Source organism: Tetranychus urticae, chromosome 3 (assembly GCF_039701765.1).
Source record: "Tetranychus urticae isolate SD_2017Ah chromosome 3, NJAU_TeUrti_SD_1.0, whole genome shotgun sequence".
Taxonomy (NCBI): Eukaryota; Metazoa; Arthropoda; class Arachnida; order Trombidiformes; family Tetranychidae; genus Tetranychus; species Tetranychus urticae.
The window spans coordinates 21677160-22235807 of NC_142960.1; the positions used below are offsets into that span (position 1 = coordinate 21677160).

Genomic DNA, 558648 nt, shown 5'->3' on the forward strand with positions numbered 1-558648 from the left:
CAGTTTTTACAGGTTAACCTTTTCTCATCTTTTCCAGTCGCCTTTAAATGCAAATCATGACTTCAAGCAGAAATGAACATTTTTATCAATTCAAGTCAAAATTGAAAAGCAAAAATTGATTCTGTTTCAATGTTTCTTTATTGAGTTTAACCAAAAACCAATTTTTAGAGATTTCCAGAAATCGCTTTTTTCCATTAAAAATTTTCGCCTTTTCTCCTTGAATTTTTTCCTGCAAAAAGCTCGATAAACTCTGATTTGAGTAAAAGATTTTTTCAAAATTGTTGCATTTTCCATGAAAAATGTTTACCGGCGAATCTGAAATTTTTTGGTTTCTTCTCCTTGAAATTGAAAATAATGAAGCCACAAATGCAAAGCACCAAACCAGTTTTTTTAATCATTTCAAATCAACTTTACAAATTCATCTTTTCCCAATTATCAATCATTGATTAACATAAATGATAATGAATAATATCACTGATGAAAAAGTACAGAAAGCATAATGAAGATGGTGAATTGAGAAGTGCAAATAAACAAACTGATCGGGTTAATATTGACGTAATGGAAAGCAAAAAGTTGAACAATTATAACTATTAATAGTAATTTTAAAATTAATGTAAAAACAATTAGAGACTGAAAATACAATTCAATTTCATTCTCATTTCATTTACTTTTACCTTCCCTGTCAAGTTATTGAAAAAACATAAAACCAGTTAACCAGATGCTTTGGTTTAATCATTATTTTTCCGTCAACTCAATTAATGGTTGGTCAATCATTAATATATAATATATTTTATAACTCTAACAACAGTTTAATTTCAATGTTAACAACTAAAGAGTTCAGATAAAGAGGTTCAACTTGGCGACTCAATTTGCGCACATTTTGAGTGTTTTGTTTGCTTTTTTCCAGTTACCTTGCCTTGCCCAAAATCAACATTAACACCATTCAACTATTATAATCATTTTATGCTATAACTATTACTAAATAATTAATTTATTAATCTATTCTGAAAAATTCATTTTAAGCCTAATGTGACATGTGAAAATGATGTCCATTCGTTGATGATAAAATGGTCAATCTTAGTCTTTTTTTGTCTCAAAAAAATAGCGTTCCACTGAACGTCAACTGCTGACTGCCATTTATTATCCCCTTCTTAATGGTCCATATAAGTAGATTTAATTGTCGATAATTTATAGCTATTGTCCATCACCATTGTTCATCAGTGTCCATTATTGTCCAGTTTTTACTTCGATTAAGGTTAAAGTTACTCTGTATTGTTGCATTTGGCACCATTTACTAGGTTCATCTTTTGCTTCATTTTTTTGTCTTTTTTTCCTTTCTTTTCTTGGCTTTCCTTTTTCATCCTCTTTTTTTATCATCCTTTATTGATTCAATTTCCGTTCCAATTTTGCTGAATTTCCTTCCCTTTTCAGGTTCTCCAATCTGATTAGCTAATCACATCTTCTTTTTATTCTTGCGTATTCTGTTAATTGTCCGGTAAATTGTGAATGTTTAAGGAGAGAAAAGAAAAGGTAAAATTAATTCAATATTAACCTTGATCAACACATGGTACTTACATGATAACTTTAACAATCCCTTTTCGTTGGTTCAATTTGTTATTCCAATCATTACTGGTTTCTCCTTTTCGGACGGTAATTTCCATGATATTAAATCTGGAAATTCTGAGTTTGCAAAGTAAAGGTGAAAGTGAAAAGCAAAAAGTTGATTAAATTTGTGAAATGAATAAATGCATGCATGAAATGGTTCATTTTAAATGATGATCAATTTGAAACCAAATTGAATTTGAGTTGAATTTTGAAATAGCTTTTCATGATGATGAAGCTATTTCATCAGTTCGAGGTTTTTTCTGCTTCTAATTTTCATGGGACAATTTGGTATAAAATGATAAACATTAGATTGGAAAAGTTGTTCATACCTAAACTTTGATAAAGTCGAGTCGGTGAGAGTGGAACAGAACTTTTAAGATCAAGTCCGTCCAAAATTTTGTACATTTTAAGTGAAGGTATTTTGGGCCGAGTGGGTTTATGGACAGCGGTTGAATTGTTGGGAACTGCTGGACTGCTCATTCGTCGATTGCGAAGTTTAGTGAAAGCTTCCGATGAGGAGCCTGGAAAGCCACTAGTATCATCGGGCAACGCAAAGCTGATCCGCTTTTTGGGCTTTGGGTTAACCGCGGCAGTTGTGCAAGTTGCAACCTCACTGAAATTATCTTCGGTGTTGTTGTTGGGATCAGCGTAAAATGGTTTACTGTAATTATATGGTGAGGTAACGTTGTCACTGGGTAATGGTGATATCGTAGGTGATGGTGTCTCTCGGTTATGATGGAAGGATGAGGTTGACGATTGAAGAGGCTCTGGTGATGGATAGGGTGAGTAGAGCAACGGTGATGGTGTCAGGTTGGCTGATGAAGATGATGCTATCGGTGGTGGTGGCTGTGGTTGTGCCCATGAGTTGAACATGGTGAGAAGATGAGGAAATTCAGATTGGATTCAGATTGGATAAGATAACAGAGCAAGGGTTTCATCAACCAGTATAAAATATACATATAAGAAAGAGAGAAAGAAATTAGTCTTTTTGCTATTAATTTAGTCTTCTTTCGTTACTCTTTTTTTGACCTTTTTTTCAAACGTGTAAAAAGCCCTCTCTCATGAACATGCAAACAATTCAAATGCCAAATTCAATTGCATTCATGAGTAGTAAATAAAAAAATACACAAAATTTCGTTTTCTAAACTAATGTAATCATGATGATGACTGAAGGAAAGTGAAATTAATTTGTAAGCAAAAAAAAAGTGAAACAAAAGTTGTTTTGTTTGTTGACAAGGAAAAAAAAGTAAATGATAATAAATAGTAATTATTAAAATGTATAGATAATGATGTGGTAATGATGAGGTGAAGATGATGAGGATGATGTTTGGGATGCTGGTGAATGGCAAGTGCAATGTAAGAATAAAAAAGTTGAGTTAAAAATGGAAACTGAACAAATGAAGAAAAAAAACTTTTGGCAAATGAAGGAGGATAAGACAAAAGGTATTGCAATAAATAATAGTGTTGCTGATAAAAAAAACAAATGCATCAATAAGTTAGTAAAATAGTGTAAAAATGTCAAGCAGCCGCTAGTTCAGCCATCCTTACAGAATCAGAGTCCGGTACTGGTGAGACACTGAATCGACCTGAACGACGAACTGGTTCCTTGTTGTTGTTTTCATTGACTTTGGGTAAAGATACTTGAGTTGCTTTACTGTCCCAACTACCAAGACTTGAGCTTCTCAAGATGGGCTTACGAGGATGAGCTTGAGAAACCTGACAAAAGATTGAGAGAAAAATTGATGAAATTAATTTACATTGTTCAAAGATGTCAGTCTTTATCATGTAGAGATATTTGGATAAATGAAAGAGAGGAATAAATGAACAGATTTTCATGAGGATTGGCCATGGGTAAAGTTGACTTAACACTGACAAATCAGGTTTGTTAACTTTTACTGAAAAGTCAGGCAAATGGCAAATTGATGTGAAAATGTAAAGGCTTCAAGGTAGAGATTGAAAGGTATGTAAAGAGTTGGGCTAAAGCTAAAGTGTAATTGATGTTTAGTTGATTGATACAGTTATAGCTTGATGATTTGTTGAGCATCAAAGAGAGTTTCATTTTCAAATATAACTCAAGGGAACATCTTTCTCTGTCTGAATTTTGACCTAAGGTTCGCCTCTAGATTGTAAAAGTGCTTTTGAGTAATCGATTTTACCTTTCTCTTTCTGGTCTTTCAAAATTGAAAAACTCATTTCTTGGTTCAATTTGAATGGTCAACAAAACTAATCACTGAACCATTAGTAATCAAAGTAGCTGAAGGGTTATCATTGATATATTGATTTTAAATTTGTCTGCACTCATATCAAGTTTGAGGCCATTTCGCTCAACAAACAAGAAACTATTATCTCATGCAATGGAAATTAATACTTTGTTGAATATTATGTACTCAATTAACCTTTGTTTACTGCCTGAAGCAAGATTAAATTTAAATTTTTACCTTGGTTAAAGGGTAATTAAGGAAAAGCCATTTCGTTTATTGATCACATTGTTCAAGATGAAAGTAAATTTCACTTTTAAATTCAATGTTAACAGTCACAGTCTTGGGTCTGGTCGACTCTTGAAGCGCAACCTAAACTGTGACTCTCTTGGGTTGAGACCAACATGTCTGTGAGACTCAAGTCTTGTGCTTTTGTTTTCAAGCTTATTTTACAATCCAAGTTGAAGTATCAATTTCAAGTGAAAATGTTTCATTGATAAAACTATTTACATGCAATACAATAGCATTAATTGGATAAATATTAATCCAAATATCTTGATATTAATACTGTGAAACATTGACTAATGTTTGCATGACGATTAACTTACTTTTGATTGATTATGTGTTATCTCTTGAAGGGAATCAGAAATCTCTTGATAATATGAATTTCTGTATTCAACCTCAGATTGGTTGAGTTCATTAAAAGTTCCATACGGAAATAGATCAATCTTTGCTCCTGGAGATTCTAATCCCTGAAAGTAGAAAGAAATAAAAGAAAGAATGGAAACATGAGACCATGTGGAATTGGATATGAAATGAAATTGGAATAAAAATGATGAGTTCAAGAAGGAAACAATTGAGACTACTTTAGGGTCACTCTTTACTCTTCATTCAAATTCATGATTACGCTTGTCAAACATTACGAGGTGAAAATTGAAAGAAGAAGAAAAAAAGAGAAAATTTTCTCTCATCTTGATAAAGTTTATCAGGGAAAAACTGAGTTATCTTTTCATGAACCAATGAAGATGCTGAAACAATGGCGGTATAAAGAGTTGAGCAACATTTACTTATGGATAGCAAATGTAATCCAAAACTCGACAAAACAAGCATTTGTTTTCCTTTTCATGTTCATTCATGGTAATAATTTGTATTCATTTTGATTCAGAAAACCATGATAATTATCAAAGTTACCATAGAAAAAAAATAAACACCAAAAAAGACAAAAATAAATAACAAATTTGTATTTACTTTTTGCTTTCCTCTTTGCACTTTGCTTGCATGAGATAATAAATAAAATGGTAATGCCAGATGAAAAGGTAAATATCATTTACAGAGAAAAAAAGCTCAGAATAATCAGAATTTCAGATTTATTTATATTCTTTATGATCAACTTTTCTTCCTCATCTTTTTGCTGGTTTGCTTTTTGATGACAAATCATAAAATAACATTTCGTTTTTCACTCAACTCTCTGAGTTCATCTAACTTTAATTAAATGTTTCACCAATACAAATGATTATCAATCTAGTTTATGAGTTCATTAATATCATCTGGAATCAGAACTGAGTGAAAACCGTTTCATGATTAACCTTTTTCTACTTCTTTCATTGGGTAATTAAAGTTTGAAAAGAAATGAAATGTTGAATTGTCTTGATGGTCTTGGTCTTGATGATCATCATGATGAACCTCTTTACTCATCAGTTGCAGATAATGTTACATGATTTTTGTCTCAAATTGAAATGTCGAGTTAATCATCTTTATCTGATTCAACAGCTCAGAATGTTCCTCTTCTTCAGCGATCAATTTTCACTTTTCATGCAATCGATATGGCATAAGAATAAATCAAGATCAAGTTCACATTTGAAAGTATAAGCTGCTCATTCTGATTATTAGCATGATGATTATGGTTATCATCATGGTGATGAAAAAAAGATGAGATTATTTTTTCTGAGCAAAATCTGTTCGATAATGTTATTCATGAAATGTGAATATTTTTTTCTTCAACTTTCTTCTCCTTTTCTCATTCCACTTCGAGTATCATTCAGTCACGATTCTTACCTGATCAATGAAAATAATGTCTTCTCCTTTAGCATGAGCCTTTTGATTTGATTCACAGGCAAGGTTAATTTGTGCTATCAATTGTGAACAGTTGGTCGATGAAGGATCGGTTGGATCTTTTGTTGAGATTATATTATTTGAAATGTCCACTCGAAACACTTGACGATTTGTTTGAACTGCCAGGCAAAGAGCAAGTAAACCTCTTTCTGCGATGTCATTTTCTCGAAGGTCAACTCGACGAAGATTATCTCCTTCCATGAAACAATCAGCTATCGCAATGGCACCTAAATAAACAAGTCAAACATTAGGTCAAAGTTGAACAAACGCCTTTCAAGGTTAGATAAAGATTTAAGAGTAAAAAAAAGTATCTTGTGATTCAAAGCATTTTGAGGCGAAAAAAAGTTCCAAGTTTAACATTGAACTCATGAACCAGCTATTTTAAGATGAACATAAAGTTGTCTTTTAACTGAAAGATGTTGACTCTAACAGACTTGACAGACTCAGATAAACATTGCCGGGTTTATTTGCATTATTACAAGAGTTGGATAGCATCTTGAAACGACATTGATTGTTGCGATAAAACTTTGATCAAGTTTTTCATGCTGATAAATTATCATGCTTATCTGCTCATATACATTGTAAATGCCATCTGAAACATCTATTAATAAATTTATTGCAGCAAACTTTGATTTGTTATCCTTGGTTTTGGTTCAAGGTTTCATTTATTATACATAAAGATGAACCCAAATAAACAATTGAATCAGTTTGATTAATAATAGATTTTACTTGTTCCAACAAGAAACTAATTTCAATCAAAATTTAATCAACAAGGAAAATGTATTCCTCAACCTCTGACCTTAAGATTGTCCTCAACACTTTCTGCCTCAGATCCAAGGTAAAGTGAAACTTGTCCTCAAAGATTCATCATTTTGTAACAATAATTTAAAGCTGAGTTGATTCATTCACTTATGAGCTATCGCCAATATTTTATCATTAATAAGTCATTATCAATTAGCAGTCTTAACGACAATTCATTGTATGCTTTAATCACAATCAAAGTATAGCATGGTTAATTGGGTAAAGAAAGGAAAAGTCCAATTGTTTTCATGAGAATCTCATTTTTCATCTTTACATCAATCTGTTGACTAACGATGGTTGAAACCAGAATATCAATCAATTGGACAAACTTGAAATGGTTAGACAGTTTTAGCTTTCCTTTTACTTAACCATTTCATTTGATTATGATTAGTGCTGTAAAAAGGTTGATCAAGGTGAATGTTGGTTAAATAATAAAATGATGAGAATCCAAAATGACTTACCTTGACAATTAAGTTTACAATTTTTAAGACCCAAAGCGCTAATTTTAGGTGCCATTATAATTCCTTCTTTAAGCTTGATTATTCCTTCATCACCTAAACTATTATCATTAAGATTAACTGTGCAAAGTGATTTGGTGTAACGCTGAAAAGGGAACAAGTAAAATGAAGAAAAAAAAGGTGAAAGTGATTAATGAAAGGTAATCTGATTAATTATTGAGGAAAGGAGTGAAAATGAAATTATCATGAAAAGTGCATAAATTTTATTCTGTTGCTTGTTCAACATTTTTGTTTGTTTTTTGTTTGTGTGTTCTGCCATTTTACAGTTGAACAAACAAACACTTTGTAACTTTGATGAGAAACTTTGACTTACCAGTGCTTCAACTAAACTGTTCATCCCTCGACTGGTCATTTGATTGTTTGAGATGATTAAATATTTCAACCCATCACCTGGTCCGGGTTGGCTTCTCAAGGCTTCCGCTATGTGTTCCAAGCCTTCATCTTGAAGATGATTGTCTCGAAGATCAAGAAATTCAAGAGTTGAATTGGCTCTAAGAAGATTACCTATTTGGATAGCATCACCTGAACACAATTTATTGTCTCCCAGGTATAAATATTGTAAGGATGTATTCAGTTTAAGAGCAGCAACTAATGAAAAATGAAATGAGGTAAAAGAGGTTGAGAAAAGAGTTGGACAAGTCTCTTGAAGAGTGACATGAAATAAGCTAATTTTTGAAATGTTATTCCTCTTCCAACTGACCAATCCCCAATCACATTGACTATTGAATAATATTGTAAAACGTTGAATAACTTGAATCATGAATAAGCTGACAATTGAGTCAAATTTTATCGATTCTTTGACCTGTAGGTCAAATGGTCAAATGGTTGCACAAGTTTACAAAAACTTTACAGCCAATGAAATTGAAAACTTGCAACTCGATAACTTTCAAATGTCAAACCTTTGCAATTACAAATACAAGCTTAGCTTTCAATCAGCATGAAAAGGGAAGCTTTAAAGATATATTTTTACATTGAAATGCATTGGAAAACTGCAAATGCTTTCAACATTTCTGTAAAACTTATGCAGTCTTTTGATATTTTTTCACCAAATTTCAGGAATTCATTTCATGTGATATGACATTGAAATGAATTTTCAGTGTTCTTAATCTCATGTTTACATCTGCAGAAGAAGCAAATGTTCAATAAAATTTTCATTAAAAATCAAGTGTTAATCACAGAAGCATAACAAAAATGAAGCTCAAAAGACTTCAAAATGAATTGAACTCTTCACTGAATTTCCCAGAAAAGGTTTCACATTTTCCCCTCAATCTTATTTGCGCACAGCTTTCGTCCAAATTTGAATAACGATCTCATCTCATATTTCAATTTCAAATGTCAAAACATTGTCAACAACTAAAAGCATTTTCTCGGAATCATCGAAAATTATGACTCCTGTGATTGACCTTAAGATCGACTATCGATTCTAATCTTTACATTTGTAAAGTTCAATATTTCTCAAGTTGGATCTTCAAGTCCAATCGAAATAAAGATTTTGAATTTTGTGAAAATTTCGTGATTCTACATTCATTTGAAAGTTCAGATTTCGATTCGAAAAATTTTGAAACTTTTTCGTTTATTCTGACTTGCATTAGTGCTTAAAATGAGAGATTAAATTTTTAAAAGTTAATTCCAGCATTCAATTGAACTTTTTCATCGTTTAATGAATTTTCTGAATGTTGTTTTGTGATTTAAATGACATATTTTTTCAGCGCTCATTTGATCGACACATAAACTTGATATTAATACATTAGCTTTTTATCGAGTTTTGTCAAACTAACAATTAGGTTAACCAGTCTTGACTCGAAAGTAATTTGGTAAACTTTTAAATCTTCAATCGACCCAATTAAAGTAAATTTGTTTTCCATTTCAAGAAAAAGATTTACCGCGAAAATGGCCATTTTTTAAACATTTCCCGATATGAAATGATCAAGTTGCCATTGAACTTTATCTAAACTGATTTCACCATTTGGCGTCAATTGCCTTTCAACAAACGCCAATTGGCATAATTGAATGGCACAATCCGTCATTTAGATGTTACTTTAAATGACAGTTTAAAGGCTAATTCAATTGATTTCAATTGTTTCACTCGATTGAAAAGATTTCATTGTTGACGGCTTCCGATGAAACTTTCACAATCAATCATCAAATTGTGATCGATTGTCCAATCAAATTGTAAACTGTAATCAAGCGTAATCATATCTTACCCAATATTGCCAAAGCGCGACTTGATATTCCACTTCGTTCCAATCGAAGGGAAACTAAATGAGAACCTATTCTTAATGCTCGGCCCAAGATGAGTAAAACTTGTTCACTTAGACTGCAATTACGTAAATCCAAATGCTGTAAACATGGAGTCTAAATGGAAGAGAAAAAATTGTTTGAAAAAAAAGAAAAAAAAATGAATTCATTTTTCACTCTTTAAACACTTTTCAACCAAACGGATAATTTGCAGATTGAAAGGTAATACAAAGTATATCATTATTGATACCTTTTTCAGCATTCGGCAACAAGCCTGCCATCCTCTCATTCCAATGGCTTTGTTATTGGCAAGATTAAGATGAGTTGCTGATTCATAGTATTCAATCATGTCAAACAATGATGAAGCTCCCTGAAACCGGCAAGAAAAAAAATCAATCAATAAAAGTAATTCATGTTTCATTTGAAAGACAAGAAACAAATTCAAATGTAAATGCAATTGAAAAACATTAAATATTAAAGAGTAAAAAATGTTGGAAAAAAACATTAAATTTCTTCTCTTAAAGGTCATTTAAAATTTAATCAAGTAAAGTTTCAATTCATTTTCAGGTTCAATTGTATTCAGGTTGAAAACAAGGTTATGAATGAATCTATTATTAATGTTTTTCTGTTCAGTTCAATTGAAATTTTGAGACAAATTTTGTTCAACAAAAATTCACTGCATTCGTGCCACTCAACAATAAACAAAAAACTGATTAACTTTTTTTTCGTCCTTCATTGATTGTTCAATCGGACAATTGAAGATTAACTTTGACAAAATGTTCATTTTGAGTTTTCATTCAACATTGTCAACATTCAGTTTCATGGTGAAATGATTGAACAAACATTATGGATCGAGTTGATTCAAAATTTGTAAGTTCAACTTTGAAAATCTCTTTTTTTCGTTCCTCTGTTCTGTTCATCTGCTGAAGGTAAATTATTCAGTAATGCTATTGAAATGTTCAACGTTAAATCCTCGAATGTAATTAATAATGAATGGCAATTGAATAGAGTAAATTAGACAGATTGTTACCTCTTCATCAAGATTACATGATTCCAGGTTAATTGAGCGAAATCTTATTCGTTTGAAAATTTCTTCCAAAGCTTCACAGCCTTTTGCGTCTAATTTTTCACCTGTTTAAATACAATGAGATTAATATGAAGCACCTTGTGAGAGCAACAAATGAGATAAAGTCCCATGTGATGAGATTTACCTTTCAGGTTAAGATCTTCTTCTCTGTCGGTAAAACCATGGAGTTTCTGGAATGAGAATGAGAACAAAAATGTTGATTAAAATGTTCACCTGGAAAAGTGGAGAGAAATTGTTTTCCAACTGAACTTTTGAAAGATTCAATTTTCATGTGCAAAATGAATTTGCTAATTTTGGCTGAACTAATTAAACTTGAAACAAAATAATGAAACTTTTTTTACTCTGAAAGGTTGGAAATGAACATCTGAAAACATGAAAATAGTCAACATGCAATGATAAATAATAACATTTTATTATAGTTGACAGGGCGAGTTTTTTTTCATGATAACAATGAAGTTGAATGAATCTAATTTTGTGGCTCAAAATTGTTCATATATTTGGCTAATGTTTTTGTCTTTTTGTCACTGAATTTTTGCTACTTGAACATTTCATTATTCAGAGTAAATGGTGAAAAATGTTGACAATTTTTCCTCATTCCAATGTTCAGAATAATGAAAGTCTTGAAATATTTTTCTTTGCGCCTGATGTTTAAAAATTTAAATTGTGCGGTTAAACACATTGTTCACTTGATTAAAGTTTGACTGCTTTTTTTAATATTGTTATGATTGACTGGTGAAAATGCGAATAAAGTTAATTGCATTTGTGAATCAACAATCAAATTATCTGTTGGGCTTGATAAATGCAACTATTAATTTAATATCAAGATAAATTTGTTAACCATTTTCTTTGGTTACTTGGCGTTTCCATAATAGTTTAGTAATAATAATGTTGATGAGGTTTAATTATATTAATAGAAACAAAAAAAGGCTTCTTGTTCACAACTTGATTGGGAAGGTTAAATTGAATTATAAGAGATAAATCAATATATTGAATCAATATTTACCTGAAGTTGGCTCAAGACTCGCGGTAAAGGTTTGGTTCCTTGGTTATCACAGGCATTTTGATATGCTTCAATCAAACTTTGAGAGGTCAATTGATGAGGTGCTGAAGAGGAAGGAAAAATATGAACAAAAATTAATTGCAAATCTCGACTAATTGGCCATTGTGATTGGAAAAGTTGGTTCGTCGTAAAGAGGCTGACATAGAGTTAGAGTTGATGCTAACAGAGCAAGTCTTTAGCATCAACTTGGGTCAACAAGTCAGCCTAATAAAATGTTATCTTTGATTGGCAACAATGTAATCGTATAAAGACTTGAGGCATTCAATGGAACCATGAAATTTTTATCACTCAATTTCGATCAACATTCAACTTGAACAATTTTATTTACTTTCGTTGTTTACCTCGAACTTTTTTAGACAATGTAATAGATCGAAATATGCCTTTGAGCTTGGCAACTATTGAAATCAAATGGATAAATTTCGAAATCTGTAAATCTCTATTCTTGAAATTCTCAGCTTATGAGTAGCACTTATAAGTTTTAAGGCTGAAAACTTTCCATTTCACTGATAAATTATTCAGGTTAAAGTTTCAGGTAATGATGCAAAATCGCAATTTCAAAACAATACTTCAGAATATTTTATGAAACTTTTTTTTTATCAAGTCAATGTTCAAAGTTGAAAAGTGAAAATGAAAACTTTCCTTTTTTTAGAACTCGAATTGAGAATTCAAAAAACCATGAAAATCTAAACATTCAGTGGTTAATTAGATCAACAACTTTTTATCTTTCATTTGGATGAACAATTCCGAGGAATCATTTCGTTTAACATGACTTTCATGTTATTTAATGAAAATTCTTGTCATCAACATCTTCATCACTTTGTAAATAGTCATTAAAATCATCGTTGAATTGAGTTGCTTTTTCATCAAAATTCACTGAATGAGTCAAACAAGGTTGAAATTGAAGACCTTCTGGCGCATTCAATGAAAAGACATCGCAATCGTAAGAAGCCATGAGGATCGTTAGTGCCATTGTTTCAAGCATTTGTCACAATAATAATCCAATGAACATTTGAATCCTTGTGAATTAGTCGAACAACATTGCGATTGGAATTTTTGAGCCTCCAAATTGAAAAGCTTTTCAAAATTTGAACACATTTTACCATGAAATTGAACCATTGTAATCAAATTTATTAAAACTCTAATTATGTTCATTTTTAGTTTAGACCCATGGTAATCTCAAGAGAGATTAATGGTTGACTGAACATGAATTTTCATCAATTTGATAATTAAACTTGACCAAGGTTGAGAAAGGTTTCATGAATTACATTATCATTGAATGGAGGAAGTGAATTGAAACTATTCAATTGATTTTTATAAAGAATTGCATCTCAATTAATTGATGAAAATTAAAGTTATCAGTAAAAGTCAGATGAAAAGAGATTCTGTTTCTTTTGTTGAATAACCATGAACAGTGGAATCATTGAGCCAGCCTTAGGAGCATGAATGAACAATTCAATGGCGATGCCCTTTTACACCTGAACATTTTAAAGTACGGAAAAGGCCAAACCTTTGAATAATATTTCCTTTCGGGACAACATTATTCAGTTAAAGTCATTAGTCTTATTGGATTCAAAGTTGTTGTTGTTTATCATTTCTGTTTTTTCTTCAAGTTTCAGTTTATTCTCACGGATTCAGTATGATGATGATGATGATGATGGTGAATATAATGGAAATGAAAGAGAAACAAAATTTACTTTCAACATGGGTTAAACAGGATCATCATATGAACTTTTGCTTCTTCTTCTTCTTCTTACTTTCATCTTTCATTCCGAGATTTTTTTTTCAACAGACAGAAGCAGTTATCATCATCAGTTATTGCCTTCATTCACCCTCAAAAATAATGCCTCAAGACATTGAAACTTGAAAGTTTATCAAAACCAAAAAAGTAAAAAAAAACAATAATAAGTGGTCGAATAGAAAAGGTAAAGAAGAGTTAAGAAAATCAATTTTTCCTTTTAACTTTTCATGTTATGTTGTTTGGCAGTTTTTTGTCACTTCATCCTTTTTTTTATACTTAATGTTACCTTCAATCTTGTATGTTGTTTTGTTCACAGCAACTCAGAACACCCAATCAATGATGATAATAATGATCATCATCATCACCATGATGATGGTGATGACAAGTTGGATGACAAGGAAACTTGGAAACAGTTGAACAAGGTAAGGTAAGAAACAACAACAGCAACAACAAAATAATGAATGTTGAATGTTAAGAAATATAATAAAAAAAGATTAGTATTTATTGGTTTTGAAAGAAATAAAGAGTTGAATTGAAACAAAAAGGTAACATTTTTCAATTGTCCAAATGGTCAATAAATGGGATTGAAAATGGGTCTAAACAATGGAACCTTTACTTACCTAAATAGGACCAAGGGTCGGGGGCATCAAAATATTTGGTCACAATCTCTTCATCCGATGGGAATTGTACTTTACGACCTTTAACCGAGAAACCGTCTATTGATGATTGGCTTCGTTTCTCATCACCCGATGAGGGTCCGGTTGGTGTTGATGGAGCAGAGTTTGATCGTTGAACAACTTCCATGTTCAAGAATAGGGATAAATTCAGATTCAGGTTGGCCTTTTACGTTTTGGGTTTCAATAGAAGAAAAAACAAGAAACAATTTACTGTTAAGATGATGTTACTTTTTTTACTGGTTCAACTCACTAGTTATTTTGGGTCTTTTGCTATGTGAATAAAGGTTGTTGATGATTTGATCAAAAACGTTGTGACCTAAGCAACAACTTGAAAAACCATGCCATTTACAGTGTTGTCCTAAAGCCTGGTTCACGTCAATACACTTGACTCACTCAATCATACCAAACCCTTTTTAACAGGTCTGTAATCGGTAATGTTCAATAAATTAATCCAATCTTTGTTGTTGAAACGGTTGTTTATCTTTTGGTGTTTAATGCTTTTTTGTGTTGATGGTGTGTTGTTGATGTTGTTTACTGGTAAATGTTGGATGTTCAATGTTTACTTTGGGTTGTTGCTAATAGTAGCAAAGAAGAAGAAATAAGGTTAAAACAAGATTAATCAGGTAACTATTATATTACATAATATATAAACTGATAATATAATAAACATAAAACATGACGGAAATTATTTTGCACTCTTTTAACAAATCACACAACTCAAAAAGATGATGAGACTGTTTGCTTTCATGTTGAAGCATAAAAAAACTCACTCAAATTGTCAAGTGAAGTAAAGTAATGTAACCCATCCCCTGAAAACTTGAACATTGAACAGGTAACATCATCTATCGGTCTGATAACTTCAACTTTCAGCTGATTTTATCATCAGTTATATCAGCTGGTTACTGGTTACTTATGGGTAACCATCAAATGTATTACATCATTCACACAATTTAACCGCACTTGGTTACGGTTATGCGTATGTTTATAAACAGTTTCACATTTATCCGCCAAATTTGAAAATCAATACAAGTTCACTTTGATTCAAACGATATTTTGCTTTGATTTGAAAATAGCAAATCAAATCGTTACAGTAAGGACTTACTGTTAGAACTGCCTTTTGCGTTGAGAGTGCCATTTTAGCAACAATAATTGTGACAAGTGTTGAATAATGAAACCAAGTTCAGGTCAAAATTCAACTTAACATCGGTTTCGTTTTCAATGCTTGTCTTAATTTATCAGGTTATTCAAAAGTGACTCTACTTGGTCGACAAATTGGTTCACTTTTGAATCTTTGTAGTCAGTAACTCATCAAAATGAAGCTAAGAAATGAATTTTTTTTGTGATCAGATCTTTTTATTGGCGGCTTATCTCAGCGGTTTTAGCAGTATCGGCCTTTGGAAGTGCTAGTTTGTTCAATTCCTTTATGAGATTGGTCCGTCATATTTGTCGTCGAATTGGACCCTCAAGTAGAGTCTTTCAATGATTAGATTATCATTTCGTCTTTTTTGTGTCCTTTATGAGACACAATTCAGTCTTGTTTTAGCCTTCCTATCTGAATCTCTTTATGCTCTAAAGGCTGTTCTAAACTTATGCAATGTTTCTGCACCAGTTAGTAGCAAATTGGACGGTTTAACACTGGGTGATAAGGCTCTTATCAAGTCAAAAATAAACATGTTAAAAACCGTTCGAAACAAAACTTGAAATCAAATACACAATTTGAAAAGGAAAATTTCGGTAACACAATATATCTGAACCAAGTTATAGCCGATGAAAGTTGTAAAATCAAAAGACTTGATACAATATGATATTTCATTATGCTCGGAGGTTGAGTGTGTCTGAAGTCAATGATTCATAATCTCTCGAATATCTCGCAAGTGTCTTTGCTAATCCCTATTTTAATTTTTTTAGAGACTGCAATGTAAAAATGAGCATGTATGAACAAAACACTGGCGTCTATTCGAAATGCTTGTGATGCTAGAATTGGTTTTCCGTCGTTAAATACGATTTCTTCTTCCTCGAAAAGTCCCTTTGAAGTAATTGCAGAACTTGGCGAATTGAAATCGAAGTTGCATCAAAATTCAGTAAAACATAATTATTGCGTACATTACCTGAATGAATTGACTTTCATCATTATACTAACAACACCGATTATAACTGACGCTTTGATATCCTGCATTAAGTCGATGTACAAAATAATATTTAATAAACTTCATACCTTAGCAGACATGAATAAGCAATTCTTTGCACAATTAACAACAAATAATAGAGTATCGAGGTATGCTAAACAGATTTCAAAGATGAAGTCATTAATACCGAGATTATCTACACCATGATCCATTTGGTTTCAATCAAAGAGTCATACTCATTGGTTTGGACTAATCGTAGGGTTATTATATAATAAACCTAGACAGAACACACGCTTTGGTTAATAGTAAGTGATAGTTAAGCATATATCTCGAAGCTATGAGATATGCTTTATAAACTCTCATTTTTTCACTTCAAACTCCAAGCCAACTTCCCGACTCCGAACCATTTGATATCGGGCATTACATTCATTGGAGCTAGATCTGATGCTTTCGCAAAATTGTCAGAATCTTCACAAGCGATTAGTTTACTAGTAGAATTAGCTCGAGGCAATACTGATCCAATGTAAATTTCAGTAAAAGTTGCTGGACCATCAAGCTTGTCAATGTTGGTATCTTCATCCGCATCTTCTTGCCAGATTTTTTCAGCATTTTTTACGAATATGCAATGCCTCTGTCGGTTGGTTGTTATTGCAAGTTTGTTTGAAACACAGCTGCATACGATAAAAATACATAGCAGCGGAATCTATAATTTTCTATTTAAAGATGATTTCAGTCCCCTTTATCTTCGTTAGATGCAAGACTTTTTGATAGTGTTGCTTCTATTTTCTCTGTTGATGCACCATTCTTTTCAAAGAATATACTACATTTATCTGATAAAAAGAGAAGCGTGTACAATGAATAACTACCCGGAGATAATAAAATGTAATAGTACAGTATTTTCGTATTTCTGGCAACAAGGGAATTATCTTGGGGTTGGTAAAAAAGCCGAAGTTGAAAGTTGAAGATAAAGATTGTTAAAAACTTGTTAAAGATCGATAAATAAAGAAGTTGGTGTTATCTTTAAAAAGTGTCTTTTTCTCTTATTTTATTTTATCTTTCTCAGAAACATTAAAATACATATGTTTCCACATGGAGGTTCCACTGAGAGTTTTTTTTGTCACGTTGTTGCTTTGAGTTGCCTCTCTCTTTCTTTAACTCGATTTCCAGACACAAAACTCCTAATTTCAACATCTCAACTCGTATTTAAATTTCAATGTCACAGTTTTAATAATTTTTTCACCTCATTTGCCGAAAAATACCCATCCAATTTCGGCCATACTGGTACCGAACAGTTTCTTTTCAACACGGAGAAAACGTTTCGCAACTCAAAAATTTCACTTTCAAATTTTCAAATTTTCTCATAGGTTTAACATGGGCAGGTTTTGGCCAGTTTTTGAGGTCCTCCTGAGAAACATACGTCATTCTATTGTCCACGATTAGGAACAAAATCACTATGTTGTCCGAATGTACTATATATATACACGGAACGAATACACCAGAACAAAAATTTAAAAATATTGGTCACTCAATTTTTCTTGAATCACCAAACCGATTGCTGCCATACTCATGTTAACAAGTTTAGCTCTAAACAAAGCGTTTATAACATTTAAAATTTGAAATTCAAAAATAAAATTTTCACCCATAGGGTTAACATGGGAACAAAAATTTACTAATTTTGTTCACCTAATATCTCCTCAACTACTTGCCCCATTTCAGCCATACTGATGTTAGCAACAAAGCTCCTTCACTTCTTCTCCATTTATATTAGTAACTCGCGTAATTACAGTTGAGCTAGTTGCCATTGTTGTGTTATTATTTTTACTAAAACAAGGTTAAAAGTAATGAGAAATTAAATACTACTATACTTGCACAGTGTACAATACTTGGTGTGTGGTCAAATTTGAGATTTTAAAAGTTTTTGTAGAGTCCAAAAGAGACTTTGGACGAATTGTAGGTGGGAAAATCGAAGATAATCTGTTTTCCTCTTACTTCCTTCCCCTTTGTTTCCCCCTTTTCTCTGCTCCTCTCTTTAGCCTGAGGAGTTCTATTGCTCTGTTTACTCTTTTTATTACTCTTTTCTCTTGTTCTTTTTTTTAAATCTTTTCTTCTTCCCATACCCATGCGGGCAAACATCTGCAACCCAACTAACCAACAATCTTATCTATCAAAAAAAGCAACAAGAGAGGAGGACGGCACTTAGGCCGGGATGGTAAAAGAACGAAGATTACTTCTTTTATCCCGTCTGGTCATCTCTATCTTTTCTTTTCTTGAGAATAAAAAAGTATTCTTATTTTGATTTTAAAACATTTATCTTCCCTTTTATTTTAACATACCTGGCAGTATGTTTTAACATGGAGGTTCCCGCCCCAATCAGCTTAATCAACCTCCGAGAGCCTAACATACTAATCTGATGAGCAGTCCTCCTGCACCATTCCTAGGTGCTCTTTGACTCAAATCTAACCCCACGTCGAGTTAGTCATCAATACACATCTTTCGAGGTTTAAAACAAGGTCTTCAATCCTTAAACATGGGATCTAGACGTACGTCAGTGCTTCTCTTGAGCCAACTGAGCTATAGAACTCCCCCTTGTATACACGAAAAATTGACGAATTCGTGAGCTTTCAATCCTGGTTCGGAACTGGTTCGTTTTCTCCAAAACGAAGAACTTGCTGTCGGAACTCATAGCAGAATGTATAGTCAGCATTTATTTCCAATTCCAACATTCCAGCAAAAAAACTTGAGAATCGGCACTAATTAAATATATAAAAAAGTTATCACGGAATAAACCGTTTACATAAACTGAAAAAGGCAGAGTTCAACCATCTTGTCTACAGTTGAGTTGAATTTAAATTTTAACAATTTAGAATTCGAATCACAAAAGATTATTGAGATGAAGCAACGCTATCTTGAGAGATTTAAAGTGCTAATGTATTTATGAATATATGACTGCTTCAATCACCAAATGTGTTACTCAAATGCATATAATTAACCTCGATTTCTATTGCATCTATATTTTTCGAGCCTTTTCTGAATGTGTACCACAAAATATTGAAATTGAACCAATCGCTAGTTCATCTAAACAAGAAAGTAAGAAAAACAATCTAACATTCAAAGTTTTATTAACACAAGCCTCACTATACAGACAAAAGTGCCTGCAACATCATACATATCGGAATTTCAGTCAGTGAAGATTTACAATTGCATACATAAAAGAAACTGGAGAAACCAATTGTGGACAAACCATATGTGTTGAAATACACAGAGACAAAAGATTATTTGATCGACGATTATTTATGGCGTTCAGGATGCAATTGACGGCAAATGTTCTTGAAACTTTGAAAATCAATGGAACAGGTTTGAAGATAAAAATTTAATTTCAACTTTACTCAACAAAATGACCCATAGTTATTGATTAGATTTAATTTCCTCTTCAAAACGTTGCTTTGATTAGCTTTTTAAGCTTATCACCTTTTTTGTGCAATATTGCTTATTATCTTACACATTGACCGGTTCAGCTAGTTTACTCACTTTTAAGTCACCGGGCTTGTCAATGAGTGTCAACAGTGACTTAAAAGTGAAAATTTTCATTAACAACCTCGGTGCTAGAATGTGCGGAAACACGGTAAAACTAACCAAAAATATAAAAAACACAACAGTTCTAGCGAAAACTAAAATTTGTTAATTTACTTGATGCAATGAATCACTTTGTTGATTCTTTGAATGGTTTTACTTCAGAAATCATTGTGGAATGTTTCGTCCAAATTAGTCAAATAACTGTGATAAAATTCGCTAGATGGCAGAGTTCAGTTTCTCACAACCTTTTACAGGGTTTACTGTGCTGTGTAATAAGCGATTTAAGCTGACATTTCTTCTTGATATGCTGTTTGATTCAATTTACTGATTCATTTTACAATGTCTCGTAGATGCTTTTTATATCAGAAACTGTATCTATTCAGTTCATGAAAATGTTTTAGAACTTTTCTTTTTAATCAATTCAGAATTGAGATGCGTTAAACTTCACCTCATTAAAGACTAACGCTTGAATATGAAGCCATCGGGATTGTGACTATCACAAAATGGCTGAGAAAAGAGCTGGTGAAGAAAATTGTTGGAGGTTCATTAGATTCCGATTTGAGAAGTCGAGTCAATCAGACAATAAATTGCCCGTCCAAAAGGTTTAAACGAGCCTTGCGGTCGGCTTACGCTAGTCTGGTAAGATTTTAGACTCGACTCATTCATTAGAATGGCTCATGATGATATGAACATAAAATTTTAAAAGAATTATCACAAAAGTCATTTAAACATCTACATGCATGTCTTACATCATCTAGTACTATGTCTAGTTATGTTTATTGAATTCCGAAAGAGACAAATAACTTTGAATCGTAATTTTCATTAGAGAAGCAAAAAAGAAGCCATTTGCAAGAAGTTTACAAGTTTGTAAGATAAACCATTTTGGAATCATAAAGTCTATCAATTATTCTAGAAAAGTATCCTTTGATTCACAGAGACAGAGTTATTATATAAATGATTCTTCTGCTTATCAGATTAAATAAAATCGTCAGGTCTGCAAGTCGTTTCGAAGTAAACATCAATTTTTTGATCCTTATTCTCAATCATGATAACTCATCAAGGTTAATGTTAAACCTAAACAGTGAAACTTGATTAAAATGTGTAAATGTTTAAACTGTATTACAGATAAAAAGCTTATCAGCAGACAGTTTAACTGGCGGTCTTATGTACATGTATGTTAACCACCATTTTTATCTGTCATCATCTTAGCTAATGGTTAGCTATTTGGTTATGTTGAACGCTTTGTTTATTTGAATGTCATAAGTGACTTAATTGGATGACAAATCTAAATCTTCAACTTGTTTACTAATGGCCTGAAATATCTGATGGTAAGTTTCAAAAATCAGCTCATCTTGTTTTTTTCTAGTTATGAGTCATAACTTATGATTTCCATTATTTATGCTTCTTTTGTTTTAATTTGTCAGCCATTTTCTTATTTCTAATATGCTTTCATATTTTTCAGGTTCACTGGTACCGGTATTTTTCGGGTTCAAAGGTGTCACACTCATGACATACTGTAATGAGTGTAATACTGGATTACATCTTGGAATGAGATGAATAAGCGGTTAACTGGAGATCCATTGAAGATCCATTGGAGATGACGAAGGACAACCATTTTCGGGAAAAGGATGGACTTGTCATTAAATGGGAATCAACTTGGTTATCAAAGATCGGTCAATATTCATTACCCTCTATTTTGAAGGAAAATGAGGACAAGGAGAATAAGAAGAAAATGAAGATTGATAATGGTGGTGATGATTAAGGTGAATATAAATGATTGACTTTCAGGACAGGAACCGTAAGTTAACGGAAGACAGTTAGGAAAGACAATGAAAGAAAGTGAAACCGGAAAATAACTTTCAAATTAGCTTTAGGCATGAAAGCTGTTTATATCAAATTGATTAGAGAATACGAAAAATATAATCTTACTGATTTAAATCTAATCTAAATCTAATTCCCCCCTTTTTGTATCTTTTTCTCCCTCTTTTTCATCTTTTCTCAGTTTTTTTGGCCAATCTTCAAGCTCCATTTCACGTTCATTTTCTTTCATTGCTCTTATCAAACGCAACTTGTTGTTATTATGGTTTTTGATGCTGTTGATAATCATGATAATGATGATGATTTTAATGATGTCGAACGGAGAAACCGGAATTGAATTAATTCATCCTCACTTATTTATTGTAGGACTTGTTTTTATCGAGTAATTTGCCATCTTTTTTCGAAGTTATCTTAAACCCTTATCTCATTATCTTTCTCACTCTTTCTCACTTTCTTAATCGCTTATCATTCAAGTATTGGCCATATTTTTCATGATATTACTTTTTCATCTCAAAATTTGATGACCATTGGTGGTCAACTGAGATAGTCCGCTTAATTATTCATAAATACTAAAGTGTTGTTTTGTTTTTCAACCTTTTTCGTATTTCTAGATTTGTTTTCAAGTTGCTTCGGAACAGTTTATTTTGGATCGAAAGTCAAGTTGTTTCTATTTTTGATACTGATTCTAATCAAATTTTTGAAGGACCCTTAACAAGACAATACAAAACTGGTTCGATTTGCAAGTGTTCAACTGAATGTGTTTCAAAGACTTTATCGTTTACTAACTCCATCATTACCACCACCCGACATCATCACCAATGACAGTGACCCGGCGAATAAGTGAAACAATTGAACTGATCGAGGCTTTAATCAATGTTATTGGTACACTGGTAACGGCGATTTCAGATGATTTGGCTATTTATTTACAACGAAAATCGATCAGCTCGTCTGGTCGATTGATTAATTTAATTCAACAAGCCGTTGAGCAACTTCAAGCTCATCTTGTAGTCCGACTCGATCATTACAAGGTTATTCCAAAATTAACATGACAAACTTAAACTTCAAATTTTAACGTAACTGCAACACTTCGACCAAATTATTACCTAATTTGTTTAAAGTTTGATCAATTTAAATGTTTAACGGGCCACTCTTCACAATTGTCCTCCAATGATGTTCAATTTACTGTTAAAGGTGCTAACCTCTGGATTACAAGCAAAGATGCAGCAATATAATGTTATATACTTTAAGAGAAAAAGATTAATTTGTTTTTAATTACTTTTTACCATCGAATTGCGAGCTAATTTTTTACTTTTGTATTATGATAATTCGTACAATTTCCTGACAATCCAGGAAAAAGCCGAGTTTTATTGATGTTGAAGCCCGAGTAAAATCAAGTTTCACTGAGACTGTCAGAAAGAAAAAAAGACAGTCAAAAGGATAGACAGACTCTGTTAGGTTTCTAATCTTCTCTTGTCATTTAATAATTTCTCCTTTGTTTAGGCTCTTCATCCATTTAGTGTTGTATGTAATTGTGAATAGATTTCCCCAGTAATTTATTTGATTTCTAATCACACTCACTCTGTACACCTATTGGAGCTTCTCTATTTTTAACCTGTTCACGTCTATATCTTTTGGTTCTTCTATTGAATCAATTTGTTACCTTTCAATTCCTTGTATATTTTAGTAACCATCAGTCTCTTCAACATCATCTGTTCTTATTCCATTAACCTCAGCGAATCAACAGTTTGCCTGGATATTATCTTGAGATTTCATTTTTGCTAGTTTCTATCCATCCTCAATTTTAAACTATTACTGTAAGTGAACCTGATGGCTACTTTAGACGATAAATTATTGGGAGAGAAAAAACATTATTATTGCGATAGTAGTGATGATGAAAGAGATGAACATGATGAAAGACCAGCATTTGGAGCCAGTGGTGGACAAACTCGGTCTTCCTATTCCAATCAAATACAATCACCACTTTCACCAACAGAACCTTACTCAACTAATGTAAGTGCCATTTCATTTCATATTTCTCTCTTTTATTGTATTTATATCAATCTATATTAATCTTCTCGGTGGCGTCTTTACCTCTTAGACTGGTCCAAAAGGAGTGCTAAATGACTGGAAGAGATACCAAGAATTGAAACAGGAGAGAAAGAGATCCGAGGAAATTGATAAATTAAAGCTTATGGAGAAATTATCCATGTCCTGTAAAACCTACATTGAAGAAATGGAGGAGAAAAAAAGACAAGAGATAGTTCAAGATGAATTGGATAAGCTGTTAGCTGATGACGATGACCCTTTCCTGAATGAATACATGAAAAAAAGAATGGCTGAAATGATGGAAGAGGTTCAGTTGAATAGGTCTGGACGAAAATTTGGACAGCTGATACGTTTAACAAAAGGTGAAGACTTTTTGGAAGCCATTGAAAAGGAAGCCAAAGATGTTCTGATTATTTGTCATATTTCCAACGAATCATACGAAGGGTGTATTGCCATGAACGGTTGTCTCTCATTGTTAGCCTCTCAATATCCATTTATTAAATTCACTTCTCTCGATGCTCGATCAGCCGGCATGAGTGAACGCTTTGTAAGTATACACCTTCAACATCAACAAATCTCTGATCATCTTTAGCCTCATAACGATTAGCAATTAAATTAATAGAATATTATAGATCGATTTGTCGGTCAAATATCCTGTTACTTTTAAATAATTTAAAAACGTAATTTTATCCTCACTGATCTGTTTCCTGTGTCTTAAAGATTTGAACATAGAAAGGCTTTTCCAGGAATACTTACAAATTCAGTTATTTGCTAATTTAAGATTTTTATTGCGACCTAGTTACATTATCCACAATATCGAGAAAATCAATAAGAATTTTTCTTTGAATTTGAAAACTTCATTCTTTTGTAATTTTGTATATTTTGTCTGAATTTATTTTGACTGATAGTTTTCATCTTTTTTTCTTTAGAAAAAGCAAGGAGTTCCTGCATTATTGATCTACAAAAATGGTAGTTTAGTTGGGAATTTTGTTCGTTTAACAGACGAATTTGGAGAAGACTTTTATGCTTCAGATGTTGAATCCTTCCTCATCGAACACGGATTTTTGCCTGATCAAAGTTTAATACCTGAGCTTATGAAAAAAAAGACTATTCGAGAAGGAAACAGTGCCGAAGCAGATTCAGACGATGATAGCTCTTGAATCCAGCAAAATCCCACGTCAACTGGTTCCTGATTTTTTAACACGAAATATTGAGTGATATTAGTAATTGGATTGTCAATTTTCAGATTGACTTGTAGACCAAAATGGTTATTTACAAGCATTTTGCTATTGTAACTCATTTTATCGTTGGGTTACAATGCATTTCATTTTCGAAAAATTTTGTCCTCGTTTTTAAATTATCAATGCAACTCTTGTCAATCCAACAAGAGTATTAATTAATTGATGGATCTCATGCAATTTTTTATACCTTGTTCTCATTCTTTGTTGTACTAGTATCACTTACAAGCACCATATTTCATTTCCCGAGTGAATACCATTTTCTTGAGTTTCAGCATTCGAGCATTTTCACTTCTCTATCCAAGTCTATCATAAACTGCTTGTAAAACTCATTTCTCCGTGGGAAAAAATAAGGAAAATGCTAAAGAAAACATTTCCGTTTACGCTAATAAACATTCAGGAATACATTGTTCCATGATAATTCAAAGTTGAGACCAATTTTCAGTTTGCTAAGTGATTTTGTCATGTAAAATCCCTAAATTGAATCATCAAGCTAACAAATTGTATCCTTTTATAAAATCATAAACAAAGTAAAACTATACTCATATTCACAGTTGAACTTAATTATTCATTAAATTCATTGGATTAAAATAACAATTATTAATTGGTCAATGTTTGTTTAAACCAAAAAAATTATTCCCATGATAGCTTGAGAGTGAACTATTTGCAGTCACTTGTTTCATCAGTTTATCTGTTATCTCTGGTTAACAGTAGTAACCAGAAAGTAACCAGTAGTTGCTGTGAAAATAGCTATTCTTATTTCCACTACCACTTCAAAAGAAAGATTTGTTTCTTTTCACTACTATCTTCGATTCTTACCTCTTTCATGATGTTTTTATAAATAATCTAATAATTTAATTGCTATCTTGATTTAATTGATTTAACCAATACATTAACGTAAGTTGACCATTGAAATGTTACCCTTATGCGTCATCCATTTCAAATGGCATAAGATATTTCACTTATGCTGTTTTCTCCTTTGCTCATTTATAAACATGCAATTGGCTTTTGTTTCTTTGTTTTCCATTCATCTCTTTCTTTGTTGATTTTTCCCAATTAGTTAACTCTTCTGGATCAATACTCATCTCTATACGTAATCCTATTGTGTGAAGAATTTTACGTATCCCAACAAATCTGTTTTGTTCAAAGCTTCGGCCGCAATACCGATCCAAAAGTGAGGACCCATCGCCTCACTTCAACTCTAATGTTGAACTTATCACTCATCTCAAATTTTGTGTTAACATGCTCATCAAGAATTGGTAATTTCCGTCAAACACTTCCATTGCTAATGTATTCTTTGTGGTAAACAACAAATCGATACATTTTGTTGATTTAATGCCAATCCCATTGATGTTACTGGTGTAAAAAGTTTTCTCCATGTGATTCCTGTTTTCTTTTTGTTTGTACAGGACTGCTTCTGGTTGAATGTAAAGTCTATGATAATAGTAAGATTTTTGCAAAATGGCTTCATTAGAAGAAATTAAAAAAATTTTAAAATCTTTGGTGATATCACATCAAAATGGCCTCAGTGCCATAGCCTTGAATAATGAATTTCTTGAAATAGAAGGAAGACATGTACCGTGGCAATCGTTTGGTGCTGCATCTCTGAACGAATTTTTCTTAAGCCTTACTGATATCCTTGTATATCAACCTAACAAAGCTGGCGCTCGAGTTTTCTTTGCTAAAACTGATGAAGCAACAGCCCATATTGACAGACTTGTTAAGCAGCAAAAGCCTCAGCCACTTAAACGACGAAATGAGATCTTTCGCTATGAAGTGGAAAAAAGGCCGTATAGAGAACCAAGTCCCGAACCAAGACAAATTTCTCCTCCCATTAATGGCAATTTACCCGATTCCACTCAGAAATTTCGTAACCCCAGCCCACCTCCTCCAGATCCAAAAAACATGTTATTTCGTTCTTCCAGTCCAGAAAAGTCAAAATTGAAACGTCCTAGTCCTCAAGATAGCCCCCCTCCAGATCCTTATGAAGAAAGCCTAAGAAGAGCTAGAGAAAGGAGAGGCATAGCAAGACGAAATTATCGATCAAGAAGAAGTCGATCCCGCTCATCAAGCCCAAGACGGACAAAATCACCAAGCCCTAAACGAAACAGCTCTACAGCTAATCGCCACACGTCTTCACCAAACCAACGTAGACAAAGATCACCAACTCCTAAGCGTGGAAACTCTCCAGTTCAACGCAGACCGAGATCTCCTAGTCCTTGGCGTGGAAACTCTCCAGTTCAACGTAGACAGAGGTCACCTAGCCCCAGAAGGGGAAGCTCTCCAGTCTATCGCAGACAGAGATCTCCTAGTCCCAGAAGGGGAAGCTCTCCGGTCTATCGTAGACAGAGATCACCAAGTCCTAGAAGAGGAAGCTCTCCAGTTCATCGTAGACAGAGATCACCAAGTCCTAAGCGTGGCAGCTCTCCAGTTCAATCCAGGCAAAGATCGCCAGTTCGTAAAATCCCAACTAAATCCATTTCTTGTCAAACTGATTTTGAGAAAGTATCAAAATCGTGCCAAACCGAGGTATCCAATACTCACTGCATTTCTTGTAAAAATCAAACTTCAAAATCTCATGTACCAAATGGAACACATCCTCGCCCCACAAATAATTCCAGACAAGATTACTCTAATGCAGATGAAAATGTTGATCTAAACCAACTTTACTACGGAACGGAATACAATGTAGCTCCAGCGTTCCAATGTTTGTACAATCCTTACTCAATTTTACCAGTTTTAGATCCTAGTTTCACAGAAGATACTACTCACCCTGAGCCAGGCTTCTATTACGATTTTGATGCCGGTGATCATAAACCAATACCTAGAATTCCTGAGTACTATGCCTATTGGATTATGGCTGGTTGGATTCCAGCAGCTCAGGAAACTACACCTCAAGCGAACCATGCTCCAGTTTTGCCTTCCAGTCAATCAGCAGATCCACGCGTCAATCCACCCGCAGCTAAAAATGCAAAAGCTAGAGATCCTAGACTTGCTCGATCAGAAGCTCGAATATCTCCTAATGGTGCAGATAAAGTGGCGGCCAAAAGAAAATCAATTTCTATTGATGACTATAAGAATCTGCGCAAGTTGGGTTCAAACGAACAAAGTGATAAATCGGGGGTCATTACTGGTGCTGGAGAAACTATAGACTATGAACCTGTCATTACAACGGAGCCCGTAGCGAAATTACCGAGAGATCCTCGATTGAGAAGAGCCAAATGACCAATTTTATGCAACTGAACAAGGATACAGATGTAAACATTACTTAAGATGGTTGGTATTGAATGTTTAATGTTTAATATTCAAAATGTGATCATTATTTTGATTGATTGCTTAAAAAAATACAACTTTGTGAATCATTCAATCATCATTTCTCATTATAATGAACCAATTTTTTATTTTTCATCTTATTTTTCAGAAGCTTATTTCTCTATTCAAGACAATTCAAACTCAAAAGTATTCTTAAAACTCAAATTCCAAACCTGAAACTTTCCAATGAAGCGCGTTTGTCTCTGAACAAATCGGCAACTTTTAAATCTTACACTTAATCAGCTAAATCAATAAAATTCACAACAGCCCAACAGACATCAAAATCATTTACCATGACCAATTTCATAATAGCTAATTTGATTAATATTCAGTGCCAGTAACAGTTGAGCTGTTTATCCATATTGACGACTCTGTATTGTTATAAATTAAACTTTGGCAACAAATGAACACCAAAATATCCAACACAAACAAGTACCCAACATTATTCAAAGATTTGTAATAATGCCAGAAATGAAGGCTGAAAAAAGATCCAAAGGTAAAAACACTTTTGATCAAGATGAATATTTTTAAATTGCTCAGACTCGGCTTTCTTCAAAGTACAATGATTTTTATACCCCAGACAAGACACGATCAAGTAAACAATTTAACCTGCCAATTGTTTCAACTCTAGTAAACTAATCTTAATCACATATCTTGTACATACACTGTAATCTGTGAACCTTGATTAGCGGATTAAGAGTTACCAAATGTTTAAAGCAAGGACAAATTAAACAAAAAGAGCAATAAGTTTATCAACAAAAAACCAAGCGAAGCTTTTAAACGTCAATCTACTGGATAAGAAAAAAGACAAACTAAAGACAAATTGGCTAATTAAAGCAATTTAAAATGGACCTTAAAGATTCAAATTTCCTGCTCAAACATCAACATATGGTTGGCATCGTATTCATCAAGATCAACTTAATTCACCCAATTTGTATCATTCGCCGCAAGCCTTAAAGCCAACTAATACGATGTATAAATTGAATCAACATAATGATATATTGTACCAGATAATTCAAAAGTGACTTTTTTCGGCTATAACTTCGTTCAGATGTGATTTTTTGCGAAAATTTTTGCTGTTAAATTATTTCGAACTGTTATTTTTCATCTCAAAACAGCCTCATTACCCGACAGGCAACTCTAAATCTTCCAATTTTTTACGAAATGGTGCGGAAACAATGCAAAAGTCAGCCTTTGAAGTACAAGAGATTCAGATAGAAAGGCTAAAACAAGACTGAATTGTCTCATGACAGACACAAAAAGACACAATTTACCAAGAATCAAATCTCCTAATCATTGAAAGACTCTACTAGAGGGTTCATTTCACCATATTGACAATAATTGTACATAAGCTTCATTTTGATGAATTACTTGCTACAAAGGTCCAAAAGTAAGCCAAGTTATCGTCGATCAAGTAAAGTCACTTTTGAATTACCTGATAAATTAAAACAAGCATTTAAAATGAAACCAATTTTTAGTTGAATTTTGATCCAAATTTGGTTTCATTATTCAATACTTATTGTAAAAATTAACGTTAGATTTAAAATGTTTAAATAAATGTAAAATGTGTGAAAAATTTCATTCCAAATAGACTTGAGTTTTAAAACAAAAAAAAAATCCTTTTTTTACTGCGAAATTTTATCTTCTTATACATTTTTTTAACTAATTTTCTCGTTCTTTCTCTTTTCATCATAATCATCAGCCTCATCAGCTTCATGAGTTGGATAAAGCCTTCAAAATCAGGAATCGTTGACCAGATACAAGGACACCAAGTCGACGATAACGTGAAGGTTTTAACTCTTTTTTTACTTCATGTTTTTTTACTGATTTTTTTTGCTGATGTTATTATTATCACTACTGTTGCCTGCATTTCAACTCGCAATAAATCAAAAACAAAACGATGATTATGCGGCTGATGATCAGCTCACTGGATATGAATATGTAAGCCAATGTTACAAGTATTTAGATAAACGCTAACGCAATCGGTACCGATAAAGATTGGCGTACTTTGAACGTCTTTCAATACTTTTGTTGTTTTTTTTCAGTTCAATCCATTTCATGCCTCATTCCTATCTGATTTTATCCTCTTGTTTGTTTCACTCGTTCATCATGGTTCACTGAGAAATTATCACTCAAATTATTTTTTTTTCTTGTTTCTATTTTTCTTTCTTTTTTATCTCGACTCAATTGAAACCCTTTGAATCTTTAGGTGTTTTTAAACGCTAGATTATTGTTATTATCATTTTCAGACTTTCACTCTTTTTTTGACATTAATAACATTGAATTGTATAAAACATTTAACTTTGACTTTACCATTTAGACAAGAATCAATTTTACATTGAAAACAATATCGCCAGTGTTTCCATATTTCTTGATTATCTGTAAATTAGAGTCAAAATTAGGCATCAAATTAGTCTCGATTATGTATCCCAGTGAATCTCTATGTATAAATAATATGTATATCTGATGAATGATGATGAATGATGATAGTTCAATGATGGTTAAACTTGTAAATAACTTAGATTATTCAAGGTATTCAAGTAAACAAGGTTTTGGGTTTGCAGTTGCAACATTTACAAACATGTTCAGCCATTTTGATGTTTTTTCTTGTTCATGTAACTTTCAGCCATAATAATATCGCTGACTGAGTATTGAGTCTTCTTTTTTTTATTAATCATGTAAAAACCGTAAAAATCACATATTCTGGTTTTCTGACTATTAATTGCTACAATTAAAAGGTTGTACATTGAAACACGTCTGTGTAGCTGAGGCAAGTGAATGTTTAACTTTCTCACCCAACAAAGTCAACCCAAACAGGATCACTTAAAGCCAATGAGCCGGCACTTGAAAGTCAACTGACAAAACCAAGTTTTTTTTTGTTTTCTTGGTTTACCTTCAACTAATGATAATGATTAGTATTGATTACATGTCTTGTCAACTCTTAACAACAGTTAACAGTTACAAAATACAATAACTAATTGTAATTCAAATTGTCTCTCTCTCTCTCTCTGTATTAATAGTCAATTTGATTGATAACAAAACAAAAGGTAAAATAATGATAATGATTAAAATAAAAAAAGGTGAAAGTAATACTAATTGAAGCTGTCAAACATAGAGTCACAAACAATTGCTAAGCCTCATTGGTGACCTGATTTCATCCTCATCTCTGGGATAATGATTACCTGTTAGGTTGACAGGTCAAAGGCAAGTGAAGCCACTGAAACAACATGATTATCCCGGATGTTTATCAATGTTTCTAGATGATAATTCCCATGATAATAGAGGGGCTCATTATCATGAGCCGTATCATCTTCACGGAGAAAGTCAATGAAAAATGAATGGCATTACTCTTACTAACGCGTCTCTTTACAGTAACACTTACTAGGAGATTTACATTGAACCATTTAAATCGCAGTAAACAATCTTTACAATCCATTGATCAACTTTCACTTTATTAACTTATTAACTTTAGGTTAAATTAATTGCCTGCAAAAAGTAATGGCAAGAAAAGGTTGACAATCAATTGCAATCTGTTGCTCTTTTACCAACAATTTACATAAAAATCTTTTAATTTGCTGTTGCCCATTCATTTCACACCTCGATTCACTGAATATGGTAATATTATTAAAAACAAATTGCTATTTTTATACACTTTTCTTGATTTCCATTCAATTCCTTTCAGATTATGATTAATAATTCATTTTTGGCCTGCTTTTTGGGTCTTTGCGTTCTTGTCTAGTTAATGTCTTATTATGTTAATAATGGTTAATGGTTTAAGCCTAAACTGTTAATCAATGCGACATTGGAAAGCATTCAAGTTTAACATTAGTTGTACATTTCATTTTATCAACTATGGACTTAATTAACTCAACTAACAAGGCAAAACGTTTGTTGGCTTTAAACTTGGTTTTCAACTTGTTGTGCCGGAGCTCAATTAAAAAGTTGCAAGAAAAACGGATCAAATTAATTCGATTAATCAGCGTAACAATTTACAATGAACAATTACGATATTGCCATCTCTTCAATGTATATCTTTGGCTTTCTCATTGTAATTGTTGTTGTTGTGACTTTTTGCTGTCGTGTTCACTGACAGTTCAATTGTCAAATTTGCAAATCATTTCATTGTCAACTGATTATTGTCAACAAGTTGAAACCAAGATTAAGTTCATCAATCAATTTAGAGGCAAAATTTTGACCCCATTTTGGGTTTCATTCATGGCTATGGACTGTTACCAGTTTTGTTACCAGTCACAAAAAAAAATGTTAATCGCGACACAATTAACCCGTTATCAATTGCTAATTGTCAAACGTTTGTCATCAGTCAAACTGGTTTAACATGATGATGACCATTATCAACCTTTAAAGGTTAACAAAAAGGTGTGTTGCCATTAATAGCAAAATTAATTCGCAATCAAGAGCAACAATTTGCTCTTTTTTGTTATTCAATTTAATCCTCAAGCAATTCATTCCTGTATCATCATCATCATCAGGTTCATCATCACCAACCTCATCAAGGTATTAGTAGGAGCATTATCACTCAGCATCATTAAAAAGTCTCTTTCATTATTTGGCCTTTGATCAACTCAACATAACACAATTAAATAACAAGACTCAAGATCATCTTAATCACTATTAGTTGACTTGCTTCAAGTCAATGGTCAAGTTTAACCAGAAACAGTCGACTTTTACTTTCATTGTTTTTCACATTTTTCAACTTCTATTAACATTCTGACCATAATTGTTATCATGATCATAATTTTAACGATAATGATTGTTGTTTCCAAGAAGGTTTAAGGCACTTGTTTCTTGGGCCTAACCATTTCAATGAATCAATAAGTTTTAACTATTGAACTGAAGGTGGTCTTGATGAGGGTGAAGATGATGATAATCATAATCACTATCATTCCTCATCATGATGTTGAAATGAATCAGGAAAATTGTGTGCTCAGACTTTACCTGTTCATTGTTGATCCTTCGTCAGCCTATTATGTTAATGGTTATGATGCACAAATGATTATTGATTGCAATGTGAATTAACTGAACTCATCCGGAAATGAGGCAGCTTTAAATTAAACAAAAAACGGACTTTTATTGACTAATCAATAATTAATCAATTGTTTATCCATTTGTACACTTGAAATCTCAATGCATTTAACTTGATCATTTCAACTCTTTCACTTTGTATTTACTAATTTATGCTGACAAATAGCCTTGTTAAACCGTTTTTTAGCTAACACTTAATCATGATCATGATCATGTTGATCATGCTAATTGACAAACAAGTTTAAAAAGCAAATGTCATAATAAATTTGATCATTTGCCTGGAATGGCTCAAAGTTTCAATGGGCTTTAACCTGAATCTTGAATATTCATTATTTATACCTTTTGATATAAATAATCATTTACTGGAGATTTATTTTTTACTTTCAACTTTTTTTACCTTTAATAAAATGATTTGAAAAGTTTAAGTTTTTCAACTTTTGCAATTAACTTGATTATTACTGATTAAAACAAAAAACAATTGGAAAGGTTGATAATTGAAGCAAGTTATTCCGTTTGGAATTGAATTTTAATGTTGTTTTCATTTTTAGTAAAAGTCTAATGATTTAAGCTCGTTATTACAATTAGGATTAATGATTTAACTGTTGATTTTGGTGATTTATAAATTATAATAATCATTTCCATTGAAAGTTGTTATTTACCTTCAATTGGCTCTTATTCAACTTTTTTTGAAGCAAAAAAAATGTTTTAACCAATTGTCTAGACATTGATGATTGTTATGATCATGTTGATCATGATGAAAATGATGATAAGTGATTTAGTGTGAATCAGGAAAATGAGTGTTAATAGTTGAGGTAATAATAACAATCAAAGTTAACCAATAAAGTAGTTGCTTAATAGATGATGACAAAATAATAAAGCTGAAAGTGATTAAAAAGCATTTAAAAAAATGATTTTTCGCAACAAAATAAAAGCTTGACAAATGGCTGGTTAAGATGGTCTGGTTTGACCCAACAGAGAGTAGGCTTGGGTTGCAACTTTGCCTCTTGACTTGGGTCTTTACGTGACTTTTGACAGCAAGAGCCACCTTGAGCAAGACCAAAATTATTATTGCTGATCAAGATGAAGATGAGGATGATTTTGGATGATATTGACATCTGACAATCAATGTGATATTAATAGTTAACAACAATGTTTACTTGTTCAACAGACTACCAACAAGGAAAAGCAAAAAAAGATGTGATACTAGAAAATTTTTATAATTTTTTCCATTCCTAGATATTCCATTGTTTTTGACACATCGTTTGACATTATGGAAGAGGAATTACATGTTCAACAATAATAACAACATTGATCATGTTACTGATAATTGTAATTATCAACATATTTATCTAGACCAATTGGGAATTATTAATGAACAATTAAGATTAGCACATTGGATTCAAGTGAAACACTGACTAATATTATATCAGAAAAAAGTAAAATAACATGAAAAGGTGAAACAATGGTTAAAGATAGCACTAGAAAGATGCCATTAAAACGTTGTTCAATTTCAATTGAGTACAACAATTAAAGTGTTACATTTCAATTGTAGATGATGATAAAGATGATTAGGATGAGGATGTTTTTTTAGGTGTAAGTGAAAGAGAGAGTGTTTAAAAGTCATCTTGTGATAAACAATTGGAACAAAAGTTAACTATCTAATTGATTGTTATCACCATTAATGGCCTCAATGAAAACTTCATTTTCCTCTTTACCCTTTGATTTTCATCTTTTCCAGGTAGATAAAGAAACAAAGGTTAATTGATTGTCTTTTAATTGTTGTAAGGCATGATTGTGAATGTCAAAACAATCGGCTAATTGTAGCTCAACTCAAACTGAGAAAAGTTTCATTTCTCAAGTTTTAACTCAATGGTTTTGCTAATAACAGATTGATTTGGATTAATTGTTGATCAAATTGAAACTTTTCATGTAACCAGAAAAGGAAGAGGAAAGTAAAAGTAAAATCGCAAAACAATCAAGTCGAGTGTTCACAATAAAGAGGTAACTATTGTCATGATTAACGTTGACTCTTCATTGTGATTAAGTTGATTGTCACAATATTGGTTAACAAATGGTTCAATTTATAATACCAATAAGAAACTCTGAATAACCCAATTTCATGATTGATCTTCAATCTTGACTCAAAGCATTAACCAAAATTAAACATATGAATGAACCAGGTTTTTGTAATAATTATTGTTTGACAATTTGAATCCAGAAGTAAATTGTGACAATTTTTGATTGGTCAGGTTCGACAAGCACTGAAATGTACCAACAATAACATCTGTATCCATGAAATGTATCAAGTGTAATCTTGAATTAGATCACCAGATTCTGGTTCTTGGTTTGAGTATGATTTATGTGTCACAATCTTCAAGTGAAACTGTTTCAGTTTCCGTCAAAAGTTTCTTGATAATTCCATCTAATCAATGTAAATCATTCCAATCCATGGTTTTATGTTTAATGATAATCAATGAAATAACAGGAGAAACAAGATGCTGAAAGGAAATGCAAAAGTTGGCGGGAAATTTTTGCTTTTACTACTTTTCATTGGAAATGCAATTTAGTACGAAAAAAAAAGGAAAGTCAAGAGAGTGAAATTGCTTTTTAATTATTAACTTTAATTATTATTATTGAATGTTTCGCTAAAGGTTGATAAGATTCTTGTGAATGTTTGATGAAAACTCATATTTTATTCACAAGGTTATAACTTGCTTCTGTTACATCCAATTTTTCCCTCCTTTTCCTCATCATCTCTCTCTTTTTTTCATCATTATCTTCTTCTCTTCCTTTTAAACTGTTCCACATTTTTTAGCCTTTCCATCATCCTCATTCCAACCTACTATTTAATCATCCTTATCATCATCCAGCTCATTTTTGTTTGGTCATTCACCAATTAGTTTGATTTAAAGTGAAGCTAAATGGAGCCAAAAATTTCCATTTTAATGTGTCTCTTGTTGACAAAGGTTGATGCTAGATGTGAGGCTTTGCTAGGTTGACTTGAGACACCAACTGTGCCTTTGACAGGCACTTGAGAAAGTCATTAAGGAAACTCTTAAAGGATTGAAAACTGGCGATATTTGGTGTGAGAAAGTTCATTAAGACTGATGATGTTATTAATTGGAAATGATGAAAAGCTGTAATTGCAGGAAACAAACAAACTTGAGGCGGGAAAATATGGTTGAAGGTAAATTGTTTACAACAGATTTGTATTCATCTTACAATCATGTTCTCATTATCTTATTAATATAATTGGACCTTTTTTTTTCATTCACTTTTCAATGGTAAACCCTATTTTAATGGTACCAACTTTTCAATTGGTAAAAAGATGCTGATGAGAGATGATCATAATCATCATCATCATCCTCTTCATCATCTAAATGATCAAGATTGTTTCTCTAAAGGAGTGTTCTTGATGCATAAGGTCAGTTTGACAGCCATGAATTCGTGGATTCCCATCAAATCACCTCCTCTTATTTACTAGCTATACATAGCATATAACATCTAACCTACTCTATTCACACCATCATTTTTATCCTCATCTTCTTCCTCATCATCAAGCTTTTTACATTATTAACCAGCTATTCAAAAGTCTACACGGGAATCACCTTAAAATGATATTAAAATTGTTTCAGCTTAACAACAAAAACATTGACCCAACAGTTAACCTTGCAACCCAATAATCAGTTTAAAGGGATTGGGTTTGGGTTTTTGGTTTGTTACATTGTTGTCTCAATGTGAGTCAACAATTTAGCTAATCAATTTAGCTAATCATCAATGAATGATTTCAAATGATTTTAGGTAAAAAAAAGAGAGAAGCAATCAACGTAAATTGAAAAGGATAAAATTGAACTCAATATATTTCTGGTTGTTGCCTCAAGTTTACTGTAATTTTTCCCGTGGTTTTTTATCATTTTTACCTTTTATTGTAATGGACGGATTAAAATCATCATGTTGATCATTTTAATGATAATGATGATCAATGAAATGACCTAATTTTCCTCACAGTATAACGTCTAAACGCTATTTTTACGACCTTTTTTCACTCCATCTTTATCCCTTCCCAATCCTTGTCCACCTTTTTTACTTCATTCATAGCCATAACTTATCCTCCGCCTTTAATTTTTGTTTCATTATCGTCTTGATCATCATCATTAATTTCCCATTGCAACCTTTTTTTTGTGTGTGTATATTTTACAATTCAGTCCACCTTCAATATTCACCTTTAACACCTTTAATAATTCTTGCTTCATTAACTCAAGTCTGTCAAGTCTCAATGTGTTTAATGATGTTATGTTTATAATGGAAAGATGATGATGATGATCAAGATGAGTTTTGTTTTCATACCTTAAAAATTGTTATGCTAAATGGTTGACAATTTGGTAACAATAAGGGAAACAACTCAACATGAAATAAAAATAAGGTATGTAAGTTGATTACAATTGTCAAATAGACTAATGATTGCAATGAAAGCAGATGGTTTTGTATTACAATTACAATTTTTGTTTTTCCTGCTACTTTTTTTTACTGACGATGAAGGATGAAAAACCTATTTCATCTCCTTCTGTCTCACTCTATCATCGTCTTTATCATGTTGACTGATGCTACAGTTACTTGAGAGTGTGTTGCTTCTAGTTATTACTTGCTTTTAACTAAACCTGAGGCCAACATCGTTGGTACGTTTGGTTTTGTTGCTGTTGTTACCTTGTATATGGCCACATGCTGTTTCAGCTGCTTTTTTAGCATTTCCTTTGAATTAATATTTTCATCCATTCTGACAAAGTAATTTGACAAAACCAGCAAATTACAGGAGAAATGGCGGCACAAGAAATGATGATATAAAAAAAAGTCAAACGTCAATGAAAGTGTGTTGGTAGACAGTAAACTTGGAACAATGAGTCGATGAGCAGGAAAATGATAAGATGAATAATCTGAAGGAAGAGACAGAGGAAAATGAATAGTCTACAAAATTCAGGGTAACAGCAATTGGAGATTACGATAATAACCATGATGGACTCATTGATGGGTTAATGTTTTTTTTCACAGGTTTCCAACTCAAACATTGACTCCATCACTGGTTATTAATTGCCTGAGAGATCAAATAATACCATGATAACTGTTCAATCAAGTTTATCCTTTGCCCATTATTGATAATTACATTTGTTGGTATTGAGCTTTGTTATGCTTTTGTTTTCCACTTTTTTTCCGTTTTCCTTGACCTTCTTTGTTCCAATTCATTCAAAAAACAGTCGGAAATGAATTGGTGATAAGCAAACAGTCAACAGTTGGTTCCCTTTCAATGAATGATTAAAAATGATGAGAAAGATTGAAAAAGAAAGGAAATAACTTCTTTCTTGCCATCAACATCAATATCATCAGCATTAGTAGCATCTTCCTCAACCTCAATCAGTAGCATTTTCAAGTATCCAAATCTTGTAGCTGTAGGCTGTGTAACAATAATCTAAAGGTAAGAAGAGAGAAGAAGAAAAAACAATCAACATTCAGAATAATGATAATAGCCATGATTATATTGATGGTGGTAATAGTATGTACAGATATTATGCCTCTGCCCCCCAAAAAAATAGTCAAAACTGTGGTGGAGCGACAAAATGTCAATGAAGGTGCACAAATGATAAACTGAGTGTTACCTTGAATCCTTCAGGCGTGGTTACCTTTTTTACCTCCTTGTCAATCTTTTCTGTCGCCATTTGTATTAACCGTCTTCCTTTGCTTCTCACTGTCTATAATCTTTACTCATGTCCGTGTCTTCTTACCATCACCAGCTTAATCGTTAGACTTTACACAAATCATCTTCAATGGATTGTGTCACGAAGGTTCATTATTTTATGGCTTTCTTTCCCAATGATAATAATTTTCATTCATCGGTCAATAGCTTCTAATGGCAGCCAGAAACACACACACAGGGAAAACTGATGAGACTGGAAATCACCAAATGCTAATAATCATCTTGAGCATCTCATTTTGGGGCTTATTATTAGATGTTTTAACTCGCCTTTAGTATTACAACTCCATTGATCCAAAACACAACTAGAGCTGTAAGATATTAAGACCGGTAAAAACAATTACATTGACACACTGACAAAGCAGAAACCAAAAAATACAAAAGAAGGCCTGTAAGAGGTGAAACAAAAAAACAGTTGTTGGTTATTACTATTATTATTATTGTTATTACCTTTGATAATTATTACCTGGTGGTTAATTATTGTGTGTTTTGTGTGTATCTGTCTGTTGTTAAATAATGTTAAAAAAAAGAGTTGACGTCGATTTGTTTTTCCTTTTTTTTTGTGTCTTCTGTTAATGTCTGTTTGCCTACCATCTCAACTGTCAACAGTCTAGCCTTCAAGTGTAAAGGTTGATCCCATTTGTTAACCATTGAACCTGAAGAGGTAAAATTTAGAGTCCAATTAGTTATTGATTGATTATGTTCAGTTTGATTAAAAGAAACAAGTTAAATTACCTGAGATGGCCATGGTGATGATGAATCTTTGTTTAAAGCGCAAAAAAAGTTAAAACAACAAAAGGTGATCACCTTGAGTTTGAACAGCTAATTGTAATTCCTATGTAAATGTAATTACATTGAGCATTTTAACCACGTTTAGATGTATTTACTCTGCATCAATTGTCATTTAATTGGCCTCTTGACTGTCATTGATGATATTCATCTAGATGAGAAGGGTTAGAAATGTGAAAAATGAATCCAAAATTATCAGCAAAAGGATAAATTTCAATTGCAAATCCAAGTTTACGTTGAAGCTCAATTGTTGTCAAAATGTTTGTTTACAGTTGCTTTGTTGTTACTTGAAACATCATGATTATGATGATAATGATGATTACCATTAACATTATTATCATCATTATCGGTATTATATTCATGACTTTCAATGAAATCATATTAATACATCATCATCATTATTATGTATTTTGCTAGGCCTAAACAACAAAAGTCATTAGAAGCAAAATCAGTGAGACAAAGTTGAACAGCAAGGAAATATTTAAACATACTGACACATTGAATATACATTGTAAACAATTAAATTATCATTTATCATTAAAAGATGTTAATCAACCCAAGTAATTAACTTGGATGCTTGATTTTTACCTTTTTTTGCTTCAATCATTTGTTTTGTAACTGATAAACAATTGGCAGGGATAAGTGTGTTTTATAAGATTACCAGTCGACAGTGAAAATTTTGCATAAAAAGCATAATTTTCATTATCCCAATGTTTTACTCTTTTGACAATTTTCTTGCTTATCTAATTTTTTTTGCTGAAGTGATTAACTCAAGATTCGGTAAATTCAAACAAAAGTCATTAATTTGTACAGAAACATGTCAGAATGCTGATCAATATTAATTATAAAATTGTGTATAATGTTCAACTGTCATCAGTTAAAGACGGCAAAAATTTGCCAAATAAAAGTTCATGTATTTGGATCAAATGGTTAATCCTCTATTCAAGCTGGGATTGTTGTGAAATGGAGTTTGCCGTTGAACAGTTTAATCAACAAAAAATCTGGTTCATTATTAGCCGATTCAATGGTATCTGATGAAACCAATTTTACGTTTGTCCACCTTATCTACTATCGTTTGCTTCTGACTGGAGACCAGAAAAAAATAGCTTTTTTTATATTGAATCGCCATCTCGAGCCTGTTAACCATCAAAATGTAATCAATATTTTTCATTTGTCAATTATCCTCGCTGTTATTACCTTTTGATGACGATGATGGTGGTGACGGTAATGTTAACACCGGATATATGGCTAATCCCATAGTAACTTGGGCCAGATAATCAAAGTGGAAATGTTTCAAGAAATAAGATGGTGATGACGATGAGAAGTGAACAACAAGAGGAGAGGAGAAAAAACGTGAGACATAGTGAATTGAAGTATAAAGATGGTGATGGTGATGGAGGAGACAAAAAAAGAGACAAGACGATAAATGAAGAGGAGGAGGATGTTGAACAAGTTAAGCAGTAAAGTCAAGTTTGTCAACATTTTTGCCTCTTCTGACCGTTTTTGCTACTTTTACACCATCGTTTTGTTTCTGATGATTTACGCGCCTTTTTTAATGTCAAACATGAGATGAAGGAACTAGCAAAAACAAAGAACAAAAGAAAGCGAAAAAAGAAGGAAATTATCTGAGGATCTTGGAATCAGATGTCGATACAATCTTGAGATCTTTCTGATTCCAAATACCAATGTTTCACCATTGCTGGCTTTTTGGCATTTCAAAACAAAAGTTACATTTCCTCAGTTATCTTGTCATTTTCACCTTTTTATTTTCACCAAATTGCTTAGATTCAATTATGGTTAACATGATTTTGACTAATTATATTGAGCATCATTCAGTGATAATAACATCATTAAACTGAGAGAAGGATCAACGACAAAATCAATGTTTATTTGATTGACTACCTGATCTCAAAAGTCAATATTGACTCAATATGGCTGACTGGCTGTTAATTTTTTTTTTGCTAACCTGTTGATGGTAAAGTAACCTGTTATTTACATTGTTCAATCAAATATTAACATTTAACGCACTGTCTGTATACTTAATACTTAGTAATCCAAATAGTACTTAACGATTACGCTTAAAAATTACTAGATTATTGATTAATAATCTCTTTTTTAATGTTTATTTCCGTATATACAGGACATATATTTATCTACACATATTGGTGTAGCAGGAGATGCAATAGATAATTGGCAGATTTTTCCTGATCTTGACTTGCAAAGTTGTTACATCTTCTGTCAAACTGCAAAGTTGCCCAAAACAACTGCATGCTGTTTATGTATCAACATCATCATCTTCATCAGCTAAAATGTCTATGTAAGTACACTCGAACTTCTGTTCCAAATGAATTTTCATTCAAGAATTTCTTTATTCTTTATTTATTCCTCAGTTTGGCTCCTTCACCTTCTTCAAAGCACACATACGTACACACACACAAACACACACACACACCATCTTCATTATCATCATCATCTTTCTTCCTTTATCCTGCGGCAATGATTGCCAATCAATTTTATCCTTCACTTTGTCCCTCTTCATGATGATGGCCTCTTTAGAGACTCTCTCAACTGTCATCCACTCGCTAACCTTACCCATCTCATCTTCATAATCTTCTCTTTCTTCCTAGTCTCTTTTAAATTAGTTTGTAATTAGTGCTACTTTAATTTGTAACTCTCAATTCTGAAACATCTGCTTCTTTCTGCTCTTTTTTTCCTGTCCTCTGATTTTCTAGTAATTTAAAAGCCGCGCGCGTATAGCCTTTTAAAAAAAATTAGACGATGGCAAAGATTAGTAGCAGAAACCAAAGTCAAAGTGGAAACATGTTTTTTTACCTTCACTTTCTTTTTATTATGATTATCCATTTTAATTGTAATCGTTTATCTTTTACATCGACTATTGCTCAACAAATTAACATAACAATCAATCTGTAACACAGTCAACAACATTGGCATAAACATTTATATATCTGTGTTGAACGCTCGATTGAACCAAAACAACAAAATCTCAGCTTAACCATGTTTTTTACCAAGGAAAAACCAAGAGGAAGAAGGCGATGATGATGGAGGAAAGGAGAGAAAGATGAAAGGTGATGTGATTCTTTACCTCATTTTTTTGTGTTTGACAGAAGACTTGTAGGTAAATGTCAAAACAGGATTTACTAACTATGATTATCATCATTACCAGCCATCATCCATACTATTAGTATTCAGATTAGCTTTGTAGCTTATCATTATTATTATTGTTATCGTTAATTTAAGGTTCCTGTAATATTTGAAAGCCATAAAAACTTCAATAATTCTAGATTTAATCATACTTTACTACTTCTTAGATTTAAAATTAAATTTTTTATTATTTCAATAGTAATTTGATAAAATTTTGAGCTTCCTTCTGTCAACAGGATTGAAAAATTGAAGCAACTGTGTTGAACTTGTGATAGCTTCATTTTGGAATGCGTTTTTTGGTTAATAAATTGATCAAAAATTGAAGCATTTTAAAAAAAATGATTTCAGTTTAATGCACTTGAAAGTATATTATTAAGTCTGTATCATTGATGAAAGGCTAAATGCATATATTACCTTATTTTTGATACATTTTTCACTAAAATTTAACTAATGTTGAGATGAAGAGGAAGAAAAATGAAAGAAATCTGTTTCCCGTTTCTCTCATCTTTTTATCTTGCAGTTAACTCATAATTTTCACCTTAACTTTAACTATTAAAATGGTGTGTTTGTGTGTGTAACCATGATAATGAAGGTCTTTTCACTATTAAGTTAAACATCTTTTCTGCTTTAATTGCAAGGTTAGCTATTAACAATGCTATTAGTTGATCACAGTAAAACTTTTCGGAGTAAAGATAAATACTCATCTGAATAAGCAGATGGTTTAGTATGGGAAGGCAAAATAAAAGAGGTTATCCTTATTTTTCCTCATCTTCATCATTATCAGCATCGTTTCATTTTGTCACCGTTTTCAGTCACTTTTATCAATTATTTGGACCATTTTTTTCGTAGTTACCTTCAAACAGCAGTAAAACTTATTCTTGAAGCTGTTTAGTTATTAAGTCATTAAGCTATTATTAATGTCATTACAGCAGTGGCCAGGGTTAAGATGACAAAATTGCAGATCTTTTCATAGTTGCCCTTTAAATTAACCCTGACCACTTCTGTATTTTGTTTCATAATGAAATTAATGTTCACGTTTGACAACCTAACACCTAGCTTGCTTTAATTGACAAGCTAATCAAACTGCTGATGCATCCATCAGCCATTATTTATCAGGATTGTCTGAATATAAACAATGTTTCAAAATGGTAATAAATTTTGCTATCTTTACTTATCCAGTTATTTTATGTATTTTTTTCAAAAGGAGCGCAAAATTGGTCGATGACACCGAGAAACCATGAAAATTTGGTTTGAAACATTTCTTGGTGTGAAGGAGAGGAGAGAGGTAAAATGAGTTTACCTGTTGGGGTCGGTTGCGAGGCGCTAAATTTACTCAATTATATTTTATCAATCAAGAAATGTTAATCAATGTTCGGTATTCCGCAAGTGATGAAGGTTAATTGTTGAGCTGAATCTGGAAAAAAAAGGTTAAAGATGGAAAAGTTATTAATGCAAAAGGATGGAAAAGACTTTGTCTGGTTGTTTTTTACAATGTTATTTATATGGATGAACGGATCATTTAGCGATGCGATTTTCACCGATCCCACGAAACTTGATGAGGATAGAAAAGTAGACAACGAAGGAAAAAAATAGAAAGAGACACAGACAGAGTGGTTAATTGTGAAACACTAGTGTGGCCACCATGGAAAGGAAAGTAAAGATTGAGGAAAAAAAGGCTACAAAAGTTCAAGGCTCAATTAACCTGGAAATGTAATGAATGATGGAGTTATTATCATTCCCATAGACAGGCAAGGTTAAAGCAAAGGAACGATAAACAAGTCAAAAGGCAACCCAAGTCTTGGTAAAAAGCTCAGGCTTAATCCATGTTTACTCGCAATACATTTAATAGCTGTTGTAAACTGTTTTTGGTGCATTTGCTGATAAAAATGATGGAGAAAGGCAGAAATACCAGATTATCATCATTTCATAGTTTTATTTGTTGATTGTAAAGAAAGCATCTTTCTGTTGATGAACACGAAATGAAAGCCTCTGAGTTATCATTTATCTGTCACCTTTTCAAATCTTCCTCTTCCTTCTTCTTCCCTCTATTTTTTACATCATCACTATCAACGGTATTTTCAGATAGTTTATGCATCATTGGAATGACGTAGGAATAAGCTGTCAACATAAAGGAAAGCAAAATATTAAGGTAACAACAATACCAAGCTCAAGCCAAAAACATTTATCACTTACATTTAGACTCAATTAATTTGTTGCCTTTTCACCCCTTTGAGTGTTGTTTCCCTTTCCTTTCATCAGGTACACATTTTATCATGAAATTTACGTGTTTAACACCTTTTATTTGGTTGGTGTTTGATAAAATACCTTTTTACTTTCATTCAATCAACTCAAGTTATAATTATACCAACCAATCCAAACCTGAACCAGAAACCCTTTCAAAACATTCAACCATTTCAACTGCTTTCATTTTTAACCTCTCAATCCAATTATTTAGATTCAATGCTTCTCAATGTTCAAGTTTCATGAGGAGAAGAGTTAAGACTTTTTTTTGTGCTTCTTTATAAATAATTTATTCAGATTACCTTTTTTTTCTGCTGGAAAAATCATAAAACACAAGACAAGAGTCTAATGAGTACGATAATGATTATGATACTATTTGATTGATATGATCAAGTCATTTGATATCGTCATCATTTCCATGCTGCAATCGTCAGCATGGAGTGCAAACAAACGTCAAATGAATAACTTGTATTACACGTCAAATTAACAGTAATAAGATGCTAAATATTGTTTAATCAGTAAAAACCTGAAAAAGGGAAACTGAACTTTTAATTATTTCAATTGAAACGTTTTATATTTTTTCTTAATCAATGTCAATGTTGAATGTAAATTTGGATTAATGAGGTAAAAAAAGATACTTGATTTAATGCAGAAAATTAAGTTGAACAAGAAAAGTGAAGAGTAAATCATTAATTGTATAATTAACGATTGACTAGCAGATAATCTTGTGATTAGTAAAGTTGAATTGAAAGTGTCGTGATGATTGAGAAAATTGAATAATATAAACTCGATTGTTGACTCTTGAGTTTTTTTCATTGACAATAAAAAGGTGATTTTTATTAGCAGTTATAAAAGTCCTACACAGGGCTCTTGCCGCTCTGGGCTACTTTTGGCCGAGTCTAGACCAACTTTTTAACCTAATTTAGCTTGATTTTGACGTTAAATTAGCGTGGGAACAAAATCTTTATAAAAAACGAGGTTTGTGCCTCGAAAAATCGACTCTCGACAGATTGAAAATTAACTTAATTTATGCAAAACCATGCTAGGTTTTTTCAAAGCTTCAGTAGCATGTCGAGTTTGACCACAGTTGCGCTTCAAAGACGAAATGTTTTGATATTTTCTCGCAAACCGATCATGATAGAGGGCTGATGTGTAGATATAGTTCTTGATTAACTCTAGGAAATCTATTTTCAAGACTTTGATCACGGGATATAACGATTAGGTCGTTTCACTTCAATTGATACTTTATTGATTATGACTTGGTCAGACTCGAACCGATTGGTGCAAAATAATCTTTATATTATCGCTATGACCTTACGCTAATTTTTTCCATGTAACGCATAGTTTCTCTGTTTTCGTGCGTGAACTCATTCAATTGACATTTCAACTACTTTTCTTGATCCAAAAAATGCATATTTTCCTGATAATTTGAGCATTGAATCCTTTTTCAATTAGTATTAACAATTTTTAACTGATTCTACCTTCCATAGACTTAAAATATCAGCAGTTGAATAATTAAGCGAGTTTAATGACATTTTCACTTGTAAGCTAGCAAAAATGCTTTGAAACATAATAATGATATCAAGACCCATAAGATTTGGATTGTATCCTTAAGTCTCATGGTCCATATTCAGCATGATATTGATCAAGTCTTATATCCTCTTGAAGATATTCAATTTATAGACTATTGGCCTCAGAACCATCAGAAAAAGTTGATCACGACCCTGCAAAAGACCGCCATTGTAACAGCAAGGTTGAACGGAAAGGACAGACAAGTCGGACCAGAGGAGGCTTTTTATAACTATTATTTGAACAATTGACTATGAAATGAGCAAAATTCATAATTTATTGACTAATAAAAGAAGAGAAATTTAAGGAAAAAAACATTCAATTTTTGGGTTTGAACCAACATTGTTTTGGTTTTGAGTTGTCAATGAATCCAGCAATTAGAAAAAAATTCACCGTTTAACAAGATTTACCAAAATATTTTGGCAATTACAATTGAGGTTGCAATTAAATTGTACTTTTGACTTTTGTTTAGAGTGAAACAGGATTCATCTTTAACTATCAACTTATAATATGATTAAATGTTTGATGGTCAGAAATTGAAGTTAAATTTGTGCTAAAATGATTTTACAATAATGATGATGATTTGTAAAAGGTAAGCTTAAAAACTAGATTTGATTCCTTTTCAATGAAGAAGCAAAAGAATACAAATATTCAAGTTAATAACCGATTAACTTGTTATAACAACCTGAATCTCATGATAATCATGATTCAATGTAGACCACAATAAGACAACATTAGGATAAATCAATTAGATTACAATTAGGCTGTTAATAGACTCAACTGTTGAACTACAATTAGAGTAACAATTTTGAGTTTACACGAGACTTGGCCTCATCAGCTTAATCATTGAAAGGTAAAATTTCCAGTCTTTATAAGGATTTGATTGAAATTGGCGATGAAAACACAAAATGATTTGTTAATTGTTATCAAGAGCCATACAATAGGATCACTAATCAATAATAAACAATGTTTGCTGATCCACTTGTAATGATAATAACAATTTAAATACAAGATGATGAAAACTCTGACCATAAGATGGTTTTCAAGGGAAAGGTTAATTTTGGTTGACTCAGGCAACAACCAAAACAGTCTTTGAATTGTATGAATTTTATGAAGAAATGAAAGGGAAGATTAAGATGAAATTATGTGAATCTAGCTTAATCATCATCATTATCATGATTGTTGACAAATTCCGTAACAGATTGAATGCGTCGATGGTAATTAATTTTAACCGATTATAATGAGAGCCTCATAAACAGCTTAACAACATTTATCCAGCTTCCAACGTCTTATTTTTCATCAACATTATCACCATTCATTTTGCCTCTTCATCCTCATCAACAATCATATGTATATTTATATAAATGAATACAGTTACTTCATACAATTGTAGTGTATAAATATGTACAAATGACAAACAATCAAAATAATTAGGCAAGTAACCAAGAAAACAAAAAAAACACACAAATTAAACAACTTGTAAGATGCACTTACAATTGCCTGATAGACGAGGCTTTTTTCATCCTTCAAAGTCAACCTTCTCAGGACAAGAGTAACTCAATAGTCAGCTTCTTACGGTAACATTTACAAGGGAAACAAACTTTAATTTGGATTAAATCTAATTACGTAAGATCATTAATATTGTCATTGAGTTGCCAATTAAAGGCTCGGTAGTTTGTTAACCTAAATCAGATTAAATTTGTTTCATGAAAATTTTCAATGTGTGAAAGTTTTTTTTTAATGTTTCTTTCATGTGAATGATGGTCAAGAGCTGAATATGCTTGAAGTGTAAAAAAATGAACGTTATTGATGGTGACGATGATGATGATGTTTGATGATTGAAAAATGATTAGCTTGAGCTTCAGGCCTAAGGGTAGGTTTACATTGAAAGTAAAGGTCACCATTTAAAGTTAACAGTTAATTGCAGCCGGATGTTTGATTTAACTTGATCAACATGAGATACAAGTTATTAATGATTGAAAAATGAATCAAAAATGAGTCGGAAATGGTAAATTGGTTTTGTGTTAACGACAAACGAATCAAATCAATTTAATAAGGATAATTATATTACCTAAATTGTAGCTTCAAATTTCTGGTTAAATCGTTAGTCTCTGTGAGAGAGTGTTTTCAGCCTTTTAATAGTCTAATAGTGAAAGTTAATCAACAATTTTCTTGGTTACATCTCAACATCTTTTCTTGGTTCACTTTGACTGGGTTAAATTTACATGATGATCATGGCAATAGTTTAATTTTAATTGTTATAAAAGTGGAAAAATTTGTTCATGGAAGACATTTTTACAGACAAACTATCTGACAGTTATTTTTTGAGTTTCATCAACTCAAACCTAAAATGCCTATTCTCATTGTAAAAACGTTAAGTTGAGTAAAAATTGTCATATCAATTAATCACAAAATGGTAAAGTTCAATGTGTAAAATGTCATTCCCAGAGTAATGCTTTGCATGATGATATAGTGAGAAGAGAGTAAAGATAGAGGAAAGGGAAGAGAAATGAAGAATGATGAGGATGATAAAAATGAAGGGAAAGATGAATGGAAGAATGTAAAGGCTAAACAAGTAAACGAGCTACGAAACATTCAGTTATGTTTTAAATATCAAAGCCTCAGGAATTCAAACGATGGTGATGATGAGGATGATCAAGAGTAAGCAGATGAAGATGAAGCGAGAGGAGGTGGAAGACCTGTGATGGAAGAGAGAGAAAGAGGAAGACAAACAAAACTGTCGAAAAGAGGAAGAAGAAGAAGAAGAAGAAAGAAAGGAAAACGATTGAGGTTGTAAAATGTGTTCGTCTCTTGTGGGTTTTACTTGATCCTCATCTTCTTGGCCCAATCTCAATGATTTAAAAAGCGCTCAACTCAGAAATTTTATCTCTTTGTATTATCATCATTATCATCATTATTATCTTAATCATCTTCATCATCTTCATTCTCCTTTATTCCTCACCATCTTCCTTTTCATCTTCGTCCTTTTCAAACTCTCACCATTGTTCATCATCATCCTTTAGTCGCACCCAGAAGTTGAGTTGAATTGATTTTTAATTTTTATTTTGCGCTTCAATTTTTTCTTCTCTCTTCTCGTCTTCTTACATGTTAACTTGAATACATTTACAATCCTCTTACAATCAAATTTTAACAGTTAATCCGTCTTTACTGGTAGTTTGTCACATTTAGTCAATTGCTATTATTATCAGCCATATTGGTTTTATATTATTTAAATTATCTCCCCATCATCCTGCTCATTGAAAGCTCAGGATTGAAGCTTTGCACTCTTTCAATCTTTACATTTATTCAATGTTTCAATTTCATCTTTAGCCATCTTTACATTGTCATTACAAGCTAATCCATGTTGCTATTTTTGTCTCTCCCAGCGATTGATTTAATCATTTAGTATCAAGAAATATAACAACACCAATCCTAATGTTATCATTACTATTGAACAATCAATTGTTCAATTTCAATTTCATACTCAATTGACACTTCATTATCATTACAATTGTCATATTTTGCTTTGGATAAAAAAACCATTTCTCTTCTGTATTTTTGTTCACCAGTTTTGACCCTTTCCAAGAAATTTTACTTGATTACTTCAATCATTGATTCCAATTACAATGCACATAGTTTGGTTCATTCAATTGATTATAACTTGACTAAAACAATCAATTTGATTAGAATCAATAGTCAATTGATTAAAGTTGTTTAATGATGTTCCAATGTAATAAAAATATCATAATAATGTTTACCAAAACTCTTCAAGATTTTTCCGTTCTTCATCTTTAATTGTCAGCCTCAAGGTTTTTGCTTGCTCCTATCTGGAAACACCAAAAATCTGGTGCTCAGGATGATTATGATGAAATATCCTCTCATGATGATGATGATGGTAATATTTAAATTTCTTAATCCAATTTCAATGCCATCAAGTGCAAATTACAATCTGGAAAAGATTCACTTTTTCAATTCAATTTTTGTTGCTCTTTTCAATCAAATTACAATTTGTTAATGTTCAGTTTTTAACCCAAAAATTGGATACTTTACATGATCAGCCTAACTAATCACCTGAACAGGTTAATCATCTCTCTTCTCAGGTTATTACAGTTGACATTTTATTTGATTGATCCAAGTGTTTTCACAGAGGGATAAGTTGTGGGTTCAATTGCCTACTTTTTGGGTTGTCAAATGGGAAACCACTTTTTTGTTCACTTCCATTGATTGATCAACTGGTAATTAACATTCAACACCTTAAACGTGTTTATATCCTCATTTTGGTGTTAATTAAGTGATTAACAGTATTTACTTAGTTTGATTAGCCTTCATTACAATTCAAAGATAATTTTAACAATGTAACAATTTAACAATACCATTATCCTTGTTTGACATTTCAATGTAAATAAAGTTTTCCTAGTTTGGCTTTACAGTGTTACTTGGGAGTTTAGGAATGAGTGTTTGATTAAACTGCCAATGATAATTTACATAAGTATAATGTATCCCCAATCGCAGTAGTTTATCCTACTAATTAAACTTTAAATGAGTGAATTAGCAAATTGATTGACAAGACAGTCAGTCAGGTTTGAAGGGAAAAAAAGCTAACTTTTTCGCAATGTTTCAATGTAAGGTATGGAGCAGAAAATGGTCTCAAGTTGAATATTAATTAACACAATTAAGTATCAACAGAGTGAGAGACTGCAATTAGCCCAGCAATACTAAATTGGTGAGAGGCTTAAACTTTGAAACATTTAATAGTTGCAAAATTAATTAACTGTTAACAGGGGAAAAAAGTTGATTTTGTTTGCCTTGTTTTCTGGTTGCTCCTTTTTTGCTCTTCAATTGCGCCTTACCCAGAGAAAAATATCTTTCAGGTTCATTAACAGCATCGGCTACCTGGTAAAACAATTAACAAGATTAAATCAATTTGCATAAATGATTATACATTGAAACAAAATAGTGAAAGGAATGAATAGTTACTGTCAAAAATGATAACCGCGGCGTTGAAAAAAAGATACATGGAGAGCGTATAAAGCAATGGAAGCAGCAACACGATATGAATGAAATAAATTGTCGGTTATCAGTTGATTCAGATTTTATCTGAAAGAGAAGATGAAAGAAAAATGGTGGCTATGATGACCAGATTTTTGTTACTTTTCAGGTTTAATATGGCTGTAACCAACGTTGTTGCTTTGGCGCGCTTTACATAACTTGAAGACCAGTTATGATGAGAATTTCCACATTCTCTCTTCATCTCCTCTTTGATTTTCAATTGACTAGAGATGGCCAACATTCCCTAGGAAATATGTTTGAAACACTGAGAGAAAGCCTTAAGCAAGTAAATCAAGAAGCAAATGTTAATGATACAATTTATTTACCCGTAAGCTAAACAAGGGATCCACCAGAAGCATCCATTGATAGTTAACTCTGTTATCATCATCAGTTTTATTTTTTATTACGTAACGATCCTGGTCTCATTGGCTTGTTATCATAATTAAATCTTCAAGAGAGTCAAATCAAAGTACTACTCATCATGTTGACGATAATAATAATAATTTGTGACAAAGTACGCATTTGAATCCATTTTGAAAACGATGGTAAAGATGATAGTTGAAAAAAAGTATTATTTGACTTGTTTTTGGTTCTTCTCTGTCTTTCCAAGTTTTTATCCAATCTTTCCAAACCCAAAAATGGTCCAATTTTGGTTGAGATTCACTGTATTGAAAAAACGGAGCAGAAAAATGGACAAAAATCACATTACAAAAAATTAAAGCTAATGTTATGTCAACCAGAAAATTAGCAAAATCAAAAAGACAGTGTAAGACTTGAACTGTGAGTTGTCGACCAATTTTCTTTAAATTAAAAGACAGTTAACCAGACAGTTAAGGATTAGAGCGACATTAAGGCGCCAAAAATCATCCAATCACTGATTTAGTCAGTTACCATAAACAAAAGATTATGACTTTCTGGTGCAAGAAGGCAACCAGAAATATTATCTTTAACCTCATTTGTCAGTAATATCGTTATCATATTATATTGCCGAGTTTGTCATTGTTTGAAACAAAAATCACAAGATTTATATTGAATGTATGAAATTATTTTTCTTTTATCTTTTCTTTCATTCCATGTAAACGTTTACCTAAAATTATCAAGATTAGCTTCCAACTTTCTCTTTTCAATTGTTCTCACATCTCTTTTTTGTTGTGTTCATCATCCATTATTAATTAACAATCAAGTCTAAATGTTCATGTTTTCACTTCGTCTTTTCCCAGTCTCTTCAATGAGCACACATTTTGGTTATCAGTTATTAATGATTGCGTGATCCGTAAGAATGAGAAAATTAATTTTGAATTAATCATTTGAATCAACAACTAATGTCAATGGTGTATATATATGTATTAATAATAACAGCTGATCTGTCATGGTTAAATGATTTATCATTGCATGATTGTCAAACCCTCTTGAGATGAAAGCAAGATGAACATTCATATTAGTCCCAAAAGTGTTTCTGCCCTTATTTTGATCAAGTCATCATCAACATTTTCTTGACTTAGCTATTTTGAAATGAAAAAAATTATGAATTGATTATGATCATTGAATAAAATTGTTCAACTTTTTTTAGCTTTTGACAAGCAATTCTGACAGCAACAGCTAAACGTGTAACTTTGACTTGGATCAAAATGCACATTTAACAAATTAATGCTATTCTCAATGGGAAATTGGTGTTGTCTGAACATTTAAACCTAAAAATTGTGACTCTTGTAATCGAAGTTTCATCACTTTGTTTTTATTCATTTTTCATAAATCAATGATGATAGATACAATAATTATAAGTAAATAGTTCAATAAGTCATGATTGTAAAAAAAATGAATGAGCCACAAGAGATCAAACAATGATGATAATGATGACAACGATGGCAATTGTGGTTGAACAAGAAAAGTGAAGAGGAAGAAGGAGAAGAAGGGAAACAGAGAAAGACAGAAGCTGAGACAAGAACGAAGAAAGTAAGAAGAGTTGAAGAGATGATTATGGAAGTCGTCCAATTCTGTATAAAGAAATTGTATTTATGACCGACAACAGGGTTTATTTGAGAGAGAGATGTGGAAGATGAAGATGACGAGAAACTGGAGGAGTTTTAAAAGGCAAGTAACAAATAAACAATTGCAATATGTCATTATCTTTAGAGTAAAGGCAAAGGCTAATTCACACCAACATGTGACGCTGAATTTGAGTAAATACCTGGTATTTTTTTCGGGTTCCAGTTATTAAAGAGGATAAAAATTTTGGACCTTTTTTCGCTAATCTTTTAATCTCAAAGCAAACAAAGACACCAGCAAGTGGAGGTTTCATAAAAATTTCATTAACCTACAAGAGTAAGAGTTCGCTGTTTTAAGAGAACAAGAGTAAAAATGAAACAAAGAACAGGTTAAAAGCGAAGAAGAAGGGGAAAAAGTAAGAATTGGTCGAGTCCTTGACGGACCAAATGAACAGGTAAAGACTTGGTTCAAATTAATCAATCCAACTTGACAGTCAACAACTTTCACTTTGAGATTATCAAAAAAAATGTGATGAAAATTATCATCACACTGTCATCAGCTAAATACTCATTGGTTTACAATTAAAAATCATCTGATAATCTTGTAATAAGTTATTATTGAAGTTTCAAATACCTACAGTAAAGTGTAAATTGATTGGTGAAGATGGTTTTTCAGCTAAAGTTGCAAAAAAAAAGTGATGATGAACAGTTTGAAGTTGAAGGTGAAGTTGTAGATTAAACAAGGAGAAAAATATCTTAAACCATTTGACAATCCAAATTTCCATGGGAATTATCATAATCACAATTAAATCACAGTAATCAGAGAAAAGTTTATAAAGATTATCTTGTTGATTCTTTATTAATAACAAGATGAAAATTGAGAGTTTACTGAAAAGGTAAAAAAAGAGGTGAAGAGACGAGCAATTGTCAAAGTTTGTCACATTATCATTGCTATAAGTCAGCCATATTGTTTACATATTTTTCTGGTTCAACTTTTTCCCCCTTTTTTTGCACCTTTCCCCTTCTTCCCGCTCAAATTTAGCCAATTAGCTATTATTTAATAAGCACCAAGTTGAAAGCAAGTGTTATAAAAACAACGTTATAAAGTAATATTATAAAGTAATCTTTAATCAATAAACTTACTCAACAGTGATTATCTAAATCTGTCTACTATCTACTGTCAACTGTGTATTAATCTGTAATTAGTGAAATTACACCTGATCAAAGTATAAAACCGTAATAAACCAGTAAAAGTAAAGCCTTGTTTTTTTCCTTGTCTTGTGTTAATCTGGTGTTGTAAGTTTTGTTTCATCTTTCATCGTCTGTCTACCGATTTCTTGTCATTTTCATTTTATTTTCATACATTTTATCTCAACTCTCAGAGATATAAGTATTAAAATTGCGGAAATCGACTTTTCAACAAATTATGATTACGCATAATTATTCAAAAAGCACTTGGTTAAATGATTATTGATGATACAGATATATGAATAAGATATGCCTTGTGAAAGTGTAATCTGGCCAGTCGATAAGATATTGGAAAAAAAACATTTTTCAACTCTAAAAGGTTTGTTTAAACTCTACTTGGACATACTTCATTATACTTTATCTTGATTTAAATTGTTTCTTATCTCCTCTAGGTGGTAATAGGATGAAATCATGATCCGAGTGTGTTACCTGGTTGCTGTCACTTGAAACAGTTTAAGATAGGGTTTAAATGAGCGAAGATGTTCAGTGAAAGAAAAGGATGGAAAGGAGAAGAGAAGAGATACAAAATGGAGGGAAAACAAGGATGAATTCAAGGCAATTTATGCTCCGGACAACTTATTTTACACAGGGAATGAGTTGATTGTTAAGAAGCAATCAAGTTGATACAAGAGTTTGAAGACCATATATTTGAACGTGTCTTGTTTACCTAATCAGGACTGATTAGCCCATTATTGGATCCTGTTGTGTGTTCTCAACCCTTGGAAGCAAAAAAACAAGAAGAAAAATCAGAGAGTAACAAAATCTTCAACTCTCTTTCATCTGGATCGTTCTTCATTTCGCCATTGCTACTCTAGATAACTCGTCTTTAGTAAGGACTCCTTACCTGGCTGACTTATCAAGTATCAACCTTGAATGCAAATTTTTATCTCGATCCTTTGAACGATTTCAATATTGTATCAACTCAATGTATCTTACCTGATCTCTCGCTTTCCCTTGTTCTCACTCACTGTCTTCATTTTACCTTTTTATTTATTCACAACATACTCGCATGAATTTCCAGGCTTTACTGATGAGATCACCGCATTTTGCTCTCAATCAACCTATGAATTTAACCTGAAATGTTGTCTTATAGCAATTAACATTAATGCTAATTGTATCCGGATGTGTCTGGCCGCCAGTTTACCTTTGAAAATTATTTTTTCAACCTTTTCTTAACTCTATTCATTTTCTTACCCGCTCTTGTACTAACTGTGTTGACTGATCTCTTTCTGCCTCTGTCTCTCTCTTTCCTTCCTTACCTATTTTTGTGATAATATTATCCCACTAACAATAACGAAAAATAACAATTAAAAGCATGAGACCAAGAAAACAGCAATAACCATAATGATAATATTATAATAATAATATATTGCAATAGACAGGAAAAAGACAAATGTGCTCACTAAACATGTGTTTATGTCAGGTAACATTTTGTCTCATTGCAAGTCTCTCTGTTAACCTCTGGGCCAGGTTAAAAGCAATAAGGTGTTAAGGTGAAAAATGCCTTTCATTTCTGTAACTTGATTAATCTATTATAATAAATGATGTTGCCATTACAAAACAGTTGCACTTTGCAAAATTATTATTTTCAATGTCCATTAGTAAATACCAGATGACTTATAATTTACAACCAATCAATCTTTTCTTACCCCCAGCCAATAATAACCATTGAATGAAGGTAATTTGATTGAAATCACAATCTAAACGTAAATAAATTATCTATTCATAATAATGTTACAAAATATTGAATGTTCATAAAGAGATGTTAACTGTTTCAATCATGAAATAAACTCCATTTCTGAGCGTAAACAATGTAAAAAGTGATTTTTACATGTGATAATGTTGTAGTGTTGTGTTTTAACATACACAGTTATTCATGATGATGATAATGATGATTATGGTTTTGGTGGGAAACTGGGAAAATGTATAAACGATGAGGATATTGAGAAGGAATGAGAAAATGATGAAGACGATGACTAGGAAGATGAAGATGGTGATGAAGATGGTAATGGTGAAAAGACTTCAACAAACTCTGTAAAACTCATGAATTGGCCTGTATTGAAGCCAGAAAATTTGATTGTTGTAAAGATTAAAGTTTCTTCATTTAAAATCGCGATTCTCATCATCTTCAGACTTTTATCACTTTCAACTATTTTCATCTTCAATATGAAAGACACAACAACAAAAAAAACAGTCAAATCAGTTTGACATAAGCTTGTAAATATCTCAGGGGAACTTGAAAAATTTCAATTGCATGAAAGTGATAGACTTTTTTTTGTTGCTCTTTTCACACAATCTAATCTTTAATTCCCAAAGACTGATAAATGAGGAGAGACACAAAAAAATTGTGTCAAATTTATTTGCTAATAACAATTTTGGGTAAAAAGCATCAAACCCAAAACCAAGTTTCAAGAAAGTCTCAACCAGAAACAAGAAATGTCACTTTTAAATGTTTCCAGTTTACAATCAAATGATAACCTAATGAAGGTTTAAACTCTCGGTAAATCTCAGACTTAATCAGTAACCATTGAAACGAGGAAAACAAAAGCCAAATGAAGAAGAAGAAGAAGAAGAAGAAGTGAAGAAGCATAATTTTTCCCTCTCATTTACCTCTGAATTACTCGACTCATGGTTCCTCCATTGCTTCATCATCATCCTCATCCTCAGCATTTTGATGATGCCAAATATTTCGCCAACCCAAAGACAGTTGAAAGTAGCAAACAAATGTAACAATACAACAAGTAAAACAAAAAAATAACAACAAAACACAGATTACTAAATATTGCCTGATTTTTTGTTGCAGCCTTTCAATTGGCAAGCAAGAAAAAAAACTGTCAAACATGTTAATCATGATTACATTTCGTCATCATCTTGATTACTCTGTCAACTTATATCTGTCATTTTATCCTCCTCAGTCTTACAACTTTTTTAACAAACCATTTTCATCAGCAAAAGGTATGAAAAATGTTACCCAAAAAACAAGGGTTAAAATATCTCACTGGTTTTATCAACAAAGATGCAAGATAATTTCATGTCATCATTTTTTTGCTTCTTAAACCCTTTTCGGGTTGTGATTTTTTTTCTCTTCATTTTTTGTTTCTTTCTTGCACAAAAATCAAATCTTTTGAGTCATAAATATGTTTTTTACTTTGTTACTTTTTCATGCTGTTTGTGCTGTTTATGCTGGTTGTCCAAGGTTGTTTCCTTTGAAGGACAATTTGACAGAAAGAGTAAGCAAGAGTTAGTGAAAGTGAGAAGCGTTTCTGCGTCAATTAAGGTCACTTGGCTAACAACGAGAGATGCAAAAAAGCCTGTAAGCCTCATTTTTCCTTGGGCTTATGGGGTTAAAGTCCTGATGCAATTATAGTCATACACTCACACAACTGGAGTTACCTTGTTTTTTTTTGTGTTCAATCTTTTTTTTGTGTTGTTGTTGCTGTTGTTCAAAGAGCCTCGTTCGTTCGTTCGTTTGCTCCGTTGCTTGAGCGAGGTTAGACTTGATTTCTTTTCTCATTATTTTCATCATCTTATTAATTTCCATTCTTTCACTCTTGAATTGGTTGAGTTACGAAGGTAAGACCAACAGTTTACTGGTTTTAAAAGCACCACCAGCAGCAGTAAAAGCACAGCTCGGTCTCCTTTTTTTTTGATGCTTCCCTCTGTATTTTACCAGCCAGTAAATGAGCAAATTTGTTGCTTTTTTCTTCCATTTCTTCTTCTTCTTCTTCTCCTTTTTTAGCTTTGTAAAAGTCTCACTTTTGCTCATCGTCAGTGAATAATATTATGAAATAATTGAAAGTTGACTGACAACAGTAACAACTGAGTAAATGATTACTATGAATATATAATAAATTAGTTACCTTGAAGAGTTAATCGAAGGTAAAAATGAGAATAAGCAGTCAACAGTAGAAACAATAATAACAAGAATCAAGAGGTAATCAAATGAAAAAGGTAAACAACACACAGGGAAGGTGAAAGCTGAGAGAAGAAAAAAAATGTAAAAAGAAAAAAAAAGCCTGAAAAATGAGGTAAAATAAGGTAAAAGTAACTGGAAAAAAGTATCAATTTTGTATAACGTATTGCAATCCAATGTACATTTAGATACATTGTTTAAGATTAAAACACTTCGCCATTTAAATCTAATCTTATCAATTGCTCTTAACTCTTCCTGCTTTTATCAATTTCAACCTTTTCTTTGTCTCATCATGATCATCTTCTTGCTCATCATCATTATCATCTTCCTCATTCTCTCATCTTCCCATTATGATGATTACCTTTTAACCTTTTCCAATCTTTTTGTGTTTATTAGTGTTATTATGATTTACATCTTTTGATATCTTTTGATAGCTTTCACTTTGAGCTCTTTTCATAGTAGAATCTCCGTTTTTTTTCATGTTAACGTTGTTAATGATGATGATAAAACAAATAAATAGTGAGAGGATGAGAAGGGGAGAAGAGAGAGTCAAGATGATAATCAATTGTTACTCTTATAACTTGTTTCTTGGAGTTATACATTTTGCTTTTACCATTATCATTATTACATTTCAACTGGTGTTTGTTATTAAATTATGGTTTGACTTTTCACTTGATTGTTGATGGATATAATAATAATGATGATGAGGAGGATGATGATGATTATCAATGGTAATCAAATAGAGAGTGAACCAGAAAAAAGTGCAACCTTTGACAATAGACTGTACAGTTCATGATTTTGATTTAGATTTTTTTTTCTTCTGTTTATCACTTTTGGGTTACCTAAAAGTGATTTTACCTTAACTCAATGTTAATGATGTTTGTGTGTTTTTCAGTGTTTTTCTTGTATACTTATGTGTGTTTTTGCTTGCCTGCTTCTTGTAGGTCTTGAAGTTTGTTATGTCTCTTATATACTCAGGGTTACCACTAGAAACCCAGCAAATATTTATAAATATATATATCAAATGTAAAGTGAAACCTTCGACATCTTGTCAATGACCCTGTAACCTTGGGAAAAAGGCCTATTTTTGGACAAGGTTAGATGTTACTGTATTTTGTGTGTTTCCAGACTGACTATTATATTCTTGGGTTGACTGTGAGTGGAAGTGGTTGCGGTAATGGTGTCTGAATGTATTTTGACGTTTCACTTGAAAACAACGTTTTGTTTGTTGATAGTGTGTTGTTGACTTGTATTAAACATTGTAAAACAAAACAATCGAGACAATGATCATCTTGCGAAGAAAGTTGATCAACTTGATTGTTAGATTAGATTCAGAATCAACCTTCTTGTTTGGGTAAAATTTTGACAGTCGCTAACAGTCTCGATCTAGGGACAGAGGAGGGACTTTCATACCTGTTTCAAAGACATTTAAAAGGGTGACACAGGCAAACGTGAAAGAGCTGCGAGCATTGAGCACCATTGGACATCGATAAGGGCTTATTTCGATAAGAAAATTGTAATTAACGGCACCAATAATTAACCAGAAGCCAAAGATGGACTTAATTACAATTTTTCTCACCAAAGTCTTTATCGATGCCCAATGGTGCTCATTCAATGTTTGCTCATTACACATTTGCCTGTGTCACCCTTTACTATCAAATAGCTGATGTCTTTTTGAATGCTGAGGATAGAATGGTCACAAAAATTAAAATTTAACTATAATTCAATTCAATTAATTAATTATAAATTCCAAATTAAATGTTAAAATAATAAACAGAAAAAATAAAACCAGAAAAACAGACGAGTTGAGAGTATTGTCTGGTTATCCGATATCGTCTGACTTATTGTCTCCTTTCCTTTAGTTTGATTTGATAAGTTTGAATTTAAAAAATTAGTTTTTCAATACTTTGAAACTGACAAATTTGGTTTCTAAGTTGAAACAATTAAATGAGGAGTCGATTTTGTTAAACATTTCAGTTTAATCGCACGATTAAACAGTCCACTGAACTAAAAATATTTTGCTTACTTGATATGTTTTGAATGGCATTGGTTTAAAAACAGTGTGAAATATAAAACATGTGTAAAAGCCCAACCTTTGTCCTCAGACTGTTACCAATTTTTCTGGTGAATCCGTTTGACATTTAGATAGATTTTGTTTTACAATTTATTTTTAAATATCAGCTTGAGCTGGATGCTTCAACGCAAACCAAGTGTATTTACTTAATTGATTCATATTAATCAAATGTATCAATCAGATTAGGTTTAACATTGACTCTATGGTTGATTGGTATGGATCCTTTTCAGGGACAAGATGATCATGATGAGAGAAATGGAGAAAGTGAAGATAAAAATAGACAGAAGAGTGGAAAAGAGAATGAGATGATAATGATGAGCAAGATGATGATGATGATGATGATGCAAATAAGCAAGGATGAAAATGGTTAGAGATGAATGGTTAAAACATGAGTTGAAATGAAAGTTGAAATGAAAGATGAAGAAGAAAGATAAATTGAAGAGAGAACAGTTTTTCCCTCTTTTTTCCTCTTTCATCTTCCTAAGAGATTTAAAGGATTTAAAAAGTGGAGTTACTTAAAAGTGTAAATAAAATTAGTGGAAAGTAATCCTTCAAGAAAAATCATCCTTTTCTTGCTTCTTCACTTTTATCTTCACAAACAGTTTCACTCTGACTATCTCTTTCAAATTCATCTTATTCTTGTCAGTTCATTTCATCGTCTTAAAATAAACACCAAAGTCTGTAAAGGCTTAACAGGTACGCTAGACTTTGGTAAACAAGCAACTGCATCTGATCGCCAGTTGAAAACATTGATTCCAATTGAATAAAAAGAGCATCATTTACGAATTGAATTGATAATGAAATACGGATCGCCAGGTATGTTCAACAGTAATCTTTGCAAGGCCACAAATTCAAGGGAATACATGCAAAAAATAAAGTAATAATAGTGAATGGTTGAGATAATGATAACGTCAAAATGAAGGTTACTTGAAATGTTAACAAACTTACATTCGAACCACTTTTACTGGACTTTTTTCTCCCTCGACGCCTTGACGAGTGTTGGTTTGGCCTGAATTATGGGTACTTTTAGCTCATCATGGACATTTGGATATCCTTTGAGTAAAAACTGGTTTTGGGTCGTTGATATGGTTGAATGTCATCTTTACCAGTGTTGGATAATCATTATCCTGATCATAATTGAGAGAAACACCAATTTCAACTACTTTTTCTTGTTGATCCATGATTACCTTTACTGCACTTTTCTGGTGCATTGCTTAACAAAATGACTCCCACAGATTGTTATTAATGTTATTTAATTAATTACAATCAGCGAGTAACTTGCGTATTTCAGGTTGAAATTGTTTGAAAAGGCGCAAAGGTTTATTGACTGGTTGTGTGTGTGTTTTGGTTTTGTTTTGTTTTCCCTCTCTACCCATTTAGGTTGTTTGTTGTCTTTGGTTTGGCAGTTGTTGTTTTAGAGAAAAAAGTAAGATGATAATTAATTAATTGTAAATGCTTTTACAAATAATTACAAGCTTACTTATTCATTAATAAATCTATTTGATGTTGGCTTGTTGTTTAGGTTGTTTCTGATTGCTTACTGTTTGTGTGAGCCAGGTAGAAAAGAGTTATAATGTAAATATTGATTGGTGTTTACTTGCATTTGGTGAAGATGAACAAGAATCTCTCTCTCTCTTGGATTGATGGATGAAAATTTATGAATCCATTAATTTGCTTTACCATCCACATCTTTCATTGCAACTTGAGAGGTTTAAGAGTTTGACAATTAGCTGAACAAGAGTAGGGAGGATAATCGTGAATGTGATTACAATCAAGGGAAAGTAATGATAAAAATTAACACACTTTCTCTCACTTTAAACGATGATGACGAGGACGATGATTAAGATGACGAAGACAATTATTGATTATGGTGACGATGATCATGTTGATGATGAGAGATGATGAGATGATGAGAAGAGGCAGCTCGAATCAAGTGAGGGAAGAAATCAAAAGTAATTATTTTCCAAAACCTTCAAATCGTGCTGCATCAACAATTTTTTGTCTAAAGGTTTCATCTCCTAGAATCCAATCCAGTTGAGGCTTTCACAATAAGTTGAGATTATTCAGGCTCTATCAACATCTTAATATGCTGCATGAATGTTTCATTGCTTCATCCAAATTTGAAGATTATCAGTCTCTTGATTGGAATCTAATTACAAATCTTGAACATTTTGAAAAAAAACTCTAGAAAAGAAGAGGTTTATTTCCTACTCTCTTTCTCTCTCTCTCTTTTTCATCTTCTGATATCTTTTGGTTTAACCTAAGATGAATATAATTGAGATAGAGAATGAAAATTGCTGATTCTTGGTCTGGTTATTTTTTTTTGTTTCACATGTCTTCACTAATCTAACAAATTAATAGGATAATACGGTAATTTTGACTTTGAGACTCTGGGTTAAGAGAGGATGTTTGATTCCATGATGTTAAGTACCCACTACAAGTTACAAAACTCCAGTATCAGTGTTGATCATCATCTTTTTAGCTGCTCGTCATCATTGTGGTTGTTGTTCAGGTTGACACCGTCGGCTTTCCTCTTCCTCCATCGATAAACGCCTCAAAGGACATCTCCAAACATATAGTCGAACCTGATAAAGTATGAGAAAAAAGAGAAACTTGAATTGATTAATTTGTTCCTATTTGATACACTTGAACCTCCAAGTGGTCCATTTATTATTAATCAATCTTCAACTAAACAGATCTTACCAAATTTAAGTTAGTTAATTTCATTGATTGAATATTTAACAAGAATGAAAATCAGGAAATAGAGTAATTACCAGAACAGGGTAGTTGGAGGATTCAGTCAAATAAATAGGGAAACATTAGGATTGATAACACAATTTTACATATGTCAAGACTTTGTAATATTTTTTCAACTGCCATCTATTGATTCAACTAATCTGTGAGAGCCAAATTATTGACGTGAGAAATAAATTCAATTAAAAGGGAAAATTGAGATTATCGAGATCCATGTTTGCTTTTAAAATTAACACATCTGTCAATTAGATTAAGTGGACATAATACTCTTAATCTAATCTGGTTCACCAGGTTCTGGTCATTAGAGGGTTAACCAGTTGTTTACCCAAAAAATTCATCAGAAGTTGGAAAAGGGTTAGATTTCAACAGATTAACCATTTAAAAGGATTGATCAATTAGAAAGGCTTTCTTTAACTTGAACTGTTAATCAGTTTTAACAGGATTTTGATTATAAGCTAATTGACTTGGAAATCTTAGCTCGACTGTTAACTTTTTTGGGTAAACTGTTCAGGGATAATTTGAAAGTTGAGCAATTGGCATCAAAGCGCCATGTTGACTAGACTTTTTTGGCAAACGAATCAATGTAAGAAAAAAAGCGGGAGATGAAAGGAGAAAGGAAATAAAGAAAGGGAAGAAAGAAAGAGAAGATCTTTAAACTTATGTGAAGATTTTTAAGAGAAAGAGAGAGAGAAGAGAGGAGACGGGGGAAATGTAATGGGGAACTGAAAAGTTGTCTCATTGGTTAATTTAGACTCTCTTTCGTGTCTATGTCGACAGAGACAGAGGCTAAGTTTTTAAAGAGAGTAGAGAGGGAGAACGATAAGTGAGTATAAGTGAGAACCAGAAGATTAGAGAGTTTTTGGAAGATGAGAGAGAGAGAAAAAGAGAGAGAGATTTCAAACATCAAAACAGGGTTGTTGTTGGAGTGAGAAGATCAGAGTTTGCTGTTGAATTGAAGTGGCATGTTGTGTTTTTGACTGAAAATTTTTTTTTGTTTTTTCTTCTTTCTTTTTTTTCATCCTTTTTTTGTTTTTTTTTGTGTTAAATAGTTTTTCATTATCATCCATCATCACGGAGTATTTACGGAATACCAGTAGTAACCCAAAAATGAAAGCCAGCCGTAAAAGGCGCGGTAATTTGCCAAAGGAGTCTGTCAAAATTTTACGTATCTGGTTGTATGATCATCGTTATAATGCTTATCCTTCTGACCAGGAGAAGTTGTATCTCTCTCAAGCTGCCAATCTCACCGTTCTCCAAGTTTGTAATTGGTTCATTAATGCTCGTCGTCGTATTCTTCCAGAGATGATTCGTAAAGAGGGCAATGATCCTTTAATGTACACTATTACTCGTAAAAGTTCTAATCGTCGTCAAAATAACAATTCATCTGACTCATTTTTTCATGGCTCAAATTCATCTTCATCTGACGAAAATTTTGCATATATTTCAAATAATGTTGCCGTGGAGGACGCTAATATGACGTATGTGATCTTTTTCTTGCCTTCTTATCACGAATTGTTTTTTTGCCTTTTCCTCTCTTCCCTCTGTTTTTTCTTCTATTCTTCTCTATTTGTCTTGTATTCTAGTACGAGACTTGTTTTAATTAATCATCGTCACCTTATGACACATTGTGTGTTTGTGTGTGATTACTAACTTCAATTTATCGTCAATCATGTTTTTTTTCTCTGTTTTCTTTTCTCTATATTCCAGTGAGTGCAATGAGGATACTGAGAGTGACATAGATGTTTATTCTGATGATTGTAGTATTAGCAGCACTTCCTCATCCACTCTTACGTTCACTAGTACATTTAGTCCCGCACCATCAACAACATCATCCAGCGGTAATTCTTCATGGAACGGTATGTTTATACATTTCTCTGTTTTATGTCTTAATTATATGTATTTAAGATTAAATTAAGACTTTGACATTTGTTATTTCATAGTTTGATTAGTCAGCTTTATTTCTTGACTTCTTTTTAATGGTTATCTTATCATTTCTTTTCCTCGTTCTTCAACCTCTTTTGATTTTTAGCAGAACATCATCCCATTAAATTATCACAGCGTTGGAGACGCAATCACGAACAAGAACTTCGTAACAGACAGGGTAACAATCGACCTGGTATGGAATCTAACGGAGAAGATTTGAGAGCTTCTCCATTGGACACCTTATCACGAACTTCACTCCAGTTTTCCTGTAGTCCACCCAACAAGACCAAAGCCATAGCTTCATGGCTAACACAGAATGACCCACAACTTGGGTGTCATGTTGTTGACCTACCCGCTATCCATCCTGTCGATATTTGTAATGCTGATTCAGGTATCGTCTCATCAGATTCACCATCTTCAGCACCTTCATCTCCATTAAGCTCATCAACATCATCCTCAACTTTATCAAACTTATCAGTCTGTTCATCAACTCTGTCATCCTCATTTCCATCTCCATCCAACACATCTGACATTAGCTCACCAAACAACGAGGATCCTTTCTGTTGCCTTCACATTCTTGCTGCAGCCGCATGCAGTGAATTAGAAAAACAATCTATGCTTTAAAAAAGTGTGTACATTACTGTACTTTCATCGAACAAACTCTCAATCAATGAAAAGTTTGACGTATTTTGCAATTCAGAGAATGCTAAATTTATCAACAAAACTTTTTTTTTCAGCCACAATCAATAACAATCATCATTTAAATTTAAATGTGAAACTTTTTTCACTTTTCCATTACACGCTTGAATATGTTTAAAAGTTTTCTCTTTTAAACAAATTTACCATTAATATCACCCCAAAACCCATTACTAGAGTTGACATTTCTCAGTTCAATCGCGCTCCAAGTTAAATATGTATCTTTCAAAATTCGCGCTCAATCCTGTTCATTATTCATTATCAGTCCATTCTAGTTTGTCAACAGTGTTATTCTTTGGTTAAACAATTTCATTTTTTCATTAGAAACCTCATCCTTAATTCTTGTGCCTAGGTTTAGTCATTTTATCTATCCATCTTATGTACTTTATCAGACTTAGTGTGATGTCTTGAATCACACCTTGTGTATTATAAAAAAGGGACGACAAACTTTATTGGATTGACTGTATTTTTACAGTTTTCAAATTTTCAAATTAAAAACAAATTATATGTGTTACACTTGCTTTTTATTGTTTCATCAATTTTATTTATGATTTAACATCCCTACGTTTACTTTGTTTTTAATTCCCATTTTCAAGATAGTATTGATGGTAACAATTGAAGTTATTGTTTTAAGGTTTATGATAAAAATCATCCCAAACATAACATCGGTAGCGATCTTGATTTATTGTTGAAATTGCCGCTTTATTTACGCTTAATTCCTTGTAATAGGGTAATATGCGACCAGTTGATGTTGATTGGTAAGGAGTCCAATTGACATTTCCATAGTGAATGAATCTAGACCAAATCAACATTGCCGCGGTTGATATTTGTCTATCTCTATCATCGTAACCATGACTAGCATAATGAGGAACGCCAAAATAAAAGAAGATGTCCAGTCCATGACGAGCTCCATATTTACGTCCAGTAACCAGAGGTGGTAAATTTTTACTGGCTGGATTCATTGTATAGCCAAATAATGATACCCAAACCGCATTGGTTAATGATAGTTGGTCGGCAAAGTACAAAGTTGGACAAGTAATGTACCAATCACCAAGCATTCGTCTCATGGATAGGTCTATCAAAGCCATTGATGAATCTTTAAAGCCAGTAAGGTATACTTTGGACAAATCGGCGGTAACATCTTCTGGCGAAGCCAATTCTCTAGTGACAAGTGTTGGTGCTATTGATTGGATATACTTTTGAAATGTCTCGTATGAATTTTGTGTACCCTTTCTTGGCCAATAATGTTGAATGACAGACGCTTCATCAGTAACCAATGAAATGTAAATTGGAATTGATTTTTTCCATTTACGCTGTTTGTAAAGCTCGGTGAAATTTGCTGGGAAAAGTGTCTCTCCGGTTGTTATGAGAAACAATTCAGGTCTTTTGGAATTTAATTTCTCCTTTTCGGTTGCAAGTGCTGTTTGGGCCAACAACAATTGAACCGTTGGTAAATTTTGTAAACACTGGAGCACGTTGGAATCAATTGGTTGATCAACTCGTCTACATGAAGTTTTTAATGAAAACAATTCACAGCGACGTTTAGCTTTCTCGACAGGCTCACTGTAGACATCACTCATAATTCCAGAGTGAGCAATCAAACCAGAAGCGTACTTATTAAGATGACCGCCGAGAAACAATGAAGTAACCATATTACCTCCAGAGCTTAAGCCGTTGATTGTTATCCTGTTTGGATCACCTCCAAATAGATTAATATTGGAGTGAACCCAATCTATTGCCATTAGAGTATCATAAAGACCCATATTACCCGAAATTGATTGTGGATCACAATAGAGCCAGCCTAAAGCACCTATGCGAAAGTTAAATGTCACAACAATAAATTCACCTGTTGATGCTAAATGAGCGCCATCCATGAAATTAGAGTCACCAGCCGATAGCATAACCAATCCACCTCCATGAGCATAAACCATAACTGGTAGACCTTTGTCATTGTTTTTACTCGTTTTTGTAACATCATACCAATTGGAGGATGAAGAAGCCGAAGATGATATTCGAGGAACCCAAATGTTTAAATAAAGACAATTCTCACTTCGAACAATCAATTTACCTGCTCTTTTTAAATCATTTCCGATGTATGGCTCAGGACATGCCGGTGAATATTCATTGGTATCAAGAGTTGAGTTCCAAGGGGTACTTAACGGCAATGGAGGACGAAAACGATTTGGACCGACTGGTGGCTCTGCATAAGGAATCCTTAAATATGTGTCCACCAATTTATCACCGACCCTTTCAGTAAATCCTCTAATTATTCCCCATTTTGTGGTAATTTCTGGTGAAGTTATTGTTAAACAATTAACCAATATATTTGTAAGACATAACTCTATTATCGTGGATTGGATTAATTTTACAAACATTGTACCTATTTACAAGTGGATCATTACATTTGGATTGAGCTGGATAGAGTTTCATTGTGGAAAACACTTTCACCATTGACGATACAATTTCAAGAGGAAAAGCGATTCAGGATTCGCAACAGTAAATCATCATTTCTAATTGAGGAAAAATCTGTTGATTTCGCTTTCCTTTGTTTTTTTTGATTTATAGCTTTCATCTGATGACATTCAAATTTTGAATTTTAAGTTTGCCCCCTGAAAATTGTAACAAAATTAACTTGAAAGATTCCAAGATGTTTATTTCCAAATTGACTTAGCAACAAGTGATTTAATTGCAATCCGTCTCAAATATTCACTAAATAAGGCCAAAGTATTTAACCAGCGATGGGTTTAAATATATCAAGTTATCCTTAGATACAGCAATGAAGAGTTTAAATTAGCCTCAAGTGATGAACTTGCTACTTGTAAAATGTTATTTAAACGCAGTTTTCAACTAATTAATCAACTCAAAAGGTTACTAGACGGTAATCAATTGAGATAAATTGTTTAATTAAATTAATACTATTTTATCAACATTTTGAAGCATAATAGTTGATTAAATGTGTCATCAGTTTGACGGCAAAAGATTCATGTTAATTAATGTTGATTCAACTGAGTGATTGGCTATTAATTAAAGCTTATTTTGTCTTTTTTATTGAAAGAACCAGTAAATCATAATTGTAAGAGTTTAATTTTTACTAAATTATTTTAACAGCTCAATTAAAATAAAGCTTTATTTATTCAATACAATCAATTGTATTTTACAAATTGCTCTATTTATATTTGATAACATGGTCAATGTTTCAATACTGAAGCTGTGAATATTTTTGAATCTTAAGAGCTTCCTCTAATGATCAAGTTGGTCTGTTACTGTTGATTATAATCACTAATATACTTAATTCATTGTATCATTGCTGAGTATCTTTAACGATAATCTGGAAAATAGAGAGATAAGGAAAGAAGATCTTTAGAAGTGAGTTGCACATAAAGTCCCAACAAACTGAATTGAAGTCACTCGCCAATCAAGGCTTTTTTTATTTATAACTTTTGTGTTTTATTTCAAATTTTTGTGCTGTTAATTAAGGTGGCCTTAATGATACAGGATAAGCTCATCAAATTGTCAATTGGATATTCCCTAGAAATAAACGCGATTTACTTTGATTAAGGAATAAATCAATTCTCTTCGCAACAAAGTAAGGTTACTATAAACTGTTTTTTTACTGTAAAAACAGATGAATTATAACCAGTTATTTGAGACAAATTTAACTCGATCTGAACTCGTTCGTATGAATTAAAGGAAACAACATGATTTAATTCGATTTAACCTTATTGAAAGTGCCATTTTAATTGTTTTTAATCGCAAAACCAGATTAAATTTACTTGTGCCATTCATTATTATTTGGTATTTTCCCTCAAGCAGACAGCCTTGATAGTGTTTGAAAGCAATGATTTTATTACCAAGGCCTAGTCATTTGAATCGGATAAAAGTTAATCTTGGTTTAATTTTTCGAAACAATAACCTGCATCGGAATAATTATCAACCAATTGGACACCGTTGGTATCACACAAAAGATGTTTTCGGAGTTAAATCATTTGATAAAGATAGGATAGCCACTGAAATGTTGATTAAGCGTATTGTTACCAATGAAAGATCAACTTCATTTGTTAATATGGTTGTTGATGAGTTTCGCTCCAAGGGACATTTATTGGCTTCAACTAATCCATTAGGACCCTCAAAAGCAATTGAACCTAATCACTCATCAACCGAGCTTCTTCGTAGATATATTGAACAATACCAAGATGATCACCATACAGAAATTAATGCCAATGATTATACCAATTTAGATTTGGGACGATGTTCATTGGGTGAACTGATACGAACCCTTGAAACTGTTTATTGTTCATCTGTTGGAGTTGAATTTATGCATCTCAGTGATTTAGGTGAGCGGGAATGGTTTGGCTCGGAGTGGGAAAAAATTGGTCTTAGTGAAAACAAGTTGACTGATGAAGAGATTCGCGAAATGTCATTAATATTATTGAAATCTGAGCTTTTTGATAAATTTGTTGCCACCAAATTTCCAACAGTTAAACGTTATTCAGCTGAAGGAGCTGAATCAATGTTAATATCATTAGACACTATTTTAAAGACTGCTTGTGTTGATTATTCCGTTTGGTCAGCTATTATAGGAATGCCCCATCGTGGTAGACTCAATACGTTGGACATTTTATTACAATATCCTCCAGCTATTCAATTTCGTAAAATGTCGGGTTTGTCTGAGTTTGACTTGTCCTCTGAAAATATTAAAACAACAGGCGATGTTTTGTCTCACTTATACACAACTGTGCGCTTGAATTATTCACCAGAAAAACAAATTAGTGTCTCATTACTGCCTAATCCATCACATTTGGAGGCCATCTCACCGGTTGTAATGGGTAAAGCCAGGTCCAAAGCAATGAGATGGAAAGAAGGTTCGTATGGAGCCGATAACAAGGGTTCAGCCATTTTACCAATTCAAATTCACGGAGATGCAGCTTTCTCAGGTCAGGGTATAATTATGGAAACGCTGGCTCTTTCAGGTACACCCAATTTTACCGTTAATGGGTCTCTCCATTTGATTGTCAACAATCTGATAGGATATACAACACCAGGCCAACTGGTTGGCCGTTCATCAGCTTATTGCAGCGATGTAATGAAAGCTATTGATGCTCCATGTATTCATGTCAACGGAGATTGTCCTGAAGATGTGATAAAAGTATCCAAGTTAGCTCTCAAATATCGTCAAACATTTGGTAAAGACATTGCCATTGATTTAACTTGTTTCCGTCGTTGGGGCCATAATGAATTGGATGATCCAACAATGACCAATCCTGTAATGTACAAGCGAATCCATTCACGACCTTCAACCATGCCATCAGCCATTAGTGATAAACATTTGACTGCATCAGAAAAAGAGACGGAAACTAAAGCTTATTGGGACAAATTGAATGAAGCTTATAAAAGTAGAGAGTCATATGTACCAAGTAATCCTGATTTACAGGGCGTTTGGTCAACATGTGTTCGTCCTCAGTCCAATATGATAACTTCATGGGATACCGGGGTCCCCCTAGATTTACTCAAATATGTTGGTAAACAATCAGTAACTATTCCAGAAGGGTTTAACCTTCATCCCAATTTGTCTAAAGTTTTAGTCACTGACAGACTAAAGCGTTTAGATTCATCATCTGGTTCATTAATTGACTGGTCAACAGGAGAGGCTTTAGCTTTGGGATCCATGCTTTATCAGGGAATCAATGTTCGTATTTCTGGTCAAGATGTCGGTAGAGGAACCTTTGCTCAGCGTCATGCTATGCTGGTTGATCAAGAAACCGGTAAACTTTATATCCCGCTAAACAATCTAACTGCTGGAACTGAAACCGCTAATTTAGGATCTCTTGAAGTTGCTAACTCAATTCTTTCAGAGGAAGCTGTTCTTGCCTTTGAATATGGTTTTAGCGTTGATTCACCCAACAATTTGGTTATTTGGGAGGCACAATTTGGCGACTTTTTCAATGGAGCACAAATAATTCTAGACACTTTCGTGTCTTCCGGTGAGGCTAAATGGTTACTTCAAAGTGGACTAGTTATTTTATTGCCTCATGGTTATGATGGTGCCGGACCTGAGCATTCATCTTGCCGTTTGGAAAGGTTTCTTCAAATGAGTGACTCAAGTGAAACAGCAGTAACTGGTGACTCAATTAACTGGTCAATTGCCAATGTAACAACACCTTCACAATATTTCCATTTACTTCGCCGCCAAATGATGCGCAATTATCGTAAACCTTTGATACTGGCTTCACCTAAATTGCTTCTTCGTCATCCCGCTTGTAAATCCTCTCTTGACTCATTTGGACCTGGTAATTGTTTTCAACCCATTCTTGATGACCCAAGAAATCCGACATCGCCACAAAAAATTGTATTCTGCTCTGGGAAACATTATTATACATTAGATGAAGAGCGAGTTAATCGTAAATTGGCGAATAAAGTTGTCCTGATTAGGATTGAGGAATTGTCACCCTTTCCAGCCATTCAAATCAGTAAACTGTTAACAAAATTAGGCAAAGTTAAAGGTGATTAACGCTCATTGTGATTATAACCTGTTAGTAAATAATTTATTTTTTGTTTAATTTTAGACATTGTTTGGAGCCAAGAAGAGCAACGAAACATGGGCGCTTGGAGTTATGTAAAACCTCGATTTGAAAACCTTTTAGGAATTAAGGTAAATAAAATGATTGTTAATCTAATTGATCTTTAATGGTTTATTCAATTTACTCTAATTAGATTAAATATGCTGGACGAGATGTATCTTCTGTGCCTGCGGTTGGTATTGGCCAAATTCATAAGGAACAAGTAAAATCAATTATTCAACAAACATTTGACGGATTGTAATTGTAATTTTATTATTTTTTGATCAGAGGATTAATTTTGTAAATTTTGATTCGTGCCAATTGAATCAAAGAGCTTAAATGAAAAAATAACGATGTTAGATGTTTTTTGATAAATTAATATTACAAAATGAATATTTTAGTAATTGTTTTATTTTGAGTTGTTTTTATCTGTAAGTTAAATGCAACTAAAAATTGTTTGATTTATTTAGTAGTTAATATAATTTTGACGGTTTAAGTTTATATGAATATATCTACTAACAAAAAGTATTTTATAATTAATATAATCATGAAATTATCATCAAAATTTGAAAGTGAAAATAACAATAATCAAAAAGAAAGAAAGAGACAGATGTTATCATGCAAAGAGGTGAAAATAGGAAAACTATGATGAATTTACATTAGTGTTAGATCTCTACTGACTAATGTAGTAGGAATTTTTTGATATGTTAACTGATTAATTGATGAGCATAGAAAAGAAGGAATTAAGAGATAATTACAACATGAAATGTTTCTTGATACTGCTTACACGATAGGTATTCAAATTATAAAGATTTTTGACAATAAATTAGATATTAGTAGTTTAGTTGTTTTTAGTTTGTAAGACCATAAAGACCATAGACCAATATGAAGCAAACAATATCTAATTGAAAGAAGTAGTTTTGAAAAATGATAATACGTACAAATTTAAAGAAAAGAAAGAGTAATTAAGCCAATTAACTGCAGTGAAAAGACTGAGAAGAATGGCGAAATCATTAAATGCTATTGATTGGGGAGCCCACCAGGAGTTGAGAGGTTAACGGTGATAAAATTATCAATGCTTGGATTGAATAATATAAATCAACAATTTCTTATTTACAAGTCTAATTATAAAGTTGAGTTTGCTAATTTAACCGGTGAAGATTGATTGTCATTATTTAAGCTGACGTTAGATTGAGATGTCAATGAATTAGTTGAGGATTGATCCGCGTTGGATGATAATGATGAAGAAGATGAAGAGGAGGAAGATGATGAAGATGATGACGATGACGATGTTGATGATGACGACGATGCTCGTTTTGTTCTCATAGACGGTGATTCTGATGGAGGAAGAGTAAATGGTGGAATAGTACTTCGTTGGTAAAATAAGATGTAAGCATCTCCAGTAACTAATGAGTTTTCTGAAACCTTAGTAACTTGTTGATCATCAAATAAATACCATTTATGATCATTAATGTCACGACAGTAAGCTGTATAATGTCCTGATGACATGTTCCCATGGTGATTACAGACAGCATATAAATCATAGATATTATCTTCCGAATAATAAGGAAGAACCTCTTTTTCTCGCGGTTTTTTCCAAGGATACAAAATGTAAGATAAATTATTAACATCCCCATTAGATTCTTTGTATTCGTCTAGATTAGCTTTGCGTTTACTCAAGTAGGGATTCATATCCAAACCAGTGAATGGAAAGTTGACTAAAGTTGATAATTTGGTTCGTTGAAGATTAGTTGCTTGACGGAAGCGTTTTAGATGAATAATAAGTATATCAGGGGTTGACCAGAGACTAAGTTTCTTAATACATTGCTGCTTCTTTTTACAAGATGGACACATCCAAGCATCATCAGCACCAAGTTTCTCTTCACGGAAATACATGTCGAAACAATCTTCTAAAGTTGCCTGGTTAGATAGACGATTACGAGCAATAACATATTCCATGTTTGGATCCTCGGTAACAATTAATGCCTCATCATCATCAACAACCAGTGTTTGCTTTAAATCAGAATCCCATTCAACAATCAACATCACATAGGTTGGTCCACGATAATCTTTCTCTTTACAATGAGCTAATGCTTCGTTGACAGTGGAAGAGTATAAAGGATGATCACCATGCTCGGGTAAATAACATCGATCTTAAGAAAAAGAGAGTTAAAAATGCGTTAAAGAGAGATTATAAATAAACAAATTTTGATGGAGTTTAAAAGATTTCTTACCTTGGATGCCACCAACAACTCTCAATTTAAACAAGGGTAAATCTTTGATACAACTTGACACAGAGGTTAACCTCATAATCGGTTGCATTGTTTTCACTAATTCACTCTGTATATCTTTGAAACTTGCCTCTCGATTGATTGTGCAACTAAAATAAGGTCCAAAAAATTTGTTTTTATCAGAACTACCAATTCCGACACGATTAGTCCATACAAGGGTTAATTGTTGGGATATTGTTGAGGTTGATTTGGGAGATCCTGAATTACAGTTTTGATTCATGTCTAATTTAGGAGTTTCAATAGCTTCTATTTCATCATTTTCATTTAAAAATTCACTGATTGGAGTTTTATATTGATTCAATTCTTTGATACCAGTTGAACTGTCATTTATCAACAGCACCAATTGGTTTTCAGGTATTTTTATTAATCTTGAAATTTTATGTCTCATTTCTTTAAGCGTAGCTTGAGTCTCGATGGTAACAGCCATTTTGATCTGGTTAAAATGAAAGGAAGAAAAAGAAAATTGATAATTTGACAGAAAGATAAATATCCTGTTTCCAACCATATAAAGACTCAAATAAAAAAAAAGTGAAAAATTATAATAGATTGATTAAAAACAAGATTTAGATGCTTTTCTCAAGCAGCAAGTTATTGCATGAAAATAAATGTTACATCAAAATTTTTCTGTCTGAATGAACAACATGAAAAATTTCAATGTGACAGCTTAATATGTTGTAAATTGCATATTAATAAAGCAATAACATTTGATATTTATCTTGACAATTTAATACTAACAAATGCTAATGTGAAGATAAAAGTTATTTGATGAGCAACAAACCTTTTTTGGAACATTATCAAGGTATGAAACGTTAATGATACAGATGTGGGTAAGCTTGGTGGGAACCGGTAATGAAAGGCACATATACGGGTCAAATGTATTGCTATGGCTTTTACATGAACGACAAACAACCGATGATCGTAATTGAGCTTGAAAAACTTTGCGAATAAAACTATTGTCACATCTTGTATAAATCGATAAAGTTTCCGCGGCTATAACTTCATCAGGCCGGTTCCAGGTACTGGGAATCTGTAATAAAATCAAAAATAAAATGATTAATGAAAGAAAAAAATCTACCAATAAAAAATGCAAGTCTCTTGAATAGGAATGAAATATGGTTTAAGATTCAATATTTGACAGATTATTGAATTATTTTATGAAAAAAGTGAAAAGCATTTCTATGGAGAATTGAATCTGAGTTCGAAAAAATTGGTGTAAAGAATTGAAAGGTTAGAAAGAGTCAACAAGTGAACATATGGTGAAAAAACTGTTACTTTACTTTTTATTTACCACAGACTATTAGAGTCTAATAATAGTCTCAAGTATCTTGAAAAGTAGATTTAACTTTCTAATAATAGAGCTTTTTAGGTCAGTAATCGATTCTTTATTCTTGCTCAAAATCCCATAGATCTGTCTACCTGGAGAGACAGAAATGAGGTTAATTATATGCTGTCTAGATAATTCTGTTTTTACAAGGTTTAATGATGTGGTGAATGTAAGTCTTATAACAAGAGTGTTTAGAGTGTGTTTTAAAACAATTAAACTCTAAAGTAAACTATCAATTATAACATCGAATTGCCGAGTTTCAATTGGCATGAAAAAAAGGTGATGGGAATGATGCCAGCAATGATAAAAAAATTTGGAACTAGAGTAGATTACTTTTGTTCACCTGTAATGATGAGAAATGAAAAGAATGTAATTTGAGAATAAATTGACTGATTGAATTATATTATGATACTTTGCATTATATGCATGACAAAGGTAACTGTTGAAATTGAAATGACTTGACGGAAAGATATCAAAGTTAATTAAAAACATAATTCTAATAAAGGCAACAAATAACTATTCACACAATAATGATACAATCAAGAATAACCCTGAAATCAAGATGTGTCACGCGAATAAAAGGGACAACATCTAAGAAAATCAAAGAATCAGAGAATTATGCTTGTTATAAACTAATTACAATAGTTGCCTGTATTTGTGAATATTACAAATCATGAGTCGGATGATTAATTTCATCAAGTTTCTACTCTTTATTTATGGTGAGTTAATTGTGTCATCATTAAGGGTGGAAAATAAATCTGATGACAATTATGAGAGAATTGTTTTCGACTGACTTTCACCTTAATCTAATGACTAGAAAATAATAGCAATTGAAAGTTTTGACGTTTGAAATTACAAGTGAAGTAACAAATGTGAGTAATATCAAAGTATAAACTAATAATAAAAGAATAAAAGTTGACTGCATGGTAAAGATTTAAAGTGTAAGTTTAAATACCTTGAACTTTTTGGCCTTCTTTTTGATGGCAACGTTGAGATCTTCATGGAAAATGTCCAACAAAAAAAATAGAAACTCTTGTGCATCATGTTGACCACCATCCTCATATTGCTTACATTGTTTACCAATTAAAGATTTAAATTTGCTAGATAAATCAGGAGAATAATTGTTTTTCCATAAAGATTGAAATAAAGTTGCACATTGAGCGGTGACTTCACTACTTGAGCCATTTTTACACACATTGAGCTGTTGTCGTGTAATTAAATCTTTATAATAAAATTGGGTATCATTAAAATATTCTATAAGTAAATCGGTATGAGATAAACATTGTAGAATAGCATTCATGAAACAAGTATTGCCATGGTTTTTAATTCCAGACAAGGTTAACGGCTTCGATTTAGTTTGATTAGTTGTTTTACCATGAGTTCCCTCTGAACAATTACATGTGAATAGATTTACAGCATCTTGGCTTGACATTGAATTGGATAATTTATTGGTCGATTGATGATTATTTGATCTTTCTCTAGATCTTCGTAGACTTTTATAACTGTCGGTAGATGAATCCTCGTCATCGTCTTTGCCGTTCAAACGAGACCCGGAAATTGAAAGATATGGCAAATTTGATAATAAACGAACTATAAAACTTCTAGAACGCTTTTTATCATTTTCACCATTTCTACGTAAGGTAGATGTATCTTTGTGGGTTTGTCCTTGAGTTCTTGGTAGTGTTACAGCTTGTCGAGCAACGTCTTGGTTTGGCTTAGGCCTTTCAATGCCATTTTCATTTGAATTAATAATACATGGTTTTTCAAGTTTATCCACACAAATGGAGATAGAAGCTGGTTCTGACTGGGGTGAGGCTGATTTCAGTGAACTATCATGATCCTCATTTACTGTACCATTGATGACTGGAAGTTTACTTTCCTCTCTTAAGTCATCATCACTAATTGTAACACATGATGGATTACTAATGGGTTGATGATGTAGATGAGGAGATGGTTGAGGATTATTTTCCTGGTTTGGTTGGTTTGAAGAGTTTGATTGCTGTGGTTGCTTTTGATGTTGAGAGTTTAGATGATGATGAAAATGTTGATGATGATGTTGTTGCTGATCTTTAACCAAGAGGTCACAACTAGATTCTATATCTTTATTACTAAGATCAATCTTAAGTTGCTCAATAGAGTATTGGTCAGAAAACTGTTTCAAACCATTTAACTTTGAAACCTCTTTAAATTGGTAAATTTTATCACTGTCAAGGTGAAGAGATTTATCTAAGAAATTAACCTCAATCAATTTACCAAGGGATGAAGTTGCGGTTGATGATGAAGTAGATGAAGCTGGTGATGTTGATGTTGATGTTGGTAGACCAATAGCTTGGGCGAGGCCTGAACCATCCATGACCTGTTTAATACTTGCTGTGGTCTCTTCGCCAAAACGATTGATAATTTTCTCGACCATTTCATCGTAATCTACACAGAAACCATATCACAAACTATATTGAGCAATTTCACACAAGAAAACAATAATAAACAATTAAATAAACAATTAAATCCACAGCTAGCTCAGTTACATTCGAATAACATTACAGTAATACAAAAATTTGCCTCCAATTGAGACTTGCTGTAAATGCATGCCGCACCTTTTTCCTCATTGTAACTCCATCTATATTGCGTTTTCTTATCTAACTTCTTCCATTCTATACGAAATTGTTTACGAAGATGTTAATAAGATAATTTATATCCTTGAAGCGTTAATTAAACAAAACATTGAATTATTTACATTAACCTGTAATTAAATGAGCAATAAATGTTTTCATGAACAACTTATTAATAAATGAACAATGTAATTGATAAAATTTCATTTATGTTTTCAATAAACTTGTTAACATGAAATTGTAAAGTTTCAAAATTATTGATTTCTTGGTAAATAAAACATACAATCAAGATTAAGGAAAATTTTATGATGATTTATTAAAATAGATTAAAGAGTTTTAATAAAAGTAATAATCTGATTAATTGAATAACGTGAAAAGACAAAAAATCAGTAAACATAACAATTAGTTTCAGAATGAAAAAATCAAAGGAATACCAAAAAAATCCAAAATCAGGTGATATGACTGGAAACAATTTAAAATAACATTTTCATAAAAATTATGGAATCAATCAGATAACTGAGTGTGACAAGACATCTGTTACATTTTGCCAACATTATTAAAATGGTTAATTGTGAAGAGTCTTTTGATAACATTTTAGATTGTAGATGATTACAGATGCAATAAGAAGCAGTGATAGCAATCTGATTAAGAGTATATCGAAGGGTCCAATCCAAGGGTTGAGAACGTTAGAAACGCTATTTGACTGAAAATTTTTGAATTATATTGATTGACCTGAAAGCTTGCATAGATCTATTAATCACATTTAGCTGAATTATGAATAGCTTGAGCTTTTTACTCAATAATTTCGAATGTAACATTGTGACGAGTAAGTCTCTCTCGAATCGTAGTGCCTCTAAAAGCAAATGCAGGAGTAATACAACCACCATCGAAAGGCATTTTATCACCTTCATCCAGAATGCTTAATCCCGATTGGATAAGACATCTCGAAGTTGTCTCGTAACCAGGATCTGGTCCAGAAATGCGACATTTAATAATCTTATTGGGTGGACTCTTGTAATCGGTATCACCTTCATTTAGAGGCTCAGACCATCCCTTTCCAACACATGTAAAGGTAAATGAAGTTTCCTCCAATTGCTTTCGAGTGGGACCACTTTTTGAGAAGAAACCAGCTGTGAATATTTTGGGATGCTTAATGAGTAATTTTCTGGTAAAATTGAAATATATGAGTATTGTTAAGTAAAACATGCCGAGAGCTAGGAAAAGTGCATGATACAGTTTCGGCACAACAATATATTCCTCGAATTGAACTGGTTTTTCATCATTGTACTCGTGGAACCATCTTTGGCTATTTTTAACAATATCACGATCACCAATAGGCACAGGTAAACACCAACCATTAGCTTCTTCATCCCACCACGGTAAGTATCTGATTTTAGCAGGATAACGGCTTTCCGGTAAACTCTTTTTAAACATTCCCTTAACATAACCTTCCCTGATCTTCAGCATTTGATCAAACTCTCCAAAGGCTTGAGCAAGTGAGTGTAAAGTTCCGACATTGATGGTAATACCAGAACTTCCAAATTTTCCATTTACAAAAGCATCCACTTGATTCAATCTACCGGGAGTAAATTTTTGTTTCAATACATCGGTACCAACATCTGAAGGAATGGCATCATATCCACAAGCACCAACTATGTAAACGCCGGCTTTTTTGGCTGCCTCGTGATATTTAAATTGCATGTCCTCAAGATATTGAGGTTCGCCAGAAATATCAACCATATGAGCTTTTTTCTGGTGAAAAGAAAAAGATAAAAAATTGTATTAAAAATAATGCTTGAAAATTTTTCAGTTTCAGAAAGGAAAGGATACAGAATATTCTGGGTTGACAGTGTTGATGAGTTTAGACTTTTACTGTAATTGAAAATTTTCTGTAACTGGGTGTAATAATCAAAGTCAATTGTATCAGAAATAAATGAAGGTTTATCTAAGGTTACATTAAGCAAATGAGAAATTTCATAGAAATTATTTCTGACAACAAAAGAGTGATCAATGGCTAAAGCATTGTTAGGTAAGAAAGATGAAAAGAGTATTCAATTTTCATTCAGACACTTAACACTCAATCTGCCAGCTTGACATATTGAAAGTCAGATTATTCAAATTCAAGTCATAATGTAAATCATATATTGAATTATTCATGGACCTGATAAATGTATGGAATGAACAGAAAACAATGTTTCAAAATTTAAAAATATGAAACATGACCGTTTGTGTTATTTAAGTTAAATATAAATATTCCAAGGACTGGTTATTAGATGAATGAAGCAAAAAAATCAATTTTTCCTCATAGAAAATTTGTTTGAATGCGAATCAACAAAATATCCAATTTACAAGGTTATCTTAACAATCATCAAGTTTTTGAATAGAGATAAATACAAATAAATTTGTATAAGCCTTCAATACAAATTGACTGATTGTATAATATTAAACGCAATTGACCTTTCTGATGACATTCTAGCGCCGAGCTAAAATTGTGTTAAATTTAGTGTCGGTAATCAATCACATTCTAATGATAGTGAAAAGAGTGAACCGATGTGATTTCAGAAAAAAAATCAATGATTAGCCATTGAATTTGGTTAAGTATAAGGAGTCAGGCGATATCTCGAAGGGCGAAGGGGAAATGAGGAAGGTCAACTAAGATGGCAAAGTCAACAGAGACGGGCGTTTGAAGGAAAGGACAATAACGATATAATTTACCTGAATGCATGCTCTGACTACTTGTTCGCCATATAATATGTAAGGTCCACAAACATTTAGTATCACCTTTGAGCGTTCACACATTGACAACAGGCTTTCTTCATCATTTACCTCAGCGATGATGACACCTATTGAATCGAGATTCCTATCTAACTGGAGGGCAGTTTCCTTTAAAAGCGATTCCAACTTATCCTTGTTTCTTCCTGCAATGGCAATTTTTCTCGGCTTCTTTTCGATATCTTCCCATCCAAGCAAATTACGGAAAACATATTTACCAGTGTATCCAGTAGCACCAAATACAGTGAAATCAAATTCCTTTTCAGCCATGATTAAAGATGTATCAATTTAGTGTTTAACAATAAAAATTAAATGTACGTAGTATAATGAACACTGATAACTATTAAGGTTAACGATTGTCAATGAATGAGTTGGAATGAGTTGCATATAAAGCTAAAATGATGCTGTTAAATTATTAAATACAAAGTGGTGACTCCTTATTTCTTACATTTAGCATTTACAGGTAAATCTAACACTAGATGGAGCTCGGCTTAAACCAGCATAAATTGTTTGAAACGAAATCAAATTTCGTTCTCAAATGTCTTGAATTGTATTTTGTTGAATAATGAATAATAATCGAATGACTCAGAAGAGTCAATGATAAACAAGTTGAAACAAGTTATTGGTAATGAATTCAAATCTAAACTACATCGCACCGATCTAAAATCTCTAACAATTTAAATGACAGCTTCAGCAAATGGGACAAAAAAGAGAAACAGAGTTCGGCCGGCATCAGCTTCAGATTGGAGCTTGGCCATTGTCTCAGAATTTATCTTCGCCCTTTTCCATGGCCCAAATGTCGGATAAATCATGTTTTAATCATAAAACGTTTGACAGTATAACTTGCCATAGACGATGACTGTTGATCTAATTATTCTTACTCTGTACTCAATCTTATTCAATACCAATTCTGTTATCAATAAATCATCATTCAATGAGCAAGAAATAACTTCATTGAAATACAATTTGAATCCAGAAACCAGAGATTTTGAACTTTTTATTAGCGAATGATTGTCGTGATTCTCACAATTATCTGTAGGCAAATCTAGCACTAGATGGAGCCCCGGCTCAAACCAGCTGGAATCGTTAGGAAATCAAATTTTTGTTTCCACATGTGTTGAGTTGTATTTTATTGAATAATTTTGTTTCTTTCTTAAATTAATCATGGCACAAGGTAAAATGAAAGTTAAAACTGTTGTCCCAAAAGGAATTAAGGTGAAAAAAGTCAATAAATCTGACCTCAAGCTTCATCAAACACGCAAAGGTAAGTTTCAATTTTGTAATGCATATTTTACATTTTATATTCTTGATATTTCTTTTTAATTTACTTTTCTTTACTGTTTTTGATTTCTTTCTAGGTGCACCAATTAAACCTAAGCTTGCAAGTTATGGTCAAAAGCTTTACAATAATGTGGAAAAGGCAATTAGGAAAAACATTGAATCCGAAATGAGAAGTAAAGCTGGTGATAAAAAACCTGAACCATCTAAATCAAATTCCAAAAAGAAGTCTGCCAAGCAATGAATCAATAAACATCTATAGATGAACAATCAAAATAATAAACAGTGCTTATATGAAATATCAATCCTTGTAAACTTGTATACTTTTTATTGGTTGTTTAGGAAACAATTGTATAATAGTTTGATTTGTAATAGACTCATATAAACTGTTAGATTTTGTATTCATCTATTACTGTCAATTAATAATTGTTAAAAATCATAACAAGATTCCTAAAATATATTTGATCATCATTTAACAGATGTAAATCTCTTTAGTATCAGTTTTTTCACTCATACATATTCATGTTTAATTTATCTGATCTTTTACTCAAAGACTCAAGTTAGTTTTTCTTATTATTTCTCTTGATGAAATGCTATTGGACTATAATTGGATGGTTATTCACTTCATTTTATATTTTATCGTGTTGTATTAGCAATTGATTATTAATGAAAGGGAATTAAAATAATTATTCAGCTCAAAAAATTTCAATACATCGAACATCGGTTGTGATATCGATAGGGATAAAGAGCATGGCGGTTAACCAACTCAACTTAGGTTCGGTAAAAAAAAATCACTCACTTCACAGTTGATTTTAATCCAAATATTTTTCCTTAATTTAATCTTTAATTTGTTGTTAATTGATTATGAAGATCATTTGAATGTGTAGTCTCTCTCTGTAACTGCTGTAAATTTAGTCTCAGTTCCATTGGAAATCATGGACTCAATGAAACTTAGTTACTCTGAAGTTTCAACCTATCATCTTCATGCTTCAGCTAAAGGAGAGATTTCTCTCGATATTGGTAAATCATATTTATTTCATTTATTTTAATCTGAACTTGTTCTTGTGTATTTTGTTTGCTTTTCTGGTACTAATTTTGTTCTTTGAAATGTTTAATCTCATTCCTGTGTATTTATATAGGTGCCAATCAAAGTACTCTGCAAGACTTCAAGCTAGCTGAAAGTGTTGGGTACTATTGTTACAAAGATAGTAATGTTTGGTCATCGCCAACCTGTAATCGCTTTATTTACTGGTATGTTGCAAATTGTCTATACTATTTATGCAAAGTAAACTTGGAAAGTCCCTGACTTGAACCTTTGTCATTTTTGTCCATTTACTAACTTCTAAATTTGCATTTTCAGGAGAAGTAACAAAGACTACATTCAGTTTTATGAAGTATCCCTGGACTTCAATCTTGCACGTAATCATGTACAGTTAAGGTTTCATAACACACCAATACTGGATGGTGTTAGTGTCCATGAGACTGAAGATCAAGTTATCATTCTACTGGCCACAGTTGCATCAATTCACCGTATTACCTTAACTCATCCTAGAAAACTTGGAACCGTACTCATTGTAAGTTGAAATATTTCTGTGTATCAGATGTGATTTTTTAAACTAAAATTCAATTTTATTTGTAGGATACAGTACGAAGTGGTTCTAACATTCTGCCTCATGGCTCCAACAATATCAACCCCAGTGATTTGCATACTAGGAAATCCATTTTCTATGACCTAAATGCAGCTAATTTGCGAAATCCTGATAGTTATCATGTTTTAAATAATTCATTCAATTTGGGAGGTTCACTTTCATCCTCAGATATGCCTTTCCCAATTAGGTCCTGTTCTTGGTTAAATTCAGATAAAGAAGCTTACTTTGCTTTAGCAGATTATACTGGTAACATATCTGTTATAAAAATGAATCCATCTTCATCAGGTATTTTCAAGATCTAGCCTTATAAAGTGTCATAATCATTAAAACTCATTTTTTACGTCCTTAGGCAAAGTTACTGTATATAATCTCAAGCAAACCGGCTTGATAAAAAGTTTATGGTACAATCTGGTTCCATCTCGAATGTCTATGTCAAGGTACCTCGTTCAGCTGAAATTTTAAAATTTTGTTGAGCTAACTCTTACTTTCTATCTTTTTAGAGGTAATCCGGATAATGAACAAGCAGCTCTGAGTATTCTTTGGCATCACCTTCCATCCATCGAAGATGATCTAATGATTACTCTTTGCCGTGACTTGAAAATTCGTATCTGGTCATGTGCAAAGCAAGACTATGTAGCTGCCGAAAGTATTGAGTCTTTCCAAGATATGTCGTCCGGTTATTCAACAACAAGCATCAATAAATCTGTTAATGATCCTATGATCGGTAAGTAAACTAAATTATTTCCATATTTTCAATTTTTAATTATATCCTTTTGTTTTAAAGTAACACGACCTGTACTGAAAAAAGATGCGTCCTCAAATGGTAGTGATGAATTGTTCTTGGCTGCTTTTGTACCTACTACCTCTGGGAGAAAATTCATTGTTTACAAACTTTTGTTCGTCGGTGAAAATTTAACCTTAAAAGTCGTCACTTCAATTGATGCCCTTCAAGAAGATCTTGTTGATTTTGTGTTCACTGCTAACACGTTATGGGCTCTATGGCGTCTAGCTGAAAGCGAAGTAACACTTTCACATTGGGAGATTAATGAGTAAGATTATAAATTATAAATTTTAAACTCTTTTTGCTTACTCGAATTTGTTTTTTTTCTTAGTGACTCCTCGTGCTGGCAAAGTGTTACCACTTACAACCATTTCCAACCTCCTATAAATGTTAAATCTATGTTAATCAGCCCAAAGGAACTTTTCATCGAAAAGATTTTCAAAAAAGGAAAATTCTCATCTCAAACCATTGCCAAAGCTATAAGTGTGAGTCTTTTATTCATTATTTATATCGATTTAGATAATAATTGATAAATTTTTCTCTATTTCTTATAGACTTTAAATCGAACTCATGAATCATATTACTCTTTCTTAAATACCGAATCCTTGATCGAAGAGGTTGCTAATGCCGTAGAGAATCGGGTATGTTTTCTAATTATATTTGCATTGATATTTTATTTCATTGTTCATTATTGTGTATTAAATTTTAATTTTGTGAATTTTTAGCTTCGTTCTCTCCCTGGAGTTGGTGAATGTTCTCCTGATGTGTATTCAAACTTAGAATGTGAATTATGGAACGAATTTTATTCTTATTGCTTACAATACCACAATGTCTTCAACAAGCCTCTTGGCCTCTTCATGGACAGTAGAACTGGATTAACTGGAATATTGAGAGTTTCAAGTGTCTCTTACTTGAGAGCTAATGATCCCATTGACCATGTTCTTTTATCTCGTGTTCATACTCCTAACTATGACATCTCCAATATCCTTACCGATGATTTTTCACTTGAAACTAGTCTGCAACAACTGCTTCAGTTTATAAAAACAATCAATAGTTATTTAGATGAAGATGCCTTCCTTCAACTCGAAATGTCTTGCACAGCTGATGAACCTGTAGAGAAAGTTTTTCGTGAAGTTGTCAACAAATACCTTATGACAGACCCGTGTGATCTCGATATTGGAAAATCAAATATGTTATCTTCTGTTGAAGATGCCTTAGAAAGCTCTCGAATATTGGAGGCTGTCGATTTGATATTGCAGACTCTGAATATTGAATCAAAAGACCATTCTGATGAAGCCATGGACTCATCTGTTACTATGGTTCAGCAATCCTTGGACCAATTTTTGAGTGGTAATATCGGCGTTTGCATTCTTACGGAAAGTATCAAACAAACTTGTCGACTTCGTTTTGAGTTCTGCCGAGATCTCCTTCTATTTCAACTACTTGTTCGCCTATCAACCACGAATTCAACTGACTACGACAGACTTTGTGATACCTTAGAAAACTCTATAGCGCTTAACAAATTGTGTCTTAAATCATATTATTCAATGGCCTGGATCAGTGAAACAAGTATGAGCCTAAAAGACAGTACATTCCTCGGCATAGAAAATACAGTGACTCTTCTGGCAACTTTAGAACTCCATGAATTTATCAATGTTAATCGCAATCCTCCCACTGCTAATGCCTTAGTTCATGATTTTTCACCCAAGTCTATTGTTGCTCATCTCATTGGACATAAAAAATGTCCATCAGCCCGCAAAATTCTATCATCACACGCAGAAGACGTTGAAGAGCCAGAAAACTGTCAAACTTGGTTAACGTTTCAACCATCCTTAGTTCAAGCTATTGGAACAATTATTTGGCCTACTTCCAATTCTTCTTTTGTTCTTCGTTTCTTACTTGGTTTCGAACAGTTTGAATTGATAGACCAATATTCAAAAATGTTAGATGCTTGGTGTGATCACAGTATCGCAAGTAGACGATTTTGTATGGGAATAACTCAATTATTCTTTGGTGATCCTAAAAAGTCAGTTGGTTATTTCCATCAAGCTTTGAATGGGTTGCTAGAAGAACCGTTTCTTCAAAAAATTTTCTTGGCCAGCTTGTCTAATTCATCAATTGAAAGAAAGCCAAATGATTCCCTTACTAATGCGGAGATTACAACATATTTCAACAAACTTTTCCGTCTTTGTCGTCTACATTCTCAGAATGAAATTATTCTTGACCTTGCTCTTGGAGCGATTGATCTACTCGATGAAAGTGGATCCTCATATGATCAACATTTCTCATCCTTTATGACTACTATCTTCATGTGTCATTTAGAGTTCGGAAACACTGTCGATGCATTTTCTGCCATGTTGCTGAATCCATCTGCTATCCAACGGAAAGATTGTTTACGACAATTTACTGTTAAACTTTATGAAAAACAAGCTATTTCTGAAATGATAAATTACGATTATGTAGAGATGGAAGATGACTTTATTAATATACTGGAATTCCGTGCTCGATCAACTGATCTTCTCCAAACGGAAAAGAAAGTCGATTTCTATGAAATATTATATTCCTACTTTGTTAAAAGAAACAACTACCGTAAATCAGCTTCTATCATCTATGAATATGCTAAAAGACTTTGTCAAGAAGTTAATGGAGTTGAGAGTTTGAAAAAGCAAGCAAGATGCTTCCTTTTAGCCATCAATTCTCTTAAATTAATTGATCCCAAGTATGCATGGATTATTCAACCAACCATTAAAGCGTCATCAAGCAGTTTACACTTTGGAAGAAGCTCTTCCTCTGTTACTTCATCAATCAAGCGTAAACATGGATTAGATGATGCCCAAGAATCTCCTCCATCTGATACTATAACAAGAAAAGAAATTCAAGTATTGAATATCAATGATATTGTTAAAGAGTATGAACTAACCAATGCACGATACAAGCTATTGGAAAAAAGTTCTCAACTTAATTCAATTGCATCAACACCATTATCAGCTGAGGAAACAATTACTCTTCTCATCTCTAACCTTCAGTTTGATCTCGCCTTCCAACTAAGCACTCACTTTGATTTGCCATATGAGCCAGTTCTTGAAGGGCTGGTTGGAAAATACGTTTACCTAACCGAATTACCTTTCCGTAAGATGAGTTTAGAAGCTGGTCTTATGGAAATTAATGAATGTTTTATCGAAAATGATACTGCATCCGCAAGCTTTATTGCCAATGCTGAGATGCCTGCTATTGATAAAATGCTTTTCTTGATTTTAACTTACATCGAGAAATATGAAGAAAAGAATCAAACTCGACTCCATAAATGTGTCGCTGAAAAGCTCCTTGAATCCGGTATTCCTCTTCCCAACCCATTGAAGCTCTCTTATCAGGTAATTTTCATGAAACTTCAATCCAAAGTGTGGAGTTAATTTAATTTCTGACTCGTTTATTTTTGATGACATGTCTTCTAATTGTGTTTAAATTATTCTTTTCCTCAGAAACGTAATTCTCCCGAACTTCTCCGAATTTTGATGAGTTATGATTACATTGAAAGTGCTTTCAATTTTGCCATGGAGCTTATTGACGGTTACTTGGGACAAGGAACAGAATATTTTGATATCAAGGTAAGATAAATTTTATGATAAGTTTTAAAAATTAATTGTGTAATGTCAATTTTCTTTTGATTAATCAAATTGTTTTATTCTCATTCACAGGCACCTAAAATTGGTAGCAAACAAGAAACTTACTTCCCTCATCAACATATAAAGTGTCTTCTTGAAATATTAGAAAAAGAAAAGGACGATCACAAAGATTATGAAGAGGTAAGTTCCTTAACTTTGCTCTGAAAAAATCGATTTCTAACAATTCTTTCTTTTTTCTCTTCCCTTAGTTCGCCAAACAATTAATTCACAAGCGGGATAAATATCGAGAACTGATTCTTTCATGTCACCAAATAACTGCTAGATGATTATTTTCTCCTGTTATCATGTCTAAACAGCAAAATCAATAAAATTCTTTTGATAAATATTCATAAACAATTCTATTTTCCATTGATTCACCATCCAATTCAGAAACACCAGATCTATTCTATTTTACCAGCAACTTTACCAAAAATTTTAAAAATCTATGAAAGTTTACGAATGAAGAAAACGGATGATGTTTTAGTTTTTTTAAGTTTTTATTCTAATAGAAAAATGATCAAATAAAATTTTAATCTGAGCTTTTAAGACCTTTTTTACCAATTGAATACATAAAATAAAACAAAGACTATAACAATGTTTATAAGGGAAGAAAAAATACTCAAAGGCGCTCGTGTTTCTGACGTTGCAACTGATAAAAATAAATTAAATTGAATGAAGCCCACTTGATTAGTGGTCAATTAAGCAACCATTAAAATTTTTAAACATTTCACATTCAAAAGATGAAACCTTTCTTCGAACTAGTACTAATATGAAAATCCCAAAAAGTAGCCATCTTTCGGTCATTTCCATCTTTTGGGCTAGTGCTATCATAATAATATCAATCTTAATGACATACCTGTGTCCGAGTGTAAGGTTGAACATTCATCCGTATTGTCTATCCCTGAGCTAAGCCAATGCATCTGGTCCGGATTAAGACTGGTAGTAGCTTCAGTAAACTGACAAACAAATTTACTTGGTTGGCAATAAACTTAATTTAAATCGCATATTATTATTAATTGAGACAAGAAATGCATAAAAGTCTCTTAATTTTAGTCCATCAATGTTAAGTTGGACACTCTTCATAAAGGTAACAGAGTATTAATGATACCCTCAAGGTATACAGTTCGAGAGCATGAGAGCTCGTCAACTTCTCCTAGCTCTTCTTCTTATCGTGGACTTGAAGCTGGGTCAAAACAAACGGCAAAGTTAGAAAGAGTGTGTCTGAAATCATGGAAGCAACGGTGAGATCTATGACCATCCCAATCAAAACTTGACTGAAACAGAGAATATCGATAATCACGAGTCTTTTCAGAGCTGAAAAATGCTAAACGATTAAGACTGGAAGTATTATAAATCAACAGAAAGATCTATCGACTGTCTTCGCTTAATATTTCCTTCCATTTAACAATATAACCGTAGAGTAGCTGAATTTTTCAAAATCCCAACTACGCCAAAAAGTTCAGTTTTGCAAAAACAAAGCGAGGCGATTGATGCGTATAACTTTATTTATCCTGGGAATTAATGCCTAACGAGCTTAATTACTGATACCAAAAGGGAAAGGTGCGAGTCTGAAAGAGTTACTTTCAAAACTGAAAGATTTCCTCAGATGAACATGATTGATCTGATAGTTACAACTGTTGAGCATAAAAGTTCGATTGCTGATAATTTGATTTGAATTTGAGCCAAATTTTAGTGGCAAAGGAAATACCCGACAAGGTACCATCTTTTGTGGCTTATATCGCAAAGAGAGAATAACAATTAGATATAAGATACTTCGTTAGTGCACCTTTTTTCATATTTTAGCGTTTTTAAACAATAAATTCTAAGCATTTAAGATCATATCGAATGAGACTAAATCCAATGCTAACAATTAGTTGTGAGTATTCAAGTGAATGGATGAAAAATTGCGATTAATGACTTGAAACAAGTAAATTATCGAGCTTGTTGATCAAATATGTTAACAATTGTTGCTAAAAAGACTAAATAAACACAATTGTTACATTTTTGCACAAATTGACTCAAACACTGAAAGAAAAATGGCCATAAACGGGTAAAAATTGATTTCTTCTGAAGTATGGGTTCTTTAGTTTGTAGAGAAATTAAAACTGAATCCATTTGTGTGATTTACAAGTTTCTAGGATCAATAGTTTCACAGAAAATCGAGGCCAAAGTTGAAACTTCGATCGCTTACTGTGCAATTATGGAAGCAGATATTTTCATGAAACTCATTTTACAAATGTAAATTTTGATGATCAATCATGAAATGCACTTATTTTGATGAATACCATTTGCAGTTTCTGTAAAATGTATCAAGTTCGATTTTAAGTTTAACCGATCGTTTTCCGTGATCGTTTGAATTAGCGAGCTGAAACTTATTATTTGTTAACAACAATTAATGGCACTCATCAAGGATCTATTACTTTTTTCAATTAACCAACAGTTATCTTGATTTTGGTCATTGGCCTACGAAATTCGTGCCTCAATATTTCGCAGTTGATAGCACCTACAATCGTCATTCTTTGACCAAACATTAGATTACATTATGAACTTTAATATGATATGAATGAATACCGAATAAAACCTGAAGGGTTCATTTAATAATGAATATTCTTCTAACAGATAAGAATTGAATTTGAGTAACCATTTAACTTTATAAATCAAGTTCACAGTTGAAAACATAAGCTATACAATGCTATAACTTTCTTTGTAGTATCTTGAATGGTCTAATATTTCAATATATTGTTGTCCATTATCAAATCTGATGTCGGGTCGACGAATAATGATTATAGATGCTATCATCTCCGAAATATTGAGGTACGAATTTCTTAGGCCAATAGTCAAAATCAATCGAATTATTAGGAAATTGAAAAAAGTAATAGATCGTTGATGTGAGCCATTAATTTATATGGTCAAATAATAAGTTTCAGCTTGCTAACTTGTACGGTCACAGAAAAAGATCGGTTAAACTGAAAATCGAACTTGATCTGTTTTACAGAAACTGAAAAAGATATTCCTCAAAATAAAACCATTTTTTGGTAGGAAATCAAAAGTTACATTAGTTAAAATGAGTTTCATGAAAAAATCTGATAGCATAACTCAACAAAAAGCTTTGTAAGTTTAAACTTTGACCTCAATTTTCTAAAAAACTGTTGATCGGATGAATTATGTAATAGTACCAATAGATGCAGTTTTTATGTCCCTACAAATTCCCTAAGTCTAAATTCGTAATTCAAATGCTCGAGCCTTTAGCAGTACTTTTTCCATTTCATTTGTAAGCTTAACCAGAAAATTGGTTACTTTACCAAGAAATGGGTTGAGATGAGTTTGGTTTGCTAAATAAGTTGTTCCTTGTACGTTTAAAACCCGAATTTCATGAGCCAAATGCTCTAAAGGAAAGTTATTAAATTGAATTGAGTTATTAATTAGTATAGAATTAAATTGATGAAAGAATGAGGATTGTAGGTGATGCCATTCTCGAAATATCGAGGCGCAAAGTTTTCAGTCCAATTGCCAAAATATAGAGAACTGATGTTAAATTGAAAAAAGAATTCAATCCATGATATGTACCATTAATTTTTGTGGTCAAATAATGATTTTCAGCACGCTAACTCTTATGGCCACAGAAAAGGGTCGGTTTAAATGAAAATCGAACTTATATGTTTTACAAGAAAAACAAAAATTTATTGTTCAAAATAAATACATTTTATGATTGATCGTCAAAATTTAAATCTGAAAAATGAGTTTCATGAAAATATCTGCTTCCATAATTGCACAGTAAGCGGTCGAAGTTTCAATTTTGGCCTCGATTTTCTGTAAAACTATTGATCCTAGAAACTTGTAAATCACACAAATGAACTCACAAGGGAAGTAACCTCGTTGGTACGAGCAGATCAAAATGAAAGTGCGTTTAATGGAAAGCCCGTGTCAGAAAACCCTTAAAAACACTAATCTCCCGTGGAGGAAATCGATCTATAAAAAGTTACAGGGTCGCGAATGTTTTAATCACGGGGGTCAAAATGACTAATAAAATCGAAGTAGAGAAAGATATTTTTATCAAACTAAACAATTTACTTATAATTGATCATGGGGGATGCAAATCTGAAATCAGTTTATTCCTAAAGTTTTTTGTTTCCGAAAAAATCGCAAAAAACCACGAAAACAGTCGATAAAAATTTCTGGATAAATTCAAATATGAAAAAAAACTTTCTTTAAAATGAAGCTTCAATACAAACATTTATGTGGTTTTTTGCTATTTTTTCGTGTTTGCGACCCTGTAACTTTTTTCAGATCGATTTCCTCCACGGGAGATTAGTGTTTTTAAGGGTTTTCTGACACGGGCTTTCCATCAAACCCACTTTCATTTTGATCTGCCCGTACCAACGAGGTTACTTCCCTTGTCAGTTTTCATTTCTCTGCAAACTAAAAGAGACAAACTTTAGAAGAAATCAATTTTTACCCGTTTATGCCCATTTTTCTTTCAGTGTTTGAGTCCATTTGTGCAAAAATGTAACAATTGTGTTTATTTAGTCTTTTTAGCTACAATTGTTAACATATTAGATCAAAAAGCTCGATAATTTACTTGTTTTAAGTCATTAATCGCAATTTTTCATCCATTCACTTGAATACTCACAACTAATTGTTTTCATTTGATTTAGTCTCATTCGATATGATCTTAAATGCTTAGAATTTCTTGTTTAAAAACGCTTAAACGATAGAAGGTGCACTTGCAAAGTAACTTATACCCAATTATTCCGCTCTCTTTGCAATATAAGCCACAAAAGATGGTACCTTGTCGGGTACTTCCTTTGCCCATAAAATTTGGTTCAAACTCAAATCAAATTATCACCAATCGAGCTTTATTAGAATGTTCGAGTCAATAATACATATTTAGCGTATCCTCAACAGCTTTAACTATCAGAGCAATCATGTTTACCAGATGAATTCACTCAGTTTTGAAATTAACTTTTTCTGACTCGCACTTTTTCCTCTCCGCATTATTCAAACTTGAAGAAGTGCATTGTTAAAAGAATGATGATCGTAGGTGGTGCCGTTCTCGTAATATCGAGACTCAAAGTTTTTAGTCCAATGGCCAAAATCAAGAAAACTGTTGTTTTATTGAAAAAGATATTCAATCCATATTGTGTGCCATTAAATTTCGTTGACAAATAATCAGTTTGAGCACGCTAACTCTTATGATCACAGAGAACGGTCGGTTTAAATGAAGATCGAACTTGATCTTTTTTACAGAAAAAGAAGTATTTATCTTTCAAAATAAGTACATTTTCTGGTTGATCGTCAAAAACTACATCAGTCAAATGAATTTCATAGAAAAATCTGCTTCCATCGCTGTACAAAAGACAGTCCAAGTTTCGACTTTGACCTCAATTTTCTCGAAAACTATTGATTCTAAAAACTTTTTAATAGCACAAATAGAATAAGTTTGCATTTCTCTACAAACTAACAGAACCAAACTTTAGAAGAAATTAATTTTTACCCGTTCATGCCCATTTTTCTTTCAGTGCTTTCGTCAATTTTTGCTCAAATTTAACAATTATGTTTATTGTGTCTTTTCAGTAACAACATACACTAACAGCACAATGCAATAAATCTCAAAATAAAATTGGCCAACCTTAGTCGCGTATAAAAATTCAAATATTTGAAAATAGTGGCTGAGCTAGTTTCTATAAAAATCATGCAAAATATTTGTTACTTGAAATGTTTAAATGATCTCCGATCAAATGTTTAAATCTAATCACTAATTATTATTCTCATTTTTAATAGTTAAATGAACAGCAAAATGATTGTAAAACAAAAAGAGGTCATGAATGACATTGATTTCTAGTCAGGTAAGTTATGTTTATGATGGATAAAATAATGTTTATATTGAAAATCACGATGAACATGGTCATTATTTTTGTAGGCCACTTTGGTCAAACCAGATCATCATCATTGGTACACATTTAATTGCTCTTCCTGTGCATCATCTTTTGCTCCTTTTCGTCTTTTCTTGGTCGACTATTGAACCAATAAATTGCTCCATTTGTATCAAACTGTTGAAAAACAGGTAAAAAATGTGAGCATTAGATTTATAAGTTAAGCTTGAAAATGAAATGAAATACGGTTAAATTGTATCAATGTGTTGATGTTGTTGTTTTATGAATGTCATCAACTGATTTTTATCAAAAAATTGAAAACTGTGTTAGCATAAGGAAAGGAAGAAAGTTTAATACAAAAAAGATTTACCTTGATCATCAATAATCTAAAAGAGTCAAGAGTTTAATATAATCTAACTAATGCTTATTCGTTTTCAATGAGAATACTTGAAAAGGAAAGAGAAGAAGAAGAAGAAGATGAACGAAAATTATCATGAAAAATTAAGCTAAGCTCAACATAAAATTTAGTCTAAACGTAATAAGACTTATAATTTCATTTACATTGTCATCGTCAAGTCGCGATCTGCTTTTGTTTTTCTGTATATGTTTCAAGTCTACACAATTAAAAATTGATCAACTGGGATTATACTTGATAAAAATTAACCAACAATCCCAATCATGAAGCTCATACGGTGAGTCTCGAAATGAAAAACGATTACTTTTCTTGAATCTTTAAAGAATCCATTCTTATTGATTACCATTTTAACTTTATCCTTAGAGCTATCATCGCCTGTCTTTTGTTATTTGGTCACCATCTGATGGTCTGTGGACAAGAATCAGCTTCTGAAAGTTATGACCCTCCATTGCTTAACCCGGCCTCTGAACCTTCGCCTGAAGATGCTCCACGTTATTCCAATTCTTCAACAGTAAATTCAATGGAAGAAGAAAAAGTAGTGAACAATCCTGCGGCTAACAAAGTGGAAAATGCCCCTGATAGTGAGAAGAAACCTGAATCGATTACAAACAGCACAGAGTCGTCTTCAACATCAAGGGTTCGAGCCATAGTACCGGAAAGAGCCATCTATTCTGAATCCAAGACCATTCCTTTTAACGTTAAACCAGGAGTCAATAGCAAATTTTATGATCAAAGTGAACTGTATTCAGTCGCATTCAATAGATCAATTCCACCATTTGATGTTAAAGCGATCTATCACGAATACTTAGGTCGCATGAGGATCCAGTGTATGAATTATCCTCAAGAACCCAAAATACAATATAAGGATTTACAAGAGGCTGTTCACTTGGCTACAGTACAGGTTCAGACGGAAATTGATCGTGCTATTGCTGATGCCAAAGCTGGAAACATTATAGCCTCAAATGTTATTTCAGCTGATGGTCGACACCTGATCACAGGCAAATTACCAACCGAATTAAAGGATTTCATTGACCAAGAAGAGTCGTCTTTTATGGAATATGTTGCCAAAAATTTACAGAGAAAGTAAGTTTTATCGGGAATTGTGTCTTATCGCTTTTACCAAAAGCTGGTGAGTTTGTATCAATAATTGTTGAATAGTAATGAATCATGAACGTTACCAATCATGGTTAGCTTTGTGCTTGTTCTGGAGTTACAACATCATTATCAATCTACTGGAAATTGACAGATCAGCTAAACATTTCACTTCAAATCAGAGATAATATGATATCCAAAGGTTCACTGATAAATGATTTTTTTCCAATTTAACAGGTTTTGTATTAGACCAGTTGATGTAGTCGAACGCTTGACTAAGATTCCTCCGTCTGCATTGGCTTCAAAGTTTTTAAAGTGCACTCGGAAACACAATAATTATGCTGGAAATAAGCTTTCTTGCAAAAACTCTCGATACCGAACATATGATGGCTCATGTAATAACCTTGAGCACACTTTTTGGGGTAAATCAAACATTTGCCATGTTCGATTCCTTCCTCCTGCTTATCAAGATGGTTTGTATTTACCTCGATCTCTTGGAGTTTCTGGAAAGCCTTTACCTTCACCTCGATCTGTTTCATTGAGCCTTCATGAAGAAGGTGAAGGTACGTCATTTTACACACCATGGCACTTTACTTGGGGTCAATTCGTTATCCATGATATAGTGTCAACTCCACAAAGTGTCCCAAGTCATGGATCAGGTGTTCAATGCTGTCCGGCTTCAAAGGATGATTCAAAGTGTTTGCCCATCTTCCTAGGCCAAAACGATTACCAAGCTTCAAAACGAAAATGTATCAACTTTATTCGATCCGCACCTTGTCCTCTTTGTAAACTTGGTAAGTAATGATCCATAACAAATAATTACATTTTAAAATACTAATTAACGAACTGAAGAGCGATAAATTTTAATATCATCAATAATAAGAATTGAAAATCTTTAAAGTCTTTGACTCTTATGAGTGTTGTCTGGGCTATACGTATGGGTGAGTGGCTTTAAACTGCTAAAAGCTAAACATTTGACATCGAATGCACAAATTGTTGAAATATTAAACAAAAACACATGATAAAAAATAAACTGTAATCCAAAAAGTCGCTTCATTTATTTTGTAAATCTTGCGAGTTTATAACAAAGAGCAAAAAAATTGCATTCATTTTTGCTTTATGAATAATATGTCATCTAAATGAGATAACTTTCATTATTTTAAAGCAAATGTCTTTTTTCAATCTCAACCGATACTTTTACTCCAACAGAATGGATTAATATTTTAACCAAAATTTTTTACTTTCAGGTCCAAGACAACAACTTAACTTGGCCACATCTTATATTGACCATAGTGCTATGTATGGAGCTGATAATCAAACTGTTGCCTCTCTACGTACCTTTAAAGGTGGTTTGTTGGCTGTTGGATTAGATAAAAATAGGAACCCAATCCTTCCTGACAGTAAATCTACTCTCACTGATCAATGTAGCCGCCCTGCATTGGGTAAAAATCATGTTTGTTTCCGATCTGGTGATGCTCGTGTCAATCAACAACCCTTCATTCAATTGATTCATGGCATCTTCTTACGTCGTCACAATCAACATGCTCGTGGTTTGGCCCGTGTTAATCCATATGCCTCGGATGAAATCCTATTTCAAGAGGCTCGTCGAATCACCATTGCTGAACTTCAACACATAACCTACTATGAATATTTACCCGTTCTTTTGGGACCTGAATTAGGTGATTACTTTGAAGTAATTGAGAAGGATACTCTTTTCACTGAATATGAACCAGATGTTGATGCAACAACATGGAATGAATGTGCTGCTGCTGCCTGTAGATTTGGACACTCACAGATAACATCCTTTTTGTCAATTAAGGAAACAAAAGGAGCATCCATGAATTTAAAAGATTCATTCTTTAATCCAGAACTAATTCATTCAGGTTTGGTAAGTTGAATTTGAGCTATTTGTTCCTAAAATTTTGCATTTAATCTTTCATCTTCTCTCAATCTATTCTAGACTCCAAATTTGATAGCTACTATGCTTAATAGCAAAGCAGCCGTTATGGATCCCTTCCTAACTCCATCGCTCAAGAATTTCTTGTACCACCATTCTGGACAAGATACATTCGGAAGTGATTTAGCTGCTTTCAATATTCAACGTGGTCGAGATCATGGTATTCCTCCTTATGTTGATTACGTTAAATTTTGCTTTGGTTTTGTGGTTCGCAGCTGGAAAGATTTACATGCCTTTATGCACCCAGAACATATAGCAAAACTACGCAAAGTCTATGGGTAAGCTTTGTCCTCATGTATTTTGACTGGAATTTTTATCTAATCATAATTTCTTTTCTTTGTTCAGTGATTTCCGTGATATTGATTTATTTACTGGAGGTTTGTATGAAAGGAAAGCCATAGATGCCGATATTGGACCTACTTTTGCATGCATAGTTGGTATCCAATTTTACCATCTAAAGTTTGGAGATCGTTACTTTTACACTCATTCTGATCAAGCTGGTTCATTCACTGCTCGTAAGGATTTTAATAATATTTAAATTATCCAAAATATTGACAATCACTAATTATATTTTTGCCTTTTGTTTCATTTTGTAGCTCAATTAACGGATATGAAAAACAAATTTACGCTGTCAAACCTCTTGTGTCTTACTGAACCACAATTGAATTATGCTCAACGCCATGCTTTCCTTGCACCTAGCCCTGTCAATCCTAATATTGATTGTAAAGATGTGCGAAAAAATGCCGGGCTTAACTATAATCTTTGGCGATTCCGTCATTAAATGTTGTTAATATCAATGACGCAAGTGAAACAGAAATCAAAATAATTTAAAAAATAAAATCATTTATATCGTATGAACGTTAAAAAACGCAAAAATTGTGTTAATTACTCTTGTTGAAGCCAATAAGTTCCCATGATAAGTCTCAAGCTTTTATTAAACAATAGATGCACTTTCAATGGGTCAAACCATATGTTTTGATTGATCGATTAACAGTTAAAATTGTAAGATTTGATTGAAAGGTAAAGTAAAAGTTGTCTTTTAATTTAAATTACATTATGTAATTTATCAACGGAATATATCGATAATCAAAATTGATTTTGATTCGATATATCATCAACTCGAGATCTCTCTTGCCATCTACCTTTTTATTTGAAAAGTTTAATTTGATCAAGTTAATGGTTTAAATCAGTTTGCTCATAAATTGAATTTAAACAGCTCAGTGTGTGACAGTTTTTAACAACAAAAAGTGTGACTACTTGGATTTAACTGTGCCCTTCATCACTTGACTTATTTGTATTTTAACGGATTTTATCATCGTTTCATCTCTTTTCCAAGTCTTTTTTCATTTTTCAGTTCAATTTTTATTTTAATTCCATGGCGTTAGTTGACAATGATATTGAAATTGTTGTCTTCAATTATTTCAGACAACAATTTGCTCTTAAAGATGTCCAATGGACGCCACCTTACACTAATAGACCCGCGCAAGCAGAGGAGCAAATAATCAACAGATTTGTTGAAGTGCTCAATCAGTTAACCACTGACTTTAGGTCCACCGAGGGATTTTCCGAATTGATTGATAAACTGGATTCGGTGACTCATAATCTAGATCGATTGCCCGCTGAGAGTTTCGATGACTCTGGGTACGCTGTTTTTACTGGTATTGCTGAACACTTATTTGCTGAAGGAATTAAATGGTGTCACATTTTAACACTTTTTGTCTTCGCTTTTGAATTGGCCAATGAATTTTTACGAATTAAGGATGACACGGCAGTAGTTGAATGTATTGCCAATTGGCTGATTTTATATACTTCAGAAAGACTTTTGGATTGGATAAATGATCATCAAAATACAGAGTAAATTGCTTCTCATCATTAGATAAATCACATTTTGTAACTCATTGTTTGAACAAATGGTTCAACTTATTCATGAATCTCAGACAAACCAAATAGCAACGATGCATTTTTGTGATAATTTTTTACCTTTTTCCCAATAAAGCTCAATTGTTTGTACTCTTCTCATTGCTGCGTTTTAATAATCATAAATTCAAAAATTGAATCCGTGGATCAGACCAATGAACAATTGGAGCCTTGTACGTTATTATAAATAACTGAATATTGCTCTTATTGAACCGTCTTTAGCGCTCTTTAGAGTTTAAATATCTGTGTTTCTATTGAGCAAAAATTTAAAATTCAATTTCTCTTTGATCAGTCGACCTATTATCAACCAATGTGGATTTTAGTCGGAGTCGGTATTGATTGATAAGATTGACAACGAAAGGTTACTTAAGATTCATCTCATGTTAATTTTTTTAGATTTGATTGATTGAACTCCCGGTATATTTTGATTGAGATAAAATCATTCGAAAATATTGCAAACTTGATGATCAGGACCTGGAAATCGCAGATAACTATTAAGATTTGGTCTATCTGATTAGTTGTGATTCGTCCATTTTCTAGCTTTTTAATGAGGTGTCCTCTGTGCAAATGTGAATGAGCTAATTTTTTAAATTAGTTAGATACGTTGTTAACCAAAGATTAATCTTTGTTGTTAACGTACATATTGCAACGTTGTATCTAATGAATGTATCTATGGCAATAAACAAAAACTTACTTATTTTAATTAACGCGTTTTTTCAATTCTCTCCGTTTTCAATATATGCGTCAGTTTAGACTGAATGGCTCAATTTGAAGATAAACTTTGAAAAAATTGTTTCTGCATCATGTTAATAATTTGAACAACATCAGAGTATTATTTTGGATTGATCACTACCAATTCAATCATTTTTACCTGTTTTGCATCAATTTCTTTTGAGTTTGGGGTTCAATCATAAAAATTTAATTGTCACTGGTTTAATAATCATAATAACTCTATTAATAGTAAAGACAGAAACAATTATTCAGATAAGAATCAAAGTGAGTTAGAATCAGGAAATACATTTCAAGTGGATTATCATAATTGTTTCTTGATCTGATCTCAGATATTAATAATTATATAAGCTTAAGAATAAAGAAAATGGAAAATATCATTTCAGTTTTTTTTGCGATTTTTATTCTAAGAGAATAAAATAGTCAAATACAATTTTAACTTTAGCTTTTTATGATGGATTAAATTAATAGTCCAAATAGTTAAAAATTAAATTTCAGGGATAATCAGATAAATGTCTTAATTAGAAATGGTAGAAATAAGTAAGTGATTGTTTGAGATATCATTAGTTATTGTCAGTTGAGACGGCACATCTCAATGGCTCATTTTGAAGATCAACTTTGAAACAATCGATCCATGTGCTTGTTTCTTCGTCATAATTCATGATCTGAACACCATTGGAGCATTTCTGAATTATGTATAGTTTTGAATTGGTTACCACCAAATCAATCACTTTACCTGGTGTTACACCATCATTGGTTGATTTTGACGAGTGAAGTCCTCTTTTACCATTTTTAGGATCAAACCAGTAGAACCGCTCTGGTTCATCAAGATAGATTAGTTTATCATTGAAAATAGTAAGTGGATGAGATGATAAGGATGAAGGAAATGGCACAAAGAAATTCCATTTGAACAAAACAGGATCATAAGCCGCACCACTGGAAATGAATAAAATCTGTTTATCGAAAACTGATATTTTGTCATTTTCCCTGATAGTGATTCTTGATGGTGCTAAGATCATTCGGAACTCGTCTGAAGATGGATCATATTTGTAAAAGTTGTGAGATACTCCGATAGAGGCTGTGAAATAAATACAATTTGCAAAGGTACACATCGACGATATAACCAAATCAATGGGCCAGTTAGTCATGGAAGTCCACATTTTCCTCTCCAGATTATAAACATCAACAGACCGGTTTCTAGGATTTCGATGCCCAAAAACTAAGAGGCTGTCTGCGAGAACTGCAAGCAAAATTGCTTGCTTTGTAGGTATTTTTTTACTTATACCCGTTGCTAGATTGATCTGATGAATACTGTGTTCCCAGGTTTTTTGGTAACCTCGGGCGAGAATGTAAACATAATTGTATGTTTCAGGAGATTGAAGACTTGTGGACATTGACATGAGAAGACCATTCTTTGACACATCAATAATATCTCGACACTCGAGACTTTTCCGAATTAAACGCATTTTACTCAGGTCAATAAGTTGCTCTGTATTAAGAGACTGTAGATTGATTCTTCTCAAAAGAGAGGCTAAATGCTTTTGATGTTCTTCTGATCTTTCAGCCCATTTAACCAGACTTTTTGCGAAAGTGGCTTCGATAGATGAATCATTTCGTTGCAAAGACAATATCTTGTTCAACAACTCCAACGGAAGCTCCAAAAATGCTTCGCAGTTGAGAATTCGTTCAAGATAACTGAGACTCAGAGAAAGAGGAGTAACCGGGGATCTTTCTTGTTCTTTAAGAACCTCAACTATCCGTAAGGCGAACTCCATTCCCAAACAAATCAAAGAATCAGAGTGAGCATCAGAAAGAACATTGGGATAATAAGAGTCATTGGTTTTTTGATCAACCGAGATCGACAAGTTGGTCCAATTTGCAACTGGTGAGGCTTGCATGTTTAACATGACCATGCCGCTGGCAGATGATTTATTTTCTTCGTCATAATCATCCTCATTGACATCATCCACTTCTCGACGAGAAGAAGGAGAATGAGAAGGTACAGAGGAATGAGGTTCACCATCTGCGACCAAGCTATTAGCAGAATCATTTAATTGGTCTTCATTTATCACAGAAAATGAGCTAGTAGAGCTTGCTGAGCGATTTAGATGAAGTTGTGATGCATTTTGAATTGATGACCAGATAGCTTTTGCACGAGGCTGGTCAACATAAGTTTCTGGTTGAATAAAGGATTCTTGGTCTGCTCGTGTTATGAGCGAATCATCGTCAGAATCATGACTTTTCAATTCCTGGACTTCAGCATTATCACCAAGAGTTAGAGATACCCAAATAGGAGATTTACTGCGAACCATCAAAATTTTGTAATGATATTCATCTTCTTCACGATCACAGTTCATTGTTTTCAAACAAAAGCAAAGCAGGAAGAAAAACCAAAAACTCAAATCCAAACAAAATGGACAAAATTAATAAAATAGAAAATGATTGCAATATGATGATAAATGACGATGTAAAATATTTCAGTTTTACTACGATTTGAAATATCAAGTGAATACACCAAACCAAAACAAAAACATAACAATGTATTATCAAGTGAGGCAAAAGGCAAAAATACTTGAGGCTTTAGTGTTTCCTAGCAACAAGTGCTAACAAGAAGTACAGACTGTAGTTTAAATTGAATGGCGCTTGAATAAGGTATAAGTCTATCTCCTACAAAGGGACTGGAAAGTAAAGTCTAATCTTTGTTATTAAACGTAGTTAATTGTTTTTGTTTTTCATCGAGGGTTAATGATCCATTGATTGTTCTAATCAAGATTATACTTATTTGTGAGACTGGCTATGCAGATTATATTAATTAGCTATCAATAAATTATGTGTATTATCAAAAATTTTAATAGGACCCTTGAATAATGAGGCCATAATCATAATTCATTAGTTCAAGCAGTCAATGTTAATGTATATATAATCAAATCATTTGTTCATTTGCTCAACAATTTGAGGTACAAATTTTATTTTCCGTTATTTGACTTGCAATCAGTTATTATAGTCAATATTATCATCATTCTTATTGTGAATTAATGGGCTTATTCTTGGTAAATTATCATCTATCCACATTAGCTTACAAACAATATAGAAAACCTTTGGATTATCAATTTCTTTAATTGTTTTCTATCTATCAATATATTGAATTTTTCACTGATAGTCTTAACAATTAGATAAATTACTTCCTAATAACAAGATAAATCACATTTTGTGATCACATCACAATTACATTGTTTGGACAAATGGTTCAACTTGTTCAAGAATCTTAAAGAAACCAGCGAGCACGATGAAATATTTTAATAATTTTTTACCTTTTTTCAATGAAGTTCAATTGTTTTTCCCGTTGCAGAGTTTTAATAATCATGAGATTCAGAAATTGAATCCATGAATCAGACCAATGAACAACTTGTAAATTTTTACATAATAGATGGCGTTAAAGCTATCTTTGATTGTTTACATTTTTATTTTGTTGGTTACTCTTTGGTAGAGCCTATTTGCACAAGAATCGTGTGTAAATAGGCACCCGGACTAAATACACAAAGTGCACCTCTAACGCCATCTCATAAGGGAACTAATGTTGCGGAATGTTTTTTCATTAGAAATCATTTTACATAAAAGAGTAATAAGTCAGGCTTAGCCTAGTAGGTTAAAGGTTAGGTGATAATTCTTGAGATTTTGGGTTCAAATCCCGGTGATTACTTTTATAAAACAATTTAGATTCAGAAATTTTTATTAAAATTTTGTTGATTGTTAATTGTAAGTGGTCGAGATTCAGTGTTATTTTATTCTGCTTTTAATCAACACACAATTGTGAGAGTACGATTTAAAATTTCATGTGTAAAGTTGTGAAATAAAAAACGCGCTCGACTCTTTACTGATCCTACTCTTTACTAAGATCCTAAAGACTAGATATTTTTCGGTAAGGTTGAAGAAACATCCGTAGGCTCACTTCTCTTCTCATCAGCCACAGCTAGTTTCGGCTCAAGCCGAGTGGCTAATTAAAAAAACTTAATATTTAAAGGTTAAATTTAACAATTAACTTTGTTGTTACCCCAATTGAAAGAGGTTAGCATTCCCACATGCTCAGCAAACTTAAATCACGTCTAAATTTCAGTTTTGCTAATTCAATGATCAATTGATGCAATTTCATGTTTACAATGCATTACTGACTCTGAAATGATTTCCGAGTCTTAGAAAATGATTCTTAATTACTAGATGATCTTAATATAATTGACTAGATTGAATATCAAAGTTAATTGTTAAATTTAACCCTTAAATATTAAATTTTTTAATTAGCCACTCGGCTTGAGCCGAAACTAGCTGTGGCTGATGAGAAGAGAAGTGAGCCTACGGATGTTTCTTCAACCTTACCTATTTTTCTTGTGCAAATAGGCTTTACCTTACTCTTTTAACTCTATTTCAGAGATTTAATTGTGAAATGAGCGTGTGAATAATTATTATCAAATTACGAGTTTTAAATTGTTAAGGGAATTATATACCTTGTAAAATGTATTCAAGTGTAAGAAAATTCGGAACTCTTTCTAAACATATTCCAAGTGCTTTTGACATCGCTATTGTTGGTGGAGGAACTGCTGGTATGAATATTGCTTGGAAACTTGGACGTTATTACAAAAAACTGAATATCGCTCTTATTGAACCGTCTTTAGTAAGTTTTAAAAACTTCAATTTTAATGAACAATCTCTAAAATTCAATTTCTCTTTGACCAGTTTCACTATTATCAACCAATGTGGACTTTAGTCGGAGCCGGTATTAAAAATTTTGAATCATCTGTAAGCAATTTTTCTGATTTGACTCGAAACTTGCGGATTGTAAAGCTGAGAGATAAAACTGTAGAGTTTATTCCCGAAGAGAACTGTATAAGATTGGCGACAAAAGGCTACGTAAGTGTCATATCACGTTAAATTTTTAGTTTTTTAATTTATATCTTTTTCTAAATATTTATCCTGCAATAGCTTCGTTACAATTATTTGGTTGTTTGTACGGGTATCGAATTGGATTTTCAAAGGATAAAAGGAATTGATGAAGCTTTCCAGAAGGATAACGTCTGCTCAAATTATTCTCCCGATACTGTTCAAAAGACATGGAAGTGTTTACAAAACATGGAATCAGGAAACGCTATTTTTACGTTTCCAAATACACCCATTAAATGTGCTGGTGCACCACAGAAGATAATGTATCTAGCTGAAGATTACTGGAGAAAGGCAAGTCTGCATTGTGTTTCATAATCTAAGTTTCTTTTATCCATCTAACCTTTATTTTTTCACTGTAATTCAGACAGGAAAACGAGATAATATCAATATTTTATTCAATTCATCTTTACCTGGAATATTCTCTGTTCCGAAATATGCGAAAAGTTTAAATGAAATTATCGAGAAAAGAGGAATAAAAACCAACTTCCGGCATAATTTGATTGAGATAAAAGCATCCGAAAATGTAGCAGTCTTCGAAAACCTTGACACTGGAGATAAAGTTCCTTTTGAAGTTAGTCGTTATTTTTTCACTTTTTTTCTATTCTGTATTGAAATTTACTTTTTGTTTCTTTTTAAAAGTATGGAATGATTCATGTAACGCCTGCTCAAAAACCATCCGAAATTCTTAAACCTATTGGTGATCAAGCTGGTTTCGTCGATGTTGATAAATACACTTTACAACATGTAAAGTATCCTAATATCTTTTCTCTTGGAGATTGTAGCAATTTACCGACTTCTAAAACGGCTGCAGCAGTAGCAAGTCAATCAGGAATACTTTTCTGGAATCTTGTGAACGTTATGGCTGGTCGGGATCCACCAATGAAGGTAAATTTATTCACAATAAGTTGTTAAGACGTCCATTATAAGTCAATTTCAATAACATATCTTAATTTTTCTTATTGATTTTTTCTTAAATCTGTAGTATGACGGTTATTCCTCATGTCCATTGGTAACTAGTTACAGCAAATGTATTTTGGCAGAGTTTGATTATGATTTGAAACCAAAAGAAACTTTCCCTGTAGATCAGGGAAAAGAAAGACGATCAATGTTTATTATGAAAAGTACTTTTATGCCACTTCTATATTGGTTCCTCCATGTTACGTAAGTTTTGTTTCTTGCATGACTATAATGCGTTATTTCATTCTTGAAAATCATTGATTAAACAAATTTATTTTTTAGGGGACGATGGTCTGGACCTGGAAAACTCAGGAAACTATTAAGATTTGGCCTATCTGATTAGTTATGGTTGTTGGTTCGAAATCGTCTATTTTCTATCTTTTTAATGAGGGAAACCCTCTGTTCGGTAAAGGACAAGTTCACCTTTTTTAGTTGATCCGAGATTAAATACTTTAACAAAGACCAGAATGAGATTTACTCGAATAGTTAAACTTACAATGAAATTGAGGTTTATTACTGAAATCAAATTTAAAATGTGTAGGCCTTGATTACAAAAAACCTTCATTGGGTATAAAATGATTCAAAAATGTTGCAAGTTGTAAATTCATGTTGAATATATTATTAAATTTAATTTACAAAATTTACATGAAAAGTTCTGACAAATATTCATCCATCTCAGTCTCTATAGACTCCGGTTCGGTATTCGATTGAGGCTGATTTGAACTCCAAATACAAACTAAATCTTCATCTTTTTCTTCTTTCACTGTCACTGGGTTGAACTCCTTATTCGTTGAGCTATTAGATGGACCAACCATATCAGATGCATCAGAATCAATATCAGTCTCTTGTTTGTAAGTAGACTTATTTTTCCCATCTTTTCGATTTTTCTTGATTTCTTTTCTCTTGTGATGATAATTTAATTTATAAGAGCAGTCCGGACATAACCCTGAATAAATGAGAATGAAAGTTAAATTTCACAACGTATCTAATGAATGTAGTCATAGCAATAAACGAAAACTTACTTATTTTAACTAACGCATTTTTCTTCTCTCCATGTTCAATATATGCGAAATTTACTTCCCAACTTTTTAACAAGTCTTTCGCTGTACAACTCACGTCAGCACAAATGAACTGTCCTTTTCCATCGATGACTTCTTTTTCGATTCTCCACCTCAAAGCAATCTGCCGGATCAAAATTAAAAAATGTAAAAAATTGTAAAAATAACAGAACAAATGAAGCGCAATGACTTACTTTATTTTCTTTGTATCGTTTCAAATCAGCAATGCAATATTCCTTAAATAGTTTATCATAATATTTTCTAGCAACACGCTTTTCCCTGTTAACAGAAAAAGATCATGATGAGTATAATTAACTGTTTCAATTGGGATTTGATCTTACCAAGTATCTGTTTGATCCTCATCGTCCCAAAGAAATTTATGATTTGCTTTTAAAACGTCTAAATCAGTGACAACCTTACTTGTACGACTTTTAGGTTTCTGAACTTCTTCTTTTTGATCAGATAGATATTGCTTGATCAACATCATGTGTTTTGTGTACTGTAATAAACAGATTAATACAAAAAAATGTCAATAATGATCTGACAGATAGTAAAGAAATCTTAATGTTACAACTTACAGCTTCTAATGGTGGTTTTTTCACACAATCCTGAGGAGCTCCAATTTCAGTCTTCTTGCTTTTAGTCGAATGTGCATCATCGTCTTCAACCTTTCTTTAATAAAAATAACCGATTAATAAATTAAGACGATCAATTAACAACAAAAAATAAGTGCAAAGAAAACATCTAACCTTTTGTTATCCATATTGGGAAGAAATGTGAGATTCAGAGGTTAAAAATAACAAGTTATGGAAACCAATACTAGCATCTGATTTTTACTAAATTAACTGGGATGACAATTAGCATAAAAACTGACAGTTAGATAAACTAAATTAGATTTATAAAAAAACCAACATGAAAAGCTTGTATTTCAATCAGCTGGTAATCTGATTCAGTGTAAACAAACTGATGCAGAGCGGGTTTTTCAAAGCATACAAGGCTAATGGTATTTTCGCATTGAATTAAAAGATAATCTATATTATTATTATCACCATGATCAGATCACATGTACAGATCAATCAGTATTAATCAAATTGAACATCACAAAGATCAAATATATTCTGTAATATGTAATACTAAATTGAAACATTCTTACAAGTTCAGAATAAGCAACATTTATCAATAAAATCTCAATTCCAATGTTTCAAGTGATTCCTGTTTCATTTCATTTGTCAGTTTGTTTTAGATTAAACAGATTTGACATTTATAAAATCAATTACCCCTTTAACCATACATACAAAACGATCTGTACAATTTACAGGGAATCAACAAAAGACCAAAAAGAGCCAAAAATGACCCAAAACACCCATTTTTAAATAAAATATACAAAAAATCATATCATAACTGTTATACTTAAACATTCAATCACTTGTAAGACAATTTATTTTCACAAAATCACATTCATTTGTCTCTCAACTTTAACTATCCATTGATTATCCAGAGAACTGATTTTGCACCAAAATTAAACCAAAAATATTGCAATAAACTGATCAATAAATTTCTGGCTATTTTTGGTCATTTAGTGGTTTCTTTGGTTTTGGCAACTTTCGGCCCTTTTTGGTCTTTTGTGAGCCTTCAATTTACATTGTCTAAATGATTGAATATGGGTTATCAATACAAATCTAATTGACTTAATTGGCAATAATGTTCCTATAAATCACAATTGAATCTTTAAACGATTGTTTTATGCTTTAAATTAGGCACTAAACGAGTATAATATCTATCGGATACTCTGATTTGATTGACAGAATCATTACCTTTTTAATTGCTGCTATTTTCTCAAATGTCAACTTAACAATGTAAGGGTTAATTAACAATTAGTCTATTTTATCAACCCACTCAATCACGAGTTTTAACTCTTCTTTAACCATGTTTCAGTTACCATTTCTGTATTAATAATGGATAATATAATCTACTGAAATTTGTAAACAATGTGGTTGATAATTGAATAGGAATACAAAAAAAATGAAAGGTTTACACCGTCCTTGATCAATTAATATAAATTGCTCGATATTATTTCATTTTGCTTTTATATAATATTATTGTACAGTATAAATATATTTATATTTATTGGCTGATAATTTTTATGATTTATCGTTAATTTTCATTGGAAATTCCCCCTTCTAATCACATCTTAATTAATTGTCAATCTTTGGTTGTCTTTGCTGTTCAAGATCAATCCTGTTTTAACCAATCCGTTCTGAGATGGATTGAAACTAATTGTAGATTTATTTATTCACTGTTTACCAAAGTAAATAAATTATTCATACAAATTGCCAGGACAAGAAGATTAACTAATAAGCCAAGGTGATCAAGTAACAATTTAAGTTTATCAGGACAATATTGATATTGAAGGAGTTAAACAATAAGACTAAATGTACCAAAAGTATTAACTTGGATCTGTCTTTTGTACTTGGTTATGACAAAAATTGTATTAAATTGAATTTTCATTTTCATTTCTTATTATCTTGAACTTGATTTTTAATCTCATTGATCCAGAATTATCTGGGATTCAGTTAATCACTTCTTTGCTACTGATAATTAGCAGTAATTAGTCTTTTGCCGATCATTAATTATGTTTTGCAAGGTAAACTTTCAATCATTGTTGTAACTTTTGTTTTTTGATCCTATGCCAGGTTCATAAGGAATAATCAAACCTTTGCTCGTGTTCAAGATTAATTGTTATAGATATTGAAAAGCACTAGTTGATTAAATTGCATAGTTAATTATACGGCAAAATTACACTTAAATGTGACGATTCTTGTTTCTTGATGATGTTTCTGATGCACTTTGGCGAGTACTTGGTTGAGGGTTAAAGTCAACATTACTCACAACCGATATAGTGATTCCCTTCAGATCTAATCTTTGATTTTCGTGTTAAATCAGAAAATTATTAAGATTTGAATAATATTTGATTGCTGTTAACTATTCCTTAAGCTTTGTGTTACAGAGAGATAATTCAACATTTCATTATTTAGTATTTTTTGGTGTTAAGGTTAAAATTAGGTTTTTAATCTAACAGCTGAGTGTATAAGCCATAAATAGCCATAGGTAGCCATAAATGGTTATAGTATTAATTGTTGGTAGACTTGGTTGGATAGTTTAACAAATTATCTTTATTGTTAATCGTTTTTTTGGCTCATGATCGACTTTTCTCATTATTTTAACAATTTTGCTGTCAATCATGTCACAAACATTTGAGGGATTTTTATGTTACATAAAAAGAGATGATATAATGTTATTTGTGTTACAAGTTGAATTGTGAATGCAATTTTTGCAAATGTTAAATGTGATCAATGAAAATTAAGTAAAGGTGATACAGAATGATTGATGATGGCGGCTGCTAGATGGTTTATAACTGCTTATATCAAAAAGCATACAAAATAAATAAGATCAACCTTTTTTAGTACCAAAAGGATTGAATTAATTACAAGTGCAGAGTTATAGATAAATACGCGAGACACTATGTAGTTCATCTTGATTGTTTGTCTGGTATTACACAAAGGGATTCACAATCTTCCAATTTTTCAAAGTTATTGTCATATTGGAAACATCCTTTGAAGATGAATTTGATGCACTTGTTTACCTCTGGATCATAATAATAACGGATTAAATTTTCCTTGCAGGTTCCTTCAGCAAATGGTTGGAAACAAATATCTTCCCGCTTTCTGGGTGGTTCCGTAGTATTGGTTGGTTGTTCAGTAGCTGTTATTATTGTGGTTTTGTTGGATGTTGCTTGTTCTGAGTTTGGATCAATGCTTGGCTCTGCAGCATTTTCAGCATCTCGTGTTGATCGTCTCAATGACACTGAGCTGGTTAGTGAACAGAGAGACATACAGTCTTTTTGGGTTTCAAAATTGTTGCCATTACCTTGACAGCCACCATAAATAAATAGTTCACAGGTTTTCGTTTCATCATTGAAAAAGTAACGAGGATTATAACTGTAGCAAGGACCAGGTTGAGGAGCTAATTTGCAAACTGCTGGTGTATTAACTGTGGGAAACAGAGAGATGTAAGCAATTAATATCAAATAGGCAGGTATAGTTAAATAAATGAGATACTTACTACTTCGAGTGTTGACATAAATAATCAAGGAATTAATACACACAAAAAAATAAAGGGAAACCATCTTTGTGTACATTGCTGGTAAATAGGTTGGAAGATATCTCGGAAAGTTGAACGTTTTTTCCTGTTGGTTGAACGAGTTATTGAAAAGGTTATAACAGTTGATTTAGTTGGCTTAACGTTTAAATCTCGATTGATCCGAGTAAGCAATGAAATTTTGTTTAAATAAGAATCAATAAACCATGACAACCAAACTGATTAGATGATTATTTCTTAATCCAATTGATTCTCTCAGAGAAAATAATGCAATGGAAAGAGGGGAGAAAATTTCTTCTTATTTCTCTCCTTCTATCCTTCTCTCTCACTCACTCACTTTATAACCATAATGATCATTGATCATGATGGTGATGAAAATTATTGGTTGATTAGATGGAAATACTAAATATACTAATGCATTTTCCTGAATGTTATCAGAGGTTCATTCAAGTATAAGATTATATTGAACATTCATTTTAACAAATAAGGGAAGTGATAACAAACAATTAACTAAATTAATTGGTTTCATTTTACACTGAGCAAAATTGAACTGTTGATCGTGATTACCTTTATAACCTAATTGCAGAATATAAAGTCAATCATGACTGAGCAAACTTCAAATAAACTGATTGCATTCAACATAGAAACAGCTGACTGATAAACAGTAAGATAATACTGGGTTCAGAGGGTTAATTTTTGACATATTTTTCATTGGATTGTATTCAATGCTTGTTGAATACGCTGCTGTCAAAGTCTAAATATATGATTGATTTTTACAGATTACATCGGATGAAGTATTGAAGTAAGCATGGAAGAGAGCGTAAACAATCTTACAATGAGTTGATAAGTGCATTGACTTTTTCTCAATGAATGAAACTTAATGAGAAAATATTCGTTCGAAGTTCATTACCAGGGTGAAAACAGGTGCTTGGGGTGAAAATAAACAACCTCATCAATGGCAAGTTCAATGAAAACTTTATCATCAATGACGGTAACAAATGTAACTTCTAATAAATAGCTGCACCGATAAAACACTATCCATTAATATTAACGATCAGCACAGGAAATTAAACAAAAAAGCTCACATGATGATATAATGAAAGTAATCTTAGAAAGATTATTTTCACGGGCGATGAGTCTTGAGATTCTGTAATCTTTGGCATTGTTGAAGAAGACATGCGATCAAAGAGTTACGAGCAAGAATTTATAAATTTTTCCATTCAAGCGACACTTTTGGCAGAATACAATGCTTAAAGGGTTGAGATAAGTGACTCTCGATTTTTCCAAGGTCCTCCAGTTCTGATGAGCCCTTCTTTGTTCCAATCGATCGATGGGAAAATACCTAATACAAAAAGGTAAACAATATTAGCACTGAATATTATTTTCATTGACAAGATGTTCAACCTCAAGCACATGAAGATGGAAATAATAAGAGGGCAAGATACGTGGTTCAAATATATACCTTTAAGTTCACATAAGTATTGAGCTATGTTGGTAGAAATGATCATAAATTAGTTGGAACAAAAACCAAATAATAACAAATTCCAGGGATGATGATAAATCTCAACCAAAACATTTGAAGACATGAAACGGAAAGCCTTTTGAAGCGCAAATGGCTTTGATACAAAACAACCAACTTCAAGGATTTTACGATTCATTTTGGATACCCAAGAACACATGATTTCCTAATGATCTAGAATAGATTAAAATAAAAACCTTGAATCGGTATAAAAAATTAACAAACAAACGAAACAAAACAATAAAAGTACATTTACTTGATGAATATGAGTTATGTTGCGAGATACAGCTATTTAACGGTTTCTGTTTTCAAACGCGGTCATTCACATTGAGCTAAGATTTGGAATCCTGGGTCAGAATAAAATTTGATTCAGACATAATCTTGAAAAGAAAGCATAGCCTGCACGAACTACATATTTAAAAATTAATAGATTTGATTTAAATAAAAATTTTTTTACGTGAGTTGACTTAATTAAAAAGATCTTTATTTACACAAATCTTTTTGTGCAAATAGACTTAATGTTATCCTTACGAATAAAAAAAGAACAATTTGTAATAAACTCTGTCAACTTTTATTCTGTTTGGTCATTTATTTTTTTCTAATTAATTATAGAGTAGAGTTGATTTATTTAAAGATAGTTTAATTGTGAAAATATGTCTTCAAAACAACATTGTCTAACCTGTACAGGTCACACGAGGCCAGTTGTCTTTCTTAATTTCAGTAATATTACTCAAAATGGTAAATATTACCTAATCTCTGCATGCAAAGGTAAGTTTAACAGTCTATCATTATTTTAATGAACATTGATCTGAGAAATGTTATTCTAATTTTATCACATTGTTGATTTGGAAATTATTTAACTACTATTTTTTTACTTAATTTGACCCTTTTCTTTGGTTTCGTCAGATGGTAAACCAATGTTGAGGCAAGGTGAAACTGGTGATTGGATTGGTACCTTTGATGGACACAAAGGAGCAGTTTGGGGGGTTGCTCTCAATAGTCAGGCTAATAGAGCTGCCACTGGAGCTGCTGATTTTACTGCCAAAATTTGGGACTGTGCCAAGGGAGCTGAACTAATTACTTTCTCACATTCTCATATCGTTAAGTCCGTTGCATTCAGTTCAGATGACTCAAAACTTGTCACGGCTAGCAATGAGAAATTAATAAGGATTTATGATCTTACAAAACCAGAAGCCGGTAAATTTCGTAGCTTTTGTTGACTTTTTCCATCTTTTCAGAGATATCAACTGATAGAAAAAGAGAAACAAAAGTTCTAGTACATGTATTTTACATACATTTATGTATTCAGCTTTATTGTCCTTTAGTCTTTCATTTACCAATTCTTTCATCTTTCATTTTCCCTCTCTTTCCAAAATTTTACAGCACCAACCGTAATTAGTGGACATACAGCGCCAATAAAACATGTAATGTTTCTTAATAACGACAATTGGTTAATATCTGCGTCCGAGGATAAGACTATTCGATTATGGGACTGTAAAAGCTCCAAAGAAATCTATTGCTTAGCATTTCCAAACATTCCAAATGATATCGAACTTTCAAGTGATAAAAATATACTCACTGTTGCCTCTGGAAACTGTGTAGGCTTCTACGAGCTAACCTGCTTCACTAAAATTAAAGAATACATTGCTCCAACTGATGTCTACACTGCAACCTTGTCTCCTGACCAATCAGTTTTCGTTTGTGCTGGATTGGACTTCACAATGTACAAATATCAATTTAACAATGGAGAAGAATTAGGTAATAATTTTCCCACAATTTTAACATTTAGACAATCATCTGATTATTTTTTTCCCCTTTTAAACAGATTCTTTTAAAGGACATTTTGGTCCATTACATTGTACCCGATTTTCTCCTGATGGTGAACTTTATGCAAGTGCTAGCGAAGACGGGACTATTCGTTTATGGCAAACTTATGTTGGTAAAAATTATGGTCTATGGAAATACGAACAATAATGGAATTCCAATCTTTTAGTGCAAGATTTCGATTAATTTTGTTCATTAATTGAACTCGATCTCAAGATCTAATCAGCAACTTTGAAACAAAGAGTACAACAAATGATCTTTTGCAAATTTGGTTGTTTAAAGTTCAAAACATAATTTAAAATTATTAATGCGTTCCACTATTTCAGTGATCTCTTCGTCTACTTAATTTCACAATTACTTTTCTACCAAATTAAGGAAAATTCCTGTCCAAAAATAAATCAAACCAAAAAACATTTTTATAATTTTTCAGAAAAATATCATGTTCCAAGAATACATTCACAAGTCAAATAACTCTTTCAAACGTATTATTCATCATGTCTCAATTTTTCACTTAAATCTCTATCCATAAAAAAATTAAATTGTATTTCCAATTGTCTCATTCTTTCTATACTTTTTTCGCATCTCGGCAATAAGCAAGATTATTATCTGTATAAAGAATGTTTTACAGATTCTATGAATATTAGCAATTATCTTTTCCGTTTTCTTATCGAAATCTTAGCTATGGAATTAATGAAATGCTGAAGGTCAAACAATTTTATTGAAAAGGCGAGAATAAGATGAATATTAAATTTATTGTTTTTTGACTAATAAAGAATGATAGAGACATTATTCACCTATTATAGAATTGTTAATGAGTATAAGAAGAGCGATGAGTTTAGCAGAAAGGGAAAAGGAAATAAGAGATATGAAGAAAATACATTAGGACAGCTTGAAAGCAGAAATGAGTCAGGAATAGAACTTTGCGTTAGTAAGGATTAAATGGTTTACAAGATTTGCTTATTTTTTTGCGCTATTGACGTTAATTGAAAAAGCCATTATTCTCATTTAGTGAAGATTTTGTTTCAATTTTTGATTTAAAAGGTAAGAACAGAAGAAGTAAAGATTAGGTCAGAAGAAGAGAAAAGAAGATGAAAGGATAAATTGTAATAATAAATCAATTGATTTTCATAGTTGATCTAACAGCCAGGCTCCACATTGACCATTGAGCTTCAATAGTGATTTAGTGTGCTTTACAATTGTTTCTAAAGGTGGACGATGAACACAGCCTCCAAGTTCACTCATAACAATGGCATTATTTAATTGTTGACAAACATGCTCCCTTTCACTTGGATTAAGTTGCCATGCAATAGGTGATTTGGTTGGATCACTGTAGGCCATTAAACTGGAAACTTGAAGGAGCATCTTTTTATTCTGATCATTTGAACCACTTTTCTTTTTTAATTGTTTTGATAGTTTATGCAATTCCCGACCAAAATTGATCAGCATGGACAAGCGCATTGCGTCATCTTCACCATAATTTGAAAGTTCATCGGTAGAGGTAATAGTAGAATGTGCTTTGTTTGGTGGATTTTCTTCTTCGGGCTCATGATCGATATCCATCTTATCACCAAACAAACTGCCATTACAGTCATTTGTCGATAGGCCATTGGTTGAATTTGTATTGATAGTGTTATTACTATTATTAGTTGTTGTATTGGCGTTGGCGTCATTTGAATTGCAATTTTTAACACTATTATTGTGTGTGTTGTTGTTACTAATGATTGTGGATGTTGCAGCCATATTGGAAGTCGTATTGGTGGAAGATGAAAAATCCTTTGATGAGGAAGAAAAGGAATTCGAAGACGAAGAAGGCGAACAAATCAGAGTGGATGGATGAGCTGTCTTTGGTGATGGGTTAGTTGCATTATTAGTTACGCTGAGAGTCTTTGTAACTGTTGTACAGGTTGAGTCTGATGATTTCAAGTCTCCTGCGGATTTGTTTACAGAATCAGATGAAGATAAGGATTGGATAGTCTTTTTACTACAAGATTCACTAATCATTTCAACAAATTGTCTGCATTTTAGGGCAAACAATAAATTAGGATTATCGTTAAGTACATCAGGATATAATTTGTTAGTCAGCTGAATGGCATCCTCAATTTTGCCAGTTAAGACAAGCTGTTGTATCCTAAGACGTTGTTTAATTTGTTGCACATTTTCTTTGAATTCTTGTTTAGTTACAGATGAAAATACTTCTGCCGTAGAACAATAACTGTTGTGAATAAGCCATGATAATACAAGCTTATTGATAGCAGATTGCCATTCAGCATATTTGACAGGATGGTTGATAATATTTGCAGTGATTCTTTGTCTCAATGCTCTCAAGTCGTCTTCGATGTCATAACAAAATGGTTCCAGTCCAAAGTTGGCCTTAACCTTTTCACCTGGAGTTTGAAGCCCAATTGTTGGATACAAAGGGATATTTGGCAAATCTGTAAAAGCAATACCAAGATTGTGGCCATTCTTGGTGAAGAAACAGTTATTTTCAACAATGTTGTAACCACAGCCAATGACATCACCAGTTGTGAAAATAGGTCCGTAAGGTTGACCAGTACCAGATGAGCAAAAGGAATTACCATCGTCCCCATGATAACCATATGATTGCTTATCCCAACCAGGCAATCGTTGCATATTAGCACCTTGAGCAGCTAGACCAATTCCCATGTAACCATCACGACCTTTGCTTAAAACTTTTATCTCAAAGTAGTACAATAGGCAACTAGAGGGTATAGGGATTGCAGTGCGAACGGAGGCAGCATCTTTATTATTTTTACCATTACCTTTATAGTGGACCTTCAAATTATTATCTGATAAAGAAATAAAATTAGCTTTATCCTTATTAGACCAACACAATGGCAGCTCATTTAAATCAGTATATGGATAGAGTGAAGTTAAACGAGAGAAATCTTCGCCAACACAGTTTTCACTAAAAGGTTTTTCCATTATTCTGCCAAAATGGAATAGCACAGGTTACCAGTGAGTACTAGGATGACAGAATAAACTAAAATCAACCAGATAGATGAGGTCAATCTAATTTTAAACAAAGAAAACAAAATGCACAGATTTACTGACAAACAGAAAAATAATGATAAACAATGAACAGTTGGACGAAAGATGGCGTGTAAGTGGGTTAAAGACTCACACTCAGATGTTTGGTTACAGTCAAATAAAGGGGAAGCCTTTTTATATTCATCAATTTCTTTCCCTTCAGAAAAGTCATTTCATAAGTTTTCAGTGCTTTCAATGTAGAGCCATCTATTGGTTCTATTACCCTTTCTGTTAATTTAGAGGCTTTAATTTACCTTATTTTACAATCATTATGGCCAAATCAAATGAAAATCAATGATTATGTTGGTGACTGTTGGTAAAAAAAGACGCCAGATCATAAAAATGACGTAATTAATGATACGAAGCTATCTGGACAATCATTTGTTCACGAGGTTGAACAGCCAAATTCAAATTTTTAATTTCGATTCTCTTTAAGACATTGCAAGGTTAAAACAGGTTAATATCTTCCTGTAAAATATCTTACCTGTTTTACGAAGCTTATCTTCACTGGAAAGAGATACAACCTCTTGTCTACTTTTAACTTGACGGGCGAGGCTAAGGAGTGGGCTTTTGGTTATTTGATAGTTAGGTTTTACAAAGGTTACACAGAGTGACCTCTTTAAATCATATTTTGTGGATTGATTTTATTCGTATTTCTAGCTGAAGTATCATTGAAAAGGCTAGAACTAGCAAATTAACCAAGAATCTCTAATTTAAATAAATCTTTGACAATCGGATAGCTTCTTTTAATTTTCTCTGAATAATTTTTGATTTTGAGTTAAATTGCTTTTAGTTTGGGCTTCATAATGAGACTAATTGGCATGAAAATTAAAAACCGTTCTGGTTGTGGTGTTACAAGTCAATTTTATTAGATGATCCCTCTTTAACTAATCTTTGTTGAATGCAAGGGATCCTTATACGAGAATCTTCATTGATGATCGCAGTTAAAATGGTTGAGAGCACAAAACTGGTTTCGCCAATGCAACTTGAGGATTGTCAGAAAAGGCTATAATATTTCAAAGTCGGTGAAAATCACGAATGCCATTTCAATTATGCAGTTGATCTGAAAAATTTAGGGCAAAACCAAGCACGAAATCATTTCGGTCTTTAAAAAAACAAATTACACCTTGATTGTGGCTGATATTTAGCATTCAGAGTTTGTTCGCGTTTCAAAGGCATCCAGGAAATCACAGTCATTCTAGAAAAATTTTGAATAAAAGAGGCGAAGCGATAATAAGATATTAACCACGATTTGAATTTTCATTTGTTAATCTTATCTAATGTTTCATTTTTAATACTATTCATTCAAATAAAATTCATACAGTCGCCATTGAGATAATGCACTGGGAATAGCTTATTTTCACTATTCTGTACTTTTTCTGGAAAACTCTGAAAATAACTCATAGAATCTTTCAAAACAAGATGCAGTAATCACCTGAAATTTTTCTTTCATATTTTAACTTCCTTGATCGTAATACCTATTGGTTGAAATATACAAAATACAACAGAGAAACAGAAAATATTTTTTAGATTAACTCACAGTTCAATCATTTGCACCTGTGAACTGTTATGTAAAATGAGAAAATGAATAAGTGTATGAAATTCTCTCATGGTTATTTAACTTGAATTTTATTTTATCGGTCAAGTAATTTTTCTTACAAGTGTCTTGTTAGTTACCTAGGGAAAAAAGTCGCAGAAGCTTTCGTCTAAAATTCATGAAATCGTTCTGGTTGAGGCGTTACAAGTTACTCTTATTAGATGGTCCCTTCAAACTGGTTTGCGCAGAGTCCTGGTGTTGCTCACTAGAGGTAATTTGAGGAAACGTGCTTTCTTAAGTTTTATTTAAATTGTGATCATCAATTGTTCGTGTTTCATTCTTCAAAATGGTAACTAATCTTTGCTAATTGTTAATTTCTTCAATAGTTTAACCTTTATATCTATTACAGCAAGGACCAATTATTTTACTTAAAGAAGGAACTGAAAGTCAAAGTGGTAAATCCCAACTAATCAGTAACATCAATGCTTGTCAGTTGATTGCGGAAGCTGTGAGGACCACTCTTGGTCCTCGTGGTATGGACAAATTGATCGTTGACAACAAAGGTTCTACTTTAATTAGTAACGATGGTGCTACTATTTTGGCCCACCTTAATGTTGCCCATCCGGCTGCTAAAGCTTTGGTCGACATTTCCAGATCACAAGATGCTGAGGTAGGGTGTTAATTTCTAGGTGTTGCCATCCTTTGTTCTGTTCATTCCTGTTCATTGTTTAACCTTTTAATTTTCTTGTGATTTATCTTACATTTATACCAATTTGTTAATTTGACTAAATTTCTAGTGATCTATTCTATTAATTATAAATTTATTTTTGCCTTTATCATATTTTCAGGTTGGAGATGGTACAACCAGCGTGACTCTACTAGGAGCTGAGCTTCTCAAACAGTGTAAGCCTTTTGTTGAAGATGGTTTACACCCTCAAGTCATTATCAGAAGTATCAGAAAAGGCTGCCAGTTGTGCATTGATAAAATCAATGAACTAGCCGCTAAGATAGACAAGAATAATGTTGATGAGCTCCGAAGCTTACTTGAAAAGTGTGCTTCTACTACTTTAAGTTCAAAATTGATCGCTCATCAGAAAGAGTTTTTCTCTAAAATGGTTGTAGATGCAGTCATGCAACTAGATGATCTTTTACCTCTAAATATGATCGGTGTAAAAAAAGTTAAGGGTGGATCATTAGAGGAGTCTCAATTAATTACCGGGGTAGCTTTCAAAAAAACGTTCAGCTATGCTGGATTTGAAATGCAACCAAAAAAGTATACTAAACCTAAGATTGCTCTCCTCAACATTGAACTCGAACTTAAAGCTGAAAGAGACAATGCTGAGATCAGGGTTGACAATGTTCAAGAGTATCAAAATATTGTCGATGCAGAATGGAATATTCTGTATGATAAATTGAGAAAAATTCAAGAGTCAGGAGCCAAGGTGGTTCTATCCATGTTGCCAATTGGTGATGTGGCGACTCAGTATTTTGCCGACAGAGATATGTTCTGTGCGGGTCGAGTTCCTGCTGATGACTTGAGTCGAACAATGAAAGCATGTGGTGGTGCTATTTTAACTACTGTTCATGATTTAACTGAAGCAAACTTGGGAACATGTGAACAATTTGAAGAAGTTCAAATTGGAGGTGAAAGGTGAGTTTTTTTTTGTCATTTTCCATTTACTATTAATCATCACACAAAGTCAGTTACCTTTCCAAATTGATGGGTTGGCAATGTTACTAGTGTGATAGATTAATTTCCTATTAGGAATGAATTTCATGAGAGTGGGATTCTTAATTCAATTCCGGATTCCTTTGTTTTGAAACTTACATGTTTCTTTTTTATAATTTAATTTAGATTCAATTTTTTCACTGGTTGCCCTAAGTCTAAAACTGTCACAATAATTTTACGAGGAGGAGCTGAACAGTTCATCGAAGAAACTGAAAGATCTTTACATGATGCTATCATGATTGTGCGTCGTGCTCTTAAAAATGATTCTGTCGTTGCTGGTGGTGGTGCCATTGAAATGGAGCTTTCCAAGTATCTTCGAGATTGTTCTCGAACTATTGCTGGTAAAGAACAGCTCATCATCGCTGCTATGGCTAAAGCTTTTGAAATTATACCTCGTCAATTGTGTGATAATGCTGGTTTCGATGCAACCAACATTTTGAACAAATTACGACAGAAGCATGCTACTGGCGGCACTTGGTATGGTGTTGATATCAATGCTGAAGATATTGCTGATAATTTCATTGCTTGTGTCTGGGAACCTTCTGTGGTCAAGATTAACTGTATTACAGCTGCAACTGAAGCTGCCTGTCTCATCTTATCTGTTGACGAAACTATAAAAGCACCAAAAGCTCAGACTGAAGATTCCAATGCTGCTCGAGCCATGGGAATGGGAATGGGAGGAATGTAAATCTCCAACCGATTCGAACCACTTTTTGAAGCCTCCATTAACACCATTGGTTGACAACTTATCCAAAAATTTGTACTTTTCGCTAACCAAATGAACTCAAAACACTTTGATTAAATCACAATAAAAAGGCAATTCTAAATTAAATGTTTTAATGATCACAAACATTCTAACTTAAACAATGAACTAATTAAGTGAATCCCTCCTTATATGAAATAAAGCAACATTATTAAATGAAAATAAGAATCCTTGTTACAAGCTGACTTAATACACTTTTATTTCAAACAGAAAGCTAAAATAACACAATCTAATTCACTTTTCTATTCACTGATTTTTCAATTCTTCTGTCTAAATTCACAGAATTTTATTTTCTGAAAATATTCTCATGCTTGAAAGGTTCATCAATTACTAATAGTGTTGTGTATTTAATATAATGTCATTTCACGCGAAAAGAAATTGTAAGTCTCATCTCAATTACAGTAAAAGATTGATTGTTTCACCAAAATAATTTCTCATTTTACTTTTTTACAGCAAATAGTAGTAATGAAGATGGTTCGGATTCAAGCGGACAGATGCCCGAAGTTTCAAGTAAAGATGAATCTGGGAAACGAATTCTGTGTCCATTAGCTCTAAGAGATCGCGGTTACTCTATATTGGATCAAATTGGTGGTGGAGCTTTTTCCGAGGTCTATAAAGCTCGATATGCACCATTGTTGGACAAAGATATTGCTGTTAAAATAATTTCCTTGGATAAAGTGCCACAACTGTGGAAAGAAAAATCACTGCGAAAGGAATTAAAAATCATTCGTCATCTTCAACATCCAAACATTATAAGAGTCTGGGATATAATTAAAACTCGTCGTTCTGTATATATTTTTATGGAATTTGCTGAGAACAATTCAATTCTTCATTTCTTACAAACAACCTCAAAACCAATTCCAGAAGATGATGCTCGTCTATGGATTTCTCAGACAGCATCAGCGTTGACTTACATGCACTCTAAGGGAATTGCTCATCGAGACTTGAAAAATGAAAATATACTTTTAGATCGAGATAATAACGCTAAATTAACAGACTTTGGATTTGCTTGTTTCACTTATGATCGTATTACCAATCAACCAGCTTCTGCACCAACATGTTGCGGAACCTTGGCTTATATTTCCCCTGAAGTAATGACACCTCCATATGACTCTAAAAAGGCAGATTGTTGGAGCTTTGGTGTTTGTATTTATGAAATGTTGACCAATTCAAGACCTTTCGATGAATCACTCAGTCAACCTAAATTTCGTCTAAACCAATTGGATAAAAAATATACTTTTCCAGAAAGTATTGACCTCTCTCCTGAAGGCAAAGATTTAATTGATAAACTATTGGAACCTGATCCATCGGTTCGTTATACCGCTTTTCAAACTATATCTCATCCTTGGGTGATTAAACCTTTTGCTTTTGCATTCAACGATTAACATTTAAACAACATCATAATACTGTTTGTCGTTACTCCAATAAAGATAATCTAAGAGATTGTGGTTCTTCAAACCTTGTTTGGGAATAAAATAATATGCTTATGTTAATAATTATGCTTAATAGTTATTCATAGTTAATCTTATTGTCTCGCATCTTCTCCACTTTGAAACAAAATTGTAATCTCAAACTGATTCAGATCTTTGTTTATAAAACAATACCAAGTGTTGATCTTAAATTTATCAATAAAAATATGCATATGAACCTCACAGCACTGCAAATATGTTTCATTAATAAATAGATTGAGCACTATAAACATAATTGTTATTAATACATTGATGCATGAATTGACACAAATAATGAAAGATAAATGGGTAAAAATTAATTTCAGTCAAATTTAGACTCTGTCTGTTTGTAGGGACATAAAAATTGAGTACAAGATCTAGCGACTTTCTTCCCTTATAAAAAGTAACAATAAGGTAGGGTAGATGTAGTTTTGTCAGTAATTTTTTGTTCTTTCATTGTAACAAAATTAGCAGATATAATGACACCAAACCTCAGACATGGCTAGACGCAAGGGTTTAATGCATTTTACAAAATTTATAAAATATAACCCCAAAGTAGCTGAATTTTTCAAAATCCCAAAAAGTTTAGTTTTGCAAAAACAAAGCGAGGCGATTGATGCGTATAACTTTATTTATCCTGGGAATGAATGCCTAAAGAGCTTAATTACTGATACCAACAGGAAAGGTCCGAGTCTGAAAGAGTTACTTTCAAAACTGAATGATTTCCTCAGATGAACATGATTGATCTGGTAGTTACAACTGATGAGGAAACTTTAAATATGTGTTAACTCAAACATTTTAATAAAGCTCGATTACTGATGATTTGATTTGAAATTGAACCAAAATTCTACTGACAAAGGAAGTACCCGACATGGTACTGTAGTTTGTGGCTTATATTGCAAAGACAGAAGAACAATTAGACATAAGTTACTTCGCTAGTGCACCTTTTTTTCATATTTGAGCGTTTTTAAACAAGAAATTTTAAGCATTTAAGATCATATCGAATGAGACTGAATCAAATGAAAACAATTAGTTATTAGTATTCAAGTAAATGGATGAAAAATTGCGATTAATATTGATTAATGACTGAAAACAAGTAAATTATCGAGCTTGTTGATCAAATATACTAACAATTGTAGCTAAAAAGACTCAATAAACACAATTATTACATTTTTGCACAAATTGACTCAATCACTGAAAGAAAAATGGGCATAAACGGGTAAAAATTCATTTCTTCTAAAGTATGGCTCTGTTGCGTTGTAGAGAAATAAAAACTGAGTCCATTTGTGCAATTTACAAGTTTCTAAGATCAACAGTTTTCGAAAAAATTGAGGTCAAAGTTAAAACTTCGACTGCCTTTTGTACAGCGATGGACGAAGATTTTTCTATGAAACTCATTTCGCTGATGTAGTTTTTGCCGATCAACCAGAAAATGTACTTATTTTGAAGGATAAAAATTTCTTTTTCTGTAAAAAAGATCAAGTTCGATTTTCATTTAAATCGACCGTTCTCTGTGACCATAAGATTTAGCGTGCTGCAACTCATTATTTGTGCACGAAATTTGATGGCACACGTCATGGATTGAATATATTTTGCAATGCAACAATAGTTTTCTTGATTTTGGCTGTTGGACTAAAAACTTTGAGTCTCGATATTTCGAGAATGAAACCACCTACGATCATCATTCTTTTACCAGTTTAACTCTTTACTAATTAATGATCTAACACAGTCCAATAACTCTCCATTTGCGCATTTGGGTCATGATTTTTGGGCTACAGATGTACATGCAACAACTTATTTGACAAACAAAACTCATCTCAACCCATTTCTTGGTAAAGAAACCAATTTTCTGGTTAAACTGTCAAACTCAATGCAAAAATTAATGCCAAAGACGCGAACATTTGAGTAAAGATTTGAGACTTGGTGTGTTTGTATGGACATAAAAACTGAGTCCATTGGTATAATTAAATAATTCACCCGTTGGACAGTTTTCTAGAAAATCGAGGTCAAATTTGAAACTTCAGTCGCCTTTTGGTAAGCTATTGAAGTAGATTTTTTCGTGAAACTGATTTCAACTTATGTAACTTTTTATTTCCAACCAGAAAATGTATTTATTTCGAGAAATATCATTTTCAGTTTCCGTAAAACAGATCAAGTTCGATTTTCCGTTTAACCGATTGTTTTCTCTGACCGTAAGAGTCAGCGACCTGAAACTTATTATTTACCTCTAAAAATTGTTTATACACATCAATCACAATACACTTCTTTCAATTTATCAATAGTTATCTTAATTTTTGCCCTTAACGGAAAAACTTTGAGCCTCAGTAGTTCAGGAACGGACTCATCTACAATCATAATTCTTGACCGAAAAATAGATAACATTATGGACTATAACATATTGGAATATTAGCTGGTTCAAGATCGTACAAAAAGCTATAGCATTCTATTTGTTCATGTTGCCAGATTTGGCTTGCTTTATAAAGTTAAGTGGTTAGGCAAACTCAAATCTTAAAAAGGAAATTCATTACTGTTAATAAATGCATTAACTTGGATTTCATTCGCTATTCAGTCCTAGCACATTATAACCCATAATAAGACCTAGTGTTTGGTCAAAGAGTCATGCTTTTGGGCCTTCTTATTCTCGAAATATTGAGGTTCAAAGTTTTTTGAATAGTGGCCAAAATTAAGAGAACCATTGACGAATTGAAAAAAGTTTTCTGTCATTAATGTGTATAAACATTTTTTAGAGGTAAATAATAAGTTTCAGGTCGCTAACTCTTACGGTCAGAGAAAACAATCGGTTAAACTGAAAATCGAACTTGATCTGTTTTACGGAAGCTTAAAATGATATTCATCAAAATAAATACATTTTCTGGTTGGAAATCAAAAGTTACATCAGTAAAACAAGTTCCATGAGAAAATGCGCTTTCATAAGCGTACAAAAAGCTTTGCAAGTTTCAACTTCGAACTCGATTTTTTCGAAAACTGTTCATCAGAGAAATTTTTAAACTGCACAGTTGTTATGCCCTTGCAAACCGATAGAGTCACAATTTAAAAGAAATTGATTTTTACCCATTTTTGCTTCATTTGTGTCGATTTGTGCATGAATATGACAATTGTGTCTTTGCAACAGCAACCAGTATAAACATTTATGCAGTTTTTCAGCTCAAACCCAGAAGACTTGGCTGCTGACCTATCAGATAGCAACCCAAATTTTCCTGACAATCAATTTTAATACATTATCCTGCTGGTTAATACATTTCTGCGATTCCACAATTCCATACTTGAAATGCTGGTAAATATTACAAGGAGACAAGCGAAACTCGAGATCTCGTAAACCCGTGTATTTATAAACTTGAACTTACACATGTTTCATCAAATTTGGTATGTAGCTCAATTATTGATGAGTATGTCAAGATTAACATTCATCTTCATTATCCTAATGCTTTCTTTAATATCATTTCTGTTTACTGTTAGACTAAAGTTTTCTTTAAATCCCTGTTTCATCTTGAATGGCAATTTTTCCTTTTTCTCGACATAAACAAATGAAGGTGTTCACATTACATAAAACTTGGAGGATGTCAAGAGGATGAAAAATAAGGATGAGGATGGTCTAACAGTTGTCTACACAATTCCTCATTTGCTTCAAAGAAATGGATGCCAATTTTTTGTTCCCTCTCAAAGATGAAAACTCATTTAGATGACACCTTGCTGTATGGGCTGTGAACCAAGCAAATCCTGAGCTATCTCACAATTTTGCCAATTTTTTCACCATTTCATACAGTCTCTTCATCTTACCGATTCAACATCACCATCATCGTCATCATCAGTATCATCTTTATCATCTCGATCATCAGTACAATATCATATGTCTCTTCTCTCCTATCCACATCACACAACTTCAAACGTGAGTTTTTATAATTCAAATTTTTCTACCATTCTACTGTCTTTTCAGACTAAATTTGTTTCAATGTTGTCAACCACTTTGCTCACCACATTTAATTTTCCAACTGTGATCACATTCAACTCAATCATCATTTGAAACAAATCATTTCTCGAAGAGGCAACAACAAACATATTGTTCGCCTTTTTCCTGTGTGTTAACTGGTCATAATGTGGCGTTATGGTGATGTTGGCTCTATGCGAAATGACAAGCGAAATGGGTTGAGAAATTTTGATTACGGTTATAAAAGAGGTGGAAAATTTGGTCAAAAAGGATCTCATGGACTGACCCATGCATCCAACTATCGTAAACAGAGTTCAGAGAAATCCAATTCAAGTCGCTCATCATCATTTAAATCATCATTCAAAAGACAGTATTCAATTCGTGGTAAATATTTGCTCTTTACTCAAATTCAATCATGTAACTCATTGTGTCTCATTGTTATGCCAGTGACACCACCGCCTGAATCGATTGATGAGGTTGAAACAGATCCACCTTCACTTGTTGGCATCGATCAGATAAAAGGCTATGAAAATGCAAAATTTACTCCAAGTAAGTTATTCTCAATATTTACATCTATTAGTATTGAAAGTTAAGTGAAGTACTAAATGTGATTAACAATCTTTCAACAGCTTTGCACTTTGCTTTCATAATAAAAACTAATTTAGGTTAAAACTAAATTAACAGTTTTACACAAATTTTTGTTTATCAAAAATTACAACATTGAATTTATTATTAGTAGTCTGTAAATGAGCATGATTAGTAAATCAGGAAAATTAACAGCAGAATTGAGACAGAAAATAGAATGTAAAAATCTTTGAAGACGAGCTGGGACTAAATGTACAGTCATTTAGAGCTCAACAATTAGCAATGGAAGAAGAATTAATTTGCCTAAATCATTGTTTACCCATTAATTTTAACAAATCAGGTAACTGGTTAACCATCGATATTAGTTTCATGACAAAAATCACTGAAATCGCAAACTCAATTTTATCTTGTCTCTTCAACAGTCGCCATCCCACCACCACCTTATACAATCCGATCAACCAACGACTTCAATCCTCTGAGAATCCCACTTTCCGGGTAAGTTAATCACTTGCATCCATTTTACATCTGATTATTGCATATTAACAATGTATTTGATTGTTAACCTCAATTTGCTTTTCAATCAAATTCAAGATCAGATTGAAGAGGCACATTTTTGCTCAACAAGTGTTCATCTCAAGTTATTGTTGAGTTACAATACACCTTAAAATTTTTAAATTTTATTCCAACTGTTGATATCATGATTAGTGTAATTGATATTAAGCTGATTATGAATAATGATTCTTGGCATCGGATTGAATAAGTATATCATCTTCACGGTTAGTTGATAATCATCTTCAGGAGTTGATTTTTCTCTACCTTTCTTTGCTGTTGGTTCAACATTTTGTTTCTCCTCTGTTCCTGGATTTCTGGGAAACAACCAGTTTCCTTGAGTAACATTTAAAAACACTTGATTAAAATGAAAATTTACACAAATTAGAGACAAAAAGCTGTAATTAGAATGCTTCTTAATATCATAAACTTTCTATTTATACATTATTAATATACAAACTGCAAAAATTGGAATAACTTTCATTCCTGAAATTCAGAAGCTTCAGACAAAAACATGTTTTTTTCATAATAATCCTTACTTAAACCATTAACATTGCATTCTGCTATTATCGTGATTATTGTAACAAAAAAAAGTGCTTTATAGCGACAGACTTTTGTTCATTTGCAACTTAAAAGCCAAAAATTTTTCACCCAAATTATCATATTTCATAAAGTCAACTTGTTGTTCAATCCTTTTGGCAACTAATCAGTTATAATTGCAAGCTGAATTAGACTCGAAATGATTAATTCAGCTTATATTAAGGAATTCCTTGCGATTCTAATTTTTTCCTTCAATAACTGATCCTTTATAATAACTGTAAGATTATTTGAAAAGCTACAGACAAAAGCTATCCAATGTTATCCAGTTGTTCAATCTAAAGGGTAAAATGTTGATATTTTACGATAATTTATATCATTTTGGATTGAAAACTATGACAATTGCTGAATTGGTGATTCTTTGTCAACCCGGAGTAAATTTAAAGAAATATGTTTTGATGCTTAATTTAAATTTTTATTGCAATTATCTTATTGAATCGTACAAGCAAATTATATATCAAGCCAATCATATTTGATTGATACATCTGGATCAATTGCTACAATATAATCTGTGCGAAAACCACTTTCCTGTGGAACCAAATCAATTAATGTGTCATTACCATGGGTCAACAAGTAAACTCCATCACTATCGTTTAATGTGATCTCGTTAACGTTGGTTGAATAAGGCTCGACGAGTCTCAAACTTGAAGGTATATCTCGCTCGAAGTACAATTGACCAATGTAGTTGACAGCATTACCATCTGTATTGTTTTTGGCATAAACCTCAACATGGATGTGAATACAACGACCAACATACCAACCAGGAATGATTGTTTTGAAGTTTACTTCACCATCTTCATTGGTTTTCTGGTAACCTCGGAGGAATCTTTCACCAGAAATTGGCTTTGGCCTAAAACCTACTGGGAAAAGCTCATTTACACCTGAATAGTGACCTAAAGCATTGGCTTGCCAGACATGAACAAAATAGTTGGATAGAGGTGAACAGTCTTTAGCGTTGGTTAGTTTAAGATTCAAATCCAAATCGACTCCAGTTTGACCGTCAGTGATATCAGATCGTTCAAGATCATCGGGTAAAAAGTATGGACCTTCAGTTGTGAATGGAGCGAGGACACATGTGTGTTGATTGGCTTCTCTCTTGTATCGAGCACAGTCTACGATTGATCGATCATGAGGTAGAAATTTTCCAGGTCTTTGTAAATGAGCTGAAACGAAAAAGATGTTCATAGAAATGAACAAAACTGAAATCAATGAATTCATCGTTGGATTAAGGATAAAGTTAAAACTATTTCAGTTGAATTATTGTAATAGATCGTAAAGGAGTGAAACTTGTTCTGTGGTTGAAACACAAATTATTGCCGTTTATAAATATTTTTTCAAAATGTTATCTGATGAACCCGATAGATCTCATGGCTATATTTTTCATTGATTAGCGAGAAATTCTGTACTCAATTCTATTTTTTGTCAACATGATTATACAAAACGATGCAATGGTTTAATCTAATCTATTAATCTAATAATCATTCATCTCAATTCCGATTAGTGAACAATAGACTGATAGATTCTTCCAAAGACTTATAATTGTTTTCCATGCTTATTATCATTGAAATTTCCAGAGTTTTTAAAATTATGTTATTCAGAAAAACAAAAATAAGTCAACAATCAAAATCAAGTATCAGAATCTTACTTATGATTTAAATTTGAAATGTAATCTAATTGGAAGACGCGTAAATGTTGGTCAAAAGTACCTTAGCAAAGGCCATTTCAATACTTTACTGATTCATTTTTTTGTGTAGTGCTCAATGGAATGAGATTTGTTTCTCAAATTTTTGATACTTTATATCGGTAAACAGATGCTTTTGATATTGGGGACAGAATTTTTGAACTTCAAGATTTTACCAACGCTAATATTGAATAACAACTGATAATGAAATTTGATTAATCAAATTTAGCGAGAATTGAACAATAGTCACGAAAACAATAAAGCTTAGGAAAAATAGGTGAAATAGCGAGTGCGAAAAAGTAGCACTGATAATTAGATCAGAGCATTTCATGATATAGATCAACCATGTGAGGCCTGAAGAATATTTATTCATAAAAAACAATTGAACAATGATAACCATGAAAATGATTGAATGGTTAATGACAATTTAAAATGAATCTATAAAATTGATGCAAACAACAATTAAATTATCATTTAGCGCTGTGTTTTAGGTCAATTTTTTTAACTATCAAAACGCTAATTTTAACCAGATTAAGTATTGTTTCACTGAAGTAAATTATTATTCCGTTAATCAAACACTCATTTTAATCTTAACGCCAACGAAGAGACAAACAAGAATCATTGAGTGAAGATCATTCAAGCTGTTTGAATAACTTGGGTGACAGTAATAATGTTTGAATGCATTAGGAATGTTACTTGACAACCTAATTTTGTGCTAATTACTATATTCTTGTTAAAATTAATTACAGTTGAAAATGTTTATCAATACTGAAACAGTTGAAATCAGAACGGAATCTAGTTGACAAAATGAATGTTTGATTTTCATTTTAATGGACAACGTTTTGTTTACAAAATGAGTTTGATGAAATTATAAAATTGATGATTAACTAATTGCATTTTTTGCTCAAAAATTGAAACCTTGAATTGCTGTTGAAGGCAAATAATGAAAGGCAAGAGGTGATTTTGGATGAAACCCAAAAACTGTTGATCAAACAGTGATAGTGTTAATTTTACAGTGAAAGGAATGGGGAAAAAGGTTGAACAAGCTTTCAAATTGATTGATAAGATCCATGGTTAGACATGAATTTCTTGAAACCAAATCTGAGACAAGGTCAGGTAAACACTATGATGATTAATAAACAAAGTTGAACACTTGGATTTAAAAATAGACCACGAGGTTAGCCTACAAGACAAGACAATCGTCTTGTTAGTCTATGACAAGGAAAGACGTTTGAATGTAATTTTATATGTTCACTGTTGTTCACTTGGACAAAAATTCAATGTAAAAATATAATATAATTGAATTTATTTGATTGATAAGGTTGAAATTGTTAACTTTAATTTGGTACGATTGTAACGATTTACAGTTTTTTCATTATTAGGACAACAGAGGCAAATGAAGGAGATGTTAGAGAAGCGTTACTCAGATATGCTTCTAGTCACTACTGTTATGGCAAAGGAGTCGCTAAACATATGATTATCACAAAAATGGACCATTATAATGCTTTTCATGTAAGTACAATTTAAGATTATGTTTATTAATTGAATAACCAATATTAATATTAATTTCTTGTTTTCTGTCTACTCTTGACTTTTTCATGATAAAGTATTCACTGGAAACCTTCACCGAAAACCGTTCAGTCTGTTGGGTTTATGAGGCTTACCTTGGAGGTCATCTTGATGGTCCAATGGCTGGACAGGCCCCGTACCCTTGGGATGTACATGTGGATCCACCAATTGCATTTGATTGTCACTCAGCTAGTGTTCCTATTCCACACACGGATTGTTTAAGGACTTGCCACATCTGCGGTGGAGTTGGACGCAAACGATGTTACACTTGTATAGGAACTGGATGGGTACGAATTATCATATTGTGAGACTTTTTCATTGATTGTTGACCTTTTTTTATGTTATCCAGGAAAATTGTTACTCATGCAGTGGCGATGGTTATAAGCCTCATCCCTTTGTTCAGGGCGACAATGAACGGTGTTTACATTGTCATGGTGTTGGTAAAAAAAAGTGTTGGCGGTGCAATGGGGATGGAATGAGCAGTTGTAAGATTTGTTCTGGTACTGGTCAGATTAAGTGTTACATTAAATTGACGGTTAATTGGTTTGTAAAATTGATCTTTATTTTGATATTAAGAGAATGCATTTCTCATTTTCATCTCTTCTTTCAGGACCAATCATGTTGATGACTTTTACATTGGCCATGAAGACATTTCAAATGATATGGTTAAACAAGTTACTGGTCAAATTGTTTTTGATGAAACTAGTGAAAAGGTAAATGGTTAAATGAATTTCATTAAGTTTTACCTAATTATTACAATAGATTATTATTGTAATAGATTATTAATTCTTGTTTATCCTTTTCTTCAATTTTAGGTCTGGCCAATCAATCATTTTCCTGAAAATAATATAAACAAAGCCAGTCTTGATCTATTGAATAAACATGTTGAAAGTTATTTTTTAATGGAGAAACCTATAGCTCAGGTAGCATTTTGAATCATTTTAAAATTGATCGATGACATTTACTTAGCAATTACTAATTTAAACTCTTGCTATTGTTATTTTACAGAGGCAACGAGTGTTTCGCATTCCAGTAACCAGAGTCAATTACTCATGGAAAAATAAAATGCAAAAATTTTGGGTCTTAGGCAATGAAAAATATGTTTTTGCGCCTCATTATCCTCAAAAGTATTGCTGTGGATGTACAATTATTTGAATCGATGCTTTTCTCATCAAATGTAAAGTTATTTTATCCTAAATCAAATCTGAATCCAGTGAAAGATTACAGTGAAAATCAAGCCTTTTTTACTACCTTTATCAACAAAATTCAACGTTAATGTAAATTTTTATTATTGATAACTATGTTTTATTTACTCATTTTATTGAATGAAACTTATTTTTCTACAATCTACACATCTATGCATATATACATATACATACAATATATAAAGTCAAAACATGAAATTTTTGCGTAAAGATTGTAGCCAAACAAAGAGGATTGTAAAGAAAAATTTTTCACAGCCTGAAAGCCGTGATCAAACTACATCCACGAAAAATAGTCTGAACTTCATCGGAGTTTAGGTACCTGAAGAATAAGCGTTTAAACAGGGTAGGGGAAAAATGCAGAATCCGTATCTTTTACCATTGACTTTGGGGGGGAAATTTTTTGGTCTTCAAATGTGGATTGGATTTATAGTATTCCGTGAAAAGAAATTTACGATCAGCCATGATTGGGGCTCAGCTTGTTAAATTAACATTAAATTAATTCACTAATTAACTTCTTCAGCGGCATTCAAATATTTTGCTGTCATCTCCATTGATTTATCCCAAAGCTTCTTGGCTAATTCAGGGTTGGAAGCCAAGTCAGAAACTTCTCGTTCTCTGCAATTGTCGAAGTATCTGCCGGTGATATTACTTAGAGATGGTTCCAAAGCACAATATATTGATGTTTGAGCTCCTTCTTCTTCTGATTTCAAAAATAATCGTTTAAATGGGCCTACCCATTGATAAAAGAAGTCAGAAAAGATTGGATTGTTAAGTAGTAGAGTCTCAGTAGGTCCTGGGTTGAGACAATTTACGGTCACCCCAGAGTCTTTAAGTTGAGCGGCTAAATAATTTGTGAATAAGATATTCTCCAATTTGGTGACGCAGTAGCTTGTGTAAGGAGAATACTTATTTGAAAAGTTGACATCATCCAGGTCAATTGATGAATTTAATCGATGACAATCCGATGAAACATTGACAATTCTTGAAGGCGAACTGGCTTTTAGTTTGGGTAACAATAATAAGGTCAAAAGAAAGGGCCCTAAATGGTTTGTTTGAAAATGTAATTCGTTTCCATCGCCAGTCATCTTTCTATCTTCTGATCCACATAGACCAGCATTATTAATAAGAACATCAATTTTCTCGTAACTGGTATTTATTTGTTGGACAGCCTGTTTGATTGAAGTGAATGATGTAAGATCAAGCTCAATTATGGTGATGTTTTCATTTCCAGTTTCGCTTTTGATTTCATCGGCAACCTTCGAAGTATCTTTGGTGTTACGACATGCCATGATTACTGAGGCTCCTCTTTGAGCAAGACCAAGAACTGTTGAACGACCAATTCCTCTGTTACAGCCAGTTATCATGATTGTTTTACCAACGGCGCTAACATCACTTGCCAAACGATTCACTTCACCTCTCTCAGGTAAAAGCTTAAAAGCAGGTGAAATGTTGGTGAGAGGAATGGGGGCCAAATCAAACATCGTAAATTAAGCTTGAAAATAAGATAAAAAAAAGCACAAAGTTAGATTTTCGTTTCCTTAAAGAGGGAAATATATTAAGGTGATGAGCACAGTTCACAAGCCAAAGCCAAAAAGAATTCACTAGAAGATTTATTGGTAATCAATTATACACTAGAGCCAGAGGCCGAGTGGCTTCATAACCACCCCACAATGACCATTAACCTGGCGGGTTAGATTGTTGGTTTGACAGAAACTTCATTGCAAGTAATACAAGATTTATCTTTTCAATCATTTTTGTAAATTTAACGATTATTATTGTCATTAATTTCATCTATTTTAACCCAAAGGGTTCATATAAGTTACTGAACTAATAAGGTCAGTTCTCTTAAAAATATACATGAAATCTAGTACAGCCTTGGGTGTGGTTGTACTCATTTTATAATTTTACATTTTATTATGTTAATTTTTAAAAAAAAAGTTATATATATTTTGTACTTACCCTGTGTAGATTCCTTATCTGCATCAATTGACACAAAAATCTGAGTGGTTTCACGATTATTCACCGCAAGAATCAAAGAAAAATCAGGAGCAAAATTCAGAGACACAAACCCAAGAATTTGAACCACTGGATGATGAAATATTCGCTTAGAATTGCATAACAGCCAATCAAGTTTGACCAGAAGTGACTTGAGATAACTCACAAGTGGTGTAGGAGTAAACTAAAAGTTAATATTTAATGCACTTATCAAGGTAAATAAATGATTAAATAATAACTGACTGTTTGAAAAATCAGGAATAAGTATTGGAAACAATTATTTCAAATAATGGATTTAACGGATAACGAAGTAAAAGTAATTTTAAGAGAAAATAAAAATTGGTCAAGAGGCTTAGAAAGGCTTTTTTTCAATAAGCTAAGGAACATTGAGCGTTCAAACTCTTCAATCTATTATTGTTAACTAGTTATTAAATGTATAATAAGTTTTGGACAAAGTATAATACTTACCGGTAATAATCGCTATAAAGTCCAGTTATTTTATAAATGAAAGTCACTTGGCGCCTGACAAAGCTCAAACTGGTAACTAATCGTCTGCTGTAAGTTTCAAACTGGAACTTGATCTTTGATGGTTTATAAGGATAGTCAAGACTAAGTAGATTAGATAAGTCCAAAAATTAACTGCGTTTAACTGCTATTTTACAGATACTTTTTTGAGTATCGATACTGAGCTTTCGATCATACTCGATACCAATTTGTTTGAACCAAACGACCAATGACACAATAATCTTAAGAAAAGTAACAGATTTGAGTCGAGCAATGCAAGTTTTCACCTTTTTCTGGGTTATACTCATCGAATGCGCGATGCTCCATTTATTCCCACAGATCATTTAAGCTCATTCAACTTCATTTTTTCATGCTTTAAATGAGTAAGAAAAAAAATGGTTTACAGTCGTTAGATTTTCTTAAATTTAATAGGTTACTAAACTTACCTTTGAAGCTAAGCTTGAGTTCCTTTGGTTCTCTTAGGAACAACGAAAACAAAGTACAGCGGACATCAGTATTGAACGAAATTTGCTTTAACGACTTATAATGTAAATTGAGTAATAAACTTAACTTAAACAACAAAATGCTTAACACTTAAGGAGGAATTCATCGTTTCTCTTTAAAAATAAATCTCAAAAATGAAGGAGATTAAATTTTTTTGGCTCCAATTTTAAGTCAGATGACTTGCTACGCAGTAACTGATATTCAAAGATTACAATGAAAGTGTTAACTTGATCATGTGTTGCAAGATTTGTTCTGATCAAAGAGTTAGGCCTTAATCTAACTCTTTGGTGCCGGTAAAATTAAATTTTGCATTAAATTTTTAGTTAATTGGTAAAATCAAAATCAAGTCATTTTTAGTTACTTTTATAATCCAAAATTTAACGTTAATCTTAAAGGTAACAAAATTTTAGTGATTATTATTCAATATTGAATAGAGTGTAGATATTTTTAATGCGTGCTTTAGTCAAGTTGATTTTTTATTTTCGAATATCGCGAACAGGTTAATCAATTAATGAATAAAATTCATCCCACAATTATTAATAGAAGGCTTAATTTTTTATTATTTATAAATGTCAAAAATTTTAATTCAAAATTGGTAAAGTAAATTTTTCGATAGTTACATCGATGTATCGAAAAATTCAAATGCACGTCACTTTAAATGAGAGAAAGTCAGAAAATGGTTTATTTAATTTGCTCACCGGTTGAGCGCCAGTGATTATACTTAATTTTTTATATTAATTGTGATTGTTTTTGTTCTGTTTTTTTTGTTCATCAACAATCTAAATTTCAGTATTACTAGTGGTCAACAATCAGCTTCGATTGAACCAGGATGACAGTAGCGGTGGATCAATACAACTCTGCCGGTTGGCTACAGAGACATTTTTCTTTGGCTAGGCAAGAGAAATTGCTTCAATTATTTATCTTATTAACGGCTGCAATTTTATGTAAGTTTTGATTTTGAACATTAGTTTAAATGATAATTGTTTGTTATTGCAATAAATTCATCATTTGTTCACTCGAATTGATAATTTCTCATTGTTAATAACTGTCTTTCATCTACTTTTTGCAGCTTTCTCTGTTCGTTTATTTTCTGTTCTTCGTTATGAAAGTGTCATCCATGAGTTCGATCCTTATTTCAATTACCGTACTACACAATATTTGACGGAAAAAGGATTTTACGATTTTCTTAATTGGTTTGATGATCGAGCTTGGTATCCACTAGGACGTATTATTGGAGGAACCATTTATCCTGGTCTTATGGTCACATCAACAGCTCTCTACAATTTTTTACATTTTCTCAATATTAATATTGATATTAGAAATGTTTGCGTTTTTCTTGCTCCATTATTCTCAAGTTTCACCACAATAGTTACTTACTTGTTAACTAAAGAGCTTTATAATTCATCTGCGGGTTTAGTTGCTGCAGCTATGATCTCAATTGTGCCCGGTTACATCTCTCGTTCAGTTGCTGGTTCATATGATAATGAAGGAATTGCCATTTTCTGTATGCTTCTTACTTATTATTTTTGGATCAAAGGAGTGAAAACTGGTAAAATTATTTGGTCAGCAATGTGTTCACTTGCTTATTTCTACATGGTATCTTCTTGGGGTGGCTACGTTTTCCTTATCAATCTGATTCCTCTCCACGTATTAACTTTAATGATTACTGGACGATTCAGCCATCGAATTTATGTCGCCTACTCTGTTGTAAGTTAATAATTGTTTTAATTGCATCCTTATCAGTTACTTAGAAACTCCTTTTAACGACATCTATATCAATTTCCTCAGGTTTACAGCTTAGGAACTCTGTTATCAATGCAGATACCATTTGTCGGATTTCAACCTGTACAATCTAGCGAACACATGGCTGCTTTAGGTGTTTTTGGCTTATGTCAACTCTTTGCCTTTAATGAATATCTTAAAGCAAAACTTTCCAAGCCAAACTATGACTTTTTGTTTCGATCTTTGGTCGTAGGATTAGCAGTTTTGGGCTTTTTGACTGGACTTTTCTTGACAATCATTGGAAGTTAGTACATTTCTTGACTTAAAAATTTGAATCAATCTAACTTTACTTTACTTTTTTTAAATAGAAATCTCTCCATGGACTGGACGATTTTATTCCCTTCTGGATCCTTCTTACGCCAAAAACTACATTCCTATTATCGCTTCTGTTTCTGAACATCAGCCTACTTCATGGTCGTCGTTTTACTTTGACTTACAGCTTCTTCTTTTCCTATTTCCTGTCGGTCTTTACACTTGTTTCAAGCAAGTTAATGATGCCAATATATTTATTATTCTTTATGGTTTGACAAGTATTTATTTTGCTGTAAGTAATTATTATTTCATTCGACTTTATTAGTTTTTCATATAATTTTTATATTCAATTCTGCCATTTTACAGGGAGTTATGGTTCGGTTGATGCTTGTCTTGGCTCCAGTTATGTGCATTCTATCTGGTATTGGAATTTCTTCAATGCTTACTCGATATTGTAAACAAATTGATCCTACTCCACCAAATGTGCCAACTGGCGCATCCGGAGCTGCTCATTCAACTATTGGAGCGCACAGTAAAACTTCATCAACTCAAAAAAGAAAACAACAAAGATTCGAAAATAATTTTTTCATGAAAAATGAAATTGCAACCTTCTTTATTGGGCTATCCGCAGTGCTTTTGTGTATGTATAGCTATCACTGTATTTGGGTAACTAGTGAAGCTTACTCAGCGCCTTCAATTGTCCTCTCTGCCCGAAGTCACGATGGATCACGAATTGTATTCGATGATTTTCGTGAAGCCTACTATTGGTTGCGACAAAATACCCCTGAAGATGCTAAAATAATGTCTTGGTGGGATTATGGTTATCAAATTTCTGCCATGGCTAATCGCACAATCATTGTTGATAATAACACTTGGAATAACACCCACATTTCAAGAGTTGGCCAGGCAATGGCCTCTAGTGAAGATAAAGCTTATGAAATTATGAAAGAATTGGATGTGAATTATGTTTTGGTTATATTTGGTGGTTTAACTGGTTATTCATCTGATGATATTAACAAATTTCTTTGGATGGTAAGAATTGGAGGAAGCACAGACAAAGGAAAACATATTAAAGAATCTGATTATTACACTCCATCAGGAGAGTTTAGAGTTGACAAAGATGGCTCACCAATTTTACTTAATTGCTTAATGTACAAAATGTGTTACTACCGGTTCGGATCAGTTTACACCGAAGGAGGTAAGTTTTTTTTATTAATATTTAACTGGGAGTGAATCTGAGAAATTTGATGCTAACAAATAATTTCAATTTTAAAGGTAAACCACCAGGCTGGGATCGAGTTCGAGGAGCTGAAATAGGTAATAAAGACTTTGAGTTGAAGGTTTTGGAAGAAGCGTATACAACTGAACATTGGCTTGTTCGAATTTACAAAGTTAAAGATTTACCAAACAGAGGATAAAACTTGATCGGATTACTTAAATTTTGATACAACCTTTTTTATATTACATCGAACTAAATAGTATTTGAAAATCAAAAGATTATAAATCAATTCAGAACAATTTTTCAACTTAAAATTTTGTGTCACAGCAATCAACATACTACTTTATAAAGGCAAAATATTCTTGACAGTTTTATTGTACGATCTCAAATGCTACTCCAAAGTAGAAAAGTGAACTTTTAAAGATCAAGATCAAAGAGCAAGAAATTGCGGTTAAAATTATGATCGTCAATTTGATCCTTCAATAATCGCAAAACTAAAAGATGACAATCACAAAAATTTACTAAAACAATATTTTGTCCTCCCGGTTATTCAACTTAAGTTAACGTCTTGTAAATTAACAATTTATAAAATGATAAAAGTCACAACATGACCAACAAACATGTAATTGAAATTTAATTCAAATAAATTATCAAATCTCTTTATTTTAAATGAGAGAAACTTTAAATCGATTGTTACTTTTTTATTCTCACCTGAAGTTTGATCATCGCATTCAAAAAACTCCTATTTGTAAAGATATTACAATGAGAAACTTTGAGAAAAGTATTTCAAAGAAGAAATCTGTTGTTTATCATCAGAATTGAACCAATTTAGCATTCTCAATGAGATTAACACCGAAGAATCAATCATGTATTAGAAACATCAAAATATGCCAAAGACCATCATAATATTTTCATCGATATGTCAAAGTATCGCTTTTAAAATGATACGAAATGAGTGTCGTACTTTTTAAATCTATTTCAGATATTCAAAATTAACCTGATTAAATCAGCTAAGAAAATTTATCTTAACAATCGAAAAGATATTTTGCTCAAGGAAAAAATTGAAAATTATGAATTTTTAAGCATTTACCTGACAAAAATTGAATAAAATGTAAATTTAATGTGATTTATATGAAAATGTGTAAGCATACTCTTAGCAGGAAAAATATTTCTGATTATTCTCTTTATCGACAATATTCTTTGCCGTTTCTCAGAATGACAATCATGATATTTGACAATCAAAGATTAGACTACTTCAAGTTAAAGGGAAGGTTAATCAGGTAATCGGTAGACAGTGTAAACCAGTGTTTAGTAATAGATGGTTAGAAAATTATTGGCTATTTTCAATTTAGGTGAGCTTTCACCAAATAAAGATATGAATTATCACGAATCAGATTATGAGGATGGAGATGACGATGGCGATGATGAAGGAGAACATGAAGATTAAATGAAAGCTGAACGGGTAAAAGTAATGGAGTAAAAAAGGGAAAACAATGGAAACAATGAAAAGGCAGGAAAAAAAGATGATGATAAGAATCACTGTGGCAGGGAAAGATCTTTAATCATGGAAACCGTTGAAAGACTGAACTGCCAAATAATCGAAGCCTACATTTTTCTGTGAATAAGAGTAAAAAGGTTGATTGTGATCAAGAAAACAAAAAAAAGGCTAACAACAAAATAAGTTCCAACAGTTATACCATTACAATACAAGTGTCATGTTCAAGATGAAATCACTTTTTGCTTCTGACTATAACTCTTGATTGTTGTTGCTCTTTTAATACCTTTAAACTTTACCATCTATTTATCTATTTATTTTAGTTTTGTCGTTACTTCGATTATGGTTTTAGTAAGTCAATGTTATCGTAATTAAATCTTTTATTCCGAGTAGTGGTTGGTGAAGGATATCATTTTTTACTTTAGCCTTTCCATTGTATACATCAAATCACAAGTCTGGTCATCAGATTACAGCGTTTTGTTAGTGTGTTTCGATCTATTGATTAGTGATCAAAGTGAGTGAATGGAAGGCAAGTTAATATTCAATAATTCAGGGTCAAAACCGATTTTATCGCCAAATTGATTATATTCCAAGTCTGATTAACTCTGATTCTTGATTATTTCACATTTTTTTTTGTATCTGTTTGTGTTTCAGCTTATACACTATATATGGTTGATTGTGTGTGTGTGTGTGTGTGTTAATGTTGATAAGATTTGAAGATCACTTGACATTACACATATTACAATTGTCTCCAATTACTTTCGATTTCTGTCGAGATTTAATTAGATTCTACTTAATGTTCAATATTAAAGTCATAAAGTAAATGTATTACATGTTTGATGAAATCAAGAAAAGCTCACCTTTAAGCTAAAGATTATTTATCATAAATCGGTAACGTTTATGGCTTTGAATATTGATTTAATTTTTCCACTCAAATTGATAAGATCACAATCAAATTTTACATTTCTTCCCAAGCTGTTATAAAATTAAACACTAAATTAAATCCATCTTGAAACTTTGATGATTCAGTCTTTGAACTGGTTGAATTAACAGCATTTGAATTTAGGTAAAGTGACATTTAATAGATACAGATATGATATCTCGATCAACAGATAGATATCAAATACAAGTTGATATTGTCTTTGTTCATTCTGACCAGCTTTTGAAATAATGTCTTTGTTATTTTGACCTTTTTAATTAACTTATAATTTCCTATTGATTAGATTCCACAATAGTGTTTCCAGTCATTTTATCTACACAATCAATCCTGTGATTAATGGACTGATCAATAAGTTAATCAACTAATCAACTTACCATGTTAGTGTAACAATTTTTCTTCACCTTCTTTGCTAAACCTACTTTCAACCTCAAATTTACATGATTTTACCTCTTATTTACTGGTTTTTTTTCTTTATCAATGTGTCACTATTTATTTATTTGCCTACTTTTCTTGCCATTTCACCATTTTAACTGCTGTATCGCACCATCAGCTTTATTATCACAAGAAACAAACACGTATTCAGGTAATCTGATGTAATCACAAAGCATGCACTGGAAATGTGTTCATATTTTAGCACTTTGATCGATACATGTTGTCATAATCAGTTGATAGGATGTTTCTAATGCATACAATTCACATTATGTGCTGTGTATATTACTTCAACAATCTAAATCACTGCCAAGAAATTAAGATAAAGTGATATCAATATAATATATTTTGTTGTGATTCAAGATAAAAACAGTGTTAATTTTGAGATTGACTGATTAATATATTTCCCATTTCGAGGATCTTTTTTTTGTTACATTTTATCGACAGATACAATCACACGATCATATCATCTTCCTTGATGGTGTCCATGGTTAAATGTTTCAATTGAAAACTGGTATTGTTGAAAATAGGATTACTTAGAAGCGATAAACATTTGGAACATTGGATTCGACTTTAGGAAGCATTTACCTTAAACGTGAAAGATTCAACAATATTGACGAATTAACACGATAGTAACTTTAATTGTGCCATCTTGAGAGTTCCAGAAATAATCTCGTTAGCCTCTCTAATTAGCAGATAAATCTTGGACTACCAGTGATTAAAGACGGAGAGGAACCACAATCATTGGTATCAATCGTGAAGATCAGATTTAATAAACAATTCCAGCAATACCCGGATCTGTCATTTTATGATTGAAAGAAGACAATTTGCCATTTCATTCCGATGAAAATCACTGTGATAGCACTCAAAATCTGATAAACATATCGATGGATTCACAGAATAATCAAACGTCGTTCTTTTGGCAAAACTTTCCGTTTTCTTGATCTCCATTTTGATCAGTAACTTGATTTTACTTTCACAATCAATCGCTAAGAGTAAGAATCCTAAAAAGCAATCTTAAAAATTATTTTTTTTAATGCGAATCAATCATTTAATCGTTAATGATCGGAATAACTTTAGTGGGACTTAATTCTCTTCCTATCATCTCTTCAATCAGGTTAATTAACTGAACATTTGCGGGTGATATGATAACTATTACAATTGATTATGGAGACAAGGTTTCAATTGATTTAAGGATAAAGCTTGGAAAAATAAATTCCTTGGGAAATAAAAATTACGACTGTAACCAAATAATCTTTTGTTAACCGAAGGAGAAACAAACGGAAAGGAGATAAAAAATTAGAGAAATAATCTAAACCAATCAACTAATTTACTAATTATTCCATTTAATTAAGCCTTAGTTTTGCCTTGCTTGGTTAAACACAGTCTTATGAACATTTTTTTCTTACCTCGATCATTATCTTGCTCTTTCCACAAACTGATTCGTATATGAACCAGGTAATATCTGATAAACTTTTAATCAAAATTATTAATCAATTTACGGTTTGCATTGAAATGGACTCTAATATTTAAATCAGATAAGGTTAAAAATTCATCAGAGAGTCAAGTTGCTTGAACGAGTTATACAAAAAAATCATAATTAAAATTGAACGACACGGTTGAAAAAATGTTGAAAATATCCTGTAAATATTGTCATTTTGGATTGACCCTGAATAATTAGCAATTAACGCGATTTGGTTATAGTTAAGAGACAAAATTACATTATCGTTGTGCATTTTAACAGTTTATATGCAGATAGATCATGTTACATCTTGAGGGAAAGAAGAGGATGAGAGGTTGAAGTAAATGAGTTAGTAGTGGGAAAATGTGGCCATGCTAACAAGTACAATTTGTTATTTAAATTTGTGAATATTTTACAATCAGAAATGATCTTGATTTTGATCAAAATAATGACAATAACAGTGAGTGATTCAAGGCAAAAATAATGAATGATAATGAATAAAGCAAAACAAAAAAAGGATTGTGAGATACAAATGATTCACAAAAGAGAAGTAAAAAGAGAAGAAAAAAAGACAAGATTGAAAATATTGAACAAAACAAAAAAGCATGGTTATGATTAAAATTAGACAACATTCTGTTCCGTTTGTTAATTTTAAGCAACCATCAGAGATTGTAAGTTGTGACCACAATTTGTTAACTACGGTATATATTGTATTGTGTATTTAAGGATGCTGATTATAATGACCAGGTAACAAGATGGACTCAAAGTGAGGTAGGAAAAGACCAAGATGCTAATCATTTATAAATTCATTCATTCCATAAATGAACACTATCCATTTCAGGTGGGATAAATTATGGTCCAGATGATTATCAAGCTTTTTAGTGATGACAAAATTAATTTAGTCCATAACAATCAGTTCACCATTTTTTAATTTCAGGATAAATATTGATTCCATTTCTTTGAGCAACAGCAGGAAAAGTGTTATACAGAGTGGGAAGTGCGTAGAGAGTTGAATCAAGCGTTAGTAAATGAAGCGGTCATTTACGCATCTGAAATTTAGTTTTAAAAGCTAGAAACTTTCTCCCCGCCGTGTGTACTGCAAAGACATTAGTACAATGATTTATACTAATGGTGAGATGTTTATTAGCATTCATTCAGGAATCATTGACGTCTAAGTTGATTGTACATTTTATGCTTAATTAGTTAGGAATTAACAATTGCCAAAACTCTAATCAACACGTTTGAATCGCCCAAGTGATAATATCCTTGGTCGATCATAATCAAATCAATAACCTTGATTATTCGAATTTTTCTCGGTATAATTGCTAATAGTGTGCAGATATTTATAATTGCCATGTTACAATTTTCATCAACACACTGGGATAATGTAATAATGTAATAAACATGATTGATACTCTCTGCTTTTGTTGAAATAAAAAACGTTTTGAATGGTAGCGGTCACCGTTTGGATCCTTCTTGATTTGAATATTTTTCTTGAATTTTGTACCATCGTTTGAATTGAGGTTGAATATCAAATTGTATTCAATCGATTTCAGTGTCCAATTAATAAATCTTGTCTTCGTTTCTTCAATGGCTATCGATGAATTTGTTCTCTTTTGTTACTGTTAAAAATCACACTGAGATGACTTAAAAGGTAGAGATGGTAATTTGCAGAAGATGATGAGATAAAGTTAATTGTCAACACAGTGAGGAAAAGTGTGAGTGATAAATATGAGAGCAAAAAAAGGGTTAACATTTGAGAGGAGAAACAAATTTGTGAATTTTCTCTCTGTTTGCTGTTGGCAATGTTAGAGTTGAGGAAAATGGCGGTGTGAGCCAATGATGAAGATGATGACTAGACTGGTGATTTGCTTTCAGGAAGAGATTGAATAACATTGGTCTCATTTGAATGGGAAGAGCAGTAATATTTTTTATGAGCTATGAATGAAGTTAAAAATTGGAAAGATATGTCACATGAACGGCAATATTTGGGAACCGCTTTTTTGGCCTGGGCTGATGCATTACTATTATTATTAGCACCATTACTATTGCTATTATTGTTTCGTATTAAATTGTTGTTGTTGATTGAACCGTTATTTCCAACATTTTGGTCAACCGGAGAGCCTTCTGAATTATTGGGAGATCCAGTTCGATTAAGTTTACCATTTAAACCATTAGATCGGTTTGATTTTAAATCTAATGGTAAATCGTCATTAATAGAGCCCATGGAATCACCTCCAGTTGCATCTTCATTAATTTCACGTTTACTTAAGCCTGAAAAAGAGGCAGTCGGGGAAGGTCCATTGCGACTAACATCTTTGTGGACAAGCTTCACATGACGAACAACGTTTCCTTTGTAAGTTGATGAGTAATAACAAAATTGACAATTATGCAAAGATTCACCTGATCCACCTTGACGAGAATCTTCTCGACCAGAAGTTTCATTTTCCGAAATGTTGCTTGCTGCTTCATCATCATTTTCACTTGATATCTCAGAATGGCTACTATTTAAATTATTTACATTGTTATTTACGGACAAGTTGACATCATTCGAACTCATTGTTCCAATATTATTGGATCCCAAACTGACAGACAAAACTCCACTAGCCGTTGATGTGGTGGTTGGGGCTGAAGTTGCCAATGAAAATGATGGCATTAGTCCACCAATCAACTGGGATGGTTTTGAGTTTTCACTAACTGAAGATGAGAAACCGTATAAATGAGGAACATTGCTATGAGCGCCAAATACTTCTAAACTTTTACGTCGTCTTTTAGGTCCACTGGGTCCATTTCGATTACTTTTAGCAACCAATGCTTCATCTTCAATGCAAGCAATAAAAGTTTCTTCCGGAAGTCCTTGGATTTTATCTTGATGAATGCGAACATGGGTTCGCATACCTCGAAGTGTATGACCTTTGTAGCCACAAATTGTACAACGGAAACATTGACTGTGCATACGAACATGGATACGCATCCCTTGTAAAGTTTGACCCTTATAACCACATATTGTACATCGAAAACATTGTTGATCAGTTTCACTTTGACCACTTCCAGCGCTAAAGCAGCGTCCATCATTTCCATTTGTGTTGAAATTTGGACTGGAGGCTGAACCGGTCAATGATTTAGATCCATTTGGAGTTATGTTTGGAATAGATGACGATGAAATGGCACCTAGATTCATAGCTGAACACACATGACTTAGGAATGCTTCTTCGTTACAGTAAGTTGCTTTACATTTAACACAGCTTACTTCACTTCCAGATCCTCCTGGAATGGATACTATGTACTGAAGTTTGTCGGGTGACGAGTTAACTGAGTTGCGTTTGAGGCAGTAATAGGTTTGATGGGCTTGAAGATTATCTAAAGAAGTAAAACGTATTCCACAGGCTACACAATAATATTGTGATAGAGGTTGATGAGGTGGTGATGAACCAGGTGAGTTGGAAGAGTTTGATGCATTAGTTTTAGAAGAAACTGAGACTCGACGAGATGATCCACGATGAGAGTTGATATTTGGTAAACGAGAATGACGTTCGGCTTTTACGGAATCTAAAGATATCTCAGGGCTACTGTTAGGTGATCCTTCACTTTCAAGCATATCAGGAGAAGACTCACTTCCAGTTCGTGCATTGTTACCAGACCCTGAACGTGAACCTCCAGCAGCGGCCGCGGCCACTGCAGCTGCAACAGCTTGAGTTCGACGAGCAGAACAATAATGGCGTTTATGGATTGTATAATTTTCTTTCTTATAAAAACCGATATGACAATGTTCACAATGATAGCTTGACTGTTTGAAGACTCCTTCGGGTGCAAAAGGGCTGGGTAAACTTGCTGCAGGAACTGGTAAAGTTGCTCCACCTGATGATGGTGATGCCTGAGCAGCAGCGGCAGCGACAGCAGCAGCTGCTGCAATTACAGATGATGTCGATTGAGGTATATCACGGCTAGATGAGGCTAAGCTGGTAAAATTGGAAGATGAATTGAACAAGTTTAATGGTGCTGGCGATTCTGACTCTTCCGTCGTTAGATTGGCTTCAGATTTCACTTTGTACGATGCTAATGTTGTTGCAGATGTTGATAAATTGGAAGAGAATTCATTTTCATGCCGATAATGGTGACGAAATGCTGGTTTTTCTTGATGATGATCACCTGATTGATTTGAACTCAAGTCAAGCGGACCCTCAGTCGATTGAGGTCTTCGAGAGATTTGAGGACAATCAGTATTTATATTATTCAAAATTGTATTTCTAGTGTCGATAATACTTTTACTATCACTTGTATTATTATTGATACTAATAATATTATTATTAGTTAAACTATTAACATTGATTATATTTGTTGAGTCGAAAAGACCATTGATAGGATTATTACGATTGTTATTTCGATGAGCTTCCAGTGAATTACCAAGAAGAGCTGCTCTTTCAAAAGCCAAGGGATCATTCAATTGTGCACTTGAAAGGATGTCTTCAGGTAGCTTTACATTGCCGACAGGATTGTTGATGGACAAATCTAATCCACCAGTTTCAGTGTTATACGATAGAGGGACCAGAATAAGAGGATTAGTTGAAATGGCTACATAGATTGGCTGTTGTTGAGTTTTTTGCTGGCTAGAGGATGAGTTTGATGGGAGAGAGGTCGGAGAAACACCGGCCAATGACAGTGGAGGTGGTGGTGGGACTGGCTTTTGAGGTGGCATAATCAACCCAGGTGTTCTTGAATTTAAAATGAGTGAGTTGATGAGCGAGGATTGATTCAAGTCTTTGATAATTTTCTCATCGATGTTTGTAGGTTTTGATATGAGTGAAAGTGTATCTTTCAAAGTTGTAGATGACGATGTTATAGTTGATGCAATATTCCCGGATTCAGTGGTTAATGGTTTAACAAATTGGTCTGATGAAGGTAGAATAGTTGGTGAAGATGAAGAAGTGGTTGTTGGTGATTTTTCTGTAGCAGTTGCTGCCATCATAGAGTCAGTTGTTGATACTTTTCGTTTACGAACTATACAAGATTGCAATGGTTGTTTACTTGATGTTGACGGTAGTGTTGGTGGTGGTTCCATTGTACCATCTGCAACATTTTCTTCAATAGAAGTAGCGTTGTTGACCTGAGAGCAACAAAGTAAACATACAAGTTGTGGTTAAAATCAAAAGTCTAACTCTGATACAACAATACATTCAGATAAGTGAATAATTGAAAAAGAGTGAGCGAGGGAGAAATATGTCAAGAGAGCAAAGTACAACGAAAAAAAACGAGTGATAGAGTAATCGAAAAACCAGAGGAGAGAGAAAGAGAGAGGTGGAGTAAATAAGGGGAGGTAAACTCCTTGAAAAGTTTAGCTAAGCTTGTAAGCTTTAGGAAAAAGTACAGTGAGAAAACTAAGAAAAAAAACGAAAGATAAGTTTGATGGTGATTATAACGGTGATGAGAAGTGGCGATAAAAATCACGAGTTGACTTTTATTCGGTGATGATTACAATGCAGAAATTGGAGATTTAATTTATAATAGACTTTCAAACTACTAATATATTTGTAATGAAAGTTTTTGTTTATCTCTTGATTAGTTTGCTTGATAGAGAGATTTAACGATAGTTTTAATCATTTGATTGATTCTCTTGCATTCTATTACAGATTAAGTCGAATCGTAATTTAATGTTACAAATGTATTGTTTGTAAGTCCCTTCAATACCGAGAAGTTAACATGAACCAAAAATTTGTTCTCAACATGGTTTGAAAACAATGAAGAGGTATTAAAAGGTAATAAAAGGTAAAAGACAAACAATAACTTTCATTAATCTTTTAGGTGTAATTAAGTGTAATTAAAAGCATAAGTTTGAGAATAATGTTCGAACACACTTACGTCAACGTTAGATGCGACACAAAGAGAAGGAGAATGAGAGTGTTGAGGTGATGAAGATGCACGAGAATCTTGGGGCATTGATGATGATGTTGATGGAGATGATGGCAATGCGGTTTGTTCATTGGTCAATGGGTCAGTCGAGGTTTGTTCAGTTGACATGTGTGAGGGAGATTGGGGTAACAATAATGTAGGTGGTGGAGGTGATGATGATGATTGCTTGTGTGATTGGGGTGTAATCATTGGAGTTGATTCAAGATTTGCCTCTTGAGAAAAACTTTCTTCCCTGATTGGGCTTAATGGTGTTTGCAGGTGGTGGTTACTACTGTTATTGGGGCTGTCTTCACTGATAATCGCTCTACCAGATTCTTCTTCAATTGAATTTACTATTGTTGTTGGTTGAGGAGATGAAGATCGACTTGACGATGATGAAGTTGTTGATGATGAAGAAGATGAAGAGTTACATTCATCGAGATTCATTTTTTCTCTATCACCTGGTGTACTCGATTCTTGACCGGCTTCAGAGGTTGATTCAATTGCAGAGCCTATCTAAATCCAAATCATATAACGGAAGATGGTTGAAGAAGGAGGAAAAAGGGAGAGAAACAAAGAAACAAAAAAAAGAGATCGTGTTAACAATTTGTAGCATTTTCCCCACTATTTTTTCGTCACAAGTTTCAAAACAGAATTGAAATAATGTGAAATAATATCAAAATCATAATAATGATAATAAGGCAAAACAGAAGATAAAATTGATCAAGATGATAGTGATACAAGTTGAAAAACTAGCCAAGATGGAAGGGACGATAAAGAAGCAGATAGAAGATAGAAAAGCATGGAAAGAAAGAAAGAAAAAGTTGTATAAAATGTAAAAGAGCGGATGATGGTTAATCTTGCATTTTGATGGAATAAGATGATAATGGAGGAAAAGGCAAATGTTGATAACAATCAACTGGATAGATTGTTTGATTAGATAGTAACACAGGAAAAAAAAGATGATTGAGAATCAAGTCACAGGGAAAAAATGCAATGAGAGGAAAGAACTAGAAGAGGACGAAGAAGATTGGAACCAAGATGAAAAAAAAGTGAAGATAACATGTGAGTAAGATAGAAAGGAAGATTAAAAGGTTTGATTAGGTTTCAAAGAATAAAGATAAGAGAGTCAAAAAGGTAGACAGAAGAAAAAGACAGTGGATGATAAAGGAGAGAGACATGACTTTTTTGAAGGAAAATTTCTCAACGATTAGAATTGAACTTTTCAATTTCAATTCGCAATTGATTTTAGAGGCAAATCAACCCAAACTGTCCAGCCATCTAGCGATAATTAATATGCAACTCCATAACAATGACATTATCAATAGATAATTATTAATTACTCTAGATGGCGTGATTATTTTTCTTGCAATTTTCCTAAGATTTTTGTTCATTGATTTTGCTTTGATTTTAATGAACAAATTTCAAGTCGTTTTAATATCAACTTTACATCATTTATACCAAAAAATGAACGATTGATGATAAAACTGATTAAATTTTTCTTGATTTTAATCAGTTTTCTGCTAACTTATCTGGACAAAGAATCTTTGTTAACCTCTTTTCAATCTGAATCTGTTCAATGCTGTTTTCTGGTTGGTTAACTTGCTTCTTCAATTTCAACTGGATTCCCATTTTTGTTATTAATTATTAATCTATTAGTCATCTAACTTTTTTTCGATTGGGATTATCTTTCCAAGCAACTTGCAATCATTTAAATGATTAACGGATCAGACGATCTGTAAAAGTTTATCTTTCGGAATTCATTTGGTGTGTTTATTTTTTTTTGCTGTAACCTAATGGAAGAAGGCTGTGAAAATGGTTAATCTTGTTTGACTAAAAAAATGTTCAAAAATGATTTCATTTTTTGATTAATGTCTCATGTAAACTGATTTGTTTCATCGTTTGATCAAAAGAATTTATCAATCAATCGACTGTCCATGTGATTACTTTTGTCTCTAATGCTTTCCACAGTCTGGTTTTGACGTTGATTGTGCTACTTAATGATGTGTATAAATATATATTTATTTGTGGATCAATAATGCCGATTATTTAATCGGCATCAGCTATAATCACAAGATAGATATCAGAAGACAGACATCATGTGCTAGTCAACAATTCAAAAAGGCTTAGCTTTAAAACAATCTTCTGTTAAATCTGCTAATTACTAACGGTTTTTCATCAATCCTTTTCCACAACATATTTTAACCCTTTAATCATAGTCTCTTTCCCTTTTTAGATGCCATTTTAAGCCACTTTAGCGCCACAGTTTCTGTTGCTTTCTAGAAACAAAAGTAACCGCCATTAAGTCATCGGTTCAAGAAGACAATGTCTCTTCATTTTGTTTTATTTTAAATTTTGCTGTTTTTTTTGTTTCAAGTTTTCTGATTCAGTAGATAATCTTTGAACATCAGTGAAATCAATTAATTATACCTGCTTTTAGTCTCAGATACACAGAGTGATTAAAGAGTGATCACACCCATCAGCCAAATCGAAATATCATGATGATTGATCAATGCTACTGATAATTTTTCCCTTTTTTCATGTTATCCCCATTTGAATCTTAAATTAACAATTATCATTAATATTATCTACATCATAATAAAAATCATCACCATCATCATCATTATAATCACCAAGTTAACCAGTTTGTGAGTTAGAACGCAGAAAGAGGCTAGAAGATTGAATTTTGTGATAGTGATTACATGTGAATCTAAACAGATCTTCAATATTCACTACAAGAGTCTTTTACTGTTGATTATTATTTTGCCAAATCAAACAATCACAATGACATTCAATTTTATCTCCATTTTATCATTACTCTGGAATTCTTCGAGTTGAATTTTCAATTATTGGTTACTGATATTTTTATCATTCTTAATCCAGGATTAATAATCCAGATGCATAGATGGATTTTAACCAAACCTTGAATCAATCTCGACATGAACAAGTGCATTCGGGAAAAAATTTCACGGTAAAAGTCATCTAAACTGGTACTTTAGAGAGCAGCCTTACAATTTATCTTCGTAGACACTAACTACACCTTTTTTACACCCACCAAGCCCAACATGACCATCACCATGGATTGGGAACATTAAAGTTTTAAATAGTTAATCTTTTGAGATTTACTCAGATTAAAACACTTTATCTGGACATTCAACATTTATTTTTCATGGAAAAGTGACAAATTTAAACTTTCACTACACACACATTCGTAATTTTCTGCAGCAACATCCAAACCTGATTAAAGTTAAACATCATAATTAAGAAAAGTGAAATCATCAGCTCGGTACAATGGATTTGTTTTGACTTGGACGACCCATTTTCATGGCAGTAATTTATTTCAACCTTCAGTGTATTAAAAATGTTATCTAATTGAGTTGACTCAATATATCATTGTAAATCTTTATCAAGATTTTACGTGCACAGGCTTAAGAAAGTAAGTATCAGATAAAACGAGTCTAAATGTATTACAATTAATAAATAATGGTTTTATCGTTAGGAGAAAGTTAATTTATCGCTGTATTGAATGGGTTAACTGAAATCAAATCATATTTTCGTTTTCACACGCATTCAATGCAACAAAGTTGAAGCTAAAATACATATTTACTCCAAGAACTGCCTCAAGGAGTATCAGTATTTGAAACTGATTTGTTGATTAATTAGAATGGAAACTCACTTTGATAACAATTTGAAAGGTCACAAAATGATGAGATGTATAGTTTCAACTAGTTTATGCGATATATTGGCAATATCTTATCATTGGATCCATCAAATGAAAATGGTAATCATTTCCATCTCCCAAGCTTTATTAAAATTGGCGATTTTTAAATGTCAATAATTATCAACCATGAAAATCCAAGAAAACAAACATTAATAAGATTCTTTTTTCTTTCCCCTAAACAGGTGATTTTCAAGTAATTGATTATTATTCATTGATAAGCTGTGATTGGTCTACGCTTAAGGTCAATTTAATGAATTTTGATTACCGGAGATTGCCGTAAAAATGGTACAAATTGGTCTATTATTGTTCATCACTTGCAGTGAAGTTTGAATTATTGCTGGTCAAGACAGATATTATTAATACACTTGGCAAACTTTATCAAGACGAGAAAAATGGTCAAAAGTGATAATACAAGGATATGGATATTATTGTGATTGCAATCAACATATTTTTATTGGTCTAATTGAGCACTTGGTTGTTCTTTGCCAATCATAACCTGGAATCCAAGCAAAAAGAACCGTAACTTTAATTTCATTTTTTCATCGTACAAAATGTTTCCTCAGAGAGTCACACACAAGATTTCAAATGAAGAATTGAATAATCTCCTTTTATTATTCAATTGCTAGAAAATCTAACATTTTCAGCTGTAACATCATTATTATCAATGTTAGTGAGCGAATGAGTTTCTCTTTTTCAACCATTTATTGACTTTCAAACTGTAGATTATTACAAAACCATGTTCAATTGATAAAAATCAAACATTAACATGAAGACAATCATCAACAAGCAAAAAGTAGAATATAAAAAGCTAACATTGACATTATACCGAGAATATAATAAGTATATGAAAACCAAGTCATATAAGCAGATCAATTTGGACCCAAATTTAAATCCTATCACAGGGACATCAACAGCTGATAAAATCTCCTGCAACTCTATTGTTAAACTTTTTTGGCAATAGCTTTTCAAGTTATCTATCTTTTACCTCTCACTCTTTCTCATAGTAAGAGAGTGCTTATCATCTCTCTTCTTTCCTGTCTTTCATTTTATCTATTCTAACTTTTACTTTCTTTTTTTGTATTGTAATATAGTGACAAACGGCTTGGTTAATATGATGATATCTATCGATGATGATGATGATGATGATGCTGTTCTTAACCTGACAGAAACTCGCAATGAAGATAGTAAAAAAAGATCAACAAAAGATGCCTTTCTTTTGGCTTTTGCCACACACACAAACACATCAACAGTAACATCAACAATGGACTTAATCACTGTGATCAAAACGATTGGTCCGGAAATAGTGTTGTCACATGATAGGGGCAACTTTGATCAAGTTAAATGATTAGCGAGGTAAAAACTGATTTCTTGACTCTTTTTAATGAAGAGAAAGATGATGATGGTGATGATGATGATGCTGAGAAGAGCAAGATAACTGACAGATCAACATACACATGTAATATATACATGAAACAGAAGATGGGAATAAAGGAAAACAGATAAACATCATTTGATCCATTCTTATTCACTATTTGGGTTATGAGAAAGAAAGTGAATTGTCCATCAATGTAAAAATGGATACAAAGATGTAACTATTGATGATAGTTTTTGATGGTGATCATTGTGATTGCAGATAAGCAAAGTTAAATTGTATCCAACAGTACAAAGTGTTGAATCTAAAAAATTTTATTGCAATTTAAAATTGACTTTATATTGCAACTTTTTTCACCATTCAACTATTAAACAAGTTTTACGATTCTTTGAAGCTTTTTGGTCATCAGATTTCATGAGACATCATTGATCATAATATTGACCGATATCATGGAAATCTTTTTCCAAAAGGACGATAATTATTTTGATAACATAAATTGCATTCCTTAATTATTAACCTTTCTCAATATGGTTACAGATTAATTGGCTTGATTAGCAATTACTATTTGTTTACAATTGGTGTTGACAATGATACTCCCAACACAATACAAAACAAATTGTTCAAATTTCAACCTAATAGCTGACTAACATTTAAATCAACTTTTATAATTATACTGATGATAAACTAGATAAATTGTCAAGGTTAACAGATAGACTGATTGATACTCATTGTTTACAAAATATAAAGAAACAACAATCAACCAACAATCAACCAACAATCAACAATAAACAATGAGCAGAATACAGTTGCATGTAAAGAATGATATTAGTCAACAATTTGGTTTGCTTTTGTTAATTGTCTTTCAAGTAATCTTTTTGAAAACTCAGTTTGAATTAATTTTGCTTTTCATTTACAACAGGACTGATCAATGGATATTAATCAAAATGATATTGGATTGGAACGACGATTGACAAAGCAAAGTGGTCAAGTTGGTGAAAACAAAAATGGATATCAAATTGGAAACCAAATCAACATTGAATGGACATTAAACGAACTTTAAACCAACATCAAATCGAAACATTAAACCAAATTTAATCATCATTATCACACTAACGATGATATTAAAGTTTAACCCACAACTATTTAAGGTAACTTTCAAGGATTTCACTTTGGTTTTTATCACTCCCAAGAAGACGAAAAGTCATCCTCAATATTGTCACGTTACTTCTCTGAATTCTGCCTCAGGAAATGTTGCTAATCAGATTATGTATCTTTTTTGCTATTGATGCTGCCTCTGCTGTTATTGATAACGGATTTTGCCTTCACTTTTCATCAGATTGTGGTTGACTTTACCATTATTTGATATTTTTATTTAAAGAATTTGTTTTATCATTTTAACTTTACCTTTATCAACTCATAATATACAAGCTATTTCAGGCTAAAGCTGAGAATCATTTCAGTTATTAGTAAATCTAAATATACACAGATAGGTTGACGGTCTTTTTTTTCGGTCAAGAAAAATAGTTTCATGATAAGATTGTACATTTATTATTCCTTTTTTTCCTTTCTCTGCATCATCTTTACCATTTTCTCCAACGATAATAGTTAATGCTGATTGTGAATTGATAAAACTATTCTGATATAATTTAATTTCTCACAAAATGAAGTAAAACCTTAATGATAATAATGTTAATGAGCTTTGATTATCATGATTATCATGATTATCATGACGAAGGTACCATATATGATGTATATATTTATAGTTTCCTCCATTATTGGTCCATCACAATCAACATCAATTATCATGGTTAATATATTATTGACTGTTTACCTTGAAATGATCATCAATACGATAATCTTTATCCTGTTTTACTTTCAAACTGTAGTCTAATTTTCCAACCATTACAATTTGAATGTTGCCTAGCAAAAAGTCAATTCATCTAAATTATTGTAATTTTTTAAACTTTCAACTAAACTCTTGATATTTTTTGTTTGTTTCAGGATTACCATCATTTAATCAAGCAAATGGATACAAGAGGATCTTCATTTGATGGTGCAGCAAAAAAAAGATTCACTGGTTTATAAAGAGGTTAAGGAAATGGAAAGGAAAATGAGCAATATAAAAATCATGATAATAATTATTAGCATGGTGATGACAAACTTCAGATGTAGATGAAGGTGTAGATGATGATGCAGCCATGAAGCACCGAAAGAAGGAGAAAGAGGAACAAAATTGATCATAACGATGTTAATGTTACGATAATAATGATAATGATGGTGGAGGTGATGATGGTTTGAGGTATCTAAAGAGGCCCAGAAATGTTAATATGTTGTTTTATAACTTAATGCAAAGAGGTACAATTAATCAACAATCAACTGTTCATGGTGTGAACATGCTTTTTCAACGGTGCATTTTTCGAGATGTTTGATTGAATAATGTCCAGTTAACTTGAATCTTCCAGTCTAATCATCATCAAGTGAAGAGTTAAAATCACAGATAAACTCTCAACCATTCAGTTTCCTTGTGATGATTATTTAGAGACGACGACAACGATCATTATTATGGTTAAAGTGAAAGAATGGGAGAGAAAAAAATCATCAAAAGATGATGAAACTGATATGGTTAAGCTTAATGAAGGGTTTCCCTTTCCTCTTCTAACCAGAAGGAAAAATGAGTTGAAGAATAAGAAGAAATGGTAAAAGCATTATCAATTTCATTCCAAAGGGAAACTGAAGTATATATAACCTGACAAACCATGAAATCGATTCACCCGAAGAACACAGTTTAATCAAAGATAAATATCCACAAAAACTTTGAATCATTGACAACGGAAGGAGACGAAAGATGATGACAAGAGAGTCACCGAGGAAAAAGACGAAAGCTAAAGATATCAAGCGAAAATGACACAAAAAGCTAAACATTTAGTTATCATATTTAATAACAGTTTTGTTTGAGGGGAAAGAGACACGGAGTGAGAAGAGAATCAAGTGAACAAGTTGATGATTATGATAAATCAATTTAGCCTGAAGTGAAAAAAAAGTAAGAATTCAAGAAGTGAGAATGGAAACATTTTCATGATCAAAATGATGTTGATGATGATGATGATGGAACGTAAATTGTGTTAAAGATAACAATATTCACTACTTTGTAGTGGTTTTACAGTACAACATCTTTTTTTAGGGTAAAGTTGAAACTTTTTTTTTCTTCCTTTTTTTCACTGAATTTCTGTTAATTGTTTTTCTTTTATCTTCTTTTGTACACTTTTTTTCTTTCTCAGTGTCACCATCAAATGGTTATGCAAACAATGGTTGTGTGTTGGAATTACATTTAATGATGTAAATGTAAAAAAGCGTTTTTTGTCGAAGGGAAACAACAAAGTTGATTATGTTTTTGTCATTATCATTTGGACTATTTCTAATAACTGTTTGGGACCAAGGAGGTGAAAATGATAGATTTTTGGCAATTATTGAATCGAGGAAAGGCGCAACATTTTGATTCATTCATCAAAGATCACCAGGATAAGGAGAAGAAAAAGTTCAACTAAATCTACTAGATTGTACATCATTTTTCGTCAACAAATCAGTTTGATCAAAGTTAAAGATGTATTTATTTATTGTATTTTAGTTTTTTTTGTTGAGAATTCGAAATCGATTCCTAGATCGAAATCTTTTTTTCTATTAACTTTTTCTTCTTCTTTTTCTTTGATCGATACTCTTTTTTTCAACTGATTTTGATTTCTTTTCTTTTTCTTCTTCTTACAGATCAATCTGACAGGTTAACATTTAATTCAGTTTAAATGCAAGAAACATTGGAAACATGATTAACCGGATACAATTATAATTTTACATTTCATTGGATTCAATTGGTTATCCTTGCTGATCAATTTTACCTGTGCAATCATATCATGGATTTATATTAATTTATGTGCATTCATCAGTTGATTCATTTGGAAGAAGGAAGTTTTCCAATTGAAAATGATCAATCAATTTCATCTGTAATGAGCATTTAATTGATAATTGTGTGTTATCTAAATTAATTTTCATCACTTAATGATAGTGTAAAAAAGTAATTCATGCTGATTATCATCAACTTTTTATGCAAATTAATCATTAATGGTCACTTCTTTGTCCACAAACAACGACACAATGTAACATTACAAAGATTCTAATGAGTGGTGATTAAAAAGAAGGAAAGTTAATTGATTGTAAGAATCAAGGTAAAGGCAATGATTAGGATATAATTTACAAGACAAAATAATGCAAAACATTGATACATTGATACATTAATTTACCATCAATTTTTATGGTTTTCATTGATTGACTTCATCAATGGATTATCAAATGAATGATGATCATGTTAAACAATCGAGGGATTGTAAAGAAACCAAATCGACAAGAAGCAAATTGTAATTATTTGTCTAAATTAGCTAATTGTTTGATTCATTATTAGCAAAAAAAGATTGAGTTGTTCAAAGTGAATCAAAATTGAATGACAATAAACAAACCCAAAAAAGACTTGAATCTATTGTAAGAAATGTAACAATGAAAATCAAGATTTAATGCCATTGATTTGATTGAATCATTTTAGGTTTACTAATCATATTGTTACCAAAATAACCAGATCGATAATCAAATGATCTTTGATCATAAAAATACTGCAGATTAACTTGCAATGATATTGTAATCTAATCAGATGGTAAACACTGAATCGATATTCAAAGGTTGACAGTTTGACTCGCAATTAAACACAATCATGACCATCACAGATGAAAAATATTTGTTTTTTTTCACTCACATTTTATCTTCACAGTTGATAATTGTTTTCATATTTTTAATATTTATCATTATTATGATTCTAATTATCCTAACTCGTTTCCTTTTCACTCTATTTTCATTATCTTTCAACCTTTGTTTCAATTTTGAATGAATCAAATGCAAAAAGTGGAAAATATTTTACCAAAGTTATCTCAATATCAATCAGGCAATTTTTTACCAAATAATCTGAAGATACAGCAAAAAAAAGATGAATACACAAAGAGTAGATGACGAGAGAGTGAAGATAATAATCATGAAAGATCATTTTGAAAATTAGCTTTGAATTTACTATGTAAGGTTAAGCTTTCACATGGTTTATCTAATTCATTCATCTAATCGTAATCATCGAGCTTGAAGATGAAATTTTACGATAAAAGTCACTCATTTTCATCCTACAGATCCAGAGTCACTTACAACTCTTCCCATCATCAATTTTAATCTATTTAACTAGAGAGCAAAAATAAACTCCAAGTAAATGGACAATTTAACTGATTAAAAAGTGACAATTGGTTTAAAATTTTAGGAAAAACATGAAAAATTATTTCCATTTTTTAGGAAAATAAATTTTCCATTAACAAAATGTCTTCAAAATCAAACAGTAATTGTTTCAAATTATCATTGGCTAATCATCATCATCATGGAATTAACCAGTTTCATTAATTATAATATATCATGGTTTAGATATAAATACATAGAATCATTATTTAGAAGATGAAAATGATAAAGTGTTCAGTTGTTCAATTTATCAACAAACAATTGTTTGCCTTATGAACACACATTACATGGTAAAGTATTTTGTTGTAGAATACAAAAAAATGAATAATCGCAATAATCTGAAAAATGCTTGACCAGACAGTCAATTAGCCTTTTTGTATTTACCATAGAGAAGGGCTGATGAACTTACCTCTGAACTTTTCTCGGGTGTGTCTCAATTAAATCAAAATTAATCTCTTTCACTATCACCAGCCATCATAATAATCATCATCATAACCATCTCCTTCCATGCTATCATTGTTTTTTATCATTGTCATCAGTTTGCTATCAAACCAGCGTAACCATTTTCGTAAACCTGATTTCTGGTTTTATGCTGATTCCTTATCTTCACATGAACAACAAGATTTTCATCTCTTTTACTCTGGAATCTTTCCATTTCACCTTTCTTTACTCTCTTTACTTATCAATCAACAATCTATCATCTTTCGCCTTCTTCCGACTCATATCGATGGTTGCAATCTAAAGTAACTATGAAAATATTGCGAACACATTTTTCTCATCATCATTTTGCTTATTATCTGATCATCTCTTCAGACCTGATTTCCATGAAAATCTTACTCTCACAGGTCTAAGAGGTGGACACAAAAGGTTGAAAAATTATCAAAGGTGAAAATGTTTCTTCTAAATAATCATTGAGACAAAAACATTAACTTAAACCATTTTTGACTATTCACAATATTAAACATTTACATCTAAATGATTGGAAAAAAATGTTTTATCATTTATATCATCACTGGTTCAATCATCTTTATTGTCTTCAACAATTTGATGTGCAAAATTTATGCTATAGATAGGAATGATGAATGACTTTAGATATTGGGTTAGTTTATTAGGTTTTTGGTCATCATCAAAATGATAATGATAATGATGGTCAAAATGTCTCAAAATCAAGATGATTGTGATCAAGAAACTATATTTTGCTTTTCAATATCTTGATTTACGACAAAATTCAACATCGTAAAGTTAAATCCTAACATTGCTTCAAGCCAAACAAGGCCAAAGATGATCACAAAAAATGATATTTTTTATAATTTATAATAATGATAATATGAAAATAAACGCAAAATACACTTATAATAATGGAGTCAAGTTAAGGCGAGAAAACATTTTTATCCTGGAAAGAAAGTTTCATGAAACCAGAATAAACGAATCAACATTTTTCACAAATCGAAACCTTTGTTTACTTGCACCAACTATCAACATTTATCAGCAGATTATTTAAATGGAAAGTTCAGAGAGAACTAAGATTAAGTTATCTTTTCTTGAGAATTTTTCTTGTAGATTTTTTTTCTTCTTCAGTTTATCACTTTACTTTTCCATCAACTGTTGTTAGTTTCTTATACTTCCGCTATTAAGTCATAAATCTGCAGATAACATGATAATATGAAGCAAGAAAAAAATTTAACTTTACTTTTTTTTCACTTGAAAAGTAAAAGTTGATAAGAGTGACAAAAAGCGGCAAAAACGGATTACCAATGAATTTGAAACCTTTATGATTTGTTCAAGTAATGATGATGATAATGTTCAAGTTTAGTTTTTTGGCCATTTCATGATAACAATCAAGTTTGACCCTTGATCAGATTGTATATTGGAAACAGATTAAACTGAGTTTCTATGGAAACCTTCTGGGAGTGAAAAGGATAACATTTGATTGAAGGTAAAAATTGATTAAATAATTAAAGTTTCTAGAAGTGTTTCAACTTTTGTCCGTCTCATTGGTTTGCTCAAGAATGATGATGACAAGTGAACGTGATTCAATTTCAATATAATGGACAATATGATAAATCATGAAATGTCTTAAATCATCTGGATATCCAAAGTGTATCCATTAATAAAGCTCAACATTTGACGATATTTACGCACGAATTAAATTCAAGATTAAAGTTGATTAAAATGAATAAAAAAGTGAACCATAAGGTGAAGATTGTATTTACATTATTGACAATCAAGTGGTTTACAGGAAATGTAATGTCATTTTCAAAGGCAAACGTGCAAACAAGACAACAATAATGTAATGTGTAATAGTGATAAATATAAATATTATATAATATTGTAAACATAGAGTGTCTGAGAGAGAGAGAGAGAGAGAGGGAAAGTTCATCAGAATTACTCAGAAGCAATGAAATGAAGATAACAAGTGGAAGAAGAAAAGCAAGAAAAAAGGTAAACATTGTTAACGTAACAATGTTAACAGCATCAGCTGTTAACCATTATCATTGATAATGAATCGGTTTGAGACGTTGATGGGTTGATGAGTTGATGATCTGCAAGAAAGTAATCAACGGACATGATGATCATGTTTAACTTGTCAATTGTCGCTGATGAAAAGAGGAAAAGTGCAAGAAGCAAGAAAAAGAATCTTGTTGATGATCATTTTTTGATCATTTTGATTATCCTCATCATTATCATCACCTTTTCTTCCAGGCAATTCATTCATTTTGCAAACTTATCCCCGGACTTTTCGTCTTTACTCCGGATGCTATTTTGCCCAAGGAGGTTTATGGGTTAGCATAGAGACAGAGGTCGACTAAGATGATGATGATCGTGAAAATGATAGCGAATGATGAGGATGAAGGGAACAAGAAGAAAATGTGAAAAGAAATCGATCAACAGTAAATAGACTTAACAAGAGTATTCAAGCTTTTTATATAGGCACTGTTTAAATATGAATGGTGTTGTTATGAAGGATGAGGTTCATGGTAAGATGATGATGCTGATGGTTTTTGTTGCTCCATTTGAATCATCTTCAATTGCTTCTTTGCAGCTTCTCTCAAACCTTTTCAAGTATTTTCATTCCTTTCATATGTTTTGACATAACTTGTTGTCAATGATAATAATGTTCAAGATTAACGCAAATCTATTGATTGGACCATTTGCAATCATTATAAACGAATTGCTTTCAATTGTTCAAATTAGATTCTGATTCATGAACTTTTCATCTTTCATCAAGTTCATCAAGATTATTTCAATTAGTTTTAGTGAGCTTAATCTTTAATAGTTTGGTGACAATTTTAAATCACCAAAATCGCCTAAATGTTTCCATATTGAGTTTAATGTGTTTATTAAAACACATTAAGATGTTGATACTTTTAGCTTTGCGTGGTAAAGAGTCACAAAACTGTCATCAATTTAATTCATTTACACATTAAGTGTGATTTTTAATTCAATCATTCAAATGGTTAATCATTTAAACCCACAAACTTTTTGTCCAAAGATTGCCATGAAAATGAGTGATTTATTTGGTAAATTTTCATCAACATTCAACAATTTAATTAACAATTAGATTCACCTTTTTTTCTGGGTTCAGTCAAATGACAGTTGACAGTTAAGGTAATCATGATTAAAAACTTGAAACAATATAAGTGTCAAATAGCATTAGCTGGTTGTGAAAAGACAACATCATTATAACCTTTTACACTTGATGTTACTTTTTTTGTAACCCAAACTGAATAGGAAAGGTCAAGATATTAGGCGAGCAAAAAATTATCAATTTGGCCAGTCTTAAGATGAAAGGTCAAGATTGAGAAGAAAGGTTTGTTAACTGGATAAGATTATCTATTGAAATTAGGGTTGACTGATTTCAACTGTTATCTTGATTAGTTGATTAGCTTGGTTATAATTTGACATTTCAAGCGATATAATCAAAAAGGAGAAACAAGAAACAAGGTAAATCCACCCAAAAAAAAGACCGTAAAAGGGCCAAAGATAGAAGCAAATAAACACGATTAAATGAATTGTCCATTTATGATGATAATAATTAATTGGAAAACAATGATAAATTGTTTCTTCTTTCATTATCAAAGTTAAAGCATTTGCCAGTTGTGCCCATCTTTTATCATCATAATTGGTGTAAAAATAAGCTAATTAAGACCAAATCAAAGACACTAAATAAGGCAACAATATGTTTTGAAAGGTTGACTGACTGTCAATTTGACCATTGATTATCTCTTGGTCAACCTTTGTTTTTATCTTTGATTGTCAAAATGATTTCAACCAGATATTGTGATTCAAATTGTCACAATTGAAAATACAATTATAAAGGTAGCCTTAAAAAAACTGGTAAACTTGAAAATATTTCAAGCCAAAGTTGACTATTAATCTGGTTAAGTAAAGTGATTTGAAAAGCTTAAAATCAATTGTAAAGTAAACTGTAATTACAATTGTCACTATTAGTTAATACTAGTTAATAACAATAGTTGAGCAAATGTTAAAAGATATTCATGAAGAAATGAAAAGATAATTGCTTTGGTTGACATGATAAACTCATTTTCAATGAAAATAGTGAAAACTAAAAATGATGTTAATAATCAGTAAGAAACTGAAATAGATGATGATGAGGATGAAAAGTGAAAAAATGATCTTACATTTTTTCCCATTAATTTTAATTCATTTCACTCTGCCTTTACAATCCTTTCAATAATATTTTATCATTTTCACCATCAATGTCCTACTCATCACCCCTCATCATTATCATCATCATCCTTTTAAATTAACTCAAAGTTAATTCATGTTCATCAGATTACTATTATTACAATTGTTACTATTAAAAATATTATCATTACTTTTTCACAACCAGTTATTAAATTGGAAGATGAAAAAAGATGAAAAATTTACAATTAAAGATCAAGTTAACATGAGGATGAAATGCCTTGAAAGATTAAATTAATTCATGTTTGCTATTTGTAACAATTAATGTTCAAAGTTGATTAACAATTTAATCCAGAGACTAAATCAATCAAATGTTGCGATTTGACAATTAAACAATTAAAACTAGTTTCATCTTTATGTCTTGAAATGTATCAATCAAGTTTGTTGCTGTTAATACAATTAACAAGTTTATATTCATTGATAGCAATCATCACGATGAAATACATCTTCATTTCCATCAACAATTAACTGATGATTAAATCAAACCTTTACAATTTAACAGACAATCAAGTTCACAGTTTAACCATGTAAAGATAATTGTTATTGTTTTACTAATTTTTCTGCCTTAATTGTATTAACTTTAATTTACATTCTTTGCTTGATAACTGTTGACCTGATGAGTGAAAATAAGATTACCTTTTGTTGTATTTATCATGATATCATTTGAAATACTCAGACTGAATACTAAATGAAATTATAAAGAAACTGTAACAACATTAACAATGATCATAATTTGAGCTTGAATTAGATTTGATTTTAGCTTTTGTTTCAATCTCACGATTTGAATGTTTAAATGAAGTTTGAGTTTGAGTTAAGTTGAAAACAAATAATGACTTGAAAAATGGTAAAAATTGATTCATTTTTTTTGGTGACATTTTATATCCGGACTGAAATGGTGTTTTGTTTCATTTGATGAAAATTGTAAACATTAATATAAATTGCCATGAAACTTATTGATAAACTTTGAAAAGTTTATGAACATAAAGGGTTGAAAAAGGTTGCATAAAAAGGGATTTAATGGGCAACAACAAATCTTTCAACATTTGCTCATTGTTAAAAGCTCATTTGAGCTTTGATAATCACCTAATAACAATACAAATCAACGATTTTCATTATTATTAAATCTATATTTAATGTTAAACAATAGATTATCATTTGATTCCTGAACACTTTCAGTTTCTCCTTTTTCTTCAGGAAATAAGCTGGTCACTTTGGGTGCTAAAGTTACACATAATAGAAATGATAATCACCTTTTGCTTGATAATGATGAGGGAAGATGAATTAAAGGATGTTGGACAAGCATTGATAATCTGGTTCAGCCGGAAACAGGGAATAGGAAGAATACAAATAACAACAAAAATGGCGAAAAATTCAATATCATTCAATGTGTGAGATTGTTTTGCAAACTGATTTTTACATTTTTTTACGATTCCTATTCATTCAACTCTTTTGCCTATCAAAAGTTTCAATCATTGGAATTGATTCTTAGCTTTGAATATTTTTTTCCCAAACTCGGAAAAGTGTTTGCAAATTGAGAAATGAACATTTTTAATTTCATCAAATGATGATGATTAAGAATGATAATTACAAGATTAATTCACACGGGATTAGATCGTGAAAGTTGCTGCAAATGATATTTTGTTGAATATTAATTGCAAGAAAACATTAATCATTATCTGGTAAAGTTAATAAGGTTTAAGATTATCGCATTAATCAATTTTGTTATCGATCAAAGTGAACAGTCATAAATGATAATTAGTTTAGGAAACAGTAAATTAGGTAAAACTGATAATCTGAAATTGGTAAACATCGTCAATTAGTTTTCAATGTAAACCTGAAATTTGTAAGATAACGATTCAAGTGATTGGTTCAATAGCGAAATGTTCATAATTAGCTTTTGTTGATGCCTGAAGACATGAGATAGACATTTTCATTTTATCGTCATTTTCGTCTCTCATTCATTGAAAACAAAATGAGTGAAAAGCAACTTCATGATAATCTATTTGATATGAAACACGGTTAAATCACATGGTAATCATGATGTTATCAGGTAAAGAAACGAAAAAGATTTCCTTATGTTTAATTAATCAATTGTCGTCATAAAGTGATTGAGACAATTGTTGCAATTGTAACACTGACAGTAGTCAAGAGTCAAAGGCATAAAAAAAGTGAAGGTAAAGGTAAACTTTTAAAGCATTTTGTGGTCACTTTGAAACAATCAGTTGACCATCATCTACATGATAAACAATTTAATGGAAAATGGGAAATCATTGCTATTGCCATTAAGATAGGAATCAAAGGTAGAGAGAGAGAGAAAAGTTTTCTGAATAAAATGATAAAAAGATGATGATGATGATGATAAAAGTGATGGTGTTGGCAGTTAGTTGTTTGGCATAGTTGCTCTCAATGATAATAATTATAAGTCATCCTCATTGGTAGATAGGAAGAGATGTCTGTTGAAGATGATTGGATTTTACCATTCAAATAAAGGTATAGAGAGAAGATAAAAGGTCACTTTTTAAGGTCACACCTTGGTCTATATATTTTTGAGGTTTGACTTGTTAAAAAGCCCAAACAATCTTAAGTCCAATATATAGATAGATAGGGAATACAGGTAAAAATATTATCAAGATCAATTTCAGAAGCTGCATAAAGACGAAGCCAAAGTTAAGGCCAAAAGTATAAAGAAGATAAAAATGAAGTAAATTGATTAATTGATAAAGGAATCATCTAAGGTAATATGGAAAGGTAAGAGAGATCATTTTTAAAGGTGAAGATTGAAGAAAGATAATGAAGAGTGAAAAGATTTTTCCTGATAGAAGAGTCAAAACTCGAAGAAAGTAACAACTAATGAGTAATTAGCATTGAAGATCCGGCATTTGGGTGTTATTTTGATTCAAATGAATAATCAACTGAATATTATTGCAATCAAATCAACTTGTTTAGTGCAAGAGACTCAAATTAATCAGATTGATTTGCAAAATGCAAAAATAATGCCAAAAATGATTTTATGCTTATAAAAGTCAAATCAATTTCAACAATCAAAGTGTTGCTTTTAATCAGTTTCAATGCAAATATTGATTAAACTTTTTCAGGACTATTCAAGTGAAAGGAAGGCAAAAGTAATGGACAAAGATGAACAGTTAATGATGATGAAAATGGATGCAATAAAGTTTTCAATTATGATAACCAATTTGAGTTTAAATCGGACAAAATTAGGAAGAGGAAAAGAAGTGAGGCAAAAAAGTAGAAAGAGATTTATAAATGAATGAAATGAATGAAATAAATGATAAAGATGAACATGATGATGATGGCGACCATCATCAGTGGAATCGCTTCTTATCTATAGAAAAAAGGTGACAGAAGTTGGGAATATAAGTAGAGAGAGATTGTAAGTTTATATATACATTGAAAGATGGTAAGGATGAGATAAAGAGAGAGAAAGGATGATAATGATGAAGGAGGAGGAGGAGAAGATGAGTGACTAGTGAGTAAAGGAAAGGAGTGATGATGAATCCAATGTAGGGCGCAATGTTGATGATCATGTGCATGCGGGCTTATCCTTTGGTATGGATGCCTGAAAATCACTGATAATACTTTTACTTTTTTCCTCATCTCATCATCATCATCTTTCACTCTTTCTTTTCACTCTCTATATTATCATCATCAGGATAACCCAGCAATTTATTGCCAATCCAAAACCATTCTTTATCGCATCTTTCACTCTCTTGCTTCTTCTTCATCATCATCATCACTTTTTCATCCTCTTTTCATCTTCTTCTTTCGCTTCAACACTATTCTCAATGAGAGATATCCCATTGAGAGTAACTATTCCTTTCTCTATAAGATATTATATGATACTGATGAATGAAGACAAAATTTTTCATCACTTTTCATCATCATTATTATAATTATTATTATTATTATTATTATCGTTTTTCCAACTATTTACACTATCTCATGGTAGCATCCACTGATTTTCACCCTGATTTTTGCTTCATCTTCATTATAACATTAGGATACAATAAATAACCTTCTGCATACCCTTATATCATCATATTTTGGTCTTCTTCCTCTTCATCATTTTCATCTTAACACTTACAAAAAAAGAGACGAAGCCTTTTACAAGTTCTTGCTGTTCACCAATATTATCACAACATGAAAACAGATTAAATGTATATTATAAATAACAATATACGCATCGAGTTTGCCTTCACTATCGACATGAAAACAGTTAATATAATAACATAATAACTTATAATACATTTCATGAATCGAATCATTTTTAACCTTTTTTATTACTTGTTAATTCATATTGCAATAAAACAGTAACGAATTGAAAGTCAAAATTGTGCTCCGAGTTGAGTGCATTTTCAAATGAATCAGCAGCACTGAACTATCATTTATAACTATTTCATAGCTTTTTCTTGGTGCATATTGTTACCAAAGTTATTAGCTTAATCACACACCTTTTATTAATCTAGATTAGCTGATTTTATGCTCTATTCAAATTACAATTGTACTTCAATTCTTGCAGATTTTTTGTCACATGATAGCTTTTCATTGCATTCAATGTTTACTCACATTTTTATTTTATTACAATAATCACATTGAATTAATGTGATATCATGATATGTTTGATAGATTAACTGATTTTTATCAAATCTTGGAAAGGAAAGAAGTGAAGGAAAAGGGTTATTAATGTTAATCATTGCAATGAATCAAATTGATTTTGTTTTAATCGGCAAATATGATCAAAGTTTTCTGATGAAAAGTTATTCTTAATTGGTAGCAAAATAGAATCTAATTAACAGTTTTGATCAATAAATGATAAACGGTTAGATTGAGTTACCACATTAAATGTCATGGTTGCAATTATATCTTGATTTGATTTGTTGTTGTTGTTTTTTTTGGTTAATGTTGTTGTTACCAGAAATATCATAAAGATAAATCTGTGTGAAGATAAAATGACGAAAAGATGATCAATTGAAAGAGTCATTATGAGCTGGACAAGGTCATCAAATGATCATTCATTGAGATTGATTCAAATGATTCAATTTGTCAGGTTTCAATTGAAATTGCAAGTTTAACTTTCATGGTACAATTGTGTTCATTTTTGTTCAAAAGTTATCGTAATTTTGGACAAAATAAAATGTCAATTAGATAACGATAATAAAATGAATGATAATAATAAGGGAAAGAAAGTGAATGTGTTAGACGTCAGGTTTTTTTTCTTGCTTTTAGTAGCACTGGTTGATGATTAAAATCGCAACGTGAATTTTATCACTGTTGTCATAGAAGCAGTTTGATAGTTATAAGTTGATAACCATGGATATGGAGACACGGATTTTGAATATTATTATTTGTTGAATACAAGGTAAACAATAATGCATCAAAGTTCGTCTGTTTCAGAGATGATAATTAAAGCTTGAGGTTAAACAATTAAGGTTAGGGAAAGATAAGATAATCAAATGGTAATGCACATTTCACAAGACTTGGGTTGACTAGACAAATAAGCAGACTAAAGGAACAGAGAAAAGTATGGAAAGATTAGGAGAAAGGAAGTGAAAACAAGGTGAAAAAGCATGTTATATGACTGATTATCAAGGTGAGAGGAAAATGAAAGTTGGGCAGGGTAAAGAATTGAGGAAATTGATGAATAAAATTTGACCGAAAAAGAACAGATTTCAATGTAAAAACTGAATAAAAGAATTTTGAAAAAAGGAAAAATCGAAAAAGATTGACTCACATTTCGTTCGTTTGGGTCGATCCTGTTTTTGACGAGGCATTTTTGGGAATATAATTTAATATTATTGACAGGTTATTTTGAGAAACAATAAGAGGTAATTAAGATAGTAACAGAGAAACAAAGAAAACGGAAAGAAGAAAAAATTGTTCTTTTATAAATCTGTTAAACACTAAGCATTGTTTTCAAGTCATTCATGATTCACAGGTTACTTGGTTGGTAGAGGACAGTTTGATGGTCGTGGAGATCAATTGAAAGTAGACAATTAATGGTGATTATGTTTAAGTTGATGTTGTTGAAATTGGCGGTTTAATTCCAAGTGTAAGTAATCAAGTAAAGTACAAAATAATACTTTTCTGTTAAATAAGAGAAACACTTTTAAAAAAGAATCAAAGAAACACAAAAAGGTTAAAGAAGGAGAGGAAAATGAAAAGAAAGGAGAAAACAATTAGCAATTGTTGAAACCAACCAATGATGAGGATAATTACAATTAATCGGTGAATACAAAAGAAGACTAATTACAATAAATAAATAGACGAAGAGGTAGATGCGAGATAGTAAAAACAGACTTACAGACTTGGTCTTTCCCAAGTTTCAAACTAAACAGTGAACATGTTAAGACCAAACAAACTCAACTTCAACAAACCAAAAATGATTTTGACTTTAACTTAGACACGCCATCTATTAATACCGAAAGTAACAAGCATTTCTTATGTTTTCTTGAAAAGTTCAACTTTTCTCAAACTTGCATGAAGATTCAGCTCAACATTATTTGGTGTAAATTTACTTTTCAAGTTTCTTGGAGTTCTGTATCACCTTTTGAATTTAGCTTTGTCTTATTTCCAAGCGTATATTTGAATTTATTTTCACTATCATTGTCTTCATACTTCACTTTCTTAAAAGATTGGCAACAAATGAATTGGAAACTCTGTATTTTGATTGCTTTATCTCACATGAAATAACATGAAATTGGAAATTTTGACTCGATTTCGTTCGTTTAAGGCAATCTTTAGCATTTTTTGAACATAATTGATGATATTTCGAGTTAGTCTAAGAAACTAAAAGAGGTTAATATTAACAGACGAGAAAACCAAAGAAAAATTATGTTTTGAGAAACATTGAAATAAATTATTTGGATGAATAGAGGCAATTATTGATTGATTTTGGGTGAAGATTTTATTTTGATGGGTTTTTTGAGGATTTTAGCAATATATTAGTGTGAATAATTAAATAAATCCAGGAATAGGTTTGTATTGCTTTTAATTGTTGCATTACTTGTTGTACTCTTTGATGACCATTCAAACTATTGAGAGTGTATGTTTACTTGAAAATGAAATGATATTTGACAAAAAATATTAATGATCATTATAACAATTGGATTCCTATTTTGTTAGTTTGAATACCATAAAGCCACTAATGACGGTGAAATGCTTTTTAATGGTCAAAGAAATGAAAAACCATAATACAATTGATCCGTTTCAAAATACATAAAAATGGACTATTTAATCTATTATTATTAAGACAATTACAATGAGAAGACAGTTTGTTATGATGAATCGATCGGTTTTTAAGATATATAAGACATTATTTGACTTCTTTTTCTTCCTCTTTTATCCATTAATCATATAGAAACTATTGATTGTTATATACATAATAAATAGTATTTGTTAACACTAAAATGATATACATATATAGTGAAACTATTAATTTCAAACAAATAGCAACTTGGTCAGTATTGGTATGAGAGCCATTGTACAGCGTTTTTCAGAGTCATAAGTCTTTATCCAATGTGTCCAGAAAAAGTGCAATAATAATCAATTTGTAACAATGAAGTGTTCATTGAAACAAATCAACATATTATTTTGGATAATTTTATCCCTATCAGTTCACATATCCTCGGCAATCAAGTTGAATTTAGGTAAGAACCAATTGATCTTTCAAAGCTTATCCATTTCCATTGGTTTTTGTTGCGATTTGTTTACATTTTGTTTCTGTATCGTCCAATCGTCTATCCTTGTTAGTCCTTTCAATCGATCCAAGTGAACCAGATGTAATTAAGAATGGATTACTCAGTGGCTTAAATGAGTTTGCTAATAAATCATCTTCAATGTCAATTTCAACGCACTTTGTTGGTCCAGTAAATCTTGATCTTGACGAGTTATGCTCCAAACTTTCATCCAAATCTAACCAGTTGACTGTTGTAGTTGCCATTGAAAGTCCATCGAAAGGTTTGACTAGCTTCGATAATCAGTTGAAATTATTTGCACGAAACATGGCGGTTCCAATGATAACCGTTTCATCGTCAACATGTGATCCAGAGTCAGCTTGGGTTAATCTCAACCAATGGGAAGCTAAACATTTGATTAATTTTATATCACCAGTAACAATTTTCCTGAGATCAGTAATAGACGTAGTAAATCACTTGCAAATTAAAAATGGTCAGATTTATATTGAACAAGAATTAGGTAAATAAAAGTAATTATAAATAAATCTTAACAAAAAAATATCTTAACATTTTCAAATTTTTATGCTTTTAGCTTTTTATTTACCCTGTTTAATTAGTGAACCGTCCCTTGTTAACTTTACTTTCCGTACGCTTGAAATTAATGATGATACCAAAGGAATCAAAATTCAACAGTTGATTCAACTAATTGGTTCTTCTGTTAAACAAAAGGTTGTCAACTTTATTGGTGTGGGCCGATCATCGTTCGTCAATAAGTTAATTGAAACGGTGGGTTGATTGTCAATCGTAGTTTCTTTGTTTATTAACCGTTATTAATGTTTTGTTTCTTGTGACGTTCTTGTTTTACAGTTTCGCCAAAACAACTTATTCAGACATCCGTTTAAGTTAATTGTCCTATCAAAAGTAAGTTTAATTTTCTTTATTTCAATATGCCGGTAATATATCTAATCTTTATTATTCTTTAACCATGATCAGGACGAGGATAAAATAAAATGCTTCTTGTGCAAACATGGACAACTTATAGCTGGTCAACCCTTGTTTTTACCAAGTAGTGATTATGATGAGCCACCATTATCAGCTCATTTCCATCCAACCAAGTTGCCTGCTAAAGATGTTTTTGAATTTTATTATTACCATGATCTGATTCATCTTTTATTGCAATCAGTCAATTCAATTTCAGATCAACTCAACGCTACAATCAATGGCACATTTTCATCTTTATCAACAAAACAAAGCGAACTAAGTTGCTGGACAAATCAGTCATCTTCTGACAATTTGAAAAAGTTGATAACTATTCCATTTGCAGAATCTTTGGAAAATTATGGCGAAGAAAATTATGGTAAACTTGGACCCTTTAAATTAACTAAAGTCCATTCTAATGACAATTCAATAACTGGTTATCAAGAAATTTCAATAAGATTGAAAAGACACACATATTATGCTGATTATTTTGACCGCGAATCTATTGGGGAATGGGAAGCTGGATTGCCGAATGGACGAATTTACTATACCGCTAGACAATCTGAAGATAGTGACGCGAGTGATTCAGCGAGAGTTAAGATTGCTGTTTTTCTGGTAAGACAATGCGAAATTAGAATTTCTAAAAAATAATTTCATACTTTAATCATCTGTTCTTTTTTCCCAGACGCCACCATACTTAACCAAACGGATGAATGGCAGTGAAATTATATATGAGGGTTTCTTGATTGAACTATTTGATGAAATCAGACATTTATTAGGTGATAAATTTCCTGCCTATGAGTTGGTAGAGATCACCGAAACTGCTATTGGATTGATGGAAATAAATTTAGAAGAAGAAGAAGCGGAAGAAGGAAATTCTGATATAGTTTTTTCAGGATTAATCAATGAAATAATTCAAGTTAGTATTACAATTTTAATTGATCTTATTGAAAATCCAACCAAATTTATCATCATTCTTGCTAATAGGGAACTTATGAGATGGCATTAGCTCTGACTGAAGTGACCGAAGACCGTACCATTGGAGTCGATTTCAGTCAACCTATTTTCGATTTGATTGGATTCTCGATATTAATGAAAAGACCAATTAGAGAGTCACATGAATGGAAATTCATAACCGTACTGGAATGGGATGTTTGGCTATGTATTTCAGCTGCATATCTATTCACATCGATTTTATTGTCCATCTTTGATCGATTCTCACCTTACAGTTTTAGAAACAGGCCTGAAAAATTTGAACATGAGAGTGAGGAATGTAAAAGAATCTTTACCTTAAAAGAATCACTTTGGTTTTGTTTCATCTCATTAACACCTCAAGGAGGAGGTGATGCACCCAAATGTATCTCTGGACGATTGGTTGCCGCCATTTGGTGGCTCTTTGGATTCATCTTTGTGGCCTCTTACACGGCCAATTTGGCTGCTTTCTTGACCGTTTCAAGACTGGAAAACCGTGTCGACTCCATGGATGGTCTCTCAAAACAGTATAAAATTAGATATGCACCTATCGATAAATCAGCTGCTGATGGTTATTTCACCAAAATGGCCTACATTGAAGATAAATATTACGAGTATGTAACCGAGATAATTTTTTTCAATTAACTAGATTTGATTCAATCTATTCATTTCTTTTTCCCATTTCAATTTATACAATTTTTCTGATCCATTGCTGTCAGTATTTGGAAAAATTTGTCACTCGATGATAGTATTGATGAAGATGAGCGAGCTAATTTAGCAGTCTGGGAATATCCAGTTAGTGATAAATACACCAAAATCAAGGCTCAAATTGTTGAAGCAAAAAAGCCGTACTCTTTAGAAGAAGGATTTCGTCGTGTTCGAGAATCTGTAAGCGCTAGCGAAGGATTTGCTTTAATATGTAAGTTACAAATTGTTACAATTTAAGAAACAAAATTTCTATAACTACAATAATATTTCATTTTGATTGATATCTTTTTTAGCTACTTCTTTGGACGTTGAATATTTCTCGTACCTTCACTGTGATGTTTACAAAGCTGAACAGGATTTCGCTTTCCATCCAATCGCTTTACCAATATCAAAGAATTCACCCAACAATTTAAAAGAATTGATAGATCCTATTATTCTTGAACTTAAAGAAAATGGTTTCATTGCTTCGCTCAGAACCAAATATTGGGAAAACAATCCAGAACGTAAATCTTGTCCTGATTGGCGAAAACTATCCAATGGATTAATTCTTGCTGATACATGGGGAATGTTTCTTATAATCGGGATTGGCTTAATCTGCACACTAATTGTTATCAGTATAGAAAATTGTATAATTATTGCAATGAGAAAGAAAAAGTCAACCGTCAAAACGAAAAAAGAATTGATCAAAAAATTCTACTGACCAAATATTCCTTCTCCTAATTTATCGTCTATTGATTACTCTTAATGTTAAATTTCAATTAGATAGCAATTGAAAGAGATTCAACAAAAGTAGAGTTTGCAATATAAATTTGTAAATGAGTGTTGAATTATTTTAAAACAAAATAAAGTGTTTAAGTTTCCGTTTAAGTACGAAAAATTGATTTTATCTATTCTATCCGCAGAGCTTTCATCAAAATTATCAAACAGATCATATTACTTTGCATCATTTCCATGACTTGAATGCAATAACCAAACGTATTTCTTAATTATATCACGTAAGACTAATCACTATTTCATGTGGTTTAATAACGACCAAAGAACCCAAGATAGTTTTCATTATTATCGATAATAAATTAACTCTCTTCCAATGACCCAACCATTACCATGATATAATGATATTCACTATAAATCAATGTTACAATTTTTAAATTATCCAACTGCGCGACAAGATCATTTTGTATCTCATTAACAACTGAAACTGTTAAAATGTTAAAGAAAAAATTGGAATGACTGAGAAACAAAGCATCTAAATTATAATTGTGGTTGTTAATTTGCAAACAAATTTTAAAGTCAACATGAGAAAATTGATTGTTTCAGTGCTTTCCTATCCGCCCTTTTCCACAATTAAAAACAATGAAATTCATGGCCTTTTTGGCGCTGCTTATCGTTATAAATTATACTTTATTTTGGACAAAATGAATTACACTCTTGTACCAAAGGATTTATCCACTTCAGCCCATTGTTCAAGTGAAAGCGTCTGTTTCGGTGATTTACGGCAACTTCAGCTGGGAAAAATTGACTTTGCTGGCTTTTTTTCCCAGTTTCAAATTTCATCAAATGTGGTTAACCTAACCATTGGACCAGCAGTTATGGAAGACCAATGTTCAATCCTTTACTCACCAACAATCCGAATTGATAAATCTGTTCAAGCTGTTCTCTCCTCTTTCAGTAAAACATTTTGGTATTTAATTTTATTCTTTATTTTACTGTCAGCAATTACTCAAACCCTACTAACTCTGAGTAGCAAAATAATCTCACCGATTTTCACTTATAAGCATTTCAATTTACTTTTCAGTAAATTTATCGAAAATCTTTACAATTTATTCCGACAATTAGTCAAACAAAATTTTCCAATCACTCAGTCAACCACAAATAGTCTGTGTCTATTGAGTTTCCTACTTTACTCTCTTTTAATTCATCTAATACTTTCCGCTGCTATACAAAATACCATCTACGTGAGCTCAACCTTTGACCAGTTGGATACTCTTGACGATTTAGCCTCTCATGGCTATTCAATATCATTGCTATTTGGTCCATGTAACGAGGTGATCAAGGCCTCTCAAGGTTCAATTTTAGGTTCACATGGGTTAACCAGTTCACTGCATAGTTTGGTGGGTATGGATAAGTTCCAAGTAGCAGATTTTTTTGCTCACTCAATCCTCATTACCGAGAAGTATAACATGGTTAGAGCTAAGATTCTTGTCTACCAGCAAACAATTAATGGTACTAAAGGTCGACGAATGTATCAATCCGCTGAACCAGTTTTCAGTTTACTTCAATTCCCAGTTTTACCCAGTTCCCTTGAACCAGACTTGCAGGAGCAGTTGATTAGAGATGTGTATTCATCCTTTGAGACTGGTAACATGCAAAATTATCGCCTTTACCTCCCTGTTATGATTGCTTTATCTGATGGACCTCTTTGCTCTGAATGCTTGGAACCTTTGCGTAAAACTAGAGAAGCTATTACAATCTCAATTCCATACAATCATGCTGAACTCATGTTGTTTTACCTTGGAATTGCTTTTGCAATCGGATTCATTGTTTTTGTCATAGAATTGCTTTTCAAACCTAAACCGAGTTCAAATGCTAATTCAATATTCAATCCTTTTCGATTGAGTGCTGCAATTTATTAAAGATTTATCTGGATATTCTTGAATAATAATTGATGCAGCTAATTAGAGCTACCTAAAATGATCATACTTTTGATGTTATTATTTATCATAACTAATAATGGTCTTATTTGTAATGAATTTCAAAAGATAAATAGTAAATGTACGAAAATTTTATAAATAAAATATGTCAAGAATTAAGTCCTTTTTCCTTTTTTTATACAATTAGCCTGCGAAGATCGGCAAGAGTTTCAGCCACAATTAAAACAGTCTAAATATGTATTGAATCAAACATTCTAATAAAGCTCGATTACTACTAATCTGATTTAGTTTTTGCATTTAATTTGACCCGACATGGTATGATTTTTTACGGCTTACAGTGTAGAGAGTGAAGAATAATTAGACTAAATTCTGGTTTTGCTTCGCTAGTGCATCTTTTACCATATTGAGGAGTTTTTAAACAAGAAAATCTAAACATTTAAGATCATATCGAATGAGACTAAATCAAATGATAACAATTAGTTATGAGTATTGAAGTGCATGGAAGAAAAATTGCGATTAATATTGATTAATGACTAAAAACAAGTAAATTATCGAGCTTGTTGGTCAAATATGCTAACAATTGTTGCTAAAAAGACTCAATAAACACAATTGTTACATTTTTTCACAAATTGACACAAGTACTGAAAGAAAAATGGCCATAAACGAGTAAAAATTGATTTCTTCTGAAGTATGGGTTTATTAGTTTGCAGAGAAATGAAAACTGAATCCATTTGTGTGATTTAGAAGGTTCTATGATAAATAGTTCTCGAGGAAATCGAGGCCAAAGTTAAAACTTCGATCGCTTACTGTGCAATTATGGGTGCAGATATTTTCATTAAACACATTTTACAGATGTAAATTTTGATAATTAATCACAAAATGCACTTATTTTGAAGGATAAACAATTCTTTTTCTGTAAAATAGATCAAGTTCGATTTTCATTCAAACCGACCGTTCTCTGTGACCATAAGAGTTAGCGTGCTGAAACTCATTATTTTTTCACGAAATTTAATGGCACACGTCATGGATTGAATATATTTTGCAATGCAACAATAGTTTTCTTGATTTTGGCCATTGGACTAAAAACTTTGAGTCTCGATATTTCGAGAACGGAACCACCTACGATCATCATTCTTTTACCAGTTTACCTCTTTACAAATTAATGATCCAATACAATCTAATAACTTTCAATTTGCTCATTTGGGTCATGATTTTTGGGCTATAGATGTACATGCAACAACTTATTTAACAAACAAAACTCATCTCAACCCATTTATTGGTAAAGAAACCAATTTTCTGGTTAAACTGTCAAACTTAATGCAAAAATTACTGCCAAAGACGCGAACATTTGAGTAAAGATTTGAGACTTGGTGTGTTTATATAAACATAGCAACTGAAGCTATAGGTGTAATTAAAATATTCATCCGTTTGACAGTTTTCTAGAAAATTGAGGTCAAAGATTAAACTTCGATCGCCTTTTGTTCATCTATGGAAGTAGATTTTTTCATGATACTCATTTCAACCAATATAACTTTTGATTTCCATCCAGAAAATGTACTTATATTGAGGAATATCATTTTCCATTCCTGTAAAACAGGACAAATTCGATTTTCCGTTTAACCTGTCGCTTTCTGTTACCATAATAGTTAGAAAGCTGAAACTTATTATTTACCTCTAAAAATTGATTATAAACGTGATTTACTGAACACTTTTTTCAATTTATCAATAGTTCTCTTAATTTTGGCCATTGTTCTAAAAACTTTGAACCTCAGTATTTCGAGAGTAGTAAAGGCCACAATCATTATTCTTCGAACAAATGCTAGATTTTATCATGTGTTATAATATACTATGACTATCAGCGAATTAAATCCGAGTTAATTCATTTAATGATGAATATCCTTCTTGAGCATAAGATTTGAGTTTGCATAACCACTTAACTTTATAAAGCAAGCCAAATCTGGCAACACAAACAAATACAATGCTATAACTTTTTTTGGCAAATCTTGAACCAACTAACATTTCGATAAATCGCAGTTCATAATGAAATCCTATGTTTGGTCAAAGAATGATGATCGTAGATGATACCGTTCACCAAATTCGCCGGCTCAAAGTTTTTCCGTTAAGTGCAAAAAATAAGCGAACCATTGATAAATTGAAAAAAGTGTTCTGTGATTCATGTGTATAAACAATCTTTAGAGGTAAATAATAAGTTTCAGGTCGCTGACTCTTATGGTCAGAGAAAACAATCGGTTAAACGAGAAATCGAACTTGATCTGTTTTACGGAAACTGAAAATGATATTTCTCGAAATAAGTACGTTTTCTGGTTGGAAATCAAAAGTTACATGAGTTAAAATTAGTTTCACGAAAAAATCTACTTCAATAGTCTAACAAAAGGCGACTGAAGTTTCAAATTTGACCTCGATTTTCTAGAAAACTGTCCAACGGATAAATTATTTAATTATACCAATGGACTCAGTTTTTATGTCCATACAAACACACCAAGTCTCAAATCTTTACTCAAATGTTCGCGTCTTTGGCAGTAATTTTTGCATTGAGTTTGACAGTTTAACCAGAAAATTGGTTTCTTTACCAATAAATGGGTTGAGATGAGTTTTGTTTGTTAAATAAGTTGTAGCATGTACATTTATAGCCCAGAAATCATGACCCAAATGCGCAAATTGAAAGTTATTAGATTTTATTGGATCATTAATTAGTAAAGAAGCAAATTGATGAAAGAATGATTAGTGTACTTGCTACCATTCTCGAAATATCGAGACTCAAAGTTTTTAGTCCAACGGCCAAAATCGAGATAACTGTTGTTGCATTGAAAAATATATTCAATCCATGACGTGTGCCATTAAATTTCGTGGACAAATAATGAGTTTCAGCACGCTAACTCTTATGGTCACAGAAAACGGTCGGTTTAAATGAAAATCGAACTTGATCTATTTTACCGAAACTGAAAATGATATTCATCAAAATAAATACATTTTCTGGTTGATCGTCAAAAATTACATCAGCTAAATGAGTTTCATAGAAAAATCTGCTTCCATCGCTGTACAAAAGGCAGTCGAAGTTTGAACTTTGACCTCAATTTTTTCGAAAACTATTGATCCTATAAACTTTTAAATAGATGAACTCAGTTTTTATTTTTTTACAACGTAGCAGAGCCAAACTTTGGATGAAATTGATATTTATCCGTTTATGGCCATTTTTCTTTCAGTACTTGTGTCAATTTGTGCAAAAAGTGTGACAATTGTGTTTATTTAGTCTTTTTAGCTACAATTGTTAGCATATTTGATCAACAAGCTCGATAATTACCTTGTTTTTAGTCATTAATCAATATTAATCGCATTTTTCATCCATTTACTTGAATATTCATAACTAATTGTTTTCATTTGATTTAGTCTCATTCGATATGATCTAAGAATGAGTAGAATTTCTTGCTTAAAAACGCTTAAATATGGTAAAAGTTGCACTAGCGAAGCAAAACCAGAATTCAGTCTAATTATTCTTCACTCTCTACACTGTAAGCCGTAAAAAATCATACCATGTCGGGTCAAATTAAATGCAAAAACTGAATCAGATTATCAGTAATCGAACTTTATTAGAATGTTTGATTCAATACATATTTAGAGTATCGTCAACAGTTGTAACTACCAGATCAATCATATTCATCTGACGAAATCTTTCAGTTTTGAAAGTAACTCTTTCAGACTCGCACCTTTCCCTCTTTGGTATCAGTAATTAAGCTCGTTAGGCATTCAGCCCCAGGATAAATAAAGTTATCAATAATATTAAGTTTCAGCCCTCCAACTCATAAGGCAACAGAAAGGGTTCGCTTTAACGGAAAATCGAACTTATCTGTTTCACAGAAAACGAAAAGTTTCATTATCAAAACATGGGCATTTTTTGACTGACCATCAAAAGCTACATCAGTCAAAAGAGTTTTATGAAAAAACCTACTTCCATAATTGCACGAAAAGCGCTCAAAGTTTCCACTCCGAATCAGATTTTCTCGAAAACTGGTCATCATAGAGATTTACAAAACACACAAATGGATTCAGTTTTATGCCCGCTACAAACCAACAGAGTCTAAATTTGTAAGAAACTACTATTTCCCAGTTATTGCCGTTTTTATTAATTTGTGTATAAATGTGACAAATGCTTTGATTAACATGGAAAAGAACTGATTCATTCATCATCAATCATCAAATATTCAAAAGGAGGAAAGCTATTAATGCATTTTGAGCCTTCAAGGCAACAACCATCAATCATTCCCAGACGTGCTAAATTCAAGTACTACTGCGTTCACATCACTTATATCGTCGCAATGGTGGTTCAGTGGTAGAATGCTCGCCTGCCACGCGGGCGGCCCGGGTTCGATTCCCGGCCATTGCATATTTTTTTCGAACTTTTCACAATTTCTTTTTTTACAATCGTGTTGGTTGTGTCTCTTAGTAACAACCCTATCTGAGCGATAATAAACACCTTAATATTCATAAAATTATAAAACCTTTAGTCAGTAAAATATCTGTTTATTTTTGTTTTGATGACAATCAATTCACCAAGAGTTGAGGATAGATGAATAAAAATAAATGATAAATGAAACAAGTACGAGTGAAAAATTCAGTTTTTTAATATTTTATTGGTATTTTTGTATTTGCCTTTCAACAATTATATCGTAATTTGATTTCCCTTCATCAGAAGGTGAGTTCATTAAACAAAGTAATGACTTCAATAAAAATTTAAACAGGAGGACAAGGTTGTTTTATGCGTAATATCAAGTGAGTTTCAGTGGAAATGAAAACTGTTATAACTGTTGTTGAATCTGTTTCATTACTCAACTCTAGCTATTGATTATTATTGTGTTTTGAAGATAACAATCTTGATTTAATATTAATCTGTTTATCTGGTTAACACCAAAAAAAGAAATGAAAAAGTAAATGTTGATCAAGTTAATTGAAATTGATTTTGTTATCAGGTTATCCATAAAATGTATATAATTCTTGTGTTATCATCAAATTTTCACTCCCAACTTTGGTATAACAATAATAAGTGTTAACTCTTATCATCATCTTTACAGAGACTTATGTTGATGTTGTAGAGGTAATCTTCATCTTCATCCCTTTCATCCTCATTGACAGTCAAATACAGGAGGAGTTGTATTGTATTTTTGGGGGTTAAAGGTGGAGCTTGGAATCACATTTTTGCCAATAAAAATGATTTTTGTCTCAACCAGGACCAACAATTATTAGCAATATTTTCATAACAAGGTTTACATTTGATCATTGAACATCCATTGTATGGTTAACACTTGTCTTTGGATTGAATTTCATGGCGGTGTTGTTGGGTTAAGAGGAATGATTGAATCCAAATTTTATCTCAATTTACAGCTCCTTTTCATCTTGAATCATTAAGAGTTTATATCAAAGTTGCTTCTACCATTATTATTATCATCATCGTTCATCAGCAAAAGCAGCATCATTTTCATCTTTTTATTGGCTGTAAAAAAAAAGTTGAATTTTGGTTTGTTACACATGATAAATAAGAAAATCAATAATCAATTGTAAAGTTGACAGGGAAAGTTAAAGATGATAATAATGATGATGGTGGCGATGATGGTGATGTTAATGATGATAAAATTATAAAATAACTTACTTGTTATTACCAATAACTATGCTAGTAACATGTTGAAGCTTTAACCTGATGTATCATCGGAAAGGCTGGTTATGTTTGGTAAACAAAACGTGTTGATGGAAACAATGAGTTAACCATTTCTATGATTGATTGGCTTTGATACCAACCATGGGTTGATTTGAAATTTGATTTGGCTTATTCGTTTAACTCAATACTTTGGATAAATTGAAGGTATAAAGTGAAAAAAGGAGAAAAAAAAGAACCATCATTATCATGATCAGAGTTTTGGGTTAGCATAAAAAGAGGTTTCTTCATGTTTCATTTACCAGAATCATCTTGTTGACATTGCCTATGGGTAAATATTGAACTACTGAAGAAACCTAGATAGAGAGGGAAAAGATGATAAAAGATGATAAGAAAGAAAAAGATAAAAAAAGAATGAAGTTAATGTTGATGATGATGTGGATGGTTAAGGTAAAGGTGATGGTAACGACAAGCGATGAGAGTTGCTCTGTTTGGAATTAGATTGAAGGTATTTTTTCATCATCAAAATCAGGTTGGTAGTTGAAGGATATATGTTGAAGATACTTGTAATGATAAGGTAAAATGATGTTGATCAAATGGACGATTCACAGGTAAAAAAGAGTGGCCAGTTGTGAGTTTAAATTAGCAGAAAAAATGGTTCCTCTATGTTTTGGTTGAAATAGCCGCCTGATGCTCATTTTAGACCGTTTAACCAAAAGAGGGAGCCATTGAGAGTAAAATTATATCAGGCTTTGGGCCCTTAATCAGTTATAGAGATTTCTTGGTGTTGGAAATTGGTTTTTCATCATCATTATATTACTTATATTATTGATATTATTTGATTTATTTAAAATTTAAAAGTGAGCTCAAAATCCATCATGCAAACAATAAAATGTGTTGTTGTCGGTGACGGAGCGGTTGGTAAAACGTGCCTATTAATTTCTTACACAACGAACAAGTTTCCATCGGAATATGTTCCAACAGTATTTGACAATTATGCCGTAACTGTTATGATTGGTGGGGAACCCTACACCCTCGGACTATTTGATACTGCTGGTCAAGAAGATTATGATAGACTTCGACCGCTGAGCTATCCCCAAACAGACGTATTTCTTGTTTGTTTCTCGGTTGTTTCGCCATCCTCTTTTGAGAATGTCAAAGAAAAATGGGTGCCAGAGATAACCCATCATTGCCAAAAAACACCTTTCCTTCTAGTTGGTACACAGACCGATCTTCGTGATGATGCCGCTACCGTGGAGAAATTAGCAAAAAATAAACAAAAGCCGATCACTTTGGAGCAAGGAGAAAAATTGGCTAAAGAATTGAAAGCTGTGAAATATGTTGAATGCTCTGCCCTAACTCAGGTAAAGTATGAAAGCTCAAATTTTGTTTATAATTGTAGATACACCCTTTACTCATTGTTTCAATTATTATTGAATCCAATTGATTGTATCATTTGGTGAGGGTGAAAGAGTGATTAAAAGTAGATATTAAAAGGAGTAGAGTAAAAATTGCAGAAAAAAATGAGTGAATTGAAATTGACAGGAAACAAAAATAGGATGCATGGATAATTTATCGTCACATTGCTTATATGGATATATTTATGTATAATTTACGTTTAATAATCAAATTACAATACTGATTTGTCTTTTTTTTTCTATTTGTTTATTCAGAGAGGACTTAAAAATGTTTTTGATGAAGCAATCTTGGCTGCATTGGAACCACCCGAGCCAAAACCAAGGCGTCGATGCAACCTCCTTTAAAATCATTGTCAACGCTAACATCATTGTCAAACTAATTCAGAATCAAGATTCATGCTAATCTCATTGAGCAAGAGATACAGTTTCTCTGAGATTAAAGCTGCTTTTTTCATCTTATCAGCTAATTTACGTATTTTTGCACGTTTTTTATCACGAATTTTTCTCATCTCAGCATCTTTAGCTTCATTCCGAGATACATTCATCTGAAAAGCTTTCCAAGTATGTTTAGGATTTAAAAAGAACGGCCTTACCTAAAGAAAGAGAAAAAATAAAGAAAGGTAAATTAAATTGAGTATATTAGGTTGATAATCAAAAAAAAACAATATGGAATCAATCAAATTTCTACATTTAAGCTTTGTTCATTTACTAATCATTATACCAGAAAAAAATAATCTGTAATAATATTATAATAGCTACAGTTAAGACAAAGGTATTAGATTATCAATTATCAAAGGGTCTTATTAGTACCCATTTATCTTTCAAAAATTATTGCAACAAAACAAAATACAATTGTATGAACTTGAAAGAAAACAATTTTTAAAGTTGATATTTTGATATATTAACTGTTGTAATTGAAATGAAAAAAAAGAGAAATTTTCTTTTACTGGTAAAATGATCAATTTTGTTCTGTTGATGATCGAATCCAAAAAAAATTACTTAACACAATTTAATGACTCACCAAATATCGAGCTGGTTGATATCGTTTCCTCTTTGATCCACGATGATTTAACGGTGTTGAATGTAGTTTATTATCACCACCATCATCAGCATTTGATGTTGGAATTAATTGAGGTGATGTTGAAGATGATAGAGGTGATGAAAATGAAGATGAATCACTAATAATTATGGTAGAATCACTGGAAACTGAATTGAAATCAGATGACGACGATGATGATGATGATGATGGTGAAAAAGGCGTTGAAGATGAAGATGAAAATTGTTTTAATAATGGTGAATCAACAAGTTGACATAATTGTCCTGTCAAATTGATTAACATTATAAATAAAATAATAAAAGTCCAGAATGTACTGTGTTGGGATATCATTTTGAGACACATTTAAAAGTAAGTGTCTTGCAAATAATTGAAATTGAAGCGATTAAAATGCCAATATAAGTTTAATCTTTTTTATCTAAATTCACTTGACTTTGTTTTTTCACACTTCACTTCAACTAAAAGGCCAAACGGATATTTTCATACAATCGTTAGCTGTCAAGAGTATAAAGTTAACCAGGGAAAGCAAGAGACCCAAGATCTAGTAGGAAGATGGTACTGAGAGGATGAAAAAAAATAAATGGCAAAAATAGTGAGAAAGTGAGAGATAATGGTGCTTGGAGGGAGAAAAGTAAATGAATTAGTGAGAGAGAGAGAGAGGAAGATAAGGAAGATTTTTGAAGCTGAAGAAGAGCCAAAAAGGGCCAAAATTGAGAGAGAAAATGTGCAAAAATGCAGTCGATTGGGTTAACTGGAAAGTCTTTTGTTATTACTCTTAGGGAAAAGGCTTGTTTACACTTATCCACTGGACGACAGCTAAAGCATGTCCATGGAAGCATGGACATAACAAAATCAACACACAGGTGCTCATCAGTAAACAATATAGTTCAACCTATTTTTCAACCTTTACCCTTATTTTGTTTCTCAATAATACCTTGGAATCATACGTATTTTTATCCTAAGGCTACTTAGCCTCTTTTTTTCCCTAAGCTTTTCCCTATGTTTTCCTAGCTTGCCATACTTTTCACTTGTGTTTGCCTGTTTTTATTTTTTTACCCTAAATTTTGGCGGCCATGGTCCAGATAGACAGCGTGTCCTAGTCCAAATGTGTCTTTTATATTGAGGACTGTCCAAGAGTATCATCATCTTGACATCTTTCTTCATTTTACGTCCTTTTCTTTCCTCATCGTCAACCTTTTTCCCTCCACATTGTATTACAGCTTTTTGCTGTTTCTGTTGTTTTGTTTTCTCACCTTCTTTAATTGCTACAATTCTGTCAAATTTTACCTTTTTTTATGCCTGTTCACGGCGATTCACTAATGCACAAAAGCTTGCTCTATGAATTATTAATTGTTATACCGTTTCCTTCATAGGCCTCCAGGTCGCCTTGGTATTTACCAAAGGTCTAAAAGTATGTTGCCGAAAATCTCAAGTCATTTCAAGAGTTGCTTAAATATTTAACCAAAGGCCTTAGTTACATGAATTAGCTATCAGCTTGGAGTTACATTCAAAAACTATTAATAAATTTACTATTTAGCAATTTATTTATTATGGTTTTAAGGCTGAATATTTTCAAGTGATTTACGTTTTTGAAATATTCAGTTTCCATTATATTTTGTTTGATTAATGTTGTTTCTAATGGCTGATCAGTTGTTATAGCATAAATTGTTACAGAGATTTTCAAGATTTAGCTGCTCAGTAACTGTTTAAATTGTTAACTGTTGATATGTTACACTTGAATTTATGACGATGAAAGATGTCTTGTGAAGATGTTAACTTCGCCTATTCCTTCACAACTTGACTTATCAACATTGAACGTTAACATAATTTGGCCATTCATTGAATTATTTAAAATGGCTGGTTGATGTTTTGGTTGATTGACTGGTTAACATTAGTTAATTTGTCAGTAAGTCGAAATGGTGAAAACAAAATATCTGCTATGTCAACTCATCAATCATATTCTTGATTAGCCTTGCTTTTACCTTCAATTTCATTTTCCAATCTAATTATTTTCAAGAATTTAAATTAACAACTGAGTTTGACTTTTGCGTTCAAAATTAATTTATTGTTTAGCCAATTTTGTGTTAAAAAGGTTTTTCAATTTTCATTTACAGATTGGTGTTACTTTTACATCAAGAACATTGTTAGACAAATAGTTATTAGTGGTTTACAATTTATCACTCTGCTGGTTAATAGATTGGTCATCAGTTTAAATATATTATGGTTAAGGGTAAATTCAATTACGATTGTGCTAAAATTAAATTGTTATTAATTGTGTGAAGTGAAAAGTTTAAGCGTCTGTGCAGTAGAGCCACCTATGACTGGATGATACAACTAAACTTGTCAAACAGATTTCTAGCCAAACTCTAGACTCTAAACAAACCCATATGTATTTATTGACCAACGGAAGCTTAAAATTAATTTTAATTTATTTACATTTATTTATTGTATTATATTTGAAATACTAGTTTATAATTGTTCCTTTCAAAATGACTGTCAATCAATATATAAAGGATGTTATTTTAGGATTAATCAATGAGATTGAACAGCTATCAAAGTGAGTATTGAATTTTTCAATTTGTTTTCATGTTTTTCCTTTCATAGTAAGTTAATTTTATGCTTAACATTTGTTTATTGGTTTCTCACAACAGGAGCCTGATCGAAAATATGATCAACAATAAGCGTCTTCGTCCCAATTCTGGGCATACAGTGAATTTGACTGAGCTTGGGGATAGCTTGGTGGCCAAGAATGCTCAACTAAAGAAATCAATTAAATTAGCAATGGAGATGGAAGAAATGGCAAAGAAAGTAGATTTATTGAATCTTGATATCAGTAGGGCTGATGAAGAGATCAAACATTTAACCAAATCTTTTAAAGAAGCAGAACATATCCTGGCAACTGCTATATATCAAGCTAAACAAAAGTTGGCCCTGATTAGACAAGCCAATGCGCATCCGGTTCCTTCTGAAGAACTGATTAAGTACGCTTATAAAATAAGCTCATGTCATTCCGTTGCAGCTCCATATAACTGGGAACAAGGAGATTTAAGAAGACCGTATCCAACAGACATAGAAATGAGATCAGGCTTCATTGGTCAAATGGGTGGTTTTGTCACGAGTATGGCTACAACAGGTCAACAGCAACAAAGCTCTTACAATGCTCAAGCAGCACCGAACTCTTCACAACAGCCCATGGTTGAAGATCATGTTTTCACGAAAGGATTTTTAGAATCTGTTCACTCATCTATTGATTCGAAAGCAACAATATCCAAAGACAATATAGAAGATGTTGAAGTTATGTCCACTGATTCTTCAAGCAGTTCATCAAGTGATAGTCAATAACTAATTTGATTGAAAAGACTGAAAATAATCTTGCCTCAGTGTTGATGGCTTCAAGCTGATCCTAGGCTTCCTAGTGACCATGTTCAAGTAGCACAAATCTCAACCTTATTCTGTGAGATTTTTTAACTTGAAATCAACTCTGAATTGCTTTGGTTAATTACTTTCCCTGACCTTCCTTCGATCCCATCCAGGCTTACTAAGAGTGAGAGACGCAGGTCAGAGTTCACGTTTCTTCTCATTTTGTTAATAATGGGCTCACTTCGTGCATCTGTCCGCCCAAGCAAAATAATTTACATCGTGTTTCACTTTTCCACCTATTAACTGCTCCATTATTTTTCATTGCTCCAAAAAATAAAAGTATAAATTTTGCCAAATTTTCACTTTAATTTTCTTAACAAAAAGCTCGTTAATCAATTAAAATTGTGATAAATTATTTTACTATCCAACTCCAAGCTCAGACCAATAACCAGTAATTATTTGACAATTTTGTGATGCAGCATTTTACATATCTTTGAATCATGACTACAAAAATTAATTAAATCCAGTAAAAATTCATAATGGTGTGAGTTCACAGTATTTACATCGCTTCCAATCAAATTAAATCGCCACGATTTAATGTAAAATATTAACTCAATAATGTTTTATATCTAAATGGTAACCTTTTTAGATCTGCAAATTCAAACAATCAAAACACATCTATCCATCATTCAGCTCTTTTAATTGCCGCCTGTTTTCCCGATCACATTTAGCCTGTAAATTTGAATTGTTAATATACTGACTCGGTAAAAAGAAAAATTTCCTTCAATTTGTTATCCTTATAATTTTATAGATTTAACAGCTTCTTTATTCATTAAATTACACGAATCAATCAAATGAATGATTTTGAATAATTTAAACTGTTTCATATGACAAGGTTGTAATCAAAGTGATGAACATAACTTCAAGCAAAATGAGCAAGAAACAAAAAGTATAATATTTTTATTGTACACAATAATAACTTGACTTGTTGGTTTAATTTTTGCTTGACCAATTGAGTAGCCAATTCATTCAATATATACAAATTGATCCCATAATGGATTAATCAAGTAATCAAGATTGTGTAAATGGTTTAAATTGGAAGAGACGAAACAAAATATTGGAATAGAGGAAAAAGTAATTTCAATGGGATTCTCAGTTGATTAATTGTGATCATGTCCATTCAATACGATTGAGATTGTGTCCTTATTTAAAACATAGCAAAATGTTGTCGGTTAATTGGTGAGATTTGATAAACTTTAGATGATTTTTTGTGTGCTCAATCAAATTCTTGTGAAAACTAAAATTGCTGGGGTTTTGAAAAAGATTTGTTTGACTCTGGTTTTGGATTGCATTTGATTATCAGGCAAGGAAGATGAATTTATTTTAAATTCCGGTGCTTTTGGTGTAAATAATGGTTTTTGATAATATAATTTGACTAACAAAGTCATTGAAAATTTATGATTACTCAGTTAAAAGATTTATGTATTTCAATTGATAGGCTACAAGGCAGTGATTATCTTTTCTTGAGTTGAGTGTCCAGTCTAAATCTAATGCACAAGTAGCGAACCTTAACAATAATAAATTAATAGTATTAATAATTTATCGACTAGTGCTAATTTTAAATCATCATGAAACAAGCAAAAGTAAATTTAAATTTGAAATGTTCCAAATATTTAGAAGAAGCAACAATTGCTATAAAAGCCAATAAGATTCATTGTAAAGAATTGCAATTTAAGAGTTAGGTGGTCATCCCTGCAACTAAATAAAAGTACAGTTTACTGCTAGCAAATTAGGTTTACATTTAATGATGACCGTTCAAAATTGGATGGAATGGTTAATCCTTGGTTAATGAAGAGACAACTTGATTATATTTCTGATTGATCCCAGTGTACAGTTTATCTATAATTAACAATTTTTTTTCCAGATGAAGTGAGCCTGGAGTTTGGTGTCAAGTCTCAAATATTTTTCACTATCAGACGATCAAGCTGACAATGGATTTGTGTTTTTTTACAGCTCTCATGTTCAACTACAGGGTGGGGAGAAAGTTTCTAGGCATTTAAGCTCCACCTTCTAAAACATTTTAATCCATTATTGTTACGTCACTGCCTAGAAACTTTCTCCCCACCCTGTAAATCATCGATTTAATGATGTTAATTGGCTTTTTGACCGTCTAACAGGAACAACTGGGTTAGATTGTGATTTAATCAATGGATATCGAGGCTGGTTTGCATCAAAGGTTGTTGGTGCATCAGCTGTTGTTGAAGACGATGGCTGTGATGAATATCGCTGGGAAACCATTGCTAATCGCCGTGTTTTTCCTGCTGAAGAAATACTACGAACGACTCCTGGCCTGTTAAACCGTCTTCCACTTGTGGATGAAACCACTGGCTCTGATTCAATATCTGGACCTACGCTTGTGACTGTATCGGAAGCTGATGAATCTCGTTCAACTCCACGACCTCTTTCCAACCCTTGATTTCCTATGGAGTATGATACACGGTGTAGACTGCGACTAGTTGATCTTACTACTTTATTAAGATTAACCTCACAGTCTCGTGTACCATTTTTAATCTCTCGACCTGTAAAGCTTTCACCCGGTGATCTCATATTACGATATTCACATGGTCTTCTAGTTTCTAAATCAGACATTGTTCCTTCAACTCTTGCCCTTGTCTTTATACATGGAGGTGATGGCGATGATTTAATTATAGACTGAGATCTAGATTCTTTGGTTACCCCCACTAAATCGTCTGTATCTTCATCATCATAGCTGTGATCATCATCATACTTATTCCGTCGACCTTTCAACGCAAAATCTCGCCTTCGATTGGGAAAGTGGTGCAAACGATTATTGACTGCTTCTTGTGTTGAAGCTGTTGATTGTGAACTATTTTTAGATTGGCGAGAATTTTGTGAGCCCTGTGAAGCTTGAGAATCATTTTGTCGGTCAGATATTATCGCTACATCTGATCGATTCATACCAAATGATGGTGATTGCTTATGGTGAAATGGTAAAGGCGAAGAAATCGATTGCGAAGCCAAGCTGATTGATCCTTGGTCATCAGAGGATTCTGGAACTGTTTCCATTGATCTTTTCTCAAGTAAAAGAGCCAACTCTGAGGCCAAATAAAGATGACTTGGTCGCTGATGCCGTCTACCAGTATGTGTAACCATGTATCTACTCTCATTTGATGCCGGACTATTTTCTTGCGATGTTTCAGACTCACCAGATTGACGAACGGGCATACTTTGGTGTAATCGTTTCTTTGCAAGTGATCCTGAAGATTCTGTCGGTGTTGCTACTTTTTTTGATGTTGGCGTCGTTAAAATAGCTTGTCGGTCTCCTTTCAATTGTCGCATCTTAAATTGCTTTAGTCTTTCTTGTTTAAGACCCATTGTTGACCTGTTTTAAGACGACAAAAAAACAAACAATAATTAATAAGTCGACAAGTCATATTGGATTAGGATAGCTGCTGTCGTGTCTACTCAAATGTTTAACCAATCAATGTTTTCGGTATAACAATCACGATAATCATCCCAATATAGTAATTAACTCTACATTATTGACCTCTAAGAGGCTACTGTCTCCATTGGAGACAAAAAAAGCCGAAACAATGTTTATTAATTTGACCATTTAATTGGCACAATAAAGGGATTTGCATTTCATCAAAATGGTAAGCCGGCTTCATCCAGTTAACTGTCGTCGCCTTCATCTTTTTATTTATTTTTTTGTTCTTATTTCAGGATAAATTCAGGATAAAATACAAAAACAAATGAGATTATTAGTACTGGCCTGAAGGATTATCCATCCAACATAATGAAAGGCAAAACAAATATTTCCCTGTTAACTCTTTCACATCATCTTTTACCATCAGTTGATATTCAGTTCACAAGAAAAGGACACACGGAAATGATATCAAGAGTACCATCATCTGTAGCAGCTTTTTCATCTCAATTTTTAGATTTCATTAACTCAATTGTGAGCAATTAAATCTCTTTTGGTGATGATGACTGTGAAAACTTCACCCATTTGCCTTTCATTTTAATTCAGTGTTAACTGATGGGTTCAATTGTCACATTGAAATGTTAAGAATCATCATTTAACAAACATCGTTATTAACACTCTAATTGGCTGGATCTTTTTCAGCAAGATTAGCATAATTGAATCACTGAATATGCTTTTGCTTTTCCTCATGAATCCTCTCGAATCATAATCTCAAGATTATCCAATGGATTATCTAGAAGCTTTATAAAGCTAAACTGAGGCGATTTGGTTTCAACTTTCCCATGCTTTTTATTGGCAACTGGATTAGACTTGAGGTCAAAGATGGTTATCAAGCAATTTCACTCGATGCTGGTTCGAAAATAAATAAGGATTGAAGTAATCAAGGAAATATGATTGGCCTTTAATTATCAATGATTAATGATGGTTCTGTTGTGCTTTTACTTTCCAACATTCAGTGAAAAATGAATAACTATCTTTTTGCCAACATATTTTCTGGAACTCTAGACATTTAATTTGGACAATTGATGATAACAATAAGCTGGCCATCATCTTAAACTGTAGCTGAACTGGTGAATGATTTGTAAAGATTTGTCACTAAAAGAGACACATTGGTCATGATGACTGATTTTCCCTGACCACTTCAAGTTAATAATGCATAATTTATTTGCTCCATCAAAAGTCATCAGGACGGAAACATTAAAAAACCATGTTACTCTTTCATCTATTGTTGAACATTGAAACGCTGAAAGGAAAAGGAAATCATCAGCTAATCTTGATTACTAACAATATGTTACTTTTTCTTGCTTCACCACAAACTGTCACTTGTTTTTATTATCATTGTCATGTTAATTTTGACCATTCCTTTTGACTCTTGTCGTTACTTTTCAACCTTTCAGATGACCTTTTCTTATTTACCGTAAACTTATCTTAATTGACTTTTATTTTCAGTATGAAATCATTCAGTTCATCAGATAAAACAAAAGTCAGAAATGAGAAAAAAAACCAAACCATTTTGTCCTGTTGTTATTAAATGTAATAAATTTCAACTTTTCATTTCAACTGTTAGTTGAAAGTAAAACGGTAAACAACCATTTACACATCTGTACATCAAAAAATATAACTTTTTACTGTTTCTTTCACGTCTCTTGGTTCATGATAAGCTGAATTGAGAGTACAGCGGCTTTGTTGTTTCGGATTGATTACTGACCTTAAGGCCAATTTTACCTTCTGCACTCTTGATCATTATCAACATCATTATAATTATTTGATTGCTTAAAATTATGACTTATTTTTTGTTTCTTTTTCCTAATCTCTATCAATTTTTGATACTTTTCCCATCTTTTTCCAGGTTTATTTCAGCATGAGCTCAATCAATCTAGTGATTCAACCACAGTCAAAGGTAATCTTTGTAAGTTGATATCACCTAATTTCACCATTTACATGAACCAAGTAAACATGATTTATTATTATTAATAAATGTTTCCCTCTCTCTCTACCTACAGATTTTAAATCAATCAGCTGGTTGTTTCCCATTGCCTCAATCAATGGACATCGTATAATAAATTGGTTAAACATTTTCTGGTTACACTTGACCAGGTTAATACTTACTCAAAAAGGGACCAGACAATGTAGTAACAAATAAGGAATCCAATAATCATGATTATACCAATCAGTACGCATAATGACAATGGCCTGGTCCGATCCTTTGGTAACAAAGAAAGGAAAGAAAGATATTTCAATTACCATTTGGTTACTATGCATTTTCATCAATATTGAATACTCAAGGAAATGGACTGAAAGGAAATTACATTCAAAATCAAATGGTTGACCAATCGATATGTTAAAAGGTTGAAATAGATAATCTGAAAACAAAAATGAGTCTTGTCCAAGCTGATTTTAAAGGAAAGTTAATCTGTTAAACTTGGTAAATACTGATCAATAGAGTAATTACTGGTTTTTAGATTGATTAACTGATGAATCTTTTTATGTTCAACAATTATCAACCCTAATGATAACCAGGAAACGTTGAGTTGTGATCCTTTAAGGGTAAGGGCAACATTAATGGGAAACCAAGTAATGACCTTAATCAGCTTGGGTCAATTGGCTGATGCTAAATATCGTTGATGTTAACCATTTGATTTTTATTGCTTTCCTTTTTAATTATAAAACCAATAATGCTCAAGGCATTGGTTTTTAATCATAATAATATTGATTATTTTGTATTTCAAATAATAATTTAATCACGCAATGCTTTTTTTCTGGTTAACTTATTGACATGGAAACAATTTTTTGGGTCCATCCAGCTTCATGTTTAATGTTGACAGATGAACGATAAATTATAAAAGATTTAGCTAAATTATTGTTTGATTGCTGGCCATTAATTATTCACTGTTCATTTGATTTGATGTATTTTTCAATGAATCGTATCAAAGAACCAAATATGGTTGGGTTAACATTTGTATCTTAACGTTTTTCAATGGATACTTTTGGTAACAAAGATGCACACTTTCACTGTCTAATTGGTCTGACCAATTGAATTAAGATTAAGGTTAAAAAATTTAATTGTATGAAGCGATTTAATGTTGACAGTTGGTGGTATTGAATTAAGTTGCTTCACCTGAATCTTAATGTTTAGTTGACCAGTATTACAGGTAAATTGGTCATTGAGATATCATTTACATCTCAGCTATTTATCAATGAACAAACTGATGATTGTAAGCTTAATCAAGAAAGTAGAACAATAATAATAACAATAATTTCATCAAAAAAAGCCAAAAATCTGAATCTTTTCTGAATCAAAATTAAAGGTCAGTCATAATATTTATGTTTATTCACCTTTTCAATATGTAAATACATTCACATTTAATATATATATCAGGTATACAATTGAGGTCGTAAATTTATTAATGACCTTAGTTATTGATATGACGGAAGTTAATTAGATTAATCTAATTCTGATTCTACTGATTTATCTTGTCTTGTTCAAATAATGTTTCAGTTTGGTGTGAATTTGATGAAATAGATAAACACAAAAATCAATGTTCATCTTTACATTATTGTTTAACATCAACAGTGAGTGTGTACCGTTTTCAACTAATGACAGTTGATATAATGATTTATTTAGTTGATTGAACATTATTGATTAATCTAATGTTCAGTGATTAGCAGATAATAAATAAAATTACTGTAATTATTATCTGATTAGTCCTTAACATTAGGGATAAGTGTGTGATATTAAGTAATGATGACAGTCATGTTTTGTTTTTGTTTAATAAAGACTGTTTTGTTAAGAAATGGTTTCGTATTGAATATCATTGGAAATGCTAATTGTTTCTGATCATTTGTAAGTGTCTTTTCATTGATCTAATTAGTTCAACTTTTTTTTGAAAGATTATACTGTAATGATTCCAATAAGATTATCAAATTGTAATGTACAATAAAGTAATGGTAAGTTTGAAATATTTTTTTTCTAATGTTAACCTGGTAACATCCAGATTAACAAGCTAATCTGTCGTTTACTTTAGCTTTAAAAATATCTAAATAAGGAACTAAAGATTAACGGAAGAAGATTCAAATTAAATAAGACTTTCATGGAAATGTTGAGTTTTAATTATTAGATTAATACTTGTGTCAAAATGAAGAACAGATTGAATAGCCAATTGAGAAAATCGTTTTTTATAAAACATTGGTTGAGATGAAGTGAAAAGGTAAAAATTATTGAATATAAAACAATTTGACATTTGAATTAGTTTGACTAGAGGCTGCGATGAATTGACTTTTAGTTTAGCCACAAAAATTTGATACATTCTGCTTATATTATTGTATAGATGATTTACATGATTACATGATAATGTTGAAGATGATTCAAAATTTGATAAAAATGATTGGTAAATTGGTAAACAGTTAAGAGCAATCAATTTTGTTACAAATTGAAAGCGTTCATCAAAAACGATAACAAAAATCTTTTGTGATTATTGTTACATTTGATGCTCATTATTGTTTTTCAATCTGTTCAATCTGAAAGCACGTTTTGATTGATTGAAATAAAGGTAATTCAAATCAAGTTGACATTTGAATGATTATTAAATTACTCTTGATTGTTGTCGCTGTTGTTGTTTAGTTATTGAAACTTGTATTGAAAATAAGTGAAAGTAAAGGCATGTAATGTGTATATGCTCAGATTATGAACTTGTTTTAATCAAATTGTTTATTAATTGCAATTTCTTTTTCTTAATTTTATTTTTGACAGATATTTTTCACCTTATAATGAACCAAATGGAAATAAAAGGCGAGATAAATAATCATTCTAATCTGGGTAATCAAAAGCACGATTATTGTTTAAGGCCAACTTGTCACCATGTAATTTGTTATGGATGCGCCTATCATCAGTCTGATTAAAATCATAACCATCCTCTTCATGATGCTCATCAACTTCATCAACTTCATCAACTTCGTCATCTTCATTATCATTAATCTTATCATTATCTAATTTTTTACAGATAATAATCAACTCTTTAACTTGGTACATCTTTTGTTACAAAATGGTTGACTTGAGGCCAAGGAAAAATGGTTAACAAATTAAAAGGAAGTTTAATATGAACTTTAATCAAACACTGATCATTTAGCATTATTTATTGAATATATTTTGCTCAACTTAATATATATTTATATAAATGTTATTGCTCTTGTATAATCAACTTTAACGATGCTAAAAAAGGTGTTGAGATGAGTTTCATTCATTTGCCAGGCTGACCAGGAAGACTGAATTAATAGCTACTGAAGATGGCAAAAAATGGATCTGAACATTATTTTATGAACAAGTATAAAATTATCTTTTGTAATGATAACTTTTTATTATTAATCTATATTTGCTTTAATAATTTAAAGTAGAGATTATATCATTTAAGAAATTATCAATTCAATTAAAGCGCGCTTAAAAATCATCTGATTTATGGCGCACTTTTAGCTACTTGCTGCTGCCAGTTGACATTTTATTTTTATTTATTTCCAATTGTTTCGTTTTGTTCATTAATTGTGATTTCTAGTTAGTTTACATGTTTACCTTTCACTCAACTGGCTAGCAAAATTTGTTGAGACATTTTTTTATTAACTTAAATTGTGACCGAATTTACTCTTCTCATTTTCCCTCAGGCTTAAAGTGATGTGTTGCTTGGTATAATGGAAAGTTGAACAAAATATGCTCTCAATTTATTTCAAGTCACGTCGATTGCGATAAAGTGGTGATATCAAACAGTCAACAAAATATGGTTGTTGGTTTAAATCATCTTGGAAAATGATTGAAAGTGAAAATGATTTCTAATGGTAAGCTCAAACAGCTTTTTGGAAGGATTTTAATTTATGCAAAATCAGGTTGAAATTAGCATGATTTTGTAAAAATTATGTGGTTACATTAGCAGTGCATTTTTTTGTTAATCATACAATTATTTGTTGAGAATGTGATATTTTTAGAACACTAAAAGTGTTGCATTAGATTCACATTTCAAACTCATCAAAAATTTAATAGCTCTTGATTCATTAAACTTGATCTATGGTCAACAAAACTAGAATAACTGATATCAAGTGTCATTTACCAGTTTTGTTGGCTCATTTGAAATACTTGAAAATAGTATTCAAGAGTATTTATTCATGTCCATACTTACCATATGAATTGTCATGTCCCAAAATTTTTCACAATTAAGGTAACCACAAGTTTCTTTAACCATATCTTCCTCCATGTCTCGAAAATCTTTCATTGTTATCTTATCTATCAACAGGGGTAGGATACACTGGCGAACCACAGTTTGACAACGTTTTTCCAATTCAACCATTTCAGTTTTATTGCAATTCTCTGGATTAAGGGTGGGTAGTAATGAAGGAGGCGACAGATATCCAGGATCAATTGATAATGTTGGTGAAAGAACTCGAGCCAAGTATTTGGATGTACCAATGGTTGGATAAATACGACGACGGCTCAACACATCGCATCGCATGAAATCACAAAAGTCACTTAGGCACACAAAATTTTCAGTCTGCGAAAAGAAGGAAAAGAGAAGCAAAGAAACAAAAAATTATTATATTAGTCTAATTTTCCTTGATGGATGGTCAAAAATCGTTAATTTTACGAATTGGAAATAATTACAAGTCTAACCATTTGGCCTCACAGTATTTCTCAACAACTCAATATAATATTATTCATCTCCAGCTGATTTAACCATTAATACAGCTTCTTTTAATGCATCAAATGTATTTGATGTTAGGTGATATGTACTTCTCAATATTAAGGTAGTTTTCAAAGGTAATGATTAGATACGTATATCGAAGTACCATATAATGAAGTTGGTAGTTAAATTGTTTTTTGGTGAATGAACATTTGAGTGAAATTCAATAATTGAAGGGATCTTTGTTGAAATGCTCAAATTTAAACTGATCAGTGAGATGAGGTTAATTAGATAGACAAATCCAAATGACATGACAGACTTTTCAGATTAATCTATTATTTTGGAGTTCAACTAACGATATTGGTATAAATGTCCAATAAACTGGTTATTGAAATTGTCTGTTTAACATTGAAATCTATGCAGGATCATTAGTTGTTTCATGTTTCCAAATAATACATGTAATAATAGCCTAAGATCAATTTGACTTGTAGGTCAATCAAGCCTTTGATTGAATTGCGTTTCTGTATCAATAAAATCCAATGTTTGGTGAAAAAACAGTTTAATGATTAACTGAAAATGGACAATATAAACATCTTTAATAAGTTTCTTATTGAACGTGAACAATACCATTTAGGGTGATATTGCCATCAATAAAACATGATCTTATTTCACCATATAATTAATTTGTCCAAAAGCAAATTTGAATGATTATTCAATCTTATCTTTATCTATTAACAATTTTGCACTTTTCAATATTAACCTGAATTTTTTTAATGAAATATAGTCGTAGGGATGAGTTAAGCAAAGTGACTGAATTAGCTAAAGGCTAAAAATTTTGATTCAATCCGTCAAGTTGTACTAGTCAGTCAAGTTAACCAAAATAAACAGTGAATAAAAATCATATCATAACCTTAAGTATGTTATTTACATTTTTAATTGTATAGATTAATTTTTAAACATATACATGCATTTATCATGAAAGTATAACAATTTTTGGCTAACTTATAGCTTGTAAAGCATTAAAAATTTAAAGGTAAACGTAATTTAGTAAACGATTTCTCACTTTAAAGATTCAATGTGAATAATCTTAATTTTTTATATATTCCCAGGAAAATTATATTGGACTGAAAATAATGCTTCTAATGTTTGGTTGATTACAACTTACCCTGTGACGGTAAAGTCGATGTTCAGCATCCCAATGTGAGGCCAAAGTTTCGGAACAGGCAAATATTTTACTACAAAGTGGACATCGCCATATTGATGTGAAAAACGAAGCAAGAGTCGCAGTGATTGAGGTAACCGAAAGTGTGGATGTTGAGGATTGGCCATCTGGATCATTGAAGATAAATGTCGATAAATTATCTTCAGGCCACCAAAGGACATCACGATGAGGATGGAAAGGACATTCAATAGGCATTTCAATGCGATAACGTTCAAAAATGGGTAAAATTTTCTGGACAACAAGGAAACCAAGAAAGGATGAAGAAGACCAGGAAAAGACAATGAGGACAGAAAAAACGAGATGCAAATTTATTGTTTTGTTTTATGGATGGATTTCATTTTGTATTTTACCTTATCAACTATGGTTTTAACCAATCTTGATTTATCTCGAGGACAAGAAGATGGTAAATCATCAGGATAATCTGATCCAATATTACCGAGAAACATAATGATTACCATCTGAAAGTAAAGGCTCAAGTCACTATCAACTGTAACCCAATCTTTTGTTTTCATTTTGATTTTTTGTGTGTAATGGAAGGTAATAGGAAAAAAAATTTATATTGACACTTACCTCAACGCATAACAAACCCAGCTTCATTTAATATCTTCATTCATAGATTGAATTACAAATTGATTGTTGTGTCAAAGATTAAAATGTATAATTAATCTGCTCTCCATGAATACATTAGTTGTAAACAAACAGGATAACATGATGTAAAATGGATTGTTTTTGGTGTTGCTTCAATTTTTTGGCTTTGATGGTAAACCCAATGGAAAGCGAAATGTATTAGTTGATAATGATGACTATTAAAATGGTGTATCAAGAAAATATTGGTTGATAAAGATAATTATAATTGTATTGGATGATTGCCAGTGGTTGTAGTAAAGATGGACACATTTGTATCATTTTGATATTCATTTGTTAGCAACATTAACAGTTAGAGTTTCAGGTTAACGAATAACGCTTTAAAATATTGTATGCATATATTTTGGTTCATTGTTTGTTTTTTTAATGTTGGTCATAAACAACAGTAACAACAGGAGTAGCAATTATAATGATAACAACGGCAACCAAAAATAAAAACAAAACAAACTAATGAAAAATGATTGAATAATGTATCACAATATTGAAAAAGGCCATTGTAAAGTCCAATGTTGTATCCAAGGAAAGAGAGGAAAGCATTAAATAGAGTTTTCTTTTGATAGCAATAACTGTGGTTAACAAAATAATGAAAGTGGACTTTGATGAGATGATTTAACACTTGAATACTGATAACAATAATGTGGTGTTGATTGGAGTAACCAAGATGAATGGGAGAGAGACAGTTTTTAATACAAAATAACTTGATATATATCCATAGATGTTTATTATGTTTTCAAGCAATGAGACAAGAAGGAGCAGAAAAGATTGTCAATAGGGAAAAATCTTATAATATTATCTTAACCCAATGTTGCCAGAAAATTTGTGCCAGAAATGAAGGCTAAAAGAGAGTCAAATCATTCCTTAGTCAACTCTCTTTCTAGTTTTACTTTCTATTTTTTTCTACCTATCGATTGTTCATCATCATCATCAGCATCATCAGCATCATCAACAACAACTTGAACATCATCTCGATCTAAACATCTCTTCACATGCGTTAAATCCAACAACAAGAACCTCCATTAACTTACAATGGTAAAAAGTGTCTTCACTGCTTTTTCATCTTCCTACTCTTGTTGTTCAACTGGCAACTTTAAATTGTAACTGTAACAATTGAAACCAAGTGTGACCCCGGCATACATATTGTTTTGTTATTACCACCATTGTTGTTATCCCTGAACATATTCACTGGTGAACTTTTTTTTGGGTGCTGAGTTCTTACCATGAACAACAATAAGCCAACCAGAGCTTACATTATGTTGTTATCAAGCCTTTTTTTTACTTTTCACTTTGTCTTTTCCCTAAAAGCATATCCATCAACTGTTATATTTCATCTAGTTATATCTTGACAATCATCATCATCACCATCTTATGATTTCTCGTCTTCTTTTACTTCCATTAATGAAACTTTCTAGGTTTTCTCTATTTCATTTGCAATCTGATTTTTCAGGCCTAAGCCTTTTCTGTTACATCTTGTTTTTTTCAGGTCACTTAATGTTACCAATTGAGTTGATTTTGCTTTATTAATGATAAATTGTTATGTTACCAGTCATATGTAGATATAATTAATTTACATTCACCAGTAATACACAGAAATGAGCCTTTTACTGGGTTATCTTGGAGTTGATATTTTTTTTGCTACTCCAAGCTTTACGACAATTTTTTGTCTAAATCAATTTTAGTAATAGATGCTGATTGAAATTAATTTTGAAGGGTAATTTGGTAAATTGTCAAAATGTCAATGTTTAATTATTATAGCTGTGCATTAATTAAATTTTACTGATCCAGTTTTGATTCAATTTTAAGGAAATTGGAAAGAGAATCAAGGATTAATTCAATTATTAATGTTAAATCAAACCCAATTTGGGTAATGAGTTTTACATCTAATGTAACTTAGTTTCTTCTAATTGAAATGGATCAAGACTATTATTTGATTCAATATTGCAATTGAAAATAGACTTGAGAAGGAAATTCAAGTGATAATTAAACCATGTTAATGTCAACTGATGAGTTTAACTGAAAATTGGAGGATTTTCTCAACATTGATTTTCCCATTCAGGTTGACCATTTATTAAAGATGAAGAAAAATGTATTTTTCCGAATCAAGACTAATTAATGGTCACAATTAATTGGCCAGCTTTGAAGACTTCAATTGTCAACAAATGTTCAGGTTTCATTATTATGTGAGTGTTTGAAAATACTGAGCTTAAGGGTGAAAATTTTACCATTTGATTGTAATTTTATTGAACTTGAGTTGAGATTGTGTTTAATTTATTTGCTTGAAACAATAAATAAATCATTTGAAGGAAGAAGAAGATGAAATGATTGATTTAGGAGGAATTAAGGAGAAGATTAAATTGAAAGTGAAAAGATTGGGAAAGATTAATCAAATTGAGTGAATAGTAAGATGGGCAAAAATTAAATGAATAATTAAAACAATGTAAAGCAATTGAGATTGAATTGAATTTGAATGGGAAAGAGCAAGCTTTTCAAGTCTGTAAGTTTCATTACACTCGTTGAGAAGGTCTTCAACCGTAAAGTACCAAAGTTCAGTTGCTTCAGGACAAACAAGTCCTTCAACTCGATCCATATAATTGTGATCATCTCGTTTTAACCATTGCATACGACAATCACACTTTATTGGATTCTTGTTCACTGAAATGGTGCTCCTTAAATTGGTTAAAATTGGTGTGAAAACATCTTCATCCAAGTATTCAATTAGATTGTACTCTAAATTTAAATGTATCGGTCTTCGAAGTCGAGTAAAGGCATCTTTTTCAATGTTTTCCATTTGAAGTAGATTACCTCTTAAATCGAGAATCATTAGTTCATCAGATGATTTCTCGAAAGCAAAGGTGTGATTGGTAAGGCGAGAGATTAGGTTGTCTCGGATTGAAAGGCTGGTTAAATTGGGTAAACGGTAAAATGCGTAATCACCCAACTCTTCAATTTCATCTCGAGCTAGTTGGACTGATGTTAATTTTGGCAGTTCAACTCTTCCAAAGGCTGACCTTTGAATCTTGGGAATGGAAGCATCGGTAACCCAAAAAAGGTTGAGCTGGTTAAATCCGTCAACAATTTCAAATATGGAACCATCATTTTCCTCTTTGGATATCCAACTTGCTTCCGAGAGACCAGAAAGTTTAAAGCTTTTCAATGTTTCTTTTGATTTAACCAGTGAAGTCCTGTGAATTCGGGTTAAGGATAAATTTTGGTTACCATTTAGGTCAATAGCTTCCAATGACATGTCACCCAGTATATCTTCAGTCATGTGGGTTATCTCGGTTTTGTACAATTTCAATGATTTAACATGTCTCTCTGCTGTGTTCACATAATAGTTGGCCAGCTGATTGAAAACTTGGCGAATGGTACAATCGTTTATTTTAACACCATAACATTCCATTTCTCCTGATGAATTGTTACATTTACATGGTGATATTTCACGTTCGGGTGGACATTTAATGGCATAATCAGATGTATAATAGGCTTCATCGTATTGACAATTGATTGAAGTTAAAATGGTTAACATTGTTAATGTGATTGGAAGAAATGGTGAAACTGAAAATAAGGGAAAGAAGAAAAGATATCTGATTAGCTTTTCTCAATTTCTTACTGTTAGTTATGATTTTGTGTACTCAACTTATTGGTTCACGGTGATTTATCATTGTTGACTGAACACAATTTCAGAGTATTTTATGTTTAATTGTTTATGTCTGGTCAGTTGATAATAACATGATTAAGAAACTGGTAATGATGAAATTGATGATGGCTTGGTATTGGATGAAGTAGCCTTAACAGATATGATGGTTATTTTTATGCACTGAAAACCACAAAATAGATGAAAATTATCCATTGTTGTTTTATTGATGACTGTAAGGAACAATTGATTATAACAAATTTACCAATCAACTTGCAATCAAGGGAAACATTTAGTTTGTTCTGGGTTTTGTAGAGAGACGACTTTTTTATGGATTGCTTTTAAACTGTCCTTAAATCACACTGGACAGTTGTTTATGTTTTTTTTCAAACTAGTGTTTAACTTTTAGCCATGAGTTACTCTGAATTACTGATAGGTAAAGAAACTCCACCCAATCATTGAAAATTTCACAAAGCTGAAGATGATGACGATGGTTTACCTGAAAATGCTGGTGAACAGTTGGGGCTAGACTAATCTTGATTCTGGTTAATAATGGGTAATGTAGAAATGGAAGAAAATGAAAATCGATTTTATCTGTTACCTTATTGTTTCAAAGATTAGTCGTTTTGGTCATGAACTTTTCTAGAAGAGGCAGATCTTTTTACCTGAATAGCATGATGTTTTTTTTTCTAGGATTCTGTTATGAAAATGGAATGACGATGAGATGATAATTATTGGGTGTGGAGTTTATGTACAAGAATTGAGGAATCAAAGGAAATAAGGTGAAAATATTTCCTTGATATTAAAAAGCAACCAAAATGTCTTTATTTGATAGACTAATGTGTGTTCATTTGATCATAATTATATTGCAAAAATAGATTGATTTGGTAACGTTTGATCTTTAAATGCAAACTTCCATGTAAAATTAACCAAGTTTACTCCATTTTACGCCTTTTTCATTTTTCAAAATATCATTATTGATAATTTGAAACTATCACTAAATTTGTTTTATATTACACTAATTGAATTGATTTCATATTAGCACAATGTTTCCGAGTCTGTTGAATGTTTAGCAAGAAATAATGAGGCAAGATAATGTTTTAGTTTGGACAAAAAGTTGAATCGCTTTCTTTTTTATTGTTTTCATGTGTTTCGCTGTTGATGAAACAATGATTGGTTGAAATGGTATTTTATGATAAGGGAATCATGAAAAGGGATGGATAAACAATGAAAAAAAGTAAAAAATTCAATTATGATGTCTACATTGTAACGCGCGACTGTATAAAAATATATTGGTGATTGATATATGAATGGCTTGATAATGTATTAATATACAAGGTGACCTAGGAAATTGAATAAAATGATATATGATCTAATTTAGGCCTTGGCGGCAGCCTTTTTGTAGTCATCACCGTATCCACCTGATGAGTATGAGTCAGCTCCGTAAGAGTCTGAGCCATAAGAGTCACCACCATAACCGTAAGAGTCTGAACCATAAGAGTCTGAACCGTAAGATGATGGAGCGTATGAGTCACCTCCCCAGGCATCACCAGCTGAGTATGAACCAGCGTCACCGTAGCCAGATGAGCCAGATGAACCGTATGAACCGTATGAAGGAGCTGAGTAAGATTTAACTGGGACTGGGATGTATTTCTTGACAACAACTGGAACGTGTTTGGTGACAAGAACTGGATGTGGCTTGTTGACAACAACTGCCTTGGGGACAGAGATGGTCTTGACTTCGACAACCTTTCGGGTAAGGTAGACTGGTTTGACGACTGGTCGTTCAATGATGACCTTCTTTACTCGTGGGGCAGCAGCGTAACCAGATGAGTATGAGTCACCTCCGTATGATGAGCCATATGAGTCACCTCCGTATGAAGCTGGGGCAGAGTATCCTGAACCGTAAGAGTCTGATGAACCGTATGAAGCAGGGGCAGAGTATGAGTCGCCACCATATCCAGCAGCACCGTAACCAGCTGAACCGTATGATGAACCATAAGAGTTACCATAGTTAGCTGAAGCTAAGGCTTGTCCGGCGAGGAGGGTGAAACAGAGAGCAATCTACATGTTATAATAGTTGGAAGATAAATTAGTTAGCAAAAGGTATATCCGAATTGGTTCACTTAAGTTTTCACAAGATTTGCTTGGAATGAAAACAAAGCAAAACTGTTAGTCAACTTACCATTGGATTCATTTTGGTTTTGAGTTTGTTTTTTGGTTGATACGTTGAAAAGATGATTAGATGGTTGATTGTTGGTAAACAAATTGTGATGATTGTTGAGTTACCGATGATCACTTTATATATTAGAAATTTTTGATCCTAGTGAGCAACAGGGAGACAAAGTATGGTGATATTATTCAGCTGAAAGGAGGAGATGAAGGAGGTGATACATTTTCAATCGTTCAATCGTTTGAAAGTCTAATCCCGAAAATTTGAATTGATCACAGTTGAATGTCGAAGTAGGAAAGTTCAGGTAATATCCGGTAATCCAGTTTTCACGAATCCCACCATCATCTTCATACTTCCATCATCACTTTCACTCTTTGCCTGATTTAATTGATAACGGTAAAAGAAGAGAAGAAAAAAACAAGATTATGTCGATGATTAGAGAAAGCGTAATTTTTATTAAGATAGAGGGAGGAGAAATAGGAGGTAGAGATGGAGATAGAGATAAAATACGAATGATATTGATGGTGATGAGAAGAAATCAAGAGGATAAATAGATGAGAGGAAAAAAAGAAAGGAAGAAAGAAAGAAAGATTAGGCCTAGGGCAGAATGTGTTTAATCACTTACCATTTTCACGGTTACAGTTGCATTATGACCTCACCACTCTTACTTTCAACCAAGATGAGTCTATAATCCAGTTCATGAGTATGTTGTTGATTGTTAAGATGATGTTGATTAGAATTATGTTTTTAAAATGGTTTATGAAATAAGATAAAATAAAATTGTCGGCATTAAATTTTAACGTAAAACAGTTGGAGGATAAAAAATGTCAAACCAGTGACCGGGATGTATGAAAAAAGAGAGGGAAAATGAGAGACAGTTTCATTTCTCCCTTTAGGCTTTTTTTGTTGTTTATTTCAATCGCTACGTTGTTAACATATTAACTAACAGCTTCACAATTTCAAAGCAAATCTTAAATGTTCATCTATTTAACTAAATTATCTCATAATTTTCTATTATTGACCATTATTTAAGTTCATGTTTTGCCAAATATTATTAAAGCATCATCTCGGGATAATTGAAAATTAAATTTTCTGCTCATGTTTTACACTTTCATGTAACTTTTCATTTGCTTTTTCACTTCACTACATTTTATACAAACGAGTTTATTACAAGCCACTTTCCTACAATTCAACTAATGAATTCTATCAGACTAATTTAAATTAATCAACAATCATTGTCCATTGTTATTAGTGAATTAGTGGTCAATTAAAGTTAATAGTTTTCAGGTTTTTTCATGTTTAGTTTTTGATACTTGGAAGAAACATAACAGACCGACAATTTCAATACAAATCTGGCAAATCAGCCAGAATTTGTCAAAATTATTTCTTTAACTAAACAGCAATTTACAATTCCATGGATAAAGTAGAGACGGTTATCAGATTTTACTGACTTGATCATACTGTTGGCAGAAACACTAATTAAATTGTTGAGGCTTCAAAATTGATAGCTGTCTGGGAGTTCAATTGAATCTTATGAACGTACTTTTTAATGTTGAAGGTAAACTTAGGATTATGATTGATATCAAACACAGTAATATAAAGCATGCTAAACGGTAATTAAATTGATAATCATTTGTAAACACTGAAAGAGGAAGTTCATCTTCATAGGAAATTTTTCGTACAATTCATAAGTAATAACAGTGTTATTATGATTTTCATTTAAATAAACGCGTTTACACCGATTTAGCTATCTTATCACAAATTGTTTGGGTTGGTGAATTGATTGAATTGATTTTTTTAAACAATGAATCAATTCAAACTTTCTTTTTTTATTAGATTTGATTTTTTTATTGGGCTATTTTCACTTGAACTGCTGTATAAATAGTGGTAAAGATATTTTCACAGTATTGTAGTGAAATTAGCTATTTAAGTCACCTTCAGATTTGGTTTGTTTAGCTTGTTTTCATTTGATTGTCCAACAGAGAATTGGTTTAATTTTTGTAATTCGATATTTTATTTGCTGATTTAAAATGCCAACTTACGAGGAAAAGAAGGAATACATCAAAAAATTATTGGGTCCAGCTAAGCCTGATGGAAGAATGGCTCGTGCAGCTCCTCCAGACCCAAGGTTCCCAAATACTAATCAAGCTTTGTAAGTGTATCTCGTAAACAAAACAAATTTTGTATCTTTTTATTCGTTACAATTTTCTCACTTTTATTTTTTTCTATCTTAATATTTGTAATTGTAGGAACTGTTATCAAAATTACATAGATTATCACAGATGTTTAAAGAAGAAGCCCGGCTGGGAAGCCTGTGAATGGTACCGAGACAATTATGAGACACTTTGTCCATCACAATGGGTAGGTCTAATTTTTTAAGTGTAATTTATCATTCATTTCTTCCTAAAGCTTTGAAATTGAGATGAATAATTAGATTTACGAGGGTTAATAGAGAGTTATTAGGATTAAATCCATCTCCTAATGAATGATGAACAACGAATAACGTTTGATTACATGCTCTTGCTAATGTGTTAAAATGTTTACTTTTATTTTTCTCTAGCACAAGAAATGGGATTGGCAAAGGAAACGAGGAATCTTCGCTGGAGATATTTAAAATTATTCAACTCCTTGGATTCACTACATTGTCGACATAGTGTTTATTAAATCATTTGGTTTGATGTTAGGCAGTTTAAAAATTTGAAAAATAAGTTATCTCAATAAATTTTGAGTTGACTGTATGTTAACTAAATTTTATTTGTCTCGAAATAATCTTTTTTTAGAAGTCTGTACAATTTGCTAGAATTAATTTTCATTTCTTATCAGAATCTAATAAATCTTTGGCTTCGTTAATTTTCGCTGCAATGTATGGTGATCCACCTAATAAAAGAGAAAAGGATAAATTTAGTTTCAATGAAACACAAATAAGAAAAGGGAAAGCTCAAGTCCAGCCATGTAAAATTTTCAGTCAGGAAATATTCGGTTATTCTTGAATTAATAGTTCCTGGCTTAACTTTCGATACAATCTATGAATTTAAAGTGAAACCCAATAGAATGAATCATTTGAAGTTGGAATCCTTCCTTTCCCTTAAAACTATAGAAGAATGGTCTTGAAAATCTGGCAGATTTATAATTAAATTGTTGATGAATTACCTCTATCTGGATGGTTAAGTAACATTATTCTACGATGAGCTTCTCTTAATTTCGTTTTATTAACTGATGGACTAACTCCAAGAATGAGACCGGCTTCACGCTTTGTCATTTTGATCTCAAACCCTCCTTTGTAATATTTAGAATTGGCGAAAGATTTCTGTAACAAAAAGAACGAATATTATTAGTAAATGTTTGAAATGGTGAATATTTAGAAAGATTTCATAAGATTAGTGGGTGAAATAACTCACAGCGTCTGGGAAAACTTTATTTAATTGCTCAAGTTGAGGGCCTAATTGTTTTGATATTCGTAGTAAATATCTTCCACCAAAACCGACAGCGGCCATGGCCATGCCAGCAGCAATCATGGAACTCTAAGTAATATAACCATAATATCCAGTTAAATATTGAACAGTAACAATGAATTTAAGATTGTATACAATAACTTGTTTATACTTACTGCCATATTAAATTTTTATCCGATTTACTTCGCAATAAGCACTAGTAAATGATGCAACACTGAAGCAAACGTTGATGCAAGCTATTCTCAACAAAAGACGATGAAGTGAAAGAGGAATTGAGATAAGTGAGTTGAATTGGAAGATAACAGAACTTACCTAATGTTAAAACAATAATAATTTCACAAAATCTAAAATTAAATAACCTTAGTTAATTGAAGCAAAATATCACATGTTATTCCAGTAACTAGAAAACAGTTTTGTTCAGTTTGTCATTGAACTAAAAAAGAACACGTTAGATGTCGCTCGAGTTTTTCGTGAAATTTTAAAATTTATCCTGAAAATTGGATTATTCAATCATTGAGTGGTAAATAAAACTTTATTAAAGTAATTTGAATACATTTTTTTGTCATTTCAATCAATAGATTCTTGATACCCATTTTGGTATCTGATAGATTATTATAGATGATAATGAAGCCAGTTAACTCGTCAAGGATTTGCATTGATCCTCTATAAAATCATGAAGCTCCAATGCAACTACAGATATTTTCTGACAAAAATGAAAACAGAAAAATTAATTATTGCACTTCAATTCAAATTTATGAAACTGGTTGAGTCTAGTGAAACTTACCGGTATTAATTCTTTGATTGGATCGCAATGAAGACTACCAAGTCCTAATTTTTTGGAATGTAACAACGTTCCACAATTGTTCACAGAAAATAATAAACTTGATATACTCGAAGCCTCTTCTTCTTGGGTAGGATCAATAATGTAACTGTTGCCAATTCGAGTGACAGTCACAAAAACGGGTATCTGAGATATATCTAACCTCATTATATCAAATGGATCATCAGGAATTTCAATATCCATAGTGTCTGGGTTAACATATACTTTAGGTAATCTAAAGAATTGAGAATAAAATTAAGATTTGAAAATATAAAACATATGAAAACATAGCAGGCATTTATAAAGTTATTAAAGTATTTTTAAAAAAACAAACCTGGTATCATAGAGAGCTGCCTTAACAGCTATTGAACACAAATCGTAAAGCGATGCTTTTGATCCAATTTCGAGGATAAGAATATCTATTGAAAGACACCAGACTGATTTACCTTCCACAACAGTGAGACAGTCAAGAAGAGAGCAATCTTTGTAGCTATCTTCAAAAAAACTGACCAATTCCACTACAATTCCTTGGCCTCCTCTTCCCTCAAACAGAGGATCTGCATTGGCAGATATATCAGCAAAAAATTCAATTTTACCTTTACCAGGTCGACCAGGGTCAGGTGGCACGAGAGACATTTTGACACCAGCTATCACTGAACAATTTACAGAGCGTATTTGAGCTGATCCGACACAACTGGGTAACAAATTAATTTCTAAATCAATTTCTCTTCTATCCCAGCAAGAGCGTCCATCAATTCGGAAGTTATCATTAATTCCATGAATCAGATAACATTTTTCCCCTTCACTCAATTTTACTTCTGCCATTATCACAATGTTACAATATATAAATACAATTAATGACTGTCTAAATGAAATTGAAAAATAAGAGAAAGTTATTTAAGTCAAAAAACTAGGCAAATCTTTTAAACCGCGCTTTGTAAACAAAACTAACATGTGTTTCCATAGGAGATCACGTGTCTATTCATGGCGCGATAAATACAAAATAAATCATGATTATTCGGTGTATTTTACTTACTATTGTCATTTTTAATTTGTTTAATACGAGTTATACTTGGACATTCACCGACAATGCACCAAATAAATATGTAAGGAAATTAATTGTCAACCATCTTTTAAGTTTATCTAGTAAACAAAACAAATTTTTCATCACATTAGGCAGTTTAAAAATTTGAAAATAAGTTATCTCAATAAATTTTAAGTTAACTAAGGGAAAAGGGACAACTGAAGTCAAGCCATTTAAAATTTTCAGTCAGGAAATATTCAGTTATTCTTGAATTAATAGTTCCTGGTTTTACTTTCACTCAAATCTGTGAATGGATCAATGAATTTAAACTGTAACCCAATAATGAATCAGTCCTTTCTTTCACTTTTAAATCCAATTTACTTCGCAATAATCATTAGTAAATGATGAAAAACTGAAGTAAACGTTGATTCAAGCAATTCTGAACAAAATTCGATGAAGATAAATTAGATTAGAAAATAAATCACCGACCTTACATATTGTTAAGACAATAATAATTTCACACAATCTTAGTTAATTGAAGTAAAATATCACAGTTATTCCAGTAACTGGAATTCGGTAAATCCTATTTACCAAAGAGTAGAGTAGGCGTGGTCCGGTCCGATTTTAAGATAGATTTTTCTAATTTGATCGATCTCAACTCAGAAAATCGATGTCTTTAAAAACAAGTGCTTTCAAGTCAGACAATTTGTACTTTTGTTTTGAAAAAAATCAAGAATAAGTGTTTTTATATTGTTACATTGTGATAATGGCAGAATTAAAATTGAGTGAAGGTGAAAAATGTTATCTAATTAATGGAATTAATGATAATTTCCGCATTGATGGACGCTCTTGCTGGGATAGACGCGAAATTGAGCTAGAAAACAATTTGTTACCTAGTTGTGTCGGATCAGCGCTAATACGATCTGTAAATTGTTCAGTGATAGCAGGTGTGAAAATGTCTCTGGTGTCACCTGATTCTGGTCGACCTGGTAAAGGTAAAATTGAATTTTTTGCTGATATATCTGCCAATGCAGATCCTCTGTTTGAGGGAAGAGGAGGCCAAGAAATGACTGTTGAATTGGTCAGGTTTTTTGAGGACAGCTTCAAAGATTGCTCTCTTCTTGACTGTCTCACTGTTGTGGAAGGAAAACAAGTCTGGTGTCTTTCAATAGACATTCTAATTCTCGAAATTGGAGCAAGAGCATCGCTTTACGATTTGTGTTCAATAGCTGTTAAGGCAGCTCTCTATGATACCAGGTTTGTTTACTAAGAAATGTTTAATAAATATGCTACGTTTGGTTTAACTTTATTTTTTTATCTCTTAGATTACCTAAAGTGTACTTCAATCCAGACATTATGGATATTGAAATTTCCGAGGACCCGTTTGATTTAATGCAATTAGATGTATCTAAAGTACCTATTTTCGTGACTGTCACTAGAATAGGCAACAATTACACTATTGATCCTACCCAAGAAGAAGAGGCTTCGAGTATAGCAAGTTTGTTATTTTCTGTGAACAATTGTGGAACGTTGTTACATTCCAAAAAATTAGGACATGGTAGTCTTCATTGTTATCCTATCAAAGAATTAATACCGGTAAGTTTCACTGAACTCAACTAGTTTGAATCAATTTGTATAAGTACAAAAAATAATTTTTTGGCATCATCTTTTTCAGAAAATATCCGAAGTTGCATTGGAGCTCCATAACTTTATAGATGATCAATGCAAATCCTTTACGAGTCGTTGAAACCAGGAATTATTTCCAGGGCTGGATTTCAGCTGTCCCTTTTCTTATTTGTGCTTCATTGAAACTAAATTTATCCTTTTCTCTTTTATTAGGTGGATCACCATACATTGCAGCAAAAATTAACGAAGCCAAAGATTTATTAGATTCTGTTAAGAAATGAAAATTAATTCTAGCAAATTGTACAGACTTCTAAAAAAGATTATTTCGAGACAAATAAAATTTAGTTAACATACAGTCAACTCAAAATTTATTGAGATAACTTATTTTTCAAATTTTTAAACTGCCTAACATCAAACCAAATGATTTAATAAACACTATGTCGACAATGTAGTGAATCCAATGTGATTTTGATTTCAGCTCCTACAATGGGTCTGGAGGAGCTGCACGAGCCATTCTTCCATCAGGCTTAGCTGGACCCAATAATTTTTTGATGTATTCCTTTTTTTCCTCGTAAGTTGGCATTTTAAATCAGCAAATAAAATATCGAATTACAAAAATTAAACCAATTCTCTGTTGGACAATCAAATGAAAACAAGCTAAGCAAACCAAATCTGAAGGTGACTTAAATAGCTAATTTCACTACAATACTGTGAACAAAGAGTAAAATAAAAAGAGACGACATGAAAGATGTTTTTTTGTAAAGGTGACATTTTCAGGTTCACACTCACACGCAATGAAAATAGTGCAAAAACATGAAAATGTTCAAATTAAAATTTTAAATTGCATACAATGGAAATGTATCTGGAAAGTTACCGATAATCAACCAAATCAACATGAAAATGTGAAAATAATGAAATCAGTGATTCTATATTTGTCTGTACCAGAAGCTTAAAAGTGAAAATGGTTATCAATGATTTTGATCAAATGGCTGATGACAATTGAAAATGATTTATTTTCGCCCTGTCAACCTGACCTTTATCACTTACAGTGAACTTAACTGAATAATCTTCAATATAAATGACCTCAGACGATATACGTGTACTGACCATATTGATCGTTAGCTTTACTTTGCCGTCAGAAAATCATTATTTTGTGTGTTCGCTTTATATGTGGAGGTTATACCTTTTAACCAGATCAACCAGTTTAATCATTTAAGATAAATTGATTACTGGACCGGTAAAATCTATCAACATCTTTCCTTGCTGTTACTGTTTCTTTTGATGGCAATTCATTTCCATGTTGGTATAATGTTGAAATCAGGAAAAATAAGGTGAAAGTGTTCCTGTGCGATCTGTAACACGCATTAATTAAATCTTCCATCAGTCCTCTCTCATATTAACACTTTATTGAGGTGACAATTGATAAGAGCAAAAGGTGAAAACATATCAACTTCATCTTGAACTTGAATTTAGGTTATCGAGATGTTCCTTGTAATCTTATCTCATTGCTGGTCATTGTGGCCATCTTCCACAATAAAACGCACTGATAACATTGCGAGTTTAAAGTTCACCAGCTTATCAAATTAATCTCAACCTTTCTTTTCCCATTCCAGGCCTCATCTCACTGAATTGTTAACTCTACTGTGACTTGGAAAGCTTGAAGTAACAATTGGTACAACATTATGGATGAGTTAAAATTTTTGATTTCAATGGTTACTCCGATCCATTTGTGATTTAATTGATGTTATTAGTTGAACTTTACCGTCGTTTACCGAGCCAATCCTACATGAGATACTCAATCATCTTTTGGTTGCTCCTTCAGATTATGTTCCAGTTTAATATTTTCAAAATGAAGGCCTCATGAGCTTATATTAATCAGGTATAACTTTCCTTTTGGGACTTTCCATTCACTTTGCTTGTTACAGTAATGATTTTCAACAAATAATCATTTAATCGTTCAAATCGTTTACAATTTAAAGGCAAAAATTATTCAATAATGAAAAATTAATCAAATCAGATACAAATGTATAAACATTTTAATTTACTTTTTCTTACATTTTTTCTTTATTTCTTTTCTCGTTAGTCGCCATCGCAATCAACACAATCATAATCAACGATCAAATAATCAATTGAAGCCACCCACTTAAACAAATGCCGCTGGTCATGATTAACTTAAGTTAAATGTTTCTAACGTCGTCATTAGCCGGTAACCGGTAATTTGAACCAGATTTTTGAAGCTAACATTACACACAGTCATTTTACTGTCGTTTACCAGTTTACCTCTTATTATTTAATATGATTAACCCATTATCATATTACCTTTTTTCATCGTCTTCTTTTACTCCATCGGTCAAATCAATATCCAAATTAACTGATGAACTTTACAAATTACCAATCTTATTCGAATCATGATAGTAAAAGGAAAATGGAAGATTATTTCGATAGCTAAACGTTGATCCTCCCCTAATTGGCAGTCCATACTGGAACCAAGAGACTTTTATGAATAGCTAGTTCTTTTGGGACAGGGGACAAAATGGAAACATCGAAATGAAAAACGGTATAAAAGCGTTTCTTGAGTGTTCAGAATCGTCAGTCAAATCTTCTTTATTCAACAAGTAAACATCTCAGTTTAATAAACTAACTCAACAAAACTCATCATGAACTCAATGGTAAGAAAGTGATTACAAATGGACTTTCATCAAAACAAGGATTTAAAGTGAATTTTGATTTTATAAGAAAAATAATATTCTTTTCTTTTCTTTTAAATTATTATTAGATTGTTATCTGTTTCACCCTTCTTGCTGGTCAAGCTTTGGCCTCAAACTACGGAGCTGGTTCATACGGTTCATCATACGGAGGTGATGCTTACTCTGCAGGAGCTTCATACGGTGCTGGTGGTTATGCTGCTGATTCCTATGGAGGTGATTCATACGCCCCAAAAGTAAAGAAGGTCATCATTGAACGACCAGTCGTCAAACCAGTCTACCTTACCCGAAAGGTTGTCGAAGTCAAGACCATTGCTGTTCCAAAGCCATACGTTGTCACCAAGCCACATCCAGTTCTCGTCACCAAACACGTTCCAGTTGTTGTCAAGAAATACATTGCTGTTCCAGTTAAATCATACGAACCATCATACTCAGCACCTTCATACGGTTCATACTCATCCGGTGACTCATGGGGAGGTGACTCATACGCTCCATCATCTTACGGTTCAGACTCTTATGGTTCATCTGGATACGGTGATGATTCCTATGGATCAGACTCATACTCATCAGGAGGATATGGTGATGACTACAAAAAGGCTGCTGCCAAGGCTTAAGCTACAAGTTTATCATTAACTAATTTCTTAATCCATTTGTGTATAGACATTCTCTCCATTCTCAATCTCAAAATCATTTCATCTCAATTGTTTCTTGCAATGTTAATGTACAGAGCATCCTAAATCCTATTTTCCCTGCTTTTTCTTTCATACAAATGACTCAATTTTATTTGCATGAAATGAAAAACTCCCCATCAACATCACAAAATGCTTACATTTATATACATCTGAATCAATTGCTCAATGACCATTTACCTGTAAACAATCAACTTTTCAGCTCATGATAAATGAAAATAGTTTCATGCTATTCAGCCAAAGGTCAAGCCAATGGCCAAAATTCAGAAATAAACAGTTAAAAATTTACCTTCCATTTGTTGATTTCATTAATCCCTATAAATACCATAAACAATACTCGAATCTGAACTTACAATGATAAATCGTATTGATTATTTGTTATGATTGTAAGTAAATGATAAAATGTTCCTTCAAGTTCAAACTGCTATGTAACTGATATGAAACGGATCTGCAGAATAGAAATCAATTGACGAAAGATAATTAATATTTTTTAAGCTTTTGTTATAAAAGGTTTTCAATTTCAAACAGAAAAAACATCATCAATTAAGCCAATTCTTACATGAATAAGTTTAATCTTGATCAACATTCAAAATGACATTCATTGCTCTCTGCTTGAGTTTTTTGTTTAACAGGTTTTTTTAAATGCCAAATTGCGCCAGATTCACTAAAAAATTCAACTATTAGCAAAAATAAAAAGGCATACATTTGATTCCTTAATAATAAACTAAAATCTATGCAACTTAATGAAAAGCTCTCATCAAAATGTGTGAAATTGACTATTTCAAGATAATTTTATTATGTACCGATTAAGTGTGGATTTAATTTTGAAGTATGATTTAAAAAATCTAAGGCTTGAGTATTGAAATTTGAGATTTAGTAGATTTGCAGCAGTAGAGAAATGAAGTCCATTTGTGAAATAAAATATTCATTTGATCGACAGTTTCGTTGTGAATTTCAATTTGTGTTAAGATGTTGTGATTTCATTTCCTCTTGTACTCCATTATTTTCCCATTTGATCCAATAGAGTTTCATTGGAGCAACGGACAGTTGAATTGGACGAGGAAAAGATTCCATTAAAACAAGAACTGGACAGTTTAAAACGGCTACTGGCTAAGTAATGCTTCTCAAAGCCAAGATTGGATCGTACCAAATTTTCCAGGAGGAAATTGATAGACTTAAAATCCCTCAAGCAATCAATTCATTTCTTATTTTCTTGTATTTCTCTAGCTTTTTTATCTTAATAACGGTTCTAAAGTTAGGCCATGTTTAGGCCTTGTTAGAAAGTTTAGCAGTAAGCAGATATTGATTGAAAAATGAATAACATTTAAAAGGTGAAGGTTTCCGATTGCACTAATTTCAGCTTCGAAAATCCTTTGCAGTCAAAAGTTTCAGTGAGATTCGGCAAACCCAATAGAACGATAGATAAATCGAAAATAGACTTCGAATATGAGCGTTAACCAGAACGGTAAATAACGGTAAGAAGTGTATTTTCTTATTGATCATTTAAAGTTACATCAAAAAACCAGTTTAATGAAAAGCTTTGAACCCATAGCAAGCAGTTTAAGTTTTGACTTTGAAAGCCATTTTATCGTAAATTGTCGATCAAAGAAAAATTTTTGTGGACAAATGGACTTCATTTCATGTACTTACTAACACACCAACTCTTGAGCTGAAATTTAACGTTTCTGGTTACACATATGAACTCCTTTTTGAGATATGTCCGGTAAAGTTTTGGTCACATTAACGTTGTTTGGAGATGTAAAAAGACAGTTTGACATGAATTACTTGCGCCATTTAACCTTATTACTTGTAAATGAAGATCAATATGTTTTTCAAAACTTTCTGGTTAAGCAGTAAGATTGGTTTAAAGGACTAATAATATTTGGATACCTCTGAATATTAATAGTTGGAGGTTAATTCATTCTGAATATACTCCGAGTGAATTAACCTCCAAGTTAGAGCTCCAAGCTCAAGACCGAAAACTTATTCAATTTGTGGTGATGAATATGAAAATTTAAAAACTTGATCAAACCGGAATTGAATCAATTGATTTTGTTATAAACTTTAACGGTCATACCTTGAATTTCAATGCTTTACCGTTACTTAACTTATGAACTGTTTACCTTGAACTGCATAAATTATCAATCTTATTTGAATCATGACCATAAAGTGAAAGTGAAAGAGGAAGATCACTTTGATAGTTAAACTTTGATCCTCCCATAATGGGCAGTTCATTCTGGAACTTTTGAACGGAAGAGAGATCGAAGAGTCAAGATGAAAAACGGTATAAAAGCGTTTCTTGAATGTTCAAAATCGTCAGTCAAATCATCTTTATTCATCAAGTAAACATCTCAGTTTAATAAACTAATTCAACAAAACTCATCATGAACTCAATGGTAAGAAAGTGATTACAAATGGAGTTTCATCAAACAAGGATTTAAAGTGAATTTTGATTTTATAAGAAAAATAATATTCTTTTCTTTTCTTTTAAATTATTATTAGATTGTTATCTGTTTCACCCTTCTTGCTGGTCAAGCTTTGGCCTCAAACTACGGAGCTGGTTCATACGGTTCATCATACGGAGGTGATGCTTACTCTGCAGGAGCTTCATACGGTGCTGGTGATTCCTATGGAGGTGACTCTTATGCACCAAAAGTAAAGAAGATCATCATTGAGCGACCAGTCGTCAAACAAGTTTACCTTAACCGAAAGGTTGTCGACGTCCATACCGTTGCTGTTCCAAAGCCATACGTTGTCACCAAGCCACGACCAGTTCTCGTCACTAAACACGTTCCAGTTGTTGTCAACAAATACATTGCTGTTCCATACTCAGTTCCTTCATACGGTTCCTCATCTGGTTCATACTCATCTGGTGATGCCTGGTCTGGTGACTCATACGCTCCATCATCTTACGGTTCAGACTCTTATGGTTCATCTGGATACGGTGATGATTCCTATGGATCAGACTCATACTCATCAGGAGGATATGGTGATGACTACAAAAAGGCTGCTGCCAAGGCTTAAGCTACAAGTTTATCATTAACTAATTTCTTAATCCATTTGTGTAAATTCATGTAAAATTCAAATTAAAAATTCATCTTTAATTCGTTCATTTTGTTTATTTCCATCGATGCAATACACAATATTTGAACCAATACGACTGATCTCGACCAATTTCACAGAACCTGGCTTGATTATTTGTATTTATTATTGGTAATATTATTCTATTAAACATTAATCAGTCTAATGATGAAAATTGTTCTTGTCTTTAGCGTTATTTAATTTACCATCCATCGAAATTATACAATTTACATAATACTGATTTAGTGTATTGGGTAGATCAGAAAGTACTGCGCGAAAAAAGGGGCTCATTAATCAGTGCTCAATATAACCTAAGCAATTTCGATTGGATGAGCCAGTGCATTATGAAAGATACATAATTAAATTTTAGATTCGTTAGTCTCAATTTTACAAGGTTTATTTTTCTTTCAATTCAATGAATAAATATATAATATGTATGGATTTATATCGACGAGGGAAATGCAAAAGAATGAACTTGCAGCTAATTATTGACATCAGAAAGGAATTAGCAGCCAGGCGATGCCAAGTATAAAAGTAGCAAACCTGCTCGACTAGATGAACATGTCTGAACATGAACATTAAAAATTTTCTTGTTGACCAACAGTTTTCTTGATTTTGGCAGTTCACGAAAAACTTCCAGACACAATAATTTCCAGCATGGTATCACCTACGATCGCCATTCTTAACCAATTATAAGATTATTATGGGCTATATTGAAATATTAGATCATTAGAATATTAGATTAAATATTCTTCTTCTCAAGTTAACGGAAGTTTTTAAAAATTATATCAATCTAAATGTTGGGTATCTAAAATATTGAATTCATCTCCAGAGTTATAAACCATATTGCTAATAATCAATTTAATATTTCTTTACAATAAGATTCAAAGTGACTTAAGAATGGCGTTAAAACTTAATAACATGGTTTATTGGTTGCATCTGTTCACCAGTTTACTGGAGTCTCTCCGTTCAGAGTTGGATGATCATCAAAAGTAAGTTGACAAGTTCCGTTGTTGATTAAACACGGTGGATCTTCTAGTTCAACCAAAATCAACTGATTGACTTGAGGACTCGGTTTTAACCATACTCCTGGTGTATAAAGTGTGATTTGAGGACCATTTGTTGGCCAATATCTTCCAAGACATTTCCCATTAAGATATGCAAAGCCTTTGGATAAATTGGTTGGATTGAAATAAGTGTCATACGTCTTTGTAAATGGTACAACAAATTCAGCTTTTAAAATTGCTGGATGCAAAGCATTCTTTGAATTTAGTCCACTGTGTTGTTTAGGCACGTTTGCATCAAATTTCAATAAAGATGTAAAATCTTCCCAATCATCAATAAAGTAATGAGACCATTTGGTTAATGTTTTTGATCCAAGTGTAACACTTCCAAAGATTCCCTGTTTAATAACATTAATAAAAATATCAGTGATTATAATTGATATACATTGAGCCATTTCTTTACATTGTGTTGACTTATTTCATCTCCAAAATAAATTCTGCCCTGATTTTCAACAATCAAATTCAAGAGACTTCCTTTTTCAGCTCTGATTGTAATTGTTAAACTCTTTTCTTGGCGACTTACAACTCCTTGAAATACCTGAAACGAGAAGTCAGTCATTAAAATGTTGGCTCGTAGTTGTCAAACAAAATGGATTATTCAATCTACTTTATCTATGTAAACATAAGCGCGATCTCTTAATGCATTAATGGTTAACATTGAAGGAGATGTAGACTTGAAGTCAATTGTAGTTGAATAAAGGATCAGTCCATTACGAGATCCAAGGTATTCAAATGGTTGAGGCGAATCAGAGTCAACCTTCTTCCAAAATTGTTGTGAAAAGAGTTGAGTGAAATCCATTTCCAGTTCAGCATCGATCGGTCCAATCGAAAGTTTAGGACTTGGTTCAATGTCCTCTTTAGAGACGGGTGCATACTGAAACAAAATAAGATAATGATGATTTGCATGGAAACTTAAACTGATGGTAAGGGTCAGAAATGAAGAATTAACAGCTCGATATTTGTCAGTTGGATCAGCGGCTTCATCTAATAATGCATCGACATCATAAGTGGTTGGTCTTGGTAGATAACCTCCATTATTAGTTAATGTTTTGGTTTTTAATGCAGCAAAAAGACACAATTAACACAATAGTGACATTTATTCAAAATTGATACAATTGTCAAAATGCATCAAACTTGTACACAAATGAGCAGTAAGACGAAATAATTCATTTCTTTCAACTTTAGACTATGTAGCTTTGTAGAGACCCAGAATCTGAGTCAATCTGTATGATTTAAAAATTTCTTTGATCAACAGTTTTCGCAAAAATCGAAGTCAAAGTTTAAACTTTGATCGCCTTTTGTGCAGTTACGGAAGATTTTTTCATGAAACTCATTTCACTGATGTATCTTTTGATGGTCAATCATAAAATGCCTCTACTTTGATGCATAAAACTTTTTCTGTAAAAGAGATAAGTTCGACTACCAGTTAAAACGACCATTTTCTGTCACCTTAAGAGTTAGCGGTCTGAAACTTATTGTTCGTCCATGAAAAATGGCCCATGAGAATGACCACAAGAATTAGCGACCAACCAGTTTAGAGGTAACAGAAAATGACCCGTTTTAACTGGAAGTCGAACTTATCTATTTTACAGAAAACGGAAAGTTTTATGCATCAAAGTAAAGGCATTTTCTGATTGACTATCAAAAACTAAATTAGTTTCATACAAAAATGTGCTTTGTGCAAAAACAACTTTGAAAACTGTTTATTAGAGAAACTTTCATATTTATTTTATTCTATGATTTTATGTTCTTACAACAGACCAACAGCAGTTTAAAGGGTATGTCTTATCAAAATCGACCTCCGTCAAACTTATTCAAATGTTGTTTCTTTTAAAGAGGATAGCTCCAGCTACTTAGAGCTCCAAGCTCTAGACCAAAAACTTATTGAATTCAATTTATGGTGATGAATATGAAAATTTAAAAAACTTGATCAAACCGGAATTGAATTAATTGATTTGTTATAAACTTTAACACTCATACCTTGAATTTCAATGTTTTGCCGTTTCATACTTAACTGCTGGACTGTTTACCTTGAACAGTATAAATTATCAATCTTATTTGAATCATGACCATAAAGTGAAAGATCATTTTGATAGTTAAACTTTGATCCTCCCATAATCGCCAGTTCATTTTCGAACTTTTGAACAGAAGAGAGATAAAAAAATCGGAATGAAAAACGATATAAAAGCGTTTCTTGAATGTTCAAAATCGTCAATCAAATCATCTTCATTCAACAAGTAAACATCTCTAGTTTTTCAACACAACTCAGTTTAATAAACTAACTCAACAAAACTCATCATGAACTCAATGGTAAGAAAGTGATTACAAATGGACTTTCATCAAACAAGGATTTAAAGTGAATTTTGATTTTATAAGAAAAATAATTTTCTTTTCTTTTCTTTTAAATTATTATTAGATTGTTATCTGTTTCACCCTTCTTGCTGGTCAAGCTTTGGCCTCAAACTACGGAGCTGGTTCATACGGTTCATCATACGGAGGTGATGCTTACTCTGCAGGAGCTTCATACAGTGCTGGTGATTCCTATGGAGGTGACTCTTATGCACCAAAAGTAAAGAAGATCATCATTGAGCGACCAGTCGTCAAACAAGTTTACCTTAACCGAAAGGTTGTCGACGTCCATACCGTTGCTGTTCCAAAGCCATACGTTGTCACCAAGCCACGACCAGTTCTTGTCACTAAACACGTTCCAGTTGTTGTCAACAAATACATTGCTGTTCCATACTCAGTTCCTTCATACGGTTCCTCATCTGGTTCATACTCATCTGGTGATGCCTGGTCTGGTGACTCATACGCTCCATCATCTTACGGTTCAGACTCTTATGGTTCATCTGGATACGGTGATGATTCCTATGGATCAGACTCATACTCATCAGGAGGATATGGTGATGACTACAAAAAGGCTGCTGCCAAGGCTTAAGCTACATGTTTATCATTAACTAATTTCTCAATCCATTTGTGTAAATTCATGTAAAATCCTATTTTTCCTACTTTTTCTTTCATACGAATGACCAATTTTATTTGCATGAAATGAAAAACTCCCCATCAACATCACAAAATGCTTACATTCATACTGAAAAGAGCCAAAATCACAATCAATAAAAAAATTGAAAATAATTCAATTTACTCCTCTCATTTTGAAAATATCCAAATCGGAATTAGAAATTCACGCAAAAATAGGAACAAAATTTATAATATAATATTTATATAGTTCATAATCGACAAAGGGAGGATGAAGAGGAAGATAAATAATCAGGTGATTCACTGAATTGATAAACTCCTGAACAACTTGGCAAAATTTAAATCGGACGTTGTTTATGAACATTTTGTTTTTCACGATAATCCTCAAATGACTTACATTGAACAGAACTATCTTTGCTGTAATCAAATAACGTTAGCGAACAGATATAAAACACATACTGAATAACGGTTCCTCGAATTACTTGTGCTTGGACATCACCCTCTGATCAATGGTTGACTTCCTTAATTATTTCTGGAATGAATTGCAATTCAGGTTTATTACAAACAATCAACTTGAACCTGTGACCGAGCTCGATAGATCTAAAGGCGTGTTTATAACCAAGATTTGCTGTTGACTCACAGTTATAAAATTTATCTTTAATTTATTCATTTTTTATCAATTCAATAGCAATAATCGAATCTTTCATTTCTATTGTGGGATTGTTCGTATTATTTGATTAGTTAGATAGTAATTAGATAAGCAAATGGATGATTCATTTTGAAGCCAGTGCTATTGTATGCGCGACTACGGTAATTGATAATTAGATAAGCAAATGAAACACACTTCGTAGGGATGAAGTGACGAGAAAATAAAACAAGGATTTGATAATAGATTGACGTTTTATTACAGGGTATTTAGTATTAAATTATCAAATGAAGAGATAAATTGTCAGAATATCAACAGAAATTTATGATAATTCCTTAACAATAAACTGGTATGAAACGGATCTGAAAAAATAATGTAATCAATTGACGAAGAGTTTATCGAAGATCAATCCATTCTTGTAAAAACAAAATTTTCAATATAAAAAGCTTTCAATTCCAAGAAAAAAACATCAGTTCTAATTCAAGTTAATTGAAATAAGTTCAAGTTTGATTAACATTTCAAAATGAAATTCATTGCTCTCTTTGTTACTGTTGCTTTTTGCTCAACTGTTATTAATGCCAGTCCAAAACGATCATTCCATACTGCAAGCATAGTTGTTGACGCAGAGTCTAACCAATATGATCTCTCAACTTCAGCCTCATACAAAAATGAGGATGTCCGATATACTCCCACAACCACAGCATCAGACAACATCAACAAGGGACAACGATTAGACAGTTCAACATCAGCCTCATATTCTACCACATCTTCAGCCTCGAACAGCAACAACGAGTATCGAAAAGCCATTGGCTGGACTTCAGTCTCAGGCAATAGCGATGATCACAAATTCAATCCCACTGATTCAACCCCATCCTATTACGACTACAACGAGACTCGAAGATCCACTGATTCAACCCCATCCTATTACGACTACAACGAGACTCGAAGATCCACTGATTCAACTTCATCCTATTACGACTACGAGACTCGAAGATCCACCGATTCAACCCCATCCTATTACGACTACAACGAGACTCGAAGATCCACTGATTCAACCCCATCCTATTACGACTACAACGAGACTCGAAGATCCACTGATTCAACCCCATCCTATTACGACTACAACGAGACTCGAAGATCCACTGATTCAACCCCATCCTATTACGACTACAACGAGACTCGAAGATCCACTGATTCAACCCCATCCTATTACGACTACAACGAGGCTCGAAGATCCACTGATTCAACTCCATCCTATTACGACTACAACGAGGCTCGAAGATCCACTGATTCAACTCCATCCTATTACGACTACAACGAGACTCGAAGATCCACTGATTCAACCCCATCCTATTACGACTACAACGAGGCTCGAAGATCCACTGATTCAACCCCATCCTATTACGACTACAACGAGGCTCGAAGATCCACTGATTCAACTCCATCCTATTACGACTACAACGAGGCTCGAAGATCCACTGATTCAACCCCATCCTATTACGACTACAACGAGACTCGAAGATCCACTGATTCAACCCCATCCTATTACGACTACAACGAGGCTCGAAGATCCACTGATTCAACCCCATCCTATTACGACTACAACGAGGCTCGAAGATCCACTGATTCAACTCCATCCTATTACGACTACAACGAGGCTCGAAGATCCACTGATTCAACCCCATCCTATTACGACTACAACCAGACTCGAAGATCCACTGATCCAACCCCATCCTATTACGACTACAACGAGACTCGAAGATCCACTGATTCAACTTCATCTTATTACGACTACAACGAGACTCGAAGATCCACTGATTCAACCCCATCTTATTACGACTACAACGAGACTCGAAGATCCACTGATTCAACTCCATCCTATTACGACTACAACGAGACTCAACGATACAATCACTCAACTTCAGACTCACAAGACTAATTTGAACGCAATGCAACGTTCTACGAATTCAACGATGTTTAGCTTGGTTGAGTATATAATACAATCACTTTCATGTTTAATGGTTCTATTTTTTGAAAAAATAAATAAAATATAATATTTGCATACTGAACACTTTAAAATTGCATATGTTGACTTTTATTTGAGGTTGGTGAACCTTACTCTATCGTTTCTTCAATATCCTAATTATTACTGTCGATGTCTCAGAAATTATGATTCTGATCGATGAAAATGATTTATGGAATCAGCGCATCAAAATACATTAGAAAATTTTGATTAAAAAACAAGCTGAGCCCCGATCATGACTGATCGTAAATTTCTTTCACTGATTACAATCCAATCCGAATTTAAAATTGTTGACTCAAATTATTGATGAAAAACTATTGCCAATGAGAAAAATTAAAAAAATCTGTGTTGAGATTTGAACCTTTGTTGGCTGTGCAGGTATAAAACTGATTTACTTATCCTTCTAATGCAACAATAAACCATCAACCTGAATAACCAAAAAGTTTTTCCCCCTGAGTCAATAGTGAGATATACGGATTCTGCATTTTTTCCTCCAGTCTGTTTGGACGATAATTTCTAAGTAACCTCAATTCCAAAAAAGCTCTGACTATTTTTCGTGGATGAAGTTCAATCATGGCTTTCAGGCTATGTAAAGATTTTCTTTAGAATCCTTTTAGTTTGGCCACAATCTTCACGCAAAAATTTCATGTTTCGACTTTATATATTGTGTGCAGATGTGTAGATGTACATGTATAGATTCAGAGCTAAGCTATTTTCCCTATTCGTTCTTTTGAACTTCATCCTTACAGAAAGGATAGTATTGTTTGTATTTGCTTTGAAATCAAGTTAAAAACTTTGCTCCATGTCAAACTATCATGTAGATAGAAATTGGTTAAAAGCTGAGTAATAAGCTGATAAAAAATAGATAGATACCTCTGAATATCCTCCAGGTTACTTACAGTTCCAGTTCCAAACCGAAAACTTATTCCATTCAAACACTTGATCGAACCGGAATTTAAGAATTGGTTTTGTTATGTACTTTACCAGTTGTACCTTGAATTTTAATGTTTTGCCGTTTCTTACTTAACTGATGAACTGTTTACCTTGATCTGTATAAATTATCAATCTTATTTGAATCATGACCATAAAGTGAAAGTTAAAGAGGAAGATCATTTTGATAGTTAAACTTTGATCCTCCCATAATGGGCAGTTGATTCTGGAACTTTTGAACAGAAGAGAGATCGAAGAGTCAAAATGAAAAACGGTATAAAAGCGTTTATTGAATGTTCAAAATCGTCAGTCAAATCATCTTCATTCATCGTGTAAACATCTCTAGTTTTTCAACAAAACTCAGTTTAATAAACTAATTCAACAAAACTCATCATGAACTCAATGGTAAGAAAGTGATTACAAATGGAGTTTCATCAAACAAGGATTTAAAGTGCATTTTGATTTTATAAGAAAAATAATATTCTTTTCTTTTCTTTTAAATTATTATTAGATTGTTATCTGTTTCACCCTTCTTGCTGGTCAAGCTTTGGCCTCAAACTACGGAGCTGGTTCATACGGTTCATCATACGGAGGTGATGCTTACTCTGCAGGAGCTTCATACGGTGCTGGTGATTCCTATGGAGGTGACTCTTATGCACCAAAAGTAAAGAAGGTCATCATTGAACGACCAGTCGTCAAACCAGTCTACCTTACCCGAAAGGTTGTCGAAGTCAAGACCATCGCTGTTCCAAAGCCATACGTAGTCACCAAGCCACGACCAGTTCTTGTCACCAAACACGTTCCAGTTGTTGTCAACAAATACATTGCTGTTCCAGTTAAATCATATGAACCATCATACTCAGCACCTTCATATGGTTCCTCATCTGGTTCATACTCATCTGGTGATGCCTGGTCTGGTGACTCATACGCTCCATCATCTTACGGTTCAGACTCTTATGGTTCATCTGGATACGGTGATGATTCCTATGGATCAGACTCATACTCATCAGGAGGATATGGTGATGACTACAAAAAGGCTGCTGCCAAGGCTTAAGCTACATGTTTATCATTAACTAATTTCTTAATCCATTTGTGTAAATTCATGTAAAATCCTATTTTTCCTACTTTTTCTTTCATACAAATGACCAATTTTATTTGTATGGAATGAAAAACTCCCCATCAATATCACAAAATGCTTACATTCATACTGAAAAGAGGTAAAATCACAATCAATAAAAAAAATTAAAAATAATTCAATTTACTCCTCTCATTTTGAAAATATCAAATCGGAATTAAAAATTAATGCAAAATTCATAAGACACCTTTAATAATGAATTCGTTCTCTAAAGATAAAGCTGGTTATATGAATCGTTCTCAAGCAACTCTAATACTTCGAGCATCTCCAATTTTATTAATACCAAATCTGACCAACACAGAATGGTTTAATATATTCCTAAAAATTCATCTGATTATAAAAAGGACTTAACTTGATTGAGAAAGGGAGGATGAAGAGGAAGATAAATAATCAGGTGATTCACTGAATTGATAAACTCCTGAACAACTTGGCAAAATTGAAATCGGACGTTGTTTATGATTATTTTGTTTTTAACGATAATCCTCAAATGACTTACATTGAACAGAACTATCTTTGCTGTAATCAAATAGCGAACAGATAGAGCCATAAAACACAATCTGAATAACTGGTTCCTCGAATTACTTGTGCTTGGACATTATCCCTCTGATCAATCGTTGACCTTCCATAATTATTTCTGGAATGAATTGCAATTCAGTTTTATTACAAACTATTAACTTGAGCCTGTGATCGAGCTCGAAAAATCTAAAAAGAAGATTTGTTGTTGACTCACAATTGCAAAATTTATTTTGGGATCGTTCGGATTATTTAATTAGATAGCTAGCAATTAGATAAGCAAATAAAACACACTTCTTAGGGATGAAGTTACGAGAAAAAATATAATAACGGATATCCATTGTTATGGGGACAATAGATTGACATTCAAATTTATTATAGGATTATCAAATGAAGAGATAAATTGTCAGAATATCAGCATTGAAATGCATGATAATTTTTTTAACAATAAACTGATATGAAACGGATCTGAAAAAATAATGTAATCAATTGATGAAGAGTTTATCGAAGATCAATCCATTCTTGTAAAAACAAAATTTTTATATAAAAGGCTTTCAATTCCAAGAAAAAACATCAATTCTAATTAAGTTAATAACGTGAATAAGTTCAAGTTTAATTAACATTTCAAAATGAAATTCATTGCTCTCTTTGTTATTGTTGCTTTTTGCTCAACTGTTATTAATGCCAGTCCAAAACGAATAATCGATAGTAATGACATTGATGTCAAGTCTAACCAATACGATTATTCAACTCCAACCTTATACAACAACAATGAGGATGACCGATACGATCAAACAACTCCAGCCTCAGACAACATCAAAGAGGATCATCGATATGATCCCTCGACTCCAGCTTCATACGTCCCCTCATCTCCAGCCTCATACGATCTCTCAACTCCAGCCTCGTACGACGATAAAGACGTTCACCAGTTCAGTCCCACAACTGATGGATCAGATAGCATCAAAGAGGATCATCGATATGATCCCTCCACTCCAGCTTCATACGATCCCTCAACTCCAGCCTCATATGTACCTTCATCTCCAGCCTCGTACGACGATAAAGAGGCTCACAGTCCCACAACTGAAGCATCAGCTAACCACAACGAAACTCATCGATTCAATCCCACAACTACAGCTTCATACAACTTCAATGAGACTCATCAATTTAATCACTCAACTCCATCCTATTACAACGTAAACGAGACTCACCGATACAATCACTCAACTCCAGCCTCATACAACTTCAACGAGACCCATCGATTCAACCACTCGATTCCATCCTATTACAACTATAACGAGACTCACCGATACAATCACTCAACTCCAGCCTCATACAACTTCAACGAGACCCATCGATTCAACCACTCGATTCCATCCTATTACAACTATAACGAGACTCACCGATACAATCACTCAATTCCAGCCTCATTCAACTTCAATGAAACTCACCGATACAATCATTCAATACCATCCTATTACAACTATAACGAGACTCATCACTTCAATCACTCAATTCCAGCCTCATACAACTTCAATGAGACCCATCAATTTAATCACTCAACTCCATCCTATTACAACGTAAACGAGACTCACCGATTCAACCACTCGATTCCAGACTATTTTGGACAAAATGCAACTTCTTACAACAACGATGTTTACAACAGATCCATGCAATTAGAAAACATCTCCAATCCAATTTATTCCAACAATATGACTTTGAACTATACAATGCAACACTCACCCATTTATCAAAACGCTAAATATCATCAACTCAACTCTACGGATCTTTTCAATAGCACTAAATCAAATATGACAGAAGTTGACATCTACTCATTACCTACCATTAATGAAGTAAAATCATTGCTGTCTGATCTTCGTACTATTAAATCTTCTTTGGAAAGCAAATTAAATGATTTAAGTGCTTTTACAAACCATGAGCTTCACCAGGCTGCACACAAGCACACTGAAAAAGAGGAAATCAAAGTCACCGAGACCAAGACAAGAACAGAGAAAAAAGGTAACTCTGAAATCACTGAAAATTTTGAAACGAAAAAGTATATCAACCGAGAAAAAAGCTGGGATGAATGAATACAACAATCACTTTCAACTTTAAAAGTGTTTCTATTTTCTTGAAAAAATTAATAAAATGATTGCATATTAAACACTTTATAAGCTGATTTTTTTCATCTACTAATTATGGATTTTCAAAACTTATAGTTGTTGAGTAATTAACTTACTCTTTCCTGGCCCTTTAAAAGGAGTTACAATAATACAGTAGTGGTTAGCGTAAAAAGGGCAACACTCAAGTTAATTGTCAGAAGTCGCCATCTCGAGCATATTTAGAGATAATGAAAAAAATGCAAAATAAAACTGAACAAAATAAAATTTTGTTATAAAAGGTTTTGAATTTCAAGATGATTCTGATTCCATGAATAAGTTTTAGTTTGATCTTCATTTCGATATGGAATTCATTGCTCTCAGTTAATTTTGTTTAGTTTTCTTTCTAACAGGTTCTAGTCTAATCAATGGCAATCAAACACAATTGATCGATAATGAAACATCCGTTAGCTATTCCATTCGTATGTTGTTGTTCCGCGAATAACAAGTTTTTCCAAAACCTTAAAAATATCTGGTTTCGATTAAACTTCATTGGCTGCAATCTTAAACATGCACTTTAATTAGTTAATTTTGTTTAGCTTTTCAATGTCTTTTTTTGTCAAAAGTTTCAACGGCTAAGCTACAAAGTCAGTGAGCGGATACTTGAGCAGCTTTGCTCGAAATTCAATATCATTGAACAACCGCATCTTCCTCAGTCCTTAATCTCGCTATCAAAGCAGTTTAGCTGAAGCTATTTCTGATTGCAGCACTTCATGGTGAATATTAAGATGAAATCAATTTCCGTTTCCTATTATGATGTGGTGACGAATACTTATAAATCATTTTTGTATTTTATCTCGATTCAACTGATCAAATTATGTGTTCTTCACTCTAAGTGCACATATTCACGTAATCACGGAAAATTAGAAATTAAAAAGTGATTATTAAAATTTATTGGCCATAAACGTTTTTGGCTGGAATGTATTCAGTATCAACAATATCGCCATTCATAACAAATTCATTAGCATTTGGTTTTCCTTGGATAATTGTTGATCAATGGTGTTGATTGGAAGTTGAATAATTTTATCGTATTCTTGTTAAAATATCACATTCGCCACATGATTTTGTTTCCATATACCCTCTCTTTAAATATATTTATATATTCGTCTAAATCAGCTATAACTTGTATTTGAAATATTAAATTTTGGAAGAACTTGAAGTGTCAAGAAAATGCTTATCCTAACTTTCAAATTAACGTTATCAGTATCATGGTCACTTTTTCTTCTTAGCTGCCACTGCTGGATCCTTCTTTTGTTGCTTTAATTTTTTCTTTTCCTCCTTTCGTTTCTCCTTTTCCTGTAAAGATTGTATCAACTTGTAGGCAAAGAAACCTGAAATATAAATAGAAAAGAAAACAAAATTAGTGATAATATTAATATCTGAAAAGATTCAATGATAATAATGAGGATAATTAACGAGAGAAACATACCGATACAACCGAGAACAAGAAAGATTAATAAAAGCCCTATTGGAATCATGGCAACTATAGATTTATGAGCAACTTTATTTCTTAAAGGTTAGACTAGAGTTAGACTTTTGATAAACAATGATAAAATTGACAAAATTAACAAAATTAAAATAGATTATAAAATGGTTTGACTGAGTTGTAACTTGATTAATTGAGAACTGAAGACTATGGTGATTAAAAAGAAAAGAAACTAGATCAACCAATGAGGAGATGAGAAGCAACGGAAAATGATAATTGTCTACGTGGATAAATGATAAAAACTCAATATGATGATGAGAGCTGATGTTGTTGGGCTTTGAAAAGCAGCTAGAAGAGTAACCAATTAAACATTTAGTAAAATCAGATGGTGTGCTACATGTTGAGTAAACTAAACTAATTCACAATTTTTGCTACATGATGGAACGTTGAACAAATTTTAAAAACAAGAATTTAAACTAAAAGGTTTTACATTGTACATTTTAAATTCACAGTGTAACTCAAATGGGAAAAGACCGGAAAATAAATATGTTACATTAAAACAACCAACAGGGCAAAGACAGAAGCTCATGTGAGTATTATTGAATCTAACTGACTGTTATATGAATAATTTCAAAATAAATCATCTCAATTCATGTAAAGAATATACTAAATATTAAAAAATATCATCAAATCAATCATATGGTAACAGAGAGGAAAGATGGTTTTCAAATGACAGTTGGTGAGATAAGAATTGGGAAAAAAACATTGAATAAATGACAGCTTACCCACTAATGCTATGGTGATTATTGCTGGTCCAACAAATATCCAATTGCTGAAGCGATGTTCAATAGGTCCTTCGGGTCCACCAGATAGATCAACCATTTTTAAGGTTTAAAATAATAAGATGATGAAGATGAAGATGGAGATGAAAATGAAGGTGAAGGGTCTATAAACACTGTGTTAAAAAATAGCAACAAATGAAAGAGACTTGCTTACAAAATAAAACAGTGTTATTTATAAACCCTCTCTTTATGTTGGGTCAGCTTGTTGCTGCCCTAACGGTGGGTGCAAAGATAGATTTTAAATACGTAAGATAATCTAATCCAATAATAATCTGGGTACTAACCAATAAAAAGATGATCAAAATAGCCAGATTGATTCTTATTTATGATAATTTACATTATTATTGCAAGACCATTGCTTACCACAGACTTTAGAGTTTACATTTTCTCAACCAATCTACAACATAATCAGTAAAGATAATAAACTACATGAGATTATATGAAACTCGAGACAGCTATCTTGAACATTCATGTCTAGTCTAAACATGAATAGTTTAATTTTTCCCTGATTTCAATTTTAAAAAGCGAAACAATCAAATCTATCTTATTTGAGAGAACCCGCTCTTTTTCTCCTCTAGTGACATCTTTTGGTTGAGCTGACACCTCACGTAATCATTGAGTTTGATTAATTGAAGCAATTAAATCTGAATATTTCATCTTGATTAGACACCGAAAAAATATCTGACAGAAAGATTTGAATTGAAATTAACTTCGGCGAAAATATGGCTAATATTTTCGCTATCTCCTAAAGCATTTAATAAAATAACATTCAACAAAGATTTTAATTTTATTTTTGCTTGACAACATTTTTCTTCTCGAGAAACCTCTTTTACCCAATTGTTATTGTAAATTGTAACAACATATTCCTTTTCTTGAGTTACATTGTGAAACTAAACCTTGGATCCAACTTCAATTGTTAACAATTTATCAAATTTTCCCTTGTTGCTAAACAGTCTTGAAAGTTACTTAAACATCTCTGATTTCCTGATGATTTAAAATTTCAATTACTCGTGATTTCACACAAAAAATACATCTTAATCTTGGAATTATCTTTGAATTACATTTTTATGCCACTTTATGATTGTAAAATAATTAACAATTGCAAATGTCACTAAAGTTTGATCATCAAACGTAAGGCCAATTGTTTTTTAGACTACAATTGCATTGCGCCTTCTACTGGAAATTAAAAAAACTCAACACAGCTGTTAAAATCGGACTGCTATTTATACTAATTAACGGTATGAATAGACTTCAATCATTTTGAGTTAACTTAGCACATTTAGTTAACTAAGTGCATTGATTAAAATCGTGATTTGATATTGTTTGTTTGTTTCATCATCAGACCAATATTTGGATGATTCAAATCAATGTAAGTTTAATCTTTTTGCATATTATGCTTTCAAGCAATCAGTTTTGTTGTATTCAAGTTAGAATTTAGTGTTTCTTAAATTTATGACCACGATGGCCTGTTCTAAGACGCCTTCGATCGACTATCATTCGATTCTCTATTTAGTAATTTTAAGTGCAATTTCCCCATAATTCATCAATGTTTACTTGGCTGCCGAGGCAACACCATCCTGAATGATGTCGGAAAATTTGCACAGATTTGCTTGTTGTGTTGTCTTTGATTTGCCTTTTCATCTTCTCAATTGTTAGGTTACTTCGAGTACTTAAACTACATTTTCAGTTTCTTTACTCAACACAAATCTTCATATTCACTTAGTTTCAATCCAATTACTCATACCATTGTTATAAAATCACAATAAGATGAAAAGATTGACTAGTTTTAATCTTTATATTTATTCTCAAACTAAAGCTAGGTTTTATGAGTAATCAAGCCTGGAAACGATTCTTACAAATTTACTGACGGAGCCATCGCCAATTGCGCCAAAGACGATCATCTAAACAAGCTCCCTGCGTTCCATAAGCGATTTCAAAGTTGAATGGATGAGATTACTTAATATCAACGCTTTCCACAGTCACCATCGTTCGGATCAACAACCAAAGTTAACATCCAATTTGAAGACTCAATAATAGTTGGAATGAACGAGGATTCAGGACGAAATTCTTCCGACTACATTGTCCATCATTTTAATTCTCACAATGCCAAAAAGATCGCCACCATTTTGGTTTTTTCACTCATTCTTTACCACTCAGTATTGCACGTTGGTTATGGTAAGTGAAATATTTGCCAACTGATAAATTAATCTATAATTATATTGAATCTATTTCCTCTTGTTTTCTTTCACACTTTTTGAAGGCATAAATTCATGCAAATGGCTTCTTAGTGATGGACGGTTTCAAGGTTATAGAGAATGGCAACCCTATGGATGTATGCTTCACACTTACAGTAAAATGTAAATGTTCAACATTTCCTGTTGATGATGAACTTAAATTTAATGATTTGTTTCTTAAATTTTACAGGGACAGTAGAAGATGTCTTAGGTACATCGCCTATTGGGGTGGTAGAAACTACATCGTTTTCATCGGTGATTCCCGAATAAGACAACTATATTTTGCTTTCATCAATCTAATCAATGCAAATCTGGAGACTCCTGTCATTGATACAGTTGTTCATCACGATATGAAAGTAGAAGAAAAAGATTTAAACTTAAAAGTGGAATTCTTATGGCGACCTGTTATAAATGAATCCATGTTTACTCCTTATCAAAATTGGTTGAGCTCAGATATCTCCTCTAGACCTCAAGTTGTTGTCACAGGAAGTGGAACTTGGACCATAAAGTCAAGTAATGCTAGTCTCAAAGCATTAGAAGATTATAAGACCAATTTGACCCGGTTATTACCTAACATGGACCGTATGGGATGTGAAATTTTATGGGTCCTTCAAGATCCAGTGAATCCTGAAAAACTTGATCCAAGTCGGTCAATGATTTCCAATGAACAAATTGATTTGTATAATAAAGCAGCCATCAATGTATTGAAATATGCAACTTCACCCAAAGTCCACATTTGGAGTTCTTCTCGTCTAGTTTCCCAGGGTTACAGTGATGATCAAAAGGATGGACTTCACATGGGACAAACAGCTCTCAACTATGCTGTCCAAATTTTGTTAAATATGTACTGCAACGATCAGATGAATCATAATGATGGTACATGTTGTAGTGACCCAGAGCCAATAACTAACATTCAAATATTAACCTTTGCGTTCACAATTGTGTGTGGAATTTTAGCGGTGGCTTCAGTTTTCCATCAATTTCTCACCTCTCATAATCACCGACGTTGGCAACCATTGGTCAATCAAGAAGAGATTGAATTGTTTGACAATCAAAGTAACGACAGTCACAACGATGTTCCTATTAGAGAAAGTCAAATGCATCTTTCTTCTTTGCCTTCTTCCTCTTCTTTTCGAACCAAAGATTCTGAAAAATCTTATCACGAACTTCTCACTTCTTTGGCCAAATTTGGTCTCCTCATGGCCTTTTTCTTCCTCTGTGATAGAACCAATTTTTTTATGAAAGAAAACAAGTATTATACACATACCTCTTTTTTCCTGCCCGTTGCCTATGTTTTTGCACTTGGACTTTTTTTCACCGAAGAATCAAGATACACTCATGTGCTTCACCGAGATCAAACTGATGAATGGAAAGGTTACATGCAGCTAATCATTTTAATTTATCACATTACCGGAGCCAGTCAAATCGTACCAATATACTTACTTATTCGAGTTATGGTGTCGGCATATTTGTTTCTCAGTGGTTATGGTCATTTTACTTATTTCTGGCATACTGGAGATTTTAGTCTTCATCGTGTCTGGAAGGTAAAACAGCTTTAGATCATTCATCTGAACATTTAATTCATTTAAATTTTTTTCCTTTTCAGGTTTTATTTCGTTTGAATATTCTAGTTATTTTTCTGTGCCTGGTAATGAGTAGGCCATATCAATTTTATTATTTTGTGCCATTAATTACTTTCTGGTTTATAACCATCTATGCAACAATGAGTAGCTTTCCGCAAGTTACTAGCAGTTCTGCTGAAGGTAAACAAAATTCCCAGGTTTTATCTCTATTAATCAATCAATAACTTTTATAATTTTTTGTTTTTCTCTTTTATTTCCAGTCAATCCAATCCATCATCTATACTTGATACTTAAATTTGTGGCTTTGTTAATTGTCATATCAGTCCTTTACATGTCCGAAGTGTTCTTTGAGAAAATATTCCTTACTCGTCCATGGAAAGCTCTGTTCGTAACCACTGATGACTCCATAAAAGAATGGGAATTTCGATGGAAGCTTGATCGCTATGTATGTGATAATTGTCTTGAGCATTGTCAGTCAATTTATTTTAACCGTTAACTAATTGCATTGGTTTATTTTTTTCAGAGTGTTCCCGCTGGAATGGTTTTTGGTTACTTCTATTATCTTCTTAAACATTTTCACATTCTCGATGATAAAAATCATAGCAATTTATTTTCTAGAAGAATCAGCTTAATGGTAGTTGTTTCATCACTATGCGGTATAATTGTGAGTATTTTTAATTCATGACCTTACATTCAAGTATTAATTTCTTGTTTCTTTCTTTCCATTTAAGGGTTATGCCAGTTTCGCTTTTCTATGTCACAATAAAGACGATTGCAACGTTATTCACGCTTACATATTTTTCATACCAGTCATTTCTTACATTTGTCTTCGAAACATATCTGGACTTCTTCGATCTCGTTATAGTATATTTTTCGCATGGTTTGGTCGAATATCTTTAGAAGTAAGTTTACTTTTACTCCATTATTCACTTTATGATAGATTTTAACTTATTTTTATTGAATTTTCATTTTAGCTTTTTATATGCCAATATCACATTTGGTTAGCAGCTGATACACATGGAGTTCTTGTTCTGATTCCCAGTTTTCCTGTACTTAATGTAATCGTCACATCATTCATTTACGTTTGTATTTCTCACGAGATTCATCTTTTAACTCGGATTCTGGTCAAATACGCCATCTCACCTGATTGGAGATATATGACAAGAAATCTTATCATTTTTCTCTTCATTCTGATACTATTAGGAATTAAAGACGGGATGTTCTGAAATAACCATCACAGTTGAATTTCATTTCACTTGTTTCCTTTCAAACAAGCATTCCATTCAATTATTGAGTCACAATTTGAACGATCTAGTCATCTATTAATAGACATTGTGAGATTAAAGTTTATCTCTTTGGATGCACAAAAGTGACTCTGATATTATTATAAAACGATAAAAATCTATTAAATTTAAATATTCTAATGCCAGAGTTTTGTGAAGCTTCAAGTACTTAATTCATTTAAATATCGTAATGAGTATCCTAAACAGGTTAATCCTTTTCGCGAAAGTAAAAGTTAATCAGATAGACGAAAGACGCAAACCTGATACAAGTTATGTCATATAACACATTAGATATCATTTACTTTTATATATTGTTAGCACTATTATTATTAATACAAAGCTATATTACACCACTTGTTATCTACTGATAATTGTTGTATAATTGTCGAGTCTATATTAATATGAAAATGAAGTGTAAGTTGAATGTTAATCGATAAAAAATAGATTGTTACATTTTTAGACAATATTTACTTACCATAATTGACTTTAGTAGACAGAGAAAACTAAAATCTTGCTGGCATTTGCTTCGATTTCAATTCAAGGTTTCTAGATCAGATCAGATTGAGTCTTTAATATTTTCTCGAGTTGAGTAATCGCTTAACTAGTCAGTCGACTGGCTTCAAATTGTTAAGTTAGTAACAAAATATTAAAAAAATTGTTACTGACAGCAATATTTAGCGTTTGACTGTTGACATTGTGTTAAAATGTCTTCCAGACAATTTATAATTTTAATAATAGCAACAATCGCGGCAATCTGTAATTCCTCATTCGATTTTAACAATACAATTCCAAGTTCAGCAACTTTAACCAATTTCGGATTCCAGGGTCATCATGAAGTTACTTGGTATTTTAACTTGAAGAAGTGCAGTGAATATGAAGTTTATGATAAAGTTAATTGTAAATGTCGACGTGTCTATTGCCGATCTCCTTATGGTGATCTTCCAGTGCGTAAATGTTCCGTCAAGGAAGCTTTGGATCGATTCATAGATCATGAAGAATTCATTGATTTGGAGGCAGAAAAATGGACTATTCGTATCACTGTTGATGTTGTCGAAGGAAAATTAATCCTAGGAAAAGAAACTCGGAAAAAATTTGAAAATCGTTTGGCTGAGTGGCTCAACATTCCCAAGGATCGAATAGAGGTTGAAGGTTTGACAACGAACGGATCCAATCAAGGCATACTTGAGGTTCAACTAACCGAAGATATTGGAATGCCAATGACCAATAATGATATCGCCAAGACATTAAAGCAATATGCCTCCTTCGGTGCGCTTTTGTATATAGAAGGAAACACTTACCAACTTCTTAATGCAGAGCATTCTGTTTCCCATTATGTGAGTTCATTTTGTGATGGTGCTCATGATAGAAGGTTGATAATTTGGGATCTAGACTTTGAAATGATTGGACAAAATATTTTACTAAATAAAGCAAATGGACGAAGGTACAAAAAAGGAACTTATCTTGGAAGTATTTTGGTTTATAATGACGCCTTAAAAGTCGCCAAGTTTGCAATGCTCTGTGAAAAGGTTACAGGGTTTTTCTGTGAAAAGATAAAACTACCTCCAGGATCGTATGAGTTTGTTGCCGATGGCAGAGAAGTAAGATCTCAACATGGAGTAACAAATAAATTTGAAATCGATGCAGAGTCAAATGTTAAAATATGTGAACAAGCGACATTTTTCTGTATTGTCAGTGAAACGGAAAACACCATTGTAGCCTTATGTTTGGTAGTGTCAAGCATATTTTTACTTCTTATTTTGATTACATTTACAATGGTTCCTGATATAGCATCAACTCTACCTGGGTTCAACACGATTAACTTGGTGCTAACCATTTTGATCCTTCAGTTATTGTTCTTGACTGGTTCACAGTGGAGTGATTGTTGGTTGGCAGCAATTGTAATTCACTATTTTATATTGCTTAACTTTTCTTGGTCAAGGTAAGTCAAACAGTAAACGAGATGCGACAATGAAAGCTGACTCTTAATTATCAATTAATTTCTTTCCCAGTATAATTGGCTTTCACATATTCCGAACATTTGTATCCTTTGGATCAATGCATTACCCTAAAAACTCTCCCTTCAGTAACCGTTTCTATTCATTTGTTATGGCGCATCTAATGGTCTTGATAATCATGGGCGCTGCTTTGGTCAACGAGCTTTTATCCAATGACTTTGCTCCCCACTTCGGTGCTTATCAAGGTGTTTGTTGGATTCGTAATTCTATCGGAGTTCTATTCTATTTCGCCATTCCCGTTTCACTGAGTAATTTACTAAATGCAATATTTTATCTAGCAAGTTTCATCAAAATTAAACAATCTTTGGAAGAAAGTTTTGCAGTCTCAACTTGGACTGGAAAATCAATACGATCCATGCCCGTTCAGTTGACTGTGTTTTCTCGAATCGCAACAGTTCTTAGCATATCTTGGATAACTGTCCTTTTAATACCCATCACTCCACCGAAATCTTTGCCTCACCAACTAGCTAAATATCTATTTGTCTTCATCAACACAAATCAAGGTTTACTACTATTCATAGCATTCTTATGGAATAAAAGAGTTGGAATGATTTGGCTGAAATGGGTTAGAAAATTGTTCAGAATGGATTCCCATAAATCTATTAATTCAATTTCTATAATTGAAAGAAATACTTCTCAAGTAAACGGAAGTTTTTAAAAAAATAAATCAATGATATGTATAAATAATCGTAAATGTAATATTTCTTTACAATAAAACTCAAAGGGACTTAGAACGGCATTAAAACTTATAATATGATTAATTGTTTGTCTTCACCAATTTTCGGAGTCTCTCCCGGCATAAATAGGTTTAGTCGAATGATCATCAAAAGTAATTCGACAAGTTCAATTGTTGATCAAACATAGTGGAACTACTAGTTTTACCGAAATCAAAAGTTTAATTTTAGGATACGGTTTTAAGGATATGTGACAAGAAACCCTTGAAGACGGGATGTTGTTATTGATTGTCTATTAGGGAAACTTTTTACAACAACTACAATCGATTTTGATTCTTTTCTCATAAACAATTTGAGTCTTTTTTTGTGGATTGAATTGATAGTACTCAGTGTGGAGTTACGATTAGTCATGATCGCTGTAGCATCTATTATTAATACACAGCTATATCGCACCACTTCTTATCACCTAATAACTGTTAAATAAGTGCTTAGTGTATGCTAAATGAAATTAAACATTAATCGATAAAAGATAGACGATTAAATTTTCAGACAATATTTACTTACCATAATTGACTTTAATAGACAGAGAAAACTAAAGAACGCAAATCTCGTTGGCGTTTGCTCGTTCAATTCAATTCAAGGTTAATGGATGAGATCAGATTGAGTCTTCAATATTGCTTCGAGTTGAATAATCACGTAACTAGAAGTAGAAACAGTTGAGAGAATTGGAATTGTTAGCAACAAAATAATAAATAAAAAATTTGTTACTGACATTGGTATTGAGCGTTCGACTGTTGACATTGTGTTAAAATGTCTTCCAAACAATTCATATTAATTATTTTAATGACAGCAACAATAGTTGCGATCTGTAAGGCCTCTTTGGATGATGAAGATTTCAATACGACAATCCCAAGTTCGGTGACATTAACTAATTTTGGATTCCAGGGCCATCATGATGTTACTTGGTATTTTAGTTTAAACCTGTGCAGTGATTATGAGGTTCGTGATAAAATTAACGAAAAATGTCGACCGATTTATTGCCGATCTCCTTATGGTGATCTTCCAGTTCGTATGTGTACAGTCCAGGAAGCCTTGACTAGATTCATGGCTCATGAAGAATTCATTGACTTGGAGTCAGAGAAATGGTCTTTTCGGGTCACTGTTAATGTTCTTAGAGGAAAGTTAGTCTTGTGCAAAGAAACTCGGCAAAAATTTGGAGATGCTTTTGCCAGGAAGCTCCAGATTCCCAAGGACCGAATAGAGGTTGAAAGTTTGACAGCAAATGGAACCGATCAAGCCATACTTGAGTTTCAACTTACTGAAGATGTTGGAATGCCAACAACGAATAACGAAATCGCAATGAAATTAAAGAAATGGACCTACCCTCATGTGGTATTTAAGGTAGAGAGCACCTTTTACCAAATTCTTCATGTAGATTATTCTGTTTACCATTATGTGAGATCGTTTTGTGATGGTGCTCATGATAAAAGATTAATCAGTTGGAATCTAGACTTTGAAATGATTGGACAAAATATTTTACTAAATAAAGCAAATGGACGAAGGTATAAAAAAGGAACTTACCTTGGAAGTATTTTGGTTTATAATGACAAGTTGAAAGTTGTCAGATTTACGATGCTCTGTGAAAAGGTTACAGGATTTTTCTGTGAAAAGATAAAACTACCTCCAGGATCGTATGAGTTTGTTGCCGATGGCAGAGAAGTAAGATCACAATATGGAGTAACAAATAAATTTGAAATCGATGCAGAGTCAAATGTTAAAATATGTGAACAAGCGACATTTTTCTGTATTGTCAGTGAAACAGAAAACACCATTGTAGCCTTATGTTTGGTAGTGTCAAGCATATTTTTACTTCTTATTTTGATTACATTTACAATGGTTCCTGATATAGCATCAACTCTACCTGGGTTCAACACGATTAACTTGGTGCTAACCATTTTGATCCTTCAGTTATTGTTCTTGACTGGTTCACAGTGGAGTGATTGTTGGTTGGCAGCAATTGTAATTCACTATTTTATATTGCTTAACTTTTCTTGGTCAAGGTAAGTAAAATAAAAAATAGATTCGCGTCATTTGAATCTATTTATTTAAATTGGTAAATAATGAGTGTCGACTAACTAACCAATTTCTTTTCCAGTATAATTGGCTTTCACATATTTCGAACATTTGTATCCTTTGGATCAATGCAGTACCCTAAAAACTCTCCCTTCAGTAACCGTTTCTATTCATTTGTTATGGCGCATCTGATGGTCTTAATAATTATGGGCGCTGCTTTGGTCAATGAGCTTTTATCAAATGATTTTGCTCCTCATTTCGGTGCTTATCAAGGTGTTTGTTGGATTCGTAATTCAATTGGAGTTTTGTTTTATTTCGCCATTCCCGTTTCGCTGAGTAACTTACTAAATGCAATATTTTATCTAGCAAGTTTCATCAAAATCAAACAATCTTTGGAAGAAAGTTTTGCAGTCTCAACTTGGACTGGAAAATCAATACGATCCATGCCCGTTCAGTTGACTGTATTTTCTCGAATCGCGACAGTTCTCAGTATATCTTGGATAACTGTCCTTTTAATACCTATCACTCCACCGAAATCTTTGCCTCATCAATTAGCTAAATATCTATTTGTATTCATCAACACAAATCAAGGTTTACTTTTATTCATAGCATTCTTATGGAATAAAAGAGTTGGAATGATTTGGCTGAAATGGTTTAAGAGATTGTTCAGAATGGATTCATATGAATCTCGCAATTCAATTTCCATTATTGAAAGAAATACTTCTCAAGTAAACGGAAGTTTTTAAAAATTATATCAATCTAAATATAAGTATTCAAAATATTGAATTCATGTCCATATTTCTAATAATCATAAATGTAATATTTCTTTACAATAAGATTCAAAGTGACTTAAGAATGGTGTTAAAACTTAATAATATGGTTTATTGATTGCATCTGTTTACCAGTTTACTGGAGTCTCTCCGTTCAGAGTTGGATGATCATCAAAAGTAAGTTGACAAGTTCCGTTGTTGATTAAACACGGTGGATCTTCTAGTTCAACCAAAATCAACTGATTGACTTGAGGACTCGGTTTTAACCATACTCCAGGTGTATAAAGTGTGATTTGAGGACCATTTGTTGGCCAATATCTTCCAAGACATTTCCCATTAAGATATGCAAAGCCTTTGGATAAATTGGTTGGATTGAAATAAGTGTCATACGTCTTTGTAAATGGTACAACAAATTCAGCTTTTAAAATTGCTGGATGCAAAGCATTCTTTGAATTTAGTCCACTTTGTTGTTTAGGCACGTTTGCATCAAATTGCAATAAAGATGTAAAATCTTCCCAATCATCAATAAAGTAATGAGACCATTTGGTTAATGTTTTTGATCCAAGTGTAACACTTCCAAAGATTCCCTGTTTAATAACATTAATAAAAATATAAGTGATTATAATTGATATAATTGAGCCATTTCTTTACCTTGTGTTGACTTATTTCATCTCCAAAGTAAGTTCTCCCCTGATTTTCAACAATCAAATCCAAGCGACTTCCTTTTTCAGCTCTGATTGGAATTGTTAAACTCTTTTCTTGGCGACTTACAACTCCTTGAAATACCTGAAACGATTAGTAGTCATTAAAGTTTGGCTCAAAGCTTTCAAACAATATGGATAAATCAATTTACTTTATCTATGTAAACATAAGCACGATCTCTTAATGCATTAATGGTTAACATTGAAGGAGATGTAGACTTGAAGTCAATTGTAGTTGAATAAAGGATCAGTCCATTACGAGATCCAAGGTATTCAAATGGTTGAGGGGAATCAGAGTCAACCTTCTTCCAAAATTGCTGTGAAAAGAGTTGAGTGAAATCCATTTCCAGTTTAGCATCGATCGGTCCAATCGACAGTTTAGGGCTTGGTTCAATGTCCTCTTTAGAGACAGGTGCATACTGAAACGAAATAAAATAATGATGATTTGCATGAAAGCTTAAAATTTGATGGCAAGGGTCAGAAAATGAAGAGTGAACCTTTGAAATGACGTTTTTAACAGCTCGATACTTCTCAGTTGGATCACCGGCTTCATCTAATAATGCATCGACATCATAAGTGGTTGGTCTTGGTAGATAACCTCCATTATTAGCACCACTTCCGAATCCAAATGAAGTTCCTCCGTGAAACATGTACCTGGTTAACAATAAATGAAATGCAATGAGTGATGTTTTGGTTTTTAATGCAGCAAAAAGACACAATTGATACAATTGTAAAATTTATGCATCAAGCTTGTGCACAAATGGTCCGTAAGACTAAATAATTAATTTCTTTCAATTTCCGACTATGTTAATTTGTAAATACTTATGATCTGAGTCCATTTGTGCGACTTAAAAATTTCTTTGATCAACAGTTTTTGCACAAATCGCGGCCAAAGTTTAAACTTCGATCGCCTTTTGTGCAGTTATGGAAGCAGATTTTTTCATGCAACTCATTTCACTGATGTTGCTTCCAATTGTCAATCAGAAAATGTCTTTGTTTGGGAAAATAAAACTTTTTATTTTCTGTAAAACAGATAAGTTCGAGTTCCAGTTAAACCGATCGTTCTCTTCGACCGAAAGAGTTAGAATGCTGAAACTTATTATTTGTCGATAAAAATTAATGGAACACATCATGGATCAAATAGTTTCTTCAAGTTATCAACAGGTCTCTTGATTTTGTCCATTGGCCTTAAAACTTTGAACATCGATATTTGAAGAATGGCATCATCTAAAATCACCATTCTTTGACCAATCATTAGATTTTACTATGGGATATGATAAATTGAAATGTTAAACTATTCAAGATACTACAAAAAAAGTTATAGACTTGTATTGCTTATGTTTCTTGATTTATAAAGGTGAATGATTATTTAAACACAAATCTTATGTGATAGAATCTAATTCATGATTAAATAAACTATCTAAGATTTTCTCAGGTATTCAGCCACATCATCTTATAGCCATTAGTTAATTTAATGATTGGTCAAAGAATGGTGATTTTAGATGATCCCATTCTTCAAATATCGATGTTCAAAGTTTTAAGGCCAATGGCCAAAATCAAGAGACCTGTTGAGCACTTGAAGAAACTATTTGATCCATGATGTGTTCCATTAATTTTTATCGACAAATAATAAGTTTCAGCATTCTAAATCTTTCGGTCGAAGAGAACGATCGGTTTAACTGGAACTCGAACTTATCTGTTTCACACGAAACGGAAAGTTTTATTTCTCAAAACAAAGACATTTTCTGATTGAAAATTGGAAGCTTCATGAGTAAAATTAGTTTCGTGAAAAAATCCACTTTCAAACTTGCATAAAAGGCGGTCAAAGTTTCAACTTCGAACTAAAATTTCTCGAAAAATATTCATCATAGAAAATCACAAATTGGACGATTGGGCTCAGTTTTCATGTCTCTAAAAAGCGAAAATCTCATAAGTGGAAAGAAACCAATTTTTATCCTTTTCTGCCCATTTGTGTCAATTGTGTTAGTTGTGTCTTTTTACAACCTATTATTTTGCTTGTAAATGCAACTTACATGCTTAAAGACATATTTTTATCATAAGACAATAAAACATCCAGCCATTTGGTAACTTCATCTACAGGTTTGGTTAAGTGTTGAGTTCCCCAGGTATCGATATTCCCAATCCAAAACTCTGAGTTAACCAATGGACCAGAGGCTCTGTGAGCCCGAAGTGTTTTGAATTGATCATCGGGTTGAGTGTTGGTTCCAAAATCAATTGTAGCAAAAACATCATCAACCAGTCCACAAGCCAATAAACCTGGATTATCTGTTGTATACAAGATAATCTCGTCCCCCAAATGTGAACGAACAATGTCTCGTAAGCTTGACATGTAACTGTTATCACAAGCACTGTAATAACCGTATTCATTCTCCAATTGTACCATAATAATGGGTCCACCATTTTGATAAAGATATGGTTTAATCATGGGTAACAACACAGAAAACCATTGTTTCACATATTTCATGTAGATATCATTGTTTCGTCGTAATTGTAAATCATATTTCATTAGCCACCAAGGTAATCCTCCCTGTTCAATGAGCAAAAACAATCAGTTTACAGTCTATTACTGGCTTCAAGCCAACCTGTTGTTACTAAGGTCCATACTTTAAACACGAAAGAAAAAGGACAGAATAAAACACTAACATACGTAAGTTACGGACTGAACGAGTAAACAAAGAAGCTATTTAGCACAAAGCACTCACCATGTCTCGCTCAGAGCAAATGTAAGGTCCAACACGCAAAAGAACGTAAAGACCAGCCTTTTGAGCTTCTTCAATCCATCGAGTAACATTGTAATTACCGTCAAATTTGTAAACACCTTCTCTTGGTTCGTGGCCAGACCATTCAATATACCTATTAGGAGCATTAGAAGTCTTGTTTGGAGTTGAGATGGTTAATTGTTACTTACGTTTGTAGCACATTTATACCGGCTGATTTCATTTTGAATAAACGATCAAACCAGTATTCTTGAGGAACCCTAAAATAATGAATCTCTCCACCGATATAACGGAATGGTAAGCCATCCATGAGAAAGCGGTCATTTTCATAGTCAATAGTGAAACTGTTTGAGCCATTTGTAACCTAATTGTCAATATATTATAAATAAGCGGAAACAATTAAAATGTAAAAGTTTACAGTTACTTACATCAATTAGCAAAGTTAGAGCAAAACATGACAACAATATTACACCAAAAGTCTTCATTATGCTTGTTTATAAGTGAAAAGTCCAATAATAACTAACCAGAATTTAATCATGGAAAATTGACAATGGAAATGAATTGTGTTTAATCGAGGGAATGTTATCTTTCCATCTCAGATTGTTCAACTATTATATTATATTGAAGATTGAATGAACTTGTAACTAACAACTGTCACATTTATGCATCAAACTTGTACGCAAAGAGGCAGAAACGGATAAAAATTAATTTTTTTCAAATTATAACGTTGTTATTTTGTATCGCCATGAATACTGAGACCATTCGTCTGATTCGCGATTTTCTCAGATGAATATTTTTCGAGAAATTTTATTTCAAATTTAAAACTTTGTTTTGCTTTGCAGTGCTTTCTTGAAATTCAACTGTTTTCAACTAAAATATCATTCCAGACTTGCACAGCTCAAGCTCACGATCGTTAGATCCTTAATGGGATTAGCAGATATAATAGTTTTGATGAAGTTGGTAAAAATTTTGAATGACCATTAAATGTTTGATTTAATGTTTCTACCAGAAGTAACTTGTTAAAGAAGATCTGTCGATACCATTTTTACGGTTATATTACGGGTACTCATGATATTAATATTAGAAACATTTCTATTGAGGATTAACATGAAAAACAAAATACATCTCATTCGTCAGAGATATTGCAAAAAGTCTATCGAGCTAAATGCCCCGAGACTTAGAAATAGAATCTCAACAGAAGATTATTCAATGTTGATGAGGTAAAATTAAAGCTAATTAATCAAATGTATTGATTAATTTCGATCAGTGACCCAGCAAAACCAACTAATTTTCCGATAAACGATGCTTTTAATGTAAACATATTATATGCTTTTTATGTTGACGACGTATAATATTTTATTTACTGGACGATATCAATCCAGATATCAGGTATTATTAATAGTTATGATGATAATAAACAATTAAAGACTGCAACACGCGCTATTAGTGGCGATGGATTGGACTTAACATGGATTCAATGGATGAGTTCAATCATGTTCAAACCTGTGTTATCGACTTTACTTTGATAACACTTTTTAAATGTTTGAACCATTGTTGTCTATCACTTAATTATATCGTTTAACTCAATTCAATAACAATTTTATTCTGATTGAAATTGAACAAATAGTAATGGGCGAAAGTACCAAGTAAGGCAGCTTTACATGGATTAAACTGGTTTGAATTTGCAAAAAAACAAAGCAACAAAGATTTAGCGATAGATTGTACATCAATGCTACGACTAAACAAATCGAGTAGATATAAAGACGAGCTCAGATCTATTCAATTCATTCAAGTTCATCAAGTTGTTACTAAAATAGTTTACTTTTGATTTATTAACATTGACTAACTAATTTGAAAGCTATTACAATGAAAAATACGATCGGACTCATCTTTTTATGTAAGTTTTTCATTTTTTCTTGACTTTTCAATTTCTTTCAATTCAATGTCTTTTTTCATTTTGAATTAGTTGCCGTGATCAATGCATCATACTCCGCATCCCTACGAGAGTTGGCCTTCATGAAAAGTCTTTACGCTCGTGAAGATATGCCGAAGCTGATACTAACTTCTATGGTAAATCGACGAATCGATCAAGTCATGACTTTATACGAAGGAAAATCGATTCTTGAAGATGCAAAAATCTTTTGCAATTCAACTGAACAATCGTTACGCTTACTTTTGGAATCAATGGATTCAAATGACACTCGAATCAGTGATCTTTCTGAATCTTACTCACATATTGTGCGACTTATAAACGATGTTAACAGTATCATGGGAATCCATAATGGTGATTATTTGACTATGGATTCGCGCTATAGTTTCTCGAGAGATAACCTACAAGCTATGATGGATGCTTATATTGGTGACATTGAGATGGTTCGTATGTGTGAAGTATCTTTAGGACGTCCAAATCGAGTTGATATGAAGATCGTTGATCGTCTAAAATCATTGTCCAATGAAATGCGAAATTATCATTTTTCTAAGGACGACGGATTCTTTACTGAGGTGAGCAGTATTTCGCGAAAAACAATGGATCAGTGTTTGTGGCGATTTGAATTCTTGTTGAATAAATTGACAGCAACCTTCATCAATTTGAAGGAATAATTTTGGAGTTTTCACTATCTATTAATATTGAATAAAAATTGAAGCATTAAATAAAACTGTTTAATTCACTTATCGTATTGACGCGCATACTGGCACTATGGTCAAGATAAAAGTAAGCTATACTTATAGCCCTAATTGATTCAGTTTTTCACTCTACAAACCCACTAACAACTTGTAAGTCACTTTAACCTGAAAGTCCTCAAAGATTTTTCGAGTTATGTTTCAAATTTCCTCATGCATTTCAATCATGTTTTGTATTCTTTCAACACTAAGTAGCTGCATTTAACCTGTTATTTTTCATCTTGATTTCACCCAGCTATTAGGCACACAAAGTAGTAATCCGGTCTTATTGTTGACAAATAAAGATAAATGGTTATTCAAACTCAAATCTTGTGTGACAGAATTTCTTTCATTATTAAATAAATTTGCTAAGATTTTCTCCGGTTTTCAGTCATATTATCGTATACCAATTAATAAAACCTAATTATTGGTCAAAGAATGATGATTGTAAGTGATGCCATTCTTGAATTATTGAGGTTCAAAGTTTTAAGACCAATGGCCAAAATCGGGAGAACTGTTGTTAATTGGTTAAAAGTAGACAATCCATGATGTGAAACACTAATTTTAGTGGAAAAACAATAAGTTTCCGCTCGGTAACTCTTAAAATCACAGAAAGCGATCGGTTTAATTGAAAATTGAACTGTTCTGTTTTGCAGAAAATGTGAAATCTCATTTCTCAAAATAAAATTATTTTCTGGTTGTTCATCAAAAATTGTAGATCGTTAAAATGAGTATTATGAAGAAGTTAATTCCATTACTGAACAAACGCGATTGGAGTTTAATCTTTGACCTCAATTTTCTAGAAAACTGTCCATCGGGTGAATTATTTGCTAGCAACAATGACCCAATTTTTATGTCCCTACAAACCTACAAAGACTCAAATCTTTAATCAAATGTTCGAGTCTTTGGCAGTACTTTTTGCATCAAAGACATTTTAACCAGAAAATTGCTTTATTTGCAAAAAATTGGGTGTGATGAGTTTTGTTTGTTGAATAAGTTGTTCCTTGTACATTTACAATTTAAACATCATGACCCAAATGCGTTAATGGAAATTGATTAAAGTGAATTTAATTATTAATAAGTAAAGGATTAAATGAGTGAAAGAATGTTGACTGTAGGTGATGCCATTATCGAAATATCGAGGCTCAAAGTTTTAACAACAATGGCCAAAATCAAGAGAACTATTGATAACTGGAAAAAAGTATTTAATCCATGATGTGTACCATTAATTTTTATGGTCAAATAATAAGTTTCAGCATGCTGACTCTTTCGGGCGAAGAGAACGATCGGTTTAACTGGAAGTCGAACGTATCTGTATTACAGAAAACGAAAAGTTTTATTTCTAAAAACAAAAGCATTTTCTGATTGACAATTGGAGGCAACATCAGTGAAATGAGTTTCATGAAAAAATCTACTTCCATACTTGCAAAAAAGGCGATCAAAGTTTCAACTTTGACCTCGATTTTCTCGAAAACTTTTCTTCAAATGAAATTTCGAATCGCCCTAATTGACTTTGTTTTCATCTCCTCATAAACTAACAGAGTCTAAATTTGAAAGAAATTAATTTTTACCCATTTTTGTTCATTTCTGCCAATTGCTGCATAAATGGGATAGTTGTGTCTTTTTAGTAACAACCAAAGGTACATAACAGCCATTTCAAGCAATGGGTTTTTGCATTTTGAATTGCGTCTTGTGAATTGACTTCAGGTAATGGCAATGCTTCAAACTGCTCTTCACGATCTTTGCATTTCAGTTGACAGACAAAATATCATTGCCGGTGTGAGGATGGTATTTGTAAGGGAATTAGTTAGCTTTAGTTTATGGCTAAAACTTATAAGTAAAGAACCGAATACTTGGTATATGAATCATGATATATTAATAACAATCAATCATAATAATTACAGAATCTGTTGCATAAGAAAAGGATTTCATTTCGTCTTTTTTTCAATTCATTATTAAGTTGAAGGATTACATTTAAACCTGTTTCTATGGGAATTTATTGCAAAATTATGAAGACATTATAATTACGTTAATTCAGTTTCATTTTAAGTTAATTTCACGGAATAGCAACAATTTTGCAATCAGTCGTGATTGCATTTGTCTCGTGTTTAATTTAATTTGAAAAATATATGAAAAAACGCTTTTGGCGCTTTCTTGTGTTTTGAGAGACCTCTAGTGGACAGACTTGGAGAAATTGTGAAAATAAGATTTATTATCATGTTTTGATTTGTAATCGGTCATGTGTTCATTATTACTCATTAATGTTTGGAGGTAAGATCATGAGAGTGGTTCTTCAAGGTAAAAATTTTCCTAAAGTTTATTCAAGATTAATTGATAAAAAGCAATGAGCGAGTAATGTGCTTATTGTCACGCTCTCATCTTTTGGGAGAATACAGTTATATTTGGTTTTATTTATCGTCGATTATCGCTTAAAATTTCATTCAACTTGTGGTTCTGTTATATCAACTCGTTAATTATGGATGTTTCCAAGAAATATGTGGCAGTTGGAATCCTCTGTTTTATCAATTTGATCAATTACATTGATCGATTTGCTGTGGCTGGAGTTTTACCAGATATCAAAGATTATTACAGCCTTAGTAATGCTCAAGGTGGTTTATTACAAACTGCTTTCATTTTTAGCTACATTTTTATGGTACCAATATTTGGATTGCTGGCTGACCGGTATTCCAGAAAAAAATTAATGGCCATGGGTTTACTCTTTTGGTTCATAATAATATATCTGGGATCCTTTATTCCTAGAGAATGCGGCAATTTGTTCATTTTCCTGAGAGCCATGGTTGGAATTGGTGAAGCTAGTTATTCAACAATAGCTCCAACAATTATTGCTGATCTATTCTATGGCAGTTACAGAACCAAACTTTTGGGTTCATACTTTTTCGCTATTCCCGTTGGTTCTACTTTAGGTTATGTTGTTGGAGATTTTCTTGCTAAAACATTAGGAAGTTGGAAATATGCTCTTCGACTGACTCCGTTATTGGGTTTTATCTCTGTTTTTTTAATGTTATTATATTTAGAGGAACCTCCAAGAGGTCAATTTATTGGTGTTAAATATTCAGAAAGAAATAATTTCAAAGTAAATTTATCCTTTTTGTCAAAATTTCCTTCCTATATCTGGTCAACTCTTTTTTTCACTTTTTTATGTTTCACCACTCATTCTTTGTTATGGATAACTCCACTTTTTATTCAAGCTATTTTTAAATTTCGAGATGTCCATGTCCATCAAAGGTAAGTTCATTATGAATTACACTTAAATCCATCATAATAAACCAAACACAAACTCTATTGGCAATAAATCTCTGAGGATAGCCTAGTAGGAAAATAGACCAATTAGATGTTTAACGGTTGTCTTGTTATGAAGGATTTGATATACGTATATTTTGATTTAAATTAACATTGTTTTTTTTATAGATCTTTAACTAAAGCACAATCTATGATTGAATCAAATTCTGCTCTTCATGACAAAGCATATAATCTATGCAGACAGTTCCTGTCGGGGTCTTGGAAGGACATCAAAGAAGATGAATTGGTTTTCCACTCAATCAGGTAATAAATGCGTGTAAATGCGCTTTTTTCATGCCATTAATCATCTCTTCTCTTTCTTTGCAGTGGTGGCCTCAGCAACAGTTTATATCGGTGTTCATTGCCATCGACTCATACACCATTGTGTGGAGAGCCAAGTCAGGTTCTCCTTCGGATGTATGGACAACTCCATTCAGATGACCCAAGTCAAAATATAAATAAAATGACAGAATCAGTCATTTTCATGATGTTGTCTGAAAGAAAACTTGGCCCCAAGCTGTATGGGATTTTCCCTGAAGGACGGCTTGAAGAATATATTCCGGTAAGTTATCTTACCCTTTACTTTTTCCCTATTTTTTGGGCTTAAAGATTTGAATTAATTTGAAATTAAATTAATCTCTTTTAATAGGCACAAGCTCTGACATGTGAACAACTTCGAGATCCTGTTATTTCAGCAACCATTGCCCATAAACTATCTCATGTTCACCAACTTGATGTACCTATCAATAAAGAACCCACATGGCTGTTTGACACAATACATTTGTGGTTGGACAGTATACATAAAATAGATGTGAAGATGATTAAAAAAGATTATCAAAATTTAGTGAAAGAATTGATAGAGTTTCCTTATGAAGAAGAAATAACATGGTTGAGAAATTTTCTTTCCTCTATTGAATCTCCCGTAGTTTTCTGTCATAATGATCTTCAAGAGGGTAACATTTTACTTCCAACAAAACAAACCAAGAGTCGCCTTTCTAGTGGGTCTAAAAATCAATTAACTAAGAGTTTATTGGAACCCAACCTTATCTTTATTGATTTTGAGTACTGTGCTTATAATTATCGTGGCCATGATATAGCCAATCATTTTAACGAATGGACCATGGATTATTCAGCACCCGAGTTTCCTCATTTTTATTATAATCCACAAGATTATCCAAGTGAAACTCAAAGGCGATTCTTTGTTAAGGAATATATTAAAGCCATTGATAAATCAAATCTAAATCCGGAGATTGACACCGAAGATCACATACTACGCGAAGCTGAAATTTTCACACTTGCATCTCATTTCTTATGGATCCTTTGGAGTATAGACCATGGATACTCATCAAAAATTGCTTTCGGTTATTGGGTAAGGACTGTAATTTGATTTATTTATTATCACTAGATTATAGTCAGTTTATTAGAAGCGGTTTGATTTATGAGCTGCTCAAATTATAAATTATATTCCTTTTCTAATTGATGGAACTCATATCATGCATCCTGTAATTATAGATGTGTTTACAAAAAGATGCCTATTTCTCTTCTTCTTCTTATTCCTTGCTTTCAGATTTTGTCATTTTCACTGATTTTTTTCTCGTTTTTCTTTATAATTTAGGAATATGGCCAATTGCGCTTGAAAAATTATTTGGACAAAAAGAGAGAACTTATTGACCTGCGAGAAAAAGGATTATTGTAATCAAAATCATCATCACTGCCTTGTGAACCCGATACTTAAACAATCTCACCTAAATGGCATTTTGCTTAAGTCAGAATCATTTGATTCAATAGATTGAGACATTTATGAACATTTATCAGTTCATTTATGGGCTGATTATCCGTCCTCGTTTTCCTCTCCTGTTATGAACGCAGAAAATTATTATTTTACAAGATTTTAAATATTTTGTTAATTTTCAAGGTTGGAAATATAGTCATTTTTGAACATTTCAAATCAACACAATGTTGTGGTTTCATTTATTAATCAACTCTTTTTTTATTTCAATTGCTTGATTTCAAATATTTATTAAAAAAATTCAAATTGTGATTTGTAAATATTTTCATTTTTTTACTGTACAAGTGTACTGTTACACCATATATAACTGTTACAAAACTGTTAAATCACATAATAGAGTAATAATAATCAAAGGGCGATGATTAAGATTTTTACGAGTTTTCAGAGTCGACATGAAATTAATTCATTAATTTTTAACAGTAAATTCAAATAACGAGATTTAACTTCAGCGCTTTTTTTAAGAGCCATCTACTGGAAGACATTGTTGTTGCATCAATTAAAAAAATTTCCTGTAAGATTTCTGATGTTTACCTTAGTCTTTGTGTATAAATAACAATTACTGTTGGTTTGATTTAATTCATTAACTAATGGGGGTGAAATCATTTAGGTAAAATCATCACAATGATCATGCCATAAACTTTATCAAAAAAGTTATGAGCTAGTGGTGTGTTGTCAACTCTCGCTTGTTCTTTCAATTTTGAAAGATTACTTTTGTTTATTTTTGTTAAATTTTTTTACAGTTTTCTCACTTTTGTGAATCTACTTAATAAAACCTTGGATCATGGATAATACCAAGAAATATGTGGCAGTTGGGATCCTCTGTTTTATCAATTTAATCAATTATATGGATCGTTTTACTGTTGCTGGAGTTTTACCAGATATTACCAAATATTACAGCTTAAGTGATGCCGAAGGTGGTTCACTTCAATCTGCTTTTATTGTTAGCTATATGGTTATGGCACCACTTTTTGGATATTTAGGGGATCGGTATTCAAGAAAAAATTTAATGGCCGTTGGCGTATTTTTTTGGTCAATAACTACATACCTCGGCTCCATCATTCCTGCAAATGCAAAAGGATGGTTCATTTTCATGAGAGCCATGGTTGGAATTGGGGAAGCCAGTTATTCAACAATTGCGCCAACAATTATTGCTGATTTATTTATCGGCGATTTAAGAACAAAAGTTCTAGGTTTATTTTTTTTCGCAATACCTGTTGGTTCAGGTATGGGTTTTATTGTAGGAGATCTTCTTTCACGAGCATTCGGTAGTTGGAAATATGCTCTTCGATTGACTCCAATGTTGGGTCTCTTCTCTATTTTTTTAATGTTAATTTTCCTGGAAGAACCTCAAAGAGGTCAAGCTGATGGTGCTTCTAATTTAGTAAAAAGTACTCTCAAAACTGATATAAGATATTTAATTAAGATTCCTTCTTACATTTGGTCAACACTTGGATTTACCTGTGTCTGTTTTACCACTGGTTCATTGACTTGGTGGGCTCCGACTTTCATGCAAGCGGTTTTCAAATTACAAGATGGAAAAGATCATGATGGGTAAATTGAGTTTTGGCGAATAATTTATACAATTGCAGATTTTAATGATCAATTTTTTTCATTTCATATCCAGCATTCCTCTTATTTTCGGAGTGATAACATGCATTGGTGGTATAGTTGGTGTTCTCACTGGTACCTATGCTGCTCAATATCTTCGCAAGAAAACCCACCGAGCTGACCCATTGATTTGTTCAGCTAGTGTATTCATTTCAACTCCTTTCATTTTTCTTTCGATCGCTTTGGCTACAAGTGTGCCTACTTTATCATGGATTAGTATTGCAATTGGAGTAACATTGCTTTGCATCAATTGGACCCTTGTGGCTGATATGTTATTATATATAATCGTTCCCCATCGGCGAGCTTTTGCTCAATCAATACAAATTCTTATTTCTCACTTACTTGGTGATGCAACTAGTCCTTACATCATTGGCTTGGTAAAGTTTTTATCCATTTCAAATAATTTGTCGTTATTAATTGATCCTTACTAACTATGCAATTTATTTTAATAGATATCAGATGCCATCAAGTCAAGCAAATCTTTTACATCAACCAATGAAGCACAAGCTATTAGTTTACAATACTCGCTCTACACCAACTGTATTGTACTAGTATTAGGCGGTGTTGCGTTTTTATACAATTCTTATTACATTAAAAGAGATCAGGATATTTGCACTGAAGCCGCTCAAGATACGTATGGTTTTGCCATTGACGCCTAAATAAACTATATTCTCTTTTTAGCTTTTGTGCTGCCTTTTCCTCTCTGCCCAAGAGAGCTCTAATTACTAACACCTGTTTTAAATTAAATAAATTTATATTCCATTAATTGTTTATTCCTAAATTAAAGACTCTGACATGAATCTCTAAATCTAACAAAAAAAGTGTCTTCAAATTTTGTGATAATACAAATGTATTAAATATTAAAGCCTATTAAGATAACCAAAGATTTAACAAGCTACTGCACAGACTAAACCGATTTCATGATAGCTCAAGATTGAGGTTAGATTTATCGCAAACAGAACATTCAAAGAAAAGTTGAAAACAACTGAATAAAGAGACACTTGAAAAGCTACTTTCAATAAACATTCTAGAAAGTTCTCGAGGTTCATCTAACAAAATGTTGTAAGTTAACATGCCTGATTCAACATATTGATTTACCATGTGGAAAAACTGAATCTCAACAAAACTCTAATAATCAGAGACTAACCCTTGAGAACATAAAATTATACGAAATTATATTAATAGATATTCCAGTATCGCGAAAAGCAGTCACGTTGGTGAATGGAAAAATTGAGTGTAACAAAACGAAGTAATCTAAAGTCGTCTTTATTAATATCAAGCATTGTTACATAGATATCTTGGCTTCGACATAGCCAATCATTATAGATCAATGATTACTCAGCACTTGAACTCCCCAATTAAAAAAAAAGTCCTGGAGATTATCCAAACAGAAGCTGAACATCAATGATCACACGATCACTTGGATCGTTCTCGCATCTTTCGGCGTTTTCTCTTTAGCCGTCGCATACGCTTTTTCCGCCACTAAGAAATCAGGAATTCAAAGGAAGATACCAACAAAAGTGTAGAAAAGGTAAAGGATAGAGAAACATAAAAAGGAAAATGGTGGCACAAAAAGACAAATTAGATAAGTAAATCTGAATCGACAAAAAACAGTAACTCGAAAGTCAGCATTAAATTAATCGGAAACTTACCTTAGCTCGCATGATGATTAAACGTTAGGATTAACAGACAATTGTTGCAATTTTCATTGTTTTATAAACAACACAATAAATTAAATGTACGACGTTTCTCTAAGAAACGACTTAAACTGTTTGAAACCAGCTACAGATAGCTTGTATTATATAAAGAGAATATGTTTCCGTTTCCCGAATATCACCAAGGATACAGTAAAGCTCCCTCTTATGAAATCAATGACCGCCAAAATTCAAAAAGAATAACCGAAAGAACAAAAAACCGGTTAATGGTTATACTAACCGTTAGATGGCGTGAAAAGGGAAAAATTAAGTTTTTAAATTTACCAATTTTATCGCTTTGAATTGCGTCCAGAACGTTGCTGGTTAACATCACTGGGAGTGAATTAGCTCAAGTGTAACAGCTTGATTAGTGACCGCCTTATCTTGTGCACGAATGTACAGAGAATCTGAAATTAACGGCAAAAGGATGAGTTAGATTAAAAGACTTTTAATTATAATGAAATCCCGATTTGCATAATGTTGAATTGTCAATGTTTATCAACCACTTCTGATGGCTATAGTGAGTTTCAGTTTATAGCTACAATGGCAAATGCTTAACCTGTAAGTAATGAACGAGTGAACTTTCTGGATCACTTGCCAAAAATGAAATACTTGATATTCCGATCATTACTGTTGGTGGAAACTCTTTGGCTATTGCATAAAAGTATCAGAAGCAAAAGCTTTAGTCGAAACTCGAAATGCCTTCGAATCATCTATACTCGATTTCTGAATCGATAAATTTTTAGCTGCGAAGTTGAATAGCCTTTTATTGGTCATTGTTAGTTTGAGTTTGATATTTAAATATTGCAATTTAATTGTCAGTAACAAGAATTGTTTTATTCCGTTACTATCGCGTATAAAACATCTTTCAAGTTTACGCTCTCAACACTCTTGATTGTCCTAAAATTTGTGAGCTTACAATTATTGTATTAATAAAGTCGGAACTGTACTGATTAAGATAACCTGATCAAACTGATTGTCCAATTGTCAAATTATTGAAAATGGTGCTTAATTTTTTCTCTTCAAATACATATTACTTGCATGTCAACTTGCTCAGACATTCATGATAATAGGTAAAAGATTGTTGATTGTTGAACTGTTATATTTGTTTTTTAGTCACAGTAGACTTTATTTGCCTGATTCGGAAACGGAACCTTTAATTGATTACTAATTAATCATGTTTGGCAATTGTTTACATTGACTGTTTAGATTAACAACTGTAAATGCAACTGAATAAACCAAGAGGCCAAGTGATTCAGTTTTTAAAAATAGATTTTTGTTTATGGAAAATCAAGTAAAACCTAAAGCCACAGTTTAATTAAACAATTGAAATTTAATTTTTAATTCAATATCAACCTGATTTCTTGTATTTCACCAGTTTAAGACTCAATTCAACAATCAAATGATCAAAGCTTACAAACAGTCCAAAAGTATAGTTTCTTTGGTCAAACCCAGTCCTTTTGGATTAATGTGAATTTTTATCAGACTAATTCTCATTCAACATTTAATATGGTGACAGAAAAAGTACCTAATCATAATTGAATTCCTATATTGTAATAATTAACTTGTTGTCGTCGTAAAATCAAATTAAAAATTAAAATCCAAACTAACCCGATTTGGTTTACAATGTAACCAGTTTTTCAGCCTCCATCTAGTGACTGTTGTAGTCAAAGAGTAAAGAAGATGCGGTTGTCTAGTTTGGTTAAACCGTTTATTTCGGTTATTATTAATTCACATTAATTTGCTTCTTTAAAATTAGAAATATTTTTTCTTAAATTTCGAACAGAGATTCATTTAATTTTAATCAATTGGATTAATCGGCTGACTGTTGTTATGCCAATACTTGACACCAATTAACTGATCCTTAGTTACTTTCCTTTCTAATCAAGTAGCTGGTTACCAGTTGTCGCCACATCTCTAGTCTTCGAGTTTATGATCAATCAATTAGATTTAAAGATTTTAATCGCTTCTAAGCATAATTCAAACTTGATTCTTTATCCTTTCCAGAAAAATAACAAAAGGTTCTGTAAATTAACGGCAATTTTTGATGGGCAATTTTAGTGTTACCTTGGAAACAGTCCGGAAACGGATAACTTTCTTTGTAACATTGTTTAGTGTAAAATTTTGGTTACAAGTAACTAGTTACTTTGAGCTTGTTTTTCAAATTAAACGGGAACCTGCATTACAGTTTATTTTTATTGTGATGAAAATTTCTTGATCATTTTGATTGTTCATTTTCTTACCGGTTAAGCATTGTCTTTAACCCATCTTGTTGAAATTTAATAATGTCAGTGAAGGTAAGTGATTTTGATTATTTTGTTGGTAAAAATTGTCAATTTTTAATGCCTTTTATTGTTTGTTAATGAAATGTTTCTCTGTTTCTTTTTACTCTTTCTATCTTCTAATGATGATCACCATTATCTGGTTTGGCCGTCTTGCTGATGCTTCTTTGGGCCTCTTCTATAATTACCTGTTCTGATTGATTAACAGGAAGAGTTACCGACACAACAAAGTTTATATTTAAAAGTTATCTTGGGTGATATCAATGTCACATTGAGCAACAATGAGAAAAAATTTAAGTACAAAGAACAATATGAAAAATTTAAGCTGATAGTTAATGCTTTGATACTTGTTGTGGCCGTTTTGGATATTATGTTCAGTTTCAGGTTTGGATTTGTTTCAATTATCTCTATCTTTAAATAGTGACGCATGTTACATCAATCAGCTGTCCTCATATTAATTGCACTAAGTGGCAATTTTATCTGATTACGAGTTCATTTCAGTGCACCAGACATTATTTTTGAAAAGAAAACTTATCTAAAATTTTTTTACAATTTGTTTCTCTAGAGTTATAGATGCATGTCTCCATTTCCTACTTGTTTGGTATCATTGTACGTTGACAATTCGAGAAAGTATTCTAATCGTTAATGGCTCTAGAATCAAAGGTTGGTGGAGAGCTCTCCAGTTTATTACTGGTATTAAAGCAGGAATCATAATTGTTTGGCCTGATGGTTTAATGTATGACCTTTTCCGAAGACAATTTCTTTACTATATTGTTTACACAAGTTTCCTTCAATTCCTACAATTCTATTATCAACATAATTGTTTATATCGATTAAGAGCTCTGGGTGAGCGATACGAAATGGACATTACCATTCAAGGATTTCATTCGTGGATGTGGAGAGGATTAGGTTTTCTGATACCTTTCCTTTATCTAGGTTATGCATTTCAGTTTTACAATGCTTACACATTGTACAATTTAAGTAAACACCCTCAATGTAGTGAGTGGCAGGTTGCTGTTTCCTCTTTTATATTCTCTGTCATCTTTCTGGGCAACACCATAACAACTTCTCTAGTCGTTCAACAGAAGTTCAAAGAAAAAATGATCAAAGGTATTCAACAAACTTACAAAAACTTACCCAGCTGTCCTTCTGTTCCAAATCTTTTGAAAAAAGATCAACACCAAGAGTGATAAAACTAAAGACAAGAACAATACTTGTTAAGTGATGGAAATCATCAAAAAAAAAACAAGAACTAAAAAAGAAGACAAAAAAATCTAATTCGCTTCAGCCTCTCAATTGTATTATCATATCCTAAAGTGATTTAAACTAAGATGAGATTAATAATTAACTCTATTATTTTACTATCTCAAATGAAGACTCATGCATTTTTCATTTTAAAATGTTAAATTATTCATGACCTTGCATATTGTATACAATTAATCTGAATCGATTTGAAACAGTTTGTAGTAAAACAAATTGTGTCCAAAAACCGATGGCATCTATCATTGTAACAATTAAATTGGAAATTTTTCAAGTCATTGATGCACTTTCGCTCTGAAATTTTCAACCTTTTCAAAGTCAATTTTTATTTTTCATCTGAGCCTACAATTAAAAGTTGATCCTCGTTGTTAACAATCTATTTTGATAAAAATAAATAATTACCATTAATCGAAAGAATTGTTTAGAGTTATTTTTAAGACTCAATTTTCATTGTTTTAATCAAGAAATAGAGGCATTTGGTTTAGGTTTCAACTATTTAAACTTTAATTGTGCAACAATTTTTTTTGATCAACTAATCAATGTTTTTTGTCTCTTTCTCTTATTCCAATTAATTATTTAGTCTTTTTTGTTACATAGTTTATCTTCAATCGTTCATGAAACAGAGGAACGAAAGAAATGGCATTAAATGTTTTTGATTTGAGCGTATTTAATCAGTAGAAGCAAAATGAGTTGATTGATTAGGTAAAAGTGTTTGATGGTAGTTTCTTTAGTGTTTAGTGTATTTGCTTGTTTGTGATCAAATGAGTTCCAAATTGTAAGATTTGAAAAAAAAGTTCTGTCCAGAATTATCATCCATTTTTGCAATGAGATTTCATTTTTGAAGTTTAGTTTGATGAGATTTTTTTTATAAAAAAGCATTTCATTTTAGGTTGCAATTCCAATTTTTGGTTTTTGTTTTTGAATCAATTAAATTTAATCACTACAAGATGATCAGTTGGCTAAATTTGATGATTAATATATCTAAATCAGTGTTCGCTGGTCATCATTGAGTATGACTTGGAAAGAAAGAGAGAGAAGAGAGTCCATGATGATGATGAAAAATGAAGAAAACAATTTTGGAGGATAGAATAGTAAGAAAGGGTTGTGATGAGATCGAAATGAAAGAGATTTAACAGGATATAATAATGATAGTAATAATTGTGATGAACGTTAGATGAGCTCTCGATTTTATTGCAGGCTTAGTCAGAATCGAAGTGTCCACTTTACTTTTACGTGAACCAAATGCACCTTAGCTTTTCCCCTTCATCTCGTTTAGCCGCATCACGATCATCTTTTTACAATCACTTTTGTTAAATTTTTTATCCTCTTTTGATTTTTGGTTTGGTTTGCCTTGCAATAAATAACATAATATAATATAATAATAATAATCTTTTCTTGGGTTAAGAGTAAATTGTGATTACTTCACGGCCACCGCCTCTGACTAGAACTACTCGATCCAAGCCTTCTGTCAAAGCTTCCAAAAATTCCATATAATGGTGAGCTGATTCAGTTGAACCTCTTCCATGGGCAATATCTCTTGGCAGTCCTGGTAGATTGATGAAAATGAGCTTCGCTGAATGACTTTTGTCCACAATGGCTTCATTTAATTTAACAGCAGTGTTCATCCGGCGAACATTATTTTCATCACTGAATTATGATGTTGGTATTGTTTATCCATTATTTATTAATGATGACCAGTCCAAAAATGATCAAATAATAGCAGGAAAGAGGAACCATTGAATCATGAAAAATATGTTGTTGGTTTCATGTGATGGTTGTTAGAGCGTTGTTGAAAGGGCAAAAAAAATTGATTTGAAGGAAAAAGAGATGAAAATAATTATTATTAGACACTATTAAATTAAATGTTAGTTAATTTAAGAGTAAATTAATGTGTAAAATGCTGAAACAATTAATTAACAGTTCAAACACTATCTTTGAAATAAAACTTGATTTATTGTCTCCATTGTCTTATTTTTTTGAAAATGACGCTTCTTTATCATTTGTATTGAACAACATGGATTTTCCCGGCAAATCATTTATTGCGCGTTACTTAAAACCTACACTTGTTAACTTGTCCATTTTTTTTGTTTCTCAACCTTTTTTTTCAACTGTAATCAAACCATCATTATAATTTATTTATGCATGTTAATTAATTACCAGTTGAAATTGTGAACAAACAAGGTTACTCAACCATATAAATTGTTAACTATTAAATTGTGTGTGAATATTAATACATCTGCAATTGAAAGAAATGCCCTTTTCTGTTTCATCTTTGTTTTCAACATTTTAATAAAGTCAACAAATTGTTAATTGTTATAGTCACGAAGGTTTAAAATTTTATTATGATCAATCTCGCAAATTACTTTATTGTAATCTACATTTGATCATAAAAAGACTTGTCCAAATCTTTTTTATATCACAAAACCTGTAAAGTCTATCTTTTAAGGCCTATGATACTCAGGCCCTATCAGCCTGGTTTAGGTAAGTCTTTCATACAATTAATACCTTTTAAATATCTTTTACTGAAAAATAAATCCAACTGTTATTAACTATCATTATTTGGTTTACAGTGGGTTAACTCATTCACCTACAGGATACCAGATGGAAAAGAATCAAGGAAAGAAGTAAATTGAAAGGAAACGTTGAATGAGCCCAATTTTGCTAATTCATTGGTTAAAAGGTGAACACATAAATCTGCCTGAAGCCTTTGGAATGTGATATTTGATTTCAATGTTTATTGATAGGTAAGAAGGTTAAGAAGGAGAAAAAGGTAGTTAAAAACATTCCTTACATGTTACACAGTAACACCAATATTAACCTTTTCCTTATTTAACTTCAGCTCAATCAACCACATTCAATTTAGAACATAAATATTCAGTTTCCATAAATAAATGATTAGCGTCATTTTTCTTCATTCCATTCTCAATCAATTGTTACTCTCTAACCTTTTTACCCTTAACAATTTACCTAATTTATCTAATCTTTACCTTTGTTCACACCTTTCTGTTCATTCCATGTCTTTATAAATCGCATTAATGAAGCTTAAAATTGGTCCTTTCATTATCCTTACATGAAAAGAAAGTTGAACATAATTTTGTACTATCTGTACAAGCAACTGTAATCAATACGAGATTCTCGAAATCTATTCACTTTGATCATCTTCAACATTCACACACATGGCTAAACATTTACTAATCACTAACCTTTTCACCTTTAAATATCTGAATATACCTTTTAAACCTTACAAATATTGATCATTTTACCTTTTCTTTTTCTCTCACAGTCCACTTTTAATTTGACTTAAACCAAGTGAGTAGTAAAGGGTATCTAACGCCACGAAAAGGTGGAGCCTATTTTAGGGGGGAGAAAAAGGGGAAAAAATGCGCAAACAACCGATTTTGGAAGTTAAGGTTAAGGGTAAACCTCAACTCAAACAAGTTTTATTATCATTATTATTATCATTTTTTTTTACATTTTTTTACATTTTTAATTATAATTATCATCATTAATATTATTGTCATCACCATCAGATTCAAAGTGATTTGAACCTTTTACATTTTATGATTTCAAAAGAGTCATTAACTCTTTTGAAAGTCATAGTAAAAGGGTATGGTGAATGGACATGAGGAGGATCAGCAGCAGCCAAAGCATCAAAATCAAGCCTCCTCGGACGGAATGGGATCATCGGAGGTGTTGGAGTGGCCGTGATTGCTGCAGATGAAGGTGAAGAAAAGGTGGTTTCCCAACCAGAGCTGTCCGTAGAGATGCAAATCTCTGAATCATCGGATGCGATGATAGAATTAGGGATGGAAGATGACGAAAGCTCGATGGTAGAGCTAACACCACCAATGGTTTCCTCATCATCAACGTTTGGCTGAGGTCCATACTTCAGGACCAAACCATCAATAGCCCCCACCATCTGGACAAAGGATGAAGCCCAATCCTGCTGGATTGACAACCCAACTTGGAGCTTCCTGAGAAGACCAACCACCTCTTTCAAGGGAACAGATCCATCCAGTTGCTCAGAATCGAGCAAAGCTTCCTTCGTCTGTCGACTGATGGATCGAAGAGCCACAACCTCAGCACATCGATGGAGAGGGATGGAAGATGATGAAGAAGCTGCAGAGACAGACATAGATTGAGTCTGATCGACAGGAGACATCACAACGAGAGAAGCTGGTGAAGGTAGCGGAGTACGAGAAGGAGAGGACAACGGAGTCGAAGTTGCGACAGGTAATGGAAGAGGATGGCCATCACAACACCCACCAAAGAAGTCCTCAACATCTGAGGGAACGAGCACAGGAAGGGCGTATGGCTTTCCATAAAGCGGCCCAGATGGAGGTGAAGCAGGACCGAAAGCGGTCAAACGAATGGTTGTTGATGATGATAATGATGGTGCTGCCATTTCTACTTAAATTATTTTTTTTGATGGAGAACTCGAGTGAAGAGAGTGAAGAGAGTGAAGAGAGTGAAGAGACTGAAGAGAGTGAAGAGAGTTAAGAGAGTGAAAAGAGTGACAATGAAGACCACTATGTTGACTTGGTGAAAGATGAGAGAAGATTGATAATTTCAACAAATTTAAGCTGACCTTATATACCAAATTCAAGACCAACATCATGCTCTTCCCCTGCTCCCTCACAAACGAATAGAGTTGAAACTATGCCTGAAGCTACGCCGGAGGCTATAACCTGTCAAAACAACTCGTCAAAAACTTGTCAAAAACTTGTTCCTTTCAAAACAAAGATGAGAAGAGAGAGAAGACCAGAATATACTAGGTGTTCATACCCTGAAGCATCGCCTGAGGCTATAACCTGTCAAAAACTTGTCAACAATACATCAAAACTAGTTTCTTGAAGACGTTGCTAAGAAAAGAAAGTTGAAAGAAAGCAGAAAAAATGCGCAGAAACTGGTAGTCTTTGAATACAAACTTGTTTTTCCTTTAGTTTACCAGTGGCGCTCGAAGTGGAAACAACAAGCACAACAAAACCAATAGAAAATTTCACAATAGATTAAACACACAATTAAACCAAATAAATATAAAATTAATTAAGTTATCACCATTTCATTGTAATTTATAAATTGTATAAATTAGATTGAAATATAAAATAATAGCTCCATCTATCTAAAGATAAACGAACGATTAGTGCAAGCTCCATCTATCCAAAGAAAAACAAACAAGTAGTGAGAACACCATCTATTGACTAGAATCGGAAAAACAAAGGTATACAAACGACATCTTCTGACAATGTAAGTAACTAAAATTCCCAAAATTTTCAAATAAGGATAGAATTCAAAATTCATTATGATTGCAGCTAAATGCTAGATTTTATCATGCTATTCTTTATGCACTAGCTTCAATAAGCTAAAAGAAACAATCTCATGCCAAATTTCAATCCATACAGTCCATATTCTAGAAAAAAAGGTGAAAAAATAGCTTTTTGGAAGAATTAAGACAATTTTCACTCTATACAAGTTCATTTATGATGAAAAAAATTCTTCTCTTTACTAAATTTTACTCCTAAGATACATATCTATCCATTTCCAAGTTAAAATTTTACTATTTTTACGTATGAAAAAAATCCACAATTTTGTCATCAAAAAAGCTATCAGCCCAAAGTAAAAAGGGAGTTGTTTCCCCAGATTCCCCTGCCACATCCCCTTTTCAAAAAGCGGCCCTATTTTTCTATCCGCCCCTTCACAAAATTAGATCATTCGTGAAAAAATCGCAAAATTTACCCCTCAAAATCGCTGAAAAAGGCTTAGTTTTCGAGTTATGAGCTTTTTTTCAAACCAGAATTCAGAAACAGATTTATGATATATCATTGAAAAGAGCTCACCAAGCACATTCAAAAAACATTTAAATTATAATTTTAGCATAAGTGAAACTTGCTGAAAAGTTGTTTCAAAATTTCCAATTTTCCTATCTTTTAACATAGGAAATTTCCAAATTTTTTCAGTTATATGCAAATTATATGTTCAATAGCTCATTCGATAGAACTTTTTAAGCGCTATTGAATGACATCTTGAACGCGTCTCTGTCCTATTTCTTCTTAGAAAAATTTATTAATTTCAAAATTTCGTTCTCTTTTTTCGATTATACCTGATGAAATAGTGTATTGCAAACATGTCTCAGGGTATGGATTCAGATAACCTAAATGAGCTTTTATGGGACCAACAACTCGATGACACTTTACCAAATATTGATAACATTTGCCATTCGATTGATGAATATATGCTTGCAGATGAGGATGATGAAGTATGCATGCACATAGAGCATGTGAATCTAGTGAATGAAGCTAATTACGATGAAATGATGGATGATGATGCTGATGACAGTCTATGCTTGCAAAACCTCTCTCAGCTCGCTCCATCACAATGTTTTGCTAATTTAACACAATCAACTTTACAATCTCAATCATTTACACAAGCTTCAATTCCTGAAAACTCCCAAGATTTTGACCAAGAAATGGAAAATGATGAAGATGATAGATTATGCTTGCAAAATTTATCACAACTAGCTCCAATGAGTTACTTCAATAACTTAGCAACTCAATCATCCCAGTCATCCGATTCCTCTCAATCAACGCAATCTTCATCTTCCTCTGCCTCATCACTATCTTCTGAGTCGTCTGATTCTTCGCAATCAACTCAATCTTCCTCTTCCTCTGCCTCATCACTATCATCTCAGTCGTCTGATTCTTCGCAATCAACTCAATCTTCCTCTTCCTCTGCCTCATCACTATCTTCTGAGTCGTCTGATTCTTCGCAATCAACTCAATCTTCCTCTTCCTCTGCCTCATCACTATCATCTCAGTCGTCTGATTCTTCGCAATCAACTCAATCTTCCTCTTCCTCTGGCTCATCACTCTCTTCTGACACGTCTGATTCTTCTCAATCAACTCAAACTGCTAACTCTAGTTGTTCAGGTTGCTGTTCTACCTGCTCTAACTGTTCGTATGGTTCGTTGTCTGATACAACACAGGACGAACTAATTGATGCTGAAATTGAATCACATCAGCGTGGCGGAGGTAGTCCTGATCATACACCGGTGATAGCATCAAACGAAATCGCGTTTGAAGTTATCGATGAGCAGCCATGGAGAAATAACCCAGTATTCCATTCAATGACAAAAGTATTGAGGGCTCGTCTGAATAATGGAGGTACAAACGGGGTTGACATTGCGAGACTATCACAAGCAATAGATACAGCATACGAAAATTTTGTTTCTGCCCTCATAAGAGATGCAGGCGAAAATGATAGAATATACATCACATTCAGAAATCCCCAGGAAAACAGAGAGCTTTACGTTTCTTTTCTCAAAAAGAATTTCAACCCTCAAGAATTCCTCGACAGAGCATATGCCCTTGCACAGTCAGCAGGTAATTTCTTAGACGATGGCGTGATGGAGATAAAAATACAAATCATCAAATGCATTTCTGGAGGGGCTAACCGATCTGTTTCACGCCTTATGACCGCAAATGCAAGAGTTAATGTTAAACGTTCCATTTTAGAAATCGTAAATGATGATAATCTTTGCGGATACTTAGCAATTGCTGTGGGAAAGTTCAATGTAGACAAGAAATCATCTACAGAAATGAACAGATGGAAGAGAATCAGACAATCTTTACCCGCACAGAAAAAAATAGCAGCTGAGCTTTTCAATCAATTGAATTTTGAAGTTAATGGGGAAATGAACATCAACAAAATAGCTGAAATTCAGAATATCTTGATTGATTACCAAATTGTGGTTGTAGATCAACGAACGCAGCTGAAACTTTTCGCAGGACCCTCTAAAGACAAGAAAATAATTCTTGAATACTCTGAACCAAGCCACTTTAACACCATCACCAGTCTCAATGGCTATATGGAGTGTAATGGGTTCTGCATCCGATGTTGGGTTAAAATAAATGAAGAACAGCATTTTTGTAAAGGAAGTTGTAAGAATTGCAACTCACTCACACCATGTCAACTAGCTAGTGAAATAACTTGCGAAGTCTGTCATGTTGACTTTGTTTCTCAACATTGTTACGATGCACATATTGCAAACAATATCTGTGCTCAAAAGAAAAAATGTGAAAAGTGCTGGATAATTTACAGGCTGGGAGATGAACATGAATGTGATCGCTACGTTTGCAATATATGTAGCGTTAGATACAGACACTCACCTCATTATTGTTTCATCAAACCTGCAAATCTAGAATATTTCAAGGAAATGGATGCTCAACCTAGCGTTTTGATTTGTTATGATATTGAATCAATGCAAGTATCTCCGGAGCCTTCGACAAACTCATCAAACTCTCTTCACAAACCTAACTTGCTCATCTCAGCAACAGTTTGCACAAGTTGTTTGAATGCTGAAACCCTAACTAAAACTAATGCTTGTGATGTTTGTGGTGTTTTTGAGAACGTTTGGTATGGAGAGCATTGTATCAAAGCCTTTTGTGACTATCTCTACAATGAAATTATTCCTAAAACTAAAGCAAAAAACATGGCGGTAACTGTCATTGCACATAATCAAAGAGGTTACGATGGTCATTTTATAATGCAAGATTTCTTTCAAAGACAATTTCAATTGATCCCTGATGTTATCATGTGTGGTTCCAAGATAATGTACACGCAGATGGAAAATTTGCGATTCGTAGATTCTCTTAGTCTCTTCATGCAGCCGTTAGCTTCTCTTTGCAAATCGTTCAACATAAATGAACTCAAAAAAGGGTATTTCCCTCACAAGTTCAACACACCTGAACATCAGAGCTATGTTGGCCCCTTTCCTTCAAAAGAATTTTATGAACCCCAGTTTATGAAGCCTGAAAATAAAACAGCTTTCGAAAATTGGTACAATCATGAAGCATCAACCGTCACCGAATTCGATTTCAAAAAAGAAATAATTGAATACTGTAGATCAGATGTTCAAATTTTACTGACGGCAATTCTAAAATTCGTGAAGCTTTTCTCTTCAATAACTGGTCTAAATCCAATCACGAGAAGCTTCACACTTGCTTCTGTTGCAATGGAAGTATTTAGAGCTAATATGCTTCCATCTTTCACACTTGCTATCACACCTGTTTTAGGATATGCAAATAGAATGCAATCCAAAGTTGGAAATGCCTGGTTAGATTTCATGCAGAAGTTTCACCGAAATGAAATAAAACGTGAATATCGTCTGGGTCCCTACTATGCTGATGGTTTCATTCCCTACACGAAACAAGTTTTTGAGTTCTGGGGATGTTATTATCATGGCTGTGTACAATGTTACCCTGACAGAAACAGTAATGTTGTCATAAACGGCGAAGAAAAATGCGTGAATGATCTTTATAACCGAGTTTTAAAAAAGAAGCTCTATTATGCTCATAGAGGTTATACTCTGCATGAACTTTGGGAACATGAATTGGATAAAAATGATGCATACATCAAGTCAAGATTGATATTCTACCAAACCATTAAAGTAGTTGGTCCAATTGATATTCGTGAGAGTTTCTATGGTGGACGGACAAATAACATCAAATTCTATCACAAATGTTCAGATAATGAAGTGATTAGATATCTAGACTTTACATCGCTCTATCCGTTTGTTCTGCGTCAATTTGACTACCCGCTAGGTCATCCAAAATTAATTCAAGAAGATTTCAAAACTGTTGACGATTATTTTGGATTCATCAAATGCAAAGTAATTCCACCCTTGAAACTAAATATTGGTGTTCTTCCGATGCGGATATCTAAAAAGCTGATATTTCCACTCTGTTTCAAATGTGCAAATGATTCTGTTCAAACTTCATGCTCGCATAGTGAATTGGAGAGAGCTATGATCAGTACATGGACATCAATTGAATTACAAGAGGCCGTTAAATATGGCTACAAGATTGTGAAAATCTATCAAGTATTAGATTACAAAGTTAATAAAGGTCCATCGATTTTTGCTAACTACGTAAAGATGTGGTTAAAAACAAAACAAGAATCAAGTGATTGGCCATCATGGGTGCAAAACCAAGAAGATAGAGATAAATACATTCTCGATTACAAAAATGCAGAAGGTATTGAGTTAGATAGCAATGCTATTGAAAAGAATCCCGGAAGAAGGAGTATAGCAAAGCTCATGCTTAACAGTTTCTGGGGTAAATTAGCTCAAACAACAAACCTTCCACAGACTGAATTCATCCGCAATTACGCTGATTTATGGTCCATCATAAACAATGAAGAGAAGGAAATATTAGGCATTCATGAAGCCTCTGAAAAGATAATGATGGTACAGCACCGATATTGCAAAGATTCTCAAGAGAAAATTTTACCCGGAAAGACAAATATTGCTGTTGCTAGCTTTGTCACAGCATACGCACGTAGGGAGCTTTTTCGCTTGATTCAAAAGATTGAAGCAGTTCGTGAGGGACGAGTTCTCTACTTCGATACTGATTCTGTTGTCTTTGTTGAAAAAGATGGTGATCCTCTGATTCAATGTGGGGACTATCTAGGCCAATTGACTGATGAGATTGACCCCGGTTGGAAATGTAATTTGTTTGTTACCCTTGGTCCAAAAAATTACGCTTATCAAGTAGTCAACGCATCGGGGCAAACCAAAAGCAACATTAAAGTCAAAGGCATTAAGCTTTCTTCTGGAGCCTTAGATATTATCACAGTCCAGAGATTGGTTCAAATGGCCGAGCAATATATTCACGGTAATCAAGACCAATTTAAAGTTGCTCAAACAAACATAGTGTCGAATAAATTCACTCATCAAGTTACAACGCGAAATTTCGATAAGATATACAGAGCAGTTTCCGAAAAAAGGAGGATCATTGGAAATAACACAAGACCATACGGTTATGTAGATTAATTTATACCTTGTATATATTCTATTTGTCGCAATAAATGTTTAAATAAAAGCAAACACAAAAGGAAAATAGTGAAATTAATTTCAAAACAAGTAGATACTTTGTGCATAACTTGGAAAACTTATAAACAAATCGAGGAAAGGTTCTTGCGCATGTCTATTGAATTAACATGCAAAATAGGGATAAGTTTCGCGCAAAAGCAGGGAATAGTTGAAACAATGCGGAGGTTGTTTCAATGTAGCTAAAGGACAAATTAGGCGTCAATCGAGGCTCAAATGTGCGCAAACACAGGCCCCGCCTTTTCGTACCAGATTAAGAAGAATACATTCTGAGCATGCTTATTCAGGTTGTTCATGGTTACAGACCAGGTTTTTTGTATAAAAGTGACAGTTTCAGCAGTATGAAAATCATTATTCTACTAGACTTCAAACCACAAACATCAACTCACTTCATAATTAGTACTTGACTAAACCAATAACTAAAAAAAATGGAAGCTTTACTAAACAACATTGCTGAAAAATCATCAAAGTCTAAAAAACAAAATAACATGATGAACACTTCATTCTTTAAAGTTGACAAAAATGATGCTGCGGTGACGTGTTTTTCTATTGAAGATGATTCATACAAATTTAAAGTACAAGACAAATGGTATAACAGCGTTTTAGGATACATGCAATCTCAAAGCAAGGATGCAGAAGAATCCAAACTTTTTGAGCTGCTGACAATCGGATGTCATGCCAAATTCTCTGCATCATGGTCATTAAAAGCTAAACTTCTTGCGAGTGGAGCTAGAGTCATCGTAGCATACGATGCTGATGAAAAAGTTTTCTCTTGTGGGTGTGCAGTCGATGATCCTGCATCAGATTCACCTTTCCTTTGGTCTGGCAAAAACTTATTAGGATATGCATTGATGCATGTAAGATGTGCATTAAAAGATGAATGGAAACGGGAAAATATCGATGCACAAGGCAATCGAATCAAGAAACAAAAAACCAATTAAACATATAAAGGTTTACTAAAAGTATTCTGTAAAAGTTTTTTTGATACTCCTTGATTCAAATAAATAATAACTTTGATAAAAAATGGTTGATAACGAAAATTATTTCAAGTTTTTACATCCTTTTACTTGTATCGTAGCAGGTCCTACATCTAGTGGTAAAACTGTTTTAGTAGAATCACTCATAAAAAATCATAAATTCACGTTTTATAAATTCAAACCACAACCAAAAGTTCTTTGGTGTCATGGTCAAATGCAAGATAGATACAATACACCATCAATGATTCAGTATCATGAAGGATTGATAGAAGATCCATCAGGATATGATTTGATAGTGATAGATGATTTGATGAATGAGCTTGGAGGGGATAACAAGCTATTGAATCTATTCACGAAAGGAAGTCATCACATGAATATCAGTGTAATCTTCATCGTGCAGAACATTTTTCACCAAGCAAAAAATATGCGAGGAATAAGTTTAAATTGTCAGTATCTGATAATCATGAAGAATCCGAGAGATAAATCTCAATTTCATTTCTTAGCTCGTCAAATTTATCCTACAAAAAGTAAAAAGCTGATCTGCGCATATGAAGATGCAACTAAGGATCCTTTTAGCTATTTAAAGATTGATCTAACTCCAACCACTCCAGAAAACTTGAGAGTTCAAACCAACATAGTTCAAAAATCGAATAATCACGACTACACTGTCTATGAAATATGATTTCTTCTGATTTACAAGAGTGTTTACCCATCATAAAGATCCTCCCCAAAATCAGAGGTGTTGCTCTACGTAAGCAGTTTCTTTCAGACCAATATAAAAACGATCGCAAGATATATAAAGCATTAAAGGAAATCGTTACGAATGTTGTACATAAAAATATCACATTATCAGATGCGTGTAAAAAGAGTCTGTTAAGATTTAAGCGTGCTATAATAGAATTTATTCATGATAAAAATAAAAAACGTGAAAAGAAACATTTGATACAATCAGGAGGTTATATACATTTCATGATACCAGCTGTACTTGAACTATTATCTTCCGTATTATCCGATGGAGCCTCTTAAAAAAATTTACAAAGTAGGCTCAAAAAGCAAGAACAATCAAGACGGGAACGGATTAGATTGCTCATCCATAAGTTTTTGTAAAATCAATCATATCATCGAAATAGCATTGAAACTTGCTGCCAACTCTTGTTATGACTCAAATAAGCGTTTAGTTTTCAATGGATCTCCACTAAACGGAACTGATATTGCTGGTCTCGTAGCGATTGCGATGTCTAATGCTAAAAATAATAACAAACAAAAAGGAATATCAGAATTCGTCTATGTCTTGAAAAAGATAGGTATTGATTCTAACTGGATTGAAAATAGTAATATAAGAGCAATGCTTTCAAATTGTTCAAAAGTGACAGATATCGTGGCGGAATCAAACATCAAAGGACCGTTAGTTTTGACAAATACCGGACCATTGATCGATATCGATGTAAAAAATTCCGATTCAGACAAAATCAAAGAACCGTTTCTGCATACGACTTCAGCAAAAATCAAAACACCAAAGTCAACCAGAAAATACGCCCCATATAATTTGGTAAAGAAAAATGGCATCTATTGGATTATCCCAAAATGAAATATTGAAATCAATCTACTATGATCCTAGTAGAGCTGGTGGATTCGCTTCTCAAGAGAAATTATATCAGGAGGCTAGGAAAGTTATCAACGGAATAACCCGAAGTGATGTAGAAGATTGGTTGAAAAGTCAGATAACCTATACTTTGCATAAACCAGCTAGACGAGTATTTGCTAGAAATAAAATTATTGTTTCTAAAACTGACGAAGAGTGGGAAGCTGATCTTGTGGAAATGCAAGAGTTTTCAAACGAAAATAGTGCGAATCGATACATTCTCACTGTAATCGACTGTTTCAGTAAATTTGCATGGGTCAGAGCTCTGAAAACGAAATCAGCACAAGACGTTACTGCTGCATTTTCAGATATAATTCAAGAAAGAATGCCTGCATCATTAAGAACTGATAAAGGTAAAGAGTTCACGAATAAACTCTTTCAAGATTTGTTGAAGAAAAACAACATTAGATATTATTCTTCTCATAACCCTGATATCAAATGCGCAATCATAGAGCGTTTTAATCGCACTTTCAAGAATCGCATGTTTAGATATTTCACATCAACAGGAAAAAGAAATTACATCAACAGACTAGATGATTTAGTAGCTGGATACAACAAAAGTTATCACCGGTCTATCAGAATGTCACCTATAGATGTCACAGATGCTAATGAATCAATCGTATTCAAAAATCTTTATGGTAAAGAATCTCTTCGTGATGTTTATTTTTCAGGCAAAGATACGTCAAAATTGAATATAGGTGATGAGGTTCGTATGAAATACAAGCTTGGTCCATTCGATAAGGCTTTCTACCCTACATGGACTGATCGTGTATACACTATTGCCAACATCGATAAAGCACACAAAATTTCATTACACAAACTTGACGGAGTTGATGACCATGGAAATAGAAAGTTTTATGGAGCAGAACTTCAGCATGTCAAGGCTGAGAAATACAGAATCGAAAAAATTATTAAAAGGAGAAGATATAAAGGAGAGATTCAATATTTCGTAAAGTGGATAAATTACCCTTCAAGTTTCAATTCATGGATCAATGCATCAGAAATAACAACTCTTTAACTGAAAATACAAAAATGATAAATTTTGTAGCGCAATTATTAACACTATTTACAGTTGTAATAGCAAGCCTAATCAACTTATCGTTGAATATGGGTGACCAGAGACTTTGGCTCACATTACTTTCAATGTCCTTAGGTTGTATACTTCCATCTCCAAAAATACCCAATAAAAATTCTTCTATTAGCAGAAATGCTAGTAACACTAATATAAAGGATGTTTCACAAATTGTTTTGTAAAACTCAGAAATATGCCTAACTCGTTCTATATCACGTTACCAAGTAACGTATACGGTTTTGATGAAAACAGAATTTCAGACTACACAACTCAGCTGCCTCAACCACTGAGATTATCAGGAGATTACTTGGTAGCGATGACTGAAATAACATATACTAAGAGTTGGTTCAATATTCCAAAAGGCTCCATATTTACGTTGCAAAACAGTAAAGGCGAGAGTATTCGCAAACAAGGAATTGCTCCTGGCTGTTATAGAACGATTGATGAACTTGTAGATGCAATCAATGATAGAATCATTGTTGCTTTCAGTTCAACAGGTACCTCACTTCCTTATCTCCGCCTGCATAAAATGAGGAAAAGAATCTCAATGTTTATTGGTAAAGATGCGAAAAAACTTGGTACCTACTTAAGACTAGGGCAAGAGCTTGAAGATTTATTAGGCTTCTCTAGTTTGCATACATCCTACGAGAGAGAGATGAGAGGGACAAGAGGAGAAGATATAGATATGAGTAATTTGCTTGATAAAGATAGTGAAAAACGTGGTTTTATCGAAACGAAACGAGAATACGATATTAAAGCAGGGATTCACTCATTAATGGCATATAGTGATATAGTTTCGCATTCTATAGTAGGTAATACAAAGGCCAACTTTTTGAGAACTATTGCTGTTCCAGATAACATTTCATTTGGTGAAGATGTCAATATTATTTTCAAAAAACCTTACTACTTCCCTGTTAGTATGCTGGATATTGATAAAATTAAAATCAATATAAAGGATGATAGCGGTCGCCCTATAGAATTTAAATTTGGACGTGTGTGTGTAACTTTACATTTCAAAAAAACATGGAAAGCTATTATATAGATCAGGCAAGTAATGGCACTGCGATACAAAGCTTTAACGGTATAAGGTATCAAAAGGGAGGTGGATTCTTCAGTACTTTGTTTACGAGCAAAGTTTTGCCTATTCTACGTTATTTAGGAGAAAAGGCTCTAACTACTGGTTCAGCTATCTTAGGGGATGTAAAGAAATCCGCAACCAATAGAATAATTGATGCGGTTCAAGATGTTGCCAGAGAAGCTATAAAAAGAAAGGTTCCGACTGAGGCAACTCAATCAGGAGAAGGTATAAAAAGAAGAAAACTTACGAAAAGATCATACATTGATAACTACGATTTCTTAAAATGAATACTGTGTCAAAAATGTCTAAAGAAGCATTCTTACCGGAATTGGATCTATTCACAATTCCTCCAATACAAAAGTCAGTTGAGCGAAGTTATGAAGTTCAATATAGACCTGTTTCAATACTAGGAACATCTAAAGTACTTGAATTCATAATTCCATCATCAACAAAGGAGTATCTTTTGCTACACGAAACTTATTTGTATCTTAAAACGCAAATTAATATCGAAAAACCAGGCGAAAAGGCAATTGATGCTCACGATTGGAGTAGTATTGTTCCAGCCAATAATCTTTTACATTCTATGATAAAACAAGTCCAAATTGAGGTAGGAGGAAAAGAAATTACGATGGCTAATTCCACTTATGCATACAGGGCATATCTTGAAAATCTCTTAGGGTTTTCTAAATCTGCAAAAGATTCCCATCTATCGACTGCTTTATGGAATGATGATAAGAGTGAACGATCTAATTTATTCAAACCTAGCGTAGTAACTGATAAAGAAAGTGCTGTCGTTGATTTGTACGGACGTTTACATCTAGATTTAACATTTCAAGGTAAAGCTCTATTAGGAGGGAAGTTACTCACAATTAAAATATTACTGAACGATCCTGATTTCTACATGACGTATGAAAAAGATATCAGAAATGTTAACTTGAAAATCATTGATGCAAGTATCTACGCGCACAAATTAATTGCAAACGAGTCGTTGGTATCAGCTCATGCTAAAGCATTAGCATTAACTCCAGCTAGGTATCCCATAACGCGAGTCGATATCAAACAAGCTACTATACCAGCTAATTCCAATGACGCTATACTGGATAATATAATTACTGGCCAACTTCCTAGGAGAATATTCGTGGTGATGATAGCAAATTCTGCATTCAATGGTCACACAACAGAAGATCCATTCTACTTCAATCACTTTAACTTATCTCATATGGCTTGCTTTGTTGATGGTGTTCAATATCCATCGAATCCGTATTCACCAGACTTCAAACGAAGTCTTTATGTACGAGAATATTCTGGACTATTCCAGGCTATGAATATGAATACGACGGATACCACTCTTAGCATTACTAGAAAATCATTTGCCGATGGGAATAGCATATTTGCATTCAATTTTGCTCCAGATTTATCACACGGAAGTGGTATGAGCGGATATGTGAACTCTATTAAAAGAGGCAGCATGCGTTTGAATCTACGTTTTGCTGAAGCTACGAGTGTAGCAATCACTGTGTTAATGTATTGTGAATTCGATAATTTGATTGAAATAGATGTTGAGAGAAATGTAACTACTGACTTCAAATAGGTTGATTTATTAATAAAATGTTTGACTTTGAAATACAGAATTATCTCATTAAAACTCGTGAATTTAAAGGTGTGTTTTCGCGTGATAAAATACCTCAGATAACATCTTATCCTTCTTCAATAATAATAAATACAGATAAATCTTACCAACCTGGCAAGCATTGGGTTGCTATGCATTTTCAAGAGAAACAATGTGAATATTTCGATTCATTTGGTTTGCCTCCTATGTTTCCTGAAATGCTTCATGCTATTGGCCAAAGAAAACTTATTTGGAATGGTCGATGTTTGCAACATCCATCATCGAGAAAATGTGGTCAGTTCTGTGTTGCATTTGTTAAGACAAGATCCAAAAAAGAATCTTATACCCGATTTATAAAAAAATTTAGCCCGAATACGAAAAGCAATGATAGGATTGCTGAGTATATATGCAGGAAAATATGATCACTTTACTTCATTATCAATCAAACCATGGAAGGTGACGGTCGAATAGTGGTAACAAATATCGTATTGAAATTCTGTTTACCTTTCGACATAGATTTGCATAAGCTTAAGGATCATTTCGAAAATACTGATTATCGTCCGAAAAGATTCAATGGCGCAATCGTCAAGACTAAAAACAATTGCATGTTAGTTTTTAGAAACGGAAAGGTCAATGTTGTTGGAAGCAAAACAGAAGAGAGTGCTCATGCAGCCATTGACCAACTTTGTGGAAAACTAGGTCATTCGAATATTAACTGCAAAGGACAGGTCGTAAATATTGTCGCGAAATCAACTCTAGGTCGTGCAATCAACCTGCAAAACTTAGGCTCAGATGGTGAGTTTGAGTATAATCCTGAGTTGTATCCTGCAGCATATTACAAGTTTGGAAAAGCTAAAGTTTCAGTTTTTCATACTGGAAAACTGATATTCACTGGATTCACTATAAGAAATGATCTATTTGATGCTCATGATGAAGTTAATTTAGCAATAAAATTACGATTACTTTAAAATCAAGTTTAATTTATCATTTTTAATCGGCATACATTACTGATATCATTATTACATAAAGGGCATTTAGATAGTTGAATGCTGCAGTCTACACATGCAATTGCATGATCACAAGGAGCGAATACGGTACCGATTTCATTACACATACATATTTTACAAGTATATCTGCTTAGATCTGAAGATGGTACTGGTAATTCAGTTAGCGGAGTTGTTTGCTGTTTTGGTGATTTTACATTATCCACAAATACTTGACCCCTTTTCAGGTAGAGGAAATGACACCGTGGAAAATAGTAAGCATGATTACCCCAAACATTGTCATTTAACTCCCACCCTGACAACGTTCCATTGCAATGAAAACATCGCGCGTGATCATATACTCCAGTGTAATAAAAACCGGCCTCTGCTAACTCTTTGGGAGAGATTATCTCAGGAATAGGCCAGTTTTTGAAACTAGCAAATCTAGCTGACTCTGAACGCATTGCAGTATTCTGAGGATGAACGAATTTGCGTCTACCCGTGTGAACCGGCAAGTTAACTAATCTAGCAGGGGATATTCGCCTCTGTCTTCTTGAAGGTCTATGAGCGGAATGCCATCGTCTATTTTGCGTTGGTGTGATCTGGGCATTTTGTTCAGCCTGTCGTTGTTCCTGCATCAATCGATAATGATATTGATAGTCATCGGGAACAACTTCTCCGGCTTCCTCTGGAGTTATCTCTTCAGTTCCTGCTCCATTGTTTCTTACTGTATCAATAATATCAGCTTCGTGTGAGGTCTGACTATTTTGTTCAACCTGTCCTTGTTCTTGTATCAATTGATAATGATATGGGTAGTCATCGTGAACATCTTGTCCGACTTCTTCCTCTGGAGTTATCTCTTCAGTTCCTGCTTCATTGTTTCTTACTCTATCAATTATATCAGATTCATTGGAGAACTGAGAGATAGGTATGTTACCTACATCGTCACCTCTTATGAAGGGACACATCGGTCTAGTCAATCGATGTTCTATCCAGTGCAGATCACGAATATACGACATATGATGCACAAGGTTACAGAATATGCAGGCTACACGTCCTAATTCTCCTGTATAATAAAAACCATCTTGGGCTAACTCACGAGCACTTTCGAAATCTGCTGTCCATGCCCGACCCATGATTGTTTGATAGGTTTCATATCTCACGCTTTCAGATAGTAAATCTTCTCTATTTGGAAGTTGAAATGACATGTTTACGAGTTTGTGAAGAAATGAATAAAGATCTTTGAAAACTAGTATATTTATACGCAAAATTTTCGTTTTGAAATTTTAATTTTACCGCGCAACTTTTCTACGCATTTCCCCCCCCCCCTACCCCCCCCTAAAATAGGCTCCACCTTTTCGTGGCGTTAGATACCCTTTACTACTCAAGTGACCACTAAAGAAGCAGGAAATCACAAGGATCAAAATAATGGAATGGAAAGGAAAAAAGATGTTGAATGTCTTTTCATTTTTTATCCCATGGAAGTAAACTTGACCAGCAACAGCAAAAACCCATTCCTAAAACATGAACATCAATCTATTGAACCTCGACCATTGATCTTTTGTTAAGATCAGAGAGTCAATAATTTTTCTTGCCAGTCTTTTCATCTTCTTGTGCTTTCTGTTTCTTATCCTTTTCCTCTTCCATTGTCTCCTTATTTTTTTTCATCTTTCACCTTCTTCCTCAAACTTCAACTATTTTATCCAGGTTGGATAATTTAATTTGATGATAATGATGATAAACATAACAACATCGATCAATGATCAACGTTAAGATGAAAGGATACATAAAACAAGAATACAGGAAATTTAATTGATTAATGTTGACTGAATGCTCTCAGTTAACAATTATTGTTGGTGCGAGAAAAAAAATACAACAATTAATTGAAAAAAGTCAACACAACCATGAATCAATTAAGGTACATTGAAACAGCATTAACATCTACTTTTTACACTGTATTTAAACGTTTTTTTTCATCCATCATTTTCAGATTATTATCATTTCCTGGAATCATTCCTAGGCTTGGCAATTCAGCTCAAGTAACCTGCTGATCTCAAACTCTACTCACCCAAAAACCTTGAAGAATCATGAACTAAAGTTGGAAATAAAATCTGAGATTCGGGAGAGAAAAAAAAATCACCAATTCAACAATAAACTGCCAATGTTAACTCAAGCTTTTTTGTTACCAGATAATATTAGATACAATTTTTTTTTATCTACCTTCTAAGGATCTTGATTGTCAATGGAGATACATGATACATAAAAGTGATAACCTCTCATGGTTAACACAGAAACAATGGTTACCATCTACAAGGGATGAATGGAGGGATAGTTTTTTCTGGTTAGGAACGCAAGCACAGATGATAAAAATGAGAACTATAGTGATTGAAAGATGAAGAGGAAAATGAAGAAAGGATCACCAGAGGAAAAGGAAAAACTTGGAACCAGGGAAAAGGAAAAGAAAGAAAAAAAATGTTGTGATCAACTAGGAAAATAACGATTATGAAGACTTGGAGAAAAGGGAATTTTTCTTCGCTGAATTACAACTACCCTTGGAGTTGGAGAGATGAGAAGCCAAAGGGAAAAATCGTTTCAGGTTCGGATGCGCAGAGGTTACAAACCAATGTAAGGATGGTGATAAAGTGAATCAAGGATGATGAACAATGCAATTTTAGAGTGCAAGGGAAAGAGTTTGATGCATATAAACATCATGTGCTGGTGGAGTGACACTCTAGAAAGAAAAAAAAAGAAAAGGTTCAGTACAAGAATCCTGAATCTGGATGGCAAAAAGAGAAGAGAAGTTAATAAAATGAAGATGAGAAATGGGATTATGTTTGGGTTAATGTTGTTAAAAATGGGAATGCAGAGTTTGCTGTATAACAAGTAACAGGGTATTGATGTAAGAAGTGTACAAAATAGGGAAAAGGTTTAAGTTGGTAATGAGAAATGAACCAAATGTAACTTTCATCATTTTCATCTTCACTTTTCATCTTTTTTTTTCATTTCAAATATCCATTAGATTCAGGGGAAAAAAGTGAGAACAAAAAATGTTTCAAACTGCTTTTTTTGCTGTGAAATTAACCTTGAAGTGTAATAAATTTGGCAAAACAAAAAGCTTTGAATCGTCTAGAACAAAATGTTACCATGAAATGGATATAAATCTTACCTTTACAGTCTTCATCTTGACCATCATTTTTCTTATTATTATCTTATTTGCTAAGGTTAATCTCATCGATTGGACAAAAGTTTTCTTATCCCAATCCTTTGAACTTTCTTGACCATTCCTTTTCTTCCTTCCAGGTTCAATCTTTCAATGTCATCCTTAAGCTTCCCATTTTTACCTCTGATATTTGTCCATTGTTTCACCTTTATATAAATGTTTTTAACCTTTCAATAGCAATACAATTGTCATCAAATTAGGGATCACAATTATTATTAAATTTTCTTTAGCTATTAACTTCTGTTTTCCGATCCAATTCATTTCAAATGTCAGGCTGAATGTAATGATAGAAACTGTTTGTTTTTGGTGAAAAAAAAGTTGGATCTTTAAACTCAATCTGATGCTTCCATCAATCAATCAAACGTCTTAACAAATTATCATCAACCTAATAATAATAAACAGTAATAAATGTATATTATTAACACATAGAGGAATTAAGAAAATAATTAAATGAGGAAAAAAACAGCTAATATTTAATTTAATTTATGTGCTCCTGTTTAACCCATTTTTCAAAATTCATTATTTTAACTAACCTTCATTCAATCATGTTTATGTTTAACAATAATCAGTTTTCATAGTAAATTAAACACAGTAAAATGTTAATTTTTGATAAACAACAATATTAAGTGAAAAAATCTAGTCTTGAATTTACTCGAATGCAATCCGACAATTAAAATGCAATTTCCTTGAAATGAAATACCTTTTCAAATTGCAATAATTTGACCAAAAAGTGAATTGAAAAATTGCTTTTTTCCCACCAAAATGTAATGAAAATTTATCTCTAGAAGCATCTCTCAAAGATCTCGATTGAACTCTGTTTTTGAACTCGAAATTGAACATTTCACCAGCAAATCCCAGAAGCATTTGCAAGTTGAAAGCATTTTTGTTTATAATCATCTCACCGTTTAAATCCCAAGCGAAATATAAAAGCAAAATTACTATTCACTTTGAATCCATTTTTCAGTGAAAAATAAAGTTGAAGAAAAAGGAAAAACTAAAAAATGTTAAAAAGCGATTGAAAGGCAAACTCGATAACTTATGTCCAATCACGACCATAATAATAACAGTAGTAATAGACGGATATCTAGTTTCAAGGGGAACATTGAAAGAGACCAAAAAGATCACCTTTAAAGGTCAAGAATCTGGATGAATATGTAATATGAAAGTGAAACCTGAACCTATCAATATTGATCTTCAATCAGGTTTCACTTTTTCCTTGTTTCATTGACTGGTCAAGTTAATCGTAAAGATTATCATTGTTGTCATTATTATCTTTTCAATTTTATCCTCATCACCATCATTAGGTTCATTATGTGATTTCAACTATTATTATGAACAGATATTATTATTGTCGTCTGCGTGTTCATAAACTATCTGAGTGTTCGTGTAAATTCATTGAACATTCACTTTTTACAGACAGACAAATGAAACTCTACCAAGCTAATTATTGGTTTATTGCGTGATAATCAAAAAAAATACAAGAAACACACAAAGGTTCACAAGTTCAATTCAGGTGTGATCAATGTTCATTTGTTAATCTTTTTTATCTCTTCCTCATCATAATCATCATTCACCATGGAATTAATCTCAACATCTGAACAGTTTATTCTCATCATTTAACCTTACAGGTTCCATTGTAGCCAACATCAAAGGTTTCCACCTTCAACATCATCCTATACATCATCTTATTCATCATTTTTATTCATCCTTCTGATGATATTTTAGGGTTTGGGTGAAACAAAAAACAAGAATGTGAAGTTAATAGAATCTCATGTTTCTCATGAGAATGCTGAATAATGGAGAAATTGAAACTATCATTAAAACAATAATACATGTGAATATGTATCATGTTTAAGTTGATTCAACCGAGTCAAATATGATTATCACTTCAATATCAACTTTGATTATCAATTTAACCATAAAATTGTGAAAATAATTAGTTCAAATGAGTTACCAATGAAAGCCAATCGTTGTTAATATTGATGGACCATTTTAACCCAAATTGTAATTTCAAACTGTGCTTGGTATTAATAGTTAATGATGCATTAGTAAAAGGTTTGATTGACATTTCGTGTTGACCAGTAAATAGTTGAAGTGCGTATTTAGTTGATTGAACAACAAAGTTAACATATTAATAGCTGGACATTATTACAATGATAATTTTGTTTAATCGGATGTTATTGCATTATTGTTATATGCAAATAAATTGTAAGTTAATATTTGTTTCTTCCGTGGTTCATTTGATTGTCAGGTTGACCAAAATTTTCCTCAATATCACAATTCCACGATATTTCAATCTGACTGTTATTGTTCACTGATTAATTGGATAAATACTGCATACTATTCAGTTTAATATTAGATTTAATCAGATTACGATGATGATTCATTGAAACGAATGTTTTACCGGATTATCATGTTTTGTGTCTGGAAAATAGATCATTTTGACTCAATCTAAATGATAATTAATGATTTCATGATGCAAAAATTTTTTCAATTTAACGTAAGTAACTTTAAACATTATTGCTTTTCACTTTCCATGAAAGCAATTTTCTTGAATGAGCTAAAGTCTTGTATAATACGTATTATGAAAAAATGCTTTTTTTGTTCACAAAGATTTGTAGTAAAATGAGCTTTTTGGAATAAAAAAAAGATGATTTACTGGTTTATCGCATCTTGTATCATTATATAATTTTGTTGTTCACTAAACAATTTAGCAACATCTCAATAAATCAATTTGCACATTTAACCAAAAAGTTAAAATTAAAGGTTTTTTTCTGTAGCAAAATTGTAACAGTAATCATGATGAGATCTTACAGATCAATCTTAAGGCTATGATGTGTTACGAGGTTGAACAGTTTTTTTAAATTTCTGTCTAATAACACAATTCTGATGTAATCAGCATTTTACACATGAAAATGGTGATAGAAAAAAGAACGATAAAACTCACGGTTTAAGGTTTAGGAGTTTATTTGTTTCCAAAGGTGGAGGAGCATTTTCATCTTGATTTGGCACATTATCCAATATATTTTTGTGTTTCCTTTCCGGCGACCCTGGAGGTGTAGCCTGGGAAACGGTAAAAACTGGTTGTGATGGTATAATATCGACAACCGTGGCAGTGGGACCAAAAGTGGTTGTAGTTGAAGGTGGGGAAGACGGATCAGAGGTGGTTGGATTGGAAGTAGTTGATGATTTACGTCTGGTAGCAAAACGAACTGCCTTGGCCACTGTTCCACCAGTTACATTTGAAGATGAACCTGAATTGGCTTCAGCAGCAGCTCTGGCCATTTGGCGTAACATTTCGGTACGCTGTTCCATTCGAAGGGTACGTTCATAGGTATATTGAGAAATATCGGTGTCATTAAATTCAATCACCTCAACAGAGGCTTCAATACGGATAGCGTATAACCAAGCTTTAAGGTCTTTCTTCATTTGTATTGAATTATCTTGCATTTGGGCAACAGTAAATACCCGTAGTTTACAATTTTTCCAAACTTTGTTCTGTTTCAATAAGAAGGGCAGTAACATGAGCATTCCACCATCATGGACTATCCACCAAACATCAATAAATCCAGTTAAACCTGGTGAAGTCGTCTCTGGCCATTGATCAACTCCTTTTGGAATAAGTAAAGCATTTTTAGAGGCAGTCACATTTCTAATTGTTTGCAAGAAGACATCCACTTTACTACTGTTCATCGATTGTCTCCAACCATGAGGCCAACCAAGAAGTACTGTATTATGCTTTAATCCACCTATTTAAAATCAAATCAAATTAACACAAATAGTTTACAATTTAACCAAATATATACAAAAAACAAAAGATATAAAGTTGAAAATAAAAGATAAACTCTGACTTAACCCAAAAAAGAGGGGAAAGCAAAGAGTTTTTTGATTGGATCAAAAAGGCGGTAAATCAGTGTGCATGGTAACGTGATTTAATGGCACAATGGCTTCAATCAACTTGATAATCATCTTCATTTATCATCGGTTGATTAACAATGTTATTGTTTCCATCATGTAAATAATTGAATGGTGACTTTTTGGATCAATATACATATATTATTCAAATGATCATGTTACAATTTATCCTTGTTTGTTTGATTTTCTGGTTAACATATGGTGAATCACTTAGGTTTTTTTGGCTACAAGATTTGAATTTTCCGGTAACTCGCAGCTTTTTTCACATCATCCTCACTAATGGGTTAATTTTTTGTGACCGTTGCAACGTAAGTATGATTTTTTTATTGATTTTATCCATCAGGTGATGTGTATTCAGGTTAACATTGTCAAACCTGGTCAGTTTATTGATGTGACAACATGTTTTCCTGTTACATATTATCACGGTAGTTTGCTTGAACGGAGTAACCAAGAAAAAAGAAACGAGACTAAAATTGATAAATGATGTTATATCAATCTTCTACTTGCTTTTTTCACCCTCATTTTCCTGTTCCTCTTCTTCTCCAAATTTAACCTGTTCTTCATGACTGTGATGATGGTTATTTTCACCATCATAATCATTATGATCATTCCTAGCAATACCTTGTGTAATAAAAAATTTCAACTACTCAAATAAATGGAGTTGCAGTGAAAAAGTGCCATGAAAAATGGATGAGAAAAGTTGTAATAGAGGAAAGCTTCTTACATCAAACTGTATACAAAATTATTGTTCAATTTCATTTGATCCTAATTAGAGTTGATACATAGTTGTGTCCATTTACTGGTACAATAATTATTGAGAATATGTCCATCAAAGAAGTGATCGATGAGATGATTAACCTTGATCTCGAAACTCGTTCAACATTGTATCAATCAATCCATCAATCCAAGCCAAGTTTCAATATACAAAAATTCAAGTTATCACTTACACTTGCAAAGATCACTTTCAAGTACAAACTTGATCAGTTTTATCAACCAGAAAATAGTGATTAGACTTGACAATATCAATAAATATACAACATGTAATACATTTAAAAACATTCAAATTATTGAACTAATTAGGGTTTCTGTTTTTACCAAAATTGATATAAATTGCATCGTAAGACAATTTATCTCAATTTAATTTCTATTTTCCACTGAAATTCAAAATGTAACAAGTTCCACTATTAATATTGATTATAATTATGTTTAACCAAGAAAATGCTTTCAAAAATTGTAACATCACCAGATGAGAAGCCTTTAGTATTTACTAAATATCCAACCGAGTTTTGACCATTTCTTGCCATTAAACCTAATTTTTACTCGAGTCTTCTGATGAAACAATCACATTTGATTGTTGGATACTTAATACTGAGTAATTGAATATAAAATAGGAAAATGAAAAATGATTTGAATATGAAACTTACCTAAACCAGCTGATTGAATGTAATATGATAGACCATCAGCAACATTATTTGTAATTAGTACATTAACAAAACCTTTAACCTTTTCCTCGTTCATTGCTTTAACAATTGTTTGTTTGGCAGCTGAAGCTCTTGCCTGAGCTTCAATTGAATTTGTATTTCCATCTATACAGGTACAGACCAGGGTTAAACCTTTACCAGCCTTTAATTGAGCCACAAAAGTTAATAGATTACGTTTCTTGATGATCAACTCATCACCACCAGATAATTTCAACAAAACCATTATCTGAGGTCGCCAATTTTTGGTGTGTGGTGGAGCATCCTCCAACCTTAACAATGAATATCTGGCCGCTGAAAGGGCTAAACCCCTGAAACCATCGCCCCACTCCTTTTCAGCTCCTCGATATTCAATATATTTATATACACAACCAGCTATAATTATTGCTGATAAAGCATAATACCAAGATGAAATAAACATAACAAATAAACACAGGAAAACTCCTGTCATTGATAATGACCTGAAATGAGACAAAAAATAGACAATTAAATGTTGATTCTGACTTATAATACTGTTCAATCATGAAATTCAAGAAGCCTAAGGTAAATAGGAATCCAATAATGGTATAAATATCAAATGTTACATTGGTTATGATTACATTGGGGAAAGGTTGATTGCTAATTACACGTTAAATTGATCATATTTGATTTCTTTTTCTTTCCAACTGATCATTTAACTTATTAGTGTTTATAATTAGTTGCAATTAATTGTATTACTTCTACTATAATTACTTGGTTGTTCAGATAATAATGTTTACTCCAATTTCCAATCAGTATTCTTATAATCTTTTTTATTCTCATTCCACTTTCAATAGGTTTCACCTTAACTCATCTGGTACTTGAATATTATTTCAACTGCTTTCTACTGTTCGCCAGACAAATTGTATTTCCATCTTAATCTAATGGAAAACTAATGGAGTGGATGGAACCATAATTTAAAAGGTTAAATCAAATGATGATGATCACAATCAAGAGCCAAAAATGACTTTTGTTTACATTTTATATTGGCTAATGTATGCACCAATGCGCTTTCAAATAGGACAAGGTAAAAATGTATTGTAAAGCACTTACATGAGCTGAATAGGTAATGCATAAATTTATTTAACTTTTTTTGTTTTCCTTACACTGTTTTCACTTTTAGATTGGAAATGATTTTCATTTGAATTTATCGATTGCAGCTGACAAGATATGCGTCTGAAAACATTCATATTACACCATTAAATACGGAAAAGATCTCGACTTTTAGACTGATGGCTTCACCGAGAGACTAACTTTAAATTTTGGGTGAAAAAATGGATTCATTGATTGAAAATCATCAAAATTGCGATCTTTTAAAACCTGGATTCCTTGAATTTAATGACTTCTGATTTTGATTGTGGCTTTTATTTAAATATATGGTGATGAGACTTACCAATGATAATATTTGAACCTTGGCCTCCAATTTGGTGTTTTAAGAAGTGATTGAAGGGTGCAAGCAAGGTTGACAAACATGTAACACATTAAGAAAAACATTGTCAAAATGGGTGCTATAAAGTCCAAATTACCAATAAGAAGTGCTGCCCAGGCGATTACAGTTGTTAACATGAGGGCACGAACAGGTTCACCTCGGGAATCCATGACGGCAAACCTGTTGAGAAAGGGAATGATTCCATCATTGGCAATGGCCTGAATGAGACGAGGTGCTGAAGTAAGGGATTGAAGGGCTGCTCCAAGGGTTGAGAAAAGGGCTCCGAAAACAATTAACTTTGGATAAGGCCAAGCAACCAGGGTAACAGCCAGTTGGCCTCCAGCACAATCTCCAAATTTATCACGAATAAACAAATTATTGAAGCAAGCTCCAAAGAGTACAACCGAGGAAAGGTAAACAAAAGAGGTTGTCAGTTGAGCAGCAATGGTTCCTACTGGGATTGATTTTTGACCATCAGCCAGATCACCTGAACGATTGGAACCAGCCAAGATTCCAGTACAAGAAGGAAAGTAAACGGCCACAAAAAATGTAAACGATGTCGTTAAATCAACAAATATATTTGAATAAGGTGGCAATTCCGGTGGATAACGAGCTATTTGAGTAATCCATGGATTGAAATTGAACAGAGGAAAAAATGAAAACAATAGTAAAAACAATTAGTACAGCTTTAAATATAATCCGCCATTTGGAGTTAAATTTAGGTTCAGATTTAGGTGTAGGTTCAAATTTTGGATTTAGTTTCAGGTTTCAAATTTACTTGTCTTTTCCTGTTCAATTATCATGGTTCGGTTCAATTGATTAACTCTGTTTATTTTTAATTTAATCCTATCATGGAAATAATCTTGGAGTCTTTCTTGTTGACAGTTAATTTGCCAAAAGTGAAACCAGAAAACAACAATTAGGTTTGAATATGTTGACCAGGAAAAATTAATGAAACGTTAAAGTAGCCCAAATAACCAGATTATAATACTATTAGACTGTGATTAATATTGATAATTTTGCTTGATTAATAGTTCAACATACAGAGTCAAAGGTGATGTTATTAGGAAAATGATTTATGGTATAAACTGTTTCATGAATTTGATTCAATAGCTGATCTGCTATAAATATAAATGTATTTACCTTTAATTTTCTTCTTTTCTCTATTTTTTCATTTTTAGATGGATAAATTGGTGTTCATTTAATGGCTAAATCACATTTTCATTCAACCCTTTTCATCATTAAAACTGTAACATTTAATCACAAGGAGCAAAAATCCTTTCAACACTTGAGCCATTTGATGATTGTGACAACAAATTGAAACCTGAAAAGACAATATATAACAACCGTTAAGATGAGCCGTGAAAAGGTTGATCACTTGAACTTAATCAACAATTGAGAGTATAATTAATCAAAGGAAAAATGAACATTCATTGAAATAACTATCAATTATCAAGTAAATCTGTTTAAATCCTGGAATCTCTTTACTTCGGAACAATTGAAATTCTGTCAACCTTAACCAAGTCAACATTAATAGTTAAAGCCTCAAAGGGATATGCAAATCAACTTGAATTATTAATATAGTTAAAGGTAAATAAACTTAATCAACCAATTGATAATTTCAATAAGGTTCAAGTTAATCAATTTACAATTGTCAAATTAAAGGTTCTCTGTAAAACCATTTCTTGAATTAAATTGTAAACCTAACTATAAAAGCCATTTACCCAAAGGTAGACAATTTATCGATTACAAACTAAATCAATTGCTCATCAAATTTAGTTTACAATTTAATGAGTTAACCATCAATTGGAAAGGAAATAACAAATCAATACAAATTTAAAGTGAAAGCTTTTGATTGTCATCTTTCCTCGGCGTAACTGACTTTGGTTAGTAAAATGTTTGATTAAATTGAATTGAACGTCACTTTCAATCAGTAATTTGATTAAACAACAATAATTTAACATTTGTTAATTACTTGGAGCAAATTATAAATGTAAAAAGCAGTTAAATGAACTATAAATGATTGACTTATTTGAATAAGTTGATTCATTAACCCAAAGCAACCAGAAAAATAGGCTAAAGTGTATTACCAGGGTAAATGAAGAAATTGTATTAACATTAATTGTTAAACTAAAGGTAATCACCATCATGATGCTTCATTGTATTATCAAGAGGATGACTGAAGGATGAAATGATGAATGAGCTTATGTATAAAAGGATAACTCTGAGTTTCTCATCAACTTTATTGAATTGAATCCAAAGGGAACCTTATTTTTACCAGTAAATCAATAGACAACTTCAATTGGAAATGTTTCATAAACTAGATTTGCTTCATCACATTGTATTGAAATTGTTAATTTAAAAATAAGCCTTTCTTGATAACCTCAATAATTTACAATATCTGGTTCAATTGGGTTTCTTGGTGGTAACCCAATTGAAGATATTAAATAACCAAAAATGGATTGTTTAATTTTCAATCATATTTTGTATAAGTCTTGATTATGTGAGCATAAATAATCATAATCCATGTTGTCTTCTGGTTATAACCAGATAACCTTTTGGGTTAACCTAAAAGGAACCAGAAAATACATTATTCCAACCAGCTTCACAGTTTAATCTTTATTTGCTTTCTTTTGTCTCTCCATCCATTGTCTTGGCTTTTTAATTGATATTTAATTGTGGTTGAGACAACTTCAATTTTTTGTGTTCACCATTAACATAACGTATATTCATTAATGTTTTAATTTCTCTTCTGATTTATTTTAACAGTTCAACTACAAAGTATTTTTTCTAAATGGTTTCTCATCACCTAAATCACTGCCTAGTGTACATTTGTTAAATGTATTAACTCTTATTGGTTTATATTGGTTGTGCTTATATTACTGGGACCAAAACATGAGAGAAGGTATATTAAGATCCCCTTTAATCAAAGAACTCGTAAAGAGTCCACACAAGAATAGAACTCGTAAAGAGTCCATATAATAAGAGAACTCTTGAAGAGTCATATCTGTAGAAAACTGAAGTTTTGACCTTGAGCCATGCTTCATATGACCTTAAAAAACTAAATCACTTACACATCCTAATTAGATGTGAGGAGGTGAGCGAGTGGAAGAGGGAATGCCTGAATGACGAGGAATTACAGATACCGAAGGAGCTAAAAGATTGGAACATAAACCTAATGGAATCGAAACAACGGAAAGTATCAATCAAATGGATGAAATATATTATTACAAAAATGGAAAAACAAAGAAAAGACAACCGATGGTCACCCTCAGAAAGCATGGAAATCTAAACCAGGATTTATAATATAATGTACCTGTAATTTCATTGTAACAATCAGTAAATCATTATAAAAATTTCTTTAATGTAGAGCCATAAGACTACACCAGGGGACAGTAACAGATTATATATCTGTAAAGCTGTTCAGTCATTGTATGGCTTGCTTGTATTTCTATACATTCTAAATAAAGGTCTTACTAATATAAATTAAAACTACCATCCATTATGATTTTATATGGTCCACTGGTTAGTCCAACTTAATTGCTATTTGTTATTTTGCTTGATTCTGGTGATTAGTTATTATTATATCAATATTAACAGCCAGCTAATTGCAACAGCATTTAACAATTGTCACTATCAAAATGTTAACAGTCTTACAGGCTGGAAATTGATATTCTGATATGAAAAACATGAAATTTTTACGAAACAAATTTGTAGATTATTCTGAATCTAAATTGCATAAACTGTACATTGAATTCCCATATTTAGCAGTAATTTAATTTGGCAAGGAAAAAAGTAGGCTTGTTATTCAATTTGACTAAATAACTGATTGATTGGGAAGATGGAGAAGAGAATGATGAACAAAATAATTTGATGAAGATGGAAGGTAAATTTAGTTTGATTGAGTTGACAAGACTTTACTGAATATTGATTAGGACGAAGTACCTTTACTCTGAACAAGCAGTAAACCAATTCACTAGTCTTTTGGTTCCAAGTTAAATTGACTTTAATGTTAACGTAAAATGATCCAGTTTAAGATTTTGATTCTGGAGCAAGAAAATTCTCGCAATCACAGTAAAAATTTTTACCAAATGTAAAACATTTCAATAACAGTAAACATCCATTTGATTGGCATCCGAGATGTTAGTTTTTACAGTCACACAATTTAACAAATAATGCAAAATAGTTGTCATATTATAAATCTAAATCTTAATACACAATTTTACAATCAAGAAATTGTTTCAACACATTAATTACAGTTATGACCAGCTGTTTTTAAGAAACGCCATCTCTCGTTAATTTTACACAAAATAATGACAATTGATTTCTTGACAACGGTTTTACATCTATTAATTTGATTGCTGCAACTAAATGAATTTTTATTCTTAATCAATATTTATAACATCATTAATATTAACAGTTGTTTAGTTAATATCATCCATTAATGGTCAATTTTTTTTTCAGCAACCCTATGGACTCATAATGTTAAAAGGTAAGGTTTAGCTTAACCTTTCTAACCTATTCTAACTTTCCCTAAAACCAATTACTTATAGACCTAAAGCCATTTTTAGTTGACCATTAACAGATCAACAGATAATCAAATTCAAACTACAATATATTGATTGACAAAATCAATGAGCCAAATAATTGTAAAAAAAGATTTAAAGTAATGAGTTAGGAGGAATAAGAAATGTAACAACGTTTGGTAATCGTATGCGTATTAACATAACCATAAGGTTTCCAATGCAGTTTTTATTCTGTCATTGAATAGATTTACAATTTTGTTTTTTCTTCTTCTTCTTTTAACCGCAATAAATTCTGACAATTTTTTGTCTTTTCCAGCTCAACTGTGTCATCATCAAAACCCTGTAAACTCAAAATGTGACTTCTAAAACTTCAGGTATTCGCTTCAAAGAAAAAGTGATGAACATGATAATGAGAAGGAGGAACATAGGAATCATCAAAGGATAAAGAGGTGAAGCTTCTGGAGACAAGACAAGACGGAAGAATGAAAAAAGTTCAAGTGGATAAGCTATTACATCCTAATGAAGTTTTTTACATCCAAGATGAGACAAAGAGAAAAATTTTCAAGAAATCGAGTAGACAAGAATGCTGTTAACCATGGAAACTATTGAAAGGATTGAAGCTTGAAGACAAGATGGAGAATCGTGTGGATTACTTTCCTTGGAACGGTTTACATTGATAATCTGATTCATGTTGATGATCATTTACAATCAAGTTACTCTACAATCACCTAGTGGATCAATTTATGTAAAATATTTTATCGATTCTTGATTCTGCTATTGGGTTGGCCAATAGTTGCGGTTGTTTTTGATCTCATCGATCTTGGTTTAATTTTAATAATTCATACAAATTGGTTGGTGAACAAACAATGAGTTATCAGAAATTGAATTATAAAATGTTGGAGAATTGAAAAAGAAAGCAAAAGGAAATTCAATTCACTTGAATTGAAAGAAACAAAGAGGAAACAAAATCACAATTTCATCCTCCATCTTCATTATCGTAATGATAATAATATAAATCATCATCATCCTCCCCATCATCAACATCAACATCATTATCGATAGTGATGGGAATAAAATCAGTTTCACTCTTGTTCATGTAAGTTAAATTTTCTTACCAATTTAAATTGTATCTTCAAACCTAATCAAACTGCTCTAGGGTAGGAAATGAGAAATTTTTTGAGTGTAAATAATGTTCCATGAGGAGAAGCAAGAGAAAAGGAAAAATTGAATCGTTGAATATGAATCAAGAATTGAATTTTTTCTCTTCATGATAACATGAAAATATTTAGAGACATACTCAGAGAAGGTTAAATTTCAATTGGCCAATCGAATAAGGAAATGATGATAAGTAAGAGGAAGATGATGAAGATGATCATGTTGGCATAAAAATTATTGATTTAAAAGATATAAAAGTATAAGATGAAAAAGATGAAAGTTCTTGGAATAATCTGAGCTTTTCTTTTTTTAATATTGCTCTTTATTTCAATTTAAGTTAACAATTCAAGAGTTTGTTTCAACAATTGAATGAAAAAGAAGGGAAACTTTCTGAGTTTTTTTTCATATCAAATGTTGAACATGCCTGCAACTGTATGCAAAATTATCATTTGCAAAATCCTGAATAACATGAGAAATGAATGTAAATCGATTATAACAAGAAGCCTTCTTTGTAAGCAAGTTTCACTCCAAGACTTGAATATCAAATATTCAGGTTCCTTTTCAAGCTTTTGATGAAAATTCATTTGATAAAAGCTCACAATAAGAGTCAATTAAACCTGTTATCGACATTTTCATGGATTGATTTAATTGACTTGCCATAAATATTTGCTAAGAAAAGGTGATATCTTTTTTAGTCAAGTATCTTATTATCATATTATATTATTATCCTTAAATGATTATTATCTGAGTTACTTCATCAGATCATTTGACTGTTTTTTTTACAAACCTATTTGCATGATAAAATGATATAACACTTGAATGGCCAGATAAGCTCAAGATTTTGTTATCATTGTTTGCTTATCATTCAAGATTATCATCAAAATGATGGTTAATATAAAGTGAGGAGGACAAAAATTTCAACTATTACCATCATTATATTGAGTATTGTATGATATTCATTCATTGAAGGGTTAGGATAAAGAGTTATGAAGAGAAGGCAAGGAAAACAGTCAAAGGAATGATTTTTGTTATGATATTAAATAGATTCTGTTGGGGTCATTCTTGGCATAACTTATAATATTTTCACATAACTCTCGACATTTCCATGATAGACAATGAATTCTCATTAAAAAATATCACCTCTTTTCCCCTTGCTCATTAGAAAGGTGAACAAAAATAAATTGAAAAATTAATTCTTACTCGATATGACATAGAGTTATCAATTGAAATGAACCTTTCAAATGATATGAAAAATTGAACAATATTGATTTAATGGAGAAGCATGAGAAATAGTTGATTGGATGAAATTGGGTAAAGTTTTGAAATGGTGAAAATAGAAGGAAATGAAGAAGAAAAAATTGTCAGGAAAATGATAATGAAAGGATAAGAAAAATGAATATTTAAGTGAAGATGAATTTGACAGTTTGAAGAAGAGTAATGAGGATAAATGATGAGAAGGTAAATATGAATAATGTTAATTTTGTAATAACAATATTTGATTAAAGTATCTTTTTTTTCTTACCGTCAGGATCCATGGTAACAACATCACCTTTCTCCCTGAAACGGAGGGCAAGATTTTCTTTGATTACTCCAGAAGCAATACCGGGAACTGAACGAGCCAATTTAACTTCATGATTCTTAAAATATGGATCACAATCCCAATGGGGCTCAATCATGGTACCATCAATTTCAGATCGATGCTGTAACCGTATATCTAAACGTCTATTGTACAATCCAGGGCCAACCTTTACCTGATCTGGTTCGGTTACACTTTGATTGTGGAAAACACAGAAAACATGCCAAATGGAATCCGGATCGGAAGAGTTTTTATTGCAATTTTTGTACCCTGTATTGGACATTATCCTTGACCCAACCATGCAAAAAGTGTCAGGAGTACCATTATAGTTGATGAAGACTCCAAAATAGATGGAAAAAATGGACAACAAACAAACAGCTAAAGCAAAGGGTGCCACTTTAGATACAAATTTAACCCCAATGAAAACAATGATTACCGAAACAATCAATATCATTGTCCCATAAAATCTTATATTATGATATAAAACGGATTGCTCATTGAGATCACCGAAAAGAGCTAATTCGGGTGTAATGTATTTAAGTATAATCTCAATGGCACCAGCAATGTACATGGCTCCAGCAACACCGGTGGCAAGGAAGAATAAAACACCCACAGCTCCACCAAATTCAGGACCCAGGGCACGGGAGATCATAAAGTAGGAACCACCAGCGGGCACGATACCATTGGTTGCTATGGCTGAAAGAGAGATTGAGGTACAAAAGGTGACTGAACAACAGATGAAAACAATGAGAAAAGCTGCTGGAACACCGGCAGTTCCCACAATCCAGACCATTCTGATAAACAGGATAACACCGAAAATATTTTGAATACATGGTAAATAGACACCAGCTATGGTACCTAGTTGAGCTCCACCACCGCCACCGCCACCTCCCTTTGGTGTACCATTGGGATCGCCTTCTTTGGTTGTCAAGGGTAGATAATTATAATTGGCTAATTTGGATAAGATGGTTGACACTGCTGGCCGTTCATTGGGCTCTTCGCCATACAGATACATATTTTTACTAGATCCTTCTTTATCTTCCTCCTTGGAAAGATCCATCATCATGGTCTCACCCTTTTCATCTAGTCATTAAAATAATGAAATAAATCAAAGAGTAAGATTAATGTTTATCATTTGGAAACATTTTGTTTTACGAGCAAAAAAAGCAAATTCGTTGATACTTTTTTCAACCCTTCAAATAGATTCTTCAACCATTTTCATCATCATTAATACATTTTAATACATTTTACAAACTGTATTGATAAATATAGCCTGTAAATACTGTCTATCTTTCAGCTTGTTAGTTTGTATTAACAACAATTACATTTACTTTTTTATTTTGAATCATTTGCTTCTTCTTTTTTTCTTGGTAAACTCTTTTAATAAGACATCAAAAGCTTGTATAGATGATACCTGCTACTATTATTATTACACTCATCTCACTGTTATTATGATTATTGTTAGCATTATTATATATGAATGTAACATTTTGTGTAACCATCGACTATTATTATTATCATTAGTAAATGATATATCGTATACATGACTCAACTGTAGTGGATATAAAATTTATCAATAACTAACGAGCCTCTGAATAACATATTGATAATATAAGGAGGAAAATATTTTCTCATTTCAAATCATCAACATTATCATTAATATGGGTTTAAAATATCGTGAAATAAAAGACGATTCAAAATGATTATCATCCAAATTATTAATGATTATTTTCATTTGGATCAAACTGTAACTTGAAATTGGCGCTCAAGCTATTGATAGTTCCCGCTTATATGAACACTTAACATAACATTGAAAAATTAACATTGCAATTTGCAATACTTGTCTTTGAATTTGTTTTAAATCAATTTTAATTTATTTATCGTTTTCCGAGTTTTTTTACACAGTGTTAATTAATCTCTTCTATTCACTGGATTTCAAGGAAAGGATTTATGTATTCAACAGCGTAAGTTTGTCAATAACTTTGATTTTTTGATTGATTTTTTAAAGCTAAAAATATCTATTCTAATATGTTTTAAACCTCTTTTTTAAATAGGTGAACAGCAAAGTAAATTTTAAATCTTTGATCTTGGTAAACTGTTTTCTCAGTGAAATTCAATCCAGTAGATGATATGGAAAGATTTAAAAGTAAAGCAAAGCTGATGGTAAAAAATTTCATCGCCAAAATATTGACGCAGTGAGAAAAGTGCATTATCTTTGGATGTTTTTTTATTTCCACTTTACACAGTTAAGGAAAAGTATACAATGTCAAATCAGAGTTACGTTAGAATGTCCAGAATAGGAGAAATTGTAAAAAGAAAGAAAAGAAAGCAAAACAAGAAAAGAAGCTGACAAAACATTAATTCAGTTTTCATTCTTAAAGCTTTTGTATACATGAGTTCCAACATTTTTTGCATCTTCTTCTGACAAGTAGATGAGGATGACAAACAAAAGTACATGAGCATTTGGTAAACAAACAAGTAAAATGTTTGAATATAAATATTGTGAACAAGCAAGAAGACAAATACAAAGACAAAGACTTGAAGAGAAAACTCAGCAAAATGAAATCCAGGAGAGAAAAAAATAAACCAACCAAAAGGTTTATTTACCATACAAGAATAAGATTTAATCAAGTTTTAAATGGTTAAAACAATTGTCTAATGATTAAAATGAAATTTAAATGTTGAAAAAGCCCAACAAAAAGCGTAGGTTTTGAAAGTATCTTGAAACAGATAGAATTGAAGATCAAGAGCAATCAAGATAATTTTGATTACACGACTTTAATTGAAATACGCAAAAAATAAGCCAAAAAAAGACTTGATTAAAGCTTGTATACTTTGAATTAAGTTTACTTTTCAAGTCTGCCTTTCAAAATTTACCCTGAAAAGTTGCCATTGATCTAAGGCCTTGAATGAAATTGAAATGTTATTTCATTGGTTCAATATACATGGTTATATATCTATATAAGATGTATATTAATATTATAATGATGAAAAAAGAGAATAAAAAAGAGGTAAACTCAATTGAAATTCACAAGAAGATGAGAAAAGATGAGAAAAGTTATTCTCTGATAAACTATCAATTCAAATGAACTAACAACCTTTATACTTGAATTTGGTGTCTATTATTATTATCCTTTTATCTGTTCTCTCTCTCTCTTTTCATTCCAACATTTCAGTTTCTCTATTCAATTTTATCCCTTTCATGGTACAGTTTATCAGCATCACATTATTTCAACAATTGATAACAATTTTTGCTGTCTCTTTCAATTTGTTGATCATTGTAAATGTATATTACACTAGACATGTTAACATTGGTTTTGCTGTTAAAAGTATTAAAAAATGCGACTTAAATCTTGTTCCATTTCATCCATTGATATCATTTGAAATTAAATGTTATTTTTGAACCAACAATTTGAAACTGTTTTGATGGAAGATTCATGTTTCAAGATTCATGTCGATTTTAAATAATGCTTATCAAGTGTATTGCCCAGAATTGAGATTAGTTGATTACATTTAACCATTATTTTTACTCTGTTTACACAATTGCTATCCATAATTTAATAATGTATTCAACAAAACTGCCTTTTTTCATCAACATTTACATGATGGATTAGGAATTTTGAGCATTATAAAAACATGAAAATGATCAAAAATGAAGCTCTCAATGAATGTTTAAAGTAGATATTACTAAATACATTTCACTCTTTAAGATATTTTCATTTTAGAGTTCATTTTCAGGTAAATATTTTTTCACCTCAAAACTCTTCATCCTTTTTCATCCTCTTCAGTCCACCTTTGCTTTATCCTTTTACAATCCACTTCTATGTAATCATATTTGTTTACCGTTCAACCTTTTCTCATTAAATTGTATTGCAAAGTTTAACGTTAAAACCTTAAACTTTAAGTTAATTTTGATGTATTTTTAATCATTTGGAAACCTTAGAAAATATTGTTTAACTTGATTGTTATGCCCAGAAAAAACTGCCATTCAAATCAAATTTCTGGTTTCATTTAAATTTCAATCTTTGGTCCATTTTTAGGTCTTTGTATTGGGTTAAATTGGTTAATTTTTTGCTGCTCGTTGTAATTTACGTTTAATTACTGGTGGACATGAAAAAGTGATTAGATAATGGTAATACTAATGATGATGGGAATGGTAAGCAAAATAAAAGGTCAGCAAAGTAAAGGTTTTGTTTCAACCTTAGATTTGAGTTTGCATATTCAAGGCAAACAATTGATCAATTGTTTCCATGATTAACCAGCAACTGGAAATCATTTAAATGTATAACCATTAATTTGACAAAAACAAGAAGGTTAGACAGAAGAGGAACCCAAATTTGGGTGCAGAAAAAAGGTTCAATATATTAAATAAATTGTGTAAACCCGTTATTACGTTTGAGAAAGATATTGATGATTTTAATGAATCAACATTGGCAACGATTCTTATAACTCTCATTAACATCGTTTTGTACCAAAGGATTGATAAAAACAAGAGATGAGGATGAAGATGATGAAGATTTTGCCTTTTTTTTGCTGGTCTCCCAGAAAATCAATACAAAACTATTGATTGGTAAGCAACTGTGTGATATATTGAGTCAATTTTGTATATCTTTGTGTGTGTGTTGTGTTGAGGAATGATGAGAATCACTAGGAGATGGGGAAAAATGAGTTACATGGAGATGAGGAAGAATGATGATAATAGTGAGATGACAATGAAGATTGACACTGGGAAGTTAGATAATGATGATAGGGAAAAGAAGAATTAAAATCATTGGTTCAGTGGATTGATCAGGTTAGGACAATTGAATGGGTACTTGAAACATTCAATATCATTGGTTGATGGAGGCAAGATGAAGATGAAAGAATTGGTTAAATAATTGTATCAAGTTTAGTTAATGGTTTTCAATCAAATGTCCTTTACCAGAGTGAACCTTTTCTTGATCAACTAAATCACGTTAACTAACTAACAAAACTATTACAATCGCCATCATCATCATCATCTTAAACCGATTGCTTTCAGATTGTTCATCCTTTTTTATCCTTTTGCCTTGTTGTTGGTCTTCATCTTGCTCTTCATTGGCTATTTAAGATGATTTTCAAGAGGTTTTGGAAGATAGTTGAAGATAATCTTTTTGATGGCGATGATAATCTAAGTGGCTATATGTTGTATTAAAATTGATCATCAAATTGTGTTCCTTGGCGATTCCAGTTATTGACCATTGACGTGAATTGTTATTGAAAAGTGGATCCAATTTGAGACGAAAACTTGAAACTTGCAACAGGATTGGATATTAATTGTTGATTAATCATGGTTTAATTAAAGTTTATCTTTCCTCAGAGTTTAGGTTCCTATGAGTCTTACTGATTCTTATTGTTAATAAGCTTTTTTATATAATCTCACTTGGGAATGGTAAAGTTAATAATATTAAATACATGATGAAGGTAACCAGAATCAGTTAAAGGCGAGTGAATAGAATTATTAATATGACTGACAAGATGACTGAAGATGACTGAAGATGATGATGGTAAGATAAATGGTGACCAAGGTGAAGGATGATAATATTGCTTGGGTTGACTGATTGGACACTAACTGCATTAACTTGACGTAAACCCATAGATAAATGAATCAGAATCTGGTCACATCTCGGCTCTTTCCCAACTCTATTGTTCGTTGATCAGTTTGCTTTGCCATTTCTAGGGTAATGGTTAATAATGGTAATCATATGTTGATGATCCAGCCATGAAGACAGCATTCGCTTGATATAATGAAATTGTTTCGGCTTGGTTTGGAAAAATTGTAGCTCCGATTGTCAAGACTTTGAAATTGGAGGGTTAATCAAGACCAAAGCTTTTCAGGTTCATCAAGTTACACTTTTTTTCCATGTGATGTTAATTTTATTTACTTTTCTGTTTTTTTTTCATTGTAAATTCAATTTCAATTAGATTGATCCTTTTCTTTGTTGTTGCTTCTTATTTCTTTGTGTCCAGAATGTTAAAGAGGATGAAAAGACCTGCTCAAGTTGCCCACCAGAATGTTCATCAGTCACCAAAATGGTTAATCCTTCAATGGATGATGCATTGGAAAGAGAAACAAAAGTACAAAAGCTTGGATTCCTGTGTAACTGGTGAAGCCTTGGTATAGACACTTTGATCAGCTTTTATTATACATTGTACATCAACTTGGGTGACAGTGATCTTAATAAGGTTATCAACTACTGATTGTCTTTTACTGGTTCACTGATTAACAATAACAATTTAAATTAGACCAAGTAAATTGCCTTTCCAATTGTGTGTTTCATGATATGTAATATGAAGAGTCAGTGTGACAGGCAGCTAAAGAGTTAACACCAAGATGTAACATGTGAGATCCAAAAAAAACCGGAAAACAGCTTTGAGAAGAAAACAAAATAATCTTTCCTTTTTTTGCTGATTAGGGTGAAAATTAACTGCTTTTATCAGGATTCCTACAATATTGTTAAAGTTGACTAGACACTGATTATAAGGCTGAATATTATTATGACATGGATGGTGGTGATGAAAGGGATAATGAAACAAAAGTAAACTGAAAGTTGACTGTTTACTTATGTCTTTCAAGTTACGAAGTAAACACGTTTCCAGATGATTTATCAAGGTACAATCTATTTAATTAGATTCATTGGTACATTCAGGTTCGACCTTTTCACTCTTACAATAGGCACAAATACAAACAAAACAATCTAAAATATCATAACGGAACAATCATTAGACGTAACAGATGATTGGTAAGCTCATATTACGTAGTAAGTCCACAGTTTATGTATGCAAACATATACTGTAATGTTACTAACAACAATCACAAAACCAGAGTAAACAAAATAGAAACAATAAACTAATCAGTTAATTATGTATCATTCCATTGATTATTTACACTATTAGTAGATCAATTAAGAGCAAGTAATTACAAAATAAAAGTATTTAAGCTGAAATGGTCAAGAAAAAATCATTTAACCCGTAACAGCCTCAGATCTTAATTATAACACTTTCCCTGAAAAAAACCGTTGGAAAGATTTTGTCTCAACAGTTTAGCTATTGAATGGCTATTTATCGTATGTTATTGTTTGTGTCAGTCGATTTAATTTAACTAAATTATTTTCTTGTGACAACCTTTAATTTAAATTGTCAAGTCTATGATTTTCAAATATTTATGTTCATCTGTGATACTGACTTACCTATTTTTATCATTTGAAATTGAGTTGATCTGTCTCGAGAAACCTACAAAATCTTTGGGTTAAAGGATTAGGTTTCCTCTCAGTGATTGTTTTATTATTAATTTAGGTTCAACCAATCAACTAAATCTCTTGGACTTCAGTAAATTCAGTTTCAAACATTGTCATATAATCTTTGTTTTGTTTCACACTGCAGTAAACAATGTTACCTTATATTTGTAACCTTCTGGTTTACTGGTTGCTTTAAAATAATCAATCCTGTATTGTGATATTGTTTCTTTCACTGAAAATGGAGTCAAAGGTTAATTATTACGAGAATGCCCTAAGCTTTTTTTAAAAAATAAAACGAGTTAACGTCAAGAGAATTGGAAATTCAATGAAACTTGCCTCAAAAATAACACCTTCCAAGCAGACAGGTAAGTAAATTTTACCACATATCACAATATCATTCAACTTTATAATCACTTTCTCAGTATCTAATAATGTGACTTTTACTCATACTCATTAGTCTGTGATATAATGATGATAATGTTGAAAGGAAATTCAAAGCTCCTCATGGTGGAATTGGAAGAAGAAGAAAAAGAAAACAAAATGATTTTGATGAAGTTTAATCACGAAAATGTTATTTTTCTACCTTCAATTCATCTTGAAATCTTTATATATTAATATGATATTATTTACTCCTAGTTTTCACTTACAATTATCTTACATCTGTCTGAGTAAATAATTTACAGTAGAGATGCAGGGAATCATATTAAAACTAGACTGTGTAAAAAATAACAGAATCAAATTTTAACCGGTAAATAACAGCAGTTTGGAGTCTCTCTGAAAAGATTATTTTCTAACTTCTTCTTCCATTTCAACCTACTGAAATTATGTCTCCATGATAATAAAGATATAAATAATAAGAGCAAGGATAATGACGGTGAAAAATTCTGATGAAATTTTTAGCCTTTTCCTTCACTAACCTTTGAATTACTTTTTTTCTCATCTTTTTTCCTTTTCTCTCTCTTTCTTTTCCAGAGAATACAAAATGAATGAACAAAAAGATATATTACATTATAACTTAATTCAACTGGGTTGAATTATGATATCAGATTATTTTTGACATACAACTAACATACATACCTACACATTCATGTATATACATGAAAAGGTGAAACTTGAAAATCATGTTTCACCATGTTGTCTACATTTTTACTTGGATCACGATACAGAAAGGATATTCAGCTAACCATTATCAACGAGATGATAATAATAACGTTTGTTAACCAAATGAATTATATGCTGCCAATGGATAAATTACAACTCTGAATGAGTATACAAAAACTACCGATTGTTAAATAATTTACCCTTTATTTCCTCTTCCTTTAATTATTTCATTTTCACTAACATTTTCTCATTTTTCTCCTCTTTTCTCAGATTCATTTTCATAATGAAATAATTGGATATTTAAGCATCTCATCTAACCATTTTTACGTGCTTTATTGGATCCAGCAATGATTTCAAGGGATTCAGTGTGTAATTATTACCTCAGCTTTACAATTGGCTAAATTTACCCGGAACAATGGCTTGGAACCTCATTACCAACTCAAGGATTAGTTCATTGCTAACGCAAACAGATCCTATCACTGAATCACCCAAATTTTCATGGATCTAAATCATTGATCTACCAGTAAATTTGATTTACCATTTTAATCTTGATTGCATTTTTAATTTAGACGATCAATTTATTGTTAAAACAATTGATCGCTGAAAGTTTGCATGGAGAGAAATGATTAATCTTTTTCTGTGTAATTTAGTTACATTTGAAATTAACATTTCTTTCCATAACTTGCGGTTGAATCAACTTTCAGCTTGAACCAAATTAACAATTCAAATTGCTCGTTTTTTTCTCGTCCTCTAATTTAATATTGAATGATTAATGATGCAAGCTAAGGTCGCTCTTGTTAACAAATTGATTCCAGTGATCAATTCATTATACTAATAATGTTAATTGTAAAACATTTTCTTGCTTTTTTGTTTAGGTAAAAGTGAAATGCAAAACTGGTTACATGTAAAAATGAGTCCAACATCTGATATGGCTGCACCAAAAATCAATAAATACTTAGGACCAAACCAAAGGTTAATCTGACAATTTCATCATTCCTCTTTAAATCATCATCATCATCATCATCATCTTTTGACTATCTTCTTTGAGGTCTAAAATTTTTCCTCTTTTTTTTCATTCAGCCAAGTAACTACCCAAAGAATCATGAAAGTTGTTGAAAGACTGTTGAAATGATGACACTAAGCTTTTGCCTCTGCTTCTGATGATGATAATGGTAATGATAATGATGATATTATGATCTCTATTTCTTGTTCATCCTTTAAGCCATCATCATGGGACTTGACATGTTTAATGAAAACGAATGAAACCAAATGTGAAATAAGAAGCTAAGCCTTTCTTTTCACTATCAAAAATATCTATTTTTTCATCTGTACATTGATATATAACAGTTGAAAAAAAGGTCATTTAACCTTGTTACATTTCATCACTTGATTATCATCAAAATTAACCTCTCTTCATTTAACAATTTGTAATGTAAAATCATTTTTCAAACCATTGATTGAAATATCAATTGAAATATCGGGACAAGTCTAACAGTGATTCCAATTGATTAAACAATGTTGTGATATTTTGAAACCTGAAAAAAGACTCGTTTCTTTCCTCTGATCCACTATTCCTTCAACTGATTAACTAACAGTCTAACCTTTCCAATGATTGTGACTCTTTCACATCAACTTTCCAATCAATTATTCCAGTCATTAGACTATGAAAATTTAATAATTGATTACTTGGATCTGATTTTTGATGCAGCTAAAGATTCAGTTGTGTTGATTTGATCCCAGTTATTATTGAGTGAATCGGTTCAATCAAATGAATAATCATTTGTTTTGTATTGATTTGTTTCTCATTGTATCCAAACCCAAAACTCATATATAAACATTGATACACAATTACCTATCAATAATGCGATTGAAAGTTGACAGTAAACATTGGAATTAAAATATATCGATTTATGTTAATTTATAACCAAAACACACAATAAAATAATTGGCGATTCAATACCAATAATGATTGTTGAAAAAGGTGTTTGGCTACCAATTTTGTTGCAATATTATCCATCAAATACTAATGCTGTAATTGTTGAGGTTCTTGTTTGTTAATTGGTAAGCTTGTTCACTTTGATAATCATTAATCATTTCCTAACTGTTATCATTGAATCAACCCAAAAAATGGAATAAAAATGAACCAGAAAAGTCTGCAAAATGAACAATTTAAGGATTTAACTGAACCTAACCAACCAGGAATGGTCAAAAGTCTACTTATAGAAGGACTAAAATCAAAATGGACAATTAATCTGTAGTGATCACAAATGAAATAGTATGAAATGAATGAAATATGAATAGATCAAACTACAAAGATGAATAGTTGTTGAAACAAAGAAAGTTTATTTGTATGAAAACTGAGAAAACAAACGCTTCTATCGAAGGTCAAACTCTTTCTGACTTCTCAAATGAGAGCTCACTTCGAGCTCTCGCTTGGAGATCACATTTGGTCTTAGCCTGAGGGCTCGTAGAGTCAATAATAGTTAAAGTAGAGAAAAGATTGAACGTTAAGAAAAAGTAAGGAATGGAAAGGATTAAGGATCATGGCCTTAGAGAGGGAAATATGGATTAAAGGGAACTTAAAGTGAGAGTTAATCTTGAGAGCTCTTTATGGAGCGCTCTTAGTGGAGCGCTCTTAATGGAGGGCTCTTTATGGAGCGCTCTTAATGGAGCGCTCTTTATGGAGCGCTCGTTAAGAGCAAAGCAAAAAAATAAGCTCTCTACATTCCCCGTTACTTGGAATTATCCCGCCTGGGATGATATGAACGGCAATTCCTTATGTGTGCAAAACTCTTCTGTCCATTTTCATCGTAGATAATTGTCTTCTGCTGTCCATCCTTGATAATGATATCCTTGATTTCAAATGGTCCTTCAAACTTGAACTTTTTTCCAATTTTTCCTTTAAATACTAAGATTTTTGAACCGACCTCAAATTTCATTGGTCTAGTTTTTCCTTTATTATGATACTCTTGCATCTTAGTTCTGTATTTCAATTGTTGCTCATCGCTGAAAGGTTTTTCTTTTATTTCGCAATTACCAACTACTCCAAAGTGATTGTCTGCCGGTAGCCAGTCTGTGTATCCAAAAGCTTTAAAAAATGGTGAACAACCAAGAGCACGATTGTATGCACGATTATTATGTTTTGCTGCTGCTTCAATGGCCTTTTTCCAACCTCCAGGGAAATCAGGAAAACATTCGCAAAATAATTTTATCTTTTGAACGTGGCGTTCCGCCATTCCGTTAGACCATGGGCTATATGGTGAAGTAGTTACCAATTTGATATCCAGCTTAGTTGCGAGGTCTCTAGTTGCTTTAGAAATGAAAGATTTTCCACAGTCTGAAATCAATCTCTTGATTTTATCAATTGATGGGTGAGCGCTCAAAAAGAGCACTAAAGAAGAGGCATCTTCTTTCATTGGAACTGCTTGGCATAATCTAGTCGCTTCATCGACCATAACGAGAAAGGAATGTGTTTTCGCGGAGCCCTCTTTCTTTTTAGTCAATTCGCCATAATCTAAATGCATGACTTCGAAAGGGACTTTTGAATGCTGAGGCAAGATCATAAAGTCTTGATGCTGCTTCAGTTTTGATTTTACTCGTTGGCAAACGTCACAAGTTCTTATGTAGTCTGTGATATCTTCCTTCATCTTGGGCCAAGTAAAACGAGCTGAAATTTTATGGTATGTTCTTGAGATCCCATCATGGCCACCAGAGTACGGGTCATCGTGATAAGACTGTAAAATGGCAGGCACTTGGTCTTGGTTTACTTCTATGCGTTTCTTTTCATCCGATAGTAATACTAAATTAATCATTGGTATTTCTGGGCAAAGTCTTGAAAGTGCGTCTGCATCGGTTAACTCCCTACCGGAACGATGATTGATTTGAACATTAAAACTCATCAAGAATGTCTGCCAACGACCGAGACGGTTTTTCGGCTCTTTGAGTGAAAGTAAATGAGAAAGGGCTTGGTGGTCACTATGCACTTTGAATTCCTTGCCTTCCAAGTAGCTTCGGAAATATTTTATTGCTTTGATGACGGCTAGGCATTCCTTTTCCGTAGTTGAGTAGTTCTGTTCTGGCTTAGTGAAAGTATAAGAATAATATCCGATCACTCGCAATTGTTTATTGCGTACTTCTTTCTTGTCTCGTTGATAAAGAATTGCTCCAGTACCATAGTACGATGCATCGCATGAGAGCTCGAAAGGAAGATTCCAATCAGGAACTCCTAAGATAGGGTTTGAACTGATTATCTTAATGAGCTCTTGATATGAGCGCTCACATTGAGGGCTCCATTCGAACTCCACGTCTTTTTGCTTCAATCTATCCAAAGGGCGAACAAGTTCAGCATATTTGGGTATGAAAGCTCTGAAATGTCCTGTGAGGCCAGTAAAACAACGGAGACTGTGAAGGTCAGTTGGCTTCCTCATCATCTTAACTCGTTCAACTGATTCTGATCGAGTTGTTTTGGTGAAACCATCAATAACACGTCCGAGAAAGATAATACTTTCTGAACAGAATACACTTTTCTTTTCGTTGATTTGTATCCCAAATTGAGATAACTTTTTGAGCACTCGAAATGAGAGCTCAGCACAATCTCTCATCGTGACACCTCCAACACAGATATCATCAATGTAAACGGCAACTTTATTAGTTTGTAATAGTTCATCAAGAATTTCAACCATCTTGCGTTGAAATATCGGTGGCGAGTTCTTCCATCCAAAAGGAAGACGAGTTAGTTCAAAGTGTCCAAAGGGCAGGACAAATGCACTAAATTTTCGAGTTTCTTTGGTAATTCCTACTTGCCAAAAACCATCCTTTAGATCGATTTTGCTGAAGAATTTACAACCACCAAACATGTTTATAATTTCGTCGATAATAGGGAAAGGGTATGGATCCAAAACTGTATGCTTGTTGATTTCGCGGTAATCTTGACATAGTCGTAACTGACCATTCTCCTTGGGCACAATAACACACGGCGATGCGAATTCTGAAGTCGAGTTAACAATTATCCCCATGCTTAATAATTCCTTTATTTTTCCTTGAGCCCAAATGTATTTCTCACGCGATAAGCGGTATGCCTTGGATTGGATGACTGGAGAGTCGGGTGATAATTTAAAATCAGCTTGTAACGAGGGCTCTTTTGTACTTGGTTCAAAGAGCTTTGGAAACGAATTCTTGGCTTGGTCGAGGCTCTCCACATATTGACTGCAATCGGTAACAGCACAACAGATCTGGTTGTTTGCGAAGTCCCACTTTACCTTCAATTCTTGTAGGGCATAGATTGACAAGATAGCATCATAAGTTGCATCTTTGTTCACGATGAAACTCAAGTCGATAACTCGATTTGAGTACTCAATCTGAGCGCTCACTTTTAGATCACAATGTGAGATCTCACCATTGTATGCCTTGACGAGAGACGAGCGCTCCTCAACTTTTAACTGCTTTTCTTGGACAAATCTTTCAGATATCATGTTAGCCTTGGCACCACTGTCAAATAGAGCTCTCGCTTCATGTCCATTGATTCTTATTTTAAAGACGTTGTCATCACTTGCAGTGTGAGTCTTAGGTATTGTATCGAATGAGTAAATATTTGAAGTATCGTTTCGAGACTTTTCTGGTCTTGAACTCTTGGGTTTAGTTTTGGTATCTTCGTAGGGTCGACGATCACGGGCTTTCATTGGTTTGAGTTGACACAGTACTCGCCGTAGGTCATCTTTAGTATTCACTTCCGAAATGTTTATTTGCTTTGAGAGCTCATCAGGAAGGCTCAAAAGCATTAACGTTATGAAGTTGAAATCTTCTAGCTCAGGAAAAGCAAGCTGAAGCAATCGTTGTTTTTCATAATAGTATTCCAATAGAGGTCCACCTCGGTATTCCCACTGAAGGGCAGACTGTGCTTGTGTCAGACGGTTCTGTCCAAAAGATTCCAGAAACGCGTCCTTCCAGGGTTGCCATATAAAAGGAAGATTTTCCACCAATCTGCTGTTGAACCACTTGATTGCGACACCTTCTAAATATGCCTTCAAGTTGTTGACTTTAGCATCGTCGGTTATCCAGCCATTGAATTCACAAGCTTTCTCATAACTGATAAGCCAGGTCTTGGCATCTTCCTGCCGGCCGTTGAACTTTGTTACCTCCATTCTCTGGTTCTTGCTTCTTTGCATGGGAGCCAGAGTCTCTTGAAGATTACTAAACATTGAACGAAATGATTCCATCTGAAATCGCATAAGTTCTTGAAACATATTTGCCATCTGCTCAGATTGAGCGCTCGCTGCGAGAGGCTCATTATTGGAAGAAGCTTCATCACTAATGGATCCAGCACTGTAAGTTTCATTGGTGTAGATTTCGGCATCAATTGGTGGGACGAATAAAGTGATGGTCCGTTGACGAGTCATCTCACGAATTGCGATTTGCGTTGGTTCCATCTGACTTATGGCTTGATGTAAGGCTATGGGTTGAGATTCTTCTCTAACGAGAGTCCATTGATCAGATCCGGCTATACAATATCTTGTTACCAGAACCTGTTCGTTTCTTCTTACCAAAGTAAATTTAATTTTCAAAGGATTGGCCATCCTGTCGACTGCGCCAATTTGTAGTGATCACAAATGAAATAGTATGAAATGAATGAAATATGAATAGATCAAACTACAAAGATGAATAGTTGTTGAAACAAAGAAAGTTTATTTGTATGAAAACTGAGAAAACAAACGCTTCTATCGAAGGTCAAACTCTTTCTGACTTCTCAAATGAGAGCTCACTTCGAGCTCTCGCTTGGAGATCACATTTGGTCTTAGCCTGAGGGCTCGTAGAGTCAATAATAGTTAAAGTAGAGAAAAGATTGAACGTTAAGAAAAAGTAAGGAATGGAAAGGATTAAGGATCATGGCCTTAGAGAGGGAAATATGGATTAAAGGGAACTTAAAGTGAGAGTTAATCTTGAGAGCTCTTTATGGAGCGCTCTTAGTGGAGCGCTCTTAATGGAGGGCTCTTTATGGAGCGCTCTTAATGGAGCGCTCTTTATGGAGCGCTCGTTAAGAGCAAAGCAAAAAAATAAGCTCTCTACATAATCGAAACAATTGAAAGCTTGTGATGAAAAATGGCAACACTAGTATTGAAGGGAAAATTGTTAACTTGGATTGTTGTTGGTGAAAATATAAATCATTATATAATAGAATGTTTCAATTTATTTGGATTTCTGGGAATTGGCAGAGTTATCCTTAAATTTCAATTGTTTCAGGAAACAAAATCTAAAAGGTTCAACAATACTTTACGGATTGAAATTGTAGGAAAAACAATAACTGGTTAAAAAGACTATTAACTGTCTTTTGAATTTTCGGGTTACCAGTAAAAAAACTAGAGATGAATGTAACCCAAACAGCAAAGTACACTAAATATAAACGATATCTGGCACTTGTGAACCCAAATGGACAAGAACATTTGTCCAATAGTTCATTTCATGATTTGTTGCAACCTTCAATGTTCAACAATCAATTGAATTGAAGATTGAATCGCCAATCAACAAATTACAGAGCCATTTGTTAACAGCTGAAGCTTACAAGCCTTTGTATCAGATTCAAAGTAATCCCATCGTATATTTGCCAATTTCACCGGCTAAATCCATCAAACTGTTTAATTAGTTCAATGTAACTGAAATGAATAAAAATTTGCTTTTTATATGGCTGTATATTAAATATAAACTAGATTAATTTGGTTAACCCATTGTAAGTCTATTACCATGTAGACTCAAGAGAGTTGAAGGCTATTTTTCTGGCTTTCTCATTGCTCTCACTATATTTTTTACCAGTTTATTCACCTACAGAAACAATTGATTCTAATTCTGTACAGTCTTATTTGAATAAATCAATCTTTTATCCATTCACTTTCTCTTTATTATTAACCTAATTTATCCTCTTATGCTTCCATATATCCATGTACTGATCCTTGTAGTGATCCAATAATAGATGGGAAACGAAAAAAATAGATCACATTAACCAAAAGTAAACACACACAGAAAACGTAATGTTTTGGGGAGAAAAACATAGTTGAAATCGAGTAAAAGTTCACTTGCAATGTACAAGCATTTATGAATAAATCAAACTGAACAAATTAAATGCTATTAATTATCACAATTAATTGGTTATCATTTAATTTGTCAATTAGCTGTCTAATTACAAACTGAAACTGATCTATTTTACAGAAAAAGAAAATGTCATTTCTCAAAATAAGACCATTTTCTGCTCATCAAAAGATACATCAGTAAATAAGTTTTGTAAAATCTGCTTCCTTAAGGAAGGTCAGATAGACAACCGTCAGATAGTTACTAATTAATTTTCTCTAGTTTTACGCAAAGGTTCCAGGCATTCAGAGCACAGAGGTTCCTCAGATAAGGCATTCATGTCAGGGAGGTAGAGGCGATAATTTTCCATGTTACCAGTCTCAAAGGATGAATACACATCTCTAATCAACTGCTCCTGCAAGTCTGGTTCAAGGGAATTGGGTAAAACTGGGAATTGAAGTAAACTGAAAACTGGTTCAGCTGATTGATACATTCGTCGACCTTTAGTACCACTAATTGTCTGTTGGTCTGAACTATAAACTATCTGAACTATAGAAAGCGATCGGTGTAACTGAACATCTAACTGATCTGCTTTACAGAAAAAGAAAAATTCTTTCTCAAAATGAATACATTTCCTGGTTTATAATCAAAAGATACATCAGGTAAATGATTTTTATGAAATCTGCTTCCATACTTGCACAAAAAGCTTTGCAAGTTTCAACTTCGAACCCGATTTCTCGAGAACTGTCGATCAGAGAAATCTTCAAATCACACAAATAGACTCAGCAATAGAGTCTCGATTTGAAAGAAACTAATTTTTACCCATTTTTGCTATTTTCATCCATATTTGCTCATCTACCAAGTTGCTTTTAGCTTTCATTCATCCTTTTAACTTTTACGTTCTAATGCATGGTTGTTGTTGATATTATTAAAAGCAATACAGTTGGATAGAGAAATGGTACAAACTTGATCGCATCAATTAAATGCTGATTAAACGTAGTTAACTCCAATAACTGAAAGATATAAGACAAAAAGCCAGGAAGAAAACCAAACAATATCTTTTGTCTCAAAATCGATAATATTAATGTAAAATGGAGTTGATGCAAAAGCTAATCTGGTGTGTAACAAATAATGGTTAATATTGTTAATAGCAACAAACATCTATAAACGTCCCGATATTGAAATTCACTAATTTGATTAATTTAATCAATTAGTCTGTGATATTTCTATGGTAACCATTGGAACAATAGATGACCAGGATTAACCAGAAATTAGTGAAACCTTATCATCATTGGCAATATCAAAGGATGGATCTCTGTATGGGAAGAGCAACATTTTGAAACTCAAAATTGAATAGACATGAATTGCATGGCAAAATTTGTGATATTCATCCAAAAATGTTTGGATTGTTTGCAAATGTCAAAAAAGAGGAGTAAAGTAGAGAAGGAGGAAAAATGGTTACAAAACGAAGTATCAAGAAATGAAGTTGAAAACTCTGGACATGACAGGTTATCACAAGAATTGAAAGATTTTCCCTTTCTATCTGTTAATATTTACAATAACATTTACAAAGGTCAGATTATCCTGTGAAACCGGTTTAAACATTTTTCCTGGTTAGAAGCAAATGGAGGCAAAAAGATGGTTATTACGATGGCGATAACAGGGATGACTGGATGACTGGATAACCATGGTGCACTGGTAACATGAATTTTTGTTCAATAAGATGATGATGATGAATGGTAAAGTAGAAGGTTTAGAGGCTGGGGGTGAAAAAAGAGGATGAGGAGGTGAAAAGAGAGATCATTGATTATTTGTGAAAAGGCAGAAGAGAAAGATAAAGAGTGTAGAAAGATGAGAATGGATGTTTCCAGATGATGATGATGATGATGATGAGAAGGGACTTCTGAGCATGATATGTTTCCCATGTTGAACATGGTGAAAGGATAATGCTTTGTTGTTGGAGAAAAGGCTGAGATTGAGAAATGAAATGATGAAGAAAGTGGTGTAAAGTTTAGATTCAAAGTTTGAATTGAGAATTGAGTAAAGTCATTCGTTAAGATTTCAAAGTCAGATAGATGAACTTTTCAGGGAAGAAAAAAAAGAAGAAGAAGAAGAGAAGAAAAAAACGAGAAAAAGAAACTTTCTTTTGCCATCAAAGTTATCATCATCTTTTTTTTGAAGACAATTTTTTTCTCTGTATTACTTTCCAAGCTTATTGTGATAATGTAAGTCTCTTGTTTTGTATTATTTTTTAGGTTCAATCCAAGGCAACATCCAGCACAGAGGCTCTGTTAATAGATTAATAGTTAACTGTGAGTGATTAAGGGAAGGGGTTTTAACTATCATTTTGGCCTCTCACAAATTCAGTCAATGTATCAGTGAAGTCAATGAATTGAGCAGCTCACACAATGATCCTGGTAATGATGAGATACTTTTTGCTTGTTGTTCATTGAAAAAGGATTCAGTGTGAGTGAAAAAAAAGATGATGAGATGAAAATGATAAGAATGATCTTTTATATTTTTCACTTTCTTTTTGTTTCTCTGTTCATTTTTTTCCCTCAGTTCCTAGCCAATTATCAACATCCTTGGTGCTACATATTGATTGTTGATGGAGTGAATGTTAATGGGAAGGAAGGCGTTTACAGGGAAAAGGATGGAAACAAAAGTTGAACTGAAACAATAATCAGATTATAAGGTTACTATTGTAAAACTGTAATTTAAAAGATGCAACTTTGATCAGATGAGACTGTCTTTGGGATTCTCAACTTTACTGGTTACTTTCACTGGTGTAACCATTGTAAATAAATATAAATGAACAATTTCATCCAGTGAGTATGTAATAATGATAACAATATTAATAATATTGAAACTGATTGACTATAACAAGATTGGAAAGTTTGAAATGTGATTTGAAAAGAAAAGGAAAACCAAAATTGATTCATTTTTTTGGGAAAAAATGTCCAAACTAATTTTGTCATCTCTAGCTTTTCTGGTGATGATAATTTGTTTAATTTCATTTGGTTTTTTTTGCCATTGAATTGAATTGAAATTGAATTGTTTCTCTTGTTATTGTCGTTTAATATACTATCTTGGTGTTTATCTGATTATAGATATATTTCGCTGGATGAAAATTTGGTGAAACTGTAGATTAAATTAATGTCAAACTTGAGTTTTACTTGCAGTTATTTGGCTGCTGCTTTTAATTCAAAATGGATTCCCTGGTTCAACACAAATTGTAATCATCATCAACTACAAATTAACTGTTACAGACAAAATGGACACTTGGACACTCGCCATGATTCATTTCATTACTTTTGTTACGCCTAGTTCTGGTAACTGTCCCATGAGCCTTCATCAGCCATTTCAATGCAATTGTAAGATAAACAAGGAATCGAGTTGATCAAAAAGTAAACAGTTTTCAGGATCAAAAAGATGAACAAGATGAGGATGATGATAGTGGGTTAAGCCAAAAATAAGCTTCTCATATAAAGATGTTACAATGCAAGGGAAAAAGTATTGCAACTCAAAATTGAAAGTGAATATAATTTAACTCCATTCCTGTGATTAACAATTGATCTAATTAGAACAATCTAATCATAATTTCCACTCTTTTCAATAGCATTTGATTGAAGCTTCAATTTTAAGATTGCCAACTGATGCAATTGTTACAATCTTTGCAGTTTCATTTGCATTGTTTATTTTCACATCAATCTAATTGAAGTTATTATATCCAATTAGATGAATAATGATTAATAATTAAACATGTAAAGCTCATGTTTAACTAAGTGTGCGATGATCACATAATCATTTTTCTTCATGCAAAACTCACAATTTCAGTTTACTCTCATTTGGTGGTTGATGTAAAATTGACAGTATTAATCAATTTAATATTTTTGCTCGATGAATGAATTTGATTAAATTTTTATCCTTTTCAGGACTGAATGGTTAAACAATTGGATGACAAATGGTGAACCGTTGAAATATCAAAGGGAATCAACTATCACAGTTGTTTAAAGACGATGGCGATGACATTTAAAATCAAAAGGATAGAGATGATTGTGGGAGTCAAAATGATGAGGATAAGTCTTATAAACACTGTGATGTACCTTTTAATATTTGTATTTCAGTTTGTTTTGGTTGGCGAATCATTTGGGAATCTATTTTAAAGATTTGATCCTCTTTTTGCTTTTTTTGCTTCAAACTTCATCTTAACTTGATGAGATTGAGTTGAAATGAAAAGATGATGATTTACTTACCCATTATTGAGTTTTACATACGATGATGGAGATGATGTGGAAGAAGATGAAGGGTTAAGTTGATTAAAATGAGGTTCATCAAAATAATGGAATCACAATTTGGTTGAATTTAACAATAAAAAGGAAAACAAAAACAAGCAGTTAACAAGGAAAGATGTAAGCCGAAACAACAACGACAACAAACAAACAAATACAACACTAGATTGGTGAAATTATTAGAAGAATGAAGGAAGATGTTGTTTTCGTTGGATGATGATAAGGATGATGATGATGGTGATGATGGAAGGCAAGAGACTGAATAGGTAGACAGAGGAAGGTGATGTGAGACAAATGATGGTGAGGATGAGGATGATATTAGGTGAGACAGAGGAAGAAAATTATACGACTGCGAAAAAAAGGAAGAAGGAAAAATATCGAAAAGGCAAATAATGAGATTGAAAGAGAGACTAATGAAGATGATCGCTCGAAAATCGGCGACACAAAAGAGTTGAAAGAGAAGAGAGAGAAAGAAAGAGATGATGATAGAGAGTAGAAGAGGTAATAATGTAAGAAAAGAGCAGAATCCTGGAAATGATGAGAAAAAGAAAGGAAAAGATATTATCGATTACGAACATGAGCGGATAAATTCATCAACAGCGCAGGTTGATCTATCCATATGATTTTAAAGATGAAGAGATGATGAAGATGATGTTACAGTGAGATTCATAATTTAGCTCATTTGGGTTGACATCTTTTCATGTATTCATCATTGAATTTTGTTACAATTTTCAACTTTGACTTTGAAATTTTCGCGTTAATTGAACGTGAAAATATGAATTTGTAAATAGTAGGAATAAATTGCTCCAAGGCGAGTCTATTTGTTACTAAATTTATCCTAAGTAAACACACATTTAGTTGATCATTATTTAAATTTTTGGGTTCATTTATTTGTTTCTGTATTAGTTTATTGATTACAGCTATTTAAGTATTCAAATTATGTTTCTGATTTGTTATTATGATCTAGTTTTGAATATGTTTCAGATTCTCAGGTTGAAATTATTTCAAATGAATCTCATTTGGTAAATAATTCTGGTTTCATCCTTTACAATGTTTTCATTTGACTGGCTAAATTTAGCCTGATTCTGTCGAGTAATTGGAACAAAAATCATGACAATTACTGTGAAAGTTTCATTTTATTTAAAGTTACATTCTTGAGTTTCTAAAATTTTACATGATTTCCAATGATCATAGTAGTAATTACTAATATTAATAATAGAGTAACAGTGATGAATTGTGTGAGGAGTAAATTGTTTTTGACACAAAAAAAAAGGTTTATATTGTAATCTTAATGTATCAACATCAATTGATCAGTATTAGATTAGTTTTTGTTTGCGACACTTTTATAAACACTTTAACTTGAACCTTGTTTAACAATGTTCATCAAAAATTGAACCACAACAAAAATTGTAATTAGATGAGTTAAATCATTTAATTCAACTTATAATAATAGCAATGATATGGATGGAGCCTTTTCAATTGTATTTCTCTCTCATTAAGCTTTTATCATAGCTGTAAATACTTATAAGCCTAGTGTGCTTCAAAGACAACGTAAACATTGATGCAAATATAAATATATATTTGAGTTGGTGGTTTGCAACTGAATTATCCCCTTTCATAGCTGAAGACCGACAGATAAACTCATTTAAATACACAAATTAACAATAAAAGAGAGAGAACAAGCATTTTTTTTAAAAAATGAGGGAGAATGATCAGAGTTATTTCAACCATATCATTCTAGGCGATATAACTGTATTCATCCTGCGAAGATGTCCTTTCAAGATACTGCTTTTCAATTAATGCTTCAATACACTTTTTAACCATAGGTATACTTGGAGCGAAACGATTCTTGGCCTGATCAATCACTTCTTGAATAAGCTGGTTGTGCTTCATCGCTTTTCGAGCTTTCATGATTCGTACAACGGCAGCTTGTAAAAATAATTTCCTGTCTTCGTCAACTGATGAATGAGTTTGTTCAACTTCTTGATGCTATGAGTTAAAGGAAGAAAATAGATGAAAAAATCGATTACTATTGTAATTTTAAATAATGGTTATTGCAAAAAATAATTTGCAATCGAAAATTTTAAATGTGAACTTAATTTGTTTAATTACAAACCTGAGTGACTTCTTTTTGATTAACTGCAAGAATCTTGAAGCGAGTTCTTTTACTAACAAAATTTAAATTCAAATTTAATTGGGTTTCTGGTTCCAAATTGTATTTCATTGGAGTAGGTGAAGATCCTTCCTCATTAGATGATGATTTATTAACAGTAGAGTTATCCAGTAAGACTGAATCCAGAGTAAGAATTTTCATGTCAATCAGCATACTCAGATGTTTAGAGAGCAAATCTTCCGTTAGATTGGTACTCATTTGAATCTCTTTGAAAGACAACTGGTCAGTGTTTTCAAATAATAAAAGTATAGCCATGTAATATGTAGACATTGATGCTAGGTATGTTTTTTTGGAGAAACAAATTTTAACCTCACATGTAGAAAGATGATGAAGGAAGGTTAATTTCCGTCCATGGTAAGTTTTATTGTAAAACGTTTCGAAATTGCAACATGATTTCTCCAAAATATGGGGCATGGAGAAGGGTGAAGATAAATTTTGAGCCAATGGCCAGGCTCCGGCTTGAAGAACAAAAATATTAAAGTTGATGCCGCCCAAACCCTGTTTCTCTTTTTTGCACCATTCGCTGAAGCTGTCATTTAAATCGTTAGAGATTTTAATATCGGTAAACATGCGATGAAGTTTAGATGTGAATTCATGACCACAAGCTTGTTTCAACTTGTTTATCATTGACTCTTCTGAATCCATTGATACAGATTGACAGTGTATTAACCTTTTGGCCAACATTTTGGCATAGAACTTTTGAAAAACATCTTTATCATCGATGTATTTAAATATTGTGATAGAACGTCGAAGCTTTTCATCTATTTCAAATTCATTGACACTTTTTGATGTTTTCTTCAACAAAGAGTCACAATAACGGGCCAGTAACTCGGCTGAACGACAAGGAACTTTAGAATTGACTCGATAATTGATCACATAGGAACATGCTTTATCTAGGGCTCCAATAAATTGTTGATCCGAATTAAAGACATCGTTAATTAAATCGCGTTGTTTACGGTAAACTTCTAATAAATTTTCAACAAAACTGTTTGCAATATTATCACCAGACAAATTGCTTATGGCATCCAAACCAATTTTAGTAAAATGTTTTTGAACCTCACTAACAAGGTGTTGAATTCCAGGTCCAATAGGTTTCAATAATTTAAACATGTTATGTAAATCTTTTCGACTTTCACTGACCACCATCCTTTGACATTCGGCATGAAGAAAGTCGAGATGCTTGGCAACCATTTCTTCTTCACAAACCTCACTAACTTTTGAATGAGAAGAAACGTGAAGATATTTACGACTTCGTAAAATTTCTGAATCCAATCTCTGTAACACTTTTTCCATGTATTGCGAACAATCGTACTGAGCAAGTAGCTTAGATGCTTCTCTAGAGTAATATTTACGAGTGGCTTCCAAAAATGGTGTCTCAAAAATTTCGCGATAAAGATTTAGGTCCTTCTCCTTTTTCTTGTATGCTTCAACCATGACAAAAGACTCGATAACTCCTTGAACCACGCTTTCATTAGTAGGATTACCAAGACGATCGCTGTTGATTAGAAAATGAAATTCAAATTAGAAGATAATAAAAATACATTGAGAATAAATTTAAATGCAGCTGATATCTTAAACGCTTATTCGCGAGATTGATAAAAGTAAACTTGATTTAAAAATGTAACAAGGTTGCAATTCAAGGATGAAACTATGTAGAAATGACATACTTTTCAAAAGCTTGAAGCAAAAGGTTCACGAGATCGTCAGACAAGCGTTCAATCATATATTTCCTCCAATACGAAAGACCTAATTCACCAATCTCTAATTTTTGATCCTCAGTATCCGCATAACCATAATTAAGTTCTGAATCGCCTAATTTCATTTTCTTAAGATGTTGATTATTTAGGTACATGTACAATTTATCCATGAACTGTATACCATCTCGATAAACCAGCCATTCTTGATAGTAATTTACCAACAGGTTATCACCCATTTGAACCCGTAAACATATTTGTGAATGAAGTTTTTGTACATGAGTGATGATAAATTTTTTGGTTTCCTCGTATAATTCCTCCGGGTACGGGTTAGGCTTAGCAACACACATCTTATAAACATCGGAAAATCTTTCATTCCATTCTTTCTTGTTAACATTATTCAACAAAATCACCGATTCAAGTGTACTGCGCAAACGATTCCAACTCTCATTAAAATCAACTTCCACTGGCCGTAAAGTCATTGTAGAAGACAACAAAGGATAAAGGATATCTTTAAATGTAAGAAGATGATTTAAAACATAAAAAATAAAGCCAAGATCACACGTAAATAATAATTAACGTAAACATTGAAGACAAGTAAAGCTAAATATGAGCAAATAAATTGACTCATATGATCAGGTAAGGTTTTAAAAGCTCTATAGATGGCATACCCAGCGCCATTTAATCGTAAATTTTTGACATTTTGATTTTGAATTTCAATTCATCACAATTTGTTCAGTTCAACAATTGATTTCAATTAAATTGTGTTAAACAACTTCCAATAAAAGTACCCTTTTAAATTCAAACAACAATGAATAACGGTTTCTTCAAAGAGACGCACTTCTTTACTCTTTAGATTTGTTGGCAGTAAAGTGTGTTAATCCTTTGATTAGCAAAGTAAACTAACGTTTTAGCATTAACAAGAAGTCAATCAATAGATTCAAATTTTAAACTGATTTGAATCAATTTGGTTTCTTGAAACACTCGTTCATATCAAATCTGACAATTAAACTGACAATAAAATGAATTGAAAAATTAACACAAAAAGGTTTAATTTTACTCTTTCTGAAACCAACAGATGGAGTAGATGGAGTAGTTACCTGAACAAAGAGCAAAAAATGTGAAAAGTCAAAAATGTTATAATGAATTACGTGAATTGAATGGTTACTTATTATGGTTCCTCTTTTTGTCCTTGGGCTTGGTCACATATGGTAAAGGTATCTAATAATGACAACTGTGTTTCCAATTCCAACAGCAGTTGAACACAATTGAATCCAATTGAAAGAGCTATCTCAATAATCTGGTCGCGCTTTTTTGTTTTACCTTAGCCTTATAGTGTTACAGCTTTTCACTTGTTCAGACTCGTTTTTATCTTTTTTTTCAATTGAGATTCTTGATGATTTGTCTGAGAAATATTCATTCACATTTGATTAAAGCATCTCTTTAACACATCTTAAATGTTAATTATATAGGTAAGTCCAGTTTAAACAATATTGAGATGAAGTTTCTTCTTTTTTTTCATAAACCTGTTGATATACGCATTCAATTGAAAGTTTATTTTGAAGATACCTTTTGTTGTGGTCAAGAATCTCTCTCACAATTACCGGTCATTACCCGGTGAACCTTAAATAATAATATAATGATATTGTTATTACAATTATAATTTATTATTAACCAAGCATAAAGACGATTCATCTTCATTGTGTATGAATAAATTTAGTCTTTAAATGTGTATTAAAAAAAAGAGTGTGTGATGGAAAGCGAATGATAATGTAAGGTAAAACCAAAAAGGTAAAACCAAAACCAAGAAAACAAGTTACTCTTAGTTAAACAATCAACTTTTTTTTCAGTTCTCGCATTACTCGTAGCAATTGTAATAATTATCATTATATTTTGTTCATGCAAGTTCATCTAGCTATCGTATATTTATCATGTTATTAATAGTTAGCATCTTTTGACCATGATAATGAGAGGACAATTTTTCACTTATAAAACTCAATGTTTGCTTTTTCAATTTCAGGTAACATAAAACCCAGAGAGAGAGACCAGATTATCAAAATAACTAATCAATCGTCTACCTTGATCAAGAATAATCAACTACAAGATTATCATTCCTTTTCTGTATTTATTTATTTTTGTTGCAGGTTCAATGATAAGGTGGATCTATACCAATCAAAAGGAAATGATTAAACATAAACAGTCTAGAATATAGACCAAATTTGAAGCTTACAATGAGTTTGCAGTTGATTAACAAGTGAGTTCAATTTTCAAATATCTGAATCAACAATCGAAACCAAATTTGCTAATTTTGTCTCTTTTTTTCCACAGAAAATTACACCAAAATTCAAAGATAAATTGAGGGAAACAATGACAATCAAGCTGGCTGTCTTTGCTAAAGCATCCAAGAAAATCATATTGACAGTATGATGAGGTGATCACGCGTAGCAATTGAACGCAATTTACTCAACATCAACATCTTCAACATGAACTGTAGCTAAAGTAAGGAATGAAAAAAAGCCAGATTCTAAAGCATTGATCATTGTACATATTTTTTGCCTTTCTTTTGACAGAGTCATGACTTTTTTTTGTGTAATATTTGGTTACTATTTTAAAGCCCGAGACCCAAAAGCTGGTAAACATATGTGTAGACTTGCAAGGTTAAAGCTTAGCAACAAAAGCAGTTTTTGAACCAGCCGATGAGAAGAGTGTACAAAAAAAAGAAAGCAACACAACGAGGACTCAGCATTTTCACCTTGAAAAGGCAGCAAAAAAAAGCCACAACCAAAATGGCTTCACCAGCACCTTCACCAATCTACCCTTACATCAAGCCTAATCAAAGTGATATCAATTTACACAATTTATATTGATTCTAGGGTCAACAGTTAACAAAGACAAAGATGGCAGATAGTAGTGATGAATCAAGATGGCAAATACAAATTTACGTCTAATACTGGACTGGTTTTTGGTCATTGTTATACTTATTTATAAAGGTCAATGTGCGAAGTTGAAACGTTTGTTTTTCATGTTGAAAATCTTGCACCAGAAAAAAAAGCTTGCTAATAATGATGATGGCCATGTTGATGGTAATGATGGTGATGGAGGAGGAAGAGGGTGGGAAGATTGAATAAGTAAAAGTAACATTCATCCGTAACGTAATTTAAAACGGCTGGAAAGGAAAGCAACATCAAGAAGTCAACATTGTCATCATTTACTATCAACTTTAATGTTAAATGGTTCCTCAGAGTGTTTCTGATTGTTACCAGATTGTCTTGATTCAAACTCATTTCAATCTTACCATTTAATTAAAACACTTATTTAGACACAATTTAAGTGTATTTACATTTTATCACTATCATTGTCAGATGATTATTCAACTTGCCTGTTGAAGTCAACTTTTTTTTTGATAGCCTCTCATTATTCATAGATTTATGGTTTTAATTTAACTTTCCTTTTCTCTATTACATTCACTTTCATATAAAATTTGTTTCTTTGTTTACGCTTGCGGTTGTTGTTTTGCTTGTTTGTTGCCGATGTGATTGAACCAAACTTCCGGCTAGTTGGATAAATTAAAGGTAAACGTTTAATGTGTAAAAGTAATTTACCTTACAAAGACTAAACTTGTTGGTAAATATACAATAATAATGATTATTTATTATTGAAAGAGTAACATTTTAAGGTAAAGCCAAAAACAGCCTTTTGTTGCCTTTAGTAAAGGTAAAAATTTTGTTCTCATCTTCCAATCATGTGAAATTTGAAAGGTAAAAGCTCAAGACGTTTCCAGCTTTACCAAGTTTGCCATTCTTTGGTTAATAAAGAAGACTAAAGTTGTACTATTATTATAATACTTTAAGCAAAGGGCACAAAAAAAGACCAAAAATGAACACCTTTGCTCTTCTTTTTCCTGGTATCAAAATTGGGTTCTTCAGGTGTTGCCAAGCATCAACCAGTTTTACCAATACAACTTTCGTCCCTACAGAGATGTTGAATCTTTACGATCACTCGTAATGGCAACTAATTTTACAAATATTATTATATTGAGATGAAAATATTGAAAATATATTTGAGTGAAAATTTGCCAAATTTCCAAAGAAATGCTTTTAAATTCCAATTACAATGACTCTTTATTTTTTCAACAGGTTTCAGGTTCCCATAGGTTCCCATTTGACCTGACCTGGAATCACTTTTGCAGGTTCAACTCTGGTTTTCAGGTTAACAATGGTAACAATGATAGTTGTAAAGTAAAGTAAAATTTATTCATCATTCAAAACCTTTCAAAGTTACCCCAAAATTTTAGGTAACATTGGCCAGTTAAAGTACAAGTATTAACCATTTCCTTAACAAGAGCAACATGATTTATCTTAAATTGTTCAATTGAAGTAATAACATTAACAGTCCAGACTAAAATAATTGATGATTATTTCATTTACAATCAATGATTAAATCTCAATATTTTTACTCAACATTTTCATTGAAACCTGAAATCATTTAAGTTTCCCGTTTACAATTAACTATTGTCTAAACCCTTCTTAATTGATCAATTAATCAAAATCAATTAGCTAAATCATACAATCTTTTTGATTACATTACAGATTTACCTTTACCCAATCAATCAACCTTGGCAATATTGAAATACTAAGTGAGAAGGCTTAAAACACTGTTATTATTATTGGATTAATTTACACTGAAAATTTACTTGATTACACTCATCAATTATAAACCTTTTTAACCCATTATTTATCATTAAAATCATCAATTGAGAATTAATTTTCACCTTTTAACCAAAGTCTCTTCCCTTGTCATCAAATTTGATTCTTGAATCCTAATCATTCATCAACATATGAAACATCAAACTAACCTTAAAATGGTCAAAAATGTAAAGTAAAAAAACAAAGAAAAACGTTTAAATTTTGGATAATTGATTGCTAAATTGTTTTAATTGTGGCAAAGTAAACATTTGATTACAATTTGCTAATCACAATTATAAGGATTGGTGAAAAAAATGAATGTATAACAAGTTAAACAAAAGTATGTATTAACCTTGATTGTTGAGATGTTTAAACGTTTTTGAATATTCATTTACCTTGAATATAAAATTGAACCTTTTTTGGGTTAATTTTGCACAATCAACAAAATTGATTTGTATGTTTTCGCAAATTAAACGTTCAAAATGAATATAATTTGAATTAAAAGCCATTTTCATCAATCATCAAGTTTTGAGGGAAAAAATGGGAAAAAAATTCAAAAGTAAAACAAATTTAGAGAAAAATTTGAAAGAAAATTCAAAATCTCAAAGCAAACCTCAGATTTTGATTGGGAATAAAATCAAGATTAAACTGTTTCCCATGACGTTAATTGTTACAACTTGGCATCACAGGATAAGAAGAAAAGTTCAGACTGAAAAAAGTGGTAAACAGAAAGCTGAATGAATACATTTTGAATGAATGTAAATTTGAATATGTATTTGCTTAGCAGAAACAAAGGCAACTTGAATTTCAATTGTACCAGAAAGTTGAGTCCAATTTGTCAGTTTGTGTGCTTTACTGGTTCCATTCTGTTCCCATCATGAAAATGATGAAATTCAGAAGAATAAAGAACATGAAGACGAAGAAGAAAAAAGCATTAAAAAAACCTTGAGTTTACCTTTTCCCGATCACGGATCCTTGAGTTAGCTCAAGTTTTTTGAGCAGCAAAAAAAGTTATTGCTCACTACTGAATAGCTGAATGTCCTTGCATCTTATTGCAAATTATTTTCATCATTATCATTATCATTATCATCACTATCACCATCATCATCATCGTCTTGAAGAAGAAGAAGAAAATAATTCTCCATTTTGTTGCGTTCATAAAGATTGAACGCTTCAACAGGTAAGCCAGATCAAATCCTCAGGCGAATCCCTCTTTACCTGAATGTTACATGTTTTACTTGAAAAAAAGGCTCAAGCTTGCTTTTTATCTGTGAAACTTTGACTTTTTTTGTACTCAAAAAGAGAGAAAAAGAAATCTTCATTTTTGTCAGATTCACATAACTTGCTTTGCTTACCTGTTGTAAACACTGTCATAGCATTTGCAAGTCAATGTTGAAGGTAAAATAGGAAGAAGACGATCTAGATCAAATTGCCTGCAAGGTAAATTGGATTGGACATTAGTTTAAAAGCTTAATTGGAATAGTATTAAGGATATAATATGTTTATAATTTATTAACCGTATTTCAGGTTATTTCAATTATTCAATTTTGTACTCAACCTTTCAATGTTTGATTTTTGCGCTTCTAAGCTTTCATTCAATTACGCTTGGTTTTTATATTATGTTTTGTGTTTGTTTATTTGATAAAATGGGTTATTTTTTGGAAAATTAAATTTTAATTAATTTTAATCAAAATGTTATTTTATTTTTTACTAACCTACTAACACTTAATGTTTTGTCTAACCATCGTGATTGTCGACAGATTTTGTTTGCTCAATACAATGTAATATCTCATGTTCAAGTCGAAAACATTACTCGTCATTCCTCAATTGTGATGAAAAGCAAAAATGATGGCCATTCAAAAGTTCGGACTGCTTAGAGATAGACTTTATTGTGTGAAAAATAATCAGTTAAATTAGTAGTTTCATGATATTGCTTGGAAAATTTGAAAAAAGTAAGTATGGAATGAACAGACAAGAATTAGAGTTTCAGAGTCTGTGTATTTGTTCAGATATTTTGATATGAAAACTATTGAATGAACCTTTGTTATGTCTGGTTGAATTTTTTATAACTAATCATTATTGTAATTTTCTGGTTCTACCTCAGCAAAATGGCCTCTGACCACAACTTATTACACAATACAATGAGTGTAAAAAGAATGATGAGAATAGATTCCATCTCAACAGATTTCACATGAATGAGCGCAACCTTTTTATGGCTAATCTAATCTGGTAAAATAAGGATGATCGTATCGGGCTACTTACGGAGGCAAATAATCACGATTAACAATGAAATCTTCCCGTCTGGTTTAAACAACTAAAAGGGGAAGAAACATGGAAACATGAGATATGAAATGCGGGAGAAGACAAGGATTCATTATAAACTTTCAACAGCGAAATCATGAAAATCTAACATCATTTAATCTCGTGTTTGTCTATCAAGCTTTTATACACAAATTGATGTCATTCCTTAACTGCCAGTTTGGTATATTACTTCAAAAGGTTTGCCTTGGATTTGGTCAGATCTTTGGTCAAGCTAGAGAGGCATTTCACATCAAACAAGCCTTTGTGTTTCAAATTTTGATGAACATATCGTCACTTGCTGAATCCCAGCTCTTTTGGCATTGACTTAACCTGAGCCGACTATCAAGAACCATTGAAAGGGAAGGATATTTGATTATGGAGCTTCCAAGCTGATACAAAAGGATATTATTTGAACTTTTTAACAAATATATTTTCTCATTCATATTTCAGTCTCTAAATAGTTACATGAATTTACCAGATTTTCTTCTATGATTACCATGCTTTTGTTTAGGAATCAGGATGAACATTTTGATCTTTCAGCCATAATGGCTGAATCTTGACCAAGTGCTTTTGAGCAATAAATGTCTCTTTGCTTGTTTGTCTGTAATTTTATTTTTTGATTTATTTATACTTGACTGGTTGTATTAGTATTTTTTTAATTCAGTTCAATAATGTTTTTACCAGATTAATGTTGATCATGATGATGACAGTGATTAATGGTTTAACTTGGTTGATTAACAGTATCCGATATCGGTGAGGCCTGATGATGGCTGGTAATGTTGCTAACCCTTGCTAAATACACTCTTGGTTAACATCGTAAAACCATATCAAGTCTGGTCTCTAACAACTGGTTAACCTTTTATTTTTACGGATTATATATATTTGCTGATTAATTTACCTTTTGAACAGCTAATACTTGAAAGTGATTAAAACCTGTTGCTATTAAATTAACCAAAAAAAAAATAAAGAGCTGCTCAACACAATACATTTCCTTAAGGTTTGGTCAAATCTGGTTAAAGATGTTACATCAACATTTGTTAACACTCTGTTCCTTTTGTGTATTAATATTAAACTGTGTGTACCTGTTGTCTGATGATTAACTGATTATCATGATTATCATTATGTATTTCATTTCTCAGACAAAATCATGATTCTTGAAGTTAATCAAAACAAAAGCAACATCAACTCAAAAAAATGATGTAAAATTTAGGTCAAACATGTGAATGTGTAAACATTGAAGGTAACATTAAAGTACAGCTTGAAACGGCGATTGGGAAAACAAAAAGCGTAAGCAAATTAATTAAAATGGGTTAAACTATTGTAACAGTTAATTGTGCAAAGAAGAATAAGGATTAATGATGATTTACCTTAAAGCAAATTAAATGATTGTTTATCAGAAATTAACTTGGGTTAAATTTCAAGTTTAAAAGTAAAAACCTTTGAATCAAATGAAAGGTTGAACACACAATTTACTAAAACTGGCCATAATTTGCAATTTAAGATGATTTAAGTGATACATAAAGCCAAGTAAATCAGCAAATCAAATGTTTAATAATATTTGGATAAGTTTATATCATTTTAATTAGACTATTGTTGGTCAAAAATAACATTTTCAGGTTAAATTGGGTTAGAAAATATTAAACTAGTTTAGATGGAAATGAAATTGGGCTGAATGATTTAAATGTCTAAATAAAACTAACAATACAATTAACTGGTTGGTTATCCATTTGCAATCAACAAGATAAACTGTTTTGTTGAAGATTGATTTAGCTGGACAATAAGAGGTGTTAAAGGGTGAAAGGATAGCAATTTAAATAGTTGTCAAACCAGATTTTTTCTGGTTTTAATAAAAATTGTTATACATTTCAATGAACCAGTAATGATTTGAAAAATTATGGTTCACTTGGAAATGTTGAGTTGGTTGAATAAGAAACAAAATGATCATCTGTAAGGTATAATCTTGTTTATAAGGTAAAGTTAATTGTACTTTTGTATCGATCATCTCATCCTAATCAACATCTTAATTACCTGATTGTGGTTAATGATTACCACAGAAGAAACCATTGACCCAAAGTAAAGGATTAGCTTGGTAAGAGGTAGAGCAACAAAAGAGCTTTAGATCGGATCCTGGTTAAAATATAATAGTATCTGGTTTATCCGATTGATTTGATAATAACAAAAGATGTGAGCATTTTGGGTTCAAGTTTTTGTTATTATTAAATGATTGACTAAATAAATGTTTAAACAATTGACTAAATTGGTGATTTATTAATTAATCAACGTCAAATTAAATTGTCTTTAACATAGGCAAACAAGCTTTCAACTAATTCCTTGTCTTGTGGTTACATTCCTAAGGTACATTTACATGCAACTCTTTCTTTACCCTTACCATCTTTACCTTTTTTTCCCGCCTAACTTTATATCTCCTTTGATGTTTGCCTGACCAACCAATGACCACTATCAACACCACTAGAAAACTAAGGCTTAAAAATTTAGGCCATCAACTGGTGATGATGATGATCGTTATAATACAATAGCTCAATAACAATGGATGGAAGGAGAAAAGGCTAAAACTAAAAAAGCAAAGGTAAGCCAAATTAGCGTAAAACCCTTTTAACTGTTTCTCATATACATAAATGTACCTTTGAAATGTTAGTTAGCGCTCAAAGAAGCTCATCTTCATGAAAATCATCTTCACAAGAAAATCTGTGAAGAAGAGAAGAGAAGAAGAAGAAGAAGTGATAGATGAAAAGCATAATTACTCTAAGCTTTTTATTATTCTCAAGTTAACTTAGAAAGCTCATACAGTTCCTTGCCTTTAGGCTAATGCCCTTCACCCTTTTTGTCCGCCTTTTTCTTCCTTGAAAAATTCTTATTCTTCTCTTCTCTTCTCTTCTCCTGCTTCTTTTATTAACTTAATTCCTATTGCCTCTCCTTCCATCTTGCTCGTTTCTTGGTACACTCATTATTCCTGTCCCATTATTTTTAAGTCGCAAGTTTATCACTTTTAGTGATCTTTTTCTTTTTTCTAATTCCTTTCTTCTTTTCTCTTCTTCTTTTCTTTTCATCATGTTAATCAACAGGTAAATTGATCTTACTTTTATTTTTTGGCCCTTAAGCTGCTGACCAAGAGAAAGTTGATTTGTTATTAAAGGGTCAAGAAGATGTCACTATTGTTTACCCATCATAAACACATTCAATAAAATAAAAAGTAAGACATTCTTGGTGCATATTATTGCTTATTTGCTCTTCTCTTATCTGATCCAATAGCTGAAAAATATTTTACTAATTACTTGTGAAGATTTAGGAACCATTTGATATTTCACTGTCTTATGCTCAAGTTTACCGGCAAGTAAATCTGATTACAGTTATAATACAGGATCAACTGCCAGGATACCATCAATATTAACTGTTGATCATATTTCTCAAATGATTGATCACATTGAGCAAGTGAATAGCTGTATTAGATGACTAAAAAATTAGTAAATTATATTTGAAACAAAAAAAGAGAGTAAATTAGAAAGTACTTCATTGTTGCTCTTTTTTATTCTGTAGTTGATACGTTAATTGTAATCAGAATCAAACCTCGATTCTATTGAGGTTAGTTATGTTAACATCATTAAAAAAATTATTTCAAACTAATTGTCAAACCATCAATAGGCACAGTCATCTTTGGCGATATAAAACTTGTTTTTGCTGTTCAGTTGATTGCTGACAACTATTAGCTTCAATTTAGGTTTTACCAGTGATGTCCAGGTTGAGGTTATTTTTGCATCATTTGATCCACTTTGGATAATGGTCAATTTAGACGATAAAAACAATGTAAACAATATTTAATGAAAAAAGAGGATAAAAAATGCAAATACTAATTTCAATAAGTTAATTGGACTATTATGAGGATAATTTGATGATTAAATGTGATCAAGAAGTTGTCGTTTGTTTCTCTCGGGTTTTAGTAACTTTACAATGGTTTGATTGGACTGAAAATAAGGCAGGTTTTTGATTTAATTGTTGCTGTTGGTGAGATAAATTGACTAGACTTGATGTTGGTAGATCATTCAATAGACGCTTCAATTCCTTGTATTGTCTCTTCAACTCTTTATATACTTTCAGAGGAACCATTTCTTTGCTCAATTTTTCCAACTGTTCAACTTGATCTTTCAATGATTTAACCTCTACCTGTAATTTTTCAACTAAACTTGCATATTGCTTACATTTTACCTTCATTTCTTCCCTTTCCTTGTGTTTCCTTTTACATTCATCATTTAAATTATCTAATCTAATTTTCATTTCATTTCTTTCCTCTTCCAGGCAACTTTTCAATTTGTTAACTATTTTATCACTTTCAACCTTATATTCAAATACTTCTCTCCTCTCTTCATCCAGAATCATCTTAACCCGATTGTATTCCTCCTCTGATCGCTGCAATTGAATGGTTAAATCTTTTTTCATCGCTGACGCAGTAACCAACTCATCACGCACCTTATCCAACTCTTCGGCACAATTGGCCTGATTTCGCCTGAGTCTATCAATTTCCTCCTGGAAGCTTTGGTACGATTCAATCTTGGCTTTCAGAAGCATCACCTCTTTTTCCAGGTTCATACGAAGTTCCCCATTTGTTTCCAGTAGCCGTTTAAAATTGTCCAGTTCTTGTTTTAATGAACTCTTTTCCTCATTCAATTCAACTATCCGTTGCTCCAATGAAACTCTGTTGGATGAGAAGGAAAAAAATCAGAGCAAAGAAGGAAATGAAATCATAACAATATCTAAAAAGAAATTGAAATTCACAATTAAGCTGATGAAAACAAAAACAAGAGCAATAACATAGCCTGAAGTTAATTCACGATTCTAACTATAAGCAGTTGAATTCAATCAAAAATAGCAATTGATTGGATAAAAGGGTAAATTTGATTCTGGAAAGACAAGGAAATGTTGACTAGTTTTGGTTTCAATTACCCATGAATGGAGGCAATTAAAACAAAAGTAATCCAGGCCCAAGTTAACATACTTTTTTGCTTGTTCCAGTTGTAATAGTTGTTCCTGATGGCGACTTTGATCACGCTCCAAACGTTTAATGTCTCTGGTTAAATTATCTTTCTCTCGGCGAAGATGTTTAACTATATCATCCAGTTTAATATTATCTTCACGAGAAGCTGTCAATTGAGTGCGTAACATTTCAATTTGCCTTTCATGTTCTGCTAATGTCTTCTCCTGTTCCAGACTAAGATGTTCAATATTATTTTGAATCTTTGTATATTGACGAGTTGCATCTTCCAATGCCTTCTCCTTACTCCGTAACTTGACACTTAAACTTTGAACCTGTTCAGTTAACATTGATATCTTTTGCCCTTCAGGAGTCTTTGTAATCTCCAACAATTTAACTTTCAACTCTTCCTTTTCCTTTTGAATTGCCGCATTTGCAACCTCATAACTCAATCGGACTCTTTCAATGGACTCTATCATCTCCTTCTCAATGTGTTCAACCTTTTGTTTTGAACATTTTAAATCACCCAAAAGTCGTTCACGTTCCCGTAAAAGGCCATCTCTTTCCTTCTCTAACTCTAAATATGGTTCACGTAATTTTTGCGTCAACTGTTGTTCAATCAAACGAGGATCTCGAAGGTCTAGTTCACGTTTCAGCTTCTCAATTAGTTGATTTTGTTGTTCAATCTTTTTCCTTGCTTCTTCCAGATCATCCTCTTTTTGCTTCTTCAACACTTTGGTCTCTTCCAGGATAGTTTTAATTTCCGATTGCAAGGCTAAATAATCTGTTCGCAGTTTAACCTGTTCATCTCTCAACTGATTGTAATTTTGTTTTCTTTGTTCACTTCGCTGTCTTTCTTCATTCAACAATTCCCTCAGCTTTTCCTGGTTAGATGGTACAGTTGTAGTCGTAGTTGACATTACGAAAAATTGATGTTATTCAGCTTCCGTCATCCAAGATAAAAAGCTAAAGACTTGCGCTGAGATCACAAAATTTGACCATATTTTTAACCATTAAAACTGGTTTCCATTTACAAATGGTCAAATTTTTCTTGTCCCATTTGAATATCACATTTTAAATCAAACATTAATCACTTTAATTTCATCTTGAGTTTAAAACAATGAAGCATTTGGTGTTCACTGTGTCATTTGATAACTAAATTGTTAAAATTGAGGTAAATTCTCACAAATTCAATTATAAGCGGCAACACGATTTTTTTATAATCAAACTTTACAATTGATGGAAATGTTTGTTTTGTATTTTGTTTAGGTCTCCAAGTGGTTTCTAGGTTCAGTTGGACAGTCTCGAAGTTTGTTTCACTTTTGGTTGCCCAACAAACCCAACCTGGGAGATTGTGTCTCATTTGCATTCAAGTATAACTTTGATAAAATTGATACATTTATTGATACATAAATTGTACATTTAAGTCATTTGGTTATTCAAGATTTAATGAAATTAGGTTTAACCAACTTTCAATACAAAAGACACTATAGCACAACATGTTTTATACCAGGAAAAAAAGTAAAGGTGTTCATTTTGAATCGTCTAATGGGTTTACTTCAAGTTATAATGTAATCTCAGGTTTCTTTATCAACAAAAAGCAAGAAAAGTTGAAAACGTCTTGAGCTTTTACCTTTCAAGCTTCACATGACTGAAAGATGAAAACAAAATTTACCTTTACTAAACAACAAAAGGCCTTTTTCCTTTACTCTTTCAATAATAAATAAATTTTTACTACACACAACCTTACCTTTGAGCAAAGTAGCCGGAAATTTTGTACAATCAAATCGGTAAAACAATCAATCAATAGGAAGAAAGAAGCAATGATAAAATGAAAATTAGTAAATTTTAAAGAACCAAATTGATTCCATAAACCATGGCGAAAGATGAAACAACACGATCATTTTACATTAACAATTTGAATAGTAAATGTAAATACACTTTAATTATGTCTAAAGTGTATTAAGCGTTTTAATTAAATGGTTAAAATTGAAGTGACTTTGAATAAAGACAATCTGGTAACAATCAGAAAACTCTGAGGAACCATTTAAAGTAAATGATGACAATTTTTGATGTTGCTTTCCTTTCCAGCCGTTTTAAATTACGTTACGGATGAATGTTACTTTTACTTATTCAATCTTCCCACCCTCTTCCTCCTCCATCAACATCACCATCACCATAACCATCAACATCGCCATCAACATCACCATCAGCATCGCTAATAGTATCAGCAGCTTTTTCATTGAAAAAAAAACAACTATCAACATGAAAAAAACAGTCTTTGCACATTGACATACAACAATAACCCAAAGTCTGTACATTTTCATCTTGATTAATATCACCATCTCTGTTATTCAACTGCCGTTAAAATTAATAATTTAGATTGATATCAGTTGATTGTGCTCTATGTAAGTCTGTTGAAGGTACTGGTGAAGCCATTTTGTCGCTCTTTTTTCTGCTCCTAACTTCAAGGTGGAAAGTTGAGTCCTCGTTGTGTTGTTACCTTCCTTTTGTGTTCATCTTTGTCCTGCTCCTTTGCTTTGTTAAGTCCTGGTCTTTGGTTCACATATGTTTACAAGCTTTTGGGTTGCGGTCCAATGGTAACCAAAATTTTACTCAAAACTTATGAGTCTGTTGGGGAAGGAACAGAAAATAATTATTTGTATTCATTAGATTTTTACTTTTCTTTCTTCCTTTCTTACTAAACATGTAAAATATAAATTGTTGTTTAGTTAATTGTTACGCCTGATCACCTTATCATTCAATCAACAGTTTATATCATCTTTCCGGAATGTTTGACGCTGTTTGATAGTAACTTTGAGATGAATAAATTAATGTTAGATTAGAAAAGTAAAACACGTAAAAATGTAAAATACAAAACATTGATGTCGCTAAGAGACTGTTCAATTAATTGAGAAATGAAGGTAAAAATTAGTCGGTTAAATATTTGAACGCGAAGGTAAATAAATGCGAGACAATCTTTTAAATGTTTCTCTTCATGCTATGTTCATCTTTTTTATAAGCAATTTTATGTTTTTTTTGTGTTTCATTTATTCATTACATGTATAAATTGACCGACAATTGTATTATTTTTTGTAATTGATTTTGTTTTAGTAAAAAAAGTGGACGAAGTTGTAGCAAAAGAGATTGTGATTTGTCAGAGAAGGGAAAAAAGAGGAGGCAGATTGAGAGAGAGAAAGGGATGAAAAGGAAGGATGAAGAGGATGAAGGATGCTGGATGACGAGGATAGAGATGGGAAAGAGATAGACAACAATTTTCTGCTTTTCTCGACTTAAATTTAGTCTCTCGGCCTAACACACCAAAACAAAAATGAGCTAATTTTACTTGGTCGCAAATAGAGACAGGAATTCAAGAAAAAGAATAGGAAAAGGGGCGAAAAAGGAGAGGGAGAGAAGAAAAGGTTGTGTTTTTTTTTCTGCGAAAAACCGGATTTAGAAGTTTGTTAAGAAAGTTTAGAAATGTTTTCTTCTACTTCTCGTAGGGTGGTTATTCTTAGAGGGCTTGGCTCTATTTTTCTCTTCCAGTCTTCTTCTTAAGAGGAAAAGAGAGAGAAGGGGAGAGAGATGATGGGAAGATGATGGGAAAGAAAAGTATCGAAGAAAAAAAGAAAGAAAAAGAAAAAAAGAGAGTAAAGAACACAAATAAGAGTGAGGAACCTGTAAGAGAAGAAAGAAAAGGCAAGGAAAGGAAATGGCGGATGGAGTGAGTAAAGATGATAAAGAAAGAGAAGAAAAACTGAAAAAATTCTCACTACCAAATAAAATAGGTAAAAATTGAAAAGGTGGATAAATTAAAGGTGACGAGCACTGTATTAATACATTCCACTAACTTGAAATTAAACAAAGAGAGTGGATGAGGCAAGTGAATTTGAGTGTTGTGTGTGTGTGTGTGTAAGGTTTTAAAGAAAAGGGACAACAAAAAATACTAAATTCAAAGTGTTTTTAATATTGAAAAATGAATTTAGATATTGAAAAACAGCTTTGATTTTGGTTGAGTTCACCCTTGATGGTGTCCGTTGGCAATTAAAGAGGAGGTTAAAAGCATAAGGAAAGTTTCTATAAATTAATTGTAGAAGTAGTCAACGTCGTCTTCGGTATACCTTGATGAGGATTATTGAGTTGCATTTATAATTGTTTTTTTTATTGTTGCAAAAGGTGTGCTTGTTGTGTGTATGCATTGTATACATGATTCGAGATGCAGAGAAGAAGAGAGAGAGGTATTGGTCACATAAATGCTTTCTAAATTGTTTTCCATCATTCGTTCAAATGTCCAGATCAAATGTTGTCTTTTAAAGTGGAGAAGACAATGGAGATGGATAGGAAGAGTGTTTGTTTACATGATTCATGAGTAATGTATACAGTACGGTGTAAAAATTAATCCTGGTGATTTTTAAAAAAACAGAAGCAATGATGACCACAATTGAATTATTTACATAAAAAAGACACACATCCTATTTGGATTCCTGAACTCGCGATTGGTAAACCATGGTTGCGTGGATGATGTTTAAAACCATGTAAAATGTGAATGAGGAGAGAGATGAGGATGAAGGTTTGAATTTGATGATGAAGATGATTGAGATGGTGATGACAGAGGTGATGTAGAAATTTATTAAAGTTGTATTAATTGTTGTAAAAAGCTTTATAAATTGGATATTAAACGTTGCATCAGCATTAAGGCCAATTATCATTAAGGGGATCTTCAGTACCACTTCCCAGGCCGACCCAATCATCTGAGTCACCTGAATGTCCAGAGGGTGGATCACGCTTTACAACAAACCCCGGATTCGGAGCACTGGGTGCGTTAAAACCAATGTCCAGTCCACCCTTCTTATCTCCGAACTTTTTCGTCTTTTTATCAGGTTTACCTGAGTTTTTTGGAGCAGAGGGAGTCACAGATGATAAGCCATTCTGAATTGCTTTACCAAGCTTATTACTTTTATATAGTGGTTTGCCGGCCTGGTCAAAATGTGCTTTCATCACTTCATCAATGAGATCACGGAAGTGTGAGGGTTTCATATTGTTTGCGAGGAATTGAAGGATGAACCAATTGCCCGCTCGGCTTGACAACCTTTTAAGACATTTCTTGTCTGTACTTGGAGCCATGGCTTGTAATCTTCGATACCTAGCTGCTGGTAAGACCATCAGTACAATACGATAGACCAAGTAGGAACCGGTGACGATAAATAGAAATAGAAACCAGAACCAAAGGACAACATAAATCTTTTCGTTGACAATGTTCAACGGTAAGAAGCACAGAGTATCGATTGTCTCTATTGTACCAGAGAAGCCAAACTTCTGGAAACTACACTTGGTCAATCTAGGGAACACTCTAATTAGAGGATCATAACGATAGTCTATAGATGCGTGAGCAAATGATAGCCATTCCAGGCCGAGATATAAAAAGGCCCCACCAAGGAACATGTTGGTGAACCATACTTGACATACAAGATGGATCATATAGAACACTTCGCACATAAAGAAATGATAGAAGTAGTCATTACTGATTAACAGAGAATCAGCCACATCCTGAACTAGTCTTTGGCGGTCATACTCATTTCTTTCAAGTATATGTTGCTGCTTAAGCTCGCTAATTAAAGTACGAATCCTTTTGGCTTCCTTTGCTTTCCATATATACCGTGGGACATAAAACAGTATAGCCTAGAAGTAAAAGGTTAAAAAACAGAGAATCAATTAATAAAACATGTTCAAAAAGAGTGAGCTCCCACATCTAGACTCATTATCAAACCTTCAGGAGAAAGCTGAATAAAGATGCAAGAGACAGAGAAACATGATATTGAATGATTTCAAACATGTGAATAACACAAGGCCTTTCACAAACACGAAACTCTGAAAATTGCGAATAATAATGAAATCTTCAATAAGAATTATAGAGACATATGATTAACTTACTTGTATTATTAAAACGAAGTAAACCCATTGGTAGTATTTATGGTAGACCTTCTTATCATTAGGTCCTTGTGTCTTTATACCTGGATAGGCGTGATGGACTCCAGCATATTCGGTTTTGGGTCCGGGGACGGAGAATGTAGCTTCAAGCCAACAATAATGTTGGATTGTGGCAATTTGAATATCACTTCTCCCACCGTTCATACATTCTATTGGTTCACCAAAATATTGTCTCATAGAAACAAACATGGTTCCAACTAAGAGTATGAGTACAGTCACTGTTGAGTGTAACTTAAAAACAATATTATCAACGCGTATTTGATTCGCATTGAATTCAAAAAGGGATGAAAAGGTAGTCAATGCTTTTAACTGTCGAACGTATTCCATAGCAGAGCCGGGCGTGCGGCCGGTTGTGGGCCAATTAACGGGCATATCGCTCACATATCATTTAGAACGTTAACACAAGCACTGAATGGTGTAGCATTGGGGGTTACAAGTGAAACAAAATAGGTTTACCCAAGCGCTGGCTTTGACAAGGTAATTGATTTAAGAGTATGAATAATTAATGAAAAAAAAGAGACACACAAAGCAAGAAACAAAAGAGAGAAAAGAGTGGTTTTGATGTATAAAAGATTGTCGGTATTGTGGTGAAAGTTATAGAATGTAGTATACAATAGTATCAATATCAAATAAAAAGAGAGTGAGAAATAGTGTTGAATTGAAAATTGTATAAAAAAGGAGAAGTTGTAATAAATTAGAAATTATAGATAAGTTATTAGTTGATTCTGAAAATTTGTTTTTTGTTTCACTTTGTTAATTATTATAAAAAGAAATTGGGTCGCCACGCGAAACTTTGATGATAAGTAAAAGAAACTGATGAAGACGATGAAAATCGGAGAGGGGAAGAAGAAAGTGATCCAGGATTGGTAACACAATTATTTTTCAAATGTATGGTAATCGCTTTGAATATTCCGGATAATTTATTGTGGATGATGGTGTTGATCATATTTTGGTAGAGACATTAAACAAAAAAGGAATCGGAGAGTTCATTTAAACGACACTCAAAAAAATTCATGTTTCATGTACAGATAAAAATTGAACACACAAAGTGTTGGTATAAAGGATCGTTCTTGAATTGAAACCTGAAGGAACCTGAATGGCAAAGTAAGGAACATAAAGAAAGGCGAAAAGAGACTTACTAGTGGCGCCCCCAAAAGCAAAAAATGGCCGAAAAAAGTTCAGAACGCATGAGCACATTGAGTTGGAAGCTGCGCAAAGAAGTAAAGTAAGCAGAAAGAAACTGACATTTCTCTTACTGATTCTTCCTTTTCATCATCTTTCTCTTATAATCTTCTCTTTCTTTTAATCCTCTTTCGTTAAAAGTATTTCCCTTTCTTTCTCCAGTCAAAATTCCTTTTCTTGCTTTTTTCCCTCTTCATCATCTTCATCATCTTCATCGCCATCATCTTCATCATCATTCTTCTACTACTTTCTTCTTCTTCTCTAATCTTCTTTCTTCCATCTTCTTCTCTTTCGCCATTTTTTTTGTTCTTTCTTTCGCTTCTTAAAGAGGAAAGGTAAGGTAAAAGATGATAGAATGTGAAGAGGCTAGTCAAGTGCTGAAGTCTTGAGGAATATGTTGATCATCTTTAAGGATTAATGGTTTTCTTTCTTTTGGCGTTTCTTTCTTTACCATTCGGGAAAGCAAGATTTTCAAGTCTGTGAGGTCAACCCTGAAATTGACCTTAAAAACATTCCTCTACTTTGATAAGGAGCAACAAAAATGTGGCGCTGGAGAAACAGGTTAACATCTCCATGTTTTTTATCGCTCTTCTTAAGCTGCTATCACCTTTTTTCACCTCCATCAGTGGATATTTCTCGATGATAACAAACTCTCTCTTCATTTAAACTTGCCATATAACTCAATTTTGTTTCTCTCGCGACTCAACATTCAACTTTCTTTCAATTCTTCAACAATCAACATATTGACAACACACCGCATCAAATTGGCATTCCTAAACCCAAAAGTTGAACAATTTGGTGGCTAAACAATTTTTTTCCAACACACAAATATGTCGGTCAATAATGGAAAAAAAACTTGATTCTTGCTCTTCAATGGATTGGCTGATTAAACGTCAATATTCAACGTTTGACAATTTGATGCCATTTATTTTCAACTTTTCCTATTACTTTCGATTTCAACTAGACAGCGTTTCTACTTCCCGCTGTTGATAATCAAATTGATTCATTGCACTTTTCTTGCCAACTATTTTACGTATAAGCAAACTAATTAACCATTTGATTGTCGCATTGCTAGTACCAGTTTTTACACTAAACAAAAAAGTATAAAGAATCACTGCTGATAAATGAATCTAATGTCTATATTTTTGTATGTATCTGTGTGTTTTAATTGAAATCATTAACCAACTGTTTATTTCTGTTAACCTTATTTGCATCTTTTTTAGCTTTATATTACGTATCACAATTGATTTTATTATCAATCATGATAAAAGCAAATCCATTCATTGAACAGTTAAACCAATTTTTAATAATCTTGTTTCCTTATTCCTCAACATTACTGTTGACCATAAATAATTATAACAAGGTTAATCTTCATAAATCTCACCGTCCAGTTTGAAGAAAGCAAGTCAACAATTATCCACTTTTAATCGTTTTAATTTAGTTAACCATCAACAAATGATCTTAAAAATGTAAGCTCATTGTTTTATCGCCCTTCAGCTTATTTCAAATGTAGCTCATTAAAAAGTGAAACAAGATTCAAGCTGATTGTTAACCTTTTTTAATAGCAAGGTTTTACTGAATAAGAGTTTAAGAGAAAAAAGTTTACTAAAGATTCTGATCGACTGTTTGAATACACTTTTTGTTAGTCAGTGAAAGGTTGATTTAAATTAAATTGAGTATAATGGTTGATTTCATCATTTAAATCAAACTCTAATCAAGTGAAGATGAAAGTTGAATGGAGAAGCAGCAAAAAAGTGTTCAACTGCAACAGCATCTAAATGGTTTAGATTTAAGCTATAAACAATTCTCTGACTATTGGCTTATTTCCAAGCAAAATTGTTAACAAAAATAACCCAAATTGAACCAAAATCATTTGTTTATTGTGTTAGAGAGTGAAGACAAGATAAGAGTGAAAAAGATGCTGATGAATGGCCAAAATAATTGCAAGAAGATGAAGAAGAAGGCGAAAACAGAAAAGCCAAAATTTCGAAAGCAAAGAAATGGCTAAAAGTGAAAGCAAACGAGTGATCTACATCATTTGGAAATGTGTTCAACACTCACAATCATGTTGATTGTTGATTTGGCAACCCAATGGCCCATCTAACTGGTTCCAATCAATTTTCAGCTTCTAACAAGCAAAAACACAAATTTCCAAATCACTTTTCAATAGTCTTGCTGGTTTTGTCTTGATTAGTAAGCAATCAACAGTAGCTCAAAAGTAACAACAGCAAAAACAATTGTAACAATTTCTCAGACCATTAAAACACTCATAGTTTATGTTTTAACTGTACATTAACCCCACTTACATCATTCCCATGTTAATATTATCTAGTCCAAAGTTAACCAGAAAACCAGAAAAACTAAACAAAACCTAAAAATTGGAGCGAAAATAAAAAGATAAGAAAACCAGAAAACAAAAGAAATGAAAATGAGAGCGAAAAGGTTTTCTGATGAAAGTTGAACCATTTTAATCATCACTCGCCATGTTTATTTAAAAGCAAATCATTAGACAATTTATCTGCCATTTTTTCAGTTTCACTTCAATTTTTAACCTTCTTTGTCAAGTGATGTCACCATTTTTTTTGAAACTCAACAGTTAACGGCTTTTGATTTACCCTCTTTTTTTGACGGTCAACAAATCTACCAGTCTTTCTGTTACAAATGTGTGCTGCATAAATATGGCGTCCCTCGCTTCAACTGTTATTTCTCTGTGTGTTTTTTTCCTCACTCTACTTTTGCATTTGTGCTTTTCTGTGTCTCTCTCTGTCTTCCTCTATTCTCCCTCTCTTCCTCTCTCTCTCCCTGATAGTCTAACCTAATCATCATAATATTAATCATCATCCTCCTCATCATTATTAAACACAGTTTTCCTGTTAACCTCCAAAATATTACAATCAGCCTTTCCTCAATTCAGACTGATCCTCATGATTTCTTCTCACCGTTTGAATACCACTGGATAACATTGATTTTTCATTCTTGGTAAATTAATAACCGTTTTTGTTACATTTCCGGTTAGAAATGGTGAAATCTCTCTTCAGAAATTCGATGATAAGCAATAATAAACAGCAAAGACATAACAGCAAACCCAACAAAACAACAAGTAAACATTAATTATGTTCATCTCAATGAGCAAACATGGAAAATATGATAACATATAAATATACATATATGTATATTCATATCAACTCTCATAATTAGTCTTAGGTGTTATAAAACAAAATCAACTACGATTGACTTTTCGCTGCTAATTGCTACATTATTGTAAACTAATCACATCAGTTGGGAGTAGAGTATCTATTACACCAAAAAAAACAGTGTTACAAACCTAATATTGATGCAACTAAAATGATGGTAACCGTTGATAATAGTGGCTTTTCACTTTGTCTAATTTGATCTAACATTAATTTGGCTACTATAATCTAGCTGCAGTTTTAATTGTCATGTATTTCATTTAAGGTGACAATTATAATGTCTGTTTCTAATTGTTTTGTTTCCATTCTCATTTCAGATCCAGGAATAGCCCAATATTTGCAGAAGAACAGAAAGTTGGAAATTGCAAGCCTATGCTGGAAAGTTCATGGTGAATTGTTGAACTCACATCTATCTCATGAGCTGAATTTAAGATTTCAACGAATCCATTGTTGACACTGTTGGTAAATACGAGCCAAATACCTTGCATTATTGGTTGTTTGATTAAGTTCCTGATTCTGATTCATTGACGACAATTTACGCCACTGCTAAAGCCTGTTAAAGGTAAACATAAAAAGACGGAACCAAAGTAAATCAAAGTGAAAACGTTATTTTAACGATACAAGGTTTATAAATAACACTTTTGATTGTTAAATTGTAAAAGATCTAAATCACTTTTGTCACAAACCATTACAACCCGATTTTGTGGTTAAATTGTTTGTCTTCTTCCTATTATTCAGCTCTAAACCAGTAAATTATCTGCCGATTATTGATCTAATTTGCTTGCAAAATGAATTGCTTTTACCTTTATTGTTTTACCTAAACCAGTATTGGTAGAAGTTTCATTTGTCTGAATCAAATTTATCCTGCAACACAAAACTGATCAAGGAAGATAGTTTTAATGATTTTTTCAAAGCTGCTTGTAATTTTAGATGATAATTAATATAAAAATTAGCTAAGTATTTCCGTCAATTAGTGTTCTAATCATTACTAATATTCTTAATGGTTATTTTTCTGAGAAAATGAAAAACCACGATTTTGTTGGGAACAGAAAGGTTGAATTTCAAAATACACAAAGTAATCAAATGTAATTTGATTATTTCCATTTAGTATTGAATATCTTTATTAGCACCTTGTAATCTATTCAATTGTTAATGGAATTTTTCGCAAGTTTTTCAAGATTGATCATAAGAATTGATGATGATTAAGTGGAAATTGTAAGCAAAGTTATTTAAATTAACAACAGAAAAGATTTCCATTGTTGATTCATAGATTGATCCTAACAATTGAATGGTTGGAAATAATTTTTAACCAACTTCAATTGACCTAATTTGATTGGTTGTTGGTTAAAAATTGAGGATAGTATTGAGTTGATATTTTGTCCATTAACTGACCTTTACTTATTGACCTTATTATCTTATCATATCAATAATAAATCCTATTAATATATTGTTGAATTATTGGCTTGATCAGGCAAGATTCAAATGAAATAGGCTTGACTTGACTCTTGAATCGTTTAGTGGTCAATTTGTTGGTAAAAGGTTTGAATTGGTTTTATTTAATCGACAGATTAACGCTTGAAACATTTATGGCTTTTATTGTGATTAACCAGTTTTTGCCATAGTCTCAAGTCAAGTGCAAATCAATGATAAGAATGAAGTGAAAATGATTTTAAATGATAATTTCAACCTTTTTTTCTTCTTCTTCTCCATTCTAGGTTCATCCAGTTTTCAATTTTTGTGGAGGAACAATGATTTTGATGATCATTTTGATGATGATTTTTGTGATGACAAAGGAGGAGACTGAAACAATTGTAAAGTCACAATTGAAACAATCAGAAGCAAAAAATACAAAAAAGGCTGATCAGTGACATTTAACGACAACATTAAAGGATGGTTTCTGTGTAAATACAGTGAAAGATCTTGAAGCTAGTGAGCAATTGAAAAGGGGAAGATTATTATTTCCTCATTGATGATTTGTCTTCTTTTCATGTTTCATATTTTTCATGATAAAGATAGGATAAGGTAAGAAGAAGAAGAAGAAAAAAAGTCCCAAAAAAGGGCAAATAAACAACAGAATAGACACTAAGCAACAGGTTTTATGATCTCTCTCTCCTAACAGGTCAACAACCAACGTGATGATGATGCTGATGATGATGACTGGCATGGTGAGGGACCAACCAGGAGAAGGAGGGAAAGACCAAGAAAGTAGGAAAAGCATTTTGACAAGGCTAGGCCATGAAAGAAAAGAAAAAGATTCAAGAATGAAAAAAGTTCTGAAGGAGAAAAGGAGAAGAGAGCAGAAAAAAGCATTTCTGAACAAACCTTGAATCAGAATTAAAGATTGATGCTGATGTGGTATTTATCAAGTCCGGTTTTCAACATATTTTTCATTCTCACACAATTTTTTACCTTTTCATCTCTCTCTCTCTAGCTCTTTCTCTCATCTTCATCCTCATCATGGTTGATTAACCAGATAATTTGATTGGTATTTTGGGGTGGAGCTATGCGTTATTCATATTCACGAACAAAAATTTTGGGAATATTTTTATTCATCATCATCATCATCAGACTGGCTTGTAAATGGCTAAGCCAATGAACATGTTAATGGATGGAGAAGAAGGAAGAGTTTTGATTGACTAACATTCAACAAACCATTATCATTGCTAATAATTTTCAATATTACCTGGGTTAAGGTGCAACGCTCTTACCGTTTAATACTTTGTTGCTGTTCAGTTCAAAGGCTATTTACAAGTCTCACTGTATTTAATCATATTCATGGTCACGTTCACCATTATTAGGATTGTTGGTGCACATGTATTGCTCTTGTTGCTGTTACATTGCGTTACAACCTAATATTTAGGTGTTTTCAAGTACTTCACCAGTTTTTTACCCGCTTTTGCTGCCTTACAAAACACCAAGTCTGTTGATTTGTACAATCAATGTTATCATCACTATTTGTTTGCTTTCAATATTTACAATTGTCTGTAAACAATTGAAACAACAATTTATGCCATCTTAACATTTACCCTTTGACTTTACATGGTTTGAAAGCTCAGCTAATCATTGGTAATAATAATGATTAACATGGAAAACATGATGTTTTTCACTTGACTTTATATTACACTATCTTTACTATTACTCTAACTAACTCTACTTACTATACCTCTAACAATATCTTTCTTTCTTAACAATCATAAACATTTCAATTTATAATTAATGGCTGATAATAGCAGCAAGATTAGACGCTTTGGATCTGTAAACAGCAAACATTGGCATGGATGGGTTGAGAAGCGTTTTTTGCCGTCTTTCAAAGGAACCAAAGATTTTGTTCAATTTTTGGTTGTTGCACTTTTTGGTTATCAACCTTGAAAAACAATTGAACCTTTTTTTAGGTATAATTTGCTTTTTTTGTTGAGCTTTCAATTTTTTTTGCGCCTTTCATACGTTACTCTGTTATATTTGTTATTGACAACAACCTTAAGAAAGGTTAATCATTGAAATTAGGAGTTTACACGATGAAAATCATAATGATGATTATGGTGATCACTATCAGAAACAGCTCATTAGATGTTAAATTGGTTAAAATTATTTGAGTCAGTATCGGATATTGTAGGAAACATGCAAAGACTAATTAGACCACAATTAACCGGTTTAAATATAAAATTAGTGTCAACTCTTTTAATCTAACTATTGCCTGATGATGGATTAATCGGGTAAATTGAACAAAATTTGCTTCAAAACATGTTAACACGACATCTGAACACAATTAAGACACTTTACGATGTCTTTTAAGCTCTCAGTGCTTTCAGTCCAATTTATTTGCACCTAACTTTCAAATACCAGTGATAATGTAAATTAGGTTTGGTTAGGTTTAATGATGAGAGTCATAATCAGTCTTCAATTTCATTGAGTAAATCGATTGTAACAAGTTTCAAGAGATTCTTATCATAATGTAATATTAATGGTTGATAAGATTGACACTAGTTTTCAGTTCACTTGCATTGTACCTAAGCATGGACAGATCTTTCGATAAACCATTTTTATGGCACTTCAAGTCTTCAATATGAAAGTGTAATAATCTAAATACACTATCATTTACCAATTAACTCTTCCTTGAGTTTTTATCCATAAAAACAGCTTTCAATCTCAGTCAGTTCAATAGTTGTAAAGGTGTTAAAATATCGAGTAAACCAAATTTCTTGACTTATTTCAATGTAAAATAGATTGAATAGTTTGTGTCATTTAAATAAGTTAATGTGCATCTTAAGTGACCTCACATAGGTTATTGATACTCTGAGTCTCCAATTTTTTTGAGTAAATTTGAAAAACTTTTAATCAACATGGTCAGTGATCAAAATCAAGTAAAACTTGGACACAGTGTGCTTACAATGACAGTGTCTAACAACAGTTATGACAGTAAGCTACCAACTGGAAAACCTGCCAAATTAACCAGAAAAGATTACATTATTATAGCTACATTCGCCTATGTAAATATCATCATTGGATGTGCCTATTCATGTCTGGCTCCTTTCTTCCCTAAAGAGGTAAAACCATCTAGAAAATTGAATATTAAGATTAATCAGTGATAGATAGACCCATGAATGAAACAATGTTTCCAAAGCGAAGATTTTTAGTTCATTCAATGATGTAATTTTCTTATGAATTAGTCTGATATTAATGGTGATATCGGTTATTGATAACACTGAAAGTAAACACTTGGTCATCACTTTCTATCTACCAGTCCTTATAATGCTTTTGGATTCGCTTTTTCACAGGCTGAGTCAAAAGGATTAACGCCATCCGTTTATGGATTTTTAATATCAATTCAAGAACTTGTAACATTCATTTTATCTCCAATTGTTGGAATTTTGGTAAGTCTTTCAAATACAGCAATCAAGTTTGTTTGAAATTAAGGCTTCTATTTGTACCTTTAAAGCTGCCAAAACTAGGAATAAGGTTAATTATGTTGGTAGGATCAATTATGGGCACCATTGGAGTCATCTTTTTTGGGTAACTAGAAACTTTCTCTATTAATCGCACAAGTTGAATATTAATGAGCATTTAAACCTTTAGAGCGCTAGTCTGGGCTCCGTATGGGACACCATTTGCCGTTTCATGTGGCTTGGTTCGAGGGTTTGGGTCCATTGGAATGGCTGGTATATTTGCTTGTATGTTTGCAGCAATACCAACTTTTTTTCCTGAGCACATATCTCAAGTGTTTGTAAGTTTATCAATGTTGTCAATGTTAATAATATTCCGATTGTTTAATATTGAATCAATCTAATCGATCAATTTTTTTACCTAAATTCAAATTCAGGGACTTTTGGAAATGTGTGCTTCAGTTGGAATGATTATTGGACCTCTTGCTGGTGGCTTCCTGTATGAGGTGGGAAAATGGTGAAAATATTGAAAATGAAATTTGAAATAAACGACTTTTATCTTTTTTTTGGTCAACTTACAGTATGGAGGTTTTGGCCTTCCTTTTTTCGTGGCCGGTGGACTATTGGCCTTGTCTTTCCCATTGATATTTTTCATTTGCCCTGAAATGAAAGGTATAATTTTACTCTTGCACTAAATGTTTCATCAAGTTGTCTTTAACCAAATTTAGATTCAACCAAAACTGAAAACAAAGCTGGAATTCTTAGTATTCTTTCCAACTTCAGAATCACCGTCAACATCATTGTTTCATTAATCCCCAGTCGAATGAAAACTGCTACACTGAGCCGCGTTTCACGCTCACCAAGATATTTTTTGAAAAAAAAACGCCAGAGTCATTTGTCTTTTGCGTTTGATTGTGTTAAACGCATTTAAACAAAAGTATTAATCTCTGTTTTCACGATAGACCTCATTAATTATATTGTATCTATTAAATAATTATCATAGCTCAGTGGTTAAGGAGATGGACATGAATAATTGAGTGAATGGGATCGAGGCTGGGTGGAGGAATCTTTTTGCTTGAAATTTAATCAGCGTTAGCGCAAAATTTCAAATGTCTCTTGAACCTCACTTAAGAAGTGTAAGTTGACTCAGTTTACCTAAACATCTATCATAACTTGACATTACTTTTAGCACTTCCATTTTTGAATTCTGCTAACATTAGTAACTAAAATGTCTACAGAAAGCCTTTTTTAGATAAGGTTTGATGAAGATCAGAATGACGCTTAATTTGTAATTCAATCAATTTTCTTGTTTGTAGTTTGCTGATTTGCGATCATCAACTGTTGGCGCTATTTTCTTGGTAGTTGGACTTTTCTATGGAGTTTCAACTTGGCTTGTTGGTTTGGTTTTACCCAAAATTAAAGATGCAACATTTATGAGTATAATTGGACTCGCCTTTGTTATAGTTGCTTACCTTTTCATTGGACCAATGTATCCGATTCCAATAAAACCGTAAGTATTAGTATTTTCAATAACCATTTAGATTTAAAAGTGCCTTAAATTTTACATTAAAACATTACTTTTTTTACTTGAAATCAGCTCTGTTACTTTGGTTGTTGTTTGCCAAATGTTTATTGGTATTGGAACTTCATTCTGCTTTGTATCTACATTTACTCAAGGAATGCGGGAGAAAGAGTAAGTTTCGAGTTTCGACAATCTTTAAATTGCTAATCAAATTTTAAACTCAACTCTAATTGTACCAAATAGTTTAACCAGCCTTAAGGATGATCCTGATGTCTCTGGATTGATGAGCAGTCTATTTGTATCTGTTTTTGCATTAGGGTAAAGTAGTTTTTTTCATGCAAAATTTTGTACCAATTTTTATTAACGAAAGCAATGTTACTTTTTTACAACTCCAACAACTAGATCTGGTCTTGGACCTATTATTGGTGGTCAATTGGTCGAGCATTTTTCATTTCAAAAATCATGCATTTTCATCGTAGGAATGTCATCGGCAACTGTAAGCTTCGTATCGAAAGAGAGTTTAATTAATCTAATTTTTTCTCTTTAATTCACAGCTTCTTTTAATTCTTGGTACAGTTATTTTTCACAAAAGACGATGAACCATAATTTATTGTATCCTATGACATTAAAACCAGTAAATCTGTAATAAAACTACTTATAACCAAATTGCATTCTTGAATATGTTTTGTTCAACTGAAGGCTTCAATCTTTGTCGTTTGTCAAGTTATTGATCATCAAAATGTTCAGACTAATACACTCAATCGGTTAAGTGTCTCTCGTAGATGATAACTTTAAAGCAATGGATCTTTCGTTATTCATGTTAGTAGAGCTCAGTTCCTAACTAGATTAAACAAAAGAAGTAAATGGATCACGCTATTTCAACAAATGAATTGAAATTGTTCAGCAAATTGTTTAGCTCTATTAAGCAAGGATTAGGTAATCAAGTTTGTTAAATATTCAAAATATCGTCTTTTATGAGATTATTTAATCAGACAATGTTTCCTTCATTGAATCCCATTTTCCTCTTCTACTCTCCGTTATTTTCACTGCATCAGTTCACCAACAAATCAACTTAACGAATCTATTTTCAACTGTTACTCAACATGACGAATGATGAAAATCAAGAGAAACTTGAACATGATATGTTTAAAATGCCAGTATATAACAGTATTGATGGAAATAACGGAAAAAGTGGCAAATTGACCAAAAAAGATTGCACAATTATAGCTATTTTGCGTATGTAAATATCATTGTTGGCAGTGCAAACTCATGTTTGGCTCCTTTCTTCCCTAAAGAGGTGATCTTTTGTTGAAAACAATCAGTCGAAGAAGAAACATTAAAGTCGTTTTTTACAGGCCGAATCGAAGGGACTAACGCCATTCGTCTATGGATTTTTAATATCAATTCAAGAAATTGTTTCATTAGTTTTATCTCCAATTGTTGGAATATTGGTAAGTTAGGAGTTATAACTTATGACAATACAGCAATCAAGTTTGTCTTTAATTTAAGGTTTCAAATTGTATTGTAATACCTTTAAAGCTGCCAAAACTAGGAATAAGATTAATTATGTTGGTTGGATCAATAATGGGCACCATTGGGCTCATTTTTCGGGTAACTAGAAACTTGATCCATTCACAACAGATTGTATCAATGAACACTTTAATATTTAGAGCGTTAGTATGGGCTCCTTATGGAACACCGTTTGCCGTTTTGTGTGGCTTAGTTCGAATTTTCGGGTCCATTGAAATGGCTGCTTTGTATTCTTGCGTCTTTGCTGCAGTGCCGACCTTTTTTGCTGATCACATATCTCAAATGTTTGTAAGTGCCTAACTAGTACAATATATTGATTATGTTAAATGCTATTGTTGAGTCTACATTGGTCTAGAAGTAAGATATCATTGTATATTGTTATATCTGCTCAGGGACTTTTGGAGATGTGTTTTTCAGTTGGAACGATTATTGGACCACTTGCTGGTGGTTTTTTGCATGAGGTGGGATATCAGTAGTTTAAATATTAACAACGAAATCAGTAAAAAGTTGTTTCTTCATTTTGTTTGACCAACTTCTAGTTAATGCTCATAGTAATAACTTTTATACTCAAAAACAATCAGCTCTTTTACTTTGGTCGTTATTTGTCAAATGTTTATTGGCATAGTTTTTGGCATTGGTTATGTAGCTAGATTCACTCAAGCAATGCGAGAGAAAGAGTAAGTTTCGAGTTTAACAGTTTTTTGTGGTTGATTACTAACTTTTATAACCGTAATTATATTAAATAGTTTAACCAGTTTTGCGGATGATCCTGATGCCTCTGGATTGATAAGCAGTCTATTTGTATCCTTTCTTTCATTATGGTAAAACAGCCATTTCCATACATTCAAAATGTTCTAAATATTAACCAGTAGAATATTTTCTTTAGATTTGCTCTTGGGCCTATCATCGGAGGTCGACTGGTTTAACAGTTTAAATTTCAACGATCATGTATTTTCCTCGTAGGAATATCATCAGCAACTGTAAGCTGTCCTGCAAAATGAGTTCAATCAATAAGTTAATCACTTCATATTCAATTTACAGCTTCTCCTGACTCTTGGTACAATTATTTTTTACAAAAGACGATGAACCATAATTTTTGATACACAAATCAGTAAATCTGTAATGAAGCGAACCTTAAACCAAATTATCTTCATGCTAAATCAATAACAGATTTATAATTTAAATATAAGTGTTTCATTTTGATGTTATCCCATGAATCCCATAAAAAGATCTATTGATTAAAGTTATTTTTAAACAGTAAATAGTGAAAAGCTCAGTGATAATTTTAGAGTCAATCTTTTCACAAATCAAATGTTCAAATTGATCGCAAGTTTTTTTATGACTAGTGGCCTCATTGCCGATATTTTACTCTCTTGGTAACAATGGATTCCAAAATTATGGTTCAACAATGTTGATTGCTTACAAGACACAAAAGATTTCATTTTCTGGACCAACAGCAACTGAAAAAGAGACAACAAATCGTTTGGATTTACACCTTTAAATCATTAAAAAAGAGTCCAACAATTTAGTTTCTTCCCATTATACCTTTTTTATTGCTGTATTGTTGTCACTGCAGTATCATTATCTACAACTAATTAAGCCTCATTTGATAGTTCATCATCACCATCATTATCATCATTTTCCACACTTAATTGAGACTTGATTGTATTTCACTATCATAATTATAATATCAAGAGTAAAAGATGAAATGTCACTGATGACCTCAACTGAAATGTAAATGTTGCTTGTTTGAATTGCGCGGGTTAACCTAACCTTTCCTTTATGCACATTGTTTACCATTTCATCGATGTACAGTTAATGGTTTACTAAAATCATATTTAATCAATTGGTTTATGTTAACAAATTTTTTCACTAACAATCAGTTATAAATACAAATGGTTAACATTGACATAGTCTCTCTACTTTTCCTGTTTCCCTGTTTGTTTGTACAGGTATTTATAACCACATGTTTGATTACATTAAGGTTAGTCTTATCATGAAACCTTATTGATTTAACCTTGTTAATTATTAATTTCTAATTGTTTCTTTTTTACAACTGATTTTGCTACAGATTTGGATAAGCAACTCATAAAGATAATGCGGATTAATTTGGCTATACAAAAATGGATCGTTCTTTTGGTGCAATTTGGATAACAAGCAAGGATCAAACGTTTAGGTTAAAACCAGAAGAATCGCTGATTAATTGGATTGACTCGCCTTTGTTGATCATAATTGATTGGATTCATATTTTACGATTGTAATGGTGGCCATTAGACCTGTCCAACCCATCAATCCGGAAACAATCCACGCTCATGTTTACTTCCTACGCTTCAAAGAGGATCAAGTTGAATTTATAAATGAACTCGGTTAGCCATTTGGAAAGGCTGTGTTGCTGTTCATCTATAGCAATTATACATTCAATTGAAGTTACCTTGTCGGTTCACTCAATCAAAACCAAATTAATGATTACTACTGCTTATTACCAATGTAAGATTTGGATATTACATTGAAATATTGCAAGTAAAAAGGTTAAGGAAACAATAACTATTCAGTACTATGATAATGATGATGATGACTTTTCAAACCATACTAATAATAGTATACAATTGCATCAGAATTTACGTTTCAACTTCCAGAATATTCTGTAAAATCAGGGAAAGACAAGTTAAACAAGAAGAGGAAAGAAAAAGCAAACTCATGAAAAAATCATCCTTATCTTCACCAACATCATCATCATCATTGTATTATTTGTATCTTACAATCAGAAACAAGTTGAAACAATACAAACCCAGGCAGCTTTACACTTAACCAGATCTTGACCAGAAAAAAAAGAGGAGAAGAAAGATCGAGTAAAATGATTTGGTAACTTTAATTGTAATGTTAATTGTAAAAAACATGGTAAGATGATTCAGGAAAAGGATTGAAATAGGAAAATGAGTAAATTTATATATATCTGTGTTAATATTGATCGATCATCATCATTATTTAGCTATTTTTTTCCTTGTTTTCTTCTTTCTTTCTTTTTCGTTACGAATTTTCTTGCCAATGTAAAAGCTTCGAACTCTCAGGTCAATGATCTATGAGAGAAACCAGGAACTAAGGCTGGAACCAAGTTCAAGGATCGCTCACAGAACTCTGGAATAATAGTTATCATCATAAGTTCATTCCGAGTCTGCGTTCAATTGAAAAAAAAGAGATTCAAAGTGAGATTTGAAACATACCAAGGACATAAAGGATGATGTTGATGATGACGACGATGATGATGATAAAGAAGACAGAGAAGGAAAAGAGTAACACAAATAATCATCTGGACTCTTTTCCTGTTACAACGAAAGCAAAGCTAAACAAATGGAAAGGTAAAGAATCAGATGGAATCTACGAATTTCTCTCCATTCTTTTTCCATGGATTTTTTTTCTTCTTCTCATCATTATTGTCATCATTTTACAAAGTAATCTGTAACATGAGTTTAGTCTAATTTGTGTACAAACACAATCTCATGAGAAGCTGAAAAAATGTCGACAGAAAAAGATGGAAAGAGAAGGAATAAGAAGATATTGGGACATTGAGACTTCGTAGACTCGTTATCTTTTTTTATCATCTCTCTCTCTCTCTCTCTCTATCTTCCTCTTTGAAACTGTACCAAAAACGTATTTGATCGATGGACGAAAAGGTTGATGAACCCTTAAGTTCGACTTTCGTTTCTTTCGTTTTCTTCCGGAAACAGTTTCATTCTTTTCTTTCTCAGCTTCGTTTCCTATTCTATTCTTTCTTCCTCCTTCTTAACCATAATCATCATAATGATCATCTTGTTTATCTCGCCTTATCTTCATCCTCATCTTCATCTGCATCTTTATCCTCTTCATTAACTGAGAACTCAAAACATCTTTTTAAATATGAAAACATTTACATTATTTTGGCTTCTTCCTTCAACAACAACAACAATTTAATGAAACAAAAATATTAACAAAAGACAATTTTAAATTGTCATCATCAAACCTTGATAATTAACATTAACAATCATTACAATTTACTTCATTAGATAGCAAACCATTGACTTGTCCTGATTTGTAATGATGGTTGAAACATCGTTAAGACTTGAATCAAAATTTTCAACCCAAATTGATGTTAACATCATGCCTGAATCTTATGTGTTTATAACACTGAATTGTTACGTCTTAATCATCATGTAATAATAATTAACATAATCTATATTAATCTAGATGTGACCTTTAAGGTCAAGTAAATAAATGGATCAAATTTTGGGTTATAAATTGGTGCAGTGGAGGAAGAAAAAACAAACATTTAATTATTTTTTGCTGCTTAATCTCAACCTATTTGTTGGTATTTGTTTACATTTTGCTGGTTCACAGAAAATCCAGAGTCTCTTTCTTTTTTTCCTCTCTTTCTATCTCTAGTTTCCCTGAATCCGGAAGAATGTTCAGAATATCTGTCTTCTAGTAAGAAAAAAGCAGGTAAATAGACTTTAAGTGATCGAGCATTGACCTTTTTCCCTTTCCCTTAAACCTTACTTTTTACCTCTCTTCATCTTTTTTCCTTTCAACTCTTTCTCTCTTCTACTCAGTTCTATTTGATGAACTGTATTTCATGATAATGAGCATGGTGAACATGAAGAGGATGAAGATAATTGCTCATAGATTCACAATGTTATTTGTCAAAAATACCAACAATAGATTCAACCTTTATGTAGCTGAAAATCATACAAAAAATGCAAAAATCAATAACCAAAACAAAAGGTCCATCACAAAGGCCTAAACATTGGGTCTTGTTAAATCATACCTAATGGTACTTTTTAAGCAAATATTAAGTGTTTCACTAAATACACTAATAATTATCATCGATCGATTGAAACAATCTTTTGGTTTAAACCAAAATAACCAGTAAAATGGTCGATATTAAGGTGCAATTTTACCCAAAAATGATTGACATTTTGAACCAGATTTTCAATTGAATAAACTAAAGCCAAGTGAAAGTTAAATTGTTGCAATCGTCTCAATTGTAAACAAAAAATTGACATTCAATGAAAGCTTAAACAGAATCCATTGGTTTCATTAAACCTTGTTTCATTGACTTCCTCGTCTTCCTCCTCCACCACCTCCTGATCACCATGAGAATCATCTTTGTCTTCAATGTTAACTTTACTTCTCTTCAAAAGGGTGACAAAAAAGACAGAGACAAAAGGAAAAGAAAGAAGGAAAAAGGAAGACAAAAAGATGATGTTTAACATCACAAATCGATTTGCCTGTTAACATACATCTGAAGTTTCCATGCGTCTTCATGATTCCATCGTTTCCATGGTTTTATCAACTGTGTGTATAAACATGAAAAGATATCCATCATTTTATACCATTTATAATATAATAATATTATTGGTATGGAGAGCGAGAAAATATAATAATAACCATTATCATTGAATCCATTAAAACATTAACTGCTTTTTCAACTTTCCTGATTATCTTATAATATCTCACGGGAATCCTTCAACAATCTATTAATTGTCAACATAAATAATAGATAAATGTGTGAAGCAAGATATAATTAGTACAATTAATAATTGGCATTGCTTGAAATAACCAAAAAAGGTCCATCTCTTTGAACCAGAAATAAAATTATGCATTTCCTAGTTGAACATTGATTTTTATTTCTCAGGCAAAGCAAACCTTACCAAAGTCATTCTTAATCTTACCCATTTTGTTTGTCACAATGAGCAAGTTAATCAACCATAATTAACCTAATCACTTGTTTACTTACCTTGTTTAAGATGGTAAAAGATACAACTTGAAAAGGTTTCACCAGATTAAATTGTTCCAACAATTGTAAAAACATTTGCTTTTTACATTCAAATTGTCTTTTAAATTGGATCAAATTGAAACAGTTGATATTTGCATAATCATTGACATAGTTGATTGTCATTGTGAATGATTATTGTTTGTCTGCTTTTTAAATTAAATCAAAAATCTTGTCCATGTAAACATTAATATTGTCAACATACAATTCTGGTAATCATTGTGACATAATTCATGAGCATACATTGTTCATATTGTATCACAATGAGACTGTGAAGGAAACAAACTCACTTTCTGTTAATCAATTGACAGTTATAACAACAGCAACAATTGATATATTTATCAATGAAAAATTGATTCTCTTGTTATCATTTGACATTGCAAGTAAATTTTAAATAAAGATTGAATCAAGAATAGCCCATGAAAATGAAAACCCTGGCCTGATTCAATAGCTAATAAAGTGATAATCAAAAGTTACATTTGAAACCTGAACCTTGAATTGAACACATTTTTAGGTTTATTGTTGATTGAGGAAAAATATTGTCAATTGTACGTTGATTTGCCATTTTTTAGCCACAATTGTCATCATCTTTAATAGCCAGCAAAAACCATTAATCTTGCAGTTTGTGTAATATATTGAATTGGCCTTATCCTTAACCATTACTTAATGTAAATTATGAAAAAATTGACCAATACAAGGTTTCCTTGATTACATCAATTATTAAACAAATGGATGCCATTTTATTGCCAATCTTTGCGTCTCTTTTTGTTCCTGGACACGTTTATTGCCATTGAATTTGTTCATGACTTAACCAGAGTGAATCTTGATTGCAGCTACTCTTCATTGTAACTTTAAATTGTCACTATATTGCTTTAAATTGTGTCCATCCAATTTGGGTGTTCAATAAGTAATCTTTGATTGATTGATGATTGATTTTAATCACAATGATTGTCTTCCATCTGTCCAATTGTTTAACCTTTTCGTCTTTGTTTGCCAACAATGAGAAGGCGACGTCAACAACTGACTTTTGGTGACAATAACTTGAATTTGACCTTAAAAATGTAATCAAAAAAGACAACAATTAACTTGACAATGTTGATGAAAAGAAAAGAAAAGAAAAAGATTCACATAAAATGAAATTTTATCAACCTTAAAACAATTAAACTGATAAAGATGGGCAATTTGAATGATAATGAAACTGAGAAAAAACGAAAGCAAAAGCAAACACAACAAAAAATATAACAAACCTTTTTGTATTTCATATAAAAGATGAGACAATTTAACCATTCACTATTATCATCAGCATAATCACCATGAAAAAAACTTGACGATAAGATGACATTCTGGTTAACATGATTTAAGTTCACCTTGCATTGTAACTCCAATTGAATCAAATTATATTTAAGAAGCAGAGAAATTAAAATATAAACAAAAGTAAAGCGTAGACAAAAAACAGAAGCTCTTTATTTCAACGGACAAAAGGGTTTGTGCATAAATTTGAAAAACTAAATTAATTGATGAAAAAAGGTAAGGATGAGCTTTCTTGGATTAATTAGATCTCAATAGAGTCCAGTTATGTTTATTGGTCACTATAAATTATATTGTGATCTGAAAAAATTAAATTAATAAATTACTTTAGATTCTAACGTCTATGGCTAATTTCAATATCAACTCGACCCCTTAAGATTTACCAGAAAAATAATGACTTGACAAACGTTAATGGCGTTATTTTTCAATTCAATGATTAACCTTCCTTAGTTGACTAATTTTGTTTTATCTGATGATAATTGTAAATGTTAATGTGAAATTTAATCAAGCAACTACCAAATTAACCTTAGTGTACACCCAATTCTGGTTATCTTTTTTTCTGGTAACAGGTATTTTTTGACCCAACAACATACAGCCATTAATATAGTCTATATAATCTGACAGTCTTGTGAAGTTAACTACAAATTTGCATGGTATTGCCATTAATTGTGAAATAAATGGACCTGATTAATGTAATTGTGTGATGATAATTGAACAATTTAAAATTTATCTCGATAAACTTGATTAAACCTGATCAACATACAATTTGCTGTGTATGTTAGTGTGTTTATTTTTCATAGCAACGGAATAGAGAAAGCCATTTTATCTGACATCCAACCTTGAATGGTTTTACCGTTGACACCAATTGATTCAACACAATTTAAAGTCAATTTAATCAACTAATATGATGCTTATGTTTTCAAGGTTATCAAACTGATAGTTTCTCTCACCATTTGTCTGTGTTAATCTAATTTAAATGAGACCCAACTGTCTCTAATAATTTAAATAATAGACAAATTATCAACATTGAAATGTCTTTGGGTAGACTCTTTATGGTTGGTGTGAAAAATGTTCAACTTCAATTTTGTGTTGATCAATAACAATCACTTCAACTGTTTAGTATTTAGTTAATTGGGTAATATATAAGCAATTTTGATTATTCAGACAATTCAAGCAACAATTAACAATCCAATGTTGACTATTATTGAAACTGTTAGTGCTTTTTGAATGGTTCTTGGCAAAAAAAAAACTTGCAGCTTTCCAAGTGTTGGGATTATTTGAGTTTTTTATTTCTTTCGGGTCTTAAATTACATTGATTTATGTAATGAATTTAAATGAAACCCAATCGGTCATTGGCATTGTCTTTATTTACAGACAATCATCTTGATTTCATTTCGATATTATTAACTTAATCTTGAATTATCATGTCATTTCAAGGTTAACATTCATTACTTGGGTCAATATTGAACCTTTTTTTAACATTAACAATTTACGCTTTCACAGGTTCGTTTAGTCTTTGAGCATTTATTTGCTTCTCAATTTGCTTTTATGCTTACATTAAATATACATCACAAGCAACTTTATCGTCAACATAATCATCATCGTAATCATCGTAATCAAAGCCATTTTAAATTGAAAATCAAACACAATTTACTTTCTTGCTTCAATAATTCAAAGAGTTCAAGGTTTTGAATACTTTCATTTTTCAGGTTATTAAATTGAACATTCATTTAGCAGAACCAATTGAAGACAAAAAGAGTTAACAATTTAATTCTCAATAAAATTTGCTGTTTACCAGGAAACATTGAACACTTTATCGTCTATTAAACATTATTCCTGAATATTAACTTTCATTGTTTGGCTAACTCAGTTGGCAGGTAACGATTCTTGTTGATTGCCAATTTCAATCTCAGCTAATTTTAACAATATTAAGATTATAAAAGATTAAAGATTGTCATAATGTAATAAGTAAATCTTGTTGGATTAACTTATTGGGATTTTCTGAAGATTACAGATTAACCGTTAAAATATCCTTGTTAGTTACATAATTGTACAAGGAAATGTTGCCAATTCAGACTATTTATAAATTGCTAAATTATGTAACAATAATAATCCCTTTGATCATTGAAAGACAAAAGCAATTTCAAGATTAGCGCGTTAAAGATGCATCTTACGGTTACCATAGTTTAAGGGTTATGAGTAAAAGTTCACAGTTTCACTTTTAATTGTTAAAAATGGTCAACTTTCAATTGTTTTATCTACATTTACCTATCTGATTGAAATTAAATGCTTAGGTGAGTTACATATTTACCCTTACGATTGTCGTTTCAATGAACTTAGTACAATAATTAACTCCATGATGCAAGATTTGCAGGTTTTTACTCTCACTTTTCAACAAAGATATTTTTAAAGCAATTTGTTTTGTGATAATTTTTCTCTCTCTCCTTTCTCCTTTCTCCTTTCAGGTTTTTGGATTTTATTTCATTTCCAGAGTAATTTCATTCAGTATCAGCCACATGGAACAAGGAATGTGACTCAAAGGGTCTTGAGGGCGAAACATTAATTTTATCATGTTATCAGTGCTAACAATGACAAAAAAACCAACAAAAGTTATGGATTCCTAAGCAAAGCGAGGGAAAAAAGTGAAATTGTTGAACCAAAATGATTTTTCAATTGTAGCTACAGCAACATTGATGCATCGGTGACCACAATTTGTATTATCAACAATAATGAGAGTAGCTTTGTTTGGGTCATTCAGTTTCACACTCCTTTCATCATCACCATCATCATACCATCTCTGGCTGGTTTGCTGAAAAAAAACAAAAAGAAACTTTTCAATCTATTGAGAAACAATTTTGTTGGAATCGGTTAAATGGTTTAAGAATTTTTGATTATCCTTAAAATGTCGATAAGATGAACAGTTGTCCATTAGACTGTAAAATTCGTATAGATTTAACCAATTTATCTGACAAATTGACTTGTCTATGTACCCATTACATTTCTATGTATGTCATGGCGTTTTTTGTGCTCTTTTCTGATTACTTTAAGAAAATTTAGGTTTACTGAAACTTGATTTGTGATGATTAACTATAACCCTTGGAAGCGGGTCAATACCATTGGCATGTCAAGTAGCTGAAACCGACCTTCCGTGCTGTGGTTGGACTGACGATTCCTGTACCTTTGAAACAATAATTTACATCACGCACAATATGCATTTTGCTTCGTTCTCAGATGAAGTTAAAGAAATTGGTTTCTGCTTGAACCATCTCATGTAACAAAAGGAACCTCTAAAATGATAAAATTATGGATGGTTTGATGCCAAAAGCTGGAATCATTGATTGCTCAAGTTGGCTTTTAACCGTCTTAGAGTTAAACACATTTTGTGTGTTTCATAGAAAGTGATGATTCCACAAAAATGCTCACTGCACATGTATTACTGATTTGGTTGGCAGCAATGTTTCTTTGGATCAAGTTTTAGCATCTAACCATATGTTTGTGAAAATAATGAAACCAATCAACATATTCACACAGCTCAAGTTATGCGGTTTATTTAAAATTTCAAGAGAAATGGTTTCTCCGGCAGCTTATCATAACCAGCAGCAACATCATCGCCATCGCCTTGTCATAATTTTACAGAGTCCAAGGGAAGCCATCCTCTCGCTGTATGGACCGGAAAAAGTGCCAAAAGATTGATTAGTGTCAACTTTAATTTGCATCCTTTAAGTATCCTTCCAATTACCCTGAGAACTTGGCCTGACCCTTAACGGGATTTCGCTTTCAACAGTGACCATTAACCAGTAAACCAAGCAACAGAAGCAACAACAAACGCAAAAAAGTGAAGCTTAACAATTTTCCAACATTGATATCACATTTTAACTAAAACAATCATAGTATAAGCAACTTAAATTATCAAACAAACAATCCGCAATTTATGGGCACATTTCATCAATAAATTATCTCAACTAATTATGCCATTAGATTTTAAGGTTTCACTTTGCAGCTACAGTCTAATGATTTAATTTCATTAGATGGCATCCCATGTTTAATTATCTAAAATCAATTAAAATTGAAAATTTGTACTTTTTTCCTTCTCTGGGTTACCAGGAAAAATAACAAAACCAAACAAAAGAAATCAAGGAAAAGATTCAATCCTGATTAATTTAAATCCTTTGAGTTCCCTTTCCAATATTGATTTTTAATCCATTCTCAAACCACGGAAATTGTTGGGCTTTAATTTCATTTTCAGAGTTTCTGTTCCCAGTTCAAAGGTTTTTGTTTTCATGAAATCTGGTTAAGCTGTTGAGTGTTTTGTCCTTAAAATTAAATCCTTTCAGATTTAGTTGATTAAGATAGCCTTACTGAAAGACAATACAGATCCAATTAAACAACATTAAGCCTGACAAATTGAAATTAACATTTTGGGAACATAAGTTTGCCAGTTATGATTATTAAAAGTGACGCTTTTAACTTTTCCCTTTCAAGCTTGACATATTGTCTAAGGATGTTGGCATTGTTATTGTTGTCTTGATGGCGTAGATGATGGCGATGTCATTCGGAAAGGGAAACGGAAAAAATCTAACTGTTAAAGAAAGTAATTGATACATAAAATTTCAACAAATTAACGTAAGCGAAATGCTTGTCAGATGATGGAAATGTTAGATTCATGAAAAACACAAATCAAGAGCTGAATATTCAGAGCAATATGAAGGTTACTGTTATCATCAATGTACAACTCAAACTCATCATCTTTTCCTAATGGCTCAAGGCACATCTAAATGTCACCTCTCTTTCATGGGTTTTCCGACAAATATTTTTCCGAATGGAAATTGATTTTAGTCATTCTAAACATTGAGTTGAAAAGCAATTTTACCAGTTAAAGCCTGGCTTGAAAAATTACACCTCTACAGATTTATCCTAATGGTTGCTGTGTAATGTGGTAGCAACATTTATTAACTATGAAAAAATTGGGTTAATCTGGTTTGAAGAGGAAAGTCATCAAAAAAATTGGCAAAAAATGGTGAAAAAATTGCCAGTTAACCTTGATTTGAGTGAACATGAAATTTTGTTGAGGCTTATTAAAGCCGAGAAATGTTGACATTCAGTTGTTACTTTTCATAATTGATTCACTCTTGAAACATGGGTTGATAAAGACAGATAAAGGTGATGAAGATTGGTTATGATGGAGATGGCGATGATAAAAAGTAAAATGGCAAGAAAAGATGTGGGATGGATGATATCGGAAATAAAGTTATCTCAACTTCCTAATTTAGTCAATTCTGGCTTTCTCTGAAGAAATTTTTCTGTCTTTTTTTGTCGATTCCCATCTCTATGCATTATCAATGGATTCACTTTTGAGGTCACAAGGATGATCATGATGACGAAGGGAAGAGAAGAAGAATAGGAAGAAGAAAAGATGAGAGAGAAGACTGAAAGAGAAAGAGAAGAAGAGAATTAGAACTTATAGTTAGCATGAAATTGGAAACTTACGTCCAGAAGAGGTAACGAATAGACGAGATTGGAGAAAGAGATGATAAAATAGACAGAGATGATTAAATGTTGAAGAAGATAAAGTCATATTTAGCTTGCATGGAAGGTGAATGAACTCTGACTGGGAACATTTTCAGAGAGTAAGAACTTTTCTATGAAAAATATCGATTCCAGTATTATTCTTAGTCTTGTAAGCATTTCATCATCAACTTTTGCTCCAATTCTGCAAACTCATTTTACCATTACAATTTACCTTGTAATCATCATTATCATCATCAGCGGAGGAATCAGCAACACTTGCTTCTCATGCTTATTCCCCTATTTTTAGCTCATTTTTTGTTCATTCCATCAGTTTGGCTCGTCAACTGCAATCAGGAATCAATGAATTTTTGTTTATTTTACCTTGATTACAGGGATGATGGTGAAAGAAAAGGTGATTATCTCCAATATCAATATCAATGGCTTTCCTTTTTTTCAAACACCATTAAGAGCAATTGGCACCACACCTAATAACCTGAGAATGGAAATGGAAAAAAGCTGTTAGTTTTTACATTTTAATTTTCACCTTCTTGACCTACCTTTAGTTGATGAAATTGCTTTGAAAAGATTCAGTTTTCATGCCATCAAATTTGATATCAATTTGATTCAATTTTTCCTTTTGCTCTGAAAATTGACAAAATTTTGAAAATATTGAAATTAGCTGTTTGTTTGGATGTCTATATACGAAGCCAAAAAGTATATTCAATAACCATTCCAGGATAAATTGGCTCGATCCAGGCAAGTGAATGGAAATTTTGCTTCGAGTTTTCAGCTGATCATGAAAATGGGATCGAAAAATTGTAGCAAATTGAAAGGTGGAATGAAATGAAATGGAGAAAAGAAATGAAAAAGAAAAATGTAATTACTTTTTTTTCAGTCAAATGAAATTTGTGAGAGTGAAAGATGAAATCTTGCAAGATGATTGACTGGATCATTGATGGAATCCAATTAATCAAAACAAGTTTTGTTGGCATTTTTACCTTTAACAGACACGTTTTTTAACCTCTTTATCAACTATCAATACAATCAAGAGTCAATTAGATTGAAAAGAAACATGTAAACTCATGATTCACGAGTAGGAAAAATGGACGCAACAATAGGAAAAAGGCAATTGTAACAAAATAGACATTGATTGATAATAACTTCATCCATTGTCCATACCATGTGCAAAACACTAGCATTACACCACAAAGAATCAAATTAAAATGCCAAAAACTGTGAAGTAATCCAAAATGAAAGCTAACTATTAAATAATAAATACAAGAAAAAAAAACTTTATCACTTATGCAATAAGACGATGAAAATTAAGCAAAAAATTTATTTTGATTCTCATTCCGTAAAGCTAGTGACATCTCGCGTCGAAAAATCAAAGGATAAAAAGTAAAGCTCCAAATTTGAAGAGTTAATTGAAACAATATATTAATAGTTATCATTATCAAATCAGTTAAGAACAAATATTGATAATTTGATTCTGATAAGGGAATGGTCTGAATTTTTAAGATAAGTTTGCTTGAAAATTCAAGATAGCTCAATGATGGAGGCTCAAGTATCAAATTGCATAAACAATTCTAAAAAAGCTTCAGAATGAAATGTTTGGACTGAAATAAGAATAATTATGAACAATTGAAATGAATCGATGTGCTATCAATAAAATTGAACATTTAAGCTTCATCGATATGAATCGATGAACATTATCGATGACGATGATGATTCGATAATAGAATCGTTTTTCATCGTTTTTCATCGATCTCAATCGTTTCTCATCGATGAAATTGATAGATCGATGATCAGTTCAAATTATTGTATTTACCAAACGATGTTTAAAGTGATTTATGGATAAGCTTTTATTGTCATCATCTGAAGCTTGACTTGGATTTCGTGGTAAACAGTGCTAAATCTAATTGCAATCAGTGGTCCAACACAATAATTATGATAACAGTGTTACCATTAAATTGCCATTTTCCCTGTTGTTGTTTGGTTCACTCGAGGATTTGTTTGCGTTTGTTTGGTCCATTTTATTGAGATGCACAGATTAACGAACTTTAAAGTTAAAAATAGATTTGGTGACAATTAATCAACTGGTGCTTCTACAAGTGTTTTACAATTGTTAATGACATTGAATGTAATCATGGATGGTGACGATAATGATTTCTGAATTCATTATGTTGATTGGTTTGTTAACAATTGCAAGAAAAATATTGGACTTTTCACTTGCCTTACCTCACAATCAAATGTTGCTGCTTTTGTTGTTGTTATGGGTAATTAACATTCTCATTAATATTATGTTGATCAGTTTGAGATGATTCGCTTGGGAAACGCAGAAGATAATCAAGCTTATCATCAGTTTTGTCTGAAGATGAAAGTTTAGTCATACATAATGTATCATCCGACTTTGTATCTCTTTCCCTCCTGCTTTTACCCGCCATTACTTTTCAACGGATTAATGATTTTAACAAAAGAGATCAGTTTCACCCATTTTTACAATCTCTTTTTAACTTTTCATTTTAAAATTTCATTTTTTCAGATTATTTTTCCTACCTGATCATTCATTACAGTTGGTGAAATATGTGTCCTTTTGTCTCATATGGCTACAAGTGATAATCCTGACGGCCAGCTAAATCTTTCAATGTGTATTTACTAGTCCACATGATTTACAGTCTTATTATTGTATGATTTGATTTTCAAGATTTCACTTGATTTTGTGATTGCTGTGTAATCCAGTTTATTCAAGTTCACCTACTAACTGAAAATCCATTGAAGGTAAGTGTTCTTGTTTCAATCCAATGTTTCAATTTCAATGTTTCCTCTTCTAATCCTAATGAATTAGCCCTTTTTGCCTAAACATTTGTTGTGAATCCGTTGAAATTTTAAAAAGACAACATTCCGTGCAAAAGATCCTCTAATTTTCATTCAGCTATGTGAATTGTAAAGCGATTAAAACTATTTTGTTCATCCACTAGACAAGAATCGCCGGGAGATAATCCAGGATAACCTCAAACCTGTTGAGGTTGAAAAGGTATCCGTAATGTCATGGTTAAATTACTGACCTGAAATAAGTGATACTTACTATGTAAGTACTTATCTTCGATTCAATTTTCAGTGCATTCCGCAGAATTGATGATTAGTTTTGTAACTTATTTATTTGAATCTAACTTGGAATTTTATTTTCTTTTTATTTCTTTAGTTTTGGCAACTCATTTCATATTATTACTGAGTTTACCTCGATCGGACTCAAAATGAAACCATTGGACAGCAAGTTGATCAACTTGAACCTTATCATCGTTATTAGTTGTTTTATTTTATATGCAAATGCTGAGACGGGTAATGTGTTGGACAATGGCTCTAATACAAGTGACGATAAACAAATGTTAAAATTAATCAAATCATTGTTCATAAATCAAAAGGCTACTCCTCGATTAACATTAGACTTTTTGGCCGATCCAGCTTTATTTGTGTCAATATTACATGCTCTTGAAGTTGCTTATTGGTCAATGCCATTTGGCTTCTTATTAATGCCAATAATTAATCTGTTTCGAATGCCAAATCGACGACAATGGAAAAGATTTTTAATGTTATCAAGATCTTTGAGACGAAGTGATTTAAATCGTTATCAAGAAAATCTTATAAAAGCTATGGAAAGGTACTCAATTGACCACGACAATTAAAAAACCCAAATCACAAAGCTATCCTGAAATATTGACATAAGTTGACAGCCAGTCAATTAGCTACACGCCAGCTAGTAATGAGTGGAAAAAGATTTTTTGATTGAGCTTTTTAAATTTTATTATTGAAATAAATAATTCAATGAAAAATTGGAAAAATATCAAATTGATTTATTTATCAACGAAATTATTCTCAAATTATCCCTTTACAATCAATGGACAAACAAAAGAAACTTAAACATACACTTGATTGGGAGGCCAATTTGAGTAAATTTTCAAAACACCATTGGCCAGACAAAGATAATTACAGTTTTTTATTCATATGACAATGATTAATCTCATGGAGGAAAGGCAATTGATGTACAAATTAAACTCTGAATTTTAATTGTACTCAGAAAAACCAAATATTAGATTGTATCTGATTTCAGTGTCAAGAGCTGACAATTTGAAAAGCCTCGACAGTTTCACATTTTCAAATGAGGGAAGATTTTTCTGATGATGAATTGGTCACTGGATTGACTGAAATTAACGGAATTTTACAAAAATTGGCAAAAAAATGGACGGCAATAATGATAACATTCAATTTTCTGACATCTGAATTTGCTGAGTTTCATTTTTAACTGATATGAGGTTGATAATTGGATTCTTGAGTTTTCAACATTCCATGTTTAAACTATTGAAATGAGCTCTCTGTACTTTACTAAATTGATTCTGAGCGGTTTAGATGAAATGATTGGCAAAGGTAAGATGAAATCTGAAAAGGTAGATCTTTATCCCAATGGTATGATTTTTTGAGATGATTATCTGGTATGATGAAAATGTAAAGATGAAATTGGCATGTAATTTGCTTGCAGAAATGGCAAGTCAGTTAATGACAAAAAAGAGGTGAACAAAGGAGATCAATGAAAACAACTGGATTTAGGTGCAAAACCATTGGAAGAGAGGAATTAGCGTTGCTTTTCGTTGGGTCCCGATCATGTCTCAATATAAATACGATAATGATAATGATGATGTGATTGTCACTCCATTTTTTGTGTCCTTCTTTGATTGATACTTTAACGATTAACATTTCTGTGAAATTAGCACTCTCTGTGTCACAGACTCTATGAGTGTATTACAAGACATAAGGCAATATTGGATGCAAATATTTACATTTTTATAATACAATCGCACATAACTAGTTGCTTAATAAATTATAACTTAAATGGTTCTCAAGTTTCTCGATTTCTAGAATCGATTGTTTTTCTGTCCACTAAGGAAACAACAAAAACAACAGGTAAACAGCAAGGCCAAAATTTGACATCCAATCAGAGTCATTCCAATTAAAATGAGATAAGTCCATTTGTCTCCAACAAAAGCATCCAATTTATGGAGACATCCTTCATTGTTAATACTGAACTTTTTGCTCTCCAAATTGTCCATGGTTATACCTTTACGAGCAACTTCACAATCGGGTGCACCAACCCGACAACAGGAGGCTGGAACAGAAAAGGCAATGGACGATCGATCCTTTCCAATGCCAATCTCCAGTTTGGGTCGATTTCCCTGATTATAACGAGACACTGACCAGTCAGTTAAATTTCTGGCTCCACAACATTGCATGTCCTTTTGAAGTCTATCAATGACTACTTCGGTTGTCGGTCGAGTCAAATTTCCTCGATAATTTTCTCGAATCATCTTTTGTAAGCTTGTCTGAACCTTTTCAGAGACATCAGTCCGATACTCGTTGCTCCACCAAACTGCGGCTCCACAAGCAACTCCCATTGTAATACAAAGTAAAATGTACTGTAAGAGAAGAAAAAAAATATGAAAATTAGTAAACTTGAATTTCATTAAATTCAATCAAAATTGATTGAGATTGATTAGGTTATTGATCATATTTGGTAGCAGCAAAACCAACCTCATTTTAAAAGCCTAACAACAATTTAAAGTTTCATTATTCAATGCCTTTACCAAATATGTGTAGGCAGACTAATTGATGATTTCAAGTGAATAAATAATGTTGATTGTGGACAGTTTACTCTGCCTTTTATGAAATCAAATTTTACCATGTTAAGCACTTGTAATTTGTTTTTTCCTGTCAAATTAACCATTTTTAGACAATTCACTTTAAATCATTGATCATAAATTCAATAATAAACTTCAAACAATTTGAAAAACCTTCAACTGTTAAAGGTTAAATAATGAGAAATTAAATTATCGTAGGTTTTTTGATCATCAAATCCTCCAAAACCATTCCGTCTAGAAATTTCGTCTTTTAATCAACCAAGTAAACTGGATTGAAATACCGATGCTGACAATAATAATCAATCTTAAATAATCTAAATCTTAACCCAATTAAATTGAATGCAAACTAATAATCAGTGAAAGACAATCGATTTCAGTGAGAACCAAAATGAGCTTCAAAATATTGACATTGCAAGTTGAAACTAAATTATAAATAACTATTGAATTGGCGATCGTAAGGAATCTGTCAAGCAATTTGTAATCAAAAGAAGCAAAAACTCGAAATTAATAATGATTAAAACCTAAAGTTATTAAAGTAAATTGTTGAATGTGATAATGCAACCATTCATAATGAATAAATGCTTTTTCAATGTATAAATCCATTTCAATTGTTTCACTAACACTTTTTTTCTCAATCGGACTGTTTTAATAATAAGCAATTTTTTTCTCTCCTTTTTCATCATCTAATTGTAATAAATTGTGATTAACTCTACTGATGAATTAAAGTAAACGCAACAGTAACAACAATAATAACAACATACAACATAAAATAACCGGTTAAGGTTGACCCCAATCAACTATCATGTTCATTAACTCTTCTCCTCTCCAATGATTATTATAATTATAAGATGATGATGATGATGATGATGATGATGGGTCAAGACGGTGGTTAAATCAACTTACAGTTCCAAGAAGACAAGTACTTTCTCTGATTGCTCCACAACAACCAAGGAAACCAACGAGCGTCATAACTGCACCAAGAATGATTATCAGGAAAAATGGTGTATCAAAGAGTCCTTGAGTATCTTCAAAATTAACATAATTGTGACTTTCAGCATAGAGCAAGATTGAAAATCCAAGTATAGCAACACCAAGAAGCTGTTGATGAAACAAATATTTAAATTAAAGCAAATTGTATAAATAATTATTGTCAATGTTTACAGGTTCAGCTAATCAACATTTTACCCTTAAAATAAATAACTTCTGAAGGGAACATGAAAGAACAGAAATTTTGTACAATTTTATAAACTTGACTAGTAAATCACTTGAAATTGACTTGTAAAGATGGTCAGTTTTGGTCTGATTCATGAAGTGGAGTTTGATCAAGTCAATTGATTAATCATTGATTCTTTTAACCTCTGAACTTTTTGTCTATTCATAGTCTATGATGCTCTGAAGAGGAGTTTTCGGAAGTAATTTATCCTTTCTTTAACCGGTTTGAGCGGAACCAGGCGAGAAGTTTTTCTGGTTTCAAATTACTACTTTCATTACTTGAAACAAGACCATTAAGAGTAAAGAGCAAAGTGACTTTATTTGTGACTTATTTTAATCATTTAAAACCTTGTTAAGTTGAACATGAAAAGTCCATAAATTTCAAGTGAATCAGTTCAATTAGGTAAATTGTCATTGATATTGTTGATATTGAATATTGCCAATCAATAAATGTGTTTCCTTTTATAGACTTTAAAGTCTTAAGGCTAAATTAATTGAGACAATTCATGAAAATGAGATTTGTTTGGTTCTTTCTTCTCAACTTTTGCTAATGTAAATCTTGAAGTAAATTAAGTTAATTGTTGATTTTTCTTGCATACATATTGGTGTAAAAAGATGTAATTTAAGTTCAATGGAAAGAGTTGAAGTTTGGATGAGAATAGAAAGTTTAGTGAATGTGAAAAGATTAATGTTAGAATGATTGAACCCAACCTGGAAAGAAACAGGGTGAGTTCAGGGAAAAAAGGGCATTATAAATCAAAATGTATAGCTAAGCATGATTGTAGCAATTTGCAAATGATTGAAACAAATAACATAAACAACGTTGTTAGATACAAAAGTAACGATGAAAATACGGCAAAAATAAACATAAATTGTTGATAAGGTTTGCCCTTTTGTTGATTAAAACCCAAAAATTTAAACCAATCATGATAAACAAAATAATAATGATGTTAACAATAAGCCAAACCAAAGCCAGTCACTCGAACCAGTGATTAACTATTGATTATGTTGCTTTAATTGTGACTTGGAAACTTGTAAATTAGCATCAATTTTTGGTCAATAACCAAAGAAAAGTGTGACGATTAATTGACTGAAAGCAGCTTTTTGCTAGTCTAGAAAGATTTGCCTTTTAGTTTTGGTGAGTTTAGCTTCGGTAAGTTTTACGAAGTCTGTTTAGAGCTAAAATGTTGTGGAAACGTTTTCGCCTTTCAAACGTTTTCTTTGTTCAAGGCTAAGGTTAACTTGAATTACATCCGGTCTCACTGTTGGTCATAACGATGAGGATCAAGATGAGGATGCTACAAGGGAAGTTATGCTTTAGTTTCCAGTCATTTTGAGGGTTAAATGTTCAACTTTTGTCTCTTTGAAAAACATTTTTTTCTCATTCTCAATGAGCGAAGAGACAAAATGTAAAATCAAGAGCCACGCGAACAGTGAGAGGAGGAAGAGGAACAAGGATGATGAGGATAGAGATGAAGATAAGTGATGGGAAAGGCGAGTTGGGAGAGATTTAAGTTTTTGATGAAATTCGAGGAATGTTGAGTCTACAAAGTGATGATTTTTAACAGCTCAACAATGATATAAATTGTAACTTGGAAAGCTTATGCAATGGCCAAAGCGTAAAATGTTTGCTTCGGCGAAGACTAAATAAACTGTAATCAAATTTACATGATACAATGAATTTTACTTTGTCTTAACATTGGCTTCAGGAAATGGGTAATTTGGGTAACTTGGGTAAAAACACTGGCTTCAATTACAAAGTCACTGAGTCAGAATTTTGTTGATCCAGATGGATAACATTCACCTTGAGATGGAAAAATAACAAATGAAAAATTGGTATCAACTGTTGAACTTTGAGTTGAACAATGATTGAACAAGGTGTTGATGACATATTGACACATCAAGTTGGTGCAAGTTTAATAATCAATTGTATCGTTAAAATGATTGAAAACCAACAATCGTTAACATTGGCCTTCAATTGCATCTGCTTCGACATTTTCATGTAAACATTAAGCATCAATAAATTATATTTAGTAGCAAATTTAGACAGGTAATTGGTTTAACTCATGACAATTAAGTGAAAATATGTAAAACTGAAGGCCAAGGTGAAGCCAACCGTTCATTGATTTATTCAGTTTTCTCAGTCGTTTCCGAAATTGCCGCAATTTATGAAACAAATTTCATTGTAATCTTGAAGGTTTTTGTTGGTAAACAAAATAATTGTCAATTTTTGGTAAAACAACCTAAAAGAACCTAATATTCTTTGAAAGACTGGATCCATATTCTGAATGAATTCGTATTCTAATTTTTTGGAACAATCTCCTTTTCACAGAATTGAAATTTATTAAGAAAACATTTGATCAATTTTTAATCTGAAAAATTGTTTCAAAAACCAGAAATGAAAAATGACTTTAAAAAATGTTTCTGGTTAGGCTTAAGAATTGACACTTTTAAATGACTTCATGATGGACATAATGGACTCGATTGATTGGCAACAAACTTTCGATTTTTCAGGCCATTTCATTTCATTGATTGTTCTACTTGTGGTTATCTGTACAATTTAATTGCAGTGCACAATTTATACAAAAACTGGACTATCCGTCAATTAATCTTGATAAATTTGCTTTTTTCTGGTTAAAGACACAATTTTTTGTATCTTCACCAACAGCATCTTTAGCCAATTTATGATGTTAATGAAGTGGGTTGAAAAGGAGGTCCGATTGAATGGCCAATGATACATTAATGATGAGTATTTAAACTTTTATTCAATTGTTGATTAGACAATTGTCAAGACTAGTTGACATTTTTTGGTGTACTTTTGATAAAGCTCAAGTTTCCGTTTGAAGCAAACATCAGATAACAGTTTCATGTTGTTCATCACTACTTTCATCCTAAACATGTGAGTATTTTCATTAAAATTTATGTTATTATATTTTTTAAATATACAATTGAACTGAACAGTTAACTCAATTTGCAAACTTGCTTAATTTGTATGATTGAGTCTAAAGGTGCAAATGAGTTGAATTGGATTAACTAAACTTTTATTAATCAAGAAAATTTGCTTGAGCAAAATTGATTATATTCACTTTCAATTGGAAAACATAATCATAGTGTTAATTAGACCATACAAAATGATAATCAATTACAATTTACAAGTAAATCCAGTAAAATGTTTTCTTTTCAATGTCAACTGATCCAGAACTTTTACCAATTTTGAAAAGCTGTCGTTATATTAATAAACATCTGAGAAAGTGATTGTTATCAAGTTATCAATTAGTTAAAACAGTTGAACAATTAGATAACAAGTTGACTAGCAAATGCAAAATGCGTTAATTGTAATTAGATTAAGAGATTTAGATCTTAAGCAGTTGAGGAATCAAAGTTGAACCAGGATTCATCATAGAAACCAAATTGACCCAATTGAAGCTGATTAAATCTAATTAATCATTTTAATCAAAACCATTAAAATGTTTCATGTTAACAGAAAAGATGAGTTGATTGTTTTAGATATACTTTGCTTTAATTACTTCCATTTGATTAATTACTGATCGATGCCAAGCTAATCAAATCATTTAGAAAACAATTAACTCTGTAAAAAATTGATTAACTTATTTTCATTAAAATCAAATGCAACAGCCAACAATCATTAGCACAATTTACCAAAATTCATAACAAACATCATTTGTTAATGGACTCAAACTGACGAATTGAGTAAATGTTGAAAAATTAATGTTGAGTAAATTGTCAACAATTATACAAATGATTGAAACTTAAACAATACTGTGATTGAAATGTTTCTCAAAACTCATGATTTGCAAGTTGAGGATAAAATATTTTCAATTGTTATTAATAACAATTGTAAACAATTTTGTACAATTTGTTTAAGGAGTAAACACTCTTTTAAATGCAAACTATTGATGGATGTTAGCCAAAAGGAAGGGAAAAAAAGGTCTTCATTTAAATCAATAACTTCATGATAACTCTCAACAGCAGGCAACATCAATCATACAGAATCGTGTTTACAGCTGAACTTTTGTTAAATGCTTTGAAAGCAATCAACTTGACCATAACCAATTTAATAACAACAAAGTAAACCACCAACATTAAACAATACAAGAACAGGGAAATGTTACAATCAGATTGTAAAACATGCATCAAGTGTGAGTTAATTGTAAAACAGCAACTAAGTAATTAGCAAATTGAGAAAAATCTTGATTAGCCATTAATGGCCAGTTTTCAAACAATTTACCAGATAACATCAAAAAGTGTTATTTTTAAACGAATTTTCAATTTTTCCAAAATCGAAACCAATGTTGATGGTTGTTATCAACTAATACTATTGATTATGAATCGAGCAGTTTCAATCGAAGTGTCAAATGACTATTGACTTTTGAGTCCTTTTGATTCAGTTGATTAAATTGATGATGTTACTGAGCTAGTTGAGTGATAATGAGTTGAAGGAGTGAAAATAGATGAAAAGATCAGGAAAAGCTTTTAAATTTGTTGGTTAACTTGAAAACAATGGATAACGAGAACGGGTTTATATTTGGCCTCTACTCTTAAGGAATCTTATCAATAGGTTATTTAACTTTTAAACGGTTTTACAGGTAAAAAAAAGAGATTTTGATTGATTGATGAATCAAGTTGATACTTTCTCTCCATTTTACCTCTAATATGGACCTTTATTGTGTTCGGTCAATGGAACCAAACATTGGGTTAGAAAGATGAACCCAAATTGATGCCAAACTGTGAAAGTGACAGATTTAAACTTTCCTTGATTCAGATAAGATTTACCTTGATCATCATCTAATCAACCAATATCATCGTTTTAAGTAAACATTTAAAATCATCATTTTCATCGTTGCCTACAATTGATCACTTTGATCATTGTGTGGTTCACAAGTTGAATGATGATCAATTAACAAGTGATTATTAATGGAAGTTGATAAGTGTTTAGCTGATTGTTTCAAGGCAAGTCATCATGTTTACAATGGAAATATTTGTGATTCTATTGACATGGAAATTAAGTTGAAAATTCAGCTTCAAGTTCAAGTTTGCTGCCAAAATATCAATATTTATTTTAAAAGTGATAGTTAATTTTTTTTCTTCTGTTAATAATTCTGTTGAGTTCACCATGAATTTGTCTACTGTTTTCAAAATGCTTTTAATTTATATTAACTTATTGTATTTAATGGCGGGTTCGAGCACTAAACAATCAAGACAAAAGCGTGATTTACTGCTTCCAAGGCAGTTTCCAGTGAATCCAATGACGGGACTTATGATGCTTTTACCTTTGGCCTTAGCTTTGCGTAAAAGTCGAAGTTTTACTCTTCTTTTACCGATTCCAGTACCGTAAGTAACAGAGTTGATTATTACGACAATTTGTTCATTCTGAGTCAAAACATTTTTATGAGTTTCCCTTTCAACAGATGGTTGAGTAACATTGAAAGGTCGAGAATTGTTTCAACTCAAATCATGCCAATTGATTGATTAAACAGTCGATCAAGTTAATGTGCAAATGATAGTTGGATTGATGAGGTAAATTAGTCTTTACTTTGCGAAATTTTTTCAAGTTTTTAGGAAATGATGATTTTAACCTGAATTATGTTACAAGTTGTGAACATTAATTAGTGTTAAAATAACATCATCTGGAAGATTTCATGGTTTTTATTGGTGTAAACTAATCAAGACTACCAATTTAAAGGCAATTAGCAGGGTAAAATACAAAAGATTCAAAATTAGGTTCAGTGTTTGTTATATTGGATTGTATAATTGGGTTCAAATGAATGCTATTTTGGGATTATGTTTACAGCATTTTGTTGTTATAATCATTATTCAATAAGTAATTGAAAGAGTTTTAAATATCAAATTTAGTTAATACAAATCGTCAGGCTTTATGCAATAGAAACAAGGAAATTTCATTTTTTTATCATCGACTTGGCAAAAGGTCAAACCAACTATTCAGATTATAAAGGTTAAGTTGATTACGAGCCAAGCAAACTTAATGCCAATCGCTAAGTTAATGCAATTAGGAAATCGTTCAATTGATTGGAAAATATTGCAAAATCGCTAAGAATTTTATTCAGAGTTTCATGCAAATTGAGAAGATTTTCAAAAAATCGAAAATCTATTTGTGGCCATTGATCGAAGTAAATTGCAATCTGAATTATTTAGTTGATTCTAAGAAACTTGAACTTGCTGAAAAATTCCATGAGTTTCAAAGTATTTTAAGTTAGATGCATGTTTAATTCATTTACTGAAATTTGATGAAACAGAAGTTGAATCAATTTAGATTTTAATTGTTTCTGAAATGATTAGTTTCTGGTTTTAATGATTAAAACAAAATTAATGGCTTCTAATGAGTTAAATAGGAAGAATGGATTGATTTGGAAAAAATCTGATCAGAACTTTAAAGGGAAAATCAATTAAAATTATAATTTTAGAATAAAATTTGCGGTAAAAACAATGAAAGCTGAAAATGGATGGTGAAAAAAGTAATCAAAGTGATGGAAAGGTGGACAAAAAGTGATTCTAATCAAAGATAGATTAAAAATTTGATTTAAAAGTAGAGCTTTGAACAAAAAAAAGTGTCAACTTAATCATTGAATTAGGGCTAAAATAATGAGAATGGTGGCAAAGAGCAAGAAGATTGAGTTTGAAATTGAAACAAAAGGTTTGATCAGATGAAAGACTGAAGATGATCTCAATTGAAAAGTTTGATGGTGAAGAGTGTTGAAAGATCAACAGTTAACTGTTTGGATTTGCAATTGCAGTTTAACGTTTCTAAATCTGTTTCTAATTGTGTTAATGGTTTACTTTGATTGTATATTTAAACTTCAATGGCATTTATTGGGCCACTTGTAAATACATGGTTACTTCAATATCTATCATTATGGCGTAATAATGGGTTAAACTTTATCAACAGCATGAGGAATCAACAACAGCCACCAGTTTACGAGAAGCAAGGTGGTAAAGGAGATCTAATGTTGATGATGATGATGATGATGACAATGATGAAAAACATGGAAGGTAAACCATCTCATCCATGGGGTGTATCAAGCAACTGGCCACCACCACCAACAGGTAACCCATGGCCAGCACAACCAGCCAAAGATCCATGGCCAACAACAACACCAGCACCAGTAAAGGATCCTTGGCCATCGCCGGTTAAAGACCCTTGGCCTTCACCACCAAGTGATCCATGGACAACGACAACACCAGCACCCGATCCGTGGGCAACTAAACCGTCCAACCCTTGGGATAGTAAGCCAAGTGATCCATGGGCAGCAAAGCCAAGTGACCCGTGGGCCACGAAGCCAAGCAACCCATGGGAAGCCAAACCGAGTAACCCTTGGGATCAGGGTGGTGATAAAGGTGGTGGCAGTTTTTGGGATAAATTGAAAGCGGCTAATCCATGGGACAAGTTGAGAGCGGCCAACCCTTGGGACCAGGGCAATAAGAAGGGTGGAAATCCTTGGGATCAATTGAAACAAACTAATCCATGGGATCCAATTGATGATGCTAAACGTAAAGTAGCTGCTGATTTTGGTTATGGAGACATGACCAATGCTCAGTATACTGCGATGATGAACCAAATGGCTGAAATGTTGAAATATTACATGAAAAATGTGACTACAACACCAGCACCTGGAGGCAAAATGTAAGTTTGATAAGATGCTTCATTGAGTTTCCAACTTCAATTGAATTGGCATTTTTACTTGTTTTACTAAACTAAAGTAATACTAAACCTAACACAGTATAAATAACACCTTCACAAAGTAAGACCTTTTCTTTCTTTTCTTATTTAAAAATATTTAACTCTTTGGACAATTTAATTTAAACATATATTTTACTTTTTAATCCGTTTCTTAATCAGTGAGGATTGTCCGAAGTGTAATGTTCAAGTTAACATTAACAACTCAAATGCTTCACCAAGACACAATCAAACTCAATCAACCAGTTATGGAGTCAAAAAGCGAACCAAAGAGGCAAAGATTAAAGCTGCACCAAGTGACCCAAGTGAACCTGAAGCACCTCCTGAAGATGATGCAGCACCTGTTGATGGCGAAGAGCCTCCATTGGAACCCGTAGATCCTGATGATCCAAATGGTCGACCCGTTCAAGAAGATCCTACAATGGACGGAGTTTTAGGTGGAGGCGAGGTTGACTTGGATGGTGATGGATTACCAGATCCTTTGGGTCAACAATTTACCCGATATGGAAGGCAGAAGCAATACCTGGCCAGGAAACGTAAAGATCAAGCTCGACCTCGTCGACTTCGTGGCCATACACTTGGATCTTCAATGATACTACCTCATGAGCCTTACAATGGTGTACGATATGCTGTACCAGTAAAACAAGGTCAACACTTATCAGCCATTCAACGGTATCAATCTTCAGGCGCTCCTTTACCTTCATTGCCCATTGCAGGACATCCAATTGTACTTGCACCTCATCCAAGTCCAGTTGTTCCCATTGTACAACCTGGTTACACCGACCGAACACTTGCTTACACCCAAGGTTTATCAGGTAACTATGGTCAACAGTCTATCCCTGGACATTTATTACCATCTCAAAATAATCAAGGCCCGGCTGTTGTGCGATTTGTCCCTGTTAGACCAGTCGAGTCAACCGACTCAAGTTATGGTTACATTAACCAGTTTGGTCAGAAAATGGGCCAATCGCAGAGCAAGACACAACATAGTTCATCAACTGATCAAATAGATAAGTCTAAATATGAAATATTCAGAAATTCTGAGTCCCAAAGAGATCTTGATTACTTGACTGAATCACCAAATTATCCAAAAGGCTCAAGTCAAGGTGAAACAATGTCAACTAATAATGAAATGACCGAAGATGTGATTATTGAGAAACCAGTTTTGGGTAAACCACCGCCGGTGCATAAAGCACCAATGGAGTATAAACTGTTTACTGGTGGAAATGATAGGCCAAGTCAACCATTAACATCGTCACCGCAGCCTCCGACAACTCCGTCAACATCATCAGAGTCAATTAATGCAGCTAGAGTGGAATCAAGAATGGATTATCAAGATTCAAATTTGCCAATGATGATGGATAAACCAATTTATGTTCAACAACAATCTGAATCCAGACAAAAGTTGAATGAAAATGGTAAAGATTCATTCAAAGCCTTGAATAAGGTGATTCGAGAACCGACACCGACACCATCAGCATCTCAACCAAAAGCGATCTCTTTGATGGAAACCTCATCATTACCTCCAGGAAGACATAACTTTCGTGCCAATGGCCTTTCACCATCAACTTTATCAATATCAATGTTATCAGAAGCGCCATCAACAGAGACCACCTTTTCAACCAGGTCCAACTTTCGTGTCAATGACCGGTCTAAACTGTTTAGACCGGACTCTCTTGATCCATCCTCTTCTAATGGAGTCAAAGATTCCATTAAACTATCATCATTATCAACATCAAAACCTTTCAGCAATTATTCAAGAAATGATACACTCTCCAATTCAACAACAACCTTCTATTCATATCCATTATCTATTGAATCATCCTCATCCCCATCAACATCAAGCTTTTCAACGTTTCCAATCAACTCCTTTTCAGAGTCCATATCAGTTGAAAATGGATCACAGTTGGCTGATAAAGTTGAAAAATACGATTCATTTGTTGATCAAAAAAATGATCTCAGGGTTAATCAAGAAAATGGTACTTATCTTTGGAAAGAAATTAGCGATAATCTTGACTCGATTAACAATAGCAATTATAATTCGAAGCTTTCTGATAAAACTAATCCAACGACGACCATTGCTATGGACAGGTTAGAAAATGATTTCAAAGAAAAAGCTAGCAAATTATCAGAAAATTGATACACTTTCAGCTAGCCAAATGATTAAAAAACATGATAATTTAAAGATGTCATCAATAAAGTACAAGAAAATTTGGGTTTATCAATTTGGAGCGTTACAGATTAATCAAAAAGCGACTAATAAGAAACAAAATGAGAGCAGATTTGAAAAAAAACTTGCATCAACATTACCAATGGAAAAATGCGAAAAAAAATTGTAAGTGGTTTAAAGGTTAGATTACTTACAAAAATTTATCAAGATTAAAATTGCTTTATTTATAAACGATATAGTTTTAATCACTATTTGTAAAAAAATGTAAATTACTCTTTGGAATCTAAATGACCTTTCAGGTCCATATTAGGTCATTTCAAAGTCCACTCCTTTAACATAAAATCCTGTAAACTGTGACTCATAAAAAAGCTAAAAACACACTCAAAACATCATGTTCCATCAACAGTATTCATATCAAGAATAGAAAAGATGAAAACGACTTGACCAACAACCACTCAACACTCTGGTTATAATCAAACATCAACAATATCATGACCATCAACATAGACAAAATTTGTAAATAAGAAACTGAATCTTGTACCTAAAAATTATCCCAAAAAGCAAGTTATAAATAAAAGCAAAACTTACCCAAAATATGAAATTGTAAATTAATACAATGTATTTAACACAAGAGATAACCATGATTTAAAGTTGCAAATTGATGATGTTACCAATGATGTTGAGTCCTGAGAAGGCAAAAAATGATGGATAACACGGGATGAGATGAAGGTAAAGAAATATTTTCTAATTTCAGTCTTTTCCGTTTCTTTAATCAATGAATCCTTTCAAGTGGAACTTAAATCAACATTAAAATAATACTCGGAAAAATAGTAATTTGTCAATTCACATCAACTTTTTTATTCGTTTGAAAAAAAGCACAGAATCAACAATTAACTTTGTTAACTAACAGCCAGACAAGTCATGAACTAATCACAACTTTTTTTACTTCAAAAATGAAGACCATCGGAACCTGCCATCTAACGGTAAGTAAGATTACTGTATTTCAGCTTTAACTGCAACTCCATCTAACGTTAGGTAATGAACTCTGAACATTCGGCTGAAAACGTGGATCATTTTTTTACTTTAAATATTGTTTACTTGAGAGTAATTTGAAAACCTGGATTTACCGTTTATTGCTTCTCGTAAGAGTCATTTAAATTTCATTAATTGATCTCGAAATTGTTTTAATTGTTGTGCTACGTTTTTACTTGCTAGTTATTTATTTAAAATAAATCTGTTTAAACTTGTTTTCGTTTTGCTGTTGTAACTGATTCTTCTTTTTTTCTTCTCAAAACAATGACTGATTCTTGTGTCAACAATTTAGAGGATAAATTATCTCTCATTTCGAAAAATCTTGAGGTAATGTATATTTTTATTTCAATTTTTTATTTTTAAACCACTACAATGAGGGTAGTTATCGACCAATTTATCAGACTAGCAAGAACGAGATGATTTGGTCTATTGCAAGTGAACAGTTACATTTATCATTTCTGCTTTTTTTCTATTAATTAATCAGTCCAAGCAACCTTTATCTTCATTAGATTCTAGTTCTGTATACGTTCTAGTTTTCTCTAGATATCTGTTGAGTTTGTAAACAATGTCTAACAATCTGTGCTTTTATTCGGTTTGATTCCAGTGTTTGTTTACATGTTGCTTCATTCTGTGTCTCATTTTGCTTCATCTGGTTTCTTTCTTTTCACATTCTAGTTAATTAGCGATGCTGATAACTTGAAATCTATTTTAGACCAAAGAAATCTGAAAATTTGCTGGGAAATACCGATAACTGGTAAACCTGATTTGTCCTACATATACTCGATCCTTAAAGTTTCCGATTTCATTAAAGCCGGCTGTCATGTGAATATTATATTTGCTGATCTTTTGGGTTATCTGGATAATGTTAAATCCCCCCTAGATTTACTTGAATCAAGAAGCTCACTATATAAAAATGTATTCATTGGAGCCTTTGAATCTCTTGGTATTCCATTGGATAATGTAACCTTTTCCAAAGGTAGTGATTTTCAATACGATAAGGATTATTCTCGCGATATTTTTCGATTAGCATCGATTGTTACCGAAACAGACGCATGTAAAGCCGGATTGGAAGTTGTCAAACGAGTTGACCATCCGCTACTCAGCGGCTTATTATACCCTGTATTGCAGGTTCGTTCTAAATTTCTTCTTCAATACTTTTCCCTTTATTGTTCCTTTTATCAATTTGTCTACATTTAATGATGATGATGAACTACTTTTCTTTCTATTCCATTTCTAATGTTAACTCTTATCATTCCACGTCTACAGATTCTTGATGAAGAACACCAAAAGATAGATGCTCAATTCGGAGATGTGAACCAAAGAGAAATTTTTAATCTTGCCGAAAAATATTTACCACAGATTGGATATTCTAAGCGAATACATCTAATTCAACCTCAAAGTAATCATTTTGCACTTTAATCCATAACTGTTGATTTAAATTTTTTTAACAACTTTGTTCTATTTCTTTCTAATTTCAGTTAAATGGCTGTCTAATTTAACTCCTAATCCAGTTGAGGATGATGTCAGGATTACTCTTCTAGATCCACCCGAAAATGTGAAACGAAAGTTAAAGAAAACCTTTTGTCAGCCTGGAAATGTTGAAGATAATGGCGTTTTATCGTTTGTTAAACATATCATTCTTCCATTTTTCAATGAATTTCGCCTTATGAGAAAAGAAGCTCATGGTGGACCAATTGATTATACCGATTTTACTAAAATCGAAGAAGATTTCAAGAGTGAGGTAAAATCAACAAAAGCTTTGATTAAACTTACAACAAACTGTATCAAACAGGATAACTCAATAGCAATAATTTTGCCACTGTAACTAGTCTTATGAATAATCATATTTTATTGCCTTTTTTATTACTCTTTTAGCAATTACATCCTGATGATCTTAAAAAGTCAGTTGAAGTTTACATAAATAAACTTCTTGATCCCATAAGAAGTAAATTTGAAGATGATGAAGGGAAAAAATTGATTGACTTGTCCTATCCTGCTCCTGTCAAATTCAAGAAAGTTAAAAGTAAGTTGACAATTTGTGCTTGCATTGGTTGATTTTCATAGAAATAATTTCTCTATTAATTTTACTTATAGAGGAAAAATCAAAGAATAAGCCAGAAGCCTCTGAAGAGGTAAAACCAAATGCTGACGAGCTGAAAAAACAGGAAGAGAAATACAATTTGATCACTAGAAATCTGGAAGAAATTCTTGGAGATGAAAGACTCAAAGAGGTACTTAGCCAAAGAGATCTAAATCTTTACTGGGGAACAGCAACAACTGGTAAACCTCATGTAGCCTATTACGTTCCAATGGCCAAGATTGCTGATTTCTTGAAAGCAGGTTGTCATGTAACCATACTATTTGCTGATTTACATGCATACCTCGACAATATGAAGGCTCCTTTCGAGCTATTAGAATTGCGAACCCAATATTATGAGAAAGTTTTAAAAGCTGCTCTTGAATCTCTGGGTGTTCCCATTGACAAACTAGTTTTTCGTAAAGGAAGTGATTATCAGTTTGACAAAAAATTTACTCAAGATATTCTGAGGTTAGCTGCTGTCGAAACTATTCATGATGCTAAAAAAGCTGGAGCTGAAGTAGTTAAACAAGTTGAACATCCACTATTAAGTAGTTTACTTTACCCTGGACTTCAGGTAATTGCGAAATTGTCGCTCTTTTTATCTGATCATTTTTTAATTTTTGTTTTTTTTCTGTACTAGGCACTTGATGAAGAGTTTTTAAATGTTGATGCTCAATTTGGTGGAGTAGACCAAAGGAAAATATTCACATTAGCTGAAAAATATTTACCTTCTTTAGGATACGTTAAAAGAGTTCATCTCATGAATCCTATGAGTAAGTTTAGCTAAATTATATTAAAAATATCTTGTTAATAATGCTTACACTTTTCTAAATTTCATCTTTTTTAAAGTTCCTGGCTTGGCTGGTGGTAAAATGAGCTCTTCCGAGGCTGATTCAAAATTAGATTTATTAGATCCACCTGAAGTGGTCAAGAGTAAACTTGAAAATGCTACTTGCGAGGCTGGAAAAATTGAAGACAACGGCCTGTTAGCTTTCGTCAAACATGCAATCTTCCCAATATTTCACGAAATTAAATTAACTGTTGAAGAAACCAAGTATAAAACCTTTAACTATGAAAATTACCCAAAATTGGAAGCTGATTTCAAAGATTTGGTAATTATCTAAGCCAACTATTTTCCATTTTGTTGTTGAAAAAAACTAATTATCATTTGAATTGTCTTTCTTACCAGAAATTATCACCTGATGATCTTAAATCAATGGTCGCTGTCTATGTTAATCGCCTTCTTGAGCCTGTTCGTAAAAAGTTTGAAGACCCTGAATTGAAAAAATTAGTTGAATCTGCCTATCCGACAAAACCACAAGGCGATGTCTTAAAACGTTCAGAAGAGTAAACCTTGCCATTTGCTAAAAAATGATTAAACAATCTTTGCAAACGTCATAAATTTATCTTTTGATACAATGCAAAGTTTTTATTCAATTCAATTGGATGTATAATTATTAACCATGAAAATCATCCTGACTAAATTCTATTTTCTTACAGACAAATATATATTTCTATCAACACTCTTACTGACTAATATTGTGTCGTTGTAAAAAAGTGATATGAAAAATGTGTTTAAATGATTGATTAGTTAGATCGTTTAACTGATGTAACTGTGATGCAATAGAAATGCAGCCATTCGAAGTCAATACAATTTCATTAAGTTTATTGATTGGACAGTTGTGAATTTACTTAATCGATTGGTATCTGTTAAGCATAAATTGATTGACCATAAATGAATCCATGATTAAACCTTGACTTACTGCTTATTCGTGTTCTTGGCTTTTCTAATCAATTACTAGTTTTGAAGGAATGATTATTAAATTATGAATAAAACTGTGGATGTTCAAAGTTGGGAATTAGATGCTGACTCTCAAGTGAAGAGGCCAACATCAATATACAGTGCAATTGTGGACAGTTTTTTCATCAATCGATTTATATGGAAACATCGTCGGTTCCATTTGTTTCTCTCACTTTTGGGAATCGGTGCATTCACAGCTAGAACAATAGCATTTATCCTGGAAATTATTTCAAATCCAAATTCACCAAATCTCTCCATTTCTTCCTTCATCTTATATGCCATCTCTCAGGTCTGGGTTTTGTACGCAGTTTTGGAAAATTTTGCATTTCCTTCTGTTAAATTCATCAAATCATTTGACGAGATTTGGAGTGAATTGCCACTCTCAAGTAAACCTGAAATTGTTACTGCAATAAAAAAATCAAATAGATTCTCTAATATTGTTTCATTTTGTGTTCTTATTAATTCTATCACAATACTTATTGCTTCCTCTACAATTGAATATTTATCCACTCTAAATGCATCCATAATCTACTTTTTAGGCAACAAATCAGTTGAACTTTATGCCAATCTAATTATTGCCAATATACTTCGAGGTTTCCTCATTTCAGGAGGTTATATCAAGATTGGTCATCAATATATTTACAATGAAATTGTTGCTATAGCTGGAGATGCCACTGCTCCTGATTTAAGTTTTTGTCGACTTCGCCATGAACATCACGATCTAGTCCAATGTGGTCATTTATGTGATGCTGCTTTCAGACGATTTGTAACAACAGTCTGTTCTGTCCAAGTTCCCATGGCAGTTTTAATCATCTACAATAATCTTTACATGGATATAGACGTTATCACTAGAGTCAATTATTTTCTTGCTTTACTTGATTTTGGTACTTTCATAGCATTCTTTGTTCCGTGTTTGGTTGGCTTTTATTCATTTCCCTCTCAAGCTCGTGATTATATTTATTTTTCAACTTTGGTACGAAGAAGCAATCTTTTCAAGTCAGAGGTTAGTATCATAAGTGACCGAATAAAAACAGAGGAGTGAAGATTTCAGAGGCAAAAAAGCTTCATTAATAAGCCTGACTCTTGATTTGGTTCTGGTAACTCGTTATATCACTTGCTTTAAACAATTTTTTCACCAAAAAGTATTTCAATTTTCCTTTTCTGATTCAATGAAGTTTGACTATTTCGATAGGCTTTACATTTTATTGACATGATAAACTTGAAATCGTGTGGCATAAAATTCATGGGATTGTACCTGTTGACTCCAGATATTATACCAACTTTCGCTACAATTGTATTTACGTATGTAATGGCTATTCCTAATTTTAGGAATGCAGTATGAATTGATTGGTGAATCGTGAAGACATAAAACTCGAATTTAAAGGTTTGTTGCTAAATTTTTACTGGTGAGTGAATATTTTCAGCAGAAATAATTTGAATATCCAATCCATTTGAACCTAACCTGGTTACTCAATATTTGTTAGCTTATTGATTTGACTTTTTTTATTGACCTTGAATCAATTTTGAATTACAGATATTGCTTTTATAACTGAAACAGATTATCATTTCCAGGTAAAAAGGCTGATTACAAAGCTCGCTAATATGAGATAATTGTTAATATTTGTTCCAATGAAACATCTTTTTTTACACTAATTCATTGTTGTTTTCTCGATCATTTCATAGTTATTACAGACCATATCGCACCTTATAGCGATAGTCCTGGACGACATCCCTTGCCCAGTCCCAAGTACATCACAGCAACTTATCTACCATTTGGAGCAACCACTGATGAGGATCCTAGCAGTTCCTCAGGGACTCAAGATTCTTGTTTGGGCTACTATATGGAGTTGACGGAGGTGGTGAAGGAAAAAACGATTCGATTCGTGTGGCAATAGACAGACCACCGGGCAGAATAAAGTGCTTGGTGCCTTGGCGCAGTGTTTGTTTGATTTCGGCATATCGGCAAAAAAAACAAAATGTAGAAATAAGATCGAAATTAAAGTGAAACCCTTGGTCATAAAGAAAAAAAACTTTAATATCAGATGAATAAATGGTACACAATCGAAATCCAATATTTTGACTGATACTATCTAAGCGAACTACAAGGGAAAACACACTAAATTTTAAACTAATCAAAATTGATTCCCAGAATTGCAATAAAAAGGGTGGACAGGCAGAGTTCATAGTGCTCTCGGCCCTATTATTGATTTTCTATTGGTTGCCCACTTGACATGTCTACGATCCTGGCTTTTCATCGTAAGTAGTAAAGGTTGACTATTGTGTCAAAAGGCGAGGTCTATTAAGACAATTTGGTGGACAAAAAGTGATGTTTGATTTGGTTGATCTGGCGGATGTGGCAGATTGGGTGGTGGCCTTAGATTAGGCCATAAACATTCTTAGTTACACACCTCTCAATTCTGACAACTACTACTGCGTCCCCACGTCTAAGTTTTGTATAAAACTTGAAGTATCCAACATAAGTAAATCATAATATCTCCAATCTTCAAAGAAGAAAGTTAAACTAACTTCTATCTTTTTCATATAACAATTTTTCAAAGTTAACCTTTTTTATCTTTAACTATGAGTGACCTACCAGAATTATGTGCTCATGCTGACTTTGACAGTCATCTGAGTAACGAAGATTGAAGGAAATGCGAATTCTATCGTATTCAAACCTTCTATTGTGAAATAGATCAGTAGCCAATTGCTTTTGAAAAGATCTATGAAACTGCAGCCCATGAATTTTTCTATACCGCCTGGGGTCGAATTGTTGTATATGCTTTTTGTGGATGGCTCTACAAAACTCCTTTACAAATAGTGATATGTTCAGAAAAGTGAAGTGGCTTCAGCAGCATCATTATCATCAGGTCCTAAAATGCCAGTTGCTGACTGCATCGCTGACCATTCATTGTATCATCGAGATGATCGATCGTATGAGTGCGGAGTATATCTTTTGTGACATTTTCCTAAATTTTATGCCTGATTTTTCATTCTGTTTTTCCCTATCATTTTATAATATAATCTGTATAATATATAATATATAATTTATTTGATTTATCATGAGTGATAACGAGGTTTTGTTCAAGACAGTAATTGCAGAGACATGTGTTGCGTAACTGCGAAGTTCAACTAACCATCAATGGAAATAATATCACCTTTTGCCCTCCACCTCAACTTCCTACACCACCGTCACCATCATATTCACCTACACCGTATTACGAAGATTTGATTCCATGTTCCTCTCGAACTTCCTCTCCCTGCTTTTGCAAAAATATTGTCAATTTGTTCTTTTCTAAAAAGAGACAAACAGGGGAAGAGGGAGTTCGGAGACTATTCGATCAACCCCAACCATTGTGCTAAAAAGCAAAAAATGTAGAAGTTTCATTTAATTCGAAAATAAAAACTTCAAGAACTTTTGATAAACTTTGTTTCATTGCTTTTTTCTTGTCCCACCCCTTTGACTCTTCCCTACTAATTCACTACTAATAATAACTGGAAAAAGTGCCAAATTGGACAAAAACGATTGTGCTATTATAGCCAATTTTGCATACATAAATTTCATTCTCAGACGTGCAAATGCATGTTTGGCTCCTTTCTTCCCTAAAGAGGTAATCTTTTCCTGAAAACAACCAAGAAATTGAATAAATTGAATATAACAGATGCTTGAGAGATAAAAAGCTTTTTCCAAAGGCAGCCAGGTCAGTAAGGTCAATTCGTTAACAAACCATGAACTCTGTTAATTAAAAAATGTTGCATTTTGGTCAACACTTTTCATAAACATCAGCCATGGAAATACTTTTAAACCCATTTTTTACAGGCTGAATCAAAAGGACTGACGCCATCTAACATTTATGGATTTTTATTATCATTTTTATAATCATAATTCATCATTTGATGCCTTAAACATTTCACACAAAACCGTGTTCAAACCGAAGACTATTTTTGTTAGATTGTCAAGTTATTAATCATCGAAATCCAAATGCAGACTAATCCACTTTAGACTCGATCGATTAAGAGTCTCTAATAGATGATATTGTAACTTTAAAGCTAAAGATTTTACATCTTGTCAGTTCTAGCCCAAACTACAAGTATTAGATAGATTAAACTAAGAAGTAAATGAATTTCGGAATGAAAAACATGTCAAGTGTTAATTAATTGAGGAGTATTAGAGCAAATTCAAATTGTTCAGCTCTAAGCTATTATGCAAGGATTAGACCATTAAGTATTCAAAATATCCTGTTTTATGAGATCATTTGATCGGACATTATTTCCTGTATTCAATCCCTTTTCCCTACAGTCCCTGTAGTCATCATTTTAACCGCATTCAAAACCCGCTAAAAAAGTCTGTTCACACAAAATTCAGTCTCCAACTCTGGTCGACATGATACTCGAGATCGTAAAAAATCTATCTAAAGTTTCTAGTTTGTTTTAATCACTTTCATTGTCTAAAGAATCGAGTGATTCAAGTTATGCTGAAAAACGATTCCTCGTGTGAGTTCTCGATTGTTGCAAAGTTAATCTCTAAACACTTTGCAAGTTTTCAATCATCAACAGAAATAATTTAACCCAACAATTCTTGGAAATTGCATTTTGATTATTAAATATCAAAAATCAAGATATGAATAAAGAATGATAAAATTGTATAATGATACGTAATTATTTGTTATTAACTGTAGTACAGCTTTTTTGCACGTATTTTTTCCAATTGAAAATGTATATTAAATGTTATCTTTATTTAAATTGGATTTCAGATTTTCCTTTATCGATTCTGTATTACTTCAATAACTGAAACAGATAACAATTTGCATTAACAAAGGCTGATATCAAAGTTTTATAACATTGTGGGAGTTAAGCAAAAATATTGCTTGATTGCGATTGATAAACGTGCTCTGACATTGACTTTTGGAAAAAGAAAATCAAATGATTGAATTGAAACAATCACCTGATACGAATGATTGAGAAAGCCTTCAGGTACACATTAGTTACAATATAATGTCATGAATTATCTAACTCTTGTTGTGATAAAAATGAGATAACTACTATATAAAACGCCGGAAAAATTAACTTTACTGTCAATTCATTTTCAGTTCATCTTCTTTGAATAATTGTTGACTCAAACTAATTGATTTAGTAGTCTCATTATAAAAACATTACAATATGACAACTATCTATTTGAACTGTGTCGTTTTGATCACAATTGGTCTATTTATTGCAACAAGTGAATCATTTGTAATCCATCCTTTGAAAGCGAAAGATGCCTACAAACCAATACCGACTACTGATCCAATGGTTGTAAAAGATGTCAACTTCGTTGTGTCTGAAATCAATCGACTCTCGGCTACCAAATATCTGGTTAAACCTTTGAAAATAAAGAAATCTGCTATTCTGTTGAATGAATATATCAACCTAACATTTGAAGTTGGAACCACAGTTTGCCTTAAAGGTTCAACAACACCACTTGATAAATGTACACTTGATGCTAAAAAGGTATGTAATAAACAATTTCTCATCGGGAATGAAACTACAATTAACCATCACATCTCTTTCTTTCAATAGCCAACTACGACATGCAAAGAAGTGATTGTTGACAATACACCTTGGAGAGAAGTTAAAATGAAGGTAACCCAATTTGGAAACTGTCAACCTTAATATCCATGGTTATGGTTCCCGCCAACGTCCAACCACTCACAGACGGCTTCTGCAATAACAAATACAAATGAATGTAAAGACAAATAAATATAAATTAACCACTGTCCAACCTTACCTCGAAAATTCGGATTGAAAACAAAGAATCCTTCCAATTAATACTTAACTTGATCTGACCTGAGTTGTAAATTGACCATAAGAGATATTAAAGACGCTTTTTTCACCTATCAAAAATGAATTATTAGAAGTGCATTATCTTTTTATCAACTTACAGTAAATCCTTGGTTAATTCATATGCTCATGTTGACCGGCCAGCCGCGACAGCTTTTAAGGCTCCGTCTACCTTCCAATTTGCTAGGCTTTATCCAACTGAGCTGGGTATCAATCAGGTAGGCGAATATTTGGAAGGCGATTTGCTAATGTCGCCCGCATTCGGGATTTGGCAAGATTCGAACGATAGACCCTTATATTACAAAATATTAGTAGTATTATTGCAACCACTAGCCTAACGGTTAATAAGCATGGCTTGATTAATACATAAAAAGCTTCATCTAATCTTAATTAGATGGATGCTAATTTTCAGTGTTTCAACGAAAAAACGACGCCATCTTGCTGATTTTATGGAAGCTTAACACACATGCATAATCGAGGTGTCACAGTGTTGCATGACCATTGCAATTGAAAATACATACGACTTTATTGGAATAAATAATGATAATAATCGTGATGATGATGGTTGGATAATAGATTGTTGAGAATCCTCGAATACTTACTCTTTCTCTCGCATTGCTTGAGTGAATGTAGCTACATAACCAATGGCAAAACCAATGCCAATAAACATTTGACAAATAACAACCAAAGTAACAGAGCCGATTGTTTTTGAGTATAAAAGTTATTATTATGAAATTAAAGTTTTTAATAAACGGCACTTTTAAATGTAAATGGTCATTGAAATTGAAAATACTAACGGCTTTATTGGAATCGGATACATTGGTCCAGCGAAAAGGCGTCCAGTTATACTTACAACAGTTGCACCTTTAATCTTGGGCAATATTACACCAACAAGCCAAGTTGAAACTCCATATACTAAGAAAATAGCACCAACAGTTGACCATCAGTGATCTAAAAACACGCAAAAACAGTAAATTTGTAAAATTTAAAGCTAAATTAAATATCATTTTCGATGTAATCAGATAGAGTAATGATATTCATTCTGATTCCATTGTAGATTAAATTATTATTGTTCTTTCAATATTATTTAGAAAAATTTAATGGATTTCCAATGCAATTTAAGTTGATAACAAGAAACAATGTCTGATCAAATAATCATACACGAGCTTTTCAATAAGTTTCAAATAAATTTGAATAAAATTTGCACGTCCTAAATTTAAATAGGACGTTAAATATACCTGGTTAAAAGATATTGCAAATTTTATTCCAATTTTAATTCCAATCAAAGCTAATGAAATGACCAAAAGGAATGGATAAACTTCACGGTGGCAATTATTCATAGTCAAACCACTTGAAGCACTGGAAGTTGCTGATATTGACTGATCACAGAATTTTCATAATTGAACCACTTAGAGTTATCATTATGAGATCTTTAATTTGAAAGAATCAGAATAAATTTCAAATCATTTCTCACAATTGTTTGAAAATCTGCTATTTAAACAAGAACGTTTGAACTTCAAAAGACCATTTACATTTGATTACTTGATCAGACATCTGCTTCCCTTGATTGTAATATATTAATAAATGAGCTTTTATAATGTCTTTGGTTTTTATTTTTCACTGCTTATTCAATCAACATGACCAGTGCTGAGAATCTAGAGATACTTGAACATGATATACTTCAAAAAACAGTTTACAACAGTTTGATTGACAGTCAACTAATTACTGAAAAAAGTGCCAAATTAGACAAAAAAGATTATGCGATTATGGCCACATTTGCCTATGTGAATATGATTATTGGAACTGCGTTTTCATCTTTAGCTCCTTTCTTCCCTAAAGAGGTAATCTTTGTCCTAAAACCACCTTTTACTGTACAACCTGTAGTGCAACAGAGATTAATTTGCTTGAAATGCCTGACTTTTTTACAGGCTGAATCAAAAGGACTAACGCCGTCCGTTTATGGATTTTTAATATCAATTCAAGAAATTGTGACTTTTGTTTTAGCACCGATTATTGGAATTTTGGTAAGTAATGGAAATACAACAATTGAATATTTATTTACACTTTAATAGCTTCCAAAACTAGGAATAAGGTTAATCATGTTGGTTGGATCAGTTATGGGTACCATTGGAGTCACTTGCTTTGGGTAACTAGAAACTTGGTCCATTTACCACAACAGTTGAGTATCAATGACTACTTTAATATCTAGAGCGTTAGTCTGGGCTCCTTATGGAACACCGTTTGCCGTTTCGTGTGGCTTGGTTCGACTTTTTGGGTCCATTGGGATGGCTAATTTGTATGTCTGTATCTTTGCCGCTGTACCAATCTTTTTTCCTGATCACATATCTCAAGCATTTGTGAGTGTCTAATTGGAAACTAATTTTTTTAACAACATTAAGATTTTAAATGTTAGGCATTATTGTAGGGTCTAAACATAGATATAAGATAAAAGTTTTCATAATTTTTTATTCATGTTGCTCAGGGACTTTTGGAGATGTGTTTTTCAGTTGGAATGATTGTTGGACCTCTTGCTGGTGGCTTCTTGTATGAGGTGGGTGATTAGTGGTGTAACATTAACAGCAATTGAAATAACGAGTTTAGTAAATGATTTGTTTCTTTTGCTTCTTTGGTCGAGTTATAGTATGGAGGTTTTGGACCTCCTTTTTATGTTATCGGAGGATTATTGGCCTTGTCTTTCCCATTGATTTTATTCATTTGCTCTGGAATGAAAGGTTATCAACAATATCCATTTGATCTTGAATCTAGTAAATGCTCTATCAAGCGATCTTTAATCAATTTTAGGTTCCATCAAAACTGAGAACAAAGCTGGCATTCTTCACATTCTGTCCGATTTCAGGATCACCGTCAATTTAATTGGTTCATTTATCTTCTGTTTGGTGGCTGGATTCATGCAAGTATCTCTAGAGCCACACATAAGAAGTGTAAGTTACTTTCATTTAGATTAACATCTGATATTGAGCTATTATAACTATTTAAGTATATAAGTCAAGATATGATTTCATTGAAAATGGTTGCTAATTTAATTTTATAGTTTGCTGATTTGCGATCATCAACTGTTGGTGCTATTTTCCTGATATATGGCCTTTTCTACGGAGTTTCAACTTGGCTTGTTGGTTTAATTTTGCCCAAAATTAAAGATGCAACTACACTAGTAGTCAGGGTTAAGTTAATAAAAAAGGGTCAGCGTTAAGTTAATTTCCAGGTGTCGCCATCTCGGTGATAATTAGTTTTCAGAGAAACTAGACAATAGAGAAATGGACAAAATCAAATTCGATCTTAAAGGTACTTATGTTTTTTGCTAGATGGCGACTATGAAAAAAATCTCCAATTTTCTTAACTTAACCCTGACTACTAGTGTATTATAAATATTATTGGACTCGTCTTTGTCATCATTGCTTACCTTTTCATTGGACCAATGTACCCGATTCCAATCAAACCGTAAGTATTTTCAATTTCATTGACTTTGAATACTTTGACTTAAATTGAAATGAAATCATTTTTTCACGAAATTAACTTCTTTCCACTTGATTCAAACAATCAGCTCTGTTACTTTGGTTGTTATTTGTCAAATGTTTTTTGGCACAGGTTTTGCCATTGGTTATGTAGCTACATTCACTCAAGCAATGAGGGAAAAAGAGTAAGTCTCGATGTTACCTGTGTTATCGATATTAGTCTTTAAACTCGACTATAATTTAATTAATAGTTTAACCAGCCTTAAGGATGATCCTGATGTCTCTGGATTGATGAGCAGTCTATTTGTATCTGTTTTTGCATTAGGGTAAAGTTAAAAGTCATCATCCATTGAAAATGTTCATAATATTAATAATTAATAATAAACGAGGGAAATATTACCTTTAGAGTTGCTCTTGGGCCTATTATCGGTGGTCGACTGGCTGAACACTTTACATATCAACAATCATGTATTTTCATTGTAGGAATATCATCTGCAACAGTAAGTCTTTACCTAAGATGAGTTCAATCAATTAGCTAATCTTGTCTCTTCTCATTCATTTCACAGCTTCTCTTGACTCTTGGTACAATTATTTTTCACAAAAGACGATAAAATCATCAGTTTATCATTTGTTTTCTTGAATGTTACACACAAGCGAGAAAAATATATTAAAGCTAATTAAAACTAAATTATATTATTCAAGATGTGTTCAATTTTGTTCGTCTTTGATTGCCATAAATTTTTGGTTCTTTTTGTGAAATCAAATCTACCTTATAATGGTCAAGAATTTGATATTTTCATTTCTCAACTGTTTGATCATTTTGAGCAAAACCAATCTACAAATGCATATATTGCAATGGACAATGTAAACTTACACAAAACCGATTTACATCAAACAATTATTTGAACGGAAAAACCATGAACAAGTATTTTTTCATTAACCTGTGTTAAATCCAATTGAAAATCTGTATTCATATTATTGGGAAAGGTCAACGAAAGATCTGAACATCAGAACAAACAAGAAAATATGATGAAATATGGAACTTCCCTGTGGACTTTCTTTGGCAACCTCACCGTTAATCGCCTTAATATCGGGTCATCATCATCAATGGCACACTGATTGTCTCAGGTAAATATACCAAAGTGTTTAAACGGACAGTTTGAAACTAGTTTTGCTTTTTAAAAACCATTTACATTTTGACTCTTCAACATGTTAGATGCTCCGAGTGTGAAGAATCTCTGAGCACTGAACGATCCTGTTATCTTAAAAATCTTCGTCGAGCTGGATCTCATGTGTACCATTTAGCTTGTTTTGCTTGTGATTTGTGTCAACGCCAGATGAGCACTGGTGAACAGTTCACAATTGATAATGCAACAGAGGATATGAAATTACTGTGTAAACTTCATTTTGGTATAACGACGACTAGTGAAGGTAATAAATGTGCCCGTTAACCAATATTTATCAAGTGTTAATTTTTGTGAAAAACAATTTAAAATATTAAATGCAAAAGTGACTTTTGAGTTAAGAGCAGGGACTTTGTGGGTTAGGAACATCAAAACTGTGCGAACATTTGCAAAATTTTTGTGATCAGTAGTTTTTGACCAAATCAAGTTCAAAGTGGAAATTTCGAACGACTCTTACACAGTTTTGCAACCAGATTTTTTCATCAAACTCCTTTCTATGGTAAAACTTTCAATGAACAATCATAAAATACACTTATTTCGGGAAATAAAATTTTCTTTTTCTGTACTTTTTCTGAGCTTGGTTTCTCGAACTTTAAATATTGATTTTTTGTTAATGTTTAAAATAGTTAATCAAGCAATTTTGAATATTTAAAAGTTGTATTTTAATCGACAAGAGCATTAAATTTTCGTTGATTTGAGCTAAAGAAAAGGGGAAAAACAATAAAAAAAGCTGATGGTGAAAGAAGATGAAAGCTTAATAAACATAACATATTGACAATAATAGCTGTAATACCAGGAGCAATACAAAATGTATTATCACCATGTTTCTGATTATATCTGCTCAACTGATTCCGTTTTATTTGCTTCACTGATTTAATCTGGTTTATAAACGTACATAGTAGGAAAATAAATAAATAAAAAGTGTGTAAGTATAATAAAATATTAACATTAAACATGAATGTAATCAATGTAAATTTGAATGCAAACACAGGTTTAACAATATTTCAAACAACAGAGGGAGGGACTTTCGTTAGCAACACCGTCTAACTGGATTATTTTATTAAATTGGTTTACTTGATTACTTATAATTTGTGATTACAATCTTTATACACTTTTTATCCTACGGTTATCCTTCAACATTCACTCCATCATTTACAATATCATCATCTTACTTTAAGCCAATTAAGGTATCAAAATTTATAAATACACTTTCATCTTCTCGTCTGACCTAACTTATGTATACAAGGAAAGGTTACTGGTAAAGTGTTAATCCTCCATAATTGTATTAACTTGCTGTTGCTTTTCAAAAGCTTGGACACCTTTTTGGACTCAAATACCGACAAGCTTTATTGATAGTTTACCTCCATGAGTAGCAGATTTATTGATTATTTCATCGCAAATGGTTCAATCAATGTGTTATAAACATAGATGCGAAAGAAGAGGATGGAAACAAAGCTAACCAAATCTCCAAAATATTCACCTTTCTTCAACTCACTTTTTTGCCAATGGAATCATTGCTTCTTTTCCTTTTCATCATCTTATCATAACATGATAACATGATGATAAACCCTATATACTGATGATACATACTTAAAATTTGGAACCATATGAACCCTATAAAACTGAGTTTCCAAGTGAATCTTGCGTTTCAACCTTCCTTTGAATTCACAGACTTTTTATAAGTAACTTTGGGAATGTTAACATTTTTCTGGTAACTGTAAAGTCACCATGCACCTGTTCATCATGATCATTATATCACTTGTTCATTTTGTCACACGTTTACCAGACACTTGTATCATTGGAGTGGATCAACAGAAGCAAACGAAAAAAACCAACAAAATGTTGAAAAGGAAAAGCAAACTGACCTTGTACAGAGTCATTTTTTACTGGCTGATAGAGCAACTCTTTTTTTGCTTCAGTCAAATCAGTGGAGCAGATGAAATAATATATTAACTTGATCATCCCTCTGAACCCAATTGTGTTCCAATTCATCATAATTTCCTAATCAAATAAAAGTGTCTAAAGAAACAACTCAACAAGATGTACAACATGAATTAAACCTGGAAATACGTTAGCCAAATCAGGCAAAGGAAGGCCAAAGACTTACCTTACCCATCAACCATTGAAGGTAAATTATAATGGTGTTAATATAATTTACGGATAATCAGACAAATGAGCACTCAATACTGAGACAATAATGCTGATCAATTGAGATATACTTCCGATTACCAACAACCCAAGCAAACCAATTTAAATAACAAAATTGGCAAGGAAAGGAAAAGCCCTGAAAAAAAAGATGTAAGCCTAAAATCAAACAAAACGAAAAGCAGATTAACAAATTAACACTTTTTTTCTCATGTTATTTACAGATCAAGGCGATTGGAAAGGAACAAAAGAGTCGAGGTAAAAGATGAATCCAACAATAATGTCAATGTTTCTATTTCCTCAAATAAGGTGATGAAACTCTGGAGGATATATCTAAAATTGGACACTTAAAGGAACCAAAACGGACAGCTTATACGTGATTCTCTAATAATAATGCATGTTTTCCAAGCCTGGTGACCTTTGGGTATATTAATTTTGTCCTGACAAGCAAATCAACAAAATGGTGACAATTATGTTTCAAGAGGTAGACCAAGAAAAGGACGAGGAATACAAGGAAGATGGTGAACACACAGGAAGTACGGTTTTAGTTGTTTTGTGTGTGTGTGTGTGTTTAAATGTCAACCTCTCCATTGGTGTTAATACAATTTTAAGAAAAAAGCAGTTTCTTATGGTCACTTAAATGTTGACCTTATTTAAGGCGAAACCCTTAAAACCAGGCAACAATGGTTTCTCTTCAAGTTTCATCTTCATCTTGTTCATTCTTCAACCCTCTTCTCCTCCTTTAATTTCAAATGGTTTACTCTTTGTCAACATGGTCATCATCATCTTTTATTTAAATGTCAACCATTGGTCATTTACCTTTTCATGTGTATGAACATTTAATACACACAAAACCTGCATCATCAATCAAAACTCAATTGAATACAAATTTTACCTTTTATTTTGCCAAGTCAGGAAGAAGGAAAAAAAAGGACGAAGATGAAGATGCAAGAGGATCATAGAAAGTGCAAAGAAAGTCAATCTTTCCTTCTTCACCACTAAATCCAAATTCATGGACAAAAACCCATTGAAAATTGTATTAATAAACCACCATGTTAACTATAATTATCATCAATTGTATAACATTGAAAATTGATCCTTTACATAACACTCATAATAGTTAAATAATGAGAAGTGAAAAGACGTTGAAAGTTGAACAATTTTTACCATTTACAATCAAATAAAGAAGCAAAAATTAAATACAAAATGGACTTTGAATGCTTTGTCACCCTTAACCTTTGCAAAGGCCAAGTCTGTAACCTTTAATTTGTCTGTCAGCATGAAAGGTTGATTGAAAAAGATGCCACTAAAGTAACATTTACAAGGCACAAATCCTGAAAAAAGGTAAAAAAAGAGGTTTATTTAATCTGAACAAATTGTTTCATTTGATTTCCATGGATTTTCATCAATTGTTATAGATCTGTAAATGATCATGAAACTTGAATCAAGCCTCAAGGTTAGTTTACTGGGATGGTAACATGGGGAAGATGAAGATACGCCTTTAGATAAGAGGATGATGAACAGGAATAATATATAGATATAGACATTTATACATATAGAGAGGATATCAAGTTGGGAGGGAAAATTTTACCTTCAATTATTCATTCCAATCATGTTTTAACCTTTTTTTTCCAGCAAAATTGTTTTCTCTCGGAATTTGATTTACTCTTTGCTTTCTTTCCTCTCTTCACCATTTCCATCATCTTCACCATCTTCACCCTTTTCACCATCTCATTCAATCTTTTACCATGTAATTCATTCTCAAGTTTCATTAATCGCCATCAAAATCAATCTTCAACTTTTCCTGTTTTTGTTTTTCCTTTTTCTTCTCACTTCTTAATAATTGTTGATACAATTAACAGTTTAATGAATAACAATAGAGTTCAATAATACATGGTAAAACATCCGTTAATCAGTTGAGTTTCCTGACAAGAGAAGGAAAAAAAATGCAGAAAAAATTGATAAACAAAATGAAAGTTACTCCCAGAAAATGTTTTTTTTCAGGTTTATTAGCATCAACATTTGATTCTGTTAATGAATCAATTATTATTCACATGTAAATGAATTGAAGGATGAAAAAGGCTGGAAAAAAAAGTTTATTTCTTCTAATAATCTTAATAAATTGAACTTGTTTTTTTGATATGTTGGAGTAAAAAAGGTTATCATAATGTTGCAGGGACAAGAATCATATTTATCCAGAATAATTTGATCCAGAATTTTGATTCTGTTTCCTCTTCTTTCATCTTGCCTTCATCTTCAATAAACTATAGGTTGCAAGCCTTTTCATTGGCTAATGTTAAGCAGACTCTTTACACGCCTTCATCTTCATCTTCCTTCATCTTCACTGTATTCAGAGTAAATATTGTCATAAAGTTTATCTTCATCTTTCACGTGAGTTTCCTTTTCTCATTGCCAATCATCATGCTCATCGTTATTATTATCAACAGTATTTCAAGTTTACTTTTTTTCTGGAGTAAACAAAATTAATCTGATTATATCGTTTATTCAACTAAATAATAAAACAAAATTATTTCTGAACTTTTTGTTTCTCAGAAAGAACAAGATGAAGATGATAAACATGGTAAAGATGGGTAAAGATGGAGAAGAAGAAGAAGATGATGATGACAGAGATGATGAAGATGGTAAAGTCAAACAATTTAGATTTTTCTCTTTTCTTTATCATTTTGAATTGCGCCTGAATTTGGCTCTCCTATTTTGAAACCAGATTTGAATTTTATTCACAGGTAAACCTAATTTCATTGAAAGTTCAGTCAAGCATTTTACATCAGGGTAATGAGTTGAATTGTAAAAGACACTTTCCATTGTTGCAATTTGATTTGAAGTAAAGTTGGTCCGACTTCGCCGTCCTGATGAAGATGTTGACTTTGATGAAGGTGAAGATGATGCTCTTGACACTCTTCCCTTGACACTGTTGGAGTCACTTGACTCGATCAAACCATTTCCTTGACTGGCAACAGGCTGAGGTTCAACTATTTGATGGGCATTAGTCTCACCTAATGGGATGAGACTTGACTCTTGCTTGGGGTCGCCTTGAGGATCACTTGGTTGATACAAATGGTCAACTTGATTACAATCAATTAAACAATTATTGAATGGTGGTTGTGATGATATTGTTGAGACTATCGATGAAATACTTTGTTTCATTGTAAAAACTTGTTCACATTTTGCAATTAAAGAGTAAAGACAAAAAAGCAAAATGAAGACGAGAAGCAAAATGTTGAACAGAAAATTTGGCCAAAATTTTTGTCTCTTCTTCATCTTTCTTTTCAATCTTTTCAATCTTTTCTCATCTTCTCTCCTTCCAACTGATGATAATCATACATTATCACTGAATATCATGGTGAGATAATATGATGAGATTGACAGTGTGAAAGATCAATATGCTTGATCGACAACTTCCCGTTTTGCAAACTAAATAAGGTTAAGCTTATTATTAACTGAAACTGCATCGTCAAACAATATTTTTGTTTCCAAAGCTATTTGTGCAACTCAACAATTATTGTTGATCAAAGCTACTATTTATAAATTGTTTTGCGTATTAAAAGTAAAAACAATTGTCAACATTTTATTCAAAATTTTGCTTTATTTTTTTCATCTTTTTACCTCTTTTCGTCATTTAATTTTGTACATATTTTGGTTTGTTAACACTGAGATTTGAACACGATTTTAAAATATATTACAGTCGATGATGAACTATCATCAGGTAAATGATTAGAAGCATGGAAGAGTCAAAACAATTGAGTATTGTTAGTTAATTATTACACACAATGAGAGTAAAGGTAAGTTGTGAAAAAAATGCTTCATTTTTTGTACACAATCCTTTGAGGATCAATTTGATTGAGGTTTGCTGTAAATTTTCAGTCTCATTATTCTGGGTAAAAGAATCAAATTAAACGTAATTAGATTAAACGGCAACAGTTAATAGCTAAGTTGATACTTGGCTTGGTACCTTATTTGGCTGTACTTTGTTAACCAGAATAAACTTGAAACTCAAAAGAAGCTGGAATTTTTCCGTTGATAAATTATCATTGAGTGTCGAGTGTTTTGTCGAGTTGCGTTTATGTACAAAGAAAAAGAGATTGATATGGTCTTACTTGATGGACAAGAAGATGGTTAATGAACAAATGAATGGTAATGATGATGATGAATCTCTCTTTGGTAATGTCCAAGTGACTTGGAATGATTTGGTGGCTTTGTGATGAGAATCACCATTTTCTTGTGGTTTCATTTGAATGTTGCGAGTTTTTAAAATTGTTGGTGAATGTAAAGGAAAAGGAAATGAGAAGCAATTTTGTCAAGTTGAGATCAAGAGTCAATTGGAGTTGCCATCGGAGCAAAGATTATTAGATAGCGACCAAGACTGATTAGAGTTGGTCACTTCTCCTGGATTGCCCCATGAAGACCCTGAAGTACCACTGCCAAGGCCACAGCCTGTAAGTCCACTTGTTGGACCCGTTTCTGGACCTCGAGAACGGTTAAGATGCTTCTTTTGTCGAGCTCGAGAGTTTTGAAACCAAACTTGAGTTACACGCTTAGAGAGTCCAGTTAAAGTTGCTATCCTTTCAAGATCTTGTCCGTCTGGATTAGAGTCAATCTGCAAACAATAAAAATGTAAACTTTAATAAGGCCAAAAAACGATAAAAAATGATCAAAACCCAATATCATCGAAAAGACCAAAACGAATATTTTACCAAAGAAGATTTGTCTCAATAAAAAAGTCATTTAAATATATTGATGGCAATAATAATAAACGTAAAAAAGATGTCGACTCTTAGAGTCATCGGAAAAGGCCAAAATATTGTGATCACATTGACAGTCCAAGTGTGACACAATTTACAGTAAAGCAATAAATGTTGCTTTTAATCAAATATGAATAGACATTTATGGATGAAAATTATGAAAGGAGCAAAGTAGTTGGTAAAAGAGTCTTGAATAGTGTTGAAAGGTTAACCTTTTTCCCTTTGCCTTGTAATAACTTTTAGCCTCTTTCATTATTCAACCCTCGGCCCGTGTTGAGATGGAAATGAAATGCATTTTAAAGGCAACCCAACCAACCTCACACCTCAACCTACAAAGGTTGAACCTTAACGCTTGACAATTGAATTAGACGACAACAAAACCACTGTGTAAGTTCACTTTTTGTGGTTCCTCTCTTTTTTTTGTCCCTACAAATGTCAACAAGCTTTCATGGATACACACACACACAACATGAAAGTACCTATCAATGAAGGAAAAAAATATATATTTAAACATTGACTATATATCGTCATTTGACAAAACTGTATTGTTGACCAATTGTAATACAATAATGGTTGAGTGTGTGTTTAGTTTGATGTTAAAGTTGTTTCAATTGAAATGTAACGGCAAGAAGAAAAAGTGAGAAAAGATTGAGTTTACCATTGAAATACTAATGGTAAAAAGACTAAAAATGATGAATAGAAGAAGAAGAAGAAAAATCACTTCCCAAGTTATTCTTCATCCACTTCTTCATCTTCATCATTTCCATCATCGTCTTCTGTCTTTTCATTTTCACCTCAACAAGCAATCAAACCTTGCGTCTATAGATTCATGGTTTTGTGGGTCCAACATTACAACATTACAATTAATATGCTTGCGGCTAGAAAGTGTGGTTTTGTCAAAACTGATTGTTATACATCTCATGGTTTCTCCTTTTCTGCCTCTTCTTTTCATCCTCTCATCATCATCTGTAACATAATAAAATCTTCTACTAAACTAAGCAAATGATTGTGTGTAGGTACCATTTTGAAGTCAATGAAAAAAAAGGAGAAGAAGAAGAGAAAAAATAAAATCGAGAAAAATTTTTTCATTCAATTGCTGAGGTACTTTTGCTGTGTTTGCAAGGTTGAAAAGGATGAAGAGGAAGATGAAGATAAAGTGATGAGGGATGGTTGAGTGAGAGCATCACTAGTTTACTAGATTTGTGTGTCTCTCTGATGAAGAAGATGATGGAAGATAATTTGATTAAATGATACACTTTTGCCTTTTTACTCCTATTCTTCTATTCCTTAGACTGTTATAATCCTATTTTTCATGTTCATATAATACATTCAATTTTAAGGTTGAAGAAAGAAGGAGAAATGAAGAGAAGGAAAAATTTTTATCAAATAATGTATAAATTGGAAGATGAAGAGGAAAAAGAAAGTGATGATGAAAGATGAAAGATGATGCTGGATGATCATGTTAAAGAGGTAATAAAACTGTATTCATCTTTACGCTCTTTCAACTTGTTTTCCTCTTCCTTTTGCTTTTGTCTTTTAAATGAAAAAACATGATTTTACTTTGGATGCGATTCAATGGATTGTTCAATCTAAATCAAATCTTGAGACAAATCTTTTAAAACAAAACACTGGTCGCACTTATGATATGAAAGCATTTTTTGATGGTCAACTTTGAATGTGAGTGAATGAAATAAGATAAAAACTCGATTTTGATGTTTAAGAACAGAATGCTCTTTTCGAGAAAGTTTGGAATTCGAAGTTGATCATGTTTTTCAAGTCGAGTTGAGTTTTGAAATCTGAAATGTTTGTGGAATGAAAGTGAAAAGGTGAATTTACCTGAAAATTTGCTTGAAGTATTTGCAGTTGTTCCTCGGTGAACGTTGTTCGTACTCTTTTGGTTTTACTTGGTTTTGGGGTTGAACTTGATAGGGAATCATTGCTACTACTGTCATGAGAATCTCCTGGATAGAAATGAGAAAAAGATGAACTTATTAAGAAATTCATCGATATTTTTAGCAACTTGGAAACAATAGTCGAAAGTGAGGTCATTGCGAAGAGTAAATTTAAATGTTATCTGAAACGATTGTTACATTAACATTGACAATTAAACAAAATTATCCAAAATTTTAATAAAGTGTGTTAGGACAAAAAACTGGAAACGTTTGATTTGATTTTCTGAATCAATTTGATATTCTTACATTGTTAATAAGTTATGACTGATAAAGAATGGAAATGAATAAATTTAGTCCAGGGTTGGTTTGGGCGCTCCCAGGCTTTTATACCGATTTTTTAGAATTCTTGACTATAGATGAGGGAAATGTCGAATTTTGAGGTCAGTTCTCTTTGTGAATCATTCCAACCTTCAGAAATTTTTTGAAACGGGCGAATTTGCGCTCAGTCATTTGTTATATTTTCTTTATTTCTAACTCTTCTACCAATTCAATCGGCTGTACCTAATTTAATTTCAGGAGCCCTCAGTTGCTTACTGTATTCATACGTACTTAATTAGGGATGATCACTAGCAAAATTAACTGTGAGATTTCGACGATAACTTAAACTTAGCAACATTTTAATTGAATCACAAAGTGAAACTAACCTAAAAATTATTACAAATTACGAAGCTCATTAAATTTCCGATAAAAAATGTCTGATTTGGTGGTACTAGATCTAGACTGTGAATCGCCGTGCAAATTCAAAGCTTTTATTTCCATTCTTTACCAGTCATACCTTAATAGCAGAAAACTTAAAGTCCAATTGATTAGTTTTATACACTTTCAAAGCAATTACCTTCAGATTGGACTATCAATTCAAATGGTTGATGTTATTGACGTTGCTAATTGTAATTTGAGTCGAGCGTTTTGCAATGTGCTCTCATTGAAATCATGAGAAGTGACCACTAAAAAAATTAGACAAGTTCAGAAACGAGTTCCAACTATTTTAAGTTTCTTCGAATAAATGATTCTATAACTCAAATCAACGAAAATTTAATGCTCTTGTCATTGTGTCTTGTCTTGTCGACTCAAATACAACTACTTTTAAATATTCAGAATTGCTTGATCAAATGAATAATATTAAACATTAACAAAAAACTAGTATTTTAAGTTCAAGCAAACCATTCTCCGGTTGACAAGTCGCTAAAATGACTAAAATGTGAGCTTGAAAAATTGCTGAGCTCCAGTGAGAGATGAACTGAAAAATTTTGGCGACACATTCTTCGAACGGCCTTTTCGGTCAAAACTAACCCAAAATTATTGAAAGCTTATAAACTAGTCCATTATCTGTTCTTAATGAATTTATTATCTCAATTTAAACGCCAAGAACTTCAGTGACAGAAAGTCCAGGGATTTTCCAGGGATTGTGCAAAAAGAAAATTGGCATTTCAGGGATTTGATTTAGGAAACTTAATCTTTTTAGAGCTGCTTTCAGGACTCATTCAAGATCTCCAATAAAACGAAAGTTGACTGAGGCATTGAGCTATTTTACCGATAAAACTCGTTGGTGAACATGGATTATCGATAACTTTTTTCGATTCATCAAAAGTTTTAGTGATTTGTGGCCTAATATTTCAAGAATAAAAACACTTACAATCATCATTCTTTCAAAAATTATATTTCACTATGAGCTACAATAAAGCCCAACTGGATGCAAATGGATTAACATTAACCAGTGAGTTAACAGTTATCTTTTTGCACCACAAGAATGATGAAAATGAATAACCATTCACCTCGACAGCGATCTTGAGTGAATCTATTGGGTCATATCTTTTGGCTCTGGTGAATATTTTCAGATGTGAAAACAGATAATGGCCTGAGGAAGCTGATAATAATTATTGAGAGAATGGTGATTGTAAGCGTTACGATTTTTATAACATTAGGCCAAAAAGTTTCAAGGCCATTCATCAAAATAACGAAAAGTTTTCGATCGTCCGCGTTCACCCATAAGTTTACCGTCTATGATCCTCGCTAATAACTTTACCGTAAATCGAAGTGACCTCTTGTACAGAAAAAGGAAATTTTATTCTCAAAGTAAGTGCTATTTGTTTGTTCATAGAAAGTTACACCATAGAAAGGAGTTTCATGTAAAAATCTGCCTCCAAAACAAAGGCGTTCGTAGTTTTAACTTTGAACTCGATTTTATCGAAAACTACTTATCACAAAATTTCGCAAATGGACTCAGTTGTAATGTTCCTAACTCACAATGTACCTGATCTTAACTCGAAAGTCGCTTTTGCATTAACTCTTTTAAATTGTTTTTGCACAAAAGTAACACTTGATAAATACTGGTTAACGGGCACATTTATTACCTTCACTAGTCGTCGTTATACCAAAATGAAGTTTACACAGTAATTTCATATCCTCTGTTGCATTATCAATTGTGAACTGTTCACCAGTGCTCATCTGGCGTTGACACAAATCACAAGCAAAACAAGCTAAATGGTACACATGAGATCCAGCTCGACGAACCTTAAACAAGAAAAGAAACAGAAAGTTCAGAATATTGCGATTCATGAAATGGTACATTTCCAGTTTACGATGACATACATGTTAATGTTAAACGTTGAGAATTGAATTCTTAAGATAACTTTTTCTTGCAAAACTTTCAACCTTACTATTTGATTTTAGTTGCTTTCAGTTTCAATTGTCTGTGTGTTTATCATTAAATCATTTTATCATATGTGCTATCGCAAACTGTGATAGAGTCCAAGATCACTTACCCAATCATTTGGTGAGATTATCCTAAAACATTTTGAACACTTGACATTAGCTCGGACTAAATTGAGGTAATCTTTTTTACAATAGATTCGCCCATTTTTAAGATAACAGGATCGTTCAGTGCTCAGAGATTCTTCACACTCGGAGCATCTAACATGTTGAAGAGTCAAAATGTAAATGGTTTGTAAAAAGCAAAACCAGTTTCAAACTGTCCATTTAAACACTTTGGTATATTTACCTGAGACAATCAGTGTGCCATTGATGATGATGACCCGATATTAAGGCGATTAACGGTGAGGTTGCCAAGGAAAGTCCACATCCATAACATGATGCAATGATGGGTGTTGAGGGTCCGTTTAAAGCCATTAAGTTACAAAGAGTCCAAAAGTCAAGTTGCACAAACACACAAAAGTAAACAGTTAATGTGATTTCAACCTTTACATGGCTAATCAGTTTAAACTCTATCAGTAATATACACAGGTTAGTCATGAAACCAGTTACTCATTGGAACTAAATTTGTTAAATACTGATCACATTGAGTTGCACTAAAAACTGAGTCGCCACAGTTGTTGAGTTAAAATGCGGCTTTGATTAAATTGAGCAAACAAATTGGAGGAAACTTGCAGTTGCGCCAAAGTGGGAAAATGATCAAAGTTTCCTCAACAGATGGCGTTGCAACTGTTCGAGTAAAAAGCAAAGAAACTTTTTTTTTAATAAAAAAGCGATATTTTTATTAGGTCGCTGTTATGATCAACGTATTTTAGGTAAAAATTGTACATAAATTAAAAAATATCAAGTTACCAATATTTGAATTGACTGAGTTTATGTTTCAAATTTGATTGAAAGCGGTCAAATTGAAAGTGAAATACAAAATGTAATCTAATGTTTATCGATACTTAAAGTATCGTTTAAAAGTATCTGTGTGAGCTCATTAAGAGTAATGAGTACAATCTAAGTTATTGTTACATCATTATTGATGAATTAATTGCTGTTATTTAAGATTCTTCTTGAATTAAGTGAAGATTGTTTCAATTAATGTAGAGATGTCTAGATTGATAGTTGATGGCGTAAAGTTGTTGGTGATTGAACTCTGTTGAATCTAATTCAGTGTTTCGAGGTTTTTTCATTCTGATATGTAGTTGTTATTGAAATTCAGTAATCTTGCAAATTGTAAACTTTAAACTGTGATTATTGCGGGACTAACTGTAATTCATTTCCATAATGAATCTGTTTTATTGGTAAATTAAATTTGAATGTTGCTACATGTCATTAGAAATTATTGGGTCGATGATTATTACGAATTTCATGAGGTGGAGGAGAAGGATGATGCTGTTGATTTTGATGGTTGTTATTGGGTTCGAAATGATTTCTATTGTTTAATCCAGGTCCATTATTATTGTGTCTTGGTTCGTGGTGCTGTTGGTTAAAGTTGTTATTGTTGAATCCTGGTTGAAACCAGACTGGAGCATGTTGATCTTGATGAGGGGGATGCTGATGCTGGTGGTGGTGGTGCTGTTGATGGGGATGGGGATGTTGATGCTGATGTTGAGATGGGAAGATGAAATTATCTGGAAAAGGTCCATTTGAATGACTATCGAAGCCATTAATAGGATTAATCTCTCGAACCAAAGATCTTCCTTGATCAACCCAAGGACCTGATTGATGTCCATCCCCATAAGAACCTCGTTCTTCATGCTTTTTTCCATCTACATTATGCACCCGATAGTAGAAACCTTGGTTGGTATTGAAATTCCATGAATTACTTTTACTGGTTTGTCCAATCTCTGGTTCATGGTGAGTTCCGTGAGATCGTTGACTTCTTTTCAGATTTCCGTCTGGCTTCCCATAACTTGATCCAGATTCGTGAGGAGACATCAAAATAGAGGAAGGTATAGGTGGTCCTGGTGGTGGAAATGGAGCCTGTAAATGCAAGTCTCTTGGAAAGGGACCGCCAGAACGATCAAATATATTTTCCCTTGGATGTGAAGCAAGATGATGGTAATCAGGTGGTGGATGATGGAAATTGAAATGTCCACTTTTATCAGGCAAGCTTTCCTTAAAGCTTGACATGATTTCCTTCCTACATGACAACAGGCAAAACCCAAGAGTCAGCAACAGTTATAAAGTACATGGTGAGAGAAAAGAAAAGAAATTGAAAGATTAGATTAACCAGGATGAACATTAAAACAAATAAATGAGTGAATCCATTCAATAATAAGCATAATAAGACAATAAACGATCACAATTTACTTCAACTATTAACTAATAAAACGGAAAGAGACAAAGCAAGATAAACTTGATTATTTCAAAGAGTCATTTTGCGCCATTTGTTTATCCAACAATGTATTACGTATTAACCTACGACACAGCCTCTTTCAGGGTCATTGCATTAATAAAATATTGTATCGGATAATTGAAGTTTACTTGTTTAGATGATTAATTGTTATCATTTTCAATCATTAACAAGTAGTGTTGTGATGTGATGGCACAATAATCCGTTGATTGACTTTCACTTGAAGCTAATTTAGCTTTTGAATTCACTTGCTTTGGTCATGAATGTGCCTTAACTTCATTCCCCAGATCCGAAGCTCAGAGGCTCTGATATCACGATCTCGGTGCACAGACCTTCTCCTCAACATGGCACGAGAAATTGACTCTCGTCAAATTGAAAAGAAACTTATCGACAGAGAAAATTAGTGACGATTTTGTTTATTGTGTAAATTAACCCTGAACAGAATGAACAATCAGGCAAAAAATGTTTTGTTCCTCTCCCCATGTAGCATTGCATATCAGATGTATCCTCAGATATATCGATTTGAAACATTAAAGTTAAAGGTTTAACTGGTCAAACATTGAACCTTAACAATGATTCATATCATTGACAAAAGATTTGACTATTTGAAAAATCATTTCTTTTGATACAATCTATCTTTTAACAATTTAATAATATAATTTGGAATCCAATGGCTACACAAATCTGAAATGATAAAACCCAATAACCTAGGAATTCCCATTTTTGGGTAAATCAAAAAGTCTGCTCTTGGTGTTGACTACAGATCAAAATCATGGATCCATCTTGTATTAAAAGTGGTTTCTTATTTGGCAGACCTAAATTGACTCGATGGATTGTAACATCTTTATTTGTAATTTTATTGATTGCTGCAATTTTCAGTTGGTTTATCACAACTAAAGTATGCTTAAAATCAGATTCACCTTTAAAATGCTTAATATTCGTTGGTCAAAATGATTTGATTGCATCTTTACGATCATTGGTTGCAATTTTTGGCTTTGAATGGTCATCTTTAAACAAATTCATTTCCTTGCTTTCCAATTTACGTATCGACAATGATTGTGATTCAATTAGATTCATGGATAAAAGTCGAAAATTGAAATCAATTTTATTTTTTGCTATCTTTTGTAGTTTATCGTTCATTTCATTGAAACCTTTATTTTTTGGTCCATCTGGAGATTATTTCATCAAATATTTCTATTCAATCTTTGCAATTTATAACATTATTTCTGCCCTTTACATATTGTCCATCATGATTGAGCTTTGTATTTGCCTACAAGCGGTTTTTAGATTTTTAAATCGCCAAATTGTCCATTTACACCAAGTATCATTGACTCGTCATGAACCCAGAAGTTCATTGAAATACGAATTGAAGATATATCGATACCATTATAGTCTCGGTATACATTTGATGAAAGCTGCTGATCGATTCGCACGAGTTTATGTAACCTGGTTTTATACTGAATACGCATATTATAGCATCCTTCATGTTTACTCCAGGTTAATATTCAAGTCTGGTTCATTTGTGCAACTCATGTTTGGTGCAACTAGTTTTGTAGGAATGAGTTATCTTACACTCAACTTGATTCATGTAAATACACAATCTAATAACATTCTTGAACAATTGTATGAAATATCATTTCATTCTTATGATCTTTCATTCAGACAGCAAGTAAGTGACAATTTATCACTTGTCTAGATCAAAATTCATTTCAATTTTAATTTTTTTTATTCTAGTTGGACTTTTGTCTTTATCGTTTATCAAAGCGTGATGTTGGCTTCACTTATGGTAACATGTTTGTGATTACACCCAATTTTATAACATCACTGGCCACCATAACCCTAAGTATTGTATTAGCAATACCAAACGTTTTGAAACTCAGTGGCTAAGGAACGACTGGAAATAATAATTTACCAAAATCTTCATATTTTCATCAATTATATTAATCTTTGAACTGCGCGCTTAAACTCTCTGCCTTGAATTATTGATCAGTCTTTGATAATTTATTTTGGTGTAAATGAATTCAATGTAAATATTAATACATTTTCCCATCAATTACTAAATTCAAATAAAATTACATTCATTAAACAAAATATAAATCGACAAAAATGTCAAATGCATTCAAATTTAGTAACCACAAACTAACCAACATTGGTTACTTTCCTCTCCCTCTAACCATTAACCGAACCAGAAATAACCAGATCTTATCTGCTAATTGTAACTACTAAACCTAATTTCCGTCTTTTTAATCAAACTTTTCCATTGATAATAAAAGACATTGACACCATTTAATAGATCGACATTCAAGCTAACATCGTGAAAAATACCAATTTGGTAAAAAAACTAATATAAAATATTTCTATCAACGAGGTAAACCTGATTAAGGTAAAGATGTAATGGTTATCGGTAACCGTTATTTGGTTAGAGAAAAAAATAGAGTAACCAAAGATCGGTTATTCAATGGCTACTTTGGTTACTCAATTTGATTTGATTTACTTCTCTTTTGAATCAATAGATGGCACTGGAAGAAGAAGATTAATGTTTCAAATTTTGATGTTAAAAGCACGAAATATTATCTTATCGAACCCTCGGCTGTACAATTATTAAATTGCAATTAAATTTTACGTGACATCAAATACTTGCAGTTGATAAGTAGTTTGCTGTCACTAAAACAAAAAGCTGACCTTTCATGTTTTTGTCCGACAATTTTGAGCCATTAATTTGTTAAACATTCAATTTTGTCGTTTAACCAGTTAATGGATTGTTAATTTTTTAATTAACTCTAATCAAATATTGCTAAATATGATTGATCGAGTTTACATCAACATGAATGTAAATCAATGGAAACAAGTTGAACACAATTTCATGATATCAATTAACTAGAGTCGTCTTAATCATTTCATTCTCATAATTGTTCATTTCAATTTTTCACAAATTAGTTCAATTGTTTTTCATTTAATTAATGTGAAACAATTTAAAAGATTAACAGATAATATTAAGAGATGAGCTGATGAAATGAAAATGAGTGAATCCAGAAAAGGCAAAACTCATTGTATGGTTACATTTAGATTTGTATTGTGAGCAAATTTTTCATTTCAATTGTAACTGTTTTCAATAAAAGAAACAACAATTTACAATTTCGATGATATCATGAGAAATGATTATAACTTAATGATTTATCAACTAATGGTAATTTTATTAGTTACTAACAAAAAGATGAAATTGTGTAATGATTCAACTTGAATATTGATTAATCAATTAGAGTCAAAGCGATCTTAGTTGAGATCAACTTTTGTCATCAAAGGTTAAACCTGCACTAAATGCGAGTTTTTTAGTTTCTGTTACAATAATCATGCAAAATGAGTCGATGATGAGCAACAAAATTGCTCGTGAAATGCTTTGAACCTAATAAGCAAATCAAATCCTAGTTTTAATTTTAAGTCCGACTGAAATCTAACATAAACTTTGACATCCGATACTCGAAGGGTTAGAATCAATGGCCAGAATCAAAAGTTGTAGCTCTTTAACTATCAAAATCATTTGGCGGCTTTAGTTGAAAATCGAAGTGACTTGTCGTAAAGAAACTTTCATCTTCAAAATAAGTTTAAAAGCTTTTAAAATTTACTTTATAAAGCTCAGTTTGATGAAAAATCTGGTTCCATAATTGTACAAAAGGCGATCGAAGTTTCAACTTTTGGCTCGATTTTCTCGATCACAAAAGTTTTTTATGGATCTTTATTTTGTTTTTATTTTCAAATAAACTTTTCATGTCCTTAAAAACTCACAAAGTCTCATTTGTTAACTTGAAAGTCAAAGTCTTTGCATTCATTTATTTTACTCTTATTGAAGTTCTTGGAAAGGAAAATGAATTACTCTAATTACCTGATATTTTCAATGAAAGCACTGGAATCATGATTTGCATGAGGCTGGTGAGGTTCTCCATTGAATGGAAATGGACCCTTGTGCTGACCCTCGGGTTGAACATGACGATATGATCGACTGTTAATCACTTTGGGCTGATGAGCATCTTGTCCAATCTGAAAAGGTGGATCAATGTATTGTTTACTGTTTGAGGTTTCAGCATATCTGGACACTTTGGGATGACCCTTGGGATCATCTTGATGCCAATTAAAATGGTAAGCATAATTCCATGAGGATGAAGAAGCCTGGAAAGCTGAATCTTCACGATGATGATTAGGAACAATTGATGAACTTATAACCACAGATGATGAGACAAGTGTTAATGAGGCGACAACAAGTAAACCTTTAAACAAGCAATGAAAGCTAAAAAAAGATGAACCTAAAGATGACCAAGTAGATGAATAATGATTACGATAATTGACTAAATGACAATTAAAGCTCATCATTAATCAACAAATTCCTATCGAGTAAACAATCGACGAAACAAGTGAATATAAGTATTTGCACATTAAACAAATACTTGAGTAAAAATTGAAAGTTGACTTTTCCTTCTTGAGTGAAACTTTTTCGGTAAAACCTGAAATTAGGTTAGAATCAAGTTTGAATGAAACAAGTACGATGATGAAGTTTCAAGTGATGACCTTTTAGGCAATTGTTTTGCAGTTAACTTTGGAGACTCAAGCAAGTTGCATTTCTTGAACTTGTCTGAACACGATGATGAACAAGAATCAAGATAATTGAAGTAAATGAAAGTTTGCTTGTTGAACGCTTGTCGCTGAACAATGGGCCAGTTTAGTGTAGGATGATGATGATGATGAAGGAGTGAACCGTTGTTGTTGAGTAAATGAAAGTCAATTAGCTTCTTTATTCGTGATTATATCAATGCCACAAGTTGGACCATTAGCTATTAGATGGACACCAATTAGTGGCTACATTCAATTGCAATTTATCTTTCAACTAATCGAGACTTTCCATTGATTTCATCTTTAAATGGAAAATTTATCTTTCGAGTTTTGAAGTCAAAAAATATATCAATATTGTTGTACATTCAATTGTTCACATTAATTGCGATTCAGTTGGTAAAACCTTGCTTTACTGTGCTGTTGTTGCTTCACCTTGTGTCCATTTTTATTCACACTTTTGTCCGTCTCTTTGATTGTCATTAAAAAGTGAAAGTGAGAGACAAGTCCAGTTTTGTCTCTCACTTGGAATGATGACCAAAACATGAATTAAATCGACAATCAGGTTAACTTTTGTTACTCAACTTTTCTCACTCACTTAACGCCTTTTTACTCTTGTTAGCCTTTTAGTTGGCTAATTACAATATCTATTTATTATTATAATGTCATTAAACGTGCTAATTGTGGACAAAAGTCACTTCGGCATTTGTAATAGAACAAGAGAAACTGCCAACTGATCTTCGTTTTTCAACTTTTAATCGCTTTCTGTTCTAGTCTTTATCGGTTCTTGAAGATGTTTTGATCTGATTTATTAATGCATTTGATTCATATTGCACGAGATCGATTTCGATGAAGTCTGTTTCTATGAAAAATAACTTCTAAATTTAGAGATGATTTTTGTTTTTGTTAATTTTTCAAACAAAATATCTGCGAATAGTTTTTTGCAACTCTCGATCAAACGTAGAAATGTTCATTACTGTTTAATCTTATATCGAAACCGCTGACAGAAATATGACTTAAATCAATGATCAGTGAATGGATATTAATTGTATCTGATTGAAATGAAACAAAGTTATAACTCTTAAGAGTTACTCTCAATTCTTTTTACGACTTTATGGAGCATAAAGTTACCAAATAGTTTTAATATCCAGAGATGGAGCCATAGCCATGGTTTAAAGCTAGCTTTTTCAATGTTCATGCAATAATACTGAACAAAAACTGAGAAAATCTGATCTTTGCATAACTTCCATAATCACCATAAACATTAGAATGTAAAAGTAAGTGTACAAATGTTATTCTTATTGTAATAATGCAGCTCTATGTAACCTTTGAATTCACTTTGAATGAATTACAACGATAATGGAACCTCAAAACCCGTATGTTTTAACCAATATCGACAATGACTTAGCTCGTGCAATCGCACATAGCATGAGATGCTATGAGCTTGACGAATCACAAGTGGCAAGTCGATTGATGTAAGCAAAAAGTACCTGAAAATAAAGCAATTTATAAGAATAATTGCATCTTGGCTTCAATTGAAATGCATCTTCTCTGTGAATATAATTATTCAAATGAAAGCTCCGAAAATTGAAGAGAATTTCCATGATTGTTGATCCATCTTGCATGCAAAATGCACTTCTATTCGATGAAATTGTTTCAACTGACTCAAGTAAAATCCAAGTTCATTTTAAATTCGTGTTTTTAACATTCCAAAAGCTATGAAAAGCATTGAAGAATGAATCTCTGCTCAAAGTTTCTCATAGAAATCGGCGAAAAAAGAAGAATATTTTAGGCCATTTTTTGTCTTCTAAATTGTCCAAGGTTCGTTTTCTTTCACGAGATTCTCTAACATTCCAAGTCCAAAGAAAATAAAGAAAACTTGAAAACTCTTAAGGTCGTTGTTTTGTCCACCAACGACAATACTTAATTGTGATGAGAAAACTATTAAATTGCGTAAAATTCATTCAAATTCAATTACAATTTTAATTATCATTTGAAAGGAAAACTTTCGAGATTATTAACATTTCAAGGTTCTATTTACCTTCGAATAGATGACAAAACTTGTTGACAATGTTTCAACACTTTAAACCTGTAACTTTGAATGATCTTTACTTTGAATCCAAGTTGAAATTCATTTCTTGATTTATTTGTTTACATGAATTTAAACTTTAATTGAAACGTTTTTATTCAACACTTTATTACAATTGAATTCATTGATTGATTTTAATCATTAACTTGCAAAATGAAAGTCCAAAGTAAATAAGTTTTCCGTTCATTTTGCAAACTCTTTCATCATTGACCTGATTGATTATCAAACCATTTCAATGGTCAACCTTTTGATGACCTTTCCTTTATTCAATTGATACCTTTGATTGATGTGAGTCAACGAAAACAAATGCACAAAATTGAATCAAACTTTTCGTTATTTATTTTATTTCAATAAAATGATTGAGAAAAATTGATAAATTTCAAAAGTCCATTTGAGTCAAACTTGAGTAATAAAAAACATTTTCAAATACACTTTTTAACAATTAAATTGATCAAATTGATTCATTTTTCATCAATAATAATGACAACAACTTTAATGATATTGTTTAAGGAAGACAAATGGCAATGGATTATCATCATGATTGAGAGTAAAAAAATGTTCATCTTTGCGCTTAGGAACTATCGATTGACCAGAATTTTCAATGATTAAGCTCGTTAAAGTAAAGTTCTGGCAACTTGGTAAATATTTTTCCTTCCTTTGAATGAACTGGTTCTCTGTTGGTGCAACAAAAAAAAGAGGACAAGAAAATTAGTCGAAAAGTCGATCAATAGAAATGTTCAATCAATTACCTCATTCGAGTCGATATGATGATGATGTATCGAATGGAGAACCGTTGAAGAAGCTGAAGAAGGAGGATGAAGGTGGACATTGAGGTGAGCATGTTGCTGTTGTAGGTGAACGTGATGAGACTTGTTTAGTGTTGAACCCTGACCTGGTAGTGATGAGGGTGGCGGTGGTGGTGGAGGTGCAGGTGGAGGCGGTGTACCAACTTGCATGGTTGAATAGTCGATATGGTTGGTTGCATAAGGTGTTGGATAATAGAGTTTACTTGGAGTCTCGCAAAACTCGGAGCCCATTGAGCTTTCTTTGCCATTGGGTTCACCAAGCAAAGTCAAGATGCCATTAGTGGAGAGGAGTCGCTCTTCACGGCCAGAGGTTGACTGTTCACCCAGACCTTCACCGCAGGTGACTCCAGTCTCGTCGTATGTACCATTTGACTGGTGGTTATGATGTTGCAGGTTAACGGAAGAATGACTTTTGAATATCAAAAGTAAGGAGATTATGATTATTACAATGAGCACTATCACAGCACAACTTGTTGGCACCATTAACGTTAAACTTGGATACAAGGGACGACTCAAGTCGAGGGGCGATATTGTTGCTGTAAAAAGACGAAGTGAAAATGTAATTAGTCGAGTTTGTTTGGTCAAAGGGAAACTTTTTTTTGCTCTTTTCACTGTTAATGATCTAGATTATGATTCGACTTTCATCGTGAAAACAATTCTCATTGTGAAGTGATTACTTCGGAAGTGTTAACACTTTTTTCTTCGCTTGACAGTGAAAATGGTTGATAAGAATGAGAATGAAAGGAAAATGATGTTTCAATGTGTTGAGTCAATTGATGTACTTTCATGCAGTAAAAGGATCAAGATGAAAGATGAGAAAATGAAGGGAAAAATTGTGTTGAGAAAAATGTTGAATGGAATGAAATTAATGAAGAATCAAGTTGAATCGAGAATAAAACATTTGGTGGAAGAAAAAAGAGAAAAGGAAGTTGAAAAGAAAGAGTATTTTCTTTGGAATAATTTTCTCTCCATGAACAACAACATTCACCTAAGGAAGTGAATTGATATTCTTTGGCTTAACAATGGTTCCTATTTTTTCTTCTTTTGCTTTTCAAGTAAATTGTTGAAGGGCTCAAGGAAATTGAGTAAAACCATGGGATAACATTGAAAAGGAAACAACATTTTACATCATGTTTATCTGGTCAGAAGATTTTTCCTGGTTCACTGTCGTTCAAATTATTAAACGATTATGGTTTGGACATTGAACAAAAAGGAAAACAGAAAAAACTGATTTTCTACAAAATTCTGTCATCTTTATGATCGCATCGATAGTAAAGTTTAAAAATTGAATTCTGTGAAATGCAATATTCGTTATAATATGGGGTGTTGAGAAAGTTTATGCAAGGGGAAAAAATCCCTCAACTGCGTATAAACAGAAAATTAAATTTTTTCCCCCAAAGTTGTGCATAAACTTTCTCAACACCCCATACTTTGCTCTCGATGTAGATTCATGTTCAAATGGCGAGTTGAACTCATGAGTTTCCAATTGATTTACAATTTTTACATCTCAAGCTAGTTCGACTTTAATATTTTGTAAAATTTCAAACTAAACCTTTTCGGTTTCCTTCATCAGTTGAAGCAAAGTTGGTCTACAGACATCTTGATGCCATCTATCGTGAAATTTGATAAAAAATCGAACGGTGACTTTGAAAGTTAAGAAAGTTTTTGATAACTCGATGAGAGTCGATTTCAAGAGACTAACATTAGAACATTTTTCACAGTCTTCTCGAGATTTTAGATTAAGTCTTGAGACTTGCTCAACTAGATAAAAGTCTTTCCAAGTTACTCTGTAAATGGAAGGAAGGTTTTTTGCAAAACCTTTGAAACAATTTTCTTTCATTGCAGTCATTCTTGAAGACATTTCGAAAGCGTTCGGAATGCGATGTCCAACTCACCTCCATTGTCAGTTAAAGTGGCAAAAGTGTATTCCCTTTCAGTTGATCCAGCCTCTGAATGGGCAGCAACCAACAGCGAATACCAAGTTCCAGGTTTAAGATCAACAAGAGTAAGTTGTTTATCATTACCATCTACTTGACTGGCCATGGGTATCCAGTCAGGCACCAATTTAACCTTATATTCAATCTCAAAATGGCTAATCGGACATCCATGAGGTTTCCAAGTGGACAAGTTGAGAGTGGCCGATGAAGAGTTGGCACTTATAAAAATATCTGCAATCGGAGGAACGGGAACTGTAGACAAAAGAAACCCAAAAAGAACAAACAATTACAATCAAAACCCAAAAAACAAAAAGCAAATTCAACTCAACAGCCAAAGATCATGAAAAAGTTATCATTAACAATGCAAGCGTAAAACACCTAAAATTAACTTAAATCCAGTTAATAATTGTATTCAACATTGATAAGCTTCCATTCATATTAATAACAAGTTAAATTGCTCATGAAAAATATTCAGCAAAAATTGTTTCAATAATGAGCAGGTCTGAAAAAAACGAGAAAAATGTTGAAATCTTTTCGATCATTTAACCAATTTGAAAATTTCCCAAACCTGCAAATGATCAACGTTTAGAGGCGCTAAATTGAGCTTAAAAAGTTAATTTTAACATTGAAATTGCAAACCCAAATTCAACAACTTAATCAGCTTGATAATAGTCTCAGTTTAAACCTTTTACACCATTTAAATGAAATTGAAACAAGAAGGAAACAAAATTCTAAACGAGAAAATGAAATTGAAAAATGGTAAAAAGAAAAGAAAATTAACTTCTAAACTTATTGTTATCAAGTTTATCAAGACATTTGGACTGGGAGTGAAACAAGGAAACATTGAAATTTTGCCCATAAAATAGGAATTAGGAATAATTTTTGCAAGAAGAAAGAGAAAAGAGGAAAAATGGGAAAAAGGGATTTATCTTTTTCTCTCTTTTCAGCTTTTCCTTCTTGAACATTATATTCTTGGAATGATAAGATGAAAGAAATAATATCAAAGCGATAACAATGAATATAATGTATTTTCACTCCCTACTGACGACTCTTTGCCTTTGATTAGCTTTGAAAGTCTCTTTAAAGGTGTTTGACCATCGACTCAGTAAACTCAATTGTAATGAATTTCCTACCTGTTCCATTGTTGTTTACATTTCATACCTTTCATGTTTTTCATTCACATTTATCTTCACTTTTTTCTTCTTCTTCAAACCTTTTCTTTCCAATATTATCATTAGTTTTGTTTCTCCTTTTTCCCTGTTTATTTTGTTCTTACCTTGTCTCAATGTTTCCACCTTTTCAGTTGAACTTTAGATAAAGAATCGGTCTCATTTTGTGTCACATTATACATCTTAAAGTTAATCTTACGATAAACTTAAATAATGGACAAAAATAAATCATGATTAAGCTAATTGACGAAATTGCACTTTTCCTTCTTTATTTCACTTTTTTCCTTCTTTTCACAATTTATTCAGTTTCAGAATACCTGAGATTTGAGTGCAACAAAAGAAATGCAAAGATTGAAAGTTTGATTAATTTTCATCAATTGTGATCTGATTGAATGTCGAATCTTTTTTTACTATTTTTTCGAAAAGCAATTTTCGTTGAAAATAATGTTTTTCAAACTCTTTTTTGCTCATTAGGAAGCAATTTAAAAGACAATTAATTGTTGTATGAATTGGTTAATTTGGAGAAAATTGTTTCTCATTAAATATGGAAATGCTGACAAAGTAATTAGTTATTGAAGCAAATGACGGAAAAGACTTGACGGAAGAGACGAAACATTGAACAAAAAATTGATACTCTGCGTTAATTGATGGCAATAAAATTAACTAATTGTTGCAAGGAAAAGCTATTAACCTTTTGTTTCTCTTTGGTTAACATTAATTGTTTTCATTAATTGAATTGAAATCTAACCTGAACCCTTTGTTTTGCCCGCAATCACTTGACTTGGATCACCTTTGCCCAGGTTGTTGTAGGCTGCTATGTAAAACTGATATGAAGTGCCACAGTCCAAGTTGTCCATGACTATCGACTTTTTCAAGCCTGAAATTTGCTTCTCTTGCCAATCGGATCTGTGACTTTTAAAGTGAATATAATATCCATTGACCAGAATATCGGTTGAGCCGTCTTTCCGTGTAGATGTTGTTGCGACCGTCACTGAGTTTGTTTCTGACTCCATGAAACTCCAGTGCAACTCGATGGACGAATAAGTGACTGAGCCGATGGTCAAGATGGGTGCTGGTGGTGGATCATTGACCAAAGTTTCACAGATAATCTCTTCTGATTGTGGTCCTGGACCTTTCGAGTTGAAGGCTTGCACAATGACGGCGTACTTGGTCGACCTGCGAAGATCGCCAATCTTTATAGTGTGCTGATTGGATGCAAAGTGTCCATTGTAGGAGTGGGAATCGCTTTCATTGGCATCATTTGCATCGCCTTCAGAGTCGACCAAATCGGAATTTTCATCAATCAATTGTGGTAATGACTTTCGCCTCGACTCGCTAACTTTGCCTGGTTTGGTCTTTGATGAACCATCGGCTGAAATTGTTTTGAATGTGTATGGATCTCCCGAACCGTGGATTCGGTAACCTAAGTAGTAACCCTTGATTGGCCCGTTTTGACCGTGATGAGCAACGGGTTTCCATGTTACTTGAAGAGTCCGTGAAGTCAATGGAAACACTTTGACATCTTCAGGTGGTAAACTTGGAGCTGTTTTTGGAGAGTTTTGAAAGAGAAAAGAGTAAAAAGTCAATTTCGTAAAGTTTTAGTTTTTTTTGCTCGATTGTTTTACCTTCTTCATCAGTTGTAAATTCAATAATATCACTATACTCGGAAGAACCTAAAGCATTGGCACTTTTAATACGAATCTGGTAGCTTGTGGTTGGTTCCAAGTTTCGCAATGTAACAGAATTTACTGTTCCAAGGACGGTTTCAGTAAACATTTCCTTTGATCCCCAGGAACTGGGCTTCTTTTTGTACTCAATTTTATATGAAACGATAATACTGTTCCCTGAATAGGGAATGCTCCAGAGTATTATAACAGATCGACTTTCAATATCAGTAACTCGAACATTTTCAGGTCTATCAGGTGGCTCTAAAGGGAAACAAGAGCAAACAATGAATCAGTTCGAACTCAAAAGTGCAATCTTTTAAATTTTGTTGAAACCAACTGACAAAAGAAACTTGAAAATTCGTTCAAAATTTAGTTTGATTTTTTTATCGAATCAATCTTATGAAAATTTATTCTCAAAAATCTGTTCTCGTATTTGTATAATAAGTTTGAATAAAAATGTTTACCTTGTAAAATAACTTGTATATTAAGCTCATCTTTACCATAATTGTTTGAAGCTGTGCAAGTGAAAAGAGCTGAATCTCTTCGATCTGCTGCTTCGATCCTTAAAATTTGTAAAAAAGTGGACTCTTTGAGAGTCTCAACAATCTTGTAACGAGGCTCCTTTAATGGTTCAAAGGCTATCCGATCTTTACTCCAACTAATGGTTATCGGTTTTTCACCAGCAGGTTCACAGGAAAGTTCAAGTGAATCTCCCTTTTTGATTGTTTGAGCAGTGAAAGATGATTCAAAATAGGGTGGAACTGGTGAGAAAAGAAGCACGAAGAGAAAAGATGAAAATGATAATCAGAGAGATGAGAGGATAAACATGATGAGAAAAGGTAGACAAAAAAGAAGAAGAAGAAAATAACAAAAGTAAAGAAGTGAAATAATAATAGGAAGAGCACAAGATGATGGCGAAGAGGAAAAAAAAGGAGGAAGAGAAAAGCGAAAATGAAATCCCAAGTACATCAATTAAGCTGAACATGATTGAGGTGAAAGAAGAGAAAGAAGGAGAAAAAAAAGAAGAGCAAAAAAGTTGAAGAGAGAAAAATAATGATGACGATTATTATGAGAAGGAAGATAATAGTGATTATGAGAGTGGATAAAGACTGGGAGGGAAAACTATTAGATAAGGAAAGACGATGATATTTCGATATGGATGAGAATGATGGACGATTGGAAAGATTAGTATTGAGTATGTGATGACCATTGGAACAAGAACAAGAAAAAAAAGAGAAAAGTTATGGGATGATCAATGATGATGAAGATGGCGATGAAAGATGAAATGTATGAAAATGATTGACCGATACAATTGAAGTACTAAAGGATATTGTTCAAAATCCAATTGTTTTCCATCATTACCATCATCATCATTGATAACCATTGAGCGTACAAGAAGAAGAAGAAGATGAAAAGATGAACTTTATCCAAAGAGAAAACCCTTTCAATTGTTTTCTCTTCGATATTAGTTTAACAATTTTTCGTTTCCTTTTCCTTCTTAACCTTTTCATTTTCACCAACTTATTAAGTTATTGTTTCCTCCCTTTCACTTTCCTCATCATCATGATTCTCCTTTTCATCATTTTTCTTCTTCTTCCAACTAATTGTTTTCACTATTTGTATCAATTGTGTTGATAAATGTTGTTGTTTCCCTGTTCAATTGTTTCAATTAAACTAATTTGACTGGTGAAAAGGTCCAGGAATCAATCATTAAAGTTATCAAAACTTGAACGGAAGTTAATTGAATGAACAGTTTGAAAATTTCAATTTTCCATGAAATTTACAAAACTTTATTGAAATGCAAAATGTCAACATTTGCTTTTTGTTGCTAATTGAAACATTTACAATTGAAATTAATTTACTTTTCATTTGATGAGAAATGCAATTAAAACATTTTTCAATCTTGTAATTGAAGCTAAAATTGATTTGAAATTTGTAATGAAATGAAAACAAAATGTTTTACTCAACTTGGGATTGAATAAAAGTTGAAATATTGAACTAACAAATAAACAAAAGGCAAAAATGTAATAACAATAAAGACGAATCATTTTTCCATTTATTATTTTATCTTTATTAAAATATATTTTTCAAAACCTTTTATTACGATTTCCATTTTTATTAACTTTTTGTTTCATTCTGGAGCAACAATTGCAACAGATGATGAACCATTTTAATAGCAAAATTGTTTACTTTCATCCTCATCTTCAATTCATATTTATAACAGTTTCATCCAATTTGAATGAAAGTAAAAATGTCAACCTTTTCTTCGTCTTGTTCATCATTTTTGATCGTCATTATGGTTCAATGAGATTGCAAGCTGTTTCCAGACATCTTTTGCTTTTCCTATTCAATTTTCTCGCCAAAAGGGCAAACTTTGTTATCCATTTCAATTCATCCTTTTGTCTTGCAATTGATTACCATAATAATATTAATGTTTAATTAAACAACTTGTGAAACTTGATTGATTCAAAGTTACACATTTTAACATTTTTTCCCTCTTTTCCTCTTTTTCATGTCAATCTATTGTTTCCACTTTTCATTGTTTCACTCCTTTAAACACATTATCTTGTCCAAACAGATTGACCATTGAACTTTTCACTAAATTTCATCTCAGTTGTTCAACAAAAGGCTTAATACATCTTTTTTTTCTCGCTCGCTTTCCTTTACTTTTACAAATCAACTTTTCAAATAATTGTTGTTTGTCTTGATGTTTGTGTTCCCTTTGATTCATTGATCAACATGGAGTAAAGAGTAAAAGGCGAAATTGAGAATTGGATGAATTTCTTGGCTTTTTCCTCGATGGAACACACATTTGTTTTCATCAGTTTGCTTACAAATTGAAATGTTGATCAATAAATTTACTCTTCTTTGCTAGTCTTCAACTTGGCCAGTCTTTAAACCATCCAATCTTGCACTTTACCAATGTTTCATTTTTAATCAACAAACAAGTAAAATGAAACTCGACTTCACTTTATAATTAAACTGGATCATTATTGATTACTTTTTGTGTCTCTAAACTCATTAAATGACCAAACAAGTTTCACTTGCATGCCATGTAAAGATAATGGACACTTTTTTTCTCGTTTAATTAAAAGCGAAATTAAAATTGAATCAACTTTCACCCATCAAACCGATCATCAATGTGACTAATCCAATCATGGTTAATCATTTTCAAGCAACAATGCAAAGTGACCCAATGATCAAAAAAGTGAAACAAGCAAGTTTAATTCAGAATAAGTGTGACAACTGGCGAAGTAATCAAAGCATAAAATTGGCTTCCCTGAGTGTAGTTAAAAGTAGCAATGGTATTAGATCAAACCCTGAAACATCTCAACGACAAAAGAGATCGGAGCAAAATCGATCTACTGTGTAGATCAGAAAGTTATCTTAGTCAAACTCGAGCTATTCAATTAGAAAATTGCAAATCTTAAACTTTAAAATCAGATAAATGCTGGATAATTCTCACAGAGAATCTTTCTTCTCTCACCTCCATACTATTGCTCTTGAATGTTAATCGAGAATAACTTTGCAACCAGAAGGATTATTAGCAGCTGGACACAGTCTTGTTAGAGTAGAGTTTTGAAGTACAGAGAACAGTCCTTTCATGTCAAAGCCATTTATGCAATTCCCTACACTGCACCCTTAGCAGTTTATATTAACAGATCAATACTTCTACATGTCACTGGACGACACTCGCTTCAGGTCAAAACATTCAGCATTGCAAAGCTAAAAGAGCGTTCCTGAAACCATAATCATCTAATTGATGTACACTTAAACTTGCTGTGCTGGATATCATCGACTTTAAACACGCTATTCAAGCGAGAAATACTCACATTCCCTAAAATGATACAAAAATTTTGACAAACTTGTATGATCTTGACATTGAGTATCTCGGGTAACAGTTATTGAGATCCTAAGGCAACACTTTCTCGCCTTGTTAGTTGTTCATTAGCTGAGTAGTTTGGGCTCAATTTGCTCGATTACAATCTTGAATGTTTTAAAACAAAAGTATTTAATGATGAATAGATGATGAATTTGTCCATGATTAATGGATCAACAAACAAACGATCAAAGTAAAGAGTCAAAGGAGAAAAACTTTATTCCAACGATAAATCAATTGATTGAATAATCTTGTACCAAGTTTACCATGCATTTTGATGTCTTTTATCGAAGTTCATCTCTATTTAAATTCTTGCAGCTTAACCTTTCGAATTACTTTTACTGATGTTCATCATCATTTCTTGATCAGTGAATGAAAAGGTAAACATAAACTGTAAGCTGCAACACTTTCATTTATCAGCTCATCATGAATGAAAAGTGTCGGCGTGTTAATCAATCACAAAATTTAATGCTTCATGAAGCATTGTAAAGGTGTTAAAAAGTAATCAACCTTTTTCTTTTTTCATCTTCTTCTTCTCATCCATTTGTCTCATGTACTTTTAATTTAACCATGTACTTTGTGATTCATTGGCTGAGTTGAGATTTCATTTTTGGTGAACAAAACAGGAAAACAAAAAACAGACAAACTTGTTGGGATTGAAGTATTGAGGAATGTTGAAAAACAAAAAGATTATCATAGTTACCATGAACTGAAATTTTAACAACTTTACTTATGTCTGAACCGATTCCATTAGTTGCCTGACAAAGATAATAACCTTCATCATTTTTAGTAATTTCCTTGATAATTAGGCTTCCATTCTCAAGAGCATGGATATGAGAATTGCTGATAACTGGTTGATAATGAGTTGGTGAAGAGGAAGAGGATGATGAGGAAGAGGAGGAGGATATTGTTGTATCTGCATGTTCCCACCAGATTCTAGGCTGAGGGTATCCAGAGGCTTGGCAGTCCATGATAACATCTTCACCCACAATTGAATCAGCATCACTTGGAGCCAATGTCCATTTAGGCGGAACTATAACAATGGAATGAACAGAAAGACAAAAACAAATTTTATCACGTTTGTTATCAAATGAGTGGAAGGGAGTGAAAAATATCAATTAACAGCATTTGAATAGTCGACGTCAGTATTAACCAAAAAATTGTTTCTTCCAAATTCGAAGTCAATTTTTGAAGAAAATTTTTCTTTCAACTTCGAATCCAGATTCAAAAACTGAACTTGATTTCATTTCATACAACATCAAATATAAAATGATAATTTCAATAAAGTTCGGAACAGAAATTGGCAAATTGTTCTAACTTCATTTTTGAGTATTTGGGAAACTTTTTCCAAGAACTTTGTTTCTTCTCGAGATGTTGACTTTTCGTAGTTTAGCAGCCAATCGAAATGAACAGTTGTTTGTCGATTAATAAACTGTATCTATTTCATTCCAATCAATTACAAGTTGAATAATCTGTTTCTGTTGTTTGGTCCTTCATAATGCACTAGACTCGACCATTAACCATTTACAATTAATTGCAATACAAAAGCTGATAAAAATTGTGATAAATTGTGTTTCAATTGTTGCTGTTAAACAACATTCTGTTCAACTTAACTCATTAACTCAATCATTTAGAGTCCATTAATCTTTGTCATTCGTTAATTTTCCTTCAAATGTAATCGTCAAAAACTAATTAACCAAATCAACAAACAATAATCATTTACATTCTTCCCTTACCTTTCCCAGCAAAAAGCAGTAAAAACAATGAAACTTATTGGCAACTTTCATCGACCAATCAGCGGAAAATTTTCATTCCTCACTCAATCGATAATTGCACCTTAAAATTGGCTTTTCTGTTCAACAATCAAGCTTTACATGATCAACTGAAAAACAAGAAAATCTTGAGTTAATATAACACATGAAAGAGAAGCAAATTGAAACAAGCGAAATTGGCTTTATCTGGATTCACTTAATCTTATTGAAACGTTTTTACCTTAAATGTTCAACAGAATAGAAAAAGTTCTGAATCAGAATTTCATTTTTTTCATTGATTGCTAACTTGTTGAAGCAAAATGTTGATTTTGTATTCAAATAATGAATCGTTTGATTAACGAAACGAAAAAAGTTGACATTTCTTTTTTTTCATCATTTTGCATTTTCCAAGTTTCAATTGAAAGTTGAAAATTGAATTGATAATTGGTAATGAAAGGAGAAAAAAGTTGAATCGAGAAAAGAATTTTTGTTGAAACTTTTTTTCTTCTTTCCTTTTCGTTGTGCATTTTGATTCAATCAGTTTAATAATATTATTGTTTATATAACACACTAACTTAATCAATTCAAGTTGAAATTGACTTATTGAAATACATAAAGTTCAAGAATGGTTCAATGAGTTTGCAGAAGAAGATGATTTTGTGAAAATGATGGAAACTTTGAATCAATGAAACTGAATGAAAAAGAAGAGCAAAAGTGGTGAAACTTTTTTTTCTTTACACTCTTCTTTCCAAAGCATCTTCTTCATCATCTTCTTTCAAGAGCAATTCATATACTTGAATATGGTTTTCAATGATCGATTATCAAGTGAACAATTATCCTGCTTGAAACTTTTTCCCTTTTCTTCTTCTTCTTTCCTTTGCCATTTTTATTCTCATCATCATTTTCATTGACTTTCTTCTTCTTCTTCTTTTTCCTTCCCTTTACTTTGCTTTACACTTCAATCATTTTTTAATATCAACTTCTTTACACATTGATTGACAGCTTTTCAAGTGATGATTTAAGAGGATCACTTTTGTTTGCCCTTCTCTTTCGATTTAATGATAACATGAACAGAATTTTTTATCACACAAAATTGATACTCCAATGAAAATGTGCCCAACTAAATGGCTCACATAATAAGTATCATTAACTGAAAGAATCAGATTTACTTTCAAGTTTACGATAACCTTTTTTTCCTACAAGCATCATCATCTACCAATATTAAGTGCATTAATTTCTTATTATCATCATGAGTTTTATGGTGAAACAAGGTTTAGTCAAGAAATGGGATTGAGATAAAAAAGGTAAAATAATAGCATGATGATGCGATTTGCCGTCAACTATAAGTAAAGTTGAGACAGTATTTAAAGGTGCGATTATACTCAGAGAATTTACAAATACAATGCTTTATCATGGATTGGTAAATGGTATATTAAACGAGATATTAACATTAAGAAAATTAGTCTGATCAATATTGGTATATCAATATCCATTGGTACTTAATAAAGACTAGAATGAGTAAGACGTGAAGAAACCTTTCTACGTTCCTCTTTTAAAAAAACTTATCTTAAGTTATTCAATCGTTTGATTTCTATGCGTGAACCAGAAAATTAAAAAAAAGTATTTAAATTTCTCTCTCGACCGACCGAGTTTGATCTTTAAAAAAACTCTCATTTTCTAAGTTGACACACGGTAAGTGATTTAGCGTTCGTTCGTTAGCAGTAACATTGTAAGGGATAACAGTCCAGTCATAACAGCTTCCAATTAAGCTTATCTTGTACTTTGTAATACTTTTTATTTTACTTCTCATTCATTTGTCAATTTTGAATTACGCACATTTTCAACAATTTTTAAGTGACCATATGTTGCTCCCCTTCTTCCTTTTCCTTAGACTAGACTAAAGACAACTCTGTTACAAGTTAAACCTAAGTTCTCCCTTTTACCCATTATAGTAGTGTGAACCCAATTAGTATTCCTCAGTTTCCTTTGCTAAATATTATATTCAATAAGTAAAACCTTGAGTTACAATTCGTTATCCATTGAAGTCAAGACCTTTATTAATTTGGTGCTATCAAGAAGTCGAACGACTTTTAAGTGTAAATACAGGGTTGACAGTTTATTCTGGAAAGACTTTGATTTGATTTATTTTAAATAACTTTCATTTTAATTGTTTCAATATGACCTCAATTTGATCAATAGATTCAGGAGATTAATTCATGACATTTTTAAGTGGTTGACTTTTTAAGTTACGTAAACTTAAGCTGTTTTCTGAAGGTTGTCGATAGATACCGAGTATCTATGGTAGCGAAAAAATTCAAAATTAAAGTTTTCAATTGATAAACTAATATAAATTTTTGATGATGTAGATATGGTTTTAGATAACCCCTGAGATAAAATTTAAAGGATTAAAAGCCTATCAGTAAGTTGTTCATGATAAACTCAAAGTTTTGGGTACATAATCTTCACTCAAAATTCCGTATTAGTTTGGCACTTGTTTATAAAATATTAAAAAATAACCTTATCTGGTAGTATTTAATGGCGAATTACAACTTAAATCAATTTCCTTAATTTTATCTATCGATAGCCGTCTGATGTTGTCCGTTGTTTGAAGTCCGTTGTTCAAATTCGGATAAGTAACCTGTGCGGACATATTTTGGTACAAGCCATTACATCTTTTTTCTCAGAAACTATATGTTCAATAGACTTGAAATTTTCATGAAAGGATCATAATGGGAATATTTCTATTCAAAACAAATTTCAGAAAGATAGCTTGATTAGTTCATTAGATTTTCTCATTAATTGAGTGCGTTCTAAACCACTCAAATGCTTCAATTTTGAAATGGACTTTTCCATGCGTTAGTTTTAAAGTCATTTAATTCTTATTGTGTCCATGAACTTCTTTCTATTTAGACATTTTGTGATCACCTGAGGTCCAACGTATGTGCTGGTAATTTTTGGGACTAAAAACACATCACAATCAATTAATACAAGCAAATTAGTCCGGCAACTCTTTGAAAAAATGTTTAATGCTCAAATTTTGGAAGACTATGAAAAAAGTAGAATGAAGAGTGAATCTTGCCTCTGAGGGTGGATTAAAGAACTCTAACATGAAGTACTGATTCTCAGCTTTTGAATGATGTATAAAATGTATAAAAATTGCTATCTCTTAATTGTGAAATTTAATTTTAACAATTTGTACCAGAATATGTCCGCACAGGTTAGTTTGCATTTAAACGCTTTCAAAGTCTCTCCAGAATAAACTGTCAACCCTGTATTTAAAAAATAAAGATCTTTGTTGTACCTTAACAAATGGTGGAGATGCCCTGCGTTTTCCTGTTCAGTGTCAAGTGATTAAAAGTGACTCTCTGAAAAGTGAATAAATTGTTCAACCAAATCAACTTACAGAATTCACCGAATTCTTTCAACAAGCAATTTAAAGACTGCAACCATTTCTATCAACTCAAGAAAAGCGAGCCAACATAATTTTCTCATCAAGCGTATTTAACCATAAATCATCATCACCAATTTACTCATCAACAAATTGTGTCACGACTCTTCTCAACTTACTATCTCCGATGAAGTCACCGACTTAAAGATGGCCGAAACAACAATTGGCGAATACGAAAAGGTCGAAATAATAAAGGGCAAATAAAGTTGCCTTTATAATAGACTTAGGTGTTGAAAAGATTCTGAAGCAGCCTTATCTTACTAAAAGATTTAATGAACTTTAATGACTATGATGAACTTTTATGGTGATGTGACCCATTCCAAACCCAACCCTACCACCTCCTTTGATCATAATTGGTTACAATGTCCAGATGAGATGAGAGCTTTGAGCAAAATATCATTACTCCAGATGCTTAATAAGAGTGAGAAAGTATAATGATTGTAATTGATGTTTTCAAAGCATTCAGACGCACTAATTGAAACGTAATGTCTTTTAGAAAATAAGCACGAATTCAGCTAATAATTTTTAGAGCACAATAGATAATGTAGATTTTACTAAGCTGCGACAATTTGGAAATCTATTTTTTGTCTTTGTTTCAACCTCATTCAAAGCCTTTTATAGTAGTGTTAAGTTTATAACAACTTAATTTGAGCGCTATGAAATTTTTTTTTGCATAGTTAAAGTCAATAATGGTGTAAAGTGTGTAAGTTTCAGAAATAAAATAGCTAAGATCACTATCATTCGCAGTGCTTAAGAAACTTTTTACAGCGTTAATCCAAATAGATTAGGAATGAATTTAACAGCGATCTGATTTTTAAGAGTGAACCATTGACCTAGTTGTTTTGTATAATGAGAAATGCGTCCTAAAAATTGGATATTAGACCGTTAGTTCACACGAATTGACTTTTTAGGTTTAATTTGTCTGATTATTAGACCGCAATAGTTATTAGATAAACGATAATTTTGAAATGATTCCGGATTAAACTTTTAACACTTCTAGAGCTCAAATAATTTTATTAAATTTTATCATTTTCATAGTTTTGAAATCAATAAAGATTGAATTCATTATTGGAAATAATTTCTATTATAATGTTATGGCTGGATAATAGTCGATGTAGACCCCATACCCAGAGACAGATCAGGTTGCTTTAATCACATAGAATCAGCATTTGCGCTAAGTTCTGTTTGGAATCGTTGGATCTGTCAAGGTTTGTTTCATCTAGACATTACGTGTACAATAATTAAACGTATGCAACCTTTAAATTATTGAGGTTTACGTTTCGTCAAATATTGGCACAGCATATGAAGAGCAATTCCAACTAATAGTAAGCTTTTTATTAAAACTATCTATTGATGAGTTGGAAGGTTGTTTCAAATGCAACTAAACCTCGACAGATCCAACGATTCCAAACAGAACTTAGCGCAAATGCTGACAAAGTGACTAAAACTGAAAAATAAACATTTACTCAAACAGAATGAAATTCAAAGCTGAATTAATTTTGATTGATAGATAGTGAGTATAAAAGTTCAGCAGTTTTATTGAGTTGATATCAGTTACAGTTCCAACTTGTTAAAGTTAACTTGATTTTTAAGAACATTTAAATTGTTTTAAGTAAAACATCAAAACCAAAATGCAATTGACTAACAAGGGAACCCCACGAGATGCCTAAAACCAATTTGAATGAGTAAGGTGCCATTCGATAGAGAATGATGAGTTAGGAAACACCTTAAAGGGTTTTTTCTGTGTACTCAATGGTTCCTAAGATATTTGAGGTCAAAAATTGGGCATTTTCATCAAAACCATTATTAAAAAGGAATTTAAATGTGAGCTAGAGGTGAGCTCAGTGGTTAAAGGTGTTGGGTAAACCAATGAAGGTTTTGGGTTCGAATCTCGTTGAATTATAATTTTTTTTTATTTCTCAATTGATTTATTAATTTTAATTATTTTTTAAGCAAAAATTCAAAATTCATTAATCATGTTTTATGAATCAATTAAAATTCAAAAATATTGATAAATATTGAATTTTTGCTAAAAAATAATTAAAATTAATAAATCAATTGAGAAATACAAATAAATTATAATTTAACGAGATTCGAACCCAAAACCTTCATTGGTTTACCCAACACCTTTAACCACTGAGCTAACCTTTAACTCACATTCAATTACTTTTTGATAATGATTTTAACAAAAATGCCCAATTTTTGACCTTAAATATCTTAGGAACCATTAACTACACAGAAAAAACCCATTGAGATGTTTCCTAACTCATCATTCTCTGTCGAATGACACCTAGCTCATTCAAATCGGTTTTAGGCATCTCGTGGGGTTCCCTTGTAAAACAGTCCAACTCTTGTTTTTCATCGCTTTCATTGCCATGTTCAATTGTGTTTCTGCTAGAAGATTAATTAAAAATGTTGCTGGTATGAATCCAACAAAGATGCTAGATATGGACGCCACAACATCGTCACCGTCATCAACATGTTCAGGATCTCCAGATTCTATGTGATTAAAGCAACCTGATCTGTCTCTGGGTATGGGGTCTACATCGACTATTATCCAGCCATAACATTATAATAGAAATTATTTCCAATAATGAATTCAATCTTTATTGATTTCAAAACTATGAAAATGATAAAATTTAATAAAATTATTTGAGCTCTAGAAGTGTTAAAAGTTTAATCCGGAATCATTTCAAAATTATCGTTTATCTAATAACTATTGCGGTCTAATAATCAGACAAATTAAACCTAAAAAAGTCAAAGTCAAAAGTATTTAACAAGTGCCAAATACGCTCATCGCTTGCAAAGCTCTCACTGAGGTCTATCTTCATACGAAGTTTCAAGATAATTGATGAGGGACAGATTTTCCGCCCATCCTCCGAGACAAAATGGCTAGAATTTAGATTGTAACCACAGATTAACTTGAGTGATAACTGTTAGTGGCATGAATACAGGAACTTAACGACTCCACGAGAAATTCTGACTAAGAGACCCGAGATCTAATAGTTTACTTTTGTGCAGGAAATTAACAGAAGTTTTTAAAGTAGCAACCTTTGCACAGTGTCTTGACAATTTTTGTCTTGGCAAAGCGCTTAAATCGAAATTGTTTCTACCTTGAACGTATAATGATATAAATTCAATCCGAGAATCTTTTTGAAATGAACCAATGTGAAGTTTATTTGGAAATGAAATAATTGTTGATAAACATATCTGTAAATCATCAATTTCTTCTACTCAGTTAAATTGAATGTCAATCCATTTCATCCATTTAGTACTCAGATACATTAATTTCATGATTTTTTGCGAAGTTTTTATTTTAGCTAATGTTAATTTTCATTTTAATTTTTTTCCTTATCAGTCAATGAAAATTGTATCAGCTTTGAATTTCATTCTGGTTGAACAAATGTTTTTTTCAATTTTCGTCACTTAACTGGTATGCAATTTCACAAAACAATATTTATCTTTCCATCTTTATTTGAATTAAAAGGTCATTTTAACCAAATTTTCACCAAACAGAGCTGTTTGACTTTTCTAGCATTAGCATCAAGTTTTATTTGGGTTCCCATTGCACTGTCAAGCTCTGTTTCATCTAGACATAACGTGTACAATCATTCCAGTATTTATCATTTGAATCATTGAGGTTCATTTTTCTTCAAATATTTCCCCAGCTTAAACTAAACAATGAAAACTAGATAAAGTTTTATTTAAAATATCTTGTGATGCGTTGGAATATTGTTTCAGCTAGATTTGATAAACATTAATCATCTATTTATCAGTTTGCAAATAAATGTAACTTTCGATGAATCATTCACTATTTCCTTCATTTCTAATTATTTAACTGAATACCTAAGAAATTCTAAGATTCATTGGTTTCATAATGCTCAGAAGTGATTTTCATGTCAAAGTTATGAGCCGTGTCGTATACCGTGTCGTTGTCTTCCTGGTGAATCTTGCTCTCTTGACCAGTGAGTTGTTTTTATTCAATTTATTCAGCTTTATATTTCATTTCCGATCCATTCTTTCATGTCTATTTAGCTAGTCAAAGCAGTCCATTTTCCGAATTGTATGTCAATTTTGTCAAAAAAGTTGAGTCAAAAATAGGGAGGCTAATTTTATAAGTTGCAATACCTTAGCGTGGAATTTTTTCAGCAAATATCATCGATGTCTTTCTCCATCTGTTATGACAAACTAATCTAATGAAGCCATTAAATCCTCAAGTCTAAAATGAATGCAGAACTGATATGAGTTATGAAACTTATCGTCATTCTTTTTATTTGTTGAAATAAAGATTTTAAAGACAGTTATTATGATCTAATTACATGCTGCGATCAGTCACGATTATATAATACTTCTTTTTACCAATTTCTTTCTCTACGATCACTCTTCTACCACACCGCGGCCATCAATCAATCTACCATGAGCACCTATCGATAGCTGTCGCAAATAACTGTAAGCGTCAGCCGCATTTTAGCGCTGGGACTTGGGAGACTTGAAGAATCGCAGCTTGGTTGTTCAAAGTCTAAATCGTCGGCAAGCAAAGCAATAAGTTGTGATAGCTTATTATGATCAGGACACCACTATATCATTCCGGCAAACACAATAGTCAATGTTAATCGATTGAGGGTTTTCTAAGAAAAAATAAAGTTCTTGATCAGTAATCACCTAATTGTTCTAATCTGATTGTCTCAAAAATATGGGTGCACTTAAATTTCTTCAACAGTTCGTGAAAAGACAAAAAACTGAATAGATTACTTACAAATTGCAAAGCGATCAACTCCAAATTGTTTCTCTCTTGAACGCATAGTGCTTCGAATTTTCAGATTTTTTGAAATGAAACAATATAACGTTTATTGGAAAATGAAGCAATTGTTGATAAACTCACCGGTAAATCATCAATTTCTTCAACTCAGTTATATTGAATGTCAATCCATTTTATAACTCAGTGATTCAACTTTTCTGTTCCATGTTTCTTAACTTTTACCGATCATTACTTAATTCACTTTTCACCAGCCATTATTACTTTTCCATTCTTGTAATGATAACAATCTATCAATAAATTTCATCAAAATGTTCATGATAAAGGTTTTTCTTTTCTTCAATCATTTTTTTCGTTTTTGTTTTTTTTTCGACAAAAAATTTCATTTTTCCACATTTCTCTTCATATTAAATCATCAAGTTTTACGTTATTTTTTTATTGTTACTGTTTAGGGCAAGACCTTTAGTAGCTTCAAATGTCAACCGGCAAATTGACATTAAACCAATTTATTGTTTCTCTTTTGTCAACCAATTCTTTAAAGAGCAACATTTCACTCACTTTTCAAGGTGGAGTTCATCTATTTGTTCATCATCATCATCTTGAAAGTTTTCATCTTTTCTCATCATTAAAAGTCCATCATCTTTTGTATCATCTTTTGTTCATTTTGTCTCTTCTCTTTTCCTCTTTTTTTCCTGGCTACAGTTTTACTAACATGATAACAAAAAAGTCAACTTATCAACATTTTCTGCTCATTGTTTGGTAACGATAAAAATGATCAACTTGAAACTACTCCTGTCCATTGATCATCATTATCTTTCTTTTTCCTTCTCTTCGCAACTCTCATCATTATCACCTTTACTGACTTGAAGACAATCAGAGTTTTACCTCCCTGTAACTTCTGTTTATTCACTTTTCTGTAAGTTGTTCAAACATTTGGGCAAACACATTTTGACCAACCAATTTAAACTTTCAAAAAGTGAAAATCAAATTAAGATCACTTTAAGAAAGATGAAAAAGAAACATCAACATCTCGAAACATCAAGACAACACTCTTGATCCATCAATTGAACAATCAAGTTTTCGATTGACTTTATCATTGTTTCTCGAGCTCAATCTTATCCAACAATCTTATTTTTTGTCTTCTCATTTACTTAATTTTACCATGCAATAATTATTATGTTTTGAAATCTGACAAAAGAAAAATTGCACTTGAATCTTGATGAAACAATTATAAATTGTTACTGAGAATGTTAACAGATTTGTAAACAGTCTTGATATTATTAATAAATCACAATTATTCAATAAACACTTTGAACGTTGAAAATTGAAAATTGTAATGATTCCGAATTTTTTAAACGATATTAGAGTTCAAATAATTTTATTAAAGTTTATAATTTTCATAGTTTTGATATCAATAAAGGTTGAATTCATTATTGGAAAGAATGACTATTAGAATATTGTGACTGAATAAAAAGATCGATGTAGACCCATATTCAGAGACAGATCAGATTGAATCAATCAAGGAGAAGTTTCGTCAACTGCGGGCGTTGTAGTATCCATACCTAGCATTTGCAATGGAGCTTTAGGAACATTTCTAAGCAATCTTCTAGCAGAAACACAATTGAACATGGCAATGAAAGCGATGAGAAATACGAGTTGAACTGTTTTAGTAAATTGCATTTTGGTGTTTTTACTTTACTTTCGAATGAAAATTCAAATGTTCTAGAAAATTAGGTAAGCTGGAACAAATTGAAACTGTAACTGATATCAGCTCAATGAAAATGATGGTCTTTTATACTCACTTTCAGCCTATGAATCAGATTCAGCTTTGAATTTAATTCTGTTTGAGTAAATGTTCATTTTTCAATTTTAGTCACTTAATTGTATTTTATTTGAATTTAAAGGTCACTTTAAAGCAATTTTTCAGTAAACTAGCTGTTTGACTTTGCCATCATATGCATAAACGATTGTCGTCATCTCTCATTGTCTCTTTCCGAATTCCTCTTGTTTCGATTTCTTGCAAGTTTTTTAGAATTTTTTCTGTCTATTTTGTTTCTTCACCAGGACATACATGTATTACTCATAATACTTAGTAAATCAATAATTAGTTAAAAACGGAAGAAACTTATTTGTTCAGGTCACCGCTGGCCATTAATATGATTTTTTGTAAGCTGTAACACTGACGGGTAATATGAAACGAAACGGTGGCAAACATTTGAAAAATTTGTCAGCAAATAACCACAGAAAGTGAATATTTTCCCATGCTTAACAGGGAATTGATTACCCAAGACTTTATTTCCTAACCGAGAAAATGAAAAGTAAAGATTTTTAAAACTTTTTTTGCCAGACCGAACAATACTCATACATAACAAAATATTTGACTTGGAATGAGCAACTGGAATGGTTGAAAACAATTGAATTGTAATCAATTCTTTGAGGTGAAAATGAAAAACTTAAAGGTTTGAGATTGGACAGAAAAAAATCGTTATTCACATGGAACAATGAATTGTAGACTGGCAATAACCTATGTTGAGGGAGAAAAGTTTGCCCATTATATCGCACAACTTGAACCCTCGATTCTTGATCCCCTGATACAATTTGTACATCTAATAATTTTTCACATTAAACTTTTGAAGCAACAAAAATCGAGCAATTTCATCCTTTACCAAACACAGCATCTTTTGTTGTCTTGAAATATTGAAAAAAAGTGTTTCTCTTTTGTTCGAGATGAAATTACCTCAAAAGGTATGAAAGGAGGGAGAAAATGTTGATTTATTAATGATAAATAAATATAAATAAATAGGAAACAACAAGAGCAAGAAAACAAATTGTTTTTGTTGTTTGTTTTGTTTCGCAGTCAGTTTACCTTGTCTACTTCATTAACCCAAAACATGCATTAACTGAAAAATGCTAGAAGCTGTTGATGGAAACAGTTGTAATAATACTTTTGGATCATTAAGTTTTTAACCTTTTCTAGTCCCACTCATTTTCGTGTTACCTTTTGCTTCTGTTATATTAACATGAAAATTATGATGCTTGAGTGAAAAAAGGTGTAAACTGTTTGCTAGAAAAGTAAATATAAAAAAGATTAAAAAACGTCTTTCCTTTGACTTTGGTTTTCCTGGTTCGGAAACGGAACCTTAAATCCCTAATGAATTCTGTTCAACAATCGTTTACGTTGACTGTTAACCAGTTCAACTAGTTTGACTGTAAATAATTGCTAACACAACTGAACAAACCGATTGATTGGTGAGGTTGAATACAGCAGTAGCTAACCTGTGAAGATTAAGTTAGAGTTTTACCATTTAAATAATAATATTCAGAGAATAATCAAATATATTTTCATTTTTCTTCTGAGATGGATTAATGTTAAATAATTTGTTTAGACTGTATTGGTTTCAATCTTGAACACTTGAATGGATTAATCGAACTAACTTTAATAATGTATCAATGTAATTAAGTAAATTAAGGATATTGATTGAGGATGAACATAACGAATGTTTCAACTAATTGTGAATACACAACAATACTGTTCATTGTTACCAGTTAACTTCAACAGCCACCCTTGTTGTGGATTCACAATTGATTTCAATCAACTGTCGTCAGAATTTCATTCGATAGCTTTATGAATCTTGGTCCATGCAGTGGTTTAGTTAAAAGGTCAGCTAAATTATCATTTGAAGGAATATAAGCAAGATCTATTAGTTTGTTTTCCACTGCTTCTCTGATGAAATGATACTGAATATCAATATGTTTAGTTCTTGAGTGATGAATAGGATTTTTAGCCAATTTCAATGCACCCTGGTTATCACCAAATAGTTCAACAATACTGATATTGACACCCAATTCATTGAGCATCCTCATCAACCAAATAGCTTCTTTTGTCGCTGCGGTAAGTGACATGTACTCGGCTTCTGTCGTTGACAAAGCTACAGTTGCTTGTTTTTTACTGCTCCAAGAAATAGGGTTATCATTTAGTTTGAACAAATAACCTGTAAATGATTTTCTATCAAATTTATTCCCACCCCAATCAGCATCAGCAAAACCCACAAGATTAAATAGACCTTTATTGTCACCTAATTTGATACCCAATTTTGATGTTGACTTTAGGTAACGAAATACCCTTTTTACTGCTGACCAATGATGATCATCGGGTTTTGAGTTAAATTGAGACAAAATACTGACAATAATAGCAAGATCAGGCCTCGTACATGTTACCAAATAATTCAAAGAACCAATAGCACTTTGATAACGAGTAATAAACATTTCAGATTGTTGTGATTCAGTCTTACCAACTATTATGTTGCCATCATATGGAGTTTTGCTAGGCTTACAATTGCTCATTTGAAATTTATCAAGAAGTTCATTGATGTATCGTTCTTGATATAAATACATAATGCTTTTTTCTTTATCCCATTTCATGTTGATTCCAAGGAATTGTTCAATATCATTGATAATTGTCATATCAAATCTTCGAATAAGTTGATTCTTCAATTCAATCAAACACTTCTCATCTGAACCAATTGCAAGTAAATCATCAACATAAAGAATAATGAATGTTTCGTCAGACTTTCGTTTCCTTGTAAATATACAAGTGTCATTATTCAAGTTTTTAAACCCAATTTGTTTCAAAGTTTTATCAATTTCTTTGAACCAAACCAATGCTGCTTGTTTCAATCCGTAAATGCTTTTCTTCAATTTACAGACTTTACCTTCATCGACAATGAAACCCTCTGGTTGTTTCATATACACAGTTTCATTCAACTCTCCATTGAGAAAAGCAGTTTTAACGTCCATTTGTATTATAATCATTTGTTTGATCATTGCAATACAAAGAACAGCTCGAATAGATGTTAGCTTACTAACTGGCGAAAAAGTCTCATCATAATCAACAAAAGGAATTTGCTTGAAACCTTTAGCAACCAATCTTGCCTTAGCTCGATTGATTGAACCATCACTATTTAACTTGTATGTAAATACCCAACGACAATCAATTACATTCATTCCATCATGACGGTCAACTAATTCCCATGTTTCGTTTGCAAGCAATGAATCCATTTCTTGTTCAGCCGCTTTCAACCAAATATTTTTGTCTTTCCTGTTATCAAGCTCAAGCAATGATGATGGTGGTTTAACATGGGTATATTGATGGGCAGACAAATTCACTGAATCAGAGTAATTATCAACTATATCATCATTGAAAACTACATCTCTAGTTACAATCAACTTTCCATCAGCTTCATCCCAAACCTTAAAAGCCTTTTGATTTTCAGGATAACCAAGAAAAATACATTTTCGTGTTTTTGATTCTAACTTATTTCTAAGTTCTTTCGGAACATGAACGTAACAATAACAACCAAAGATCTTTATTTTACTAAAATCAATAGGTTTACCGGACCAAATTTCCTCAGGTATTTTGAAGTTAATGCTTACATTCGGTCTACGATTGATTAAATAAACTGCTGTATCAACAGCTTCACCCCAAAATTCATCGGTCATATTAGCATCATGTAACATACAACGAACAGTTTCCATTATCGTTCTATTCATTCTCTCAGCCACTCCATTTTGCTGAGGTGAATAGCGAACAGAAAGCTGGTGTTGAATACCATTTACTGACAAATAATCTTCAACTTGTTTAGAAATGAATTCCTTTGCTCCATCAGTACGAAATATTTTGACCTTTTTAATCTTAATATTTTCAACCTTTTTCATGAACCTGATTATTATATTGGGAGATTGATCTCGTGTTTTCATCAAATAAACAAAAGTCTTCTTACTGTAATCGTCAATAAACGTTTGGAAATACTTATTACCACCAATTGACTCAACTGGCATAGGACCACAAATGTCACTATGAATCAAATCAAGACAGTCAGATGATTTTGAGGTTGACTCTTTGAATGGTTGTCTTGTTTGTTTACCATAAAGACATGACTCACACGCTTTGACAATATCATGGTTAACATCGTTTGAAAGCTTAAGTTTGCTTTCTTTTACCAACCTCTCAACCGTACGAATATTACAATGACCCAACCTTCGATGCCATAAAACTGTTTCATCAACTTTCGGTGCATTAGCAACATTACATTCAACAATAAAGTTGACTATATTGTTAACCTGATACAACCCATTGGTCAATTTTGCTTCGATTAATAATTGATTTTTACCATTTTTGATTGAACAATATTCACCTTCGATGACAAATTTACCTCCATTTTGACTTGCAACTGACATTGACAATAAGTTTTTACCCAATTTAGGAATATAATAAGTATTAGCCAGTTTAATAATGTTAATGCCATCCTTAGTTTCTGTCTGCAATGTAACTGTACCTTTACCAATAGCATCAATTTTACTATTATCTGCCAATGAAATTGGTACATTCTCAATATACATAAAATCTGTAAACCATTTGAGATCATTAACCATATGACATGAAGCTCCAGAATCGATGTACCAATGACCAACATTATTAAGACCAATATTTACCATGAGTGCTGAAACATTAGAGGAATCAGATTGTTCCTTTTCTTTTCCTTCATCTAATTGTTTCTTTCTACACTCTCTAGCCCAATGACCTTTCTGTTTACAATAATTACACTTTCCAAAGCGCTTTTGTTTTGATTTATTAACGTAACCAGGTTTAGTTTGCTTCTTAATATTGTTGATACTCAATTTATTAGTCATCAAAGCAATCTGACTTTCACTGTTAGCTACATCGAGATTAAGCTTTCGGTTAAACTCCTCGAGAACTCGTCCTTTAACGAAATTGAAGTCAATTTTTGAAGAACCAAATTGTGATTCAAGAGATACAATCAGAGTTTCATATGTGCTTGGCAAACTCTGAAGTAAAGCAATAACCATATCGCTATCACTAACTGTTTGATTAATAGCCTCCAATTTTTGCTTCAAATCAATCAAATTATTAATATGTTTAACCATGTCGCCAGATGTATATTTAATGTTCAATAATTGTTTCCTTAAATTGAATTGATTAGCAAGACAAATCTTTTCAAAATTGTCACACAAACAAAGCCAGGCATCTCTTGGATCCTTAGCATCTCTGATGAGAGTCAAAAATTGATCCTCAACATTGAGTGCAATCAATCTCATCAATTTCTTTTGTTTCTTTTCAAAAGCTGCTAATTGACGACCATTCAATTTATCGCCCTTTTCTTCACCAGTAAGAATATTCCATAAATCTAAATCTTCACAGATCAACTTGATCTTGAATTTCCAGTTAACCCAATTATCCTGGTTCAACTTATCAATTGATATCGATTTTGAATCTTCCATGGTTTGAATAGTTCAATAAGACCAAAATAATAATACCTTTAAACACAGTTAACAAAGCATGATGAGCCCATAACCTGTTAAATAATTTGTTTAGACTGTATTGGTTTCAATCCATTCAAGTGTTCAAGATTGAAACCAATACAGTCTAAACAAATTATTTAACAATTAAGAAAGAGATGAGAACTGATATCGTCTTGTCCTTTGACTTGGGAGTTAAAGACTGATCATTTTGGGGTTTCTTTTTTCCCCTTTGGGCATACCACTAAAAAAATCAGTAAAATTTGACTTAAATGAATTATCCATTCATCTCAACTCTTTGTTAGTTTCAAAACTTGATCTGTGCAAATAATGAATAAATAAATGGATCGTCTGATACGAATCAATAAATATTAATATTATGAGTGTGTAACCTACACATAGTTTGATGTCGCGTATAATTTATACTTCAAAAATGAAACAGTTTTCCGTTTCCGTGATGAATAATTAACAAAATTGGATCGTAACTATGTTTTCATTTCTTGCAGTTGATGACTGAATTTTCTACTAGTCTTTGTTAACTTAACCTTGACTACTAGTGTATATAAAGCTTCTTCCAAATCATTTGGTTGTCTGATATCAATTTTTATTCAAGTTAAATTCCTCATAACGTATACAGTTTCACTATGAATTTCATTGCTTTATATTCCAAATTAATCTGGCTGGGCATTATAGTGAGTAGCATATTCGTTTTTAATTATTTTGCTTTAATCCACAAAACAATCAACATCATCATTAACTAAATAGTTAATTGTGATAAATAATAGAAGCTATATAAATTGATTTCACTCTTGCCTTGTAGATTTGTGCCGCTAAGAATTGCACAAAGAGAGCCGATTGTGATCAGGGTGATTTTTGTTCTGGTGAGTATCTTGAGTTTTATTGATTCATATTTTTACGATACAAAAAAAGTTTAAACAAATATCATTTATGGCTTGAAAAATGATATTCGGTTATACTTATCATGAATTCATTTCGTTTATTGTATATTCTTCTATGTTTCGTTGTATTTCAGATAATGGCAAATGTACAGAAATCCTCTTTATTGGTCGGGGAAGATAATTAAATAACTCTTTTAACTCAAGCTTGCAATTTTCACAGCAAAAATAATCGTTTTCTTCAATGTTTAAGAACCTGTTTTCGGAAATTTTAAGCTTGGAAATAATTGTATCATGTCCTCCTATCTTACAAGATAATTACTATTGTTAGATGAATAAAAAATACTTTGAATAAATCTTATATTCATCTGTTTTTTCCCGAAAGTAGTTGCTTGAATAAAGATAATAACTGCACGCACGATAATCGCGCTAAAATTTTTTATTTCGATATAAATATTACTCACTATCAACAGCTTATGCTTTTTCGCCAATAAATCATTTTTTTTTAATTTTTAATTTCTTAATTTAATAAAGCAAATTTTTTGTTAAAATTGTAACTAAGCGGAAAGCTTTCTAAAGAAAATTTTACACAGTTTGCAGTTTGCACATTGAGCTTTGTTGGTTATGATGGTGAATTCAATGAAGTCAAAAATGAATCAAATAAAACAAAACACACGGTCAATATTCAGACCAAACATACACGAAGTCAAAATAATCAATTTAAATGAGTTTATTCAAAATTGTTAAAATTGATACAGAAGCAATGACGATTCAACTTTAGGTAAATTAACACCAATGAGCACAATGCAGAAAGATACAAAAACTAGTTAAGTTCAACAGAATGAACATACGAAAAAATTACACCATTGACATACAATGCACACCATACTTGTTAAGGTGACATTTTAGTCATTTTATACTAGGGCAGTTAAGACAGCCCTTTTGAGTCCTCGGTGAGTAAGAGTTTGTTTGACGGTTAAGATGGACGAGTGAAAGAAAACCAAGGAATGTGAGTTGCTTTAGGGATTTGTGTCTGTTTGTAGCAAAAGGTTGAAAATAGCTTAAGTAGGGGAAAATGGTCAAGTTGAAGGGTCAAAATAGCTTCTAGGTTTAAGGGGTGAAATTGGGTGTTATAGTTAGTTATAAGTCAATAGTAAATGATCAAGAAAGGATCAAGTTATAAGTTTGAGTGGTTGAGGTAAAGTAGGCACTTTGCCTGGGACTTTTGAGGGTTCATAGTTTATAGAGAAACTGAGGTTTTCTCATGAACTATGAGTCGTACACAGGAAACAGGAAAAAGTCATAAAGTCAAAATTTGAAATGAATTTAGATTAAAGGTTAATCATGACTAATAAGTCATATTGAACATTTAAATAAAGAGAAAGGTTACTTTAAGTTATAATAAAGTAAATAAAGTTGATATTTGCAACCAACAAGCTTCATGTCCGAAAAATAGTCAGAGATTAATCAGAATTCAGGTCACTGAGAAATTCACGTTTAAACAGAGTAGAGGGAAAAATGCAGAATCCAAATTTTTTGACACTCAGTTTGGCAACAAAGCTTTTTGGTTACTTAGGTTGATGGTTTTTTAGTGGACTAGGATTATATGTAAAACCGTCTTTCGAGTAAAGAGTTTGGTGAAAAAGCTGGTGCAAACCTCAACAAAAAGAGATCAAATGACAAATTTTGAAATCAATGATTGTCAATTAGAGGTGAATTTCGATTCAGAATTTAAGTCTTTAAATACAGATTTATGCATCGTACTTCGTCAAAAGAAATTCGCGATCATGCATGATCGGGGGATCCTCTTGTTATAAAATCAACTGCGAATTTTAATCATCGATTGTTCATAATCTGAAAGCAAGTCTCTCAAGCTTTTACTACCAGAATACGCTTCAACTCTGCTAGAAAGCTTGCTTTTTACTCAATTTAACCATGTCAGAATTGAATATTCAATTTTATTTAGCCGTTTCAATCTTTCGTGAAAAATAATTTCCTTCAAACATTCAGTCTGATTTGAGTAGAAAAATGTGAATAGATGAATGATAATGATAAAGCATGATGGAGAGCCGAGAGATTTGCACTGAACAACTAGGAATAGTAGGCAATCTTTGATATGTCCTTTTATTGTATTATTGAAAAGCTAAGTTGTTCTCATTGAATCAACCTAATGGTTTGTAAAGAACCTTGGCTTCATCATAAAACCATTTCAGTCCATTTTTGGAACCCAAAACTCAACTTTTTTTATCCATTCCATTCCTCTGTATCTTTCACACAGAATTATACTTTTCTTCTCCATCAACATGATCATCATCATCATCTTCATCTTTTTCCTTCGTCTTCTTCTTCAACTACCTTTTCACAATTTTTCTACTCTTATTGTGTTCCTTTGATAAAGATGAAGAAACGAGCAAAATTTTCAACTCGAAATGTTCTTTAACCTTCTTATTCAAGTAACTTTTTTCTCTAGCATTCACATTGTACTTTAAACTCTTTCATACTGTTGTATAATCTGTTGTGCTAAACATTCAAATTCATCATCATCATCACAAGATAGTTGAAGCTGCATGTTTCCCTCAATTGGCTTTTGTGAAAAACAGAAACATTGGTTTTAACCTTTTCCAACAAACCATTTTATTTCCAATTTTACCTCAAAAGTTTTCAGTCAAATTTGACTAAACTGAACCTCGGGAGAACTGGATTCTTGTGGCAAGACAATGAGTTTGGAAAAAAGATGGAATCTTTAAAGTTGAAAATTCATAAATGAAAACACAATGTCATCTGAAGTTGACATGATATCACAATCAAGGAAAAGAGAAGCAAAAAAAATGGAAAAATATTTCCAGCAAAGAACAAGTAGTAATGTTTGTGTCTAAAAATAGTTGATAACTGTAGAGTTCAAAGGATTGGGAGTTGAAAAATGTCTAAAAAATTTTATCATGCAAAAGGTTGAACAGTCAGGGAAAGATTATTGTTGCAAATCATTGATATAAGAATGGCAAATATGAAAAGAAAAAACTTTTTTCTCTTTTTTTGTTTTCATCATCTTATCATTACACTCCCAGTTAACAGAAAATTTTGAACTACTTTGAAAGCTTTTCACTCAAATTGTGTTCTTAATTTTTTTCAACAGATTAATTATTTTCTTCAAAAATAATCAAATATTGTAGCAAGTTGGAGTTGAAAAATTCAATAAAATCAGTAAAAAAGGAATCACAATCAGAGTTTGAACTCTAGATCAATTGATAATTGTGACAACATTGAATTTGGAATCGAATGGAAAAATAAAATTCTCATAACTAGGAAAATTTAAAAGCACGAACATGATTATAATTATTGTCCATGAGCTCAAAACCATCTTCTTTTATCTCGATATTCGAAGATTCAGAAAGTTCTTTATCTTCATTATAATTGTTATATTTTTTTGAGGAAAGTGACCAAATGAAGCAACTTTTTCGTTCAAAATTGACTCTTCACTGTTGACTGGGTTTTCTTGCTCTTTTTGAACAACTTTCAATCCTTCATTTTTACTCTTCATTTTTGCCTGCAACTTGATGAACAGAAGGAATCAGTTAAATAATTGCATTTTCACCATCATCTTCATTATCATCTTTGCTCTGATGGAGAAATGAAATCGGAAATGAAAGATTTGAGAATCATTTTCTTGGAATGATTCATGATTGAAGTGAGTTAAAGTGAGTCAATGTAAAGTGAAATCATCATGTCAACAGATCAAACCACTTTTATTAATTTCTTTTTACTCTCTTCTTTCATCTTCTCATTTCTCTCTCTCTGTCATCATCAGAAACAATTCTTCTATTAACTCGTTTTCTTTCATTTTCCCATTTTTTCTCTTCTTTTTTTCACCATCTTTTGACTAATTCCTTTTTCTTTTTTCCATCTTTATCTGACTTTTTTTTCTTCTTCCTTTCATCTTTGCTCAACAGTCAAAAATATGATTGCCAATCTACAATTCCGTTTCCATATGACATCAACATCTTTACTGCCAATCAAATGAACTTTTTTCTTCTTCTTTTTCGCTTTTATTGTTCATCCAACTTTTCATCCTCTTTAGCCTCTTCAGAAGTTGAAACCTTGAAAATCATTCATCCAAATGAAAATTGTTTTTTTTCTCGTTCTTCTCATGCTGCATCAGTCTTTTACCTCTTTCACCGTCAGCTTCAACAAAATCATTGACCGACTTCGTTTGTCGATCATTAATCACAATGATGGTTCAAAGTTAGAGATGAAATTATGTCACCAATCAGATTTCATTTCAAGTGAAACAACAAAGTTGATTCGCAAGAAATGATCTTCTTTCACTTTTCACATTATTTCATTGTTATCGGTCGAGGAAAATATTGTCAGTTAATTACTAGACTTGACTGATGTGACAATCAAAATTGATAGTTTAACCCTCATCATATTTATCAATTAAGAGTTAGGTTAGATTAGGTCAGCTTAGGTTGGTTGAAAAAGCTCGTCTAAGAATGTGAATGTCACTGTGAATTCAAAATATACCCTCACACATGCACAACAAGTTTAACCGAGCAAGTTGTGCATAAAAATCAAAATGGTTGAAGTTCGTTCAATTTTAAAATCCCGATTTTTGAAAGATTTTTTACTTTTTGCAAAAAAATAAAGAAATGGTTCAAAGCTTACCCTTTTCATTAGCAATTTTATTGTTCATCATTTTGTTATTGTGCATTATTATTGTGAAAAAAAGTCAAAGGGTAACAGCTTACTTTTGACAAGTTTTACTCTTTACAAGAAATTGATAAAAATGAAGTCAGTCCCAAAAACCAAGTTAGTCCCGGTCAAAGAGTAAAGAAGAAGAGATAGCTCTCCATAGGATTCAATGAGAAGTTTAGTTAGCGGTCCTCAACGAGAGGCGCTCAAATCAGTCACTTTTTCAATCTCTTTCAATTTAATTTTAATCTAATTTTTTATCTAATCTATTAAAAATACCTTTAAAGCGCCCTCGCCAGAGCCACTTTGTAAGCTTCGCAAAATTGTATTGAGAGAAACCTCTTCTCCTTTACTCTTTGGTCCCGGTAAAAATTGCAGGCAATCGCACTACATTTGAACTTGATAATCATTCAACTATCAACTTGACTCATAGGTTAACTGATAAACTTGATTGACCACTGACATATTTTTTTGGATAACAGATTCGACTATTTGCAATGCTGTTAATTGAATCAATAATTTAATGTTAAAATTGAACTTACCTTTAACCAGAACGTTGATTGTTTGATTGGCAGAAGCTGCCTGGTTTGATATGATGCACGTGTAGTTGCCATTGTCTTTGAACATAACTTTGGAAATGAAGAGCGTTGAAGAGTATTCATTGATGGATGCAATTTTGATATTTTCATGTTGAGCAGGATCGATTGGTAATCCATCTTTGGTCCAGGTAAAGGTAAAGGGTGGATCACCGTCAAGCACATTACAAGTCAACATATTTCTCATTCCTTCCCTCACATTTGGCACCGAATCGATGGAAATGAGTGGAGCAACAATAACTTGAATAAAAACAGACGAAGCTCCACTTTCACCTTGTTTATTGGTGACCAAACACCTATACAAACTTTGATCATGAGAGCGTTCAATTCCACGGATAACAAGAGTCCCGTTGGGAAGGACAAGATGACGATGATTCTCGGGTAGACGTGAGTCTCGTCGATACCAAACAATAGACTCGATGGGGTGACCCGAATAGGGACAGTTGATGGAAAAGGTTGAACCGGCAACAACAGTCACATTACCCATGGGTTTAACTGTGGGTCGACCTAAAACATTGACACGACCCGAGTGTGAAGCAGAGGAACCAACACCATTGGTTGCGAGGCACGTATAAAGTCCACCTTCGTCAACAGTAATTGACGTAATGTTGACAAAGCTGTTGACCTGACCTTCACTAGTCACATAGTCACCAACCCTGATGCGAAGCTGTTCACCAATGGGAAACCCATCAAGGGTCCAGGTTATCTGTGGTAAGGGCGACCCGGAGGCAGAGCACTTGAGTGAAAGACGAGAACCAGGTTCAAGTAGAATAGACTCGGAAAACAGTTCAATCAGTTTGGGTGGATCATCGGCCAGTGTTAGGCTTGACCAATCGGAACTTTGACCAGCATCATTGGTCACACTGCACTGGTACATGCCACGATCTTCCCGTTTAAGATGAAAAATGGTCAAACCATGTTCATTCTGACGATAACGATTATGCAAAGGTAAAGGTGAACCATCTTTTCGCCAAAATATCTTTCGAATTGGCGAACCAGAAATGGAACAATTGAACGAAACCATTTCTTGACCTTCCATGGCTACAATTAACTTTGGAAGTAAAACAACTTTCAAAGGTTCTGTAAATTAAAAGAAAATAAATTCAACATTTCCATCAAATCATTGTTTTCAATTAATTTTGATGATAAACTTTTACTTTTACTTTACAATGAACTGAAAAAATTAAAAAAAACACTTTTGTGATGAAAAAAGTTCTCAGTTCTGATAAAGAAGCAAAAAACAATTCTTTTAATGAAATCATAATCAAATCAACGTCAAAAGTCAAGAGTGAAATGAAACTGGTTAAATTGAAAGATTTATTAACTTGAATATGTTTTCATATTTGAAGAAAACTTTTTTTACTTTTCTTGAAAATTGAATTTCCATTGAAACTTATGCTCAGATAATCATGAAGCAATTCAATTGATTTGTTTAGCCAACAAACGAATTAGATTTTTTTTTTCGTTTTTTTCGTGACTTTTTGACAAACCTTGATAAACTTGTTAAAGAAAAGGGAAAATAAATTGTTTGCTCTTGAAATTTTCTCGACACTATTGCTACCTGAGTGTATTCAATTATTTATTCAACCTTTGGTTTTCCTTTACCTTTCCTGTTCACTTGTGAAAATCAAAGTTGAAAATGTGAGAAGAAAAAAGCTGCTACTTGATTTAATCAATGACATGGGTCATTAGATTAAAGATTGACAAGTAAAGTGTCCATTAGTTTTGTGGGTATTTTATCTTCTTTACTCAGATTTTTCTTCTTCTTCTTCTTTTTCCTGACTTTTCTTTCACTTTTCCGAGCTTCTCTTTTTGCCAAAGTAAAACAAGCGTAACAAATGTTTAATCAATAATTATTATCTGGTCCATCAACTTACCTGTAACTTCCAATTCAGTTTCAATTTGATCACGTCCAATTGAATTTTTAACCGTACAAATGTATTTCCCTGAATCGTGCAGTCGAACTGGTTTGAAGATGAGAAGACCATTTAACTCGCTAAGTCGATTATCTGATGATGAAGTGGGCTTCAAGTTATTCACAAGTAAAGGCTGTTGATATGGATCAGAGGTTCGTTTATACCAAGTTATACTCGGCACTGGTGAACCTTGACCAGAACAGGGTAAAATCACAGTCTCTCCCGATTGAGCGATTAAACGGATTCGACGATCTGTTACTTTAGGAGCAACATTGCTATGAGGCTCTGGGAAGGAAAAGACCAAACTTCATTAAAAAGTATTTCTTACTGTTAGTAAAATGGCAAAACTTAATCAATGCAACCACAAAATTAAAGCCTGATGAGGTAAACTTGAACCATGTTGAATTAGTTACAAACTTAACGTTCAAGATTAGTTAATGACCAACCGATTCAAGGCTGAAAAGTCTTTGAAACTCTTGAGACTCTTTTTGCTTGGTTAGCCTTATGTTGTAAACTCGAAAGATTTTGACCCGATGATAACAAAATGCTCATAAAAAGACGAGTTTTGCAATTTTCAAGGTTGGAATAAAGTTCATTTTTGAACATTTTTTCATCAAACTCAATTTCATCTCTTTCCATCTCGTCTCTTTTTGTTGTAAACTCACAATTGACCTTCATCTTTATCCCTATCATGAACATCTGAACCCTTCTTTTATACCCTCAAGACTTGAAATTCACACCTCATTTACTTGACATGTAACAGAACATTTCGTTTCTTTTATCATTTTATCCATAATATTATTCCTTCCCAGTAAATTCAGTTTATCTCTTTTCATTTTCTCTTCTCACTGGATACAATTTTCTGTAAAAAAGAGAAGAAAAAAATTGAACTATTCTTTGAATATTATCCTAAACTCGACTCATGATAAAGTAGTAAACAAATTAGTGAATACAAATTGAAAGGAAATAAAAATTGACTCTGAAAATGTTCATTCTTTTGGCACAAAAAATGACAGAAGAAAGAGTCGAAAAACTTTATCGATAAAAAGTTCGAAAAACTGTTTCAATGTAAATCCAATGACGGACAAGTTGCAAGACAAGTTTGTTTGATTAATGAATTTCCACTTACCTGTGATTATCAATCTTCCTGAATTTGAGCTCAATTTAATTTCTCCGCTAATTCGATGTTTGGTTTGACATCGATATTGATAATTATTGTCGAGTGAAGGATCAACTCGTTGAATGTAAAGTTCACCAGATGAGAAAATATAATGACGACCGCCTGGAAACATGAAAACATGAAGAAAAGGTGAGAAAAGAAGAAAAAAAGAAAAGGAAATTAGAAGAAATATGAATGATAAATGATTATCATTAAAAGTCAATTTTTCATGGCTGCAATTTGATGCTGAAAAAATGATTGAAATTTATATATGTATTCATTAGAAGCAAATATTCATAATCTGTTTCACTTTAACCCAAACTAACGATGCTTACAAGTCTTGAAATGTTGTATCAATTTATCAACAACCATCTCATGTAATGATGCTATTCAATGTATTAACAATATCGAGTCGAGCAAAAATAATAATTTATTACATTATATTAAGGCTATTATTATGAAAGTTATTCAATTTGACAGAGAAAATGTTTCTTTTTACTTTCTTCTTCTTTCCCTTGCAACAAATTTCAAAACAATACACAAAAAGAAGAGCAAAATTTTGAATCGACATTCAACAAAATGAAAATTGATTGAAAATTGAGACGAAAAAAGGAGTTTTAATGAAACTAAAAAGTCTCAATGTTTATATTTTGATATTGGAAGAAACAAGGAACACTTGGAATGAATACACAAGTTGGACGAAAATTTAAATGATCGTTTATATTTCAAAGGTTCGAAGTGAAACTAAAATCGTTCATTAGTTGCACTTCAAGACTGGCTCTAGCAATCAAACCCATAAAAAATTTCGACTTGATTTCGTTCGTTGTGTCCATATTCACCTTACACGCATCTCATTCCCTGAACTTTCGGAATATTGCAACTGATAAAAATCTAAATCTTTTCAACTCGACCAAGCAAATGTTTTCGAAAGCTTTGGAAACACCTAAGAACATAAAGTTAGAGCTGAACTTCTCTTAACCTAGTGATAGTATAATCGTAACATCAGTAGAGTTCATTTCACTTGCATTAGAGCTGAAAGGAAAATTTGATTTCTTCAAAAAACTCCTTTACTTTTGATTAGCATTGCTAAGCTAGTGGCTATTCCCAGCTTGACAAGAGTATTTTGGCCATCGACTCAAATTTGGCCCTACTTGACCTTAAAGTATCCAAGCGGGAACTCCAAGCTGAATGTCTTGGAAAAGAATGAAATTTTTTTCCAATAAAAGTCTATTTTTAATCAACTAACTATTAGGTTATATTAACTCAATTGAAAAGGTTAATAATAAAAGTAAAGTGATAAAGAATGATCTGATCACGAGGTGAACAGCGTCAAAAGGTATTAACAAAAGAGTTGCCATTAGCTTCTATTGTTTCTCTGATCCACTTTTAGTTTTTTTTGTTATTTAGTTTTAAATGCAATATAAACAGCAAAATGTTGTCATTTTTCAACTTATTTTTCACTCTTATTATGTGTCAATCTCAATCTTGATCAAAACTTACAAACTCCATGATATGTGTTATTAGTTTTAATACATTTTTTTCCTTCTCTCATATTATTGTTTCTACTCTTTTCTCTCTCATCTTTGCACAGTTTCATATCGTCTTATTTTGTTTAGTATAACTTTCATATTTACTTTGTATGAAGAAGAGAAAAATAGAAGAAAAAAAATCTGTTTCAATTTCATTCTTTCATCGCCATTCTCACAAGATTTATATTTACTTTTACTTTCAACATTATAAGCTCAAGTTGAACTTTACTTCTCACTTGGTCAATATTTGTTTTTTAGATGTTGTCAACATCGATATTGCAATCATCAAAATTATTATCATTTTCGGTGGTAAAAAGTTCATATTAAATTCCATCATGTCTCACCAATTTATCACAAAATACTTCAAGTGACATTGTTTCAATCCAACTAAGCATTGCAAGAAGAGATAAACTTTTCAACATTTTCATCAACAAATGAAAATATTGATCTCATTTCGAACCAATTTCAATCGCAAAAGTGATTCAATTCTTTAATCAAAATCTATCATGAAACAGTTACTTTTTCTTTTTCACTTATCATAAACTCAAAGAGTGAATTCCCAAACTTTTATTACTTTTCGTTCTCATTCCTCGAAAAATAATTTTCGATTTTAGCTTTTCTCCCAAATCATCGCTAAACATCGACTTTGAATATCAAATGATTTTCCCTCTGAACTTGCAATTCAACTCTTTACATTTGTAGATATATTGAGAGGTTTAATATCGATGTTCAAGAATATTTTTCTTTCATTCGATCTTAGTCGACAACAGTCATTCGATAACTCACTAAATTCATTCTTTGAGGCATTTAGTCAAATAATCTTTCGAAACTAAATTTCGTTTCTAAATCTTTTTCAGACTTCCTTCAATTGGCAACTTAATTAGCATTCGTTATTAAAACTAAGCTGAAACTAATTATTCAAAGTTAATAATGAAAGTAACAGTTTTGGTTGTTGTTGCATTAACAGAGAAACGTTGTTTCAATTCATAACATGATGAGAAAAGAGTTTATTTACTATTTTCATTATTTCCATCATTTTCCATCAGATAACACTTTTCCATGAGAACAAGTAGAAACCATTGAAAAAGATTGAAAACAATTGAACAAACTAATTTCGATAAAAACTCAAATTGTTTAATTTTTGCAAAATTTTTCTAATTGAATAAAAATCCTTTCAACAGAATCACAACTCCCAGTTAATATCAACAAAATGAGACTCATTTTCATGTTCGTTCAAGAGGAAAGGGAAAAAAATTTCAAATTAATTGTTTGCTATTCATTAGCAAATAAATGAATTACATTAATCTGATTATCATTTCAGTAATATTCTTGAAAAACAATTTCCATTCTCTTTACCTTCAACTGTTAATATTAATCGTTCAACAATTTGGTTAATCTTTCAATTTGGTTAAACATTTTTCACGTCAAAAAGTGATTCACAAGATGACTGAGATTGAACGTTAAATTGATAGTTAACGTGACTGGGAGTGAAAGTTATGCAAAAAGCAAATAAAACAAAAATCAATGATAAAAGTATCATGTTTGAACCATCATTATCATTATTAATTCAACTTTTCACTTCAAGTTCATTCCCTGCAATTTCCAATTTCGACATTTTCTTCTTTCGTTCCCTTGAATTAGAATTTTTTATCATTTTCTTTGATTGATTATTATAATTTCCTTTTATTCTTCATTATTATTATATCGATATTGCAATAAAGTTACATTGACAGGTCAAGATGGTATTATAACTGAAATTATCATCACTTTTGGATCAAAGGAAAAGTATTATAATCTATTTCAATCTCAACATTTTGAATGGTTAAATGATTGATGAAGATGATTCTTAAGCTTATCAACAGCTCAACATATTAATATCATGAACCAATTGAAGGATGATATAAGATAACAAATTGTGCAACCAATAAATTGTTGCAATACTTGGAATGATAATCGTTTGGAACTTGCAATTTTGGAGAAAATGGATTTTTCATTGACATTGACTTACCTTTAAACAAATCTGATTGAATAATGTTTCCATCGCTTCGTAGCCATGAGACAACATGAACGTAATCTTTAACAAATGTCGGTATATTACAACGAAGTATCCCAGTGTTGCCTCTTATCACAAAATCATCGTAAACTTGAACATCATAATGTTGATAGACAACTGTGAAAGAAGAAAAGATTTCAATTTTACCTGAAAATTAAACTCGAGCATTTTACTGTCAAAATTGAATTTTAAGTTGCAACTCAATCAGTAAATGGAAAATTTAATTTGTTCTTTTTTTTGGTCTCAGATTCTGGAGCTTCTTTTGCACCTTTGCTATGAATAAAGATCTTGCCCAAGTGAATGCATGTAAGAATAGAAATTATCAGGAATTTACTCATTTATCATACCTTTCAACTTCAAGGTATGCTGATGGGAAGGAATACTTTTTTTTGCTCCAAATAAAGTTATCTCTTTGTTGTCACCAACAGATTGAACATGAATCTGGAAGAATTATTAGATGACTTTTCCTTTCTTCTCATTTATCTCATCTTCATACCAGTCAACCATTATTTTAACCTTTAGCCATTCGAATGGTTTTTTTCAGAAATAAAATTTTCGCTTCCCTGAACCTCTTGTTTGATTAGTCGGAAAAAATGTAAACACAAGGAAGAATGTCCAACAAGAAAATAAGACGAAAATCGCCGAACCCAACACTTCCAACTATAATACTCGAAGCATTCGGAAACTTGATCAAGATTGGAATACATTTCAATTATGATTCAGGTTGACATTCATTAATTTTCATCTCAATATGAGCAAATTGTTCAGACCAAGGCTCTAGCCTTGAGATCAGGAAATTGCAACTTAAATCAGAGAAATAAGAGATTCGAATCCGGATATTGAAAGAAAAGATTTATTACCGTTAAAGGTACAGAAACACGAAAAAATCGAAAAATCTCATCACACACTCTTGACATAGAAAAGTAATTATTTCTCGATAATTTATTCATTTCTGCAAACATTGAACGAACAAAATAATTCGACAAAAATATGAAATCCAAATTTTTTTTCGTTCTAAATGTTCAATATGAAAAATTGAATTCCAATGCAATTTGCTCTTGGCTGATGAATAATTGGTAAAGTAATTGAGTTTAAATTGTTTAATACAAAAAGATGATTAAAATGGTTTGAAAGATGAGCGATAAAATCGATGAAAGTTGGGCGCAAAGTGAATAAAAGTAAAGGGAAAAGTAATGGATGTTAGTAGTAGATACAAAGTCAAGTGAAGCGATCAATTGATTGTTGCTCAGTTATCAATAAGATGTTGAAAGGTTGAGAATTATGATTTTTCTTCTTCTTCTTTTCACGAAGAACTTGATAATCGTCATCTTTTCCATCTTCTTGCTTAACCCTTCATCATGTGTTTCTCATCTCATCATCCATCCTCCTCTCAAATTGAAAAAAAAGACTCAACAAGAAACAGAAGGCGAAGGCGAAAGAAAAACTTTTCTCAATAATCATTGGTAAGGAATGAAGGATGATGACGATGCTGCAAAAAAATATCATCAAGGAGCCAAATAATATTGGTCTTTACAATCATCAATCAACTTAAGTTGTTTCTCCATTGCCAACATTTATATCTATAATAATATTATATTGAAGTTACAATTTCATGCTCTTCATCAGCCTTTCATCAGACAAGAACAAGAATTGTTTTCTTTCCATTTTCACTTGGAATTCGGTAGAGAAATAATTTCATCAAAAATTGAACAAAATTTCAACCTTTAATTCATTTTTAATCATTTTCATTTTCATAGGAAAAGTTCATCACTTGGAGAAAAAAAGCTTCTTCATTATCTGTTTTGCATGTGCAATTGACACTGAATTTCGAGTCATAAAGTTGGAAAATAAAAAAGTGTTTTTTTCTGCTGAAAAGGAAAGAAATTACATTTAAAAAAAAGAAAATTCAGAGCTGAAAAAAGTTCATTTTGCGAAGTCTTTTGGCAATTTTGACGTGGAAAATGATTTTTTGGTAATCATTTTTTGGGTTAGAAAATTGGTTAATGGAAAAAAATGTATCTTTTTTTTGCATTCTCTGAATATTCACAGGAAAAGATGATTTGAGTTTGGAAGGAAAAAGAGTTTTCCAAGTCAATATTGGACATTAAGTACAACTACTTGACTTGTGGACTATTGTTGTTTTGGCCAAAAGAGTGAAGCAAAGTGTTACATTGGTCAAGTTGATGAAAGTAGTACAGACTTTTATTATCTTTAAATGGATGAGACAATCATTTATGAATCTGTTTGCCAAACTTGCAACTGTGATCACCAGTTTCCATTCATTGTTCAGTCTCAAATCATCTGCAGTTACAGGTTAGTTTGAAAGGGAAAGACGGACGAGAAGAAAAGAGGAAGAAAAAGTTTCCTAATTGGAACAAGTACAAGCAAATGAAAAACTCTGTGAACATGAAACTATTATGGACCAAATAAGATGAAACAAGAATAATCAATGAATGAATGGATAGAGAAAAGGATAATTCATTGGTGTTGATTATCAATGGCAAGCAACAAAAGATGATCATTATTATGATGAAAATGGTGTGTAAAAAAAGGAAAAGAAAAGAATGCGAAAAAAAGGTGAAAAAAATAAAGAAAAGCTGATGATGATGGCGATGAACTATCAGTTGATTTCATTACAAACTGACCAGTAACTAGAGTTGAGAGTAAAGTGGAAAAGTTATTCAGTTTATCATGATGACTTGGAGTGGATTCTAATCATGCAATTGGAAAGTTTGTCAATTACAGATGAGATGAGAATGAAGAATCTTTTCTTTTCGTTTACCAGATAAAAGGGTGAAACATAATGATGGTGAACAGGGTGAATAACTGTGAATAAAATGGACACTTACAATGAAACAAATCATGAAATTTGGTATAATATTAGAGACAAGATAATGATCAACTTGACGTGTTTAACAATGTCAACTAATTTGGTTAAAAGAAGGAGAAAGTCAATCAATTTTCACCCATTTTTACATCTTCGATGGCATTTCACTTACAGATTATCAATACTTTTATCCCAAGTTCATTGATAAACGTGCTTGAGATTCCATTAGGATCTTGACATTCCCAGAACTCGAGGGTTGAGGACTGAAAAAATAAGTGTTTGAGATTTGCCTTGAAAGATCATTTACAGAGCGAAAAACTTTGCTTCTTGTTTTGCCACAAAAACAAAGCACTGAACTCATTAAAAATGAAAAAATAGCGAGTGATGAGGCGACTGAAGAAAAGGTTTGAAACAGAAAGAGATTTTTGAATGAACTTTCGAAATTATTTTGGAATTTTTACTTTTCGAAAGCACTTTTTTGAAAAATCGATGATTCTTTAGGAGCACAGTTTTGATCAAGTAAGCCTGATGAGCTTGGGACTCTTTTACGTTGCCAAACACGAACTTGGAGCTTAAGCTTATAAAAGATTAAAAATGAATTTTGAGGTCGAAAATTTGCTCTTCATTTGAAATGCATTTTAAATGGGAAAAGGAAATTTGTTGCAATTGCAGCATTTGCGTGATGAAATGTTGAATGAATGTTTATTTAAAAGCATCTTAATGTCCATCCATGTGGTTGACCAAATACGTCTTTTTTTGTTCATCTTGTAACCACTTGATAAGAACAAGTATCAACATATGAAAAGGCAAAACCTTAATGGGAAGCAAAAAACTCTTGTAACATTCACTTTTCTTCGATTCTATTTTTTTCTTGGTTGCTTCTTCAGGGTTACTGAATTTTCTTGGTTTATCTTGTAATGTTGATCACTCTTCATTTACTTACTCTATCATCATCACTGTTGTCTTCATCTTCATTCCAACCTCCTCACTGAAGACACATTTGGATAATCAAAAGTGAAAAAAAAGATTAGACTTGCCTGTGCATTACATGCTCAGTTAATTTTGACTTACTTTTTTCATTTTCCTCTTTCTCATCATACTTTTTCTTCATCTCTTTTCCACTAAAAGTCAACCAAAACTCATAAGTTGATTCAATAATAATAATCATCTGATCAACAGATTTGCACTCTCAACTAATCATATTGCTGCCGATGGAAACTCAACCAAAAATCTTGTAAAAGAAATGCTCATCAATTGTTGACCTTTTATCCAACAGAAAATGTAAAAGTTTAATAGAGATAAAGTTTCATAATGTTCACGATTAAATCTCGTGAGATGTTGAACCCGAATTAAATTGTTATAAACTGTATGAGGTAAAAAAGGTTCATTAAGAGGACATTTGGTTCAACATTTTCTGTTGCAAAGTTTACCTTCTGTGAATCTTGTTGTTCCAGGAATGGCAAGACTTGATTTATTATCATTTTTTGCTTATCCTTTAATATCATCTTAATACATCCACAAGCTATTATTTCCTGTTTAATGTTAAACACTGTTTATTAACCTCGCACTTTCTCATCACATATTAATATATTTTTTATCAATATTAAAGATAATTACATAAAACTATTGAGTTGCGGGTAAAGCAAATTAATAACAATTTGTTGAATAACATTCTCAGGTTGAAATATTGCACGCAAAAATCAATGGGATTTGGCGAATTCCTTTTCTCAGTTTTCTCGCAACCTGCGGTTGAATCTATTAAAATTGGGTTTCAAGAAAATCTTTGGGTTCTTTTTTGTTTCAACTTGTTTGAAAGATTGGCACATGAAGAAGGTATTTTTATGTTTCGACGATAAACTTGCTTAATGAGGTTTTAATAACCTCTTTTTTTTCTTGCATTTCCATGGAGTTTTGTGGTGGACAGTGTTAACTCAAAACTTTGTTTTGCAAATTGAATTATTCATTAAAGAGCATTTTCATGAAACTTTTAATGTCGATTTTCATCTTCTTTTATTAAATTTTGAGCTTCTATCAAGACTCATTTCTGTTTTCAACTTAATGGTTAAAATAAGAAAGTTTTTGATTAGAATTGAGATAATGAGAAAAATACGTCATGAAAAAATGATCATCATCATGGTGATGGTGAGATAAAAAGGGAAAGTTCAAGATGAGCTTAACTTTGTGATTAGCAAGGTTCAGCAACATTTTTGGGTCATCAAAAGATGGTATTAATCATGTTTAATTCAACTTTGCTAATATCGCTTTTAATAATCAGTAAGTGCATCAGCTTATTCATGAATCAGATAAGCAGCAAAATCTTTAAAAATGTTTTCCAAGCTTTTACTTTAAAAGGTAAACCAACGCCTTATCAACACTCAATTTCTTGGTCAATTTATGCACAACAAAATTCCCAACAAATTGAATTGAAATTCATAAATTGAGCCAATTCAAAGTTCAAATCAATTCAGTCGACAACTTGAATTGGAATTTAGTGTAAAATGAAAAGACTATAAATGACAATTAAAATGTCAAAAAAGATTACTTTGGTTAATGATAATCGAAATTGCTCGTTGAAAGGATTAAAATTGAAAAATGGATAATTTCATTTTCGCAAAAAGAAACAAAATCGGATTAATTTGAACCTTCAACAATCACAAAAATAATTTATAATTCATAATAAGGATTGACTTATTTTTTTCTCTGTCAAACTTGTGCTTCTCCAAACATGTAATCATTTAAACATTCAACTTAATCCAACTAAATCTAACCAATAATTTTGAATTTGCAAAGTGAAAGAATTTTGAAGAGAAAAGCAAAAAGTTCTAAACCAATTTGAGTGGCTGAAAAGGTGAAAACAAACAGATGCAATTCAGGTTAGATGATGAACCAATTTTACTAATAATGAGGTCGGCTTGTTTAGGTAAAGTAAAAATGTTTATAATAGGATTATCTGAGGTTTCATCTTTTAACAAAATATTTGATCTAAAGTTTTATTGAACAAAAAAGTAGAGATAAAGTTGAAATTAGAAACAAAACAGTAGCGAAAGAATGAAACAGAGCAACATTGAACAAATTGAGAGGCTTTACAGGGAGAAATAATAATTTGCAAACTTTGAATAAATTTTCACTCCCAGCTTCTTTGGAGGGATTTTCATCTCTCCCAGTCTCATGGAGTCAGCAATGCCTCTTGGCCATTTTAAAGTGCAAAATGTAAGTGAAAATGTAACAGATTCAAGACAAATTGTTGAAACAAAACGTGTCACAATTTTCTTGTTTATCATTTTCCATGTATTGTCACAATTTTCTTGCGATATTATATTCAAAGTTGATAATATTAGTTGTTCAATATCTTTATGCATTCATGTTTCTAGATATTCACAGAGAAGGAAAAGTTATATTTATATATAAAACAGGGAATGAAAGTTATCATAATCTTGTATCCATATAAAATTTTGTTTCATTTTGATGGGAAAATGTCTGGATATATTGTTCAGTCTCATGAAGACAAATTTTCAAATATGAAAATTACATTATCCAAACAACCATGGAATAAAATATTGGATTCCAATCTTTTTTTTTCTTTTACTTTTCTCACTCTGCCAATCCATTAGTACTTGTATCAATAGTAGATATTTTTCACCCAATCCCAGTATCCTTGATATATAGACAGGGAGTGAGAATATGATTGAGTTGAATAAGACGAGGAAATGTTTTTCCTTCTCTCTTTTTGTCACCTTTTTCCCAACATTCTTATCTGATATTCACATTTTTTCTTGACTGAACAATAATTCTCCCTTTCCCTGGCATTCCTATCAAAATCTGATAATAGTGGTGATGATTTCATAAGTAGTGGAAAGGAATTCAAATAACTGTGACTCGAGAAATTTGATATTGGCTAAAGAATATTCTTTTATTGATAACAACTTTGACCAATTTGAAATTTTGCAACACATCAAAATTTCATCGTAAGGATGTTGTTGCAAGTTTTCTTGGAAAATTCCAATAAAATTTGTTAAATTGAACACTGAATTTTTTCTAACAGATCAGTCTGATATTTCACTGGATTCTAGTAGCAATAAATTCTTGCAAAATAATTTAAATCTGAATATCTTGCTATTTCACTTTTAATAAAATAAAATATGCACAAGATATTGATCCATCTGCAGTTATCATTTATCTTGCGAGTGAAAAATCTCTATCCAGCATTTCGTTCTGTTTAAGCTTGCAAATTCTTATATCACCGAACTTCTTTTTCATTTCTGTCTCGATATCTTGCACTTACTTTCTTATGAGAAGTAAAGGGTACTGATTGGGATGAATAGCATATGGTATTGATTTATCATATTTTTGCATATTGGGAGTGAAAACTCCCTGTCCTGCATTGCGCTCTGTTGGAACTGAATGGAAATTTTCATGTCAATACTACTTTTATCGTTGTCCTGACGACTTATCTGTAAGCTCATTCATTCGTTCATGATAAATTAGGTGTGACTCTAACAGTTATGCTAATGCTTTGTGAAGTACAGGGAATGCGAAATGCAATTCTAATCATATCAATAGAAATATCATTAACAAACATAATAATCCTTACAAGCATATTATTACCAGTTCAGACACTTGAAGTTTTGTTTCGTCGCTTGCAACCATTTTCACACAGTTTTTCATAAACATTTCCTTTTCCATTATACATTTGCTTGGATGATAATGATAATGATAACGGTAGGATAATGATAACTTGAAATGGGTGGAGATTGTTATTAGATATTGAATGAAAATGAAATGATAAAATGACCCAAAGTGATTTGCATCCATAATTTAACCTTAACTCTACCCATTCACTGGTCATTCATTATTTATGCTTAAATTGCAACAATTTTCATTTCTCTTTTTTTTCTCTTTTCGCTCATTATATTTCAACATTTTGTGACTTCTTTCAGAGTCAGATATTTGTTCACTCCAAAAGCAACAAAAAAAGGAAATATGATCTTCGTGACATAATTTGAGTTGATCTAATCTCAGTTATCAAAGTTACAGGAAAACTAATGAGCTCACACAATTATCCCTTTTATATCTACCATTATTATAATCATTATCATTCCCAGTGATTTGTTTCAACATTTTACTTTTTTTGTCACAAGACTTGCTCATTTCATCTGCATCATCATCACTTTAAATTCAACTCGCTAGCTTTCATTCCATCATGAATTCCATGCAATATCACAATGTTATCTTCCAATTCTGTCCGTTATCACTATCATTCCCTGTTACCATTCCCTGATCATTGACAGCATTTTTTCATCTTTTGTTGAAAATAAAACTTTTTCAGCAAAACTTGAACTCAAATTGATATTAGAACCAACCTTCATGAGAAAATCATTTGTCAAGTAAACTTGCGACTGAGAAATTAAAGTTGACATTTATCATTGTTTCTTTTATTCAATCACGAACATATTTTACATTTCACTTTAATAGAATTATTTCGTCTTCAATTGATATTATCCGAGAATTGGCTTGCTATCATATTCAAATTCAATGTTTCATTTCAAATGATGAGTCAAAAGGCAGAAGAAGAAAAAAATGAAACAAAATTCTGTCAGAATCACAATTTTGTTCTATCAAACATCATAAAAAGAGATTATTCAAATTTAATTAATTTAAGAACAACATGAGTTTCGAAAAAGATTACAGAATTGACATGTCATCTTGGAATGACTTTTCAAGTTATCATTTCATTTCATTCCAAGTCAAGCACAAAGTTAATGTTTAAAAAAGATTTACAAAGAAATGTAACTTAATTATCATTCCATTCAGACATTAAATTATCGATTGTTTGGGATCAAATGCTCTCCTCTCTTCACTCGAATTGATAAATTATTAAATTTCGTTGAAACAAAGTTTTGCTCTGCAAGTAAAATAAAGCTTCCCATAATCATATTCATTCATCATCGTATATTAGAATTTTGTTGAAAATCGTTATTCTTTGCTCTTTATGAGTGATGAGGAGAGAGAGACAAAGTTGATGAGAAAATCTTAATTCAACTTAATTGATTCAAAGTTTAAAGTTTCGATGATAATCTTGTTTGACTAAATAATAAGCCAAAAGTAAAAAATGGCATTCGCCCTGAAAAAAAGACTTCTGTCATTTCATTTTCTCCCTTCATGATTTACGTTTTCCCTGAAATAGCATGGAATAATCAAATGCAAAACATTCATCTTGATGTTGTAAAATACTGAATGAGAAAAGAAAATGATTAAGGAAAATGCTTGGTCGCCCGAATTTCATGGAACCAGAGGAACGTGTAGCAACGATATTTCATTTCATCGTCAAATGCTTCGCTATTCATTACAATGAGATTACGTGATTATATCAACGGCATGATTGATGAGGAAATGAATGTGCAAGATAAGTGTTGCGATGAATAATGAAATAATGTGACGAGAAATTTTTCTTTTCCATTCATGTAATGAAACAATTGTAATACAGAATTCATCTTGTTGAATACCTTTTCGTTGCAACGAACTGATGACAGTGATTTTGATGGATAAAGTAGTTATCAATAGCCCAATCTGTTCACTGACAATCACACAAAACTGAATCATGAAATTTCGAGCCATAATTCATACCATGACTACAGAATTTAACATTTGCTGAAATTAAAGGAACATGAAAAGTACAGATCTAAACACGATGAGCTTAGACGGAACTTCGTTTAAATTCGCATTCTAATGAAGAAAACTTAATTATTGCATGATAACTCAATTTCTATTTAACAGATCATTCGTTCAGTTCAAATGTTTGCATGAAAACTAAATTAAAAATTCTTTTTTCTGTAAAATTTTCCAATCCACACATCAAAAATTGAGAACTTTTGAATATTATTCTTGTTCGTTGAGCCAAATTTCTTGTCAACTGTTCAGCAATTCAGATGTAATTGAGATTGGATTGTTATTTTGGATTCACAAAGTTGAACCACTTCTGTAAGTAAAACATTGAATGAAAATTTTCCAACTTTTTGTTTCGCTTTTTGATTTATAATTTCAAATTCATCTTGAACACTTTTTTGTTGTTGACTCAAGACTGATGTAAGCCAGAAATGAAAGGACAAAAAAAGTACATTTAAAATGCAAGAAAATGGAGAAAAAAAGTAACAAATAAGAGGAAATTTGAAAAATGCGAAAAATACGAAAAGTAGAAAATGCTTTTAAATTTAATAAGAAAATATGAAATATACTTTTAAACAGAACCACTAATAATGAGAATGGCAATGATGATATTTAGTGTTATTAATAATATAAAACAGTGAAACTGATTTATCAAATGTTTAAATTCCCTGTCATTATTAACAGAATTGGTTGAAAGTTTTATTGCAATTTTGTGTTATTTTTTATACCATTTCATTTCAAGAATTGATAACTTGAAAAGTCGACATTCGATTGCAAAGAGTTCGATAATCATTTCGATTTTCATTCTCAATGTTCATAAACTTCATTATTCTCATCAAGATGGAAATAATGAAAAGAACAAGAAAAAAGAGAAAAAAATGAATCTATTATTATATCATTTTGTTAATCTTCAACTGATTGACTTTTCGTTTTTTCTTCTTCTCACTCTTTTCCATTCCAGTTCATGATTATAGTCATGATGATGAAAGAAGCAAGATGGATGTTGTTTTAATGGAATGCAGATGAATCATCAATTTTTACTCTTCTCACCATCCTCATGAGATCAATTCATTCAACTGTTCATCTTTCATATTGCACATTTTTCACCCTGAAAAGTAGCAAACTTTTCTTCTCTTGTTGTCTAAAAAATCGAAAAATTGTGATTCACTCAAGAGTTTCAACTGTTTCATCTTTCATCAGTTTATCTCAACTTTTCACCCAACAGCACACAATTGACACAATTTAAAGTGTCTTTAAATTTCATGGGTGACTTGATGATAACGGAAAAGCATGAGAACGATAAAAGTGGATATAAATGGCTAGTCAAGTATTGAAATGAGAATTGGGCAGAAAATTTAATCACTGAATCGATGAAATTGATTGAGATTTTCTTTTCTTCTCTTTTTTCGAAACTCATAATTTCAATGTAAATGATTCAGTAACATTTGGAAATTTTGTTGAAGAAAAAGTTGTTGGAATTTCTTTTTTACTCCAAAGTCTCAAACAATATTAAACTGTTTACCTATCCAATATTGAACCTGTCCTTTGAGGAAACTTTATGTACATGAATACACATTGAAAAAGTGATCACATCAAAGTATTTGTAGCTCAACATGAGCATCATGAAATGATGAAACCAAAATAATCTCATTTTTTCTCGTTTCCACAAAATCTTTTTTTTGTCAACATTATTTCAATTACCAAACCTTTTTTCCTTGCCTGGTTCCTTGATCATTCCCTGTGATGATAACCAATCAATCTGATTGATGGATTATCAGATTTGAAACATTCAATCCCAAACGTATTGTAGTATTTATCGAAAGAAGAAAAGTTCAATTTCAGTGGATTATTCAAGTTTTAATGTTTAAATAACCTCAAAACAAAATATTCCAATCATCATTATTGAAATTTCTTTTTCCCTTTCGTTCTTTTCAAACTCGAGTTTACCAGTTTCAGGTTGACTTTTGGCTAGAAAAGTTTTTGCTTCTTATTCAATCGAATATTCAACCACAACTTTTGGGAGTTTTTTTACGAAAAGAAATTTTCTTTGCCTTAATATCATTCAATATTATTAGACCAGAAGCTGGGAGGCAAGATTGTTGCTATTGGAACTGGGAATTTTAAAGATAATCAGTTCAAGTTTATTTTTAGGTTTGGACAAATATAATGGTATTTAAATTAACGGAGAAAAAAATAAGAAGAAAAAAAAGTTTTGGCTTTTCATTCCCATTTGGAATAATCTATAAGTTATTAAATGGAAAATATTTTGTTTTTTCATTTCTTGTGCATTCCCTCGAGTTTCATCCTCAGATAAATCGTTTTATAAATATTGTTCGAGAAGCCCATTTAATTGAGTTGCAATTTTTACCCTGAATGTTTTGACTTGGAAAGGATGAGGAACTTTGAGTCGGAATTTGGCGATAAATGCGTAATTTTTTTTCGTTTGAATCATTTTCTTTTCTTATCAAGGTGCATCTGTTTGTGAAAACATGATGAGATTAACTGATTATGGTGAAGATGAAAAGTTGTCTGCGGCTTGGTGAAACTCTATGCTAATTTGTAAATGGATTATCAGAGTCTTTTGTATTGACCAATGGTCAAAGATGAATGAGGCGATATTTTTCCACCTTGGATGAGGAGAAATAATATTAACTCTGTTATTAACTTAATCTTGGAGTAATTTGAGGATAGAATAAAAGTCGAGTCATGGCGAAGGGAACAAGATAATGAAGAGATTTTTGTTCTTTTCTCATCATTTGGGTAAACAACATTTTAGGTTAACATGCTTTGTTGTTATTTTGTTGTCCTTTTCCTTCCTGTTTCTCCGAGAATTCTGCATTTTATACAACACTGAAAATTCTGAAACACTATCCAACATTATTCTTCTGATTATTGAGTTAAAGTTTAAAAGAATTTTCGCTATTTATTCCATGTCTGGTTATAATAGTCAAGTTACTTAAGTTCAACAACGAGACAAGATGATAGCCAAGTAACACTGACAGTGAGTTGAGGTGGGCAATAATGAGCTCAACCGTGTAACTAGTATCCTGGCTCTAGAGGAATCAACTAGTCCATAAGTGATTGGACCAGTTTAAACACTCGACCGGTGAGTAAATACTTTGCAGACAATGAATAGATACGATAGTTGGAGGTAAGTTTGTGGTCACTAAATAATCGGAAATGGTTTTTTCTCATCAGCAAATATCAAATACTCTGTTAATGGAGCATACACACTCGACTATTTACCCTTAACTGACAACAAGTTTACAACCTAGAAGGTGCGCTCTTCTAGGTTGACTTTTGTACTTGACTGGTTAAACGTGTGAGTGGTTCAGTTGGAAATTTACTTTTGCTTATTCACCAAACATTTTCATTTTAATCATTTATATTCAACATTTTATTCAATATATTCGTAACAAAAATTGATAACTGTTGAATCGCTGTCAGAGGGGCAACCAATTATTAACTGAACTTTTCTGATTAACTATTGTACAAAATAAGATGAGAAAGGTGAACTTGAACTAATTGCTTTTACATTTACTTTTCCATCATTTTGTTTCTGTTCTCTTATTATCATTTTGATTATTATTCTTACGATTATTAACAGTATTTATTCACCTTTCTTTGTCTTCCCACCAAGTTAATTGTTAATTATACTATGTTATGAGGCGCATAATTTGATAAATTATAAGACACTTTTTTTGTTTCTCCAATAACTACTCCAAGCAACATGATGAAACTTGATGAATGATGAAGGTTAACAAAGCAAAAGTAAAAAGACAATTCACTTCGAACAAAATTGGACGAAAAAAACAAATTGACAAAAGTAGACAAAAATATTGAAATAAACTTAGCAAATGTTTCTTTGTGGTAGTAAACAAAATAAGAGCAAGAAAAGGCTGAAAAAATTCATGACCAACTTTTCATTGTGTATTAACCTTATTATCATTATAATGATTAGTGTAACGTTTACTGGGACTGAGTAAAGATGATGGTAAGTCAACATAATACAAGGGAAGGGAAAAAACAAGTAAAAAATTGATTCTCTAATGGTTTACATTGATCATTAACTGTTAGCTTTAAGGTGAAGGCGATGGTAAAAATATAATATGCTTAGTATAAAAATAAAGTTTATCCACAAAAAAATCATACACAAGATTGAGACTTCCTTAAAGGCAAATGTTTATCAAATTTTTCTCTTCTTCTTCTTCTTCTTTACCTTTTTATCTTCACCATCATTCTCATTCAGATCATTCTCATTTTGTGTATACTTTTTTGGCTTGCATTTTGACAACAAAACAAAAAATAATCTATGAACCTTGAAGGTAAAGAGAAAGGGCAAAATCCTTCTGGGCGATTAAATCTATTACTTTTTTTTCTTTGACTAATATTGTTGTTAATGTTTTCCTTGTTGCTTGTCATTTGTTTCATTTACCTAAACTGTTTCACTTTAATCATTGAATGCAAAACGATCAACGAGTTTGACTAAAAATTTGAACAATTATTGCTTCGCACTTTCCATTAACGACTTAAATTTTGCTTCAAAACTTTTACTTTTCATTGTTTTTCTTTTGTTTTTTTTCGCAAAACAAAAAAAAGAAAAACAAAGTTCGAATCAGCTTAAGGAAATTCGAGTTTTGATCAAAATTTGAATGAAAACAATAAGTTTGGTTGAAACAATAAAATGCAACTTAGCCGCAAGAAAAAGAATCCTTCATTTCCAATCAACGAATCAATGGAAACTTGCAACTTAATATTCAATTTTCATGCTTAAAATTGAATCCAACAGAAAAATTTTCCATCTTTAATAGCTTATTCATTATTCATCATTTGTAATTAAAGAATACTTTTAGGAATGAATTTTCTTTTAGAAACTTTTTCATCTTCTTACATGTCATGTTGATAGTTTTATTTTGATATTTTCTTGCTTTACTTTTTTTCTCTCCCTCATATCATTCCATGTCTCATGTTATCAAATTTTTTTTATCAAATTTACTTTTCTCTCTCTTTTGCATTCTCCTTCCTCTTAAATATTTATCATTTCAGTCTTTTCCTTCTTTCCATTTCTTTCATTTCATCGCAACTTTTTTATGCTCATATGTTTACCATGTTGAGATATTAATAATGCTTATTACATTTATTATGGCGATGATTGTTGTCAAATTTACTCATGATAAGTTATCTTGAGATTAAATTATCAACAATTTATCAACCAACCTTTTATTACGACTGGGAGTGAGAAAAGCGAAAAAAAATGTTTACATTTTTTCTTGCCATTTCGATACTTTGTTTCTGCTTTTACCATTTTTTTGTCTTACATTCCAATTAAAGTGAAACCCATTTTTACCCGAAACTTTAAATTGATAATAAATGAAAGTTTCCTTTGGTATTCATTTGTTGGAGTAAATTAATTGAAGTCTAACGTCAATTAGTGTTTACCATTTTAAATGGTTTTACTTTATCGTTTTGGGTATCAACTTACAGAGTAATTCAATATTTAGGTGAAGCTATTTTTATTTGTGACCATTTAATTGTTTCAAATGGTCAAGTTGACCTTAATAAAAGAGTCTATTCTTGTAATGGACTCGAGAATCTTGACCTTGGTCAAGGGTCAATGAGATAGTAATTTGATAAAGTTTCTGGTTAATCAGTGAAATGTAATGAAACAATGAAAGGAATGAAATTTAAACCTCATCTTGGTATCAAGTTTCCTTCGATATTCAATATTAACAATCTTCTTGCAGTTCATATTGTTCAACTGTTGTAGACATTGAGACAAATTGGACAAAAATAAAACTTAAGTTGGAAAATATCTAAAAACTTATCGACTTTTAATTTTCCAAGTTGTTAGTTGTTTTGGATGAAAAGATATTGACAGTTAAATGCTTTGGATAGAGTTGATTGGCACATCTACTTACTTGCTTTAACCCGAACCGGGTTACTCTCAATGGTTCCGATGACATTTGTTGCTCTACACTTGTAGATTGTCGAGTGTACATCACCGCGGTACTGAGAAGGGGTAAAGGGTAGAAAGACTAGTGAACCATCGGGTGAAACTTGACGAAGGCTGATGATGTCAATGAGTGGTGTACCATCATCTTTGAGCCAGACAATTGTTGGCGTTGGTAGGCCACTTGCTGAGCATGGAATTATGGTTCCTGTTGAGTTTAAAAAGTCAACCAAAAGTGGAGGTTGTCGGGTAAACTGTGGCCCCTGTGAATCTAGCAATGATGGATTGCCGGCTGGAAGAAAAGAAAATGAAAAACATCTCTAAATGAAAACTGAAGCGATAAAGAAAAAGCCTTTTTCTTTTCCATTTGAATAACAAATGAAACACTTTTTTCTCACTTTATTAGCTTACCATTACCAACTCATGATAAGCTTTAATAAAATTGAAGCATCAAAATTCATCCAAATATTTGATGCATTATAAAAATTGTTATTCCAACAGAATTTATTATTAGCATTTCCATCATCTTACTTTGTATCATTATCATAATAATAATGCTATTTGAGTTATTATCATTAAGCTGATGTTGAGGTAAGATGAAGACAAATTGTCAATTCATGTGTTCATCATGATATATATTCAGAACAATTTTATTGAACATGTAAAATTATGGAAAAAGAAAAAAAATTCCTAATTCTATTCATATTTTGTTTGGAAACTTTTCATTATTAAATTTTAAAACATTCAGTATTGCAAGATATTTAAGGACAAAAAGTTTCATCAGAAACAAAGATAATTATTGAAATTTTCATTCATTTTTGATGAAAGTAAAGTCAGAAATATGAATAAAAAAAGATCGACTTGAAACAAATGCTAATTTCGTATCAATGAAGGAAAGTAGCTTTGCAATTTATCTCATTTTATGCAATTAAAAGAATGAATTTGTCATTGAAGTTAGAAAAAGTTAGTAAATTTTTCGAATATGAAGATTTTTCGAAAAAATTGAAAAGATTTCGATTTGATCAGATTTGTTTGCTCTGATCAAAGGCAAGGAAATGATTTAACGCTACCAATCATTTTTTCGACATGAATTGATGAAAGATGAATTCTGTAGCTTCATTGGATAAATTGAAATTTTCATGATTCTCTTTCAGAACAATGAGAGATTCAAATTGATTTTCATTGAAGAATGATGAAGTTGACTGCCATTATCTAATCATAAAGTGTTGAAATATTCCATGAAACTCGACTTACATTTTTTTCTCTCTCAACATTAAAAAACTTTTCGCTCAACTTTTCATTATAAGTTTTTTAATGAGACTAAATGTTGTTCAAATAAGTAAATGCAATTTCACCTTTAATACTTTGATTTGCATTTGGAAAACATGTTTGTTCAATAAAAATCAATTATAAAATAAATGAGTTCACCAAATGTTGCACCAGAAAATGCATTTATACAGAATTCAACTTTTTCCAGAGTTTTGCCCAGAATAGAAAAGAGAAGGAAAGAGAAGTTTTTCTCTTCCAAATTGCAACTTACATGTTCGATAAAAGGGTAAATTGCTATTAAATGATGATGATGAGGTTGACCATGAATTTGTATCATTCAATCTTGATCGATGAATTTCATTGAGAGAAAGTCCAATGGAACGCGCAAACAGCAATATCCAGACAATTAAGCATCTCATTGTTTCACAATTAAATGGTCATTATTGGTTGAAGCAGAAGTGAAAAGGTCAACGGTAAAAGGTGTTCAACTTTGGACTCGAAAAACTTTGGCAACTAGACAATATCCATTTGGCTTTCAACAAACTTTAATCAACTTTTGTCGATTCATTTCTTTTCACTTTACTCCCACTTGAAGTTATCACTGAGTTTTGAAACTTTGGAGCAATGATTATGTTTGGTCACTTTGGTAGCTTTGATGGTTAAACAATATTTCACTTTCAACTTCATTATGACTGGACTGGAAGACAAACATTTTAAGAGTTTTTTTTGAAAAAATTTTCGTTTCCTTTTACATTGTAAAGTCAACTGCATCTGATCACTTGCTTCAACTCAACTGAATTTCGTTGAGCATCAAACACTTTGATTTGATCATCTCAATCCTATAGATGAAGTTACTCACTCTCGACTCCCATGAAACTTGAAGTTGCCTTTGTACTCATGTCTTTTGTGGTCCAAAGTAAATTGCAACTAATTTGGCGTAATTTGACAAACAATCATGGAAAACATTGTGAGAGGTGAGAAGCGCGAAACGCGAATATTTTTAAATCTGTTGGACTGAACATTTTGATTACTTTTTTTGAAAATTATCAGGTTAGTAGGTAAAGGTGATACTTGAAGTTGCATTTTGTTGGTTCTCTTTGGTGGAAAATGTTCTGAGAGTAAAAATAGTCTTTTTTTCTGGGGTTCAACTTGAGATGTGAGAGGACAAGGAAAAGAGGAAATGAGAAAAGCAAGATGATAGAAAAATGTTCATCATGATGAAGAATAGTTATAGATTGGTTGAGATAAAAAAGGAAGAGAAAAGGTTAAAATGGGAAAAAGATGATGATGATGGGTATGCGTGAATTGATATGTATATAACGTCAGAAACAGAAGAGAGGAAAAAGATGATGATGATGGAAGATAAGGAAATGAAGAATGTGAAGATAGCCATGAAAGCTTGAATAAACTGGAACCCTAGTAAATGAAGCCAATGTTGTGCTTAGTTGAATGTCTGGTTGCATCTGTTAGACAAAAGTTGAAGTTTCCATTAGTATTTCTAAGCTTCTATTGCGAACTGTAAACTTTACGTTTTTCTCGACCAAGTCTAACAAATGTGACTGAATGCAAGGGTAAAATCAATGACCATTCTTACTCGGTGTACAAATTTGATTTTCAGTTGAACATATTTTCTACTAATAGATTCTTGGGACTTCTAATATTCAAACATTTTTCTCGGCAAATTGATTCAACTGCAATTGATAATTTCAGATTATCATTTTGTTGTTTGACCAATAGTTTTCTTAAGAAATCAAATTCATAAACGCGCTAACACTTTGCTATTGGAAGCATGATATTAGACAACCCGAAAAATTCTGCAGTTCTAAGGACCAATTTAAAATGTTTATGACCTGTCACTTAGTTGTGAATACGATATGAAGTTGCTCTACTCACACCAAGATCGATGACTTTTCAAAAATCAAATACAATTTTCTACTCGCATTTATCAAATTTATTAGTCTCTATTGCTTAATTGTTTTGCATGAGTTTATGGTACAGATTTTGAGTTATTGTGGCTTATATAAGTTTGATTCGTTTTAGCTTTATTAGATCTCAATATTTAATCATGATTACACTATATATATTTTAATTAAGATTTGAACATCGAAACTTTTCCAAACGAAATTTATACGAATTTTAAGTCCAAATCATTTTATTAAAGTTTATCATTTTCATCGTTCTGAAATCAAATATGGTTAAGGTATGTGTAGGTTAGATTAATTTCAACATAAGCCTGCTTCAATATCATCTAAATTGTCGCACAGGAGATTTTGTGGACCCTTAGCAGAAACACAATTGAACATAGCAATGAAAGCGATGAAAAACACGAGTTGAACTGTTTTGGTCAATTCCATTTTGTTATTTGCTTTACTTTTGAATAAAAAATTTAAACTTTTTTGAAAATTAGATTAACTGGAACAAATAAAAGCTGTAACTGATACCGGCTCAATGAAAATAATGGTCTTTTATACTCGCTTTCAGCCAATAGATGACGAGTCAAATTCGAATGTCACCTGTTTTGAGCAAATATTTCTTGTTCAATTTCAGTCACTTAATTTTCAAAGTAAATATCTGTCTTTCGATCTTTATTTGATTTCAGGTTCTTACATAGCTAATTTTTCTAAATAGGTTTTCTCTGTGTATTTTTTATCGTACGAAATCATTCAGAATTTCAACTTTGATATTTAAACTATTTAGACTTATTATATAATTTGCATTCGCTTCTTTACTTATCACTATTTTCATAGCAGTTTGATTCGCCTTACATCTAGAGATAAAGTATACAACCATTAACTGTATTTTTCATTAAATCGATCTAGCCTTCAACCTTTAAATTATTTAGTTTCCTGTTTGAATATTGCCACAGCTGATAAAACAATTAAAACTAAAATTAAATCTAATTCAAAAAGTCTAGTGATGAGCTGGAAAATTGTTAAAGCTGAACAGTATAAACATCAAGCATCAATTTTCAGTTAAATGTAACTTCCGTGCGAATATTATACTCTGCACCTTGAGGTTAACATTTAGTCTCTTTACGCATTCAATTACAGTAAACTCACATTTATTTTGACAAAAAAATTAGCGCAATCTGAAAATTAGATAGTGTAGTGTTCGATGAAATCATCACAGAGTTTATCGACTCACTTCTTAAACAGGGCTAATCATGGTGAGTTCATTTTTAATTCGAAAGATTCGATAAAGGGTAAAATTTTAACAAAAAACGGAAAGTTCGATTCAGATGAATTTATAGAGACTGAATATTTGGATAAAGATTGAGATGAATTGTTTTATCATGTGAAAAAGATTAATATTGAGAAGAGAAAATCTGATTTTCAATAGCTTGATGCAGTTTGTTGTCTAATGTGAATGTGCCGAATGGAAACGAGTGTAAAGGTGAATAATATGTTTGGACAAAATAGATAGACTAGAAAGAATGTTTTCCGAAGAAAAATTCGAAAAATGTTTGATGAATTATGCCACATTTTGCTTAGAGAATAATTTTTGTATCAACAATTGTTGTATTGACAGATTTGCTTTCTTTGTTTTTCGTCTTTACACATTTCTTCTTCTGCACTTTCATCCAACTCGATCATTTTTATTGTTTTATATTGTTCCCCTTTTCACGCACCATTCATTCAGCTCATAACTTTTCGTTGTTTCTAGTTTCTCCCTTTAACCTGAATCGTTCAACATTTATTATATCAAACATGATAGAAGCAATAAAAAAATGAAACTAAACTCGCTGCAAAAGCAGCCTTTTCCTCAACATTTATTATTACTATTAATATTGTTATTTGTTATCTAATATTTTCTCTTCAGCTTTCTGTTTCCTTTCAATGTTGCTAAGTTTTGTTGTTGATGATGTTAGTGTCCCATGAAATTTTGGATATAAATTGAATTGTTGACTCAAGTGAATGACAATTTTCGATGCAAATACAGTTTCTCTTGCTTTTATGCTCTGAATTATTCTGATAACAATAAGAAAATAATTTACGATTCAACTTGACCAGCTTATTTTGCAGCATTCAGCGTACAAAAAACAATTAGACAATCGGAATCCATCAAAAGAAAAGAGTTCCAAGAAAGAAATTTCCATTCTTAGTTGTACTTTCAAAATGCAAAATGTCCAGATTCAATATTAAAAAAGCTCATTTATCGATTTTGAAGTGGTTCATTTTTGTTATTCCGAGCCTGATTTGTTTGAATTTTGCCAGTTTTGGCAAAAAGCTTGAAAAAACTATTGACTCATTGATTTTGTTTGATATTATTCGTCATTTCAACATTCAAAGCTTTTCTTAGGTAGTGTCTACCTTCATTAATGAAACCATTTGTATTTGTACCGTTTAAGTGTCTATTTTATTCAGTTTCTTTTGGTACTTGACTGCTACTCTTTTGTCCGAAATATGTGTTTTCATTTGACTTTCCATCTTCAATAGTTTTTTCAACTCTTCGATCTTGATGCATCTACTAACAAGTAACATGACTAGTTTTACCCGATAATGAACATTTTTTCAGCAATGCTTACCATTCATTTTTTACCGAGAATCTTACATCTTGAATCATCTGCGTCTCTTTTCTGGTCGTAGGTCGAACTTGAATTTCCTTTCGATTTCTTTTTCTACAATTTTTATCAGCTTTGTTGGCTTTACTGAGCAGAAATGATTCTAACTGATGACGATTATTTTGTCTCGATTTATCTTGAAAATTTTTCATCTGAGTAACACTTAACCTTTTCTGGCAATTGCATTTTTGATTGAATCAGATCAACTTTGTCTACTTTACGAGCATTTAGCTTAGGACACTAAGAGTCAAATGTTATAAAAAAGGTTTCCTTTCTTTCATTTAACTGAATTGTTGATGAAATTTGTCTCTTCATTTCATTTATCTGTTGACCGATTTATTGATCCATACATTTATTTCCAGGTTTTAGCAAATAGCATTGTATATCTCGATAAATCAAAGTAATAAACAATTACCAAAACAGAATCCAACTTGTGCAATGTTTAAAACTTTCAATTGTTCGCTTCTACTGCCCTCTATTGATTCATAATTAAGCTATTCAATCGTTGCATCATCTGAGTTCATTGCAATATACAATGTATGGCGAGAATCAGGTGAGTTAGGTGGTGAACTCTACTGGTTTACATCGGAATCGGCTTACAGTTATTAATTGAGTTATTCAGTCCTCTGTCGCAGGCAGTTTGCAAGAAAGTATCAAGAAAAGGTCCTACCTTCTCTCATTTCATCTCGGTAACCAAGATGAGATAAAGATTCCTGATTCTTAAAAAGCAAATCTTAACAGCAACCTTAAACTCTGGTAGACAGAGCTGGCAAAATGTGTGAAAAAATAACGAATATGAGTTTTTGCGAGTTCAAGCCACTGTGGGTGCAATAGTGATTTCTGGTCGAAAACCAGTATACTGAGATTTCAGTATACTGACAGTCAGATTAGAACAATTAGGTGATTACTGATCGAGAACTTTTATTTTTCTTAGAAAATCCTCAATTGATTAACAGTGACTATTGAGTTTGCCGAAATGATAAAATGCGAAATTGGTAAAATAATCGTGGCTGGATCGAAGCATGTAATTAGATCATAATATCTGTCTTTACAATCTTTATATCAACAAAGAAAAAGAATGACGATAAGTTTCATGAATCATATTAGTTCTGCATTCATTTTAGACGTGAGGGTTTAATGGCTTCATTAGCTTAGTTTGTCATAACAGATGAAAAAAGACATCGATGATATTCTGAAAAATGAAAGCTTAAAAAAATGCCACGCTAAGGTAATGCAACTTACACTTTGTTAGTAAATTATTAGTATCCTCCACATTTTCACTTAAACATTTTTGACTCAAGTGTCATACAATTCGCAGAATGGACTGCTTTGACTAGCTAAATAGATATGAAAGAATGAAATATAAAACTGAATAACTTGAACTTATTTTGTTAGATTTTCTTGAGTATTCAATAGAATAATAAGAAATGAAGGAAATAGTGAATGATTTCTCGAAAATTACATTCATTTGCAAACTGATACATACTAGATGATTAGTGTTTATCAAATCTAGCTGAAACAATATTCCAACGCATCACTAGATATTTTAAGTAAAACTTTATCTAGTTTTCATTGTTTAGTAGAAGTTGTGGAAATATTTGAAGAAGCATGGTTCAAAGGATAAATACTGGAATGATTGTACACGTTGTGTCTAAACGAAACAGAGCTTGACAGAGCAATAAGAACCCAACTAAAACTTGATGCTAATGCTAGAAAAGTCAAACAGCTTTGTTTGGTGAAAATTTGGTTAAAATGATCTTTAAATTCAAATAAAGATCGAAAGATGAATATTGTTTTGTGAAAATACATACCAATTAAGTGACTAAAATTGCTAAAAAACATTTGCTCAAACAGAAGGAAATTCAAAGCTGATATAATTTTCATTGACTGATAGTGATTATAAAAGTCTACCAATTTCAATGAGATTTCATCAGTTACAGTTTCAATTTCTTAGAGTGAATCTGATATTAAGAACATTTAAAGAACATCAAAAAGTGAAACAAAAACCAAAATGCAATTTACTAAAACAGTTTAACTCTTGTTTTTCATCGCTTTTATTGCCATGTTCAATTGTGTTTCTGCTGGAGAATCGCTACTCCCCGATCTTCCTACAAAAAGTCAAACACCAATACCAGTTGTAGGCAAGAGTGTAACAGAAGTGCGAGAGGCAGTACCAACGCCGATATGCGATTACTGAGCTGATATGTAATGTTGAATCTACTACTAAAACAACTTCGAGCCATAACATTGTAATAGCCCAGCATTCAATCTTTGTTGGTTACAAAACTATGAAAATGATGAAATCTAATAAAATTATTTAAATTCTAATATCTTCGTAATTTTCATTTGGAACATTACAATTTTCAAATTGCAACGTGAAAAGTATGAATCGTTCATCGAATAATTATTCTGATTCAATATTCGGACGATCTAGCAATTATCAAAGCATAAGACAAGTAAACTTGAGGGAATTGCAAAACGCTCCGAAATATCCATCTGCTTAACTTATAATTACAATTATGTGAATATTTTCATAACTGTTTGCAAGGATTACTATTAAGAAAGATGATTGTAACAATCTGTTATCGATTATCTGTTGGCATCCAATCCGCGTTATGTCAACTGACTGTGACAACTATCGTTGAAACCGTCTCATCTGAACGATCTCATTCACGTGCTATTTAACATAAACTAGGTCAGACTACCGCTCAACAATATCGAAGCGTTATTAACGTATTGGAATCTATCGTAATTTCATCGAGATTCAACAAGCCAATTTGCTGAAATAAAAACTTAGCAAAAAATAGTGAAATTGACGTATCTAAGTTTTACTTTTTAACGATCAAGCACGATTCTTTGCATTCTCTTTCTAGTTAACAACAGATTAGAAATTACAAAATAGAAAAGTGAATGAAATAATGATTGGTGAAAGTTAAGAAAAATGGAATAGAAGAGCTGAGTCAGTGAGTTATGAAATAGATCGACATTCATTTTAACTGACAATTTAGAGTTTATTAACAACTTTTTCATTTTCCAATAAACGTTACATTGTTTCATTTTAAAAAGATTCTCAAATTGAATTTGTATCGTTAAACGTTCAAGGTAGAAACAATTTTGATTTAAGTGCTTTGCCACGACAAAAATTGTCAAGACATTGTGCAAAGGTTGCAACTTTGAAAACTTCTGTTAATTTCTTATACGAAAATTTAGAGATCTCGGGTCACAGTCATTTCTCGTGAATCCGAGATCCGGAATCTAAGAAATTAAGTTCCTGTATTTATACCGCAAACAGTTGTCACTCAAACCAATCTGCGGTTAAAATCTTTATTTCAACAAAGAAAAAAGCGAACAACAAAAAATTTAGCAGTTTTTTTTATTCATTTTGATAGAACCGAGCATCTAATAGCTGCACTAGCTTAGCATCCCATAGAAAAAATGAAAAACGTCATAGAGGATTGCTGAAAATTCCTAGCTAAGGTATTTTAACTTATGAAATCATCCTCCACATTTTCAACTCAATTCCTTAATACAAGTGTCATACAATTCGAAGAGTGGTGCATTGATTTGAGTAACTAAATGGATATGAAAGACTGAAGCAGAAATTAATTATAAAACTGAATAAATTGAATTGAAATGAAGGTGATAAATAAAACTACTAACCGGGAAAGCAAGTTTGACCAGGAAGACAATCAAGCGCTCTGCGACACGACTGACATGAAAATGGACAAATCTGCAAAGTAAAATTAAAAATTAATTTACAAATTCTAAAGGTTACAATCACAATTCACTAACTATTTAGTGATATTTAACTGCTCGATTTAACTGCTTAGAAGATCGACGTCACCGCATAGGAAGAGAAAGAATGATAACAGTTGATAATTAAATTGATCAGAATGAGCTCTAATGATACTTGTTATCAAGGTTAAGTTAACAAGCACTTTCTCACTAGTAACCGTCAGCAAAGAAATGCAAACACATTGAGATTCAATTTTACTTATTTTGATCATCCGCATCATGGAAACGGAAAACTGAATCACCTTTGAAGTGTTTTTTGTATAAATTATACACAACACCAAGACTAGTGTGAAGTATACGATGATGATATTGTCAGACCCTGGATTTTGATTACTAAAATTATTATCAGACTAAAGAATTAGAAATAAAATGTGCATCAGACCCGGGATTTCTTGGAATAAATGAAACAGCGAAGTAAACTTTGATCTATTTTATGTAAGGTTAAAGAATTAAGAAGCAAAATTTCCAAGAAAAGAGATTTGAATAAGGTTAAATGAAACTTATTTTATGATTAAAAGAATTATCCGAGAAGCTAAATGGTTCTGAGAAATTGCTAACCTAACTCGTAAATTGTTAAGAATTAACCAATAAATAAGGTATTTGTATACGGATAAAAGCCTAAAAATAGGTTCAAGGGTCCGTCAGACCCAACTTTCCCAGATCGTAAATTGATAAAGTTAACTATCAAGAAAGAAAGAAGGTCAAACGACCATCTGGTGACTTAAGGTCACGAACTCTGCTCTCCCAAACGGGACTATATAAAGAATTGGTAAAATTTGATCAAGGATCCATAAGCTTAGTTTTGAAATTATTACGTTTAGATTGTGGATCAACAAGTTTGGTTTTTCGAGTTCAGTTTGATATATTTGAGTTAAGATATTGCTTGGTGTAGCTTAGTCTTATGTATCTTTCTACATTTATGTGTTTAACAGCAGTCCTATATAACCATAGAATTAATAAAGAAAGTTCAACCAGAAAAATTATGTCTTCTTTATGTTTCATCATCTTAAACGGTCGTCAGACCCATCATCCTCATCATCATATAACACATGGAACCCGGCTCGGTGACAAAATGGAGGTTCCACCGAGAGTTTACTGAAAGTGCTGAATAATTGACAATAACTTTATCATCATTGTGGTTCAATTGAACAATTGATCAACTATCATCATTATAAATTTTCATCGAACTTTTGTGTTTATTATAAGCTATCATTCCACTACTTTTCAACTATTATCACTCAACAATAACAATTTTGTGTACTGTATCTTAATCATCAGTGACTTTATCTTCGGTCTGACGGGCATTTGGCTACACATTCCCATTGGATCAACTTATTTTATCATCAAACTTGTTCCCTATACCTAATATTTGGCAAATATTCTTGGTCTGACGGGACTTCCAACCCATCTTCATCCACTTTATCAACCTAATTCTTCATTTATTTGGAATTATCTTCGGTCTGACGGAACTTTTCATCAACTATCCTCCACTGTCATTAATATTATCCATTCATCTTTGACAAAAGTAAGGTCTGACGTATTAAAATCCATTTACTTTCTTTTTCTTTCCTACTATATTGAGCCCTTATTTTATTCCTTTGAAAATCACTTTGATTTACCTTTATTATTATACATTGACAATGACCGAAAACGAGGTAAAGACAATAAAACAAGTAGTTTCTCTACCTAGAGGACCAAAATTAGATTATTTCGATGGAAGTATTTCTTCTCAAGTTTTGAAGTTCATTGATAAGTATGAGAGTTTAAGTAAATTTTATTCATGGTCTGACGAGGATAAACTACAAAGAATTTGTCTTAACCTAGAAGATTCTGCCTTGTCCTGGTTCAAACAAGAAATTGAACCAAAAATTGGTGACCCTAAACTTACTTGGTCTACATTTCTTGAATCATTTAAGGAAACATTCCTACCCTCTTCGTATAAAGACTTCCTTCACGAACAATTAAATAATAGAAAACAGGGTACTGGTGAACCAGTAACTCGATTCATTATTGATGTTAAGGAATTATGTTTAAAGATAAACCCCTCTATGGAGGAATCTGAAATTCTTCGACATCTTTTTCGAGGCGTCAGACCTGAACTGCAGTCTGCCCTCTATGCAGCTGAAATTGAAACCATTGACAAATTCAGCAAAGTTGCCAAAAACCTTGAGAAAGGAAAGATTATTACCTCTCCATCTGATGAAATTTCAGAATTAAGAAATTTATTCAAAGAATTTATGGCAAATAATACAATGAAAAGTCAAATGAATAGACCTAGATATGCCAATGCCATTCAGTCTCGTCCTGAAAGGACTACTGATAATCAACCTGTCTGCTATTATTGTAAGAAACCCGGACATTATAAGTCCAATTGTAGATTGTTATTATCCAAATATAATCAATCGTCTTATAATAATCCCAACAGCTATCAAAATAACCGTCAGACCGGTTACCAAAATAACCGTCAGACCAGTTACCAAAATAACCGTCCGACTGGTTATCAAAATAACCATCAGACCGGTTATCCAAATAGCCGTCAGACCAGTTATCCAAATCAACGTTATAACCACAATAACCCTAATTTTAATCAGTTCCATAATTCCGTTCCATTTGACCAACATTCCCATTCTACTCGCGAAGATTGGGTTCAATATTATCCACCAAATTATTCAAGAAATGTCAGGCCTGACACCAATTCAATTCGAACTGGAAATACTTTCACTCGAGGTCCTAATCCTAACACCCCTAATGACTCTCATCCCTCTCCATCAAACGCTCTGCCTGCACCTCCAACTACGTCAGACCAAGCTGTGAATAGAGTTTCCACATTAAGTGAAACCTCAGATGAAAATGAAAATTATGTATTTGCTACTGCTTGGGTTGATGAGAAACGATTAAAGTGCATCATTGATTCTGGATCAGCTGTATCCATCATCCGAATTTCTTCCGTTCCTAAACCTAACAACATGCGCCATTATGAGGCTCCTAATATCACTTCAGCCAGCGGACATCATATTTCTATTTTGGGAAAGATAAGATGTTTAATACAAGTTACTGGTATCCCAACTGCTGTTTGGACTAATTTATTAGTGGTCGCTGACGATTTTACTTATCCTTTATTGTTGGGAAATAATTTTAACAAAGCTGCTGGTGTTGTATTGGACTTACGTACCATGAAGGTACAGGCTCAGACCGGACCAACGGAACAAATTGATAAGTCTAACCGTTTTGATTTTACTACAAATTCTGATTGTACTCGGTATTCCTTAAACTTAGGGTACCAATTTGAAACAAATGATGGTCTTATACCATTTGATTTAAATATTGTCGAAACACCAAGCAACCTTAGATGTTTAGGTCTGACAGTTGTAAACGAGGTTGATATTTCCTCGCCTAATGATCAAATTTTATCTTTTCAAATATCCATTGATGCGTTTTCTATTCAAAATAATGATAATTCCCTTTCCCAATGTGAAACAGACAATAGGTCTGACGGGTTAAAAAGTGAAACTTCAGACTTAAGAGAAATGGATAAGAAAGAAAATTTAGATTCTTTAAAGCTAGATCATCTTGACCATTCTCAACAAAAACAAGTCAAACAACTTTTGAGTGAGTTTCTGCCCGCTTTGGCTTTTGGAAAAGAAAACCTGGGTCAATGTACTTTGTTTCCTCATATTATTGACACGGGCGACCATCCACCCATAAAAAGTAATCCTTATCCAAGGTCAGAGGCTGAAAGAAAAGAAATCAATAGACAGATTGGGGAAATGATTGAGCAAGGAGTCGTCAGACCCTCTTTTTCCCCTTGGGCTAGCCCCATTGTATTAGTTTCCAAACCTGATGGTAGTAAACGTATGTGTGTAGACCTTCGAAAGGTCAATGCCATTACTAAAAAGGATGTCTATCCCTTACCAAATATTGATATTATTTTGTCATCCCTAAGAGGAAGTTCTTACTTTACTGCTCTTGATTTAAATTCAGGATATTGGCAATTAATGGTACATCCAGATGATTGTCAAAAGACTGCTTTTATAACTCAGGATGGTTTATATGAATTCATTCGTATGCCATTCGGTCTGACGGGCGCTCCTTCAACTTTTCAGCGCACTATGGATGTAGTTTTAGCTGGTTTGAAGTATAATCAGTGTTTAGTTTATTTGGATGATGTAGTTATTTTCGCTTCTTCCTTTGATGAGTTAATAAAAAGAAGCAGAAATGTATTGAATGCATTGAAAGAAGCCGGTCTGACGATAAAAGTTACTAAATGTAAATGGGCAGTAAGAGAAATGTTATTCCTCGGACACATAATAAATGAATCAGGGATAAAAACTGACCCAGAAAAGATCAGAGATGTTAAAAATTTCGAAGCTCCTCGCGATGTTACTGGCATTAGAAGCTTTATTGGTATGGCTGGCTATTATTGAAAATTTATCCCGAAATTTTCTGAGATTGCTGCACCACTGACTAAATTAACTAGAAAAGATGTCCCTTTTATTTGGAGTGAAGAACAAGAGAAAGCTTTTCATGAGATTAAAGCTAAATTGCTGTCAGACCCAGTCTTAGTACATTTTGATCCAACAATACCAATTGAGGTGCATTGTGATGCTTCTGGAATTGGTGTTGGAGGTGTTTTAGTTCACAAAACAGATAAAGAAGAAAGACCAGTCTGGTATATTAGTAGATTATTAAAGGATGCAGAATTGAGATACTCTACAACTGAAAAAGAATGTTTAGCCATTGTCTTTACATTAGCTAAATTACATCACTTTATATCAGGCTTACATTTTACTATTTATACGGACCATCGCGCCCTCTGTTGGTTAAAAACTAAAAAGAAATTACCTGACCGCTTACTTCGATGGGCTATTCAGTTAGAACAATACTCTTTTGATATTAAATATCGAACAGGAAAATCGAACCTTGTTGCCGATTATCTCTCTAGATATCCAACTCGATCAATAGGAGATTTTACTGAGCCCTTAGATGCTTACCAAATCAATGTTCTCACACCGTCAGACCATGTTCTTAAAATGAAACAACGAAAAGATCCAATGTTGAATAAGACTATTAGAGTTTTAAATAATCCCGAAGAATTTCCCGAAGTTTCTTGTTCCGGATTTGTTTTGGTTGATGACTTATTATATAAATTAGTCGAAAAAGAATCCGGACCTGGATTAGTTGTTTGTATTCCCACTAATATGGTTGAAGAAATTATCTCTTCTTGCCATGATGATCCAATTTCAGGTCATTTGGGTTTTGATAAAAAATACAAAAAAATTAAAACTAGATATTTCTGGACTACTATTCGGTCTGACACTAAAAGATACATTGAAACTTGTCGAACGTGTCAAGGAAAGAAAGCTGAAAATAAAATGGCAGCTGGTTTATTATGTCCTATTAAAACCGGAGGACCGTTTGAAATGGTCGGTATGGATTTGTTAGGACCTTTTCCCTCGTCAGACCGAGGAAATCGTAACATTATTGTAGCTACTGACTATCTGACGAGATGGGCAGAATGTCGAGCCTTACCAAATGGTTCCTCTCAAGAAGTAGCTAGCTTCTTTGCTGAATCAATTGTGTGTCGGTATGGAGCTCCAAAGACAATTCTTACTGATCGGGGAAAATGTTTTGAAAGTAGATTTCTTGAAATGATCTATGAGATCTTTGCCTCAAAACATACACGAACAACCGCCTATCATCCTGCTACTAACGGTCTGACGGAACGTTTTTATAAAACTCTGGCAACTATGCTTTCAATGTTTGTTAATAATAAACACTCAGACTGGGATCTTTATATCCCTTTTGTTTGTTTTGCTTATAATACCTCTATTCAAGCTTCAACCAAGTTTTCTCCTTTCTTTTTACTACACGGTTATGAAGCGAGATTGCCTGCAGAGGTAACTAATATCTCAATGGGTTGTGGTGATGCTGAAGATTATGCACAGATGTTGGAAAGTATGTTATTAGAAAAACGTAAGTTAGCTGCTCAGAACATTGAACAAAGTCAGACTGCCGATAAAATACGGTATGATGCTAAACATCGACCCACTGTTTATCAACCTGTAGATAAGGTTATGGTTTATACCCCAAGAAGAAAAGTAGGGAGATCAGAGAAGTTATTACATTTCTTTTATGGCCCTTATGTTGTAATAGAGCGCTGTGGATTAAATGTTTATCGAGTAAAAGAAGACAATCAATCAGGAAAATCAGACTTAGTCCACAGCAGTCGTATGAAGCCGTACAAAGAGCGACATCTTGAATTGATGACTGAATTAGATGACAGACAGACAGACTCAGAAGAAGCTACCCTTTACCGCTTTCCTTCTTCTCGAATTACTCCACCTAATTCACCCGAACCAGAATTATCAGTTAGACGGAGTCAGAGAGAACGACGAGCCCCAAATAGGTTAAGCTATTTACTCACTCACAACCTCTTTTTACTATTACTTTGTCAAATCTCAATTGTTCAGACCGCTTTTATAAAGGCAAATCCAGTTATTTGGAGACCAGCCACTACTCCAATAATAAATGGAGACATTGAGGTTGATATTGGGACCAAATATTACGAACCCTGTGCAGGATTGTCTGAAGCTTTAATAGAGCATAATATGCAACCAGATTTTCTACACAATTGGTGTAAAAGTGCTTTTGAAGTTTCTTTTCTAAAACAGATATCTCAAATGTGTAAAGATGTTACGACTGAAGCAGAGAGTAAAATGCAAGTTAGGGATAAAAGGTTTCTTGTGATAGAAGCTGCTATGATAATAATTGGAGTAGTAAGTGTCCGTTCATTAGGAATTGGCGCTGTCAGTCTTGCAGTTAGTTCAAAAACACGGACTGAGGTGAACTCTTTGCGAGCAGACCTAGAGAAACAAGTCTCGATTATACAAAACTTAAGTACTAATCAAAAACTTTTTGAGAAAATGCTAGACACGATTGACCAACAGGTTAGAGTCTTACAAGTAGAGGTTGCTAAACAAAATAAAATTTTAGCTCGGATGAGAAATACTATTCCAGCCACCTCATTCACGATTGCCAGCATGGTTTCAAATTTGCAAACTACTTTGACTCAATTGCGAGCCATAAATCGTGCTTGGGCCAAAAATAAATTAGATCCAGCAATTTTTGACCTTTTAAATTTAACTTTACCTTGTGGAGAACAATGTCCGGTAGAGGCAGCCTATTCAATGAATTGTTATCATAATCCAATGGCCCAAAAGTTGAGATTTGTCTTGAAATTCAGAAAAATAGACACAGAGTCCAAATTGATGGTAGCTGATCCTTTCACTCTTTTAGATTATAATGAGACAACAGGTGAATTGTGTAAATTACACTACACCGGACCAAAGTATGTCATTTATCGAAAAGGAGTAAAATGTACAATTCCTGTCAATAGTTACAATTCTGTTGAGACTGATACTCTCGTAGTCGTCCCTGACACTTCGAGTTGCAAGTTAATCGAGAATAATAATACTCTGTTGAATTGGCAAGGTCACACATGTGAAATACGACACTCTATTCAGGAAAATGAACTTCTACAGATAAAGCCCATAAATGACGTGAACATTATTTATTGTCCCGGTCTGACCATGAAAGCTTATGACCGTGAGGTTAAATGTCCGGAGTATCCTTTCCAACTTAATGCACAAGAGAAGTTTACAATCGGTAAATTTCATTATGAAACAGATAAATCTGCAATTAAGACAAATTTACGCTTCATACCTGAAGCCTCAGAGAAGATAAACTTCCAATTAATGCCAGACTTGCATACTTTTGATGCTGATGAATTACTAGATTCATTAAAAGAAAAATATAACAGTTTGAAAAATCATCGAATTAAATGATTGGACACCTAGATCATTCGGTCTGACACTCAATTTACTCTCTATATTACTTTTATTTACAGTAACTATCCTCTGTGTTTATACCATACGATTTCGAAGGCGTATATTAATTTCACCCAATGAACAATCTCGTCCTGAAGAGGTACCTCTAGAATCAACATCAGGCTGGAATAAGCGTGATGCGAATACTACAACTAACGAGAGACCAACGAAAGGGAGTTTGAATAAATTTGTTACCCTATCCATCTTGTTCATGTATCCAGTACCAGGTTTACTCTTCCCATTAAATGAATCTAACATTGAAATCATTCAAATTTCATATGGAAATCCTTGTCAGAAATTTCAATTACTCAAAATGCAGAACAGTTGCCATAAATTACTAAACGAAACCTTCGTCAGACCTCTGAGTTCGGTCTGCTCTTTGAAACCCGAACTCCAAGTAATGAACCATGAAACTTTTCCGTCTATTAATAATAGAAGAAGAAGATCCACAGCGGATGAAATTAAATTAGTTGCAGTACAAACTAAATTGATTATCATCAAAGAAAAAGTAACTCGATTCCTATCTGCTTGGAACTCCGGTGAAATTTCAATCAATATGTTGAATGAGATCGGAGTAGAAAATATCACTCGAAATGAAATTGGTTCATCTAGGTTAACACTAAAACCTTTATTCTGTGACATTGATACTCGGTGTCAACAATTAACGATTGGTTTCATGAGAATTGAAGATTCATACATGAAGATACACTTGGTTAACCTCATTATCTATCTTAATAATTATGTGTCTCCTTATTTTGATCAAATGTATGTGGTCTGACCGAAAGTCTGACCATGTAAAATTGCGAAAAATTACTGACAGACGGGAAAGAATCCCTTCCTTTCCTCCTCCACCACGACTGTGGTTTGCTTAATCAACTCAGATCCTAATTAATACCTCTTATTTATCATAAATTACACACTAAAATTAAAAAGCTGAAAAAAAAAATGAGAAAAAGAAACAAAAACGCAAGTAAAAATAAGCATTAATACTAATTCACACCGAAAGGATAAATTAGTACATTCAATAACTATCCTATTATGTTAACATACATTTATAATGAATTTATAAATTAAATTAAAGCAATTAACAATGATAATTAACGTTTAAGTGAAGAAATAAAGAAATTCAATTTGTTCGATAATCGGTTGCATGTAAAAATCGAACATCGGACTTGTATCCGGATAAATATCGAGATCAGGATCAAAATTGGTACTTTTTAACAAAACTCGGTCTGACCATGATTTAAATTGAATAAGAGCCCAATTTCATATCAATTTAAGCCTAAACAATTAATTTAAATCATAACATTTACAATTGTAACTATTTAATGACAATTTATAATCCAAAAATGTCAAAAGATAAGGTCTGACACTAATTAATTGTCAGAAAGTTATACTAAATCAGTACTTTTTGATGTTAGACAATAACTATGTTGTAGAGCATCATTTAAATGATTTATTTAAATAAAAATAATCAAGAAATAACCATTGATTAATTTAAAACAGTGGAAAAATGAAATTTTGTCGTTCGATTATCGAATGCATGCAAACATCGAACATCGGATCCGAATCCGGACTCATATCGGTAGACTGGATCCGTCAGACCAAAATTTTAATTAAGTTAATTTAGGCAATTTAGAACAATATTCCGGAATGACATTATGTTTAAAAATCGTTTTAAATCATCCTCTTTCGCAATTTATCCTTTAAAATATTAAACATGACTAAAAACCATTTTAGTATTTAATTTTATATTTTAAACCATAAATTAAGTTAATTTTGAAGAATGTATGCCGTCAGACCTTCTTTTTACGCATTGCCAGGCTTGAAATTAATTTAATAAATAAAAATAATAATGATATTGTTTATTTGGTGAAAATCAAGAAAAGTTGAATTAAATCCATTCGATTATCGAACAACAAAAACTATCGATCATCGGATCCGAACTTGGATCCAATCCGGGATCAAGATTGGGATCAACAGCTGAAATTTGTCAGACCGCATTAAAAGAAATAAAGAAAGAATAGAACCGCTGAATTCAAAAGTAAAAGTATTTATTGAAACTTAAGGAAATCATTGTGCCTTTTGCCATTTATCAAAATCAGCTTCTTGTAATCCATTTCCATTTGGCAATTTTTCTGCGTGATTGCGTGCCAAATGCTGTGATAGATTTTGCCAACGCTTGGCCTCAGAAAAATTCACTTTTTTGTCACAAAAGGCACATTTTAACTTAGGAGGAGCAAAACTAAAACCAATCCAAAATCCAAATTCTGGGTTAGACTCCATCCTTCTTGCCACCGTGAGAAAATTTCCTCCAAGAGCTTTCGCCTCTGCAATCAGTGGCGAAAGATCGAAGTTTGTACTATTTGAAACACCCACTGGAGCACAAATTGCTGGTCTTTGAGGCCCGAGGATGAACCATCCGTCCAATTATTCCGACACGGTGCATTTCACCAGTTGCAGAATCCATTTCAACAATGTGTCTTTCTTCGATAATATTGGGATGGCAAAAGGGAAAACAAGAATAATTGTGATCACCATTATTTTTAATTGGAGACATTCTTAGAATAAGAAAGAAAGTGTGAATATAATTGAGAAATAAGAATAAATAGTATGAATACAAGGATATCAGACAAAAGTGCGGGAATAAATGTAAACAAATATGGTGAATACGGAAAAAGGAAACTGATACATTGGCGCCATCTGTTAACTAGTGAACTAACATAGAATTTGGGTTAAAAAGCGCCAATTTTGAATCAAGATTAAATGATTTTTGGTCTGAATTGCTCCTAATTTCTTTTAAATTGATAAAATAATCGTTTAAAGTTAATGATTGTGAAGAAAACTTATTTGGACACGTCCAAAAGGGACTTTGGACTTTTCGTAGAGGGGATGAATGTCAGACCCTGGATTTTGATTACTAAAATTATTATCAGACTAAAGAATTATAAATAAAATGTGCATCAGACCCGGGATTTCTTGGAATAAATGAAACAGCGAAGTAAACTTTGATCTATTTTATGTAAGGTTAAAGAATTAAGAAGCAAAATTTCCAAAAAAAGAGATTTGAATAAGGTTAAATGAAACTTATTTTATGATTAAAAGAATTATCCGAGAAGCTAAATGGTTCTGAGAAATTGCTAACCTAACTCGTAAATTGTTAAGAATTAACCAATAAATAAGGTATTTGTATACGGATAAAAGCCTAAAAATAGGTTCAAGTATCTAAGTTTTACTTTTTAACGATCAAGCACGATTCTTTGCATTCTCTTTCTAGTTAACAACAGATTAGAAATTACAAAATAGAAAAGTGAATGAAATAATGATTGGTGAAAGTTAAGAAAAATGGAATAGAAGAGCTGAGTCAGTGAGTTATGAAATAGATCGACATTCATTTTAACTGACAATTTAGAGTTTATTAACAACTTTTTCATTTTCCAATAAACGTTACATTGTTTCATTTTAAAAAGATTCTCAAATTGAATTTGTATCGTTAAACGTTCAAGGTAGAAACAATTTTGATTTAAGTGCTTTGCCACGACAAAAATTGTCAAGACATTGTGCAAAGGTTGCAACTTTGAAAACTTCTGTTAATTTCTTATACGAAAATTTAGAGATCTCGGGTCACAGTCATTTCTCGTGAATCCGAGATCCGGAATCTAAGAAATTAAGTTCCTGTATTTATACCGCAAACAGTTGTCACTCAAACCAATCTGCGGTTAAAATCTTTATTTCAACAAAGAAAAAAGCGAACAACAAAAAATTTAGCAGTTTTTTTTATTCATTTTGATAGAACCGAGCATCTAATAGCTGCACTAGCTTAGCATCCCATAGAAAAAATGAAAAACGTCATAGAGGATTGCTGAAAATTCCTAGCTAAGGTATTTTAACTTATGAAATCATCCTCCACATTTTCAACTCAATTCCTTAATACAAGTGTCATACAATTCGAAGAGTGGTGCATTGATTTGAGTAACTAAATGGATATGAAAGACTGAAGCAGAAATTAATTATAAAACTGAATAAATTGAATTGAAATGAAGGTGATAAATAAAACTACTAACCGGGAAAGCAAGTTTGACCAGGAAGACAATCAAGCGCTCTGCGACACGACTGACATGAAAATGGACAAATCTGCAAAGTAAAATTAAAAATTAATTTACAAATTCTAAAGGTTACAATCACAATTCACTAACTATTTAGTGATATTTAACTGCTCGATTTAACTGCTTAGAAGATCGACGTCACCGCATAGGAAGAGAAAGAATGATAACAGTTGATAATTAAATTGATCAGAATGAGCTCTAATGATACTTGTTATCAAGGTTAAGTTAACAAGCACTTTCTCACTAGTAACCGTCAGCAAAGAAATGCAAACACATTGAGATTCAATTTTACTTATTTTGATCATCCGCATCATGGAAACGGAAAACTGAATCACCTTTGAAGTGTTTTTTGTATAAATTATACACAACACCAAGACTAGTGTGAAGTATACGATGATGATATTGTCAGACCCTGGATTTTGATTACTAAAATTATTATCAGACTAAAGAATTAGAAATAAAATGTGCATCAGACCCGGGATTTCTTGGAATAAATGAAACAGCGAAGTAAACTTTGATCTATTTTATGTAAGGTTAAAGAATTAAGAAGCAAAATTTCCAAGAAAAGAGATTTGAATAAGGTTAAATGAAACTTATTTTATGATTAAAAGAATTATCCGAGAAGCTAAATGGTTCTGAGAAATTGCTAACCTAACTCGTAAATTGTTAAGAATTAACCAATAAATAAGGTATTTGTATACGGATAAAAGCCTAAAAATAGGTTCAAGGGTCCGTCAGACCCAACTTTCCCAGATCGTAAATTGATAAAGTTAACTATCAAGAAAGAAAGAAGGTCAAACGACCATCTGGTGACTTAAGGTCACGAACTCTGCTCTCCCAAACGGGACTATATAAAGAATTGGTAAAATTTGATCAAGGATCCATAAGCTTAGTTTTGAAATTATTACGTTTAGATTGTGGAACAACAAGTTTGGTTTTTCGAGTTCAGTTTGATATATTTGAGTTAAGATATTGCTTGGTGTTGCTTAGTCTTATGTATCTTTCTTTATTTATGTGTTTAACAGCAGTCCTATGTAACCATAGAATTAATAAAGAAAGTTCAACCAGAAAAATTATGTCTTCTTTATGTTTCATCATCTTAAACGGTCGTCAGACCCATCATCCTCATCATCATATAACACATGGAACCCGGCTCGGTGACAATATTTTTGGCACTTTCTTGAAGTATTAACTGTATTATATCGGGTTTGTTCAATTAAATCGATTTATCGATAATATCGATATTTATCGATTTTTTCTGTGAACATTGCGTCATCATCGATAATCGTTTTTTAATAATCGCACATCTCTACTCTCATCTGCAGCCTTTCAGAATTCATTTCAAGAAAAAAATGCAAATATTTTCTCAATAAAATTATCTGTTTAGTTTAGAATAGTTCAGTTATTATTAGTTAATAATTATCGATAAGTTATCAGTATACAGGGCTATTCAGCTACTTAGTAAGATTTTGAACGCCAATAACTTTGCAACCAGACATACCTTTGGCCTGAGAATCGAATGCAGTGAGTTTGGGGGACATTCATTTTTTATGTTTCAAGGACAAGGTCATTCAAGGTCATTTTTCGGAAATCGCTGCTGCTCATGTTAGAGGTCATTCTGAGGGCCGGACATCATTTTCGAAGACAAAAAATCTTCCTGATCAATTTTCGACACTCTGTGATGAACGCTGCTTGAGTTATTGACATTTAAGTTTCAAAACTGCGTTAATTTACATTTTTTATTTTTATGAAAATTCGCATTTTTTATGCTCATTGGGGCGTAATCAAAACCCAAATTCATTTTCCACTACATTCTAGCGATCCAGGTGACTGCTCAAAGCTCCAGGAGCGCTTTACACGAATGGGGTTAAGCAAGTTTATTTAACAAGGTCTTATTCAATTTTTACAACTAAGGATGAATTCTTTTTGCCGATTAGTTCCAATTTAGTCCTTATGGTTTTGATTACGCCCCAATGAGCATAAAAAATGCGAATTTTCATAAAAATAAATGCCATTCAGTCTCGTCCTGAAAGGACTACTGATAATCAACCTGTCTGCTATTATTGTAAGAAAACCGGACATTATAAGTCCAATTGTAGATTGTTATTATCCAAATATAATCAATCGTCTTATAATAATCCCAACAGCTATCAAAATAACCGTCAGACCGGTTACCAAAATAACCGTCAGACCAGTTACCAAAATAACCGTCCGACTGGTTATCAAAATAACCATCAGACCGGTTATCCAAATAGCCGTCAGACCAGTTATCCAAATCAACGTTATAACCACAATAACCCTAATTTTAATCAGTTCCATAATTCCGTTCCATTTGACCAACATTCCCATTCTACTCGCGAAGATTGGGTTCAATATTATCCACCAAATTATTCAAGAAATGTCAGGCCTGACACCAATTCAATTCGAACTGGAAATACTTTCACTCGAGGTCCTAATCCTAACACCCCTAATGACTCTCATCCCTCTCCATCAAACGCTCTGCCTGCACCTCCAACTACGTCAGACCAAGCTGTGAATAGAGTTTCCACATTAAGTGAAACCTCAGATGAAAATGAAAATTATGTATTTGCTACTGCTTGGGTTGATGAGAAACGATTAAAGTGCATCATTGATTCTGGATCAGCTGTATCCATCATCCGAATTTCTTCCGTTCCTAAACCTAACAACATGCGCCATTATGAGGGTCCTAATATCACTTCAGCCAGCGGACATCATATTTCTATTTTGGGAAAGATAAGATGTTTAATACAAGTTACTGGTATCCCAACTGCTGTTTGGACTAATTTATTAGTGGTCGCTGACGATTTTACTTATCCTTTATTGTTGGGAAATAATTTTAACAAAGCTGCTGGTGTTGTATTGGACTTACGTACCATGAAGGTACAGGCTCAGACCGGACCAACGGAACAAATTGATAAGTCTAACCGTTTTGATTTTACTACAAATTCTGATTGTACTCGGTATTCCTTAAACTTAGGGTACCAATTTGAAACAAATGATGGTCTTATACCATTAGATTTAAATATTGTCGAAACACCAAGCAACCTTAGATGTTTAGGTCTGACAGTTGTAAACGAGGTTGATATTTCCTCGCCTAATGATCAAATTTTATCTTTTCAAATATCCATTGATGCGTTTTCTATTCAAAATAATGATAATTCCCTTTCCCAATGTGAAACAGACAATAGGTCTGACGGGTTAAAAAGTGAAACTTCAGACTTAAGAGAAATGGATAAGAAAGAAAATTTAGATTCTTTAAAGCTAGATCATCTTGACCATTCTCAACAAAAACAAGTCAAACAACTTTTGAGTGAGTTTCTGCCCGCTTTGGCTTTTGGAAAAGAAAACCTGGGTCAATGTACTTTGTTTCCTCATATTATTGACACGGGCGACCATCCACCCATAAAAAGTAATCCTTATCCAAGGTCAGAGGCTGAAAGAAAAGAAATCAATAGACAGATTGGGGAAATGATTGAGCAAGGAGTCGTCAGACCCTCTTTTCGCCCTTGGGCTAGCCCCATTGTATTAGTTTCCAAACCTGATGGTAGTAAACGTATGTGTGTAGACCTTCGAAAGGTCAATGCCATTACTAAAAAGGATGTCTATCCCTTACCAAATATTGATATTATTTTGTCATCCCTAAGAGGAAGTTCTTACTTTACTGCTCTTGATTTAAATTCAGGATATTGGCAATTAATGGTACATCCAGATGATTGTCAAAAGACTGCTTTTATAACTCAGGATGGTTTATATGAATTCATTCGTATGCCATTCGGTCTGACGGGCGCTCCTTCAACTTTTCAGCGCACTATGGATGTAGTTTTAGCTGGTTTGAAGTATAATCAGTGTTTAGTTTATTTGGATGAGTGAGTTTGATTTATAGCTGCTGCTTTTTATGATGTTCCTCAACAGTGACACGTTATTTTTTGACATTTGATACCATTTTGGGCAATATTCGTGGCCCTAGAGAAACCTAATCCGTAATTTTTATAGTAAAAGCATGGGAACATGTCTGAACTTTGACTAACGGTAACTTTTTCCCCTTAATTCTTGATTTTGATGAAAAAGACATTCGACTCGAAAAACTTAAACTTTTGTTTGGCCTGGTTGAAAACATTGAGTACCAATCACCACTAAAATGTGACACTTTTACAACTTCGATGGTTTCGTGAAAAAGACTATTCATTTGCTGATTAAAAAAAGTGAGGCAAACGACAGTTAAACATTTTTCTACCAATCGTTGTGAGAATGATAAGAATTAGTCGGACTGTTGCTGAGTGTGAGCCACCAAAAGTCCTACCAATTGACTGCTAAACTAGCCATGACAAAGGCATTAACATTATTTGATGTGCAAAAATAAAACTTTGTTCAATAATAGCTTTATTGTTTTAACTCATTTGGTTAACTTGGTTTCATGTATCAATATACAATAAACATTTCATATTGACACAGATGTGTCTCTAATATTACAGATATCTATGTGCATGATGTGTATCACAAAGGCATCAATATGTATTTGGTGCAATGAATACAATAAATGTATCAATTATGTGTGGCAAGTATATATCTTTCAGACCATCTCAAACAACAATCTCCGTGGCATTTGAAACAATGGCAATTTGTCAAGTTTCTTCGACCAAATTCTCAGACAATTGAGTATCCTTCCATTTCGAACGGTTATCTGCACATGTTCTATAAAGGGGTTCCAAGTAGGGCCAAAAATAACTCAAAAGCTGATCAAAAAGGCCAGATTTAAATGATAAGAAAAACACATGAAATCAGTTAAAATCAGAAGTTTTTGTCGTTCAACTTAGCAAACTTGATAAATGGGTAGACAAATTGTATCGATGAATGTTACTTGCATAACTGGAAACTCTTGTTGTCTGTCCCTGTCCATCATTGGTACAGGCTGTCAGTTGAGTCTTTCCCAAGTCACCTTTTTTCAACAATTCATCAACAACGAATTGAACTATTCGCTTTTGTATTGACCAAGATTTGCATATAGCTGATACATCACATGCCGTCATAAGCATATCTGCAAGTATCGTTTTATTGCTTCCAGATGACGAAATGCAATCTTTTTTAACCTAACATTGATACTTTTCTTATAATAATTTAATTACTTGCGTCAATTTTGACTCACCTAGTAATATGTAGCTTGTACTTGAATTATTCAAACAGACATGAAAACTATCAGCAAATTAATTTAAATTGCTAATAATTGAATTATATTTACACACTAGTTATCGAACAAAGTTTACCAGTTACAGTATAGTCAGTGATCAATGAATAAATAAATTTCAGGTATATAAAGCTTCTGCCGAATCGAGAGGTTATCAGTTCACTTCATTATTACTTCAGTACTGTTAATCATCTATTTACAGCGTGAAACCATGAAATTAATTTCTTTCTATTTTATCTTGTTCTTCCTGAGCGTCCTAGTTAGTATCATATTATCATAAGTTTATAATTTGCTTATTATTTTCAAGCGTAAAAACAAACGAATACGATTTTCGTATTGATTGTGATCGACAATTTTCATAAAATTTTCACTTTTTCTTTCAGATCTATCCATCTTTTCAGACTGCTTGCTCCGCCCAAAAACCTTGTCTAAAAAATTCTGATTTGTGTGTGGGAGGTGAGTATCTAGAGTTTATCAATTCATCTTTTCGATATCAAAGGTTATTTCTATGACCAAAGTTTATGGTTGAAGAAATGGAATTTTATCATGATCATTATATATTCACACACCTTCTAACTTCTTATTTTATTGCGTTTTATTTCATCCTTTGACTAGGACAATGCGTTAATGACGGAGACCTTGCAAAATGAACGTCAGTAAATCTGGAGGATGATTCTATAATTTGAATTACCCGAACTAATCGTCTACTTTTATTGTCACTGTTATATGAAATTCTGAGCTGAAAAATATTTTCTGTGATGTAAAATGAATAAAAAAGCATTTGTTTAAATTATTACCATATTTGTCTTTTATCTAGTTGTCGAAATAACGCTTATGACTGAACACAACGATGAATTTTATTCCTGCTCTTGATTCGAATTTTAAAATTGCATGATGAGGAGAGAATAGCTTTTTGTTTACTTATCGGTCGCTTAGAGGTAAAAAACGAATTGACCTTGAATGACCTATGCATTCGATCTCATGATTCATCAATCTAATAGTTGAAGTCTGTTCCATCAACCTTTCAGAAGCTATACCTTCGAATCGCTGTAAAGGTCAACTGAATAGCCCAATATGAATAACTACTATCTTTTAACGATTTAAAATGATGTCGAATCGTTTTAAAGCTCCTTTCCAAAACGCCAAACAAACATAAAATTTTTAGGAAGTAAACAAGATTCAAAGGAGTATATGCAAAAAATTTTCCTTTCGAGTTAAGAGTTGAGACTCTATGGATTTGAATGGGATATAAAAACTAAGTCTATTAATGCTATTAAAAAATTTCTCCGATCGACATTTTTCGAGCGAAGTGAGGTCAAAGTTGAAATTCGATCGTCTTTTCTAGCTGAGATACTCCTCGGAACAACCGTTGCAATGTAATTAATAACTTGATATGTAATGCGTGGTCTGTATCAACTTTTGCTTCAGTTATAACATTTTAACAGCCCAGCGTTGAATCTTCATTGATTTTCAAAACTATGAAAATGATAAAATTTAACAAAATTATTTGATATCTATGATCTAATATCGTTAAAAATTACATTCGAAATAATTGAAAATTTCAGCCAATCTAAACGTTCTCATTGAAATATATGTAACATTCAAACATTGAATGTTTAAATTCAGAAAGAGAAATGGTCGAAATTATTCTCCTCTTTCTTTATTCTGTCTATTTCCCTGTCTTGACAAATCCATTTCTTATTCTTAACAATGGTCAGAAGGGCAAAACTAACTCTTTATTTTAACTAAAGGATTATTGAGTTGAGTTGTAATGATGACTCCAAAGTGGTAACTAGAAAATGACTGGAACTAGTGCTTGGACGTAGTATTTATTTAATTATTAGTTTGAAATATCGGTTAACAAGTTTGACTGGCCAAATGAATTTGATTGAATAAGTTTGTCATTGGACAGAATTAGTATTATTTAACTTTTTTTCCATTTATTAAGTTAAATTTGATCAAATAAATACTATAAACACCTAGTTCACCTTTGGAATACAACGGTCGCTTTTATGCTTATGCGAAGGTAATGGCGCTAATAATTGTTTTTATTGTTAAAAAAGAGGAAATTATTGTCTGTTACTGCCAATTAAATCCGCGATAGGAAGTTCGCGATCTTACCTTATTACAGCTTTGAAATTCCCCAGAAAGAAATAGTTGTTCACATGGACCAAGGAATTACAGACTGACAATTTTGAGAGAGAAATTATTGTTTCGTTTAACAAGTTGATCCCTTGATTTTTGATTTCTTGAGTTTCTCTGGGCATAAAAAGTGCCTAGATGAGAGTTTGTAATGCTTCAGACTTTGACTTTAGAGTTAAGGAAGGAGACTCTTGGGGTTTAAGAATCTAAAACTCTAAGAACAAGTAATAAAGATTTGAATCTAGAATAATCCCTTTTTCCACTTTCTTCTTGTGTAAAGAACAATGTCCAAAAACTTTGATTTCACCGTTAAAAGTTGGGACTTAGTGAGTTTTTAGGGGTATAAAAACTGAGTCTATTAGTGCTATTGAAAATTTGTTTGATTCGCTAGTTTTCGATAAAATTGAGGTCAAAGTTGAAGCTTCGATCGCCTTTATTTCAATAATAAAACCAGATTTTACCATAAAACTCATTTTCCTGGTGTAAATTTTGGTGATTAACCAGAAAATGAAGTTATTTTCAATGAAAAAATTCTCTGTTCATATCAAAAACAGATCACTTCAATTTTCAGTTAGATTGACCACTTTCTGTAATTGCTTGAGTTAGAGATCTGAGACTCATTTTGCACCGGCAAAACTCATGGGTGAACATGTTGAGTTAGGCAATTTTTTGGAATTTAACTGAAAATTGAAGTGATCTATTTGATCTGAACAGAGAATTTTTTCATTGAAAATAACTTCATTTTCTGGTCAATCACCAAAATTTACACCAGGAAAATGAGTTTCATGAAAAAATATGGTTTTATTATTGAAATAAAGGCGATTGAAGCTTCAACTTTGACCTCAATTTTATCGAAAACTAGCGACTCAAACAAATTTTCAATAGCACTAATAGACTCAGTTTTTATACCCCTAAAAACTCACTAAGTCCCAACTCTTAACGGTGAAATCAAAGTTTTTGGACATTGCCCTTTTTAGTTAAGTTAAAAACAATGAATATTCATGACTCGATCATCTGATGCAAATGCATCTACAGGGTGTTAGAAAATCAACTAGACCTGTTTGCGCTTCAATATTTTCCGAACCAAGCAGAGTAAACAGACTCGTGATATATTGTTAGAATCGTCTTTGACTAGAAAAAATATTAGAATGGAAAAAAGAACTTTCGCATAACTTTAGCTCTCAAAAATGGACGAAAACTAAATTTTTTTCTCTTTTGGTTTTTCGAATTTTGCACTGATTTCGAACTCGAATTTTTCTTACTTTTTAGGGTCAAAAGAATCTTGAATGTATGTCGAAAAATATGCTTTAACTTTTTATTTCAATTAATTATCCAGCAAAAATTTTCCCTATTATTGAATTTTCACCCCATAGTAAAATTAACCAAAATTTCTTGAAATTTCACCTAAAATTTTCCCAATTTTTTTGCATCGTTTGGGATTGGTAGTTCGGCCCAGAATTTTCCTGTTTGAAAATGAACGGAATTTTTTGAGTTTTTGAGCTTTCTAATGATACCAAAAATAAAAAAAATGGCCCAGCAATTTCGAAGTTATTATCATTCAAACAGGTCTAGTTGATTTTCTAACACCCCGTATTACAGACATCATAGTGGCAGCAGGTACAGTTCAATAAACATTGATGGCATGATTATATACTTTACATGCAATACGATGTCTTGTATAATTTTGAAAAATAACACATGTTCCAATAGTAACTGAAGCAACTATTTCTCAGTTTTTTTTCATTCTTGATCAAGTTAGATTCATAATACTGTATACCGTGTCACTATGAGGTTCATTTCCATTTATTTTATTTTATTATCTTTGTACATTCTAGTAAGTTATTCTTGAGAATTGTTGTGCATCAAAGTAGATTTTTCAATTTTGTTGTATCGATCCTGATTATAACTTGTAAAATCATGAATTGATTTTTATTCTTATCTTGCAGATTTGTCCATCTTTGTCTTGCCAGAGTGACAAGGATTGTAATCGTGATGAAGCTTGTTTTTTTGGTGAGTACTTTGAGTTTAACATTTTTAATATTTCATCTTTCACGATATAAAAAATTTGTTCAATGTCAAGGTTTCAATACATTCAATAGTTATCATCAGTAATTTCTTTTTCATCCTTCCATACCTAATCTTTCATTCATCTTTTAGATTTTCCACCACCAGCACCTGGGTCTTGTGTTTTGTTTTAAGGCTATTGAATGAGAAACTAAACTTTTTAAGCTAGCTCATTCTCAGATTAAAATGAATAAAGAAAATTGATACAAATAAAAATATGCTTAAAACTTTGTCATTTTTTCTCGGATGAAATAACGGTCAATAGAGTTGAGAGATAACTGTTTGAAATCAAGGTTGTCTCTCACTAACGCCAATACTTTTGTAAAGTACTAACTCTTGGAATGTACAATAATCCATTCTCATTTTGTAGCTTAGAGCAGCAGAAATTGCAAAAAATTTTATGTTTTTCATGAAATTATACAGCCACGGGCATTAATTTTCGTACACTTTCAAAAACAAATACTGTAATTTTGTGTAGATACATTTATTGATTAACTCTATCGTTTAACGCTCAAGCAAATCTATTTTCAAGGCTTAGATTACGTGATTTAGCCATTAGGTTGTTTTACTTCAATTAGATCTTTTTTGAGCATGGTCAGGCGTTAGGTTTATACTATTATAAGGAATAAGAACATGAACGGATTTTTTATATGCTCAGTAAGCCTGTTTTACGAGTTGCCATATTTTTCTCGACAAGCTCTGGCTCCTAAATGAACCATGTACATGAATCTTTCACCAATAGCAAATTTTAGTACCAAAGTAAAACTAAAGTAAAAACCTACGGTATTCAAGTTCTAGTTTCTTCTTTGAACTACCAAAAATTTATAGCAAAATTTTTGATTCGTTGCTTCATCATTCATCATCTTCGATCATTCTGGAGAGACATGTGTATAACAAAAAGTAAACATTATCTGATTCAATAAAAATCCATCATCATGTCGGACAATATCTTTTTGTTCATCTCAATTGAAACTGGTGTCATTTGAAAATCATTGAACAATTGAATATCTATGCATTGATCCATGAAAGGTCAGCATTATTATGAAAGTTTTTTAATCATCTAAATAAGTATGAACACATTGCCAATGAATATGTGAGATTACAACAAAAGGTAAACAATCAAACCGACAATATCGAACAGCAGTTTCGTAGTATTGCTTGCCTTAACCTAATAGGTTGGTTAGTCAAATAGATTTTTCGTATCCATTGTATAGCTAATAAACGGATAAACATTTTTGTCTTAAATTTTCATAATTTTTACCATAGACTGTAGAAATTGCATTCAAGTTCATTTGAATTCCGATTCAGAGTCGGCTTTAGATTAGCTTCATCACCTGATCAAACAATTCAGACTGGAAAAAGGTTGACTCATATCAATTTACATTCTTTTTTTACTTTTTGACAATTATCATGAAATATTCAGTTTCATTGATTCATCTAGTTGTAACGTGTACAACCATTGAACTTATTTTTAACACAACGATTCCAGTTATAAACCATTTAATTATTCAAGGTTCATGTTTCTTTAAATACTGCAAATATTATAACAGCAAGACAATTTGAATGAAAATAAACCTAGTTTTGAGTATCTGGTGATGAGCTGTAAGATTGTTTCATCTGTGTTGCACAAACATGAATCATCTATCAAAGCAAATAAAAGCAACTTCCGAGAAAACATTCCCTGTTTCCGTCATTCATAAATAGGTCAGACCATCGATTCATAACATCGGACCGTGAAAAGCGCACAAGGCAATAACAATCATTTTCATTTGAGTAGAGCCAATAATCAACGAAGCTATTTACATACTGAATAAAATACTCTTTAATACTAGAATTTTGTCTCCCCAAAGTAAATTAGGCTATTCAAAAGATGGTTTTTTTATGGAAACTCTAATTCTGAATTTATCAAACTTTATATCAATGGAAAGCTTGTGATAAAAGCTTTTGATTGATATATGGTTCAATCAATTCTGAATCTTGAGCTGATTCTCGGCTATTGTCCATTAAAGTAACCATAACCTTAATTCACAAAACTTGAAACTTAACTTGAAATGTTAATCTTTTTTTCACTTATTTTCTTCATCAAAATCTGAGATCATTAGTAGCGCAAATGACCACAAACAATTATTACTTAAATACTTCCGTCGTACTTGCCGTATGTTTCGTTACTTCACTTTACTTACTTAAAGATAAAAAATGACAAAAGTTTTCAAGTGTATGAGTTTTTTAATTCATTTTAGATGGAAAGATATAATAGCTTAATTATGTTTGTTTATCATAGAAATTTAATAAAATCGATAATTCTTGCTGAAAAAGGTCACGCTCAGGATAGCACAATTATCAATACCTCGGCTTCAATTCTAATTCTTCCGGTAGTGCTACACACATGCTAATGCCTGAAACAAAATAAATATAAAATATTAGACACAAATAAAATGTAAAACTGAATGTATGTAATTTAATCGCATCGAGTTGAATTAAAATTGAATAAAACTGTAGATATTTACCATTTAGACAAACTTCTGGAGGTTCACAATCTGCGCTAGTTTTGCATACTTTGGTCGAAGGGGGTCCCCGGACGGGACGACGGTATTTTTGAAGACATAATGATGGACAAATCTGCAAGGAAAAAACGTAAATTGAGTTATACAGCTCCGAAAATTGATTTTGTGCTTATTAATAGAAAATTTACGCAGCTTAATCAAAAAGAAAGATTAACTTCATTTTATCAATTTACATCAGTATCTGTAGTTAGATAATCATCGTTGGGGATAAAAAGATTTAGTTTCTTTCTAGTAGCACCAATGAAAAGCACGTAACAAACAAATGACCAAGAAAACAAAAATACCTAACATCAATTATTTATCTTTTTTTCATAAATTAACAACCAGTGTAAAACTGAATTATCTAAATACGTTCATGATTTAAAAATAAGCAAAAAATTAATTTTGGGAGCTGTATTTTATGCTCGCACAAGCGTCTATCATAATTTACAAATTAGTTATATTGCATCGCATTATAAGGAACAACAATGAAAACCAAATAATGAATCTGCAAGGAATATGATACTAACTAGAATGCCCAACACGATAGAATAAAATAGATAGAAAGGAATTTCATGGTGACACTGTACACGATATAGTGAATCTTACTTGAGAAAGGATTGTAACAAATGATTGTGCGGAATAAGCTTTATATACCATAGTAGTCAGGGTTAGATTAACAAAAATTAGCATCATAGACACCATCTGTCAACATATAAAATACAAGTAATACGATATGAAACACTAACAAACCTTTGTAAGTCAAAGTTTTACAAAGTTTACGAACATGCTATTTGCGGATATTGATTTGCATCAGATAAAAGTATCATTTATGGCGTATTCAATCAGATTTTTGACTCATAAAATCTTCATTCTCTGAATAATATCGTTGCATCATTGCAACGTTTATTCTCCAATGTTTAGTTAATTTTATCAAATTCATCACCCCATCAATGAATCGGTTTACTCAGTTACATTTGCAATTATTTTAAGTTAGACTAGTGAAAACAGTCATTGCAAACAGTTGTTAAATATTTAATTAGTGATTAAAGTTTCCATTTCTAGACGATGAAAGATTAGTTTTCGGCTTCGTAAATGGACTGAAATGGTTCTATGATGTAAACAAGGTTCTTTACAAACAGTTAAGTTGATTCAATGATTAAAACATAGCTACGCAATGTAAGGACATATCGAAATTGCCCACTCTTTCTAGCTGTCCATCGTAAATCTCTTTGATTGCCAAACTATTCTGGGACATTCTAGTCATCAGAAGTGATTCTTGAAAATGATTTCTATTTCTTAGGCAGTTTTGGTCTTTATCCTTTATAATCTATTGCGATTCATATTCAACCTACTGCAACAAAAAATTACTCAAAATATTTATATCAATAGCTTTTTATGATAAGACAATGACAGTTAAAGTAAAAAGAATTCCAATACACAAACCAGGTGCATAATGTTAATACTAATTGGTTTAAAGCAATTAGAAATGAAAAATGAATTGAAAAAGAATGAAAAAGATTTGCTTCAGTTTAGCAGTTTTGAAAATCCCCTTTGCGATTTCATTACCAAGACGTACAGCCATAATCTTAACTCAAAAAACTTGAAAATTGATTTAAAATGTTGCTTACTTGAGAAGATGCGCAGAAATAACTTTCGAAGACATCAGACCTCATTTCTCGGGAATTTGACTCTTGAACTTGATACGTCAATCGAATTTTATTTGATATTTGGTAACACTTGTTATGTCCCACTCTTGAATTTTTGGATACTTCCATCAACCCATCACCGATCACCCATCAATCGCACATCAGCCTATCACCCCATCAGTCTTCCATCGATCAGTACTTAATTAGTTTACCAATAATAATTGTAATACTTAATTCAAATCTTCTTCTTAGATTCACAATTTTCCGTTGAGATAATTACTTATCTTTGCGACTTTCACATTCTTTGCTTAATCCAATAAGCTACTTTATTGTACCAATCTCTTCTCCTTAACTTGCCCTCAGGCTATGACCACTTGACTTCATTTCCGTCCGTTGTATTCCCTTTACACATTTTTACACCATATGTCACTTCCTAATTTTCCCTATTTAAGCCCGAACTGACCAAACTTAAGTCAGAGTCCATCTTAGAGTACACTTTGAGACTTCACTTTCAGAGTTTCACTAACCTTCAACCCGTAAACATTAGTTTTTGATTTCAATTAAACTTTACTTTTTGCTTTACACTAAGTTTACACTTGTGTTGTGTTTCCAACCTTTCATTTCTTTTGATTATTTTATTTTCTTGATTTTGGGACACAACATTCTGGCGCAGTCGACAGGATGTCTGTTAAAATTAAATTTAATTTTGTGCGTACTGATGAAGGAGTTGTATTACAAAGGTATCAACTACCAAATTCATCAGAGTGGACTCTCCTTGATGAGGAACATCAAGCACTGAACAATCATCAAGTTATTTTAGATAAAAGTGCAGTAGCTACAGCCATCGAAAATCTTGTTAGAACAAGAACCATTTGTGTTACCTTGACTAATGAGCAAGCAGTGCCTTACGTGGACAATGTGTTTGGTGATACCAGCGAGGTTGACGAATCTCCAAGTGTTTCTAATTCAACGCCAACAATGGAATCATCTTTAATGGTTACTGTGACGGAAATGCTCCGTGCTCAACAAGAAGCTTTTAATGCTACAATTAATTGTTTAAAAGAATCTTTCATGCCGCTTACTAAAAGAGTGCAAAAATTGGACATTCCACTTTTTGATGGAAAAACTGAAGATGCCAAGACGTGGATGATCACCTACGAGAAGTTATGTGCTCACAATGGTTGGTCAACTGACGCATCGAAAATTAATGGTTTAAAGGCGAACTTAGATGGAAATGCATCGAAATGGTACAATTCAATGGTAAGAGATGGTGTTCCAGAAGATTGGTTAGTTTGGAAAGAATATTTTTTGTGTTCATTTGGACAAAATCGAATTGCCACAGCTTTAGCAGCAGATAGATGGGAATATCGTGGAGGATCTCTCATGGACTACTACTATGAAAAACAAAGATTGATACAAGTCGCGCACCCTAATCTAGACGAAGACACTTTTGTTACCCGTGTTATGATGGGACTTCCAGAGGAACTTCAAAATCAGCTATTGGCCAAAGACATTGCAGATAGACAGCAGCTGAGGTCATCATTAGAAAAACTGAAGCCCTTGAAAGTCAACAAACCATTTCATCTAAAAGGTAAGAATGAAAAGTCTTTTTCTGATCATAAGGTTAGCAAGCAACGCGATGGTCGATCGAACCACAATCTTTATGTTTCTGATAACCCAGAGTCTTTATCGATCCAATCTCCCCATCACCCATCATCCATCAATCAATCACCATCAACCATCAGTCCATCATCGACAACCCATCAGCCAATACCATCATCAAATTTAAGTAACCCTTCAGTTAGTGTTAGCTTGCCTTTAATGAAGCAACCCATCGATCCTAAGTGTGAAGCCATTATCAATGGTACAATTAACTCATGTTTGCTAGATACAGGTTCTGACTTTAATTTTATTAGATTTGACAAAAGTCATTTCATAAATTCCCCAATTTTTGATTGTAACTTTTCTGTTCGAGGTTTTGGTGGGAATACCTCAAATGTTTCAAAAGAAACAAAACTTAACATTACTGTCTATGGTAAAAGTGCTGAATTATCATTTGGAATAGTAGATAAGTCCTATATGCCTTATGATGTACTAATAGGAAAACATGGCTTAGGACCATTAGGTTTAGGCTTGCAAATGTTGAGTTCTAATTTAGTTAATAGAGAATTTAGCAACATTGAGAAGATATCATCCAAGGATGATGTTATTCAAAAATTTCCTGAAATAGTTAGTCATCAGCTTCCTGACACTGACACTCCTTATGTTCATTTCAAACTTAAAGAAAACCATGCTATTGTTAAGCGTAAATATTATCCTTTAAATAAAATTAGATACCAATGGGCTCAAGATAAAATATCTGAGTTACTGAAGAAAGGTATCATATCTAATTCTAACTCCATTTATTCATCTCCGATCACTCTCGCAACAAAAGAGAATGGTGATCTTAGGCTATGTATAGACTATAGAGATATTAATAAACAAACAGAATTAGATCCTTTTCCATTTCCTTTAATTGATTTTGTGATTAACAATTTTGGTGGTTGTAAATACTTTACCAAAATTGATCTTAAAGAAGGTTTCTGGCAACTCAAACTTTCACCTGAAACAAGAAAATTTAGTGCTTTTGTCACTCCATTTGGTCAATACGAATGGAACAGATTACCATTCGGTTGGAAGAATAGTCCAGCTATATTCCAACGCCGAATGACAGAAATGTTAGGTGATTTACTTTCAGAGAATAACTCTAGCGATCCTAGTATGCCATTAAGAAAAGTATGTGTTTATGTCGATGACATTTGTGTTGGATCTAATGATTTTGACGAATGTGCGAAGCTCACGTATGAAGTACTTAAAAGAATTTCAGACTCAAAGATGATCATAAATTTAGAGAAATCTGAATTTTGTCAAAAAGAAGTTAAGTTCTTAGGAAAAGTATTGAATGGTGAAACTAAGACAACAAAGCAAGAGAGTGTTGAGAAAGTTAGAAACATGGCTAGACCGAAAGACCTTCATACTTTAAGAAAATTTACTGGATTAACTGGTCATTTTAGACCTTTCATTAAAAATTATGCTCAAATTGTTAGACCCCTGGACAGACTTAAACAAAAAGATGTTCCATTTGAATGGTCAGATGAGTGTGAAAATGCATTTACTTTACTTAAGGAAATTATCACTGATAATCCAATCCTTTGCTTGCCAAATCCTTTATTACCTTATGAACTTTGTACAGATGCTAGTTATTTTGGCACTGGTTCTATTCTGTACCAAAGAGATAAATCTCAACCCAAAAATAAACAACTAAAACCAATTGGTTATCAATCCTACACATTTACCAAACATGAAGTTAATTACAGTACCACTGATAAAGAGGCACTTGCTGTAATTAAGGCAATAAAATATTTCAGGTCTTATCTTGAAGGTCAAAAGTTCATTGTTAACACAGACCATATTGCACTTAAATATTTGATGAGTATTGATGAGCCTAAAGGTAGATTGGCAAGATGGCAAATATTCTTGCAAACCTACGATATTGAAATTAACCATCGACCAGGAAGACTCCTAACCGATGCTGATGCTTTGTCTAGGTTATGTTTAGATGCACCTGTTGATGGTATGATTGTTAGTAACACTCCAGATCATTCAATCAACCATCAATCCAATCGATCCATCAGCGATCATCCATCAGTCCATCAGCAAACACAAATTAACCATAAACCTAAATTCATAAACAAAAGTGAATCATTGAGAGTTTTCCAAGCTTATCATGATGATCCAGAATCAGGAGGTCATGATGGTTTCTGGCGAACTTATATTAAAATAAGAGCTAGATTCCGTTGGAAAGGCATGAAAAAAGACACTTTAGATTATGTTAAATCTTGTCATGTATGCCAAACCCTCAAACCTAAACGTTACCTTGATATTCCTATTAACTCTACCCTTTCTAAAATCCCTTTCCATACTTTACATATCGACTTTGGCGAGCTTGCTAAACGAAGTGAAAAGATCAAGACCACTCGTTCTTTCCTTTTAGTTATTGACGAAGCTACTCGATTGCTTAGTGGTAAAGCCATGAGAGAGAAAAGTGCTTCAGTCATCAAATTTCTTTCATCACTACGTTTCATTGATCAAGTTAAAGTCATCGTCTCCGATAATGGAACTGCTTTTACATCCAAAGAAATAACTTCTTGGGCTAAAGAAAAAGGTATTGCTTTGCGATACTCTTCACCATATCATCCATCATCAAACGGTTTAATAGAGCGAAGAATGGCTGACATTAAACAATACATAAAGATTTACACTGGCAAAGGTGGCAACTGGAAACAAATTATGGACTCAGCTATATCTCATGCAAATAGATCCTACAATGTTACTATTGGATGCAGTCCCTTGTTCAAAGCCTATGGCAAACCAGTTACTCTACCAGCAGATAAATTATTCGATGTAACCCCAGCTCCTTCTACTCCTCGCACTGATGATGAAATTGAAAAGTTCCGAAAGAACAACCTCAAAAAGAAAAAGATGAAAAGCATCAAACTTCAAATCAATGACTTGATAATGGTAAGATCTGGCTATAAAGATAACAAGCGAAAAATTGATGGACCTTACAAAGTAATGAAAATATCATATCAACTTGGCATTCCAAAGACCATCGAATACGAGACAGATAAAGGTGTTAAAGTTGCTCACGTCTCCAATGTTTATAAATATCATGAACGGAGTCATGAAAATAAAGTCAGGGAGGATGTTATGTCCCACTCTTGAATTTTTGGATACTTCCATCAACCCATCACCGATCACCCATCAATCGCACATCAGCCTATCACCCCATCAGTCTTCCATCGATCAGTACTTAATTAGTTTACCAATAATAATTGTAATACTTAATTCAAATCTTCTTCTTAGATTCACAATTTTCCATTGAGATAATTACTTATCTTTGCGACTTTCACATTCTTTGCTTAATCCAATAAGCTACTTTATTGTACCAATCTCTTCTCCTTAACTTGCCCTCAGGCTATGACCACTTGACTTCATTTCCGTCCGTTGTATTCCCTTTACACATTTTTACACCATATGTCACTTCCTAATTTTCCCTATTTAAGCCCGAACTGACCAAACTTAAGTCAGAGTCCATCTTAGAGTACACTTTGAGACTTCACTTTCAGAGTTTCACTAACCTTCAACCCGTAAACATTAGTTTTTGATTTCGTTTAAACTTTACTTTTTGCTTTACACTAAGTTTACACTTGTGTTGTGTTTCCAACCTTTCATTTCTTTTGATTATTTTATTTTCTTGATTTTGGGACACAACAACACTTTTATATCACACTCAAACATTTTTATCTGGCTGGCATCAAAATTCGTCAAATAGGGCTTTGAATGAGATGCAAACGAAAATTGACAAATTCAGATTTAATAGTTCAAATGAAATTTGAGACAGAATGTTTAAACTTAGAGGCGGCATTTTTTCAGGTATTGAGCCAATAATCTAACACAAGCTGCATATGAAATTTGAAGTTGATTGGTTAAACATTGGTTGACTATGTCTTAATCATAAATGTCTGAATCATAAAGAGGGAAAAATGAATCAAAACTTAAAGATAAAAAAGCTAGTTGGTATAAAATCCCAATGAAGATAAAGGATAAATCTCAAAAATTGAAATCTGCAAAAGTTTGTTTTCTCTGATTTTTTCATGGGATAGAATACATATAGCTACAGTAGCTAGATATGGTATATTATTAGAACTCAATTAATGAGAATTGAAAAAAATATTCTAACTAATCTGACTATTTTCTTTGGTCACAACTATTTCACAAGGGAAGGTTCTCAGATTGCAAAGTCAGATTTTTTTCAAACTTGGTGAATTCATAGCTTATCACTAAGATAATAAGCCTACCCGAGCATTTGATTCGCAACTCAATAGTTCTTTCAAAATTTAAAATCAAATTTATTATTCATAATTATTATAATGCATATGAATATTGGTCAATACAAAATGATTGAAACATAAATCTCTTTATACAGTAGGCGCATATGATAAAACATTACCATAACATAAATTTGATCTTGATTTTTGGCAAAACTATTGAGTTGCGAATCAAATGCTCGTGTATGCTTATTATCTTAGTGATAAGCTATGAATTCACCAAGTTTGAAAAAAATCTGACTTTGCGATCTGAGAACCTTCCCTTGTAAGTTACCAGTCGTCTTAAACAACATTATCAATATTTTTAATCAGTACTTGCAGTTCAATAGACACAAAAATTGGCGAATTCCATCTTTAAACTACCTGTATCTTCTAAATTGAAATGATAATGTGATTCACAGCTTTGTAAATAATAATTACCAAATATACGATCATCACCATTTGCTGATCAAACGAAATTCAGGTATATAAAGCTTCTTCCAAATCATTCGGTTATCAATCCTTTTTTGAGTCAACTTACAGCCATAATCTCGTTTAATATTTCACCATGAAATTTTCTATATATTTTATTTTGTTCTTCTTGGCCATTCTAGTATGTATTATATTGCTAACAATTAATTGATTAATTCGCATAGTGAAACCTCAAAAGATTGAATTTCACCGACATGCTACTCGTGATATAAGTATTAATGAATTTTATATTTCATTCTGTAGATTTGACCATCGTCATCGCAGTTGTTGAGCCGTCAGTCATGTGTGAACGGTAAACCATGTCCAAGAGGTTATAAATGTGCCCGGCGAGTCGGTAGATGTGTTCCTGACAACCAGAACCATAGAATAGGTTGAGAGCGAAATCATAAGTAAGTTTTTACAGATTCAATCGCCCAAGCAAAAATGTTGATTGAGAGACAAGGCGTTCATTCGCTGTCTACTAATTGTTCCATGCAAAAGGTTGAAACAACAACTCTGTTAATGAATTTACTGTATCTGATATAAATAAATAAAGAAATACTAAAATGAATTATAAATGTGTAATCGTAACTATCAGTGGATTCAATATTCATAGAGAATCTTTCATTGCTCTTCCTCAATCCCTTAAAATGTTTAATTTTGCCTAAATTATCTTAAACGATTAACTTCACTAGTTTTCTAATCAAAATCATATTGTTGACCAAGAAAAGGGAAAGAAGGTTTAGATTTAACAAGGCTAAGGATTCTCATTTTGAATACTGTAGTATCTTAGTAGATATCATTGTTTTTTGAATTTAATTGTAATTTTAATTTCTAAGTGATTAGTCGACGAATCGAAATCTAATAAAAATTAATCTTAATCTAATTTATCTCAACTCATTGCATTCTCTTTATAATTGAAAAAAAACCGGTGTATTTATAATTGTTGTGCTGAGTGTATTTGTTTATCATGATATCTTATCAAGTTCATGGACGAATGAACAACTTTGCAAATATCTTTTCGTTTCAAGGGAATAAAAGTAATGCAAATAAATGTGCAAATAGCAAGGGTTAGGAAAAGATGATACCGATTTCAAATTGAAATAACATGTATTTTTGATTTTTTGATTTCGACTTTTTGATACAGAGAAAATTCAGTCTGATATCTTTCATTTGGTACTATGATCGTAGTTTTGGGACGCACAGATAGCACGCAGATCGATTTTTAAAAAGAGTTGATAGAAAACATTTTTTGAAACCTATAAGAAAATTAACATGTAAAAATCAAGTTTTTTCGAATTCCCTTTGTTAATCCTTAAAAAACATTTTTCATGGACCTGTTTTGAAAATCGAGCTGAGCGTAATCTGTGGGCCCTAAAACTACGATGATAGTACAAAATAAAAGACAAAGGACTAAATTTTCATCGTATAAAAAACCGAACAACTTTAATAAAATGAATTACAATCGATACTTTACTTGTTTGTACAAAAAATAAAGATGATTGTTGATGTAATTAATGGTTGTTGGGTTAACAGGATTTGTAACAAGTCACTTGTATGTACAGGAGCTAAATTCAAATAAGTGCATTTATACTACTACAACAATTACAAAAAATGAACAAATTTATTCAAATAAGAAAATTGATATAATCAAAGAAATAACTAATAAAATATCTTCGTCTAGGTGGAATTAACTAATAAAAGATACAATTATTAAACAATTGTAAATATAACCAACCTAGGTTAAACAAAACATATTATAAATAGACAATTAATACATTGATAATTTTCCATTAAATTCAAGGGTACATTCGATGGTAACCCCTGAGCGAACTCAGCAAAAGTGGAGAACTGCGATAAAGCTCGGTGAGTTAAAGATACCACATCAACAGAACCAGCAGGCAACTGGAAAGCAGAAGCAACAGAATCCAAAAAAGCCCGAGAATCCGCAACTTTCTTAACTGTAAGCGCGACTCCATCAGTAAAAGTACTACAAATAGGCATATCATAACCATCCGGCATAACGGCCAACGAAACTAAAACTACGCACAAATAGCACGCAGATCGATTTTTAAAGAGTTGATGGAAAACATTTTTTGAAACCTATGGGAAAATTAACATGTAAAAATCAAGTTTTTCCGATTTCCCTTTGTTAAACCGTAAAAAACTTTTTTCATGAACCTGTTTTGAAAATCGAGCTGAGCGTTATCTGTGGACCCTAAAACTACGATGATATTACAAAATCAAAGACAAAGGACTAAATTTTCATCGTATAAAAAAATCTAATTAAAAATCGAAAATCAACATATAATTCGAATACGGTATCATTATTTCCTAACCCTTTGTATTAGGTAAACCACAAAGTCTTTGACAGTTTTCTAATAATTGATTTAAAACATTAATAAACACAGTTAAATCTATTTAATTATTATGATATTTTCTAAAATAATTTATCAATGTTTCTTCTACAATTTGCACCCAATTCCATGATTAAAAACATTGATTAACATACTTAAATTGTGATTTAACTAAATCATCATTTTTTGAAAATTTTTAGTTTCAAATGAGTTTAGTGATGACATTGTTGATTAAGAATGATCAGCAATTCGTAATTAAGAAAAATTAATATCAATAGAAAGCTCAAAATGTGTATAATTATCGGACAAAAATTTTAAAATTCTAATCATTACCAGTATTTAATTATCCTGTTTCATCACTGATGTGAAGGGTAGAGTTACCCAAAACCAAATTAAATCATTTAATCATCTATCATAAGGTTGATTATTAAGAGTTAAAAGTTTAAAACTTGATTATAATCCCTAAAGTATTGCACATAATTTCATTTTTGTTTCTCACCAGATTTGTAATCACAAGACTAAGTCTTTTTGCCTTTCTTTAATTTTCATTTTTCTGTCTAAGAAATCTTTCTAATTGTCTTTCGACAATTGTCTGATTTGTCTAAATTTGATAAATTCTCTTTTCCTTTTCCTTTGTAAAAGATTGGGTTTCCTTCCGATCTGATTGGTATAAATACCAATGGGTTTTGATTAATTAATTGTCTTTTTCAATCTTCCTTATGTTCCTTTTTGCCTTAATTTGGTCTTAGTTACTCTTTCTCATGTTTAAAACAAGTGATACACATTTAAAATATAAGTTTGAAATACAGTACTTTTCGATTTAATAAATTTCCTTCTCTTTATAAAATCTCAAGTTTCATATCTTAAAGACTAAGTCTAATTATCTGATTCTGCCCCTGTAAAGTACTTGTGAAAATCCAGTTTTCCAGTATTTAAAGTGCCTTCTAAATTTGGTTAAGATAGCCTGTTCAAGTGGTAATAAAGACTAAGTCTATGCTGTTAGAATTGAAAGCCAGTGAACTATTGGTAGTGCTACTGATATTGCTGTCTGAATTATATTGTTCTACCTTAAGCTTGTTTTGGTTGGAATTTGGTTTCACTTTCTAAGCTTTCTGACTCGTGCCTGGTCCAGCTTTAGTACGCTATACCTGTCCAGTTAACAGTCTAAGACTTAACCAACAACATTCTTGTGGCTTTGTGGTTACTAATTCTGTGGTTAAGAAAAGCTAATCCCTCGATAGTCTAAGACTCATTTCAGTTGAACTCTAAAGGTGATCCTAAAAGAACCTGAGTATTCAGGATTTGAAAGGCTTGAATAATCTTCTGAGTTGTAATAAATTGTGTTTGATTTGTACGCAATTAAAGTGAATTTATTTAATTCGGTGAATTAGTTTAAAACTATGAACTCTTCCTTTCAATTGGCGACCTCGGCAGGATTGCCATTAGTGAATTCCTGTTATGAAATTGACTATTGTTTTACGGTTACTGAAAGTGATAAAACCAACGATGAACAGAAAGATCAGAATGATCAAAGTGATAAAAGTGCTAATCAGTCTAAGACTTCAACTTCGCAAACTCAAACAATGCCATCATCAAAAAATTTTATCAAGAATATGGATTCTCTTGAAATGAAACTTTATTTAAAGAATTGGAATGTGCGATTCATTGACAATGATGAAATTGTGAAAGAAAATTTTTATGATGCCATACAAACTATGTTTGCCCTCGAAAGTGTATTTGATGCAACCGATGAAATGGTTGGTGATACGTGTTTTAACGCTCTAACAAGAAAGACAAGTTTTCCTGATTGGATTAAGGAATTGAGAGCTCAAGGCGTAACTGAACATGATATACGAGAAATCATAAGAAAAATGGGTTTCGATCCAACAACGATGGTGCTGACTAGTGACGTCTCAATTAGAAAATTGCCGATAGCATCTCCTGCGAAAAGATTACTCGAATCTATGGTTAAGAAATGGGCTAAGCCTGCTGAACCAATTGTTACCCGACAAGTTATCAACCCCGGTATTGATGTGAAAGACATCCTTGAAAGAACTTTGCCTGATAACTCTCAACATTCTCAAAGTCCTCATGCCTTAGGCAATAATGCAACTGTAACTAGACAACAGATTGAAGATGCAGATGAAAATGAACATCCTGAAGATGCAGATAGTGATGATGAACCTCGTGCTTTGAATGAAACCGTAGTTTCACCAGTTAATCAAACAATTCAAACAACAGTTCCAAGAACAGAAAAAGTTGAGGAGAAAGCTAAGGCTGAACCTAAAACTTATGCAAAATGCAAACCAAAGCTACCTAAGCTTCCTGTCTACACTCAAGATGCTATGGATCCTTAGCAATGGTTACAGACAATTAAAAGGATTCTATCTTTGGAACGCTGTCATGATGACGATAAGTTGTATGTTTTGCAGAAAGCTATGGCGTATGATTTCTTGCCCTACGCTAAGATATTAGATAAAGAAAAGCACACCAGCGAATCTTACATTGCTGCATTGGAAGATAAATTAAGAAATCCAGCGGTAATTTCACAAGCTACATCTGAGTTTCATCAATGTAAGTGGAATTTTGATTCACACCCTGCTGAATTTATTAGAAAGTTGGAAACGATGGTAATTAAAGTCAAAGGTGAACCCTCTCCTCAAGAGTTCATACAAGATGTATTGATAAGATTGCCAGCAGAAGTCAAAGACTCATTATTTAGGTCCAAATCAGTTCACGATATTCAAGATCTAACTGCCGCTTTGGTCAACGAGTATAATATTGAGTTGAGAAAACGCTCTGAGCGTAAGGAATCCAACAAGGATAAGAGTGAGAAACGAGGAGATGACCGTAAGCATGCTGCCGTTAATGTTAATGCTAGTGGAACTAGTGGAGCATCAGCATCCTCATCAAGTCGTACGGGGAAAACACCTTTCAGGTGTTACAATTGTAATAATTTGGGTCATTCATCGAGAGAATGCTGTCAACCCAGAAGGTCTAAGACGAGTGAAAATCCTAATTCTAACAAGAATGAAGGTCGAACTGAACGGTTTCAACCCGCTCAGCTAAGGATGGCTAATGCACCAACGTTTGGTCAAAGTCAGAATCAACAAAATTCGAATCAGCCACAGGCTAAAGAATCAGCTAATTTGGTACAAGAAACTAATGTGGTTAATGCATACATGGCGAGAGCACCAGCTAAAGAATATTCATTTGTGATGAATGAGAATGGTAATCAAGAAGTTGAATTGATCACCAAAATTGATCCATCACCAAGAAACTTTCTGACAGTCAGATTGACTTTATGTTACCCAACGAGGGAAATATTTAAAGTAGGTGATGTGCTACTGGATACTGGCGCTTGCACAAGTTGTATTGATTATCAATTTGCCCAGAAAATGAAAGCCTTCATATGAAGTCGAGAATGAATTTCTGTTCAAGTGGTAATAAAGACTAAGTCTATGCTGTTAGAATTGAAAGCCAGTGAACTATTGGTAGTGCTACTGATATTGCTGTCTGAATTATATTGTTCTACCTTAAGCTTGTTTTGGTTGGAATTTGGTTTCACTTTCTAAGCTTTCTGACTCGTGCCTGGTCCAGCTTTAGTACGCTATACCTGTCCAGTTAACAGTCTAAGACTTAACCAACAACATTCTTGTGGCTTTGTGGTTACTAATTCTGTGGTTAAGAAAAGCTAATCCCTCGATAGTCTAAGACTCATTTCAGTTGAACTCTAAAGGTGATCCTAAAAGAACCTGAGTATTCAGGATTTGAAAGGCTTGAATAATCTTCTGAGTTGTAATAAATTGTGTTTGATTTGTACGCAATTAAAGTGAATTTATTTAATTCGGTGAATTAGTTTAAAACTATGAACTCTTCCTTTCAGATGAAATTGCCCTTTTTGGTAAGACTGCATATTACGAACCCCGTTTGATTTTGATGAAACTTGGTGTACATACTTATTTTGTCGTGAGATTTCGATTTATGAAGTCTCTACTTGCGGAAATGCTTACTTCCGGAGATACCGGAAGTGGCTCATATCTCAGGACTGGGTATAGTTGGCCTGACATAGATCATATATTTGAATAGTTCACGTAGAGTTCTACACACATGTAAAATTTCATGAAAATCGACGCATGCGCAGAAAAAAAATTGCAAAAAAACGGCCAAAAATAAGGCATTTTGGCAGATCTTTCTCTCTGAGCACTTATTAGTTAACCTCAACTATATCAATAGCATATCATTCGATAGTACACATCATGTTGTATGTAAATGTGACTTTTGCGGGATATCTGATCATGAATATTGCCAACAGCTAAGTTAGAATTAGGAAATTAGGTTTAATACCCCTTATAAATTGTAAAAATTTGAAATTTTCCATAGACTTGCATGTTAAAATTCATGATATGCTAGAGATGGCCCGGCTAATGTAGAGTAAGGGATATTAGGTTAATTCAGGGTAGTTAAGTTAGGGCAGGTAAGAGTAGGATAGGTTAGAGTAGCGTAGGTTAGAGTAGGGTAGGTAAGAGTAGAGTAGGTTAGAGTAGAGTAGGTATCATACGGTAAGGCATAGTATGCAATGGTAAGCTTGAGTACAGTAAGGCAGGATACGTTGGTTAGGTAGGTAAGCGCATGACGAGGCAGGACATCGTAAGGTATGGTAGGTTGATGTACTTAGTGCTTAGGTAGTAGTGCTTGGTATGGTGAGGTATCACAGTAAATAAGTAGGGTGTGGTAATGTTAATATGTTAGATGGACTAACACGAGTGGGGGCTACTTGCGAGGCTGCGAAGCAGCCGAGCGGGTTTGGGAAAGCCCCACCCCCACCCCCTGACCTAGGATACATCGGCGCTCCGCGCCGATGTATCCTAGGTCAGGGGGTGGGGGTGGGGCTTTCCCAAACCCTACTGGCCTGCTACATAGCTGCAAACCCAGTTTGCTTGTATAGTAGTACAGCATGGATTCTATTCGTTGTGTCTGTAATCGCAGCACTTTTATGGCGTGCTGCGTGTCTCTACGTGAGAATCGATGTTCAATCTACATTTTTTTGCCTTTTTTCTAGGTTTTCCATTTCTTGCAATACGAATCAGCCAAATTCCTTGCGTGGCGAGAACCAAAACTGATGTTTTGACAATGCAAGCATGCAAATCAATTTTTTGCAATCACATTCTCCATTTTTATGGTTGAGTTTGACTCTATATCCCTCATTCTGACCATTTTTGCTTAAAATGCCTTATTTTTGGCCGTTTTTTTCAATTTTTTTTCTGCGCATGCGTCGATTTTCATGAAATTTTACATGTGTGTAGAACTCTACGTGAACTATTTAAATATATGATCTATGTCAAGCCAACTATACCCAGTCCTGAGATATGAGTCACTTCCGGTGTCTCCGGAAGTAAGCATTTCCGCAAGTAGAGACTTCATAAATCGAAATCTCACGACAAAATAAGTATGTACACCAAGTTTCATCAAAATCAAACGGGGTTCGTAATATGCAGAATAGCCCCCTTTTTTGACAATTTTCTATGAGATTTTTCTATTGACTTTTTTATTAAATTCCGAAAAATCCACAAAACTGTAAAAGTTTCCTTTCTATGGAGATTCCATGTTAAATGAGATATTAATTATTCAGAAATAATTAAATAATGCTAATAATTAGAGTTTTGAAATTTTCGTCAATTATAATATGGAGTTTGAGCTTTCGATTGATATTAAAATTTTTTGATTATGAATTGCTGATCATTTTTAATCAACAATTCAATTTGGAATTAAAATTTTCAAAAAATGATGATTTAATTAAATCACAATTTGAGTATGTACAACAATGATTTTAATCATGAAACTGGGAACGAATTGAAGAGAAAACATTGGTTAATTTTTTTAGAAAAAATCGAAACAATTGAATAAATTAAACCATGTTAATTAATTGTTTGAAAATAATTATTGAAAACTGTCAAAGACTTTTGTGTTTACCTAATACTTGCTTGAAAGCTTAAAGCTTGATAAAAGCTTAGTTTTTTGCTATATTTTTGATAGCATCCAACTCTTAATTTAAAGGGTGTTGAGGTTAGTAAGGTTCAAGCAATCACTTACCCAATGTTGATAAAAAGATAAAGATGATGATAATGAAGATAACGATGGCAAAGATGGTTGATGAAGGTGAAAATGATGAAACAAAAATAATAACAAAACAACATGGCTGAATCAGTTTCTTACCGTGCCCTTGTGGTCATCAGTTTTTTTTTAAATTATCGACAATTTGACACTGATACAGCTCGCTGTGAAAAGGTAAACTTGGAACTAACCCAAAGTGGATATCCATCGATGTCAAGGCAAAAAATGACCAAATTAATCAAAAGGTTCAGGACAACAGGAACGGTCGAGAGAAAAGAGGTGAAGAGGAGAAGAGAATACAAAAAGACGGAGGAAGTGATGAATATGGTGAGAGCTGATCCAAAAATTTCACTGAGGAAAGCAGCAGCAGTGGTTCAGGCTCATCCAACAACAGTCCTCAATATTTTCAAGAAAAATAATCTTCATCCTTACAAAACAGTTGAAGGCCAAAAACTGAACCAGAATCAAATCAATGGAAGGATGAGTTTTTGTGTGAGGTTGAAGCAAATGCTTCGTTTGGATCAAATCGATTGGACAAAAATCTGGTTCTCTGATGAGAAGATTTTCACCTTAACTGGACGAGTTAACCGACAAAACCATCGAATGTGGTTACCAAAAAAACCAAAAGAGCCAGAAGTTAACCAGTTAATTGCTCATCCACCACAGGTTCATGTTTGGGCAGCATTGAGTTGGAATGGTTTGATTGGACCTTATTTTTTCAATCGAAGTGTCAACTCAGCTACCTATCAAGAATGCATCTCCGATTTTTTCATTCCTGAGCTCAACAAAATTGACCAACTTACACCACAAACCTGGTATCAACAAGACGGGGCAACGCCCCACTGTACCAACGATGCCTTGAATTTATTATGGAGATATTTTGGTGAAAATTTAATCAGCCGAAGGAGTGACTTTGAGTGGCCATCAAGTTCCCCTGACCTGAATCCATTGGACTATTTTCTATGGGGTTATATTGATGACCTTGTGCGAATGTCTAACCCTTCCACCTTGCCTCAATTGAAAAATTTGATTATTGATAAGTTTAAATGTGTTACCACCGAAATGTTATCCAATACAATTGAAAATTTCAAAAAGAGAATCGATAAATGTATCGAGGCCAGAGGCTCTCATTTCGTTCATTTACTGTAAATTATGTCTTTGTTGTTATTTTTGTTTCATCATTTTCACCTTCATCAACCATCTTTGCCATCGTTATCTTCATTATCATCATCTTTATCTTTTTATCAACATTGGGTAAGTGATTGCTTGAACCTTACTAACCTCAACACCCTTTAGTTGATAGCTTAGAAAATTGGCACTTGAATTCACATTGCAAAGAAGCTTTTAGTTGCATTTTTGCCGATTAATTTTCTGTTTCATGAAGCTCCCAAGTATGAATCGAAGCACATTACGATCCTCATTCATCTGCATCTTAAAATCATTGGATTGAATCATTGTGATTCACGTTTCATCAAACGATGCCACAGGTTATGAAAGCTATTCAAACTAATAGATTAAATAGACTAATGCTGAAATGGGCGGTAGGTTCGTGGATGAACTATCCCTACATTGGCGCGTTTATAACTCAGCAACTATGGAAACTAGAGAGACATGATATAAGCCATTCGATAATAAAAAAATTTGAAAGTTTTGTATGTCGTTACTTTGGGAATTTTTCGAATACGGGTGTTTTTCGGTAAATCGTCAAAGTTGAAAAAGTGTCACATTTTGCTGTGCGTGATTTTTTCTAATTTTTTATCGAGCCATATTAAAAAAATATTGCCATATTGCAAAAATTTTATTTCCGATGGTCTTTTGCTGAAAATGCTCCGATAAATGGTTCTTGAGATATCAGCGTTCAAAGTAAGGGAATTCTCCCATAGGAAACAATGGGACGCAAAAGAAAACACGCAAATGACAAAACGAATGTGCTTAATCGATCAGAAAGGAAGCAAATCAGTATGCAAGACGAAACGATCACCATCATTCAGCCTACCCAAACAGTTCACTCTGGAGAGTATAACCTGCGCTTCATCAAGCACATCAAAAACCTTCGGGTTAATGATTCTTTTTCAATATTTCGTATGTCAAAATAACTACCAGGCGAATAACATAAGTAAGTCAGGCTGATTAATTCGACTGGAATCCCTATTATCGAAGAAAGCTGTCAAGATAAAATTGAATGTCAAGTTGAATCTAGAGCGAAATTGTAATGAAACATGAGAAAATGGCTTATCTGGTTAATAACTTGTTGATCTTTGTATCGAAAACTTTCATCCGACCGTTCTACTACTATATCATGATATCCCTCATCTGCAACCTTGACCTTTAAGGTAACTAAATAATTGATCGGAAAACTATAATATTAATAACATCACTGTATTATCATTATCATTAAATAAATAGATGTACCTTTATCTGAGCTATCATCTTTTTCAATATTTTTAAGTGAATTATCCATTGACAGGAATAAAAATTATTTTCTGTGAAAGTATTCACTGTGAAAAGACTTGATCGGCAAAAATGAACTTGTTAGAGCAAAATAAAAAACAAAAGACTCACAAAGAAATGTTGATCACAACTGAAACTTGTGTTCAAAACTTTACCCTAATCTTAATTATTATCTCAAAAAAAGCAAAGACTCACTGTCTTATACAGAGGAGTTGCTTTCCGACTTGCATGAACAGATAAAGCAGCCAGGAAGGTATTTAAGCTTCCCCTGTTAAGGCATCGCCGCCTTTTACAAAAAGATATATGGACATTACATTGAGAATTAATTACATTACAAAAAGATATTAAATTAGTTGAAAGACGTGTTAGTATTTTTGCTTCTTTGTTTGTATGGTCAATTTTATCAGTTTTGAAATCAGTTATAATATCAGTTTTTGACATGTGGAGCATATGAGTATTATTGCGTCCAGATAAATTTATGACGCTTATGAAAACTTATCGAACGTATCGATGATTGTCTTGGGTTTTCGCATTTCATAATCGCTTTTGGATGTGCATTCATAATGCTCGTTACGAAATGGTTAAGGAGAAAAATTGCGAAACGGTAATAAATGATTTCACAGGTTATGAAAAGCTATTCAAACTAGTAGATTAAATAGACTAATGCTAATTTATTGAAATTATCTAGTGATGAGTTGGAAGATTGCTTCAGCTGGATATTATGAACATTAATCATCCAAGGTAGTGGAAATAGAAATTTAGACATTCATTGAAATCAAATGAGACAAAATGAATAGCCTTTCAGGCACCATTTACCAAGCATCAAGCTAACAACCTAATTTTAATTATATCAAGCTTTGAGTCGATTTGTCAAACATTGACCGATTAAGCCTTCATTAATTGGATCAAAAAAGTAAAATTAAGTAAAATTTGAGTGTAATATCTGTGCATGTTGTCTGTGAATAGATTCAACAGCATTAACTAAACTATTCTGACCTAAACAGATTTATACTCCAGTTTAGCAATTTTTGCAGATCGACTCTTTAATTTCATTACAAAGACGTACAGCCATAACCTTTTGATAAAAAAAACTTGAAACTTGATATAAAATGTTGACCTCTTGTGAAGATGTTCAGATAGAACACAAACAAACTAAAATTGCGATTCCTAAACTTTTGGCATCGACAGGGTAATCGGAAAGTTTATCGTGTATGAATTAGAGCTATTTGCCTAACCTTGTTAGAAGAGTAAGGCAGAATAAAACAAAAAACCAAAGAGTGTCTCTGCACGTAGAAGGGGAAAAAGCCCCACACACCAGAAACTTTACACAAATATTACAAATAAAACAGCTCTCTTTGACGGAAACAAAGGATGTTTACTCTTAAGTTACATTTATTTGTAAACTTGATTGAGTGATTAATGTTTATACAATGCAGATGCAACAATCCAATTCAATCCAGTTTATCAACGTTATAGGGCAATGGAAAAACTGACACATTCAGATTTAATAGTTCAAATCTGGCAAAGTTTTCTCTGATTTTTCATCTGATAGAATACATGTAGAAACAGTAGCTAGTTATGGTATATTATCAGAACTCGTTAAATGAGAATTGAAAAAAATAGCTCTTTAACTAATTTGACTGTTAAATAATTAGCAAAACAACTCATGTGTCAATTCTAGTTGCACTACATTAATAGCCATTGATGAATTGCAGTTTTTGTGCGCTATACTTTTGGTTATTTATTTTTTCAGTCACAAATATTTCAGTTACCAGTCGTCTTAAACAACATTATTAATATTTTTCATCAGTTTTTGCAGTTCAATGGACACAAAAAGATTGGCAGATTTTATCCTTATACAGCCATGAATCGAAAGTTGAATCCACTTTTTGAGCATTTATTATCCAATCTATGATTAACTTAATCAATTGCTGATTAAAAAGCTGCTAACCCATACATCCTGAGTCGCAATATCTAATTTAGATAATAAAACTAATAGCTGATTACCTGCGAAATCGATTTGTAAAGTGGATTAAACTTTCAATACACGGCTGTATTACCTCTAAATCTAAATGTATTGATTCATTCGCATAATTTTTTTTACTTTTTGCTAACAGATTTATTTGTCCGTCTCGAGAAAGTGCAGCAGCAACGATGATTGTCTCGGAGAGCAACTCCGTCTTGGTGATAAGTGCCTCTAATAATATTTATTAGTAGATGTGTCCGTGTGTTTAATCCATGCACTGAATTTGTATCTGTACATTATCAGTGTTTCGGGATACTTAGATAATTAAACAATGTCATTCAATCCAAAATGAATGCAGAAGATTAATTATAAAAATTGAATTGAAATTTTGCATTTCATTTTCTTATCGTTCATACCATTGCAACATAGGATTCGAAAATATATCACCAAGTTGGTTTGTAGTCATAACCGACGAAATTATTATATTTTACCCAGAGAATTTATAAGTTTAAATTGTATTACGATCTCACGAGTTTTAGTCGCGAGTCGATTGAATGACTGAAAAATTTTTTGAGACCAAAATTATACAGATCTGTTTTAACTCTATCTGCATATCTATCAACCAACACGAATAAATCCTTCCAATCTCTGAGATATGTAGTGTCCGCCACATGTCAGCCTGTATCTTTTTAACTTTTTTATTTTTGTAGATAACAAGTTCATTTTTAACATACAGATTCTCGAATAATCGGGAAAAAATTAATCGAATTGCTCAATGCGTTTGTCTTTGTTTTCAATAACTAGGTGATGAGCTGTTAGATTGTTTCATATGCATTGCACAAGCAATAATCATCTATCAAAGCAAATAAGTGAATCGTAGAAACGGAAATGGTATCTTTTCGAAGAGTCATTTTACTGGGTGAGCAATTGTAATCGTATATGTTTGATCTCGAAAAACTTCCGAAAGGAACTTCGAATTGTAAAATAGGTATCATTTTTGAATCAGCATAGAAAAGGAATTTTTCGCGACCATGTTAAATACTCAAAACTAAAAATTTTTTAATTTTCAACATGCTGATATGAATATTTTTCATGATTCTTAGCGCAAATTGCTGTGTCATATGCATAATCTTATTCATAGAAAACAATTTGTTTAATTAGAATTGATGCTGGAAATTTTACCATTACCAAATAGAATCGATCAATTCGGGATGTGTTTTCAATTCCAAATTGTCCATGAAACGAGAAATAATGATCATGTTGAGGTCATTATCAAAAAGAACCGCTTTTACGACAAATTCTTAACTATCTTTCCGTTATCATTACCTTCAATGTTGCTTGAGCATAAACACGCAAACTATTAAGCAGGAAAAATTGACACGTTGAGCCTGCTTAAGACCCAGAATAGGAGGCAACGGAGACAAATGAATCAATGGACCAAAAATAAGCAAATAATGTACGTATTATAATTTGCATCTTTCCTTGCTTGTTTGATGACGAAAATCTTTATTAACTTAACCTGACTTCTAGGGTATATAAAGCTTTCTCTTAATAAGTCGACTATCTTTTATCATTCCAGCAAGTTCATCATCGTGTACAACTTCACTATGAAATTCGTTTCTATGTATTTTATCCTAATCCTGTTGGGCATTCTAGTAAGTCTCATATTTTTTGTTAATGAAATATTTTGCGCTAATTGATGATACTAGAAACGATTAGAGCTTTTAAATATATCTAGCTAGTTAACTGCAACTGACATTCATTGAATCATGAATTAATTTTTCTTCTTCACCCTTTAGATTTGCCCATCATTTTCATGTAAAGACAACTATGAATGCAGTGATGATGAAATTTGTTTTGGTAAGTATCAGAAGTTTTATCTTTTTTGAGATGCTTTATTAAATCACAAGATTTTTATGGCGGTTTGTAAATTGACATTTGATTATTTACATATTAAATACACATTACATTTTTTTCTAAATTCCATTCGGTTTTAGTTGCAGTTCCTGGAATGCCTGGCATATGCGAGGAAGAATTCTCCCACTAGAGGATGATTTAATAAGCTAAATCAAAAAAGCCTGGCACTTTTGAGCAAAGAAGTCGTCCATGATTTTTTTCATGTTACCACATGATTTAAAATGATACACAAAATGTATAATATGTCCTCTTAACTTGAACGAATAAAAAAATAGCTTGAATAAATATACAGTGAATCCACACTTATTTTTACAAAAGGAACTACGCCATCTATTTATTAGAAACAAACTTTTTCCCAATAATTGATGATTGTTTTTCTTTCTACAGCTGACCAAGCTAAGTTAATTAGTATTATCGCTTCAAGAATATTCAATTCTTTCAGTTTTTCACAATATTGTTGATTTCATCGATTTTGTCGATAATTTTCCTATTCAGTAGCTTTTTGTAGTGGTGTTTGAAATTCTTAATTATTCCAGCGTCCATGGGCTGTGTCATAGCTGTTGTGTTAGCAGGTAAGAATTGAATTTTAATATTTTTTGTTTCTCCAACTGAATGACCGATTAGATTCGATAAAGTTCGATTATTTGCTTGTTTCCAAAAAACTGCAGCTTCATCAACATTGTATATTTGTCCTTCATTATAAATGTCAGTTATTTCTTTTATTCTGCTCTTCCACTCAGATACTTCATATTGATTGACTGAACATGATTCACCATTGATTAATTTAGTTGTTAATCCTTTCTTCTTGATGAGATTGTAAATCCATGTACGTGAAGCTTTGAAACCAGGAATATTTTCACTTTCAATTTGCTTATCAGCATAAGCTTTGGCCATCGGACCATCAACAGGTATTTGTTTAGAATTACATTTTTTTATGAATTTAATTATTGAATGCTCAATTTCAACGAGTTTACTTTCACTTGTCAACCTCGTTTTAATATCATCTGAAGGTTCACTTGTTCTAGTTAACAGTTCGTTCTCCTTGCTTAGAATATAATTGACCGCTTGTCTAGTTTGTCTTTTAGCGACTGTTGATGGACTTCCTCTTCACACTCTTTAATAATATTCAATTTTTCCGCTAAAGGTAATCTAATTAACTTTTTTCTAACAATCATTTCACCGGTGGAAATAAATTAACTTGATCGTCTGACGAACTTCTGACCATTTTTCTATCTTTCTAATCAATAGATGGCGTAGTTCCTTTTGTAAAAATAAGTGTGGATTCACTGTATATCGATATTCCTTTCTCGTATGTCGATTATTCATCAAGGTATGCATGATTACTAGGGATTGGATTCAAGTGAGAAAAAGGTTTTTGAGATAACAGTTGATTTACCAGAGAAAATTTCGTCAGTGTTGCCACTGGAGATCAACTCTTGAAATTACTTCTCTTACTGTTTTAATGACAAAAGATTAGTTTAAAGTCGTTTCATCACATTTCAAGTTTTATAAGTCAATGTAATAAAAGTTAAAATTACTTGAAATATTGAGCCAAATCTGTTGACAAGATGCAAGATGCAATCATGTTAATCACTGACTTGTACTCTTCAGCTGATAACTCTTGTAAAATGTTATTACCCTGCAAAAGAAAAAAATGAGTCAAAATATATTCAGTATTATAATATAAAATATTCAGTTTCTCCTATTCATCTAGACGTAACGTGTACAACTTTTATTTACTGTGTAAACACAGCAAATAATGCAACTCCGCTCAAAATGAAACCTAAATTGAAGAATCATTGTTTCATCTATAATACATGTACATGTATCATAATGTATTAATGTAAATGTTATAAGGTAACGGACTAGATTTTCCAGTCAATAGTTCGGACTTTTGAAGGCTCACAGCTCAGTAACCGTTCAGCCTATTTTTATCATTTTCACTACGATCGATAAAAATATTAAATTTTGTTTTGCCTACTTTTGGTACCCATAAAATAAAAGGCCGTTTTTTCGGCAAACCGTCAAAGTTGATAAAGTTTCGAATTTTGAGAAAGTCTGATAGAAATTGATTAAAATTCCGAGCAAATTTTTGAACTACAGGCTTAGTTATTGATCAAATCTTGGTTAGCCATAAAGACTTTAAAACAAACCTTTTAAGTGGAAATGTCTACATCATTAAATAAATCGCCTTCAGGTAAAAGATAAGGTATTTGTGGTCAGTGATCGAGTATTTGGAAGCAGACATCGAAAATCGTGTTCAGAGTCGCTTATGAAGTGTGAGAGAAAACGACATGAAGATGAAAAACTTTCGAGGCTTTGAATTTGACATAAATAAATAGTCACATGATACAAGGGATTGAAGTCTTGCAATATATGTGGTGAGAGAAAAGTTTGTTAGGCCAATTACCTTAACAAACAAACTTGAACTCTCGATTCTTGATCCCTTGTTGAATTATGAATTTAAAGATTATGGAAATAGTGATGATGCTTTGTTTAAGTTAAAAGGGATAAATCGTTGACTCGAAAAGCAAGTATAAAAAGTAAAGTTATCTTGTCCTCAATACTTTGAATCTTTTTCCCTGGTTCGGAAACGGAACCTTTAATAGCTATTATACATTATATTATAATTAATTCTATTTGACAATTGTTCACGTTGGTTGAACGGTTTCTTTACCAGTTTTTGCACTATGCTGACTCAAATAATTGTGAGGACAACTGAAAAAATAGATTGATTAGTGGTTGAATAAATTATACAGCATTAAACTTAATATGGAGAGTGATTCCGGCTTTTCGAGAAATTTTATTCAACGAACAATATGAAGATTTAAAAATTTTTCTTGAAATAAATTCAGGTTTTAGGTGAAAACTTATTAATATAATTGATATTTGGATTTTGTGTTGAGGAACAAAACTTTGCAGTTTCACGATTACAAGTAGAGTTACAAACATCTGTGTAATAAAAAAGATACAAAGATCAGACTGTCTATTGATTCATGATTTTTCAATTTCTAGCCTGAGTCATAACTTTGATCTGTGTAAACAATGGATAGATGAATAAATTATCTGATACGAATCATGCAATGTGCAATAATGTGTATAATTCATGCAAACTTACCTTCAAATATAATACAATTTCCGTTTCCGTGAATATTCAATTGATCAGAATAAATAAAATTGGAAGGAATATAAATAAATAAAATCAAGGATGAATCAAAGTCAATCAAAGTGAATCAAAAACAAAGGATAAATAAAATCAGTCGGAAAAATTTAGCTTGCACTTGATTGCTTTGCGGAAATGAATAATCATGTAAATAATTCGTCAAGTGAATAGTGAAAATAAGGCATTCTCATTATCTGGTAGTTTATCTTTTTTCCTCTCAGTTCTAACAAAAGCTCGTATTTTAAATTTGATTTGTGATGCTCTCAATTCAACGAGTTAATCTAAACTTTCCTGTCCATTTCATTTTTGATTGAATCTGATCAACTTTGTATACTACACGAGCCTATTTAGTATTAAGACTTGTAGATTTTCTTTATAAAAAAATTAGCGTCTCATATCTTTCATCCAACTAAAATTTTGATGAAATAAGTCTTTCCGTACTATTGACTGCTTTATTGGTTACTATTGGTTCACTATTTGTTCATGGTAGCAATTTACATCTAGATTAAACATTTTGATTTATCCAAGATATAAACAGTTATCGAAACAAAATCCAACTTTTAACTTCTCTATTTTACTGCCCTCTATTGATCCATAACTAAGCTAATGAATCATTCCACAAGTTACTTGTAGTTTATTGCAATATTACTTGAAATTTTCAGGCGAGTTAGGTGGTGCACTCTACTGGTTGATATACATATCAAGGCTATTAGCTATTTACGCATCTAAATTGCTGGATTGTTTAATAAAGCTTCCACATTTAGATTGAAAGGATAATAGCCCATGTTGAGTCATGAACTTGATATCTTCATGCAAAAGAAGGTGATATTAAATATTAGCATGTAAAATGCATTTTGCGGTTCGTTATGAAGATTAGGTTAGAACTGACTCAAATTTTAGTAGATCACAGTAAACACCTCCGGTATTAAAGTTCTAATTCTTTATATTACAAATATTGGTACGCTTCTGAAAATTTCCGAAATATCGCAAAAAAAATTTTGACCTCACTTTCTAAACAGGTGTTTTCTCTTTTATAATGATTTTTGCAAAAATTAAGAAAAGTAGAGGTCTTTAAGGTCAAAATAAGGTACAATGATAGAGCAGTTGGAGATTGCAAATTGCGTTCAGAGTAGCTTGTGAAGTGTAAGTAAAAACCTGTTTGGAAATATTGACGAATTTTCTTTCCTTTCCAAAGCAGTTAAAAGACTGGATATTTGTGAATATCCAATGTAAATAAAATTCATTAAATTCAAAGATTCAACAGTTTATTGGATAAATTAATATTATCATTCTGGAGAAAAAAGTGTATAACAAAGACATTAACATTATCTGGTGCAATAAAAATCTATCATTTTCTGAGACAAGAATATCTTTTTGGTCATCTCAATGGAAACTGGTGCCATTTGAAACAATGACAATTTGTCAAGTTTCCTCATCCAAATCATTAGACGATTGAATATCCATCCATTTTGAACGATTATCTAAACATCCTTTATAAAGTGGTTCCAGGGAGGGCCAAAAGTCGCTCAAAAGCTGAGCAAAAAGGTCGGATTTAGATGAAAAGAAAAGAACATGAAATCAGTTATAATCTGTTGAAAATTATTGGAATTTAAATTAGCAAACCTGATAAATAGGAAGACAAATTGTATCGATGAATGTTACTTGCATAACTGGAAACTCATGTTGTCTATCCCTGTCCATCATCGGTACAGGTTGTGAGTTGAGTTGAGTCTTTTCCAAGTCGCCTTGTTGAAAAAATTCATCAGCAACGAGTTGAGCTATTCGCTTTTGTATTGACCAAGGTTTGCATATAGCTGATACATCACATGCCGTCATAAGCATACCTGCAAGTATCATTTTATTGCTTCCAGTCCAGTCAGTGTTGCCACTGGAAATCAACTCTTGAAATTTACTTCTCTTACTGTTTTAATGACAAAAGATTAGTTTAAAGTCGTCACATTTCAAGTTTTATAAGTCAATGTAACAAAGTTAATCTTACTTGAAATATTGAGCCAAATCTGTTGACAAGATGCAAGATTCAATCATGTTTATCACTGACTTGTACTCTTCAGGTGACAACTCTTGTAAAATGTTATTACCCTTCAAAAAAGAGAGAAAATGAGTCAAAATTTTTCTTCCGTCAACAGTAACCTTCAATCTTCTTACCTCACTATTAAGTATCATTATACACTGATCAAAGTGATGATGCTCCATCGTTGATGTGCTGTATAAAGTTGCCAATGGAGAGTCAATTCTAGGTAATGATTAAGAATGTAATTTAAATTAGTTTATTAGAGTTAACAAGTAAAAAGATGAAAATGTTTACTTTGATTGAAATGAGTTGTTGGTTCCTCGATGATCTAAGTCATGGCATAAACAGGCAACAATCAGTGCTAAACTATCAAGTTCACTCATGATCTTGGTCATTCCTCCAATCTGCATATAAAGCAGCAAACAATCGTAAGCAACTTTGTTGAATTGAAAAAGGTAAATAATTCTTACCGTTAAAATGGCAAACATGGTTTGTGTCACATTGAATGAATGCCTCCAATTGTGGTAAATAACTGGACGGTAATTTTTCTTAACACTCAACAGCCAACGACAAAGTACCTAAAATTGGCAGATTAATCGAGGTTAAAATGGACGCAAGAAGATCTCATTGAAAGGTTTACCTTGTATGGAATGTGAAAACGATTAATCAAAGTGAGTTCCATGAATATTCTAAGTGTTGCCAGGCAAGTGTCCATTTCAGATAAATTAAAATCATTAAAATCAAAGCTCATTAATCCATAATATTCAACACTTTCAACTTTCATGTCCTGATGATTTAAGACATCATGAGAGAAGGGAAAACGAAAATTTGATTCAATTTAAGAAATTGGACAACAAAGGGTGCAGTTGTATCAAATGAAAAATAACAGTTACGAGAATGAAAAGAGATGTAAAGGCCACTTTGACTTACAATCAAATTGGCCGCTTCTTCAATTGTCGATGATGCATGGTAGGATAGCACTTCAAGAGCAACTTTTTGTTTGGCCATCAATTTGACTGCCTTTTCATACATTTGAGTCTTGTGAATTCCCAGGCCACAAAATATCGAGAAAGCCTGATAGAAATTGATTAAAATTCCGAGCAAGTTGTTCGGATTAGAGGATTAGTTATTGATTAAATCTTGTTTAGCCATAAAGGCTTTGTAACAAACCTCTAAAGTGGAAATGTCTACATCACTAAATAAATCGCCGTTGGTTTTGTTAATCATTTGGGCGACTCCAATCACGATTCCATTGCAGTTTAATATTGGAATTGATAGTATTGATTTGGCTCCTCTAAATTGCTGCTCGACAAATGGAATGGAAAAAACAAAAAATTGTTAGAAAATTAATCTTGGGATTGACGAAAAATTAGTTTCATTTGTCATAAAAGATTATCATTTTCTCCATATTTTTCATCAATATGAGACAAATGTTCTTTAAAATGAATAAGCAAAAGCTTGGACGCAGCTTGGAAGCAAAACATTTACAACGCTGAGCTTGATCAACAACCCTGACCGTTGAAGGAATTTATTCGGTATTGAACGGTCATGCGGCTCTTGCCCCAATTTTGCTATACAAAGCTGCGCTTTTATTGACGAATGAGCTTAAGAATCGATTTACTGAGAAATAAGCATTTGGAAGTGAAATCCATTGACTAAAACTTCACAATGTATCGCATTATTGGACCTCCAAATGCAATCCAAGTCAAAGAATCTCAATTTTTATTCTTCCTTCATTTTTTGCCTCTTCATATTTTATTACAAAGTTTAATTTCATGGAGAGAGTTCACTAGTTTGTTTCATATCCTTGAGGTATAAATACATACCTGGGTGATGAAAGCACCATCCAATGAATCAATTTCCATGTAATCATCACAGTTTTTGATGCAATTACGATTTGAAGTCTAAAATGTAAATAAGATTTCATTATTTTAACTGTTATTTGAAAGCTATTCACTCAATAGACTGGCACAAAAATTTGCACAATTCAGAATAAAAATATAAAAAATGAGAGCAGAAAAAATTGAAACAGAAATCAATTGAATAACAAAATATGACTTTTCCGATTCCTTTACTTTAGTTTGCTTCCTTTTCCACTCTCTATTATCAACATTATCTGAATCTTTGCGACTGAATGGAAATAATGGAAATTGAAAATTCCAGTCAAACTCGAATATCAATATTCTCTTTTTACTTGATTTATATTATAAATATCAAAATGAAATGCTAAACATTACAACAAGAATAGAGACACAATTATCTGTTGAACCTTAACATTTCCTGACGAAATCAATGAATAAGTAAACATTTGGATACCTTTACTGATTGAAATATCTTTTGAAAAATATTTGATATCCAGATGGATATTTTTCTTCATGGAATTCGTAACAAAGAGACAAAGTAAATGAGAACAAAAAGTGCTCAAAATTTCGACTTACCTGTCCAGAAAGTAAAACATTGTGTGCAAGTTTTCCGTAAATGTCATGACTACGAAATGAATTGTTGGTTTCATTGTACCTTTCAATGGAAAAGAAGAAAGAAAAATGTTTAATGAAAAAATCAAATTCTGATTAAAGGGTAATTTAATTACATTAACTTGGTTGCATTTTCATCTCCAGATTGCGATTCAAATATTGAACTAAAATTTTGATTCTGTTGGAAGAAACAAAATGATTGAATAGATTAATGAGATTGAAAGGTTAAAAACGATTTCTTACCTTTTCATCTTGAGAGTCTATGTCGATCAGGTAAACTCTCGACCTTTCACATGGAAGTAAACCTTGAGCTTGGATCATTATTTTATTTATCAAAGTTTCAAGACTTGAGTTTTCCTCAAAAATAGATCGAGCTAAACTTAACAGCAACTGTAACAAAATATAAGGAAAACAAATGTGATGCTCGGATGATTTTATTGATGAATTCAACCCAATTCCTTACCTGATTACGTTTGTACTCCTGAACTGACAGTTCAAACAATTGAGCATTTTGAATTCCAATGCCACAAAAGGTTAAATATTTTTTAAAATCCTGCAATGAAATAGAAAAATAATCAAAATTCAGTTTACTTTTCAGCAGCAATAACAAACAGATTTTCAGATTATTTTGGTAAAGACTTGAAGCAGAGCAACAATGAGTACAATTTTCAGCTTTTACGTTTTTCTGTTCGATTTTTATGTTGTAAAATAGTTCTAAATGGTTATAAGCAATAAGTTCAACGGTTTAATCAAATTAAGTGCTTTTCACTTTGACATACTGAGTATTACTGTAATATCATGAACTTTTATGCTTAATAAGAAAATCTAATTTGCGGACATCTTTTGCTTAGAAGAACTTTGCAAGTTTCTTTAATAAATTTCGGACTCTATGGAAATTCTAGAAAACATGAAACTTGAATTAGCCCTATCGATATCAATTCGCAATGTTGCCAGTTTTGAAATCGAGAGGTGATCGTTTTAAACGCTAATGGTTAACCTTACAAACAAGTTTTACGATGTAACAATACAAAAAAACGCAAAAGAAATTTTGATTGAAAATTCGTAACAAAGAGTTGAGCTTGGAGAATAACTCGGTACAGCTAGATCAAAGTTACTATTTTGTTTGGACTTTTATAACAAGATTTTCTTGAGCTGGTTTTACTTTTGCATTAACCATTGAGCTGGAACTTTTAGCTAAATTTTTGCCTGTTAAAGAGTAGACTTTCATTTATTGAAATGATATTCTTGCCATGCAAAAAGGAAGGAAAGTGGCAACGATTTCTCATCTCGAAGTTTGTCCAAACATCTTTATTTGACTTTAAAAGCTAAACAATGAAATGTCACCATTGACTAATCACATTACCTCAACGTCCTGTTGACTGAAACCTGATCCATCGGGCAACTTATTGATACATTGTGCGACTCCAATTACATCTCCACGTCCATTGAGAATGGGCAAACAAAGGATTGATTTGGTTCGATAGCCAGTAACAGAGTCAACCTCTTTATTGAATCGATGATCCTGGATATTGAGGAAAGGTTTTCATTTTCACAAGTTGACAATTGTTTGAATCATCTTTTTTTGAGCAAAAAAGCAACGAAATAACAACATTGCAAAAAAGTGAACAAATTTTTTGTTCTGAAAAAAGATTTTCTTCAACAAAATTCACATGAAATCTACAAAAAATATTGAACTCTTTCATCCCATTTTGTTTGTTCCATTTCTCTTTTTGCATCATGATTCATGAACACAAAGAACAGTTGAATAATTTTTTACTTTTTTCCTTCTCATTCATGTTATGTTGATATAACTTCCTTCTCAATTCTTTCATGGTACAAATGAAAATACAATTTTTCCCTCTACAATTGATGTGATATTGGCAGAAACAAATTCTGAATTCTGATCAGATTAGAAAAGAGAAAAAATATTTTCTCTCTTGTAGTTTTTCCCTGCAAAATTGTATACTTCATTCTCATCAAAGTTTTGCTCATTTAACATTCATTTCACGTCAATCGATAAACAAAAATGGAACAACAAAGTGAAACATTTTTACCAACTTGAATTTGATACCTCAAGACTAGAAAAGTAAATGTTTTAATAGCTCAATTTCGCCAAGCAAAATGCAAACAAAAACTCTAAATAAATTCAAGTCAATACATTTCAAGACACCACAAAATGAACTAGAAATGTAAAAGGATCTTGCATAAGATGGCTTAGATGAGCCCTTACAATGAAAGTTACCTAACGATTTGATTCTGGAAATTCTGTGATAAATGGGAAGAAATCAGAGAAAAACATTTCTCATGTAATTTTACCTCAATTTCTATTGCAATTTTAAATCTGATCGGACCATTTTAATGAACTGAAAATGGCTGAAACATTACACCAAAAAACAAAAAAAACAAATGTTATTCCTAACTTAATAAGCATACTTCATATTTTTCATAGTCGAAGCACTTCAAGCAATTCAAGCCAAGAGAATGATATTGATCACCTAGAACCTTAGAGGCTGTAGCTCATTTACTTATCTTTTAGGGTCGAATTAAGGTCAAGTTCTGTAGAACATAAGAGAAATGACGAAAGTGCAAGTGAAAAAATGTAAAGCCCAGTTGGGATATAACTGAACATAACGTCACGAAGAATATAATGAATAGATTAACACACTCAACGACTACTCAAAGGACCTTTTAACGCAGTTGACAATAAATGTTTCAGAAGAATATTTTTTCTATTTTTCATTCAAATAAAATTCTTCATAAACTGAACTCTACACAAAATTTTCCTTGGAAAATTGAAATTCTCTGAGACTCTGAAATTTAACATCGAACAGACCAAATCTACAGAGCCTGATCATTGCACCAACTCGATTGACAATGAATTTTAACCTGTAGAGCTTTTTGGCTTGCATTATTGCAGAAACTCATTGATCAAAGTCAATTTTGGAAAGCATTAGGTAATGAGTTGAATCCATGAAAAATGTAAATCTTTTGTTATTTTCAGCCTTTCGTTTCTTCTCAAGTTGATTGAAAGTAGCAAATGTAATCTACTTAAGATTCTGGTAAATTTGATGATATTGAAACAATCAGATTAACATGAGACTCTGCCTGATGGTGACGAGAGTAAAAGTTAATTAAAATTGATTCTTTATTTTCTTCCTCCGCCATGTTTACTCAACCGTTTCAACCAAAATGTACAACAAAATCGTGTAATAAAATTTTGTCCCATGAGGTTAATAAATGGTAATCATGAAAATTGAAAAAGATTTTCATGTTGTTCTTTTCTCGGTGAAACTTGTTTCCTTCAACCTTCAATTTTTTGAGCAATCGAAATTGAAAAAAGAAAGAAAAACATTTGAATACAAGTCGAGATCGAAAAATGTAACTTTTCGGATAAACTTTCCTTCCAATTCATCCTTGTCAACCTTTTTTACTTTAGTTTTTATTGCTACAGATTAATTTTATTCACTTAGACAGACTCGATCGTGATAAAAATCCAATCTTTGTCATGAAATGTTCCATGTTGAATTTGATTCTTTTATGCTTTGGATACAAGATTATTACAAGCTTTACAACATTATTTGTGCATAAAATGACTTGAATGTCAAATTGAAAACCAACAAACTAAAGGAACAAAACCCATCAAAAGTTTTCTCATTAATCAAAACTGTGTTATAATCGAAACTAATTGACTTGAACTTGAAGCAACGAAAAAAGAAAAGAAAATTTTTCTTGAATTTCATCAGCTTTAATCAAACTTCCAATGAGTTACTAACGGACAAGTTGAAAATGAAAAATTAGCAAAATGATGAGCTTGGAATATTTCTGTTCAACAAAAGAACTTTCCAAATCTTTTCCATTCTGATAACAAAAAAGGTAATTTGATTAATTGTTTTCAATTTTACAGAATCTTGTTCATGCAAATACTTCTACAGATTAGCATTATAAGTTGATTTCCATCGTTTTGCTAGTTCAAGTTGGAGAAAAGTTCTTTGATGAATTTCGATACTTCAGAAAATCACTGATTTGATTTTAATGAACATTGAAATGACAGTTTTGTTCATTTAATTTAACCAATGTTGAATAATTATGAATGATTGCATGGAAAGGTTTTACGATCGCTCAATTGGTTGCATGACAAATTCATGTAAACATTGATTAAACTCGACCAAATGTTTATTGGTTTAGTGAAGTAAACTTCATTGTCCAACTGAACACTTGCATGCACCTGATGTGATTGCTGTTGAGTGTAAAAACATAAACTCATTAATTGATTGAAGTCAAAATTTTTGACGTAAATTGAAATTCATTCTTCTTTTTATCACATCATTACTTTCAATATCATTACTCTTTTCAGTTCCATTAAAACTCTCTGATGAATATAATTATTAAGTTTGACGTTGATAATGAAATGAGAAATGAGTTTTCAGAAAATCAATTTGATTGGATAAATTCCTCGACAAAAAGATTTATCGAGTAAAATTAATGAGCATTTAGATTCTGTAAATGTAATGATTCTGGAAGAAAAGATGATCATCATGATTGTGGTTGAACGAAACAAAAAGAAAAGGAAAAGAAAAAATTGGATAAGAATTTTGTTCAACAAAATAAGGTTGAATATGACATTTTGCTTTACTTCAAACTTTCATTTCCAAGCTTCTTTTGTGTGTCTCACCAATTCCTTGTTAACTAATGAAAATGTCACTAATATTGATTCGATAATAATAATGTTCAACAGAATTTAAGAGAACATTTCAGTTGTCCAGAACAAAGGATAATCAAAGAGTTTCAAAAGAATGAAAAGGGTAATTGGAAAGACAAAGGAAAAGTTCTAATAATGAGCAGATAATTTCAATTCTGCAGGCTTGGAATCCAACGAACCCAGAAAAAAAAAGTTGGAAGTTGAACTGGAAATGAACAGTAAATTATGCAAGCCTTTGACTAGAGACAATCAAAGCTGCAATTTACTCGTTTCCTCCCAATGATTTTAAATGGACTTTGGCAAAATGTTGATGAAAAAAGACAAATAATTTTCACTCCCAGTTAAGGAATAGTTTTGCAGGAAAAATTTTGTAGCAATCAAATTGATTGAAATTGTCTTTTATTTTCATTGTCAGAAGGAAAAGACTATAGTTTTGTTCAACGACAAGGGAATGCTACTCTTATAATAATGTTAATGTAAATACTGGGAGTGAAGAGAAAAAGATAAATAGTCAAAGTCAAATAGTTTTACGCATTTCTTTAAACAATTTTGTAGAATTACATTTTCTCTTCGTTTTCATGGTTCTTTGAATCTAACAAAAAGACTAAATTTCATTTCAACATCCACAGTAAATGTGTAAATGTAATAACTTTTCACTCCCAGTCTTGATGGTTTCATCAATAAAAATAACCAACAAAATTATTCTTTGCCTGGAATCTACATTAATTTACATCATTTAATGTATCTTGTCTTTGAATGCTATCTTGTGTATCTTTATTGCCACAATTAAAGCTTAATAATTGGCTAATAAAAGGGTCGTTAGCGATACGTAACAAAAATTTCGTTGCAATTTTTTTTCGTTAAAAATGGAATTCTCAGTTTTCTCATTTTTCATCGAAGTTTCAAATAGAAACAATTTAAACTAGTTTGATAGATAAATCAAGAGACAAAATTGCCTGAGGAAAATGTTAAACTAAAATAGATAGCAAGGTTCGAGGCTAAAGCATAAAGACAAAAAGTCAATCGAGTTGCATCCTTATTACGTCAAATTTATCATTCCCTGTTTGGATAATGTTTTCATTTCAGAGTGAAATCAACTTTATCATGCTTGTATTTGCAAGTTGTTTTTGTCCTTTTTTCTCATTAGCTTTTTCCTGGTGAGACAAAATATAGCTGACAATATTATTACAAATTTGACTGGGAGTGAATAATAATTATAATTGCTGGGATGAATTTCATGTTTAATGAAACAAAATGTTATGAGATATTGACGTGGAATTTATTAATAACAATAAAATGTTAAAGGTTAAAGGTCGAGTTTATTTATTATCATAAGAGTTGAATTAGTGAATAATGTAATGAATATTGTCTGCGCATTCTGAATGAGCCATTATCAATTAACTCTGTTTTATTAGATGAAACTCTTTATATGAAATATCAACGTAATTAAACTGCATTCTATCTCTGCAATCAATATCAGTTATTACATTATGCTTTTCTTCATTCACAGAATTTAATATAAATGAATATCTTCCCAAGAACTCGATGAAGCTATCGGCGAGTTTTATCGAAGAAAATAGTTTTAGCTTGAAATTTCGTTGCGATTTCGTTTCTTGACTCGCTTACCTCATATGCGTTTTTAAGGTTGATAAAGGTCTTGTGTTGAGCCACATAACCTGCGATTCCGAGACCAAAAGGAATGGGTGATATCTTTGAATACTGTTCGGCTGCTTGAAGAGCATCTTCTAGTATTGAACTTGGAGTTACATCGAAAAGTTTTGGCACAAGATAACGTTTCTCGCGGCTTCCTCGGGCCAAGAATAGACTGCCTCGATCAGAATTGATGAGAATGCAAACATTGACTAAAATTTTGTGGCAAAGTGTATTGATGTCCAATTCATTTGAAATGTCACGAATCAATTCCATTAATAAATCTTCTTCCGATAAATTTCTCAGCTGTTCACGTAATTCATTGCGAGATAATTGATCAGCTAGAAGAAGGAAAGAAAGAAAAGTGAAAATGAGCAAAAAAGTCAACATTAATTTACGGTTAACTCGATAACCAAAGAGTAGAGAAGAAAAAGTTTAATGATAAATTGAATTCTCATCAGAATAAAGTTTCCATCCTTCAAACAATGCATTCAACAAGATGAATAAAAGAAGATAAATTTCATTATCAATGGAAAAATTGATTCTCCTTGAAATGCATAGAAAAGGCGAAAAAATAAAATATTCAAAGTTGAACAAAAAAAGTACTGAAAACTGAGATTATAATCTCATGAAACTGATTAGCATTTCAAGTGATTTCAACATTTTTTCTTCTTCTCATGAAATGAAATTTAATGTACAGTCGAGTGGTGTATGAAGAAAGGGAAGGAAAATATGAGAATGACAAAAATGATTGCCAACAAAGAAAAGCACGAATAATGATAATAATGAGAATATAACTGGGAGTGTAAATAACATAATGGAAGCCAAGTGAAGATATAAATGATAAGAATGGCGGAATGATGATAATAAGGAAAGATAAAGTCATGAAGAGCTGTTCAGAATAGGATGAGACAGAATTTCTGGAGAAAACCATTTCCACTCCCAGTGGGAATTGTTTCAGTTTTAATGTAACTTGCATTTTGCTTCATCTTCATTCCTTGTTCAACAATCTGTCCGAAACTCATGTTACCCTCATAAAAGTAAGCTATAAATGTACCTCCATTTGGTAACCTCGAGAGACTTTTTCTTGGTTCCTATTATCATGGAATTTTGTTATCAAAATTTGTTGTCAGACTAACCAGTAAACCAGAATCGATTGCAAATCTTTTCGTTTCCTTCTTTTTTCTGGTAACTCAACATGAGGTGATAATGGTTGAACATCAGTGAAATTGATTGAACAATTTTACAAAAGTTGATAAAAACTATCAAAAGTTAGACTTTAATGGAATGTAATAATGTTTGTTTTCTTTCTCCTTTCATCTTTTCATGGTAATTTGTGGTGTCCTTTTTTATTTAAATCATCATTTCTATTTAATCGCATGATTAACTGAATGCTAACTCTATTGTTTATCAATTAGTTGGTTTGCATAATTCACTCTCATTATCATGCTAATATTGAATTTTGCTTTTTTGTGCTAATTCTAATGCTCCACAGGATAGCGTTTTAAAAAGATGTAAAACCAGGAAATGGAAGAGACAAATTCATGAACAAAATAATTGAATGTTATGCAAAATGAAATATCGGTCTTTGCATATTTATGATTATTTTCAACAAAAATATTCAAAAGAAAATATAATCAGATTTCATTGTTCTACGACTTTTTAGACTTGCGATTCGGCTGAATTCAACTTTACGAATCAGACTTTGGAGTCCAATTTCATGGAACAGTCTCAAGCCTAATGAAAAGCTCATCTACCTTGCTCGATCAGTCAGTGTGCATATAATGGGCCTGTGCTGATTTGAGAGCACAACTATGCTAGAGAAGGTTGACGTTTCAACTTTGAACTCAATTTCTCGAAAATTGTCGACCAGAGAAATTTATTAACTGAACAAATGATCTCATTTTTTATGCCCCTACGAACTCATAAAGTTTGAGCTCTTAAAAATAGAAACTTTTGCCATGCATTCCTACGAAAAGCTTTTTCTCATTGCAAAATAAATCTTTTCGATTCGACAAGATTTAAAGATTTTTTTGCTTTTCTCATTCGAATGATCGTTTCTTCATTAATTTGTGTCTTTCTAATGTGGATTGATTGTAGTCTACTCAGTAAATAGAGCTTAACGATCAGTCATGATCGGTGACCCCGCTTGTTGAATAGCAAAGGAAATCCTCTAAGAATTTGAGAAACATTGCAAGATAATTGATGAATTTATTCTTGACTTATTTAAACAAATCAATAACTCTAAAAGTTATGCACAAAATTAAAACAATGAAAGTCGTTCATTGAGTTTTTTTGAAATTTGACAAGTGACGGACAAATCAGTCAGTTAAATAAGCCAAAGATTTTTGAAATTGATTTACTTTTTCTTTGTCCTTTCATTACTTTTTGCAATTCCAATGAGAGACACAAATGTGAGTGAAATTAGCAATACTTTTTTAATTGCCCAAGCGAATTGTTAACGTTGCTAAACTATTATAATATGCTAATGTAATTAAACGTTGAAATCAAACCTCATTTCGAAGTCTATTTTTACAATTTAGCTCAAAGCCTCCCATACATTAACCGGGCTCTTGATGAGCAAGATTATCTAATTAAAAGATACAAAAACCTAGTTAAGCTGATTTCCACATGAATTAGCTCATTAACCTTATCCTTTGCACACCATGAATAGTTACATTCAGATTCAACCCTTCATTTGCCTCGATCTTTTAACGTTCAATGTTTTCTTTTAATCATTGAACAAACCTTCAATTTTTCCTTCTCTCAATGTGCAACATTTTCACCCAAAAATATGGCAAATCCCAAAGAGTAATATATCAGTTTGCACAGTTTTGTGTTCATGGTTAAGTCAAGATGAAACATTTCACTTCGAAACTGAAACTCAATACATTTTGTTCAGACTTTTATCCACAAAAGTTAATTACTTTATCAAGTTTAATCCATTTACCAAAGTCAATTTAGATTGAAGCCTTGGAAACAAAGAACTTTATAAGAAAGGAAAAGCATCAAAAATTTTTTCTCTATTTTCGTTGTTCGTTGCTAACGATTCATTGATTGCAGACAATGAATCAACCATTTAAATGATTGTTTAATTGTTATGCCTTTGAAGCATTGCAAGATGAAGCAAAATTTTGGTAAATAAAGTTGCTCAGGAAATTGAAAAACAAAAGGTTCAATGGAAAAAGGAAAGAATGAAAAAGTTGATTTACAGTTAATTTGGTAAAGAAAAGAGTGAAAAGAGGAAAAAATTGAAATGCAAATGAATGGCAAATTAAATCAATTGAAATACAAAATAACAAATTAGCAAATGTCTCATTAAACGGAACAGAAAAGTTGAAATGGTTTCAATTGAATGAGTGAATATCAATCAATCAAAGAGAAAAGATAATCAGTTGAAACTGACACTTGATAAACTCGAATATTGCAGTTTAATCTTTCACCAGTTTAGTTGATTACAAGTAGACTGATGATGATTATGATGATGTTGATGGTGAGAGTGATGGAGATAAACCAGAATTTTGGAAAATGTTTACAGAGCAAAAGCTTTCTCTTTTTACACTTTTCCATTGCTTCCAAAGAGCGAAACACAAAAAAGACTATTCAGTTGTATCATCAACACTGGAAATTATTATTGTTATCATTATTCTGGTTGACAGATGATAACCTTGAGTAATGATTTGTGAAATGAAATAACGTTTTTATACAAGTTGAATGTCTTAATCTTCAATGGTTGGAGTGATGAAGAGGGAAAAGAAAGAAAAGAGTTGAACATTGAAATGAACAGTAAAATGGAGAAGAAAAAAGTTCTTTCGATTTTCATCTTTAGCCTTTTTGTTTTGTTATTCAACTTTCAACTGATTATGTGATGTTCAGTTATATCAATGATAATCTTGCAAAGATGAAGTAAAAGGAAAATCAGGGGAAAAACTATTTACTTGACTAATCACAATGTTTTTGGTTTCTTATCTTTTCCTTTCTGTCTAATCTTTCTTTCGCCGATTTTTCCTTCCACAAGAACAGTCAACATCATGCATGATGATGGTGATGAAGATGATGATGATGATGATGAAATGGTGATACTAAAAATAAAAAATAATCACTGAAAGCTTAAAAACATCTCTGAAGGTTTTCACATGTTTGGTGAGCTTATGTTTTGTTTTTCACTTTTTTTCGCCATTTTATCATTTCTTCTTTTGCGATTGAAAATTGAAATTAATTTTATTTTTAGCTTTGATTGAAACCAAAATTCATCATTTCTAATTGATTGGCTATCGTTTAAAGTTAATCAATCATGTAATTGATTGATTCCATTGTTGTTGGTTTCAAGTCTTGAAGAAAATCATTTTTTTCTTCTTTTCTTTCATTTCATTGATTTACTGTTTTACAGTCAATAACTTTACTTACCTTCACTTATATTTAGACTGGGTCGATGGGATTTTCGGGTTCCTTCAAGAATGTCTTGAAACAATTCTGATGTAACTGAGTTGCGTCCATGTTTACTCATTTCAATGTAAGATTCAGCAAGTAAACTATCATCTTCATCTTTAACCGGCAACTTGGTAACATTTTCATCTCCACTAATTGAAGAGATTTCCTCATTTTCACCTTTTCCTTGAAACAAACTTTCATGTAATTGCTGCTTTTGTAATTTAGATAATGATGATGATGATGATGGGGAAGATGGTAAAGATGCTTGATGTGATTCAGTTTTCATTGAGTTTGTTGATGAACAAGGTAAACATGACAATGAGTCTTGTTTCTCATGGTAAACCTTTTCTTTAACTTTAGTCTTTTCCTGTTCAATTTGGTCAGACTTTGTTGTCATCTGTTTCAATGATTCAATCCAAGGTCCAATTTGATCCAGGTTAACATTATTTGCTAGCCAACATTTGATGTAATCAGGATTATCCGTAAGATAATTATCAACAATCTTTTTCAACTGTTGTTCATCACAATCCAATGATTTCTCCATCTTGATCTCATTAGTGTCGTCCACTTTATTGCAATGGTTAATGGTTTCAATAAATATTAATCACAATTTAAATCACAATTGGAATCACAAAATTTTAATAACTTTTGCTTGGTTGACTTTGCTTCAAGTTTGCATAAATTTCATCAAGTCTTCAGCTTCGACTTTAACTTCACCATTGATCAGGCCTTTGACGAACCCAATTTTGATGCAGAAGGTCGAACCCTTTAGGTTACAATTTTGTCTCTTGTTGAGGGTAAACCATGACTTGTAATGTGACAACAATTTTTTTGTCTTCTTTTTCTTTCTTTCTTTTTATCTTCTTCTGCTTCTTCTTCTTCTTCTTTAGCTGCTTTCATGGCATTCAAAAAGTCATCTTAAAGGATTTTAGTTTTCTAAATTAGCTCATGTAAAAATTCATGGTTATTCAATGGAAATTGAAAGTTTAAAAAGGGAAGACTTGATGATGACGATTATTATTTGGTAAAAGGTATTGATAAGAAGGGAAAAATCGGAAAAAATAGATATTTTTCTTCACTGTTTAGTTTTCTTTTTTTTGTTGTTGATCCTTCACTGAATGAGTCTGAGACTTTCTCAGCTCAACTTTATCTCAACTGAAAAGAGAAACCTTTCTTGTATGAGAAAAAAAGGCAACTTGAACTCAACTGAATTGAATACAATTACAAGGAGACTTCAAGATGAGGCTGCGTGCATTTATCTTCATCTGTAATGTATACTTGACTCTCACTTTCTGTCTATCTTTTACTGACTCTTTCGTTCTTTACTGTCTAATCTTATCTTCTGGTTGTCACTCTGCTTCTGTCTGACTAAAGTCTTTTCATTTTTCATGCCTTCATAAGTCCCATTTGATGATAACCCACTATTATAATGAACACTTTATCACTACCTTTCTTTCCCTTGAATTCAATATCATAATAACCTGGGAATGTACTGCATAATAGTGATAACAATAATGACAATCTATTGACAATAAATTGAAAGAATCCAAGGATCATATTTTGGCAAGATTTAGACAGAAAAGATAGTGAAGAAAGAAAAAGAAGCTCAAAATTGTCAGTTTCAATGTAACAGTGGAATAACTGGAATTTTGGTCAACAAAAATTTGGAATTGGAATCAACTGCAATTTTCGCATTTCCATGAAAATACATAAAAATGATTTAACATTTTATTCACAGATTTATCTTCAATTTAAAGGTGAAATTTTGTCTTTGTAAACGAAAAAAGGATAAAATTCTTAGGCGTAAATCAACAATAATTCAATTTTTGAAGCTTGAAATTCTTAGTGTTGTTGATCCTTTCAGGGTTTGGATTTAAATCTTGACAATCATGGGCTCAACTATTCAACAGGCTTAGTAGAAAGGACAATCGATGAAACAATTTCTTCAGAAAACTTCACCTTTTCCTAAATTCAACGGAATAAATCTGAAGACATTTTGCTAAAGGAAAGTGAATGCAACGATTTACAACATTGAACCAGTTATTGCTTTAAATTGTGAATGAATGTAAACTTCAAATTGAATTATGGCCAAATACTTGATCTAAAGCAATAAGTTGCTTATTTCGATTTCATGCAAAACTATTGCTCATTGTTTAAATGCAATGTTCAAAAAACGATTGACCCAAAATCAGAACTTTTCTTGTATTCTAATGATATTGTTGATATCCTATGAAAAGTTTATTACTTTTTCAACTTTTTTGGGTTTTGTTTCAGTACAAAATTAGAGTGTTTAAGCTTAGATTTTTACCTTGCATATTGATTAGTGTACATTAATGGAGATTAAACAATGAAAGGTGTTGTTTTAGAACTCTTTCAGACTCGTTTTTGTCCAACTTTTGCTTGAGTTTCATTTTTGTTTTCATAAAATCGAGATGAAGGCGCATGGATAATGTTGATTCATTTTTATGTTGTTTGTATAACACATGTTTGATCATTATTGTTTGTTTGCTTTAGTAATGTACTATTTATCGTTCAAGATGAACAATTTAGTTCTGCGAATTTTCAGTACAAAAAATTTATTAATAAATTTCACTTGAACTTTCACTGAACTTTCATCTTCAAACAAACTCGCCACTGCGATACTTTCTCGGTTGCATTCTGTTCTGTCTTTTTTAACAATCGTTGGCTTGCCGTTGGGATCAAATTTGATCTAATCTTAAGATATTCATTTCAGTTTCGGATTTTGAAGTTCGCATCACAGAACGTGAATGATTTTCAAAACAAAATGTGAAATAATTTGATATTAGAAGAAATAATGAAATCATAATCTACTCTTGATTAAATGCTCTTATCAATCTTGCAGTAGATACGCTTGGATGTAAAATATTGATTTTAGCAAAATGTTTATTTTTGTGATTTGTGATCAAAGTGATCAATGAAAAGTGGTCAATAATGGATTTAGATATTTTTATTACTCTTTAATACTATTTCTCGGATTTCTGTGTCTTATGTCAAACTTGAAATTCAATAATGAGTTTGATTTATTTGCTTGCAGCAATATGTATCAATAGATACTCGATGAATTAATTTAATTGGATCTTCTCTTTCTCTTACGATTGGCTTTGTTTCATTAGATTTTCTCGATTATTTATTTAATCAATTTTCTGGTCAATAGTCTCATCAGCTTTAACAAACATCTCATACAGATCATTGATACCTTTAACATAGCCTTTATCTGACAACGCAAACTCATGGTGTGAATTTTCAGATTATTGTCTGAGCGGAGCGAAGACTATAAGGTGAAATCAGAAATTTTTCTGACGATATAACTCAATTTTTATAATCAAGATTTTCTCGATATCTTGAGAATAGGCTTATAGCGTGTCAAGGCTTTGCTGAATAGTTTTTGGTCAACATTGGCCTGCTCCCAAATTTTCATTTGTCTTCGCTTCGCTCAGACATATGAGGTGAAAATGAGAATTTTTGTTCGACGATAACTCAAAAATAATAATCACGATTTTGATGAAATCTTCAGAATAGCTTGCTATAAGGGTCGAAATTTACTGTATAGTTTTTGGTGAAGATTTACTCTGTTAGTTTGTAGGGACATAAAACCTGAGTCCGTTTGTGCGATTTAAAAATTTCTCTGATCCACAGTTTTTGAGAAAAGCCAGTTCAAAGTTGAAATTTCGATCGCCTTTGTTAAATTATAAAAGTAATGTAAAAGTAAATGGTGTAGCTTTTGATGGTCAACCAGAAAAAACACTTATTTTGAGTAACACTACTTCCATAATTGAACAAAGCCGATCCAAGTTTCACCTTTGGTTTCGATTCTATCAATCGGAGAATTTATTTAATAACTCTAATGTACTAAATTTTTATTCTTCTACAAACCTACCAAGACTCGAAACTTAACTCGAATGCTCGACTTTTTGCCTGCACTCTTTTTAAATAAGAACTTCTTTCGATAACATCAACACATCAAATTAAAAATATTTGAAATTGCATATCAAAAGCTCAGACTACACTGTTTGCAGTAAATCTAGTAGATTTTAATGCCGATAGATGGCAGCACATTTTTGGTATCTATTGATTAGATTGAACGGGAGCGGCTTTTTCATTACTTTTTTACCGTTTTTCACTGTATTGTCAACCATATTGCCCACCACTCAATCAAACACATCCACCAAATCAACCGAATCAAACATCATCACTTTCCAAAGAGACTTTTCTCAACAAAATTGTCCACCACATTTTCAAAAAATTTTTTATAAGATTATCCACCACCCAAATCCTACCGAAATTAAGACACTTTTGGGATATGATAACGGTTAACTGTGAATGTGTAGATGGTGTAAAAGTGGTCAACAATTTGGTGGATTTGGGTTGGTGGATCTTATAAAAAATTGTGCGAAAATGTGATGGAGGCGAACAGTCGGAGTTCCTCAATCAATATTGACAATTCATTCGCAGCTATCTGTAAGTTCGAACTGCACGAAGACCATTCCATCGAATTCAGCTGCGTACTTTTCCATTTCGGCATTGTTTCTATCTAGAAAGAATGCTTTTCTACAAGTATTTATATTTGTTTTTTAGATGCATCCAAATGTCGAAATCGAAACGTGGGCAGCTAATTTTGTTTTATTGGTCTTTGAGAAGGTCAAAAGTATTACTTAAGTTTTCCCCGAGTTTTTTACTTTTTTGTTATTACACAACCATGCAGATGAATTACAAGTGAAAACCACGAATTTCGCAATTAAAACAATTAAAAAACTAAATTACTGCCCCTATGGGAAGAGAGGCGTAGAGGGCTATAAGGGGCATGAAAAAGTGAAATCGTTTTAATTGTAAAATTCGTGGTATTCCCATTGTAGTTCACTTAATTGCAGAGTAACAAAAAATTAAAAGACTCTGGCGCAAACTGTAGCTACTCATGAATTGTCGATATCAGTTCGTGAACTTTCTGTTTTAGTTTATTTTGAATTCTTCAATTTATATTGAAATCATTCTTACATTATTCACAGTATACCAGGCTCAGACGTCACTGTTTTTGCAGTGGATCTAATTTTTATGGTAGCAGGTTATCACGGGCAATCGCATGCCCAACTCATTTCTCATACCAATTCAATGTTTTACAGTTTATTTAATTCCTCTCCACCGAGATTACGTGACTCTTACCGCTTTCAAGCCTATTGTAATATCCATTAAATCTATCAAATCGAAATCCTGTTCTTCTGTGATAAATCTAAGTTAATGGCTTCTCTGTCGGACATTCTTTGATGGCTATATTGAGCTTCCAGTTTGATTTTACCTCTTTGCTATAAAGGGAAAGTGAATTTAGTTTGCTTTTCTTTCGATGATTATGAAGAATATTTATACTCTAAAGTTTTGGCGAGCGCCGTGGTATAGAGATGGGCGATTCTCGATTAATCAGGTAATCGATATTTTTAGCGATTCGCGCAAGGGAATCGATTATATCGATGCTTAATCAAGGTAGGAAAATATTAAATCTTCAAGCATTAAACAAAATTTTCCAAGTTTGAGGCTCTTCTTTACATCAATAAAGTACAAATTAGTCTTTTAAATTGCACTGAAATCACTGGAAGAGTCAAGTATTTTAATTCTGAGTTGCTAAAATTATGCAGATTTCCCTTTTATTTTTTTCTGCAAACATGGAATCGCAAAATTCGTAAATTTTTAGCTCATGTGAAGCTTATCGATTCTCACAAGAACTAATCGATGCTCATTTTCTGAAAAAGAATCGATCCGTATCGATATAATCGAGGTAATCGCCCATCTCTACCGTGTTATAGCCTGGACCTTTCCATTCTCTGAAACTTTGAAACCCAAAAAAGTTCTCTTTAACATTGGAGTGTAGATGCATCAGGTGTTGGGATGGAATAAGCCTACATCAGATCTTCCCAGAACCCAAAAGTTCCAGCCGTCAATTCGATGAGTAGTTGATTGTATTGAGTAACTAAATAGATACAATAGATACAATAGATGTATAAAGGAATGAAACAGAAATTAAATATAAAACTGAATAAATTGAATTGAAATGAAGGATGATAAAAAACAAACTACTAAAAAGGAAAGCAAGTTTCACCAGGGAGACAATCTGACGCTCTGCAACAAGACTTATAACTTTGACATGAGAATCGACAAATTTACAAAGTAAAAGTAAAAATTAATTTACGCATCTAAAGGTTTCAATCACAATTCACTAACTATTGGTTAGCGATATTTAACTGCTTTGAAGATCGTCAATAACCAATTGATTTATTTGCAAGAAATGCGATACTCACATGAATGGCCAACAAGAATAAAATAAAAAACATAGAAATTAATTTCATGGTGAAACTGAATATGTTATGATGAATCTAACTTGAGTAAGAATGGTAACAGTTTATAATTAAATGCCTCAAAATGAGCTCTGTTTATACTTAAGGTTTATCAAGGTTAAGTTAACAAGCATTTTTTCACTAGTCACCATCAGCAAAGAAATGCAAACACATTTAGATTCAATTTTACTAATTTTGATCATCTGCATCACGGAAACGGAAAACTGAATCATCTTTGAAGTGTTTTTTGTATAAATTATGCACAACACCAAGGCTAGTGTAAACTAGACGACGATGATATTAAGTTTATTGATTAGCATCAGATGAGAAAGTCGTTGGTATTCATTGTTTGATTAGATTGAATTCTGACGCAAACTAAACTCAAGAGAAAGGTGAGAAAATGGATAATTCAAATAAAAATCGAATGTATCTTTTTTAATTATACAGATATTTGCCATTTTATGCATCTACAGAACCCAAAATTTCCAGTCGTCAACTTTTCAGTCAAAGCATTATATGGTGGGGGACAAAATATTTAATTACCTTTGAAATACTTAAATTTTCTATTAAAAAATCGTTCACTACTGTTTTCAAAATACTGACTTGAAAGCACGCAATGTCTGCAAAATTTGTCCCCCACCATAAGTTCTCACCTACAGCCTTTCGGAATTCATTTCAAGAAAAAAATGCAAATATTTTCTGAATCAAATTACCTGTTTAGGTCAGAATAGTTTAGTTAATGCAGTAAAATCTATTCTCAGTCAACATGCACACATATGCCAACGATGCATGGGATGATACTGACAAATGTCATGCCAATAGAACGGAAAAAGACATGTTTGCATTGAAATTTATTTTTGATATTTAACATTATTTTCTATGGGATTCTTCATCAACTAGCTGTTTTATACTCTTTTACTTAATTCTACTTTTTTGATTCAATCAAGGCTTAATCGGCCAATGTTTGACCAATCGACTCAAAACTTGATATGCAGGCAAAGTTAGGTTGTTAGCTTGATGCCTGAAAAAATGGTGCCTAAAAGGTTAGTCATTTTGTCTCATTTGATTTGAATGAATGTCTAAATTTCTATTTCCACTACCTTAGATGATTAATGTTCATCACATCCAGCTGAAACAACCTTCCAACTCATCACTAGATAATTTCAATAAATTAGTATTAGTCTATTTAATCTATTAGTTTGCATAGCTTTTCATAACCTGTGGCATCGTTTGATGAAACATGAACCTCGATGATTCAATCCAATGAAAATGTTAAAATGCAGATGAATGAGGATCGTAATGTATTATACTTTGATTCGTACTTGGAAGTTTCATGAAACAGAAAATTAATCGGCAAGAATGCAACTAAAAGCTTCTTTAAAATGTGAATTCAAGTGCCAATTTTCTAATTTATCAACTAAATGCAGAGTTGGATGCTATCAAAAATATAGCAAAACCCAAGCTTTTATTTAACTTTAAGCTTTCAACCAAGTATTTGCTCATTTATTTGCATTACTTTTAGGGTCACTGCTTTTGACGATTGTCTGACCTAGTATGGTGAGTGGCCACGAATTCAGGCATTCATTTTCGTATTTTCGATGCTTATTCTTATTTAAAGCCCTATTTTGACTTATTTTGATGCCAGTCGGATGAAACTGTGTGTGATGCAAAAGTGTTACAAAATCTCAAATGACCTTCGATTGACGTTCAAAGATCAGATTCCCGACAATGACCTCCGATGTCTGCAAAAGTTCTTTCTGCACATCTTCACAAGTAGTCAAAATTTTATATAAAGGTTCATATACTTATATCACTTATATCAAGGACTTATAATGGCCCCGCAATGATTTAGTTCGGGAAGATATTTCCAATTCTGTAATAAAATCAATGAAAGATTGACCATTTTTGACCTTCTGGAAAACTGCGATGAAAAGGAACTCAATGAATTCTGATAAGCAAAAGAAGAAAAGAAAAAAACACAAATAACATTTATAATTTATTTTAGTATTTCTTTATTTACATTTAGTATTTATATCAGATAACATAAATTCATTAACAGGCTTGTTGTTTCAACCTTTTGCATGGCATAATTAGTACACAGCGAATAAACACCTTATCTCGCAATTAACATTTTTTGCTTGGGCGATTGAATAAGCAAAAACATACTTATGATTTTGCTCTCAACCTGTTTTATGGTTCTAATTGTCTGGAACACATTTATTGATTTTCTGGATACATTTGTACCCTCTTCCACATGCTTTACCGTCCACACATGACTTAAGTCCCAACAATTGCGATGACGATGGCCAAATCTGCAGGATGAAATTGAAAATTGATCAGCAAATGGTAATGATCGTATAACTGGTAATTATTATTTACAAAGCTGTGAATCACATTTACATCTAGATTTAGAGGATAATATAAAAATAAAATTAGCCGCTTTTTGTGTCCAATGAACTGCAAGTACTGATTAAAAATATTAATTATGTTGTTTAAGACGACTGGTAACTGAAATAAAGGGTGTAACACTTAACAGCCTGCAAATTAAGAAGATAAGAATTAAAATTGAGCTTACCTTTATCATAAAATTTGTTGATATTGATGAAGATGAAGACAGATAATGAAG

The 558648-nt window shown here is 32.3% G+C and overlaps 61 protein-coding genes, 30 long non-coding RNA genes, 1 other non-coding gene and 1 pseudogene across 138 annotated transcripts; 60 read left to right on the forward strand and 33 right to left on the reverse strand.

The window, feature by feature from the left end:
* Positions 1–367: 367 nt before the first annotated feature.
* On the reverse strand, positions 368–14996 carry LOC107364969 (uncharacterized). 2 transcript variants are annotated; one of them, XM_015932429.3, is made up of 16 exons: positions 14805–14996; positions 14285–14609; positions 13978–14197; positions 11563–11663; positions 10684–10729; positions 10503–10603; positions 9723–9842; positions 9439–9589; positions 7548–7822; positions 7178–7319; positions 5859–6142; positions 4412–4555; positions 3154–3321; positions 1935–2451; positions 1576–1680; positions 368–1481 (listed from the first exon to the last, which is right to left on the reverse strand). In XM_015932429.3, exons 3-15 carry the CDS (start codon positions 14159–14161, stop codon positions 1607–1609), a joined length of 2307 nt encoding a protein of 768 aa, XP_015787915.2. In that variant the 5' UTR covers positions 14162–14197; positions 14285–14609; positions 14805–14996; the 3' UTR covers positions 368–1481; positions 1576–1606. The 2 variants fall into 2 exon arrangements, with proteins under 2 accessions (XP_015787915.2, XP_015787914.2); XM_015932428.3 differs by having other exon boundaries at positions 14285–14868.
* Positions 14997–23039: 8043 nt separating this feature from the next.
* Positions 23040–25394, forward strand: LOC107364917 (phosducin-like protein 1). Its single transcript, XM_025161433.2, has 3 exons — positions 23040–23561; positions 23650–24144; positions 24527–25394. The coding sequence occupies exons 1-3, from the start codon at positions 23379–23381 to the stop codon at positions 24755–24757; spliced, it is 909 nt and encodes a 302-aa protein (XP_025017201.2). The 5' UTR covers positions 23040–23378; the 3' UTR covers positions 24758–25394.
* A 244-nt stretch (positions 25395–25638) lies between these two features.
* LOC107364916 (uncharacterized) lies at positions 25639–29735 on the forward strand. 2 transcript variants are annotated; one of them, XM_015932364.3, is made up of 4 exons: positions 25639–25732; positions 25896–26094; positions 26245–28111; positions 28257–29735. In XM_015932364.3, exon 3 carries the CDS (start codon positions 26297–26299, stop codon positions 28058–28060), a length of 1764 nt encoding a protein of 587 aa, XP_015787850.2. In that variant the 5' UTR covers positions 25639–25732; positions 25896–26094; positions 26245–26296; the 3' UTR covers positions 28061–28111; positions 28257–29735. The 2 variants fall into 2 exon arrangements, with proteins under 2 accessions (XP_015787850.2, XP_089125646.1); XM_089269520.1 differs by having other exon boundaries at positions 28260–29735.
* Positions 29736–37603: 7868 nt separating this feature from the next.
* Positions 37604–41060, reverse strand: LOC107364998 (uncharacterized). Of its 2 annotated transcripts, none has more exons than XR_016200039.1 (7): positions 40920–41060; positions 40311–40858; positions 39669–39873; positions 39400–39589; positions 38839–39322; positions 38299–38651; positions 37604–38121 (listed from the first exon to the last, which is right to left on the reverse strand). It is a non-coding gene; the product is annotated as an uncharacterized LOC107364998 (long non-coding RNA). The 2 variants fall into 2 exon arrangements; XR_016200038.1 differs by having other exon boundaries at positions 38197–38651.
* A 135-nt stretch (positions 41061–41195) lies between these two features.
* LOC107364999 (uncharacterized) lies at positions 41196–45630 on the forward strand. 2 transcript variants are annotated; one of them, XR_003082735.2, is made up of 4 exons: positions 41197–41697; positions 41863–42039; positions 42113–42808; positions 44089–45630. It is a non-coding gene; the product is annotated as an uncharacterized LOC107364999 (long non-coding RNA). The 2 variants fall into 2 exon arrangements; XR_001569322.3 differs by lacking the exon at positions 44089–45630 and having other exon boundaries at positions 41196–41697; positions 42113–43080.
* A 5796-nt stretch (positions 45631–51426) lies between these two features.
* Positions 51427–54655, reverse strand: LOC107365022 (uncharacterized). 4 transcript variants are annotated; one of them, XR_016199782.1, is made up of 4 exons: positions 54367–54655; positions 52070–52406; positions 51672–52008; positions 51427–51587 (listed from the first exon to the last, which is right to left on the reverse strand). It is a non-coding gene; the product is annotated as an uncharacterized LOC107365022 (long non-coding RNA). The 4 variants fall into 4 exon arrangements; XR_016199783.1 differs by having other exon boundaries at positions 54363–54503; XR_016199784.1 differs by lacking the exon at positions 54367–54655 and adding an exon at positions 53932–54308 and having other exon boundaries at positions 51672–51987.
* A 199-nt stretch (positions 54656–54854) lies between these two features.
* Positions 54855–56537, forward strand: LOC149093605 (uncharacterized). The gene is made up of 3 exons (XR_016199781.1): positions 54855–55024; positions 55111–55295; positions 55369–56537. It is a non-coding gene; the product is annotated as an uncharacterized LOC149093605 (long non-coding RNA).
* A 4498-nt stretch (positions 56538–61035) lies between these two features.
* On the reverse strand, positions 61036–62109 carry LOC107364768 (uncharacterized). The gene is made up of 2 exons (XR_016199785.1): positions 61912–62109; positions 61036–61796 (listed from the first exon to the last, which is right to left on the reverse strand). It is a non-coding gene; the product is annotated as an uncharacterized LOC107364768 (long non-coding RNA).
* A 2360-nt stretch (positions 62110–64469) lies between these two features.
* Positions 64470–66850, forward strand: LOC107364956 (uncharacterized). 2 transcript variants are annotated; one of them, XM_025161403.2, is made up of 4 exons: positions 64470–64540; positions 64767–65195; positions 65425–65573; positions 65747–66850. In XM_025161403.2, exons 1-4 carry the CDS (start codon positions 64485–64487, stop codon positions 66262–66264), a joined length of 1152 nt encoding a protein of 383 aa, XP_025017171.1. In that variant the 5' UTR covers positions 64470–64484; the 3' UTR covers positions 66265–66850. The 2 variants fall into 2 exon arrangements, with proteins under 2 accessions (XP_025017171.1, XP_015787899.2); XM_015932413.3 differs by having other exon boundaries at positions 65750–66850.
* Positions 66851–66965: 115 nt separating this feature from the next.
* Positions 66966–68711, reverse strand: LOC107364955 (acetylcholinesterase-1). The gene has a single exon (XM_015932411.3). The coding sequence runs from the start codon at positions 68709–68711 to the stop codon at positions 66966–66968; it is 1746 nt and encodes a 581-aa protein (XP_015787897.2).
* A 1024-nt stretch (positions 68712–69735) lies between these two features.
* LOC107364834 (2-oxoadipate dehydrogenase complex component E1) lies at positions 69736–73286 on the forward strand. The gene is made up of 3 exons (XM_015932273.3): positions 69736–72836; positions 72900–72985; positions 73048–73286. Exons 1-3 carry the CDS (start codon positions 70175–70177, stop codon positions 73153–73155), a joined length of 2856 nt encoding a protein of 951 aa, XP_015787759.2. The 5' UTR covers positions 69736–70174; the 3' UTR covers positions 73156–73286.
* Positions 73287–73334: 48 nt separating this feature from the next.
* On the reverse strand, positions 73335–79052 carry LOC107364833 (ubiquitin carboxyl-terminal hydrolase 31). The gene is made up of 4 exons (XM_015932272.3): positions 77464–79052; positions 75963–76211; positions 75128–75617; positions 73335–75046 (listed from the first exon to the last, which is right to left on the reverse strand). Exons 1-4 carry the CDS (start codon positions 78919–78921, stop codon positions 74019–74021), a joined length of 3225 nt encoding a protein of 1074 aa, XP_015787758.2. The 5' UTR covers positions 78922–79052; the 3' UTR covers positions 73335–74018.
* Positions 79053–79408: 356 nt separating this feature from the next.
* Positions 79409–82269, reverse strand: LOC107364835 (saccharopine dehydrogenase-like oxidoreductase). Its single transcript, XM_015932274.3, has 2 exons — positions 81833–82269; positions 79409–80869 (listed from the first exon to the last, which is right to left on the reverse strand). Exons 1-2 carry the CDS (start codon positions 82157–82159, stop codon positions 79910–79912), a joined length of 1287 nt encoding a protein of 428 aa, XP_015787760.2. The 5' UTR covers positions 82160–82269; the 3' UTR covers positions 79409–79909.
* Positions 82270–83000: 731 nt separating this feature from the next.
* LOC149093606 (uncharacterized) lies at positions 83001–83653 on the forward strand. The gene is made up of 2 exons (XM_089269081.1): positions 83001–83153; positions 83248–83653. Exons 1-2 carry the CDS (start codon positions 83054–83056, stop codon positions 83409–83411), a joined length of 264 nt encoding a protein of 87 aa, XP_089125207.1. The 5' UTR covers positions 83001–83053; the 3' UTR covers positions 83412–83653.
* A 287-nt stretch (positions 83654–83940) lies between these two features.
* Nup160 (nuclear pore complex protein Nup160) lies at positions 83941–89613 on the forward strand. The gene is made up of 13 exons (XM_015932271.3): positions 83941–84187; positions 84307–84418; positions 84528–84741; positions 84807–85101; positions 85166–85253; positions 85317–85540; positions 85601–85865; positions 85929–86082; positions 86152–86238; positions 86323–88968; positions 89077–89202; positions 89293–89400; positions 89469–89613. Exons 1-13 carry the CDS (start codon positions 84103–84105, stop codon positions 89544–89546), a joined length of 4482 nt encoding a protein of 1493 aa, XP_015787757.2. The 5' UTR covers positions 83941–84102; the 3' UTR covers positions 89547–89613.
* Positions 89614–95700: 6087 nt separating this feature from the next.
* Positions 95701–99472, forward strand: LOC107364971 (immunomodulatory peroxidase). The gene is made up of 7 exons (XM_015932431.2): positions 95701–95824; positions 95911–96630; positions 96877–97433; positions 97887–98527; positions 98600–98874; positions 98942–99111; positions 99193–99472. Exons 1-7 carry the CDS (start codon positions 95811–95813, stop codon positions 99375–99377), a joined length of 2562 nt encoding a protein of 853 aa, XP_015787917.2. The 5' UTR covers positions 95701–95810; the 3' UTR covers positions 99378–99472.
* Positions 99473–99815: 343 nt separating this feature from the next.
* Positions 99816–100615, forward strand: LOC107370717 (apoptosis regulator BAX-like). The gene has a single exon (XM_015938686.3). It carries the CDS (start codon positions 99972–99974, stop codon positions 100452–100454), a length of 483 nt encoding a protein of 160 aa, XP_015794172.1. The 5' UTR covers positions 99816–99971; the 3' UTR covers positions 100455–100615.
* Positions 100616–105642: 5027 nt separating this feature from the next.
* Sqor (Sulfide quinone oxidoreductase) lies at positions 105643–107775 on the forward strand. Its single transcript, XM_089269083.1, has 7 exons — positions 105643–105908; positions 105971–106144; positions 106217–106469; positions 106543–106745; positions 106814–107059; positions 107157–107335; positions 107414–107775. Exons 1-7 carry the CDS (start codon positions 105750–105752, stop codon positions 107472–107474), a joined length of 1275 nt encoding a protein of 424 aa, XP_089125209.1. The 5' UTR covers positions 105643–105749; the 3' UTR covers positions 107475–107775.
* Positions 107618–109777, reverse strand: LOC107365003 (protein FRA10AC1 homolog). Of its 2 annotated transcripts, none has more exons than XM_015932461.3 (6): positions 108939–109777; positions 108768–108857; positions 108531–108688; positions 108384–108468; positions 108154–108313; positions 107618–108077 (listed from the first exon to the last, which is right to left on the reverse strand). In XM_015932461.3, exons 3-6 carry the CDS (start codon positions 108674–108676, stop codon positions 107773–107775), a joined length of 696 nt encoding a protein of 231 aa, XP_015787947.2. In that variant the 5' UTR covers positions 108677–108688; positions 108768–108857; positions 108939–109777; the 3' UTR covers positions 107618–107772. The 2 variants fall into 2 exon arrangements, with proteins under 2 accessions (XP_015787947.2, XP_015787946.2); XM_015932460.3 differs by having other exon boundaries at positions 107735–108077; positions 108768–108861; positions 108939–109176.
* Positions 109778–111344: 1567 nt separating this feature from the next.
* Positions 111345–112496, reverse strand: LOC107364927 (BPTI/Kunitz domain-containing protein). Its single transcript, XM_015932377.3, has 2 exons — positions 112312–112496; positions 111345–112239 (listed from the first exon to the last, which is right to left on the reverse strand). The coding sequence occupies exons 1-2, from the start codon at positions 112385–112387 to the stop codon at positions 111719–111721; spliced, it is 597 nt and encodes a 198-aa protein (XP_015787863.2). The 5' UTR covers positions 112388–112496; the 3' UTR covers positions 111345–111718.
* Positions 112497–114428: 1932 nt separating this feature from the next.
* On the forward strand, positions 114429–116249 carry LOC107364926 (serine-threonine kinase receptor-associated protein). Its single transcript, XM_015932376.2, has 4 exons — positions 114429–114634; positions 114773–115063; positions 115250–115624; positions 115692–116249. The coding sequence occupies exons 1-4, from the start codon at positions 114520–114522 to the stop codon at positions 115838–115840; spliced, it is 930 nt and encodes a 309-aa protein (XP_015787862.1). The 5' UTR covers positions 114429–114519; the 3' UTR covers positions 115841–116249.
* A 140-nt stretch (positions 116250–116389) lies between these two features.
* On the reverse strand, positions 116390–118932 carry LOC107364925 (Ran-binding protein M). Its single transcript, XM_015932375.3, has one exon. The coding sequence runs from the start codon at positions 118631–118633 to the stop codon at positions 116816–116818; it is 1818 nt and encodes a 605-aa protein (XP_015787861.1). The 5' UTR covers positions 118634–118932; the 3' UTR covers positions 116390–116815.
* Positions 118933–120552: 1620 nt separating this feature from the next.
* Positions 120553–122836, forward strand: CCT7 (chaperonin containing TCP1 subunit 7). Its single transcript, XM_015932433.3, has 4 exons — positions 120553–120624; positions 120685–120945; positions 121124–121926; positions 122131–122836. The coding sequence occupies exons 1-4, from the start codon at positions 120622–120624 to the stop codon at positions 122690–122692; spliced, it is 1629 nt and encodes a 542-aa protein (XP_015787919.1). The 5' UTR covers positions 120553–120621; the 3' UTR covers positions 122693–122836.
* A 166-nt stretch (positions 122837–123002) lies between these two features.
* On the forward strand, positions 123003–124424 carry LOC107364973 (testis-specific serine/threonine-protein kinase 1-like). The gene is made up of 2 exons (XM_015932434.3): positions 123003–123147; positions 123221–124424. The coding sequence occupies exons 1-2, from the start codon at positions 123123–123125 to the stop codon at positions 124150–124152; spliced, it is 957 nt and encodes a 318-aa protein (XP_015787920.1). The 5' UTR covers positions 123003–123122; the 3' UTR covers positions 124153–124424.
* A 3426-nt stretch (positions 124425–127850) lies between these two features.
* LOC107364838 (protein SSUH2 homolog) lies at positions 127851–134522 on the forward strand. Of its 4 annotated transcripts, none has more exons than XM_089269084.1 (10): positions 127851–128122; positions 128277–128545; positions 128609–128710; positions 129169–129241; positions 132941–133085; positions 133181–133429; positions 133492–133685; positions 133753–133855; positions 133958–134065; positions 134151–134454. In XM_089269084.1, exons 2-10 carry the CDS (start codon positions 128329–128331, stop codon positions 134295–134297), a joined length of 1338 nt encoding a protein of 445 aa, XP_089125210.1. In that variant the 5' UTR covers positions 127851–128122; positions 128277–128328; the 3' UTR covers positions 134298–134454. The 4 variants fall into 4 exon arrangements, with proteins under 4 accessions (XP_089125210.1, XP_089125211.1, XP_089125212.1 ...); XM_089269085.1 differs by having other exon boundaries at positions 127861–128122; positions 132956–133085; XM_089269086.1 differs by lacking the exons at positions 127851–128122; positions 128277–128545; positions 128609–128710 and adding an exon at positions 128957–129086.
* Positions 130286–131204, reverse strand: LOC112539150 (uncharacterized). The gene has a single exon (XM_025161411.2). It carries the CDS (start codon positions 131108–131110, stop codon positions 130343–130345), a length of 768 nt encoding a protein of 255 aa, XP_025017179.2. The 5' UTR covers positions 131111–131204; the 3' UTR covers positions 130286–130342.
* On the reverse strand, positions 134425–137585 carry LOC107364839 (retinol dehydrogenase 13 pseudogene; annotated as a pseudogene). Of its 4 annotated transcripts, none has more exons than XR_016199787.1 (4): positions 137293–137549; positions 137151–137219; positions 136811–137088; positions 134494–135839 (listed from the first exon to the last, which is right to left on the reverse strand). The product of XR_016199787.1 is annotated as a retinol dehydrogenase 13 pseudogene, transcript variant X2 (transcript). The 4 variants fall into 4 exon arrangements; XR_016199789.1 differs by adding an exon at positions 136307–136584 and having other exon boundaries at positions 136811–137219; positions 137293–137548; XR_016199786.1 differs by having other exon boundaries at positions 134425–135839; positions 136811–137219; positions 137293–137585.
* A 426-nt stretch (positions 137586–138011) lies between these two features.
* On the forward strand, positions 138012–141289 carry Stt3A (catalytic subunit 3A of the oligosaccharyltransferase complex). Its single transcript, XM_015932277.3, has 6 exons — positions 138012–138294; positions 138420–139057; positions 139139–139376; positions 139441–139676; positions 139751–140582; positions 140660–141289. The coding sequence occupies exons 1-6, from the start codon at positions 138180–138182 to the stop codon at positions 140800–140802; spliced, it is 2202 nt and encodes a 733-aa protein (XP_015787763.1). The 5' UTR covers positions 138012–138179; the 3' UTR covers positions 140803–141289.
* Positions 141290–143478: 2189 nt separating this feature from the next.
* LOC107364840 (uncharacterized) lies at positions 143479–144983 on the forward strand. The gene is made up of 3 exons (XR_001569274.3): positions 143479–143621; positions 143915–144462; positions 144585–144983. It is a non-coding gene; the product is annotated as an uncharacterized LOC107364840 (long non-coding RNA).
* Positions 144984–145189: 206 nt separating this feature from the next.
* ush (Zinc finger protein ush) lies at positions 145190–172313 on the reverse strand. Of its 3 annotated transcripts, none has more exons than XM_025161408.2 (3): positions 171675–172298; positions 150786–151327; positions 145190–150033 (listed from the first exon to the last, which is right to left on the reverse strand). In XM_025161408.2, exons 1-3 carry the CDS (start codon positions 171712–171714, stop codon positions 146785–146787), a joined length of 3831 nt encoding a protein of 1276 aa, XP_025017176.2. In that variant the 5' UTR covers positions 171715–172298; the 3' UTR covers positions 145190–146784. The 3 variants fall into 3 exon arrangements, with proteins under 3 accessions (XP_025017176.2, XP_015787761.2, XP_015787762.2); XM_015932275.3 differs by having other exon boundaries at positions 150786–151331; positions 171675–172284; XM_015932276.3 differs by lacking the exon at positions 150786–151327 and having other exon boundaries at positions 171675–172313.
* Positions 152228–160443, forward strand: LOC107364841 (uncharacterized). Of its 8 annotated transcripts, none has more exons than XR_003082794.2 (6): positions 152228–154596; positions 154719–155889; positions 156828–157056; positions 157910–159090; positions 159187–159511; positions 159671–160443. It is a non-coding gene; the product is annotated as an uncharacterized LOC107364841 (long non-coding RNA). The 8 variants fall into 8 exon arrangements; XR_003082795.2 differs by having other exon boundaries at positions 154719–155539; positions 155628–155889; positions 159187–160443; XR_016199790.1 differs by having other exon boundaries at positions 154719–155505; positions 155628–155889; positions 159187–160443.
* A 781-nt stretch (positions 172314–173094) lies between the features above and the next one.
* Positions 173095–177151, forward strand: LOC107364691 (ionotropic receptor coreceptor Ir25a-like). Its single transcript, XM_025161398.2, has 8 exons — positions 173095–174136; positions 174209–174402; positions 174484–174537; positions 174610–175209; positions 175280–175513; positions 175582–176180; positions 176286–176485; positions 176568–177151. Exons 1-8 carry the CDS (start codon positions 173779–173781, stop codon positions 176972–176974), a joined length of 2646 nt encoding a protein of 881 aa, XP_025017166.2. The 5' UTR covers positions 173095–173778; the 3' UTR covers positions 176975–177151.
* Positions 177152–183256: 6105 nt separating this feature from the next.
* TRNAG-GCC (transfer RNA glycine (anticodon GCC)) lies at positions 183257–183327 on the forward strand. The gene has a single exon. It is a non-coding gene; the product is annotated as a tRNA-Gly (tRNA).
* A 227-nt stretch (positions 183328–183554) lies between these two features.
* On the reverse strand, positions 183555–185270 carry LOC107364895 (uncharacterized). Its single transcript, XR_016199661.1, has 3 exons — positions 184893–185270; positions 184588–184780; positions 183555–184431 (listed from the first exon to the last, which is right to left on the reverse strand). It is a non-coding gene; the product is annotated as an uncharacterized LOC107364895 (long non-coding RNA).
* A 101-nt stretch (positions 185271–185371) lies between these two features.
* On the forward strand, positions 185372–186467 carry Cdc42 (Cell division cycle 42). Its single transcript, XM_015932339.3, has 2 exons — positions 185372–185954; positions 186264–186467. The coding sequence occupies exons 1-2, from the start codon at positions 185469–185471 to the stop codon at positions 186351–186353; spliced, it is 576 nt and encodes a 191-aa protein (XP_015787825.1). The 5' UTR covers positions 185372–185468; the 3' UTR covers positions 186354–186467.
* A 2967-nt stretch (positions 186468–189434) lies between these two features.
* Positions 189435–190778, forward strand: MED4 (mediator complex subunit 4). The gene is made up of 2 exons (XM_015932337.3): positions 189435–189619; positions 189714–190778. Exons 1-2 carry the CDS (start codon positions 189552–189554, stop codon positions 190402–190404), a joined length of 759 nt encoding a protein of 252 aa, XP_015787823.1. The 5' UTR covers positions 189435–189551; the 3' UTR covers positions 190405–190778.
* Positions 190779–192547: 1769 nt separating this feature from the next.
* LOC107364889 (uncharacterized) lies at positions 192548–203264 on the reverse strand. Its single transcript, XM_015932335.3, has 6 exons — positions 202379–203264; positions 202159–202266; positions 201752–202039; positions 200089–200457; positions 196037–196131; positions 192548–193825 (listed from the first exon to the last, which is right to left on the reverse strand). The coding sequence occupies exons 1-6, from the start codon at positions 202403–202405 to the stop codon at positions 192556–192558; spliced, it is 2157 nt and encodes a 718-aa protein (XP_015787821.1). The 5' UTR covers positions 202406–203264; the 3' UTR covers positions 192548–192555.
* LOC149093607 (uncharacterized) lies at positions 193445–195561 on the forward strand. The gene is made up of 3 exons (XR_016199662.1): positions 193445–193582; positions 193644–194096; positions 194167–195561. It is a non-coding gene; the product is annotated as an uncharacterized LOC149093607 (long non-coding RNA).
* LOC149093608 (uncharacterized) lies at positions 197700–201141 on the forward strand. 2 transcript variants are annotated; one of them, XR_016199663.1, is made up of 5 exons: positions 197700–197875; positions 198678–198743; positions 198928–199248; positions 199580–199750; positions 200203–201141. It is a non-coding gene; the product is annotated as an uncharacterized LOC149093608 (long non-coding RNA). The 2 variants fall into 2 exon arrangements; XR_016199664.1 differs by lacking the exon at positions 200203–201141 and having other exon boundaries at positions 197737–197875; positions 198678–198787; positions 199580–199719.
* A 1217-nt stretch (positions 203265–204481) lies between the features above and the next one.
* Positions 204482–206504, reverse strand: LOC107364692 (uncharacterized). The gene is made up of 2 exons (XM_015932117.3): positions 206088–206504; positions 204482–206005 (listed from the first exon to the last, which is right to left on the reverse strand). The coding sequence occupies exons 1-2, from the start codon at positions 206110–206112 to the stop codon at positions 204834–204836; spliced, it is 1197 nt and encodes a 398-aa protein (XP_015787603.1). The 5' UTR covers positions 206113–206504; the 3' UTR covers positions 204482–204833.
* A 678-nt stretch (positions 206505–207182) lies between these two features.
* Positions 207183–208350, reverse strand: LOC107365024 (uncharacterized). Its single transcript, XM_015932488.3, has 2 exons — positions 208270–208350; positions 207183–208148 (listed from the first exon to the last, which is right to left on the reverse strand). Exons 1-2 carry the CDS (start codon positions 208279–208281, stop codon positions 207462–207464), a joined length of 699 nt encoding a protein of 232 aa, XP_015787974.1. The 5' UTR covers positions 208282–208350; the 3' UTR covers positions 207183–207461.
* A 1841-nt stretch (positions 208351–210191) lies between these two features.
* On the forward strand, positions 210192–211107 carry COX6B (Cytochrome c oxidase subunit 6B). The gene is made up of 3 exons (XM_015932471.2): positions 210192–210409; positions 210507–210618; positions 210818–211107. Exons 1-3 carry the CDS (start codon positions 210288–210290, stop codon positions 210869–210871), a joined length of 288 nt encoding a protein of 95 aa, XP_015787957.1. The 5' UTR covers positions 210192–210287; the 3' UTR covers positions 210872–211107.
* LOC107365010 (mitochondrial import inner membrane translocase subunit TIM14) lies at positions 210987–212115 on the reverse strand. Its single transcript, XM_015932470.3, has 5 exons — positions 212022–212115; positions 211865–211945; positions 211656–211778; positions 211408–211564; positions 210987–211134 (listed from the first exon to the last, which is right to left on the reverse strand). The coding sequence occupies exons 2-5, from the start codon at positions 211868–211870 to the stop codon at positions 211067–211069; spliced, it is 354 nt and encodes a 117-aa protein (XP_015787956.1). The 5' UTR covers positions 211871–211945; positions 212022–212115; the 3' UTR covers positions 210987–211066.
* A 107-nt stretch (positions 212116–212222) lies between these two features.
* On the reverse strand, positions 212223–213482 carry LOC107365009 (exosome complex exonuclease RRP42). Its single transcript, XM_015932467.3, has 3 exons — positions 212864–213482; positions 212494–212764; positions 212223–212412 (listed from the first exon to the last, which is right to left on the reverse strand). Exons 1-3 carry the CDS (start codon positions 213352–213354, stop codon positions 212344–212346), a joined length of 831 nt encoding a protein of 276 aa, XP_015787953.1. The 5' UTR covers positions 213355–213482; the 3' UTR covers positions 212223–212343.
* A 746-nt stretch (positions 213483–214228) lies between these two features.
* On the forward strand, positions 214229–215546 carry LOC107365056 (exosome complex exonuclease RRP42). Its single transcript, XM_015932520.3, has 3 exons — positions 214229–214810; positions 214879–215149; positions 215229–215546. The coding sequence occupies exons 1-3, from the start codon at positions 214320–214322 to the stop codon at positions 215298–215300; spliced, it is 834 nt and encodes a 277-aa protein (XP_015788006.2). The 5' UTR covers positions 214229–214319; the 3' UTR covers positions 215301–215546.
* A 2233-nt stretch (positions 215547–217779) lies between these two features.
* On the forward strand, positions 217780–218861 carry LOC107364852 (uncharacterized). Its single transcript, XM_015932289.3, has 2 exons — positions 217780–217848; positions 217956–218861. Exons 1-2 carry the CDS (start codon positions 217837–217839, stop codon positions 218496–218498), a joined length of 555 nt encoding a protein of 184 aa, XP_015787775.1. The 5' UTR covers positions 217780–217836; the 3' UTR covers positions 218499–218861.
* A 2042-nt stretch (positions 218862–220903) lies between these two features.
* LOC107364853 (uncharacterized) lies at positions 220904–221677 on the forward strand. The gene is made up of 2 exons (XM_015932291.3): positions 220904–220969; positions 221076–221677. The coding sequence occupies exons 1-2, from the start codon at positions 220958–220960 to the stop codon at positions 221595–221597; spliced, it is 534 nt and encodes a 177-aa protein (XP_015787777.1). The 5' UTR covers positions 220904–220957; the 3' UTR covers positions 221598–221677.
* Positions 221678–222560: 883 nt separating this feature from the next.
* LOC107364855 (beta-galactosidase-1-like protein) lies at positions 222561–249950 on the reverse strand. Of its 2 annotated transcripts, none has more exons than XM_089268875.1 (8): positions 249868–249950; positions 249631–249803; positions 249425–249575; positions 248735–249249; positions 247199–247355; positions 223326–223592; positions 223122–223256; positions 222561–223056 (listed from the first exon to the last, which is right to left on the reverse strand). In XM_089268875.1, the coding sequence occupies exons 1-8, from the start codon at positions 249922–249924 to the stop codon at positions 222598–222600; spliced, it is 1914 nt and encodes a 637-aa protein (XP_089125001.1). In that variant the 5' UTR covers positions 249925–249950; the 3' UTR covers positions 222561–222597. The 2 variants fall into 2 exon arrangements, with proteins under 2 accessions (XP_089125001.1, XP_015787780.2); XM_015932294.3 differs by lacking the exons at positions 222561–223056; positions 223122–223256; positions 223326–223592 and adding exons at positions 246092–246587; positions 246652–246786; positions 246854–247120.
* Positions 224942–225853, forward strand: LOC107364858 (uncharacterized). The gene is made up of 2 exons (XM_015932299.2): positions 224942–225028; positions 225135–225853. The coding sequence occupies exons 1-2, from the start codon at positions 225017–225019 to the stop codon at positions 225654–225656; spliced, it is 534 nt and encodes a 177-aa protein (XP_015787785.2). The 5' UTR covers positions 224942–225016; the 3' UTR covers positions 225657–225853.
* On the forward strand, positions 229646–230548 carry LOC149093609 (uncharacterized). Its single transcript, XM_015932298.3, has 2 exons — positions 229646–229701; positions 229808–230548. Exons 1-2 carry the CDS (start codon positions 229690–229692, stop codon positions 230348–230350), a joined length of 555 nt encoding a protein of 184 aa, XP_015787784.1. The 5' UTR covers positions 229646–229689; the 3' UTR covers positions 230351–230548.
* On the reverse strand, positions 233971–235506 carry LOC107364860 (uncharacterized). The gene is made up of 2 exons (XM_089268877.1): positions 235312–235506; positions 233971–234431 (listed from the first exon to the last, which is right to left on the reverse strand). Exons 1-2 carry the CDS (start codon positions 235406–235408, stop codon positions 234313–234315), a joined length of 216 nt encoding a protein of 71 aa, XP_089125003.1. The 5' UTR covers positions 235409–235506; the 3' UTR covers positions 233971–234312.
* On the forward strand, positions 236632–240616 carry LOC107364854 (N-acetylneuraminate (7)9-O-acetyltransferase). 2 transcript variants are annotated; one of them, XM_015932292.3, is made up of 9 exons: positions 236632–236737; positions 237185–237543; positions 237629–237725; positions 237793–239146; positions 239209–239365; positions 239446–239630; positions 239709–239849; positions 239917–240087; positions 240160–240616. In XM_015932292.3, exons 2-9 carry the CDS (start codon positions 237411–237413, stop codon positions 240409–240411), a joined length of 2490 nt encoding a protein of 829 aa, XP_015787778.2. In that variant the 5' UTR covers positions 236632–236737; positions 237185–237410; the 3' UTR covers positions 240412–240616. The 2 variants fall into 2 exon arrangements, with proteins under 2 accessions (XP_015787778.2, XP_089125000.1); XM_089268874.1 differs by having other exon boundaries at positions 237189–237543.
* On the forward strand, positions 240617–243213 carry LOC149093610 (uncharacterized). The gene is made up of 2 exons (XM_089268876.1): positions 240617–242407; positions 242478–243213. The coding sequence occupies exons 1-2, from the start codon at positions 241173–241175 to the stop codon at positions 243139–243141; spliced, it is 1899 nt and encodes a 632-aa protein (XP_089125002.1). The 5' UTR covers positions 240617–241172; the 3' UTR covers positions 243142–243213.
* Positions 243859–246478, forward strand: LOC112539153 (uncharacterized). Its single transcript, XM_025161419.2, has 2 exons — positions 243859–245217; positions 245313–246478. Exons 1-2 carry the CDS (start codon positions 243968–243970, stop codon positions 245974–245976), a joined length of 1914 nt encoding a protein of 637 aa, XP_025017187.2. The 5' UTR covers positions 243859–243967; the 3' UTR covers positions 245977–246478.
* Positions 249951–251236: 1286 nt separating the features above from the next.
* LOC107364792 (uncharacterized) lies at positions 251237–252096 on the forward strand. Its single transcript, XM_015932226.3, has 2 exons — positions 251237–251336; positions 251406–252096. Exons 1-2 carry the CDS (start codon positions 251306–251308, stop codon positions 252038–252040), a joined length of 666 nt encoding a protein of 221 aa, XP_015787712.2. The 5' UTR covers positions 251237–251305; the 3' UTR covers positions 252041–252096.
* A 2264-nt stretch (positions 252097–254360) lies between these two features.
* On the forward strand, positions 254361–257449 carry LOC107364822 (choline/ethanolamine kinase). Its single transcript, XM_015932264.3, has 5 exons — positions 254361–255346; positions 255530–255664; positions 255728–255962; positions 256050–256769; positions 257016–257449. Exons 1-5 carry the CDS (start codon positions 254577–254579, stop codon positions 257094–257096), a joined length of 1941 nt encoding a protein of 646 aa, XP_015787750.1. The 5' UTR covers positions 254361–254576; the 3' UTR covers positions 257097–257449.
* Positions 257450–257710: 261 nt separating this feature from the next.
* Positions 257711–259563, forward strand: spin (lysolipid transporter protein spinster). Its single transcript, XM_015932266.3, has 3 exons — positions 257711–258740; positions 258814–259174; positions 259250–259563. The coding sequence occupies exons 1-3, from the start codon at positions 257971–257973 to the stop codon at positions 259454–259456; spliced, it is 1338 nt and encodes a 445-aa protein (XP_015787752.2). The 5' UTR covers positions 257711–257970; the 3' UTR covers positions 259457–259563.
* A 484-nt stretch (positions 259564–260047) lies between these two features.
* On the reverse strand, positions 260048–260556 carry LOC107364824 (uncharacterized). Its single transcript, XR_001569262.3, has 2 exons — positions 260450–260556; positions 260048–260279 (listed from the first exon to the last, which is right to left on the reverse strand). It is a non-coding gene; the product is annotated as an uncharacterized LOC107364824 (long non-coding RNA).
* Positions 260557–262686: 2130 nt separating this feature from the next.
* On the forward strand, positions 262687–264447 carry LOC107364825 (transmembrane protein 120A). Its single transcript, XM_015932267.3, has 3 exons — positions 262687–262788; positions 262982–263157; positions 263339–264447. The coding sequence occupies exons 1-3, from the start codon at positions 262777–262779 to the stop codon at positions 263961–263963; spliced, it is 813 nt and encodes a 270-aa protein (XP_015787753.1). The 5' UTR covers positions 262687–262776; the 3' UTR covers positions 263964–264447.
* Positions 264448–264508: 61 nt separating this feature from the next.
* On the reverse strand, positions 264509–320816 carry kcc (solute carrier family 12 member kcc). 3 transcript variants are annotated; one of them, XR_003082768.2, is made up of 7 exons: positions 320265–320597; positions 299543–300679; positions 292304–292952; positions 290839–291353; positions 288447–289248; positions 285446–285884; positions 284436–285010 (listed from the first exon to the last, which is right to left on the reverse strand). XR_003082768.2 is itself a non-coding variant. In XM_015932268.3 (6 exons), the coding sequence occupies exons 1-6, from the start codon at positions 320266–320268 to the stop codon at positions 265434–265436; spliced, it is 3354 nt and encodes a 1117-aa protein (XP_015787754.1). In that variant the 5' UTR covers positions 320269–320816; the 3' UTR covers positions 264509–265433. The 3 variants fall into 3 exon arrangements, 2 of the variants coding, with proteins under 2 accessions (XP_015787754.1, XP_089125004.1); XM_015932268.3 differs by lacking the exons at positions 284436–285010; positions 285446–285884 and adding an exon at positions 264509–265680 and having other exon boundaries at positions 320265–320816; XM_089268878.1 differs by lacking the exon at positions 285446–285884.
* Positions 266081–267345, forward strand: LOC107364827 (uncharacterized). 2 transcript variants are annotated; one of them, XR_001569263.3, is made up of 3 exons: positions 266081–266514; positions 266604–266777; positions 267317–267345. It is a non-coding gene; the product is annotated as an uncharacterized LOC107364827 (long non-coding RNA). The 2 variants fall into 2 exon arrangements; XR_016199666.1 differs by having other exon boundaries at positions 266096–266514; positions 266604–266803.
* On the forward strand, positions 283665–285736 carry LOC149093611 (uncharacterized). The gene is made up of 2 exons (XR_016199667.1): positions 283665–284197; positions 284270–285736. It is a non-coding gene; the product is annotated as an uncharacterized LOC149093611 (long non-coding RNA).
* LOC107364830 (uncharacterized) lies at positions 289459–292874 on the forward strand. The gene is made up of 3 exons (XR_001569268.3): positions 289459–289722; positions 291708–291937; positions 292034–292874. It is a non-coding gene; the product is annotated as an uncharacterized LOC107364830 (long non-coding RNA).
* On the forward strand, positions 293923–300941 carry LOC107364828 (uncharacterized). The gene is made up of 4 exons (XR_016199665.1): positions 293923–295020; positions 295810–296831; positions 297182–297961; positions 299549–300941. It is a non-coding gene; the product is annotated as an uncharacterized LOC107364828 (long non-coding RNA).
* On the forward strand, positions 306627–309497 carry LOC107364829 (uncharacterized). The gene is made up of 5 exons (XR_001569267.3): positions 306627–307217; positions 307825–308119; positions 308224–308476; positions 308829–308925; positions 309034–309497. It is a non-coding gene; the product is annotated as an uncharacterized LOC107364829 (long non-coding RNA).
* Positions 320817–321417: 601 nt separating the features above from the next.
* Positions 321418–324778, reverse strand: Cul2 (cullin 2). Its single transcript, XM_015932455.3, has 3 exons — positions 324141–324778; positions 322417–323968; positions 321418–322289 (listed from the first exon to the last, which is right to left on the reverse strand). Exons 1-3 carry the CDS (start codon positions 324647–324649, stop codon positions 322038–322040), a joined length of 2313 nt encoding a protein of 770 aa, XP_015787941.1. The 5' UTR covers positions 324650–324778; the 3' UTR covers positions 321418–322037.
* A 131-nt stretch (positions 324779–324909) lies between these two features.
* LOC107364762 (uncharacterized) lies at positions 324910–327663 on the forward strand. Its single transcript, XR_001569245.3, has 5 exons — positions 324910–325093; positions 325246–325639; positions 326312–326421; positions 326496–326666; positions 326738–327663. It is a non-coding gene; the product is annotated as an uncharacterized LOC107364762 (long non-coding RNA).
* A 2079-nt stretch (positions 327664–329742) lies between these two features.
* LOC112539145 (uncharacterized) lies at positions 329743–331760 on the forward strand. The gene is made up of 2 exons (XR_003082780.2): positions 329743–330804; positions 330957–331760. It is a non-coding gene; the product is annotated as an uncharacterized LOC112539145 (long non-coding RNA).
* A 1144-nt stretch (positions 331761–332904) lies between these two features.
* Positions 332905–334374, forward strand: LOC112539158 (uncharacterized). Its single transcript, XR_003082805.2, has 2 exons — positions 332905–333740; positions 334237–334374. It is a non-coding gene; the product is annotated as an uncharacterized LOC112539158 (long non-coding RNA).
* Positions 334375–334686: 312 nt separating this feature from the next.
* Positions 334687–337386, reverse strand: LOC107365047 (uncharacterized). Its single transcript, XM_089269378.1, has 2 exons — positions 336162–337386; positions 334687–335879 (listed from the first exon to the last, which is right to left on the reverse strand). Exons 1-2 carry the CDS (start codon positions 337055–337057, stop codon positions 335075–335077), a joined length of 1701 nt encoding a protein of 566 aa, XP_089125504.1. The 5' UTR covers positions 337058–337386; the 3' UTR covers positions 334687–335074.
* Positions 337387–340081: 2695 nt separating this feature from the next.
* LOC107364928 (innexin inx2) lies at positions 340082–343210 on the reverse strand. Its single transcript, XM_015932378.3, has 2 exons — positions 342069–343210; positions 340082–341816 (listed from the first exon to the last, which is right to left on the reverse strand). The coding sequence occupies exons 1-2, from the start codon at positions 342495–342497 to the stop codon at positions 340830–340832; spliced, it is 1416 nt and encodes a 471-aa protein (XP_015787864.1). The 5' UTR covers positions 342498–343210; the 3' UTR covers positions 340082–340829.
* A 2305-nt stretch (positions 343211–345515) lies between these two features.
* Positions 345516–352484, forward strand: LOC107365016 (MFS-type transporter SLC18B1). Of its 3 annotated transcripts, XM_089268880.1 has the most exons (13): positions 345516–346286; positions 346816–347060; positions 348214–348427; positions 348511–348520; positions 348618–348853; positions 348930–351042; positions 351274–351369; positions 351435–351508; positions 351572–351719; positions 351816–351884; positions 351960–352050; positions 352107–352315; positions 352382–352484. In XM_089268880.1, the coding sequence occupies exons 6-12, from the start codon at positions 350839–350841 to the stop codon at positions 352307–352309; spliced, it is 885 nt and encodes a 294-aa protein (XP_089125006.1). In that variant the 5' UTR covers positions 345516–346286; positions 346816–347060; positions 348214–348427; positions 348511–348520; positions 348618–348853; positions 348930–350838; the 3' UTR covers positions 352310–352315; positions 352382–352484. The 3 variants fall into 3 exon arrangements, with proteins under 3 accessions (XP_089125006.1, XP_089125005.1, XP_089125007.1); XM_089268879.1 differs by having other exon boundaries at positions 348214–348520; XM_089268881.1 differs by lacking the exons at positions 345516–346286; positions 346816–347060; positions 348214–348427; ... (1 more) ...; positions 348618–348853; positions 352107–352315 and having other exon boundaries at positions 350398–351042.
* LOC149093612 (MFS-type transporter SLC18B1-like) lies at positions 352427–353566 on the forward strand. Its single transcript, XM_089268882.1, has 6 exons — positions 352427–352514; positions 352695–352888; positions 352976–353071; positions 353144–353218; positions 353303–353396; positions 353455–353566. Exons 1-6 carry the CDS (start codon positions 352488–352490, stop codon positions 353497–353499), a joined length of 531 nt encoding a protein of 176 aa, XP_089125008.1. The 5' UTR covers positions 352427–352487; the 3' UTR covers positions 353500–353566.
* A 989-nt stretch (positions 353567–354555) lies between these two features.
* On the forward strand, positions 354556–360075 carry LOC107365041 (uncharacterized). Of its 9 annotated transcripts, none has more exons than XR_016199677.1 (8): positions 354589–354718; positions 354823–355107; positions 355177–355251; positions 355317–355410; positions 355472–356414; positions 356502–358772; positions 358847–358903; positions 359014–359892. It is a non-coding gene; the product is annotated as an uncharacterized LOC107365041 (long non-coding RNA). The 9 variants fall into 9 exon arrangements; XR_016199678.1 differs by having other exon boundaries at positions 359605–359892; XR_016199679.1 differs by having other exon boundaries at positions 356502–358768; positions 359605–359892.
* A 654-nt stretch (positions 360076–360729) lies between these two features.
* LOC112539132 (uncharacterized) lies at positions 360730–361827 on the reverse strand. Its single transcript, XR_003082741.2, has 2 exons — positions 361484–361827; positions 360730–361288 (listed from the first exon to the last, which is right to left on the reverse strand). It is a non-coding gene; the product is annotated as an uncharacterized LOC112539132 (long non-coding RNA).
* Positions 361828–363680: 1853 nt separating this feature from the next.
* On the forward strand, positions 363681–365624 carry LOC107365045 (uncharacterized). The gene is made up of 2 exons (XR_001569342.3): positions 363681–363838; positions 364010–365624. It is a non-coding gene; the product is annotated as an uncharacterized LOC107365045 (long non-coding RNA).
* An 828-nt stretch (positions 365625–366452) lies between these two features.
* Positions 366453–368370, reverse strand: LOC107365044 (uncharacterized). 2 transcript variants are annotated; one of them, XR_016199670.1, is made up of 4 exons: positions 368051–368370; positions 367610–367842; positions 367032–367545; positions 366453–366970 (listed from the first exon to the last, which is right to left on the reverse strand). It is a non-coding gene; the product is annotated as an uncharacterized LOC107365044 (long non-coding RNA). The 2 variants fall into 2 exon arrangements; XR_001569341.3 differs by having other exon boundaries at positions 367285–367545; positions 368051–368365.
* A 479-nt stretch (positions 368371–368849) lies between these two features.
* Positions 368850–371277, forward strand: LOC107364924 (uncharacterized). The gene is made up of 4 exons (XR_001569301.3): positions 368850–369328; positions 369595–369830; positions 370031–370140; positions 370255–371277. It is a non-coding gene; the product is annotated as an uncharacterized LOC107364924 (long non-coding RNA).
* On the reverse strand, positions 370883–384745 carry LOC107364923 (CD151 antigen). The gene is made up of 3 exons (XM_015932374.3): positions 384424–384745; positions 373643–373837; positions 370883–372517 (listed from the first exon to the last, which is right to left on the reverse strand). Exons 1-3 carry the CDS (start codon positions 384475–384477, stop codon positions 371960–371962), a joined length of 807 nt encoding a protein of 268 aa, XP_015787860.1. The 5' UTR covers positions 384478–384745; the 3' UTR covers positions 370883–371959.
* LOC107364921 (uncharacterized) lies at positions 379608–384695 on the forward strand. Its single transcript, XM_015932370.3, has 2 exons — positions 379608–381611; positions 381828–384695. The coding sequence occupies exons 1-2, from the start codon at positions 380791–380793 to the stop codon at positions 383803–383805; spliced, it is 2799 nt and encodes a 932-aa protein (XP_015787856.3). The 5' UTR covers positions 379608–380790; the 3' UTR covers positions 383806–384695.
* A 179-nt stretch (positions 384746–384924) lies between the features above and the next one.
* TyrRS (Tyrosyl-tRNA synthetase) lies at positions 384925–388716 on the forward strand. Its single transcript, XM_015932372.3, has 9 exons — positions 384925–385194; positions 385543–385995; positions 386134–386266; positions 386346–386608; positions 386743–386890; positions 386962–387521; positions 387588–387720; positions 387797–388059; positions 388137–388716. The coding sequence occupies exons 1-9, from the start codon at positions 385132–385134 to the stop codon at positions 388296–388298; spliced, it is 2178 nt and encodes a 725-aa protein (XP_015787858.2). The 5' UTR covers positions 384925–385131; the 3' UTR covers positions 388299–388716.
* A 57-nt stretch (positions 388717–388773) lies between these two features.
* Positions 388774–390759, forward strand: LOC107364693 (uncharacterized). 4 transcript variants are annotated; one of them, XR_016199669.1, is made up of 4 exons: positions 388774–389751; positions 389941–390154; positions 390283–390320; positions 390432–390758. XR_016199669.1 is itself a non-coding variant. In XM_025161376.2 (3 exons), exons 1-2 carry the CDS (start codon positions 388774–388776, stop codon positions 390088–390090), a joined length of 1128 nt encoding a protein of 375 aa, XP_025017144.2. In that variant the 3' UTR covers positions 390091–390132; positions 390432–390757. The 4 variants fall into 4 exon arrangements, 1 of the variants encoding a protein (XP_025017144.2); XR_016199668.1 differs by having other exon boundaries at positions 390283–390759; XR_003082730.2 differs by lacking the exon at positions 390283–390320.
* Positions 390760–393836: 3077 nt separating this feature from the next.
* LOC107364766 (uncharacterized) lies at positions 393837–394632 on the forward strand. The gene is made up of 2 exons (XM_015932196.3): positions 393837–394235; positions 394305–394632. Exons 1-2 carry the CDS (start codon positions 393906–393908, stop codon positions 394395–394397), a joined length of 423 nt encoding a protein of 140 aa, XP_015787682.2. The 5' UTR covers positions 393837–393905; the 3' UTR covers positions 394398–394632.
* Positions 394633–396652: 2020 nt separating this feature from the next.
* LOC107364798 (MFS-type transporter SLC18B1-like) lies at positions 396653–402574 on the forward strand. Of its 2 annotated transcripts, XM_089268884.1 has the most exons (9): positions 396653–396922; positions 397048–397116; positions 397207–398024; positions 398128–398223; positions 398290–398364; positions 398445–398538; positions 398605–399166; positions 399255–401520; positions 401592–402574. In XM_089268884.1, exons 3-7 carry the CDS (start codon positions 398002–398004, stop codon positions 398647–398649), a joined length of 333 nt encoding a protein of 110 aa, XP_089125010.1. In that variant the 5' UTR covers positions 396653–396922; positions 397048–397116; positions 397207–398001; the 3' UTR covers positions 398650–399166; positions 399255–401520; positions 401592–402574. The 2 variants fall into 2 exon arrangements, with proteins under 2 accessions (XP_089125010.1, XP_089125009.1); XM_089268883.1 differs by lacking the exons at positions 398128–398223; positions 398290–398364; positions 398445–398538; ... (1 more) ...; positions 399255–401520; positions 401592–402574 and having other exon boundaries at positions 397207–397968.
* Positions 402575–404950: 2376 nt separating this feature from the next.
* Awh (LIM/homeobox protein arrowhead) lies at positions 404951–411467 on the reverse strand. Its single transcript, XM_015932465.3, has 5 exons — positions 411078–411467; positions 410842–410989; positions 410431–410590; positions 407964–408088; positions 404951–405982 (listed from the first exon to the last, which is right to left on the reverse strand). Exons 1-5 carry the CDS (start codon positions 411326–411328, stop codon positions 405701–405703), a joined length of 966 nt encoding a protein of 321 aa, XP_015787951.1. The 5' UTR covers positions 411329–411467; the 3' UTR covers positions 404951–405700.
* Positions 411468–420136: 8669 nt separating this feature from the next.
* LOC107364695 (cell adhesion molecule Dscam1-like) lies at positions 420137–477324 on the reverse strand. The gene is made up of 13 exons (XM_089269937.1): positions 476370–477324; positions 474798–475121; positions 459345–459506; positions 455778–455930; positions 454610–454933; positions 452679–453812; positions 429983–430312; positions 425864–426160; positions 425358–425660; positions 424481–425275; positions 422522–422815; positions 420570–421162; positions 420137–420494 (listed from the first exon to the last, which is right to left on the reverse strand). The coding sequence occupies exons 1-13, from the start codon at positions 476515–476517 to the stop codon at positions 420435–420437; spliced, it is 4917 nt and encodes a 1638-aa protein (XP_089126063.1). The 5' UTR covers positions 476518–477324; the 3' UTR covers positions 420137–420434.
* On the forward strand, positions 447108–447803 carry LOC107365115 (uncharacterized). The gene is made up of 3 exons (XR_001569355.3): positions 447108–447243; positions 447372–447432; positions 447585–447803. It is a non-coding gene; the product is annotated as an uncharacterized LOC107365115 (long non-coding RNA).
* A 24449-nt stretch (positions 477325–501773) lies between the features above and the next one.
* Positions 501774–502445, forward strand: LOC107365116 (uncharacterized). The gene is made up of 3 exons (XR_001569356.3): positions 501774–501908; positions 502033–502105; positions 502265–502445. It is a non-coding gene; the product is annotated as an uncharacterized LOC107365116 (long non-coding RNA).
* Positions 502446–505492: 3047 nt separating this feature from the next.
* On the forward strand, positions 505493–506071 carry LOC149093613 (uncharacterized). Its single transcript, XR_016199718.1, has 3 exons — positions 505493–505625; positions 505738–505801; positions 505949–506071. It is a non-coding gene; the product is annotated as an uncharacterized LOC149093613 (long non-coding RNA).
* Positions 506072–508067: 1996 nt separating this feature from the next.
* Positions 508068–509025, reverse strand: LOC149093614 (uncharacterized). The gene is made up of 3 exons (XR_016199619.1): positions 508929–509025; positions 508363–508474; positions 508068–508251 (listed from the first exon to the last, which is right to left on the reverse strand). It is a non-coding gene; the product is annotated as an uncharacterized LOC149093614 (long non-coding RNA).
* A 7467-nt stretch (positions 509026–516492) lies between these two features.
* Positions 516493–516998, forward strand: LOC149093615 (uncharacterized). Its single transcript, XR_016199561.1, has 2 exons — positions 516493–516569; positions 516692–516998. It is a non-coding gene; the product is annotated as an uncharacterized LOC149093615 (long non-coding RNA).
* A 13828-nt stretch (positions 516999–530826) lies between these two features.
* Positions 530827–532495, forward strand: LOC107365367 (uncharacterized). The gene is made up of 4 exons (XR_016200290.1): positions 530827–530970; positions 531115–531175; positions 531313–532376; positions 532481–532495. It is a non-coding gene; the product is annotated as an uncharacterized LOC107365367 (long non-coding RNA).
* Positions 532496–535643: 3148 nt separating this feature from the next.
* LOC107365320 (cGMP-specific 3',5'-cyclic phosphodiesterase-like) lies at positions 535644–550874 on the reverse strand. Its single transcript, XM_015932805.3, has 17 exons — positions 549658–550874; positions 545227–545591; positions 540265–540423; positions 539365–539454; positions 539145–539291; positions 539018–539079; positions 538866–538944; positions 538254–538331; positions 537598–537729; positions 537358–537501; positions 537068–537214; positions 536898–537005; positions 536722–536831; positions 536562–536649; positions 536395–536495; positions 536019–536316; positions 535644–535928 (listed from the first exon to the last, which is right to left on the reverse strand). Exons 1-17 carry the CDS (start codon positions 550223–550225, stop codon positions 535818–535820), a joined length of 2787 nt encoding a protein of 928 aa, XP_015788291.2. The 5' UTR covers positions 550226–550874; the 3' UTR covers positions 535644–535817.
* Positions 550875–558648: the final 7774 nt, after the last annotated feature.

Excerpts from the sequence above, each read along its gene's own strand:
- LOC107364969 (XM_015932429.3), bottom strand. The coding sequence starts at position 14,161 with ATGGAAGTTGTTCAACGATCAAACTCTGCTCCATCAACACCAACCGGA. Across the intron at positions 3,322-4,411 it reads TAACACATAATCAATCAAAA|GTTTCTCAAGCTCATCCTCG; the intron begins GTAAGTTAATCG and ends ATCTTTTGTCAG. Across the intron at positions 2,452-3,153 it reads CAGTACCGGACTCTGATTCT|CCACCACCACCGATAGCATC; the intron begins GTAAGGATGGCT and ends GCACAACCACAG.
- LOC107364917 (XM_025161433.2), top strand. The coding sequence starts at position 23,379 with ATGGCTACTTTAGACGATAAATTATTGGGAGAGAAAAAACATTATTAT. Across the intron at positions 23,562-23,649 it reads CAGAACCTTACTCAACTAAT|ACTGGTCCAAAAGGAGTGCT; the intron begins GTAAGTGCCATT and ends TTTACCTCTTAG. Across the intron at positions 24,145-24,526 it reads CCGGCATGAGTGAACGCTTT|AAAAAGCAAGGAGTTCCTGC; the intron begins GTAAGTATACAC and ends TTTTTTCTTTAG.
- LOC107364916 (XM_015932364.3), top strand. The coding sequence starts at position 26,297 with ATGGCTTCATTAGAAGAAATTAAAAAAATTTTAAAATCTTTGGTGATA.
- LOC107364956 (XM_025161403.2), top strand. The coding sequence starts at position 64,485 with ATGTCGACAGAGACAGAGGCTAAGTTTTTAAAGAGAGTAGAGAGGGAG. Across the intron at positions 64,541-64,766 it reads GTAGAGAGGGAGAACGATAA|TTTTTCATTATCATCCATCA; the intron begins GTGAGTATAAGT and ends TGTGTTAAATAG. Across the intron at positions 65,574-65,746 it reads CGGTAATTCTTCATGGAACG|CAGAACATCATCCCATTAAA; the intron begins GTATGTTTATAC and ends TTTGATTTTTAG.
- LOC107364955 (XM_015932411.3), bottom strand. The coding sequence starts at position 68,711 with ATGTTTGTAAAATTAATCCAATCCACGATAATAGAGTTATGTCTTACA.
- LOC107364834 (XM_015932273.3), top strand. The coding sequence starts at position 70,175 with ATGATTTTATTACCAAGGCCTAGTCATTTGAATCGGATAAAAGTTAAT. Across the intron at positions 72,837-72,899 it reads AAAATTAGGCAAAGTTAAAG|ACATTGTTTGGAGCCAAGAA; the intron begins GTGATTAACGCT and ends GTTTAATTTTAG. Across the intron at positions 72,986-73,047 it reads AAAACCTTTTAGGAATTAAG|ATTAAATATGCTGGACGAGA; the intron begins GTAAATAAAATG and ends TACTCTAATTAG.
- LOC107364833 (XM_015932272.3), bottom strand. The coding sequence starts at position 78,921 with ATGGTCGAGAAAATTATCAATCGTTTTGGCGAAGAGACCACAGCAAGT. Across the intron at positions 76,212-77,463 it reads AGAAGGCCAAAAAGTTCAAG|ATTCCCAGTACCTGGAACCG; the intron begins GTATTTAAACTT and ends ATTTTATTACAG. Across the intron at positions 75,618-75,962 it reads TTGATAATGTTCCAAAAAAG|ATCAAAATGGCTGTTACCAT; the intron begins GTTTGTTGCTCA and ends CATTTTAACCAG.
- LOC107364835 (XM_015932274.3), bottom strand. The coding sequence starts at position 82,159 with ATGGCTGAAAAGGAATTTGATTTCACTGTATTTGGTGCTACTGGATAC. Across the intron at positions 80,870-81,832 it reads TAGTCAGAGCATGCATTCAG|AAAAAAGCTCATATGGTTGA; the intron begins GTAAATTATATC and ends TCTTTTCACCAG.
- LOC149093606 (XM_089269081.1), top strand. The coding sequence starts at position 83,054 with ATGGCACAAGGTAAAATGAAAGTTAAAACTGTTGTCCCAAAAGGAATT. Across the intron at positions 83,154-83,247 it reads GCTTCATCAAACACGCAAAG|GTGCACCAATTAAACCTAAG; the intron begins GTAAGTTTCAAT and ends ATTTCTTTCTAG.
- Nup160 (XM_015932271.3), top strand. The coding sequence starts at position 84,103 with ATGGACTCAATGAAACTTAGTTACTCTGAAGTTTCAACCTATCATCTT. Across the intron at positions 84,419-84,527 it reads TGTAATCGCTTTATTTACTG|GAGAAGTAACAAAGACTACA; the intron begins GTATGTTGCAAA and ends TTGCATTTTCAG. Across the intron at positions 85,102-85,165 it reads AATGAATCCATCTTCATCAG|GCAAAGTTACTGTATATAAT; the intron begins GTATTTTCAAGA and ends TTACGTCCTTAG.
- LOC107364971 (XM_015932431.2), top strand. Across the intron at positions 98,528-98,599 it reads AACTAATTCATTCAGGTTTG|ACTCCAAATTTGATAGCTAC; the intron begins GTAAGTTGAATT and ends AATCTATTCTAG. Across the intron at positions 98,875-98,941 it reads AAACTACGCAAAGTCTATGG|TGATTTCCGTGATATTGATT; the intron begins GTAAGCTTTGTC and ends TTCTTTGTTCAG.
- LOC107370717 (XM_015938686.3), top strand. The coding sequence starts at position 99,972 with ATGGCGTTAGTTGACAATGATATTGAAATTGTTGTCTTCAATTATTTC.
- Sqor (XM_089269083.1), top strand. The coding sequence starts at position 105,750 with ATGTATTCAAGTGTAAGAAAATTCGGAACTCTTTCTAAACATATTCCA. Across the intron at positions 107,060-107,156 it reads GTCGGGATCCACCAATGAAG|TATGACGGTTATTCCTCATG; the intron begins GTAAATTTATTC and ends TTAAATCTGTAG. Across the intron at positions 107,336-107,413 it reads TATTGGTTCCTCCATGTTAC|GGGACGATGGTCTGGACCTG; the intron begins GTAAGTTTTGTT and ends TTTATTTTTTAG.
- LOC107365003 (XM_015932460.3), bottom strand. Across the intron at positions 108,689-108,767 it reads AAAAACCACCATTAGAAGCT|TACACAAAACACATGATGTT; the intron begins GTAAGTTGTAAC and ends TGTTTATTACAG. Across the intron at positions 108,314-108,383 it reads AACGATACAAAGAAAATAAA|ATTGCTTTGAGGTGGAGAAT; the intron begins GTAAGTCATTGC and ends TTGATCCGGCAG.
- LOC107364927 (XM_015932377.3), bottom strand. The coding sequence starts at position 112,387 with ATGTACACAAAGATGGTTTCCCTTTATTTTTTTGTGTGTATTAATTCC. Across the intron at positions 112,240-112,311 it reads TTATGTCAACACTCGAAGTA|TTAATACACCAGCAGTTTGC; the intron begins GTAAGTATCTCA and ends TGTTTCCCACAG.
- LOC107364926 (XM_015932376.2), top strand. The coding sequence starts at position 114,520 with ATGTCTTCAAAACAACATTGTCTAACCTGTACAGGTCACACGAGGCCA. Across the intron at positions 114,635-114,772 it reads CCTAATCTCTGCATGCAAAG|ATGGTAAACCAATGTTGAGG; the intron begins GTAAGTTTAACA and ends TGGTTTCGTCAG. Across the intron at positions 115,625-115,691 it reads TAACAATGGAGAAGAATTAG|ATTCTTTTAAAGGACATTTT; the intron begins GTAATAATTTTC and ends CCTTTTAAACAG.
- LOC107364925 (XM_015932375.3), bottom strand. The coding sequence starts at position 118,633 with ATGGAAAAACCTTTTAGTGAAAACTGTGTTGGCGAAGATTTCTCTCGT.
- CCT7 (XM_015932433.3), top strand. Across the intron at positions 120,946-121,123 it reads CCAGATCACAAGATGCTGAG|GTTGGAGATGGTACAACCAG; the intron begins GTAGGGTGTTAA and ends TCATATTTTCAG. Across the intron at positions 121,927-122,130 it reads GTTCAAATTGGAGGTGAAAG|ATTCAATTTTTTCACTGGTT; the intron begins GTGAGTTTTTTT and ends AATTTAATTTAG.
- LOC107364973 (XM_015932434.3), top strand. The coding sequence starts at position 123,123 with ATGTCATTTCACGCGAAAAGAAATT. Across the intron at positions 123,148-123,220 it reads ATTTCACGCGAAAAGAAATT|CAAATAGTAGTAATGAAGAT; the intron begins GTAAGTCTCATC and ends ACTTTTTTACAG.
- LOC107364838 (XM_089269084.1), top strand. The coding sequence starts at position 128,329 with ATGTGGCGTTATGGTGATGTTGGCTCTATGCGAAATGACAAGCGAAAT. Across the intron at positions 128,711-129,168 it reads AAATGCAAAATTTACTCCAA|TCGCCATCCCACCACCACCT; the intron begins GTAAGTTATTCT and ends TCTCTTCAACAG. Across the intron at positions 133,430-133,491 it reads CTTGTATAGGAACTGGATGG|GAAAATTGTTACTCATGCAG; the intron begins GTACGAATTATC and ends TATGTTATCCAG.
- LOC112539150 (XM_025161411.2), bottom strand. The coding sequence starts at position 131,110 with ATGAATTCATTGATTTCAGTTTTGTTCATTTCTATGAACATCTTTTTC.
- Stt3A (XM_015932277.3), top strand. The coding sequence starts at position 138,180 with ATGACAGTAGCGGTGGATCAATACAACTCTGCCGGTTGGCTACAGAGA. Across the intron at positions 139,677-139,750 it reads TGACAAGTATTTATTTTGCT|GGAGTTATGGTTCGGTTGAT; the intron begins GTAAGTAATTAT and ends GCCATTTTACAG. Across the intron at positions 140,583-140,659 it reads ATCAGTTTACACCGAAGGAG|GTAAACCACCAGGCTGGGAT; the intron begins GTAAGTTTTTTT and ends TCAATTTTAAAG.
- ush (XM_025161408.2), bottom strand. The coding sequence starts at position 171,714 with ATGCCTCGTCAAAAACAGGATCGACCCAAACGAACGAAAT. Across the intron at positions 151,328-171,674 it reads TCGACCCAAACGAACGAAAT|GCTCTGCAATTGAATCAACC; the intron begins GTGAGTCAATCT and ends GGATTTAGATAG. Across the intron at positions 150,034-150,785 it reads GTGTCGCATCTAACGTTGAC|GTCAACAACGCTACTTCTAT; the intron begins GTAAGTGTGTTC and ends TGTTGCTCTCAG.
- LOC107364691 (XM_025161398.2), top strand. The coding sequence starts at position 173,779 with ATGTCAATTTCAACGCACTTTGTTGGTCCAGTAAATCTTGATCTTGAC. Across the intron at positions 175,210-175,279 it reads TTAAGATTGCTGTTTTTCTG|ACGCCACCATACTTAACCAA; the intron begins GTAAGACAATGC and ends CTTTTTTCCCAG. Across the intron at positions 175,514-175,581 it reads TAATCAATGAAATAATTCAA|GGAACTTATGAGATGGCATT; the intron begins GTTAGTATTACA and ends TCTTGCTAATAG.
- Cdc42 (XM_015932339.3), top strand. The coding sequence starts at position 185,469 with ATGCAAACAATAAAATGTGTTGTTGTCGGTGACGGAGCGGTTGGTAAA. Across the intron at positions 185,955-186,263 it reads AATGCTCTGCCCTAACTCAG|AGAGGACTTAAAAATGTTTT; the intron begins GTAAAGTATGAA and ends TTGTTTATTCAG.
- MED4 (XM_015932337.3), top strand. The coding sequence starts at position 189,552 with ATGACTGTCAATCAATATATAAAGGATGTTATTTTAGGATTAATCAAT. Across the intron at positions 189,620-189,713 it reads GAGATTGAACAGCTATCAAA|GAGCCTGATCGAAAATATGA; the intron begins GTGAGTATTGAA and ends TTCTCACAACAG.
- LOC107364889 (XM_015932335.3), bottom strand. The coding sequence starts at position 202,405 with ATGAAGCTGGGTTTGTTATGCGTTGAG. Across the intron at positions 202,040-202,158 it reads TTAAAACCATAGTTGATAAG|AAAATTTTACCCATTTTTGA; the intron begins GTAAAATACAAA and ends CTTGTTGTCCAG. Across the intron at positions 200,458-201,751 it reads ATCGACTTTACCGTCACAGG|ACTGAAAATTTTGTGTGCCT; the intron begins GTAAGTTGTAAT and ends TTCTTTTCGCAG.
- LOC107364692 (XM_015932117.3), bottom strand. The coding sequence starts at position 206,112 with ATGATAAATCACCGTGAACCAATAA. Across the intron at positions 206,006-206,087 it reads AAATCACCGTGAACCAATAA|TTTCACCATTTCTTCCAATC; the intron begins GTTGAGTACACA and ends CCTTATTTTCAG.
- COX6B (XM_015932471.2), top strand. The coding sequence starts at position 210,288 with ATGCCAACTTACGAGGAAAAGAAGGAATACATCAAAAAATTATTGGGT. Across the intron at positions 210,410-210,506 it reads CCAAATACTAATCAAGCTTT|GAACTGTTATCAAAATTACA; the intron begins GTAAGTGTATCT and ends TTGTAATTGTAG. Across the intron at positions 210,619-210,817 it reads CACTTTGTCCATCACAATGG|CACAAGAAATGGGATTGGCA; the intron begins GTAGGTCTAATT and ends ATTTTTCTCTAG.
- LOC107365010 (XM_015932470.3), bottom strand. Across the intron at positions 211,565-211,655 it reads ATAAAGTTTTCCCAGACGCT|AAATCTTTCGCCAATTCTAA; the intron begins GTGAGTTATTTC and ends TTTTTGTTACAG. Across the intron at positions 211,135-211,407 it reads ACTTAACCATCCAGATAGAG|GTGGATCACCATACATTGCA; the intron begins GTAATTCATCAA and ends CTCTTTTATTAG.
- LOC107365009 (XM_015932467.3), bottom strand. The coding sequence starts at position 213,354 with ATGGCAGAAGTAAAATTGAGTGAAGGGGAAAAATGTTATCTGATTCAT. Across the intron at positions 212,765-212,863 it reads GCAGCTCTCTATGATACCAG|ATTACCTAAAGTATATGTTA; the intron begins GTTTGTTTTTTT and ends TCAATTCTTTAG. Across the intron at positions 212,413-212,493 it reads CAATCAAAGAATTAATACCG|AAAATATCTGTAGTTGCATT; the intron begins GTAAGTTTCACT and ends CATTTTTGTCAG.
- LOC107365056 (XM_015932520.3), top strand. The coding sequence starts at position 214,320 with ATGGCAGAATTAAAATTGAGTGAAGGTGAAAAATGTTATCTAATTAAT. Across the intron at positions 214,811-214,878 it reads GCAGCTCTCTATGATACCAG|ATTACCTAAAGTGTACTTCA; the intron begins GTTTGTTTACTA and ends TTTATCTCTTAG. Across the intron at positions 215,150-215,228 it reads CTATCAAAGAATTAATACCG|AAAATATCCGAAGTTGCATT; the intron begins GTAAGTTTCACT and ends CATCTTTTTCAG.
- LOC107364860 (XM_089268877.1), bottom strand. The coding sequence starts at position 235,408 with ATGGTTGATCTATCTGGTGGACCCGAAGGACCTATTGAACATCGCTTC. Across the intron at positions 234,432-235,311 it reads AATCACCATAGCATTAGTGG|GTTTCTTTGCCTACAAGTTG; the intron begins GTAAGCTGTCAT and ends TTTATATTTCAG.
- LOC107364854 (XM_015932292.3), top strand. The coding sequence starts at position 237,411 with ATGAACGAGGATTCAGGACGAAATTCTTCCGACTACATTGTCCATCAT. Across the intron at positions 237,544-237,628 it reads AGTATTGCACGTTGGTTATG|GCATAAATTCATGCAAATGG; the intron begins GTAAGTGAAATA and ends CACTTTTTGAAG. Across the intron at positions 239,850-239,916 it reads CATCACTATGCGGTATAATT|GGTTATGCCAGTTTCGCTTT; the intron begins GTGAGTATTTTT and ends TTTCCATTTAAG.
- LOC149093610 (XM_089268876.1), top strand. The coding sequence starts at position 241,173 with ATGTCTTCCAGACAATTTATAATTTTAATAATAGCAACAATCGCGGCA. Across the intron at positions 242,408-242,477 it reads CTTAACTTTTCTTGGTCAAG|TATAATTGGCTTTCACATAT; the intron begins GTAAGTCAAACA and ends TTTCTTTCCCAG.
- LOC112539153 (XM_025161419.2), top strand. The coding sequence starts at position 243,968 with ATGTCTTCCAAACAATTCATATTAATTATTTTAATGACAGCAACAATA. Across the intron at positions 245,218-245,312 it reads CTTAACTTTTCTTGGTCAAG|TATAATTGGCTTTCACATAT; the intron begins GTAAGTAAAATA and ends TTTCTTTTCCAG.
- LOC107364855 (XM_089268875.1), bottom strand. The coding sequence starts at position 249,924 with ATGAAGACTTTTGGTGTAATATTGTTGTCATGTTTTGCTCTAACTTTG. Across the intron at positions 249,250-249,424 it reads TTTGCTCTGAGCGAGACATG|GGAGGATTACCTTGGTGGCT; the intron begins GTGAGTGCTTTG and ends CTCATTGAACAG. Across the intron at positions 223,057-223,121 it reads ATGAAATAAGTCAACACAAT|GGAATCTTTGGAAGTGTTAC; the intron begins GTAAAGAAATGG and ends GTTATTAAACAG.
- LOC107364792 (XM_015932226.3), top strand. The coding sequence starts at position 251,306 with ATGAAAAATACGATCGGACTCATCTTTTTAT. Across the intron at positions 251,337-251,405 it reads GATCGGACTCATCTTTTTAT|TTGCCGTGATCAATGCATCA; the intron begins GTAAGTTTTTCA and ends ATTTTGAATTAG.
- LOC107364822 (XM_015932264.3), top strand. The coding sequence starts at position 254,577 with ATGGATGTTTCCAAGAAATATGTGGCAGTTGGAATCCTCTGTTTTATC. Across the intron at positions 255,963-256,049 it reads GGCTTGAAGAATATATTCCG|GCACAAGCTCTGACATGTGA; the intron begins GTAAGTTATCTT and ends CTCTTTTAATAG. Across the intron at positions 256,770-257,015 it reads AAATTGCTTTCGGTTATTGG|GAATATGGCCAATTGCGCTT; the intron begins GTAAGGACTGTA and ends TTTATAATTTAG.
- spin (XM_015932266.3), top strand. The coding sequence starts at position 257,971 with ATGGATAATACCAAGAAATATGTGGCAGTTGGGATCCTCTGTTTTATC. Across the intron at positions 258,741-258,813 it reads GATGGAAAAGATCATGATGG|CATTCCTCTTATTTTCGGAG; the intron begins GTAAATTGAGTT and ends TTTCATATCCAG. Across the intron at positions 259,175-259,249 it reads GTCCTTACATCATTGGCTTG|ATATCAGATGCCATCAAGTC; the intron begins GTAAAGTTTTTA and ends TTATTTTAATAG.
- LOC107364825 (XM_015932267.3), top strand. Across the intron at positions 263,158-263,338 it reads GATATTATGTTCAGTTTCAG|AGTTATAGATGCATGTCTCC; the intron begins GTTTGGATTTGT and ends TTGTTTCTCTAG.
- kcc (XM_015932268.3), bottom strand. Across the intron at positions 292,953-299,542 it reads TGTTACCATGGATCCTGACG|CTCGTTATCCACCGGAATTG; the intron begins GTAAGAAAAAAA and ends TTACTCAAATAG. Across the intron at positions 289,249-290,838 it reads CATTCAATCAGCTGGTTTAG|GTGGATTAAAGCATAATACA; the intron begins GTAAGTTTCATA and ends GATTTTAAATAG.
- Cul2 (XM_015932455.3), bottom strand. The coding sequence starts at position 324,649 with ATGACTTTACGGCCAGTGGAAGTTGATTTTAATGAGAGTTGGAATCGT. Across the intron at positions 323,969-324,140 it reads TTGCTTCAAGCTTTTGAAAA|CGATCGTCTTGGTAATCCTA; the intron begins GTATGTCATTTC and ends TCTAATCAACAG. Across the intron at positions 322,290-322,416 it reads ATCAAAAAGAAGTCACTCAG|CATCAAGAAGTTGAACAAAC; the intron begins GTTTGTAATTAA and ends TTTAACTCATAG.
- LOC107365047 (XM_089269378.1), bottom strand. The coding sequence starts at position 337,057 with ATGTCAACTACGACTACAACTGTACCATCTAACCAGGAAAAGCTGAGG. Across the intron at positions 335,880-336,161 it reads CAACTGGAACAAGCAAAAAA|TTCCTTCTCATCCAACAGAG; the intron begins GTATGTTAACTT and ends GCTCTGATTTTT.
- LOC107364928 (XM_015932378.3), bottom strand. The coding sequence starts at position 342,497 with ATGCCCGTTAATTGGCCCACAACCGGCCGCACGCCCGGCTCTGCTATG. Across the intron at positions 341,817-342,068 it reads ACTTCGTTTTAATAATACAA|GCTATACTGTTTTATGTCCC; the intron begins GTAAGTTAATCA and ends TTTTACTTCTAG.
- LOC107365016 (XM_089268879.1), top strand. The coding sequence starts at position 350,839 with ATGGTCAGTGATCAAAATCAAGTAAAACTTGGACACAGTGTGCTTACA. Across the intron at positions 351,043-351,273 it reads CTCCTTTCTTCCCTAAAGAG|GCTGAGTCAAAAGGATTAAC; the intron begins GTAAAACCATCT and ends GCTTTTTCACAG. Across the intron at positions 352,051-352,106 it reads CATTTGCCCTGAAATGAAAG|ATTCAACCAAAACTGAAAAC; the intron begins GTATAATTTTAC and ends AACCAAATTTAG.
- LOC149093612 (XM_089268882.1), top strand. The coding sequence starts at position 352,488 with ATGTCTCTTGAACCTCACTTAAGAAGT. Across the intron at positions 352,515-352,694 it reads TTGAACCTCACTTAAGAAGT|TTTGCTGATTTGCGATCATC; the intron begins GTAAGTTGACTC and ends TCTTGTTTGTAG. Across the intron at positions 353,072-353,143 it reads CAAGGAATGCGGGAGAAAGA|TTTAACCAGCCTTAAGGATG; the intron begins GTAAGTTTCGAG and ends TGTACCAAATAG.
- LOC107364921 (XM_015932370.3), top strand. The coding sequence starts at position 380,791 with ATGGCATTTATTGGGCCACTTGTAAATACATGGTTACTTCAATATCTA. Across the intron at positions 381,612-381,827 it reads CCAGCACCTGGAGGCAAAAT|TGAGGATTGTCCGAAGTGTA; the intron begins GTAAGTTTGATA and ends TTTCTTAATCAG.
- LOC107364923 (XM_015932374.3), bottom strand. The coding sequence starts at position 384,477 with ATGGTTATCTCTTGTGTTAAATACATTGTATTAATTTACAATTTCATA. Across the intron at positions 373,838-384,423 it reads TTTACAATTTCATATTTTGG|CTTCTTGGTGTTGCTATACT; the intron begins GTAAGTTTTGCT and ends TTTCATCAACAG. Across the intron at positions 372,518-373,642 it reads GTACTTGTCTTCTTGGAACT|TACATTTTACTTTGTATTAC; the intron begins GTAAGTTGATTT and ends CTTCTCTTACAG.
- TyrRS (XM_015932372.3), top strand. The coding sequence starts at position 385,132 with ATGACTGATTCTTGTGTCAACAATTTAGAGGATAAATTATCTCTCATT. Across the intron at positions 386,891-386,961 it reads CAAATTCAAGAAAGTTAAAA|AGGAAAAATCAAAGAATAAG; the intron begins GTAAGTTGACAA and ends TTTTACTTATAG. Across the intron at positions 388,060-388,136 it reads AAGCTGATTTCAAAGATTTG|AAATTATCACCTGATGATCT; the intron begins GTAATTATCTAA and ends CTTTCTTACCAG.
- LOC107364693 (XM_025161376.2), top strand. The coding sequence starts at position 388,774 with ATGAATAAAACTGTGGATGTTCAAAGTTGGGAATTAGATGCTGACTCT. Across the intron at positions 389,752-389,940 it reads GCAATCTTTTCAAGTCAGAG|GCTTTACATTTTATTGACAT; the intron begins GTTAGTATCATA and ends CTATTTCGATAG.
- LOC107364766 (XM_015932196.3), top strand. The coding sequence starts at position 393,906 with ATGACAACTATCTATTTGAACTGTGTCGTTTTGATCACAATTGGTCTA. Across the intron at positions 394,236-394,304 it reads GTACACTTGATGCTAAAAAG|CCAACTACGACATGCAAAGA; the intron begins GTATGTAATAAA and ends TTCTTTCAATAG.
- LOC107364798 (XM_089268883.1), top strand. The coding sequence starts at position 396,755 with ATGACTACTTTAATATCTAGAGCGTTAGTCTGGGCTCCTTATGGAACA. Across the intron at positions 396,923-397,047 it reads ATCACATATCTCAAGCATTT|GGACTTTTGGAGATGTGTTT; the intron begins GTGAGTGTCTAA and ends CATGTTGCTCAG. Across the intron at positions 397,117-397,206 it reads CTGGTGGCTTCTTGTATGAG|TATGGAGGTTTTGGACCTCC; the intron begins GTGGGTGATTAG and ends GTCGAGTTATAG.
- Awh (XM_015932465.3), bottom strand. The coding sequence starts at position 411,328 with ATGACTAACCTGTGTATATTACTGATAGAGTTTAAACTGATTAGCCAT. Across the intron at positions 410,990-411,077 it reads TGGCACACTGATTGTCTCAG|ATGCTCCGAGTGTGAAGAAT; the intron begins GTAAATATACCA and ends TCAACATGTTAG. Across the intron at positions 405,983-407,963 it reads TACTTCAAGCAAATTTTCAG|ATTGACTCTAATCCAGACGG; the intron begins GTAAATTCACCT and ends TATTGTTTGCAG.
- LOC107364695 (XM_089269937.1), bottom strand. The coding sequence starts at position 476,517 with ATGAGATGCTTAATTGTCTGGATATTGCTGTTTGCGCGTTCCATTGGA. Across the intron at positions 430,313-452,678 it reads AATCAACGTTCTGGTTAAAG|TTCCGCCTAAATGGACATTG; the intron begins GTAAGTTCAATT and ends CCATTGTTATAG. Across the intron at positions 426,161-429,982 it reads TGTTAAAATTTCAGTTCATG|TTCCACCCTATTTTGAATCA; the intron begins GTAACTATGATA and ends TTTTCTCACCAG.
- LOC107365320 (XM_015932805.3), bottom strand. The coding sequence starts at position 550,225 with ATGGAGAAATCATTGGATTGTGATGAACAACAGTTGAAAAAGATTGTT. Across the intron at positions 538,332-538,865 it reads ATGTTTTACTTTCTGGACAG|ACTTCAAATCGTAATTGCAT; the intron begins GTAAGTCGAAAT and ends TTTACATTTTAG. Across the intron at positions 537,730-538,253 it reads ATGGTGCTTTCATCACCCAG|CAATTTAGAGGAGCCAAATC; the intron begins GTATGTATTTAT and ends TTTGTCGAGCAG.